At 40.9% G+C, this 576716-nt stretch overlaps 5 protein-coding genes, 1 long non-coding RNA gene and 1 pseudogene across 7 annotated transcripts; 5 read left to right on the top strand and 2 right to left on the bottom strand.

Annotated features, from left to right (window-relative positions):
- Positions 1-170927: 170927 nt before the first annotated feature.
- On the top strand, positions 170928-226505 carry SMYD2 (SET and MYND domain containing 2). Its single transcript, XM_050761813.1, has 12 exons — positions 170928-171254; positions 195413-195476; positions 204983-205093; positions 207875-207935; positions 208654-208778; positions 214482-214549; positions 217420-217522; positions 219962-220072; positions 220745-220865; positions 221797-221971; positions 223955-224063; positions 226079-226505. The coding sequence occupies exons 1-12, from the start codon at positions 171082-171084 to the stop codon at positions 226157-226159; spliced, it is 1302 nt and encodes a 433-aa protein (XP_050617770.1). The 5' UTR covers positions 170928-171081; the 3' UTR covers positions 226160-226505.
- Positions 226506-234608: 8103 nt separating this feature from the next.
- Positions 234609-437685, bottom strand: PTPN14 (protein tyrosine phosphatase non-receptor type 14). The gene is made up of 19 exons (XM_050761587.1): positions 437142-437685; positions 352131-352458; positions 339294-339463; positions 301574-301671; positions 298654-298721; positions 288927-288997; positions 287717-287804; positions 283081-283169; positions 280098-280185; positions 278850-278932; positions 276151-276208; positions 271996-272074; positions 268535-270012; positions 263216-263359; positions 261482-261700; positions 257977-258105; positions 255003-255237; positions 250369-250532; positions 234609-243924 (listed from the first exon to the last, which is right to left on the bottom strand). The coding sequence occupies exons 2-19, from the start codon at positions 352302-352304 to the stop codon at positions 243796-243798; spliced, it is 3564 nt and encodes a 1187-aa protein (XP_050617544.1). The 5' UTR covers positions 352305-352458; positions 437142-437685; the 3' UTR covers positions 234609-243795.
- On the top strand, positions 418799-420091 carry LOC126937966 (keratin, type I cytoskeletal 18-like; annotated as a pseudogene).
- A 56427-nt stretch (positions 437686-494112) lies between the features above and the next one.
- On the bottom strand, positions 494113-494551 carry LOC126948615 (ubiquitin-conjugating enzyme E2 variant 1-like). The gene is given in 3 exon segments (XM_050780649.1): positions 494113-494260; positions 494386-494422; positions 494425-494551. Coding segments are annotated over 3 exon segments (312 nt in total).
- A 611-nt stretch (positions 494552-495162) lies between these two features.
- Positions 495163-546997, top strand: CENPF (centromere protein F). Its single transcript, XM_050780633.1, has 19 exons — positions 495163-495386; positions 496291-496487; positions 499996-500117; positions 500549-500640; positions 502063-502354; positions 503461-503663; positions 511542-511667; positions 513054-513182; positions 515012-515134; positions 520415-520550; positions 522332-525732; positions 526954-529797; positions 531081-531233; positions 534101-534277; positions 535258-535419; positions 537679-537841; positions 539369-539845; positions 541278-541456; positions 546020-546997. Exons 1-19 carry the CDS (start codon positions 495225-495227, stop codon positions 546221-546223), a joined length of 9342 nt encoding a protein of 3113 aa, XP_050636590.1. The 5' UTR covers positions 495163-495224; the 3' UTR covers positions 546224-546997.
- Positions 546998-554064: 7067 nt separating this feature from the next.
- On the top strand, positions 554065-554454 carry LOC126948613 (60S ribosomal protein L36). Its single transcript, XM_050780617.1, has one exon. It carries the CDS (start codon positions 554094-554096, stop codon positions 554409-554411), a length of 318 nt encoding a protein of 105 aa, XP_050636574.1. The 5' UTR covers positions 554065-554093; the 3' UTR covers positions 554412-554454.
- Positions 554455-557512: 3058 nt separating this feature from the next.
- LOC126948609 (uncharacterized) lies at positions 557513-570964 on the top strand. 2 transcript variants are annotated; one of them, XR_007723500.1, is made up of 4 exons: positions 557513-558009; positions 558080-558300; positions 562301-562363; positions 568737-570964. It is a non-coding gene; the product is annotated as an uncharacterized LOC126948609 (long non-coding RNA). The 2 variants fall into 2 exon arrangements; XR_007723499.1 differs by having other exon boundaries at positions 557513-558300.
- Positions 570965-576716: the final 5752 nt, after the last annotated feature.

The following is a 576716-nucleotide window of genomic DNA, read 5'->3' as shown; positions in this document are numbered from 1 at the left end:
AAGCCCCCAGCACACACGCTGCTGGAACTAACACCGGCCCTTACTTAGACAGAAACTCTCCCAATAAAAGAAAGACATGATATAGGAAAGGCAGGAGTGGATGCTGGCTGGATGGAGAGGCGCACTCAATCCAGTTCAGAGCAAGCAGCCCCCAGTGTTACTCTTCTATTCATATATATTAACTACGCCCTTCTCTTTATCTGGAGAGCACTTTGCCAGCTACACAAACAAAAGATTATGCAGATTATCATAAGTAAAGAGAAAAAAAAATCTTAATTAAACATTCCCAAACGTAAGCCCCCTGAATGAGAGCACCTGGGCATCCCAAGGCCGTGTGTGCCCTCCAGGAGAATGATGCTGCTCCGCCAGTCCCGCCTTGTAGTGGACACCACAGAGTCCTGAGAGGCGAGCGTGCCCTGAGACTTCCCAGCTTGCTGGAAACTCTGAAAGCAAATGAGAGCCCTCAAGGCTCATTAGACCTATTTATACAGTTCTTCGTGGGGGAAAAATTAAATCTTCCAAACACAGATAAATACACCCTTGTGACAAATGAAGTAGGTAGTTACAGTTAAACCCCAGCCCCAGTGTTGACAAATGTACTAGTTGAGCCCCCCAGGCAAGATCAACGTATTTCTTTATCTTGAATTGCCTTTTAGTTGGGAGAAAAGGAACACACGGCTATTACATGTGTAGAAGTGTGAAGGCTGGGCTTGGGGAGAGAAGTAGCAGGCAGCAATGCTGTAAGGTAGTAAAGACAAAGGAAGGTTACGTACTCGGCCGGGTGGCCAACCCACACCTCTCCCTGCCTAGCCCTCCCCATGCCATCTGCGGACCTTGGAGGTTTCTCAACCCAGCCTGTGCTGGCAACCAGCTATCCACTACCTATACACTGTATCCTGTCACCAACAGCACAGGGTGACACAGGAGTGCCCTCGAAATGGCTCACTTCCTGCCCCTCTGCATTTCTCGGTAGGCCTTGTCTTTCTAGGAGCCACTCCTTTTCTGGGAAAGGTTGGCAGCATCAGGGAATGGCCCTGGCAGGAAGTGACCAGACACATCCGAGGCCCTCCAAGAAGAGATAGTGATAAGATAGAAGAGAAAAATGAGAGGACTTAGGCTGACTCCTGATAATCTCCATTCCTGGAGGGGGATCTGCACAGTCCACAGCTGTACCAGCCTGTACAGTGGCCACGAGCCACAGGTGAGCAGTTGGAAGGTGACAAGCCTGAAATGAGATGTGCTGTAAACATGCAACTGGTTTGAAGGCTTAATATCAAAATAATAATAATTTTGCATACTGATTTCATGTTGAAGTGATAATATATTGGATATATTGGGTTAAATAAACTATATTATTAAAATTAATTTGATCTGTTTTTTTTTCCTTTTTAAAGTGGCAACTGGAAGATTTAAAATTACATGGGGCTCATGTGTTATTGGGCAGCTTAGCTCTGGAGAATCTGGAGCTGTGGCGCACTCAATCCAGTTCTCTCAAGAGCCCATTTTCAGGCTTTGCCTCCTCACGAAACCTTTTAATGCCAGAACCAAAGTGGAATTTATTTGTGTTTCCTTTTCTCCCAGCATAGGACCCCTAAAGTTAAATTCATTCCAAACCAAGAAATGGAAACCTAGACTCAGAAACTCCTTATTTTATTTGTTTAATATTAACTTTCTTTTATTATTTCAATAGGTTTGGGGAAAACAGGTGGTGTTTGCTTACATGAATAAGTTCTTTAGCAATGACTTCTGAGATTTTGGTGCACACATCACCCAAGCAGTGTACACTATATCCAACGTGTAGTCTTTTATCCCTCACCCCCGTCCCACCCTTTCCCGCCAGTCCCCAACATCCATTGTATCATTCTTATGCATTTGCATCTTCATAGCTTAGCTCCCACTTATGAGTGAGAACATACAAAGTTTGGTTTTCCATTCCTGAGAAACTTCTCACTTTAGCATGTGGACATCTTTAGCTTTATAATCTCAATGCTTTTCCCCAGTTTCTCTTGTTCTTTCCTCCTCCCACTCTTGTCCTCAGAACACTGGCGTTTACATGCACCACAACCCCCCTCGCTTTGGCTTAGAAATAGCCGAATAAAAGGGCTCATAGGAACCTGAGGAGACCATCAAACCCATTCAAATTGGTCCACTTGACCTAACCCAAGCAAAACACAGCTGCATCGGTCTAATCCTTTTTTAAAAAACAATCATTCTCATCTGTTTTCATATAATAAATAATGCTTGTTCATTATTTTAAAAATGTGAAAATACAAGCCAAAAGAAGAAAATAAAAATCATACACAATCCCAATCCTCAAGCTCACCATTGTTGATGTTTTAGGTACCCAGCCAACATGTTCTTTTGTACATTAAAAATAATAATTGCAATGTTTATTGAGCACTTACTATGTTCAGGTACCATGCTAAACATTTTTAACACATTTTTCTTCATAATAATCCCAAAGTGGGTTCTATTACTATCCCTGGTTTATAGTTGAGAAAAACTGAGATTTAGCAAGGTTAAATATCTTGTCTAAAGACAAACAGCTGGTAAGTGGCAGGCCAGTTAAACACAAGTCCAGACTGACGGTGGACATGCAGCATTTAACCGCTTTGCTGCAAGTTCTCCAAGGAGAGAGACACTATCACTGCCCTTGTGAACTTGTTCTCTTAAAGGCATCAATTTCCATCGAACCCTCCTCAATTCACAGGGCCATCCTGTATGCACATCCTAATCTACCATTATCTGTTTTCTATTTATATATTCATTAGTTCCGTGAATATTCATTGAACACTTTCTCTGTGCCAGGTGCTATTCTAGGCAACTGGAATACAGCAGTGAACACAGTCAATAAAGTTCCTTTGCACTTGTGGAGCTTATATTTCAGCGTAGGGAGACAGACAGTAAATAAGCCAGTAAATATATATTACGTCACATAGTAAGTAAGACAAACCAGTCACTGGAGAAAATTGAGCAGAGCTGGGGGACACAGAGAGACAGGAAGGGGAGTGGCAGTAAGACACACGTGGGGGATTGTCTTATTATTTGCTATTATTCACGCTGTACATAGCAAAACCTGGCTAAGACAGATGGCTGTCTTTTAGGGTGGTCAGGGACGCCATTGCAGAAAAGGTGACATTTGAGCAGAGACCTTGAAAGAATGGGGAAGCAAGCCATTTAGTCATTTGGGAGAAGAGCTCGCCAGGGCAGGATGTGCAGTAGAAGCAAAGGCCCTAAGCTGGGAATGGGACTGGTGTGTCCAATGAACATCAAGGAACCAGTGTGGTGAGGGTCAGGTGAGTGGGGAGGGCAGCAGTAGGAAATTAGATTAGAGAGTTGGTGGAATGAGGTCAGGGCCTTTGGGGTCACCACAGAGCTCTGGCTTTTACCTTGAGGGAGATGGGAAGCTACTGGAACATTTTGGCAGAAGGAATGTGAATTACACCTTAGAAGTGTCACTCCAACCACTGTCTTGAGACTAGATCAGTATCGAAAGAGCAAGTATGGAAGCAGAATGACCAGTTGAAAGCTGGTAGTAACCTGGAGAAGAGATCATCCTGGCTAGGATCAAGATAGTGGAGGTGGGAAGCAGTGGTCATATTTTAGATTTATTTTGAAGGCAGAGCCAACAGGATTTGCTGATGGATCAGACATGAGGTATGAGAGAAAGTGTCAAGGATAACTACTTCTTGGTTTTGAGCAACAGAAAGAGGAGCTTATCATTAACTAAGCTGGGGAAACTACTAGAAGAAGTGTTTTGAATGGTGTAGATATCAGGGCCATGTTTTGGAGAATGTTGGATTTGAAATACCTATCCGACATCTAAGTAGATGTGTTAAGTATGAAGTTGTCTATTATCTGAGCTCAGGGAGGAGTTGAGGCTTGAGACATAACTTTGGAAGTTCTTAGAAGATACGTGGTATTGAAACCATGTTCCTGAATGCAGTTATCTCAGCAGTGATTAATTACAACAGAGAAGAGGTCTTCACTTAATCCTTGGGCCTTCTAACTGGTAGATATTGAGGACGTGAGGAGGAGACCACAAAGGAGGCTGGAAAGATACAACCAGTGACAGAAATAAACAATGAAAAAAGAGGGTTGTCCAGGCTGGTAGAAAAGCATTCCAAGACAAAGGGAGTGATCGGCACTGTCAAATGCTGCTTGGACATGGACTGAGAACTGGCCATTAGATTGGGCAATATAGACAGCACATATTACCAGTATAGGCAAGTGAAACAAACCAAGAGATCATTCCAGCAGGGATACTGGGCCAGGGAAGGGATGAACCTACACCCTTTCACCCTCCTTGTCTTATGGTGCTGAGAGGCACCAGAGGGTCCCGTGGCCTCATTAAACCCTTCTTCGTTATATAATTTGGTTTTCTATGTGACAGACAAATCTCTCATCATTCTAGAAATGACGATGATAAAATGATGATCGAGTGATCATGGTTTTAAGGTTCAGGATGGTTGGTGGGGAGTTTCCCATTTGAACTCCTCAGAATCCAGTGCATTTTTCAAAGCTTTGGTGAGGTGACAACTCCTGGAAAATACATTTTTCAGCCCTTCATGAATTTTCAAAGCAGGATATTCTCAGGCTATCATGCCTTTGAGTGGAGTCTTCTCAACAGCATAATATTATAATATGTATGTAGCTGATACCTTGTAAGCATGTCAATATTAGATGAAGTAGTCATGCTAGTATTAAATTGCTTGGAGCCTATAAATGGACCTAATAACCCTATTAACTGTAAATCAACTCTAATTGTGTCATTGTTTTTCCTCCAACTTCTGACAATCACAAGATGGTGTTTCTCTAATTCTATCTTGAAAATAGGACTAAAGACTTTTTTCTGTCTAGGTGGTCGACCCTCCAAACTCACATGTACAGGATGTGCTAAACCTATTTTCTTGCCTCCAACCCATTCTTTCTGGCGAGTTCAACTTGAATCTCAGGATCTACCTCTCAGTCTCCCTTTGCCTTTTCCTTAAATAATTCATCCAGAAGCTCTTAAATGTCCTTGGCTAAATAAGGTCCAAATCACATGAAATGGGGATATGACTCACTCGGCAAGGCCGCACTTGGAATTCACTCAGTCCTTCAGCGTTAAGAGCAGGCGGGAAAGGTTTGATTGGGATGGAGATGGAGGACAATTTCCACAGCCCAGAGGAAGTACCAATCTGAGGCATGCTTCCTTCCTCCAAGAACAAGAAAAGTTGGCTCTTGGAAGAAGACAGACAGACCTGCTGTATTTGTATCTGGAAACTTGTCTTCTAAATGCAGAGGTCTCTAGAAATTTTCCAAGATAAATATGGCTGAGAATGCAGACCTTTCTCAAAAATAGTCATTTTGAATAATTATAATTTTCTGTGTAAAACCCCACATGCTCTTTTGACAAACTGGACTGCTTTTTTACCCTTCTAAGTAGGTGGAGGAACCTTCTATTTGTCCGTTGTACCCACACTGCTCCAGAAGGCTCTGTTTTCATGAGGGGTGGCTCCTTGAAAAGGCTCATGCTAGTGTTTGCACATGTGAAGATTTTAAAGTGCTGGAAAACTACTGTGACCCTCAGCTGCCCGTACAATAGCTTTATGATATATATACTCTACAGAGAAGTTTCTCAAAGTGCAGCCTGCACTTATTCATTCAACAAATATTCTTTGAGCAACTATTGTCCCAGGCACCATTCAAAGCCCTGGAGAGCACAGCCATGAACAAAACACATACAAATTTTTTATCTCATAGAGTTTACATTCCAGTGGAACAAGACTGAAAATAAACAAAATTAATAAGTGGAACATATATTAAGTTAGATGGTGGTAAGTGATTTGGAGAAAAATCAACCCACGTGGAATCCTAGGGAGTGTCCTGAGTGCAGAGAGTGGAAGAGGGAGGAAGAAGGTGCAATTATTAATAGGGCAGTCAGGGAAGAGCTATATATACCTATATATACCAAAGGAAAAGGTATCCTTTGAGAAAAGACCAGAAGCCTGTGAGTGTGTGAGCTTTGCAGAAATCTGGGAGGAGAGCCCATTGAGAAGAAAGAATTGCAATAGCACATGTTCTCAGGCTGGGATGTGCCTGGAGTGTTCAAGGCACAAGAAGGCCATTATGGCCCAGGTACAGTAAACCAGGGAGAGAATAGTAAGAGAGAGGTAGTGGGGGTCCAAATTATGAAGGCCCTTGTAAAGACTTGAGCTTTTTCTCCTAGTGAGATGGGAATCACCAAAGATTTTGAGCAGCCCAGTGATTCTAACTCATATTTTAACAGGATCACTTGGCTGCTGTGTGAAAAAAATAGATCATAGAGGAATAAGAAGGGAATCAAGGACACCAATTGGGAGGTTTTTTTCAATAATCTAAGTGAAAACTGGTAGTAGCAGATGACCCATCATAATTACCTGAAATACCTGAAAACTGTGAATTCCAGCAGTTAACCTCAGATCCATTGAACCAGAATGTGCAGTCCCAAGACTGAAGTTTTCACAAATACTCCCCCAGGTGTTGTTTAAGTATACTAGAGTTTAAAGACCATTCTTCTATGATGTACCAATTATCAATGTATTGCCTCATACCTCCAAATTCACCCTTCATTGTCTGCTTTGCAAAAATGGATCTGGGCCCTGTACATATTTTTCCTTTGCCAGCTGGTTCAATGTTAAATCTTGTCAGTAGACAGCACTGGAGAGACAATGCAGTAGGAAGGAGATTTCCATTCTGGTTCTGACGCTTAGGAAGGAGGTTTCCATTCTGGTTCTGATGCTTTGGCTTAGCATGCTCCTGCAGCACAGGTAGCTTCTCCAGCACCAGGCTCCCACAGCACTCATGGCTTCCACAGCACCCATCTCCTGCAGAGTAGGCAGCTTATTCAGAACCAGTCTTCTGCAGTATAGGCAGCTTTTCCAGCAGCCAGCTAATGAAGCACAATTGGCTTCTCAAGCATTGCTCCTTCAGGGCATGCAGCTACACCAGCACTCAGCTCCTGGAGATAAGGCAGCCTCTCTAACACCAGACTCCCACAAAATGCGGCAGTCAGCAGTATCTTACTTCCAGCAGCTTCCCCCATCACCACTGGCAATTTGACAGTAAGTGCCTCCAGAGAGACACTGCCTCCTGAACATCTTTCCTTGGCACCCTAGAGAGTTGATTTATAGCAAGTTCCAGAGAGCAAATTCCACAAATGCAGCTACTCCTTCTTTAGTCTTTGGGCCATGGCTGTGCTCTCTCCACAATGTCTAGATTTCAGCCTCTGGAATGGAGGTCGGGGAGGATGAGGGAGGACATTCCTTGGGCCTCTATTTCAATTTTGAGTGTAACGGCTGTTGCTTATATCTGTTATTACTATATTCTTAGAGTTCTCTTTCCTTTTTCCAGGCCAATCTCTCATTACTCTAATCCTCTATTATAATAGTTGATATTTCTTTACATCAACTTTTTAATATTCAAATTACTGTGTGGTTTCTCTCTCTTGATTAGACCCTGACTGGTGCACATAGCATCACATTCCAGAAGCAAACTTAGCACTCCAGTCCTTTACTTGCCAAACCTGAAAGCTTGAAGTGTTTGGATAACAAACCTTCAAGTTGCAGGCAAACTCTTCAGCTTTCAGCCAATTGTTTGGTAGAGCTTTGTATGTGGTAAACAATTAATGTCATCTGCATCACTGCTGCCTTTCTTCAACTGAAGGGCCTAGAAAGCATAGTGTTCTCTAAGCTGCTGGAAACCCCCTGGAGCACTTCTGCCTGAGGAGTGGATGATAGACAAGTCCTCAAAGATATATAAATAATCTCTGAGCAGAATCAGAGGCCTCCTGGACATTCTCCCAGCACCAATATCCTACCCACAAAGCAGATGCTTTTGTCCATTATTTGCCTGGTTTAAACTGGAGAAAATGAATTTGGATTAGGTAATATTGCCTAACATATGTAATCATAAGCTTTTGAGTCTGACACTGATATTTGGACCTAGCCCTGTCACTAACTAGTTTTTTTACTTTGGGCAAATAACTTAATCTCTCTTGAGTCTCAGTTTTATTATCTGTGAAATCTGCATAATAGAATTTACTTCCATAGGGTGGCTATGAGGATTAAATTAAATTGTACAGGTGAAGAATTTCACCTGTGAATGTGATGATGGTTGTCCTTGCTGAAAAGTGCAAAACCACATTCTTACCTGCTTGTTCAATCAATGTGCTGCCAAACCCAAGACAATCTGTAGCAAAACTGAGTGTCCAGTTTGGGTCCCCATAGTCAGAACTTGTGCCATTTCCCTGGGTAGCTCTGGCTGCCTCTGTGCTCTCCCCTCAGCTTCTGCTCCTACTCTCATCACCAACTCCAGATCCAAGAACACTTAAAGAAACACCAGTTCTTGAGACATGTGACCTCCAGAGACAAGTCATGAGGAAAGTCTAGAAAGCACGTCCAATAAAAACAGAGTGTGAAGGCCGGGCTCAGTGGCTTACGCCGGTAATCCCAGCACTTTGGGAGGCCAGGATGGGCAGATCACTTGGGGTCAGGAGTTAGAGACTAGCCTGGTCAACATGGTGAAACCTTGTCTCTACTAAAAATACAAAAATTAGCCGGGCGTGGTGGCAGGTGCCTGTAATCCCAGCTACTTGGGTGGCTGAGGCAGGAGAATCACTTGAACCCAGGAGGCGGAGGTTGCAGTGAGCTGAAATTGTGCCACCTCACTCCAGCCTGCGTGACAGAGTAAAATTCTGTCAAAAGAAAGAAAGAGAGAAAGAAGGAAGGGAGGAAGGAAGGAAGGAAGGAAAGAAAGAGAGAAAGAGAAAGGGAGAAAAGGAGAAAGAAGAAAAAGAAAGAAAGAAAGAAAGAAAGAAAGAAAGAAAGAAAGAAAAAGAAAGAAAGAAAGAAAGAAAGAAAGAAAGAAAGAGAGAGAGAGAGAAAGAAAGAAAGAAAGAAAGAAAGAAAGAAAGAAAGAAAGAAAGAAAGAAAGAAAGAAAGAAAGAAAGAAAGAAAAAGAGGAGAGGATAGGAGAGGAGAGAAGAAAGGAAAGGAAAGGAAGAAACACAGTGTGTGAGCCACACATGCAATTTCTAGGAGGCACATTTTTTAAAGTAAAAAGAAACAGGTAACATTTATTTTAATAATATAGTTTATTTAGCTCTTCACATAAGGCATTATCATTGTAAAAAGTAATCATTATTAAAAAATACCTTTAAGATACCTCAAATTCTTTCTTCTATATTAAGTCTTTGAAATCCAGTGTGTGGTGAACACTGACATTTCTCAATTCCGAGCAGCCGCAGCAAGTGCTGAACAGCCACATGCAATGAGGAACCATCATGTCGGGTAGAGCAGTTTCAGACCATCTGGCCCAGTTCCCTCATTTTAAGAAAAAGATACAGGGACTCAAATAAGTTTTATGAATTGTCCTTCCCAAGTCACATAGCCAGATAGAGGCAAAATCAGGATCAGAATCCAAGGCACTTGATACCTTGCCTGGATTTGAAACCCAACCCCACCCCTTGTTAGCTGTGTGACTCAGGACAAATTTCCTTACGTCTCTGAACTGCAACTTCCTTTTTTATAAATGGGAAATTAATATGTTCCCAAGAGTTGTAGTAAGGATTAAATAAGGTAATGATGTAACGCACATAGCTCACAGCAAGCACTGGCTAAATGGAATAGTAAGTTATCATAATCAACTAACCACACTGCCTTTCACCAACCTCCTGCTAATTCAGCAGGAGGCAGAGAAGGGTTGGCCTCCCACTGCACACTGGTGGCCTTGGATGTGGCTTTAGTCTAGCCAACAAGAACAATGTTATGATGCTACACACGCTCATCAAAGTTTTAACGTAGCTCTTTATTTCCAAGTTAGAAAACAAAAAGGTGATCTTCCTTTCAAGTTTCCCTTGATAAAGGAACGATAATCAAGTTTTTAAATTTCAGCAACAGGAGCAAAGCTACAAGAAGAGCACCATTAAACGCCCCACCCATCCCAGTCTCGGGCACTCCAAGGCCCCTGACTCACCTGGCTTCCCTATTGACTCTCCTTGTCCATCCAGAAGACACAGAGATCCCTCAAAGGAAGATAATGTCATTTGTTGACATTTCCCAGGTGACAAGAGAAAGTCCGGTCTTTTATGAGGGACCTGAGTCTTTGCATATAATTAGCAGGTCAAATTACCCTCAGGGAATTGAGGCTTGGCATTCCTCATTGTCAACAGGAACCACAGACTTCAGAGAAAGGGGTGGAGGTTGAGCCACATGAACTTCTCTCCGCCTTTTTTCATTTAAGGGTTTCAAATGGCGCAGTAAGTGAGGAAGGAGCAAAGAATTCCAGGATCCTTTTCTTGTTTATCTTAGAAATTTAGCTCCAGGGATGTCTACTCTGGAAATTAGCATATAAAGCGAGATCAGCAAATAGAACATTTCTGCTTTCAATTAACAAGTGTCTATTATGCATCCTACCATATGTAAAATACTTGGCTAAATATTATTTTAAGATTTCAAGAAATTTGCAATGTATTTTGGAGTGTGGAAGACATAGGTCTACTTAATATAGATGGCAATATAATAATGTACATTACATGTTATATTAATTATTGGTGTATATTTATATTTATATAATATACAGTGCGATATAAGATTGTTAACTAAAAGGACTAAAAATATGGAAAGCAGAGTGTGGAATGATGGACAGTGGAGACTCAGCGGGGTAGGGGAGGGTGAATGATGGGAGGTTGTGTGGTGGATACAGTGTGCATTGCTCCAGTGATGGATGCACTGAAGGCCCTGACTTCACCAAAATGCAATGTGTCAAGGTAACAAAATGATGATAGAGCAAGTGCTTTGGGAATTAAGAGGTGTGAAATAACATCAGGCTGCAGTGAGAGGTGAAGGCTCTAGGGAAGAAGCAGAGTTTGAACCATCAGCTGTAGTTAAATGAGATCACAGTCAATTCCAGCAGATAGTGGGGACAGCTGGCTGAGGGCAAGACTTGAAGGAAGGAACGTCCTTGGCACAGTCTTAGGGACCGTAATGGATGGATGAGGCTGATGTGAGAGATGTGTTCATGAGAAAGATGGGAAGTAGTTTGGAGAGGTAGGTGGTGTCCTATTTTGTCAATGGACTGCTTCAGTCCCCAAGGTTGGAGAGGTAGATGGTGTCCTCTTTTGTCAATGGACAGTTTCAGCACCCACTCTGGCAAGCCCCAAACTGGGCCTTGGTAAGGGAGTTGTTGGCAAAGTCCCTACAAGGCCCAGGCCCCAAGCCCACATGAAGGCACCAGTTCAGACTTCAAATGCCAGCCTGTGGAGTTGAGTCCTTAAGCAGCCTGAGAGACTTGCCAAGGAGCACACTTGGCGCCTCCTCCGTACTTCCAGCCACACACAGACTTCCTCAACAACGGAGTGGCTGATGCAGGTTTGACCTTGAAGTACAGAATCAATAAAGGAACTGGAAGAATAAAAGTTGAAATTGGAAGAAGATACATGGGAGGATGACTTAGAAAAGAATGCATGGACTACTCAGGAGGCTGAGGCATGAGAATCACTTGAACCCAGGAGAGAGAAGTTGTAGTGAGCCGAGATCACGCCACTGCACTCCAGCCTGGATGACAAAGCAAGACCCCGTCAAGAAGAAGAAGGAGAAGGAGAAGAGGAAGAATGCATGGGGTGTCCCCGCCACAGGAGCTCTTAGGAATCTGAGAACAATTAATAAATGTGATGTTATTGTATTTGCACCCTGAGTTCAGCTTCCTGAAGAATCCATTATAGTGGCACATAAAACCCATAAACTAATGAGGAGGCCTCCTCTGTAAAACTGAAAGCATTTGTAGCTATACTGACATTTAATTCATCGAAGATATTTTGTCTCACACTTTTTATATTGAGGACTTAACCCAGTTTTGCAAAGCAGATAACTGTCACAGGAGCTGGTCTTAATTACCTCTTGCCCTTTGTGGCCTTGTTTAGACCTTCTCTTTGAAATAATGTGTGTATTTTTCAGACTTCTCTTTTCCTTCTTAAGGTTTTTCTCAAGAGCCTAGCAAGATTCCTTAAAAAAAAAAAATGGAAAGCAAATCTATCCGTTAGTTGCCTTTGGCCTTAGAAATCTTCCCAACAAAGCTTCTATAGTTGCCTGACAAACTCTGATTTCTATAAATAATGCTGACAAAGGAAAAAAAAATCAAATTAAAGTGTTAGTTCAAGAATTCCATCCCATGAATACGTTAGAGTGTCCTACTTGTCCTCAGGCTGCCATCCTGCTTGAGCCATTAGCACTTTTCCTGAGAGTAGACAACTTTCTTAACTCACACCTGAAACAAACAAACAAAAAGCTGATGTCAGCCCAGGCGGTCCTGCCTCTTTCCCTTTGCTAGAGAACTGAAATCAGATGAGTTGCTGACATCTGGTGGTAACTAAGCAGAGTGTAAGCTCGGTCTTAGGACTTTTGCCTCTGATTCCAATACACTACCCCAGCCTCTGATTCCTGGAGGCCTCCCCTTGAGCTTAGAAAATTGTTTTATCCAAAGGGAAAGCAAAAACACAAACTAAAAAACAACAGAAACAATTTCCCACGGCTCTGAGAAGATGAGTGTTGGCCACCAGAATGAAAAGTCAGCCTTCTCTAGAGACATCCAACACTCCTTGGATTTAGACAAAGATTAGATTCGATCCCAACAGACTTGATGAGTCATGAGAATACATAACACAGGGACGTCTCTTTTGGTTAAAGGTAACATGTTTCTTGCAGCTGGGAATAATTCTGCTGTATTCATTTTCTCTTGGCCATTCAAATATTTTAAAAAGCTCCCCATTTGTTTGAGGCCACAGAGTAGACAGTGGTTTCTGAAGCATACTGCATTGTTCTACTCTTCTACCTCTCGGCACGTTGAGTGAAACCTCAAATCCTTGCTCACAAAATTCTTAAACTTCATCTTCAGAGAAAAATGTAGAACTTTCACTCTGGATAAGACAAAGGCATCCACCAATGAGACGTGCAGGGCCGAAAGGTATGTTAGGTGATTCCCAGTACTGGAGTCTGGGAGTATCAGAGAAGAAGGTGTCCTAAACGTTGCAGGCAGAAAGAAAATCAGTCACTATTCTAAAATACTATTTGATTTCTTCATAGCATGTGTCACTAAAAACAAAATGTATTTTGTTCATGTGTTTGTGTTCTTGGTTTTCACCTGTATCCTCCTGGTTTTGCCTTCTGTACTCAACACACCTCTCCTCTTGAAAACTAAAAAATAAACTTGAGAACAGAAACCTTGTGGTCTTGTCCACCATTATATCCCAGTACCTAAAATATAGTATAGGACATGGTAAAATTCTCACATATTTATTTTACAAAAGAATGACAACACACTCGCATAGTTCCAGGGAGCCCCTACTTTACCCTCCCTCACTCCAGAAAGCCCGCGAGAGCATCCCATCCAGGGAAGCTCCCTAATGACTCTTTCTCCCATTCATTGACAGCCCAGAGCAAAGAACCAACATCCAGGGGCCAGCGCAGCCGCCTCCTAGGATTCCTGGAGGTTGACTGGTGTTAGCACAGATGAAGGCTGCCTTCACCAGAAGGCCTTCCAAATGCTTCAGGGCATTGGAGACAGAAATCTTTACGGGCAGGGTTGAGCCTATTGCAGCCTATCTTGGTGCTAGATTGCTATCTGGGTGTGCATGAGTCTGTGGGGGCTGGGGGAAGTGTGCTGGAAAACTTTCCCTCTGTCTCCAGCTAAATGGCTTCCTGAGGAAATGAGAAATGGGGGTGGGGTGGGTGGGAAGGAATGAAAAAATTCCAGTAAGGAAAAATAAAAGACTTTTTTCTTTGGAACAGGGAGTGTTATTGGCAGATCTAAAATTCCAGGGTCTTTGTGTATTAGAAACACAAGAGGCTTTCGAAACGAAAAAGTAAAAATAAAAAATAAAATCCATGGTGTATGAGACACTAGAATAAATATTTCAAAGGTAACATTTTAAAACTGAGAAGTTTGGGGAAGCCTGGCCAGGATTGGTGAGAACCTGAGATTCACGTGTCTCCTGACTCAGCCTAAGTACAGCAGGTTCTTTCTGGCAGCCATTAATATAGTTCACAGTTAAATTACTGGACCCCATGTGGACTGAAAGGGCCTCTTTATCTTTAAACAAACAGATGAGGAAGGAGGATCTGCCCCTCACCCCTAGGCTAGAACAGTATTTGTGAGACCACACCAGGGTTTTTCCATTCCAGCTATCAATCTTCCCTTGTTGTGGTTTGAGAGAAAAAGAGAAGTATTTGAGGAGGGAGGTGTAATCAGAAAGGTAACTCAGCTTTATTTCAGCAGACCTGAAAATAACTTGGTCTTTTCTTGAATATTGGATGGAAATGTAGGGGCATCAAGGATTCATGGGCCGGGCCCGGGGGGACTCTCTAAATCTACTCCCTCACCATGCAGGACACCACCCATAACTTCATTGAGCTTCCTGGAACATACAGGCTCACATTTTTGTGCAGCGTCCCTGCCCACCACACTGCAGGACACGACTGAGGTTCCAACTTAGCCTGCCGTCAGCAACAACCACTGCAGCAGAGAAAGCCTTTATTAGGTGTCTTCAGCGTCTTCTGCACGCAGCATCAAACTAGATCAATGAATCTTGATTGGTTTGGTCATGCCCCATGTTCCCTCAAGGGAAGACGGGCTGTTTAAACAACCAACCCAAAATGAAACAAAACAAAACATATAGGCTGGACGAAAGCTCCGAGTTTCAGATTTTCATGGAAAAATATGTTTGTGATAGATTGGTTAGAATTACAGAAAGAGTCCTTTAAATAAACTGTTCTAGAAAAAATTCACAGCTACCACTCCGCCATGTTAGAGTGTACGGTCCACAAATAACCTAATAGCCTTCTCAGGGAACATCAAGCATGCTAATGACAAGATAACTTTTTGCTTTGTTTTATTGTGTTTTAATCAGAGTGCCATGGGGTGGTGAGGAGTTTTTGTGCCAGACAAAACCAAGTTAGAATTCCTGTTCTTTTACCTATTAATGTGTTACCTTGAGCACATTCTGAAATTTCTCTGTGCCTCAGTTGTCTCTTCTGTGAAATGGGGATAAAAACAGCTATCTCACAGAGTTTTTGTTGTATGGATAAAATTAAGCAATGTCAGGCTAGGTGCGGTGGCACACACCTGTAATCCTAGCATTTTGGGAGGCAGAGGCGGGCAAACAGCTTGAGCTCAGGAGTTTAAGAATGGCCGGGAAAACATGGTGAGACCCTGCCTGTCTCTACAAAAATTAGCTGGGAGTGGTGGCACACACCTGTTGTCCCAGCTACTTGGGAGGCTAAGGCAGGAGGATCGCTTGAACCTGGGAGGTTGAGGCTGCAGTGAGCCAAGATTGTGCCACTGCACTCCAGTCTGGGTGACAAAGTGAGACCCTGTTTCAAAATAATAATAATAATAATAAATAATGTCCATAACAAGGTTAGCATGATGCTTACAACACAGCAAATTCTCAAAAAACAAAATGATTGCTATTGGTATTGGGTATTTCTTTTTAAACATCATTTCCTGAGGTCCAGCTTTGTGCAAGACACTGTTCTCAGCTCCTTGCGTGTCTTACTCATTTCAGCTCCTAAGAATCCTGTGTGGCAGGCACTATTCTTTTTTTTTTTTTTTTTTTTTTTTTTTTGAGACGGAGTCTAGCTCTGTTGCCCAGGCTGGAGTGCAATGGCCGGATCTCAGCTCACTGCAAGCCCCGCCTCCCGGGTTCACGCCATTCTCCTGCCTCAGCCTCCCGAGTAGCTGGGAGTACAGGCGCCCGCCACCTCGCCCGGCTAATTTTTTTTGTATTTTAGTAGAGACGGGGTTTCACCGTGTTAGCCAGGATGGTCTCGATCTCCTGAACTCGTGATCCGCCCGTCTCGGCCCTCCCAAAGTGCTGGGATTACAGGCTTGAGCCACCGCGCCCGGCCACTATTCTTACACTCATTTTATACATGAGGAAACTGAGGCCCCCTTGCCCACGATCACATAGTAAATGGTAACCCCAGGCTGTCTGGCTCCAGAAGATTTCCTCAGAAAGGAAGGTCGGGTTGTTGGTCTAAATAGCTGAGCTTCCATTTTTGCCTAGAAAACCCAAAAGATTTCATCAGTGTCCCCCTCATCTGCTGACAGCAGTCAGTGAACATCCAACATCAACTGGACTCTGCCTCCTTGGAAAGGCCTCAGGCTTGATCTGGATGAATGACCTCTGTGAACAGTTACCTTTGACCTGGCCTCCCTCCTGAAAACACAAAGAGGGACAGTTACATAAGGTAATGCTGACCTATATTCTTGACACCCTGAGTTGCTTCTGGATCCCCAGAGCAAACACTGAGGTTCACCAGGAGAGAAGCACAAACTGATGTCTGGTTTGCTCTTATCTGTCACAGGCTCTGCCATTGGCCCAACTTGGCTAAGAATCAGTGGATATTGATTGGTTTGGTTGTGCTCCTCATGTTCTTTCAGAGGACGACCAGCTCCTAAACACCAACCCAAAACGAAACAAAACAATACGCATAGGCTGGACTAAAGCTTAAAGTTTCAGATTTTTATGGAAAAATAAATGTGGAATAGGCTTGTTGGAATAACAGAAGAGTTCTTTAAAGAAATTGCTTAGTTTTCAAATACTAAATACCATTAGATAGGCAAGTACTGTCAAATGAGGTTCTGGAGACAGGATTTAATGAACAAGTGACAAAATCTTGTAATTATTTCATTGTGCATACATAGTTTTTGCATAAAGTTCGGTTCCTCTAATAGTTAAACATTGCCCTCTACAAACTTGTTTTGATAATTGCCTTAAGAGATACTGTCTCCAAATAAAAAGAACAGTCTGATTTTTAAAAAAAATCTAAATTATCCAAATTCATGGACATCTTGTTAGAGAAGGTTTTGGGTCACTAGTTCAAAAATTGTTCACTGGTTTTGTTTTTCATTTTTTGTTGTTTTTTTTTTTAATAGGATATCAGAAAAATCCACCAACAAAATCATTTCTGAAGTCATTAACACAAGACCAACAAAAGCAGTGACTGAGATCCAGAGTCACCTGTGCCAATTTAAAGTCTTAGAATATATGGCCAATTCTTTACAAAGTCCTCAAACCATCACTACAGAGTTCCTTGATAGGAATCAGAAGCCCAAGTTCAAACACAGAACTACCATGGAATTGTGTGGTGACATCCAAATCATAACCTACTTATCTGGTCTCAGTTTCCTCCCTCGTATAGATGATCAAACCGTCTCCATAAGTTCCTCGAAGATGGTGATGATGATGATGATGATGATAGTGGTGGTGGCAATGAAAATAGCAGCTGCTTGTTTATTGAGTCCTGCCATATGCCAAAGCACTATTCTAAGCCTTTGACTTGAATTAACTCACAATATCCTCCTGGAAATTTTGCACCAGGGATTTCTCCCCAAATCCCTGTCTACTATGCTCTCTTAAGCAAAGAATACTGTGACAGGTTCCATTTTCAAAAAGTAGCCTTAACAATATTTTTCATCTTGCAGACCCTTTACACAATGTGTTTTTGACATTTTTCCCATCAAGAGGAGGGGTCTATATTTCTTCCACTTGAACCTAGATGACTTTACCGCCATGGCAGAAGTGACACTATGTGACTTCCAAGGCTAGGTCATAAAATGCAATACAGCTCTTTGCCTTCTCAGGCTGCTTACTCAAACCCAGCCATGAGGTTGGGAGGTAGCCTGGGCAACAAGGAGAGACCCTGTGTAAAGGCTGCAGCCAAACCTCCAGCAGAGTTCCCCACCAACACCCAACATCAATGACCAGATGAGAGAGGGAGAGCATCTGCAGGTGATTCAGCCCCAGCCATTGAGTCCCCACTAGCCTTCAAGTCTTCCCAGTGGATTTTCCCAGACATCAAGGTGCTGTCCCTGCTGTGGGCCCAGTCTGAATTCCTGATCACAGAAGCTGTCTGCATGTTAAAATAACTTGTCATCTTAGGGTCTTGTGTTTGGGGTGTTTTGTTATTCAGCAATCCAGACTCTACCTCTTCCTTAAAGCCTAGAAAAGAGCTGGAACTGGGACTCTCTTGTTCCTGTTTCTAACATCTGTGGGGCCTGGGGCAAGAATATAGATAGAAACCCGCATACCATATGCCCAAATATTTTAAAACTATAAATCAAGCTAATAAGCTAAGTAAAATACATTCATTCCTCCTATACTGATAAATACACCCTTATAACAACTCTGAAATGTTCTAATCTAAAATTCCTGTACTCCTCAAGGTTTTGTTCTGGAGCCTGGGGTACTGGAACCTAGGGTTCTGGGAGAACTGGCCGTCAGCCTGTGGTTTGCCCCCTTTCCCCATCTCCATCTCCACCCCACATTGCAACATTGAATATCCAAGATCCATTATGCCCCCAACCCCACCACTGCATATATCCAGCCCTTGGCCATCTCTCAACACCAACCCAAAATAAAACAAAACAAGACACATAGGCTGGACAAAAGCTTAAAGTTTCAGATTTTTATGGAAAAATAAATTTGTGATAGGCTTGTTGGAATAACAGAAGGGTTCTTTGAAGAAATTGCCTAAAGGCCTACACAACAGTGGCAGGATCCAACATGAGGGAAGGAGGCCCAGCAGGAGGAGAGACACCTGACAGCCCACCCAAAAAGTCCACACAACCTCTCAGGGGGCTCAGGGACATTTGGGTAGGGAATTTCTAAACATGATCCAAAAGGAGAGCCTGGCCCCAGGATGGGCTCCTCCCTTTGTCTCCATGGAGAAGGGCACTGCCAGGAGAAGGCAACAGTGGAGGCCTGTAGAGTACAGGACTGAGGCTGGGGACCCCCTTACCTGTACCGAAGAGCAGTTCTGCCCCTGGGCCTTGCGTTGACCCCTCCTCAGATCTGAGGAGATTGTAAGGAACATGTCCAAACTGATGTCTTCCCAAGGTGGCAGGAGAAGAGGAAAGAAAGTACCAGGGTTTCTAGAATCGCTTTACACCTCCACCAGAGGTGCTACTCCCACCCCTACACCAGGCTTAGGAAGGGACATTGCTATATATTGTCTCCAGTGTCTCTTGGCTCTCTCACTCTATCTCTGGAAACTTCCTCTTTTTAATTTTGATGTAGCATGACATCCTGCTGTGTTCTCCAATCCAACTTGGCCATCAATAAATCCAGAAAATGTGTTTTGATCCCCCTTTGCCAGCCTGTGTAAAATTATCAGTGGGTTAGGACATAAGAAGGGGTGAGCCTGGAGACTTCCTTGCACCCCAAACCTCCTATATCAAGCAACTCTCAAGAGTTCATGTGTTGAATCCTTCATGTTTGCCCACTTCTGAACTCTGCATTTCAGACCCCTGAGGTGACAAGCAAACTGGCTGATCCTTCCAGGAATTGTTGCATGAAAATGAGGAATAGAAAAGAAACAAAATCAATATCTGTATTGTTTTCAATTGTCTACTTCAGTTTAAGATAGAGACATAGATGGATATTCTAAATGCAAAGGCATTAAGATGATGAAAAGACTGGGAATTGGTAAAAAGGAGAAAAAAGTATATGGTATAAAAGGAGGAATATAAATGTATTTTGAGGAGGGAGCAAGATTAAGGATGGAGATCCCTTATCCCAACAATAACATGACTATCCCTTGTAGCACTCGTATTCACCTAGCCATAATGCCAGGAGGCCACAGGAGTGCAAGGACCCTGGCGTATATTGTTGGTGAGTCCCAGACAGAGCACAGCAAAACCTCACAAGTATGAAGCTTGGCTCCCTGTCAGCCTTCCTGCCACCACCAGACTCTTTCTCCCAAAGCAAATTTCTATTGACTAATTAACTTGTATATGCATAGTAAGTTACAGGAGGCAGGCATCAATGAACATGTGCATTACCCAGCATGAGCAATTTCGGTGGAAATTCAGCTGTATTACATTATTAAAGTTGTCTGTCAGACTACAAAACTATTTAGGGCTAAAAACCGTGAAGTTACAACAGTAGGGTAACATTGATGGGATGATATTAATGGAAGAATTTGTTTCCAATTAGCAAAATCATGTCTAAAACATGCATGCACTTCAAAGCATGATGTAGGCTGATGAAAAAAATTGAAAATAAAAGTCATCTGCATATACATAGACATAGGGAATGCTTTACCTGAAGTGCTTGGAACCAGAAGTTTTCCAGATCTTGGATTTTTTTTTTTTTTTGGAACATTTGCATATACATGATGAGATATGTAATAGATATAGAAATGGGGCCCGTCTAAACATGAAATTCATTTATGTTTCATATATACTTTATATAAATATCCTGAAGGTAATGTTATACAATATTTTTAGTAATTTTGTGCATGAAACAAAGTTTGTGTTAAGGACTTATGTGTGAAATTTTCTACTTGTGCCTTTATGCCAGCACTCAAAAAGTTTCAGATTTCAGAGCATGTCAGATTTTTCCTAATTAGGGATGCTCAACATACATAATACACATGAATAAATATTACTGAAGGACTAGAGAATCAGACATTTGCTTTTTGACCCCTAAAACCTAAGCACTGTGAAGGCACAAAGAATGTATGCTATTTAACAGACAGCAAAGCACCCTATATCATTGCAATAAACATCCAGAAATGCTGAAACTATTGCTGGTGACTTCCTACTCCTCTTACTGAAGATTCCTGTTTCTCCATTGTTATAGTTGTTGTTTAACCTTTTCTCATCTACCTTCCTATTTTCCATCTCTTCCTTTTCCCTTTGGCACCATTAATGACCTTCTGGGTTAGGAAGTTATTGCCTCATGCTCTAAGATCTTGTTACTCAAAATAGTGTCCTCAGACCAGCAGCAACTGCATCACCTGCAAGCTGTCAGCAATGTAGAATCTCATCAGCTACTATCTACCCCACAAAAAATTCTCATGACATTTTGAGTGCATATTAAAATTTAGGAAGCACTGCTCTCAAATGCAGACACTCAAACATATATACTGAACAAGCTTTCTGCTAACTCACTGATCAAACTTAATTACTGTGAGCTGATCATCAGTTTATCCTATTACACCACTTGCTTCTCTCTTCCTTAATCTAACTGTCTCGTGTTTATTTTGTTCCTCTCTAGCACCTTCTCAGAAAGAGTAGGCATGGACAATTAAGTAAAAACAGTTTCAAAACTATTCATTGTAGCAAGTTGGGTAAAAAGCTTAGTGAGGAAGGAATGACAAAGTATATTCTTGAAAGGACTTTTGATTACTTGAGCGCAGCCCAGATGTTGGCTGCAGTGGCCCTGTCACATGAGATTTGGATTAAATTAGCTCAAGCTGACTCTGCGATGTCCAGTAGGACATCTGATGCTCTTCTCAAGATTTCTGTAAATTCCTGGGGCTGTGCTTCTTGAGCCACTTCTCACTCTAAGCTCCAGTTCTTATACTTAGTCTTACTCCCCTCTTTCTACCCCACTTCTCTGCTTTGTGTTCCTCATCAACATGGTCTTGGAAAAGTTGCCCTGTCCTTGATTTTCCCCCTCCCCAGCAATGTTCAGAAGCCTTAACGGAAGGTTTGAGGGAATGGAGATGGTTTACACCTCAAGCAATGTCAAATGGCTATTGGACAATTTTGCTCTTTGTGTCCTTCACTATTGCTCCGCTCTGCAGGTCCAAGACCTGGTCTCCCTGCCCCCGCTCTCTGTTCTCTGTCTTCCTCCCCTTATTTCTGCTTTTCTCACCCCCAAATTCCTGTTCCACTTCTTGTACATGACACTTCAGCAATTTCGTTTTGTTTTACAGGTACCTCCTAATTAATACCTTCAAATTTTCCCAAACAATTTCCCAAAAAGTTATTTTCCCAAACAAATTTCCTTTCCTACAAAGCCTCCTAGTTACAGCTGTTTAAATGATCATTTTTTGTCATCGCACTAAGTAAGAACACACTAAGGGCTATCAGAATGTTATGGTGAGGCTGGGTTTTCTGAGTTGGTAGTATGAAAAAGTGCTGGAAGTTAATAGATTAGAATGGGAGGGCTAAGAGACTCAGGAAAAAAATTGCAAAGATTCCTGAGCATTCAGGAAGACTGTATTTCCCAAACTCATTTGCAGTTAAACTGGGTTCCTGTGCCTCAATTCTGGGCAATGGAATGTAGGTGGGAGTAATATGGGGCACTTTAAGGCCTAGCTATAAAATCCCCCATATAATCTCCACTATTTGTCTTCTCCTCCCAGGGTGATCACAAAGGTCACTGGTTGAAGACGGAAGAGTCACAAGAAGGAAGGAGCCTGGATCCCTGAGTCACTGCATGGAAGAGAATTGCCCAACTTTCAATGGATATGAATGGCAAAGTTTTATTATGCTGAAGTACCAAAATTGCAGGGATTTTTTCTTTCTTTTTTTTTTTTTTTTTTTTTTTTTTTTTTTTTTGCTTTCATTACTACAGCATGGTTTAGCCTGCCCTGATAATATAGCAGACTTCTATGAGTGAGTCAGACCTGATCTGGCAGTGCTAGGGAGGAAAGAAGCTTTCAGTTAGCTGAGATATTAGAGTGTTTATAATAAACTGGAAAATAAGGCTTAATACTGGAAGATACACTTTTTAATTTTACATTTCTAAATTTTGAAATGATTACAGATTGACGGGAAGTTGCAAAGATAGTATAGAGAAGTCTCAGGTACCTTTTATCCAGTTTCCCCCAATGGTTACAGATTCCAATACTATGTTATAGTATTGGAACCAGGAAACTGACATTGGTACAATATCTTTGAACAGTTCTGTACCATTTTATTATATGCATAGACTGGTATAAATACCAGATACCAGCATGATCAAGATACAAAACTGTTCCATCATCACAAAGATCTCCATGGGGCTACCCCTTTATTGTCACACCCACCTCACTCAACTGCCACCACCATCCCTGCCATACCTAACCCCTGGAAACCACTAATTTGTTCTCCATCCTATAATTTTGTCATTTAGAGATTGTTATAAATAGAAGCATACACTATTTGACCTTTTGAGAGTGGCTTTTTTTTTTCTCAGCAAAATGCCCTTCAGATCCATACAAGCTTTTGCATGTATCTATTCCTTTTCACTGTCAAGTAGTATTTCATGGTATGGATGTACCGCATTCTGTTTAAGCATTCACTTATTGTAGGATATTTTAGTTGTTTCATTTTGGTTATTACAAATAAAGCTGCTATGAACAACTGCGTATAGGTTTTAGGTTGTCAGTTTTCATTTTTCTGAGATAAACGCCCAGGAGTATGATTGCTGGGTTTTATGTTAGGCATATGTTTGTTTACCTTCTTTTTTTTTTTTTTTTAAGAAACTGACAAACTGTTTTCCAGAGTGGCTGTAGCATTTAAAATTCCCATCAGCACTGTATTAAAAAACATAGATTCTCTGTTTTCTTGTGAGAATTTTGTAGTATTCATTTGTAGTATAAAAATGTTTTGTTTGTTTTGTTCTAATAGGTAGGTAGTGAGATCTCATCGTGATCTTAATTTGCATTTCCCCAATGGCTAGAGATGGTGGAAATCTTTTCATGTTCTCATTTGTCATCTGTATATCTTCTTTGGTGAGAGGTTTCTTCATACTTTTTGTCTATTTTATAATTGAATTGTTTGTTTGCTTTTTTAAAAAAAAATGCTGGGTTTTGAGAGTTCTCCATATAGTCTACATATGATTACATTTTCAAACATGCAGCCTTTCTCCCTATCAAAAATGCTTTCTCCCGATCTGTAGTTTGATTTTTATTTAATTTATCAATGTTTTTCCTTTTTTGAATTATGCTTTGATGTCATATCTAAGAATTCTATGCCAGGTTCTGGGTCTCAAAGACTGTCTCCTATATTTTCTTCTAGAAGTTTTATGGTTTTACATTAACATTAAAATCTATGATCTGGCTGGGCACGGTAGCTCATGCCTATAATCCTGGCACTTTGGAAGGCCAAAGTGGGTGGATCACGAGGTCAGGAGATCAAGACCATCCTGGCCAACATGGTGAAACCCCATCTCTACTAAAAATATAAAAATTAGCTGGGCGTGGTAGTGCGTGCCTGTAATCCCAGCTACTTGGGAGGCTGAGGCAGGAGAATCGCTTGAACCAGGGAGTTGGAGGTTGCGGTGAGCCAGGATTGTGCCACTGCACTCCAGCCTGGGCGACAAAGCGAGACTCCGTCTCAAAAAAAAAAAAAAAAAAAAAAAAAAAAAAAAAAAACCTATGATCCACGTGAGTTGATTTTTGTATAAGGAGTGAAGCTTAGGTTGGTTCATTTTTTTGCCTGTGGATGTCCAGTTGCTCCAGAACCATTTGTTGAGAAGGCTATCCTTCCTCTGTTGAATTGATTTTATACTTCTGTCAAAAATTAATTGGTTGTGCTTGTGTAGCCCTATTTCTGTGTTGTCTATTTTGTTCCATTTATATATATTCCTATCCTTCTGCCAGTATCACACAGTCTTGATTGAGATTTTTTTTAAGATGGAAAAAATGACAAGCAAGTCTATGGTTGTGCCTAACTTACCATCCAGTAAGAAGGAAAGTGATTCAACAAGGTTTAGATAAAGCAGTAGTGAAAAGTAGGTTTTCTTCTTGCTAAAAATCTCACCAAGTCCGGTTTTCTTCAGTATGCAATTGCAATTAACTTCTTGGAGGTTTTTTTGTTGTTGTTCATTTGTTTGTGTGTGTGTGGATTTAGTGTGTCTTACATGAGAAGCATCTAACATTGTACCTGGTATGTTGTATGCCATCAGTTTTATTGCTTGTCATTACTATTTACCGTAATTATCATCTTTATCATCCTTGCTCCTCTGTATCCCTTTATAGTGAGTAGGTACACAGAGAAGCCAGCATTTCTACCCCTCAAACCACATATCTTACCTATACTTAGAAGTTAAAAATTGCTTTAAGGGAAAGTAAACTTTTTTGCTTAGCAGCCATTGTGCCTGCTCTTCCCACCTTGAAGAAAAGGGAAATTTATCTAAAGACAGGCAACAGACTCCAGGATAGCAGAGGTGAGTAGGCAATCCTTCATGACCTTCGCAGCTACCCACCTGCCTTGTGACTTTTCAGGTAAGACTAGCAAGCAGAGCACCTGGGCCTGGGCCTGGCCACTGGGGGTGGCACATGCCGTGTTCAGGCACCCATGTCAGCCTGGGCCAAAGGGGAAAGAAGGTGAGTCACTCACATGGTTCCAACTCTTCTCGGAACCCTCCAGCCCAGTCGTCCGGGATCTAAATTGGGAATCCCTGAAGCTTAACCAAAGCCACAACGGTCTGGCTTAGATCTCCCAGCTGAGGACAGGCCTGGGAGACCACACAAATCAATGGGTTAATAAGGATTTTGAGGGCCGGGGCAGTGAGGGTTGCAGCAGCTGGGATGAGGAAAGGGAGAATCATTATTTTTAATTTCAGTAAGTCCCTGTGTTAATAAAGGGGCTGAATGAAATGTGAGGACAGGGGTGGTTGGGGGTTGGGAAGGGGTGAGGGAAGAGCCCGTCATTTTCTAAATGTTTGCCTGCCTGACCTTTGAAATCAGAGTGGAGAATTCTTCAAGTCTGGTAATAGCAAACACTCTTCATCATGCCCTTCAGTGGCTGCTGACTGCAGACAGCTTTTTTTCCCCCTAACAATAGAAGAGATGGAAAAGAAAAAGGCAAGCTTTTGGCCTCAGGTTTTTTTTTTTTTTTTTACCACAGCCCTTTCCGCTCCAACCTACATCTAAGAGGAAGGGAAACTATCTTTTGTTATCACTCAATCTCCCTTAAATTTAAGAACAGCTGGGGATATTTTTCATGATTCATTAAATTCACATCATTCCAAAGAAATCTTCCTGCCGATTTATCTTTGCCTCAGCAGTGGAGGCTCCAGGAGTGTGCAGTTTCCTGAATGCCGTCAACCTGCGTCCACTGTTTTGGGCTGAGTCTGTGATCTTTCATGCTGGAATATCTTTTTTTGAGGGTGAAAGAGAGCGGGAAAGGAATCAGGGTATTGAAATGAATCTTTCCAGTCAATTTTTATCTTTCTGGAGATAAAGAGAAAGTCGTATGGCTGTCACAGCTAAAGACTAAACCCCAGCTAATGTCCTCAGCAGGGAAGAATAATTAGTAAATTCTCTAATTAGAGTCCTGTTTACATTTCTCTGTTCATAGAGGCTAATCCTTGTGTTTAAAGAAGATATTCTGCCTTGATTAAAACCATTGGTTTTAATCAGAGTCATGGTAGAATCCATATGGTAAATGTAAATGTGCTCGAGTTCCATACATGTTCATTCATGCAGTCATTCCCCATCGAGGACCGACTGTATACTGAGGACTGTACTCAATTCTAAATACAAATATGACCTGATTTCTATCCCTGTGGGCTATGACAAGCATAATAAACAGACTTCATCCTCCATACCTACCGTCATCTATTGGAGGTGGTTTTCTAGAGCATTCTGAAGTCATTTCCTGGTCCAAGAAAAAGGAGAGCTTGACTGGATTATTGATATCCGTCATGGAGGTAGGAGAGTGGGGCATACTAAAGAGAGAAAGGTCCTGGCCGGGTTATTTGTGGAGTGCCCAGGGAGTGTGGCATACCATGCCAAGGCCTTTTGTGTCTTCCCTCACTCAGGCACACAAAGGCAAGGCTGAACACATTAGAAAGTGGTTGGTGAAACCCTTGTCTTTCTCCCTCTAGGAACTCGTGGTTCTGTACAAGAGCCGCACAGGGTCCCAGAGTTAGTCACCATGTTCATCTGTGGATAACTACCATTAAAAAGTCTTCATTATCATAAGTCATTGTGCTCCATGGGCAGCACAACACAAAGATTATAAGCTCAGGTTCTGAGCCAACTCTCTGGGTCACATCCTGGCTCTGCCATTTGTAGCTGAGTGAATTTAGGCAAATTACTTCATGTGTCTGTGCCACAGTTTTCTCACCTGTAAAGTGGGGAGAAGAATACCTACTTACTGGATTGTTAAGAGGATTAAAAGAGTTCGGATGGGTGTGGCATTAAAACAGTGCCTGGCTCCTCGTAAGTGCCACTGTGTGTGATCATTAGCACCGAGTGGTTGTGGTTGTTACTGTTACTGACCTTAGCCTGATCAGACTCATTAGCTGAAGGATTGAACTTTCCTTCCCTTCTCCCCTTTTTGGTTTCTCCTCTCCGATAGCATTATGTCCAAGTAGAAAAAGTGAATAAACAAAATATTTGCATTCTCTATGTTTGGAGTTAATGAGAGCCCCACATCCTGAGAGATTCACTCAGGGCCCTTCTAAAAAAACCAACTGTAACCACATCTGCCTCTTCTGGGATGAAGTACAGTAAGTTCATCTTCCAACAAGCTTTCTAGGAACTCAGTACTGGTGAGACATTAACTAAGAAATAAGCCATAAGTACAGTCACCACCCCTGAATAAACATAAAGTAAAAAGCTTAGGGAATTCTGGAAAATCATTTCACTGACATTAATGATGGCCCTCTACATGGTGTGTGCCCTGATAGCCAATGAATGTTCTGTCTTTCCTTCACTGTAGTGGACACTGTAGGAATGTTTCAAAAAATTACTAGACTTGGTTTCTACCCCCAGGGAGCCTGACCAGGGAGGCTCCTGACACACCCATCGGAAGGGATAAACAATTTGCAAAGCCAGGGATTACCAGAGGGTCTCTGATTGCTGAAGAGACAGAGAGTAAAGAGGGGTCTGGGTCAAGAAACTTTCTGGGAGAGATGGTGGGATTTGAGAGAAATGTTAGACGGACAAGTCATTTGAACTGAGATCTCAGTGGGAAGGAAGAAAAGGAAATCAACAGGTAACCTACAAAAGACCAAGCTCTCTCAAATACTGGGACTCATTTAGTCCCCAGGAAACCTTCTGCATTGAGATTAAGTTGCCATTTTTATACAAAAGGAAATTGATACTGAGAGCCTTGGTGTCAAAGATTCCTGAGACTTAAACCCAGTTATGGAAGAGCCCAAAGTACTAGCCACTTGATCATGCTATTTCCTGGAAAGCATAAAAGGTGAGAACATCAGATAAATACAGCCTCAGAAACTGAAAGACATTGGCCCCTGAGAAAAAGCTCAAGGGGAAAAGATTGGGCAGGTGGATGGAGAATCCCTCAGGAAGGTGTGGAAGGGATAGCCCAGGTAGAAAGAACCTTGTGAAGGAGGCAGAAAGCAGAGAGGGGTGAGATTGCATATTAATAGACGGGTTTTCATTGAGTTTTGTTTTATTTGTGTGTGTGTTTATTTTTACTGAATCTAATGAGGCACTGAAAGAACTTGATTTCACAATGAAAACAGCCATTTGGAATCATTTTATTTCTTGTCTTATGTATACTGACCTAACATATACAAATGATTCTCCATAAAGAGGCCGAACTGCCACGGACAAATGGGGAACTTCATTTTTAGCCTTGAGCTTCCACGATCTGCCTCATCTAACTTCATCCAAAGTTTTCCATCAGAAATTAAGGTGGTCAGTCTGGCTTTCTTTTTTGAGACAGAATCTGGCTCTGTTGGCCAGGCTGGAGCGAGGTGGCGCAATTTCAGCTCCCTGCAACCTCCACCTCCAGGATTGAAGCGATTCTCCTGCCTCAGCCACCCAAGTAGCTGGTATTAAGGCGCCTGCCACCATGCCCATCTAATTTTTGTATTTTTAGTAGAGACAGAGTTTCACCATGTTGGCCAAGCTGGTCTTGAACTCCTGACCTCAAGTGATCTGCCCACTTTGGCCTTTCAAAGTGCTGGGATTAAAGGTGTGAGCCACTGCGCCCAGCCTACGTTGGGCTTCTTTTATCTCTCTCAGGCACCAGAGGAGGAGGTGAGGCTAAACTATAGTCCATAAACTGATAAAACAAGCCCCAGAGTCATTGAACACAACTGAGTGTTGTAGCCAAAATTGGTTTTTCTAAAATGTGTAGTTCTTCATGTCACCTGCCTGCTGAAAATATTTTAATAGTTTCCCGTTTCTCGAAGATTAAGTTCAAATCTCTTAACTATATGATACAGTGATTTAGCACTCAGGCATTGTGTAGAGACACATCTGTATTTGAATACTAATTCTACAGTCTCTTAGCTGTGTCACCTTGGGCAAATTACTCAATCTAAGACTCAGTTTCCTTTTCCGTAAAATGAGGTTAACAATTGGACCTTCCTTGGAGGTTGCTGTGAGGATGAAATGATGCAGTGCATCCAGAGCCCTTGTTCTGTGGTCTAGTGCAATGGTAACTATGTTTGTTCGTTTGTTTGTTTGTTTTAACTTATGAGTCCCATTGATGGCCTTACCCCTAGTGCCACTTCAAAATAGCTTCTTAACACTCCCCCTAGCCCCTAGTATTGCCAGTCACCATGAATTTCATTTTATTTCCCCTTAGGCATAGTTTTCTCTCTTGTACCCCTGTGCCTTTGCACATGCTGTTCCCACTGTCTAGGACATTCTAATTTTTCCTCTTGGCATGGCTAATTAATAGTTATCCTTCAGACCTAGATTGAACATCCTGCCTCCCCTGGCCACGGCACATCAAGTTAGGCACCTTTGTGTGTGTCCTTACGGCACCTCATGCATTCCATGTCATGGCATGTAGTAGTGGAATGCTCAGAGGTTCCCTCCATGGAGGCTTGCTATGATATTCCCAGGGCTTAATCCAGTGCCTGGCACATCATCAGTGCTTAAATATGCTCCAATATTTACCAATGAGTGCTACGTCACAATATCATTACAGAACACACATGGCACCCAATCACCCTCCTAAGAACCCCAGGAAACGGTGGGTGTTTGCCCAAGCCCCTCATCCCTGGATACTTATAGCCACAGGACATTGGACCCTCCATTGGGTTTCACAGTTCTCGAACACTTCTGAGTCCACTCAGTCCCTGGCAGAGACCACACTAAAGAGCAATGAACAATTTATTTTTGGAGGCCACACCAAAAACCAGTAGCACTCTTGTTTAAAAATTATTATAAGAAGTTCAAGATCATGGCAGCAGAGCATTAAACAAAGTACAGGGCCCTTTGAAGCATGGCAAGGTCACATGCCTGTGACACTGGCCCCAGCCATGCCTTTCTCCACAACCCTGTGCCCAGAAGGACCTGCCATGCCTTTTCCCACTAGGGCACCAGGCACTTAATGAGTCTCCTCAGGAATTAAGTGATTTTTAAAGATAACCAACTGGGGTGACAAGCTTAACACTAAGAAATGAATCACTAATGGTGGAATTCCTGGCCTCTGTGGCAGAGATAATTTTGGATAGAGCTTAAAGGACTGGCAAGAACCTTAAATTCCACTATTTTGTTAATACCTCATCACATATTACTTTTTTAGCTTAGTATGCCTAAATGTAAGTGTAACATACACATAAATACACATATATTTCCTGAATTGAGAAGATTTTTTGTAACCTCATTTTATCCATCAGTAAAACAGACAGTACAATATTAATTTGGGCAATTCAAATAGATGCTCTGAGATTTCATATTAATAAAGAGATTAGAACTCTTTCATCAAAAGTACCTTTATGATCAAATTAGGGTAATTACTTATCCATCACTTTAAATAATTATTATTTCTTTGTGGTAATGCCATTTAAAATCTTTTCTTCTGGCTATCTTGGAATATTCACTACATTATTATTTGCTATAAACATACTACTGTGTAACAGAACATCCAAACTTCTTCTTGTCTAACTGTAACTGTACCTGTTAATTATAAATATTTTAAAAATTAATTTTAAAAAGACCTTTATGTAAGCAAGTTGAACAAGGGACTCTAGAAATGCAAATGTCAGATCTTTGTAACAGATACTTCATAATACTAGACTGCCATGTGGTTTCAGAATTCACTCTAGTTCAGTGGTACTCAACCCAAATTGGTCATTAGAATCACTTTTGGAAGTTTCTAAACATTCTTGAGGCCTGGGCCCCAGATCAACAGAATCAAAATTTCCACAAGTATGGCTGGGGCATCAGTGGTTTGTGAAACTCTCCGGGTGGTTTAAATGTGCAGTAGGATTAAAAACTGCTGCTCTAGGCCAGGTGAGGTGGTTCACGCCTGTAATCCCAGCACTTTGGGAGGCCGAGGCGGGTGGATCACCTGAGGTCAGGAGTTCCAAACCACCCTGGCCAACATGGTAAAACCTTGTATCTACTAAAAATACAAAAATCAGCCAGGCATGGTGGTAAACACCTGTAGTCCCAGCTACTTGGGAGGCTGCGGCAGGAGAATCACTTGAACCTGGGAGGCAGAGGCCACAGTGAGCCGAGATTCCGCCACTACACTCCAGCCTGGGTAACAGAGGGAGACTGTCTCAAAAAAAAAAAAAAAAAAGAACCGCTGCTCTGGTTGGACAGATAATTCCGTCACTGGTACAGGTGTTCCTGCAATGCACCAAAAAGTGCTGTGAGTTGAACTTCCATCAGATGGTGATGAAAATCACGTGCTGTTTAATAGCCTATTAATTTAAATCTGCACACAAGGAGGATAGCCTGCTCCCACAAACCATCATCATTGTATATTTGAAAGCAGTGAAATCCCTTTACAAACGGGAAAGAAAGAGACAGAGACTCAAGCTTAAGCCTTAAAAATCATCAATAAAATATCAGTTTCATCCCATGGTACAAAAATCCCAATCTCCATCTAAAACTGCCTGACCCTAAAATATATGAGAAGCTTGTTCTAATCACAGGAGATGTGTCCTGAATAGGACCGTTCCTCTCGCAATGGCTAAGTCTGCAAGTCACTGTTTTTACTGGAGCTGAAAAATTAATTCCTTTTCAGAAATATTCTCATCTTCTCTTAAAAGAAAAAAAAAAAAAAAGGCTTTTTTGATGTCGAGTGACAGGATTATAAAGTGACCCTCTGGGTCAGAAGGAGACTTTTCTTTTTCTCATCAAGGAAATCAATTTCTAAGTGCAAGTCTCTTAAAATAATATATTCTTGTGGCACGCACACAGCTTTTTTGATCTGCTATGAAAAGAATAAGAGGTAAAGAGGATCAGGGGTGGCGATGGAATATTATAATCTGCCACACTCACACATCAGCCTTTCACTAAGTAATTCCAGATAAATTGAGGATTTACATATTTAAGATTAAATGGGAGAAAGAGTAGCTGATGCATAAATATAGGAATACAAAGATATAACTGAAGCAAGTTAACTCTTAAAACTTGAAGTTACTTGGTGCTTATTTTATCGCTCCACTTCAAAGTTTAATGTTTATTAGTGACTAACCAAGATAATCTCTTTCAGATCAATTGAACTCACAACCTGCCCTTAGGGAATTTTTTTTCCCTGTCCTCAGAAAATCCCAATTACACCGACAAGCAACAGTTAAATGCATACAAAGACACATAAATGCAGCAGATGGAAAACAGGAGGAAGCAGCTGGAAGCGTGTTTCCCTCAGAACTGTTTTTAACAGCCTGTGCACAAATAATGCCTCTCTAATACAGAGATAAAAATAAAACATAAATATTGAGAAGGTGACTGGTCACAGCAAAAAGATGGCATGAGATGCTGTTATCCTCCCAGGTTCTATTACCCTTAGATCACTCCAGATACTCTCCCATTTAGGGGCTTCCAAGAAATCTGGAAAATCAGATTCAACTTCAGGATCCTGACTTTAGTAAGAGCTCAGTTACAACCTGAACTTTCCCCTGACGCCATTCCCAAGAATCAGGTGCCTGTGTGGCTTTTGGTAAGCCCCTGTAAGAACCCCTAAAGAGTGCCACTATTTCTCTCTAACTTCCCAACAGCTTAAACTACAACTTAGCATAGCAGGGCCTTTCCTTGCTCAAGACTTTGATTCCATGGCACCAAGTATTCTTTACCCTGGAAGGAAATGCATCTTGTATACACGAACAGACTTCTGACCTACCTTTAGGTAGGGAAATTAGTTTGGGCCCTTTTTCCCTTGATGATAATAACGAATGCATCTGATGCTCCCTGAGGCTGTACCTTGCTCATCAACTATTCGTTTCTCTTTCAAGCATTTCCTGACACTTGCTAAACCTGAACCTCTGTGGCAGGTGCTAAGAAAGAGAAGCAAGTGAATATGGTGGAAGGCAATGGAAGGGGCCCATGGGGGCAAGTGATGGGGACTGCTAAGGTATTATCGCTGTTTTGTTTCTTGACCTAGGTGCTGGTTACTTGCTATTCTCTTTATAATAATGTATTGAGTAGTATATTTGGGTTGTGTGCACTTTTATAATCATATGCTATTTTTCACAGTTAAAAAAATGTGAAAGAAAGAAGAAAAGAAAAAGCAAATATGAAAAGCCCAGTCAAGGAGTTTTCAACTTAGTGGAGAAGATAATATATAACTGTTATCTTGCATATAATGCAAGGGGATATGTGATCAATGTCATAAGATAAATATAAATTGCTATAGGAATTAAAAGATCCATCAGTATAGATTGAGGTTATTAGATAAGGCTTCATATAGAAGGTAGCTGTTGAAATAGGAAAGAAAGATGGGCAAGAATTTAGCAACAAAGCTGGAGCTTAAGGGAGGTGGGCATTGATCAGTGTTAGAAATGCTTGTTCCCTGGTGTCTTAAAGGAATAGCACTTGAACATAAATTTAATTTCCTTAGCAAGGCCATTTTTTACTTTCTGCAGAAAGGGTACACTCGCCAGTACACCAAATAAAGGAGACAGGGTCATTTATAACCTGATGTGTCCACCCTACTGCTGTGTCCGGTTTCCATTGGCTGGAACGGGACCTCACATTCTGTATTTGTCCCAGTTGGCTAGCAACTTAGAACTTTTTAAAAGAGGCAAAGGCAGAGAACAAAGGAAGGAGGAAGTAACTTGTGGAATGCCGGGAAAGGTAAAAACACCTTCAAATTAGGAAGAGGAACAGGCTATGACCCAATGCTTGCTTGGACCAGCATAAGCATGCCAGGGCAACTACTTAGGCTAAATTGTAGGAGCTAAGAACATAAAGTACATTGATGTCTTTAACACGGCTAGCAGATATTTAAGAATGTTAGCACAGGTCTTTGAATACATTTTGCTTCTAAGAGGAGTTACTATTTATTCCTAATTAGATGGGGATGAAAGTCTTTGAAGAGGAACCTCTACTTTACTTTTTACAATCAGGAAGGAAGAGCAGGAGTAAAGAGACTCCAGGGAGAAACATTAGACCCCCTCCCCCCTACCCCCACCCCCACAAGGCAATGGAGAGCTGGTCATTTAACTAAAGCATGGAGATGGATGGATAGGGTGGGGAAAGGAAATGAGAATCAAAATCAGGGAGTCAAGAGAGTTTTGAAATCTCAACTAACAAATCTGTATTTTATTTGGTGGACAAAGGCAAACTATAGAAGAATTGTGAGCAAGAAGGTGTTATATATCTGGACTGTATTTAGGAGAATTAATTTGGCAGTGAATTGAAGGGACAGGAGTGTGGAAACAAGAAGGCTATTAGGTTACAGCAGCTTATCGTTAGCCTTCAGAACTCCAATGTGGGGGTGGGAGAGGTGGCTCTCTGAGGGCTTAGGAACTCAGGGCTCTACACCTATATTGTCTCGGGTCCCTTCTTCACTATAACATCCTCTCTGCCTTTCTGCAAATAAATTTCTTACTAAAGATGTTGTTTACCTCCACTAGTGTATCTTCCCCATATTCATTCTTTGAATATTATAAAAATTTTTAATATGGGAAACATGTATTCCTCCTTTAAAAAAAAAATCTAAGTATACAGCAGGAAATCACAAATATAAGCAGCTAATCCGAATAGCGCAATACGAAAATCACATTTTTTTTCTTTCTGCTTTGAGTTTAACATTCCCCTTCCCCTTTGCCTCTATTCATGCAGTTTCTGTGGATGGGAGGTTGCTCATGAGTGTGCATAGTGCCTCTTCATAAAAGTTTCGTTTAGTCCTACTACAGTTTTCATTAACCCAAAACGGCCGGCTACCTTACTTTTCACAGCTGTGACCAGGGTAGCTGTTAGCATAAGTAACAGCCACCGAGCCACCAACTTTGCTGCCATGGCTTTCTTAGACCCCATCAGGATATGTCAGAAACATGAACAATACTTACACATGTATTTGGTGTGTTTACCCTTCTTAATTATGGATGAACTGGTATATTCAAAAGTGAATCAAGGCTGGGTGCAGTGGCTCACGCCTGTAATCCCAACACTTTCGGAGGCCAAGGTGGGTGGATCACCTGAGGTCAGGAGTTTGAGACCAGCCTGACCAACACGGTGAAATCCTGTCTCTACTAAAAATACAAATTAACCAGGCGTAGTAGCACATGCCTGTAATCCCGGCTACTCAGGAGGCTGAGGCAAGAGAATCCTTGAACCCGGGAGATGAAGGTTGCAGTGAGCTGAGATCGTGCCATTGCACTTCAGCCTGGGCAACAAGAGCAAAACTCCACCTCAAAAAGAAAAAAAAACAATAGTGAATCAGAGGAGCTGAAGGGATGGTCTCCACTATTTGTTTACCTACATCAAATGCTTTCAGAAGAGCCAAGATTGGTGCATTTTATAAATTACACACATTTCTTTATTGCTTTTCTTGTAGTAGAATGCATATTCTCTATCTCTTTCTGAGGTCTGTTGTTTTAGATGGCTGATGAATGGCATTTTGTTACTTACTGGGTTTCTGGTGCCTTGCATTTCTCAAAAAAGGGCAGTTTGAGAAAGTTCCAGGTTCAAATGAACTAGAAGCCAGTAGGAAATAAACCTTCTCCCTCCTTTTACACAGGTTTGCTCACACCCACAGCTGGGTCAGGTTTATGACCGAAAGGAAGCTTATCATTGTTGGCTGGCTATGAAGTCAACTGCCAATTTGCACATATGGCTGTTCCTGGACCCTGCCGTGTTTCCCCTGTGACTCATTTATTTCAGGTGCTATAGCAACAGGTCTGGGATACAGACATGATGAACTCAAGTTCCTCTCCAGCCCGAGTTCAAAGCACCTTTTGCCCTTCAATAGATCAGAAGAGATTTTCTCTTTAAATACCTGCCAGCTGACCCCAAGCTGGCCAAAACAGGAGAGAATTTTCCACCAGGACTTAGTAGAATCTTGGGAACTTCTTTCAGAAGAACTTAGTGTGTTGTGCTGGAGAAAGCTTCCCTGTGAGTCAGAAGCTAGGATGGCAGCTCTAGATCTATCAGAACAAGCTAAGACACTAACTCTCTGAAGTTGGACCAGCTCGTTTGCTCATGGTAATGGGCCAGGTTGCAATGAGGTTCCCATGGAGAAGTGAGAAAAATGGAAAGAATGTCGTGAATTTTTTATTAAGCTAAGTTATTTTGTTGAATGTGCTATTCTTTAAAGTATCTACTTCTGTAATGAAAAACAACAACAACAACAACAACAACAAAACCACCATTCAAGGCCTAGTTCAACTATTGGCTCCTTTCAGAAGCCTGTTCTGATACCCTCAATCTATCCCAATAGTTCTTTCAATCCTCATAGTACTTGATATTTTTCTTACCTAATGATGTTTACAAGCCCTTTCTTTTGTGAAAAAATAATACTGGGTTTTTTAGCCCGCATATTGGTTTAGAAAAAGGTGGGCAGCGTGACCTGGAGTATGCAACATTTTTTTTTTTAGTCCATCCACCTATTCTTAACTCCATCTATGAAATTCAGATGTCCAGTAACCACTGGGTCTGATGAATTCTAAGAAACATTCCAGGACCACACTTTTTAAACTTTCTGTGAGTATGGATGCCTGTTATCTCAGGTTGTCCCCACAGAATCCCAGCAAAGTACCTATTGAGAGGAAGCCTATGTACTTTCATTAGTTCATCCCACCAATATAAATGCCTGTTATGTGCTGAGTGCTCATTCCTGCCCTCAGCAAGCTCATACTGTAGGGAGGGTGACATTTAGGCAACATATAGTAAAAATATATACATATTCAAGTATGTATATATCTCTCTCACATGAACATTAGACAGCCATGTGAGGTCCTTCTCTGGTTGTATTTGTTTATTTAGGTATAGATTCACCTTTTTTTTTTTTTTTTTTGAAACGGAGTTTCGCTCTTGTTGCCAAGGTTGGAGTGCAATGGTGCCATCTCAGCTCACTACAACCTCCGCCTCCCAGGTTCAAGCAATTATCCTGCCTCAACCTCCCAGATAGTTGGGATTACAGACACCTGCCACCATGCCTAGCTAATTTTTGTATTTTTAGTAGAGACAGGTTTTCACCATGTTGGCCAGGCTAGTGTCGAACTCCTGACCTCAGGTGATCCACCCACCTTGGCCTCCCAAAGTGCTGGGATTACAGGCGTGAGCCACCGCACCTGGTCTAGATTCATTTTGATTCCACTCTCATCCCCCTTCCTCTCCATAGGCAACCTCTTAAAGTCTATCCTCTTATGTGCACCTGTTCTAGCAAAATATATATTGCTGGTTCATGTGAATATGTTTTTATTTTGCAAATGATATTGCTATATATCATATCGTGTTTTTTTCCTTTTTTCCTATTTCAGATTCATCTACACTGCTGGCATACATCTAATTTTGATGGAATGGATTTCATCTTTTTTTTTAAGCCTTAAAGTTTGTGTTTTTGAAATTTGTTTAAAACCTTCCCCACCCCTAATCACAGAGATATTCTCCTGAATTTTCTTCTATACCTTTGTCATTTAATCTTTCTTGTTTTGGAATTTAATCCATCTAATGACCTGATGTGGAGATCTAGTTTTCTTTTCCACCCTACTGTGACCCAGTCATCCTGATATTGTCTACACACAATCCAGGCTTCCTATCTTTATTTGTAGTGTTTCCTTTATTACATAAGTGACCACATGTACACTTGTGTACCTCCGAGACAGGTCCTTTCAGAGTGACTCTCCCAAGGTCACTCAGTCTGTAGGCAGCTTAACTGAGATTACATGCTCTCCAGCCCATTTGATCACATCACTCTCCTAAGATTAATAAAGCTCATAGGGTGTCAGAGCTGGAGAGAAACCTAGGAGTTATCCAGGCTAACCCTTTCATTTTCTATCAGACAACTAAGGCCAAAGGGGCTGAGTGACTTGCCACAGTCACAGAGCAAGTGGACCAGAGTGCAAGTGCATTTCAGATCTACTGATTTCAAGGCTCCTGCTCCTTTCACTGCACCTGAGAGTGCTCTAAAGTCAACACAGTTGATTATACACAGTAAATCGGAGGGGAGGAGAAGGGGTTTCTAAAGGTAGCAAGAAGAAAAAATGAGAAAGATCACAAAAAGTAAGAACACCACCAGTCAAATAGCACAACAATGTGTAGTTACAGTGTATGAACAGTCTTCAAAGCACTAAGAGGACCAGGGTGAGCTCTGCATCCCAACCAGATAACCAGCATTCAAGAAAATACACAAGTTCCCAAGAACAGGTTAATTATGTTGATTATATTTCATTCTGAATGCATAAAAACGTGTAATATATTTTATTAAGATTCTTATTCAAATGCTTAAAATACTCATCAAAATTGAAGGCCAGGTGAGATGGCCTAGATGCAATAGCACCCCAGTAGCAACAAACATACCTAGTGCCAGTTCTCCATTTCTGATACTATTCTCTCTAGTAAAAGAAATCAGGGATCATTGGAGAAACGGCTGATTCTAGGACTCAGGCAGGAAACATACGTGAAGAACCTGGAGCAACCTGTAGTTCCAGAAAGTAAGGAGGCGTTCAAATGAGAAAACCACACACACACACACATACACACACAGTGATTTGAGAGCATATGAAAAGAATCCAGGAGTCAATAAAAAGAGCTGTCAATGGTCAGAGCTGGAATAAGTTGAGCAAGAAATAACAGTACTGAATTACAATCCAACATGTAAAATAAATATCTGAGTCACACTGACATAAATAAATAGTTGAACAAATAAAGAAATGTGGGAGAAAAGATAGATCTCCCATGCAGAAGAATTTCAAATAATTTGTGTAGATACACCACCCTCAAAGAGAGGGAGCAAAGCCTTCCCACTCCTTCAGTATGGGCACAGAGTGATACTCTTCCTTTCAAAGAATACAGTATATAAAAAGGGCAAAACAGAGGAACTTTATAGTGCAGAAACCCAACAAACGTGACCTCTGCCAGGTAATCAAGTTTAACTCCGACAGTGATAAGTCATATTGATAGTATGTACCCTTGGCCGGGCACAGGGGCTCACGCCTGTAATCCCAACACTTTGGGAGGCCGAGGTGGGTGAATCACTTGAGGTCAGGAGTTCAAGACCAGCCTGGCCAACATGGCAAAAGCCCGTCTCTGGCAAAAATACAAAAATTAGCCAGGTGTGGTGACACAGATCTGTAATCCCAGCTACTTGAGAGGCTGAGGCAGGAGAATCACTTGAGCCTGGAAGGCAGAGGTTGCTGTGAGCCAAGATTGGGCCGCTGCATTCCAGCCTGGGCAACAGAATGAGACTGTCTACTAAAAAAAAGATAGTATGTACCCTTAACATGATGTGATGAAAGTATACTTCACCTTTGTGGTCTGCTTACCCCAAACCCATGACCTCGATTTAATCACGAGAAAATCATCAGATAAACCCCAACAGAGAAACAGGCTAAAACACCCCTGACAGTAGCCCTCAAAACTATCAAGGTCATTAAAACTAAGGGAAGTCTGAGAAATTGTCACCTTGATAGAGCCCAAGCAGACATGACAACTAAACACAATGTGGTGTCCTGGATGTGGCCCCAGAGCAGTAAAAGACATCAGGTAGAAATTAGGAAAATCTGAATAAACAATGGACTTTAGTTAATAATAACGTGTCTGTATTGCTTTATTAATTGTGGCAAGTATACCATGCTAATACAAGATGTTAGTAATACGGTGTGGGATTTATGCGCACTCTCTATACTAAATTCGTAGTAAATCCAAAACTGTTTTAAAACAGAAAGTTGATTTTAAAAATGAAAAAGAGGACCTACAGAGTCAAGTCCTCGTACATCCAGAAAACTTGCATCTCCAGAAATAACAATTTAAGTGTTTTGTGTAATTAAGCTTTTATCATACACAATTTAAATGAAGATCTTTTCAGATTTAGCTATAAATGAGATAATTTATACCATTGGGTAACAAATCACCATAATTCTGTGCTTGCTATATGACGAAAGTCAACCCTGAGCTTTGAGAGAGCTATGATGGTGCTGTACTTCAGGGTTTCCAAGCAACTAGGACAGCACCTGGCAGATGTCGGGAGATCTATTTGAGGGCCAGATAAATAAAGGAATGAAGAAATTCAAGATGATGGAATCAAATCGATTTAATGTGGCAAAGATTGTTTTTTGAAGATGCAAAATAATTCAGAGATGTGGAAGACAAGCAGATAAAACCAAACCATTTGAAGATTCAGAGTGAGATCCACTTCACGTCCATTAGCATGGCTATTATTTTTAAAAATAAGAATAACAAGTGGAGGTGAGGATGTGGAGTGATTGGAACCCTGGTACACGACTGAGGGAAATGTAACATGGTGCAGCTGCTATGAAAAACATGTTGGTGGTTCCTCAAAACATTGAAACAGAATTAGCTTGTGATCTAGCAATTCCACTGCCAGGTATATAGACCTTAAATATTAAAACAGGGACTCAACAGATACTTACACATCCATATTCATAGTAGCCTTATTCACAGCAGCCAAAAGTGAAAGAAATCCAAACAACCACTGACAGATAAATGAATACACAAAATGAGGTTTATATATACAATGGCATATTATTAAGCCTTAAAAAAAGGAAGGGAATTCTGACACATGCTACAACATAGATGAACCTTGAAGACACCATGCTAAGTGAAACAAGCCAGTCACAAGAGACTTAATACTATATAATCCCACTTCTATGAAGTATCTAAAGTTGTCAAATTTATAGAGACAGAAAGTAGAATGGTGTTTGCCAGGGACTGGGGAGAGAGGGGAATGAGGAATTATTTTTCAGTGGGCATTGAGTTTCCTTTTTACAAGATAAAAAGTTCTAGTGATGGTGGTGGTGATGGATTCGCAATGTGAATGTACTTTGGCCACTGTGCTTAAGGCCACTGAATTGTACACTTAAAATGGTTAAAAGAGCAAATTTTATGTTATAAATATTTTACCACAATTTAGAAATAAAAAATAAATGTAAGGTTAAAAAATTCAGAATGAGGTTGAAGTAAAGATGCTCAGATATCATTAACCTGAAAGTTTTTGGCAGAGGGTCAAAAAAGAAGTCTAGAAATCTGTGAGCCATTTCATAGAGCACTTATAAAACTGCCTAAGAACAGATGGTGAATATTTTCATAGATGCTTCTTTAGCCATGTTCTAGACATTTCTACTTTCACTGACATTAAAAATATTTAATTATAACAATAACCTCTAAGTGCTTAGTGCTTTTTCATTTACAAAGCACCCTCACATCCATTCTCTTTTGCTGCTCAGAATAACCCTCTGAGAGTAAACAAAATCTAAAGCATCCCCCCACTCCATAGATCTGCCCACTTGTCCAAACTTTGCTATGCTACTCCAGTGTGCAAAGCACTGTGCAGCCTAAGCAGCCATGGCCATAGATGGTGCTCCACTGCCTGGCTTAAAATCCTGACTACCCCACTTCCCAGCTGCATGCCCTTGGATGTGCTGACTTAACCCTCTGGGTCTCAGCTTTCTCACCTATAAAATGGGTTGTTTGAGGTTGACATGAGTTAATAAATGTAACACACTTACAGTGCCTGGTAGGTAATGGGTCCTTCTAATGTTAGCTGAGTTAATTGCTGCGGATTCAGACAGGCATAAAATATAGATGACAAACCAAGTGGGAATGAGGCTGTAAACAGGGGAGCACACACAACAGGGTGAGGAATCCTGTCTGGGAATATTAGGGAGCATTTCATAGAGAAGGGGACATGTGAGCTTGAACATGGAGAAGGAGAATGAGGAAAGTGAGGCTGAAATAAGATGAAGTAGCTTCAGGCCTGTTCCCACTAAAAACAACCACCCAAAACTCATATAATCCCCCATGGTTTTCAAAGCATTACCACATCCACCATTCCACTGTGCTGCAGAGAAACACAGGCCTTCCAGGCAGGGGTGAGGAAAGAATGAGGCCACATCCATCCTTATTTTAGGGATGAGGACCTGCTGGCTCCATGTTTAAACAGTTGCTCTAAGGTCTTAAATGTGCAGCGGCTTAAACAGAGTGGGGCCAGCACAGACCTAGTTCTTTCAGCTTCTAGCATAGGATCTTTCTATTGCGCCAAAGTGAAACACAAGCCTTTTAACCATCGGACTTGTTCATTTGTTCAGCTAGTCTTTATTGAACACCTGCCAGGTGCACTATCCTAAACACATTGATGAACTAAATCCATTGTGGTGTTTACACTCTAGCAAGGGGAGACAGAAAACAAGCAGTAAATAGGCTAAATAAGTAAAGTCCGTAGCTTGCTAAAAGATAAAAAATATAGGCCAGGCGCAGTGGCTCACGCCTGTAATCCCAGCACTTTGGGAGGTGGAGGCGTGTGGATCACAAGTTCGAGACGAGTCTGGCCAACATGATGAAACCCCATCTCTACTAAAAATACAAAAAAATTAGTCAGGTGTGGTGGTGTGCACCTGTGATCCCAGCTACTTGGGAGGCTGAGGCAGGAGAATTGTGTGAACCCAGGAGGCGGAGTTTGCAGTGAGCCAAGATCGTTTCATTGCACTCCAGCCCAGGTGACGGTGTGAGACTCCATCTCATAAAAAAGATGAAAAATACAATGTAGTGAGGGGCGGGGTGGGACATCTTGAAGCAGGAATTAAGATTCTGGGGTGAGAAGGTGAGATGATGCACAATCCACAATCCCAACGGCTTCACTGAGTTCTGAAATGCACTCTGGAAAATAGGGCTCACATGAGATCCATCCTCCCTGTACCCCTCAAGGCAGTGGACTCAACAGGCAACCACTCTTCCCACCCTGGGTTTGTGGGGTGCTAAGTGGCCCACAGCTGATCCCAATGCTTTGTCTTCCTATTTGACAGGGAACCAGAGTTTTATCCTCCAAGCTCTCACTAGTCTCCTCTCTGCCCTGAACCCATGGCTCCCCGGCAGATCTTGCTCTGTCCTGAAAATCTTTAGGAAGAACAAAATAATGGTCTTTCTTTCTCAGCAATAAGGAAGTCTTCACATGCTCAGACTATGAAACAAGAAAGTGTTATATTTAGCCCATTGGAGTCCCTGTACCGTGGGCTGTCCAGCTTTGGTTTTAACCCAGTTAGGACAAAGAGAAAGTCACTTTCATCCCTAAGCAGGTGGTCAGTTTGGTGCTGCTTTACATTCCAAAGCAAACAGAGCTCTTTTCTTTGTCTTTACCCAAATGCAAAGCCTTCTCTTATACCAGGACTTCTGTTGACACATCCAGAAATAAACTCGCAGAATGCTCAGTGGAGGTGCCTGCACAAAGAGGCCCTGAAAGAAGGCATGTGTAGAGGACCCCCCTCCCCAGCTGTATGGCCTTATTCACTTCCTTATGCCCTAGTTGGTCCCTTCTCTCCCTCACCTCTACATAGGGCTTCTGATAACAAGAAGTGGTGATGTTAGAAAGTCACTACCTATCCACAAGCAGGCATAGCCATCCAGAAAGAGATGAGCCCAGCAGAGACCCCAGCCATGGGTCATCTTAGTGGCTCTGAGTGCAAACAGAGCCACAAAGTGGGAGCAAAGCACTATAAACAAAGTCAAAGGCAAATGCCTAAATTACTACCCCCACCTCGACCTCCCAGACTTTCAACTTCAATAAAACCTACCTCCTGATGGATCACAAAGGAAGTCTAGCACTTGGGGGCGGAATCGGCTTTTCTTCAGCATTGCTGCTGTCCTTTCTGTCAGTCTGTGATTTGAGCTGAATTAGCAATGCCATCCTGGCTAAAGTTGGTATTGCAAAAGACTGGTAGAGTGCAAGATACTACGTATGCCCAAGTCAAGCAACCTAAGCAGCAGCTACTTTTTAAACCCTGACTCTGCAGTCCAGTTTCTTAGAACTGTTCTATGGGAGTGAAAACTAAAGATGACTTCCATCTTCCCCTGACCCCGCTGGCCTTCGCAGCTGGAATGTGCTGAGAATCACTTCTGGCACTGAAAAGGTTAATTGTCTCCTGCTGCGAGGTAGAAGCTGAGAAAAGGGTCCTGGGCAGGGGAGGAATTATGGTAAATGAGGTTTTCTTTATAGTACTGCTCATTCTCAACATGCTGAAAGGGCATTAGTTCACAGTCACTTTCTCTGGAATTACCAAATCTGCTCAGGAAGCCTTCATTAGGATATTAAACAAGACTTAATAAGTGAAAGTGATTTGCATCGCTGATAATCGTGGGCATTAATCAAGACGGCTTCTGTCTCTCTCCCTGCAATATGTTTCATGTTCCACTGTAAAGCCCCTTTAATTCTGGAGGGCTTCTTAAAAGGGAAATATTACATTTAGAAAGCCATTTTTAAAATGATTTACTTAGCAAAGATCACTATAAATAATGTTCTACTCCCTCCTCAGCTTTAACTATCAGAATAATTAATACTGTGAGGTTTGAGTCAGGGATAGAACCAGATGTGTTCCCATTTATCAGACATGGGCTGCACTTATTCTAATAAATGTTTCAGCCTTTAAAAAGAACTTTAAGTCTGGCCTCAAATTAAAGGATCACATTTTGCACTTCTTCTTGAAGTCACACATTGCAGCCATGTTCCGTGTCACTCCGGGGGCCAACGCCTTCAGTGTTAACTTCTGTGCCACCCAAAAGCCTTGGATGGCAAGCAGTAAAATAAGGCAACCTGCTCATAGTGGTCAATAAAATTAGAAACAAATAAAAGGAAAGCTATTTAAGAGAACTGCTGCTTTCTTTATAAGGCAGCTGTCTCTTGTTAAATCTGTGGCTTCAGAGTAAAGGGACTTCCATCCAAGGGAAGCTTGTTTTATGACATTTAGAAAGAAGAGAAACAAGAGTTAATACTTTGGTATAGGCGAGTGAAACATCAAGGGTTCTTGCTGGGGTTTTTTTTCCTCTTCTTTTTTTCTTTTTTTAATTCCTGGTTTTCAGCTTCACAAATGGATTATTTTTCAAGGCTTTCTGAACAAAAGATCAAGGCAATCTTGTTACTTTTCATGGTTTAAAACAGTGTGAGAAACATCAGTTTCCTGTATCTGAAGCAATATAAGTCAAGGGCAAGGGAAGAGAAAGGAGAGAAGGATGGAAGTCTCTATCCCAGACTTGTGTCTGCAATTCAGGTCTGCATAGTCTCACCACTCCCCCTCCACCCTCCCTCCCTCCCTCCCCAGCCTCCCCCATGACAGCCCTGCAGAAGCTGCCTGTGACAGAGAGATGTGTGTGTCTACATATGTTGAACACACACACGCACACACAGAGTTTATATATAGATCCATGCACACACCCAAAGTTGTCGTGCCACTGAGAGGTTTCAGACCTCCTAGCATAATTTGATTGTGGTTTCTGCCCTACTTAGGTGATAGCATCTACTCTCCTGCTCCCTTCAGTTCAGGCAGCCTCATTTGTTATGTCTCTGCTAAAATTAACTCCACGTTAATTTCTGAAGGCTTTGGAGTTTATTGCTGGGGAGAAAAAAAAAAGGTTATTTGCTGGCAGTGACTAGGGACATGATGGTTTGCATGCACTAGGGCTCAGCACTCTATTTAAATGGAGCTCAAGAGATGAGCTTTGTGTGAAGCAGAGGAGACTTGATCCACCCTAATGGACTGTAACATGAATTATATGCCCTACTTCACCACTTCCCTGCTTCACTAATCTGGGATAGTTCACAAGGAGCCATTTATCCAGAAGGGAGAAGATATAATTCCCAACTGAGGGCTTGCTCTCTCTTTTTTCTTCTCTTGTTTTCTTGTCTTCATTTTTTATTTCCTCTTAGATACCCCAGCACCAAGCTATTTTACTTTGTATATTTCTCTAGCCCACCAGACTTCTTAGATACCCCAGCACCAAGCTATTATACCTTGTATATTTCTCTAGCCCACCAGGAGGAAATCTACTCATATTCTTGTAAGACATCTCCGTGTTTTTGCCCATTGCTGTAATAACATAGCAACTACCTCTCCCTGGGCACCTTACAAGTGTCAGACAACGTGATGGGGATTGACAAACGTTCCTCTAACCCTTCAAAGAAGACTATATCATCCTTAATTTACGGATGAGAAGTTGAGGGTCAGAGCCACTAAGCAGCCAGTACAAATTCACATAGCTATTGAGTGATGAAACAAGAAGTTGAATCACAGTCGTTTAGGTCTGTTTGATACCAAATTTCACACACCTTTTCAAAACACCCTGTCTACTGCCACTACTCTTGACTAGAAAGAACGATTACAAATACAATACGTTAAGGAGCAGTGTCATTTCCCTAGAGACACTTCAGTGGGAATGTGAAATTTGGAATCTGGAAATTTGGATGCCACTTAATTGAGCAGTTTCATTATTATTGTCACGGTCTAAAATGTCCTATCTCTTCTAATTAAAGAGAAAAACCACCCAGCCATGGACATGTTTTCTGTCAGAACCCCAGGAGCTACACCACCACTTCTATTCATTTATTTTCAGGGCCAATAATCAAGGTCAGAAACCTAAAAAAGCAGAGTTTTCAAGGTTTTGCCCTAAATATTTTATGATACCATCAAAACAAAAATTGTGCAGTCAATACAAATTTCAATGTTCAGATCTACTTTTTACTTGTTAATCCTCTAAACTGTTTGATACAATAACCTCCTGATAGTTCAAGAGATGATTGAATTTGAGGATTAACTAGTTCCCATTACTTTTCCTCCTCCTCCTCTCCACTGTTCACACATTTGGCTGTTAAAGTTCAAAAGCATTTCTACTAGAGAAAAAAAGATAACATTATAGATATGACATGCAGATTAGACAACTACACTACTTATTAATTTTTGAAGGACTACAGGGAAGAAAGATAAAGAAAGGATTAAAGCTACTTGTTTAAAATAATTTGAGAAGCCTAAATACAGCAGTTATACATCATGGAATGAACACATGCCTGGAACCTCTGCTTCCTTTAGCCACTCCACTAAAATAACAGGAATGAGATTTTTCTTTTTTTAAAGAAATAAACCCACAGGGACAAATAAAAGGAGAAAAAAGACAAAATTGTATGTTGGAATCTGGAAAGCAGATGTCCAAGTGATAACTGACTGCAGATTCAAGAAAACTGCATCCTTGCCCACCAGCAAGGAAAGGAAGCCACAGAAAAACTTGGTTTCAATTCTGAATCCAGAAAGATTCACAACTTGGTGGAACCAGGCGCCTCTGGAAGTGGGGTTGCAGGTAGAGCTAAGAGCAGGGGATTGGTTGAAAGTCTGTGTAACAAGCACAAATCTCATCTATATTCTACTAAGCTGGACAACTGCCCTCTCCTGCCTCAGCCAGCAGAAGACTAAAGGCTTAGTTCCCAGGGAAGGGCTCTAGACTGAGGACAAAAGTGCACTCAAGGTTGGGAGAACTGTAGCTAAAACAGAAAGAACAAGAAAAAGTCCGTGTGATTGAATGTGGAGGTCCGCCTACGCTGCCTCCTCACCCCTCCTTCATGCCCACTTGGTTCCCAGAATACTGGCAGCAGGGAACTTGAAAACCCTTCTCCAAGGTAGCTGATCAGCCTAAAGGAAAAGGTGTAAAGATACTGATGTCTTAGTTTCCCCAAAGGAAAACCCCAACCAGATTACCTCACAGGGAAACCCTCTAGGTACAATTTCCAATTGGAGTTTTACAGCCCCATTGTAAAATGTAAACAGACAGCCAAGTGTCACCAGACTTTTGAGAAAATCATCTAAAATGAAATCAGAAAAAAAGGAGAAAAGCAACTAGAAGGGTGCAGAGATAGACAGAAAAAAAGAAAGAGCAAGCGAGAGAGAAAGAAACAGCGAGAGAGAAAGAGAGAGAGAGAAGAAAAGAAAGAAAGAAAGAAAGAAAGAAAGAAAGAAAGAAAGAAAGAAAGAAAGAAAGAAAGAAAGAAAGAAAGAAAGAAAGAAAGAAAGAAAGGAAGAAAGGAAGGAAGGAGAGAGAGAGAGAGAGGGAAGAAAGAGAGAAAGGAAGGAAGGAAAGAAGGAAGGAAGGAAGGAAGGAAGGAAGGAAGGGAGGGAGGGAGGAAGGGAGGGAAGAAAGAAAGAAGAGAAGATCAATTTTGGAAAATAAATCTGATGGCAGCCAAAAAATAAAATAAAATAAAATAAACAAAATCCATTTTGTTTATAATTGGAAATATTGAAAGATAAATCTGAGATAATAACTCAGAAAGAACACAAAGATGAAAGGATGAAAAACAGTAAATTTTAAAAATTATAAAATTAAAAGACCAGTCCAGGAAGGCAAATATCATAATAATTGGAGTCCAAAAAGGGAGAACAGAAAAAAAGGAGTGGAGAAAATAATAAAATAATTGTTGTAACTCTTTCAGGATAAAAAGAATATGATTTTCCAGATTTATAGGATCCACAGAGTGCTCCCAACAATGACCAAAAATAGATGCACACCAAGGCATCATTGTAAAATTTTAGCACACTGAAGACAAAGATAATGCCTATGATTTTCCAGAGAGAAAAAGCAGGTTTCCTGCAAGGGATCAAGCATCAGAGTAAATCGGATTTCTCCCCAGCAATTCCAAAAGCTAGAAGACAATGGAATCATGTCTTAAAATATTGAAGGAAAATCGTTCCTAGCCTAAAATGTTATGTCCAACCAAACTGTGAATTAGGCATCAAGGTAAAAAAAAGACATTTTCAAACATGCAAGATCTCAATGCATTAATTTTACCTACCTACACTATTTCTCAGGTAGTTGCTGGAGGATGTGCTCTAGTAAAATGAAGGAGTCAAAAGAAAAAGGACGACTGGGATTCTAAAAACTGTGAAAGGAAAATAAATCTTGTGCCCCCATATCACTAAGCTAAAGGGAAAAGTCAAGCCAGGAACTGCTTGGGCAAACCTGCCTCCCATCCTATTCAAAACCATCCCTCTCCTCACTGAGATAAATGCATATCTGGTTGCCTCCTTTGGAGAGGCTCATCAGAAACTCAAAAGAATGCAACCATTTTTCTCTTATCTACCTGTGACCTGGAAGCCCCCTCCCCACTTCGAGTTGTCCCGCCTTTGCTTCCAGTTTTCCTGCCTTTCCAGACCAAACCAATGTTCATCTTACATATATTGATGGATATCTCATGTCTCCCTAAAATGTGTGAAACAAAGCTGTGCTCAGATACCTTGGGCACATGTCATCAGGACCTCCTGAGGTTGTGTCAAGGGCATGCATCCTTAACTTTGGCAAAATAAACTTCCTAAATAAACCCAGATATTTGGGGTTCACAAAACAAATACTCAACACTTAAGGGAATGGAGAGAATTCTTAAGATGACGGTGAAAAGAGAACCCAAAACAATAACTATGCAGCTGTTCTAGAGAACCAGTCCAGATTACAGCAAATTGGAAGACTCTGGAAAAAAACTTATTTAAAAAAATGGAAGTAGTAGAATACCTAATATGTTTGAAAATACTGAATGGAGATTTACATAACTGGGAGGAAAAATTGGGGGATGAATTAGTGATGAACATATGGAACACCAAATAAATTTTCAGAAAAGACAACAATAATATACAAAATATTGTGCAGAAAAAAAATTAATCCTGGGAAACTACATGAAACATCTGTGAATAGCATTTCTATAACCATAACAATGTAAATCCTGAATACTAATCTAACGAAAATGGTGATACAGCTACCCTGCAAGTTAGAAAGGAGAAGGAGAATGAGTAGGGTGAGAGAGTGACAGGGGAGTAAATTTCTAGAGTGAGGGATCAATAGATAATGCCTAAAACTAAAAATTTGAGAAGTAGACATATGAACGTGCTCTATGATTATATGCAGATAAATATGAAAAAAGTCAGTTTCAAGAGTTGCAAATGGTAGCGCTGCAGAAGTGAGAGTGGAAAGTGAGAGTTGGGAATGGTTGTGGGTACTCATAATACTATTCAACCCTTTACATTCTGTGCATGTATAACTTTTATAGAAATTAAAATTATCTAAAATAGTAATAATATTTTGAACATATCTATGTTTTTAAACTTCTGCCAGTAAACTTGTTTGGTAAAATTGCTTATAATATGTAGCCTATTACACTTCAGGAAAATGATTTTAAAACTGCATATTGTGGCCTATTAGCGGGTTATGAAATCAGTTGAGTAGGTGGCCATGGGCATGTTTGGAATAGAATGGAATACAATAGTAGCAGATACCACTAATCTTATACAAGCACTCATTCACCTTTTATCCCTCAAGAAATTCATCCCAAGTCTTAGCTAGACATATGACTACAAGCCAGGATAAATGTGCAGGTATTGCCACATGGATAAGTTTGGACCAATGAGCAATGAGAAGAAGCAATGTCTATGCAACATGTAGGTTATCCTCCTAAAGACAAAACTATTTGTCTGGACACTCTTTTTCCTCTGTGTAGGCTAGAACGTGGATAAATAGGTGAACCAAATTCAACCAACTTGATAAAACAACCTACTCAGAGAAAGAAGAGAAAACAGGCAAAATTATCCACCACTCTGAAATACTCATCACTGAATTATCTCATGAGGAAGAAATAAACTTCTGTCTTATTTAAGGCAAGTATTTTGGATTTCTGTGCTACAGTAGCTAACATGCACCTAATACATAAATAGATTAGAAAATATCAGAGTGCATCACTTGTTGTAAGGGTATGTATTGTTTTGTGAAATTTTTGTTTCATCATATATGTAGTGATCACATATGTGTTTCTCTATGTTGGCTTGCAATTTAAATACTGGATTGCAGTCAGAAAAGTTCTAGAGTCACTCCTTACGGCATGTCTCTTATGGTTAATAAATGTTGTTAGTTAAACAAAGTAATGATACTTTAGAATGAGGCCTCTCTGCAGAAGAGCACGTAAGCTAATAAGCTGTGTTGACTTTGGACTCCTTATCCGGGTCTCGGTTTCCTAACATGCAAAAATGGCAGAGTTTGAGCAAATGATGTTAATATGCCTTTCAAGTCTAAAATTATGTTATATAGCCAGAAAGACTAGGGACCCTTCATGTCACAAACTGGGGAGGGGAGAGATCTAGAGACAGTCGGATGAGCACAGATTGTCTCTTGTTGGCTGCTATTTGAATAAAGATCCCCTTTCTCAGATTTGGGAGATACAGCACAATGAAAGGCAGCTAGAGGAGTAGGTGGAAACATGTACTGTTGTGTCATAACCTAGACCAGACAATATAACAGCGACAACTGTGCCCTGGTTGTTCTCCAAGTTTGGGGAGGTAGGAAGAAATAAAAAAGGAGTCACATATATATAATAAGAATTAAGGAAATGTTGCAAAAATACAAACAACAAGAAAACATTAAAGGAAGTGAGAATGTTTAGCCTGGAAGAAGGCTGGGGCCTTTGAATAATTATTTCTTAGGAAGAAAAATGCAATTCTAAATAGAGAGCTTATCAACATGTTCTTGATACAGACCAGTGATTTTTCAAACATTTTAATTTAGAAGCAAAATAGCCTCTTCAAATGAAATCATCTGCAGTACTATGTGTGTATATATATATGTGTGTGTGTGTGTGTATATATATGTGTGTATATATATGTTTCCCATATATACATATATATAAAGAATTTTTTAGTAGTTGAACTAGAGATGGGGGTTCCTACCTTCCAATTATCTCAAGCATCTTTCCTGGAACTCTAGAATTTAAGGAACGCAGATTGAAAACAAGTAATTTAAATCACTACTTTTCAAATATTTTTCACCATGATCCACACACAGGATCTTACCTCCTCCCAGGATACACACATGCACATGCACACACATAGATGTGAAAAAAAGTTTCACAAGATAATTTTAATTTTGTAGGTCATTTTATTCTATTCTGTTTATTTCTGTAATGTCAACCTTGATCCACTTAATTGATTTCAACACCCACTAATGCATATGTTGCATCTCATAGTTGAAAAACATTGATCTAGATTGAGAAAGACAGATACAAATTGTCCCTCCAAAATTGTTAAATTTCTTCATTGTTAGCACAATTAACTGGCAGGAGTGGATGGACGGTGGAACTGTGTGTGGACAATGATTCCTACTGCATAGCAGTGTTGATGAAAGAAATATTATATAGAAGAAGGATCATTAGATTTGCTGTACAATTATACAATGAGAGAAAACAAAACCAAGAAAGACACAGAGACTATGACTACATCAGTTAACCCAGTAAAAGAATTGCTCCTTTTCGGGCCAGGCATAGTGGCTCACCCCTGTAATCCCAGCACTTTGGGAGGCTGAGGCGGGTGGGTCATGAGGTCAAGAGTTTGAGACCAGCCTGACCAACATGGTAAAACCCTGTCTCTACTAAGAATACAAAAATTAGCTGGGTGTGGTGGTATGTGCCTCTAATCTCAGCTACTCAGGAGGCTGAGGCAAGAGAATTGCTTGAACCTGGGAGGCGGAGGTTGCAGTGAGCTAAGATCACGTCACTACACTCTAGCCTGGGTGACAGAACAACAGAACAAGACACCCTCTCAGGAAAAAAAAAAAAAATTGCTCCTTTACAACAATCTTCTTTTTTTATTCATCAAAAAGCCATGAGGAAAAAAAAATCAAAATTAAAAAAAAAAGTCATCTGGGATCTGAAGGAAAAAAAGCAGGATAAATCTTGAAAGCCATTCACAAATAGTTCACAGTTTATACAAAAAAAAATTAAAGAGGAATCAAGTAACAATTGAGAAGGAGCCACAAATTCTTATACAAATTTAGCTGTTATTCAAACAAATTAAAATACTGAGAGTATTGCAGTACTTTTTAAAGTTGACATTTAAAATTGAACCTCCTTCCCATATTTAAGGAAGAAATAATAAGTGCAAAAACATTCTAATAATTAAAACAGCTCATTTTTTGTGTTTGTAACCTTGTGTTTATGAAATCAATCAAAGAAATCAACCAACTGGAGTAGTGAAAAGAATCCTGACTGCTGGCTGGCTGTGTAGCCCAAACAGCCTCTGTGAGCTGGGGATTAGAAGGCACTTTCTCTTAGTGAATAGAAATGGAAACAACTAGAGAATCCGAAATTCAATGAGGAGCACCCTGAACTTCAAGCATTTTACATAGAAGATCTGTGCATGCTTTGTAATTAACTGACCAGCTGTATTTTAGAAAGTAGCCTGTGTTGTGTGATACCAAACCAAAATACTGTAACGGATGGGTCTAAGGCAGAGGTAGGTCACTCCACACGAGGGGTTGCATCAGCGTCCATGCTAGTGAAGCAAGAAGAGAGGGAATTAGCAAGGCCGCACTCCATGCAGTCCTGAATGACGACTTTTATAATTTTATAGATGCAGAGGGTTTTATTTGTTTGGGTGTTTTAGTTGCTCTTTGCAACTTTAATTTGGTCCATTTCATTGTATTACCTCTTCTCAAATAGCTCTATAATTTCCTTGTCAGGTTCCAAACTAAAATAACCCCTAGAATACCTGGTGCTCAATAAATGGTAATTCATTTTCTCCTTCCCTTCAAAAGTGATGTTTCAGGAAAGGAAGGTAGACGGAATTCTGGGATAATGGCTTTATCTGGCAGCCTATGCTACTACTGAGGAGAAAAAAGGTGAACATTTGGTAGACCCTATGGCACCTGCAAAAATCAAGCAGTCATATAGTATGGGAAATTGACATGATAATGAGCTCATTTGTATTCCCATTTACGGCCCTTCCACTGACTTACTCGGAGACTGCTTAGCCAAATCCTTTTGATAGAATCTGACACAGCCTCCTCAATCTGGAGGTTTCTGTTTTTCTATTAAGGTGATCCCAAGACCCATTACAATTCACCAGTTCTGCCCTATCTGTCCTTAGAGAGAAATTAAAAGAAGATGGGGAACATGTTCAGAGAAATAAATGTTGGGAGAAACGTTAATACTCAAAAATTGAAAAAACTTCCTTAATTCAACCTGATTAAGGATGAGATCTGAATTAGAGTACATTTCATGTAGAAAAGTTGTTTTTTAAAAATCATCTCATTCTTTTTGGAATGAAATGGAATATAAATAAACATTTTTTTTAAAACAGATTAAAGATGGTGGGAAACAAAAACATCAAATCATTTCCAAGTGGAGGATCTGCTTCAGTGAATAGGTGAGGCCATAGCACAATGTAAAACAATTATCTGGATGCAGACAATTAATCTACTAAGTCCTTAAGCTCAGTTCTTCACAATGTAAAGCAACAGCAAGGATATTTTTGCAGTGGTTCTTAGCCAGAGCTGTTCATCAAAAGTACCCCAGGGTATTTTCAAAATACAAACGCCCAGACTCACTCCAAACATATTCCATCAGGGCACTTGTGGAAGGATAGGAAAAAAATGAGTATGCATCCTTTGGAAAAAAAACTCCCAAGTTGATTCTTATGCACACCCTTAGCCAAAAACATGAATTTATTGAACATCCACTATCTTATAAACATTTTGCTTAGATAATCTTACAGATGGGGAATCTTACGAAGTTACACAGACAAAATTTTGAATATCTGGTTCCAACTTTCGTGCTTTGTCCTTAGCACCACATGCCCTACAAGATAACGTCAAGAAAGCCCAAATGCACCTTCTAGTTAATAAGACTTAACTAGAAGTTAAGAAACAGAGGTTGATCCCAAATAAAAATGTGCTAATCCCTGGCTGCTTAGAGAACTGAGCATACACCACGCTTCCCAAGATGTGCAGAGCTGGTCCTGGGTATTGTTCCCTTAGGAAGAAATGGCAGCAGCAACACTGCCCAGCTTTCGAGTCTCTTTTCCTACACATGTGGTAGGAATTGTCACCTATCCCAGAGCTATATTTTATACCTGAACAAGCCTTTGTCCAAACATGTAGTGTTTCCTTGCTAGGACACATCTGGCCTGCTCCTTGAACTGGAGCTCTGAGATTAGCTGGCCAGATTCCAACTGAGAAGGCTTTTTATCTTTCTCACAGTGACAAGCAGCACTGGGAAGTCCCAGAGATCCGGCTCAGGAAGGATGTTGATGATATTGTGGATGAAGTTGCTGATGATATCTGAGAAAATCATCTTCCCCAAGTGCCATCATGCCCATTGTCATCTGACAAGACCAGACAGCAGTCTCTACTGCCTATCATGTCTAGTCGAATCTCTCAGCCTGTGAGCGCCCTCCATCAATTTGCCTCCTCATCTACCATCCCTTTAACCTGCTTTGTCCTCCCCAGAGGTAGGGGTTGGGCTCTTAACTCAGCCCATGTTCACAGTAGCCTTCACTCAGGGAACAACCTCCTAGTCCACCCCAGTCACCCTTCATCACACGACGATCACAGCAGCTTGTGGGAATAGGCAATGCACACATTTGGGAGGCAGACTACCAGGATTTGCACTCTGCCTCTGGGCAAGTCACTTAACTTCTCAGAATCTCAATTTCCTTTTCTGCCAATGGGCATGATAACATCTGTCCTGTGAGACTATGGCTGGGAGAGAGGCTCCTGGAGGCAAGGAGAACATAATCTGATGAGATTATACTATGAGATTACCATTCGTAGTACAATCTGGAATTATAGTATGGAGATGTACTATGAAGTCTGGAGGTCTCATCTCTTTTTTACCCATCCTCACTCCATACAAGGGAGAGGTGTGTGTTGTCAAGTTAGTTGGTTATCCATTCTCTGCACTCACAGTCTCCCGAATGACTACGGATGCCCAGAGATTAAGGCTCTGTCACTTTCCAGAAGAACCTCCCTGAGGGAGAATTTCCTTATCACTAACCTAACCCTCTCTCATTACTTAGGTTTAAACCCCTGTCTTACCTGCTTTTCTTAGAAAATGAAAGATATAGACAGTTGCTAGACACTACAAAGGAGACCTTCCTGGCTCTGAAGCCACCATGTGCATATATTCCTGACCCGTCCTATGATGGTAGTGGCAGTGAAGAGCTACATGATAGGGCAGCACATTGAGACCTGGAGGAAATATGGCAAACAGAGAGGTCACTGATCTGGGAATCAGGACCCCTGACGCCCACTCAAGACTCCGTCGCTAACTGGACCTTCCTCACACAAGTCACTTTCTTTGCTGTTCCTCAGTTGTGACTTCTACAGTGTGCACAGCCAATCTCTAAGGTCCCATCAAGCGAGAAGATTCCATGATCTAGAAAAATGCTTACTAGCAACACAGTCACTGCACTGTTGCATACTGTCATTCTGAAATCATTCATATCTGTGACACCTGTTTTATGTATATCACATGGCTTTGGGTAATAGAAGTAATCATTATTCTCCAAACAGTAGAAGAGAACCACAGGAAACAGAAGCCTTCTTCAGACTTGTAGAGTGACAGAATGAGGGTTCTCATTCTGAACTACGAACTTAGCTTTTTTCGAGCGTCATCTTTTCTTCATACATACACAATAACACAACATTGCCTTAGCGCGCTTTCGCGCTCTCTCTCTCTCTTTCCAGAAAGGAAATTTCAGGGGTTTTGTTATTTAAGAATTCTCAAAGATAATCCTTTCACACCACCACCAATAAATAGAGCGATATTAAGGCTAAACCTAATTTTTATTTTTTAAAAAGAGACTGTTCTATGTTCTTCAAAGCGATTTTTCTTTTAAAAATGTATTCTCAGCTGGTCATTCTCACCACCTTCTTGCACACCTCTTAATTTTCTGTGGGACAGATTTATACACTCCAGATGCTGAGCTGGAGCCACTATAATTCCACCTGCCACATCTGGCTCTTTGGCACGCCAGGCCGGAAGCTTCAAAGTTGCATCTCTGCGCCATTCGTGGTTAGACTGCTGGCTGCTGCTTTATCTCCTTGGATGTAATTTTCCTTTGATTCACCTATAATTCTGAAGAATTGATGCATTTGTATCCATTTTGAATAAGGTTCTATACAAATGCTTCATTTGATCTCTCAGCAGACCCTTTTATTTCCTCTTATGTGGCCTCGCCTTTAATTCAAGCATAAGCCTTAGAGCAACTCTGAACCACTGTGCCTGATTCTTTGCACAAGCAGTTTTGTTTGTTCCAAGTGCCCTGCTTCTTGTTCTTGGGGGAAGAAAAGACAGTGGCGGGGGGAGGGGAGCCATTCATGCTCCTGCATTTGAGAAGGGGAAGGGACAGACAGGTGCGCTTCAGTGATGTCTACTCCACCCCTTTCTCATTCAGACACAGCCTTAATATTATACCCTCTATTTTTTCAAACAACCTGATTCCTTTGGGAGGCACCAATGAGGACATATGAAGTGTTACTACAAAGCATCATTCCTTAAAGTGTGTCCTACAGAACTTTCATCGATTAGATGCTTTGAATAGCCCCCTGCAGAGATCACAGTACACATTAACATAGTAAATGTTCTGAGAAGTCCTGCGGCATAGAAACATAGACACATTTTATTTTCTCAAGCAGTTTCCCAAATTTGTTTGAATATAAACCTTTTTTTCACTTAACACCCATTAGCCTCCCATCAGAGCCTCGTCGGTGGGTGCTGCTGTGAAGGAGCGTTCTTGGTTCCCCTGAATGAGTACACAGCACTGACACAGCCCGGTGGCTCTTCAGCCATGCCAGGAAGCTGGGATTTGGTGCCACAGTTCAAAACAACTGTAGTCAGAAGAGGGAATAGGACCAATTTTCCTGAGTGTCTCAAACACCGAAAACAAACGAACAAAAAAACCAACCTTGACTCCAACGTACCAGAGGAATTCCAGACTAATTTTCCCAAAAGAAACAACATTTAAATAAATAAACAACATTTAAACATTTAAAGAAACAATTATTAAATAAATTAAATAAAGAAACAACATTAAATAAACAATATTCAAATAAATAAGTAATTATTTAAATTAAATAAACAGGATAAGGGTATGGTGTCCTAAGACAATTACTTGGGGGAAATTTTTATTTGAATGCCTAAATTCTAGGGTTTTTTGTTTTGTTTTGTTTTTGTTTTTCACCTAAAAGCTTGTACCAATCTTTTTACATCTATATCCTGTGGTCAATATATAGATACGGTTATGGTAGGGCCTAAACGTTCCTGGGTTTGGCATAGGCAAATCCAACTTTTCACAAGGGATCTCCAATACCCAGGATATGTCCTTTTCCAATTTGCTAAAACCCACTGATAACCAAGTTAACACATCTCATATCTAGTGTGTGAGTTCAAATTACCACCCAGCATCCACGTCTATGAAGTTTTGGGTTCTCTTCCTTCTGTAGGCAGAAATTTTATGGAAAAGATAAAACTTTTCAGATTAAGATGAATTTATATTTAGACTCACTATTGTATTATAATAAGGCAATGTGATATAGAGTTGTCAGAATAGACTTTTCAAAATAAGTTTATAAATTACCTATCTATTTCTAAAACCACTGAGGGTCTGAGAAGGGCTTAAATGTTTTTGTTATGCATTACTTCATTGTATTAGAAAAAGTCTATGCCAGATTTGCTTTTGTAAATTTGGTGATTTTTAAAGGACTGCAAATCTCTATCCCACCCAATTTTTAGCTATTTATCTGATTTGTAACTAGTGTTTATCTAATTTGTGATTGATTCATCTCTTACTATTTTTCTATTTATTCCACAAACCAAATCAAATTGGTAGACGTGAGACAACTGAAATAGCAGGAATATATTAAAAGGGATGTATTAGACCATTCTTGTATTGCTAGAAAAGAGGTTTAATTGGCCTAAAGTTCTGCAGGCTGTACAAGAAGCATGGCATCAGCATCTGCTCAGCTTCTGGTGAGGAGCTCAGGAAACCTATAATCATGGTGGAAGGCTAAGGGGGAGTCAGAGCATCACATCGTGAGAGCAGAGGCAAGAGACAGAAGGGGGAAGTACCATACACTTTTAAACAACCAGATCTCATGAGAATTCACTCACTATCACGAGGATGGCACCAAGCCATTCATGAGGGATCCACCCCCACAGCCCAAACACCTCCCACCAGGCCCTACCTCCAACATGAGATTTAAGGGGGACCAACATCCAAACTATATCAAGGGGTTTTCACATTGAACTACCTAATCTATGATGTTTGTTCCAATGCAAAGATTATATCAGTCTTCAAACTTTAGTCACTTTTATGAAATGGTAATGATAGTTAAAGCTTTTGCAATCAATTTTCTATTTATACTATGAACTCCAGCAAGGAAATTTGAGCATTATGACCTCACAAACTCCTAACTCTTACACAGAGAGTTAGAAGGTCAAAATTCTACCACCAAACTAACATGTGGATGTTGCATAGGCTATTACAATTATCCAAGTTAACACATTCACACACACACAAAAAGATAATAATGACAACACCTGATATATACTTTATGGTTTACAAAATACAAGCCAGACTGCCACAGTTCAAACCACAACTCCAATCCTTTTAGCTTTGTGACCTTGGTCAAGTCACTTAAACTTTCTGTGGCTCAGTTCCCTAATCTATAAAATAGGGACAGTAATAATGTTACAGTAGGTAGCTAGCCAGGTATGAGCAGGACAGGAGAGGGTTCCCCAGCACACACCGTGAGAGGTGGGCAACCATCAGGGATGGTCCGGCAGTTGTTAACCATTTCTCTAAAGTAATAACTGATCACAGCTGGCGCTAGGGAAAGGCAGTCTCCTACTAGATAGAAAACACCTGAAACTGATCAGTAGCTTCCCAGGAAGATCTCAGAAGTAGGGAGAAGTAATGCAAGATCCCGGAAGTGTGTCAATGTATAAAGCCCCAAGTCTTGGTTTCTCAAGTCGCCCCCTTTGCCCTCTCCCAAGTTGTACTTCCCTTCCTGTTCTAAAGCTTTTTAATAAACTTTCAATCCTGCTCAGAAACTCCCCTCGGTCTCTTCTTCTGCTTTATGCCCTTCAGTTAAATTCTTTCTTCTAAGGAGGCAAGGACTAATGCGGGGTAACTCAGATTCCTGCCACCCATAACACATTTGGTACCGTGAATTATTTGCCACCGATAATATTAGTACTCTCTCTTAGGGCGGCTGTGATGATTAAAGAGTTAATAAATGCTGCCATCATCATCATCAACATATCAGCTGATTCTCAAAACAACCCTAGGAGGCAATGGGTGAGATATTATTATAAACCTGCATATGAGGCAAGTTTAATGATTTGCTCAAGGTTACATATCTAGTAAAAGGCAAAATAGCATCTCAAAAATGATTCTTCAAATTAGACAGAAGGAATAAGTTCTGAAGATCCATTGTACAGCATGGTGACTATGGTTAATAAGAATGTATTGTATACTTAAAAATTGCTGAGAGTAGATTTTAAATACTCTCATCACAAAAATAAGTGTGTGAGGTGATGGATATGTTAATACAGTCAACATATATATCAAGTTATCAGTATAATGATATAACCATTCCACAGCCATACACATACATCAAAACATCACCTTGTACACCATAAATATATATACTTTTCATTTGCCAATTAAAAATTAATTAATTAACATTGAAAATCAAAAATTGAAAACAAAAATGGTTCTTCTGACCTCCATTATCTGCAGGGTCTAGGATAAGAGTGTAAGTGGAGGCCCACATACCATAATTCTGAATGTTTAAAAGTTATAAATCAAGCTACCAAATTTTTAAATGCAATATGTTCAAGACTCCTATCTTAACAAGTATTTCTCCATAATGCAAACATGCTAAAATAAATCTGAAACTAAAATTTGTGCACACACCCACACACAATTGGGTAAAATAGCAAATATGAAATTAATATTGAGTGTGTCTAAACGCTATACTGATGAGCCAGAAATATATGGATGAGTAATAAAAATGTAATCTTTACATATGTACATTATATACATTTATAAAATTTATTTCTTACCTCCTTTGCAGCAAAATCATGAATTATGTTGTTAAATTAATGATTTTCACATAATCTATGTTCCATTGTCAGTAATACCAAACTAGACAAACTTTCTTGAGCCATTGCCATTCTTAAATAATTTTTTAAATTTAATTTTAATTAAAAATTTTGCAGTAGTAACTGGAATTGTCAGTAAAAAAAATGCTTAAAGTAATACTTAGATTCAGAAATGCACCATGAATTTTACATATCATGTATAAACATTATAATGGGGTTATACATGAAAATTATCTTCATTGCAGAAAATATTGAAGTTCATTATATAAATCATTATCTCTCATATGGCGATTTTCATCAGCTCTTCAAGCAGTAGCTGGAATGATACAGTATTTTTTGAGTTCTTTCAAATTTTTCAATGTTTGGATATTTAAAGAAAAACCAAAAACATTACAATATGTTGCTCAATTTATTCAAATTCCTTTTCAATTGAAACTGTATTTTGTTGCTTCTTGTCCACCATCCTGCAAATGTTTGCTTTCCTTGATTTAATTTTCTTATTTTTTTTATTGCCACTACTGTTGAATATGTCACTATTGTTGAATATGTCACTATTGTTGAATATGTCACATGCAGTTCCTTTCATTATAGAAAAATTATTTTCTCTATAATTTAAAAATGTTTTAGCCATAATAAAACAAACTAGGCAAACTCAAGTCTATCTGTTCTGTAACTTTTCTGAGATTAATAAAAAGTTATAGTGTATACCAAATAACTATGTATAGCACAAATTTAAAATTAATATCATTTTCTACCAACGTCTACGACCTGCTTTTTATTTGAGGAATTTCTATGATTCTGCTTACCTGGTCTAGTGAATCTTATCTAAATTTAATCTAATTATTTTAATATCATTGTGTTAGCATTTCCTTTACAAGCCTAAGAGTAGATTTAAGGTCAACTTTTATATATTTCAGGAAGATGTTTCATCTTCAGAGAAATTTAGAAAATGTAGTACATAATCTTTGATTTTTTAATATTTGTTTTCATTTATGAAGCACTATGGTCTAAGTACATAATATTTGACATGTTCCAATGAATATCATCATTATCAATTGATGTCATGTCTCCTAGTAACAAATTCAAACAGTGCATGCAACATGACACAAAGAATACATCTGAGTGTCAGAAATACTAGTATGTACACCTTTTTCTAAGCACTCAGGTTAGCTCCATTGTCCAAGGCTTGCTCTTGACAAACTTTTTTTTTTTGGAAACAGAGTCTCACTCTGTCTCTCAGGCTGGAGTTCAGTGGTGTAATTTCAGCTCTCTGCAACCTCTGTCTCTCAGATTTAAGCAATTCTCTACTTCAGCCTCCTAAGTAGCTGGGATTACAGGTCTCTGCCACCACGCCTGGCTAATTTTTTTGTATTTTTAGTAGAGATGGGGTTTCACCATCTTGGCCAGGCTGGTCTTAAACTCCCAACCTCATGATCCACCGACCTCAGCCTCCCAAAGTGCTGGGATTACAGGCGTGAGCCACCACACCCCAGTCGCTTTTGACAAACTTTTAATCAATCCCTAACATTGAAAAGTGTATTCTTCAATTCTTCAATTAAGCCCGTATCTCAGGTATAAAATCATTGAAATTCTCATTTATTTTGATGTTCTTGTTTTCTTCCTTTGCTAGTTCAAGAGAATCATGTAATAAATGTTAGATTTCAACACTGATTTTAGTCTCTTGCACAATGTAGTTGACCTACACAATATTTCCTTCTTTTGTTTCATGCATGATTTCTCTCATTTTACAGTCCTGTGTAATAGTCAGCTTTTGATGCAGCAACAAACAACCCCACCATCTCAGTGACTTGCAAGAATAAATACTTTTTGCTCACAAAGGTTTGGGGTAGAGTATAACCATATTAGGCCTTTGTAACCTGTTCCAGGCTTTTCTGGGCTCAGTATGGCCCCACAAGTCTTCCTACTCCAGCACCCAAGATGAAGGAACATCCATTATCCAATGCATGAGATTCTCAAAGGGGAGGGCAGAAGACCTGGGTAGAGACACAGGAAATCCACACAAGCACATGTAAAGCTTCTCCTTGGGTGAGGCATATATCATGTCCTCTCACATTCTTCAGTCAGGGCAAATCACATGGCCAAGCCAGGAGTAAATAAAATGGAAAAGTATATCCCAACTAGAGAAATGTGTGGCAAGCGAAAGGAGAGGATGAATAATTGTCAACCATACTATCTACCAAGATCACCCTCTTGAAAACAATTATTTGCTTTCTTCCAGAGAACTAAAGTATCAACCAATCGAGTCTTCAGGCTTAAAGCCTAGGATCTCATGATTTCCATCAAACTCAGTTGCAGCTCCTCTTGATCCAAAGATCTATGAACTTAGGGGAAAAATGTTTTTGTCCCCACACACTCAACACACAGTAATAAATTAGGAGGAGAATAACCACAATAAGTATTTCTGCTCAGAAACAGAAGAAGCAGGAGACACCAGTCCACAGCCATTCTGAAATCTCACCAAGCAAACATTGCCAATAGAAAGTGTACCTTGATTAGGCCCCATTTCTACTCCCTGAGAGTGCTGCCTGAGTTTATTCTTCTTCACATCTCTTGCCTTCACTCTCTAAGAGTTTTGTCCTCTTTTATGATCATGCTTGGCCATATTGGAAAAGGGCATCAGAAAATCTGTTTCCCTGGTGTTTAAGCAGCTTCTTACATCTGTCTCTATAAACTTAGGTTATTTTGCAATTCACTCACAGTCTTTGTTAGTCTGTGCCAAAGTACTTTTCATAACACAGGGCTAGTTTAAATGTTGGGGAGATTTATTTGTTTATTTTTAATCTATTTGATTCCAGTCAACTTCATATGTTAATACTTATATACACAATGATTTTCTGCTCATGAATCTCACCCTCTATTTTTCTCCCTTAATTGTGGTACTTTAAGCTTGTCAGCCTTCAGTGGGACCATGTCCTTCTTTCTGCGGTAAGCTATTTTGTCCAACTGATATAATTTACTGGGAGCTCCATTATTTATTCAGTCAGATATCTCAGTAAAAGGTGTGTAAGCCACGCTCTTGATTTGGTCTTGTTCCCAGGCTGTGTCTTAGTGGCAACACACCTGCATTTAGCCCTTGCCCTCAGGTTACACATCAGAAAGAGAATTTTTTTGAAAAGAAATGAGAATCAGTAGCATAGATTAAATCAGCAAATCTCAGAATTTCTGAATTCTCATATTTTCCCTTTCATTCCTTATTACAAACAGGCTAATTCTTTTCTCAGTTCATCTCTTTCTTATAGTTTCTTATCAAATGCAACCAGTAACAACTAACTTATGTGACCAGCATTCTATCTCAAAGCCCCCTCACACAAAGCCATAAATTCAATAGGTACATTTCCCACCTATGATAGTTTTACCAAGTGTTTCACCAATGTATAACATAAGTTGCCATTTTTCCAGATTCCTATTATATTCTTTGATGCCTGAAACAATGCCACATATTTGAAGCTTTTTTTATGGCAGAGCCCACTCCTAGTACCAATTCCTGAATTTATCAGCTTTTGTTGTTGCAACAACCACAAAAATATCAGTGGTTTATAACAACTAGCATTAGTGCCTTGCTTGTGTTACTTGAGGGCTATGGGTTAGATCAGTTCTGCTGAGATCTACTGGGCTCTGTTAGGCTGTTTGGAGTTCCAATGACACCTGATTGTCTCTAAAAGTCTTCTCTATCTGGCACCCAGGGTAAAGGACTACTCACTGCTGGGGTATGCTTTTCTCATGGTGGAGGACAGAAGATCAAAGGGGAAGTTGAGTCAAACCACACAAGCACATTAAAGTTTCAGTTTGGACTCTATGTAGGTCAAATCCACGGGACACTGTGAGTCATATGGCCAAACTCAAAGTCAGCTGGGTAGGGAATATATCCTTCCTATAAGAAAGCTTGGCAAGGATGGGGAGGAAGGAAATAATTAGGAGAAGGGATATAATCTATCCCACCCGTTAATATAATCATCTCATTTTGAATTCTCCATTCTAGATAATGATCATTTGTTTCATTTTTATGTGTGTATACATAGTTGCATTAAGTTTGTTATTTTGTTTTGTTTTGTTTTGTTTTTTTGAATGTGAGACAGGGTCTCACTCTTTCTCCCAGGCTGGAGCACAGTGGTGCAATCATGGCTCACTGCAGCCTTGACCACCTGGGCTCAAGCCATCTTTCTGCGTTAGCCTCCCAAGTAGTTGGGACTACAAGCATAAACCACCACATCCAGCAATTTTATTTTTTAATTTTACAGACAGGATCTCACTATGTTGCCCAGGCCTGCCTCATAGTCCCAAAGTACTGGGATTATAGGCATGAGTCACTGTACCCAGCCCACATTAAATTCTTCAATATTAAGAGCAGGCAGGAGAAGCCTGCTAGTGATAGTCTTGATGGTGATAAACTCCAGAGCCTAAAGAAATGCCATCACAGGCATAGCAACTTTCAGTTTCCATACTTCTTTCCTCATGGACCAGCTACAAACATTTTGCAGACTGGTACCAGCTTGCAGACTGAACTTCTCTCCAATACAAACCTCCAGGGATGTATATTAAATAAATGGGTTTACAGCAGTTATCTGCATTATAACAACAAGATTAATCCCAGACCCTTCCTGCAGGTGGGAAAATGTTCTCCTATGAAAGATTTTCAGGCAAGACTAGAGTGTATAGGGAGGTCTAAGGTGAAGGAGAAGAAATGAGAAATTGAGAGAGTAAAACAAAGACACAGAGAGCGAGTAGGTGAAGTGCAGAGAGAGGCACAGAGAATACTCACTGATAGAAAAGACTTGGGTACCACAGAAGCCTCAAGAGGAGAGAGGCCCTGATCAACACTGAGACATTTTCTTTTGTGTTAAAGGCTCATAAGGAATATTAGGCCTCATTAGTAGGAGCCCGTTGTCAAAATGTGAATAATTGATGTGAGATAGAACACATTCATAGTCATTTCCATCTTAGTATTGAGGTGTTCATCAATTCCCACGTTAAGGATAGTAGACACAATGGGCAAATGTTGCCAGTTATTGGGAGAGGATGAGGCAAAACCAAAGACCTGGGAAGAGGGTCCTGCCTAGGTGTTCTTTGCAGTGAAGGTCATGATGGGTGAGGGATGACAGGAGAGCACTGTGAACATGGTATAACTAAAGAGCCTGGAAGACACGAAAAGAGGAGATGGAGAGACGAGGATGTGAACACATTCTTAGCCTACCTCACAGCTTTGCTTGTGCCTAGTCCAGGGAACAGCCTAAGAGGTTGATGCTTCAGTTACGTTGCAGGTGATCTGAGCAGATGCAGAGCTAAAACACAGGCAACCACAAAGGACGCTATATCTGAATTCTGCTGTTTCCATCCTCCTCTGCTAGGACATTTTTGATAAAAATAACCTAAAATATCTCAGAGAGATACAGAAGAGGTGATCATTATATTATCTGACTGGCTTCACAGATTCAAAGTCCACTTCGCAAATGCCATATAGTAAGCAGTTGACCCAGAAATACAAAGACTGACTTGCTAAATCATCATTGCCCTTATTTGAGGAAAAACCTTGCTAGATATTAAACTGAGAGTAAACCTGGGTCTCACAATTCACTCCATGGTTGACCAGTCTTACAAGTTAGAATTTGTGTCATTATGGTATTTTCACTGTGGAAGGTATCTACGGATAGTGTGAGCATATCATTTATTATCCAAACCAAGACAATTGTGAAATTAAAGGGTGCTATTAATTACAGCAAGATGGGCATAAAGCAGGATGATCCCAAGCAAACCAGGATAATTCCTAGAATGTATGTGTTTTAGTCTCTAAAGATGGTCCCCTCTCCATGTCTATGCATACGCTGCTCTTCTTGTCAAGATATTGAATCTATTTCCCCTCCCTCGAATCCTGAACTGGGGATGCGACTCACTCTAACCAAGTGAATGCAGTGGAAGTCACGCTGGGCTGCTTGCAATCCTAGTGTGAGTGTGACAGCTGCTGCTTTTACTCTCTTGCAACTCAGTAGCCATGCCCTAAAGAAGTCCAGGCCCTCAAGCATGCAAGTACATGTGTGATCCCCAAACAAACATGTGGAGAAGAACCACCCAGCTAAACTAGAGAAGCATGAGAAATAATACATTGTTGCCTTAAAACATTATCTTTTAGAATGGATGGTTACTAGCAACAGACAACTGGTCACCCTCCTTATGGGTAATAGTTTACCATCCATATACAGAACTACTTAGACTAGTATTAGCCCATAAAAGCACCACATTCCATTTCATCTCTATTTGACAGTCTTTACAAGGGAAAATCCCAAGTGATCTGAAAACACTGTTACAGTTGCTGCCAGATGGGTAAGTCACATGACCTTGAACACAGGTAGCTACATTTACAAAGTGTCCCTTCAAAGATTTCTTTAGATTTTAAAAGGAGAGGCCAATACACTGACATTTTCAATGACTTCTTTTCTGTTCTGTTTTTCTCTTTTCTGATATCTTGACCAAATGTTTTTGGATAACTAGAACACCTTTGGATCTTCAAGTATCTCTTTGCAAGCTTGGTATCTTTGCTATTAAGTTGTTTGGAAAGTCAGATAAATCTCTCTTATCCAGAGCTTTTTAAAATTCTTAGCAGCAAAGTCCTGAAAAATTTGCTCCTCAGCAAGAACTGTGAGTCCTACTGGATGGTCATAACATTGAATAAGATGATTGTGGCAGGGAGAAAATGGGGAGCAGAGGACAGCCTCTGCTGAGGCAAGAGACCCTCAGACTCCACCTATATGGTGCTTGAAGAAACAGCTAATAAAAACAGAGCTCTGAAAGGCCGTGGCAACCTATAAGAATCCTGCTTGACAAACCCCTCATAAACAGAACAAAAGCAAATTTAAGCACAGATGTTTTTGCTATTGTTAGAATTTTCCAACCAGGGGTGCCTGACTTACGGAAGTTTTTATTATTTTGGTTAGTCAGTCGATAAAAAAGCAAAAGGAGCTATAGAGGAATAACATTAATGAGTCCTAGTAGAATCTACATGCTGTCACTGACCATCAAAAAGGTATCATTGTGTTAAATGCATTGAGAAGAAGTAGTTCAGGATGTATGTGTTTTGATCTGCCAGGCAAACATCTATAGCATTATGTTTGCCAACCTGCCACCTTAATGTACAATTGTTACCTATCAATTATCCCAAAAATTATGAGAGCAAAAGGCAATCTGGTAACTCTATCTATCGTGTACATTCCCATTCCTTCTTACTATTATCTTCACCCCTAGGGCTTCTCTTCAAGCTCAGTTCTTTCATCTACTTTGGCCAGTGGGCCCTTGATCATTGGCAAAGTCACTTTATTCAGATAGCAAGGCATTTCATCCATGTGACCTCTGAGTCTTGCAGTCTGGAAAACCAATAAGAATTGCTCTGTGATATAGTTAGGAAAGAGGACATGGGCTCTACAGGCTCACAGCCTTGGGCTGAAGTGTGGGCTCTGCCACATGCCAAATGTGTGATCTTGGTTTTTCTAAATCCAGATTTCTGCCTGGGGGCATTTTCTGGACAGCAGTGCAAGGAGGGGGTACCAAAGCAAAGTATAGCAATTGCAATGCGTCAAGGAGGCAAAAATGAGTTCAAGGAAGCAGAATCACCTAGAATTTATAGAGCAGATTACCAGACAGGTACAACTTAGAAAAAGAAGTAAAGGAATATGTATAGGAGACCCCTTGAATCTGCTACTGAAAAATATATTGTTACTACCTAGGGTGAAAATCCCCCAAACCAGACAAACAACAACTAGGGGATTGTAGACTGAACAACTTTCAGAGCTCCCTCAATGCTAGAAAAAGTTCGAGTTCTAATTAACCAAAATGGAGAGACTTGGTTCATTCAGTAGTGATTCCAGAAGTATCTCATCTAAGTAATACAGCTAAATTAGCCTTAGAACTAAAACTACTCCAGATCAGCCCTTTAAAATCTTAAAATAAGGTTTTAAAAAACCAAGCTGATCTTCAATTAATGTAACTATCTGCCAGACCAGAAATTATACTAATGAAAGGATGACCAAAAAATCCAGACATTCAACAATGTGAGATTCACAATGAGCAGCACCCAGGCAAAATATACAAGACATGAAAAGGATCAGAAAACTATGACTGATAACCAGAAGGAAAACAAGTCAATAGAAACAGATGCAGAAATGACAGAGATGATAGAATTAGCAAACAAGGACATCAAAAACAGCTATTACAAATATGCCAAAAAATTTAAAAGAAGATACAGACATAATGAAGAGATAAATGAAAGATAACAAAAAAAGAACTAAATGAAATATCTCATTGAAAAATACATCTCAAATGGAAAATTCACTAGATAGAGTTACCAGAAGATTAGACACTACAGAAATAAAGTCTTGAAGACAGAGCAATGTAACTGTCCTAAATGGAACACAGGGGGAAAAAACCCAGCATTTCAGTGATTATAACATTACATCAAATAGTATAACACATGTGTAACTGAAGTACTAGGGAATGAATAAAAACATCTGAAGAAATAATCATCAGAAATTTTCAAAACTTGATGAAAGCAATAAAACCAGAGATTGAGAAGTTCAACAAACCCCAAGTAGGGTAAACAAAAAGAAAACCACATCAAGGCACATCATAATCAAATTGCTATAAACAAGTGAAAAGAGGAAACATTTAAAAGCCATCAGTGGAAGAAGGTACACCATACTCCAGGGGAATAAGGATAAGAAAGGCCGTATATTTCATATCAGAAACAATGAAAACTAGAAGACAATGTAATGTATCTTTAAAGTGCTAAAAGAAAGAAATCTAGAATTATATACTCTATAAAAATATCCATCAAAAACAAAGGTGAAATAAAGACGTTTTTAGAAAAACAAAAGAAAGTATTTCAGAATAAAGAAATAAAGAGCATTAGAAATGCTAAATACTTAGATAAATGTACTTATTTCATATTTTAATTTCTATATAATATAGTTGCTTATAGAAAAAGCAAAGTGTATTGTGATATTTTAACACACAGGCATACAATATATGTCAAAAATAATACAAAGAAATAAGAGAAGGAAGTATATTGTTATAAGTTTCCTATATCAAGCATAAAGTGGTAAGATGTTATTGGAAGCTGACTGTGATAGTTAAAAATCCAGGAATAAAATCCTAAAACAACCATAAAAACAAATAAAATCTCAGCCTGGCAACATAAGGAGAACTTGTCTCCACAAAAAATAAAAAGCTAGCCAAGCTTGGTGGTATATGCCTGTAGTCTAAGTCACTGGGGAGGCTGAGGTGGGAAGATCACTTGAGCCTGGGAGGTCAAGGCTGCAGTGAGCCATGATTGCACCACTCCCTTTCAGCCTGTGTGACCGAATGGAACCCAGTCTCAAAAAAATAAATAAATAAAATAAAATGAAGAAGTGTAACTAATAAACAAATGATGAAGATAAAATAGAATATTCAAAAACAGCTAGCTCTTCAAAAAGGCAGGAAAAGAAACAGAAAGAAAAAAGGGCAAGTAAAAAACAAATAGTAAGATGGTAGATTAAAATACAACCACATCAAGAATTACATTAAATGTAAATGACCTAACTCCTCCAATTAAAAGGGAGACTTTATCACTCTGAATAAAAGGAGGACCCAACAGTGTGCTGGTTGCAAGAAATGCACTTTAAATATAAAGAAACAAATAGGTAAAAATTAAAGGACAAAAAATATATACCAGGTATATACTAATCAGAATAAAGGTAGAATAGCCATATTAATCGCAGACAAAACAGACTTCTTGACAAAATATACTCCTACAATAAAGATGATAATTTTATAAGACAATTATCTTATGTAGTCTTATGTTTCTAACGTAGCAATAGAGGAGCTGAATGACATCAAATGATGTTAAAGAAGTTGACTACAGGACTATATCATGTAGATATTTTGTAACATATTAATAATTGCCATTTTAAGTGCAACAAGAAAGATGTTAAAAAGTTGTAAGCAAGAGCATGATTTCATTTACATTTTAAGAAAATCTCTCTGAGTGTCGAAAGGATTTGGGGGAAAATAGGTCAAAGCAAGGAGTCCAGTAGGAGCTGTGGCAAAAGTCTCGATGATACAGGAGGATGATTTGGATGAGAGTACTGGCAGAAAAGACTAAGTGAAGAAGACAGATTCAATACCATTTTAATTGTTTGAAAGGCACAACGTTTTACTGATTGGGTATGGGGTTCAGGGAGGTGTAAAAAATGTGACTGCTAGGCTTCTGGAATAAATAATTAGATTTTAAATGGTGCCATTCTCTGAAATGGGAGATTAGAAGATGAGCAGTTTAATTCTGAGACATTCAAGTGGAAATGGTAAGCAGGCAAATAAATACATAAGCCAGAGGGATCAAAGGAAAAGAAGAAAATAAAATTTAGAAGTCATCAGTATGGAAATACTGTTTAATCCAGGAAGTGGATGAATTTGCCTAGGAAGAGAATGATTGAGTCATGGAGCAGAAGTAAAGCAGAGAAGAAGCAGATTAATACACATGAAAGATAAAACCACAACGAAGGAATAGAGACTATGTGAGAGAGACAAAAAAATGCCTGCTTAGTTTTTTGTGCTTTTGTTTGTTGTTGTTGTTGTTGTCTTGCTCTGTCCCTCAGACTGGAGTGAGATGGCAAGATCTCGGCTCACTGAAACCTCCGCCTCCCCTGTTCAAATGGCTCTCCTGCTTCAACCTCCCAAGTAGCTGGGATTACAGGCGCCTGCCACCACACCCAGCTAATTTTTGTATTTTTAGTAGAGATGGGGTTTCACCATGTTGGCCAGGCTGGTCTCAAACTCCTGATCTCATGATCCACCCACCTCAGCCTCCCAACGTGCTGCGATTACAGGCATGAACCACCGTGCCCGACCGAATGCTTAGTTGTCAGGATTAATGATAGACATAAATCCTCGGATTTGAGAATCACTACTAACGCCAAGCAAATAAAAAGAAATCTTCAACTAGACATATCATGATGAAACATCAAAGACAAAAAGAAATTCTTAAATGCAACCAGATAAGAAGGGCAGCCCACTCACAAGGGAATGATAATTAGACAGAAATCATGCTTTTAACAACAACAATGGAAGCCAAAAAAAATCAGTGGAATAATATCTTCCACAATGCAGAGGAGAAATAACTGTCAAGCTATAATTATAGATTTTGAGAAACCATTACTGAAGATTAAGGGCAACATGAAGACATCTTCGGACCAACAAAAGTAAACATTGATAAATACCTAAGAAAATTATACAAAGAAACAATAATAAGGGTGACTAACTCTGCCCTATACAAAACATACTATCAAGATACAGTAATTAAAACACTTGGGCAAAGGCAAAAGATTAAGCACACACATAAATAGAGCAGACTATAGCACCAGAAATAACCCCAAAACATAAAGGAATGTAATTTCTAACAAAGTTAGCAACAAAATTCAGTGAGAAAAACATAGATCGTTTAATACATTGTCAACAAAGTTTTAAAAGGAATTAGGTTGGATCTCTGCCATTTTACACCAAAAATAAAATTCCAGATAGATCAAAGATCTAGATGCAAAAAAATGAAGTACTAAAAATACTAGAAAAAAAATGGGAAACTTTTTAAGATTTCAGAATGAGAAAGCTGAATTATGATCCAAACTTAGAAGGCATAAAGGAAAAATAATAAACTTGACTATGTAAAAATAGAAAGTTCTAGTTGGAAAAGAAACACGGTAAATTACATAAAGAAAAAAACTACACTGGAATAAAATCTCTGCAAGCCATATTCGCTAATGTTGAAGTCTTTTTTTCTTTCTCACATTTAAAAAAAAAAAGAGGCTTTGTATTTCTGCTCTCTGGAAGATCCTTTCGGTGTTTTTTCTTAGTTTGAGTCAAAGTTCACCGTAGTTCATACCTACTCATTCTCCATGTTCCCACCTAATAATCATCCCCTTCACATCCTTTAGGAAGCCCTCCCCGACTCCCCCAAACTGTAGACCTTTCTAGGCACTCTCAGTGCATCCTCTGTTCATTTCAGAATGAGGGAGTGCAGTGGCGCGATCTCGGCTCACTGCAAGCTCTGCCTCCGGGGTTCACACCATTCTCCTGCCTCAGCCTCCCAAGTAGCTGGGACTACAGGTTCCCACCACCATGCCCAGCTAATTTTTTTGTATTTTTAGAGACAGGGTTTCACTGTGTTAACCAGAATGGTCTTGATCTCCTGACCTTGTGATCTGCCCGCCTTGGCCTCCCAAAGTGCTGGGAGTACAGGCATGAGCCACCACGCCTGGCAGTGTTGAAGTCTTTGACAGCCCTAATAAATGACAGCACCTTACCCTGTCTTAATTCTGGACAAACTGAGAAATTAAATAAAGGAGTGGAATCTAGAGGTCAAAACAATTTTATTTCTGGTTAAAATTTAGTTGTCATACATTGCTTGGTGAGAGAGCCAAATGGGTCTGCTAACAGGACCACGGATGAAGACAGGTGAGGAAAAGCACAAGACATGCCTGGGATACAACAGCTACACTGAGTTGCCATCTTTGAACACAATAAGCTCGTTCCTACCTCGGTGACTTTGTGCTTGTGGCTCCTTCTTTGGCTTCTGAAATAATCTTTTGATAGATATCCGTGGACTGGGTTCTTCTCATTATTCATACATATAAACTCACCTATGATCTCCTCACAGAGACCTTAACTTAAAGTGGGCCACTCTACCCTCACCACCATGATCACAACTGCAAATTGTCCTATTTATCTACTTGTTTGAATAGTTATGTCGTGGCTAATTGTCTTCCATTAAAATATAAGTTCCATTAGAACACAGGCCTGTCTTGCTGATCAGTTTATCCCCAGAACAGTGCCTGACACAGAGTAAATGTTCAAGAAATATTCACTGAATGAATGAAGGCTCCCCCTGAAATGAACACAGGATGCACTGAGAGTGCCTAGAAGGATCTACAGTTTGGGAGAGTCAGGGAGGACTTCCTAAAGGATGTGAATGGGGTGATTATTAGGTGGGAACTTGGAGAATGAGTAGGTATGAACTAGGGTGACCTTTGACTCAAACTGAGAAAAAACGGGGAAAGGACCTTCCAGAGAACACAAATACAAAGCTTTTTTTTTTTTTTTTTTTTTTTTTTTTTTTTTTTTTTTTAATGTGAGAAAGAAAAAGGCCCTTTTGTTAGGGACAGAGCCCAGCAGTCCAACTAAGATTGAGAAGCAAAACAGGAACAAAAGTTGAGGCTGGAAATGCAAGCCAGGAGTAAGATCATCAAGGAATTTTATGCCAAATTCAGGCATTTAGATTTTTATCTTATGGGGAATAGGAAACTATTGAAGGAGTTAAGCTTGGAAGTAAATGACCAGATTTATGTTTTAAAATGGTAATATATCCCTAACACCTAATACAGTCCGTGGCCAGAATAATTCCTCAAAAAAAAAAGAATGAACTTTATGTGGAGAATGGGTTTGAGAGGAGCAATATTAGAGGCAGGTGGACCAGCAGGGAGGCTGCCGCAGCCACCCAGGTGAGAAATGATGACTGGCTTCTCCAAGTGCCCCTGGGGTGGTGGTGGACAGTATTGCTACATCCACCTGCAAAGGCTGCTCCTCACCCTTCACCCCAATGGTCAAGACGACATAATCTTCACCCTGCAGGTATCTTCACGGTTTTTCAGAAGAGCAAAAGTCACCATACTAATTCTACACTTTCAAAATGTCTCCCTGATTACCCCCTTTGCACTCAGGGAAATCACAAAGCAGAGAGCCTCCCAACCTAGAGGAAAGCAAAGGGGGAGTGGACCGGGGCAGGGAGACGGGAAGGGGTGGGGAAGGATCTCCACCAAATTGTGCCGTTGGAACTTCATTCACCCTTAAACCCAGGTTCCTTGAGGACAGAAGGAGGGACAGTGAACAGGTTTCTTTTTGGTGTCCCTTACTCTTCCCTTGTCTCAGAATCATCAAAATCTCTTTTTCAGATTTCTGCAACCCAACCATTAGCACAGCCTATGAGCATGTCCCTTCTTTCAAACAAAGGCGTGAAAAAGAAACGGCAAGAACCACTCAAATGAATCTTTTGGCAAATGTATGGATTCTGATTTTTCCTCAAGGAGAAGGGCTCATTAAGTATAAGACCCTGCATTCAGCCCTGGCCCAGGCTCATTAAGTATAAGACCCTGTATTCAGCCCTGGCCCATGTTTACTAAAAACTAAACTGGAAAAAAAAAAAAAAAAAAAAAAACAACTCTACAAAGCCAGCTCCAGAAATAGAGAAGTCCATCCCGTGTCGAACTACAATCCTGGAAATTGAATGTTTAATTCATAGAGTAAATTACAAGAGATTACTTGTACAAGTAGCTGCAATGTCCTTAAAATTATTCTTTAACTGAGGAAAAGTTTTTTGACCTTTGGAGAAAATGCTTGCTTCTAGCTATGACTAAAAAGAGATTTCCTTCTTTCTCTGTTGTGTTAAGAATCTTTTCTTCTTATAAAGAAGGCACCACAGTGATTTATAACTGTCATAAAAGCCTGGAATCCTTTTGAGGTTAAGCTACTCAGCTATTCAACTTTTACTACAGAAACTTTGAAATTCAAAAAGAAAAAATAATGTAAGTTTTTGAAGGACATGTGTTGCTGTAGGTGATCCTGTTAATTAAAAGTGATTGCCTGCTAGGAAATCATACTTTAAAAAGTTTCATGAATTTATTAGAACCCTGAAGGTATCTTTGTATGCACAGAGCTTTACATGCCATTTATGCAATTTTGTTTCAGATCTGCTTAAAGCCTTGCTGACACTCCCAGAGCAGCGAACAGCTCTGCTAGCATGCGTATGTGTTTTGGCTAATTGAATTATGTGAAAATACATACTAATGAAGCGTTAGCAGAGGTGTTTGCTGAGTAGACTCCACGTCTAATTTCTTCTAAATTAGAAGCATCTTCTTGCAGCAGATTAATGTTTTAGGAAAGGCTGCCTTCTCATAGAAAAAAAAAATAGCACATTGTCTAATATTGTGAGCCACTTTTGCCTGCTAAAAAGCTCTCTGCACACCTGATGTGCACATTGTATGGGACAAATCTAAAAAGCATTTTAAATAATAAATTTTTAAAATGCATTACTCTGGAAAGACCAATGATGTGTAATTATCCAATCAAATTAATGAGCAAATTATTAATCTTCTCTTAAAACATTTGGTGTTTTTCTCCCCCTTTAATACACTTTTAAGAACGATTGTGTTTGGTTTGGTTTGGGTTTAATGAGGATTATTCTTTAATGGTCCTATTTGGATTATTTTTCAGCGTGTCTATTTGGAAACATTACCTCGTAACATTTGTTGCTGTAATTCTGCGATCCCCTGACGCTGGTATTTGAGAAACACACTCTGGAAACGCTGTGGTTGTTTTTCACAGGAACCCAGGGAGCTATCAAAGTCGGAGAACGTGCCTCTGTTTGCAGGAGAGGTGGGCAGGCAGCGAGATCCCCGCGCACCGCTCGCTCGGGCTGCGGGCGGGCAGCAATCAGCTAATTGCCTAATCGGAGTGGGGAGCCGGTCCCCGCTCGCCGCGGTCGCCTCGCGGGTCACAGACAAGAGAGAGGCTTGTTTTCTCTCTGTCACATCGTCGTCTTGAACCGTGTGGTCTGTTGCAGGGGAAGGGGCCGAGCTGGAGGAGCGGGCGGGCGGCGCTTGGCACATCCCGAAGAACGCTGACTCTGTTGCCTGCGAGCGCTCAGGGCGGGCGCCAAGGGGGCTTCAGGGGGAAAGGAGCCCGTGAGAAAACTTAGCTCCCCGCGCTCTGCTCGGCTCTGCCCGGCTCCGCTCTCATGCGTGTGCTCGGAACACACCGAGATCCTTTAGAAATAAATGTAATAGAGACTAATCTGGAAATCGTCCATGCAGCCAAAACATCGGATGCTTATAAAATAGTTTGAGGGACAAGCCATGAAAATCGATAGGGGGGAAAATGTTACATATATATGCATATACACACACACGCACACAGCACACACACAGTACACACACACAGCACAACCACACATACATATAAAGGTTGCATGTGTACACACACAGTATATATGTTATACAATTACATACATAGGATATAAATTATATACATATGCTATAAAATTATATGTGTAAATGTTTGTATCTCCATGTGTGTAATTTGTGTGACCAAAGAGAACATTATCCTTTAACAAAACATTAATATCTTTTAGAAGTGGTGTGATTCAGGTAGGACCATGAAGTCTGGCACAGAAAAGTTGCTCTTCAGTTTGGGGCTAGGGCTACTTATCCCAGACACTGCCACGGGTCTCAGTTTTCACTCTTTCCCCTCAGGGAGAGCAGAGCGACTTCTACAACCCCCGCACCCCTTATCTCCAGTGCCTCCGAGATTTCCCAGGCCAGCGGGCGTCTCCCATTGCTGCCGTTTTCCATGGTTACACATCTATGCCGTGTCATTTACACTTCAGTAGATCCTTACAGCAATGCTCTTGCCTCCCTGGCTGGGGTTTTCCCATAAATCCCCATCTTTTATTGTTTTAGTACAGTTCTGTTTTCATATCTTTTATAAGGGTACTAAGCCAGGGATCAAAAGAGTTCAGGTCAGATTTCCTATTCTGCCACACACTAGTCGTGGGTTCTTGTTTATGTCACTAACCCGCCGTCAGTCTTAGTTTCCAAATCTATGAAGCGAGCCAAAAAATACTTGTCCTCACTACCTCACAAGGTCGTTGAAATGATCAAATGCAGACTATCAGCCAGGAAAATGAGTCGGGCCTTGGGACACAGACTCTGAGACTCTGAGATGGAGATTCGCTTGCAGGTGTTTATTCAGGAGGTCTTGGAATCAACGTCTAGGGAAGAGAAGGGAAGGGAAGCAGAAATGGGCAGATGGAGAAGTTGAGTTGTAACCCAGTCTCGATGCTATCCTCAATCCATCCTACTTGGAGCTCTGAAGCCGTGACTCTTGAGAGTTGCTCCAAGTTGACATGAGGAGACCATACCTTTATCCTCCTATTTTGAGTCATTGTATTCAGGCTCTCCCAGGAAGGAGTTTTTTCTGCAGAGGCAATTCCCTAGAAGCAGATGACAGCCTGGGGTTTTCCAGCTGACGAAATCAGTCGTCTCTTCATAAAGGGGATGTGGGTGGCACCCATGTCAATGTCCACCACATTCATCTTTTGCTTTTGCTTGTTTACTTTGTGGAATATGCTAGGTGTGGACTGCCATTGCTGGGGCTCGAACTTTACTTCCACGGCTTGCAGTTGTGTAACACTCTGTCCACTCACCTACCCAGTGCAGGCTCCTGGACTCTAGCCCACATCAGAGCCCAGGCCCCTTTTGTACCCATTAAAGGAAGTCAAACACTATGAATTTTGTGTGTTGCCTTAAGCAAATTCACTCAACATCTCTTCAACTATAAAACAAGAATCTTCTTTCCAAACTAGTCCAAAATTATTGGTTTCTATAATCAAATCAGGCAATGGGAACATATGTCATATGTGCGTGTGTTCGTGTATGTGTTTGTGTGCCCATTTCATGTACGTATTCACTGAGGACATAGGTAGATGGATGTATGTGTCCCATAGCTTGGCTGAATTCTACAAAATAGTCCATGGTCTATCTGTACACCCATGTTTCATATTTCTGTCTTTGGGGAACAGAGTCATTATCATGTAATAACTAATAGAATATTTACCAAGGATTTTTGATAAACATTACAGCATACGGAGCTAAAGCCTAGTACTCTAACTAGTATATAGCAGTTTCTCTAATAGATGTCAGTAACCTACTGTCTCACCTGTTAAACACTTAAAACCTATGTCTAGTACCAGTTTTCATTCATTCATCCAACAAGTTTTGAATGCCTACTATATGCCAGACACTGTCCTAAGCACCAAAGATGGGACTATAACTAATGCACAGTTCTCGCCCCAAGCAGCAACCAGATGCCCAAATGCAAATTCAAACGTGATCCTAGAAAGACGAAAGTAGGCTGTATACAGAACAACTACCTTCTTTTTAATAATATATGTTTTTAGTGATGTATATCTTTAAAGATGCTCAATGTTTTTTATCCTAAGTCTAGGGAAATTCATTTTAACGTTTTTAACTTTTTCCTTTTTTAATTGATGCATAATAATTGTACATATTTATGGGGTATATAGTGATGTTTTGATACATACCGTGTACAGCAGTCAAATCAAGGTAATTAGGGTATCTATCACCTCATTTATCATTTATTTGTGTTAGGAACACCAAAAATTCTCTCTTTTAGCTATTTGGAAGCATATAATAAACTATTGTTAACTATAGTCATCCCACTGTGCTATTGAACACTAGACCTTAGTCCTCCTATCTAGCAGTAATTTTGTAGCGTTTAATCAATCTCTCCATATCTCTTCTCCCCCAACCCTTCCCAGCCTCTGAGAAGCACTATTCTACTCTCTTCTTCCATGAGATCAACCTTTTTAGCTTCCATAAAGATGTTTAATTTTTCCTTTGAGAGGTGTGTATAAATATATGTCTACAAAAAAATATTTCCCACATACTTCCAAACATAACAGCCAGTCAGCTACTTGACTCCACATGGAAAACAAATCTTGTTCTCTTAATTCATTTTCCAAATTATTTTATGAGGTTGTATAATAAAAGTTCTTAACTAATAATATCTTTATATTGTGTTTTAAATTTTCAAAGTGTTTCCATATATATTAAAAAATTCAACCCTCACAAAAATCCTAGTAAGTAAACTGGGAAGTATTAAACCTATTACACTGAAAATGCACCCAAGGCACAGAGAAAGTTATGTGATTTTCTGAGATTGCTCGGCTAATCCATTCAAACAAAACACAGAAACAAAACTAAATCTAGTACCCAGATCACTTTTCACTGAGAAGTTTGTATATATTAAGAGTTTTTCGTAGTAACTAAATTTTTATGACCTCAGTCACACATGCTACCTCCACTCCCCTTCCAAGAACCTGATAGCGAATCGCTCAGCTTGTCTGCAGCCAGTGTGGTTATTGGATAAAATGATTAGTGATTAGCGATAGGTATCAGTTTATATAAGTCACTGACTAAAGGGGACTACTATGAACTCAGAGTCTCAATCTGTCAACCACCAGGATACAATTCTAATTCTATAATCTGGCTAACTTACTAATTGTTACTAATGGCTTGGAATTTTTTGAAATGATTTTATATTTTAAGAAGTATTTTAAATTTCTCTTGTGTATCTTGAAACATAGTATCTTAGTAGACAGCAGGTAAGTAATTGCCTTTCAGTATCATCTCCTCTTGCCTTCAATTCTCACGGCTCAGAAAGAGCACCATTATCTTACAACCTGATAAGAGAGCATTTCCAGAGAGAAATCAAGACGCAGGAAGCCTGATGTTCAACAGCTGGGTGGACCCACTGCACTACAACCGACGGAACTTGCCCTTGACCCATGCCTATGGTAGAAAGTGAATCCAGCCTGCAGCCTGTTAAGTGCCTCAGAGGCCCAAGTGCCTGGGAGGTAGCCAGCGGGTGGGCAGTGGATGAGGGGGTTTCAGGGCCTTCTCCAGAAAGCTTTCTCATCGTAAATTTACTTCCTCCCTTTACTTTAAATTACTCTGGTCTTCTCATAGATAGTGACCACAAAATGCTCACACTACAGTGGAAAAGGGTGGGGGGGAATCAGGCAACAAAACTGTATACACAAGGCTGAGTGTGGTGGCTCAAGCCTGTAGTTCCAGTGCTTTGGGAGGCCAAAATGGGAGGATTGCAGAGGCCAGGAGTTTAAGACCAGCCTGGGCAACATAGCGAGATTCTGTCTCTACAAACAAATTTTAAAAATTAGCTGAGCATGGTGGTGTGCATTTGTAATCCTAGTTACTTGGGAGGCCAAGGAGGAAGGATCACTTGAGCCCAGGGGTTCTAAGGTTTTTTGCTTGAACCCAGGAGTTCTAAGTTTTAGTAAGCTATCATTGCCCTGCTGCCCTCTAGCCTGGGTGACAGAACAAGACCCTTTCTCTAAAAAAAAAAAAGAAGAAGGAAAAGCAAACTATATACACAGGTTTATTTATTTTCATAAGGTAATTCACAAAATAGTGCTAAAGGAAAAGGCATGTGATAGCTTTGATGTAATTTTGTCTTTATAGATGCAAATATTAATGATGTATACATGCAGACCAAGATCTATACACGTACTCACAAAGAAAGATGCTGGAAGGCAAACCAGTAAAATTTACCATTACTTCTTTCTTAGGATTAGATGAATGGTATTTTTTTAAGTTTTCTGTGCTGAACATGGATTATTTTTGATACTAGGAAAAAATGTTACTTGCAAAAATAAATATAATTTTAAAATCTACCATATCAATGAGTATATGTTTTTAAAAAGACCAGAATTACTGGTACAACAATGTGAATGTACTTAACACTACTGAACTGTACAATTAAATATGGTTAAGATGGTAAATTTTATATGATGCCTATTTTACCACAATTAATTCTTTTTAAAAAAAGATAAAGAGATTATGGGTAAAGTACTCTTCCATGAATCAAGTTACAACATTTTTTTAAGACCAGAAATAATTACATTAAAATATTAAGTGATTACTTTTCTTTTTTTATTTTAAAATTTTGTTCTCCCTTATCATTACCCACAAAAGGTTTCTTTTCTTTTTCCTAGATGGGGGAAGGGTGGGGGGGGGGCGGGTAGATTGCAGCTAATAGTTATTTTCATCCTTATTTATTAGGTTTATTTATTTCTAAAATATTGTATAGGGTAATTATTACCCTTAAATTAAAAAAAAAAATTCATTCCATGATTTCAAAGATACTAAATAAAAATAGTGACTGTGTTTGGCAATTTGTCCTTGTTGACATGTTGTTTTGTATTTATTTTTATGTTGTTTCATGTGCAGATTTTATTTCCTCAAGGGGACTGCAGATTCCTAGTGGATCTTCTAGTGGTTTTGTTGTCTTGAGAGAGTTTTACACACATTAAAATTTGCATGTTCATCCACGACACTCACATCCACCCAAATAAAAGAGAAAGAAGCCTGCTGTGACCAAATTTTGACTGCTACCATTGCATTTCTTCTGCAAATATAAATATCTGATCATAAGGCTGTGTGAAGCATTTTAAGGTGGCCAAAAACAAGACAGACATGTGAGTCACTCATTGTTGTTATTGTGCTCAATATAGGTCTGAAAGCTCATCTATGTTAATTCTGACCCGGGTTCCCATCCTTTGTCTCCAGGCACAGGCAACACACTGAGCTGGCATCCTTGCTGTGGGAGGAACAAAACAATTTATCGTTATTGGCAAGTTGGCCAATTTCATCATTAATCGATCGTTCACTTTTTCCAGTGTGGTCCTGAGGCGTTCCTCTAGGGAGCAGAGGAAGTAAGCAGGATTTGCTCGGTCAGGCATGGCAGCAACAGACTGTGAAAGAAATGTTCAAGGTATTTTGTCAATAACAGAAGGTCACTTGCCCTTGCAACAGTGTGCATTTCAAACCAAAGGAAAATCAGGCCTAGGATTTTCATCAATTTTGGCTTTTCAGCGAGGTTTTATTATGAGCACCGCGCCCTTCCTAGGCTGCAAATGCTTCTCCCAGAGGGATGCAGCATGATTTTCACACTAGAGGAAAGCAGACCAGAGGAGCACTGTGTCCCGACCACTTCACTGCTTTGCACTTGCTGCAGACTCAGTCCTCAACCACTGCTTCATGTGAGGGCAACAGGGTGGAAGGGAGACGACCTGGCATGCCAGGTGTGGAATGCCAAGGACCTCTGTGAGATGCAGACAATAGCTCTTTGCTCCTTTTGTATTGCCACAGCCTCCTCTGAAGAGTATTGATAAGGGGCCAGAATAGACAGGAAGTCAAGGACTGTGAACTAACAGGACTTTGAACCTCAGTTGCTTTTAAATTGATAAATAAGTGAACCTTTTAGCCAAAGATGAGGAAGAAATGAGATTTTGATCCACTTTGAGTATCTGATGCCTCTCTTAGAAGAAGAAAAGGCCCTTCTGAATGGTAGCGTTCCCCAGTGAGAGCCTATCAGTCATCATCATTCCGGGCAAAAGGCCCCATGGAGACAGACACCACATGGCCCCCTGATCATCATCACACACTGCAGCAGAGAAGGACGTGTCTGGATCTCCTTGTATATGTGGTCAGATCACTACCTAACTTTGCATCCTGTGTACTAATCAATCATAATGCATATTAAATATAAGTATGTTTTCTAGCCACTCTGATATATGGCTTATGACAAAAGAAAATAAATGAGTATTCATGCTCCTTTCAACTCCTTCCCCTAAAATAAACACAAAACAACAAAAATTGTAGTATCACTCTGTTTCACTTTTAATTCTTTACATCATCAACTCAAATTGATTGTCAGTATCTTAAGGATAGGAATCAAGTCTTCTACATAATTTGCCTCACTCACAGTACTTAATCCAGTGCTGTGTCCTTCAAGCTCGATGCACGCTTACAAAGTCCATGGAAACTAGCATGTGCATAGCATGTTCTGGTCTTCACAGTGCCCTTCCATCTGGGCACATCTCATTGCACTCGTTCCACTGAATTGAGAGTAGGAAATTAATACCCCAAAGGGTTGACTTGTCCTTTATCTTAGAGAAAGTGTGACTGAGATGAAACCAGAACTCAGGTTCCACTTTTGCTCATATTTTATTGTGTCCTGACATTACGAGTTTCCCACTTTGAAAATACAAAAATGGTAGGAAGGTAGTGCTTGGAGACTGAAGTCAGAAATTATCTCCAGACAGGGCCACAGTTGGTTCTGAAAGTGTTCAAGTCATCTTGTCAAAATTAAAATCTGGGGGGAAATGCGTGCATGTGTTTGAAATGACTTATCTGAATTACTGATTTTGGAGAGTTCAGACCTTCAGAATACGACATACATCAGGAACATGACCTACATAGATCATTCTGGGATGCCCAGTGAAAAGCAAACTATTGAGAATCTTAGCAGACATTTTGAGCACAGCGAAACAAGCGTGCCTAAAATGGGAGGATCTCATTTACATGTTACACCTGACTCAGGGTGGTTCTTGCATGAATTTCCCACATTAACTAATTTCATGGAAAGTTGACAAGTTTCCTCTTTACCAATCCTGCTAGGAACATCTAAAGTACAAAACGAGCAGTCTACCATAAAGAAATATGAAAAGATTTCATCAGACATTTCATTAAAGCATAGCTCTCAGCCAGGCATGGTGATGCACACCAGTAATCTAGCACTTTGGAAGGCCAAGGTGGCCCGATCGCTTGAACCCACAAGTTCAAGACCAGCCTGTGCAACATGTCAAAACCTTGTCTCTACAAAAAATATTAAAATTAGCCACAGGACATGGTGGTGGCCCATGCCTGTGGTCCCAGCAATTCAGGAGGCTGAGGTAGGAGGATCACTTGAGCTGGGAGGTTGAGGCTGCAGTGAGCTGAGATTATGCCACTGCACTCCAGCATGGACAACAGAATGAGAACCTGTCTCAGAAAAAAAAAAAAAAAAAAAAAAGTTACCTTATAATTTCTGGAGAGAATGAATTTTCACAAGGGAAATGAGAAAGTCTCTCTTCTTGACCAAACTCCAGCCCTCCAGAATAGATTTGCCCATGATCTGAGCCCCCTTATTGATGAGGCTTAACCTTGGCTGATAAAGACTATGATCATGCACAAACACAGTTTCTAACAGCTCAAGGACATACCCCTGGGATGACCCTAGTCCCCTTGAAAGTGCCAGCTTGAGAATACTCAAGGCTGCCAAAAGAATTCACTGTTCGTTCCAGCTAACACATAAAGATAGAGTGTGTCTTTCCATTTCTGTGGGAAGGTGGGAACTTAACTTCATTCAGCACAAGTTAGCAAAAAACCAGATGGGTTTTTCATAGACCAACCCTTCCTTCCCACTTTTTGTATTTTTCATTTCCCTGATTGTACTAAGCCCTTGCTCACCCCTCTCCCTTTCCCTCATTCTACCTTGAAGACTCCCAATTGCCAATGTACAAATTGAAGTTCAGTTCGGTTCATGCTGTACTCTTTTTTCCCTATCGCGATAGTTATTACTGATTAAAATCTGTCCTTACCACTCTAACCAGTGCCCAGCTTTGCTTATCTTTGACAGGAGAGATCCTTCTGCCTTGCTTACTACCATATTTCCAGTATTTGTACAATCTTTGTTCACTGTGTCTGCTTATTGAACGAATACATATAGTGAGTGTTCACCATGGAGAATTCATTGACAGCTCAGTCCAAAAAACTCGTTCACCTTGTCCACAACCACTGATGTTTCACCCCTTTCCCTAGTTGGCACATGGGTTCACTACCTTGGAATTCCACTTCTCATCTTTGCCAGAATGTCACAGCAGGGACATTCTGCCCACAACCTGACCCACTGGACACATCTTGACTAGACTAATAATTCCTTCCTCCTCTGGAACACATGTTTTTCTATGATGTCCATACAGTCCCAAGCATCGTCTCTAAATGAGTTTACAGGGAAAATAGATTTTACCAGCATTATAACTCACTCAAGGTTGTGGGTTCCAAATTTGAACTTGAGCTTCCCTCAGTTCAAGTTGCAATGAGCACTGGCAAAAATGTGACCTCCTACTTCAAGAATAAAGGCTTTCAGGCGTTCTTCACTATCAAGTTGCTCTCACAAAAGTAGATCCTGATGAGTCAAGTGTAAAAGAATCAGGGTCTGAAGGATTTCATTGCTCTTGAAATATTTGATGGTTTTGTGGTGAAGGAGGCATTTATTTAGTAATATGCATGTGAGGTCTCACTCATCCCAAAATGTTTAAAAAAGAGATGAAGCTATCTTTAAAATTCCATAGTCTTGCTAAGTCCCGTATTCCTTTACCTCCTTGAATAGAGTCTGCAAAGTTGCACTAAAATATTCCCAGGCTCATTTTGTACCAACTACAAACCAGCATTGTCCTAGATGAGATTAACTCAGGACATGGAAATGAAGCAGAGCTTAAGTTCCAATCTTGCTGCTAAAATAAAACAACAACAAGGAAAAATAAAAATTCCCCAAATTCATCAATGTGCTAGAATCCAGCACCCCTAAAACATGGGCCTTCTTAGAGCTTGGAACATACATAGTTTCTTTTTAATGTTATTTGTTGAAAAAGAGTTTGCCTATAGCTATAAATATTTCTTATGACCATCTCAGAAAGTTCCAGAGGCCCCTGGTTTTTCCAACCAAATATGGGATTCTCTGGGTTCAGAACTATCATTTACCTTCACACTTTTACTGCCTGGAATGCTTCAGGGAATGTTGTGAGGCACCATGAGTTCTTTGGGCTCTGGTGTATCACTGTAATTCCAACAATTAAGAAGCACATAATTATTAAAAGTTTATGCTTAGGATTGAGCTAGGGAATATAGAAGAGAAAGAAATAGTCTCTACCCAAAAGAAGTTTGTAACCTGAAATCAGACATGAGACTTACATAGATGAAAGAATTTGTAAGCAAGACAATAACAATAATAATAATATTGATAGCTAATCTTGATCACATATTTACTAATGAAGGGCATTGTTCTAAGAGCTGTACATGTATTATTTGACCACCGTCTTACAAGACAGATACTAGTATCATCCCCAGTTATACAAGAGAACACTTAAATAAAATAGGTTGAAGACCTTGCCGAAGATCACACACCTGAATAAATTCAGGATTTAAAGCCAAAGCAGGGGTTGCTGGGTATGCCTATAATCCCAACACTTTCGGAGGCTGAAGCAGCAGGTTCACTTGAGCTCAGGAGTTTGAGATCAGCTTGGGCAACATAATGAGAAATTGTCTCTACTAAAATTCAAACCAATTAGCCAGGCATAGTGGTACATGCCTGGAGCCCCAGCTACTTGTGGGGCTGAGGCAGGAGGATTGCTTGAGCCTGGGAAGTCGAGGCTGCAGTGAGCCCTGATTGTGCCACTGCACTGCAGCCTGGGCAACAGAGCAAGACGCTGTCTCAAAAAACAAAAACAAAAAGACAGCCAAGGCAGGCAGCTCCAGAGCTTGAACGCCAAATCTCAGCCCACTACTGCCTTCAAACACACATGTACACAGGTAAAGGTTAATGCATGTGTGTGTGTGTATAGATATAGCTACGCAATTGTTACAAACTGAAAATAGAGTATGCCAATTCAGTTTTTAAAGAATCTTTAATATTTTCCACGCATTTCAACCTACATTTCATTCAAAAATATTTACTAGACACTTGTTATATGCGAGTTTTAAGAAATTAAGGCATTAACTCCGTCTACAAGGCAATGAGACAAAGCTAAACATTTTTTCATAGTGCAAGGAAGAGGAATATTAAACACTGCTGGAGACATAAAAAACATTTTCATAAAATAGAAATTAATTGAGCTAAGACAGAATTGCATGTAAAATTTGGGAGAGTAGGGTGGCATTATTTGTGTATGTTTATCTACAATCTGCAGGAAACTATTTTCAATGCACGATTTCGTTATTATTCGCTTGCATCTTACTTTTCTATATGCCATTGCAATTACTTACTACAACTGATCGAGATCTCATTCACCAAAATGGGAAGTTAGTTGGACAAGACAAAACAGGAAGAAGAAACATCATCTAAAACCAATGCTGAACCACTTTAGAGAACTCCAAGAGTGTCAGCAACAAAACAAATTCAGGGCAGCAACTTCCCTGAAGAAAGCATCAGGTTTATAACTATTTAACAATATTGCAGAGTGCCTCCTTTCAATTTCTCCATTCCTTCTTCCTGGCCTTTTCATCTTCTGTATACTCTGCAATTAAAATGTTCCTTTTACATTGGGAAGCCAAAGTAGAGGAACACTCGAACCCATGAGTTGGAGATCAGCCTGGGCAACATAGCAAGACCCTGTCTCTACAAAAAATAAAGTGAAATCAAAAAATTAGCCAGATGTGATGGCACATACCTGTAGTCCCAGCTACTCAGGAGGCTGAGGTGGGAAGATCACCTGAACCCAGGAGGTTGAAGCTGCAGTGAGCCATGATGGAGCCACTGTACTCCAGCATGGGTGACAAAGCAAGAGCCTGTCTCTAAAAAATAAATAAATACAATAAAATGTTCCCTTTACAGTAGTCCCTCTCTTTTCTGCAGTTTCAGTTACCCACAGTCAAGTGCAGCTCAAAAATATTAAATAAAAAATTCCAGAAATAAACAACTTATGTTTTAAATTGTGTGCTGTTCTGAGTAGCATGACAAAATCTCACACCTTTCCACTCTGTTCCACCCAAGATGTGAATCCTCCCTTCGTCCAGCATATCCACGCTACCCGCCAGCTAATCACTTAGTAGCTGCCTGCTTTCCTCCAGAGGTACAGCCTCTCTACCCCATCACCCAGTCATCTTCTAGCCATGATTTCTCCATCTTTCTACATGCCCCGACCTTCAGTACTAAATTTTGCTTCCACCATTGTGTGTCTCTATTCTCTCTTACCTAGATCATGTAAGTGGAAAGCCCCTTCCTTCTTTGATGGGGCCCAGGTCTATTTGTGTAATAGAAGGGCAAAGCTAATAGAAACATAATAAAAGCAGAAGGGGTCACTGAAAGTGTTCTTTCACTAGGTAGATATGTCCCCAAAACATGCGCAGAGAAAATAAGTAAGTGTGTCAGTCTAGAAGAGGAAATAAAGCAAATATGGAGAATGCAGGACATCAAAGGAAAACTCACTATTATGTCGAGGAGGAAAGGGTTGTGCATTAATGATTTAAACATCAGAAGAAGGGGGACTCATTAGGCATTCCTCTCAAATTAGAACTGTATATATGCCTCTGGACACCTGATGCATAAAAAAGACATCTGCATTTCAACAATGGATGATTAATAGTACCTGGCTTATCCCACACTGCTTTAGCACATGAAGATCACATTAGAATCAACATTTATTGAACTGTGCCAGGTGCTCTTCTAGGGCCTGGATTACTGGGAAAGGTAAATATACAATAACCAGTGGAGGCAAAACCATGTTTTACATATATTCTAATTTTCTGGTATCATCTATAAGAAACTACTTTAAAAAATGGAAGACAATCTCTGAGAAAGTAATTTGTTCAACACAAGTTTTGAAGAAGTTTTGCCCACCTTCATCTTAAGGAGGAGAAATGGAGGTAGTAAGCATGGATAGTCATGTACCTACCCTAATAATAATGAACAGAAAGTAAGAAAAGTAATTTTCACAGTTAAAAGAACAATTAGCAACTTTTATCTGAATAATGCTGGTAACTGTCACGAAAAGTGATTGAAATAACTGATAGGTGAAAATATGATATGGATCTGTAAGAAAAGCAAAGTTTTTTTTCTTTGCTCTAACTGTAATATTATATTCCACTTGTGCAAAATAATGCTAAAATTAATTATGAAACTGATTACTTACTAAAGAATTATATTTTTGTAGAGTAAGTACAAGCAAGTGTATTAACTTGTGTTAAATTCTATTTCTCTACACAGGTTGAGTATCCCTAATCTGAAAATTCAAAATCTAAAATGCTCCAAATTGGAAAATCAGAAACTTTTTGAGCACCATCATGATGCTCAAAAGCAATGTTCACTGGGGCATTTTGGATTTTGGATCTCCAGATCAGGAATGCTCAGTCGGGTAGTATAGAATGTAAATATTCCAAATCTGAAAAAAATTCAAAATTCAAAACACTTCTGGTCCAAAGCATTTTGGATAAGGGATACTCCACCTGTATTATCCATGTTGAATGGCAGTTTAAGACCTAAGCAGTAGTAACCATTCAACAGATAACAACAAGCACCCGAAAGAGAAGACAACCACAGCCAACAAGTTAATTCATTTCCTTAGGGCTAATTTTTTGACCTTCAGCTATTTTGTTAACAGAACTATTCACTGATTTGTTCAATTAATACACTATCTTATTAATCCACTTTGGGAGGCAACAGCGTTTCAAAACAGGCTGGGTTTTGAAGCAGACAGACTGGATTGTAATCAGCGACCTGCTATTTTCATGCCCAGTGACCTTGAGGCATTCCTATAATCTCACTAAGCCAGATTTCTCTATCTGCAAAATCAAGGGCAATAAGACCTACCTTATAGGATTCATGTCAAGCTAAAATTGGATAAATAGGTAAGACATAGCAATGGGCAAGGGACATGAATAGACGTTTCTCAAAAGAAGACATACAAATTGCCAATGGATTTATGAAAAAATGCTCATCATCACCAGTCATTAAGGAAATGCAAATGAAACCCACAATGAGATAGTACCGCACATCTGTGTGAATGGCTACCATCTAAATAAAAGATAACAAGTGTTGGCGAGGATGTGGAGAAATGGGAACCCTTGTACACAGTTGGTGGGAATGTTAATCAGTATAGCCATTGCAGAAAACTGTATGGAGGTTCCTCAAAAAACTGAAAATAGAATTACCGTATGATCCAGCAATTCCACTTCTGAGTATTTACTGAAAAGATTTGAAATCAGCATGTCAAAGAGATGTCCGCACTCCCATGGTCACTGAAGCACTATTCACAATAGCCAAGTTATGGAATCAACCTCTGTGTTCATCAGCTGATGAATGAATAAAGAAAATACACTACATATACACAGGGAATACTATTTAGCCTTAAAAAATAAAGAAATTATGTCGTTTGCCATAACAAAAAGTAAAGTAAGCCAGACATGGAAACACAAATACTGCATGTTCTCATTTATATATGGAATCTAAAACAACTGAACTCATAGAAGCAGAGAGTATAATGGTGGTTACCAGAGGGTAGGGAATGGAAGGAATGAGATGATAGTCAAAGGATACAAAGCCTTGGTAAGACAGGAAGAATAAGGTTTTTCAGGTCTATTGCCAATATACATTATTATCAAGTATATTAATTAATCATGTATTATACAGTTCAAAATTTCTAAGAGAGTAAATTTCAAATGTTCTCACAAAAAAAATGATAAGCATTTGAAGTGATGGATATGTTCATGGGCTTGATTTCATTATTCCACATTGTATTCACAGACCATAACATCACTTTGTGCCCCATAAATAATACAACTATAATTGGTCAATTTACAATAACGTTTTGAAAATAGATAGATACATAAAGCATAGCACTTAACCTAGGGTAGGCAAGTTAACATTAATTAACTTTTCCTTTCAAAGTCTTGTATTCTAAACCTGATAAAGTCAAAATTCCATAAGAGGGCATTCACAATTCTTCCAAATGCATCCCTGACCTATTGGCCTGGATAAAGCTTTGCAATACTAGCCAATGTTTTCCCTGCATTTTCTTTAATACTTTGGACCTTTCCTTAACAATTCAGCTAGAGTAGCAGTTCTTGAACCTGACTATAGTTAGAACCTACTGGGGAGCTTTCAGAACAATACCAGTATCTGTGCCCCACCTCAGACCGATCAAATCAGAGCCTCAGCCAGTGGACTTCTGCATCTGTACTCGAGGTTATGGCTCAGAGCGACAGTAACGTGCATCTGTGGTGGAGGACTCTGAGCTAGACCTTTCCAGATCCCTCAGAAAAGAAATTACAAGGTAGGAATCAAGACAAAAGGGCTCTGTTGTCAACTTTTGAGTGTCAAAAGCCTAGCTTTCAAAAGAAATGAACAGAACATAGGACCTAAACAAAAATTTTGTAAAATGCACGATGGATAAGAGCAAAGACTCTCCATCATGACCACCCCCATTTCTACATCCCAAAGCCACACCCTGCAAATGACAAAAGCTAACCCTGGTTGGGAAGAGACTCAAAAGGGAGGTAAGAATAGCGCTTGGAAGCTTGTCACTTCTGAGAAATGGAGGCCTTGTACTCTGTCTTCCTGGGGTGGAGGGGAGAAGGGAGACAGAATCCTTCTTGATGAGTCTGTGGATCCAAAATCAGAAGGTCTTGTGCCTTGCTTCCCAAATAGAGCCCCAGATAGGCAACTGGAGCTCAGAGAAGTGAATGCACTGTGATTAAGCAAAGCAGATCTTAGTGTCAGAGAGCCACAGAGCCTGAGGCTGCCTCCTGGGACCCTGGGAGCAGCTCGGCAGCCTTCCCAGAATGACCTAGCAGCAGCCATCAAGAACTGACAGCCAAGAGTCAGGCAGGATAGCAGTCATCTGACCATTCTCCATTCCCATTGATGTCTACATAAAGCCTTGGAACCCAGGGAAAACTTAGGAAAAGAGGAGAGGATTCCAAAATAGATAGAGATTAACTTTTCTTCACGTGGCAGAATGCGAGCTTTAAAAAATAGGTTGATCAATAGAAGAATAAGTGAAGGTACATGCCCCTTGCACCTGAGCATGTGGACTTAGATTTCCACTGTCCTCATTACTCTTCCATGTTTATGAGTTTTAGGGCCACATACCTTGTCTTTAGAATGCCCTCTCCCACCCTCCCAGGCAAAGCCCCCCATGTTTTCTCCCTGATGCCCTCTCTGACTTTCCTCGGAAAAACTCATTATCCCACCTCCACATGCCCCTTAGAGAACTGCCCTAGTCCTCTAGACAGCTATAAATGAAGCTTACATAAATGTCTAGGAAGAAGAGTATGAGTGTATAAATGACCACATATACACACATTTGCATGTATGGCCACTGTATTAGTCCATTTTCATACTGCTTTGAAGAAATACTCAAGACCGAGAAATTTATAAAGAAAAAGAGGTTTAATGGACTCACAATTCCACATGGCTGGGGAGGCCTCACAATCATGGCTGAAGGCAAAGGAGGAGCAAAATCACATCTTACATGGCAGCAGGCAAGAGAGTGTGTGTCGGGGAACTGCCTTTTATAAAACCATCAGGTCTCATGAGACTTATTTGCTATCACGAGAGCAGCACGGGAAAAACCCAGCCCCATGATTCAATTACTTCCCACCAGGTCCCTCCCACAACACGTGGGGATTATGAGAGCTATAATTCAAGATGATATTTTGATGGGGCCACAGCCAAGCCATATCAGCCACCAAAACCCTTAGCATACCGTGTGATAGTCGGGAGTTCGTCTGTCTCCTCCACTACATTGTGAGCCCCTTGAAAGCCAGGATCATGTCACACTGATCTTTGTATTCCGACACCTTGCACAGAGGAAGTATTCAATTGTTTGCTAAATGAATGAATGAAAGCATTAATTAATATGATAAATAACTATCATGTGTAAGCCACAGTGATACTTTTCAAAATAATGGAAAATTTTTCAAGGTGTTGTTTTTTTGAAAAGATTACTCATGATATCCTCAAAGTATATAAAGGAAACGATCATTCCCCATGTTGGCATCATTCCTTCTAATCACATCCACAATTGTAGACTGCGTCTACTTCAATTAAAATAGATGGACTAGCTAGATAATCAAAACCCTGACGTCTCTAAACAAAAGTTATTTTGATGCTTCTATGTAATGCTGTTTACTGCCTTCAATCAATCAGTAGAGAATTAGTTAAGCAACTGACAATAACTATGGGATTTAAGAGGGACAAATATCTCATTTGCAACCAGTAGCAAACAAATTTGCTCCATGAAATCGCTATGCAGTGGCCACATGCCCTCAAAATTCAGTTGGATTCCTAAAACATTTGTAGTGCCATTTCTCATGTTTTAATATCCAGAAATTAGTCAAAGTGATAAATATGACCGCCATGCACACAAAAGCAAACTACACGCTAAACAGAGGAAATAAAATGAAAATAGAAAAAAATTAAACCAGCTTCAGAGAGAAAATGCCTGATGATTTGAGAAATCAGGAGTGGGCAAGGGTAGTATACCCAGGAGAGGTAAAAGATTCGTTCTTTTTTTAACAGGCTATCGTAAAATGATTTGATTGGATCAACCAACTTTTAAGCTAAGGTATCCACGTCACTGTGTGTTTGTTGTGATGGAGGCACAATCATAAGCTCCAAGTCCCAACAGCCTAATGTGCCTTCTTTCACTCCCAGCTGGCCCCAAACTGTACCCTGTCCTTCACGATGAAGATCTCATCTCTCTGACTCACCCTGGTCATCCCTCTGGCCTGGGAAGTGTCAGTTCTAATGAGCAGGAGGAGAAGGACTGAGATTCTTCAATGAGCATGGAAGAATGGAGGGACGCCAGCTAAATGCCATTCACACCCTAAATAGCCATTCAGATTAGTGGCTGTGGCTCCTAAAGGACAGATCCCACACTGATGTGTGTGCAGACCCCTTTCGAGATCAGTGATCCATGCAACTTGAGTGGTAATGGGATCCGACCCTTAGTGTCGAAACCTGCACCTGTTAGGCTTGGAACAATGGGTCATTCTGAAGTCAGCCACTGCAACTTGCTCTTTTCCAGACCAGTGAAAAGAATATCTCATTTCTCTTGGAAATTGGTGACCACCATGCAAAATACTTTCGGGCTATTTGCAAAACAGCATACAAGCTGTGAAAATGCTATTATAGATGTAACACCACAGACCTGCTAACCTCACATTTTGAGAATGATGCTCGTTAATCATATCTTCCTTCCATGTCAGCGGACTGTATATTAAGCTCACATGAATGGGTAGGAAGAGGGGCATGAATATATGTGTGTATACACAGAGGGAGGTGTTAATTAAACATACGCAAAGAGCACATTGACTTCTAATTTGAAGCACGGGGTCCTAGTCTCACTTCTCTCACTAGCTATGTGACTTTGGGTAAGTCAAGTCATTGTGCTTCTCTATGGAATGGAGAGAACATTAACCTCAGAGCATCACAGAGGATCAAGAAATTTACCTTCCCTTTGATTTACTTTCAGTGAGTTTCATCATCCATTAAAACTTCGGATTAAGTGATTGCTAAGGTTTCTTCTAATTCTGAAATTATATTATTCTACTTAGTTATTTGCTTAAATTATTCTGTGATTCAATATAATCTTAAAAGATCATGCTGCACACGACTTACCAGTCAGCAGAATTGTACCAATATATTACACATTGATGAAAATGTATAACAAGTAGCTGCCTAAATCTGTGTTTATTCATTTTACCAAAATAGTATTGATTATTTGTCTTTTTTTTTTTTAGACAAGGTCTGGCTTTGTCACCCAGACTGGAGTGCAGTGGCACATTCATAGCTCACTGCAGCCTCAACCTCCTGGGCTCAAGTGATTCTCCTACTTCAGCTTCCCTCCCAAGTAGCTGGTACTACAGGCACATGCTACCACATCCAGCTAATTTTTTTGAATTGTATTTTGTAGAGATGGGGTTTTGCTATATGTTGCCCAGGATGATCTCAAACTCCTGGCCTCAAGCAATCCTCCCACCTTGGTCTCCCAAACTGCTGGGATTATAAGCTTGAGCCACCAGCCTATTTGTGTCATTTTTAATTGGCTTAAGAAGGCACTATCTTCAACTGCCCTGCCTCAAGGAAAATAATTAGAATAATCTTGCAACACTAATTTTGAGGATGAAGATTCTGCATGCTTCCTTCATAGTTGGTACAGGTTTGTTGTCACACTGGTTGAGTATTGACAACCCAGTTTCCCTTTTGCTTCTGGTCACAAGGTTAGGCTACATTTTCCAGCCTCCCTTTCACCTGGGCACAGTCATGTATCCTAGTTTGGGCCAATAGAATGTGGGTGGGAGTAATGTATGCCACTTCTAGTTCTGGCCCATAAAATCCTCCCACATGGAATCCTCCCCATCTGTCTATTTAATGGAGAGAATTCTAATGCTACCTGAAAAGCTACCTGAAAAAAAAAATCCACATTAAATTGTTGTTAAGCAAAAATACCAAAGTTTGTTAAACCTGTTGAAAATTGAGCAGTTATTATTATCAGAGTTAAATAACCCTGATTAATAAGGTCATACAGGAACTCACCTTGATTCAGAGGTAGCCTACAAGGATACTACCAGGCAGACTACCTCAGAGGTCACAGAACAGAAAGGCTCACAGAGCAAGTCAAAATGCTCTGATCACATGGGTGATTGAATTCATTTGAAACACACAAGGAAAGCAAGAAGGAAAGACAGGGGCTACATTAACACACTGAGGCCTGGCCCACACTGACTAAATTCTGGAGCACATGATGTTCATATGTCCTGCCTCTGGTTCAGCAAGCTTCCCTCATGATGGTGCAGTTATAAGAAGCAGAGTTGGGATCCAGGCAACACAGACCCTCCAGAAACTCACTGAGCCTCGAGAAACTCAACACAGATCCTCAGGAAACTCGGGCCCCCTCCCAAGCCCACACACTGCCCTAGGGATCTTCTCGACTCCCTGCTTCTCTGGAACCACTGGATTCACCAAGGCCAAATACATGAAATGTGTAGGCCAAAGCCTTGCCACCCCAAAAACCTGATAGATGAAAGGAGCAGAGGAAATCTGAAGGCCCCTATGTCATTTCAAACATTCCTCTCATTTTTCCCAGTCCTGGAGAGATGACCCAGAGGATGTGCCTTGCAGTTCTTTTGTCGATAGCTCATGTTTCAGCAAATAACAAGGAGGCAGCCCTTTCTATCATGAAATATGAGGTATTATTTTCTTCCCCATTATTCAGCATTGTGAAACCCTCCAGAAACTCTTCAATCATCTGCAGCAATTTTTCTCAAGACAAATCCAAGTATAATAAATGGTGTTTTGCATATTGAGAGGATAATGGCCATTGAAAAAAAAAAAAAAAGAAATTCTCTCCTAAATTATTCTGTTAGCCTAATTTATATTCCCTGATTAAGATGAATACTGGCAGCAATAAGAAATTACTCACATGCTCTAAGATATTGCTCAGGGGCCTAAAGCTTATACAACTGGGGTGCCATTTTAAAGGAAAACTGTATTAAGAAGTCTTATTTTCACAGATTTAACAAAAACATGGGACCATGTGACCACATCACCAGGCCCCTTCTCAGGTCCTTGAATGCAACCTGTGAAAGTGAGAAACCCTGCAGCTTAAGTTTTATTCATTCACAGTAAACACACCTCTAACTGAGGGTATTCTTAAACTGCAGATTTAGTCCAGAAGTATCTGGGGATCTCTCTGTTTTTGCAAAGGAAGCCTAAAGAGACACTGCCAGGAAGAGATGGAGTCAGGACATTTAAAAACTGAACTTCCACATTTCCAAGCAATTAAAATCACAGTTGTAAACGGATGTTCCAATACCATTCAGTGCCCAGCTATTCTTTATTCCTCAGAAGGAACCAAATATCCAGACAATATTTGAAATGGCTTAAGCAAAAAACTCACAGGAGGTGGGAGTAGAGGATGACAACTGATCGGCAGCTAATACCAGGAAACAGTCTTTGTGTTCTGCGTTGAGACACCGTCTGAGGCATCAGATACACACATGCCTGCTCTACCTCCTAAGTTAGCCTGAGAAGAGGATGTGGGGCCTGCAGAGGTAGCCACATTTCTCAGCATAACCTTTCCAAGCACGCCTTCCCGTCTATGCACAGACAGCGGGCATTTGGGAAAGAGGCCAGGCTCAAGGGGACCAGGTCATTTTCCTGGTGCTTTGTCGCTGGCTTTTATTTTCTGGGAATCCCACAGAGTCAGCACAATCGGGATAAGCTGAGCTCATGTGCAGACAAAGAGCAGACTCATTGCTTCAGCATAGAGGTCTCTGCTTGCTTCACATAGCTCGTGATGTGGATGGCAGGGAAGTGGAATATGCCGGAGATGAACATTAAGTAGAGAAACTTGGGTGCCTTTGTCTTTTGACTTAGATCACTTCGTCAGGTCCAAACGCAAACCTGATAGCACAGACCACTTTCTCCAGAACGATGAGATGGAAACAGCAACATGCGGTCAAGAGATTTCTTTGTCTTCCTGTTGGCAAACATCTGTGCATGTAAAAACATCCGGAGCGCTGACTGAACTCACTTTAGATCCAGAGGTTAGGCATCCTACAGACACGGCCCCTCCCACCACCCACCATTTCCGTAGCCAACTGTTTACCTGGTCCTCCCAACAACTTGCCAAAGAGCCCTAAAGTGTCCCGGTCCTCACTCAGCGAGGAGCCAAGGGCCAAGGGAGGTAACTCCATCAGAGTCCATCAGATGTGAGCCTAGCAGCAGGGCGGCACCGCACAGCTGCCCCTTTTATTCCAAAGGGCCCACTAAAAATCACTGGGTTTTGCTTTCCTGGCAGAGCATCAGTCTTTCACGGAAGGCACCTACTGTCAGGACAACTCAGCAGCTTCAAAGGCCTGAGGATTCCTGCGACAAAGGGAGTGCAGCTTCGTCCATGGGAACGATAGGTCACCCTGGGGTGGCCAGCAACTCGCTCAGCTCCTCGTGGCTGCTCTGCCCTGGCCGGGGAAAATGAGTCCCTGCTTTAGAGCCAGAGGAACACAATGACCTCCTTATCCCTTTTTAAACAGCCACTTTCCTTGCAAATCTCTGCTAATAAGCACAGCTTATCTTTATTTACCAGGTAGCTCCTTTCCCTTCTGAGATATCAGAAGGCCCAATGAGAGGAAGCAGAGAGAAAAGGGTTTTCTACAAAGTGACAAGGAGACAGCACTTTTCTGTCTAAAAATACACCGATGTCCTTCCCCTTAGTGGATGCTAACTTGTTATAGATAGTTTGGGGACAGCTTTGAAAAACTTCTTATGAGAATTCCACGTAGCCTGTGATTGGTGGGAGTTCCCACTTAACTGTTCTGTGCTCTTTTCCTCTTTCCATCAGCTGAGCTAAACACTGCAAAGCAAAAGAAACTTGAAAGTCAATTGGTCGAGCCAATTGACTTTAACTCTGAGCAGAGTTACACTTAACCATTCAATATTCTTAGATTAAATGACTTTAATAAGTTCTCATGATTCTCCCACTCCAACCCCATAAACCAGGAGTGAAATCCTCAATTCTGAGTTCAGATGCTAGGAAATCCTTTTTCTGAAGCACACTTTATGACTTTTATGCATTTTAATTCTAAAAATGCTACTTTCCTAATTAAATGCAGTACAATCTTTCCTAATCTTATGCAGTACAATTGCAGCTCAATCATATATTTTGGAACTCTAGAATACCCTGGAATATATAAACCACAGCTATACATAAATATATACATATGTGTGTGTGTGTATATATATATAAGGATACAGTAAGTTGACACTCCTAATTTATAAATAAGTCTGTTCACTTGCATAATTGTAAGGACTGAACAGGATAAATTTCACTCCTGTAAAACCCAATAGGCCTAAGAAAGACTCCAATCTCTATCTCAGTTTCACAGGGAGCTCTAGGGAAGCACATTCCCAAAGCAGGTGTGGTTGGGTAAAAGCTACTGCCCTGTTGTAGTAAAAATATTGCAAATTTCCTAAGCAAAATTTGTTCCTGTTCTAGAAAAATAGGTTATGTTCACCTGGATCACCTAAAAAGGCTTCTGGGATTCGATGGAATACCAGGATCCACTGAACTGTGAAGTACCTGAAGGCAGAAAATGTATCATTCATTTTTTAAATCCCTGACACGAAGCATAGGGACTGGCGGTGCTGGTGGTGGTGGTGGTGATGATGATAATCATGATGATGTTGATAGCAGCAACTGTTCATTGAGCACTTACAATGTGTCAGGGACTTTGCTGTTTCCTTTATATATATTAATTCATTTATTACTCACAGCAACCTGTGAGCCAGGTACTATTAACAACCCTATCCTACAGATGAGGGCACTCAGTAATAAATTCAGAGTTTAAGTAATGGCCAAAGTCAGAAAGTTTAAGTAATGGCCAAAGTCATACCTCTGGTAAGTGGTAGAGACAGGATTCAAAGCCAGGTCTTTCTGAATGTGTAAATTGCACTACTCCTGTACCTGTAAATTACACAACTATGATAATATAGCCTGGTACATGGTAGATGCTTAATAAATGTATTTGGACAAAACTGAGCAGATGTAGTAGAATTGGTGGGATAATTCTCTCCCTACTTTCAATTTCTATCTAACTTGCGTGGGCATTTGTTTGTTATAGACCACATTCTTGTGATTATTACTGTGATGGCCTCAGTTCCCCAAACTACACTACAAGTCTCTTGAGGGCCAGACAACATATTCTTCACAATAGTAATAGATGCTGTATTATGCTCCATGCTTTCATATGTTTTTAATCCTTATAATGGATCTGAAAGGGACATATTAGCATCTCCATTTTTTGAATGAGGAAACAAATGCAAACGGGTGAATGACTTGCCTGTGGCTACAAAGCTAACAGTGGGAGATTCAAACACCTTCTGTCTACCTCACATTTTTCCACTTTGCTCTGCTGAGAGCCAACCACTTACATTACCCAGCTCTCGAAATTTAGCATGATCTATGGTATTTGAATATTATTGTCTCAGATACTCTTCATTCAGAGCTCTTTCTCCTGGCTAGACTGGTGAAAAACATAGAGCTCTGGTAGATGAGGAATAGGGAGGAAAAAGATGTCACATTTCTGGTCTGGTTTGGTTCTCTGATCTCATTTGCTTGGATGGGCCACAGAAAATCAGCAGTCGGGGTCGGGGGATTGCGGGCCAAAGTTTAGTTATGTAAGAGAGCTGGACAGAGAAGAAAACCTTCCACTTTCTTTGTCCCATCTGCTCCACACCCAAGGGCTGGCATCACACCACTGCTGACAGGTACAGTGTCTGCTGGCTGGGCTGAGAACCTCATGTAACCTCCACAGCTATGGTGTCCTTGGGGGATACAGGCCAATTTCTCCAGCAGCCCCAGCTCCAGAGGGACAATAATGTCTCATCAGGTCCTAACACTGTCATGTGCTACCCCTACTTCTGGGGTTAGAATGTTTCACTAGGATCCATAATATCTCCTAGCTATGTAGTCTCACCTCCCTACAAATCTGAGATATGGTGTCTGACACAAGGGAAGGGTATTTCTTAGACTGTAAAGATGTACCGCTTTTATTCTCAGCTAGAGGCCTTCTCTTTGGGGTGATGACCAGCCAGTAGCTGCAGATGTGGGAAAGGGTTGCCTCTTCTTGATACTCAGTCACCTTTTATGAAAGAATGTAAAAGTGAACCTAAAGACAATAAATATTACACAGAAGAACAGATTCCTAAGAATATATTCCCTTCTAATATTAGAAAGAGGAATAGATTCCTTGGCCAGTCAGCCTCTGTATGTCTGAAATCACCCAAAGAGTTCTACTTTAAAAAAAAAGTTTAGATGGAGTTATCCAGTTAAAATCAAACCCTCCAGGCTGACTGATATCAATGGCTCATATGTGCAATTGACTTTCCACCTGGTTGTAAGCAAGAGGACAAGGACCACATCTTCCCTGTGCACCCAGCACAGCATGGCCCATAGCAGGTACTCCATAGGCACTTGTTGTACACATGTGCAACAGTAATTATGGCTTGTTGTAATTATTCAATTTGTTGAATGAAGGTTGAACATCCTCAAGAGAGACTCACTTGGCCTTCATCTGTGAACGTAAAGGATGAAAATGTAATAGAGTATAATAGAATAGAGACATCTTCATGGTCCCTGACTCCCAGGAGAGCTAGGATCTTTGTACCTAATCATAGGTAACAGGGATGTTCTGAAGGGGTTCTCTGGCCCCTTAACAATTATAAGTGATTTTGAGAAATAAACATTTTGATATCTAGACCCAAAACATTAGTCATGAGACTGACAATCATTGATGAGACAGTGGAAATGTGGAAGTTAGCACTGGGCTGTGAAAATGCAGTTCCATGGGACTTGGATGAGGCCTGACAGCCAGAGATCAGCTTCAGACGCAAACCCTCCCTCCCAGCCCCACCAAAATTACTCTTCAGTGTGTAGCTCCATTGCATATGGGCTGGGGATGAGCCTTCTCCTCTGTGTTGTTCCCCTGATTCTCCTTCATGCACATTCTTGGCATGTCACAGACTCTCCCCGGCCTTGAATTCTAGCCCCATTCCATCTCATCTGGGGCAAGCCTCACAATTCCTCGTCTATTCAATGTGCACAATTCATATCTGCTCTACCTGACTCAGGATTCCTGGGAGAATCAAATGAGATTATTCATTCGGGCTTTCAACAAATATTTGTTGAGTAGTTGCTGAATAACATAGTGTAAGGGAGACTGTGAGAGACAACGATGAATCAGACTGCTTCTTACCCTCAGGGACCCAGGCAATGTACAAGGCGAGACAAGTCTACATTCCAAGGTGAAATCATCAGTCCAAGAGAGGCCCAGATACTGGGCTATGGGAGCTCAGAGGGAACATGGATTATTCCAGCAGGAGGTAATAAAGAGGGCTCCAGAACAGAGGCTGCTGTTTTTGAGCTCAATTTCCAGAGTTAAAATGCAAGCATTTTGGAAACAAAATTGCTACACAACTATTGGGCATAGGTTATAAATATCTAATTTATGGAATTCTCTATGTCCCAGAGTAATGCCTGCCTAAACTCACATAGATTTCCAGCAAATAACAGGCAACATTTATGGAGTACTCTTGCAGTGCAAGATACTATATGCTTTATATTTGAGAACTCACGTAATCTAAGCAAAACCCTAAGAGGCAAGATCTAGTATCAAATCCATGTTGTAAATGAGGAGAACAAGGCACTGAGAGGTTGAGTTTCTTGCTCAAGGTCACACAGACAATAAATTGTAGAGCCAATTTTTAAACTCAGGTGGTCAGAGTTCAAATACTGCTTCTCAGACAAAGGAACAAAAATAATAAAGTCATTACTCAAAAAATTCAGTCCATTCGGAACTGTTATTTTGAAAAAAATAAATGTTGGATCCTGGTGAATTATGGCACAATTTATCTGGGAAATCACATTTCAGGTTGAGAAGGTACAGGAGTAAAGCCTCCTTCCTCATAGGCGTCATTGAAGTCATTCCAGAGTATTTTGTGCTATGGCCGGTAGATGGCAGAAAGTGACAAGAAAAGGACTGGAAACCGGGAACCCCCCCCCCCAATCTCCCCGCCACCACACACACACACACACACACACACACACACACACACACACACACACTAGCTCCCTTCTTGTGGAACAAAATGCATTTTGCCTACAATATGGTTTGTTTAGAGTAGCAAACACTTTCTCCTTCCTCAAAGCGAGCTCCAGAGTAGAAACTGCAATTGTGTATTTGAAATTCTCCAGTCACCAAATCCTAGAAAGGTGAAAAGGAACTGCCCCAGTGGCGTCTGTGAGGCGTTTCCTCTATAAAGCTGTCGTCTCCAGCTCTGGTCAGTGCTGACCAAGTCATCCTGGCCTCCTCCCCGGCCCCTCTTTCTACTGCAGGAAAGGCTGGAGCTTCAGAAGAGATAACATCAGGGAAGTACTTGGCAACTATGAAGAGTTTTACCCCTGTTAAGACAAAAGCCAACAAAGCATTCCTTCAGCAAAGACACATTAAGCACCTATCATGTGCCGGGCTCTGGGCACAACCAAAAGCTTGGCAGCTGCTATTTAACCTCCTCTTGCTTCACCAGCAGCAAACTGTTGCCAAATGAGCCTAAAAAGAAATTAGTTCAATGGATTCCTTTGCTGAGTAATTCTGCAGTGAAAATAAGAGAAATCAAAGACACACTGGAAACTCTGAATTACAAGAAAACCTGAGGGAATCCTATTGCCATCTTAAATTATAAAAGACCCCTCTAAGTATTAAACTCAGAAGCTTTAAAAGGAAAAAATATTATTAAACTTGACTACCTAAAAATTTTAATCATCTGAACTGCAAAAAGCACTTTGAAAATCAGAAGAAAAAATAAAAAACTGTAAAACATATGACAAAGGATTTATGTTCTTAAATATAAATATTCTAAGAGCTCTTTATAAATCAATAAATGTATATATCAATAAATCCTGAAAATCAGTGTTCTTATAAATTGATCAGATGGGCAAACAGCATGAAGAGACATATCGCAGGATAAAATGGAGCAAAGGGCCAATAAAACATTGGAAATGTGCTCAATTTAATTCATAGTAAATAAATACAAATTTAAAGGGAAACAATAGTTTATTTTTCACCCCTGGGTATGGAGTCAGCCTTTTCCTGGGGTATTGGTAAGTACAAGTTGGCAAAACTTTTTCAAGAACAATTTGACAACAGTTAGGAATATGTTTGCATTTCTTTTACTTAGAAATTCTAGTCTTTTCTGGCTCCCTCACTCAGGTGCACTCAGTCAGTCCGGTATCTTTCAACATGTCCCATAGACTGACAGTGGCCAAATTAAATCTCCAACCCTGACCTTTCCTCTGCCCCCCAGGCTCCTGTCTGAACACCTCCCTCTGGATGTGTAATAGACACAGCAAACATCAGTCCACGATGGAATTCTTCTTCCTTTCCCCTACCTTCTCAAAACTGCCCCTGCTCCCCATCCCCTTTTAGTAAATGGCCCTGCCACTCAGCATATTACTGAAGTTCCGGAACCCTGGAGTCATCCTTGATATGCTCTTCTCTCCTTGAACCTGCCATATTTCTGTCTTTGACTTCCTGTTCCAGAATATTCTCTCCCTTGCTTCATTCAGGTCTCTCACCAGAGAAGTCTTTCCTGACCACACACTCGAATAGTAACTCTGTCACTCTCCATTCCCTCCACGGTCTTATTGTTCTTAGCTTACATCACCACCCGACGTCATGACTCTTGTCTGTCTAGGCACTAGTGTATAAGCGCTACTGAAGCAGGATCTATATTGTCTTCAACACAGCACTCCTAGTGCCTACGACATTTCCTGGCACATAATGGGCTCTCAAAAATCAGTGTGGGATGCATGAATCCAGGACTTATCCTACAGATGTGTGTGTGTATGTATGTATAAATATATATTCAATTAACTATGCCTTAATAGGGACTAGTTAAGTGGATTATTATTTTTTAAAACCCTCAGTTTCCTCATATAAAAATAGGATGGAAAAAAGTACCTACCTCATATGGTTTTTGTGAGAATAAAATTAAAAATGACACCTGGTACTTGATACACAGACACACTCAACAAATGTTAGGTACTGGCAGCTCATCACTGCTTGGCAGCCAATAAAAAGAATGAGTTAAATCAAATGTACTGACCTGGGAGATGTCCACCACGTATGGTTAAATTAAAAAACCAAGGTTGCAAAGCAATGTGAATACTATGCTCAAAAGGCCCAGAAGAAGTTCAGGGAAGCATCTGAAGACGATGGGTGGCTGTGGTAGCCACCTATGGTGAATAAAGTTCACAGAGAAAGGTCTGGGGAAGAGAGAAGAGACCAAGCATGTAACTTATTTGCTTAAATATGCTTCTGTAAGGTTTGAATGTTTGGCAAAGCACATTGTTACTTTTACAATATTTTTAACTTTAAAAGCAGATAACGCCCCAGAGAATTGCTCTGTTGTTGGACTGCAACAGGGAAATGTGTTGAGGGAAATGTGTTGAGCTTCCAAAGAGTTGAAGACAAGCTGCTAAAGAAATTTTGCCCCAACCTGCCTTGAATTTTTACAGATAAAACCTGACACTACAGGAGAAGTTTGGGACAAGTTAGCAAGCATATTCTACTCCAGTCTGGTGAGAAAACTGTAATTGTTAGATTTTATTTTTTAACCAAGACCACAGGATGGCTAGAAGGATTCGAGGAATTGGCAAATGTGAAACATGGAGCCTTGTACCTAATGGCTGTCCATTAGATACCAGCTGTGCCAGAATCTGATACAGACAGGAACATTTTCAAGGACTGGGGAGAGTTATTAAACTGCATTTGCTGTTTGTTCTCCTTCACTGAACAAATATTTATTGAGCATGCACTATGTGCCAGGTGCTGGGCCAGGCATAGGTATTCAGCAGGACCAGACAGACTTCATTTTTGCCTTCAGGGGAATTCCCTCCTTTTTTACTCATGCAACTGCAATGCTTCCAGGGTTAGGCAGGATTTCAGGCAGCCTGGTTATTCAGGTAACATGCTTATCTTCAGTGCTGTGGGTTTTCCGTCTAGAATTAAACAGATAAAGTGATGAAAACATAAGAATTATCTCTAAATTTAGAAATTTAACCAGGATCTTTCCTGAGCAATGAAACGGCATGAAAGTCATTTCCAAACAGCAGTATTCCAAAAGTGCAATGCTAAGGAAACAACACACCACAATAGCAAGAGTTGTATTCCAACCTTCATGTAGCAGAGATGAAGACTACAAGAGCTCTAAGGAGAAAAGTCCACACGTTTGGTGAAGAGTAGCCCATTACCTAAGGAGAGGATTCTCTTACAAGTAAAATAAAAACTCAAGCCATTACACCTGTGTACAAGAGTCAAAGTTCCATGGGCCCTTCTCGACCTAGGATCTACTTGAAGAGGGACATAGGCCCCACCCAACAGCCGAGGGATGAGACATGAATGGGGGAAGGTGGATTGGGATACGCTTTCAACATCATCTCCCGGAGCAGATTCCTTGCTCCAAGCTTGGAGGACTCTTCCTACAAGAGCTCCGTCCATAGCAGAAATCATACACATTTGAGAATCTGTTTATGTGAGTTTGTTGTGCTGGCCTTTCATCCATTCATTTCACAAGAATTTCTTGAAAGTCGCTGCCATTTCTCTTCTGTACTCCTCTCATGAGAAACAATCCAGTGCCTTGCGCGGAGTCGATGCTCTCAAAGCCACCTGTACATATTGGGGACAAAACAAGTGGACTTCACAATATCTACTTAACTTCTTGAACTACAGGAAACGTTATTAGAGCTCTATGTTATGTTTCCTCTGCATTACCTTGTGGTCAAGCAGGGCATTGAACAGAGGACACAGGGACAGCAAGGTTGACTGTGTCATCAATATTTGGGGAAGGGAACACAGCAAGACTGGATTGAAGGCCATCCCACAGTTCTGGCATGGCTTCTGTAGAAGCAGGAGACAGACAGAAAGGGAAAAAAAAAAAAGAAAAAGAAAAAGCCTGTGCTGCCCATTCTCAATGATCCTTCCTCACTAACCTAATCCTATCGGCTGCTCCTCCTTATGGGGTATCCTTTTTATCTTTGGTTTAAACTAAACCAGATCTCATAAAAAGTTGGCTTTATTTTCAATCCTTCACCTCCTTTTTCCATTTTTTATTTTTTGCAGAGACAGAGTTTCACTATGTTGCCCAGGCTGGTCTTGAACTCCTGGCCTCAAACCATCCAGCTGCCTCAGCCTTCTAAAGTGCTGGGATTACAGGCATGAGCCACCAGCACCCAGACTTCCCTTCCTTTTTAGGTCTAAGTAATAAGCCAAGTCTAGATCACCTCTTATAAGGAGTTGGCCCCAAAGACACTCCATAACATTTTTGTGTTTGATGAAGGTAACCCAGAGAGAAAAGAATGGGAAACCAATCGTTAACTGTCTCTTTAGACATTAAAAAATATAATTTTAAAACAGTCTGCTGTTCATTTGCAGAAAAGCCTGCCCAGCTCCCCAAATTCTTCAAAACCACTTCTGTTCAGTTCCATCCAGATGCCTTACTTATTACTAATCTAAAATTAAGTGTAGTGTTTTGGAGGTGAGAATGACATTTTTGTTCATTTTTTAAAGAAGATATTTGAGTATTCCTCTTCTCTATAACCATAAACCTTTCAAATATTAATCTTGAGTTAAAAGATAAACTATCCCTAAAAAGCATTCCAAAGGATTTCCATTTAAATTCAACAATTTTTACACTTAACCTTCATTCCTTTGGATTTTCCCAAAAGGTTTGCACATCTCTTCCGGCCCTACCTTCAGCCCCTGACTCTCCCAGCCGTCAGTATACGCCTTAGCAGGCAGTTCTTTCTAAAGGCAGGTCAAGCAGGAAACACTTCCGTCAACTTAGCAGGAAACTGGTGAATTGGTCTCCTCCCTCCTTTGACCACTATTCCCTGCCCCTAAAACCCACCCCAGCCATGGAAAATCCAGCATCGTTGTGGGAAGAGATAGACAGTGATGAGTTGGCTATGGAGGAACAATTCATGGAAAAGTTATGGGAGGTTTGGGAGCACTCGTATTAACAGGTAGTCATTCTGAAATCTGGCTGGACTGAGCCCTCAGATGGAATGAGGGGCCACCAGCAGAGCCAGTCACTCAGCACTCTGAGCATCTTGTGCCTTTATTGAGAAATATGACAAATACAGTCATACATTTAAATCCTAAAACTTCAACTTTGCAAGAAGCTTATCTCAATTCTGTTGTTTTACAATTGTTGAGCACTAAGTGCCCAGTGCTATTGCTAAATAATGTAAAGATAAATTTAAACATATATATATATATATGATTTTTTCCCCTGTGGGAACTAAGAAATCCCAGCCCACTGTTCTAAGAAACATTCTGCCTCAGAGGATAACATCAAGGAAAAAATTTAGAAAATTTCCCATATTGAGTTTCCCTGAGTTTTCCAGATGAAGAGCCCATAGGGTGCTCAGAACAGTGGAAGAAAATAGAAAAACACAAAGCACATCCTGGTAAAATTTCAGAACACTGGGGACTAAGAAAAGATCCTTAAATCTTCTAGGGGCTGGGGAAAGCATGCTCATTTAAAAGGATCGGGAATCAGTTTAGCATTGTAGGACATGCTGTAATGCATTAAAATACTGAGGAGAAAAATATTTCCAACACAGAATTCTCCACCCAGCAAAACTATCAAAGAGACATGAGGGTAAAGATATATTTAGACATTCAGAGTCTCAAAATTTTCCTTTTCTGCACCTTTCTCAGGAAATTTCTAGATCAAGGAAAAGGAAGAAAATGGATCCATGAAAAGGAGGATCTAACTCAAGAGGGATGCAAAGGGAATCCCCAACATGTTGAAGAAAAAAAAAAAAAATCCAGGATGACCGTTCTGTTCCAGCCCAGAATGGAGCAGGTCAGGAGGCTCTCGGAGAGCTGTCTCCCAGGAGAAGAAATGGACAGAATTCCTGCTGTGTGTGAGGGAGATTTAGACAATGGGGAGAGGAGTTGGAGGATGAATTAGTGATGAGTACATAGAAAAGCTAAGCAAAGCAAAGCATGAGATAATTATTAACTCCAGGAAAACAAATAGTTGCACAAGAAAAGAGACATAATCATGATGTACTAGGTGGCTCACATGTGATTAGCATTCATATAGGCAAAATCATGTAAATGCTGGGTTCAGATCTAAGCGAAAGTATGATTTAACCACACTGTGAGGATGCAGGTGGGTGGGCAGAAAGCAACATGTGTGTTACAGTGGAGGCGGACAGTTAAAGAGAGATAAACCTTTGTCTTCCATGGTGAGAATTCATTGGATAATCCCTAAAACTGAAAAATTAAGAAAGGAGAGCAGAAAAGCCAGACTAGTTGGAAATGTTTGTTGCTAGGGAATAGCAAATGGAGATATAAGTAAGCAAGGCATTGGTGGTTTTTGTAATAAGCCTTGCAGAACCACTTGACTTATAAACTATGTGTATATATATCTTTGTTAAAATTTTTTTAATGTAAAGACCCATCATCTTCTAAGAAATTTCCATCTTTCGTGGCCTGGAACCACTGTTATGTTTTTAGAAAGCCCACATAAAGTAGCAGTTAAAGCATGAGTTTTGAGTCAGACATACCTGGGCTCAAATCTTGGAGCTGCCATCCACTAATTATGACCTTAGGAAAGTCACCTAATATTTCTGAGCCACAATTTCTTCATCTGTAAAACGACGATGGTAGTAATAATAGCACCTATCTTATCTGGTATGATAAAGATAAAATTATAACAAGCATATAAAAAGCAATAAATGTTAGATATTGTAATTGTCATCGACAGGGAAGTATGTAAATCAATAGAAGAGATCAGGCTAACAGAAACAGATATAGCACATGCTGTGAATTTGTCTGCCTGTTACCCTTCAGAATTCAGCAGCTAGCATGTTGCCTGGCACATAGAAAGGGCTCATTTTAAATATTTGTAGAATGAATGAATGCATGCCCCAAGCCTCTCTGGATATTCTAGAACTAGTTCAACCATAGGTAGAGGAAACCCAATGAACCCTGAACTCAAAGACTTAGTAACTGGGGCAGAGGCTTTCATACTAAGGAATGAAAGTGTGTCTTTCATTCCTTAGTATTTGAATTCCAGGTTTTAGCTGAGCACGTGGTTACCACATGGAGACTGCATTTCCCTCCTGGTTGTAATTCTGCTCGTTCTTTTTTTTTTTTTTTTTTTTTTTTTTTTTTTTTTTTTTTTTTTGAGACAGTCTCACTCTGCCACCCTGCTGCCCAGGCTGGAGTTCAGTGGTGTGACCTCGGCTCACTACAACCTCCGCCTCCCAGGTTCAAGCAATTCTCCTGCCTCAGCCTCCCGAGTAACTGGGACTACAGGCGCCCACCACCATGCCTGGCTAATTTTTTGTATTTTTAGGAGAGAAGAGGTTTCACCATGTTAGCCAGGATGGTCTCGATCTCCTGACCTCGTGATCCGCCTGCCTCACCCTCCCAAAGTGCTGGGATTATAGGCGTGAGCCACCACGCTTGGCCTCGTACTTCTTATCTACTGCTATTAGGATTTCCTCCAGTACTGCTTCTCCCCTAGCCACTTAATCTGCTTTTCCTGGCCCATCAAAGGTAAACTCATCTCATCGCTGAGCAAGCCTGTTCTGCATACCATCTCTGGCCGTCAGAGCCAGCTGTGATGCGGTCAACACATTGAGAAGATGAGCAATGCCAGGGACAGTGGGCATCGGACTGATGCCACTGAGGGATTTCTGGATGAGTCAAGTGCTGACGCCTACCCCAACAGATGTTAGACCAATGTCCTTCGGATGTTTTGAGCTGAATCAAATAATCCAGGTGCTTTTCCCCAAAGTATAACTAAATGATTTGATTCCTTGAATCTTTTACTAATTTATTTATCTATTGAACCATCTCCTCACACTTGTAATCCCTGCACTTTGAGAGGCCAAAGTGGGAAGATCACTTGAGGCTAGGAGTTTGAGACCAACTTGGCCAACATGGCAAAACGCTGTCTCTACTAAAAATACAAAAATTAGCCAGGTGTGGTGGTGCACACCTATAATCCCAGCTACTCAGGAGGCTGAGGCAAAAGAATCGCTTGAACCCGGGAGGCGGAGGTTGTGGTGAGCCAAGATCGTGCCATTGCTCTCCAGCCTGGGCAACAAGAGCAAAGCTCCATCTCAAAAAAAAAAAAAAAAAGAATATAAATATTCCTTAGCAAAGGGCTTCAACACATAAATTGGGAAGGAGATACAATTCCATAGCGCCTGTTTTTTCCCCACACAACTGAGACAAACAACATATGAAGAAGGAAAGTCATTTCACTTCCAGGAAGCAGGGAGAAAACTTTGAGCAATATTGTGTGAACATTTCGAGTCTGTGTAATAAATGGCAAGAAGTGGCATGCCCAGTGGTTTGTAACCAGATCCTGGAAGATGAGGAATTGCAACATGAGTTTGTAGACCAGAAGTGGCAAGCTCAGATATTGATGAGGTGCAGGCAGGCACTGTATATGCACAAGCTGGAAGGGTAATGTAGGTGCACATGTAGACATTGAGGATGTGATGGAGACACTGACAGGATGCTCAGCAAATGGAAAAGCAATGCCCCTTCTAAAAGGGGAAAGAGCTACTCAGCTCCAGGCAGGCCAAATGGTTCTCATTATTACCAAATCTTGATATGCTTCCAAAGAAGCCAAACACTAGACTTGCATGTAACCTTTGGATATTTAAACAATAGATTTTTAAAATGTTTAGATACCATTCAAGTCCATTACAACTCATTTACTGACCGAATTTGAATCACAAACCATGAGTTTTAATCTTGCTCCAGGTATTTCTGGACTAGAAAGTAACATGAGGCAAGGCAACAAATATTCATACGGATTGATCGTGTACACCCCGCCCTGTATTAGGAATGGAACATATGTGTTTAAAACGCATCTATACCTAGTGTTCCATTATTGGAACCCTAAGCATGTGGGAGTTATTGATCTCCTACCGCTCAAGGTCATCGCCAAGGTCTGATTGCAAAAATTCAAAAAAGTGCAACCTCAGGCATAAATGAGCTAAGCCTCACGATCCTAAGAGGGAGGCAGCATTACCCCTGTTCTTATGGATGAGAAAACTGAGGCTCATATAGTGGAGTGCACACCCAAGGTTACTTGGCCAGTCAATGGCAGAGCCAGATTCAAACCAGGGTGAATCTGCTGCCAGCCCATGTGCTTCTACACCACCTTTCCACCCTCCTTTCACCATCCATATCAGCTGTTCTCAATCCTGACTTACACATGTAAGTCACCTGGAGGGCTTGGAAAACTCTCACACCCAAAGTTAAAGATCAGAATCTTTGGAGTGGAACACTGACTTCAGTTTAGTTTTTGTTTTTGTTTTTGAGACAAGGCCTCGCTCTATCGCTCAGGAGTGCAGTGGTGCAATCACGGCTCACTGTTGCCTTGACCTCCCAGGCTCAATCAATCCTCCTGCCTCAGTATCTTAAGTATCTGGGACTACAGGTGTGCACCATCGTGCCAGGCTAATTTTCTTATTTTTTGTAGACATGGGGTCTCACTATGTTGCCCAGGCTGATCTCAAACTCCTAGGCTCAAGCGATCCTCCCACCTCAGCTTCCCAAAGTGCTGGGATTATAGGCATGAGCCACCACATTGGGCAGCCATCATCAGTATTTTTTAAACCTCCCCAGGAGTTTCAAGGGGAACCAAGAACCATGATCCAAGAAGCACTGACATCATCTGGGAGCTTGTTAGAAATGGAGGGCTGGGTGCAGTAGCTCATGCCTATAATCCCAGCACTTTGGGAGGCTGAGGTGGGTGGATTGCTTGAGGTCAGAAGTTCGAAATCAGCCTGACCAACATGGTGAACCTGTCTCCACTAAAAATACAAAAATTAGCCCAGTGTGATGGTGGGCATCTGTAATCCCAGCTACTCGGGAGGCTGAGGCAGGAGGATCACTTGATCCCAGGAGGCAGAGGCTGCAGTGGGCCCAGATTGCACCCCTGCACTCCAGCCTGGGCGACAAAGCAAGACTCCATTTCAAAACAAAAAAGAAAGAAAAGAAAAAAGAAAGAAAGAAGAAGAAAAAAAGAAAGAAATGTAGAATCTAGGGCCCCACCCCAGACCTACTGCATCAAACTCCGCATTTAAGAAGATCTCTATGAGATTTGAATGCACATCAAAATTTGGAAAGCATTGGTCTAAGAGAGAAGTAATGAAGGCCTAAACACGGCTTCAGAAGTGTGGCTGCTTCTTCCAATTTTGCATTTACTGATTATCCCCCCAGCCACCCACAAAAAAAAAAAGAAGAAGAAGAAGAAGGAGGAAAGGGAGAAACAGAATTTACAGTACGCTGATGAGTAAAACATGCCCTTAGATGTGAATGTTATGCTTTCCCTTCTAGGATTTGTGGGTTTTAGTTAATTTGCTTTTGCCTTCTCTGCAGATTATTAAAAAATAACTGGTGCTGTCTTCCCAGCTTCAGACTCTGTCTCAAGAATAAGGAAGCAGAGAAGTTACCATCAGCCAAGTCTCAACTAAACATGGACCCAACTTCATACAAGCAACTGGCATTCCACATTCACCAAGCACCCTCCTTGGGCCAGGCACTGCATCATATGGGAGGTGAGAGAAAGGGACAGCGGCTTGGCCCAAGCAGGCCACGTGGTGCAACTGCTGCAGGCTCTTCCCTTCCTCCATCCTTCCTGGTTTCCCACACTGATAGGGAGCAAAATTCGTCTCTCCAGTTCTCCCGCTCCTTCCTCCCTCCTCCTCACCCTCCTCGTTTGTTAGGAGCTGTGACGCCTGGCTCTGGGGAGGCGCTGGCACTGTGTGTTTTACAGCTCTTTAATTCTGCCTTATTATCCTCTGTTCCTACAACCAAGGTCTTTGACTGCTGCTTTCATTGTGTTGTCAGGTTTCTCTTTGATGCCTAAATTAATACTAATGGGAAGCCCTCTCAGCTGTTTGCTTACTTTTCTTTCTGCTCGGTTTCTCCCAGTTGAATATTCCCCAGTCCGTGCTGTGCACTCATCTGTCAGCCCTTTCTTGGATCCACTTTAAAAGAAGCCTGAGTATCTTACACACGGTTTGCCACTCTAGAGCTGGGTAATTCAGACGGTGAGTGGGGAAGAAGATTGTATGGAAATCTGCCTGTTTTCCCATCCCATCGCCTCCCGCTTGAAAACGCAGAGCATTGGCTCAGTCTCTTCGTCCCTTGGGCGGAATGATTCTGCCCCTAACACTTGCTAGTGTTTCTTATTCAACGATTCTTCTAGGGGCCAATCCCTGCCATTTGAGGGCCTCATGAAAGGCTCTCCTGCCCCCACTTTCTTTCATGGCCTGCTTATATCGAATATATCACTTCTTCAGAAGTTGTTCCTATAGGTTTTTTCAGGGTCGAACCAAAAGAAGAATCAAACAACTTTGAGAGGTTTTGCATACTAAAGCAATGATTATTAGTACCCATTTGAACTGGGGACTCAGTGGATGGATAGGTGACAGGAAGACTGAGACAGAGAGTCCTGAGGCTGGGGTGGGTGGGTGAGGAACCACGTGCCTCTTCCCAACTTTGCCTAGGAGCAGCTGTGATTTTAAGAAAAAAAAATGTTAGCCACCTTCCCCTCCCAAGATCATTTATCCTGGTTTCTTTCCCTCCCTAAGCAGCCAATATTCAACAAATATTTATCAAGAGCATAAGCCAGGTGGGGTGGCTCACGCCTGTAATCCCAGCACTTTGGGAGGCTGAGGCGGGCGGATCATCTGAGGTTGGGAGTTCGAGACCAGCCTGACCAACATGGAGAAACCCCATCTCTACTAAAAATACAAAAGTAGCTGGGTGTGGTGGCACATGCCTGTAATCCCAGCTACTCAAGAGGCTAAGGCAGGAGAATCGCTTGAACCCAGGAGGCAGAAGTTGCAGTGAGCCAAGATGGTGCCATTACACTCTAGCCTGGGCAACAAGAGTGAAACTCCATGTAAACAAACAAAAACAAAACAAACAAACAAAAAAGCCTAAAGTTCTAGCCAGAGTACAAAGAGAAAGAAGTAGAACATAAAGATAAAAGTAAATCAGTAACCAATCTTAAATACCTTCTAGGTTCAGAATACAAGCCACCACAGAGGCCTACAAAGAACACACACATACAGGTATTGTCTTTCAAACATACAGGTCTTGCATTTAAAAACTTACAGTTTAGGGCCAGGCACGGTGACTCACACCTGTAGTCCCAGTACTTTGGGAGGCTAAGGTAGGGGGATCACTTGAGCCCAGGAGTTCAAGACCAGCCAGGGCAACATAGTGAGATCCTGTCTCTACCAAAAATTAAAACGTTAGCTGAGCATAGTTGCATGTACCTGCAGTCCTAACTACTCAGGAGGCTGAGGTAGGAAGATTTCTTGAGCCTAGGAGTTCAAGGCTACAGTGAGCCATGACTATACCACTACACTGTAGCCTGGGTGACAGAGTGAGACCCTGTCTCTCAAAAAAAAAAAAAAAAAAAAAAAAAAAAACCATAAAACAAAAAAACACTTACAATCTAAGGTACAGAGACACACACACAGTTGGGAGGGGTGGGGTTTGCAAGCAATACCTTCATACGTATATACATATACACCCATATATAGCAATACAAATTTTATATATCTATTCTCCCCATATGTGTCTCTTCAAACCTTAGACTATATAAACTTATACATATACATACACATAATGCTCAATTCATAGAAACAAATAAAGCTGCTGCTCAGCTTACAATGTGGTTACATCCTGATAAACCCCTTATAGGTTGAAAATATCATAAGTCAAAAGTGCTTTTTCAATTTATATTTTCAATTTACAATGGATTTATCCAGACATAACCCCATCATTAAGCCAAGATTGCATATGGCTTTTGCACCACTGCAAAGTTGAAAAATTGTAAGTTGAACCATGGTAAGTCAAGGACCATCTGTACAAATTAATAACCTCTTGTTGCTGAACAGGCAAAGTCTGAATTCCATGGGCTAGAGGAGCTACCCACTACCCCCATTCCCCTCTTAGTTTTCTTTAATAGCCTCAACTCGGGAAATTTTTCTCCTTTTCTTTGTTTCATTATTGCTTCTCCTCCATCTCTTCCATTGTTTCCTCTCATACTCCTCACAGTCTCATGTTAGCCATGCAGGATTTACTCACTAATGCTTTTTTCTTTTCCCCACTATTTTCTTCCCTTTGGTTGGTTGACTTTTTCTTTATCCTTTAAGATTTTTTTTCTACTTGGTCTTCCAAATTATTAACTTGAATTTCTCAAATCATAGCTTTTAATTGCAAAGTCTTCTTTGAACTATCCTTGAATTCCCTTAAGTCATCTTATTTTCCTTAACTAAAGTTGACAAATATCTCCCAGGCTGCTCCACTTTATTCGGATTGTTTTCTTTGATCTTCACTTATTTGGCTGAAGGGTGTCCTTGTAGGTGCTGTTATTGTTGCTTGCCTGCTTTTAGGGGCCTCACCCAGTTGTTGGAATCGCCATGGAGCCCAAGTTTTTAATTGCTCTGAGCTGCCTGCCAGCCCCCCAGCTGCTGGGCTCAGGACAGACAACAAGTTTAGAGCTGGGAATGGAGGGGGAGTGGGATGGAGTCAGGTTGCCATCTGCCCCAAATCCCTGAGAAACCTTTGGGAATTGAGCGTTTAAATCACACTCCACTGTATTTTCAAGAATCCCACATTTAGAGTCAATGACCTAGATTCCAGTGTGGTGTCTTATTCCCCATCCGAGTGATCTTGAGCACTTACAATGTGAGGTTCCTCTTCCTCGAGCAAAAATTGAGGATTTGCCATATTGCCCCTCCATGCCTCCCCAGGATTTGTTGTGAGGATCAAGTAAAACCACATCTCAGTGCCAAACACTGGTGTGTTTATCCTGGCTATGGTTCCTAATCCTAGCTTCTATTCTTTTTTTGGCTAAAGTAATAGAAATGGAAAAAGAATGTACATGAAAAAAAAAGTTGTGAAATATATACAGTTGCTAGAGCCCAACAGAAAAATGCCTACAAACAGAACAATTCGAGAAGATTTTCAAGAAAACTATACATTTATTGTTTCACCTAAACTATAGATAGGGAGAAGGAAGAAGGGCCACTGCAAACACACACCAGTGCCAGTGCCTGCTCCCTGACTAACTACCAAGCAGGAGTGGAGAGAGCAGGAGAAGAAGAGGAGGTGAGGGAGAAGAGAGGAAGTGATTAAGCACAGCAGTTTGAGATCAGAGAGAGAGAGAGGCACGCTGGAGACCCCCCTCACCAGTCTCCAATGATAAAAGAAAAACTTTAGTCAAAATCAATTTAACAAAGTGTATTTGTTAAATTTTATTTGATCAAAGAGCGATTCACGAAGAGGCAGCGCTCAGGACCTGAAGAGGTTCAGAGAACGCTACTCCAAACTGTGGGCATTGAGAACTCATAGGCAGGAAAAGGCTGAAGAGAGCAGAAACAAGGAACACCAAGTGGATCTGTCATTTCAAAGTTACTTTCCTGGTAAGGGTTAAAGCAGAGGGACTTACTTATGCCTGCTAAAACTGACCTCTTTGGATATTTGGCTATTACCTCTTTCTCCTGATTTCTCGGAAGGTTAGATAAGCCACTTAGGTGATGTGGAACTTTAGCACAAGCGATTCCATTTTGGTTTGGTTTATTGGAGCCTAGGGCATGGGGCTTAGCCAAATCAGTAGCCTCCCACAAATTGTATTTAACACCATTTATGTGACCTTGAGCAAGCTTTTTTATCTCTCTGAACCCACCCCCTCATCTGTAAAATGGGGAAATAATATAAGAGCTTTGCCAGGGAGTTTCTGTCAAGATAAAGTGGGATAATAACATATTATACACAAAATTCCTGACACATAAGAAATTCTCAATAAGTGGGAGTAAATTGTATATGTATTTCCCTTTTCAGATTACTCACACTACATTTGTTTGACTTTACAGACAGACCTTTTTTTCAGTTTTCTGATTTAGACCCCCAACCTATTACTTACAATTCAAGGAAAAGAAAATCCCTTTCTTGAATTATAAAATAACAGCCCTTCTGTGATAGGCTTGAATGATGAGTTTCTCCTCTGCCAAGAATAAAAATAAAGTGAAATTAACATTCTCATCAGCTGAACACAGGCCTCAGAGAGACTGGCAACTGTCACTACGTCATTGTGGAGACACATTGACAAGCAGGAACACAGAGTGCCTGGTGGAACACTGTATGTCTAATTATAGAATATTTAATTCGCTGGCCTATTTTGGCAGGGATGGCCCCAGCACAGATTCATGAAGACAAATAAAGCTTCTGCATCTTAGCACTTGGCTTGACAGCCAACAAGCACTTACAAACACCTGCTCAGTGCTAAGCACCAAGCATTAGGGGGAATCAAAAGAAATTAAAGAGGTGGTCCCTGCCCTTGAAGAGCTTATGGTCTATGCTTATGGTCTACACGATCAAGTTGCTTCTACATTCTTACTTGAAAATAGATGTATATATCACCACACAGTTGGGATTTGCAGAACCTTATTTTAAACACCTTTAACATTATGTTATTTAACTCCCTTTGTTTCATCGTTTAGCTAACTGTGAGGCCTGAAGAATTTGTGTGACTTATTCATACAAAAATGATATCACTTAAAGAGAAAGAGTATGTGAAAGCTGGTTTCCAAGTACAGATCTAATGAAGTTCTTGAAAATCATATAAAATTCCTGTGAGTGTATCAGGCAAGCTGCATGGTGTGTGTGACCCAGGTTTTTTTTTTGTTTTTAATCACATCTTTTTCTTCCTTTTCAGCAACACACAGATACATAAGAAAACTGGCTTAAATGAAAAAACGGACAACTCCAAGGGGGGAAAAGGATGGAGGTGACAGTGTGTAAGTTGGCAGCCAGCCCCGGTGGCGGGGGGGATGTACAGACCAGGGGGTCTCAATCAGCAGCAACCGAGTGGCCACCTCCTTCACCTCTCACAACACAGGAGCCTCCAGGAATGGCTCCACCTTTGACTCTGAAGGATCATCCCTGAAAGAGCCGGCAGAGGGCAAGCTCCCAGAATCGGGGCCTGTCTTAGGAACTTTTCCGGCTGAGGAGTTAGAAAAAAATAATTTTCTCGCAGAAACTCATCCAAAGCATCCAAAACATTTTGTTTAATGTAATCCAAATGCCCATACCAACATTGACTTCTACCCCTCAGAACACTCCACACCACCTCTCACTCCAGTTACACATAAATACAAGATGCAATGAATGATTCCTGCAGTTGGGCGGATGCAAATTCCCATTCAGGTTCTGTAAATTAGACATACAATTGACCCACTGCAAGCCACAGTTTTCCTGTCTGCAAAGTTGGGATCACGAATCCTCCTCAGGGGATGTGTGGGAGAAGAGGGCCAGGCACCCGGAGGCATTCAGAGAATGGCAGCTCCCCTCATCTGTTCCACCTCAGGGACTGCTTTTCCCAGGTGACCTTATTTGTGTCACCTCCTTTCAGCAAAGGGTTTACTCTGAGTTCCTTAATGGAAATGTGCAGAGAAGCTCCAAAAAACGTCTGGAGAGAAAGGGCTACAGAAGCTACGTGAGTAAAACCTTCCACTCTCATAGCCCTGTGTGAGCCTTCGCAATCACCCGAACTTTTCCAGAAGTAGAAACTTGGGCAAGTTGTGAACTCCACAATGTGTTAGTTTTCAAATGGGGATAATACTACTGTGCCTACCTGAGGACACAATGATGAGGGTTTAAAAGAACTGAAACGTATGCAGTGTTTAGGACCGTGCCGTGGCCCACTGTATGCACACAATGCAAGTGTTTGCTGTTAGTGCAAACTCAGTTTCTCAGCGATCACCAAGGGAGCTGGTGGCAGAGCTATGGCTAAACCCACTCTCCAGACTCCTCACCCAGTGCTCTTTCCCAGACCCTGTGTCTTTCGTTTCCTAAGCTGCACATTCCTAGCTTTTTCTCTTAACTTGGAGCAGAATTGGATTTATATTTACTATTTCATGCACCAAGGTAACATTTCAGGTATACATTTCCCATCGTCCACAAATCTGTGGAAAAATATGAGCCTTGATTGCTCTGAATTAGAATGTGATCCAATTACATAATTTTTTTTCAAGACATGGTGCTTTAGAACATACATGTAGTAACAAGAATTAAAACAGTCTACTGTGGAAGGATGTGTGCTGGGATGCCTGGATTGTCTCTCAGTTTAACACCAATACCTAATTCCTACTCCCTTTCTGCCCAACCCCGTGGAAGAGATGTTCTATTTCCCCTCAAGGACAAGCTCTCAATCCTTGCTTAAGATCCCTCAGCTACTCCCCTTTACCTTCTGGTGAAAATCCATACCGTTCAGCAGGGCACACAGGTTAGGAAGGCACCATGTGGCCCCACCCTGCCTCTCCAGCCTCTTCTTTTTTGCACATCATAACCACTCTGGGCTCCTGCCGACCTGAACCACTGGTAATTACCTAGACATACTAGGCCTTGTCAAGCCACTGTAGCTTGACACACACTGTTTCCTTTGTCCGACGTGGTCTTTGCCCTGCTCCTTCTACTAATTAATGTACTCAGGCATCAAAACTCCTATCAGGTAACTCCTCCTCCAGGAAGCCTTCCCGTACCACCCCAGCCTGCCTCCTACGTGCTCTCATTGTACCTTAAGGCCATCTTCACCTCAGCATGCATAGTAATCCGTCATCATGGTCTGTGCTTGGCTGACTCCTCTTCCACACCAAGAGCAAGCTCAATAACTAGCAGGGTGCTTGCAAAGAGCAAAAACTCTGAAACTGTTTGACAGATAAACCCAGTCCCACAACTTACCATGTGACCTTGAGCAATTCATTTGCCTCACTCAGGTCTCAGTTTCCTCATTTAAGACAGGAAGAGTTAGATCAGATCATCCCTAAGAATCGTGTTAGGGCCGGTCACGGTGGCTCACGCCTGTAATCCCAACACTTTGGGAGGCAGAGGAGGATGGGTCACAAGGTCAGGAGATCCAGACCATCCTGGCTAACACGGTGAAACCCTATCTCTACTAAAAATACAAAAAATTAGCCGGGCATGGTGGCGGGTGCCTGTGGTCCCAGCTACTCGGGAGGCTGAGGCAGGAGAACAGCGTGAACCCAGGTGGCGGAGCTTGCAATGAGCTGAGATTGGGCCACTGCATTCCAGCCTGGGCGACAGAGCCAGACTCCGTCTCAAAAAAAAAAAAAAAAAAAATTCGTGTTAGGCCTATATTTTACAAGGTGCAGTGGTTCTTTCATTTTTTTTTTTTAAAAACAGCTTTTCCCACTCCAGTTATTGATAAAATCAGATTAGTAATTTGAAAATACTTAAAAATGAATTTTTAATGTTTTGAATTCACATTAAAATAACGTGAATTTTTAAATTCACGTTATTTTATGTAATTGTAAAAATAAAAAATAAAAATGTTTTTGGTACTACCTAGCACATATTGGTAGATGATATGCATTCATTAAGTGTTCCTTGAGAGCTAGATTCATTTTGTCACATAGTTACAATTACTGCAAGAAGTAGAGGTGTTGGCCGGGCACAGTGGCTCATGCCTGTAATCCCAACACTTTAGGAGGCCAAGGCGGGCAGATCACGAGGTCAGGAGATGGAGACCATCTGGCTAACACGGTGAAACCCCATGTCTACTAAAAATACAAAAAATTAGCCGAGCATGGTGGCGGGCACCTGTATTCCCAGCTACTCCGGAGGCTGAGGCAGAAGAATCACTTGAAATCGGGAGGCTGAGGTTGCAGTGAGCCGAGATCATGCCAGTGCACTCCAGCCTAGGTGACAGAGCGAGACACCATCTCAAAAAACAAAAACAAAAAAGTAGTGACGTTAATTTTTCAGCAGAGGTAGTTAAGCAAGTCACACAGGTAACTTGGCAAGTGACTAGCTGAGATGGAATTCCAATATCCATATTCTTTCCACTGCTTTCATTTTTAAGTAAGCTTTAAAAAAAAATCGCCTTTTATGACATTTTTCCCAATAATGAAAAAAAACCTCCCCTATTACACCTCATCAAATTGATCACAAACCATGAAATAATGTACTTTTATTTAAAATAAACCTTTGACATACTTCAGATTTTATGCAGGTAGCCAGAAGGGAGTAATAATATCTGAAAAGTACAATTGAGTTAATGCCATGATGCCTTAAAACAGATTGGCTGATCACCATGAGCACCACACTCCCCAAGTCCTAAAGAAAAGATGATTGGGTTCAGCCCAATTTCTTACACACCAAATGATGGGTGTGACTGCGATTGCTTCTACTTTGATTTGCAAGGACTTTTCCCGGCTGCCTGGCCCCGGAGGCTCCCATTTCACTGCATGAGGACACTGGTACTCTCTGCCATTTGTTATGGCAGAAGTTGTTTAATTTCTGTTTTTCATACACAAAATTCCAAATAACTACTTGCTCTCAGCCACATGTAACTACCATATTTCTTTCCCTTTTTTTTCTATCAATGTAAGAACTCTACAAATTTTTTTTTGCACAATCATAAGATGCTATCAGAGACCTTGTTATGGACTGAATTGTGTCTCCCCAGAATTTATGTATTATATTTGGAGATAAATAAGGAGGTAATTAAGGTTAAGGGATGTCATAAGAGTATGGTCCTAATCCAATAGGACCAATATTAATTGGTTATTATTAATCCAATAATAGGACTTGTGTCTTCATAAGAAAAAGAAGAGATACCAGGAGCACAGGCACACAGAAGAAAGGCTATGTGATGACATAGCGAGAAGGTGGCCTTCTGCAAGCCAAGAAGAGAGCCCTCACCAAAAATCAGCCCTGCCAGCACCTTGACCTTAGCCTTTTAGGCTCTAGGATTGTGAGCAAAGAAATTTCAGTTGTTTAAGCCACCCAGTCTGTGGCATTCTGTTATGGCATTCCCAGTAGATTCATACAGACCCCTACCATGACCTGAACTCCCTCCTCATCTCTGTTGTTGAAACTGAAAACATGAACATACGTATCTATGGAACATGGAGGGGAAGCCATGAAAACAATCAATACTTCCAGCAAAATGGAAAGTATTTAAAATCGTTCACATTAGCAAAAAGGAAAAAAGATACTGCAGGGTCTTCCAATTGTTGTGTAAAGAAAAAAGAAGTCCCGTTGAGTTTATCAACATTTATTTTTTACATTACTTAAAATAAGTGAAAAAGTTTATCTTGTCATTCCATGGCAAAAAAAATAAAATAAATTTTTGCATTATAGTTCCTGTTGTATTTTTAGTTAGGAGGTAAAATCTTGGGAATGATGTTTGATTTTTCCAAGTGTTCATTTCATTCAAAGCAAATTAGTCAGAGAATCACAACTAGTATAAATCCATCATCGCAACTGGCCCTGATCTCAGAACACTACTGTGCTGAATCCTGAGATAAATCTTTATGTCAGAAATCCTATTATTCAGAAGTACAATAAAAATAACAATCGGAGATGACATCAGAACAGGGAGAACATTGCGTTTTTCTTATTTGTGTGTCAGAAGAAGTTAACTTCCGCTAATCACTGGCTGAAATGATCGTACAGGATCCTGCAAAATACCTGCTTAGCTCCAACATAAATAATCTTCTGTCCTCTGGGGAAAATTCTCTTTTCACTCTATGGCTTCAGAAAAACTATTGGCATAGGCACCCAAACACCTTCTGGAGATGGCATGGAAATATCATTCAGTGAGTTGAGAAGAGATAAGGATGTGTTTTTACACTTGTGGATAAGCAGACACTGCTTGGAGAATTACGATCACTCTTGTCAACACGTCCTTTTTCAACTCTTAGTCTGTGGCTTATTTGAAGACATTAAAGGGAGTATTGGTTAGTGGGGTGGGAGTGCAATTAGGTAGAAGAAATTGGCAAGAGCGCAATACAGATAAAATTGAAGAGATGAGGCAAGGCAAGAGGAAACATCTGGAGCACCTGGCCGGGGTCATTTTAGGCTTCTTGCCTGAAGTGGCTCATTATTGACTCTTCTTCATTGTTAGCCTATAATCTGGTTTTTACTGCTATTGCAGATTTCTCTAAAAACAAATAGGATAAAAGCAAACATTACCATTTGCTTTTAAGGTTCACAAGATGTCCTCTCAACTCTCACACGCAGATCCTATTTCAATAATTTCACAACTAATTGGAGCTTTTGCCATGACTGCTCCTCAAAACACCACTTAACTTGAAGAACACATCACAGAGAAACTATAATCAGAATCTGCCTGAGTCACTCGTGCCTGATCACAAATCGAAGAGAAAGCCCTGCAACTGTGTTTCTTGGGGCTGACTAGGTCAGTTTCCTTTTACTTTCATGAGACAGTACATTAACCCAGAATGTTCAGAGAAAACAGTTTAATTTTAAAATATATATATATAAATAATATATATTTATTGTTTTATATATATTGTTTTATTTATGTATATTGTTTTATTTATAAAACTATATATATGTATATTGTTTTATTTATATATATAGTTTTATTGTGGTAAGAACACTTACCATGAGATTTATCCTGTTAACAAATTAAGTGTATGTAATACAGCATTGTTGATGGTAGGGACAATGTTGTACAGCAGATCTCTAGAACATGTTCATTTTGCTTAACTGCATCTTTAAGCCTATTGATTAGTAATTCCCCATTTCCTTCTCTGCCCAGCCCTTGACAACCACCATTCCTCTCTTTGATTCTATGAGTCTATTTGAGATATATCATCTAAGTAGAATCATGCAATATTTACTCATCTGTGACTGTTGTTTCACTAAGCATGATGTCCTCAAGGTCCCTCTATGTGACTTGGAATATGGATGCTTAAAGCAATAGAATCGAATAGGATCCATTTGATCCTGAAGCCCTCTGAACTGAGGCAGCCCTCTTCATCTTCACCTAGAAAATAGTCCTGAGTCTTGCAGAGTGACAGGGCTCTGACGCTAACCCTCAGTTACGTGGAGCACTTTTGAAGAAGCAGAAAGTTTAGCTGACATCCAATAGACTTTGCTTTGGGGAACAAATTTCAGATGTCTTCTACTTTCTCACTTTTTTACTTTCTCAAAAATGAAAACTCTAGATACTTTTGTGACCCTTATTTTTTCCCTCTAATTCAGCTACAGAGTTCTGTGGACTTTTCAATCCTAACATGTCCAAGTGTCAGCTCTTTCATGACTAAGCAGACACTTTATTGATAGCAAGAGTAAGAGAAACAAGTTCATAGGGATTTAAATTTAAAATAATATCTCATTTACTTCATTATACATGGAGCCGAGATGAAATTTCTGTGTATACATTCTTTCCCATTATATTTTCAGAGCACTTTTCTACAAAATACCCTACCCTATAAACAATTGCTATTCACAAATTAATCAAATCAAATCAGGTCTCAGCAAATTCCCAACTCTGCAATGTCATTGCAATGTTATATATAAAAGAGATTCTGAAATAAGTGAGCTATTATCATATATTTGAAAATTTGGCCGGGCATGATAGCATGCACCTGTTATCCCAGCTACTCAGGATAGGGAGGCTGAAGTGAGAGGACCACTTGAGCCCAGGAGTTGAAATTCAGCCTGCGCAATATAGAAAGACCCTGTTTCAAAAAACTAATGATAATAAAGAAAAGAAAATCTGTTTTGGATATCAGAGATACTAACTTTAGTAATATTTGTTGTGATAGCTCTTCACTTCCTTTTTCCTTTGGACGAATACCAATTTGTAGAATAGATCATTCTGTAAAAATAGATTTTATTTTTTAACAAAAATTTAATGATGTGAAAAAAACAAATAGATGTTCCTCTTAGATCAAAATGCACAGAAGTTCTAAAACTATTCAGTAACTATTACTTTATTTTCTTTCTCTGTCAGTCACATTCATTTTAGAAATGCGGTTTTACTAATATACTTTCCTCAGAAATGGAGGGAAACAGGCTGGGTGGGACCTCATTAGGACTGATGATATGACACTCCCTAGGTACAGACAATCCCTGCTCCTTTATCTAATTCTGCTGGTGGGCTAAAATTTCTCAGTTAGATATACAACACATATTAATAACAGCTACTTGTTATTGAGGGCTTACCTGGAACTAAGCTATGGTATTTATCCACATTATTTAATTGAATGAAGAGACATTATTATTATACACATTTTAAAATGAAGAAACTGAATCCTAGTGAGATTTTGCAACTTGGCTAATCAGTAAGTGACAGAGCCAGAATTTGAACCTAAATTATAGCAGAGGTTCTCATTATAGAAATGGGCATCTCCGAGGCCAAAGCTATTTTTATAATACTGAGTTATTTGCCTTTTTTCACTTTTGTTTTTTCATGAGCGTACACTTGAATTTTCCAGAAGCTACATGATGTGGGCTGATAGCAACATCTGACAGCTAATAGAAGGTGGGCTCATGCATTCCCATATTTTAAAAATTTATTGATTTTCATTTCCATCATGGTAAATATTTCTAGATATTACCCACATATCATCAGCCCACCTTTTTTTTTTTTTTTTTTTTTTTTTTTTTGAGACAGAGTCTCGCTCTGTCGCCCGGGCTGGAGTGCAGTGGCCAGATCTCAGCTCACTGCAAGCTCCGCCTCCCGGGTTCACGCCATTCTCCTGCCTCAGCCTCCCCAGTAGCTGGGACTACAGGCGCTGCCACCTCGCCTGGCTAGTTTTTTTTTTTTATTTTTTTTTTAGTAGAGACGGGGTTTCACCGTGTTAGCCAGGATGGTCTTGATCTCCTGACCTCGTGATCTTCCTGTCTCGGCCTCCCAAAGTGCTGGGATTACAAGCTTGAGCCACCGCGCCCGGCCCTGCCCACTTTTTAATGGGGTTGTTTTTTGCTTGTAGGTGTGTTTAAGTTCCTTGTAGATTCTGGATATTAGACCTTTGTCAGATGGATAGTTTGCAAATATTTTCTCCCATTCTGTAGGTTGTCTGTTTACTATATTGATAGCTTCTTTTGCTGTGCAGAAGCTCTTCAGTTTAATTATTACAGGTCCCATTTGTCAATTTTTTCTTTTGTTGCAATTGTTTTCCATGTTTTCATCATGAAATCTTTGCCAGTTTCTATGACCAAAATGGTATTTCCTAGCTTACTTTCCAGGATTTTCATAGTTTTAGGTTTTACATTTAGGTCTTTAATAAATTTTGAGTTGATTTTTGTATATTGTATAAGGAAGGGGTCCAGTTTTCAGTCTGGGGAAGACATATGTGTGACCAACAAGCATATGAAAAAATGCTCAATATCACTAATCATTAGAGAAATGCAAATGAAAACCACAATCAGATACTAGCTCATAACAGTCAGAATGACCATTGTTAAAAAGTCAAAAAATAACAGATGCCAGAAAGGTTGCAGAGAAAAGGGAACACTTATTCACTGCTGGTGGGAGTGTAAATTAGTTCAACCATTGTGGAAATCAGTGTGACAATTCCTCAAAGAACTAAAAACAACTACCATTTGACCCAGCAATCCCACTACTGGGTATATACCCAAAAGAATATAAATGATTCTCCCGTAAAGATATATGCCTGTGTATGTTTATTGCAGCACTATTCACAATAGCAAAGACATGGAATCAACCTAAATGCCCATCAATGATAGGCTGGATAAAGAAAATGTGGTACATATACACCATAGAATACTATGCAGTCATAAAAAAGAATGAGATCATGTTCTTTGCAGGAACATGGATGGAGCTGGAGGCCATCATCCTTAGCAACCTAATGCATGAAGAGAAAACCAAATACTGCATGTTCTCACTTATAAGTGGGAGCTAAATGATGAGAACACACGGACAGAAAGGGGGGAACAAAAGGCACAGTGGCCTGCTTGAGGGTGGAGGGTAGGAGAAGGGAGAAGTTCAGGAAAAAAGAAAAGAAAAGAAAAGAAAACCTATCGGGTACTATGTTTAGTACCTGGGTGACGAAATAATCTGTACACCAGACCCTCGAGTTACAAATTTACTATATAACAAACGTGCACTCGTATCCCTGAAACCAAAATAAACGTTAAAATAAATTTTTAAAGTTTACCATGACACTGATTTTTTAAAAAAGATGTGCAACATATATACCAGTGTAACAAACCTGTATGTTCTACACATGTATCCCAGAACTTAAAAAAAAAAAAAAAAATGTGCAAAATAAAATCACAATGAGGAAAAAAAAAAGGCTAAGGAAAATGTCTTCTTTTCCTTAAAATATATCTAAATTGTCCAAGTCTCTAGAAAGAAGATAAAAATAGCATGATCTAACTCACTAGGTCATGCTGTGCTTCCTCACATCTGTGTTGTGTTGCTTTATCGATGTGTAAGGAAATAAGCTCTAGTTTATTAATTTTTTTAAACAGAAAAAAGGAAAAAAAAGAGATAACCCACATAAACAAATGTTTTGTCTTGTTTTTTGAAGTCCTCAATAATTTTTTGTTGTTGTTTTGAGATAGGGTCTCACTCCATCACTCAGGCTGGAGTCCAGTGGTGCAATGTCGGTTCACTGCTACCTCTGCCTCCCGAGTTCAAGCGATTCTCCCACTACAGTCTCCCAAGTAGCTGGAACTACAGGCACGCTCTACGACACCCCGGTAATTTTGGTATTTTTTGGTAGAGATGGGGTTTCACCATGTTGGCCAGGCTGGTCTCGAACTCCTGGAGAATGATGCATTTATGTTGATATTTTGCCTTTTAAATCTACTTGTAATTCTTGTTCTCCTGACCTCAAGTGATCCCCACCTCAGCCTCCCAAAGTGCTGGGATTACAGGCGTGAGCCATCATGCCTGCCAGTCCTCAATAATTTTTAAGAGTGTTTAATGCAGACCTGAGACTAGAGTTTGAGAAACACGACATTATATTACACTGGAGAACAATGCTACTTCAACCTCAGATTTCTAGTAGCCCAGTAAAATACATTTATTGAACAAAGAAAACCAGCCGGGTGCGGTGGCTCGCTCCTGTAATCCCAGCACTTTGGGAGGCAGAGGCGGGCGGATCAAAAATTCAGGAGTTTGAGACCAGCTGGGCCAATGTGGTGAAACCCCATCTCTACTAAAAATACAAAAATTAGCCTGGCGTGGTGGCGGGTGCCTGTAGTCCCAGCTACTCGGGAGGCTGAGGCAGGAGAATCACTTGAACTCAAGAGGTGGAGGTTGCAGTGAGCCAAGATCACATCACTGCACTCCAGCCTGGACGACAGAATGAGACTCCGTCTCACTAAAAAAAGAAAGAAAGAAAACCTTGTTAATAAAGTATAAACAAAGCAAGGGTTTTTGTTGTATTCTATGGGGTGGGAATTCTTTATTTCAAGGTTGGAGATAAATGATAGGTTGGTTCCCAGACCCAGTTTTAAGGGAGATTTCCAGTGAATCCTGGAGAAGTCCATCTGAACTGTCCACATCAGCACTTCCACCTGCAACCTTCTCTTGAGGTCCAGTAGAAATATCCCTCCTTTACGGGACATAGTAGAAAGCTTACAAGCCTGGTTAAGGATTCAGTCAGACTGGTTTCAAATCCTAGCCTCCCAGCTATGAAACGGTAGGCAAATTATACTTATCTTCTCTGAAACTAATCATAATGCAACTAATAATAATTATATTGTAGGGTTATTGGGAAGATCAAATGAGATAATGCTTCTCAAAAGTGAATGAAATAAAAATCGTTTTGAATGCTTAGCACACAACCCTTGGGACATAGTAAACACTCAATACATTTTAACTGTTATTTTATGGTAACTAGACCCCTTGATGTGGTCTCATTTTTCCCCCCTAAACTCCATTCAGATTTCAGGGAACAGTTGATTTTTTCTTTGGCAAGGAATTAATTCTTCCTCTTCTACCACATTTTTAGCCACAAAGTGACTTAAAATAATCAGGAAAAATTTCAAGAGGCAGCTCGGCTGGTTGCTTCTCCCTTTTCGGAAACCATCTGTCAAAGATGACGATTCTGGAGAAGATATAAATTGTGGACTTCACTCTTAGACCTGTCTTTCCTGAGAACTATGGGTGTGACCTAAAGTAGATCGTGTCTCTCTGAGCCTTGTTTTTCCCTAGTGAGAAGGGAAAAGGTATCACCTTATAAAGATCCTTGCAGCCGTGTCATCCTATGACTATATATTTTTAGATGTAAGCATTATTTCCTCCCTGAAAAGGCAACAAAATATCCAATATGTCCATGGCATTATTCTATGATATGTTATTTAAATAAAATTGAGTAAATTTTGCAAACAAGAATTACAAGTAGATTTAAAAGGCAAAATATCAACATAAATGTATCATTCTTCATATTTTCCAAGTAAAACAGAGATTTTAATGTGTGCATAGTGTTTTATCCATTTTCTTGAATAGTTCTAATTTATTATAGCAACATAATCTAATCCTAGACTGATTTCCCTAAGGGATTAGTCAACATTTATTTTAATGCCTTTTAAATCTTTGGGTTCATAAAATCTTACATGTCTCAATTTAAATCAAATCTTGATTTCCTGGAAATCCTGGTTAATGTCAACAATCCCTTGAATCCTTAAACGGTAGCTGATAACTCATGGAAATAGTTGAAGTAGATTAATTTTCAGTGATCACAGCTTTCCCACATGGGGAACAATATATTTTTAACTTTGTTTATTCACACATTTTAATGAGGAAAACAAAACCAAACTTTTCAGTCAGTCATCAAAATGAGCACTTTTTGTTTTATGATGCTACAATATTAACAGCTAATTTATTCATTTTGGTTAATCTCTTAAATCTAAATGGTGTTAATCGTTCTTTTGTTTTTTCCTCCACATCATTGTTAAAGTTTGCATTTATGCTCATTCATTCATAAATGCTCTTCAGCATATTTGTATTCTAGTTTTCTATCATGCTGTCCAAAAATGTAAGGACAAATAAGGGGTTAAAATATATAGGTATTGAAGTAGATGTATTTAGTATACATATTGAATTATAGTATATATTTTATATATGAATATACATAGATTTAAATATGTGTGTAGTATATATTCACATGTATGTACCTGCTTACCAGGTGTATGATAAGCCTAAAATCAGCAAGGACTATATTGTCTTACATTATTGTATCTTTCCTCTCTCCCGTCTCTAATAAAATAATGTTCTGCACGTTGGGAAAGGAATAACCAATGATGACTCATTGCTACCATTTCAGATAGCAGAGTAGCAGTGCTAAAGAACTAAATCCAACCTATAACATTTAAAGAGAAGTTCCTGTGGCATTAGCTAAGGCACAATGAGGTAGTTAACATTTACCACCATCACCATCATCGTCATCAACATTTTCATCAATCAAATATAATAATCTGGGAACTCCTGGGTGGACTGTTCCAAGGTGACCTTTATGTCTGTCTCACTCATTTGTGTTCCTCTATTCAGGGAGGACATGGGAGGAGAAGATCATGGGGAAGAAGACAACTCCACAGGCTTTTCTCCATGGATTTTAGAAACACCCTCCAAAGCTCCTCCTTTGAGAACTGTTAGAAGCCTGGAAGATGAGGGAAAGGTGAGAAAACATATAAAGACATAGAAAAAAGTTTGCAAATCAGAATGCAGTCCATTCGAACAAGAGAATCCTAAGAAAGAACAAAGTGGGGGATGGCGAAGAAGAAAAGAAGAAAGGTCTAGAAGGGAACTTGGGACAGAGCCTGCCCCGAGAGACTGATCAGCAGCTTCTTAGGGCGGGGAAGGCGAGGGGGGGGGGGGGGGGGGGGGCGGGGGCGGACACGTGGATGACACAAGTAACACAGGTAAGCTTGCAGGCTTTCCTATAGTCTGTGAGTCCCCGTGTTGATTGATTTATTCAAAATGAGAATTCTGTGGCATGATGATAACACCACACCTTTAGAAATCTTACTTTAGACCTGTAATACTCCCATACAGACTTTTAAATAATTTTAAATAGAAGCTGGACCTGACATTGTATAAGAAAATGTCTGGAGATTTTGATTTGCTGCTCAAAAAAGTGAAGTCACAGTTATGAAAAGCCCATTGAGTTAGGAATTGTTGATATGGCTAACCAGTTCAATCAGGCTGTATACTTCTGATAGAGCTTGGATCTGTGTCCCCACCCAAATCTCACGTTGAAATGCAATCCCTGGTGCTGGAGGTAGGGCCTGGTGGCAGGTGATTGAATCAGGAGAGCAGATTTCCCTGTCGGTGCTGTTTTCATGATAGTGAATGAGTTCTCATGAGATCTGGTCGTTTAAAAGTGTGTGGCTCCCCGCCGGCCTTCTTCCTCCTGCTCCTGCTATGTAAGACACCTGCTCCTGCTATGTAAGACACCTGCTCCTGCTGTGTAAGACACCTGCTCCTGTTTTGCCTTCTGCCATGAGTAAAAGCTCCCTGAGGCCTCCCTAGAAGCAGATGCTGCCATGCTTCCTGTACAGCGTGCAGAACAGTGAGCCAACTAAACCCGTTTTCTTTATAAATTACTCAGTCTCAGATATTCCTTTATATTAGTGCAAGAACAAACTAATACAACCTCCCAGCCTAAGTCAGATGACTGCATAGAGCAGTACAGACAAACTGCCAGGATGCAGACTTTCCTGAGGTTAACATTAGTCTTATTCACCCACGAACAGTCAGGATGCCTTTGACCTTGAGACACTGCCAACCCTTGCCCCACTACCACCTCACAGATCAAGTTAACTGTGGTTTTCCAGTGGACAACAGCATTGACATCAAGGGCCAGCCAGTTTTGTAACAGTCTTTTTTGCAGAGATCTACATAGTTTGTGCTTAACTATACATTAGAGTGAATTTTGAAATAACCTATGACATATTTTTGCTTTCTGGCGGATCAAACAGTTTTTGTTTGTGTGTTTGTTTGTTTGAGACAGAGTCTCAGTCTGCCGCCCAGGCTGGAGGGCAGTGGCATAATCTCGGCTCACTGCAAGCTCCGCCTCCCAGGTTCAAACGATTCTCCTACTCCGGCCTCCCAAGTAGCTGGGACTACATGCACATGCCTCCACGCCTGGCTAATTTTATGTATTTTTACTAGAGACGGGGTTTCACCGTGTTAGCCAGGATGGTCTCGATCTTCTGACCTCGTGATCCACCCGTGTCGGCCTCCCAAAGTGCTGGAATTACAGGAGTGAGCCACCGTGCCCGGCCCCGCCAGCCAGTTTTAAAGGCAGCATCAGAAGATGTCATGGTTCTTGGCTAATAAACTACACTTGCTCATTGGAAATAGAGGTATCAAAGCATTCTTGTTGCCTTCTCTAAAGCACTAGATCACAAAATGTAGTGTGCATCAGAATTTCCCAGGCTGCTTGTTGATATTTAAAATTTTGTTTGGCATTCCCACCCTCTCATCTCCCCTTCCCCCCACCCCAGCTACTGATTCCTCGGGTCTGGAATAGGTCCAGGAATCTGCACTTTAATCAGTTCTTCCAGGTGATTTTAATGCAGGTGGTATAAACACTAGCAGAAATATTGCTGAAATAGACCCAGTGGTTTCTCTTTTGTTTTGTTTTGTTTTGTTTTGTTTTTGAGACGGAGTCTCCCTCTGTTGTCCAGGCTGGAGTGCAGTGGCGCAATCTCGACTCACTGCAACCTCTGCCTCTGGGGTTCAAGCAATTCTCCTGCCTCAGCCTCCCGAGTAGCTGGTGTGTGCTACCTCACCTGGCTAATTTTTGTATTTTCACCATGTTGGCCAGGCTGCTCTCGAACTCCCGACATCAAGTGATCTCTCCCTCAAGCCTCCCAAAGTGCTGGGATTACAGGCCCTGTGTATTTTTTTAATGTCATAGTCATACTATCTCTTTAATGTTTGCCACATTTTAGGTTTTCCAAGTATTAACCCTAGGAAATAAGAATCTTTACCATCGACACCAAAGCCTCGTATCAATTTCAAGGAAAGTGTGTGTGTATGTGTATGTGTTTGTGTGTGTGTGTGTGTGTGTGTGTGTGTGTGTGTGTGTGTTTGTAGACATTGGTATAGAAGATAACTATTCAGAGGGCCTTGAACTTGGGCCCCCTGTGATCACATAATTTGATGAGTCTCTGTCTACCCTGGTGTTACTGGATGAGAAGTACACTTGCAGAAGTGATGGCTCTATATGAGAGAAATTAAAGTACTAATACTGTGGCATGGAACTATGTTGATAGTTCAAAGTGACATCATGATTATTTCTATTTCTATTCCTGAAGGTGAACAAGTTGATAGTCATTTAGAAGGATGAGTTTTTCTGAGGACAGCCAGAAAAAAAGAAAGATATCTATAAAATCAACTCGTTGGTATTCTTTAAATTCATTCAGATTCACTCCTATATGCTTTCAGGAATAATGCAGGGAGGAAGTTGCTGACATAGCAGGCTGCATTTCCTTGGACTTCAGCTCCTTGACGCTCTTTGTGGTCAAGATTGAGGGCTTACTTTAAGAAGCAGCTGCGGTTGCTACCCAGGTGAACCAAGAACGAGGGATCGTGTCCACTGCTATCTCCCAGAAGCTCGGACATGTCTGGAGCACAGTAGGTTCTTAATCAGTATTTGTTGAATGAATTAATGTCCTGATACATTGGTTGTTAATGTTCTTTTAACATAAAGTATTTAAGCTTTTTAAATCTTTGCACAAAAGAAGAAAATTTGACTTATTTTGGTTTTTTTGTTTGTTTGTTTGTTTTATTGAGATGGAGTCTCGCTCTGTCACCAGGCTGGAGTGCAGTGGCGCGACCTCGGCTCACTGCAACCTCCACCTCCTGGGTTCAAGTAATTCCCCTGCCTCAGCCTCCCAAGTAGCTGGAACTACAGGCATGCACAAACACGTCCGGCTAATTTTTTATATTTTAGTAAAGACGTGGTTTCACCATGTTGGCCATGATGGTCTCCATCTCCTGAACTTGTGATCCGCCCCCTTTGGCCTCCCAAAGTACTGGGCTTACAGGCTTGAGCCACCGTGACCAGCCGAAAATATGACTTTTTAAATAGTATTCTAAATGTTCTCCTTATCTTTGTTGGCAAAGACATGGTTGTTTTCCTATTGCTATAATCGAACTCAAAAGTCATTTCATGAATCTGAATTTGTTCTCCAAAAATGTTCTCCGTGAGTCCAGGCAACCCTTCATTTCTCTCTCCCCTCTGTGCTGCCTTTCCCACCTCCAGCACTGCAAAACATTACTCTCCTTCAGACCTCCAACTGGCTCCTGCCCTCCTGCCCACAGTCTGGCTTTCCCAAGGCTTCTCAATTAAAAACACAGCTCCATGGAATGAAGGGGAAAGAGATTATTTCAGTTGCCTTAGATCCATACGAATGAGAATTTTTCTGGGGTAAATTTAGCTAAAATGATTTTATAGCCCTTTCCTCCTCCTTTGAAAATACTTGGGTTTTAAGAAAGACTGGGAACTCACACTCCTCAGTTTACCTCCTGCCCCTCTAATGCACACACACACACACACACACACACACACCCCTTACTGTTGTCTAAGACAAAGTCCAATTAATTGTCTATGGGCGTGTCCCCAAATCTTTATCTTCTTCTCAGAAACATTCTTACCTGACTTTGTCATCAGAGACATGAAAAGTAAGTTTCCTATCTTCTTGGCTATAGCTCTTTCTAGTCTTTATTTTTTATTTAATGTGTGTTTTTTTATTTTTTGTTTTCTGAGACACAGCCTCATTCTGTTGCACAGGCTGGAGTGCAGTGGTGCAATCTCAGATCACTGCAACCTCTGCCTCCTAGATTCAAGCTATTCTCATGCCTCAGCCTCCAGAGTAGATGGTGTGTGCTGCCATGCCTGGCTAATTTTTGTATTTTTTGTAGAGACAGGTTTCACCCTTTTGGCCAGGTTGGTCTCAAACTCCTGACCTCAAGTGATCTGCCCACCTCGGCCTTCCCAAGTGCTGGGATTACAGGCATGAGCCACTGCACCTGGCCTAATGTGGTTTTAAATTCAAAATGATCTACACTGTATTTCTTAAAAATGAGAAGAAAAGCCAGCAGGGAAACATTTTTAGCCTGTATTTTTTAAATCTTCATTATTAGTTCTTCCATCGCAGGGGGCTTTACCAGCTCTTGGTCTGAATCTTGTCCCAGAGCTGTCATAACTGCTCAGAAGGCCCAGCAGTGTCGCTTTGCTGAAAACAATCTAATGTAGCTCCAAATTTGCCTATTTAAGAAGAACAGAAGTCACCATCTAATTATCAGCCATGGCAAGAAAGCATCTGGGTAAATGGACCTCATATAGGTAAGTGAGAAAACTAGGACTTTCCAAATTGCAATTAGCTAGTTGACTAACAATGCGAAAATCCCATAATGACCAGAAGGGTCAAGCATGCTGCTTTCTATTGTTCTTTGCTGTCTGTGCTTTTATTCTCTCTGTCCTCTCCTCTCCCACCTGTCAGTGTGGGTCTCTGGAGACACATACATAATAGGCGGGAAATTATTGTGGAGTAAGCACACAGGATAATGAGATGAAGTGGTTGACAACATGCTACACAAACACAAGAGGCTACAACAATTGTCATGGCTTTCTTCTAGAAAGTGTATAAAACAGTATTATAAATCAAGCATTGCATTAGGGTTCCCTAGAGGGAGAGAACTAATAGGAGATAGATAGATAGATAGATAGATAGATAGATAGATAGATAGATAGATATACAGATATGTAGGTAATATATATTTCATTAACTATTAACTTACACAATCACAAGTTCCCACAATAGCTCATCTGCAAGCTTGAGGAGCAAGGAGAGCCAGTCCAAGTCTCAAAACTGAAGAACTTGGAGTCCGATGTTCAAGGGCAGGAAGCATCCAGTATGGGAGAAAGATGCAGGCTGGGAGGCTAGGCCATTCTCTCCTTTTCACATTTTTCTGCCAGCTTTATATTCACTGGCAGCTGATTAGATTGTGCCCACCAGATTAAGGGTGGGTCTGCCTTCCCCAGCCCACTGACTCAAATGTTAATCTCCTTTGGCAACACCCTCACAGACCCAAGTAGGATCAATGCTTTGCATCCTTCAATCCAATTAAGTTGACACTCAGTATTAACCATCACAAGCATGCTTTTCTTCCCTCTTTCTTTTTTTTTCTTTCTCTCTTTCTTTTTCTTTTCCCTTATGTGATAATTTCAAGATGTATCATCTTCATTTCTAATAGACAAAGGCCTGAATCAAAACTCCCCCCCTTTATTTATCTGTCAACGAGTTAATGAGAAACAAACACTTAAAAGCGTTACAGAACCTTCTTTATTTCAGAGAATCTTAAAGGGGAAAGAGACTTCAGAGCTTATCTATTGCATTGGTTCTTAAATGTGTTTTATTGGATCCACAACTAGAGATTCTGATTGTGTAGGCTGGGATGGAATCCAGGAATGTGTTCATTCAAGGAGCCCCAGAGTCGTTCTGCTGTCCGATGTGGGCAAATCTAGTCCAAACATCTTGTTTTTTACAGGAGAAACTAAAGACCATAGAGACTAAGTGAATGATTAAAGAGTCATTTAAGTCTCTTTAAAAATAAAAATAATTTTTTATTCAGCAATCTCCATCACATGCCTACTATATGCTGTAATCTGTATTAGGCAATGATAGTATAAAGATAAATAAGACAAAGACTTTGTCCTCAATTATCTTATCTAGTCAAGGCAAATAATCATCAAATTATTAAATTAGTTCATGCATGTTAAAAGCACTTGCAAACTATAAAATGTTAGTTTTATATTACGTGTAATTATTGCTTCTTACATTTAAAACCTGAAATTTTGTGTGAAGTAAATACTCTTGCATTTTTTTTTCTTTTCAGGAAATAGTGGTGAATGTTTTGATATATGATGGAGCAACTCAAGGATTCCACATCATTAATTTGGGAAAACTGAAAAGTAGCTTCTGTGTTATTTTAGCTGAACTAACCAACCCGAAACCCCCATGGCCCTAGCTCAACTGACCCATGTATTTATACACGTGTACGCTCATGTATGTTTACACAATCATCAATATGAGAAGAGGGCAAAGTAAGAGCCTCTGGACTTTTCCAGATTGTTCTGCTGCCCCTTTGCAGAAGACATAAGATGACAACAATTATTTTGGGTGTATTGAGATTCTGAACGTCTATTTCATTTCAACAACACGTCAATGTTTTTGATGAGTGCTATTCTCTCGATTACCTCACTTCTACTAACCCTTGTGTCTGCTGTGATGCAGGCGCCCCTCTGCAAACCCCACAGTGAAAACATATGGCACTGTGGGTATTGAGGTGGACAGGACTTAATTCCTTTTCCATTCCCTTAGCTAGCACTGGTGCATTTACTCCCTGATAGAGTGCTCTAGAAGATTAGCAAGGGCATTCATTTTCCGCTAACTGCACACAAACACCGTGAGCCGACTCAGGGGCTTACTGATGCCACAGACAATTCTGTTTTCCAAGTTTGCTTTTCATTCTTCTATGTCTTTTCTTGTGCCATTTGGCTCAGTGTTTCAACTCCATAGAAAACTAACTTTGGGATTCTTTTCATTTATATTCAGATTCTCTTGTCTCCCATTTTGGGCAGAATCTTACTAATAAATGCTTAAACAGCAACTGCACAATTATGAGTGGTTTTTCATTACCAGAATAAACACCAACTAACTAGTTATATAAGTAGGTCCTTGACTGGCTTAGTAAAAATGTATTTTACTGTTAAGAACAAATAATAGAAGGGAAATTTTTTGTGGACACAGCCATAACACCAATAAGAAAGGGTTAAGGATATTATATTTTTGAGTGAATCAGTAACTTTTTGAGAACAGCACCCTAAAGGATGATGATCATCTTTTCTACAAATTATCCTTCAGTCTTATTTTCTGGAAAAAATCTTGAGATGGGTGGATCATAAGTCTCACTTCAAACGGCCTCTGATGTGATTGTTTTTAAGAAAGAACACAGATGTGTATATAGACTTGATGTCCCCAAAGGAGACTTGCTTATGGGTTTATAATGTTCAGTTTTTCTACAGTTGGCCTTACTCATTTCTTTATTCTCATCTATGTCCAGGATGAATTAAATGAAATTACCCTAGACTAGGACGTGCTGGAGACTTTAGTCTCATGACAAGGAATCCCTTCGTGGCATTTCAATCATGCATTTCCTCTTGGAGTCTAATTCTGGAGGGAGATGATCCCCCTGGGTAACAATGCCTCCAACCCACCACTTTCTCAGAGCCAAAGTCTTATCTCAGGTTTGCTCTCAAACACTATGTATCATGCATCCGTGGCCATCTTTCAAGCTCTTTTCCTGTTGATTGCCTTAAAACTGGGAAATGGTTCACTGAACAAAGGCAGTCCCCCAAGGCCAAGCAGTGTGCAACACGCTAATAAATATTCAAGCCAATGTCTTTCAAATGTTATTGTGAATCATCTTTCCCTCCTTCCTTCCCATGGTTCAGTCATCTTGCTGGCTCCGAATTTTCACCTTTTGTCTCAGGCCTCAGCTGCCTCCAGTTTACTGCATATGACTGCAATTGTCTTTGTCTCCTTTATCCGCTTCACTGTGTCTCATTTTCCTAAAGTATCTGGCACCCACTTTTCCACAACATTGTTCCTTTGTTCCAGGAAAAAAAAAAAATCGGAGGCAGCAGAAACACAGTTCCAAAGGCCACAGGGTGACATCCTCTCTCACCTGATCTTTATTCATATCTGGCTTTTAATTGCATTTTTTTCCCATTTCTCAAGCACCATACACCTCCCTTCCTCCCTGACAGGAAGGAGCATTTTATTTCTCATTCAAAACGCTTTCCTACTGATCTCTATTCTTCAGAAGCTCCAGAGGTCCCTTGTTACCTGTTGGTTTTTCTCATGTTGGTTGATCTGTTGGCCTTGCTGTAGTTTATTGCCTTTTCAACCTTTTTTTTCCTCCTCTTTCCGAACTTAGACCAGAACTTACAACCTGCTGTCTTTTCTCATCTTCACTATCATTATCTTCAGACTGAATCTTCCCAAAATGGATTTTTTTACCAACCTCGTCCTCTTTAAAGAAACAAAGAGGAGAATTATGTGATGGTTTCCACTGTCGGAGCGTCTGTGGCTTTGTTTGAGCGAGAGCTTCAAATCCAAAGCTAAACCTTGACTTAACACACAAACTCAATTGACGAGAGGAGTACCCATGTTCAAGCCCACCAATTGGCCGAGGACACAATCAGAGGGTTATTGGCAGGTATCTTCTTATCTCCCTGGTGCACTGAAAAAACTCAATTCATTAAAATAATAAAAAAAAGATCTTGGTCCCTCATGTGAGCGGCATGTGATTTTCCATGAACGTTCGGCTCAGAAGGCATCGTGCCTATTATACATTCCATTTATAAATCAAACACCCCTCGTCCTGCGGCTGCACGCTGACATGTCAGCGAGGTTTGGGTCAGCCGCACACACTTCCACGTGAACAGCAGATGAAGGCAAAGAGACAGGGAAGCGGCTCTTTTTTTCCCCCCCTTTTCCACCAGTAATAGGCAGCTTGAACGTTAAAATTGGGCTGAGACTCCAAAACCAAAGTCCCATGAACCATAGAAGCAAAGAGACTTGAGATAAAAGACAGGATCTGTCTGTTCTCTTGGATCCTTCACCTTTCTTTCTCTCCCCTTCATCATGTTCATTGGAAAGTAAAGTATGTGCATGTGTGTGTGAATTAAAGAATATATCTAGGAAAAGATGGGATAAAATCTAGCCCAAGAAAGACTTTGGTTTCTAAAACCTGTGAAGGTGGTTTGGGCCTGGGACTCTAGGGCTTTGTCCATGCCCAGAAGTGAAAACAGAAAGAGGACTTTCAGGTTCCCAATCAGAAGACCATGGAGGGTCCCGCTGAGTAGCTCCACCATGAAGGCAACAGGTACCAAGTCAGCCCAGCCACATTTTAAAGGCACACCACAGCTCCTTGCTGCATGTGGAACTAGTTTGATCTTGTAGCCTCCTATCCATGTCAAAACATGCAATTTACCAAGATCTACTGAGGAGAAGATTTCATTAAGGTAATTAATTTCCTACAGAACAAGGTATGTCAAAATTTTCCAATCTTTGCTCCCTTGTCCCACTCCCATCACTCAAAACCCTATTATCTTGTCATGAATAATAGGAAACAAAATTGAGGTGGGGTGGGGTGGGCAAAGGAGAACTCTGCCTGTAACTTGTATTTCTTTTGGACTTTTCTTTACCTACTGTACTAGATAAGAACCAGAGAGGAAATGAGTTGAGGGGATCGAGAAAGATAAGAACCTACCAACAATGCAAGGTTCTGAAATTATACACTATCAGAAAATGGTCACATGTCATAGGTATTGATCCTATATGCAAACAAGAGAAAACTGAAGGGGGAAAGGAGATATTGAAAAGTGGTGGTAACATAATTTTGTACCTACTTTTTTCCTATGCCATGTCCTAAGACTGTTCCCCAGGCTTTGAGAAATATAGAATAAATAATCCAGTAAAACCTTATACAAGGAAAAACAGTAAAGACAAGGCAGAATACAACTAATTATTTCCATTCAAGCAATAAAATATTGTCAAAACAAATAGGCCATAACATGGTAAGCTAAGAGGACTTATCACTAACATTTCACACTCAAAGGTCAAATCTAAAGTTATGGTCTATAATTCAAATGAATTGTAGGAGAAATGGATTGTGTCCGATATGTCTGTCTCATTGAAGGGTTAGTTGTCATACAGAACAATCTTTTTCAACCTTTGGTTGATATTTGAATTGGCATTTACTGTAGTTTTTTTAAAAAAATTAGATTGCAGATAGATTAAGCAACATGTTGAGGGTCTAAGCACTTGAATTTGAAAAAAATAAAAATCCTCAGATAGTTCTACTATGTATCAAAAGTTGAAAACCATTGAAATAGTCACTTGGCACATATTTAAGGGCTTTAAATGACAAGTAATATGTGATTATTTGAACAAAGACTTGTCATTCTATATTCCCTCTTCTAGTAACAAGAATAAATCTATGTTGTTTACTTGGCTCCCCTTTATGGCATGGCATTTGCCAGAGGGGGCAGAACTGAGAAAGAAAAGCTAATTGTCTTCAAACTGTAGGTCAACACTCCCTTAGCAGCAGAAAGACCATACTGCCTGTACTTATCAATCACAAAATGAGCACACTGTAGCCTGCCTGGGTTTGGCATAATTATTATTATTAGAGGCAGTGTTTGTTTATTACTGTTTTCATTAAGTACCATAACTAAATTGAAGATATTTTTTCTTAGATGGTACATAATGTATACCTACTGAGCATTTTTGTGTTAGAGTCTGACTTTTTTAGGATAGTTTCTAATTCTTTAACTAACTCAGTACAGATGACTTAGGTCTTCAATGTAGATATTCATCTGATTTTGCAAAGTCAGCTTTTGCCTTGGTTGGCAATATCATAGGATGCATAAAACAAGAAATGATAGTTGCAGCAGCATAAAATATAATGGATTAATATTTAAGGTAGCTAATTTGCTTAGAAGCAACATTTAGAAAATATATGCCCCCATTTCCTTACAAATGTGCTGCAACCAGTTAAGAAGCATTTATCTCTAGAATATCATGCCACACATAAGTTACTAGCATAGAATGCAGCATTAATAATGTTTCTTAAACTTAAAAAATTGTTTGTGCTCTACCCAGATTTTTTTTTTTTCCCAGTAACTTAAGTCTATGTAGTTCCTTCTGTTATTTGTCAACTTACTGCACACACCAATATCCAGACCTTTATCAAAAGGTCTCAATAAATTTCCACTGTGATGTAATCTAGTAATAAAGCATTTAAATAAATGCATATGTTTTCATACAATATTGTAACTGTAAAATGCCTTAGAGATTTTATAACTAAAAATCATTTTATTTATAAATGCCTTCATTTATAAGACAAAGAGAGAACGTTTTTCGTTTCTATATATCTCAGGTAAGATTAAATCTGAATCAAAACACAAAAATTTACCATCAGTAACAACGCAGGAGCTATCTTTCTTAGTTCAATATAACTCCATAAAAGCAAAAGATCTAAAATGCCACACTTAGATCACATTTTGTGTATTATGTTTGCCATAAGAAAATTACTCCAGAAATGTTTTGAATGTCAACTAAGACTAGTAAATTTCAATAGCTTACTAGGAACAGAAAATTATGCTAGCAATCTTTGTGTTGCCACTGCTTTATTTTAAATTTAACTACTGTATTTGTCCATGTTATATATGGATAGTCTAAAGTTTCAAATAATTCAAAGGCTTATTAAAAAAAAAAAAAAGTCTCTGACCCCAAAGATACTGTCCAGAGACAATCTCTCTCAATTATTTTAGCTATTTAATTTATTAATATTATCTTTCTTTCAATAACATGATTACTTGTATAGGATCAGTATTCAAAATTAGGCATGAACAATGGACTTCCTCACCTTAGAAATTAAAGATTTAGCTTTTCTTCACCAACACTGCACTCATCATCATCATATATACATATGATTTGTGCATATAACTGGCCCTCTGCAGCTGTGGATTCAACCAACCATTGATTGAAAATATTCAGAAAAAAACAACTACAAAATAACAAAACAAGAATAAAAATTATACAAATTTTTGAAAATACTGTGTAACAACTATTTACATAGCATTTACATTGCATTAGGGATTATAAGTAGTCTAGAGACTATTTAAATTGCACAGGAGGATGTGGCTGGGTTATATGCATTTTATATAAGGGACTTCATGGATTTTGGTATTCACAGGAATCCTAGAACCAATCCCCTGAAGATACTGAGACTAGTGTGTGTGTATAATCATACATACACTTGCTGAACTCATCACCATCAAATATATGTATATTTTCTTTCCCTCTACCTCCCAATATAATTACATCTTAACTTTTGGTTCATATTCAGTGTTTATAGTATTCTTACTATGTTTATCCTAATAATAGATGAACAACTTTATTAAGTTGATTCTAGGATTCTTTTTTTCTACCATATTATTACAACTCTGAAAACTGGGTGTGTGGGTGTGTCTTTCAATTGCTTTTGGCCAGAGAGTCATTGTAATATAGTTGTCATTGCATATGTAAAAGTTTAGTCAAAGCTACTGATAATGTCATTACTTCAGGTGAGTTTGTGCATGGTTGGCATTACACATCAGTTGAGTTTAACTGCCACATAAAATATCTTCAAGAAGAATTGTCACTAAAACAAAAAGTTATTGTGTACATGGAAAGGCAACAAAAAGAATAATAGAGCATAAATTTACTAATAATAAATGTTTGATATTGGAGGAATGACAGCAGCTCAATATTTTCTTACAAAGCATAATTGAGTACGTTTTAAAATCTAAAACAAAAAGATACCCACGAATAGATGAAACTATATTATGTTAGTTAATGAGAATATAGAAAAGATTCCCTATCATAGCAAATGCAACTGAAGACAGGAAAATACACCAAAACCCTCAGTATAGGTGCAATAAATTTCAAAGCAGCAGAGACAGATGTGACTGATTAATACATTACACAGAACTAACATTGTCATTCTGTCATTATTTGATTGCAGAGATTTTTCTTTCTTAGTAGTACATAAAACATTGGTGCATATATAATTGATGGCATCTTAGAGTCAACAGAATATGAAATATAACACAATTGATCTTAGCCAAAAGGCCGAGAAGCAATGGAATATAATATACTGTGATTATATTTACTGTTTCTAGGAAAACAAAATGTCTAGCTATTATTTTATATTTTTCATTTGTGTTGTTTTCTAAATGCTTATCAAACTCATCCACAAATTTTTATCTAAAAGTATAAATATCTTCGGAAAGAAGGCAAAATCAGGAACATTCCCACTTTTATCTGATTATTCCAATCTGCACTAGAAGCTCTGTAGTTCTACGGTACAACTGATATCCTAGGTTCTTCCTTCACTAGCATCCCAGCGTACTTTTTTCTACCTATCAGATGCATCTGAGATACCATGTTATTCATCTTGACTTGTTTTTTTGTTTGCTATACCATATTCCCTAGTTGGTTCTGAGAAAAGGAGCCACAGATGTCATATTTTTTGAGAACTTGCATGTCAGAAAATGCATTCACTCTGAATAATATTTTTGAAGGATATGAAATTCCAAGTCGGAAGTCATTTACCTTCAGAATTTTTAAGCCATTATTCTACTGTCTTCTCACTTCCAGTGTTGCTATGGCTATCTCAAATGCCATTCTGATATTCTACGTATCTGACTTAGTACCCACTCCCTGCTCCCTCTGGAAACTTCATGATTTTCTCTTTCTCTCCAGTATGCTAAAATTCTATGGTGATATCTTGTAATGTGTATCTATTTTCACCCATTATGCTAGGCTCTTGGTGGGCTCATTCAATAAGTAATGAGAAATTTTATAAATTGTTTCTCTGATTATTTCCACCTCTTCTGTTGGTCTATTCTCTTTTTCAGGAACTCCTATTATTTAAATACAGGAAATCCTGGACTGATCCTCTAAAATTTTTAATCTTTTCTATCTTCTATCCTTGTCAAATTGTTCTACTTTATTGGAAATTTCCACCATTTCATCTTCCTCCTTTACTTTTTCATTTCTGCAATCATATATATTTTTTGAGATGGGGGTCTCACTCTTGCCCAGGCTGGAGCCCAGTGACACAATCACAGCTCACTGCAGCCTTGACCTTCCAGGCTCAAGTATCCTCCTATCTCAGCCTCCCAGATAACTGGGTCTACAGGTGCACGCCACCATGCTCAACTAATTTTTTAATTTTTTGTAGAGATGGGGTCTCACTATGTTGCCCAGTCTGGTGCAATCAATCATAGTTTTAGTTTCAATCGTTCTTTAATATTCTCTGATTGTTCTTTTTTTATAGCATCATGTTCTTGTTTCATAGATATAATGATTTCTCTTATATTTCTCAGGCTAGTTTTTCCCTCACAGTTTTCTCTCCATATGGTTTCTATTTTCTCCAAATTTCATTTTCTGTTGTTTGGTCTCTGTCTTTCCTGATAGAGGCTTCCCTCAAATGTATGTTCTTATTTTATTTTATTTTAATTTTATTTTTTTGAGATGGAGTCTCGCTCTGTTGCCCAGGCTGGAGTGCAGTGGTGTGATCTCAGCTCACTGCAACCTCCACCTCCCGGGTTCAAACGATTCTCCTACCTCAGCCTTCAGAGTAGCTGGAACTACAGGCACGTACCACCACGCCCAGCTAATTTTTTGTATTTTCAGTAGAGACAAGGTTTCACCATGTTAGCCAGGATGGTATCGATCTCCTGACCTCATGATCTGCCTGCCTTGTCCTCCCAAAGTGCTGCGATTACAGGCATGAGCCATCGCACCCAGCCCTGTTCATATTTTAAAATGGAGAACTAAAGAGCTGATTGGAAGTTGCGAGGGACTGAGGCTTCGTGAGTAATGGACTCCACTCTAAGGTGATTTTACTTGGTCTTTTATTTCTTTTTTCTTTTTGAGACAGAGTCTCACACTGTCACCTGGGCTGGAGTGCAATGGCACAATCTCAGCTCACTGCAACCTCCACCTCCCGGGTTCAAGCTATTCTCCTGCCTCAGCTTCCCGAGTAGCTGGGATTACAGGCACCAGCCACCATGCCCAGCTAATTTTTTTGTATTTTTAGTAGAGACGAGGTTTCATTATGTTGGCCAGGCTGGTTTTGAACTCCTGACCTCAGTTCATCCACCCGCCTCGGCCTCCCAAAGTGCTGGGATTACGGACGTGAGCCACTGTGCCCAGCTTTGCTTAGTCTTTTCATTACTAGATCTTTGGCTTTCAATACTTTTAGGTCTATGCTCTTGGGTTAGTTGGATTCCTCAAAGAAGGGACTTCCAATCTTCTGCATGGCTCCTGGCATTTTGGGAGTCTGGAGAGGCAATGAAATTGGCCTTCACCCCTCTTATTGTATAGAGTTCCACCTGATTACCCAGTTACATCTTCTACCCTCAGCTGTGCTGGTGTCCCCCCGTCCAGAGATCCTCTGGTTCACCTCTCCAGAAAATAGATCCCCTCTCTTTATATTATGGAGCTGAGGAATGAGAAGGCGAACAATTGCTCATCTTCACAGCAGCAGGAGAATACCGACGTGGGGCTTAACTGATTCTTTAACAATCTCATCAACAATTCTGTTTCCACCCTGTCTACACCTTCACTTTCAAAGTTACTTCATGTTGCCAGTTCCCGAGCCTTTGGTGGTTTAGAGGCTCAAATTGGATTGCTTCTGTACTTTTTCCACTGTAAGATTTCAGTTTTCATAATCTGGAATGTGCCCATTGCCTTTCAACTTCCAACATTTTGTTGTTGTTGTCTCCCCTCACATTCTGTTTGTCCTTGAGAATTTATGCCTTTAAAAACACCTTTACTTTCATTTTAGTATGGTTTCAGTGAGGAAGCTGTGGTAATCATATATGTTCAATTCATCAACTTTAGTTGAAAAGCCCCCATTAAACTGTGACATCAATATAATATCCGTCTTGGAGTCATCCATATAATGGAATTTTAAAGTGTTGGAAATAAGCCTGTATCATAAAAATTCATTCAAACAACATCAGTGACAGAGAAGTGTTCACATAAAAATGATATTTATGTATATGTTGTTCTATGTCTGCTCTAACAGGAAAAAAATATATTCTCTATAGTGCCTAAAAAGGCATTTGTTTATATTGACTAGTAGCTAAGGAAAAAGTGAAGGATCTTCCTCTTGTCCATGTCTGAGTTTTAGCTCAGAATTTTTCACAACTAGATATAGTTGATTTTCTATCACTACCAAATGGAGAAAGCCCCCAAGAGAGAGAAATATCAACCAAAGTTAGGAACCTGAGTCTCCACAATAAATCCAAGTGTAATATTAATTGAGTTTGGATTATGTGGGTGATTCAGGCCACATGGAGTGCCATGATGCTCATCTCCCCAACAGCCATGCCCCCCCGACCCTTGCTGCACAGCAACCAGTGCTTCAAAGGGCATTGGCTCCACTGACATCTCCAAAAATGTAAGTCAAGGGAATCCCTTTGAGTTTGTCACAGGGCTCAGGTGACTGAGCCCATAAGACTGCTAACACACGGCATTCTCCTGGCCACAAGAATTGGCACTAAACTCAGATCACTTGCCTGATAAATTGAAGAAAGGGATTTCTTCTCCTTGGGCATTTTCAAGAAAGCAAATAGCCCAGCTCACTTTTGGCAGCTTCCCTAGACCTGTGAAGAAAGCTAGCTTTGAGTGAAAGACAACAATTTGGATGGCAGAGCAGAGAAGCAACAAAAAAACAAAGAAAGAAACAAAACAACTAGATTCTTGATCAAAAACACAGAAGCCTTCTGTGTTTCTAAAGTTAGATTAAATTGGGTTTTTCCTCTACTGATAAACCTCATCACATGTCTGTATTATCTAGCTTGTCTACTACCATTATACAGTTTATTGCGGTGGGAAAATATGTTCTGGAGCTTCCTTACATTTACCCAGTTAACCAGTTATTCAGTTAACCAGTTATAACAGTTACCCAGTTATAAGAGTGTTAAAATGGGTCTGACACTAAAATTCAAAACTTACTAACACATTCACCACAGGGACTAATTTGCAGTTGAGTAGATTCCTCATTTTCACCAGTTGTTTTTATTTTATAAAAATAACAAATATGTGTGTGTCGGTGGGGGGGTGTGTGTGTATTTCCCACCCCACCCCCGCCCCGCCCGAGAGATAGCATTTCCTTTCCTCTCGGTCCTTGCTAATAGCAGATATGCTTGGGCATAACCTTTAAAAGCCATTTACTATATCACCAAAATGAGGGCTGTCAAGTCATAAGCATCAGAAAAACAGGAAAGAATTCTCATATTCCAACAAAGCACACTTAATTTAAGGAAATAAACACATATGCAGACTATTCCTCCACCCAGAGAATTGCTTGAAAGCATTTTTGAACTTTACGGTCCTAAAGATGAGTATGTTACTGATTAAATAACACTAGCAGCTCAAAATGTAGATGTCACAGTATCTGAATAATGCAGACATTTGTAGAAAACCAAACCAGATAATTAAGGAAGATTAATATACTTTGCAAATTTAATTATTTGATTGACTATCTTCAGTCATTTAAATAATTGTCAACTCTCCTTTTTATTTTACACAGCGTAATAATTTTCTAAACAAAATGAGAAACATAACAAGTATAAATAAACAATAAAACAGAATAATTCAAAGGCACATTCCTTAATACTCTTCTCCTCTCTATCCACACTCACTGTCTTGGTCATCCTATCCAGGCTTATGGTTATGAATACCATCAGTACACCAATTGTGACCAGTTTTAAATCTCTAGCCCCGACCTCTCTGCAATCTCAAAACTTCTATATCCAACTACCTTTATGGCATCTCCATCTGGATGTCTGATAGACAGATCTAACTCAGCATGAACTCTTAATTTTCTTGATTTTCTCCCTCAAAACCTGCTCTACCTAGTCTTCCCTATCCGTGGGAATGACAGCTTCATTTTTCCAGTTGCTCCAGACAAAAATATCGAGTCACCCTTGTCTTTTTCTCTCAAACATCACATCTAATTTATCAGCAAATCCTTCCTGTTGGCTCTACCAACAAAATATCCAGAATCTGATCACATCTCTCCACCACTAATTCTTCCAGCCTGTGCTGAGTCACTCTCCTCTCTTGCTTGGATTGTTGCAATAGGCTCCTAAAGGGAGATGCTGCTTCCACCTTTGTCCCCCTACGAGATTGATCCTTTTAAGTGTTAAGTCAGATCACCTCACTCTGCTCAAAATCATCCAGTGGCTTCCTATTTTACTCAGCATGAAAACCAAAGCCTTCATGGTGACCTCTGTGAACTCATCCTCTATTTCCTCTCTGACTTCATATCCTTCTCCTCTTTCCCCCTTGCTCACTCAGCTCCAGCCATACTCTGGGCATGCTGTCACCTTAGGGCTGTTCTTCTCTGTTCTCTTCTACTTTCCTTCCAGGTGCCATGAGGTCATATTTGATGAAACCTACCCTGGGGATCCTCTTTAAAACCGAAACCCTCTTCTCTGCAACTGCCTGTCCCAATTTCCCACTATGCCGCTCTATTTTTCTACTTTTCTTTGGCAATAATCACTTTCTAACATTCTCTGCAGTTTACTGAGCTATAATGTTTGTCTCTCTGTCCCATCAGAAGGTGAGCACCATGAGTTCAGAGATCTTGGTTTGCTCACTGGTGTATCCCATATCCCCAGCACTAAATCAGTACCTGGAACACAGTGCTGAATAAATAAGGCAGGCAGTCTCCTACAAATGCCTTATTTGTTGATGATGAAAACAGAATAATCCCAAGACTACAATTAGACCTTATTTAGTTTCATACAGGCTTTATAATTTGCACTATTTATTTTCTATTGGATGGAAACGATCTTTTTTTGAAAATACATAATAGTGCATGTGATACCTAGTACTAATGGAAAAACATGAATAAATAAGATGTAATATCTCATACACTTTCATATAACATATGTCTACAGCTTTCAAAGCTTGCCTGTGGATTCCCAACTCTAACACACTTTGCTTATTTGTACCACTTGGGGTGACCAGGGAGATACCTTGGGTGTAGCCATGGCTACCTCTTATTTTGAAATAAGTAATTATTCTGCCTCTACTTTTTATGCTAAAAATGCCAAACCTAGAAAAAAATTTTTTTAATAGTATAATGAACATCATATACCCTTTACCTAGTTTCCTAATTTTTAACTTTTTACCACATTTGCTTTCTCTTTCTTTTTCAGGTATATTTTTTCCCTGAATTGTTTGATAGTAATTTGCTGATATCATGATATTTTAGCCCTAAATAGTCCAAGTATCACTTAAGAACAAGGACACGCTGCTATATAACAATAAAAGGATCATACTCAAGAATTGGTAACATTAATATGATTATCCAAAATATAGTCCATATTCATATTTTCCTAATTTCCCAGTAATAGTGTTTATAGCTTTGTCTCTTTATATCCAGGGTCTAACCATGGATGATTAATTATATTTTGTTGTCATACCTCTAAAATAGTTCCCCCCTTCCTCCTCCTCCTTCTCCTTCTTTATTTATTACATCATTGACATTTTTAAAGGCTCCAGGCCAATTGTTTCCTTATTACCAGATTAAGGTTAAAGATTTTTAACAAAACCTCTAACTAAAAATTGGACTTGCAATGCATGCCTTGATTATAAGCCAAGTCCATGGAGCCAGAGCTGCCTGGGTTCAAAGCCAGTTCTACCACCCACGAACTGTGAGAAATAGTTAGCAGTCCCTTGCCTCAGTTCCCCTGTTTATAAGATGGAGATGCACATACCACCCACCTCATTAAATAGGTCATCATATGCGAGGTGCTTAGAATAGTACCTGGCATGTGGCAAGTGCTTTGTAAGTGTTAGCTCTATTTATAGTTTTAAAACAACCTTGACTCATTTCTCTTTGATGGTTGAGACGTAAGGGTTGAAAAACACAGGACTGAAGTGTTGCATCTTCCCCAATATAAACAGCAACTCTCAATGGCTTAGCTTGGAATTCTAATTAAGTCTTATTATTGTTTTGGAAGCTCAGAGTGGTTTTGCCTCAACCCTTTTGACAAATGGTATTTAGTAGAGATTCAAAAGGGAGACAAAGGGTGGACTGGTGGTGCAATCTGCCAGCAAGGCTCAGAGATGAGCAGCCTTGGCCTGACAGGTCTCTAGAGGGCAGCAGAGGCACGAGCGGCTCTCTGGCTCCCTTGCAAGTGAAGCCGCCTGAGTCACTCCTGTCCACAAACCCGTAACCGAGAAAGGAGGTCAGCTTGACTCAATGGACTAAATAGGGGTGAGACTGTTCACTTGAGGAGCTGAACCAAATAACCAGGAGTAATACCAGCGTACACTATATTTTTGGTAATAAAGCTGATCTTAAATTTAACTTTCTGAAGACTCAATGTATCACACTAATGTGCTCTCCACAAACAAGCCATGGTAACATGAGGCTCACTAGATCTGGTTCCAGCAATTTAATTCTTAGCAAGCAGCTGAGTATGGAGGGTGACTTAGTGATGTAATCGCTGCCAGTGCCAGCTCCCCAGGGCAGGGAGTACCATCAGCTCTGCACAGAACAGAGAGCTCGTCTGCCTGGCTGCCACCTCTTCTCTAGAATTTCCAAACACATATAAGGGTTTTAGACTTCATATCAACTTTCATACCATTTTGTAAATGTTTCTTACTATCAGAACTCAAGTTTTCTCCCATAGTTTAGTTATTACCAAGGGTTAGATACAGCTCTCTTAAAAAAATTGGAGAGCAGTCAGAAAGAAACGACAAATGAGTATTACCAATGTCATCAGCATGTTCTCCACATTGCAGACGGGTAGTACAGGGTAATGGGTAAGGGTATGAATCTGAAAGCAGATGCCAGAGTTTGAATCCCAGCTCCGTAACTGACTTTTATAGCTGTGTGATGTTGGTCAAGTTATTTAATCTCTCTGTGTCTCAATTTCCTTTTCTGTAAAATGAAGATAATAATAATAGCACCTACCTCATAGGGTCATTAGAATTGAATCAAAGGAGTTCATATAAACTCTTACAACAGTTTCTTGCACTTAGTAAGCACTGTAAAACTGTTAGCTTTCATTATTTAGGCTCTCGAAATCTTTCGGAAGCATTCAAGCCTTTCCCTCTTTTCTTCCCTCCTCCACAACAAACAATCCTGATCCACGGCAGAGATTAGGGCTAAATGCACCCACACAGCGTTACCCTCCACAGGTCTGTGCAAAAAGGGGGCCTTTCTCCCTTCACCCAAAACACATAGGAAGAAAACTGGAAAACTTCCACATTTCCTAAGCCTTTCCTGAAAGTGTTCTCACTCTTCTTGGTGCCATCTTCTCTATACCAGCAAGGTTCTACTGAATTCTCTTCATGCAGGTTAGGTTACCACTTGTTTCTCTTCTGGTCACTTGCTCTCCAGCACCGCCAATCTAAGAATCTGGAAGAGGTTATGAAATTGGTCACCCACCGCTATGCACAAACCTTCCCTCTTTTTATCTAGCAAAAGCGATAGACAAGTATTATACATACTCCTGTTTTTAGAACAGAAACATAAGAGAATTCTTTTAGTAAAAAATGAAGCAAATTGTTCTAAAGTTAAAACAAATAAAATTTTAAAACTTTCAGAAATCAGATATCACGTTACAACAAAACTAAAAAAAAGGTGGGGGTGAGGTTTAAGAGGATGATGCGCATGTAGAGAATCAGCACAGCATTCTAAACTGTCATCTTAATGTAAAAATAGGCTCTGTATAAATATGTCTTGTTAAAAAAGACTTATAGAATCACTTTTTACATAATTCTATAAGAACTGGGCACATTCTGTCAGAGTGGGTTGGGAGCATACCAATTGTCTAATATTTCTTCTGTTCTCTGAACTTAACCTTAGGCTTGGGGGCTTGGGTATCTGAAGCTTAGTTCAACAAAGTATTAATGGATTTCATCTCAGACATACTTTCAGCATTTTTAGAAATCCAATAAAATCAAAATAGTTACATTCTACATAGTCCATTGTGAAAATTGTAGAAATTTATTGATAATACCATAGCAAATGGTAAAGATCAGATCTTATCCAAAATAGCATAGTGGTTAAGCACACGGCTTTTGGAACCAAGCGGCAGCTTTTCAAATACCAGTTCTTCCACTTGCAAGCTTTGAGATCTTGGGCAAGACTCAGTGGCCTGGCAGTCACATGGTGGGAGAGCGATAGTATCTATCTGTAGCAGATAAAGTAGGCGTTTCTGTTGCACTCCTCTCCGTGTGCAGCTGACACATTCCTTCACAGATCACACAGATACACCTTTTGTGCCATCCTTGGAGGTTGCCAACCAATGACTGTGCAGCAGGATGGGTGCCAGGCTCGCTTTTCTAGCCTGAACCCCAGAGTCATGCTATGGGACCAGGCTGAAGCTACCCTCTAAGGGACTCTGGACTGAGATAGAGCCTTGCTTGGCAGCCTCCTTTCCCTGTTTTACCTTCCCGTTTTACCGTCCCCAATCTACTACAGGTCCCTCCTGGAACCACCTCAGGGATACATCCCATGCATTTAAGCATCTCAGTGTCTACTCTTGGGATCCTAGGGCTTAACACTTAGCCCTCATACAGTTTTTAAATGATGCATTCTAATATATCTAAAGCCCCTAAAACGGCACCTGGCATATAAATGCCATTTCAATATTAGTTACTGTTATCGTCTGAGGCTGGACCTACTGATCAAGGAGAACCGAGGGAGCTATACAGGGACTTCGAGCAAACATAAAACCACAAACACACAAACTCTTGAGAAATGTTGAGGGAACTGAATAATCCACCTAATTGCTTCCTTTCGCATCACTGGTTGCACCCTTGGCCTTAATTACAAGGGAATAAATGCTTCTGGCTGAGTTGTAATACAAAGAGGTTGCTGCTGTGTGCTCCCAAGAGACCCACCACAGGCATTCAATTGAGTTAGTAAGTATGGATACTGGAAGACTTGAATGTTCTCTCTCCCATGTGCCTTTTTTTTTTTTTTTAATAAGTGAAACTCTTTGGTTCGTCCTTTAACCGGGTTTCATAGAGCAGTTTCAAGGTTGCTTGTTTGAAGGTAAGCAGCAGGAGTCTTAAGAACTTAATTTTAAGAAATTCAAAGAGCAAAGAATGCACTTTGTTCTTTGAGTTTCTTAAACCTGTATTTCACATCCTTTCATAATAATTTGTCTTTTATGGATAAAATATACACAAATCACTTAGGAAAAAAGGCATGTGAAATGACCTTGGGCGATCAGGTTCTTCTGTTTTTAAATGGCATGCACAGTGTAATATTAAGATTTCTATATGGGAGCATTTCTAGCACATAGAACAGCTCAGAAAAAGAATTTATTATTTATTTTTCAGTTCAAAAATAAGGGCAAAGAAACTTACTCATAGGATTTCTTTTTTTAAGGTTTTCATTTATCAGCACCTGGGGAAAAAAAATAAAGACCTGATACAGGAAAAATCCCAACATGATTAAACCAGAACGAAAGTAATAGTGGCTGGGGGGAACCACTAAGTGAATTATTATGATCCTAGGTGCTAAAAAAATTATTCTTCCCTGGTTCTCTCATCTGACCCCACTACAGACTGGCTTTTGTCCACTTCACAGCACTTGAGCCATTAATGATCTCCTCCAAGCCAAACTGAACGTTCTCTCTTCTATCCTTATTCACTTTAATCCATTTGTTGCCTTTGTTAGACTCAACCACTCTCTTCCTCCTCCTCCATAAGCCTCTCTTCTCCTAATTTTGTCTGATCCTTTAGTATTTCTTTTCTTTACAATTTTATTGTATATTTTTAAAATAAAAATGAAAACGGTAATTAGAGAAGAGGGAAAAAAGAACTCAATCCAAACACTATTATTTTATTGTATTTTTCCTCTGATTTTTTTTCTTATTGGTTTTTATACACTATGAATAGGATTTTGTATCCTTCATTTTCTACCAGATTTTTAAAAGTTATTTCACATGTTGCTGTAAAAGTCCTCATAGCCTCCCTCCTTAATTCCTCTTAATACTTTCCTATCTCTCTCTTTGACTTTCTCCTCCTAATCTATTCTATTTCCCCATGGGAATTCACTTCTCTGCACTCTACTCCCACGCCAACTAATCCACTGATGAGCCAAAAACTTTATATCCCACATTCTCCTTTTACATTCAAGTATCCCTTTTGTTCTAATGACATGGATATCATTTTAAAAACAAAACAACTCCAGTGTGTGCTCATCAAACCATTCATACCAAAATACTACTTACTCTGGAAGTTAATCTGGAAATTTAGATCAAAGATGTATTCCTCTGAAACGCCTAAAGCATATCTTTCCTCTAAATAATTCTGAAGATTTTTTTCAGAGTTCGTAGAAAAGTAACAGATAGATACAGGTACTTATCTACCTGTTAGTAGTTTTCAACAAGATTGATATTAGATTAGTGTTTTCCAAATTCTTTCCAGATGAGACCAGTGAAATATTAGTACATATTCTATTTTTTAAAGGGGTGATTCCACAATCAAAAAAAAGGTTGGGAAACCTTAAATTACGTAAAACTAAAAAGGTTTTTTTACTATAAGAATTCTCAGAGGGGCCAGGCGTGGTGGCTGTCACCTGTAATCCTAGCACTTCGGGAGGCTGAGGCAGGAGGATCCCTTAAGCCCAGGAGTTCGAGAACAGCCTGGCAATATAGGGAGACCCTGTCTCTATTTTAAAAGAAAGAAAGAAAAAAAGAACTCTCAGAGCCATTAAAATATTAATCTCAGCACCTAGCATAATTGGTAGGTATTTAGTAAATATTTGCTTATGACATGAATGTGAATTGTAAATATCCAGGAAATGATACTACCTGTAACATTTCCCAAAAGAAAAGCAATTTATTTATTAAAGATACTTAAACAACTATTTAAAAGATTGTTGCAGTATTGTTCAACTAGTTAAAAATCTTCAACAATCCTGATGTCTATAAACTGAGGGTTGGTTAAAGAAACTACTACTGTACAATAAAAGAGCATGTAGCCATTACACATTATGATATAGGTCAAATTTTATTTTTTTATTTTATTTTATTTTATTTTATTTTATTTTATTTTATTTTATTTTTGAGACAGAGTCTCGCTCTGTCACCAGACTGGAGTGTAATGGTGCAATCTCGGCTCACCGCAACCTCCGACTCCCTAGTTCAAGTGATTCTCCTAACTCAACCTCCCGAGTAGCTGGGATTATAGGCATGCACCACCATGCCCAGCTAATTTTTGTACTTTTAGTAGAGACAGGGTTTTACCATGTTGGCCAAGATGGTCTTGATCTCCTGACCTCGTGATCTGCCCACTCGGCCTTCCAAAGTGCTGGGATTACAGGCGTGAGTCACCCCGCCCCGCCAGGTCAGTATTTCTTAACAATGAGAGATGACAATGACATTTGAGAAAAAGTAGATTATAGAACAGTATGAAATTCTGTATGCTATCTCTCTATATAGAGAGATGGGTCACATAAAGAATATATATGTAAAAGATGGCATGGATATAACCAAAAAGTTAATAGTAATTATCTTTGGTTGGTGGGATTATATATCATTTTCACTCTGTATTTTATATTTTTATTATTGATCTCACAATGAATATGTCTTATTTAGTTAGAAAAAGCAATAAAGCTATTTCCATTTTTAATAAATAAATAGGCTGGGTGTGGTGGCTCACACCAGTAATCCCAGCACTTTGGGAGGCCAAGGCAGGCGGATCACCTGAGGTCAGGAGTTCGAGACCAGCCTGGCCAACATAATGAAACCCTGTCTCTACTAAAAATACAAAAATTAGCCTGGCATGGTGGCAGACGCCTATAATTCCAGCTACCTGTGAGGCTGAGGCATGAGAAATTGCTTGAACCCAGGAGGCAGAGGCTGCAGTCAGCTGAGATCATGCCACTACACTCGAGCCTGGGCAACGAGCGAGACTGTCTCAAAAAATAAATAGATAATAAATAGAAAAGAGCAGTCTTGACTAGACTTATACATTTGGTGGCCATTCCTATAAAACTACAGATAATAAATCAACTTTTTAGAAAGCTTTTCTGAGCTAAGCATTTTAGTCACAAAATGATTTTTAAATATTCTATCTTGTTAATAACAACCACAAAATTAATGGTGAAACTTACATATCAGAGTCTATTTCACTTCTTTGCATTTAATTCTCAAATGTTACTTGGATATCTAAAGAAGAACAACTTGAACTTCCCTGAGCATCTTGGAGCAAAAAGACAGCACCAGAGTCCACAACTGGATTGGCACTGCTCCTTCTTAGCTATGTATGCGAATAGGATATGTAATGACTTCAGCCTCAGTTTCCTTGACTCTAGTAAAGCTTTCGGACTAAAGGATATATAGAATTTCTTAATCCACAGTTTGATGATTTCATCTCAAATGTCTCATATAAGCTGTGATGAATTTATTGGAAATTAAATGAAATGCAGGGAGTGATACTCAATGAGTTAAATTATTTTTCTATCCTCTCTATGAGCTGTAAACATCATAATAAGTATGCAAATAAATAAATATATACATTTTTATATCAGTTCCATATAACATACTAGGTCTTATAAATTTGTATACACTTTACCCAGCAATTCTAGTTTTAGGATTTAGCCTAACAAATTATTCAGGAATGTAAATAAAGATTTTACTTGACAAAGATGCTGATTTCAACATTATAATAAAAAAAAATGGACATCAATGGTATTTAACAAGGAACTAGTTAAGTAGATGGCAGGATATTACAGAACTTCACAATGTAAAGCCACTAAAATGATATTGAAAACTATTTACTTTCCTGGAAAGAGATTTACAACCAGGTTATAAAACAGCATGTACAATATAATCCCCTTTTTGTTATAAAATATTTATATGTGCATAAAGAAATGTATAAAAAGATCTATAACAAAAACTTCACACTAGTAATCACTGGGTTGATGTGTGTTTTCAAAACTTTATATAATTAATATACAATGTTTATAAAGCAGTAAAATCAGTGGTCTTGTAATTTCTCCGTAGTTTGTTTCCTTAGTACTCTGGGTAACATAAATACATCATTTATAGTCAAAGAAAAAATAGGATTCAATAAAACTATATCAGTAAATGTTTGCTTAATATAGTAGTGTTAATAACACTGGCATCAAAGATGCCTAATCTCTCTTCTAAAAATAATGAAATTGTGGTAAGGACAGAAATGAATTTTTAAAATGCCTTTAAATAAATGATAGCTTTCTATTCAATTACATGTGGTCTTATACTTCTTGATCCACAGCAGTCTTGTATATTAAATGGTGTAGACATGTACCAGTGTCCATGACCAAGACCTAAAATAAATCAAGGTGTCATGATGCTAAGCATTTAGCATAAGTTTATTTGAATATTCAACAATCTGGGTTAAGAAATAATTCCAGAGTAGTCTCTGCAATGACACTGTAATACTATTCGTAACATTCATGCTTCTACGCTTTAGAGACTAGTATAATGTTTTTTAAAAGAAGATGGGATCCGCAGTGTTGACAATTTTTATTTTGCCTAGAACATTAAAAAGAATACAGCCGGGTGTGGTGGCTCACGCCTGTAATCCCAGCACTTTGGGAAGCAGAGGTGGGTGGATCACCTGAGATCAGGAGTTCCAGACCAGCCTGGCCAACATGGTGAAACCCCATCTCTACTAAAAATAGAAAACTTAGCCAGGCATGGTGGCACATGCCTGCAATCCTAGCTACTCAGGAGGCTGAGGCAGGAGAATCACTTGAACCCTAGAGGCAGAGGTTGCAAGCCAAGATCGCGCCATTGCACTCCAGCCTGGGTGACAAGAGCGAAAGTCCCTCTCAAAAATAAAAATAAAAGAATACCATCTACAGCCTCCATTGTTCAAAAGGAAAAGATATTCTAACCTTGAAAATGTCCTGATCTCAGATATTTTTTAAAGTCCTTAAAAATGAGTCAGTTTAGTCTTATAAGTAGCACACTGTGCTCTTCTCATTTTGCTGCAGACAGGCAAAAACCGTAGCAGACGCTGTCACTGCCTCTTAGGAGGCACAATTATCTAGTAAAGAGGTCTCTGTAAGAAAATGCCCCGAGACAAACAGACACTGTGTATATTTAGTCAAACATCCAGTAAGTTGTTGAAAAACAATTCAGAGAATATAACAAAGTGGCCGGACGCGGTGGCTCAAGCCTGTAATCCCAGCACTTTGGGAGGCCGAGACGGGCGGATCACGAGGTCAGCGAGACCATCCTGGCTAACACGGTGAAATCCCGTCTCTACTAAAAATACAAAAAACTAGCCGGGCTAGGTGGCGGGGGCCTGTAGTCCCAGCTACTCGGGAGGCTGAGGCAGGAGAATGGTGTAAACCCGGGAGGCGGAGCTTGCAGTGAGCTTGAGATCCGGCCACTGCACTCCAGCCTGGGCGACAGAGCGAGACTCCGTCTCAAAAAAAAAAAAAAAGAGAGAGAAAGTAAGCTGAGTTTATTTAACATTATTTAGGCAAGGCAAGGGCAATTTTTTGGTTGAAGTTAATTTAAATAATAAAACATTAAAACTCACATAACCTTAATGATCTTCCTTCCCAGGCTTCCCAAACTTCAGTCATTCATATGTTGTCCTCACAATTTTTGGCGTATTTGCGTAACACCTCCATTATTATTCATTTAGTTCCCTTAAGTCTCCATCCAAGGCAATAACATCTATGAAATCAGGGGTTTGGTGCACTAGCTGTCCACATTTAATCATTCTGCCACCTAAAGACCCCACAAACACAAATCTACTCTAACTTCCTCATTTCAATTAAGAAATGTGTTAAGCATATGAAGCATTGTGTTTCTGATCTTACATGAAGAGGATGGCAGAGCAGTTGATTGATTTCAGAAAGAACAGCAAAACACAGGAGATTCTGTTTATGGCCCGACTGTCGGATTAATTATCTATGAATTACACTTATAACTTCAAAGATGCCGGAAGTTGCCTGTCCCTCCTATCACTGATTTTTTTGTTTTGTTTGTTTTCAATTCTTAACATGGCTCAACACTCTGCCTTGTATTATCCATTCATCTAACAAATATTTACTGAGCACCTACTTTGTGTCAGGATCTGCCTGGGGCTATAGCAGTGTGCAAAACAGACAAACATCCTTGACCTCATGAGGTTTTCATTCTAGTAGATTTTTAAAGCTTTCTAAGTATATGTCATGTTTCTTCTTGTAGAGTCTAAATTCTTGGAGGACAAGATCTGATTCCAATTTAATTTTGGCTCCTCCACAGCACCCAAGAGAGCATTTTACAGTTAAATCAATAAATGACTAAATACGGAAAGGATGCAAAAGTTCTTCAATCGGTTTATCCTTTGACCCTGAAAGCTATACTCATTAATCATTTTTTTTAACTTTTATTTTAGGTTCAGGGGTACATGTGAAGGTTTGTTACATAGGTAAACTCGTGTCATGGGGGTTTGTTGTACAGATTATTTCATCAGCCATGTATTAAGCCCAGTGCCCAATAGTGATCTTTTCTGCTCCTCTCCCTCCTCCCACCCTCCATTCTCAAGTAGACACCAGTGTTTGTTGTTTCTTTCTTTGCGTTCATAAGTTCTTATCATTTAGCTCCCACTTACAAGTGAGAACATGTGGTATTTGGTTTTCTGCTAATCGTTTTCTTGTTTTTCCACATAATCTATTTTTCTCATCAGTATTCAATGTTTCTGATTTCAATTTAAGAAATGTTGAAGACAGAAACATACCTCTAGTAAAGGGAAACTTACAATTGATGCAAGAAAAAAATTAAAATGTCATCTGCTGTATTCAAAGTGCTATATTTCAGAAATACAAGCCAGTGAAATAAAAGCCTGAATTTTTAAAACTTCATAAAAAGTAGCATTTGGAATATATTCAGATATTTGCTTGACTTCTATGTACTTTCCAAAACATTTAAAATAATTATTAATACCTGAGCATTAAATTAGCTGTATTTAAAGATAAAGTTGTATAAATTCATTTGTTATCAAGCAAAGAAAAATTCCTGTTTTTGTTTTTCTTTTTTGGTTTAAGAAAATGTTATATCTACCTTTAATTTTAATCATTTCCCAAATAACAATTAATGTTACTAATTTTAACCCTTATTAGGAAAAAAACTAAGCCTCCAAAATTTTTTTGCAGTGTTGCAATAGCTTCCAATTAAGATGACAGCATTTGACCATGTCAGCTGCCTCAGCTCAAAGCTATGAACTTTTTTCCTCCTGTACTTTTCTTCCCTCACATAGAAGAAAAACTAGACTGATATATTCAAACTCTATGTCAAGATTAAACCAGTAAAGCAGGTAGAAGGTTTTAAGTTTTTAAATATCCCATCTCTCTTCTTTTTGTGGAATTTCCCTGCCCTCATATAACATCAGTTGGAATTTCACAGAAGCACTGAAAAATCTGGCTTCATGTGAGATGCTGAAGGAGCCTGTGGTCGTGAAGTCAAGTTCTGTGCCCAGCCCCCTCATTTAGCCACTAGAAGACACTGCCTCCCCCGAGTAAGAAAGTTGTTAACAGTTCTCAGCAAGAGAGAAATATGAAAGATTTCTGAAATTTGTTACCTTTGGTACTTTTTGGGGTGGGCCAGGGTGGAGGGGGGAGATGGGGAAAAAAGCATAATAAGACTTGACAGAGATAAACATTTTAAAAGCTTACATGTCTAGTTCAGGACCAAACATGTTATAATGTAGCCTTTTCTGGGCTCTTTTTTGCCTTTTAATTCAATTTTTAGTATCTGGTCAGAGCTATTACATTGCCAGAATCATAAATACAAAGTCAGCTTAAGCTTTTCTCCCCACCAACCCCCCCTCATATACCAGAAGGCATGGCTGGTAGTTTAAGAATTCATCAAATCTGACCCTCAAATAGTTATTTAAGCATGATTTCTCCGGGTTTCTTACTCCTCCCACTGATAAAGAGTTTCTTCTTCTGGGTAACTGCCTCTAGTAAAAATGCTGCAATGCAGTTGAGATGCTGGTGTGAAGACTGTAAATTATGCATTAGGGGAATTTGGCTCTTGCTGCACTTCAGCCTGGAAGCAAAGGGTTTTTCCTGTTCAAGTGCACAACCTTTGCTTGCCAGTGAGATGGCAGAGCATTACGTAGGTGCCTTTTGACCATCTGGATCCATAGGCACCCCAAAGCAACACTAATTCCATAATTAGGAAACTCTCATCACTTCTATTAATATAATTGTTTTTTAACTACTTCAGAATAAAGATTCTGATCAATAAAGCTAGTGATCTCTTTAAACACTTCACAGATTCACTACCTAGAATGTATTCATTCTTTGCATATGGTGTCATAAAGTCTAGGTATCAGTTCAAAAACATTACCCGTGTAACATACTGTTAAAATCCAAGTGTCACTTCCCATCAAAACCTGATGAGCAATTTCAGTACCTCAGTCATTCAGAAAATATTTCCAAATTTAACAACAAGTATCAAGCTATCCACTAAGAAGACTATGAAATAAATACAATATACAGTATTTCCCTCTGAAGACCTTTTAATTTACATGGGAATACACATAAATATGTGTGTGTGTGTGTGTGTGTGTGTGTGTATGGTTTATGATCATAAGCCAACAAGGTACAGATAAGACTTACTTTAGGAAGTAGATACTGTTATGGAAGAAATGTTTGGAGAAGACTTCTCAGCATAGATAGAACTCAAGATGTGTATGACAGTTAAGGTTTGGGTTTTTAAAGCCAAAAAGAGAGCTTGGCCTTGATGAGGCATATAATAAAGGGCAACTGGGAGTTTTTCAATGAAATGTCATTACTAATGCAGTTATTTTAAGACAAGGTGTTTGACAGGAGTAACAAAGGCATATAGAATAGGGAGAGACTTGAGTGATGAAGCTCATCTGTAAACTCGTGTATTTAAGAAACTGTGATAATTTTCATTATGAGTGTTCATTTTTCCTGGGTGGTAGAAATGTCATCTTGGTCAGTTTCCTGGGGTTGCTTCTTGCATTTGGCTGGCACAGTGATGCTAAGGCAGTGAGTGCTTGGCAGGGGTGGGAACATTTGGTCCTTGGTCATCAATCCACACAGATCTCTGGGCCATCCCTTGCTCTCATCCACAACGGTGCTGTTGGATGGTGTCTTGGTCCGTTCTGGCTGCTGTAACAAAATGCCATGGCTATTTCTCACCGTTTGGGGAAGACAGATCAAAACACCAGCAGATTCAGTGTCTCATGAAGGCCTATTCCTAATACATAGTGCCTTTTTGCCCCACAATGTGAGAGTGCCAGACAAGCTCCCTTGGCCGTTTCTCTAAGGGCACTAATCCCATTCACGAGGGCCATGCCCTCACGGTCTAATCATCTCCCAAAGGCCCCAGTTCTTAATATCACCATGTTGGAGGTTAGGATTTCAACATATGAATTTGGTGGGGAACAGGGGGTGAGGAGAAGTGGCACAAACATTTCAGATCACAGCAGACAGCTAACTTGTCTACTCTAGTGCTCCTCTTGGGTGCATGGGAAATCACTCTTCTGTTTCTCATGAATTATTTCAAGTCATTTCTCCTACACACTGAATTCCTATTACATAGGGAGTTCGGGGGTCAATGTAAGACTAGGACATAGGTCAGACTTGCTCTGAATCCCCTCAAACCCATGGGCGGGGTGGGGTTTAGTTATGTTGTCTCACTCATCCAAGGTTCAGTCTGGAAGGAGACTATGGTGCATGCCTCTTTCTCAGAGAAGTACACCAACTTCTCTCTGGCTTTCCTTCCAATTCTCCCTTATCACAGGCCTGGAGAATCTTTTCTGACCGAGGGAGTTCTGGCTCCTACATCATCCTGAATTTGATAAGGCTGGAGCCCTGAGTTCCCCAAGTCCTTAGGATTTTGCAATCCAAAACCCTAGGCTTTTGAATCTAAATTCAGGGGCCTTTTTGCTCCTATTCTGCAATATCATTACTTCTCTAAGTCAATGCCACTGACTAAGTGGGAAGTTAATGGTAAGGGGTAAAAGCAAGCACAGAGTTGGAATGTATGATCCCTGGCTAACATTTCAAAATTTTAACTCACTCTGCTGTTGAGAGTCTACTGCACAAAACCAGACATAAAGCCTTAAGGGCTGAGTGGCATTAAGAATGGAAATAAAAGATTAGACAAGAAATATGGTGAAGGAAGAAATAATAAGATCTTGTTTGGGGAATAAACACAAGGCTGAAGCAGGGGTGAAATGAACGGGGGTGGGGGGAATTGAACTGGAGGAACTGAATGGAGGTGATGACGTCAGTTGTCCTTGGACATATTTTCTATGGCCCATATTCCCTCTTCTCCTTTCTCTTCACTCTCCCCAATTACTGGATCCTGTTAATTAAAAGTTCTTCAAAACCATGTCCCTCCTTCCCATTTACCGTCACTGCCCTTGTTCATGCCAGTAATATTTTTCCTCTGAACCCTTGTTGCATCAGGCGCCTTAGTTCCCTCCGTCTCCTCAGCCCCTTCTAGTGTATTCTCTATTTAGCTACAAAATGAACTTTCTACAGCAAAACTCTCATTATGTCAGCCAAAATTCTTCTGACTCACAGTGCCTACACAGTGCTGTCCAGCTCCTAGGTTCATGGGTTTCATGATGGGGCCCACTCCCGCCCATCTACCTTTACCCCAAGTACTCTAAGGAAAGCTGTAGCGCTGGCTGAACAGAGAGGCAGCTCTGGCTGAACAGAGAGGTGGAGTGGCTCTGAGCCTGGATTCATTGCTAGACAGCTTGTTCATGCATGTCACTTCTGTGATTCTGTGTCTGGAATTTATTCCTTCTGGTGGGTTCTTGGTCTCCCTGACTTCAAGAATGAAGCCATGGACCCTAGTGGTGAGTGTTACAGTTCTTAAAGATGGTGTATCCGGAGTTTGTTCCCTCAGATGTTCAGATGTGTCTGGAGTTTCTTCCTTCTGGTGGGTTCTTGGTCTTGCTGACTTAAGGGATGAAGCTGCAGACCTTTGCAGTGAGTGTTATAGCACTTAAATGTAGTGCAGACCCAAAGAGTGAGCAGCAGCAAGATTTATTGTGAAGAATGAAAGAACAAAGCTTCCACAGCGTGGAAGGGGACCCGAGTGGGTTGCTGCTGCTGGCTGGGATGGCCAGCTTTTATTCCCTTATTTGGGCCCCCTACATCCTGCTGATTGGTCCATTTTACAGAGAGCTGATGGGTCCATTTTACAGAGTACTGATTGGTCCATTTTACAGAGTGCAGATTGGTGTGTTTACAATCATTTAGTTAGACCCAGAGCACTGATTGGTGCATTTTTACAGAGTGCTGATTGGTGCATTTACAATTCTTTAGCTAGACCCAGAGTGCTGATTGGTGCGTCTTTACAGAGTGCTGATTGGTGCATTTACAATCCTCTAGCTAGACAGAAAAGTTCTCCAAGTCCCCACTTGACCCAGGAAGTCCAGCTGGCTTCACCTCTCAATTCGGTGTTCTCCTTTGTGGAATGTCATTAGGAGGATTATATGAGAATATATTTTAAAGGTGCACCTGGTACATAGTGAGAGCTATGGAAACATTCATTAAGTCCAAGAAAAATTGTACACTGGACTGTCAAAGTCTCGCCTACCCCAGTGAATTTGAACTGTGGTCTTTATTATTTATTTATTGAGATGGAGTCTCACTCTGTCACTAGGCTGGCATGTAACAGCACGATCTGGGCTCACTGCAACCTCTGCCTCCTGGTTTCAAGCTATTCTCCTGCCTCAGCCTCCCCAGTAGCTGGGATTACAGGGACACGCCACCATGCCTGGCTAATTTTTTGTATTTTTCGTAGTGATGAGGTTTCACCGTGTTGGCCAGGATGGTCTTAATCTCCTGACCTTGTGATCCGCCTGCCTCGGCCTCCCAAAGTGCTGAGATTACAGGCATGAGGCACCATGCTCAGCCTGTTTTTTATTTTTGAGACAGGGCTTAGCTCCGTTGCCCAGGCTGCAGTGCAGTGGCATGATCAAAGCTCACTGAAACCTCCACCTCCCAGGCTCAGGTGATCCTCCCTTCTTAGCCTCCTGATTAGCTGGGACTACAGGCACATGCCACCACGCCGTTTTTGTTGTTGTAGAGATGGGGTTTCACCATTTTGCCCAGGCTGGTCTCAAACTCTTCGGCTTGAGTGATCCACCAACCTCGGCCTCCTAAACTGCTGGGATTACAGGCAGGAGCCACCATGCCAAGCCCTGCACTGTTAGTCTTAAGCCCATTTTGGGAGACTTGCTTTCCCTTGGTCAATCATTCCTCTTCCTTCTGGAAGCTAAAATGTCAGATTCTCTGTGAAGCCTTCCTACTGCACTTTGTTCAGCCCCCTATTAAAATTTTATTGGATTATAATTTTATTACCTCCCTGTGGCTGCTATGACAAATTACCACAAAACAGGTGGCTTAAAACAACAGAAATTTATTCTATCACAGTTCTAGAGGCCAGAAGTCTGATATTAGATTAACACGCTGAAATGAGGGTATCGGCAGGGCCATACTCCCTCCTGAGGCTCTAGGGGAAAGGTGTTCCTTGCCTCTTCCAGCTCTGGCGGCTGCCAGCATTCCTTGGCCCATCACTGTATCGCTCTCATCGCTGCCTCCATAGTCACATTGCTGCCTCCTCTCCTGTCTGTGTCAAATTTCCTTCTGCCTCTCTCATACGAAAACTTGTGACAGGACAGAGGACCCACCTGGATATTCCAGGATACTCTCACTCTCTCAAGATCCTTAAAACACACTTGCAAGACCCTTTGAAGCCATTTGTAGGTTCCAGGGATTGGAACCTAGTATCTATGAGTGCCAACATTCAGCACTTCATAACTGTTTACATGTATGTTGGTCTTTACACCTTGGTATGACTAGGGTCTCTCACAGTGTAAGTACATAGTATGTCCTCAATAAGTGACATGTAGACATAGACGCAGAGCTATACAGCATCTAGGCCCTTTGCTCACGTTCATTGGGATACCTTCTTTGCTAAGGCTTCATTTCCCTAGGCCAGAGCTATTGCTTTCATGTGCTGATCTGTGGTTGGAAGGATCTTTCACTCATAAATTACATCAACTTCTAGGTTAGAGAAATTAAGCAAAGGAGTTTTCATCCTTGTACCACTTTTCCTGAGTTTCGGTGAGGCAAAGTAACCAAAAAACTCCTTTCAAACTCCGTACCTCTTACGTTATGGAGCAGAGGGCATAGGAAAAGTGGATGGGCCCTGGCTGCTTGAAGACTTCTTTCACGGAATGTGAGATTAGAGTGGCAGAGTGACAAGTATGGGCTTCATGAAGAGCGCTGTCATCAGTCTCCCCGGGCTGGTTTATTGCCATTCTTTGGCCGTTTATTTTAAACACAGTTTTCTTCGTAATTTAAGCTCCTAAATTCATGGCTACTGCTTCAGTGACCATTTCCCCTCTCGAGTCATTTAAGTTCATCACAAGGATTTTTCTGAAATGAAGTGGCTTCTTTTCCAGTGTTCTCAAATCAGAGTCACCTCCACCCTCAAGAATAAGCCAGCGCTCATCTGGAAAGACAATTTAGTAGCTGTGTAATTGCTTTTTTCTCAGCTGTGGAAATCTTTCCCAATTAAAGTGGAAAAAGTTTCTTGCAATAAAAAAACAGGTAGATTACTTTGCACCATTAATCCTTGAAACAGTAAATTATCTACTGTATTGTAACTGTTTCTTTATTTTTTTTTTGAGACGGAGTCTCGCTCTGTCGCCCAGGCTGGAGTGCAGTGGCCTGATCTCAGCTCACTGCAAGCTCCGCCTCCCGGGTTCACGCCATTCTCCTGCCTCAGCCTCCCGAGTAGCTGGGACTACAAGGGCCCGCCACCTCACCCGGCTAGTTTTTTGTATTTTTTAGTAGAGACGGGGTTTCACCGTGTTAGCCAGGATGGTCTCGATCTCCTGACCTCGTGATCCGCCCGTCTCGGCCTCCCAAAGTGCTGGGATTACAGGCTTGAGCCACCGTGCCCGGCAACTGTTTACTTCTATGTCAGTCTTTTCATCTTTTTGCTGGTTAGAGCCCTCAGAAATCAGAATGAGATTCCATGACATTTATTCAACCTTCAAATATTTTTTACATTCTCTCTGTCTTCCAGGAGTAGTGATAAGAGCTAGTGATGTAAGGGTAACAAAAACGGACTCATTCCCTGCCCTCACGGAGCTTGTACAGTCTGGTGGAGGATGTAAACACTAATCAGGTCATCACACAGACAAATGCAAACTGTCAGTGGTCTCACGTGCCAAGGCTGTTTACAAAAATGTAAACAGTTATGAAGTGGTGAATGTTGGCACCCCAGCCAACCCACAATGCTGCTGGCAGATCAGTTTAAAACACTGGACTCAATGTGCCACCCCTCGCTTAAACTCTTTCACTGGCTCTCCCATGGCCTCTGGAACAAAACTCACCTCTGGAGAAGATGCTCTTCAGCTGTTCCTGCCTCATTTCCTGTCCTCTTCCAGATGCTCAGGGGCCCCCCAACTACAAGCTCTGTCCTTTCAGGGTCTTCTGTCTTTGTATGCAGTTCTCTCTGCCCAGAAAACTCTTCTCCCCATCTCCACTTGCAAAATCCTGTCCATCCTTCCATCTCAGCTCTGTTACTTGAATGTGATGCCTGTCTTGACTATTTAGTCGGCTAAATCTGTCACTCCCTGCCTCTACTACCACAGAACATTTTGTACAAGTCACCATAACTACACTTATCCCAGTGAACTGTGTTTGTTTGCAGCAAAACACTGTGGTTAGGAGCATGGACCCTGAATTCAGACTGACTTGGAAACCAAATTCTGCAATTTATTGTGTGGCCTTGAAAATCATTCCTTCTGGGCCTTAGTTTCCTTCCTAATCTGGGGGATGAGGGGTATGATACCTAAATCATTAGGCTGTTGTAAAGATAAACGAGGTAATGTGTTTAACGATGGAGCATGATGCCTGGTCAACAATACTCAATAACTAATGGTGAGTATTACCGAACTTGAATGTGCCAAATGCAAGGACCTAGGACTACGTTTTGTACATCTTTCTTCTTTTTTGAGACAGAGTTTCGCTCTCATTGCCCAGGTTGGAGTGTAATGGTGCGATCTTGGCTCACTGCAACCTCCGCCTCCCGGGTTCAAGTGATTCTCCTGCCTCAGCCTCCAGAGTAGCTGGGATTACAGGCATGCGCCACCACGCCTGGCTAATTTCGTATTTTTAGTAGTGATGGGGTTCCTCCATGTTGGTCAGGCTGGTCTTGAACTCCCAACCTCGGGTGATCTGCCCGCCTCAGCCTCCCAAAGTGCTGGGATTACAGGCGTGAGCCACCACAGCTGGCCGATTTTGTCCATCTTTCTATCCTAGTGGCTGGTCATAGTCCATGTTTCTTAAAATGCATAAATAAAAATACTATCATAATGTCCTTTACTTGAAGAGGGGTTACAAGCTTATTTAGTTGGTCACTAGTAAGGACTTTTTTGTTTTCTTTTGAGACAAGGTCTTGCTCTGTCACCCAGGCTGGAGTATGATGGAGTCATCACAGCTCACTGCAGCCTTGACTTCCCAGGATCAAGCAATCCTCCTACCTCAGCACCACTTGAGAGGTGGTTAATTTCCCATACAGATGGGGTCTTTGTGTTGCCCAAGCTGGTCTCCAACTCTCCAATTCCTGGGCTCAAGTGATCCTCCCACCTTGGCCTCCCACAGCGTTGGGATTACAGGGCTGAGTCACTACACCCAGCTGAGAAAGCCGTTTTACTGAAATGCCAAAAATTCCACTGATTTTACATCTCCAATCATATTCATCCTTTCCCCTTGCTAAACCAGTCCTGAACTTACAGAGGTAACTGTTTGAGGTTCTAGTTTGAAGTAGTATTTTCTGCTAAATGATCTCGTCACAATTTTAGTCTTTACTGCATGTACGTCAATTCCAGTCTTTACATAATCATGTGGAACACGGATTATATTTTCCTTTCTCATATGAAAAGTAATAGCGTGCATGTGTACAGGATTTACGTTTCAGGCTTTGTGGGCTTTAAATCCTCTGACTCCTAACCCAAGTGACTTTTCTAAGATCACAGTTGGTGGGTGGTCAAGCATATTAAAACCACTGCAAACTCTAGCGCAGTGTCCTGGACACTGGCCACAGCATCGCATTATCCCCCAACAGCCTAAATTCCTTGAAGGCAAGGTTATCTCTGGCTTCCTCTGAATCGTTCGCAGCATGCAGAGACTCGGTGAGCTGGGCTGGCCAGTGCATTTCCTCTTCCGTCAATGTAATTCTACTAGAGGAGCAGAGGGCAAACTACGTTCCCATTAAAGCCACAAGGTTTAAAAACCTCTAACCTTGGAAAAGTACACGTCAACCCTCTGCACAGCAAAATTCTCTACTGTGGTTTCCCCTCTGCCGCTTTCTCCTTGGCGTTCCCGATCACTGCCTTCAGGGGTCTTTACAAGGGCAAGTGAACGTAGGGTTTGGGGGCCGGCTTCGCCCCCTTCTATTTACCGGGTGCTGGTCATCCTTCGGGCCAGGCTGACTGTCTAGGGGTGGCCCTGGGATACCTGCTCCGCGCAGGTGACCCCCCTCCCACCGAGGAGGGCGCGTCCCGCTTGCTCCGTGGAGACGCCGCGGAGGCGCACACGCCTCACGCCCTCCTCGCAGAAGCCACAGGGGCTGCGGCTCTTTGTCGCGGCCACACCGGAAACGGCCCGGAGCGCGCGCGGGGCGGCCGCCGAGGGTCCCGGCGCAGGGCGGGGCCGCCGGGTCCGTCCCCCTCCCCGCGGGGGCGCGCGAGGCCCGGGCGGGGCCGCCGTCCCTTCCGGGGAGCAGGGAGCCGCCGCCGCGTCCGCCGGGCGGCTCCCACCCCGCCCCCCGCAGCTCTGGGTGACGCGTCTCCAATAACAGCTCACCAAGAGCCGCAGCTCGGGCACAGCCGGCGCCCGCGCCCCGCCGCCACCATGAGGGCCGAGGGCCTCGGCGGCCTGGAGCGCTTCTGCAGCCCGGGCAAGGGCCGAGGGCTGCGGGCTCTGCAGCCCTTCCAGGTGGGGGACTTGCTGTTCTCCTGCCCGGCCTATGCCTACGTGCTCACGGTCAACGAGCGGGGCAACCACTGCGAGTACTGCTTCGCCAGGTAGGGCGGCGGCGGCGGGCGGGAGCCGGGGGCGCCGAGCGGGAGGCTTGGATCGCGGCGCCAGGAAGTGCGTGCGGCTCGCGGGGTCCTAGCGCCGGCCTCTAGGGCGGGGTGGGAGGCGGGGAGGGGAGGAGGCCCCGCGCTGAAGCCTCACGCCGGGCACCACGTGCGAGAGGAAACAGGACCGGTGCCCACTGCACGCCCTGCGCTGCACGTTTTCAGTTGCTCACGCAGGATGCGCAAACTCGGGAGTGCAGGTTCCTGCCTTCAAATGTGAGCTCCGAGCCAGGCTTGTTCCAAGCCTGGGCACTCACTGCCCTCCCGGTGCATTGGCAGTGGAGCCCCAAATTTGGGCAGCCACGGGCTGTCACCTTTAACTTATACTTCCTGCGGTGTATGCTGCTCCCCACAGGCCAGCCCTGCTTCAAATTGGCCGTTTCTTCCAAGGAATTTAGTGACTTAGTATATGTCTTGTAAAGTACGTTTACGTGTTAAAGTACGCTTACATGGGTGTTTGGAGGGACGCCAGTGAGCACTGACCACACGCCCTGGATTCTGAGGCGCTGCAACGATGAGTTGCAGTGTCCAGTTTTGGTTTGGAATTAGGAAGACATGGTCGCAGTAAGGGATTGGGCAAGATGTGTGGTTGCTAACGGTATTTAATTGCAAGATACCATATGTATATATGTGCCTGTGTTTGTATATATGATGCATATACATTGGCACACACCAACACGTATAATTATATCCTCAACTCTTATGAGAGTTTCAGAGCTGAAAGGCACATCAGAAATCACCAATTCGATCCTGTTTTTCACTTAATAGATGAGAAAACTAAAGCCCAGAGAGAAAGTGGGGTTACCTTTATCCATTCACACCAGTAGTGAAGGGAGTGAAATCTGGCCTCATTCACTTCTGCCTGTTTCTCACTGGTTAGGTGCTCAGTAAATTGACTAAGGCAGGAGGCATGGCTTTGGGGTTAAGTTTATATCAGGCCTTCCAGTACTCTGAGTAGAGACCGTGTTTTGCTTTCTTTGAACCTCAGTTTCTTCATCTTTGAAATGGAGATTCCTGGGCTGGATTAAGCTGACCTGCAGTCCTGCAGGGACCTTTTGAGTACAGGTCTCAGGTCCAGCATACTCAATCTCTCAGACCTGTGTGCCTTATTCTACAATAAGACGTAGCAAAAGAAGGGACAAAGGCTAAATATTGTAGTAATCTTGCCCAGACTCCCTGCCAGAACTGTCTTCCGCTTGGGGGGACCTGGAAAGGAACTAGACACGGAATCATGCCGTGGGCAGCTTAAGGGCTGTATGTGATGTGGCTCTTTGAATTGGTGAGCCAAGAGCTAAAGGGTCATGGCACCACTTTGCAACGTTTGAGTGAAGTGAGCATTGGGTTTTCCCAAAGTTAAAAAGGCTGCTGTGACTGGTCCCTTGATCTTCTGAGCCTTGCTGTGGCTCGGAGTCTGCAGCAGCGTGGGTGTCTGCAGTGGCAGGAGCAAAGCAGGTCAGGCAGCACCGAAGGAGCCTCCATCAGGGATCCTGGCAATTCCTGGAAGCCATCACCTAAGACCATGGATGCCAGGCACATAGTAGGTGCTTACTTTATATGGGTAGTTGCCGTTCCTGGCCCCCAGTGAATGAAAGATCAAATCCCTCTGGGTTTAGAAGGGATTAGAAGAACTGAGAGATGCTTCTGTTTAGCCGTAAGTCTCCTAATTGTTTCTACTACACATACTCCCAACCTTAGAACATTAGTGGATAGTGAGATGCAACTTCACAAAGCATTCAGCCTGGATTATTCTGCCATATGTGACAGTTTGCTGCCTTTTTTGTTACTGCATTTTTCTGATTGACATTTATTAGTGTTATTCACTGTTGCCTTGGGTCCCTCACCAGGGCTGCAACTTGCAATGGGGTGTTATTACGACTTGCAAACCCCTTCTCTGTTTGATTTCCCTGAACTTCTGTCAATACCCATAGTTTATTTCCTTTCTGTTTCCCCAAAGAATTTTTTGAAATCAATTAAAATAATACAGAAGAAATGACAGCCATGATACTTATGCAATTAGAAATATCTTTGTACCCTACTTTATGATTTCTATGAAATCTGAATCGTTTAGTATTAGTGGTTAGATCATCTGATAGATTCAGCATCAGTTTCTCTGTCAACAATTCGTATTATGACCTAGGACAAATCAGTCTGTCCAGATGTATGAGAGGAACGTGTGTTTTCCTCCATAGGGCCTCAAAGTATTGGAGTAGAATTCTGCAAATGTTCATACATACAGGTCAAAATCTGCTGCCTGCCTCAGCCCCACACACCCAAAAGAAAGCTACCCCGTATCCTTTCTTTTGCCGGAAGTTTAACATAAACAGTATTGCTTAAGATAAATGAACGACGCAAGAATTTCCATGTCATATTAATTGTATCAGGATCTAACTTTTTTTTGAAGGAAAGAAAAGTGTTTTCTTTAGGTAGGAATAAGTATATTCTACAAATTGAGAAATAATGGAAAATGTCTTAAGTCTCAACAGAATGGGATTCTTATGGTCAGAGCAATTCAGACAAAGGTTTGTTTGGGGAGTTTTTAATTTGTATCACATTTCTCAGTCTGGTGGGTGCCACTGGAGAAGATGCGTATCTTGCCTGAGCTGCTAGAAGGCAGCTCCTAATAATATATAAATTTCTTCCACTTGGAACCTGTCCCTATCAGACTTCTCAGATATACTTTATACACACATACACACATAAACGCACACATACATATTTTGGCCATTTATCACCATTTTTGGCGGGTTTTTTTTTTTTTCCAGATATATAGATGTGTTTGTTTGTTTTGAGGCAGTTCTTGTTGCCCAGACTGGAGCGCAATGGCGCGATCTCAGCTCACCGCAACCTCTGCCTCCTGAGTTCAAGCAATTTTCCTGCCTCAGCCTCCAGAGTAGCTGGGATTACAGGAATGCGTCACTATGCCCGGCTAATTTTCTATTTTTAGTAGAGATAGGGTTTTTCCATGTTGGTCAGGCTGGTCTCGAACTCCCGACCTCCTAAAGTCCTGGGATTACAGACGCGAGCCCCCGCACCTGGCCAAGTATGTTGTATTTTAAACTGAGTTTTAGACTTTTTTTTTTTTTTGAGACAGAATCTGGTCTCGCTCTGTTGCCCAGACTGGAGTGCAGTGGCACAATCTTGGCTCACTGCAACCTCCGCCTCCCGGGTTCAAGCAATTTCCGGCGAATTTTTGTATTTTTAGTAGAGACGGTTTCATCATGTTGGCCAGGCTGGTCTCGAACTCCTGACCTCAAGTGATCTGCCCGCCTCGGCCTCCTGAAGTGCTAGGGTTACAGGTGTGAGCCACCGCACCCGGCCTAGACATATTTTAACACCCAATGTGATTTGTCTCAGAAGGAGACAGGGTTCCATTTAAATATTTGATCTGTGTGCCGTTCCTCAGGTAGGCAGATGTCTCCCTTTTGATATTTTGTTCTCTTGGCTCATGGGTTATTTAAGAGTGAGATTATTGTCATTTCTTTGTTTCCTCTGAGTGTAGTGGGGAACCAGGAAAGCCCATTTAGCCTCCTTGGAATAGAGCTGTTAGAACCCAGTTTCAGTGAATTTTGGTCATGTCTGGCTTAGATTAGTTGTTTTAAAAAATAAATTGTTTGCATGAGCCAAACACTGTGATTAAGGTGTCCTGCTTCAGCAGTTATAAAGACTTTTTTCTCATGTCCCCCAGATTTATTCCCTAGTGTATTCATCTTAGCTTTCCTCTTGTTTTATCAAACCGGCAGAATAATTTTTAGTTGATCTTTATCAGTATTAAGGGCCATGAAATCCTAATGCTGTTTTCCTGAAGTTCTGTGAACTAACCCTGGTTCTGGCTGTCTGAAGCTGTGCATGAGAAGGGGACCTTGTCCCCAGGGCTGCTGTAACTCTGGCTCTCCTCAGAATGCTTTCAGAGTTGTCTCGGGGGAGAAGTGGCTTCAGATGGATTTAAATCATTATGTTTTCTGAATTTAAAAAAATTGAATTACGTGCTCTAATAAAGGGATTCCCCTTCTTTTTTAGATGTAGTTTTATAAAATAGGTGGTAAGACTAAAACATACATACAACAGATTTCCTGTAAAAAGTTCCATTAAAGAATACAAAATTCAGCAATCTGTATGTTAGGTAAGGAAATGCTGTTTTCACTTTCCGCCTTTCAGTATTTCAAGGTTTCCTGTACATTAATGCATAACTTAATGACAAGGATATGTTCCAAGAACTGCCTTAGTAAAGCAGTTTGGTCCTTGTGCCAGCATGCTAGAGTATGCTTACACAAAGCTACATGAAAGAGTCTACTATTCACCTAGGCTGTATGGTGTAGCCTATTGCTCCTAGGTTACAAACCTGTACAGCATGTTACTGTACTGAATACTGTAGGCAATTGTAACACAATGGTAAGTATTTGTGTATCCATAGAAAAGGCACAGTGAGAATATAGTATTACAATCTTATGGGACCACCTTTGTTCACGTGGTCTGTCATTGACTGAAATGTCGTTAGTGCATGACCTTATTTCAGTTGAAACCGCAAAGCAGGGACTTTGTGGCAGGTGGATTGGGTTTGAATTCTGATTTCATTCTTTCCAGATGGTTTGTCTTTAGGCCAGTTATCACTTAACCTCTCTGAACTCCCAGGTTCCCTTATCTGTAAAATGTGCATACTAATGCCAGTGCCATTAATCCCAGCACTTGGTAGGCTAAGGTGGGAGGATCGCTTGAAGCCAGGATTTTGAGACCTGCCTGGGCAATGTAGCAAGACCTCATTCTCTACACAAAAAAAAAAAAAAAAAAAAAAAATGTATTGAGTTTAGCCAGCTGTGGTAGCCCAGGCCTGTAGTCCTAGCTACACTTGGGTAGGCTGAGGTGGGAAGATCCCCTGAGTCAGGAGGTTGATGCTGTAGTGAGCCATATCACTTACTCCGGCCTGGGAGACAAAGTGAGACCCTGTCTCTTAAAAAAATAAAAATAAAAAAGTACGGGCTGGGCATGGTGGCTCACGCCTGTAATCCCAACACTTTGGGAGGCTGAGGCGGATGGATCACTTGAGGTCAGGAGTTTGAGACCAGCCTGGCCAACACAGTGAAACCCTGTCTCCACTGAAAATACAAAAATTAGCCGGGTGTGGTGTAGTCCCAACTACTTGGGAGGCTGAGGCAGGAGAATGGCTTGAACCTAGGAACCCAGGAGGCAGAGGTTGCAGTGAGCTGAGTTCACGCCACTGCACTCTAGCCTCCATCTCAAAAAAAATAAAAGCGTGTGAACACCCACCCTACCAAGCTCAGCATGAGAATTAAATGACAGAGTGAAGAAAGTTAGGTACTCAGTACAACCCTAGCACACAGTGAGCCATCAAAATCATAGCCTGATCTCTTTTTTTTTTTTTTCCCCGAGATGGAGTCTCATTCTGTCACCCAGGCTAGAATGCAATGGCACAGTCTCCGCCTCTCAGGTTCAAGTGATTCTCCTGCCTCAGCCTCGCGAGTAGCTGGGATTACAGGTGTGTACCACCATGCCTGGCTAATTTTTGTATTTTTAGTGGAAACGATGTTTCACCATGTTGGCCAGGCTGGTCTTGAACTCCTGACCTCAGGTGATCTGCCTGCCTAGGCCTCCCAAAGTGCTGGGATTACAGGCATGAGCCATCACGCCTGGCCTGATCTCTTATACTTGTTTAATGAACTCTGCTGGCTAAATGTTTCTAACTTAATTAAATTGTGTAATAAAATATTACAATTTTAGGGGCGTTTTTATGTTGTGGGGAGGAGTGGATACTGGGAAGGAAATACTGGAAATTGTTGACCAGTGGAATCACCATTAAGCTGGCCTATTGGCTGGGCGCGGTGACTCACACCTGTAATCCCAGCACTTTGGGAAACCGAGGTGGGCAGATCACCTGAGGTCAGGAGTTTGAGAGCAGCCTGGCCAACGTGGTGAAACCTCATCTCTACTAAAAATACAAAAATTAACTGGGCATAGTGGCAGGTGCCTGTAATCCCAGTTACTCGGGAGGCTGAGGCAGGAGAATCGCTTGAACCCGGGAGGTGGAGGTTGTGGCGAGCTGAGATGTTGCCACTGTACTCTAGCCTGGGCGACAGTTAGACTATGTCTCCAAAAAAAAAAAGATGGCCTGTTGACCCATAGCCACAACCAGCACTTCTCAACCTTGGGTTCCCCAGAATTAACGATGGGCGTCTGGGGTCAGTTTTCAGGATTTTTCAAAACCTAATGGGAATAATATAACATACCTACACAGGTAAACCTTCTTCAGAAAAGAGCCTTTTCTCACTCCAAAGTGCCTAAGCACTTTAATATTCTTTTAATAAGATTAAACAAATATTTATAGAGAGAAATGGAAGGAAACAGAATTTTCCACATTGCAAGGATATCAGGGCTCCTTTCTGCCTTTTACGTTCAGCACAATTGTTTCAGCTGCAGCAAGGAGCCGGCCTTTAAGACTTCAAATGTGCCAGGTGCTGTAACTCACGTTAATTTTTCATATGCGGGGAACATAATTTCTGTTATAGCTTATAGGGACTCAGTGACCAAGCTGCACGTTTGGAACCGATTTCAGATGAAAGAGACAGAATAACAGCAGGATATCCTGAAGTGAAATTCAAACCCTGGTGAGTTAAAACCACCATCTAACACCTTTCCCTCCCCAAAGCAATTGCACAGAATCCTCTCAATCAAAAAAAATCTGAAGAACCTGTATAAAATGGCATTTCTTTAAATCATATTGCTCTTTGCAGCCCATAAAGCATTTCCAGATACATTCTTATTTTGATCCTTCCAAGGATGGCTGGTATACACAGGGCCTTATTCCATTTTACATAGAAAGAAACTGAGTGTTAAGAGAAGTTAAGCAGTTTCTCTGAATTTCACACCTTTTTTGTCAAATATTTATTGAGTGCCTCTTAAAGGCTGGACTCCGTGACCTTCAAGGATGGAGCGAAATCCCCGTGTTCTTTTTGTGATCTTTCGGTGCCCCCTTTGGCCTGAACCTACTGTGTGGTTCACCTGGGCACTTAACCCTACTTTACTACTGTGTGGTTCCCTGGAGACTGGGGACTTAATCCATCTCTGATATCTCCTTGATTGAACACAATTTATAATTGCCCAACAACTTAACAAACGAATGCGTTGTTTAAAGAATTGTTTTAAGTTTTAAAAAATGATTCAGCCATTTTAGATCTATATCTTATGCTGATATGGACTTAGATTATAATGCTTTGAAATTTGCATAAGAGCTACACATATTCTTTTATATGTATGAATTATTATGTAATAAAACATAAAAAGAACACGAGGCTTTGGTCCTTTTGTGGGCTTGGAATATTTTTAATATTACGCTAGGACTAAACCAGAGTTAGTCATCTCAGCCTTTATACCTACATATAAAGAGTTTCGTTGTGCACATGTACCCTAGAACTTAGAGTATAATAAAGAAAAGAAAGAGTTTGTTTCTGTACTGTGTGATAGGGCAGCATCAGCCCACAGCCTTTTTTTTTTTTTTTTTTTTTTTTGCTCCTTAAGCAAATCCATCCTTCAGGCTCTCTCTCTGCAGAAGTTAAATCGCTGAGTTGTGGAAATGGAATTTATGGTGCAGCGGTAGAAGGAGGCCCCTGGTTGGTACTCCTGTAGAACAGGCAAGTTGCACACCACCTGTGAGAAGGTTCTTGTAAAACTATGTTACATTTCTTTGAGAAGATACGGGGCTCACTGCTATAGTTTGGCAGGAACCTGGTCTTGGGGAGAGCTCAGAATTCGTGAGAATTCAGGACAGCAAAATTGTCTCTTTTAAGATTTGATATAGTGAGAGAATTGCAAAGGAAGTTTCTACTGTATTTGGGTGTTTTAGGCTTACTGCTTTGAACTTAGGTTAATATTCCCTCCTCTTTTCCCTGTCAGTCTAAAAATATGAAATAATTACTATTTTATGCCACTTTATTTCTGTCCTCGAGGGAAGCCATCAATAATTACAAGCATGCTTTATCTTCCTGGAGTCATGAATAACTAAATTCACTCCCCCCGATCCACACACATCTTTTTTTGGACCTCAGATGTACAGTTGAGGTAATCATACTTCTGAGTTCAAGGCATGCTTTTATCTGGTATGTGCAAGGCAAGTTTGGTTTTTCAGAACGTCCCCTCTCATTTCTGGCTCTTCTCGCAGGCAGCTCCTCTATGGGTTTCGTTGTGTATCTTTGAATACGTGTGTATGTGTGTCCTGATGATCACTCGGGAACTAGACACACCTAGAACAAGTTACCCTGATTGTCCTTGGCAGATTCAGACCTTGAGCTCTCTTCTGATCCTCCTGCTCATTCAGCGTTTTTCTGTAGCTGTGTCAGGGCAGGGGCCCCTGCACTGGCCCCTTCCTCCTGATGAGTGGCCTGTTCTGACACTTGGGGGAGGCAGGGCATTTTGAGGTCTCCTTTGCCTCTCAGGACCTTGCATTGTTAGCCCACCCACATCCCCAACGTTCACTTCTTTGGATTTCTAGGAAATCTGCAGTAGTTTAGGGGTGCAGTCCTTTGGCAGGGAATTAACTGAAGTACCTGCCTTTTCAGGGGTTGAACCCATGACCTTGGCCTCATTAGAGCTGTAACCAGTCACAAAGCACACACCTCACTTTGTGTAACTTCTGCCGACTTGTTCCTGCCACCCTCCGCGGCCTCCTATTCAATTGCAAAGGCGTTCACACCAACACAATAGAACAGAAGGAAATCAGATCTCTTCAAGACTTCTCTGAAGGACAGAAATATGCAATTTAGCAGGAAAATAATACAAAAAAAAGTCTTGAAGGTTCAGGAAACAACTTATCTTTCTAGTCCATACATTCGCTGAGAATCCAGCTGTGTCTCTCAGATTCTTCTTCAATCAAAAATTTAAAAATAGTATGGGACTCCTTGTGTCAATTTATTAACATAAAATCTAGTGACTCTTGTACATGAAGTGGAAGGTTTCGGATGACTAGGTAGAAATATTGCATGTATATTATTAAAATGGATTGGGTTAGCTTTTATAGAAAAAGTAGATCTGAGAATTCATAAGTGCTTGTCTTTGGCAAGTTTATAGTCCCTAGAGATAAAAATGAATGCGTGCTATAATAACAAAGACACAGTTGTGTCTTAGTGAGTGCTCTGTGATGCACAGGGTGTGTTGGTGCCCAGGGGACACAGAGTCACCATGGAGGAGAAGAGAAACAAGGACAACTTGCTAGAGAAGTGAAATTCACACAGGGCTTGAAGACCTGAACGTATCTTGGGGGAGGGACGTGATAAGATAATCTGGCTGTCCAAAAAGATACAGGTTTTTATTAGAGCCAGATAAAAATCTCAAGGATTGTATGTCTTGGCACTTGGAAGGAGTTATGTTGAAATCTGGGTTCTCATTAATCTATGGGTACCAAGAAAGACTCTTCAGGGATGTAGGTACTGGCTCATATTTTTGAGGAGATGGTGATTTTTCTTACTCTGGTGATGTTTGGGTAGGAAACATTTGCTCATTTGCCACCACCTGAAAAATCTCTTCTCTGTCAATTCCATGAATCCGTGGTACAGTGACAGTTGCTGTTCACAGTGATAACCTCATATGTTCTTAAAACCTCAACAATAAGACACATTTAATTATGAGCCAATAGTATACTCCCTAAGGGTAGGAATTCTGTTTTTTAACTCATTCAAAAACATTATGGACACTTAGTGGGTTCTACAGTTCTGGAAAACAACTCCAAAGAAAAGGAACAAAAATCCCTACCACCATGGAGCTTATTTTCCGCAGCTTTTATTCATCTTTATTTTACCCCCAGTTCCTTGGACTCTGTAAGGCTTCAGCAGATGCTGTATAAAAGGCAGGAAGGTTTGCGGGTTTTTCTTTCTTCTGATCATCCACGTATGTCATGAAGAACATTCTGTTAACCAGAATGTTTAACCATGTTGGGACTCAGAAAGTGATACCCCAAAGTTTGGCCCTTTGGCATACAGAGCACTCTCCACTGAAGGGGGTTGGAAGGGCCTCAGAAGCAAAGACTCTGTGACCTTCCCTGCCCGTCAGTCTATTACCATTGTTAGCTCATACCCTTTTGTCCATTCTTCATTGAACCTAAGCATAAACATAGGCAGTTTTCCTTGAGTTCTTGAGTTATTGGGCTCTCATTCTGAAGGATCTTGTGTCACGTAAAAACTTTGACTAAATCAATTTGTTATGTTTTTATCTTGTTAATCTGTCTTTTCTTCCAGGGGTGTTGGCCATGACCCTTGTGATGAATGAGGAAGGACATCACATGCTTCCACCCCTACAGCTACAACACCCTGTCTCATGACTGACACAAGCTAAGAGAGAGCTTTGATAAGATAATACTTAGGTCCAATGAATTGGCAACATCCCTATGTTGGTTAAAATAGCAGCAGCTCTGGGTAGATATATTTTAGAAGTTAATAAAATATGACCTATCCATACACCCGAGTAAATATTTTATTTTATTTTATTTTATTTTATTTTATTTTATTTTTTTTGAGACAGAGTTTTGCTCTGTCACCCAGGCTAGAATGCAGTGGCTCGATCTCGGCTCACTGCAAGCTTCGCCTCCCAGGTTCATGCCATTCTCCTGCCTCAGCCTCCCGAGTAGCTGGGACTACAGGTGCCCGCCACCACGCCTGGCTAATTTTTTTGTATTTTTAGTAGAGACGGCGTTTCACTGTGTTAGCCAGGATGGTCTCGATCTCCTGACCTCGTGATCCACCCGCCTTGGCCTCCCAAAGTGCTGGGATTACAGGCGTGAGCCACTGCGCCTGGCCACCTGAGTAAATATTTTAAACAGTAATCTAAAAAAACCCTTTAGGGTGTTTTTTTTTTTTGTTTTTTTTTTTTAAACTTTAAAACATTCAAGTTAATAAGGAAGTAGGGATTTAGGAAAAATCTATTTCATCCAGTATTTAATTGATTTCTGCACATGTTCCAGCTTTACAAGATACTCAGCTACTAAATATTTTCTAGGTGCAGAGAGAGAGAGATAGAGAGAGAGAAGCCCACCTTTCTTGATCTAACTCTGTCTGTGAATCTGAGGATTGCCCCTGATAGAACTCCATGATAGATTAAGGGCTTCCTGATGGACACCCTCAGGCCAAGCCTCAGGAGCCATATCTGAGTCTAGCTTGCTCTGCTGTGTTATTTTCACTCTGGTCGTCCTAAATTGCTTATAGTAATGAATACACACATGCACACACATATATGCACCTTGCTGATTCTCTTGTCCGTGTCCCTCTTTGCCTGGCTCTCTCCTTTGGTTCTGAGAAATCTGTCCTGATTTCTGCAGGCTAGATTAGTTCCTTTCATCTTTGCTCCCACAGCACCTCATACAAACTTCCTTTATCACACTTACTCCTTGTATGCATGAACTAGGTCTTACTCATCTTTGTAACCCCAGGATTTAGCAAGAAGACTAGCCTCTGTTCCTGCAGTAAATATTTGTGAAAGGTACTAGTCTCATTTCTGCATCTTATCTTACTAGTGGCCCTTTGCATAGGCCTCATCATCTCTCTTAATCTGCAGCTGTTCGTTCTTGGAAATGACTCCTTGTAAATACTCTCAGAACTCTTCATTGACTCCCTGCTTTCTTCAGGACAGATTCCCTACTAAGTGCCCCTCCCATCATATCCAGCATTATCCCTCACTGCATTTTGACTTAGACTCTAAGTTCAATTTGGGTGGTCTTTGCAAAGCTGAGGAATGTCATTCTTCATTCTTCCTGTTGTCCATTTGTCATCTAGAATACTTTTCTCTGTAATATTTCCTTCCTTATCCTCTGCCTTCTTCCTAGGTAAGGCCTTAGAGCCTCCGTTTATTTATACTCAAGAAAGATTCAGATCAAATTGCATCTCTTTCCAAAGCTTTTTCTGTTTCTCTTTTTTTATTTTGTTTTGCTTTTTTGTTTTTTTGAGACAGAGTCTCTCTCTGTCACCCAGGCTGGAGCGCAATAGCACAATCTTGGCTCATTGCAACCTCCGCCTCCCAGATCCAAGCGATTCTCCCGCCTCAGCCTACTGAATAGCTGGGATTACAGGTGCGTGCCACCACGCCTGGCTAAGTTTTGTATTTTTTCATAGAGATGGGGTTTCACCATGTTGGCCAGGCTGGTCTCGAACTCCCAACCTAAGGTGATCCACCCACCTTGGCCTCCCAAAGTGCTGGGATTATAGGCATAAGCCACCGCGCCTGGTCCAAAGCTTTTTCTTGACTACTTCAGCCCACACATCTTTCATTTTATTTATCAACTTGTTTGTATTTTGCAATAATTTACTATTTGTATTTATTGAACATCATACTCTTTCAAGCATTGTGCTCTCACTGTGGAGTTTCAGAGATGAGTAAGACAATATGCTCAGTAGGTGCTATTTCCCTAACTTCTGTGTCTTCAAAGAGCTCAGTCCTAGGGGTAGCTTTCTGCTCTCAATTCCGGGTCATGTGGGCCATTTGGATGCTGAATCATTTTGCCTGATATTTATATTTATTTACCACTCTCATGTAGGCAGGGCAGATTTCCCCAAATAGCTCTTTTTTTGGCGGGGGAACGGAGTTTTGCTCTTGTTGCCCAGGCTGGAGTACAATGATGTGATCTTGGCTCACTGTAACCTCCGCCTCCTGGGTTCAAGCTATTCTCCTGCCTCAGCCTCCCGAGTAGCTGGGATTACAGGCATGGCGCCACCATGCCTGGCTAATTTTGTAATTTTAGTAGTGACGGGGTTTCTCCATGTTGGTCAGGCTGGTCTTGAACTCCCGACCTCAGGTGATCCGCCCACCTCAGCCTCCCAAAGTGCTGGGATTTACAGGCATGAGCCACCGCGCCCAGCTGCTCAATTTTTTTTTTTTTTTTAACAACTATATTATTTCCCAGTATGGCTGTAGCACAGTACTTTTGTACCTAGAAAATAACACTTTTGAATATAAATTACTTAGCTATGATAGATTAACATGTCTTCTTACTGCCTTATGTGCAAGATTTTATAGTATAAAAAATGTTCTTCATTCAGAGAAATACAAATAGAATCAATAAGGATTGAAAGAAAAACGTCTGCTAAATCTGTTCAGATGGCATCTGATCAGTTTAAGTTTTCAAGGTAAAGTCCACAATTGGGGGTAATTCGCCTAAACAAATTGGTAATTCAATTTTTTATATTTTGTTTGCAAGAAAATAAAACTGAGGGGATGAGAGAATGTCGACTCTTAAAATTCTTTTGTAGGCAATTAAAAAGAACATTTTCCAGGCCAGGCATGGTGGCTTATGCCTGTAATCCCAACACTTTGGGAGGCCAAGACGGGCGGATGGCTTGAGGACAGGAGTTCAAGATCAGCCTGGCCAACATGGTGAAACCCTCTCTCTACTAAAAATACAGAAATTAGCTGGGCATGGTGGTTCATGCCTGTAATTAATCCCAGCTACTTGGAGGCTGAGGCTGGAGAATCTCTTGAACCTGGGAGGCAGAGGTTGTAGTGAGCCAAGATTGCGCCACTGCACTCCAGCCTAGACGACAGAGCAAGACCCTCTCTCAAACAAACAAACAAACAAACAAAAAACACACATTTTCCCGTAAGTAAGATTCAGAACAGGTCTGTCTGGACAGGTAGTTAACACTCATGTTTTGCTGCAGCAGACCTGACCATGTTCTGGGAACTCACAATTAGCATTAGACTATAAAGGAATTTTTACCATGGTTTATTTGTGTTTTATGTACAGAATGTTGAAGTGAGGAATACTGTTAGGAGTATTTTAAGTTTTCAAGTAGTTAAATTCATATTACTTTGGTGGTGTTGTTTTCCTTGATATTTAATCACATGAGTTTTATGCAACAGCAAGCATAGGGGACTCTAATAATATTGGTATACATTACAAGGTACTAATAGTAACATCTGTCATTTAACTGGAAGAAACAGTCGATATTATTTTATTGTCAGTTCCTTTATGAGAGAACTGAGTTAGAAAGGCATTCGTTGTTTTTTTGCTTTTGACTTTTCAATCAGAAGGCATTAGAGAAGTAAAGATAAAAGTAGCAAGGAAGTGTCATTCTGACCTTGCACGAAAGTTAAGACAGCATTTCCACAGGAAAATGTGAAATTTAAAAGTGCGTACATTCATTCTTTGGACAAGCTTTAACTATTAGAAATTGTGCGGGGCCTACAAGAGGAGCTTCGGATATAGGTGTCCAGGGGCTGAAATGAAAATGTAATGTTCGCTGTTTCACAGGCTAAATATTTCTCTCCTGTATTCATAAGCTTTGTGAATTTCTTTTTTTCTTTCTAAGGCAAAGGTAAATTTTGTCTGGGCCAGAGCCTGCATGAAAACAAATCCGTGTTATTTTGTAACTAGGTCAGCCATCACCCTAACCACTAAACCCAGCTTCCTCCTTGTAAATTACAGCTCCAGTTCCAATAGTTGGGAAAACCTATTAGTTGCCACCTTACTGCCCTAAATATTTCCTACCTCCCCAAGAGGATGCGGGTTCTAACTTTTAACAAGCCTCAGAACAAAGCCTGGTGCTGAGCGAAGGTTCAGCACAGCCCTGGGAAGAAGCCCCCTGCTGCACGTGGGTCCCGTTCACTGTTACATTGTGGATTAAAGTGATGTGTGGAGCACCTTTCACTATCACACAAAAACCTGTAGCCTGAGTATTATCCTTGTCCCCTGACCAGGGTTATAATAGGGTTCTGCCACAATTCCTCCAATTTTTATTTCTCTTAAACAAGATTGGAGGCCTTGCTAGGATAACCACCCTCGCTGGGTGGGAGGCTAACTTTGTTTCTGATTGTCTTATTTCAACCTATGGTGAAGTTATATTGCGCTGCTGGGCTTTTTTCCCTTTCTCTTTTTCATTTGGCTGGGGCTGCCTCTGTTCAACAGAGCAGACTTGTCACTTCTTCTGTCACCATTAGTTAAAAGTAATTGTTATTGCAAACCCCGTCTATGCCAGTATCATTTTCTTTCATGGTGAAACCCACTAAGCATTCATTTCAGTAGCAGAAAGTAGGGAGCTTACAGAATCAAATCCTTTTTATCTAGACCAACAGCACCTGCGGCAACGCATTAACTAGCAGGAGTTGTTAATTACATTTCTAACTTGTTGATCTTCATGGTTTCCGATTTTTAAAAGCAAGGAAATTAATCGCTGTGTGTGTCTCCTCCAGTAGGAAATGACAGGAGCGTGTCTTCTAAGTTCTGTTGCAGTCAGTAATAATCAAATACTTGCATTTTCCTGTAACATTTCTTTTCTTCCTTTGTGGATGGAACTATTTCTTACGTTCAAAGAGCCCTTCTGTTCACAGCAGGGTAGATATTTGCCCATAAAACAAAGGCTTTAGAAACATAGATCCTCTAGCTGTGAGTCTGAGTGAGACTGTGCTGATGGTATTTCAATAGTTGACATCACTTTAAAAAAAAAAGCACAAAGACTAATTATAAGTGTGGTAGTACCCAGCATTTATTGAATGTTTACAGTGTTCTAAGCGATGTGTTAAATGTTTGCTTGCATTTTCTCATTTAACTTTCATAGCAAACCTATGAGGTGGAAATGATATCTTTATCTGACAGTGAAGGAAACTGAGGTTCAGAAAGGACTAATAACTTGCCCCAGATCACATAGCACATCAAGTACCAGAAAGAAAAAAGGATTTGAGAGAGGGAAGTGGGAAGAGTAACTCATCATATTCATCCTAAATTGTGAGACAGGAATCAAGAAGCAGCAGAACGAAACCTGAGGATTTTTTTCCTAAAACTTGCACCTGCTTCTAGGATACGTCGTCATCACAGATTAGAAAAAGACAGGGTCAGCTACTTTATTCTTATGTAAACGTTCATCATCAAGGTGGTTAAACAATCTGATCCATCCTGTGATTCATTCTTAAGAATATCAGAAAAATCTAAACAATCTGCCTTGCAGAGTGCTTCAACTGTATACAGCAATTTCCACACGAAAAAGCCACTCCACCCAAATGTGTTACCATCGGCCTGTGACTCCACATTCTAGAAGCACATTGGAATCTCCTGGGAGCTTTCCAAAAGTCCTAGTGCCTGGGCCGGACACATACCAACTGAATGAGAACTGATGAGCCCTGCCCCAGACAGCCAAGGTTGAGAACCACTGTGAGAGGTTATTAGTGATTCACTCTACACTTTCCTTTTTGTTCCACTCCTTTGGGGTTCAGTTCTTTTTTTTTTTTTTTTAGGGAAATTTTGTTTTCTTTATTCTGCGCAGTCTTTTCCCAAACTTCCTGAACAATTCAGATCATATTACATTGCAAACGAAAAATTTACGACTGGTCTTTTGTAGAAACAGAGTTTGTTCCAACTGCTTTGTATATTCCTACAACGAAAATGGATAGCCCATATGAAGTTTCTCTCTGGCTGTAACTCTTCAGTCAGTAATAGTCGAACACTCACAGGATCTCTCTCTTTCTCTCTCCAGCACATGTACTACACATGCACAGTGCAGGTACCAGCTCAGCAAGTTGTAGTTTGAATTTCAGCCCTGAGACTTATGAAGAGTTTAAATTTCTTGCTAGCTGTGGAAAGAACTGAAGCACACGTCTGAATAATTTAAACAGTGCTTCCTACCCGCCCCCACCCCACCTCATCTAGAATTGCTTAAACCAAAATAGATCAAAGCCGATTCTTATGTTATTCACTATCAGTAACAGTAGCTATCAAAAATTGTTAGCTTTTCTTCTCTACTCTGAAGGCAAGCTGGCCCAAGAAGACCTATGTTAAGAAAATTCACACTGCTGAAGTAAATTAGAGATGACACAAACAAATGGTAAAACATTCCATGCTCAGGGATTGGAAGAGCCAATATTGTTAAAATGTCCATACTGCCCAAAGCAATCTACAGATTCAGCACTATTCCTACCAAACTACTGAAGTCATTTTTCACAGAATAAGAAAAAAACTTTCTAAAATTCATGTAGAACCAAAAGAGAGCCCAAATAGCCAAAGCAATCCTAAGCAAAAAGACCAAAGCCAGAGGCATCACATTACCCAACTTCAAATAATACTGTAAGGCTATGCTAACCAAAACAGCATGGTATGGGTACAAAACAGAGACATAGACCAGCAGAACAGAGTAGAGAACCCAGAAATAAAGCTGCACACTACAGTCATCTGATCTTTGACAAAGTCAACAGAAATAAGCAATGGGGAAAGGACTCCCTATTCAATAAATGGTGCTGGGATGACTGGCTTGCCATATGCAGAAGAATGAAACTGGACCCCTACCTTTTACCATATACAAAAATTAACTCAAGATGGATTAAAGATTTAAATATAAGACCTCAAACTGTAAAAATCCTAGAACATCTAGGAAATACCGTTCTGGACGTTGGCCTTGGGAAAGAACTATGACTAAGTCTTCAAAAGCAGTTGAAACAATGATTGACAGGTGGGACCTAATTAAGCTAAAGAGCTTCTGCACAGCACAAAAACTATCAACAGAGTAAATAGATACCCTACAGAGTAGAAGAAAATATTCACAAACTATGCGTCTGACCAAGGTCTAATATCCAGAACCTGTGAAGAAGTTAATTGAACAAGCAAAAAACATTAAAAAGTGGGCAAAGAAGACATACAAGTGGCCAATAAACATGAAAAATTGTTCAACATAACTAATCATCAGAGAAATCCACATCAAAACCACAATGAGAAACCATCTCACATCAGTTAAAATGGCTATTATTAAACAGTGAAAAAATAACAGATGTGGCTGTGCATAGTGGCTCACACCTGTAATCCCAGCATTTTGGGAGGCTGAGGCAGGAGGATCACTTGAGACCAGGCGTTTGAGACCAGCCTGGGCAACATAATCTACAAAATAGACAACAAATTAGCCAGACATGATAGTGTGTCCCTGTAGTCCCAGCTACTTGGGAGGCTGAGGTGAGAGAATCGCTTGAGCACAGGAGTTTGAGGCTGTAGCCATAATTACAAGCCATGATCATGCCATTGCAGTCCAACCTGGGCAACAGATTGAGACCCTGTCTCCAGAAAAATAAAAAAAACAACAGATGCTGGTGAGGCTGTGGAGAAAAAGGAATGCTTATACATTGTTGGTGGGAATGTAAATTAGTTCAGCCACTGTAGAAAGCAGTTTGGAGATTTCTCAAAGGACTTAAAACAGAACTATCATTCTGTTTTAAGTAAAGCAATCCCTTTACTGGGTATATACCAAAAGGAAAATAAATTGTTCTACTGAAAAGACACTCAAATGTTCATTGTAGCACTGTTCACACTGGCAAAGACACAGAATTAACCTAGGTGCCCATCAACAGTGGATTGGATAAAGAAAACATAGTACATATATACCACAGAATACTATGCAGTCATAAAAAAGAATGAAATTGTGTCTTTTGCAGCAACATAGTTGCAGCTGGAGGCCCTTATCCTAAGCAAATGCAGAAACAGAAAACCAAATACCTCGTGTTCTCATTTCTTTTTTTTTTTTTTTGAGATGGAGTCTCTGTTGCCCAGGCTGGAGTGCAGTGGCGCTGTCCCGGCTCACTGCAACCTCTGCCTCCCGAGTTCAAGTAATTCTCCTGCCTCAGCCTCCCGAGTAGCTGGGACTAGAGGCATGTGCCACCATGCCCAGCTCATTTTTTGTATTTTTAGTAGAGACGGGGTTTCACCATGCTAGCCAGCGTGGTCTTGATCTGCTGACCTCATAATCTGCCCGCCTCGGCCTCCCGAAGTGCTGGGATTACAAGCGTGAGCCACCGCGCCCAGCCGTGTTCTCACTTTGAAGTGGGAGCTAAACATTGGATATTCATGGACGTAAAGATGGCAACATTAGACACTGAGATTACTAGGAAGGAGAGAGGGGAGGGAGCAAGGGCTAAAAAACTACGTGTTGGGCACTATGCTCACTACCTGGGTGATGGGATCATTTATATTCCAAACCTCAGCATCATGCAAAATCCCTATGCAGCAAACCTGAACATGTACCCATAGAATCTAAAATAAAAGTTGAAATTATTATTTTAAAAAAGGAAAATTTGCATATAACCAGGTATTTGGTTCACTGAGCATACGTGTAGTAAAGTCTTCCCTAGAGCCAGGCAGAGCTTTTCAGTTTTTAGTGAGGAGTGCAGTGTTCTCTCACCAGATTCCTAGAGGACATGATCCAGCTTGGACTCTCCCAGGATCTGTTGGAGAAACAAGTAGCCTCACCGTACTGAATGAGAGGAAGGACCTATGTACACAATAAATACATCAATCCTTGCTTTCTTACAGTCTGTTTCAAGTGAAATGGGTTCCTGGAGCACAGTGAGTTGAGAGACGCTCTTGTGTGGATGTTCCCTCCCCGTATCTCATTTTGAAAAATGATCCTGGATCCCCTCCCCATTCTATCTTTAAAGCAAAGTGACATTAATGGGATACCACTGGAGCCTGGAGCCCGGGCATTATGCAGACTAGAGTAAAGCATGCCTCTCCCATGCTGTGTTGTTACTGTTAGCTTATCCACTCTCGTAGAAAAACTGTTTTTGCTGCATGGAGTCTCCCCTCCTGAACCATTGTCACAGTACTCAAGGAAGGATGCTCCGGCATGATGGAAACAAGATCTGTGAATTCCAATTCTGCCACCTACTTGCGGAATGACCATGTTGGATTCGTTGTTTCATGTCTAAGACCCTCATTATCTTCATTTGGAAAATAGGAATAATAATAGCTTCTTCTTAGACCTGATGAGATTACTAAAATAGATCAGCAGTTTTCAAACTTTTTGGTTTCAGGGTCCCTCTGTACTCTTAAAGGTTATTGAGAATCGCAGAGAGCTTTTGTTTATATGAGTTATATCTATCATTATGTATCATATGTCAAGTTAAACAGAAAATTTTGAAGGTTTCTTCATTTTGAAATAACAACTATTCTAACATTTTTCTGTGAGAAATATCTTCCAAAACAAAAGAATTACTGAGAATAGTGTTTTTGTTTTAAATTTTTGTTAAGTCTCTTTAATGTCTGGATTTATAGAAGACAACTAGATTCTCAAATATGCTTCTGAATTCAGTCTGTCATGTTTTAGTTGGATTATGTAGTAAAAATAAAGCTTCACATAGATATGTAATTGGTAAGAGAAGGGTATTTCGATACCTTTCTCAGTTACATGCAATGTTCTTATTTGATTCATCACTAAACTTTGATAATTGATGTTGTCTTAAAAGTTGTGATGTGCAATCAGAAGCCATATTGTGAACTTTATGTACTCAATGACATAAAATCTATTGGCTTCCCTTACACTTGGAATGACTTTTTTGCCATGCATAACTTTTGAAACAGTGTCATTGGCCATTTGGAAAATATTAGTTACCTCGATTGTACAGCTCTCCTGAAAATTGACTCATTTTATCAAACCATATCAAAAAATCATATTTCTTAATATTATCACTAGTCTCATCAGATAAGTCTTCAGTATTGAGAAGCTGTCAGGCTCAGGATGGCAGATCTGTGTTTCCCAAAATTCTAATTTTTCCTTGAAAACCCAAATTTTATCATTGGCAGCAAGTGTTGTTTTCCTGGAAGTGACAGGCTCACTTCATTCATTTCAGTAATATATCTGCCAAATGCCCAAGTCTGAATAACCATAGTTTATCTAAAGCTGTTCTTTCAAGTTAAAAAAAAGAAAGAAAGAAAAGGCCAGGAATGTTCCAAGAAGAAAGTGGCTAGTTCAGTTTACAACGCCAGTGATCACACCAGTGCTCTTTCGTGACATAGCCACTGGACTTCAGTACGAAGCAGAAATACTTTTTGCATTCTTCCTGCTTCACTATACAATGCCAAAGAGATATATACTTAAGAATCGAGATTTAGTAAAGTTAATATTCATTTAGTAAAGTTAATTTCATAAATGTCAGGGACACTCGTGAAACTGGCTTTCCCCCTCTTACTAACAGTGTGGCAGTAAAGAATACAATGTTTCCAACCGGGCGTGGTGGCTCATGCCTGTAATCCCAGCACTTTGGAAGGCTGAGGTGGGCGGATCAGCTGAGGTCAGGAGTTCGAGACCACCCTGGCCAACATGGTGAATCCCTGTCTGTACTAATACAAAAATTAGCTGGGCGTCATCACGCCTGGCTGTCATCCCAGCTACTCAAGAGGCTGAGGGAGGAGAATTGCTTGAACCCAGGAGGTGGAGGTTGCAGTGAGCCAAGATTGCACCATTGCACTCCAGCCTGGGCAACAGAGGAAGACTCTGTCTAAAAAAAAAAAAAGAATACAGTGTTTCCTGGGCTTTGATTTACACTCAGGCATCTGAAGGTTTACTACCCTCCAGGAACCTTTATGCCTTACACCTTCTGCATCGCAAATGTTAAGACAGTGAGAAAAAAAGCAAATAATCTGAATTCTGTCTCTCACCAGCTCCCTGAAAGGGTCTCCAGGACCCCAGCAGTCTGCAGACCTTCTTGAGAACCACTGGGATAGATAGTAGAAATGATGTATATATCATATTGCCAACACTGAAAAGTTAACCTTTACTTCCTGCTCTTTATTGTTTGTGGCTGTGGACTTGGTGACAAGCTGGTTCGAATGAAGGCCAGCCTTTGGGAGAGGTATTATTTTGATGAAATCTCAATGGAGTTCTTTCTTAGTTCCCTAGAGCCTAGTTGCCTACTATCTCCTTGGATGTTACGTGGAGGCTGCAAACAAGTATTGGTTTCAGGTTAACTTTACTACTGGTTTCTGTGCAAGAAAACCTGTATTAATCCTTGCCATTTTTGTATGTTGTGGAGCTAATAAATATCTTTTTAACCGTGATGATTTTCTAATCTCTTACATCAGGTGTTCTTAACGCTGGTGTCAGAGGCTCTTTGCTGGTCCTACATATGGGCTTTTAGGTGGCCTCTGAGCCTGTTAATTTTTTTGTTGTTCAGCATTTAACAACGAGTTAAATGCTGTTTAACTTATTCATGTTGAATGAATTTCAAAAAGCCCTTGAAATTTTACATACTTCTTTTGTTTCATTAGGGTTGGGGGAGAAGGTGGGTTATTAGAGAAAGTTAAAAGCTTCAACCAAGTTCTTAGAGGTCTCTAACCTGCCCCTATAAAAACAAACATTAAAGATGACTTTTCAGATGGACATTTTTAAAGGGTAGCATCTCCCACCGTTATCTATTTCCTGATACACCTCTCTGTGGAAAGAAGTTTGCAAGCTTCCTCCCTGGCTCTGCTGTCTTTGCTTTTCCTCCCCTGGGCATTTCTGCACAGCGCACGTCACCCAGTGCTTACTGACGACCACCATGATTTTTTTAGTGCATTTCCCGAGAGAGCAAGGGTCTGTGCATCTTGTTTCTTTTATATTCCGAAATGCAAAGTCAGAGTTCAGTCCCTTCAGATATACCCTGGGGGTTAGGAGGAGTATTTTAGACCAGAGAATACATCAGCTAAATTAGCAGGTTCCTTTTTGAACTATTGAGGTGTGCAAACTTGGAATATTTATTTATGCCTCAACCCCGAGATGTGTTTTTCTCCCACATTCTTCAGTCTGCTTCTTGGAATCCAAGTGCTGTCATGAAAGCTGCAAGGCAGTCTGTTTAGTTCCAACAGTAGAATTTTTGGAAGACTTCCTTGATTCTGTAGGAGGAGTGTGGTGACTACCACTTGCTAACGAGAAGACGCGGAGGATTCTGCAGCGTGACAATATGTATATCCGTATTATAAGATGTCAGCCCCACCGTGCACGCTCCCGCCCCCATCCCCGTCAGCTCTGCTGGGCTGCAGAGGAGGTGGGACGAGGTGGCACAGGGTGGCTCTGTGGCAGCGTAGCCGCTTCATGGTGTCGGTATCTCCACAAGTCCAGAAGCTGGCTTCACCGGGGTGGGAAAGAGTTAGACAGCAGGTTTTACCGATTGCGCTCTGACTTAAACAATGTAATTGTTCCCTACTTCGGAAAAAAAGTAAAGAGTTTTGTAGTATGTGGCTTAATTCAGTGGCTTTTCAGCTTTTGAAAAAGCTTTGGTTCATCTCACACAATACACACGCTAGCACCTAACAGTTGGGAAGCAACAATGTCCCCGTCCTTTATGGGAAGCAGGAAAATGATATAACAATGAATAAGTTGAATTGACCCCATTATGAAGAGGCAGAAGAATAGCTAAATAGTACACTGACAAAATGGGCATGTGTAGCCATCAGATCCCATAATACTGTATTCAATAATCTATCTCTTGGCAGGGGCACGGTGGCTCATGCCTATAATACCAGCACTTTGGGAGGCTGAGGCGGGTGGATGGCTTGAGCCCAGGAGTTGGGGATCAGCCTGGGCAACATGATGAAACCCCGTCTCTACAAAAAATACAAAAATTAGCCAGGCATGGTGGCACATGCCCTGTAGTCCCGGTTACTTGGGAGCTGATGTGGGAGAATGGCCTAAGCCTGGGAAGTCGAGGCTGTAGTGAGCCAGAATCATGTCACTGCACTCCAGCCTGGGTGACAGAGTGAGACCCTGTCTTTAAAAAAAAAAAAAAAAAAGAATCTATCTCCACTTGCTAGGTTGCACTTTTAAACTTAGCTTTCTGGACGACATTCATATAGTCCTAGCATACTAAATTCCATCTTTGCATTACTTGCGGTTTCTAAATAATGAGAGTTGTCACTCACATGGGATTTTCACTAGAGCAGCTACACCCCAACACTTCATCTTCATGGGGTCAAACCTACAACATGGTTTTGTTTATTTCTGTGCCTCTTTAGCAGATGAGAAAATCAGGACATAAGAACCTTGACTTGCCCTAAACTACTGACCAGTAGTACAGATGATGTTCATAGCCTTGGTGATTTTGACCAAGTCACCAGTCAGTCAGAGCCGTTGTCCCTCATCTCTTTGGACAGCACCCTTCATACTGGTGGGCTCGGTAAATGTGAGTGCGTGCGCTGTTTGACTCACTCACTCCTCAAAGGCTAAATCTGGTCAAACTCTCGTTAAGGAACATGTGCCTTCTTGGTGGGAGAGTAAGGTAAGGTGAACCTTGGCTCTGCTTTCCAACCAGGTGGCTTTTGTTATTGCATGATAAAATGTACAGCTTCACGTTTCTGTGCCTCTCACCACTACAGTGCCCTTTCTGTTTTTAAGGAAAGAAGGATTGTCCAAATGTGGAAGATGCAAGCAGGCATTTTACTGCAATGTGGAGTGTCAGGTAGGTGCTGGGCCATTGGCAGGGAGGGCCTAATTTCCTCTGAAGTCCTCCTCTTCCTCGTCATGGCATTCCTCAGCGCCCCCCTGTAGCCAGAGCTGGAAAGCATAGGATGTGGCTGGATGTCCTTGGATGTATGCTGACCCCCACCTCACAGGCAGCCAGTGATAGGCAGTAGCAGTTTGAGGCCGCATGCAGCACCAAAATTGAGGTGCAGGAGAAGAGAAGACCATGTTAGATACAGGCAGGTGTGCTAGCAAGTTTGCCCCAAGGACTGCAGCCACAGATGGAAAATGCAGAGATGACAAATAAACAATGTTAAAATTCTGTCTTTAAGTTTTTAAATTTTTTATTGTTGTGTTTTTATAAATTCCTCCATAGCAGGCTACATCTTACCCTTGGGCTGTTTGAATCCAACCTGCTTACAGCGAGACTCAGATGAGCCCCTGGTCCAGACTCTGTATGGCCAGCGGGGGGGCTATTCTGAACTCATAATTGGGGCCAGTGCCTCAGGAGCAGTCAGGGCTGAGGGGTTCAGGATGGATGAGTCTCAAATGAATCCTGAAATGTAGGAATGGGAAGGTTAATGAGGATGTTGGAGGAATTCTTGGTAGACTCTTTGAAGGCCTAAAAGTGGTATTTCTCAAACTGTTACAGTAAACACTCGTTCCACAAAATGTTCGGAGATATTCCACAGAAAATGCATTTCATGTTCAAACAATTTAGGGGAACGTGGTCTCTTTACTTCAGAACCTGTTATAGTCTTTGATACACTAGTATGGCATTGTGAATTTGTAAGCCTTCTTGTTCGATCTCTCTATATTCCCCCTGGCATTTATTTTTAAAGGGAACCTATTAATATACCTTGGGAAATGGTGATGCTGGTAAGGGGTGGTTCTATGGTACAGGGAAGATTTTCTCCATATCTGCATCTCTTTTTGTTGTTCCAAATACCTGGTGTCGTCCTTCTCCCCTCCCCACCCTCCAGCCCCATCCCCAGTCTACTTTGGCTTACCCACTATTTTTTTTTTCTTTCTCACCTCCCTACACTGTTGGCCTTTGAAAGGCCTCAAAGAGCATTATTTAGCAGTGGGAGAGATTGCTAAGCCCTGGTGTCTCATCTGACTGTAGCGCCCCAGGGACAGCGGCCCCTCCCCAGAATGAAGCACAGGCTGAGACCTTGGCTTGCGAATCTCAGACTCTGCCTTGGCTCTGAAGACCATATGCACCGTCCCCTTCCCTGTGTTTCCCACAGCAGGCTCCCAGAGGCTGTCAGCATGTGTGGCAGTGAGAATATAAATGGAGCTCGTAGTTGAGTTTTCGGGGAGGGTGCCTTCTTTTGAAGAGGAAAGATCATACTTTGCTCCTACCAATTGTAGATAGAGTAGTGCATTGGCATTGTAGAGATCAGCAGGCCCTGCGACATATACAGTTTGATTCTAGGCCTGCCAGATGAGTTAGCTGTTTCTATATGTAAGTTAAACACTTCTAAAAAGTTAACTCATTCCATTCTGGTTCTGTAGCAAAGCAAGCATAAGGAGTCACATGTAGTTCAGATCATATAGCATAGAGTAGCAAGAGGCCGTGGTCCTAGGAGCCCGTCCTGGCTCTGCTACTTGTATGAAATTGGCAAGTTATGGCCGGGCGCGGTGGCTCACGCCTGTAATCCCAGTACTTTGGGAGGCCAAGGGGGATGGATCACCTGAGGTCAGGAGTTCAAGACCAGCCTTGCCAACATGGTGAAACCCCGTCTCTACTAAAAATAGGAAAAAATTAGCCAGGCATGGTGGCGGGTGCCTGTAATCCCAGCTACTGTGGAGGCTGAGGCCAGCGAATTGCTTGAACCTGGGAGGCAGAGGTTGCAGTAAGCGGAGATCGCGCTTTTGCACTGCAGCCTGGGCGACAAGAGTGAAATTCTGTCTCAAAAGAAAGAGAGAAATTGGCAAGTTACAAAACATCCCCGAGGCTCAGTTTCTTTAAATCTGAACTGAGGACAGTGGTGCCCACCTTGATGAGTTAGGGACCACGTGATGTGATAGATATTAAAGTTTTATGTAAGCTGTAACCCTATATACAGGTGTGAGGAGTTAGTGTAAATAATCATATTACAGTCCACAGGAAAATCGAATTTGTGTAATTCAGGCTAGACTAAAGCTTAGCTTTATGCAAAGAAATAAACAGCATAGTTTTGATTTAAGGAGCTTGGTTTTTCAGCCTGAGAGAATGACTGGATTCTAAGAACTTGAGGGTACTGATGGTGTATGTTGTGTGAACAATGCTTATTATAAAATCAGTCTTAACTCCGTTAAGTAGCTGTGAACAGAGTATTAATGAGTACCATCAGAGTATGTGGCATGTGGAATTAGCTCCGAGTCTGAGTCTCCTGAGCACGCTGCTAAACTGTCTTCTGTTAGGCCTTACGGGGTGGCAGTATTTTGATGAATCGTCATGGCCCACGTTGGGATTTGAGATGCCCTTTATGGTTTCCCTGTCCCCAGGACCTAGAATCCCAGATGTGCAGATTCAGAGACCTCATTTGTAAGCGTGCAATGAGGGGTGTCCTCCCTTGGGGGAGGCTCACATTAACCAATATCCCAACCTGTATGTGCCACAATGCCAGTTTATTACTCTACAACAAGAAGTTGAACAGTCTAGATGTCCCGCCCTTGAACAAAACTGTACAGGTGGTCACTTCATAATGAGCCAATTGTTTAGGGGAGCAAGGAACTCCAGGATGGAGGAAACAGTTATGTGATTCTACTGGTGCAAGGCTGCAGGCCAAGAGAGCCTGCTGTGTTCAGCCTCGTGATGGAGTTTCCCCTGCTGCTTACTCAGTTCCCGGGCAGGGGCACCCTGAGCACTGGGGATTACTTCTGCAATTCTGCTTTCCTGTGCTTCTGTTAAGTATCCGGTGACCAAAGCACCCTTGTAGGAGGTGAGTGGTACCGCAGCTCCTGAAGCCTCTTGTTTCTAGAGGTGGCAGGCTGGATCTGACCTGTAAGTTTCATTTCTGTTTCATCTCTCTCCCACTGCTGAAGGAAGAGGCTAATGACCATTAAGGTTTTTCATCCTTTAGTACTGAAGAACTAAATAAGTATGGGCAGTGTATTATAAAGAGAGAGAGCAGACATAAAGGTTTAATAAAAGTAAGTGCCTAGAAATAAAGGGTAGTGCAAGGGCTTCGTAAAGGAAATCATTAGGGAGGAATCTGGGGCATCTGCTCCAGATAAAAATGTGTTCAGGGTTTGGCTTAAGGGAGCGCTTGCATGGGATCAAAGTAGAGGCTCTGCTTAAAGGATAAAACGTGGCACAAAACAAGAGCGGTGATGAGGAAGGTAATTGAGTGATTCTCCACCTAAGAAAGCATGGCCCTCAGCTGCCAGTAATTAACTGGTGCTTTCTCAAAGGTAGGCCCTACCCCCCTGGAGTCATCAGGTGGTCGGTGCCACACAGCAGATGGTGGAGTTGGGATAGAGGTTATCAAGTTCAATGTGTCAGTAGATAAGAAAGAAAGCATAGTCCCAAGTGGTTGGGTGATCCAAGATCTCCCAAGGTCAAACAGTGGCAGAATGAAGATGAGACTTTACACACTACTTGGGGAGGGCTTTCACCCCTTTACAGTAGTGTGCTTGGGAGAAGTGAGGGCCCTCTAGAAAAGGAGGTGCTGTGGGAATGTCAGAGAAAGAGAAGTGGCCTTCAGTGGATGTGAAAGGGGAGAGCTGCGTCCATTGTCGCCTTGGCCAGAAACCTCTCCCAGAGTCCTAAAGGCTCACATTGCTTCCTGGGGGTTTCCTCTTTACAAAGAGTAAAGCTTCTTAGGGGATCCTAGCCATGGTGTATGTTCTCCCCAAGCCCTCTTCTGTCTGCATGCTGTGCTTTCGGATTTTGCTTTATTTGATACAGTTTGGTTCTGTCTTGTCCTGTTACTTTCCTCTTAGTTCACTTGACTCAGTGTGATGGTGCCAGAGGAAAGATTTTAATTGCTAATGCATGAAAGGGTAATGGGAGGAAATACAAAAGAAACAGAAATTCCTTTTTAGTTGGGCGTGTTATTTTGTAACCTGTGTATTTTAATGAACTGTATTTATTTTTCTAAATACACCTGGGAAGCAAAGTATATTATTCATTCACCCATAAATTGTACCAGGATATTTTCAAGAGAAGAGTTTTAGAAAGTTATTATATAGAATAAATCATTGTGCAGTAGAACTTTCTAGGGTATATTTCTTAACCGTAATGACTATAAAGAAGAAAACCTTTGTGTTTTAGAGCTGAGGGAGTTATGAGTAAGCTTTGAAAGTAGGAAGGGATTTTTTTTTTAGGTGTGTATGAGGAGCATGTGAGAAAATAGTAGGCCCTTATCATTACCTAGAAAATAACTGAAGTATAGAACATGTCTAATAAATGCTATTGTTATGGGTGATTAGTGTAATGGGGCCAGAGTCATAGGTTCAATCCTGGATCAGTTCTCTCCTGTCAGCCATAGGAAGCATCTTAAATTTGGGCCAATCTTTTTGTCTAAACCTTTAATATCACCAGTAGGAAGAAATGCATGTGAATGACTGAGTATGTCTCATCGCTTAGGTTGGGAAAACACAAAGCATATGTCCTAGTGATGGTAGCTCAGCAGCATGAGCCATCTGTGTATAAGGTGGTCAGGTGTCCACCTGATTGCTTTTGTACTCTTCTTCTTGAGGATCATGCTAGTGGAAAGCAGAAATCCTGTGACATTTTCTCCCTCTTCCACATTTTAAGAAATCACATGTGAATGTGTACAGGTAGACTGTGTTTGTTGTTAGAAGAATAGAAGCACCAAATGCTAGAGGCAGAAAAGGGACTTCATGATGAAAATCCAGTCTCCTTATCGAGGAAGGCAACATATTTGCTCAGCAGGAAACTGGATGCCATAGTAATCACTCTTTTCTTCCAGTGCTGGAAATGCCGGTGCACCATGAGACAATTTTGCAACTCTTTATGCATCTTTAAGCATTTTTGACTAGGCGCAAAAGTGAAAGCCATGCACAGTAGTTATTATCTTAGTTGAAGATGAATTAGAAGTTTTAAAAGAGGACCATCAGTATGAAAAATTCCATATCTCACCTTTTTTATAGATTGGATTAAGTTGTACAATCTGTCCTCATTATGGGAGAATCAGAAAGTGCAGACTACTAGAACAGAATAAGTATTCATAATCCGATTCCTTGAGAAAATACTTTGGTATATATCTTCCTGAATCCCTTCTGTGCTTATATGTGTATTTTATTATTTTATTTTAGTTTTGGAAAATGAGATCCTGGTTTACAGAAAATTTTATAAGGATTGCAATCAGGGCAGGAGCACTATCTTGAATTTTGAAGAATAGTGGGAAAACTTTTAGAAAAATGGATAACATTTAAAAAAGCATAAAGAGTTGCAAAATCACTCTGTATACAGCAGTACTGCCAGTATTCAAAAATAATTTATAACATTCATTCCTATTCATCAGGTTAGCCTAATTTTTTTTTCAATTTTGTCCAGTCTGGTTGCTTATAATTTCTTACGGGCAAAACTAGGGTAGTTGTCTCTGTCAGGTTCTTTAAAATATGTGGACCATCTCTGTGATAGAAGAGAATGTATTGAAATATGCTTAAAACCTGACATTTTTACTAGATACTGTCACATCTTCCTTTTTTAAGAATTAAAGCTGTGCAGTGCCATCGTGGTATATCTCTGCCCTTCCTCCGTTAATCCACCTTCAAAAAAGGAAGTGAAACAGTATTACTATAGTAAATTTTCTTTAATGAAATTTAACCTGATTCTGCATTTTCTTGTTTATCCAGCTACCTGATTTTAACTGCTATGAGTGGGACTGTATCTAATTGTAGGTGCTCTTTTATCTTGGTTCTGACATTGCCATAAACTGCTTGAAGTCAAAGACTTCATCTCCCATCCCTGCCTCTAGGGTCAGTTGCAGGACTTGTTGAACGAATGAACAATTACCAACGTTTCAGAGCGCAGCCTGGGCCAGGCACTGTTCTGAGTGCTTCTTGTGGATCTGCTGATGGGATCCTTTGCATCTGCATGAATGCCTGATGATCTGTATTTGGCCCACATTTGTTGGTAGTCTTCAAGCTTGATATCTGATTATCACTGTTGGAAGGTGTAAACTCATAGACTCAGAATTCTGGACTTGCTAAGTAACTTAAGGATCATGTTATTTACAGCCAAGGAGACAGATGCGAAGGGATTAAGAGACCTGCGTAGTCACACAGCTGTTTCGCTGCGGAGTGGGAATAAATGGCAGGTTTCTTGAGTGCCAGGTCAGTAGCCCTCCTGCTTGACAGCACTCTGCTTTCCTCCCAGAGCTTTCCTTATGTTTGACTCCCTTCCTTTTGAGGACATTTATATCAATAAATGTCACTATTATGTAATATTTACAGTAACATTAATTTTAAATCAACTACAGTAATAAATAGATTGTATTTTATAAATAATAGTTATATTAATAAATGTTCATATTTAACTTCCCAGGAATTCATTGTAGTTGCTAAACACCAAAGCACCACCTGCAGTTCAGAAACAACGGCTTGCAGGCCCATTAGGGACAGAGTTCATGTCTTGGAGTTTTCTTGGAGTTCCTGGAGTCAGAGTGGGCATTTGTCTATAGTTGTTAATGATCCATCTGTCCCCAGCTGGTGGGTCCCCTTATCCCCTCGGATATCCCCAGGGTCATCTCTGTCTTTTCCTCTTTGCTCTGCAGCTGAGGAGGGAGCTGATTAGTCTGCAGGGAGCCAGACCCACCTGTTCCCACCTCTTTGCCTCATCACCATGCTCTCATTTTAGGCTTTGGCTAAAAACAGATTCTCTTCTCCGTTGTGCATATCTTGTCATTTCTTTTCCTCCCTGCTCTTAGTTATATTTGGCGCGGCGTTATTTAACTCTGCAGAACATCTTGGCCCAGAACTTGAGCTAAGGGGCTGTACCACAGACTGCATTAAATCATTAAGTGACAGTATGTGCTTCCTTCTTGGGGGATCAGGGTGGAGGGAAGGGGGTAGGGAGACAGCTTCATTCCTTCAGCAACTATATTGAGTGCCTAGTAAATGCCAGGCACTGTTGTCAGTTCTGGGGTTACAGCTATGAACAAAGTAAAGTTTCTTTATTTTCCTGGGGAGAGACAGATACTAAACCAAACAACTAATCAATTTGTAATATGCTCAGGTGGTGAGAAGTACTAAGAAGCTGCAGAAAACAAGGAAAGGGAGAATGATGGGGCAGTGCTGTTTCTGACAGGGTGATGGTGGCAGGTATCTTGAGAAGGTGACATTCCAGCAGCGGCTGGAGAGGAGGAGGAAGGGAGCCACATAGATATCCAGGGGAGGAGAGTGCTAGCCACAAAACAGAGCAAGTGCAAAGGGCCTTGAGGCAGGTGCATAGCTGCAGGCGCAGCCAGGACACTGCTGTGGCCAAGTGCAGTGAGGCAGGCGAGAGTGCGGTAGGAGATGACGGGCTGGGGGTGGTGCAGGGGCACTCCCATCACGTATGGCCTCCTAGGTTACCTTTATCGCTTGGCCTTTTGCCTGGATGAGAAAAGCCGTTAGGTTTTGAGCTGAGGACTGGCCTGATCTGAGTTTTGTCAACAGGATCCCTCAGGCTGCTCTCTGGAACCTAGTCCATGGGAACAAGGACAAAAGCGGGCATCCAGTTAGAAGGCAGTGGCAGGACATTAGTCATGAGAGACGGTGGGGCTGCAGCCAGGTAGAAAGGTTGGGGCACTAAGATGGGATCAGATTCTGGGCAGAGACAGAGGATTTGCCAGAACTGACTGAATGTGGAGTGTGAGTGAGAGAGCAGCGCCTAGGATAACTCTAGCTTTCTGGCCTGAGCATATATTTTTATCTTTGAGACAGAATCTCACACTGTTGCCCAGGCTGGAGTGCAGTGGTGCAATCTCGGCTCACTGCAACCTCCGCCTCCTGGGTTCAAGCGATTCTCCTGCCTCAGCCTCCCGAGTAGCTGGGACTACAGGCACATGCCACCATGCTCGACTAATTCTTTTATTTTTAGTAGAGATGGGGTTTTACCACGTTGGCCAGGCCAGTCACAAACTCCTGACCTCAGGTGATCCACCCACATCAGCCTCCCTGCCCTGAGCATTTATGGCCATTTTCTGAGCTAGGGAAGGTCAAGGACAGAGAGGACAGTACCCCGTCGTGAAAGAGACAGTTTGTAAGGGCTCCCATCAGTATACAACGTGCTCTGACATTTCCCACCTAAAAAAAAAAAAAAAAATCCCCCGCAACTTCCCACTACTCTAAGCTGTGTCTCCCTTCATTCTCTCTTGAATTTGCTCCCAGTCGTTTCTTACCCCATCATCCCACCAAAACTAGTTTTTATGAAAACCAACAAGCTTCCATGATTCCAAGTCACATTCTCCGTCATCTCACACTAAGCCTATCTCCAGCACTGGCATCATCATTTACTCCCTAGTCCTCAAAGTACTTTCCTCCCTTGGCCTCCAAAACACCATGGGGTCCTTCTCTCAGTGCCTTCCCCATCTCAAGTGATGACGCCTCCACCCTTCCAGCAGCAAGTGTCCTTCATCCCCCTACTTGGGGCAGGAAAACTTCAGGGCATATGATAGAAAGAATACTACTGTTAGGCCAGGCATGGTGGCTCAAGCCTGTAATCCCTGCACTTTGGGAGGCCAAAGCGGACGGATCATGGGGTCAAGAGATCAAGACTATCCTGGCCAACATGGTGAAACCCCATCTGTACTGAAAATACAAAAATTAGCTGGGCATGGTGGCAGGCACCTGTAATCCCAGCTACTCAGGAGGCTGAGGCAGGAGAATCGCTTGAACACAGGAGGCAGAGGTTGCAGTGTGCCAGGATCCTGCCACTGTGCTCCAGCCTGGCGATAGAGCGAGACTCCATCTAAAAGAAAGAAAGAAAGAAAGAGAGAGAGAAAGAAAACTACTGTTTTATCCAGTGCATCTTTGGGAAGTCCTAAATATTCCTAAATTTCTTCCAGTGTTGCCCTTCATGGAACCCTCATTTGTGCTTTTTAAAAAGTCACCTGTAAAAGGGACTCATTGCCGTGTAAGTCAACTCTTCATTATTTGCCCTGACGTGAGAACAAAATCAGAGCGGAACTGTGAGGCAACAGAGCCAAATCAATGGCTGATACTCAAATCACTCCCTCTGCAATTTGACAGCTTGAACAGATGATGGAAAAATGTATGTGTTGTTTGGAATAATGAGGAGCTGCAGAAAGCCATGAGGTGCTTGAAAAAAACACGAAGTAGATCTTCTCCCAACAACCTTGACCAGGCCTGAGTCGAGGTCATACAATCCTGTCTATCTTAAAGGATGTTTTTATCTCTAGCTTTTGTGAGCATCCTCGTGTTTTCCAAAAGGAAACATATTTTACTTGACCTTAACTAGGGGGACTCATTGCATCCTCTTCTCTCACACTTTATTCCAGTGTATGTGCTGTTCTTTAATAATGTTTTTTTCAATCTTTCCAGAAAGAAGATTGGCCCATGCACAAGCTGGAATGTTCTCCCATGGTTGTTTTTGGGGAAAACTGGAATCCCTCAGAGACTGTAAGACTAACAGCAAGGATTCTGGCCAAACAGGTGAGGAAATGGGACAGTGTTCAAGTGCATTTTATTTTTTTTTAAAGGTCAGAAAGATGAGTAACTGACCTTTGGTAACCATCTCTCGTTAAACATCCTTAGACTCCATTTCCTATCATATCCATATGGACAAGGGTGGGGAAAATACTCCAGGCATAATCTGGTTCGTTGTGTGCCCTGTGCTCACCCCAGACCAGGAGCATAGCCACAGCTCTGAAATTCTGAGCTGTTTTCATGACAGGTTTACATAGAAATATATGACATGAAAAGCCTGACCCCAAATAATTAGAGCTTCCTAGGGAAGCAGATTGGTCTGAGCAGCTTTGAGATTTTCCCCTGTCCATTCTGACATAAAGAGTGTACTCTGTTCCCTTGTCCTGTGCAATACTCTGCTGTTTCTTGGCTCCTTTCTTGCCTGTGCATAGGCAGGCAAAGAATTGGATGGAGCAGCCACGTGGCTGTGCAAAGAAGAGAAAGAGTGGAAAAGTAGAAATAGAGGCAAGAGAGAGGGGAAGAGAGTTAAAAAAAAAAAAAAGTGAAGAAGGAGGAAAGAAAGAGGCGCCCTTGATGGAAACAGATGATAGTCATCAATGGCTTTCTCCAGAGGTGGTGCCAACTCTGACTATTCAGAGTCAGAATAGTCAGACTATCGGCCTGGTGGGCACAGGCCTGGTGGGCAGGCCTATGCAAACTTACCCTCAAAGACTAAGGAAGCTGAGAGACAGAAGAAAGAAGCTGACAAATCCAGTTTATTAGAAACACTTACTAGGACTTATGAACTGAAGCCATGTTTATGTCTTGGGCGTCTATGTCTATGTCTTTAGGCTTAGAAGGCCTAAATCCAGGCTGTGGAGGTCTTGCTCCTCAGTGTTGTCAGAGAAGTTGGTGGCAGGGCCTCTGGACTAAATCTTTTAAAGCTGAAATTTCAGCTGGGCAGGCATAGTAGCTCATACCTGTAATCTTAGCACTTTGGGAGGCTAAGGCAGCAGGATTGTTTGAATCCAGGAGTTGGAGACCAGCCTTGGCAACAAAGTGAGACCCATAAATTTTAAAAATTAAAAAAATTTCCCAGGCGTGGTGGTATACACCTGTGGTTCCAGCTATTCTGGAGGCTGAGGCAGGAGAATTGCTTGAACCCGGAACTTCAAGGCTGCAGTGAGCTGTGATTGTGCCACCGTACTCCAACCTGAGCAACAAAGTAAATGAGATGGAAAAAAACAAAACTGAAATTTCATCTACCTCTTCCATATACCTACCAGCCCTCCTCTACCCTTAAAATTTTTCTATTTTTTAATCTAAGCCAAATGTGATGGAAAGGATTAGCATGTATCTGTCCCCAGACCAGGTTAGGATCCTGGGCTGTGTAAACAGAAGTAGAACATTTCCAAACTCTGAGGTCATCTTTCCACTATGTTCAGCTTAGGTCAGGTGCTTGCTGAAATGCTGCCTCGCCAGCTGAGAGTATCCAAAGCCATTCATGGGTTGCCTGTAAAGTGAGACCAAAGCATCAGAATTCTTTCCCTGCAGGAGGTTAACTTTCGGATCCTTAATAACAGTTATCTTTAAATTTATGCAGAGTATTTGGGCTGAATGAGTCAGAGGGAATAGGATGACTGGGTGAGGCATCAGAGCTAGTAAGTCATCAGATGGGATCTCTGCGCATCTTGGGAGGATGGGGTGGCCAAGCCAGTGTTTTATTATTTTCTTCCCCTGAATTATTGATGATATGTATAGTGATATTTTAAGAATTCAGAAGAGACTGGTAGACTTTCCTGAATGAAAAGCTTTCCCAAGAGAGATGACTTATAAATCTTATCTTATGAAAATGCATTCCGTGAATGGAAGATTTCTGCTCTAAAAAAGAACTATTGAGATATTTCGGCACCAGGAGGGTAGTCTGAATGCAAAGATGAGTTTATACAAGCTTCATTCAACTTTTATTATAATTACTACTACTACTAATAGTGTATTAAATGAAAGTTACCTGCCCATCTTTTCATCTCTATAGGACTTGATGATTAAAAAAACAGACCATTTGTATTCTAGTAGCTTGCAAAGGATTAGGGGAGACAGGCTACCAAACTACCAAGGGGAGGCTTAACATGTTAACTAGGGAGGTGAGCGTGCCCTGCTAGACCACCTGTATCCCCAAATTGAATAGCCAGATTACAAAGACACGGCCTTGGGCCAGCTCCTGAGCTCTGCCTTTGAACTCTTGTCAACACCAAGTTTATTCATGTTCTCAAAGCCTAGCGGGTTTACTATTGTTAGCTCCTCTTGGGGTGTCTAGAACAAAGCCAGCAACACGTTTAAAGTGAATCTGGGCTCACAGATACAACCAAAAGTGTTCTTTTTGAAACACAGAATTTGAGATCATTTTAGCCTATGCTTAAAGAAAGTGTAAAATGGATGGGGGGTTTGATTTTGTTCCTTTTTAGAAGGCGAAATAATAAATAGGATGGTTTGTCTGTAGACCCAGTCCTTTTAAGTAAAGACCCTAAAAAGTTGTTGTCCGGCCCTGTTCTTTCCCATAACAGGCATTTCTGAGCCTACTGTGTGCATAGTATTATCAGGGTGTTAGGTACGCAGTAGACATTTTAAAAAGCACTTTAGAAGAGTCTTTGGATTTGGTTGTTGGAGAGCCCTGGTGGTGGAGTCCTTGGGTGCCCGTTTTACTTCCTTAAGAATTGTTACTTTTTCTTTATGTTGATGTAAAAGTGAAAGTGCCACTTTCTACACTGGTTGTTAAAAAATCTGTATGATGTCTTCCCCAATTGCTAGAAAATCCACCCAGAGAGAACACCTTCGGAAAAATTGTTAGCCGTGAAGGAGTTTGAATCACGTAAGTCTTTCTGTGACCAGCCATGCAGTTCTCTCAGCCACAGGTTTCACATGGGTTCGGCAGGATTGAAGCGAGGACGGGCTAGCCTGTGCTCAGATGAGTAGTGATTTCTTTCATTACTAGTTTTTATTTTGACTTTTGTGCTGTTTTGAAAAGCACTTTTAGCTTTTTTCTTCTGAGTTGACAGGATTGTTAGGAAATAATTAAAGGAGGTAGGAGCTCCCAAGAGGAATTATTGCACCCTGAGTTACCTCCTGCTGGCCCTCTTGGCATGCTGAATATTTTTGGATCTTTGCTGAATTGCAGTCCTGTAAATAGCTGATGTTTTTACTGAAAGCCATGAAATCAGGGGTTGTCCAGTTGTTTGACTGTGGCCCAGATTCCTGGGCCAATTGGGAGGCCCTTGACTAGGCTGAAGCTGTTTATGAGTCATGGCTACTCATCCCTGACCTTGTCACTAACAGTCAGTTGAAATCTCATGTCCTGAGTGACTTCTAGTCATCAGAGGGAGAGGAAGAAGAAATGGCTTGCTTTCTTTCCCTAGGGTTTGTCAGTTAAACCAAGTGATGGGGAAGAATGTTCTCTGGGGGTTCAACATGTTAGTTTTGGGGTTTTTTTTCGCCCTTTCCTTTCTCTATATCATTTACAGCAACAATAGGATGTAGCTAGAAATCCTGTGTTTTCTACCAGGTGAGAATAATGGATTATTTATCCACAGATCTGGATAAGTTAGACAATGAGAAGAAGGATTTGATTCAGAGTGACATTGCTGCTCTCCATCACTTTTACTCCAAGCATCTCGAATTCCCCGACAATGATAGCCTCGTAGTACTCTTTGCACAGGTAAGGATGCCGACAGCAGGTAACAACTCAGTCTGGCCTTTCCCTCTCCAAGCGCCTCTCCCCAGCACGCACTCAGTGAAGATGAATGCAAATAGAACGATGACATCTTCCTGACAACGAAGCTCTGAGCCAATTGGACCCTGTGTTGCCATAGCCTTGCTTGGTGACCTTGAGCAGATCAAGGTCCTCTCTGCTGGCCCTCATTGATGGGTGGAGTGTAGGAAATTCGCCTCTGCCTCTGCCTCACAAAGAGTTCATGAAAACAAAGGAGTTGTCAGTGCCCTGGTACTCTGGCATACTTTAAGCTCTTTGCAAAGAAAAGATCATTTGAAGTTCCTACATTAAATTTAACTTTTACTCTCTTGAACCTTCTGTTCTATCTGTAGTGTTTTTTCACTCTAACCAAGGCTGCACTGTTAGAGCGGAGGCAAAGACAGGTGCCCCGACAGGAGGGCCCTTTGTGATGGCCCGAGGAAGGGCAGTCACTGCTGAGAGAGGCCCGAGTGGGTCTAGGAATGGGAAGTCTTTCCTGACGGTGGCTAAGAAATCTTGTTTTAGAGAAGCCTAGGCTTACCAAAATCAGATCTAAGGAAAACTTAGGTTTCTAAGCAAGAGCAATTTGAAAGTGATTACAGCTTTGGAAACTAGGCCACTGGCAAGGTGAAGACTTGGGCATTGTTAGGAGGAGAGAAGAAAGGGTGCAGCGGCCATGCCTCGGGGAACGTACAGCCTTCCTGTTATTGTGAGGGTGGCTCTTCCTGGCCTGACTTACTAGATTGGATTTCTCTCTCCCGTGTGCCTTTGCGATTTCCTCTACAAACTGGGCATCTAGTTGAAAGTGACCTTCCCAGAGAAATACTAGAGTTCTGCTCCATGGGAGCAAGAAGCTACATCAATCTCCGGATGTGTAAAAGAGATGAAGTGGACACTTCCATGGTTTTATCTTAGAATAGAATAAGCGTTACCTAATGCACCCTTTGCCCAGTAACTGTATTTGCAGGAATCTGTCCTAAGGATCTAATCAGAAATCATGGACAGAGACGTACATACAAATTGTTCATTGTAGGATTCTTTTAAAAGCCAAAGGCAGAAAAGAAAGAACGAATGAGGGAAGGAGGGGAGGAAGGGAAGAAGAAAAGGAAAGAGGAAAAGGAAATACTATAAATGGCCAGTAGTGGGGGTTTGGTTACATAAATAATGGCATCTCCATGTGATGGAGGGTTACATAACCTTTATAAGTTACGTTTCACAGACTGTCTAAAGGTGTGAGAAATGCTGATGACATAACATTAAGTATCAAAGCAGTATGAAAAAAGGGTATAATATGAAAACATACATAACTTAAAGATCAAGTGGAAGTTCACAGTTATCTTCTGAGTTGGGGGAAAATTTAGGCTTTTTACTGGGTAACTTTCTGAATTTTCTACAATGAGCATGTATAACTTACAAAAAGCATGCTAAGAAGGAAAAAAAGGCAAAAAGCACACACTTTAAAAATTACACACGTAAAGAAAGTGGCCAGGCACCATGGCGTGTATCTGTAGTCCCAGCTATTCAGGAGCCTGAGGTAGGAGGATCGCTTGAGCCCAAGAGTTCAAGGCTGCAGTGAGCTATGATCATACCACTGCACTTCAGCCTGAGCAACAGAGTGAGACCCTGTCTATAAAGAGCAAAAAAAAAAAAAAAGGAAGTGAGTCATTCATCACTTCTGCCCACCTCAGCTTCCCACAACTGTGAACCACTATTAACAATTTATTGAATTCTTTTATAAACTTTGTGTTTATTTAGATATATTTCAGTTATGTGAGTGTCATAATCAGAAAAATATGCTATTCCTTGTAGGTAAAAAAGTGGCTTCAAGTTTTGAGTATTAAGGTAGAAGGAATAAAAGACCTTTGTAATTTTCATATTATCCTGGGTTTATATTGTACTTTCCTAAGTATCCTGAGACAGTAGATTTGGCTGACAATGGGAAGTGAGGAATCGACTTCTCTTACATTTTCTGAAAAATCGAATACATAATTTTTTTCTGGATTAGATGAAGTGTGGTTATATGAGAAAGCAGAGAGATGAAGTAAACATAAAGTATCTACTTTTCTGGCTATGGAAAAAGATAGCTTTTCCTCTAACGCAGTGATGCATGCTGATAGGATTTCTCAATGTTGACGCAGTAGTTATAGGACCACATTTTCATAACCAAAAATCAAGTCACTCGATCTCACAAGTAGAAGTATATTTGTGGTGAAAGTGACTGACTCTTTGAAATATGGACTGACTCAGAAAATTCAGGACATTCGTATACCTTTAAAATGTGTATATATACACACATATACATACACACGTATACACACACGTGACTACAGAGAATTAATTCCTTTACTGACTTTATCAAATAAGTATACATTTTGAGATTATATGTGTTCACACAAATATACACACATATACTTTTTTCATATGTAAATTTGAAAGGGGGCATTTACTATCCCCAAAGAAAACTCCAAAGCAAAAATGCAAAGTGCTGCTGTAGCCACATGCCACCGGTCCCACCTCTCAGCCGGCAGCTACGTGTCTGCTGTTCCAGCCCCTGAGCCCTTTCCACCGTCCAGTCCATGGGAGGCTGTTGTGGGTTACCTCGAGACCTGGCAGCAGCTGGCAGCAGAAGGTGACCGCACATCTTTGACAGCATCGAGGTGTGTTCTAATCACTGGGAACATATGTATGATTGGGAAGTGTATTTTTGGTGTGCAGCCGACATCTAGTCTAAATGCTAATTATGAGAATAGCTTTAGCAACGTTCTTACGCCTGATTTGACATCAGCAAAAGGACCATGGACCGTGCATTTTTTCTTAACACATAAGTTCACTTTTTTTCTCTAGGGATATTTCAGAAGGGAGGGAAAGCTGGCAGGAAAATTGCTATGTAAGTAGGCTTAAACACCATCACGAAAGGAAAAGTAATGACTTTTAGGCTCATGGAAGCCTTAGCTTATGAAGAAACACACACAGTCTTCCATAGTAAGAGGAGCGGGGGAGGGAATAAAGGGACTGATGGTCATAAAGTGATTGAGTCTGAAGGAATCTGGAGTCATCGACTGGTCTAAGTGGGCTTGCTGCAGAGGAGGAACTGAAAAAGCAATGAAACAAGAATCTCGTCTCCCAAAGTAGTCAGAAGCTGTCCGTAGCTCAGTTTTGAAAACTGTTGCAAACTTGTCTGATTCATTGTTTCATTCTGAAAACATTTGTACCAGACACTGCTGAGGCGTGCTAGTATTCAGTCTGAGATGATACACAGATCCTTTAGAAGCCACTGTAATACAGGATACAGGTCATGCTCTGGTAATTTTGTTGAATGAATGAAAATTTTAATTTACTCTTACCTAGTGTTGGTTGATGGTCATTGGTTAATGGTTGTTTGTCAATGTCTGTATGACAGAATTGGTCAGGGTACTTGGAGTTGGCACAAAAAATAGTATGCTAAGTCTTCTACTGACAAACGCCCAACCCCTCAGGATTTCAAAGGCTGTGTATTATTTTACTAACCCACTGTACTCTCCCATTTTCTGCTTTTTATGTTGAATTGTGAATACTGCAAGTCATACCCATCATTCAGCTCTTATCACTTTGTATGCCAAGGTTTTCAAGCCACTGCGTTTGGCCCTTTAACGTGAAGCACAATAACCACATTAGCCTTTAGTAGATCTGACCAGTTTTAGAAGGAACATGGTACAGTGTGAAGAAACCAGAGCTGCTGTAAGAATTGAATTCTGACTCCTGTTCTGCCACTTACCATTTACATGTCCTTGAGCAAGTCACTTAATCATTGAACCTTCCTGAGCCTCAATTTTCACATCTGTAAAATGAGTTGCTGTAGTAATGCTATAGTGATATTACAGATTTATGAGATGGTAAATCTGAAGTACCTAGCACAGTGCCTGGCCCAGAGTGAGTGCTCGGAGGATGCTAGTTTTACAAAGCCCATTTGTTGACCTGAATTGTAACAGTTCAGTGTCTCCAAGTGCAGAAGAGAGTGGGTTGGAATTGTTCAGTGTGAGTGCCTCACGGACAGAGACTTCATAGCAGCGTGGGACAAGCAGGGGTCTCAGCCTTTGTCACCAAGTAGCTTTGTGACTGTAGACAAATCATTGTTCCTCTCTGACTTCAGTTTCGTCCTCTAAAAAGTAGACTTTTTAGAGGAAAAGTAGTTTTCTTCCAGCACTGAAATTTTAGAGACATATGAAGATCACCTACTGAATTGTCTTCTAATAGTCTGGTGTTCTTTGACGCCACAAATTTTCAACCTGTTTGTCTTTCTGTTTGTCTTTCTGTGCCCAGTGCCCAGCATATAAGGGCTACCAGGACATATCTGTGGAAAGAATGAGTTTATAGAGCAGTACGTAAGTTAGACATGTATAGTCCTCATTTTCAGCCTGCTTGCTCTAAGTTAGGCTTCCAGAATGGTGAAAGTTGCCCTTGGTATTTTTCTATGCAATATTTCTTTTTTTTTCTTTTTTCTTTTTTTGAGATAGAGTCTCACACTGTTGTCCAGGCTGGAGTGCAGTGGTGCAATCTCAGCTCACTGCAATCTCCACCTCCCAGGTTCAGGTGATCCTCCTGCCTCAGCCTCCCAAGTAGTTGGAGCAGTTGGGATTACAGGTGCATGCCACTAGGCCTGGCTAATTTTTGTATTTTTAGTAGAGACAGGGCTTCATCATGTTGGCCAGACTGGTCTCAGACTCCTGACCTCAGGTGATCTACCCACCTTGGCCTCCCAAAGTGCTGGGATTACAGGCGTGAGCCAGCTGCCCCGCACATTTCTTTTAAAGAATGAGAAGGTGGCCTGTAGTTGATTTGGCTGAGACTTGAAAGGCAAGGTATCAGTGCCTTTGCTTTAAGCCCTCAATCCCTCTGCCTTCCCTAACAGAGAGAGGGATAGCAATTAGATTAGATGAATAAGGGCTTCATATTGCCACCTCACCTTATGAGATGAGCATTGGATTAATTCCTTTTTTTTTTTGAGACAGATTTTTGCTGTTGTTGCTGAGGCTGGAGTACAATGATGCAATCTCAGCTCACCGCAACCTCTGCCTCCTGGGTTCAAATAATCTCCTGCCTCAGCCTCCCGAGTAACTGGGATTACAGGCATGCGCCACCACGTCCGGCTAATTTTTTTTTTTTTTTTAGTAGAGTTGGGGTTTCTCCATGTTGGTCAGGCTGGTCTCGAACTCCCGACCTCAGGTGATCCGCCCGCCTCAGCCTCCCAAAGTGGTGGGATTACAGGCGTGAGCTATCATGCCCAGCCAGATTGATTCTTTTCTTTAAAGACACAGTGATTCAGTGATAGGCTCACAATCATACAACAGAGCTGTAGCAGAATTGAGATTAGACTCCAGGTATCTTAACTCCCATGCAAGTATGCAAAAGTCAGTCCTCAGAGTCTTGGGGGTCTTTGGCATGCGTAGGCCACTGTATTCACATGGTAGGTAGGCTACGCTAAGGGATGCAATCAGTTCTGCTTGTTTGTTTATGCATGGAACCGATAAGTACATTTTGTTTGAACAATAACATGGACAAAATAAAGGTTTTAAAACCACTACACCAAAACATCTTCCTAATTTGTTAAAGGTCAAAATTTAAAAAAAATGATCTCTACCCAGAGAGAAGCTCCAGCTCATTTTTTTTCTTTCTCTCTTTTTCTCGCCACAGGTTAACTGTAATGGCTTCACAATTGAAGACGAAGAACTTTCTCATTTGGGATCAGCGATATTTCCTGAGTAGGCTGAGTTTGACCTCATTTCTTTCCTTTTTACTTACTTAACACTAATTTGATTTTTTTTTTTTTCATTTTTAAATAACCCACCTAACTGCATGTGGCAGACATGAAACTCCAAGTGAATTAAAACAGCTTTTTAATCTGCCAAGTTTCAAAATATTTCCCCTACACTTAAGGATCCAAAGGTAGTAGTTAAGAGAACAGTTGCTTGTTAAGTCCTGCTAGGCAGAGAGCTGTTATTAAAGAATATTTGATAGTGTGCATAGAAGAAACAGCCCATGCCCTGCTGAGAAATTTGCTTTCTGCCTATCTGTGGTTCTGGAAATCTTTGCATTTCTTATGCTCAAAGTGAAGCATTAATTGCCAACCAAGACTTGGCCACAGACTTGAGTACAGAATATATGAGCTTCCTCTCCATCTGTCCTTTTTGATAAATACCAGTACAGAAACAGCACAATTTGGAGGGAGAATATACTGAAGTAGTGGGCCGGAGAAAAATTTCAAAGAACTGTAGGATTTTCTCTCGACTTGAAGAATACTTGAGTAATTCAACAAAAGCTAGCCAGTTGACAAATGGAGATCGTTGTAGATCTGACTTTAATGGATTGCCAAGAATGATTTTGCCTTTGTCTGTCTCATGGAATGAGTATTTCCAAAATGCTTCAGCCCCTGAAATCAAACCCTTGCTTCACAGGTAGAGCCAAGGAATTCATCATGCATCCCCCGCCTCCAAATTAATCCACATTGTAGATGAGTTCTATCTAGAGGGAGGTTGCTTAACATATGCTGCAGGGGTCTTTGGCAGGAGGTTGCCACATATGTAGGAGACCCTTAACGCTTATGCATTTGCCTTGCGTGATGTGCCTGCCCTCAGCTCTGTGCGTCTCTGCCAGACGTTGTGCACTGTGAGAAGAATACGTACGGTCTGTGTCTCATGAGCAGCTGTCACAGGCTTACTTGAACCAGAGAGACTAAAAGTTTATTCATGTAATATTTGTCCTTGGGGCCAAAATGGTATCATCTGCAGTTGGAATTCTGGTAGTGAAGAAATAAGCTTTTTTTTTTTTTTTTTTTTAACTTCAGCCCCTGGAAAAAGGCAGGAGAAAAAGAGGGCGTTGGACCCACTGAAGAAGGCGCGTATTGACACCTTTAGAACTGAAATGAACTATGGAATGTCTCTGTTCTCAATATCTTAAAAGACTAAAAGATTAAGAGTGAGGTGCTGCCAGGCGCAGTGGCTCACACCTGTAATCCCAGCACTTGGGGAAACCGAAGCGGGCAGATCACGAGGTCAGGAGTTGGAGACCAGCCTGACCAACATGGTGAAACCCCGTTCCTACTAAAAATAAAAAATTAGCTGGGCATGGTGGCACACACCTGTAATCCCAGCTACCCAGGAGGTTGAGGCAGCAGAATCACTTGAACCCGGGAGGTGGAGGTTGCAGTGAGCTGAGATTGCGCCACTACACTCTAGCTTGGACGACAGAGCGAGACTCCATCTCAAAAAAAAAAAAAGAGGTGCTTTGAGGGTTCACACCTGTCAGTGGTTGCCAACAGAATTGTGATACCAAGAACACACATTGTTTTAGGGTCTTGGCCTTAGTGCATTTCCCCCACCTTCGTTAAAAAGATACCTGAGTCTGCCTTGAACTATTTAATACTTCCGCAAGATGGTTTTAGAAATGTGCTTTTATTTTAATACAACTACCCTTTGATGCATTTGTGTATTTGATTTCCTAGGGCCTGATTCCTTGGGCATCACTTTCCAGGAAGCCAAGTGGGCCTTGGTGAAGTGCAGAGGTGGCCCTCCCCAAGGTCAAGACCAGGAAGTTGCTACCTGTTTATCTCAGGCACCAGGCCAACCACATACTTTGCTTAGGCCTTTAGCAACCAGGAGGTGGGGGAGTGCCCTTGGCCATAACCAGCCTGAGGCAGTTCATCCTCATCAGACTTCGAAACCCCTTTCCCTTTTTGTGTTCTTGGAGCATGCAGGAGAGGGGCTGTGGTCTCTGGAGAGTCAGGGAGGTGACATGGGCCACCAGAGCAATGACACACATGGCTGTGAGTGCCCGTAAGAGCATGAGCCCCAGTTTCTGGGCAGTTTTAATTGGGGGAAGAAATCCCTTTGGGCTGAAATCATATCGGCATTGTGATTTCAAAGGCAGCATTTTCAGAGATCAAGCACTTTTTCCCTGTAGTTTAGAAATTTCTGTTCTCGGAACTTTGACCTTGATATAATCAGAAAGCTCAAAGCACCTCGCATAGGCGAATCTCTCTCTCTCCTTCTCGCTGTCCCTGAAAAGCAGACAGTGAGCAGCAGGAGCAGTAATGTCCCAATTTTCCAGATGAGGAAATTGAGGTGCAGAGAAACTCAGACGGGTGTCTCCGGGTCTCTCAGGGGAGCACACCCCCTTCCTCCCTTAGGAAGCTGGCATTTCTCAACATCTGAAAAAAAACGTGAGAAATAATCCACTAATACAAAAACTGCTTGAAAACGACAACACACCTGTCTTTGACAATGTGTAGTGGAGTAGCAGTTAGCTGTGGGTATTGGGCTCTGAGAGCCGCCTTCTATCAGGAAGGAATATTTGTGGCATTTATTGTTTTTGCTGTTGTGTGTTTTTTGGTTTTGGCTTAGATAGTATGTGAATTGTGGATTTCAGTTTTTCATATGGTGAAAGTCTTAGATGGTAGATAGGATTATCAGTGCGCGCAGAACAACCTCTTAGAATATGATAGCCAACTATTAGATTTTTTAAAAAATGTCTTGCAAAGATTCAGTTCCTCGGACTTAGCAAGTAAGTAGCGAAGGAGACTAAACAGTCTGCCTATCTCATTTTTAAAAACTGGGTTTTCTCTTCTGACTGACAGCGTTGCATTGATGAATCATAGCTGTTGCCCCAATGTCATTGTGACCTACAAAGGGACCCTGGCAGAAGTCAGAGCTGTACAGGAAATCAAGCCGGGAGAGGAGGTGAGTTCATGGCTATGGGTGGCCGCAGCAGGGGGCTTGAGACTACTCTTTTAAAAGGCAGTGTGGACAGATCTGTGCAGTGTCACTTGACTGAATGAGCTGTGAGTGCCTCCAGCAGTTTAGCTGCGTCCGCCCCCAGGCTCTCCAGGAGTCGGTGATCAGGTTTGTGACCTGTAGCTTAGATTCCCACACTTGGGGGCTTCTGTTTGGTGCTCACCATTTCCATCTCTGGTCAAGAAAAACAGGAAATAATAAATTTGAGTCAGATTTCTCACAAAACTTTATAGGGGTTTACAGAGAAAGAAGACATTTACTACCAAAATGACCTCAGTCAAACTTTTGATTCTCTTCAGAGTTTCTGTATCCCTATCGCCAAACAACTGAGCTTGAGCTTTATTGTATTTTTTTTTTTTTCGTGAATTCTTGCTTGTTTCCCACCATCCCTCGAAAGTCCAAAGCAAAAGAAAGCCAGCGGCACAGCAATAGCTGAAGAGCTGGTACTGCAAGTGACACATCAGCATTTCATGTTCTATTAGTTCCACATCTGAACTTAAGGTCGCAGTTCACTTTTTAGGAATCTAATTCGAATGTCCAGGTATATGCAGTAATAGAAGTCAAGGCAGCCTGTGGCCAAGGGGCACCTTAGCTTCCCTCCTCAGCTTCAGAACGAGGAGTGAACCAGCTTTCCCATCACCTACTCAGCGATTCCCTGTTCCCTTCCCGTGTGTGATTCCTGACTACCTCATGAGACGTCTCACCTAGGAAGGGCCGGCCTGGTGGATTGCTGTAGTATGCTCTGTGTTCTTAAGTAAATTCCCAGCAAGACACGTGAGTTTTTAGGAACTTTGTAATCACGCACTTAGGTTAAATGTCAGTTTAGCAATTTGTAATGCTATTGTACGGTACACGCCTGGGTATTTGAAGTGTGAAGTGTAACTGTCAGTGTGCTGAATGAGAAGTGCTTTGCCTTCTCTGGAAGGCACTCACTAATCCACAGCTGCCTGGGAGCTGAAGCCCAAGGTGCAGGTTGGCCCTTCTACCTTCAGCTAAATCCATCATGATGAGGGCGTGTCCCTTTTCGGCTGGGGTGTCTGAGTTTCCAAAGGTCTTGCGGAGACTGCCCTGAAGCCTTTCTTTAAACAGGTTAATTGCAGCCAGTCAGAATGCAATCACCCGGCTCCAGTGTGCCTGTGGGCTGACTGCAGAGATGAGCCGGTTGTCAGCTAGGCTGGCACAGTCTGGCTGTGAGCAGTGGTACTGGAGTGGCCTTTGTCGCCATCTTCTGGAAGCTTCCGTATGTTGCAGTGTGTGTCAGTCATTTCAGAGATAATCGGCAGGCTCTTGCAGTGTGAGGCAGGGCAGGGGTGGCTGCGGTTTCCTTTTGCCCTCATGTTCTCCTGGATCTGAAATGCAGTAACCTAATTTTTGGGAATTCAGTGCTTTAGGGATTACTTACGCTTCAGAGAAGGAGAAACCCCATTCCCCAGGGTTTCAGGGTGAGCTGCAACGTGTCCAGTACTGCGCCGTGGCCTGGGGAGAGCTTGGCTGCCCCTGCAGCACCCAGCCCTGTGCGTGTCCTCCCCTGCCTGCCTGGTGGTGCCCGTGGTCACTGGCACGCTAGCGGCTTTGTGAGATCCATCTGTTCAGTCAGACATTTGCCTGATTGTGTGGGATGAGCAGCCAGTGAGTAGATAATGGACATCTAAATGCTGGTCTCCTCCATATGCTCCAAGTCTTAGTTACAGACCCCATTAGGAAAAGGCAAGGACGGTGGAGCCCCATGAACCAAAGGTAAGGACTTTCCAAGCTCCCTGCCCTGCAGGATCAGGAGCTGCCCGCTGGGCCAGGCTGCAGCATTCTGGTGTCCTAGAAGTTGTGTTCATCCTCCACTGGCTTCCTGGCCACCCAGAGGTGTGGGTCCCAGCCCACCGAGTGGAGCCTCTTGCTCCATTGCCAGGTGATGTGAGGAGGAGGGGAGCTTAGCTGCGTGTGCGTGGTGTGTGCGTGCTCATACCCTCCCCTGCACGCAGCACCCAGTGATGACGGCAATGAAGCATTTGCGCCGTCCCAGGTAGTGAAATACGAAACTACATGAAGGCCAGGCAGAGGCAGCTGAGGGAGGCAGGGATCCTCTGAACCCTCAAGGTCACTGTTTTAAGGACTCCTTGATTCTACGGACTTTTTCCACTAACCTGCACCTTGGCTTCAGCTCCCAGTTCAGCTGTGGACTAATGACCACCTTCCAGACAAAGCCAATGTCAGGTGGCTGCTCAGTTCAGGAATTCAGTGCCTTAAAGTAAACGCGCATTCCTCCGCTGCAACCCACCTTATCCCCCGCCCCTGCATGGATACCGCCGCAGGTGACTGCAAAGGCACGGGAATGACGAGGATTGAGTTTACCTGTAGCAGACTGAAGTTTTATCTTTTTGGACCCCATAGGTTTTTACCAGCTATATTGATCTCCTGTACCCAACAGAAGATAGGAATGACCGGTTAAGAGATTCTTATTTCTTTACCTGTGAGTGCCAGGAGTGCACCACCAAGGACAAGGTAAGGTTGTTCATTGGGCAAGAGCGCTGACTGCACTCTGATCTCAGGACCTCTCTGCGGAAGAGCTTCTCTGACTTGGTGGATCTCCTCTGGGATCTTTTTGACCCTTTAAACCCTCCTTACAAAGACAGCCAGAGGGAATCCAGTTAGACCAGGTCTCTGTTCAAACCTGCTCCTAGTAGCTAAAGAAAACATTTCCATTACACTGTACAAATAGGAGAAGGGTCTGCCAAACTGCTCTTTCTTGAAAAGAAACAACTGCTCAAAGGAGGAGAGGGGAAAAGCGCATGAGTGTAATCTTTAGGCTTTCCAGCCTGTTTGCCGGAATATGTGGAAGTTTCCCTGGCATTTTCCAAATTGTTCCGTCAGTGCTGTCCTTCCTTAATTCTAGTCTCTTGATTCGTAAATGTGTGAACATGTATATCTGCCCATAGCCAACACATTTCAGATAAGGAGTATCTAGAAAATTAATCTGTTTGTTTTGTTTCTGTAAAAAGGTAATGGAGTACTGAATTTCTTTAGATACATTGCCTGATTTCCTTTCATTCTTTTGTAACCTTGGAAGGGGCCAGTGTCTCTCTCTGTATGGGAATGTGTATTATATGAGAGGTTTCCCTAGCAGTGTGGTTTCCATGGGCGGTAACGCATTGCTCTTGTGGACATTTCCTTCAGGATAAGGCCAAGGTGGAAATCCGGAAGCTCAGCGATCCCCCAAAGGCAGAAGCCATCCGAGACATGGTCAGATATGCACGCAACGTCATCGAAGAGTTCCGGAGGGCCAAGCACTATAAATATATCCTTTACAACTGCCCTGATGGTTTATTATCCCTTGCCAACAAGGCAAGATGGGAAGTTGGAAAGAGAGCAGGAGAAGGATGAATTTAAGATTCTGAAAACCAAAGGAGGAATGTCTCCTGGTAAATGTGTAAAGACATACTGACTACCCCGATGTGGTGTCCATCCTCTCGGAGTTGTATGATCTTATTTCCCCTTGTTTGGCTAGTTTGGCTGGGAGCTCCATGTGGTGGAGGACCATGAAGGACAGAGCCTTGATGGCTTTGTGCGTTGGGTATTTGACTTTGGGCAGGGCACAGTGCCAAGGGCCTTGCTTATTTCAGCTCTCCTCGCTGGCACCCTCTGAGCAGGGACTTTGCTCATTCCCATGCAGCAGATGAGGAAACAGCCTGATAGATATTAAGTAATTTGCCCAAAGGACACAGCCGATGGTGGTAGGATCTAGGATTGTTTCCCAGCTCTATCAGAATCCGTATTCTTAACCATTGTATTGTAGCATTTTCTTGGGAGTTGAAAAGGGATTCGATTTGTACTCTAAATGGTAGAATTTAAAAGCAGTGAGAGGAAATTAAAGAAAGGCACATTGTTTCTCAGCATAAGAAAGAACTTTGCCACTGTGGGAGTAGTGCTCAGGGTTCCAACTTGGGTGAGGATTTGAATTTGATTAGAATCAGGATTCTAATCAGCATTGTTTACATCAGAACTAAGGGTCTGGACCCTGCGGCTAAAATTCTTTAGTTGAGCGGTTCGGATCTTCAGGTTTTCTTCTGGAGAAATATAATTCCTTTCACTTTTGCTTGGCTTTCTGTAAGTTACTTTTTCATAGGGTGAGGGTGAGAGAGGAGTGGATGAAAGAACTCCTTGAACCCAGCCTGGGGAAGTCTCCAGGCAGCATGGGCCCGGCAGCCGTTTCCTTGACTCCACAGCACCCCCTAGTGAACTGCTGGAGATCTGCGAGCTCAGCCAGGAGAAGATGAGCTCCGTGTTTGAGGACAGTAATGTGTACATGTTGCACATGATGTACCAGGCCATGGGTGTCTGCTTGTACATGCAGGACTGGGAAGGAGCCCTGCAATATGGACAGAAAATCATTAAGCCCTACAGGTGATTGCAGAGGCTGTTCTAATCCTCCACAGAGTGGAAATTGGTTGTTTAGAATGTATACAATAGTGTCATCTTCCTGCCCATTGCTCAGACTTGCCTAGCGCAGCTGCCTCTTCTCTGGAGGTGCTGGTGCGGGGCACTGCTCCTGAGTCAGGCCCGTTCTCACCACCATCCCGAGGAGACAGGTTGAGGTTATACAGCGGATACTGGGGCAAGATCCCTCCCAGGTCCATCCAGGCTCATATCCGTAGTAGTTAACCCAGGCTAATTTTGAGAAGTCACTAGTTTGCTTCTTTTCCCACCCACCACCTAGCAGTTAAACTTGGAAGTTTACCTGCTTTTCATCGTTACTCACACCATCCCCTTCTTTTGATTTTTCAAATTACAGCCCCAGTTTGCAAATGGGGAAGCTCTGGGACCGGTGGGTTGACCGTGGTTATCTAATCTTCCCCACCCCAGATTTGAAAAAAAAAAAATGCTTTTTAATTTGCAATAATAATATTAGCCATGGAGAGATGTCCTGCCTGAGAGGGTTACTAAACCTAAAAGTGGGTGACAGACAGAAGTTGGGGCTTTGTCTTCTGACTCTGACTAGACACTTCAGGGCTGGGGTGGCCTAGATGGGATCACTGGAGCTCTTTCTAAAGGCATTGATGTTATGCATTTATAGGGTACATCCAACACCAAGTGGGCCAAGTGGATCAGGGTCACTGGGCATTAGACCCAGAAATATGTGTTCTGGGAGCATCTCAGGTGTTTCTCAGGAGTTTGAGAAGCCTTCAGTCCCCTTCCACTTCCGAGTTTAGGGTCTGTGAAGGTCCGTGTCTGGTCTGAATGTCTACTGCCCACTCCACTCTCTACTTACCCCACTGTGCCCTGATCAGCCAGCAGGGGGAGCCCAAAGGAAGCCAGCTCTGAAAATCGGCTCTTGGAAACAGAATTTGTTAAACTGGGGATAAACTCAGATTTTCCCTTTCTCCTGGAGTGGGTGAGGAAGTCCACTGGCCTCATGCACAGTTCTGTCTGTGAGATCTGTAGGGAGAGAGGGGCAGACAGACAGCATCCCAGCCCTGTAGTTCTCCCAGCAGGGCCTTGCTGTGCTAGACCCATCTTTATCTGCGTGAGCCCCTCCCAGAAGCCCAGCTCTGGTCCTCTGTGGGGCCACGGGTCCCAGGGCTGCCTCCTGCCCAGGAATACAGCTAGAACATGTCTTTTTGGACTGACTTTCAGGAGACACAGGGTGAAACAGCCTAGCCTTTAACATCACCTCTTACACACATGTAAACACACACACGGGCTTACCCACCAGCTGCCTCTGGGCCCTGTTCTTAGGGAAATGGCTGTTTCTCAGGCAGACTCCATCAGTCAGCCTTTAGGTACAGCCAGAGAGAACACCGGCTGTATCTAAAGCCCCTGATGGACAACAGGGAAAGAACATCCAGAAGACATAGGAAGTGTTCTGACTTCAGAGCGCTTACAGTTTTGCTAAACCAACTCATATCATAGTGTGACAGAAAGCTGGGGTCTTAAGACACATTGGTGTGGGTGTGTGGGGGGCTGGGGGATTGGGTGGGTGGATGTGTCTGAGTACCTGAGGTGATAGGCCTAATTACTGCCTTCATAAATGGGACATTTACTTCACAAGGTGTTTTCCCAGGGTCTTCCTCTGGGCATATTTGAAATAGAAAAACCTGGATTGGGATTGAAGGTTGTATTTACAAATGCTTTTGAATAGGATTTCTTCTGCAGTTGTTATGTAGCTTTTCAGAAACACACAAGCTACAAATAATGAACAACATCTGCAATGATTCAGCAGGGTGGCAGCGTCCACACTCTCCACCCAAACCCTGGTGGGATTTGGAGAGGCTGCTGGTGGGGAGAGGTTGGCCCTGAGCATGGCAGCCTCTGGGCTTACTGCACCCAGCCTGTGGGTGGCTCAGCAGCCTCTGACATAGTGGCCTGTTGTCTCTTCTCTTGTTCTAGTAAGCACTATCCTTTGTACTCCCTCAACGTGGCCTCCATGTGGTTGAAGCTAGGGAGACTCTACATGGGCCTGGAACACAAAGCCGCAGGGGAGAAAGCCCTGAAGAAGGTATGTCTGTAACTCGGCCTTAGAATTCCCAGTGGCCAGACGGCCTCCTTAGCGCACCTCCTATGCCTCACCAGGCTGAATGGCTGAAGCAGTGGAGGGTGAGCAGCTCTCACCCACCCTCTGGCCGTGGGAGCAGTAGGGGTGGGTCCTGCAGGTGAGGGTGCAGTGAGAGAGTGCACCTCTGCTGTGCCTGGAGGAATTCTCCATTTGTTTGCCCTTTAGGATTTTCAGAATGATGATCCCCAGTTGTGAAATCAAGGAGGTAGGGAGAGTTAGGGTTAGGATGTTAGAATTACGCCTTTGCTGTTTCTAAAATGCACGTAATCATCCTCTCAGTTCATTGAGGACCAATTACATACTAAGACCCTTGTGGGCTTTTCCTTTGAATTCTCACAAAAATGAGAGGCTTTCCTGATGAAGAAAAGTGAGGTTCAAGCAGGTGAGGTGAGTAATAGCCTAGGGTACATAGCAGGGCCTTCATTCAAATGAGGGTCTAAGTTGAAAGCTTCAGCTCCTCCCACTCAAGCTGTGGTGAAACTGGTGGGGAGCCAGGCCCCTGGGCAGCATTCGCCTTTGGTTCGATGGCTGCCCGGTGCTGCCCAGGAGCCAGGCCCTGACCCTCACATCACGGGAGGTCAGAGTCATCCTCCTGAGTATTGATTCTCGTTGTTTGTGATGTGGAATTCACAGTCAGTACAGTGTAATTTAGGGGATAGTCCATTTACTCTTGTAAGAGACTTTATAAAATGTTGGGGCCATGGACAGGGCCTGCAGGCGTAATCCTTCACCTTCTCCAAAGTTTCCCAATAGACTATTTGGGAAGATGGAACAAGGCCCGCATCCCAAATAAAAGGGTCAGGGCACAGCCAGGGTGGAAGGGAGCATGAAACAAAATTTTCTGTTTTAAACCATGGAATTTGTCTTCTGAGAATTAGCCATTTAGGTCACAACTGTAAAGTGTGTCAGGTGATTAAGTAATAGATCAATGAAGGCTGGAGCAGATCTGAGCAAGGAACGTGAGTCTTGAAATGAATGCCCAGGCAGGGTCGGCACCTGAAACAGGTGATTTCCAAAGGCTTGCACTGTTACTTGGCCTGCCTCCTCTTGGCTTGAGATCTAGGAGAATAAATAATAGATAGGAATGCCTGTCTTAGTCACAAGCCGTCAAAAGTTCTCTGGGGGAATACTTTTTTCTCTGAGTAATTTGGCTGAATACAAAAGAGCAAATATATTCTTAGAGATGACATTTGATGTAAACTTCCTATATGTCAGGCATTGTTCAAAACACTGTATCTGAATTAACAACCTGGAGGGGTAGGTATTTTTCCAGTTTTACAGTTGGGGAAAATGAGGCGCAGAGTGGTTAAGTAAATTACCCAAGGCCACACAGCTAGGAAATGATTAAACCACTGGAAACCTGACCATTTTACATTGCCTCACTATAAAGAAACCTTAAGTACATTCTCTCTAGCATCCCCCAATGAAACCTGCTACATTTCTTTAAGTTTTTAGAATATGTATTAAAAGGAAAGAGTGTGCTTTTCGGAGGGGAAAAATAGTTTAACCTGGTCTTGCAGATTAGTAATGTCAACTAAAAATCAAAATAGCTTTGATGTAAAACTCACTATGGACTTTTCTGTACCGGCATCACCTATTTTCTGGGTTAAACGTAGTCAAAAAAAATTAGTCCTTAAAGCATGTTTTACTGAAATTTCTAGAATCTTGGGGCAAGAGAATATCATGAAATCTGTTTCACGACATCATTTCTCCAGCTGCTACCTGGATATTTTTGCAGAATGTTTTCCCTAGCAGGAGACACTGAATGAGTTGGCTACCAGATAGTCTTGTCTCCTTTTTTCAAAAAAAAAAGCCAGGTCCTGGTGGAGAACTTAGGCTCTAATGGCCAGTTTGCATCCTGTGCCTTAAAGCAGAGAGATCCAACTTAAAGTTACCCTGGGTGGAGGTGTGAGGGGATTGGCTTCTAGGCTGTCATTGTTTGTCTCGCTCTTTCCTAGGCCATTGCAATCATGGAAGTAGCTCACGGCAAAGATCATCCATATATTTCTGAGATCAAACAGGAAATTGAAAGTCACTGAAACTATGCAGCATTTCAGTTTTCATTTAAACACTTAGTTCGGAAACCTTAAAGGATTTGAATATTCCAAATTGCACACGTCACTCCAGCATCTCTGTAAAATAATTGGAATGAAAATACTTCTTGCACTTAAACATCGCACATGCCATACTTTGAGGTTAGTCCGAATCTTGAACTTTAATACCAAATTAATTTTGAGTGCTTTTGTTTCCTGAGAGATAATGGCATGGTTTCATATGCTATACTTCGGACAGAGTTTTAAAAATGCAATTATTTTTTTCTTTCATGCCTCTTGTAATGTTCTGAACAAACTTGAATGATGCAAGAAAATAAAAGAGATATCAGTATTTGAGGTTTGTGTTTTCTTCTGTCTGTGGGGAGGATTTCTCAGTGGTGGTGGGAGCCCAGTCTTGGAGTGGAAGTGACACGTGCTGTCCATAATTCAGCAAGCTCAAGTCTTCTTCCTTGGTACTGGGGTCAGGCAGCCTCCTTTATTCTGCAGCAGCTTTCGTGGGGCTGTGCCTGTGGAGGAAGAAAATGGGAAGAAAGAGAAAAAGGTACAAGAAGGAAAGAAAAGTATCTGTGGTGGGGGAACAGTCCAGTGACCTGAGCGCCCTCCAGCAGGCGAGATTTCGAATCTGTTCGCTGGCGCCTGGTATTCCTTCAGCGTGTAAAGGTGCTTAGTGCGTGCTTTGCTTTCTTGGCTTTTCCGTCCCCATCTGTCTGAAAGCAGACTTGCCATCTCTCATTCTGTTGATTGTTCTGTGCAGTACTCTCCTTTTTTGGAAAGACTCCAGGGTATGCTTGGGAAGGAAAAAAAATTTTTTTCCTTACCAACCAACCCTGTGTTGTTGAGTAAACACTGATCTCTGCCCACACAGACAACCGGAATCCAGCTTTCTGCAGCCCCACAGCCTAGACTGCAGCAACCTGGGGAGTTGTTTGTTAGCAACCATTGTGCAGAAGGACCCAGCACACGTTCCTGAATGCAGTGTCTTGTAGTCCAAAGAGAGGAACTTCCCCACTGGTTAATAAGTAAAGCCTGTTGAAATTTACACGTCAATTACCTTTCATAGTCATGGTCTGAAAACAGCTAGAACTGCCATAAATCTGGTAATTTTCCTTCCCTCCTCATCTACACGCACCCGCATCTTCACACACACTCATGCCCCTCTTTCACACGCAGTTTACTGCACACAGTGGGATTTAGCAGATAGAATGCATTCTTTTGTCCTGTGTAGTCCAATAAGACATTTATTGAACACCTGGTACTATCTATGCAGAATGCTCTGAGTAGCTCTCTACGTGCAAAGAGAAGAGTAAGGCATGGTCCTGGGTCAGTGGAGCTTAGTGTTTTTTTTTTTTTCTTGAGACGGAGTCTTGCTCTGTCGCCCAGGTTGGAATGCAGTGGCGCTATCTCAGCTCACTGCAAGTTCTGCCTCCCGGGTTTACGCCATTCTCCTGCCTCAGCCTCCCAAGTAGCTGGGACTACAGGCGTCCGCCACCACACCTGGCTCATTTTTTTGTATTTTTTTAGTAGAGTTGGGGTTTCACCGTGTTAGCCAGCATGGTCTTGATCTCCTGACCTCGTGATCCTCTCTCCTCGGCCTCCCAAAGTGCTGGGATTACAGGCGTGAGCCACTGTGCCTGGCCCAGAACTTAGTGTTTTAAGAATGTTCATTTACTATATATTCAGTGACGAAGCCTAAAATAAACTTAGCCTACCGTCTCTATAGGTTTTATAAAATTTGCAAAAGTAATCCTTTCTCAGTAAATTCAAGTAATGGAAAGGTATGAGAAAAGTAAACTTCTTTGTTCCTCACCAGTCCCACTGCCTGGAGCTAACTACCATAAACAGTTTGCTTTATGGTCCCAGGTTTTTCCATTCCTGGATGATGTATCTATATAAATAGATTTAGAAGAGCAAAGACAGGATGGTACTGACATAGGATTTTGTAACCTACTTATCCAAATGAACAAAATGGATCTCTTTGTACTTCAGCACTTACAGATTTGCCTCATTCTATTTAGAGACAGAATATTGCATTGGATGCATGTCATTGTGGACTCAGTACTTCTCCTATTTATGGACAGGAGATTTTTTCCCAGTTTGCTGCTATTACAAACAATGCCACAATGAATGATCTGAAACATAAAACTTTGCTGTTGTGTGGTAGCATTTTGGGGTATTCCCTGGAAGTGCAATTTCAAGATCTAATAGTGGGAATATTTTTAAAATTTGAATAAATATAGCCACATTTCCTTTTGTAAGAAAAAACTGCATCAGATACAAATAAGATATAATAGTATTTGCTTTCCTCTCCCTCATAACATTGTATTATCATTAAAATGTTTTTGGCAATCTAATGTGTGAAATATTTTGTTTTATGTGCATTTATTAGTGAGATTGGACTGTTTTTCATATATTCAGGATTTATTTTATTTCTTCGGTGAATTGACGTTCATGGCTGAGCTGTTTTTAGCACAACACTTTCTGACACCAAATGTTTGAGGTTTCATCTCTCACCAGCTATTCTCTAACTCTTTGGACACCAACTGTGTGTCCTACAATTCAGTTCTATTCTGATACTACCCTGGAGTTAGCGTCAGACTCCATAGGTTTAAAGACTGCATCCCACAAGACTTCCCTCACTTCAGACGCCAGTTGGAAGGATCTCACTTGGTTACCCAGGCTGGAGTGCAGTGGAGTCATTTTTTGTTTGTTTGTTTTTAGAGGTGGGGTCTTGCTGTCTTGCCCAGGCTAGTCTCAAACTCCTGGCCTAAAGAGATCCTCCCACCTCGGCTTCCCAAAGTGCTGGATTACAGGCATGAACCACCTTGCCTGGCTCCCAGGTTACCCAGTTTCTATCTGATGTGGAGGGGGTTCCCACAATCCCCTCACCTTCGTGTTCAATGATTTGCTAGAATGGCTTATCAGAGTCCAGAAAACATTTTACTTCCTATTATTGGCTTATTATAAAGGATGCAAGTGAACAGGCAAATGAAAGGGACATAGAGCAAGGTCTGGAAGGGTCTTGGGTACAGGAGCTTCCATCCTCATGGAGCTGGGATGTGACATCTTCCTGGCACGTGGACGTGTACACCAACTCAGAAGCCCTCCAAACCCCATTGTGGGGGGTTTAAATCATTGATCATTTAATGACTTAAATGATCATTAGTCATTTAATGAAATCATTAGCCACTGATGATTAACTCAGTCTCTAGCCCTTCTATCTTCCCCACAGGTTGGGGATTTGAGGCTGAACAATCCAAGCTTCTAGTTAAGGCTTGATCTTTCTGGAGGTCACCCCTCATCCTGAAGCTACCTAGAGGCCCACCAAGAGTTGCCATATTAGAACAAAAGAGACTCCTGTCACTTAGGAAATTCCAAGGGTTTTAGGAGCTGTGTCCCAGGAACTGAGGACAATGACCAAGTATCTTTCTGTGACACTAAAGGACACCCTTTGGTCTCTGACCACAGATTCCTCATAAAAAAGGATGATATTTACTGGCACATTTCTAGCTTCCCATGTAGTCACTGATAAGCCAGTCTGTCATCCTATTGCATGAAAATGTCTCCCTAGCTGAGGCACTCAGGCGTGCAGGCTTCCAGTTGAGCTTGTCACGTTCCATAGGTGAGAGTGATCTTGGCAATATGTCTTCACCCTTCCAGGCCTCTGGTATAATTGAGCTAAGAGACAGTATCATCTCTTGTTCTGAGCCTTTTTCAAGATGTCAGCACGATACTGGATTTCCCCTGTTACATAACTCATTTACTCATTCCTCTGCCCTCAGCTGCTATTTCTCCTCTCCATTTATCCCCTAACTTTGTTCATTCACCGTTAGGGGATATGGAACCTAATTAGCTTCCACCTCTGTGCTCGTCTAGGTTGCAGACAGCAATACCAGTCTAACGAACGCCTCCTCTTCAGTCTACTCCCTTCGGGTAGGGTAGGATTCCATAGGTAGAGAGCTAGTGGGCTATTTCTGACACTAGGCCATAGAGCTGCATTCACTGGTAACCCCGATTTTGCCAGATAGGATGAAGGCCTAACCTGCCCCATCAGGCCCTTCGGAATTCTGACATAAAGGTTTAGAATAGTTCCAGTTTCTTGCTTAGAAATCATTCCTGCTTCCAGCACTGGTAGTTGCAGCCCTGATCCTGGGACCACTGCATCAGATAGGAAGAAGAAAGGTGAGATGATGTAGGGAAGGAAAAAAAAAAAAGTGGTCATACCAGAATCTTTTCCTTGGGAAGAATGGTGGTCATACCAGCACCCTTTCCCAACCCCTCTGCCCCAGGTTCACCAGGAAAACAGGACTCTCTCCAGTGGGGACACTCCCTTAGGCCCCCCTTATTTTGTGTGAGCACACACTTGTGAAGGCATGGAAGCCAGCCCTTCCTGCCTCTATCTCCCCCAATTTTAGACAGTAAATATTTCAACTGCCTGTTCCAATTCTCTATTAAGCCATTTCTCTGAGGGTAATATGCAACACAAAGTGCCCATTTGCTGAGATATTTCTTCCCACTGGAGGACATGGTGGGCTGCAAAGTGTGTCCCTTGGTCTGGAATAGGTGCACTATCTTCTGATTCTTTTGTAGCATTCTGAGCATACTTGCATCTACCATTGGGTAAGCAAATCCCAGTCCGGAGTCAGTGTTGATTTCTCTCAGGACCCAGTTGTAGCCTCCTGGGCCTACTGGCATTAGCCTGACTTGTGAGCTAAGTGCAGGGCCCCTACCCCACCCAAAACAGCCCTTACTGGCATTTTGTTTCTCAGAGGGTGCAACAGGAATATGTCTAGATTGAGTCTATCTCTGCATTGTTGCAGCCTGTCCCCGCCATGTCCACTCATTTCATGGGCCTAGGGGGCCACCTAGGTGAGCACATGAGGGTATCTGCTGTTGATTCCATTTATCTTCTGATGCTGGAAGGGTTTTCTTTTGATGGGCATGGATACATCCTACTTTAATGCACTCTTCAAATTCGCATGGTGGTTCCCATCTGGGCTAAGTCCCACAAGACTGCCCTCACTTCAGATGCCAGTTACAAGTATCAGGTTCCCAGGTTAACCATACTTCTGTCTGACTTGGCTACAAAGTCAAGGGGTTCCCACAACCTCCTCCCTTATTTTATGTTCATTAATTTGCTAGAATGGCTCACAAAACTCTAGAAAACACTTTACTTTCTATTACTGGTTTATCATAAAAAGGACAAATGAATAGGCTGATGAAGAGGTACATAGGGTGAAGTTCGGAAGGATCCTGAGCACAGAAGCTTCCGGTCTCATGGAATTGTGGTATGCCACCCTCCTGGCATGTGGATGTATTCACCAACTCAGAAGCTCTCTGAATACTATTGGTCAGAGGGTTTTATGGCAGTTCCATTACATAGGCATGATTGATTGATGAACCATTGAAACTGACTCAATCTCTAGGATCGCTTTCTTTCCAGAGGTTGGGGATAGAGCTGAAAGTTCTAAGCTCCTAATCAAGTCTTAGTCTTTCGGAAGACCCGCCCCCATCCTGAAGCTATCTAGGGGCCCACTAACAATTGTCTCACTATGGCCGGCCACGGTGCCTCACGCCTGTAATCCCAGCACTTTGGGCGGCCGAGGCGGGTGGATCACAGGGTCAGGAGATCGAGACCATCCTGGCTAACACGGTGAAACCCTGTCTCTACTGAAAATACAAAAAATTAGCCGGGCATGGTGGCGGGAGCCTGTAGCCCCAGCTACTTGGGAGGCTGAGGCAGGAGAATGGCCTGAACCCAGGAGGTGGAGCTTGCAGTGAGCGGAGATCATGCCACTTCACTCTTGCCTGGGCGACAGAGCGAGACTCTGTCTCAAAAAAAAAAAAAAAAAGGATTGTTTCACTAAAACAAAAGAGGCTCCTATCACCCTTGATATGAAATTCCAAATTTTTCTGTGATACCACATGGTCATTGATTGTTTTGCTATTTGTTAATGTCTTTCATAATAACTTCTGAGCTCGGTATATATTAGGGTATTAGCTCCTTGTCATATATTAAAAATATTTTTACTTTAGTTGTCCATTAACTTTATTTTTCATGACACTTGCTGTACAAAGGCAGATTGTTTTCATCTTTAAGTGAAGAAAACTATTACTGGTTTATTATAAAAAGTAATATTAATTTGTATTTAAATCTTTGATCTAGCTAGAATTTTTTTTTTTTTTAAGACTGAGTCTCGCTCTGTCGCCCAGGCTGGAGTGCAATGGCTCAATCTCGGCTCACTGCAACCTCCGTCTCCCGGGTTCAAGCGATTCTCCTGCCTCAGCCTCCTGAGTAGCTGGGGTTACAGGCACATACCACCACGCCTGGCTAATTTTTATGTTTTTAGTGGAGACGGGGTTTCACCATGTTGGTCAGGCTGGTCTCAAACTCCTGACCTTGTGATCCACCCGCCTTGGCCTTGCAAAGTGCTGGGATTATAGGCGTGAGTCACCGCACCTGGCAGAATTGTTTAATAAGATATACAGGCCAAGCACACGGGCTCATGCCCGTAATTCCAGCACTTTGGGAGTCCGAGGTGGGCTGATCACTTGAGCCCAGGAGTTCAGGATGAGCCTGTGCAACATGGCAAAATCTCATCTCTATAAAAAATACAAAAATTAGCTGGGCATGGTGGTGCACGCCTGTAGTCCCAGCTACTCTGGAGGCTGAGGTGGGAGGATCACCTGCACCCAGGGGGCACAGGGTTCAGTAAGCCGAGATCATGCCACTGCACTCCAGCGTGGGCAACAGAGCGAGACCCAGTCTCAAATAAATAAAAACAATAAAATATCCCATGGTACTCCTTAATACATTTTAATTTTCATTTATTGAATTACTTGTTGAATTATTTATTTTCCCATGCTGATTTGGAAGAGCACCATGATCATTTCTCTAAAACTTTGGTTTATTTCTGCAGTATTTCATTCTATTGATCTATTCTGGTGCCAGTAAAATACTCTTTTACATTGTTGTGCTGCAAAGCTTTTAGTATATACTAAGGCTAATCCTTCTGGGTTCCCCTGAATTGTTCTGGTGTTGTGATTTTTTATTGGACTTGCACTGGAGTCAGTGATATACAGAGAACTAGCCTCTTCATGAGTCTTCCTATTCAAGAATGTGACAAGTTTATTAATTCATCTAAGTTTTACCTCAGAAGGAGTTTTGCTGTGTTTATACAAGTTTCATTTATTCTTTTTGTTAGATGTTTGTTTTCTTTAGCTGAGTTTTTTTTCCCCCATTATGTTTCTTAACTAGTAAATCTGGCAAGTTTTTCCCATTTATTTTCATTGAAGAAAATAAGAGGTAAAATCACATAAAATAGCCATATTTGGTTCTGGTATTGTAATCTTATTGCATATTTGTGTGTGCACGTTGCTGTTTCTAATATTTATCTTTAGTTTTGTGGGGAATTATTCTGTTTCTTTCTTTTTAAAAATTTTCTTCCCCAGCTCTGCTAACAGTATATTTGGAGACAGATACGTCTACTAGGTTACTGTTTTATCTCTCAATTATATAATAAACCTCTACTTTTTCTGTTTATCAACCAAAGAAAAGAAACTGGTTCTATTTGCTCAGCTCACAAAAGAGAAAACGAATTAGTGTATCTGTTCTCCTGCCATTCTACCCGATTTACTTCCATTTTCATTGGCCTATTTTGTCTATTATCATCTTTTTTAACATTATGTAGCCTTTCTTTCAATAATTGTAATTGCTTTGTTGCTACAGTCACCATAGAGAATTAAGTGTATGTTTAATGAGATTTACTTGCCATATCCTTTCACCCCAGAGTGGCTTCCAGTATTCTCATTTTTTTGATGTCAAACTAGTTGGGATCTCTGGTAGTTCAATGACCGCTTGTATAGTCGTGGGGGTAGTCAATGTGTTACTGGGAGAAGTTGTTATATTTTTCTGTTACTTACCAAGGACACATAAAGCATCTACCCACATACGAGGGGTTCACCGTGTATGTGCTATGGCAGTTATTGGCTGAAAGTCTGGACAGGACAGCCACCTTTAAACCTAGAGACAAGTTGAGCTGTTATAAAACTGAAAGGCAAAAGTAAGAATTTGGATTTTCTACAGCAGCCTGGTTGATGCCTGCCTTTTCCACATCAACAGTTTGGTACCTGAGTAAATGACAGTGGAGGAGGAGTAAGGAGGGGCTTGGAACTTAACAAGGCTTATTGCTGCATTTGTGAGAAAGACCTATTTCTATGTATTCTTCACTCCACTTGCCTAGTGATCACCCCTTTCAGGTTTCTTCTAACAGTGACAACCTTGGGAATTTCAAACTAAATCTTCAGTATGATAAGGTTATACATCACTAAAAAGTGGGTAGCAGTAAATGGGCTTTAGAAAACAAAGCATGCAGGTCTTCCCAGGCACTTTGAACTAATGCAAACATATACAGTACAGAAAAGAGAAGATGTAACTCTTTTCTCTGAAAAAAAGGTTTATTGCATATGGAAATCAATAGATATCTTTTACAAAAAAAGGTTAGAACAAAGATCTCACATTTGTAAAGGCACATATGAAACATTTTATAGCAAGCACAAGGGCAGTGAGAACATCAACAAGGTTCAATATCTAAATAAGACTTTATAAAAACAGATAGGAAACAGTGCAAAAAATACTGTCAAAGTCAGTTCTATACACCTCATAACTGTGTATACAACTGGCAAGCATAAGCTTATTTACTGATATAAAATAGCACATAGAATAGCATGCATAGTTTTATTTTAGGCTTTTCGTATTATTAAATTGATAGGAAGTCTATACCAAAGTACAGTTGACATGAATATTGATAAAAACACTCCCCAGCTTAGAGAATGTCCTATAAACATCTCAGCCCTCTCTCTGCTTACAACTACACTTTGGTAGTAAGGAGACTGGGCTTCCATCTTGCAAGGTGGCAAGTGGCCACCACAGGGGGAGAATGTGCTCTCAGGATCCCAAGTCCCAACCTGGAATGCATTTCTTACGGCAACAACAGAAAAGATGGTGATTAAACATCTGGGTCAGCCCACAAAAGCCAACCACATCTGACTAACACAGCCCTCCATTTGGGCTGTGGTGGAGGTCAGTGGGCTCCTATGGGCTGGCCCAAGAACCGTAAGAACAAACCGGTTTCTAAGTTGGGGACTTGCCTGTACATTGTTTCAAAATGAAACCTAATAAATGTCATTTGTTTTGAATGACATTGTTTGATACCAAAATTCACAATATTTTGTGAAACAAAGAGCAAGGAAAGCATCAAAATACTGAAGTAGGGAGCACAAGCCTAGTCCAGTGAAACAAACTAGATTAGCTTGTTATTTGATGTAACACAAGTTACATAAGGTTACACGTTTATTAGTAATCTGCATATTTAGACCTTTTTCCCACTGAAGTATCCTCAAGCACATTAATTAGCTATTGAAGGAACAAAGGACATACATAGGAACTCATCTCTGATGAAGTGTAACTTTATGTCAGAAAGGAGAAGGCTAATGAATTTTTAAGATTCCAAACAGTGGCAAGAAAGTTGGAAGGAAATTGCAGTAAAATTGTACAATGTTCAAGTTGAAAAAAAAAAATGGCTCTGAATTACACCATTCAGTTCTATGCTCAAGGTATATATTAGCTAACACTGCAGTTGTGAGAGGTGGGAGGCCCCTGAGAAATGCTGAGAACGCCAGGCACTCCAGCTCTGAGAGTCACCCTAGCTAAACTCAAAGCAGCATTCTTGAGATTTTAGCAAAAGGCTCCGCCCCAAGCCACAAAAAGATCCCAATCCAATCTTTTCAGCTTTATCCTCTAAAACCTTTTGTCAGATGAGATGGCATTTGTGTTTCCCACGAGGAGAAGGTTGGGGAAGAAAATGAAGATAGCTTACATACAGATTTTGGATGACCAGCTAATCTTACCCCTTCCTAGATAAGTGAAAACAGATAAAATGTTTCTGGGCGGGTTTACCACCTGTTTCACTACAATGGCCAGTCTGTGTGAAGAGGCTATAAGAAAACATTCTCCTTGCAGGGAGAAGCGAGAAACAAATGGGTCTTCCTACACATCACTCTGCCAAATGTAGCCTCTCTCAATCTATATAAGTTCACCTTGAAATAAATATTAAGTACTGCTGTCATCATTGTTTTAAACAGAGCTTCTTTCATTTCTTCTAATAGTAAGTGACTGATTCTATCAGCAAGGGAGCAAAAGGGTGAGAAAGGAAGCTTCCTGCTTGCTGAGTTTTCTGGCTATTTTCATTCAGGTTATTTTCATCTGCCAGATCTTTTTTTTTTTTTTTTTTTTTTGAGACAAATTCTCACTCTGTTGCCCAGGCTGGAGTGCAGTGGCATGATCTCAGCTCACTGCAACCTCCACCTCCGGGTTCAAGCGATTCTCCTGGCTCAGCCTCCTGAGTAGCTGAGACTACAGGCATGTGCCACCATGCCTGGCTAGTTTTTTTTAAATTTTTTAATTTTTAGTAGAGACAGGGTTTCACCATGTTGGCCAGACTGGTCTTGAACTTCTGACCTCAGGTGATCTGCCTGCCTCAGCCTCCCAAAGTGCTGGTTTGATTACAGGTGTGAGCCACCACATCTGGTCATTTGCCAGATCTTATTCTTTGAAACTATACAAGCAATTTTTAAAAAATTACAGTAAGATTCCCTAATTACATATTTTAGAGAGGTTTAAGGCAATGATTCTCTGATGAGGTTTAACTCTTTCATCTGGGTTGCACTCATAAGGTAGGTAAAGGAAAGAAAAAGTGTACTGTTGAGAGTTGATCCATAAAGCAGATGGGGAAATATGAAAAGGTAGCAGAGACTGGGTGCGGTGGCTCACACCTGTAATCCCAGCACTTTGGGAGGCCGAGGGGGGTCTTCTCGAGGTCTGGAGTTTGAGACCAGCCTGGCCAACATGGCGAAACCTTGTCTCTACTAAAAATACAAAAATTAGCCGGGTGTGGTGGCGCACACCTGTAATCCCAGCTACTTAGGAGGCTGTACTCCAGCCTGCACAACAGGAGCGAGACTCTATCTCAAAAAGAAAAAAAAAAGAAAAGGCAGCAGACCCTAAGTGAACAAGGTGCTCATGGAATGAAGAGGGTGACAGCACACAACAATCCCACCCGTTCCCCTGAACAAGACAAGGAACACCAAAGTCACTGCATGTACATCCCAGTTTTGTGGCCTGAATATAAACATGACCTGCTCTAAAGGAGAGTGTGCTCTGCAGCACCTCTGAGATCACAGGGGAGAAGAATCAAGAAATGCAGGAGCCACATGGGTAAGCAGAATGCTCTGCTAACAAGTAAGGCAAGGAAAGGCTGCCAGTGGCAGGTGAGGGAAGATGGTGCTTTTGAGCAGCAAATCCAGGCAAATATGATAAATCACGCATCACAATCCATGACATTCATCAAGCTCTACCTCAACAGTGAAGACAGTTTAAAACCATGAGCTAGGGTGAAATAGACTCCAACACTGCCGCAGGGTTTCCCTAGCATGCCACTTGGTGGTTCCCATCACGCTGACATTACAGAAAGGGAGGTAGGGGGTAGCAGAGGCATTACAGAGTTCAGAAAATTATTTGTGAAACAGAGAACTTTTAGATAGCAACTTCAGGACTGATCCAGAAATCCTTCCTCTCCCGCTCCTCATTTATAGAAATTCTTGGGCAAGTTTATGGCATTTTTGGGAAATAATGATCCTGATGGCCCAAAGTGTGGCAGAAGGAGCAATGACTTTCTATACAAATGCTTGTCACACTCAGGCTGCCCAGTAGCTCCAGCCCTTCTGCCTTGTAACTCAATGTCCTTGAATTTATTTTTAAAATGGGAAGGCTAAACAAAGCTCCAAACAGTAGGAACTGATACACATCCTCCTCTTTACTGCACCAAACAATCATTTTCCAGTCTATGAAATTGATGGATGCCAGATACTCAATGCTAGGCTCATGGACATTTTAATAGGGAATATCTCAGCTTGGCCTTGAGAAAGAAGATGCAGCTACATTAAGCTGGAAAGATTAAGAAAGGTAGTCTGCTGAATAAAAATACTTACCTATCTGAGTTTCTAACAGAAACACAAAAGCTGAGAGCAGGTAGGATAAAGGCTGAGTGTTGATGGGGCAAGCTGGTGGTCAAGTTTCACAGGGCCCCCTGAATAACACTGACTTCTGGACGACACATTTGAGATAGCAGAATTTGACGAGATTTCCCCCATGTTTCTCCCTGACATGTTGCTGTTACTTTCAACAGATGCCATCTGTAAGGTCCTTTGCCCCAAAATGTCTAAGAAGCTTAAGTAAAGACAAGAACTATTTTGCTTCCTTGCTCAGCATTCAAGAGAAGTATCAAATGCAGTTTAATATCTTACAGCTTTATTGCCACCCTATAGGGCCAACTAGTTTGCCAACCATAAAGCTGTAGGCCATTGGAAAATTTGTGCGATTTCTATGAAAGACCTGAATTTCTCCATTTGGAAACCATGCTGGATGAGCTGTTGCTCTGCTCATGAAAAGAAATCACTAAATAAGAGCATGATGAGTGTCTCAAAACCCATTGGCAAAACAATAAAACACAGCAGCAGAATAATTGTTGGTAAAACATGGAAACGCTAAATTCCCAAAAATGGCTACCCTAAGAGCCCAACAGTAATTATGTAGTGCTTCCAGAAATTTCTTATTCTAGGAGCTCCATAGAGTTATTTCTGATACTGAGGAAGAACACAGGTCTGACCCAATCCCATCCCTTGAATACGTGCTCCCTGGCACACATCCTAGAATGCCCTGTACCCTCTACCCCTCAACCCCCCACCTCAAGGGATTAACAGATCTTCCCCAAATGAAAATCAGTAATGAAACAGTTGTCCTTTACCAAAGGGGGCAATCAAGGACCCTCTGCGAATACCAGAATATCATGGATGCTCAAGTCTTTTATATAAAATGACGCAGTATTTGCATATAACCTATGCACATCTCTTGTATACTTTAAATCATCTCTAGATTACTTACAATACCTAAGTCGATGCCTACACATCACTTCATTTGCATGAATTCAATGTAGTATTCAGCATGTGGCAAATTCAACTTTTGCTTTTTGGAACTTTGTGGGTTTCCCCTCTTCCCCAAATATTTTTCAATCTGTACTTGGTTGAATATAGGGATGTGGAACCCACAGATAGGGGTGGTCAACTGTACTCATCTTCACCATCAAATGTACCATTAGATGGGGAAAGAGAGACTAGAAAGCACATTCTGCTTTTTGACAAAGGACACTTTTGGGACCCATACGTCATGTAACAAGTAGGCTGAGGTCAGTTAATACAGACTGCTCATAGGGAAAGGACAGCAGCTAAAAACTGCAAGGTGATGTGCCTGATGGCCAATCCGGCTTAAGAGAAACTGCAGTGCACTATCTACCTCTGCGACTTCCATGTCCCAGGAGATGGCCCATTCACCAAGTGATGCAAGGATCCCTATGAGCAGGGCAGCAAGTTCACGAAAAGAGCCGGCCCACCCAGGGTACACCTTTTGTGTTCATTAGCACTGCTCTGGAGAAATGACATCTGGTGTTGGGATCTACACTGTATCGGGGGAAGATATAGGTGATCCATGCGAACACTGTCTGTTCGCAGAAAATATGATCCATTATTGGAAATTTCATATGGGTCAATCTATATTAAGCTGGAAAAATAATCAGCCAGATGAAAAGGCCAGCCTGGTGTACCCGCTGGAGTTTACAACTGAAAAGCACAAGCTGAAAGAAGGCAGGATAAAGGTTAAGTAGGTGTAAGCCGTGGTCAAGTCCTACAAGGCCCACAGCAGTCTACATAGACCCTCTCTTCAGGCTGATGAAAGAGGGGGCCAGAGATAGCCAAGTGACTCTTGGGAAAACAATGGCAGTTTCGTTATAATTTTAAAAAGTGGTTCCTCTCTTCAATCTACAAAATTAAAAGTAAAATTCTCTCAATTTAAGCTCTTCAAAAGCTTATGATTCAAAATATTCCATATAGGTGCTTTTACCTTCCCTGATCTTATTGGTTAGCTCCGACTGAATAGAGCGGCTCATTCATCTTTACTCCTGTGTAATCAATGTTTAACATCCTTTTTTCATGCAGCTAAATCCTCCTCTACTTCGTATCTGGGGAAAGAAGTGCATACTAATGTCTATGCTATCTGTAAATGCTACCAGAGACTCTTGCTAAAAGGTGATATATCCAGTATATCCTTAGAACCCAAGGAAACCAAAGAAACCTCAGCAGGACATTCCTCAACTGAGCCAGCAGGCTCATCTCGTCTTAAGGATGAAGACATCAGATTCAGCCCCCATGATTCAGGGACCACAGTAAACAAGGATGAATACCTCGGGTCAATGTATCCAAATGAGTACAGATGAAAGAAACCAAACAGTTCCATTGGAAAACCTCGAACACAGCGGCTGGGAAATGTTTGATGGCTTTGTTGTGAGATGGTAACTTTTTTTTCCTCCATTTTTAATTTTCTCCCTTCAAATCCAAACTGCAGCAATAGACACTGACAGCTCTAGCTTTAGACTTGATACATCATCAGGAAATCATTCCAAAAGCTCTAACTAGATAACTAATTTAATACACTTTGCTTCAAGGTTTATTCCTTGGCTTGCTTCCCAGATATAAAGCATCTCTGGGCAATTATTATGCAGATGCCACTGAAAGGACTTTAAATGGCTGCTGCTAATTTAATAGGAGATATGCTGGCATTTATTGGAGATGTGAAAAGGAATGCAAAATGTGCTAAAGAACCAAAGGCATTTGTTTTTAAAAGTGAAATATGTGGAACAACTCTTAAATGTTTTCTTTTGGGTTTCAATATAAACTTTGGCTAGAAAGTTGAATATTAAATCTACTTCCTCCCTGCATTTTGTACACTAATGAATATTCCCGTAGCATACGGCAGGGACAATGGATGAATTTCAAGAAAGCCCATGAGCTCTGATGTCCTCAAAGACACACCAGATCTATATGCTGTCCACATGAGACATTCTAACAGTGCCCACCTTGGGGCTTAGAGATAAAAGATAAATACTGATGTTGTTCATCATGCAATAAACCAGTAACTGAGACCACTTGCTAAAACATCCCTAACAGTAGAAATCCCAAGGATGGAAAAACCTCCAAGAAAAGGACACAAATACCTTTTTGCTATTGATGAGCTTCTTATAATAAGGGTTATAAGCTCTGTTCCACTGAAAATACATGTAATACTAATGGTTTTCTTCCCAGGATATACGATGAAACTCTAGAATCTACAAAGATCAGCAGGTTATACTCCTTCACTGAGTCTTCAGACCTTGAAGCAGCAGACAGAGAGGAAGCCCTCCATCCCCAGATATTCTGAGTCTAACTACAGAGTACAGCCACCACAACACCTGGCCAGGTTGAAAAGAGGATTCGTATTCCAAAGAACTTAATGGGGAATATGCAACCTGTTGGCATGTGGTGATGGGATGTCACAAAGGTCTACTTTTTCTGGTTGATTTGATGCCACTCCTTCATCTTTTTAACTCGGGGGGACAAAAGCAGCAATGAAGAAAGGCATATGGAACTCTCACAGCAGTCAACTCTAAGAAAAAAACCCCTGCAATTAAATTTTCCTTTCTACTACATGTAGTTTTCCTTGACAACCTTTTTTCCTTTTTTTTGGAGGCAGGGTCTCTCTGTAGCCCAGGCTGGACTGCAGTGGCAAGATCATGGCTCACTGCAGTCTCAAATTCTTTGAATGAGGTGATCCCCCGGCCTCAGCCTCCTGAGCAGCTGGGACTACAAGGGCAAACCACCACGCCTGGCTAATTTTTGTACTTTTTGTAGAGACGGGGTTTCATCATGTTGCTCAGGCTGGTCTTGAACTCCTTAGCTCAAGCAATCTGCCCGCCTTGGCCTTTCAAAGTGCTGGGATTTACAGGTGTGAACCACCGTGCCTAGTTGACTACAGTTTTTAAATTGCAGGTTTGTTCTTTGCACTGATCACTGTGGGCGTTCCATATGCCTTCCTCCACTGCTGCCTTTTCCCCGAGCTGAAAAGACAAGGAAGATGTGGCATCAAATCAACCAGGAAGAGCACGCCCTCTGACTTCCTATCACCACGTAACAACATATCAAATTGTACTCAAGAAAAAGGTGCATATCAAAGTTGTACTCAAGAAAAAGTAGACATAGAATGATAAATCCCCCAAAATGCAGTAAGAGGAAAAATGTACAAAACATGATTTATTGTGTACCAACCTTGGAAATTCAGAAGGACACTGACCAATGAAGCCACAGGAAGAAACTAAGAACTGGGCTTCCACGTGAAGATAACTGACCAGACAGTGGATTTTATGAAGAAAAGGAAAGCAGCACAGGGTTTTGCCAATGACAATTCTACAATTCTACCATCGTTCATCAAGTGGCCCCAAGTTTGGACTATGGGGTCCTGAGTAGGATTAATTCTGATCTTGCAGGCCAAAGCCTGAAGATGATACCAGCACAGTGGGGGTCAAATTTGATGTGTTTCCTGGCCAGGACCCCTGTTACGTAGCTAAATGCCATATAGTTCCCATAAATCAGCTTCCCCATCTGTTTCCTTGATGACCTTTCCAATGACTTAGTGACCTCAACTTTCGGGTCTCTGTCCAGCACACACATCTCATGTAAATAAAAAACAATGATCATCAAGGCCCTGCCTGAACAACACAATCCTCAAAGGCCCTGCCCAACTCCTTTCACTTTCTAGGTCTGCTATTCTCTCTCAATCAGGATAGAGTCTTAACTGCACAGATGGCCTGGTCCAGAGCCTCAATGCCACCAGACAGGGTCCTACTGAGCAAACAGGAGAGGTAGCAACAAATACCCAGGGTACAGTCCCCAGCAGGGAAACACAAACTCCAGAGCCCAGAATAAGGGGTGGTCAAGCAAAGTGCAACACAGAGCTTCTCTTTCGGCCCCAAAGATGGCAGTTACTGCACTGTAAAGGCAGCACTGTCTTTAGCTGTTCTGTCTTTAACTCAGGCTTGGGGGGAAGTTGGTGGGGGAGGTGTTGGGGAGAGGAGATTACTGAGGATGAGGGGCAGAAATGAGGAAGAGAGGAAACTGTCTATCAAGGCTCATGAGTCCCAAAATATAAGAGAATCGTGCTTGTTCCTTCAGACCCTTTTCTTTATATTTCAGGATGAATTATTTTTCTTACCATCTTTGCTTTGGATATAAGTAATGAATGATGAATGAATTAAGCTGATGAATTTCAGGGCTGGTTACAAATCCGGCTGCAACTTCACAAGAGATGTGCTCCCTCATGCCTCTGTCCCCAAAATGATCCAGCAGGCAACCTTACCTACTGACATATATATGCAGATCAGTCAAAATGTGGTTCGAATGAAAAGTACTATATTATTAAGAAAACTGCATTATAATAATTCACAAAAGTTATTCCAAAGGGGAAAAAAATAAATTATCTCATATAAAATAATACACGGCATGTGTGAATAATCTTGGCTATTATCTTCAGAGAGCCTGCTTGCTGCCAGCCACCTGCACCCCCGCGGGGGGAGCAGATGTTGTCTGGAGGTGACTCTCCTGCACGATCCAGCTGGGTCCCTCCTCCAGGAGCTGGACTGGGGGGATTAAATGAGTCTGGAGTTTTGGAGGAACTGGATGAGGACTTGGTAGACAAACTTGTACTGAGCGATGGTCTGGATCATGAACATCCTCTGCTCCCTGAGGAGCCTCAGCATCATGGGCACTTCCACCTTCTGCAAGAAAAGAGAGAAAGCACAAGGTCCTGAGACAGAAGGCTTCCCTTAGAGCATTCCTCATTCCCTCATTCAGGAAGCACTCACCCACTGCCCATGCCCGGGTATAAGAGAAAGCAAGGGACTCTGCCCCGGCTGGGTTTTACGTGTCAAACAGTTTATACCAGCAACTGGAGAACCTGGTCATCATGTGTCACTGGTGGAATATTTTATTTTTATTTAATTTCAAATTTTCTGAGAGGGTCTTGCTGTGTCACCCAGGCTGGAATGCAGTGGCACAGTCATAGTTCACTGCAGCCTTCAACTCCTGGGCTCAAGCAGTCCTCCTACCTGAGTCTCCCAAAGTGCTGGGGTTACAGGCGTGGGCCACCACACCTGTCCTGGTGTATTATTTTAAATACAGACTAGTCTGCTGGATAAAACATAAAGGCTGGAGTGAGACCTGACTGGTACTCTCAACTCCACCACAACCCAATGACAGGATTTAAGACATCTCAGGGTCTTAGTTTCCTCATCTGTAAAATCAGGATAATAATGCTTTCCTCTAACAGAAGTGTGGCCTTGCCCTAGTTAGTGACATTTCCTCAGCAATAACATGGGGTATGAAATAACATCTGCCTCATGGGATCAAATGATGAAACACATATCAAGCACTTAGTGCACAGTGAGTGCTTAATAAATATTACTCATTATTCCTTTTTTTTTTTGAGACAGAGTTTCACTCTTGTTGCCCAGGCTGGAGGTTAGTGGTATGATCTCGGCTCACTGCAACCTCTGCCTCCCAGGTTCAAGAGAGTCTCCTGCCTCAGCCCCCAGAGTAGCTGGGATTACAGGTGTGCACCACCACACCTGGCTAATTTTTTGTAATTTTAGTAGAGACAGGGTTTCATCATGTTGGCCAGGGTGGTCCTGAACTCCTGACCTCTGGTGATCCACCTGCTTTGGCCTCCCAAAGTGCTGGGATTACAGGCGTGAGCCACCGCACCTGGCTTCATTATTCCTTTATTAACATTAATAAATGTTGCTAATGCAATTATAATCTCACAGGACTGTGGTCATGATCAAGTGAGATAATTTAAGTGTGAACCTTTAAAATGTCAAAGCACCATTTCTGAACACCAGTCCTACTTGGAGTAAAAGCCTTTAACTGAGAACTTTTTTTTTTTTTTTTTTTTGGGACGGAGTCTCCCTCTGTTGCCCAGGCTGGAATGCAGTGGCTTGATCTCTGCTCACTGCAACCTCTGCCTCCCAGGTTCAAGTGATTCTCCTGCCTCAGCCTTCTGAGTTGCTGAGGCACGCGCCACCACGCCAGCCTAATTTTTTTTTTTAATTATTTTTAGTAGAGATGAGGTTTCAGCATGTTGGTCAGGCTGGTCTCAAACTCCTGACCTCATGATCCGCCCACCTCGGCCTCCCAAAGTGCTGGGATTACAGGCATGAGCCACGGTGCCTGGCCGAGAACACCTTTTTTGAGACAGGGTCTTGATCTGTCGCCCAGGCTAGAGTGCAGTGGTGCAATCGTAACTCATTGCAACATCAACCTCCTAGGCTCAAGCAATCCTCCCACTTCAGCCTCCTGAGTAGCTGGAACTATAGATGTGGCACACCACACCTGGCTAATTTTTAAAATTTTGTGTAGAAACGAGGTCTCACTGTGTTGCCCAGGCTGGTCTCAAACTCCTGAGCTCAAGCAATCCTCCAGCTTTGGCCTCTAAAAGTCTTAGCATTATGGGTATGAGCCAGTGTGCCTGGCCCTGAGTCTTAAATGAGAACATTTTGAGTATTAAATGAGATTGCCTATGTGTGAATTATTTGATAGTATATACAATGATATATATTATCATTAATGAAAGGAAATTAATACAGTGTCATGGATACTTGAGCAGACCAGAGGCCATCACAGTGTCCTCTCCCCTCACCTTCACCACGTCCATCCTCCTGGACCAGCCAGGACACATACGGCTGGAGCACCCCCGAGCTGTGGAGGCCATGGTGGCCTCAGCACACTCACTGTGCTCTGGGAGCTCTTAACCCCGGGCAAATGATGGCACCCAGGAAGTTTTCAAGGGCTAAGCAAGTGTTTAAAAGAAAATAATAAAAACTCAGCTGTATGCTTGACTTTGTAACCTTTGAACCTTGAAAAATAATTTCAGCTATTTCCAAACTGTGTATAGTTATGACATGACACGTGCCATCAGTCACTCTTGTTCAACACCAACTAAGGAATGCACATCACAAACTTGTGACGTAGCCTGGGCTAGAGTGCAGTGGTGTAATCACAGTGGTGCAAACGGACAAAGTCAAGTCCCTGCCTAGTAAGAAAAGAAAAAAAAGGCATGTGAATCTTCGAACTATGAATCAAAATACAGAATCTAGGTTATAAGCTTCTGATGGTAACAAGTAGGTCTCTGCCTAAATTATATTGCAAAGTGACCAGTATCATGAGATGTGATCTAGAGCCACCTAATAATGAACTTAATTTCATGTTTGATGAGGATTACTCTGTGGTTGGGCACTGAAGTTAAAAGAATAGAGAGAATAAGGCTGTTCCGCTCCCCTGCCTAGCAAAGGTTTTAGTCGGGAGGCAGGATCACACTGGTGTTCAGAGCACAGGCTCTAAGTAAGGCTTCATCTGCTGAATCTCAGCTCTACCACTTCTTGGCTGTGGGAAGCGGGCACATTACTTCATTTACCTATGACTCAGTTTCTCTTCTGTTATGTAAGGATACTGACATGGTCTTGGCTCTGTGTCTCCACCCAAATCTCATGTGGAATGATAATCTCCAGTTTTGGGGGAGGGACCTGGTGGGAGGTGACTGGAACATGGGGGCAGATTTCCCTCTTGCTGTTCTTGTGACAGGGAATTCTCATGAGATCTGGTTGTTTAAAAGTATGTTTTAACTTCCCCCTTTGCTCTCTCTCTTCTGCTATCATGTGAAGACATGCTTACTTCCCCTTCACCTTTCCACTATGATTGTAAGTTTCCTGAGGCCTCCCAGCCATGCTTCCTGTACAGCCTGCAGAATTGTGAGTCAACTAAACCTCTTTCCTTCATAAATGACCCAGTCTCAGGTAGTTCTTTATAGCAGTGTGAGCATGGACTAATACAGGTACTAACAGGACTTGGTGCACAGTGTCACTGCAAAGGCTACTTGTGTTAATACTATAAGGCTTTAGAATAGTGCGTATACATGGCAAACACTAGACACAAGCTAGCTGTTAAGATATTATTTTCAATGTTGTCACCATCACCACCTCCTCCACCACCACATCCTCCTCCTCCTCCTCTACCATCATCCCCATCTCAATTACCTGTAGGACCGAGCCTAAATGACAGTATATTGTCTGATATGGAGAAGTCTGGGGACATGACAAAGAAAGTTCTCCTGGTCTTCAATGAAAGGGTCCCAGCTGGCTTAAAGATTCATTCACTCCCACAGGCTCTGCTCTTAACTGTCCCCAAGCCAAGGAAGCACAAAGCAGTTGACACTTGCTCAGTCTTGTCTAGAAGACATTTTCTCCTCCTCACTTTATGAAGGAGGTATAACTTATTCAGAAAAGCAGCAAGATCAAGACATCTGCCCTTTTGGCTACTGAGATCCTAAGTTTTTGTAATTAGCTGTAGCTGGAACAGACAGCTACATCCAGAGGACTGAGAGAGTGTACTGCAGACCATAAAACGAATGCTTTCTGAAAAACTCTATGCACCTTAAAATGTCTCAGCTAACACTCAGTGACCAAAAGCACTGGGCCACAGGGAGGCTTCCCAGAGCAGCCTGGGACAGTTGTCCCCACTCCCCACCGCACAGCTACCAACCTCATTGTAAGTGTCTGCGTTTCATCGTTTCTGCTCAACTTTTCTGTGTTTAGAATAAGACTGAGAGGGACAAGTCCAGGAAAAAGAAAGGTCGTTTCACTGACAGAATTAAAACTGCAAGAATTACAGACTAAAATATAAAGTATGTTAAATCCAGAAGCTGTGGAAAGAAGGCAGGAGAGTTTCGACAGGAGAAAAATGGGACCCACAATTTAATATATATTTGTTAAAATCTTTGCTTGAAAAACAAACAAACTAAACATGGTCTACTCTTCTCCTGAAATAGGGGCTTGGATCTTACTAGCCAGGCCTGAAACAGTATCAGAACAAAAGTAGAGCATTTTTTTCCCCCAACCATCTACCAATAGCAACCATGGGAAATAGGACAGATAAGACTGGCTATATTTGTGCTAGGGGAAGTGAAGTGAAGAATATGAGTCATCTTGCTATCTTTGAATATCAATGGGAACAGAAGTTCTTTTTGGATTGACCACGTCCCAGCAAAGAATGTTCTGGCATGCAGTTGGGCACTGAGGAAATCCGCTATGTTTGGACACACCATAGAGCATTTAACCATTCTGAGCCTTCACCAAGTCCACAGGAGGCCACAATGGCCGAATCCCTCACTCCAAACCGTTCTGGCTTTGATATGCCTTGTCTGTGCTCTGCTGGTCCAATAACATCTGGTGTTCAGTGAGCCCCCATGTCATAGCCTCACTGAGGCTCAGCCTTTGACGGGTCTCCAAAGAGCTCAGAATAGTTTTTAATGTCAGACAAGACAGAATGGCTTCTTGAGTTGAAAAGGGGAAGTGGGGAGCAGAGCACAGGGAACGGGGAAAGAAGGGGAGTGGCCAGGCTCACAGCTGTAATCCCATCAACTCGGGAGACCGAGGTGGGAGGACTGCTTGAGCCCAGGAGTTTGAGACCAGCTTGGGCAACACAGCAAAATCCTTTCTCAAAAAAAAAAGAAAAAAAAAGAAAACAAGCGGGGAATTTGGTGACAAAAGTGATATGAAGGGAAGGAAAGGACAATTAGGTGGGGGAGGTGATGATGAGGCCCTCAAGCCATGCACACACTGATTCTACCTCATCTTATTTTGTCTTCCTAGCAATGGATGGATTGAGACTCCGTGGGCAGGTTACTCATTGTTCTAGAAATTTCTAGAGACCTCTAGTAGTGAGAGGAATAGAGAGGCGAACAATAAAAAAATCCTATGTGGACAAAATGGTACAAACTCAGAGGGCAATGACATTTCTGTTATGTAGTCTCAACTGATTCCATGATGAGCATTTCGCTCAAGCTTTGTTTTATGTTTTTCTAACATTAGGCTACAGTTCGGATTGCCCCTTTTCCAATTTTTAGCGGCACAAACATTCATTCCCATGGACAGACTAGAAGATTCTCAAAATTATCATTTCACAGGCAGAAAGTTTAATGTCTAAGTTTAGCATTTGTTGTTTTCCTGGAAGACTCAATATGACAAACTTCATATTTAATCTGATTTTCAAACGATTCATGCTATTGAATAAATAGTATATTATCATATAAATTCCTCCACAGAATTGCAACAAATCATTCTATAATTTAAGAACTACCAAACCACAAGTTTCCTTTACTTTTTCAAGCCATATAATTTGAAAACTGAGTAAGAACCAAATCTTATACAGCGTTTGGAGGCAGAGTGAAGACAGGAAATAACTCCGGACTCAGACACAGAAGGCCTTGCTTCTGGCTTCAGTACCACTGCGTAAGAGCCACACGGCACTAGACGAATCACATAATTACTTCCGGGCCTCAGTTTCCTCTTCTGTGAAACAGGAGGAGTGACATGTGCATGGCTCCTCTACTTGGCTGGTATGGCAGGCAAAAGCCCTTAAAAATTCTAATGTCCCAGGTAGCTAGAAGGTAGAAGAACTATTCCTTAGCTTTTGACTGCTGTTTGTCTCACCTACACAAAATTCAAAGTCTCTCAGTGTAACTCCGTAATCCTACAGCAGCAAAGGGATGCCATGTACCTTGTGTGCACAGGCTCAGCAGCACCCCACTTCTGTAGGAAGAAGGGGTAGGGCGATCAGCCGATGCAAAGACGGGGATGTTTGCATGCTCTAAGTATCTCCTCTGCTCCGCTACACCACACAACTACCAGACTAGATAAGCAAACAATCCCCCAAACCTCACTCTGAAGAATGAAAAACATTTTCCAAGTAGACACATCTTCACCTAGGATTTATGCCAGAACACATCCTAGAAATACAAGACGCATCTAAACTATATGGGGTCAAATAACTCACCATGGAAAATTACCCACAATGAAACCAGGCTATCTGCAAAATGCCAAAGACTTCTGGAAGTAGATGCCGACTAAGATCACATTTTCTAAGTGTTTTCTATTGCACGCCCTCATTTCTCCTCTTTTATCTGGATATCTACACGGAGCAGTGGGAGGGCAAAAAGATAAGGAGGACTGTAAATGTCAGAGTCAAACTAGGAACCAGGAGCCTGGAAAACTCTGGTCGGGAGAGAGGAAATTAACCACTGAAAAGGCAAGGGCGCGGGCAAAGGTTTGGCAAGGGTGTAGACTTGTCCCCAAGGTGGAGTATCCGGAGAGAAGCCCAGAATGACTCACTTCGTTATGCTCCAAGCAGTAGATCATCAGCTCAGAAAGAATGAGCACGCCGGTCCTTCCTACCCCAGCACTACAGTGGACCACGATGGGTGGGTGCCGGTTCTTGGTGCCTTCCAGCATGCTGTTGGTATGGCGACGGACCGACTGGATCTCCTCCAAGTAGGCTGCAGGACAAAACGCAAATTCTGTCACCAAAGTCCTCCATGGCTTTGCATATAAGTTGGGGAGGGGGGAGCGGAAGAGAACTGATGGTGAATGTGTGTGTGTGTGTTTTTTTAAGTGACAATAATTTACAGTTCTTACAAGATACTAATTATTTGGCTGGTACCCAATGTACAGTCCTGGATCCAGAAAGGACCAGCTGGGAGTCAATTAGTTCATGGGAGAATTTGTTCTTTAAATTAAATAGTTCTTTTTTAAAAATTAAATTCTGTTTTCCCCTCTGCAAATCCCTAAGTCCCCCAAGCAGATGATTCTAGACATTACTTACAGCAATTCCTGCTATTAACAGACTGGGATCAGAACAACTGCTAAGTCCCCTTGAAACGCCCGCCTGTCAGAGCCAATTTCTGGTAGGGAGAGAGCATCCATCTGCCCCTTCTTCCTTCCCCTCACTGATGAGTGAATGTCAACTGAGGCTTGACTTCATTTTTGGATGTTAAAGTAGACTTTGGGGAGTCTGCTTTTCAGCATGGATTCCACGGGGCTATGTGAGTAGCCCAAGATGAACCCCCTTTCTGGAGGCAATATGTGTGTGAGGTGGAGGGGGTCATGATGCCCCCCATGCCTTCTAGCACCTGCTTGGCTCAGCAGGCCTGTACAGGGAGGGCTGTGTTCATGACTCCAACTGGGCACAAAAGAAAAATCACAGGATTCCAAGCCTTAATGACTTTTTTCACAACCATGACAAAAGAGAAAAGTATAGAAATGTAATCCTCAGACACTCCAAAAACCCCCAAAATTTAATTAATAATTTAGATTTTGTAGTAGCTCAGGAGAGAAACAGATTTAAAGGTTCTTGATACTCAGTGAACCTCATCCCAAAGCAAAAGTGTAAACCAGACTATAGGGGAAATGTTTACATTGTTGAAGAGAAAAAAGTAGGTTTGAACCATTCAAATAATTTCAAAGCACCTGTTTACAGACATATATAAATAACCCGCACTTTCCTTTATAATCTTACCTAATTACAAAATAATCTGAAGTAGTTTACCAAAAAAGTAAACTATTATTATCACTACTACTACTACTAGGATGATGATGACTAGTAATAGTTATTAGTACTAGTCAGAGCAGTACTAGTAGTAGTAGTAATGTACCAAGAGATAGGACAAAACAAAAAAGAAGGGCCGGGCGCGGTGGCTCGTTCCTGTAATCCCAGCACTTTAGGACGCTGAGGCAGGCGGATCACCTGAGGTCAGGAGTTCAGGACCAGCCTCACCAAGATGATGAACTCCTGTCTCTACTAAAAATACAAAAATTAGCCAGACATGGTGGCATGCGCCTGTAATCTCAGCTAGTACTCCTAGCTACTCGGAAGGCTGAGACAGGAGAATTGCTTAAAACTGGGAGGCGGAGGTTGCAGTGAGCCGAGATCCCACCATTGCACCCCAGCCTGGGCAACAAGAGCAAAACTCCGTCTCAATTTAAAAAAAAAAAAAAAAAAAAAAGGAGATGGTGAGATGAATAGAGGGAGTAGTTACTATTAGGTACCAATACAAGCTAGATATTGTGTGTGGAATCTTCTTTACACTTTTTCTGCGAGGGGGAAAAGACGTTAGGCAACTGAGTATTCTGTCTGACCAAAGGCAATATTTACATACAAGAGACAAAGCTTTACTTGAGCTAAATTTAAGAAGAAAAATAAAAGGAATGTTGGGTAATACAGTAGATGCCACTTTCAAATAGAGCTTTTCATGTAATGGAGAGGTGGATTTAAAGGATGTTTCCTCTATCAGTCATATTACTAAAGTTCCTTACGCCGTAACTCAATAAAGACTTCTGGAGGGCAGTAAACAATTTGGCTTAGGTACTCTGCATCCAGGTAACCTAATTTAAACATGGGCAAAAAAATCTTTTAAAACCTAGGAGAAACAGATTCAACATTTCTAATGCCCTGCACAGAATACGTGTATTGAGTTTCCTAAAAGCATAATACATACATTTACATTCTTTAAAACTACTATGTATTTTTTGGTAATTTAGACGGGCTTTCCTTAATTGGTTCTGATTTAAAAAGCTATTCTTTAAAGTGCTTTATAAGCTCACTCTTTCATCAGAGCTGTTAGCCAATCAACAAACTGATCTACTTATATTATTTCCCTTTTCTGCTTCTTGGAGAAAATTTTAATCAGTCAGTTAGCACGTGATCAGCTGAAAGAAATACGATGAGCACTGCTGGGAGGAAGGGAAGTTCTGCAAAGGTCACTGCCCTTATTTCAAGCTACAGATAACAAGCCATTTGACCTCAGGCAAATCACGAATCCTCTCTGGATCTTACTCTAGATCCTCTGACTCCAATCATCTTTCTACTCTCTGCTTTCAGTGCCAAACCCCTCAAGTACCATCGTCACTTTCACGGAAATGAAATGCTTGTATTGCTGGATAAGTACACATCAGAATATTTACTGGAACTTGTAAATCAGTATTTTTAGGTCTTGAGAACCTGTTCTCTCTCTCTCATTCCCTTTTTCTCCCATTCTAAATGAATACCAAAATAAAATCAAGGTTTTGACATTATCCAACATCTGGATGATGGTCCCTTTGTGGTGGTCACAGGTCTTCCACTAGCTACAGAGTCAACAACAGAGCAGGCACAAGGCTACAGGGAGCATCTGGGGCTCCTTTCCAGTTGGATGAGTAAGGAATGGGGTTTCCCGACAAGCACAGGACAGTTAGGCAAGCATGTGGAAAGAGGGAGAGCTGCAGCCACCACTGAAAAGCAGAGGAGGGTATCAGATCTCATCTTTGGAGGATGATGACTGGCCTGTCTTTCCCATTAGGCTCTGAGTACCTTGAAAGTGAAGACTGAACTCTGTCATCTCTGCATTCTCAGAGCCCGATCCAGTGCCTGGCATGTAGTGGGTACATGGCCAATTTGGGGCCGTTCAAATAAAAATACTGCACATAATCTGGTGAATTAGTTTCTAATATAACCACATTCTAAAAATACACATACATAGAAATTAATTAATTAGCCATTGAGCAAATTTCAGTTTCGAAAGCTACAAGAGGGTTTCAATACTTCTTAGTGTCTTCATAAAAATATGAGAAAGTACTGAGATTTACGACTGTAGGGAAATATAGGGCTTGTGAGATGCAAACCTTCATGAAAAAAATTTTAATGTTATTCATTTATTTATATCTTTATTTATTTATTTATTTATTTATTTATTTATGAGATGGAGTTTCGCTCTTGTTGCCCAGACTGGAGTGCAATGATGCAATCTCGGTTCACTGCAACCTCCGCCTCCCAGGTTCAAGCGATTTTCCTGCCTCAGCCTCCCCAGTAGCTGGGATTACAGACATGCGCCACCACATCTGGTTAATTTTGTATTTTTAGTAGAGATGGGGTTTCACCCTGTTGGCCACACTGGTCTCAAACTCCTCACCTCAGGTGATCCACCCACCTCGGCCTCCCAAATTGCTGGGATTACAGGTGTGAGCCACCATGCCTGGCCTATTTTTAAATTTTATTTCTCCTTTTTTTTAATGTGCCAAAGTGGACACAACAATTTACCAGTTTAACCATTTTTAAGTACACAGTTCAGTGGCATTAAGCATATTCATAGTTGTGCAACCATCACCATCATCCATGTCCAGTACTTTTTCACTGTCCCAAACAGAAATACTGCACCTATCAAATGGTAATTCCTGGCTAGGCACGGTGGCTCACACCTGTAATCCCTGCAATCTGGGAGGCTGACATGGGCAGATCACTTGAGGCCAGGAGTTCAAGACTAGCCTGGCCAACATGGTGAAACCCCATCTCTACTAAAAATACAAAAATTAGGTAGACGTGGTGGCTGCGCCTGTAGTCCCAGCTACGTGGGAGGCTGAGGCAGGAGAATTGCTTGAACCTGGGAGGCAGAGGCTGCAGTGAGCTGAGATCGTGCCACTGCACTCTAGCCTGGATGACAGAGTGAGACTCCACCTCAAAAAATAAAAAATGTGTAATTCCCGAATCCCCCTTTGCTGCAACCCCGGTAACCTCTCACCTACTTTCTGCCTCTGACCTTGCCTATTCTAGGTACCTCATATAAGTGGAATCATGCAATTTTCGTCCTTTTGTGACTGGATTATCTCCACTCAGCATCATTCCTCAAGGTTCATCCTTGTTGTAGCATGTGTCAGAATAGTTACCGATTAAATGAGTAGCTAAAGGTCTGAATCAAGGTAGAGCCAATATGTTGATCACAGTCTTAGCTTATGCGTTTGAAAGGCAAACAGAATAAGTGACATGTATTATTCTTCTCTGTTCTACATAATAAGAAAGGAACATATATTTCAATATTATAATACTTTTGCTACTTAAGAGAAAGCATCCTCTTTTTCCATTTCATCTCCAACGGCTGGATTATTGACACAGTAGGTAAAAGTCAGTCAGGTAGCAGACTGGGAAGAAAAACACTTACATAAAAATCCTTGGACGTCCTCTGGACAGCCGTGATCTGGCCAGTCAGTATATTGTAAATGCCACACTGTCCTTTCTTGCCCAGACAAAAGGTGCTTGACTTTCAAGCCTGTGGTTGCATAGCAAACAGAATCTGTTCGAAACTTCGTGGTCACCTTGAACTTGCCATAGGTGGCTGAGCTGTGCTTGGAACCCAGTTTGGGCCAGTATCGGTGGCTTTTGGTTCGTCCACCCTCCTAAATCACATATAAAGCAAAATTGGAAATAGGTCAAGGGAAGCTCTCATCCTTTTAATCCTAAGATGTGAAGACAGAAGAAAATGCAAATAGCTTCTAAATCGCTAGTTCAGTAGCACTCTGCAGTGTCTACACTGTACAGGGTAAATCCTATACATGCTAGTTAAGACCAATAACACAATTTACAATGACAGTTACATCAATGGAAAATTTAAAAGATTCACAACGGAGGTGCAGTGGAATGTTAGAGAGAAGTGCAAGTGCAAAGTCTAGAAGCAGGAACAAGCTTGGTGCATTCAAGAAATGAAGGTCTTCGGGGTGGCTGGAGTGTGACATGTGAGGGGGCAGGTGGTCGGACAGGAAACTGGAAAGGCCTCACAGTCCATGGTGGAAAGTTTGGATTTCACCCCAGGGGCAATGGGAAGTCATTCAAAGGTTTTACACAAGTGGGGAAGGGGTTCCAGCAATCGCTCTAGGTCATGCTACTCCTTTTGGATGTTCAGTGCAGAGCTCTTTCTGTTACAGCACAGACTACCGACATTGTCTTTATCTAGTGTTGATCTCACATTTGTTTCAGTCTGACCAATGCGTTCTGGTTCCATCTACAACTAGAACTGAGAACAGCTGGTTAAATCACCATTCTTTCTCCCTTGATTTTATAATCTTTTCTGAGAATATGTACTCTCAACCATTTACACAAGGTCTATGTTTCAGTTTTGCAGTTTTAAAATCCCTGGAGAAGGGGCGGAGTGTGGAGGAGGCGGTAGCTGAGGAGATTCAGGGCAAGGAGTAGGCGGTGAGAGAGAAGGAGCACTGAACACACAGAACTGCAGTGGTGACAGGCTCTGGGAACCCTGACGGCTGTTTAGAGGAATATTAGAGTTCCTCTTGTAAAGCCCACTTGTAAAGCAACACATCTTTGGGGAATATATAAATTATATATTTATATATAATTTGGGGAATATATAAATTACCTTGCCTGGCTTCATTTGGTTTAACTGAGTCTCCTTAAGTTGGAAGCACACCTTCCTCTTTTATTTACCAATCCTATGAAAGCAGATTTACCTCGAATTTACATTTCTGCTGAGTGTCTAAATCAGTTATGGATTTTAAAAGGCTGTAAGTCCCCAGCTGTCCCACAGATCACTAGATGCTACTTTGTCTTGGCAAGGCTGGCCCTTTGTCACTCCGGTCTCACCTCCAATGCCACTTCCTCGGAGGGTCCTTGGCCATGCCCTGATCTCAAATAGCCCCCAGTCACTCTCTTTCTTAACCTGTTTTCCATTTTTAAAAATTCTCTCCCTTGAATTTATGCTCCTATTAATAAGGTTTTCATTTCCAGCCTTCCAGCAAGTGTGTGACATGATAGAGAGTCTGGACCTCAGGGTTGCACATCGTGAAGCTACCCTTTAGTAGGAGTCCCCTAGTTTGAATGACCGTTTTGCGGCTGAAACCCACACAAAGAGGAGGAGGGATGAGGCAGGAAGACCTGTACTCACCCCGACCCGCTCTGGACTGTAGTTTTCCATTTTTGCCATGGCACTTACTGCTAACTGCACTTATTTTATTTGGTCACTTCTGAATGTCCCTCCCACTAGGACATAAGCTCTATGGGGACAGGGATGGTGCCTGTCTCGTTTATTACCATGTACTCCTGAAGTTAGCACAGATGGTACGCTGTATTTGGGTGAATGAATGCCTTGCGATGGTGTGATCTGATAAGGTGATAAATCTATTCTAGAAGCTTTAAGGAGGATTCATTCCCTTTGTGGGAAGGTCAAACAGGTCAGCCCAGGGAAGTACAACTGGCTTTAAAGAGCCTGATGTCCCTTTCATTGTTTTCTTCTAATGGACTGTGCTGAAAAGCCAATGCTCAAAACAGTCAATGAAGAAAAATACGACTTTTTCCTCCCCAGTTTTCTTTGTTCCTGACCCCTTTAACGTAGCTAGGAAAGGCCACTGCAATACCACAGATATTGGTAAACACAGATGAAACTAGTCCCTTGAATGATTTCAAAACATAAACTGGAATTTAATGAAAGAAATAAAAGAAGGTGGTTAAAGAAATTTTGAGAATGTGACAAGAGAAGAAACACAACACTTCTCCCTGCAAAGACAGCAAGCTGAACACTGACTGGATGGACTGGCAGTGTAGGCTGGTTTTTTATAACATCACATAGAGTTCTCTAGTTACAGCAGAAAAACTATGTTTGGCTTGGCAAAAGAAGAAAAAGATATTTTTTCTTCCACCAAAGAACAGAGGCCTCTCCAGGAACAACAGCTTCTGGTCTCTTTTCAGCTGATAAGCATGGTGGCATGCGGAGCTGGGTGCCTGGAGTTGGGCATCTATGTCGATTTGCCCAGAGCAGCCTGAGACTCCCAAATTCCAGTGGAAAGATCACTGTTTTCGTTTGGTACACAAAGTCAGCGGGTTGAACTAAAGTCTGGCCATTTTTGGTTTTCTGTTGTTTTATTTTCAGTTTAGTGCATTACAATCCAAGGAAAAGAGTTAAAAGCAAGAAGAAAATGGGAGGAGGGAAAACTACAACAATCAATTATCTCCGGGGGAAAAATATCTAGCTGGAAGTAAGAAAACAGATGTATACCAAAGAGAAAAGCATTTGCAGAGAAACAGCACTGCAGGAAGAAGGATAGTGTAGCAAAGTTGCCAGCACAAAGCCCATCTTCTGGCCACCCTTTCCCTAGGGAAAAGGACATGGAGTAGGCCATACTCCTTACCTCCTCTGCGGTGACCATGGCAATGACATTCACTCCTTGCTCCCACACCATCTGCCAGAAGTCGTGGCACGTGTGTGGTAGGGGCCCCTGGGTGGCTATGTAGTGCCATTCTGCCCCTCCAACCACCACCTAAAAACCAAGAAAAGTATCGGTAAATAAACCCCAAGTCCAGGACAACATTACCTGCTCATCACCTGTCCATCTGTATCCACCTTAAAACCTTGGATCTATTTTTGGGGCCAAATGAATTAGTTCAATTAACAAAATACCTGAGACTATAGAGGCTAGTGTAGTGACACATTCTCACATGAAAATATTTTCTGCCACTCAAGCCTATTAAAACATTTACCTAATCCTGGTTTTTGAGACTGAGTCTTGCTCTCTTGTCCAGGCAGGAGTGCAGTGGCACGATCTTGGCTCACTGAATCCTATGCCTCCCGGGTTCAAGCAATTCTCCCGTCTCAGACTCCCAAGGAGCTGGGGCTACAGGCACCCACCATCATGCCCAGCTAATTTTTGTATTTTTCTAGAGATGGAATTTCACCATGTTGGTCAGGCTGGTCTTGAACTCCTGACTTCAGGTGATCCGCCCATCTCAGCCTCCCAAAGTGCTGGGATTACAGGTCTGAGCCATTGCGTCTGGCCTTTACCTGATCTTTGTTTGTAACTCACAGTATATGCAAACTAGTGCCTATTAAAAACCATACACATACACACACGTATATATGCATACATATGAACATGTATAACTTAGGATTTGTCACAGAAATAATAGTTATGCTTACTATGTGCAATGTACTCTGACACTTTCCATTCTTTTCTCTTGTCTATTTCATTAAAACACAAACAGACACACACACACACATACACACACACACACACATGGTCATGACCACTAAACTGATTTCACATTCTACCACTGTGTTGTAATCCAGTTTGAAAAACAGTGCTTCATGGTATCCAATTAAACAATTAAAAAAAAAAAAAAAAAAAAAGGCCATGAAACAACATCCCTTTTGGAGCACTATCTTTCTCCTGTGGATCTGAGATGAAGTGTATCATAAACGTCGCTGTCACTGCTGCTCTGTGGTGCCATGCACGGCAGAGATGCTACGAATGCTCTTGTCAATAGCATATAATATTTTATCAATAACTTCACCTTGGTAGTACCATGGCATCCAACTGAACTACAGTCATGACATGACTTTGGATAATAAAATTATTACCCCTGCGGCTCAGGGTGATCAGGGGAAGATAATTCTACAGCTATAAATACTAGCTGCAGAGAACCATAAATAAGAAGTTGTACCCAAAGTGTTAAAGGTCATGCTGTCAAGGTGAAATGGTGGCCTTTGGAGGAATTCTTTCTATTCTCCCTTCCAGCTCTGTGCCTTGATATTGCAAAGGCAGGCCCCTTCTACATCTATGCAATGCAGATCTCTGGAGAGTTCAAAAAGCAATGAAGTCATCATTGTTTGAAACTTCTTTCCCTCATTTATTTGATAAAACTGTATGCTAACTCGATTCAAACAAAAACAATGTAAGTTATTGTCTCATTACACAAGACATGTTTAGGTCAAAGCTGGCAAGAAAAATCCATTTTCCAAATACTGGTGGGAGATAACATTCATATATTTGCTGGCTAGGAGTTTGGTTTATCCGTGGAATTGTGATTTTAAACATTAGCCTCTCTGGCACCCAACGTATAGGAAACATAAATACTTCCAGAGAATGCTGCTGCTGCCTGGGGCCTTTCAGCATATTCCAAGTATTGACAGGAGGGTATTAAAAACTGCATTAAAAACACAACAAGCAGTGCTACTGAGGTAGATTTCACAGATGTGATTCCACCTCTGGAGCAAATAAATCTCTGTTCTGTGTTAACGGCTGCTTGGAACCCGGGGGGGAAAACATTGGCAAAACATACACCTCTATTCCAAAACACAGGGACAAGTTCTTGCAAGCTCCATGGGTCTATTAAATGCACCCATGTCTAACCCGGATCCACAGGATGAAATGTGGGCCACAGAGAATACCAAGGAAGGGAATGTTTCTCAGTTAACAATGCCCAATGGGCACAGTTTATACAAAGTGACAGCTTTTTTCAGAGAGCAGATGGAAAATAGTGGAAGAGATCTGGCCAAAAGAAGAAGATAATATAATATTGCTATGTAAGATCTTCATAGACACTCTATCAAGAAGCAGCTGTGTGATCTGCATCCTTGTTTGAATACATTACGTTGGTCATTGTTTCATAATCTAAACTAAGCCCATGAAACCCACCACTGACAGTTTATTTAAGAGTTTCCTAGAGTTCATTTTTTACTTCTCACTCTCAAAAATCCAAGTAAAAATTAGTAATATGATCTATGATAGTTACTCTTTTATATTTCTTTTGACAGTACTTTCTAATTATTAAAAACTATGGTTATCTGTGTATATTAATAAAAATACTATATACCCAACTATGCTATACTTTTCACATTCTGTATCAAAACTAGTTATAATTGACACACAAACTAGATACCTAACTAGCCTTTAGAGGCTCAATAAAACCTGTTAATAATTCTGCTACAGTTGAAAAGTCCAATGAGGAAAGCAAATAATTCTAGACAAGGCCGAAAATAGGTTTCTAAGGCTATTGATCACAGTGGACTATTAATTGAAACTTGTATTATTTAACAACATCCTATAACAATGGCTTTAACATTAATAGATGAACAAATCTCCCACTTCAGAGTTCAGAGCAAATGGTGACATTCTAAATAAGTGTCCTCTGTTAACAGGAACTCTGAGGAAGGTAAGCTATTTAAGAAACATTTAACTATATGTACACATGTATCCATAACTCAACTGCAGAAGTGCTAAACTATGTAATACCGACATACAAAGGTTTAAAGTATTTGAAATAATAACAAAAACTTACTAACACAAATTCATTGACTAATGTGGCACATCTTTCAAGATTCAATATTAACCACACTTTTAGAGTGCAGGTGCAAATTATTCCACTCTTCTAAATACCATGCAATAATAGGACTTGTGCTTTTATAAAATGCATAACCCGTAGTATTATAAGGGAGAAACAATAGTTTCTGTTGTTATTGAACATAACACCTTAATGTCAGTAACTCAATACCTGTAACTTCCAAAGTCTCCATCTCTGCTAATTACAAACCAAAAAGGATAATCCTCAGTTTTTCCTGTGAGTATAGACAGAGTTACAGCCCACAGAGAGAAGGAAAAGTTAAGGCCTCTGTCATGAGTGAGCTTCAGAAATCCCTGACCGGAGGTTCTTCCTGAGGCTGCTAGACTTCCTTCTCTCTGCAGTGAGAGACATGCCCTTCCACCTGACTAAGAAAAGCACAGGAGTTCAAAAACAATCCCTGAGGGTCTGGGGACAAGCCAAAAGGTACAGCTGCAGCCCACACATTTTCTTCTCCCCGCATTTTTACCTTTAACCCAGCCATCTTTAACAAACCTTCTAACAGGCTTGCCTTCCTACCTTGATGTGGGAGGCGTTAATATATCCCGTGTTATTTTCTTTGGTTGGTATCAGCTCTACTCGATTCTCCTCATAGGGGACAACTTCACGGATTCGGCTGCGCTCGGCATTTTCTGGCAGAGCTGCTGTGCTGAAAATGCCATTCGCCTTTTTCTTTGGAATTTGCTCATATTCTGTGAACACCATTCCCTCTTCTAGTTTCTTCTTCAGGGTTCTGAACTGCAACAGAAATTGATCTTCAGCTCTCTAAATTATCTGATCCAAAAACTCAATGAAACAACCAAATTTCTTTAAATATTTAGCGATTGTATTAATAAGAGATTTCAAGTTGTACAATCAATACTTGGTTTGTCTCCTTATCAACCATATTGATTGTTTCCCTTGTCTAATAACCATTTTCCTTCTTACTCATAAGTAGAACAAATCTGCAAGAACTAGCAAGAGTTAAAATTCAAAAATCAGTATTTTTGCTATTAACAACTCTGTTTAAAGTCCTAATGATAAAAAGACTGTTCATTTTAATTATCCAAACATCCTTTTCTCCACCTATGTAGCTGCTTTTAAGATGACACTGGGTCCACAGTTCTATAGCTCTGAGGATTAAATCTCTCTCTTTTTACCTCTTCCCTGGCCAAACTAATAATTACAATAACATGGTATTAATTGGGTTAAATGATTCCTCTAAAGTCCCTTCTGGCTTTAAAAACATTCTAATTCTGGATACATACTGGCAGAAATCAAACACCCTAATGTTATTAGTACTCTATTACATTTATACAACCTGTTTATTAACCTTCTGACAGCAACTTCAGGAACTAAGGATACACCTTTCTTCACCTCTAAAACACTACCATGCAGCTGCTTTCTGCTTTTCAAAACCCATGTTTTCACAATGCATTATCCAGACGATTATAAATCAGCCTCATTTTATGGTCATATGAGGGGACAGCATTTTTAAAGAACTCTATAAATGCTTAGATACAAGGTCATGTCTTTTGCGGGAAACATGGAAGGAACTGAAGGCGATTTTCCTTAGCAAACTAACGCAGAAACAGAAAACCAAATACTGCATGTTCTCACTTATAAGTGGGGGCTAAATGATAAGAATTTATGAACACAAAGACGGAAACAACAGACACTGGGGCCTACTTGAGGGTGGATGGTGGAAGCAGGGAGAGGAACAGAAAAGGTAACCATGGGGTACTGAGCTTGACACCTGGATGATGAAATAATACGTACAACAAACCCCTGTGACACGTGTTTACCTATGTAATAAACTTTCACATGTGCCCCCAAAACTAAAAGTTTTTAAAAAATTAAAAATAAAAATAAATGATTGGATAAAATAATCACTTCCTAAGAAATGGCAATTGCTCACAAAAATCATAGAAATTGAGAGCTATCGCAAGTGTTTAACTTGTGCATTTTACAAGAAAGGAAGCAGGCCCAAAGAAATTGAGTGACTTGACCAAGTCATACAGCATGTTAGGGGCTGCTGGTTTTAGGTAACCAATGATCCGCCAACTGGACAAAGCAGGAAGACCGGAATGGAGAAACAGGAGATGCTGGAAGGGACTGATTTAATGCAACACAGTTATGCCTGATCTTCCTAATCTCAGATTGAAGAAATAATGCATCACACAAATCTCAGTGCTGGCATATTCGAGGAAGGAGGGTGTTTTGGGATCCTCAGACTACAGAGAATGAATCACATTTGACAAGCCTGCCACTTACCCTCTCGTCCATGGGAACCCGGGTGGCATCAACTCGATTCTCTTCCCGCCCTGAGACTCGAGCCACCGAGAGCCCGTTCAACGCTGCCAACATCAGCGGCCTCTTCTGTGCCTCCAGGCCTGCCATCTTCTGCTTCTCTAGATTCTTGCGGCAAGAAAAGGCATGTTCTCATTGTTTATAATACTAGTAGAATGTTGGAATGTGTTTTAATCTCCTCAAATCTGTAACTCCCCAGCCAAGGAATGCAGACAATCACCATCAGTAGGGCAAATTCAAACACAGCCTTCCCACTATTCCCACTGGGCCCCCGGAAGCCAGTTCCTACAGGACTCCTGAGCTTTTATTCTTAATTAACTCCTTAGCCAGATAGACCAATAAATAAGAAAAAAGACTCCCTAAAAATACACCCTGCCATAGGGCAAAACAAAACAAAAACAAAATAGGGTACATGCGATACACTTTAGAAAGATAAGGATGACAAGACAAGGAAAAGAGAAACAGGGTTATATGAATCATCTAATCCAATCACAGTGATGGACCTTTTGCACAGATGGAATGGAGCAAAACTTGTAAAACACTTCGTTGTTGATTGAGAGATTCACACACATAAACTGTAGAGAAAAATCTTCCTAAGCTTCTGTCCTGAGGATGTTAATTCTATAATTAATCTCTAGTCCTTGGAGTACCTAAGGGTGGTGTCATGCCCAGAATTGAAAGCTGATGTGGTTTAGCAAACTCACTAACATCAAAGCCTGGCTGGGGTCATCTAAGATGATCCACAGGCCTTACCCTTCAGGCTTCACCCAGAGAGCCCACAATAACAGAGACTGTGCCTGCCAACACAGATGGTGGGACATCACTGCATGCCACTGAGCTATGGGGGAACATGGACTCCAGAACTGAGCAGACCACTTAGGGAAAGGTTTCGATGTTTACACCTGGCCCAGTTTGGGGCTTTTTGATTTCCATCCTCTCCACCCTCAACTCTAAATTGAAATTGGATTGGGCAGGGCTGGTTTTTAGCCTCCTGCTGTGCTTCCTCAGGTCCTTGAAACTGACCAAGTATGAAAAAGCTCTTTATGCTCACTTCAAGCAAGCCACAAAGGGCCTTTCCTAAAATTAAGTGTGTCCTGGAAGTTAAGGGAAGAACACAGGCACTCCTCACAGAAGCAGATGAGTTTTGCAAGGTTTAGGATTTTGATTCACACTGAAGGGCAACCCATTTGCAGATTCATTTGACTGCCACAGATGAAGAGCCATTGAATCCCCGGTTTCTTTTCAAGCCTTGAGAGACTTTTTTCCTTATCTATGATGTATAAATTCACTCCCCAGGAAGAGGTCTTGATGGCGCCATCCCACAGGGTTATGAATTATTCTAATTGCGGGTGGGGGGACTGCATTACGCCCCTTCCATGTGTTTCCATAATGTCACCTACAATCAGAATGAAGCCTGTGTGAGTGACACGGACAACAGGATGCCTGTCCTGGTGATGGCCGACTCATTAGACAAACCAAAGGAGTATCTCAGAGGAGGTTACTGGGAGAAAGTGAGAAAAGTACTGTGAAAGGAAAATATCTTGGGCTCCAAATCACTAAGCTAAAAAGAAAAGTCAAGCTGGGAACTGCTTGGGCAAACCTGCCTCCCATTCTATTCAAAGTCTCCCCTCTGCTCACTGAGATAAATGCATATCTGACTGACTCCTTTGGAGAGGCTTATCAGAAACAAAAGAATGCAACCATTTGCCTCTCACCTACCTGTGATGTGGAAGCCCCCTCCCTACTTCGTCTTCCTGCCTTTGCTTCAAGTTGTCCCGCCTTTCCAGAGAGAACCAATACTGACTGATGTCTCATGTCTCCCTAAAATGTATAAAACCAAGCCATGTCCCGACAACCTTGGGCATATGTCATCAGGACCTTCTGAGGCTGTGTCACAGGTGTGTACCCTCAACCTTGGCAGAATCAACTTTCTACATTAACTGAGACCTGTCTCAGATTTTCTGGCTTTACCGTACCCAAGGACTTACCGCCAAAAGATGTAATATTCTTACAAATGGCCCTGGTCTGTCAATTCTTGGGAACCCCCTGGGGGAAGATTCTGGATTAAAATGGTTAGGTCTTTGTTTGCTTGCTGCTAGTTTTGGGGAGAAAGAGTTTTTCTTTTTTGTTTATTTCTGTCACCTCTTTCACTTGGGAATCTATTTTCACTGCTCTCCAAAGTTTTGAGAAGGTAATAGTTCTGGAAAATGGGTCCTGAGCTCCTCTCAGCAGTCCTGCTTCCTTTCCACCTGCACGGCAAGGCGACCCTAACTGGGTCTAAGACAAAAAGTAATTGACTTGTCTTTATTGGGAAAGGATTATTACTTAGTGATAAATCAAAGTATGTCTCTTTGATCCTTCTCACTCACCCTATCAGCTTGCTACCAGAGATAAAAAATAATAATAATAATAATTCACAAGCTCTGATCTGGCCTTTTCTTCTCAGTGCATCAACTTCTGGCTAGGGGACTACAAGCAGGGAAGTATCTTCAAGGAAGCAGTAGGAGCCAGAATGAGGAGCTACGAAAGCAGCTAAACCATCCATCAAATAGACAAGCAGGTCCAGGAGAGCTGCCCAGAGGGCAAATTCTCACCATACCTGCACACTCCGCCCCGCCCCTGAGTTATCTTTTGCTAAAAGTTTCTCATTGTGTTCTGATCAAGAGGGCCCTTAGAATGGCCATCACCTCTCATGAATTCCCATCAAGCTGGCAAAAGTTGCCCATAGTGAGGAGAGCAGAGAAGTATCTGACCTGTGGGGATGCTGCTTAGGCTAAGGGGTGAGTTTTTGCATTAAAAACAAAACAGGTGGAGACTCATCTTGGGCTCAGAGCCACTGGCATTGTCACCACCTTGCCTGGCCTCCTGGCTCACTGAAGAAGCTCCTAATCCACCTCTAAGGTCTGCTGGTGTCCTTGAGCTCCTGAGTGTAGCAGATTTGGGGGGAAAAAAAATCAACAGGGAAAATGAAGTAGAAATGGGATAATTATTTTCTTGAACTAAAGGTTAATGGCTAAAATTTGCTAGTCATTATTACCTACATGAATGGAATGGAAAAGCATCTGGAGAAAAAACAATAGTGAAAATCCCCTTGTTCCTTTGTGATAATGCAAGGAGCTACGAGGAGGAGACCCTGCCAAGATTTTGGCTACAGGCTATTTGTTTAATACGAGTAAGAAGAGAAGAGGATGAATACAACCAAAATGAGGTTAAGGGACCATGTGGACATCATTAAGTATCGAGTTGGCAGGGGAAATAGCTAAATTAAATGCTTAGACTGAGAGGTTCTTGATGCTAATGTTGCTTTTAAGTGGTGTGGAAGTATTGAAAAACTATTTTCTACCAATAAATTGCTTTCTTCCATGTTGAGAAAACTCTCTCCCAGCGGCACCCACCCACACATTTCTTCCATTCCAAGCCAAAGGTTTTCTTTGCTAGAGGCAAAGGTACACCTTGCACAATTTCCTTCTAGGTTTGCAAACAGTCATGTCTGTATAAGAATCTCTTAGCACTACTCTAGTGGGGCTAGCCAAAACTGTGAGGTTGAGAATGTTCTTAAGGTTTTCCAAAAGTAACAAGGTTGCTATAGATTCAATTTCTGACCCCAGGAACTTGGCTTCCTTAAATCATTGGGCCTTGATTGTTCTTTTCAGGTTGAATCCCAATGATGGGTTAGGAAGACCTGGAAATGACGATGGCCAAATGGATTCCATCAAGGCAAATTTTAAGTTACAACTGTTTCAGAGTTCCTAAAATTAGGCTTGGCTACCGTATGGTACAACCGTGGTGAATGAAGAGAAGTCAATCTGGCTTTGATTAGTTCTAATTAATTGTTTTTTTTTTAAGGGAATGAAAATGTTCATGGCAAGCAGCAATGGAGATTTTTTTTTTTTTTTTCCTGAGACGGGGTCTTGCTCTGTCATCCAGGCTGGAGTGCAATGGCGCCATCTCGGCTCACTGCAACCTCCGCTTTGCAGGTTCAAGTGATTCTCCTGCCTCAGCCTCCTCAGTAACTGGGATTACAGGTGCGTGCCACCACGCCCGGCTAATTTTTATATTTTTAGTAGAGATGGAGTTTCACCATGTTGGTCAGGCTGGTCTAGAACTCCTGACCTCATGATCTGCCTGCCTCAGCCTCCTAAAGTGCTGGGATTACAAGCGTGAGCCACAGCACCCAGCCGAGATTTCTTTAAGTAGCAATAATCCAAACATTTTCTCACTAGTAAGAACAGATTCACTTCATTGTTCTATATGTACCTGCATAGTCCTGTTCTGACAACATAACTGTCTCCCCAAGTTGTACAATTTTTTTTTTTTTAAGCAGTGAGGTCTAGTCCTGTCATCCAGACTGGAGTGCAGTGGCACAATCACAGGTCACTGAAGCCTTGAACTCCTGGGCTCAAGCAATCCTCCCACCTCAGCCTCCTGATTAGCTAGGACTACAGGCTCCTGCCATCATACCTGTGGTTCCTTTTTTTTTCTATAGAGATGAGATCTCATTATATTGTCCAGGCTGGCTTCATACTCCTGGCTCCAAGTGATCTTCCTACCTCTGCCTCCCAAGTAGCTGGGACTACAGGTATCCCCCACCATACGTGGCTCTGTACATATTATGAAGAAGAGCTATTCATGTCTAATACTAGGATGGATCTTCAAGTGGTAATATGTATGTATGTATATGTATGTGTGTATTCACATACATGTGGGTGAATTTTTGATAGAATAAGTTCAACGGATAATTATTTATCCAATTACTGAGTTATATATCTAATTGCTATAATTTTCTTGAATCTGTGTGAAATATCTATTGAAAGAAAATCTCAATATAAAGTTAACATATCACAATCAAGACAATATTGGCGAGTCTGGACTTATGGATCTATACAGAAGGCGGTATAGGGATGTTGCTTTTAATATCTAAATGGAGGTGGCGGACAGCTTTCCTTCAAGAAAACAAAACACTGAAAGACACAGAAAGGTGAGCTTCCATAATAGCAGCTCACACAATTGGAAGTTTGAGCCTTGAATAAACAGCAAAATCCTAGCTGAGGCCATTGGCCTCAACAACGTACCAAGTACACCTGTTAGAAGCCACGAAAGAGAATGGAAGATTTATTTGAAAGGGCAAAACCCAACATTTTGTGTAATAAAATACTACCTGTTTAAATGCTCAGTGACTGCTTAAAAACCTACCACACTCCCTGCATAAGGTTTGCCCCTTGCTCAGTGCCTGAAGCATGTGCTTTCACACTGGGAAATGCCCCCGGAGAGGAGGACACTCACCCTGATCATCATCTCTCTCTCTATAATGCTGTCCTCCAGGGAAAACATTTCAGACACAGGTCTCTCCTTCACAGGCTCTTTTTTGACCCGCTCCTTCACGCTTGTCAGGTCGGGTTCTGAGATGGATGGGCCGAGAGAGGCCCCGTTGACAGCCGGCGGGTCGGTCCGGGACACGCTGATGGCCTTGGCCGGCCCGTGCCTCAGCACCCTGGCTCTAGCCATGCCGGGAGGAAGGCCGGGTTGTTCCTGCCTCAGAGCCCCATTGCTCACACTCTTCCTTGGGCCGGGGTACTCAGGCGGGGGCTTGTTGGGGATGCGGGCCAGGGCCGCCTGCAGCTGGGCGCTGTACTCCATCTTCTCCCGGAGCACGGGGATCTGGGGCACCGATTCTGGAGCCTCATCCTCCTCCTCCTCGCTCTCGCTGCTGTGGATCAGCATGGTGGCATCAGAGAAGGTCTTCTTGTGGTGATACTGAGGGAGCTGGGGGACCTCGTGGCTGCCTGGCCCCTCCTCGGGTGGTCCCTGCTCCCGGAGCGTGTTGCGGCGAGCCATGGGGAGGTGGAGTGACTTGAGCGTCATGGCCTCCATGCCCCGCACCATGCTGTTCATCACCTCCAGGCTGTGGCGCTTGTTCACCGTGCCATGGTGCTTGGTGGCCGTAAGAGGCTCACTCACCTCCTGGAGAGACTGATGCACCACCGGAGAGCTGTCCTCTTGGAAGGTCTTTACCGAGAGCTGCACCTTCCGGGTCACCAGGTCTGGGCTGCTGCCACTGATGTACTTGTGGCGGTGGCTGGCCAGGTCTGGGGTGCTGGTGGCAGGTCGTGGCCGTGGGTAGGGGGGCGGTGGCCTGAAGAGATAGTTCTTGAGCATGTGGGCCGTGCTGTAGTTATGGTTGCCCTGCAGCTGCATGTTGGCCAGCTCTGGGGTGCTCACCGTGTGCGAGATGGCGCTTGCCCCCGGCTTGCTTGGTACCACATTATTCTTTGGGTTCCTCTGGTCAGATGGACTGACAAGTTTGTTGCTATAGACCCCCTGTGGCCCATAAGGGACAGTGTAGGGGTGCCTCTCCCGCATCTCTGGTTGGCTGTACACCAGATCCTCTGGCTGGTTATAGGCATGGGTGTTGATGATGTTGAGGTTTCTCAGAGACTGGCTCTGGCTGTCTGTATGCAGTATCCCCCTCTTCATCTGGCGCATGACTGTCTCATAATCGGGGGTTGGCCTGTACGAGGGCACGATGATCGCGCTGTGCCGGTGGCTCGGGATGTAGTCGGCCCGCATGATGTCACTCCCAGGGATACTGAGGTTGGAGGATACAGGGGAGGCCTGGATGAAACTTTGCGAGCAGTTGAGGGAGTTGACGCTATGAACGCTACACACGCTGCCATTGGTGACGGTGCCATTTAAATAATTTAAGTCCAGGCTGTTGTGAGAGTTGCAATACAAGGCTTCTTCATTCCCATGAAAAATGCTGTCTACGAGAAGTCAAACAAAGGCACGTGAACCTCCAAGCCATCCTGCCACAACAAAGTACATCCTCATACTTATGAGCTGACTTTTAATTTAAATAAGTCATAAAAAGTGAAATCCCATGGTCTCCACCCACATGTTCTACAGAATAACGGATACCATCTTGGATGAAATGCCAACATACAGAAAGAACACCTTAAGACATATTGAAAAGAAAACGGGAACCTAATGGAAGAAGGCATGCACACATTTGGAGTAAGTGTCGCTTGGGGAAGTTCTCAATTTTACCATAAGCTTTAAAATCAGGCACCAACAACCGCCCTCCAGTTGGGGAGACCTGTCCTCTTGTGCAGGGCTCAGCAATAGGACTGAATATTTAGACCAGACAGTCAAGAACTTTAATAGGGCAATAGATTTCAATTACTAAGTATTTAGAGCTGCTCTTCCTGACGGCAGTGGAAAAAGCCCCTTCACCCAGGGGACTGCTGGGCATTCTAAAGGCACAAAACAGATGATGTAGCCAGGATGTCAGCACAGCTAGTTCATCCTGAGCAGCAATAAAGGCCAAAATTAGAATCAAGAGTTCTTTTCGGTAATTTCCCAAATCCCCTCTAGATCTGGTTTCATCACTTAGGTCAATTCAAGTAAAAATTAATTATAGTTTAAAGAGGTCCCTAAAGAGAGAAAAAGCAGATTTCTAAAATCAGGCCCATTCTAGGTGTCCGAAGTTCTCTTACATACACACACACCCCTCCAAGGAAGGCAACCTCTTGCCTTTCTGTGGCCAAGATATATTCATTTTTTCACACTACAGATTTAAACATGAGCAAAACAGATAAGCATAAAATCAGAGAAGGTGAAAAACAGAAAAGGTGACTGAAGACATTCAACTGTCTGAAGAGGAGGAGTGTGTAAAGAGATCTGATCAGATAAGATAGGCAGAAAAAACAGGGGGACACAGAGACAAATGTGCCACAATTTATCCGCCTCCCGTGGGGTTTGGTGCCTTCCCATAGAAATGTGGTAACTTTGCTAGTCTCCTTATAAAAAGTACTACTTTTATTAAATTAAATAGTCTTGACTGTCTTGGTTTTCATGCTCACACTTTCAGACAGCAGAGGATTCAAAATGGCCAGGAGTTGATAACATAGAAACTAATTATCCATTTACTACATTTCCAACATCCAAGGTTTTCTACCATCTCTCTTTTTGAAATGCAGTTAGCATAATGATTACGAGTTACCGATTTTCATATCTAAGTTCCATCATTAATCTCTCTGTATTCCAATTTCTATAACTGTAAAATAGAAATAATAATAGTACCTACAGGTTTATTTTAAGGATTACATGAGACAATATATAGCAAGTACTTACAGCAATACCACAATTGCTCTATGAATGTTAGCTGTTATCATGAAGTCATTACTAAAAGAAGCTTTTTCACACATTTTGCATGGGAGATGTTTTGGGAGAAAGAGAGGAATAGAACAGATTTACCTTACTCTGAGAAGAAAAAAGCAAGTGTGCCAAGAAAGGGGCTGGAGAAAGAGATGAGAAAAACAGCTAAAAGAAAAGGCTGACTTTGCTTATTTCTTCCAATTATTCTGCATGCCCATGTTCTATGTCACCATGAAAACCTGAGTGACTGCCACAAGTTTTCGGATACTGGCAATGAAGGTGAAGTGCATTCACGTGGGCTGAGCTGTCAAACTCTCTTCTCTAAGCTCCCTTAGGAAAGGGAGGAGAAAAGGACTTGCTTGCTGCCTTGGCCCGGACTCCCTGAGCAGCCAATACTGGGGAAATTTTTTGATCAGAGGTAACTGATAGTCTAGGCCATCCACAAATTGAAGCTGTTAGCTACTGTCATTCAGATGAGGATGAAGTTAAAAAGAAAGCATCCCTGTCATCTTTTTTTTTAAAGGCTTCTTTACTGCTTACTGGTATTCAACTTTTTGTCTTAAGAAGAGAGAACGGCAAGCCAGAGTTACCTTGCGAGGTGTGCGTTTCCGAGTAGTGCTCACCACACTGGACGTGAACGGGAGGCAGGATGTACGGCTGCTGCCTGGGCTGAAACAGAGAACAATAGAGGAGGTGGGGAGGCCTGGCAGACACGGCCGATGACTCACACAGCCGGCCCGGGCACACGGCAGTCCCGCCACGTCGTCAGGGAGGCTCGTGGCAGCCGCTGTCCCTGCCACCCCTTTGACTCAACCTTCTTCTACCCATCTGCACTCCCATCTCATCACTAAGTTTGGAACTGGAGAAATGGTAAGGGAGAAATGAAGTTGGTTCAAGATCAGAAAGAGAAAGAGGTTACCATCAAAGACTAAATGTAACCATTTACTATACATGTTCTAGTATACTTGCAAAATTCCCTATGCCTTCTTTCACAAGAATAACTTAGAAAAGGTAAATTATTCAAGGCAGGCAGACTGACTGAGCTCAGGAGTTCAAGACCAGCCTGGGCAACACAGTGAAATGCCATTTCTATTAAATATACAAAAATTAGCCAGGCATGGTGGCACATGCATGGAGGCACACAGGCATGGAGTCCGAGCTACTCGCGAGGCTGAGGCAGGAGAATCACTTGAACCCGGGAGGTGGAGGTTGCAGTGAGCTGCGATCACGCCACTGCACTTCAGCTTGGGCAACAGATTAAGACTTCGTCTCCGAGAAAAAAAAAAAAAAAATTATCTGGGCATGGCGGCGTGCACCTGTAGTCCCAGCTACTTGGGAGGCTGAGGTGTGAGAGTTGTTGAGCCTGGGAGGCGGAGGTTGCAGTAAGCCAAGATCATGCCACTGCACTCCAGCCTGGCGACAGAGCGAGCCTCCATCTAAAAAAAAAAAAAGGAAAAGAAAGAAAGGAAAGAAAAAGAAAGGAAGGAAAGGAAAGAAAAAGGAAGGAAGAAAGAAAGAGAAAGTAAATTATTATAACCCATCTCAGAAATGAGAATAAGAGGGACACCTGTTTTGTTCTCAAAATTCCATTCACAAGCTCCTACACATCAGCAGAGCTGTGCCTGAGATCCCAGTTCACAGCTCCACATCAACCTTCAATAGGAACAGGGTTAGTGTTAAGCTGAGCCCAGGGTGAATCTATTTAAATATCTCAAATGCGGCCCACAACAATGAGTGTATAGCTCTCCAGACCACTTGCTGACCTTCCCCACTGCAGAACCAAGGGTGGAAAGGGCCCTGTCTACCCGCCACCGCAGTGCAGGATCTTTTCCACAGTCTCTTAAAGATGGCTATTTAGACTGAACCTGAATAACTTCATGCTGCGGAAGAGGGACAAGTTTTCAGAGAAACAAAACAGAACAAAAAAAAAAGCACAATATTTGGTGAGCCAACAAAGGAACGACGGTTATGCACTAATGTAATCTAGAGCAAGCCATTTAACTTCAGTCAGTCTCAGTTTCCTGTCAGTCAAATCAATCTCTTCCCTCCCCTACCTCAAGTATTATCCATTTTATTTATGTATTGAGGTTCCAGGTAAGAATTTGTTTGAAGTAAGAGTTTTGATTTGCACGGGAAAAAAATCTTCAAAACCCTTAAGCTTATAAGCCACCAAACAAAATAATATCTTATATTTCTTTTTTCTGAGACATTGTCTCACTCTATTGCCCAGGCTGGAGTGCAGTGGCACAATCTTGGCTTACTGCAACCTCCGCCTCCTGGGTTCAAGAGATTCTCATGCCTCAGCCTCCCTAGTAGCTGGGATCACAGGCGCTGCACCACCATGCCCAGCTAGTTTTTGTATTTTTAGTAGAGACGGGGTTTCACCATGTTGGCCAGGCTGCTCTTGAACTCTTGACCTCAGGTGATCCACCCGCTTTGGCCTCCCAAAGTGCTAGGATTACACGTGTGAGCCACTGTGCCCAGCCAATCTCTTATATTTCTATTAGCCTTATAGATTTTAAAGGTTACTATTTTGAGAGAAGAATCTGAGATCAAACCAAGAAACCCAAATCCAGCAGGGGTCACACTTTCTCAGCATCCCTCAATGGAAGAAATACACTGGCCAAGAGCTTGAAGCTGGGTAACTAACTCACCTATCATTTTCTCTGACACAAACAATGCTTGATCTTCAAAGTGGCAATAAAAAAAGGGATCCAAGAATTAAAAGGAATCAAGACAGAAGAAATGAAGAACCGAAATCAATCTAAGAAAGCAGTTCGGGCTACCAAAGAAAAGGGGCTATATTCCCAAGTCTCCCTTTGGCTGATTTTTGAGTTGCAATTTAAAAATATTTTTCCTTTTCTTGGCAATACATAATTCAACTCAAGTTTTCCATGGTAGCACAACCATTTTCAGGCTTTAAAGAAAAACACAGTGGGGAGGGATTTGTACAAGGGAATAGAAATACACCGCAAGGCAAAGTGGGTTTACTGTCTTTACTTGCCTTATTTAAAAAAATCTAATAAGTAAGTTACGGTTTATGAACTGACATAAATGAGCAGACTTACGCCAGTTCACAAACAGCATTGTCAAAGGACAATAATAGCTAATCCCTCAAACATCATTTCAGGATTTTATTATTTATTGCATCTCTTTATATATTCTAATTCATTATTCCATTTCTTTCCAGACGTGCTAATAGAGAAACAAATTTGATGCCAAAATACAGACAGAAGAGGGCAGGTGAAAAACAGCAATGAGAAGTTCTGGTTATCAGCAAGGAAGCCAAGAGACAATGTTATCTGGTCTTACTCACTCATTGTAAGAAACTCTTGGTGTAATGGTTTAAGCCTAAAGGACAGGAGAAAGAGGGAAGCCATTAATTGGATCAGACTTCCTATAAACTGTCTTCATCTGAATAAAATAGGTAAGCCTCTGCATCGTCTCTGGATATGAGGACAAGATAAGATCACAAGAGAGCTTTCAAACACTTTGCCTCCCATAGGGTTTCAAGGATGTAAATGAAAAATTATTTTGCTAATAAAGACATCTATACTCTAAAGAAGGGAAAAGGAAGATAACATTCATAAAGGAGAAGAATAAAGAAATCAGTGCCATGAACAAATCTATTGGTACTCAGGGAAAGCCCAAGGTATCTCTTAGATCTCCAGGGCCCAGGATCACATGTGAGGTATTGTGCATAATATTGAGAGAAATAATATTCTCACAGGCACTCAGGAATTACTGCGATGTCATAATGGCTCAACTCAAGAATTCAAAGAGTCCACATCTAAGCATTTTCCAGAAAATATTTTTTTTCTCAAAACGTTCCCTTCAAAAGACAAGTTAAAGACATGCTATCATGTATACATTGAATATGAAGAAAAACTTAATTGCATTCTATCAACTTGAAGGAATTGTTGATCTAGAGAAGTTCAAAGGTCATATGTTTATTTTGATTTTGTGTAAAAAACCATAACCTAAAATAAAAGAATTGTGAGTTAAAACAAGCAGAAAACATTAAAGGAAACCAATTCTTAACATCTGTTATCCTTGAGTAATCCTCAAAACATAGCCTAAGACAGAACACATGCACTGAAATTAATTGTTTCCTTATTCACATGATGAGGAAAGCAACTTAAACAAAAAAGCAGCGGATAAAGCTAGATCAATTCAAACTCTGCTGGCTAATTAAAGCCTAAAATTATGGAAGTGCTTTGGAAATCTGATTTTTTTTAAAAGGCCTAAAATTAGGAACTATGCAATCGATTTTCCCCATCAGATACTCTGCCTGAGACCATCAACCAGATCCGTTCAGTTTTTGCTCATTTAGAAGGCATTTTCTCACTAGTTTATCAAGCTCTCTCTATGGCAGTGAACACAAAAGAATTTGTGGGGCTCATAACTGAAGATGTATCTTCACACAACAACCAGAACAGATAAGCAAGGGGATGAAAACACACCATAGGCTGTATGCTGATGGAACATGGTCCCACAGGCCTGGAATAAGACCTACTCTCAGGGTAAACCCGCAGCCTCAGCCACACTTAAGAGTAGTGGTGGGCATGGATGGATCCAAGGGGGACAAAATGGGTGTGCATCGCACCTGCTTGACAGAATGATGCCTCTGTGTTCTCACAAAATTTCACCTCCTCATGATGCCCTCATCATCCCCCTGCCTCAAATTAACAAACAAAGAATGCTCAACAGTCAGATCACTTGATCACTGCAGCTTCTATACATACCAGAGAGGACCGGCTCCAGGTGGGCTGGCGTCTGATGGGGGGTGGAGAATTTGACTGTCTACATGAAGAGGTGAAAAAATGAGAATGGTTATTATTATTGATATAAAAAGACCAGATAGACAAGGGAGGGAGAGGAAGTAAATCAACAAGATTGGTAATCGTTACATCAAGACATAAACATGGCTTATTTCCGGTGGTAACACTAAGAACAATTTTGATTTCCTTTGTTTTTCTCTATTTTCAAAATGTTCAGATAGGATACTTTTAGAATAAGTTTTACAAAGTAATATTAAACAAATGGAGGCTTATTTCTATAGAAAGACTGGAGGGAAATAAGCAAGACTGAAAAATATCACATTACATGGATTTTTAAAAATTGTACTCTTTCTACTGTTGTATATATGTAAAATCCTTCATAGGTTTTTTAAAAAATGCAAGAAAAAATATTTTTAAAATGCTTCCAGTCAAATGAAAATACGAAATAGATACAGTATTTTCAGTGTGACCATATAAAAGGTACTTTTTATTAAGATAATACATTTTACAAACATTTATCTGATCAGGTATTTTCCAGACTAAGAATCAACATATTTTTTAATGTAGAGATTAAAAAATGAATTGGAAGTATTAGCAAATTCTTGAGAGTTGAAATCAAAGATGCCTTCAAGCCATGCGTCCCAAATGCTATAATATTTTCCCTCATTCTCAGTGCTACCATAAAACAAACAAACAAAAAAACCAGGACTTGTACAGTTTTTTATTAGGGTAAGTTCTTCAATTCAAAGGACTCTCCTTATTCTGAGATTTCATCCTTCCTACTTTTTTGGTGATAAAATATATTTTATGAAATGATGGAGGCAATATAGCAATGGTGGATTTTTAAACGACTGGCTAAATAATACAATATTATCAGACCTATGTTATATATACTGCCCCCTAATTTTTCTCCCTATATCAAGAAATTGAGGAGCCACTCAACAGAGCTATACCTCCAGACGACAAGCAGCAGCTCTGCAGGAGCAGAAAAATCAGTAACGATCTTTTAGAGGTCAGAGAGTCTCACCCTCTGGAGAAGGACGCTGCTGTGTGTGCGTGGAGAAGGATGCTGTTAAGATTATGCCAGTTCACAGAACTCCAGAGGGATGCCCCAGGCCATAACATCGTGCTGGGACGCTGAACTGCATATGGAATTTAATGGGAGTGTGTGTGTGTGTATAATTTTGAGAGTGTGCCCCAGGTTTTAATCAGGTAAGATGTTAGGAACCTCTTATACTCGGTTAGGAAGAAGAAAAGAATGGTTATTACAGAAGCAGAATTGAGAAACAGAATTTCTTCTTAGTTTTCAGACTAATATGTGATGTTCACTAATACTGGAGGAAAAGACCACCAAAAAAAGTAATAATAATAAGCACTCCGTAAACTTGATAGTAAAACCATTTGCTGAGCTGTGCTTAAATCAGAAGACGAGAGTAAAATCCAGTTCTCAGTTTTTAAATTCACCCTAGAGAAGTCAAGGATAGCATTCTTGTTCATGTCAAAGATACCCCGAGAAGTCAAAGGCAACCGCAGAGTAGAAATACACAGAAGTGACCTATCAGGAACCTGCTCAAGAGAATGGTGTGGTGGGGCACATGGGAGAATGTGTCCGGAAGAAACGTACAGCCGCTTCACTTGCCACTCCCCGATCAGGCCTTCTTCTGATTTACATTTGCAAACCAAGCGGGTAGGCCTAATACTATCAGACATACTTTCAGACCCCGACAGTGACCAATTGCAGTGACTGGCTTGAAAGAGCCTCCGTGGTGTGGAGAAAAAAGTCTGCCATGACCTGGCGCTCCAGCTATAAAGCGGCCGCGTTCTTCAGCAGGAACTGCTCTAGGACAATACTCTACATACTCTCGGATGTGTCCACTGTGGGAGTGGAAAAGCAGTTCTTCTCTTGCATTTATAACCCTGACGCTCTTTGAAACAAAATTAAACACATTGGGCGCCCAAACTGCTGAATGTATTCGGCTGAGGAACGTCTTTTGAAGGTAACCAAGAAAAAGACAACGATAGAGTGAGCCCCAGCACGCTCCATCTGAGGTCAGGTCGCATTTAAGTGCCCTCATCACACGCCTCTTTATCATCTTTATTTCCAAATTAAATTAAAAAAATACACACGGATTTGTGACACCTATGAGTGTCTTCCACATCTTCCTCTAATTACCCTGGCCTCTCATTTACAGTCAGATGACATGACCCAGGAGAACGCGCAGGGTTAGCCAACTGTGCAAGCGACACGGGGCTGAGGATGACAGGAGTGCCTTCTCTTTCAAGCTAGCTCGTCACTCTGTTACCCACTTCTGAACACACTCCGCGTCTGACACGAAGGGGCACCCTGGCAAATTGGGAACTGCTCTGCTTCTCCAAACTCCTAGCAGAGGGTTGGAAAGGCGCTAATGCGGGCCACCCCATCCAGGCAGCCAAGCATTCACAGTCAATTTGTGAATTATTCTCTCTCTGGGCATATGCACTACACTAGACAGTCTTCATCATTAACGTTTTCATTCCTGCCCTGGCTTTAGCTTACTTCTTTAGCTTCTGCAAGGAACAAGGAAAAACAGTGAATAGGAAAAGCAACCTACAGCACCCCAAAAAGACATTAATTTAGTCTGATAAAGCCATCCCGTTGAGGGGGGGACTAAATGTTTACTTACTCAGTGCAGATTTTGTTTTGTTTGTAAAACTTGTGTCGTGTGGCAAACAACCGAGAAATATACTTGGCATTTTCGATATCATCCTTGGAAAAGAAGAGACAGAGAAAAAAATAAACATTAGTTGAATTAGTTATACATTTCATTAAGATTCTTCTGAGGAGGGACACATCCCTTCCAACCTTCATCTCAAGCACAAAATAATACATGGGCCAGCAAAGTAAACCAGCCTGCTGAATTTCAGCAGCAGCTATGCCTACAAAGCCTACCAAAGAGTGGCAGAACATGCCGTCTGCCAAGGAATCCCTATGTCCAAAGTGCTGGGGTTACACTGATGAACCGGCATGTCTTTACGTAATTCCCGACCAAGCGCTTTCAAAATAAATAACTGAATCAAGGCACAGCATAGAATAAACACCAGACTTCATTAAATAGGAGGCAGTGAGATGCCTTGGCTCTTGAGGAGGCACTTAACAGAAGGTCAGTAGCTTAGCTTACTTCAGATTAAGCTTGGGCTACGATGGGAAAGAAAACTCAGGTCCGCCAGCAAAAGCAAATGGAATGCAATAGAAGAATCAGGGGTCACTAGATGAGGGCTGTAACTAGAGTGCTGAGGAAGGCGGCACACCAGACAATGTGATCCATCACACATAAGGCAGGTGGAGGGACCAGAGTCCTAGAGTCAAAAGGACAATACTTTTACAATAAATACAATACTTTTACAATAAAAAAAAAATACAATTATTTTATTATTTTATTTTTTGAGACGGAGTCTAGCTCTGTTGTCCAGGCTGGAGTGCAGTGGCACAATCTCAGCTCATTGCAACCTATGCCTCCCGGGTTCAAGCGATTCTCCTGCCTCAGCCTCCTGGGTAGCTGGGACTACAGGCACCTGCTATCACGCTTGGGTAATTTTTGTATTTTTAGCAGAGATGTGGTTTTGCCATATTGGCCAGGCTGGTCTCGAACTCCTGACCTCAAGTGATCCACTGGCCTCGGCCTCCCAAAGTACTGGGATTACAGGCATGAGCCACTTCCCCTGGCCGGAAACCTGGTATTTTAAACATGGGTATTTCATCACCACTATCCTGGAATGAGTAATGATAGCATTGACCAAGTATTAGAAAGCATCTCTTCAAGAGAATATTTACTATTTCAAGATAGGGACAGCAAGGAAAGGACATGAGGAGTTGAAAAGTCCAAAAGCCAGTGTCTTGTCAGACCCTGCCTCTGTTTGTCTGTTTTGCTTACCGTGTGAAAGAGGGCAGTCTCTTCTTTGTTGATGAGCTCCACCAGAATGGTCGACTTGTTATGAGTGATATTCCCCATGTCATTCCACCTGGTCAAAAGAAATGTCACTGTGAAAGATGTTCCAGGCATTTACGACACAGCAGAGGAGGGCTGTTTGCTGCTATCGAGTCTCATTTTTACAAATTATGATTTAACTATTTTTAAGTGAAATGTTCTTGCAAAGGATAAAAGTAAAGAAAATGCAGCACGTGTCCATTCAAATAGCTAAAAATTCTACATAACATATGTCTAGATATTGCTATTTATAAATTATAGTTTTCTTTGTGACTAGCAATGAGGAAAATCTGCAAGGGACTTTTGCTTCCCCCTCTCCCACTTTTTTCACATTTCCAAAGGGACAAAATATTTCCCATGACCACCACTTTTTAATGATGGAGGAGCATATATTATTAAAACGTCATGTGTTTCCAGGAACCTAAACAGAAGAATCCACATATTCTGTATTGCAATATGCACTACAGATTCATGATGCCACCTAAGAAAAAACACCTATTGAAGCAGGAATGACAAGAGAGATCTTTCAGACTATAGAATAAACTTTTTGACTTTTGGACTTAGTGTCAGCTCCATATGCCAGCCACTAAGTATATATTAATTGTCTGTTTAATGTGCCTACACTTTTGGGAACACACACACACACACACAGAGTTTCCTTCCCTGTCTTCATGGAGACCTTATCTAAAATGAGATACACCAAAACAAGCACCAGATGAGGAAAGATAAGCTACTGCTTCCCACCCTACTTGGAACCAATTTCTAACCATCTTTTACCACTACCTACCCTTCACCTATAATTCCCTGCCACCGCTTTTTCACTCATATGATGCATCTGCTCATTAATACTTCTACCATCTTCTGTCTGGACAATAACTTTGAGACTCAGCTCTGGGAGTCACCTTCTCTAGGAATCCCTTCCTCATATCCCCCCTACCCACACGTGAGGAGAAGAGCCTGTTGCAGTCCCCTACCAGTCACCACATTGCATTACAATTTTTACTTCTGTGATGAGATCTCTAAGGAGACCAAGTAGACCACAGGCCCCATACCCAATGCAGGGATTCTGCCTTCTTCGTTTCTGTGTTCCAAGCACTGAATCGAGTACCTGGCACACAGCACTCAATAAATGTTTGCTAGAAGAATAAAAAGCAATAATATTGCCTCTCAGCTGTATAGAATTCGATTCTTACATCAAATCTCTATGGCAGCTATTTTTGCTCCTAATTTAAAAATGAGGCAATATAGACACAAATAAGTACCTGACTTAACAAGTTTACTCTGTACATCAGGGATGGATGAGTTCTTTACTTGGGGTTTCCAGCCTTTCCTCCAGTCATCATTCCCTTATACCAGTACCAAATGTTTTTAGGTGCCTCTGCTGGGGCAATACTCTCTACAAGTGCTGCACCCAGCTTGCTTCGCAACCGACAGTTCTATCAGATTACATCTACGTGGACTCACAGCTACATGCTCCTTAGTGACGGTCTCTAGAGATAAGAGATATTTGGTTTCGTCTGGCTTCATTCCTTCAAATCAACTGCTGAAATCCTAGATACACTTGGAGCCCCACCATATGACTTCATCTAGTGGTATAATTAACATGACGCTATAGTAGATGTGAATTCTCATCTCGTAGTGGTTTCAAGATAAATGAAAAGGGCTGGAAACAGTTTCTAAGGAAACTAAGCATAACCTGTGAGTGGCTTATGCTCATGAAATTTCCAAATTGCAATTTTCTTCTCTTTCACTTTAACAGCTGGTATGCAAGACTTGTTTACTTATCTGCTGTGCTGTAGGTTCAAAGAGAAACTGAAACATCATTTTAACTATGGAGAACTCGTAGGACACAATGTCTGGATAGCTTTGAATGGGTATAAAAATTTAGTTACAACTCTGCACATATTTACATATTTTCCTCAATTAATTTATACTTTGTGGCAGATATATGGAGCTGACACTAAGTCCAAAAGTCAAAAAGTTTATTCTATAGCCTGAAAGATCTCTCTTGTCATTCCTGCTTCAATAATATCTCTATTTAGAGGGCAAGAGAATATCATAAAAACAATGACAGAGTGGGGATCTAGGAAAATAAAATCCTATCAGGAAGCTTTTGGTTAGAAAATTGTCTCAAAATGGCCCTACTGTAGTTGCTGATCCAGAGAGTACATGGCCAGTTAAGAGTCACTTCCAGAAGTTGGGCTATGCCTGCCTCCAAGAGCTATCTTTGATAGTGTGCCCTGGATACACAGATCCGCCTATCAGACACACATACAAGAAAGCTGTTCTTCCAATCATGGGCCATGTTGCCCTTGTAAATGAAAGCTAGAACACAGTTTATCAGATCGTTGGCATTATGATAAAATCTATGAGCACCAATACAAAGCAAGCATATTGACGTGAAATGCAGGAGGAAATGGCTGCATCTCTATACTGATATCTTTCCTGATAAATGGAAAAGAGGACTGAAGTGTCAAAATAATTAAAAGTACCAAAGCCCCCTAATTCATCATAATAAATAGATTACTTTTTCAAAACACATTTTTAAAAATAATCGCCTTTTGTTCACATAAAAATCAGTTTGCACTCTTGTGGCACAGGTGGTTCAGAACAATGGAAAGAAGTGTTTAGATTTAATGACTGACTGGAGAGCCAGTTTTCAACCAGACTCACGAAGTTTAGTTTCACCCTTGTAACTCAATAGGGTTTAACAATGTATTTCTTGGAGTCAGGTGGGAAGGGTTTCTACAAAAAGTGAGATGAATTTAACGCTTAAATCCTGCAGAGGGCTCACCTTATATGAGCTGAGAAAAGTCAAATCTTATCCACTGTTTGGCTCTTAACTCATTTGGATGTTAATGTAACATTAACATTACAGTCCCTCAAGGTGAAAAAGAAAAAAGAAAAACAAACAAACGAATAAGACTACCTGTGTATTACTGCTTGTCTTCCAATTCTGTTCCTCACGAAAATCCCCATAAAGAAAATGCCAAGGTGTACACAGTTTCCATGATTGTCCTGGGTTAAGACCAACAAAAGATACTTGTGATGACTCATGTTCACGGCAACATTAGTCACAACAGCTAAGATATGGAATCAACCTGAGTGTCCATCCACAGATGAATGGATAAAGAAAACGTGGTACATGCGTACAAGGGAGTACCATTCCGCCTTAAACAGAACAAAATTGGCATCTGCCACAATACAGATGGAATTGGAGAACACAATGCTAAATGAAATAAGCCAGGTACAGAAAGACAAATAACACACGTTCTCACTTATACGTGGAATCTAAAAATCTGAACTCATAGAAGCATATAGTATAATGGTGGTTACCAGAGGCTGGAGAATGGGAGGAATGGGGAGAAGATGTTCAAAGGAAATGAAGCCTTGTTAGACAGGAGGAGTATGTTCAATATATCATGGTGACCATAGCATAGTTAGTAACAATATATTGGTGCTTTGTTGTTGTTTGTTTTGAAACAAGGTCTCACTGTTGCCCAGGGTGGAGTGCAGTGGCATGATTTTGGCTCACTGCAGCCTTGACTTCCTGGGCTCAGACAATCCTCCTACCTTAGTCTCCCAAGTAGCTGGGACTACGAGCATGCGCCACCATGCCCCACTAATTTATTTATTTATTTATTTATTATTTATTTTTACAGACAGGGTCTTGCTATGCTGCCCAGGCTAGTGATCCTCCATCCTCAGCCTCCCAAAGTGTTGGGATTACAGGCGTGAGCCACTGCGCCCTGCAACAATGTATTGTATTCTTAAAATCACTAAAAGAGTAAATTTTAAGTGTTCTAACCACAAAGAACTTACTCCTCCTGTCTAACAAGGCTTCATTTCCTTTGAACATCTTCTCCCCATTCCTCCCATTCTCCAGCCTCTGGTAACCACCATTATACTATATGCTTCTATGATTTTAAGTGTTCTAACCACAAAGAAATATGTGAGGTAATACATATGTTAACTGGTTTGATTTAGCCACTCCACAATATACACATATTTCAAAACCCGTAGGCATCACATCCCATTTCTCACCCATGAGTAGAACGAATCATACACAACATCATAGCAATAAAGTGAACAGCTGTGTTGGGGTCAGGTCCTACAGGAACTCACCCACCACACATCCTAGTGAACTATATATAGAGAGAGAGAGATTTTTTTTTTTCCTTTTTTCTCAATTTGTCACAACACATTTCCATTGTAAAAGAGAATCTCTGGATTTTCTCAGATTCATTGGGATTTGGATTTTCTCTTTCATGAACATCTATTAATGTCTTTTATTTTTTAACCTTACCAAAGTTCTTGTTTTTTAAATCATTATACATGTAATAGTTTGAAGAGTTGAATATCCTTGAGGGCTTGCTTAAAGGAAGCCAAAAGCAGACCTAGACCTACCACTTCCTCGGTCCAGAGGCTGAAACTTTCACCTCTTAAAGCCCTCGATGTGTCCCTTTGCAGCTATCATCTCTGGCCCTTTCAGTGCAGAACGTCCCATTCCTCAGTGAAGGGATATTTTCTCGAATAATTACCTTTTGTTTCCCTTGTTCACTCTTTTTAGAACTCCCATTATTGAAATATTGGACATTCTGGACAGGTCCTCTAATTCTTTCATCTCCCGTCCCCGACTTACCATTACTTTGTTTTTTGGTGAGACTTTCTCAGTTTTATCTCCTAACCTGTCTATTAAGTTGTATACTTCTGATATCACATTTTTAATTTCAGAGTTCATTTTTGTTTTCTAAATGCATCTTTTTGTAAGTACCTTATTCCTTCAAGGAGGTAAAATTAAAAAAAAAAATAATATCCTGAGGCTCACTGAATAGTATTTTGAGCAGGGGGTTCTTCTTCCTGTACAACATCTGCATCTGCCAGTCAGTCCACTGCTGTTCTTATGATGTTGATCTCTGTCATTCCTAGAAGGACACTGTGTAGAGTGATGCTTGACTGTCTGTTCGCATTTGAGAATCGGATGCTAAATGCTGGCTGGGAGCTCTCTAAGCACAGGAGGGGCTTATGGACTTCACTGGCAGGTGATCTGTTGAGCCCTGTCTTGGGGAACCCCAGATGTCATATTCTTATCTTCAGTCTGGCCTCTTGGTCCAGTCAGGCACTTCCAATCTCCTGTCTGGGAAAGCATCACCTGGCTGCCAGGGTTCTGAGAGCGGAGTGGGAACCAGACATCTAGTGGACAAACTGTCAGTCCCTTAAGTGAAATCCTGCTTTCCCATGGGGGAGGTCTTCTTTCTGGAGCAAGAGTGGAGCCACGCACAACTAGAACTAAGATGGAAAAGAAGGACTTCTACATTCCCTAGAATACTTGATCCCATTTAAGGCACAAAGAAGGCAGGGACCTCTTCTCAACTCACCCTCTAAAGCTTACATTCGAATAAGAGTCTTCTAACAGAGACAGAGAAGGAGTACAACCCCTGTTGATCGCAAAGCAAAAAGAGTGTTGAGAGACAATGAACCGGCAAAGACAAAAGAGAACCATCCCGTAATGCTGATTCCAGGAAGTTGAAAAAGTAACAGGAGGTATATGTGAGAAAAGAAGATAGGAGGAGTGGAATTAGAAAGAGAAGGGGAATTCTGCAGAAAGATTTCCCTGGGCACTTTACCTGCAGAACTGTAGGGATGCGGATAATGGAAGAGTTATTCACCAAGATGGGGCAATGGCAAAAGCACAGCAGGGGTGCCTCTGGAAGCCAGTACACTGGGGACACTGCACTGGTCAAAGCTTAAGGGCTCTAAATCCAACCTAGCAATGGATAAAGGCTCCAGACTCTGTCTTACCCATCCCAGAAGCACCCTTTGCCATGTCTATGTGCTCTGACAATACAGGACTGACTCAGGCAGTGCCCATACCTGTATCTGTGGAAGGAGGGGCAGACTTGTTGGGAAGGTGACTGGTCTTCTTCTACTCTTGAAAAGTTTTGAGGAACCACTCATGGAAAAGCCCATGCTAAATTCATGTATTTTTCCTAGGATATATCATGACATGCTTTTATTTTGTCAATAAGAACCTGTACCAATCAAAAGAGAATCCAGTCCCACTCACAGCCTTTCCCTGCATATTTTCTTGTCTGCTTTTTTACTCATTGCAGAGCTGACCACATCACCACCCCCACTGGTACTGTTGCTCCCACCCCCATCCTTGGGTCACCAGGAATCATGCGGTCTATAGATGGTCACCTTAGATATGCACAGGTATGTGGGGAGAAAGAGGAAAAAGAGGCAGTGCAGCTCAGTTACCTGAGCTTGGCAATGAGTCAGAAGCGCCTATCTTCCAACTCAGAGGAAGGTATTATAACCCTTGTCGGTCCCACTAAAGAAAGAACATACTAGAAAGCACATCAGAACCAACCACAGCAGATTTAAACATATCCTCAACTGCCCCTGTTTTCCGCAGTCCACATTAAAAAACAACACAAGCAAATTGCCGCAACAAAACCTCCAACTTCCAGGGATTGAGAAGTCAGTTTTCTAGAAGTGGAGAAAAGTTTACTCTGATTTTTCAATGACCCAAAATATGACTATATATGGGGTGCAGAAATATAAGTGGGATGCAGATGGCTTCATAAGGCATTATTGCAAGGAAAATGGATTACAACCCTATGAAGGGCAGCTATTAGAGAAGCAAAAGAAAATTAAACAAATCTAAAAAAGAGCCATTTAGCCCTTTCTGAAAGCTGCGGCCACCCTGCTCGATTCTACTTGATGCACATGGGCAGTTCTCATTAAGGCAAATTGCAAACGTGCAACAGAGGGGGAACTGAACACTTATAAAACAGCCAGTGGAGCCAGTCTGGAATGAAATGTTTGTGATGAAATTGCAGGCGTCTCCCAAATTGCTAAAATGTGCCAGTTGCTTTACGTTTCTGATCAATCTCCGTTTTTTGTAAAGTTGGTCAGCAGAGAGCAGAAAATGAGTTTGGATGATGGGCTCAGCTCTGTAAATGACTATGCTCCATGACCCCCCCAACCACACCCACTTCAGGAGGTAGATGTGCTGCAAAGGATGTGATGTGCTGTAGCAGTTTCCTAGGCATAGTTTCCATAAAACACCAAAGGGGCTAGGAACCCACAATGGAGGGCCCTACAAAGCTGGAGAAATAAAACATGATTGTATACAGGGAACATTTCATTCTACCTCACAAACAATTATCCCTGTATTGGCTCAATGAAGAGAAAAAGAGAATAAGAAAAGTATCGGCTAGAGTCTTCATTAAGGTTTCACATGACATTGGCTGTTGACCTGTCCTGTTATAGGACTGGAATATCAGCCTTGATACCTCCAAGGTGCCGAATTGGCTGATGCTTGCTACTCAATTAGATGGAGTGTCTTATTGAACTATTCTGCTGAGGACTATGGCAAACTTCAAAATGTCTTGGTTAAGAAGAGCATTTGTTTATCTATAATAAATTGGACTTGTCAACTAATGCTGCATAGTAAAAAGAAGGCCAAGTCATTCTGGCCCACTGCTATCAACACCGATTTTCCAAATGCCAGTACAGGTAAGAGAAGGTTAAAGCCAGCACAGGGCACAGCATGTTACCTTTACAGGGAAGATTTCCTGTCCAAATCCATCCAAACGTTCCACTTCATTGATGTACATCAGTTCAGCTTCTGCTGGCAGGATTCCACTAAAATCAAAATAGCATCGAAGGAAGAAATGGTTAAGGGCAATCAGTGGAAGATCCCACTCTCCTGATGGCAAATTCCAGAGCTGTGGTTTAGCTCTAGTTTCTGGGAAGAGCAATCATTACCCAACTGTGAGGGTAGGGTGCATTACTAAGTAATTCATTAACATCTTTCCCAGTAGCATTTTACTCAACAGGGAATAATAAGAGGAAGGTAAAGTATTTAATTAAGAGCCACAGCCCTATAAACATGAAATAATTATTCCAGACATCCCTTCGAATATGTTGCCTACTTTAAAAAGAAGTTATTTTTCTCTCATCTGGGAGAAATCTTCATTATGGGAAAAAAAAAAAAAAAAAAAGGAAAAAGTTTATAATGAGGATAATATTTTGGGAGTCAAATGGTCATGGCTCATGCCTATAATCCCAGCATTTGGGGAGGCTGAGGCAGGTGGATCACTTGAGGTCAGGCATTCGAGATCAGCCTGGACCACATGGTGAAACCCCGTTTCCACTGAAAATATAAAAATTAGCTGGGTGTGGTGGTGCATGAGCCTGTAATCCCAGCTACTCGAGAGTCTGAGGCATGAGAATTGCTTGAACCCTGGAGGTGGAGGTTGCAGTGGCCCGAGATCACAGCACTGCACTCCAGTCTGGGTGACATAGTGAGAATGTCAAAAAAAAAAAAAAAAAAAAAAAAAAAAAAAAAAAAAAAAAAAAAAAAAAAAGCCATGACGAGAGAACTTAGGATCACTCCATAGGCCTTGATATCAAACTCTTGGTGCTTCCTTGAATTAAAGTTTCTCTCTTTTTCTTTCCTTCACCTGCCTACCACTCAACACAGCACTTTAGGTCTTCACTCTCTCAGCACAGGCTTCCTAGATTCTCTGAGGAAGGAAGGAAGGGAGGGAGGGAGGGACGGAGGGAGGGAAGGAAGGAACCGAGCAGTTTTCAAGTCGACATTCACCTTTTCAGAACGGAAGTACAGAGCTGAGTCACGTGGTGGAAGAAATACAAGTGTGTTGGCTCAAGCCCAGAGTTGCTGATAAGGAGATGGATGCCTCCTGCCCCACAGGCAGTAAACATCTGTTGTGCAGGCAGCCCCTTACCCTCTGCCTGCCTTACCTGTGGGCTTTGTGTTCTTGGGCTACCTTCTGGGTCAGCTCCTCCAGAACAGCCTCTTCCAGGGCCAAATCCTATAAAAATAGAAAGTGCTTAAGGTCACACGAGGGTGTGGGCATTTGCTATTTTGATTGTAAACCTTAAAAGCTCCCTTCCTCAGATGTTCCTGATTAGTCACATTTCCTCAATATCTCCTTTACTGCTGTAGAATTAAAGGTTGTAATTTTTAGATGTGAGTTATGATTTCTACTGTTATAACATGGCTCTCCATTATAACAGGTTATTTCCAGGTATATTTTGGGTTGCCCCCTAAGTTCTGTGGTGCTGGGGAATAGCTCTTTTCATTTATTCTTCTCTATCCGCCTGCTTCTCAGATGTACATTTATAAAAAATGCTTTGCATGTGCTTACATATTTCTAATGCTTGGGGTATAGGCCAATGAGTTCCCAAGCCATCATCCCTTCAAAAGTTGAGCCTAGAAAGGGACTGTGCCAGTCCTTTCTGTATACCAGGAAATGCATTCAAAACCGCTGAAGGCAGAGTAGGCTCATTCTGATGTTACTTGATGGTCATGGGGGCAGAGGAAGCCATGATGGCTAAAATATCTCCAGAGAGCTCTGTAAGGCAACAGGTGTGTAGCTCACTAGTCAGCTGAACCCCAGGTCCCTGAAACCCGCGATGTGCTGACTACTGTGGGCTCAGAAGAACCGATTACACACATCTTTTCCCAACTCCCCTTCCGAAACACCACGGTGGGAGGATTGACATCATGGAAATGGGCTTGCTAAACACTGGCCAGGGAAGCACTGCTTAGGATGGTGAGATGGAATCAAGAGGAATAATCCAAAATGAGCAGACCAAAGCAATTCATTCTTGAGAAGTCAATAGGGGTAGAGATTCTAGAGTTTGTCTCATGCCTGTGGTGGTCTGGGGCTCAAGTCCCAGGCCAGCTGCTTCTAGCTTTCCTGGGCAGCAGATCCCACATATTCCAGGCTAGTAAGCACCAACAGAGGCACAGATGGGCACTGTTTTCCTGTGAGCTTCAGAGGGGATGTCAGAAGGAAGTCTGAGCTACACCCTGATGTGGGTACCATCCTACTAGGAAGGGAGGTAGGGACTGATATTTTGGCAGAAATCATAACAAATGCCCCATTCCCTTGATTCTAAAATACGATTTATATAAAGATTTCATCTCCAATTTAACTTTTCATGGATGACAACACTACCCCTAAAAATGTACACCTCAAAACTGTGAAAAACATCCCATCTCAAATCGTTAAAATGTGAAAAATCAATATATTTTAAAACTGGAAAGCAAGGGCATAATTATATGCTAAAAATTCCATAGCTCTGCATGTCCTGCTAATTCTAGAGTTCATGAGAAACTTTAGAGCAGACAGGGAATTATGGCAGCTCTTACTTTTCACATAACTGATTAATTTGTGGTTTCCCATTTAGCCATCCATTGAAATGACTCAAGTTCATGATAAGAAATAAGCTCAACATTTTTAGTTTCATCTTGTGGAGTAACAAGGATACCACAAGACTTACAAAGTTAGCTATGTGTGTGCATCTAGGTATTGAGTAAAACCCCATTAATTTTGAAAAGCTAATGAAGGGCATGTGGCAAGAGAATAAAGTGAAGATCAAAAAGTGTTCCATTAAATCTCTGTTTCCTACTTTTAAAAAAGAAGAAGCCCAGAGGTACCCCTTCTGCTATTGTTCTCAACTTAACCGCCTCCATCTGCACCTGGGGCCTCCCTGAGGTATGTGCCCCACCAGGGAGAGTGTGAGCGTGGCCCTGTGGGAATGAAAAATGGCAGAGCGCATGCCTGTACACAGCCACACACCTGTGGAGCGCTCTGTGTACTTGACTTTGTTCTTTTTTTTTTTTTTTTTTTTTTTTTTTTTTTTTTGAGACGGAGTCTAGCTCTGCCGCCCAGGCTGGAGTGCAGTGGCCAGATCTCGGCTCACTGCAAGCTCTGCCTCCCGGGTTCACGCCATTCTCCTGCCTCAGCCTCCTGAGTAGCTGGGACTACAGGCGCCCGCCACCTCGCCCGGCTAGTTTTTTGTATTTTTTAGTAGAGACGGGGGTTTCACCGTGTCAGCCAGGATGGTCTCGATCTCCTGACCTCGTGATCCGCCCGTCTCGGCCTCCCAAAGTGCTGGGATTACAGGCTTGAGCCACCGCGCCCGGCCTGACTTTGTTCTTTTCTCTGCTGAAGAAATGCCATTTAACAAATTTGGTTACATTGTAAGATCAAACACAGCCATTCATCCTATCTTCCCTCCCCCACCAAAGGAATGCATTCTCTTTGAAAGTTCCAGTGGAACCAAGCAGAAAGTTTACACCCTTCTAAGACTACCCCTGGCCTACTCAGCAAGGTCAACAGCAGGGCCTGGCATGCAGACCATTCTTCAATGTGATTCAGCTTCCCCTTCCAGACCTCCTTGCCCAAGAGGTCAAGTCCCAGGCCAACGCCTCTTCTAACACACACTGCTTTTACATTTCCATTCGGAAAGGATGGGCCTTTACATGCTCATCCCCCGTGGGAGAACCATCCCGTCACATCATGCAGTGTGAAATGCCACATCATCCTTAGGTCATGTCTCAGCTACCACTTCCCTTAATAGGGCTCTCCTCTCTCCCCAGCTGGACATAAGCATTTTCGCCTTTTGACCTACCTCTTCCCCTTATGCATGTCTCCTCTCGTATTCTGCCCACTGCATTTCTTACACGGTTATGTGTATACTCGTCTTATCCTTGATCCTTGTCTCCCACCCTCTATGAGAGTATAGGCTCCTCAAGGGCAGCAATTCTTCTTCATATCACTTAAGGGGCCTATCATAGGGCTTCTGTGCAATGACAGCTTATAAGGGCTAAATATATAGTAAGTGATAAATACATGCTTCTTGAACTGAACTCACTATGCAACATGTAAATTTCATGTTGTCAAACAAAAGTTTAATTACACAGAGCTGATTAACAATCACTGTACCTTCTGCCTGTGCTCTGCTTACATAACAAAAAAAAAAAAAAAAAAAAAAAAAAAAAAAGCATAGAGTGATGTTACCTGGAAAGCACACCCTTCAACGGCCTTATATTTGCAAGACATAGAGACAGAATAATAGTGCTAATAACAATAATAATATGACAACTAAACAAACAGTTGTTGAGAATTTACCATGTGGCAACTTGTATTATATATTTCATAGTAGGTATTTCACAAGTATTATGTCCTTTAATGCTCACAACGAAATTAGGTTTGTTATTCTCATTTTTAGATGAGAAAACTGAGGCTTGGAAAGGTTAAATAACTTACCCAAAGTCATGTAGCCAATAAGGGGCACAGCTAGGATAGGGTCACAGCACTGCTCAGCAAAGGTGCCATGAAATTGCCAGCCACAGGCCACAGTGCACCCAGGATACAATGGGGCAGGGGTAGGGGCTGAAAGTGGACAGCCAATAACTAAAGTCTAGGAATATTCACAACTCAGATAAGGCCTCTGCCACATCACCTTCAGTGTTCAACAGGGCTTTTTGGGATGACGAACATGTTCCATATCTGAGCTTTCCAATACAGTAGCCTCTAGACACATGCCGCTACGGTGCACTAAAAATGTAGCCAAGGCCGTTGCAGTGACTCAGCCTGTAATCCCAGCACTTTAGGAGGCCAAGGAGCGCTTGAGGCCAGGAGTTCAAGACCAGCCTAGCCAACATGGCGAAACCCCATCTCTACTAAAAATACAAAAATTAGCCAGGCGTGGTGGCACACGCCTGTTGTCACAGGAGGGACTTAGGAGGCTGAGGCATGAGAATTGCTTGAACCCGAGAGGCGGAGGTTGCAGTGAGCTGAGATTGCGCCACTGCACTCCAGCCTGGGTGACAGAGTGAGACTGTCTCAAAAAAAAAAAAAAAAAATGTAGCCAATGCAATCAAGCAACTAAATTTTTAATTTTATTTAACTTGCATTACTTTAAATTTGAATGTAAATATCCACACATGGTTAGCGGCTACCACCCCAAAGAGAGCCATTTTAGATCCAAGAATAACAATGTCAACATTTGTCTGTCCAGTGACGAGATTATGAAGTCTATGCTGTTCACGTATCTGATTTGCCTATTGTTTAGTGGAAACACAGTCTTATTCTGAAAGAGGTATAATGTACAAAATAACTCCTTTACTATTTCATAGCACTTTAACCTGTCAGAGCATTTTACCATCTACAAACTCATAAATATCATGCCGGTAATCACCTTTGAAAATTCTGAGAAGCACCCAAACCTGGTCTCTTCCTAAAGGCAATGTAATAAAGGCCTTTAATGAGAGTAAGGTGAATAAAATGTGTGAAATTATCAACCCACTCTTACTAACTACCCCATTTGACGCAAAAAAGTACACACTCTAAAATTCTAAGTTTGAGCCTCACTTTCCTCCCACCAAGCACATTGGGAAACACCCTGACTTTTGGGATGAGCTTCTGAGACATTAGAAATGTTGACTCAAGCATACTGACATTAAGCCCTATGAAGAATTTCTCTGCTAAGTAATATGTTAATCTCTTTGGAGTTTCATTTAATGAGTAGAATTAACAAGGTATGAAAACAGCAGGCACAGCAGATAATACTACTGTTTACTTGGAGGGAAATAAAATAAGAACGGAGGCTGGACACGGTGGCTCACGCCTATAATCCCAGCACTCTGGGAGGCCGAGGCGGGTGGATCACCTGAGGTTAGGAGTTCAAGACCAGCCTGGCCAACATGGTGAAACCCCATCTCTACTAAAAATACAAAATATTAGCTGGGCATGGTGCTGCACACCTGTAATCCCAGCTACTCGGGAGGCTGAGGCAGGAGGCAGAGGTTGCAGTGAGCTGAGATGGTGCCACTGCATTCCGGCCTGGGCAACAAGAGTGAAACTCCATCTCAAAAAAAAAAAAAAAAAAAAATGGAGTTATTCATGAAAAGTTAGAGATGTGCAATATTCCCTAACCATTAAGAACAAGGTCAGCTTTGGACCAATTTAGACTGACCTCATGCACTAATATGGATAATTCTAGACTTACCTATCCTAGTCTCTCAAAACCTAAAACCTTTGTCACCAGACACTCCAATTTCTCCCATATGCCATCACCGATAAGTTGCCAGATTTTGCCTATTTTACTTCAAAATATCCCTTGCTTTGCTTTCTTGTTTTTCTTTCACTAACACCTAAATTATATCCTTTGCCCAAAACACTAAAACGGATTCCCAGCTGGCCAGCTCAAATCCAGCAGTTCTCAAAGTGTGGGGTCTGCAGACCTCAAAGGTGCCCATGCATTCTAACTCCTCAGAAGTTTCCAGTCTCATCTGCCACAACTCCCCTCCAGTAGCTACAGTCAAACCACCCAGTGGATGCTTTCTGAACACCCAGGCCACACTGCCTCTGCTCCTTCTCTGTCTAAATCATTCCTTGCTCCCTACCTCTTTGCCTAATAGCTCACATGCCATTGGTCTTTCAGCCTTCCCTAATCCCCCAAGGGCATGTGACCTCTTCCCACATAAAATTTATCAGACACTTTATCACACTTGGCTCTTTATTCTGATTTTGCAAACTTCCTATTTAACCAACCACACTGTAGTCTCCTTGAAAACAAGCACCATTTCTTATATAATTTCATCCCCTGGGTGTTAGTCACTCAGGTCAGTGCTTGGGGTGAAAGAGTTGACCAAAAAAATAAGTAGTGAATAATCATGATTTCTGAAACCAGAGCCAGAATGTTGTTTGGTTATAGCTGTTCCCTAAAATGGCTTTCAATTTTTTTTTTTTTTTTTTTCCTGAGACGGAGTCTTGCTCTGTCGCCCAGGCTGGAGTGCAGTGGCATGATCTCGGCTCACTGCAAGCTCCACCGCCTCCTAGGTTCACGCCATTCTCCTGCCTCGGCCTCCCCATTAGCTGGGACTACAGGCGCCTGCCACCACGCCCGGCTAATATTTTTTGTATTTTTAGTAGAGACAGGGTTTCACTGTGTTAGCCAGGATGGTCTTGATCTCCTGACCTCGTGATCCACCTGCCTCGGCCTCCCAAAGTGCTGGGACTACAGGCGTGAGCCACCGCGCCCGGCTCAAAATTTTTTAATCCCTCCTCATTAACACTCTTCTCTTTTACTCTGAAGCTACCAACCAACCAACCAACCAACAAAAAATCCCTAGGGGTTAAAATCTAGTCTACCTTTACTTCAACCCAGGAATGGGCATTTTAGTTTATTGATTCATTTTATTTTATTTTATTTTTTATTTTTTGCGTCGGAGTCTTGCTCTGTCGCCCGGGTTGGAATGCAGTGGTGTGATCTTGGCTCACTGCAACTTCCGCCTCCCAGGTTCAAGCGATTCTCCTGCCTCAGCCTCCTGAGTAGCTGGGACTACAGGTGCATGCCTCCACACACAGCTAATTTCTTTTTTTTTTGTATTTTTAGTAGAGACAGGGTTTCACCGTGTTAGCCAGGATGGTCTTGATCTCCTGACCTCACGATCCACCCGCCTCGGCCTCCCAAAGTGCTGGGGTTATAGGCATGACCCACCGCACCCACTCTCATTCTAAAATTTTTATGCGCACAGGCTGTGTGCCAGATGACAGTGAACAAGACAGGATTCCTGTTTAAAGACCATAGAACTGACCTTCTAGCTGACAGTAATAAATACATACCTATGTACATACATAAGAATGAATAATGTCAGATACAGAAGTACACATACGAAAACTGATTTAACAGGAAGGATGGTGAGGGTGTATGGGACAGGGGGTCAAGGAAAGAAAGAGCTCTCTGGGAGGTAATATTTGAATTGAGACGTGAATGTCATAAAGATGTGCAGCGGGGCATTCCAGGCAGAGGAAACCCACATACAAAGGCTCTGGGGTGAGCAGAAGCTCAGTATGTTCAGACAAAAAAAAGAGCCAGCATGCCAGAGGGTAGAGAGTAAACGAGGGAGAGAGAGAAGCAAAGCAGGGAAGTGCCTTTTTTGTTAAAACAAAACAAAACTTTAATTCTATTGACAAATAATAATTGCATCTATTTACAGTACAATGTGATGTTGTGACCCACGTATATATTGTGGAATGGGCAAGTTAGTCTAATTAACATATCCATCATCTCTTATAATTATCATTTCTTTGTGGTGAGAACATTTAAAATCTACTCTTTTAGCAATTTTGAAATACACATTATTATCAACGATAGTCACCTTGCTGTGCAATACATCACCAGAACTTATTCCTAACTTTGTACCCTTTGATCAACATTTCCTCCTTCCACCCAACATTCAGCTTTGGGAACCACCATTCCACTCTCTACATCTATGAATTCAACCTTTTTTGATTCCACATACAAGTGAGATTGGGCAGTATTTGTCTTTCTGTGCCTGGGTTTTTCACTTAGCATAATGTACTCTACACTCATCCATCTTATGGCAAATGACAAAATTCTGTTCTAAGGCCCAATAGTATTCCATTGTGTGTATACACCACATTTTTACCCATTGATCTGCTGGTGAGAGCTTAGGTTGTTTCCATATCTTGGCTATTACAAATCATGTGGCAATGATCATGGGAGTGTAGACATCTCTTTGACATACCATTTCATTTTCTTTAGATACATACCCAGAAGTGAGACTGCTGGATTATATGGTAGTTCTATTTTTAATTTTTCAAGGAACCTCTAAACTGTTTTGCAAAATGGCTGGAAGTTATACCTCCTTTACTCCTCATGTTCAGTAACACTTGTTATCTTTTACCCTTCATGCTCAATACTCCTGATGCTCAGTAAGACTTTACTCCTCACGCTCAATAACTTTACTCCTCATGCTCAATAACACGTGTTATTGTCCATCTTTTTGATAACAGCCAATCTAACAGATGTGAGGTGGTATTTCATTGTGGTTTTAATTCGCATTTCTCTGATGATTAGTGATACTGGGCATTTTTAATATGTCTGTCGGCCTTCTGTGTATTTCCTTTGAGAAATGTCTATTCAGGTCCCTTGACCATTATTTAATAGGGCTATTTGTTTCCTTGTTGAGTAGTTTGAGCTCCTTATATAGTTTGAGCCCCTTATCTGATGTATAATTTTGCAAATATTTTCTTTCAATGTGGGGGTTGTCTCTTTATCTCTGTTGTTTCCTTTGTTGTACAGAAGCTTTTTAGTTTGATGCAATCTCATTTATCTGTTTTTACTTTTGTTGCCTATGTTTTGGGGGTCATATGCAAGAAATCGCTGCCCAGACCAATACCATGTAGCTTTTCCCCCATGTTTTCTTCTAGTGTTTTATAATTTCAGGTCTTACATTTAAGTCTTTTTCTTTTCTTTTTTTTTTTTTTTTTAGATAAAGTCTTGCTTTGTCACCAGGCTAGAGTGCAGTGGCACAATCTCAGCTCACTGCAACCTCCGCCTCCTGGGCTCCAGTGATTCTCCTGCCTCAGCCTCCTGAGTAGCTGCAACTAGAGGCGTGCGCCACCATGCCCAGCTAATTTTTGTATTTTTAGTAGAGATGGGGTTCCACCATGTTGGCCAGGATGGCATCCATCTCTCGACCTTGTGATCTGGCCACCTAGGCCTCTCAAAGTGCTGGGATTATGGGCGTGAGCCACTGTGCCTGGCCACATTTAAGTCTTTAATACATTTTGAATTGATTTTTGTACAAAGGGTGAGATAAGGATCCAAATTCAATCCTCTGCATGTAGATGGCCAGTTTTCCCAGCACCAGTTGCTGAAGATACTGCCCTTTCACCAGTGTGTTCTCAGCCCCTCTGTTGAAAAATCTATTGGTTATAGATGTGTGTGATTTACTTCTGGGCATTCTATCCTGTTCCATTGGTCGTTGTGTCTATTTTTTTGCTAGTCTCATATTGTTTTAATTACTATAGCTTTGAAATACAGTTTGAAATAAGGTAGTGTGGTATCTCCGGCTTACTTCTTTTGCTCAAAATTACTTGGGCTAATTGGGGTCTCTGGTGATTCCATATGAATTTTAGGATTGTTTTCTATTTCCATGAAGAATGATGTTGGAATTTTGATAGGGATTGCATTAATTTGTAGATTACTTTTGGCAGACATTTTAACAATACTGATTCTTCCAATCCATGAAGATGGGGTATCTTTCCATTTGTGTCATCTTAAATTTCTTTCATCAATGTTTTATAGTTTCCAGCATACAGAATTTTCACCATCTCAGTTAAATTTACTCCTAGGTTTTTGGTTTTTGTTTTTTTAATATCATTGTAAATGGAATTGTTTTCTGTCAACTCTCACTACTTGTATTAAACATAGTACTGGAAGTCCTAGCCAGAGCAATTAGGCAAGAGAAATAAAAAACAGCCAAATAGGAAAGGAAGAAGTAAAATTATGCTTGATGATGACATGATCTTATATGTAGAAAACCCTAAATATTCCACAAAAAAACTGATAAAACTGAGAAACAAATTTAGTACAGTTTCAGGTTACAAAATCAGCATAGAAAAATCAGTAGCATTTTTATATACTAATAAGAAACTATCTGAAAAAGAAATTAGGGAAGTGTCTTGAGGCAGGAGGTACTTTTACCTTCTCAGTGTGTTTTATAAAACTTGCCCCTACTTTATAAATACATCGACTTTTTCCCCAGGGAATATGCGTATGTAAAATCCTGAAATTTTCAAAGGAAAGAACTAAATGTCCAAAGAAGGTAGAAAATTACGAAAAATGAAATTATACTTACCATAGGAAATAGCACATACTCTCTGAGGAAATCTTGAGAATCAAACTGATTATAGTCTCCAAAATCAGCTGAGAAGAAAAGAAGGTGGAAGGGTAGTATTTATTATAAGAAATTAAAGATAGAATAAAATAGGGCAAACTCATCACCACATCATTCTTCACATTTCATCCTATTTCTCACTATTATTAAATAAAAATAGTGCCAAGGTATGCTTGACGTAGTTACTTTTATCTAACAGTATGGTAAATATCAGCATGTAAGCATCACTACATGATTTTTTAGAAATAATGAAGAAATTTAAAAACAATTCATAAAGGCCACTTAAAAAAATTTAAACAAACCTATACTTACCTGTTTGTTAAATATGCATCAATTTGTATCTTAAGAATATCTGCCAAGGGGACTTTTTTAACTCAAGGTTAATCTGGAGTACTAAAGAACCCATCTGTATCTTTTCATATATATGCAGCTGGAAATTCCCACTGTAAAACACCCTTGGCAAGCAACCTCAAATACCTTTCTACCTCCTAAATAACTTCACATGTTACAAGATGCCAAGAATTGTTTTCCCTGTTTTCATGTCACCATGGTACAGTTTGAGCACAGGCAAAATGAAATATATAAATGTCTTCTTATCTTGCTTCCTCTTCTAAGAACTAAACCTGCATGAAGTTTTAATTTCATGTAAAATATTTAGCATCAGATAGAAATGGATCCAGGTATCTTTAAGGCAACAAGAGATATAGGATGAAAGGATACACACACCATGCACCAATGCTGAGAAGTTGCTGAGAAAGTAAAAAATAAACATCAACCTACAAACTCAGCACGTAACAAATTACCAATTAGGTGCAGCATTCAAGAATAGCAAACATCACTCGCTCTGCCTATTTCCAAGTTCAATCACTGGTTATCACATTCCACCACAACTTCTATTTCTGTTGATGTATCTTTCTAAAAACCCAATAAGCATTCTCAAAAAAAAGTTATTTGCAAAGGATTAGAGGACCTTTCATCAGACTGAACAGCTAGCTTCAAGGACCCAATGAAAAGGGAATCCAGAGGAAGTTCATCAAATTCCTCAAGGATCCTCCAGTATCCAGGATGCCCATAATAAGCCTAATGACAAAGTAGTGAGAGGAAAGAGTACATGCAATAAACAAACAAAGCTTTTTATTTATTTATCTATTTATTTATTTATGTTTTAGAGACAGGGTCTAGCTTTGTCATCCAGGCTGGGGTGCAGTGAACTGATCATAGCCCTCTGCAGCCTCAAGCTCCTGGACTCAGGCGATCCTCCCACCTCAGCCTCCTGAGCAGCTGAGACTACAGGTGCGCACCACCATGCTGGGGTAATTTTTTATTTTTACATTTTTCGTAGAGACATAGTCTCATTTTGCTGCCTAGGGTGGTCTCAAACTCCTGGTTTCAAGTAATCCTCTCGCCTTGGCCTCCTAAAGTGCTGGGATTACAGGCATGAGCCACCACACCTGGCCCAACGAAGTGTTTTAAAAGGAGAAAGACCCAATTTGACAATGAGGGACATATTGATCTTCCCCATTATTTCAACAAGGCTACCTCTGATTTCTCTATCATAACTGGCCATTGTTTCTTCCCCTCCAGTCTTTAAGCAGACCGAGGTGATACATCAGATTTTGCCTGTTTCCATCCACAGAATTACAACAGAAGCTAACGGTATAGAAATTGTACTTCTAACAGAAATCGTTAAGTTGTTAATACTTCAGAATGAAAGAGGTCAGGATGCCTCTTCAGACATTTAGATCTGAGATAATTCAATTCAGTCCAATGTCTGGGATGGGAAGTCAGTTCACACCTTCTAAAACAACAGTCCATGCAGCAAGGACCCAGCTGCTGGCTGGTTCACACTTGCAGAGAACCTGGTTTTCAAGAAAATGACTAAAAGGAAAAGTTTCTTTTCAAAAACTATATTACCATCTTCTTGCTTTTTTAAAAAAAAAATTTTTAATTTTTACTTTTTGAGACAGAGTCTAGCTTTGTCACCTAGGTTGGAGTGTGGCGGTGTGATCTCAGCTCACTGTAACCTCCACCTCCCAGGTTCAAGCGATTCTCGTGCTCCAGCCTCCTGAGTAGCTGGGATTACAGGCGTGTGTCACCATGCTTGGCTAATTTTTGTATTTTTATTAGAGACAAGGTTTTACCATGTTGGCCAGGCTGGTCTCGAACTCCTGACCTCCAGTGATTCGCCCACCTCAACCTCCCAAAGTGCTGGGATTACAGGCGTGAGCCACCACACCAGCCTATCTTGCTTTCAATATGACCGAAGGTGGTTAAGCCACCACTCAATAAACCATAATGTATAAAATATACATATAAAGTTCCACACATAACAATTTAGAGAAGGCAAAAGAGAGCTATGTAATATAAACCTATATAGGATGGGTTGGAAGATAAACTCAGTCCAATACACATTTGTTGTTTCATGTTACAATCATGGATTTTAAATTTATCTTTTTAATGGCATTAGAATACATTATACCATAATGTTTAAAGCTATCACACTCCAAGAAGTTGTGATAGTAACACCTTTGCAGCATCAAGCCACAGAATATGACCACATTGTGCCTTGGAATAATTCTGAGAAAATGCTCCACAAACCCTGAAATGTAGCCTTAATTAAAGGCAGAATAAAAGCTGCTATTTCCTCAAATAAAACTGTAATTATACAAGCATGAGCAGTTTGCAAACAGCTTTGAGAAATCTACCACCCGGCCACCAAAAATCACTAACTTTGCATTTTTCACGTAAGATAACTTGAAATAAAAAGGGAGCATTACTAAGGGATCATTTAAGTAAATCTAACTTCTCACTCTGAGAGGACGGTAACACCATGATCAAACAGAAAATGGAATTTCACATGCTGCTCATAACTATGTCTTACCTTGCACAGCTAGGCCGGCTAGCCGAATCACCTGGTCCAATGTACATCGTAATCGCCCTTCAAGCACATCTTTTTTGACTTGCAGATAATACTGATATCTGTTCATGGGAATAGAGGAACAAACAACCTTAAAAACACATACTTGGAATAGATTCCCACAACACAGATGCCTCTAGATGTAAAACCTTGTGTACACAGCAGGATATGCCCGTGATGCTGATAAAGGCCATTTCTATAAAAGATGGAAAGTGACCTCTGCCTGTGTTTATCTTTGTTTGATGTGGCAGGTGCCACATCCTGTTCACTCTGAGCTTCAGAGGATTCTCATCACATCACTTATTTGCAGGCCAGCAGGATAAACTACTGATAAGGACCAGGTCTTCATAACAGAGTCCAAGAATGAAAATGCTTTTGCACACCTGGAGATCCACGACAACACGACTGCCAAAGTTACATTCAACAGTGTGCGTTCCTGAGTGCATTCTAGAAACACATCGCCTTTCAAACTCAAAAGTTTGGTAGGCAGATCACAGAGAGGACACGTAATTTGTAATTCCACTACAAAATGATATACAGTTTTGACCTTACACATCTGTGAATCAGAAAAATCTAATCTGATGCAACTTTCCAAACTGAAGTAAATTCTCAAACCAGCACAGTACAGATGGACAGAATCAGGCCCAAACACATCAAGTCTCAGACTAGACAAATGCCCTCAGGAGCTAACACAGTGTACTGTTTCCCTACCAATAAAACAGCACTCTTAGAATTACCTAAAACATTCAGAAAACTTCTCACTCAAGACGTTTATTTCCCAGGACTCCACTTCCTTTGACCATACTCTCAACACATAGTCACAACTACAACAATCACACTTTTCTAGCATTAATTCCTGGTAAATGCTAACAATGCTTTTGCTCCTGGTAACTATAACTCTGTATTTTAACTTCACTTTGGCATCTCAATCAAGGGAACCCAGAAGTGAACCAAAGCCCAACTTTCCTGGAGAGAGGCAATCGGCACTGAGAGCTAATTACTGCTGGCTCTCCCATGATGATGTCATAGGCATCATTAGACATAAGTCAATCCAATGTCTGTTTGAGGGAAGGAACTGGGCTCTGTGCACACTCCAGTCGAGTCCCACACTTCTTCTCTCCTCTTGGGTGTACTGAACAGAATAAAGACAACCACGCCACTCTTTGGTGGGAAAAACCTATACTCAAATCAGAAGGGCAAACACTGGGACTTTCTTAAAAATCCTTTTTAGTCAAACCTAATATGGGCTAGAAAAAAATCACAAAGCACAACAAAAAGCAAAATCTCAAGGTAGGAAAGAATGGTAGATTTCACCGATTCCTACTAATTATAAAACGTTTGAATCTCATCCTCATGCCATTCATTCCTTCTCATCTCTCTGGTGTGGTTTTGACTTATTTGCTGCTCTCTAAGCCAGGAAGCCAAACAGATATTTTAACCCATAGCTATCATGCACTTTCTATGGGCGTAAGTCTGCTAGATGCTGAGGAGTATCTTGGAGAGTGCTACAACAGTCTCTGCCTTACAAGGATGCATATATCTTTTTGACCACTGTGACCATGTTTTTTCTAGTGTACTATCTAAGGGTTCAGTGATTAAGAACCAAGGAGTAAAATATCTGAAAAGGTGTTATCCTGGCATTATCTGCCAGAGGCAGAACTTTGTTACCTGTCACCTTGGAGGTGAAAATGATCAGTTAAGATAATTTATTAGAGAATACCTTTGGAAGTAGACCAGTAACCAATTAATCTGCCACGAAAACAATAGCTCTAGTTTTTAAAAATCTGCTGCTTCCAACTTTCATCTATAGCTATTACTTCTATAATTTGTCAGTAAGTTCTGTTACAGATCCATTCTATCCTAGGAAACAGTGACTCACAATCCACTAGCAAGGAACACCAGGAACGTTTCTAATCATGTACGTTGGATGTAGGATTTTGCTGGAATATAAAAATAAGGAGCTGAAGAAAGCAGGGCTCTCTCCTGGAAGCCATCCAAACTAGGAGAGAATCTAAACAGCAGCAATGATACGGTGCCATTACCACGAGATTGTGGGTATTACTATGTAAGACTGCAGAAATGAGAATGAAATTCAAACCACTTTGGAAATTGTTTGGCTGGTACAATTTTGCACAAAAGGCAGTTTTATAAAATATGATAATTCTATCGAACATGGTGACTAAATTTGACAACAGGAGTTGAAATTCTATTTCTAGAATGCCTGCTCTTTGCTTATTTCTCATTAGCGATTCAATTATAACAGTAGTAAAATATAACAGTGAATTCTATTTTGGAAACATGCAATTTCATGGAAGTATACTCCACCCTGTCACAGTTCTGGGTGGAGAGGAAAAGGAAAAAAAAAACAAAAAAAAAACAATTTTCATGCCAGGAAAGTAAGTATTTGCCAACTTTCCAAAGAGATCCTCTTTGAAAATCCAAGCTCACAAGGAAAACTTTTTAATATTTTTCATATTCAGAGACCTGGAAATAGTCCATCTGACTCTTGAGGCCCAATGAATGGTTTTAGGTTAGGATTCTGCTCTTCCTCTAAGAATTAGTGAACATAATTATGCTTCTCGAATAAAGGTAAACTTTTATATTTTTAAATTTTTAAATTTTGTTTTTAAAGATTAACTTTTTATTAAATACAGATTTCTCGGGGTAAAATTAAAAAGGTGTCCTAATAATAAGTGTTATTATGCATGACTACTGGGAACGAACATGCTATCACCTAGTCTCTGGGGGCCTCATCTATCTGGAAACTCCCCATCCGATAGTAAGAAAATAAGTGACTTTTCCAAGTTACTTCCTCCCCTAGGAGTTTGAAAAATTAAGTTTGAAAAAATGCCCTATTGGGTCAAATCAACAGAGTCTTCAGTACTTTTGACGGCAGTATCAAAGGACTCCTTCCAAATTATACCCCATAACAATATCTTCAAAATTTAGAGATGAATTGCTAAAATCTTTTTTTTTTTTTTTTTTTGAGACGGAGTCTCGCTCTGTCGCCCAGGCTGGAGTGCAGTGGCGCGATCTCAGTTCACTGCAAGCTCCGCCTCCTGGGTTCACGCCATTCTCCCGCCTCAGCCTCCGGAGCAGTTGGGACTACAGGCGCCCACCACACGCCCGGCTAGTTTTTTTTATTTTTAGTAGAGACGGGGTTTCACCGTGTTAGCCAGGATGGTCTTGATCTCCTGACCTCGTGATCCGCCCGCCTCGGCCTCCCAAAGTGCTGGGATTACAGGCGTGAGCCACCGCGCCCGGCCAAATTGCTAAAATCTTTATGTTCTCTTTTAAATTCATGTATGAGGAATTTATCTCAGCACATCTGCAACTGTGTTTTACTTGAGGTTCTGTTCATTCTTCTCAGAGTGAGCAGGTTTGTGTGGTGTTCTGAAAGGCATGGGCTGTGTTACCACAGAACTACAAATAAGGCACCAGGAACTCCGAGACCGGGTAGGTGTTGCTTTTAAAATATTTCCTCCACCCCTCCCCACAAGTGAAATCTTCATTCCAGGTCCAGTTCAACAGATGTGCCCCAAACAGGAGACAGCCACGTAAAATGGTTAAAGCCTTGGGATCTGATTTTGGTCATACTACCACCCCAGAATGCAACACGCTCAGCGTAAGTCACAGAATGGTGAAGACAGAGCAGGGCCCTTGCCACGCTTCCAGATGTCTGCTGCCTTCCCAACAGGGTCATGCCCACCTACCTCGTTATTCCTGGGACTAGCTTTGGGGCCAATGAAATGAGAATAGAAGTGGGAAGTAATTGTTGCTCCCAAGCAAAAGTGTCCAGAGCCAGTGACGGGTTCTCTGCCTCTGCTTCCCTTTGCTCTGAGACCTGCAGTGAGCAGGGAGGGCAGGTTGCTCAGTGAGCCTGAGCCCTGGGCAAAGACGGCTGGGAGCAGAGCCTCAGGCAACCCACAGTGGACCTGCCAGGTGGGCAGCAAATAAACCTTTGTTTGTGAAACCCAAAGAGGCTGGGGGGGTCATACATCACTGCAGCATGATGGAGCCTAAGCGATTTAACAAGGGAAGGACTTTTAAAATCCCAGTCCAATCCTTTCATTTTTTAGAGAAGGCAGCTGTGTTAAGGGAGGAGAATGACTTGTCCAAGGTAATACTGCTTCCTTAAAGACAAGGCCAGAACCAGATCTGACCATGAACAACCACAGTGGCGAAGGCAGGATCTGATCCCTGCCCATTCTGGGAAAGCCACCAATTTCACTGAAGTCTAAAAATAAAAGCGAAGGCCGGGCGTGGTGGCTCGCCTGTAATCCCAGCACTTTGGGAGGCCGAAGCAGGTGGATCACAAGGTCAGGAGTTCCAGACCAGCCTGGCCAAGATGGTGAAACCCCGTCTCTACTAAAAATACAAAAATTAGCTGGGCGCAGTAGCATGCGCCTGTATTCCCAGCTACTCGGGAGGCTGAGGCAGGAGAATCGCTTGAACCTGGGAAACAGAGGCTGCAGTGAGCCGAGATTGTGCCACTGCACTCTAGCCTGGGTGACAAAGCGAGACTCCATCTAAAAATAAATAAATAAATAAAAATAAAAGCGAAAATAAAACACTACTACCCGGTGATTTTTATGACGCTTCTAAGGAAGGGCTTCCATCACCAAGCTTTTCCCCAACCCCACTGAGACAGTCTGTGCTACAGCGTATGAGGCAAATGTTGAAATGAGAAACTTTTCCATAAAATCCTATTACAGGACATGTTTCATACTGTAGCCAGTGGTTATTCAGGTCTGTTTTTTCTCCTGGCAGCAGCTTCTGGGATGTTTCACTTTTCTCCTCCAGAGATAGAAGGAAGGGAAAGGAGACTGAGTTATACATTTTAACTACTTGTTAACTTTCAAAGACGGATAGAGGGATAGAAGTAAAATCTACAGACCAGAGTTTCTGATTGTAGGCTCCTACGTGGAAGGAGCGGCTGTGTCCAACAGCAGGTACAAACTGGGCCCTCTGTGTATATATTTCTAAATGCAGATTTTTAAAAAGTAAAATGCAAGTCATCATCAGTGTCACACACAAGTCTTTACTCGTTTGCACTGAGTAGCTTCTATACTATGGATCATAAAAAATGTTATCCCAATTTAATAGCACATATCAGCATTCATTCATTACTCCTTCTGCCCCTACTGCTCAGGGAGGTCTGAGCGAGAAAGAAAACTTTCTTTTCTAGTTTGAAAAACAGGTTAGTGAGAGCATTCTGTAAGCTGTAACTACCAACCTGCAGAGTCACTATCATCACACACAGCTCCCGGTCTGCTCTTCCCTCCTCTAGAGTTCAAATTTAGTTAAACCAATGTATCTCTCCCCATAGGCATGGTCAGGAGGGATGTGACAATTTGGAGAGCGGGGCCATCCTTAAATTCTTCACTTTTTGAAGCCTTTCCATAAAACTACTGGAGTGTTTTATGGACCAGAAAGAGAAATTGTCCTGTCACTGTTACTAAGAGCAGGGCAAGACTTAAAATGTGCTTTCCTCACTAGAAAACTTCCTTCATAACTAGCAATATCAGAGGAATCTTGCTAGAATGTACTGGAACCCAGTTCTCCGAAGTGCAGCATGTACCAAAGTGCCAGACAGCATTGCTTTCTGGCTGATGTGATATTCTGCAAACGGAAACAAATGGAAACGTTTCTCTACTATAAAAGACAAAAAAGAGGGAACTGAGGACAAGTAGTCCTAGAGTCCCGGGGTACAGGAGAGCAAAGGGGAATAATTTTAAATCTTAGATTGACAGAGATACCCACAGGAGGGAACCAGCACATTCCATCCATTCCAGCGGGTGTTCACAGCTGTAAATCTAGATAAAGGACAGGGTGGCCCATGCTGTTCTCAGTCTGCCAGGACCAGATAAATACTATGTATGCAGGCATGTAACCAGATAAACCTGAATGCCTCCCTCCCTCCATCCCTCTATCCTCAAAACTCTTGAGAAGAATTTCAGTTTATGACTATTAAAGTCTAATAATGTGTTTGGTACCTGACCCATGCACTATCTAAAAGCTTTTACATTTAATAACTGTTCAAGCTGACAGTCAATTAAAAGTCTGCACTGTCTAACAAACTACAAAGCGAATACTCCTGCGACTATGCAAAACTGAAATAACCCCAAAGGGAGGGGGAAAACACAAACAAAAGGGAAAGCTAAAACTAAAACTCTAGCAAGGATACCCTTAAAAGGGAAAGTTTTTCTTCTAGCCTTTTCGCACTATAAGCTAATACGTGTACATGCATGAGAAGAAAACCATGTGCATATACCCAAATACAGACAAGATTTTCTTGGCAAACATTCAAGTCTAGAAGTTTTCAACATTCAGTGATCAATAAATACCCTATTTTGCCAGAGACACCCAACTTCTCAGTAAGATTCCTTCAGTTTCAATGAGCCGAAGGATTGCAATTATTTCCTAAAAAGGATAATATTTGTTTAAATGCATACAAAGACACACAGGCCTTAACTAGTGAAAAACGGCCAATGATAGCAAGGTGTTGCAAAAGAGAAAGACATGTCACGACCTGATCCTTGCTTTCTGCTCTTGAACGCTTGCATTAATTATAACAAATTACAGGGAATCCAAGTACTGTTTATAAGTATAATAAATTCCCTAATAGTAGCCTATCATCTAATCAGGGGTTCTGTTTAGAAAAGAAAAACTCATTTCTGAAATACATCATAGAGGGAGAGAGGATACCCTGACATCATTTCTTTCTGTCCTATCCTATGCTGTTGGGTACAGATTTCTTTACAGCAATCAATCCATAGGATTTAAAAGGGCCTGACATGGTTCCCTGCTGAGGGCTATGATGCCCTGAACTAGGAAAACATGCCAACAGAAGTAGAAATACTTAGCCTCAAAAGAAAATACTGTGCTAAAGTGTTTGATGTTAAAATGAAATGAGTCTGTTTTGATCTGTCTTTAAAATCTCTAATGACTTGGGAAAGTTTTGCAGTTCCTTAAAAAGTTAAACATAGAATTATCACATGATTCAGCAATTATGCTCCTCGGTATATAGCCATACAAACTGAGAGCACATGTTCACACAAAAACTGATGCATGAATGGTAATGTTGTTCACAATAGCCAAAAAGAGGAAACAACCCCAAAATCCAACACCTGATGAATGGATAAACAAAATGTGGTCTCTCCAAACAATGGAATATTATTCAGCCATAAAAAGAATGATGTATCGATACATGCTGTAACACGGATGAACTTTGAGGCATTATGCTAAGTAAAAGATGCCAGACACAAAGATCACATTTTGTGTGATTCCATTCATAAGAAATGTCCAGAATAGGCAAATTCATAAAGACAGAAAATAGATGAATGGTTGCCAGAGGCTGAGGGAAAAGGAGGCTGAGGAATGCCTGCTAACATTTTGAAATTAGACAGTGACAGTGGCTGCACAACTTTGTTAAAACACTAAACGTCACTAAATTGTATACTTTAAAGTGGTTAAAATGATGGATTTACTCAGGACCATAAGACAGGGTGAAAAGAAAAAAAAATAATAATGGTGAATTGACGTTACGTGGATTTTAGCTTAAAAAAAAAAAAAAGAACAAAACACCCAATGATCCTAATCGGGAAAAAATCCAAAATCCTGACACAGCACACCAGGCTCTTCATGATCCAGTCAAAACTACTTTTTTTTTTCCAACTTCATGTCTCACCACACACCCCATACCTGAGCTGTCATAAGTGTGTGGTGCCCCCCATAGTTGCCATGTTGTTTCCTGCCTCCTCGCCATTTCCTTGGTCTAATCACCCTTGCCTATCCTCCTCCATTCGCCCAATCACCTGTCCATGCTCCAAGGCTCGGATAAAATGTATCTCCTCTCCAAAAGCTTCCCAAACCCTCTCAGCAAGTTAGTGAATCCTTTCACATCCTCCACTATACTTCCCCCAGGCCTCTCCTACACTGGCACCAGCACCTCCCCAACTCTGTTGTGATCAGTACCTGGCACTAAGTAGATGCTCAATAAACATTTCGGAGTAGATGAAATACCGACAGAGAGACAAAGACACAAGAAAGGAGGGAGAAAGGGAGGAATATTAATTACCTCCTTGTAAAGTTATTAGATGTTATTTCTATAATATGAAAGAGTGCCTAAAAATTATAGAAATGGAACTCATCACACTTCAAGCAGTAAGTCTTGGGAAACTTGTCTTTATGCACAGAGCAATACTACTCCTTCAGTGTGAAATGTTTATTTTTAAACGACTTAAACTGATCTCTGAGCTACCATGCAGCAAAGAAAGAACTCAAGGATGAATCACAGTCAGAGACCAACAGCATTAAACCAGGTGGACAAAAGGAGCACAGATCAGGGAACATCAATGCTCCATGCTAATCAGCCAACCAAAACCACTCCTCTAAATTGCAGCTGTCAACTACGGAGCCTCATCCCTCTTACACTAGCAATAAATATGTCTTGACTCATCAGCTCAAAATACACATCTGCCTGCCCTGAAAATCGTGTGTTCATAATATTACCTACAACTCATTGTGGGAAAAGGGAGGTGAAATTATATCTGGAAGCTGGGTGAGTCAATTGCCCAAAGATTTGTCTTCTTGGTAAACAGCCAGGTTCCCGGCTAAGGATTCTGCATAACATCCTTGAAGCTTTGGTGAGCTACCAGGTGGAAGTACAGTGCTGTTATTACTGATATGCCTGGTCTGAAGGATAAAATACATAAAAATCAACAAATGAAAGGCAAGAAGATAATCTCTGTGAATGGGCACGAGTTCTTCCCTAGAATCCCTAATTAAAGGTAGTCCCTACCTTTTCACAGGTAAGCAACTGCTAAAAGATGTCAGTTCCCTGTCGATGAAGTCCCAGAAACAAGTAGGAAATACTACATGCTTAATAAATGTTTGATGAACGAATGAGGCAATGGAAGTAAATCCTTAATTCTATGTCCCTTGAGACTATGACAAAAATGGAAAGAATAGAATTTCCTGCCAAAAGCAGAGGCTCATGTCTGTCATCTCAGCACTTTGGGAGGCTGAGGTGAGGAGAGTGCTTCAGCCCAGGCCAGTCTGGGCAACATGGTGAAACCCCCGCACCCCCCCCCAAAAAAAAAAGGAAAGGGAAGGGGGAAGGGAGGGAGGGAGGGAGGGAGACAGGGAGGGGAAGGAAGAACAGCCAAACTAGCTGGGCGTGGTGGCATGCACCTACAGTCCCAGCTGCTCAAGAGGTGGAGGTGGGAGGATCAATTGAGCACAGGAGTTTGGAGGTTGCGGTGAGTTGTGATCGCACCACTGCACTCCAAGCTGAGCAACAGAATGAGACTGTTTTCCCGCAATACCCCTGCAAAAACGAAAGATAAAGAAAAAGAAATTCCCAGCCCATGTTAAGTCATATGGCTAGGCACATTGCCAGGGACCACAGACTGTGTATGGATGGGAGTGCCATCTACATTCCTGACTCCAGCATCTCTGTCATTGTTAACCATGAGCCCACTTTCCAAGTTTTGTCCCTAAGAGCCAGCCAAGCCTAACTTTAAACTTTGGTTGATGCTTTGTTTACTGGCCAGTCTAAATTTTGAAAATTTCTAATTGCTGGCTTCCAGGCTTTAGTGTTTCATCACTGCAGGTGCCCCTACTCACCCCATGCTCTCTTAGTCACTGAAGGCACATTTTCTCATAGTCACAGCTTAAAAATATCTGAGTACCTGTCAGGCGTGGCTCATGCCTGTAATCCCAGCACTTTGAGAGGCCAAGGTGGGTGGATCATTTGAGGTCACGAGTTCAAGACCAGCTTGGCCAACATGGTGAAATCCCGTCTCTACTAAAAGTATAAAAATTAGCCAGGCATGGTGGCTCATGCCTGTAATCCCAGCTACTGGGGAGGCTGAGGCAGGAAAATCGCTTGAACCTGGGAGGCAGAGGTTGCAGTGGGCAGAGATCGCGTCATTGCACTCCAGCCTGGGTGACACAGTGTGACTCAGTTTCAAAACAAAACAGTTACAACAAAAAATCAGAGTACCAGCCGGGCGCGGTGGTTCATGCCTGTAATCCCTGCACTTTGGGAGGCCGAGGCGAGTGGATCACGAGATCAGGAGTTCAAGACCAGCCTGGACAAGATGGTGAAACCCTGTCTCTACAAAAAATACAAAAAGTAGCTGGGTGTGATGGTGGGTGCCTGTAATCCCAGCTACTCCGGAGGCTGAGGCAGAGAAATGCTTGAATTTGGGAGGTGGAGGTTGCAGTGAGCTGAGATTGCACCACTGCACTCCAGCCTGGGCAACAGAGTGAGACTCTGTATTACAAAAATAAATAAATAAATAAATAAAATCAGAGTACCACACAAGTAACCCATATTAAAAGAACATCTGAAAACAGACATAAAAAAACACAAAAGCTGGATGGAATGTTTATCAGAAATAGCAAAATAGGGGCTATCTGCTCAAAAGTCGGCAATATGAGAGATACTTCAGAGATCCTGCTGGATGACTTTAATTTCCATAGCATGGACCTGTGGTGAGACAATTGAGACACTCCACAATTCTTTCTTTCTTTTCTTTCTTTCTTTTTCTTTCTTTCCTTCCTTCCTTCCTTTTCTTTGCTTTTCTCTTTTCTTTCTCTCTTTCCCTCTCTCTCTCTCTTTCTTTTTTTTGAGACAGAGTCTTGCTCTGTCACCCAGGCTGGAGTGCAATGGCACAATCTTGGCTCACTGTAACTTCTGCCTCCCATCCTGCCTCAACCTCCCAAGTAGCTGGGACTAAAGGTGTGTGCCACCACACCCAGCTAATTTATTATTATTATTATTATTATTATTATTATTATTATTTTGTATTTTTAGTAGAGATGGGGTTTCGCCACGCTGGCAAAGCTGGTCTCGAACTCCTGACCTCAGATGATCTGCCTGCCTTGGCCTTCCAAAGTGCTGGGATTGCAGGTGTGAGACACCGCACCCGGCCTGCCCACCCCACGTTCCATGTGGCCACTATGATCTGTGTTCAACCTCTCCCCAATCATAGCAATTCGATATTATAGATTTTATGCATTTGTAATGATAACATGCCTATCCATCTGTTTTTTTTTTTTTAAGTAGAGACAGGGGTTATGCCATGTCGGCCAGGATGGTCTTGAACTCCTGGCCTCAAGTGATCCACCTGCCTTGGCCTCCCAAAGTGCTTGGATTACAGGCATGGGCCACCAGGTCCATCCCATCCATCTCTATTTAGCACCCTACTAGCCCAGAAGTACCTTGAAGGTAGAAACCTCCTCTCTCTATTCTATAATTCACAGACTCAGTAGATGATCCTGGACTTGGTAGTTGCACAAAAAGCATTATGATCATTTACTGACTCAGAGACACCCAGTGGGTAAAAAATAATGCTTTTTGGAAGTTAGCCACCCAAATAGTTGGCATAAAACAACACTGGACTCAGCAGAAAGAAAAAAAAAACAAAACCACCTATACTCTAGGCATTACATAATATAAAGCCTTTACCCAGTCAACAAATTGGAAAAACTCATTCTGCCCTCTGTGTTCCCATTGATTTTGTAACTCTAACATGGTACTGATCAAACAACTCAGTTAATTATGTTCATCTATTTTTGTCTCCTTTGCTGTTTTATAAAACTGCCCTGTTCATGTTTGTATTTCCCCCCCTCATACTACCTTACTATGTATTTACATTAAAGCAGGATATTATTATTATGTCCACATATTTAAAAGATGGTCAATTACATACTGGCTGAAAGAAACTTTACGTTGTTCCTCGTGTACTATGAAAAAATAATAAAAACACACCACATGTCTATCAAAAGCTTTGGAAGAATTGAATTTTCCACAATTGGAATTTTTATCAATTTCTCTAGATATTAAGAAATCAGAGCCTTCAAATAGTTATTAACAATGACAGTACTTTGCATTTGTGGAGTTGTTTTCCAAGAACTGTCATGTATAATATTTCCTGTCATTTCATATTCGCAACAACCCTGCAAGATAGCCACTGTGAGTCCCATTTATCCACGGGGAAATGGAGGCTCCCAGGGGGTAGGCGACTTGCCAAGTCTTCTGATTTTATAGTCAAGTGCTCTTTTATTACAACGTTATGCCTGTGTAGTAGGTTAGTCTATAGTTTCTACAAGCCTGGAGAATAAATCTCAAAAAAAAAAAAAAAAAAAAAAAAAAAGGAAGAAGAGAAAAAAACTACAGAAGGCTATAAACAGATCACACCATGAATTCATTGACAATATAATGATTTTTTAATGTTGGAAATGAATGATTTTCTTTTGCAGAATCTTCAAAGCAGCTGAAGCCCTCAAATGTGGCAACAACTGCCAAAGATAAAATCCCAAATCAGCAAACATCTCACTGCCCAAGAATCTAGTATCTTCCTATGCTGTGATTTCTGCCAAAATCATGCTTGATATTTTCAAGCATGGAAATGTCTCTCCACAATTCTTCCTTTCAAACCCTTCTTGAGACTCTAGAGTTAAAGGAGGAGATGCTTCATTTGTTAAATGCAATTTAAAAATCATTTTGAACATCCTTTCTTCTTTTAGAGTTTTACTTTTCTAACTGCCTCAGTTTCTACAAGACCATCTTTTGTAACTCTTGACACATAGTACACTTTAAGTTAGAAACTGTAACTTCCTAGTGAAAAAAATGATGGCCAAAGTGACAAGTGACTACACATAAATAGAAGGAAACCCTTTGTTTAGGACATGGGTAGAGGGATGGGGGATTGCCAAGCAGAAAACTGTAATTCCCAAATCAGAGAAATTCTTTCATTTCATGAAAGAAGGCTGCTATAAACACATTCCTCCTTTTCATCCTAGACTTAAGAACTTAAAACTCTCTCATTAGAAACCAGAATAGGAGCACATTAAATATTTCTTTGGGGACCAAAAATTCAGGGGCATGAAGCCCAGGGAGGATGCCAGTTTGGGGCAGTCAGTGGCTGTATGGGGCACACCCTGTGGGCATCAGACCATATTCAAAGGAGAGCACTCTCCAGAAAAGAAGTACTAAGTAGGTATTCAAATTCTCTCTTTCAAAACAAAAATAAAATAAAATAATCTCAGCGGGCTTTTCCTAAAAAAACAAACCAAAAAAAAAAATGATTACAGGCTGGGCGTGGTGGCTCACGCGTGTAATCCCAGCACTTTGAGGGGCTGAGGCAGGCAGATCACAAGGTCAAGAGATTGAGACCATTCTGGCCAACATGGTGAAACTCCGTCTCTACTAAAAATACAAAAATTAGCCAGGCATGGTGGTGCGCACTTGTAGTCCCAGCTACTCGGGAGGCCGAGGCAGAAGAATCGCTTGAACCAGGGAGTCAGAGTTGCAGTGAGCCAAGATCGTGCCACTGCACTCCAGCTTGGTGACAGAGCGGGTCTCCGTCTCAAAAAAAAAAAAAAAAAAAAAAAAAAAAAATTATGATTGCAGAAAATATATGGCCTCCTAAAATCTGTTAATACGTTCATAAAACCAGCACAAAATCTATTGGGTAGAAATCATTATAAAAGCTGTCAGATTCTATTAATATTAGTATAATGATTTCTTATCTTTTTATAGAACTTTTATTTAAAAAGTAAACCTACTTAGTTTACTGGTAAAATATTAGAAATGTACATATACATATATTCCATTATTTATTTATCCATCCATTTGACAAAAGCTTAATGAGCACCCACTACATGCCAGGAGTTATTCTAGGCACTAGGGATATCACAGTGAATGAAACCCATGCTCATGGAGCTCACAGTCTAGTGGGGAAGACAGCAAAAATCAAGTAAATAAACAATAGGTCCAATGAGAAAAAAGCAGGCAAGAAACACAGAGAGTAACAAGGTAGGAGGTGGTCAAGAAAGGTTTCTCTGATAAAAGCAAACTCTGAACAAAGATCTGAAAAAAAAAAATGAGGAACTAGCACTGTGGATATTTGGGGGATGGAGGTTTTCGCTTCAAACAAAGGGAATGGCAAGTAGAAAGGCTTTCAGGAGAGCTAGTGTGGTGCATTCATGAATGGTCAAGAGGTCAGTGTAGCAAAGAGTGAGCAAGAGGATGAATTGTTGGGCTGACAGAAAAGGCAGGAAGTGGTACAAACCACAAAAGGCCTCGCAGGGCACAGTAAGGGTTCTGACTCCTCTAAGATGGCAAACCAGTGGAAGGAAGGTACTGAGCAAAGGAGCTGCACAAACGGATACCCATTTAACAAGATGGTACTGGCTGCTTTGTAGACACTGGACTGTGAGGGGCAAGGGTGGAAGCGGAGATGCCAGCCAGGAAAAATGACAGCAGACTGGATTAGAGAGCTAGCAGTGCACACAGAAGGAAGTAGTCAGAATCTAGACATATTTTGAAGGCTGGATGTGGTGTATGGGAGAAAGAATCCTGAGCAACTAAACTAAACCTTTCAGATAAAGACTTCTCACTTTTTGAAAACGGACAGACAAAATAGATTTGGGGGAAATGGATTTGACGGTCTTTTAAAAATTATAACCACATAATCTTTCATTAAAACCTATACGTTCAAAATAGTCATCAAACCACGTCAGTCAAACATTTGATCCAATCATTTTAAAAAAGGAAGTATCTTTGACATAATAATGGATTCTCCCTTTTTCTTTTTATCATCTTCTTCCTCTTCCCTGTCCCTCAAATCCTCTGGCTCCTATTTTTGTAAAAGAACTATCTTTATAGAATGAAGTCCACACATATTTCCATCTGATTTCTATTATTTGATTTTTGAGTCCAGATGAAGAATGGCAACGAGACCATGTAGTAAACGTGCAGTGAATAAGTGGACAGGTGGTAGGAATCGGGAAATGAAACACTGCTCTCACCCAGGGTTTAGCAAAATCTCTGGAAGACCCAAGTAAAGGGTATTTCCTTTCTTCCCACTTGAGTCCTATTATCAAATCACTATACTTTAAAAACACCATCATTTTTAGTAACATTAAAAATGGTCTTTGCAGTGTAACTTTATCAAAAGGCATGCACTAAAAAGAGTGGGGAGAAAAAATAAGTTAGTGCAATTAATAACAGAGTTACTAAGTCATGCGTTTCTGCCATTTAAAGTTTCTTGTTTCTATGAAAACTCATCTAGAGCCACCACCGACTTCACATTGGTAAACTAAGTCCAGTACATTTTCCTCACAGAATGAAATCCCAAGTATTGCCTCACTTTTTCATGTTAGCCCGTTCCGTGTACTTGTCATCAATTCTTAAAGGAATGATCATGCTTATAGACAGGATGATTTCCTCATAAAAGTCATGATCACAGATTTAAGTCTAAAGAAGAATATGATCATAAGTATATGCAAATAAGAATAAACATAATGGACCCCTTTATAGTTTACCACCCAGAAATAGATACGTTCACATGACCATCTTCTATATATTTATCATCTTAGTGAAGGAGGTCTGTAATAATATTACATGAAAACAAGCTATTATTTAGGAATTAAAATACATTGTTTCACAATTGTTTGAGAGAATACAATTTGGTAGCTGATTTTGATGATTCAGATAACTACAGTACTACATGCTTTTATAATTCTTAATTTGAACTCTGTGAAAACATTGACAGAGTCATAAACTACTACAAATATATGAAAAAAGGTGACCTTCAGGAGATCAAGGACTTAATCTGTTTTGTTCAGTGCTGTATTACCAGTAACCAGAAGTTTCCTTGCATACAACAGATGCTCAGTAAATATTTATTTTTTTATCCCCCAAACCGTCTTCAAGTAAATACTTATTGAATGCATGCACGAACAATGAATGAAAAATCCTTGATACTTTGCCCAAAATGGACTGTCCAAGCCAACTAGAATATTAATTATGTAAAATTATGTTAAGTTACACTACTCACTTCATGCTAAGGATCAATATATGGTGTTTGACAAAATAATTTTAGTAAGTACTAAAGTAGATACATTTTTTCAAAACATAGGGTTTTATGAGAAGAAAAAAATGAATTCATTTTATAATGAACACATTGGGAACTCTAGATTTAGAAAATATTTTTCCTTAATGACCTCATCAGATTAAAATTCTAGAGAAGACATTGCATGACTTAGTTTCAAGATACAGAAGGAGATTTCATCCTGTGAACGTGTGACCCAACAGTAATAGGGAAACCTCGAACTTTAAAAAATTCTTTAGCGGAAATATCAATCCAGGGCTATCTGTGCTACAATTATTTGCTTCCTACCACATTCTAGGTATCCTTGAGGATTTTGCGCTGCAATTTTCCTCTCCTCTTACATAATTTCCTCGGCTCAGAATGTTCTCCCTTCACACTTTCCACTCATCCATCAGTGAGCCCTTGATACTGATGGGAGCTACCTCTTTGGGTATTTGGGGGAGAAAACAGGCTTATAGCCCCTGGTCCAGGCTGTTTTCCTGCCTAACAATGCTGACTCACCACAGGGACATCTCTTGTCACGGTTAATTTTATGTGTTAATTTGGCTAGCCATGATATCCATATAGTTGGTCAAATATTTTTCTAGATGTTTCTGTGAAGGTATTTTTTGATGAGATTAACACATTTAAATCAGTAGACTTTGAGTAAAGCAGTAGACAAGTAAAGTAATGCTTGTTACAATGTGAGTAGGCCTCGTCCAATCAGTTGAAGGTCTTACAGAGAAAAGATGGACCACCCAGAAGCAAGACTTTGGACCTGAACTGCAAATCTTCCCTGGGTCTCCAGTCTGCTGGCCTGCCCTGCAGATTTTGCATTTGTCAAATCTCCCCATTTATATGAGCCAATTCCTTACAATAAGTTTCTCTCCCTATTTACATACACATCTCATTAGTTCTGTTTCTCTGGAGATCACTGAATAATGCCCGCCTCCAAAGCTCCTCCTTAGCATTCCACCCATGAAAGGTACCTCCAGCTGGCATCCAAAACATACTACTTATGTTGCTCAAATACTTTTATGTGACCATCTAATCTACCCAAAAAGATTGAAAATCCCATTCAGGACAGGGCTGACATTTTGCGTCACTCTGTATATTGCAGAATGCCTTATACTTAGGAAAGAATTAACGTGTTAAATGAATGCCCAGAGGTGAGTCTGGAAGGCAAAGGAGGCTTCTAAGGCAAGAAGGAAAGAGGAAAAGGGAGATACTTCAACTAATGCAAAGAGGAGAGGAAGAAGTGAGAAACCCAGGGTGTCCAGAGACACTGAATGGCACAGACAAGTAAAATAGGGCTATGCAAGGAAGCAGAAGACAGAAACGAATATAGAGGCTTGCCATGCTTCAAATGCCTCTGAATGTTTGTCTTTATCTTCTAAGCAATAGTAAGACATTATATATTTTTGACAAAGGAAGGAAAACGATGAAAGCAGTCCTTTAGAAGGATGCTTTAGAGTTGGTATGTACACCACATTATATAAATGGGTGGTACAGATACTAATTAGGAGGTCAAATAATAATGATGATAGTGTTAGGTACTACAAAGTGTGCTTTTCTATTAATCAGTGTAATCTTCACAAGAGCTTCTTTCATTCATGGAGAAACTGAGTCTTAAGAAGGATAAATAATTCACCTGAGGTCACACACAGAGTGAATGGCACAGCAGAATTCAAATCCAAGTCTGTCTGACTCTAAAGCCTGTGCTCTTTACCATCTCATTGTATTTAAGGCTGGAGGTGAGGAGACATAAATTGGGGGCAGAGTGGGCTAGAATGGATTTAACTGGAAAGGCACGGCACATAGTGGTAAATGTGTGGATTCTGGAGCTTCACTGTGTAGGCTTGGATCACAGCTCTGTCATGTACTCAAACTGTGCGGGCAAGTTACTCAACCTCTCTGTGCCTTAGTTTCCTATTCTGTGAAATCAGAATAACAGTACTAACTCAAAAAGTGGTTACGAGGGCTAAATCGGTTAACAGGGATGAAGAGCTTAGAATTGTGCTTGGCCATAAACACTCATGAAATATCAGGAGTCATCATTACTGTTAATATTAAGAAAGATCAGCCAAGCGCAGTGGCTCACGCCTATAATCCTAGCACTTTGGGAGGCCAAGGGAGAAGGATTGCTTGAGCCCAGGAGTTCAAGACCAACCTGAGCAATACAGTGAGACCTTGTCTCTACAAAAAAAGTTTTTAAAAATTAGCCAGGCGGCCGGGCGCAGTGGCTCAAGCCTGTAATCCCAGCAGTTTGGGAGGCCGAGACGGGTGGACCACGAGGTCAGGAGATCGAGACCATCCTGGCTAACACGGTGAAACCCCGTCTCTACTAAAAAGTACAAAAAAACTAGCCGGGCGAGGTGGCGGGCGCCTGTAGTCCCAGCTACTCGGGAGGCTGAGGCAGGAGAATGGCGTAAACCCGGGAGGCGGAGCTTGCAGTGAGCTGAGATCCGGCCACTGCACTCCAGCCTGGGTGACAGAGCAAGACTCCGTCTCCAAAAAAAAAAAAAAAAAAAATTATCCGGGCATGGTGGCACATGCCTGTAGCCCCAACTATACCCAGGATGAGGTAGGAGGATCTCCTGGGCCAGGAGGGTGCAGTGGGCTATGATTGCAACATTGCACTAAGGCCTGGATGAAAGAACAAGACCCTGTCTCAAGGAAGAAAAAAAAAGATCAACAGGATTTGCAACTGAATAAATGCCAGGATACTTGCTTTTATGATTACTGATATCCCCTGAGGGCCTCAAACATAAAAGGTACTTACATTTGCATAATGAATAACAAATTGAATACAGAAAGAAAGAAAAAAAAAACACAAGATCAAGTATTTAAGATTTCTCAGCCTTACAATTTGCTTTTCATTTTGCTGGCAGTAATACAATTTTTGGAAAACTATTGATTTAAACTAGCATATGCAAATTCAGCAGAAATAAGTACATTCATCAGAGCCTGTGTGAGACTGTCCATAAGACATGTACGCGAAATGTTCACAGCAACACGGTTCCATTCTTAAGACATGTACGAGAAATGTTCACAGCAACACGGTTCCATTCTTAATAGCTCCTAAATGTAAACAATTCAAATGTCCTTTGTAGAATGGGTAAATTGTAATGTATGTCTTCCTTTGATGGAATATTATGCAGCAACGAAAATAAATGATCTCTATACACAACAATATAGATGACTCACAAAATGTTGATCAATGAAGTAAGACATCAAAGAGCATATACTGTATTACTCTACCTAAAAAGTTTTTTGTTTTTTATTTAAAGAAAAGCAAAACTAATATATGGTATTAGAATTCAGGATAATGGTTATCCTGATCCACAGACACTGAGAGGGAGCACAAAGACAGATTCTGAGTGGCTGGTGATGCTCTGATTCTTGATGTAGGGACTGACTGCATGGGTGTGTTCACTTTACAAAGATTCATGGAGCTGTACGCTTTTCTTTTTTCTTTTTTTTTTGAGATGGAGTCTCACTCTGTTGCCCAGGCTGGAGTGCAGTGGCGCAATCTTGGTTCACTGCAAGCTCCACCTCCCGGGTTCACACCAGTCTCCTGCCTCAGCCTCCCGAGTAGCTGGGACTACAGGCGCCTGTTACCACTCCCAGCTAATTTTTTTTTGTATTTTTAGTAGAGACAGGGTTTCACCGTGTTAGCCAGGATGGTCTCGATCTCCTAACCTCATGATCCACCCACCTCGGTCTCCCAAAGTGCTGGGATTACAGGTGTGAGCCACCGCGCCCGGCCTCACTTTCCATTTTTGCACTTCTCTGTGCATATGTTATATTTCACCAAAAAGCCTCTCTTAAAAAATGACTACTAGCACAAAGACAACAATTTGACTCCAAGTATGGAAATGTCTACTAAGCAGAGGAGGAGCCTGAAGGAACTGTCGGGGTCTAGTGTAACAAATGACATTGGTGGGGAGAGGGAGGTCAGGTGACAGATTTTCAATTTGTGACAGTGAAAGAATCTTGAAGCTACTTATAGAAAAATGGGATATTTAACGGAGGATTTAAAGTCAAGAGAAGACAGCAAGTAAGTAACAGTTCATCACTGTCTACCGTTCTGGTTCCTACAAAGATTGAGCTGAGTATTGTGGGTAGAGATGATTGACAAATAGTTGTCATCACCACTCTGAGGACGCTGAAGCAAGAATGTAACAACAATTAGAGGGGCCATAAATATGCGCTTAAGAAAAAGGCTGTATTCGGCTTATACATCCAGTTCCCAGCACACAGCAGATATTCAGTATATAAATGAATGAATGACTGTCCTCTGTCACTAAGAAATCAAGAATAAGATGTGGGTAAATGGTACAAAATTAGGCCACGTTTGTCAAAAATTACGTCTAGGGCTGGGCGTGGTAGCTCATGTCTGTAGTCCTAGCACTTTGGGAGGCTGAGGCAGGAGGACTGCTTGAGCCGAGGAGTTCTAGGCTAGCCTGGGCAACATAGTGAGACATTATCTCCACACACACAAAACTAATAATAATAATAATCAAGAAATTTAGCCAGGCGTGGTGATGCATGCCTGTGTTCCCAGTTACTTGGGAGGCTGAGATGGGAGTTTCACGCGAGCCCAGGAATTTAGGGCTACAGTGAACTGTGATTGTGCCACTGCACTCCAGTCTGGGCAACAGAGTAAGACCCTGTCTCAAAAAAACCCAAAAAATTACTTCTAAAGGCTAAAAATACTTAACCTCTATTGCACAGCAAATATAGAGAAAAATTTAGAAGAAGGACAGGGTTCCAGGAAATTGGAGATTGGAAGATGAAAATAAGCAGGTCAGAGATGAGATAAGGTGAAGGTCACCAAAAGCCAAGGAAGGAGAGGATTTTGAGGAGAGGGCTCTCCATGTCTCATGTTGTCTAGAAGTGAGAAAAGGCCCCTGGCTCAGGGCTGGCAGTGTCCTCTGGTAACTTTCAAGAGGCAAATATAAGCAAAATCGATGATGGACATGCTTTTTCAAGGACTCAAGAAGGAACAGATAAAAACTGATGAAAGCAATGGGTAAGTTAACAGAAAGCAAATTAAAAAAAAAAAAAGAAAAGGCATCCAATGGTAATAGAGATATTCAATAGTAATTAGGAAGTATAAAATTATGAAATACTTTGTGGTTAATTTTTAATATAGAAAAAACAAAGTGTGGTTGGAAATCAAAAGCAAGGAATCTATGAGAAGCAGATATTAAAGATATTCGAAAATGACATGAAATTGGAGTCACCCCAGACGAAGTGTTGAGGACCCAGAGAAAAGGTGGAAGAACTGAGAGTGGAACAGGGAGTCGGTCTTTGGGCTGCACACAGGGTAGGGGAGGGAAGCCATGGCTAAACATGTTTAGTGGAGGATGTGGCAGAGGATGCCACTCAAAAAGCATATTCCTGGGCTTCTTTGCCCTGGTCAATAATCATGTGACTACAAGACTGGTTTCTTGAAAGAGGGATTCAATTTGATGATTTGAAACGTGCTTATCCTTACAAAATTCTGTTTCTTAAGTGAAAGCCACAAGAGGAGAATCTGTACAATGTCCACGTGAATTTGTGTTGGGCTACATTCAAAGCCATCCTGGGCTGCATGTGGCCCGTGGGCTGCGGGTTGGACAAGCTTGATCTGGACAATTAAAAATATAGGAGTACTTTATTCTCATGATCGAAAGTGAAACGGATTCCCTTCACCTACTTTAATGCTCTCTAATCAATTATTTATATGTTGGGCCAGAGTGAAAAGAAGTAAAATGGTTCAGTCCTGTAGTGTGTGTGTGTGTGTGTGTGTGTGTGTTGAGATAAAATGCAAGTATAACAGCAACAGGCAAGAATATCTGTAATTCAACTCACCATTCTTCAGATGTTCAAAGCTTTAAATGAATTTCTAATCATATTCTAGTTATAATTATACTATAATTATACAATGTCCTAAATTAGAAAATAATCATTTTAACCCAGAAAGGAAAAATGCCTGCTTTAGAGTATAATGGTTAAATAGTTCATGACACCCTTTAAAAAAAAAAGTATTCAGTGAACTGGGTGTAAAGAATACAGATTTTCAAATTAACAAGGAAAAAACAAACAATCCCATTAAAAAGCGGGCAAAGGACACAAACACACACTTTTCAAAAGAAGACATATATGCGGCCAACAAGCATAAGAAAAAATGCTCATCACCACTAATCATTACAGAAATGCAAATCAAAACCACCATGAGGTATATACCACCTTACATCAGTCAGAATGGCTATTAATTAAAAGTCTAAAAATAACTGAGAAAGGGGAATGCTTATACACTGCTGGTGGGAATGCAAATTAGCCATGGTAAATCAGCCATGGCAGAAAGCAGTTTGGCGATTTCTCAAAGAACTTAAGGCAGAATTTCCATTTGGCCCAGCAATCCCACTATGGGTTATATACCCAAAGGAATATAAATCATTCTATTATAAAGACACATGCACATGTATGTTCACTGTAGCACCATTCACAATAGCAAAGACATGGAATCAACCTAAATGTCCATCAGTGGTAGACTGGATAAATAAAATGTGTTACATATACACCATGGAATACTATGCAGCCACAAAAAATAACAAGATCATGTCCGCTGCAGCAACATGGATGCAGGTGGAGGTCATTATCCTAAGTGCACTAACATAGGAACAGAAAACCAAACACTACATGTTCTCACTTTTAAGTGGGAGCTAAACATTTAGCATACATGGACACAAAGAAGGGAATAACAAACACCAGGGCCTACTTGAGGAGGGTAAGGACTGAAAAACTACCTATCAGGTGCTATGCTTATTGCATGAGTGATGAAATAATCTGTACACTAAACTCCCATGACACACAATTTACCTATATAACAAACCCACACAGAACCCCTGGATCTAAAATAAAGTTTAAAAAAAAAAAAACAGTTTTCTTTTACCTGGCAATTTCCAACTTGTGGTGGATAAAATATTTTCAAACCATATTTTTAAAAATAAGTGTGAAAATTTTGGTTAAAGACTATTAGGGCTGGGTGCAGTGGCTTATGCCTGTAATCCTAGCACTTTGGGAGGCTGAGGCAGGCAGATCACCTGAGGTCAGGAGTTTGAGACCAGCCTGGCCAACATGGTGAAACCCCTACTCTATTAAAACTACAAAAATTAGTCAGGCATGGTGGTGGGCACCTCTAATCCCAGCTACTGGGGAGGCGGAGGCAGGAGAATTGCTTGAACCTGGGAGGCAAAGGTTGCAGTGAGCCGAGATCGCACCATTGCACTCCAGCCTGGGCGACAGAGCAAGACTCCACCTCAAAAAGAAACAAGTTTGTCAGAATATTAGATCTCAGGATAATGCTTTCAAGTACTCTTAACAAGAGTCAGCACATCATAAAATCATGGGTGTGTTTGCATGTATGCAAATGCAACACACAAAATCTCTCAATGTATAGTAAGGAAGTAGCAGCAGATGTCTGGAAAATTAAGACAACTGCTATCTAGAACCAAGCCTCTCTGTATTTTTTTTTTTTTTTTTTTTACTTAAATATAGTGTACTTCTAGTTGGGAGTTGAAATCAAGTATTTCATGAACCAGTGCCAGAAATAACATTTTTTCAAAAAACTGATAATAGAAAAAATGTTTTCACAACCTTGAATTTTTTTTGGCTGAAATTCTTTTACTGTTTTCTTAATTTACCTATTATTTCGTCTTACACTTACCTAAATGCAGTAAAAATGAATAAATCAGAGAGTGGCAAAAGAATTACTGAAATCCATGTGTAGAATTCTCAGTTTTGCAAAATTCTCACTTTAAAAACTAAAATTCAATCTGTAACTTCAAAGCCTGCAGAAACAGTGGGAAGTCATGTTTAAAGTTTTAGGGTCCTAGAGTAGTATAATTCAGACCAGTTATTATTATTCTTATAGGAATAATAAATTTAATAAATAAAGGGTGCACAAAAGGCTAAATTCTTACACAATAAATAGTATTTAATATATCCCCTACACTTATTTAGGACATGTATTACTCATTATATTATGCATTATCTACTGTGCATTATAGAAGTTTAACTACCTAGAAGGCTAAAATATTCTGAAAGAGAGGAAATACAATCAACTGTACAAAACTGCTATAGAAGAACCTTGGATTCTCCATTCTGTTCCTTCTAGGATCCCCAGCAAGATGCCCACAATTTTTCTACTAAATAAGACCGTGCCATGTATTCTCTAAATTCCTCAGCCTGAACCAGATGTTTCAAGCTTTGCAACTCTTTAATTCCTTCCCAGTTCCCCAAAATCCCCCCTGAGATTCTCTAACATCCATCTACTAACAGAAAAGACCAGCTACAGCTGAAAAGACATCAGGATACAGTTGTCTTCCATTTAGCCAAACTTAAATGATAAGATTCACCCGTGGCAATGAACAAAAACAGATTTTGATTCAGGGAGTCAGGACTGGGGTACAAGAACCTATTTTTTTTTTTAAATGCCACAGGCAATACTGATGCATGTAATGTGAAGCCCACACTCAAAGAACCAACAGGCCCCATGTCTTACTTTTATTTTTTAAATAAGTGTCACTCATCAGGGGTCCATTGTCTCTTTAAATAATCTTTCACTGGAATCTGTTTATCTTTTCAGACTATAGTCTCTTCAAGTTACAAGTACTGTGAGATTACCATTGGGTCAGCCTGGCCCGTCCTGTGGCAGCCAACCTGGCTTCCCTGTTCTGAACAGCTGCTCTGACCATCTGGCAAGCTGTGAGGCAAGGCCCGCTTTATCCTGTCTCCTCGGACGGGCCTGATAATCTTAGCCTTCCCACACTCCGCACAGGACACGGGACTAGCCCACGTCCTCTGCAGCAGATCTGCTCCCTCGTGTGGGACTGGGATGAGGGCGGGGAACCTCCCGGGGAAATATATGTCTATGATAACAACACAAAATGTTTGCTTAAATTATTTTTTGCAACTCCACTTTTGGGAATTGCCTGAGAGAATTAGGGACAAATTTGAACTTACCTTCAATAATATCAAATCATTTGTTTTGGGGGAGTAATTTTGAATTTTGGAACTCATGAGTCAGTAGGAAATTTGTACTCAGCAGAGTTTCTAGTAGGGTATGGTTTACAGTGATTTGGGTTTTACTAATCATTAATAATGTACAAAGCCTCATAGTGGCATTGTAATGTCTCAACCTGACTAGGCTGCACTCCATTTCCCAGAATGCTCTTCCCCTATGTTTCTGGTTAGTGTGGGTCACAGAGAATCTTCTGCCAGGTGACTGATACCAGCACAGCTCTCTGAGGGATGCAGCAGTTTCCTGCAACCTTCTAGTATATCTTCTTTGTTTAAAAAAAACCAACATTATTTGAATACCTACTATGTGCTGAGCACAGTGGCAAGTGCTTTCTGAACTCATCCTTACAATAGCTATGCTAGCATCATCTCCTGATTCTAAACACAAGAATTTAATTTTGGGGAGTTTACAGAGCCTGAGCAAGAAATAAACACCAGAGAGTGAGGTCTTCAAGTCCATTCTCCTTCTTTTTTCTTTTTTTCCTACTTCCCACACTAAACTAATGTATGTTCTCCTTTGTAGTGTTTTGTTTTTATATTGTTTTATTTCCAGCTATTATTTTCCTTGAAGATTAAACCAAAATACTAGTTCTTTGCTGATTTCGACAATCATTCAAAACACACAGAGTTCGAGCAGATATATAACTTGCTTCAAATTTTCCATCAGTATCCTCATCAGTAGCTATATTTTCACAGTTGGCCATTTTATTGCAAGGATCCAAATTACTGACCTTTTCATGTTTTCCTTAGACCTATGGGTTTCTCACATTAGTCACTGTCGTAAACATCTTTTCTACCTTCTTCAAAACATTTATGCTGGTCAAAAGCATTTGCTTCCAACATTGCTTCATCTCTGTGATTTTCTACTAAAGGACCATGTGTCTAACTCGCATTTCAGTTAAACTTACGTCAAAGTTGCTGGACTTTGCTCTGAATAACGGTAACTCATTTTTATGCTGGCAGCAAACGTCAGGCGAAATGTCTACTCACTTTCCCCAGCTGCAAGCACAAGATTCACGAGCTGACCTTGAGAGTTAGGAGGCTGTAAACTGAAACATGTTGCAACATGTCCCGCTATGATTACTCCTCCTCTGCTTTTACAAAGTACACCAGAAAGCAGTATCATTATTTGAGTCACACCTGGTAACTTGACACCTGCTGACACCTTTCTACTGTTTACTTGCAATGTCTCAATTTTCCACCCTTCTAAAGGACTTAGTGTCATCTGAAAGCTTGGCACTTTCACTATGTGCCCAGGGCTGGAGATCACTGATAAAGACGTTAAATAAAACCCATTTTAGTTCCACTCTCTACATAATGGTCACTATTTAAAGGACTCACTCAAAGAAGTGCCTGTTTCCCTCTACCCTTTGTTTCTTCTGTCTAAACGACTTCCTTCTCTTTGACAAAACTCATCCCTTCCAATTCCACAGTGTGTCTTAGCTGTTACAGCTAAGGGGAGGGGAGGGGGAGGGGGAGGGGAGTGGGGGTGTAGGGAAGGGGAGGGGAAGATTGGCAAGGACTTTTTGAACGTTTAAATAAATCCTATCTATGGGCTCTCCCATGTCAGCATGCTTGGTTCACCTAAAACCATTCCAGAACCAGCTTAAGAGCCAGGCTTGTCACTAAACAGCTGTGTGACTATGGGCAGAGTCCCCTTATCTGTCTGTTTATCAGTTTCTTCATCTGTAAAACAAAGCAACTGGTCTCTGTGATCTGTGGATATGTGGGGTTTCATATTTAGATATAAAACTCTATCATTCTGGTCTGTCTTGATATAAGGCAAAGGGCTCTTTCTCAAATAGGCTGTGTTTGTTTAAGATTTGAATGATGTCTTTATTGGCCTACAAGATGCTTGGTACTCTTTCTATGCATGAACCTTTTATGGGTAATCAGAGATGAGACAGATATTGTGAGCAACAAAGAGAGGAAATCTAAATAATTTGAGCCATGGCTCTGCAATAGAAGGTTGACAGGGACATAAAATCTAGCCCTCCGGAGTGATCTTTAAATAGAAATAAAGTTTTCAAGTGAGCACTTAGGGAAGTTATACTCTCACACTCAGCTCAACCATCTACAGTCTGTTATAGGCAGCTAAAGTGTTAAAACAGCTGGACACTGAATGACATAAAATCAACTGGGTCAATGAAGAGGTATAGGCTGACCCGAGTACTGAGATGCACTTCAAGTTATACAGAAAGTGCAAGTATCAGAAGTCAGGACCTAAATACCTACAAGGCCGGCAGGTCACATGAATGTGTAAATGCTGCTGACTATAACTCCCTACGGAGTGGAGAACTAGGGCCAGTTAGACAGCACATGCCTCTCTGCAAGGCATCCCAATTCAGTTCTTTCAAAAAGGATCCTGGTGAAACAAAACCCACCTGAAGACCAGAATCAGCCCTCACAGTACTAGTTTATAATCTCTGATCTTACTGGTAGGTCAGCCCTCTGGCTTTCTTTGTTGACTTTTTGATAGAACTAAACTCCCTGGTACTCTGATAAAGCCAGTGATAAAAGGCATGGACGGATGTATTTCTCTGACAAAGTAATGTAAAAGACTCCATTTATGTGACGACCTAAATCTACTCCACTTGTTAGAGGAAAAACTTCTTTTATTTAAAAAAACAAACAGTTCTTTTTCAGGGTGCCCACTTTATAGAGTTCTAGTGGAGACTGAAAAAGATAATAATCTGAGATACTTAGCAAAGCATCTTGCACATAAATGTTAGCTGCTACCATGACTACTACTGTTACATTATATCCGGTGATGGAACGCAACTACATTTTTCCACAGAACCACATAGAACTATAATATCCTCAGGCTGGGGAGGTTTTGAGGTTTTGGATTCTTGTGCTTTCTAGATTCTGCTGCTGCTCAGACACTGTGAGTTTCTTTAACATGTGGATGTAGCCCATCTATCACTTCCCTCCTCTCTCTCCACCCACTCCACTGGAAATGAATGTCCCAATGCTGATATTCAGGAAAAAGGTAGAGCAAACGATTATAAAACATCTATTCTTTGCACCTCTTCCAACGTCAAGATTTTTTTTTAAATCCATTTTTGAAATTAACACCCCATTCTCAATCCCACCCATTATAATGATACCCCTACAATCTTGAGAATCCTTTATGGGGAAGGGGGTGTCTCTTAAAAATTAATAAGGCACAGCCTGCATGCTTCGACATGACAAAACACCTCTTCACATAGCTTCTGGTGTTTTTTCCCCTTCTTTTCACACCTTTGTTAAAGGTAAACACTACAATATGGCATCATCGTCTTCTACTCAAGTTTTAGAAAAAGTAGACTATTTTAACTCATGCTCTATTACAAACCTTTATGATTTCATGGGCTGAACTGTTTAATCTTTCTCAGTCCTGCAATGTAACACGAATAAAGAACAATTTGGAATCAATGAATGAATGAACAAATGAATAAATGTATCTTTGAAAATCAAGGAATTCACAAAGGATAAAAACCAATACCTCTGCTTAAGAACTTATTTTCAAAATACCTCAACAGAAGCACGTTATTTTTGTTTGCTTTTGAGAAAAGTTCCAAATAGACCAAATACTAATAAACACATTAACCATATGATTTAAAGATATAATAATAAAATTATCACTTCTTTGAAGTATACTAAACAGGTTGAGTACCCCTTATGCAAAATGTTAGGGACAAGAAGTGTTTGGGATTTCAGATTTTGAAATATTTGCTATACTTACCCAGTAGAGCATCTCTCATCCAAAAATCAGAAATCCTAAATGCTTCAATGAGCATTTCCTTTGAGCATCATGTTGGTGCTCAAAAAGTTTTCGATTTTGGTGCATTATAGATTTTGAATTTTTGAATTAGGGATGCTCAACCTATTTTTTTTTGGTAAACTTTGTTTTTCTAATGGTTAAAACATACATATAAGCATATCTTGCTTTATAAAGCATCTCAATCAAACATCTCAGATGCATTAAAGAACACAAACATTACATGAAGACTTCTTTTGAAATATGAATAATGTGTCTGATTTATTTCCTTTTGAAATTCTGAGTTTCCCCTTCATTATAGGTACCTACAATAAATAATGAGTTAATTCAAGTGATATTACAAAAGAACACTGATTTATTTTACTACTTGTTTTCCCTAAAGGGAAAGAATATCAGAGAAACAGCTAGATTATGTTTACGGCTAAGTTAACTTCATCTTATTTGTCTCTACTTCATTGTTCCAGTAGCAGTAGGTTGCCTCAACAGCTAACTACCGCTGCATTTCTTTCTTTCCTTTTTCCTTCCTTTCCTTTCCTTCCTTTCTTTCTTTATTTATTTCTTTCTTTTTTGAGACAGAGTTTCACTCTTGTTGCCCAGACTGGAGTGCTATGGGGTGATCTCGGCTCACCACAACCTCTTGCTCCCAGGTTCAAGCAATTCTCCCGCCTCAGCCTCCCTAGTAACTGGGATTACAGGTATGCACCACCATGCATACCTGTAAATTTTGTATTTTTAGTAGAGATGGGGTTTCTCCACATTGGTCAGACTGGTCTCGAACTCCTGACCTCAGGTGATCGGTCTCCCAAAGTGCTGGGATTACAGGCGTGAGCCACCGCGCCCGGCCTAACTGCATATCTTTCACACCATATCTTTTTCTTAAGAGCAAAGAAACAAACAAGAAGCAACTTCATGTATTTGGACAACTTGTACTATGAAGTAGGCACTACAGTATAGTCTAGATTTAATTAAGAAAAGTATAAACTTTCTTAAGAGTCATCTTCTTCACAGTAAAACATAAGAAAATCCTAGTTGAGGATCAAGACAAGCTAATCCAATCAGCTTTCCTAAAAGAAATCAAACTGACTTAACCACACCTCCCCCATTCCTGCCAGGATTTCCCAGTGAGTCAGGTCCAGGAGCAGAAATGGTTACCAGTGCTACATTTCTATTTTCTTACTTGCAAAGACAGTGAAAATTTTATTTTTGTTCCCCTGAGGGTTTATTAAATTTACTTTTTCTATTTGATCACACCCATAACAGTAGATTCAAATCAGTAAATCCACCAATATTTAAGAATAAATCACAAGATAACAACAGAACAAGCAGAGCGCATATGAGGAACAGGAGGCTGTCCTTGTCCTGGGAAGGGCTGGTTACTTAATGTGCAGAGTCTAGTGCAAAGTGAAAATGCAGGGTCCAGTGTTCAAAAACCAAAAATTTTGGGATGGCAACAGCAGAGCACTAAACCAACTACAGGGCATTTCTGAGCATGGGGTACTGTGCAACTAACCGTGCAAGTCACAGACCCATGAAGCTGGTTCTGGTCCCAGGAGACATTTGCCCCGGGTTTCACCAAAGCAGTGGCATAGCCTTCTCCTGGAAGTAAACAGTGTCAGCAATGTAGACTTTAAAGACAAATTCAAATAAATCTCTAGTAAATCAAATACACGGAAATGAAATAAAAGCTGCTTGGAGATATAGCTCTGTGGTGGGAGTGGGAGGGAGGTGGGGAGTTGAGACCTGTTATTACATTCCCTACATTCCCACTAACTAGCAAAGTGTCTAACACAGAAGAGGTACTTAATAAAGGTTGAAATAAAAAACAATGCAAATGACAATCAACTTATCTCATTTTGGGAAGGTAATTCTTCTTCCCTCCAAGGCTGCACTGTTTATTACAGACAGCCATCTTCTCTCATCACATTGTACATTACATTAACCACACAGAATGTTTGAGATTAGATCCCAATATCAACTGCATCTTAAAATATCTAAAATATCTGGCAGAAATAATTCCATTCTCAATAACCAACATAAAGAGAACAATTTCCCATTCACTAGCTAGAGCTGGCCAGGAGGAGAATTTGCTATTCTCAGCAAATTATATTATCCACAGGGAATTCATGCTGAATCTTAAGACTTGAAGGGAGTCCCTATATCCCAGCCCAAGGGTAGACTTTAAATATCCATTAAAATGACATTTCAAAATAATAAAAGAACTAAAAGAACTGGAGGAACAAAATAAAGGGTGTTGTAAAAGGAAATGGAAATACTACCATAATTAGAGCTTTTAAAAGAGATACTTTAAACACTGGCTGAACACTAACTTGTTTACAACAGCACACAAGGCAGATTGCAAGAGTCGAAGGGGGAAAAGTATTGGTATTTACAAGAAAGAAAAGGTGAAGAAAGCTACTTGTAAGGTCACTTCCTGAAACCTAGTTTAAGCACACACACGCACACACATAGAGACACACACGCACATACCAAAACACCATTTTAACCCTTATGAAGATATATAGCTTCACTAAGTCTGGCTTTCCCATCAATATGCCATAGGCCCAAATGTGTAACTGGAAAAAGGGGACCCCCATCAGAGTTTAAAAATGCATTAACCTAACTCCCTTGTCATTCACTTCACACACAGAAATGCACTTACCCTCTTTCTGGTACCTAAACAGCACAGTTTTAACTGTGGGCACTTATTCTCAGTTGGTTGAAAGACAACTTGTCCACTTGGTTCTTCCCAGACAGGAACTATCTTTAACATTTAAGAATGCTCCATGCAAACCCATACAGAGATTAAGTATTTTAAAATCTCCTGGTGATAACTGCTAGGCAGTTTTACCTGACTGACTAGAATACAGCCTGGTAGCCAAGGACTTTGGAAGCTGGGAGATGTACAATAGATCACTGATCCTAAAAGTAGGGGATATCTATAGCTGCTGAGAAGCACCGAAAACAGACAGAGCACCCACCAGACAGAGGGTACTTGGAACAGGTCCTATGGACCTGATGTCTCCGCCAGATGTACAAGAGTGTACTAAAATCTTCCTTGGCAAATGGAGTGAGTGTGCTGGCTACAGCAGTAGTTGCACTCTGTCAATTCTGTAGAGTGCTCACCATTAATAGCGTGGACAGCTCCACCCAAACAGGTAAGCTACTAAGATGTCCTGGCAAAGGAGGAAATGTTATCTGACCTCATTAGGACAATTAGAAGCTCCTGTGCACTGTGCAACCATAACATTCAACGTGAGTAATGCAAAGACAAACATGTTTTGGTTAAAAAAAAAAAAAAAAAAACCTCAAAATTTAAAATTTTAGAAACCATGCATGTACTCAGCAACTTAGAAGTTTATAGCCTAAATTCACTCTTCAAAAATTACATTTTCTTTTAAAAGTTTTCTCCTTAGTATTAAAGAAATTAAAGAGGGACTTCCTTGCTTAAGGAAGACTTGGAAAAACCCCAGATCTAAACTAAAAGCAGTGATCTTGGCCAGCAATTTTCTGGCTTCCCCTTGCTATTATTAAGTATCCTTCTGTTTGAATAAGAATTTATCCACCTCTCACAAGCCATCTTTTTTCTTTCCGTGTCCAGAAAAATGTGAAAACCATGTGTTTATAACGAGCCTGTTGCTATGCAAATCATTAAAACACATTACAAAAATATTTCCTTTGAGTCAGGAGAATGAACATGCTGGGGAAGATGAACTGCTAGCAAGAGTCCCTTTGCTGGACAGAAAAGCTGGCAAAAAGGAATCTGAGAAGCAAAGCAAAATGGAAAAAATTACAGTGGTCCCATCCCTTGAGTCATTTTAACCAACAGGGGAAAACTAACATTTTCAAAGCCCCAAGGTAATAAATCTTACAGCTTGGAGTGGGGTTGACAAACTCAGTGGTTCTTAATCTCTTTAAATCCTATGGTTTCATGACTCATCCCCCATCTGTCTATTACAGTGTGTCCTTCTTTTCACTAGTTTTCTTTTAACACTTCTATAACAATATTAAGGGATTTCTTCTTTTTTCCTTTTATTTGTACCCCTGTGTGTATTTTCCTTTTAATATCTTTTGTTTTCTCATTCAATTAACACCTTAAAGTAGGGCCTGAGTTATCTATTTCTTCTCCAACACAATTACAGTGTCTTGACAGGTTTCTCTCACTTATGAAGGGACTTGCCCCTCAAAAGTCATATCTAGCAGATGAGACACAGTATGTCAAATTAATGTCAAAAAAGCAGTGCTTCCTAATTTTCTAATTTAAACCAATTTGGACTTGATAATTTTAATAAAGCCAATCACTTTATTAAACAAATTGCAATCAATGTCATTCTCAAATTTTTGTTGTGTTGTTCTGAATATACTATTGACCTAAAAATTTCCAGGGGTGCGATTCTCTGGCACAATAAATTAAATAAACAGCTTTTAAATATATCTTCCTTTGACTCTTCTGTGTCTTGATATATATATGGAGTCACATACACAGGAAAAAAAAAAAAAAAAGAGGAAAAAAACAACCAGAGTATTAATCTAGACTCTTTGTCCTTGTTCAGAGAGAAGAAATGGCTGGTCATGACTAATGTTATAGAACCTGTTCTCAAACAGAAGTAGCCAAATCATTGCAAACATGTGTTGGGTGAAAACAAGTTTGGTTGGCTCCAGACAAAGGCTTATTTTTTCAGCACAGATGGTTGAATGGTTGCCTCCTCCAAAGGGTTGCCCGCAAATGAAAGACAGATTTCTATTTCTAATCTATGCAAATATCTTACTCTGCAGGGCATCACAAAGACTAACTGTTTTGTGTCAGACACTGCAGATCCCAGGTGCTCTGAGAGATGTCAAAGCCCATCTCCACCTGAGATGCCTGGTAACTGGGATAACAGCGGATGACTGGAGAGTTAGTCATTAACCCGCTCCTAATGAATGCTGTTGGGGCCTTCTGTGAAACATTCCTCTGGAATCCTGCCCCACCACCACTGCTTCCCCTTGGCTGAGCTGCCTGGAAGGCAGTTTCAATATTCAGTTCGGACCTCAGATGCTGCTAAAACCTCCCAAGAAGGCTGAGATTCCCAAAGGCTCTTGAGGACTGTAGCATTTTTCACCTCATGTTCAGCTCATCTGTCCATCTCCAACACCACATAGAGAAAACTCAAGCATTTAAAAATATTATTCTGTCCAAACCAGATCTCCTTTACTCTCTAGTCCATAAGCCTACAACTCATGGCATGTCTTGCTGAATCACACCTGATTGTTGTCGGTGGCCCTCAACCTTCCCAAATAGATGTAATTCCTTTTTTTTCTTTTCTTCCTAAACAACTTTTCTTTTATTTCTTACATTTTTTTTTTTTTCTCATGTTCCTCCATCTTCCCAGCTTAAATCTGTTACTCACTCTGACACCCCTTGGCACATTCCAGTTTTAGGGCCCCTTGGAGGCAACAAAAATTTCTGTAATGCTGCAAACATACACACACACTCACGCACAGACAAAATGCTGCATGCTAATCCAACTCCTAACTTTCCTCATTCTTTGCCATAAAGAGTTGGTTAGACCTGAAATCTATATAATCTAGTTCCAGTGCTTAAATCTAAAAATATCTTTCAAAGTTTAAAATTTTTTGTTAGTTTTTCTGATCAAATGTCAGCAGCACAGTTTGCTTCAAAATCCTGTGTTGGAAAACACTTCTTTTCCTCCTTATTAACCTTCATCTGAAATAAACCAGGCTAACTAAGCAAAAAGAAATTCTAAAGGAAAAAGAAAAGTCCTTCCTAAATCCCACACTTAATAACCACCACTACCAAAACTTTTTACTCTCTACGTCCCTCTTTGAAATTTAAATACCTTTTGTTTTAGTCTATGAATGCAAATATTGACAGTCAAACAATGCAGCATTAAGTTTATTTCCCTGGAAAATCTAAAACTGTAAAGAGTTTTAGAGATTAACTGATTCATTGATTCCTGAGGCTGGGTGAGTGTCAGAAACACCAGAGGATACTATTCATTTTAAACAATAACATCCTCTTGATATTCAGCCCTAGATATTACAACCAGACTTCTGCTACGGCTCTAGAATCATATTTATAATAAGTGCTCCAGGTAACTATGATATAGCAGGCCCTGGTCTTTTGAGAACCACTGATCTATTCCAACATCCTACCCAATATGGTGGTTCCCTCTACAGGATACCACATAGGCTACCTAGTCCACACAACAACTTTCACCGAGACCAGTGCTCTCACCCTTTTGTAAGTCTTGTTCCCTTTTTAGATGGCTTAGTTATTAGAAACTGTATTCCTACATTGAGCCAAACAGTCAAAGTTCTTTGGCTCCTTGGACTTCACTTACTTAGACCCTAATTTCGTGCTCCAGAGCTGACAAAGAATTCCCCATCCTACAAGAGTCTGTGAATATCTAAAGGCAGCTACTACTGTGCCCTTGTAAGACTTAATTTTTCTAAGCTTAAACAACCTTTTTCTTTTAACTTCATAAAGCATAATTTCTGAGTCCCTCTTTATTTCAACTGCTCTTTCTCACCAATAGGCCTTACAGGATAGGTCTGTCTAGACTAACAATACTTCACTTTTCTTACAGACGGAACTTTTTTCAAGATGCACTAACTTCTAGTCCATGTTTCACCCTCATCACTCATTATCTTGCACTTAATGGCCGAGAGCCAAGAATCAGCAAGTATTTATTAACTTAATGCTGTGTTCCTAGCACCGTGTAAAGTACTCAAGGAGGATGCAAAAACCAACGGAAATCATCACATTTTGAGGAGTTAATAATTTCTTGTACAGGAAGAACTTAGATATGTGAATTAACTTGAAAACAGGGAACAATGGTATGCAACAAACAGTGCTTTAAATGTCTATCACATGAAAGACTGAACACTAGGTTTTCTGGATCAGGCTGTAAGCTAACTCACAGCCTCTGTTTGCAATTACGCCATGTATTTACAATAGCTTTTGATTTTTCTTTTTAAAAAGGAAAGCAAGTGAAAAAAAGAAGACACAAGGTGGCTCATGCCTGTCATCCCAGCACTTTGGGTGGCCAAGGTAGAAGGATCACCTGAGGCCAGGAGTTCAAGCCAGCCTGGGAAATACAGCGAGACTTTATCTCTACGAAATTAGAAAAAAATTGAGCCAGGCTTGGTGGCACATGCCTGTAGTCCCAGCTACTCAGGAGGCTGAGGCAGGCAGATTGCGGGGGCCTGGAGTTTGTGGCTGCAGTGAACCATGATTGGGCCACTGCACTCCAGTATGGGTGACAGAGCAAGACACTGTCTCAAAATAAATAAGTAAATAAAAACAAATAAGCCAAATTAAAGAAAGAAAGCAGAGGCCGGGCGCAGTGGCTCACGCCTGCCATCCCAACACTTTGGGAGGCCAAGGTGGGCAGATCATTTGAGGTCAGGAGTTCAAGACCACCCTGGTCAACATGGTAAAACCCTATCTCTACTATAAATACAAAAATTAGCCAGGTGTGGTGGCAAGCGCCTATAATCCCAGTCACTCGGGAGGCTGAGGCACGAGAATCGCTTGAACCTGGGAGGTAGAGGCTGCAGTAAGCCAAGATCATGCCACTGCACTTCAGCCTGGGTGACAGAGCAAGACTCTGTCTCAAATTTAAAAAAAAAAAAAAAAAAAAAAAAGCAGGATATTGCCTTAAAATATACTTAAAATTTTCAAGTGCATCCTTATATCAGAAATTTAAATTCTAAAAAATACACAAAAATCAGTTAGAATACTCTTCCTTCTTCAAAGCATGTCCCCGCATTGCTTCCCAAGCATTCAGAATGACAAGGTCCGGGTAAAAGGCAAAAAGCAAAGGGTTTATGTGATTCCTTTTCCTACAAGAAATACCCATTTGATGAGGAGACTTCCCAGGTATTTTAATGGAAAACTCTTACCAATAAATCAACTATACTAACACACAAAAAAATGCACTTATTCCACTCACTGAACATGCTTTATCAACTTACACAAATCCCTCACTTTACAGATGAGAGGGGAAAACATCATTTCAAAGGCAGCACGCGATTTCTCCAAGCTAAAGCAGACACTGAGTAGCTGGGTGGGAACAATACCTGGTTCTCCCCTCTACTGCTGGCTTCTTGTCTCCTCCTATTTAGTAGGGACAACCATCAAAACTCTTGCTCTCGCAACATTTTCCTCCTTAACTTTACTCCCACTTTCAGTTACCTTTCCAATCTTCAAATTTGAAGTCTGATACTACATTTTGTTTTGGGATACTTTTAGGAAAAGGGTGGACAAAACAGAATTCATTTTTTTTTTCCTTTTCTTTTTTTTTCTTTTCTTTTTTCTTTTTTTTTTTTTTGAGACAGGGTATCACTCTGTTGCCCAGGCTGGAGTACAGTGGCATGATCACGGCTCACTGCAGCCTTGAACTTTTGGGCTCAAGTGATCTTCCAACCTCAGTGTCCTGAGGAGCTGGAACCAAAAGCACAAGACACCATGCCCAGCTAATTTTTATATTTTTTTCTTTTTGTAGAGACAGGGTCTCGCTATGCTGCCCAGGCTGGTCTCGAACTCTTGGCCTCAAGCTATGCTCCCACCTCAGCTTCCCAAAGTGTTGAGATTACAGGCATGGGCCACCACGCCTGGCCAGGTGATTACCTTTTTATTAAATTCTTGCATGCCTATTTTACTCACAGTCTCCAATGAGTATTTCCATGCTGTTAGAGACGAAATTCTGCCTGGCTCAGGATCCCTACTGCCTTACCAGCATTACAGAAAACAGCTGGAGTTAGCTACATGGATTCAACCAAAAGTCTAAAGCTGCAAGGCAATGAGTAAACAACCCCCAACTATTTTAACCTCTCCCCCACCACACACCCGCACCCACACCCACACACCCCTAAATCAACCAGCTCATCTACTTCATTGGAAGCTTCACAGTTAGTCAACACCCTTATATGGCACACAGGGGGAAAATGTACCTACCTTGTGGCCTCTTGCTGAAGCCATGACACATTTGGCACATAGAACATGACTCCAAAGAAAAGCAGAGGCTCATTAGCGAATTTGTCCAGATGTTTCTTCAGAGGTTTTTCCAGCTCCACCCATCGTGCTTGCTGGCTCTTGCTGAGAAACCAAAGGCCAAAGTAGTGTGTCTAGATAAAAGGGTAAAACAGCATCAGTTCATGCTCACCACAAGCATCCCAAGGCCACACACGAAACGAGACTCCAGCATGCTCTATCCCACCTTGGGTTCCCCGGCCCCTATACAAGATCCAGCTTTGACATCTGACTTTGGGACAAATTTTAAAAGACCACAACCACACACTACTGTAACGTACATGGAGCATCCAGATGCATTATCCCTACTCATTACTACTGTTTGTGCTTGTCGATACCCATGGGCCCATGTGAGGTAAAGGAGAGTCGCACAGGGAAGGGACAGTGCTGACTTTTCCCCTGATATCTGAAGGCTGCCTTTTCTGTGTGCCTTCTGCCTGCTTCCTGATCTCACATGGAGCACACTGGCAAAGACCAACACCGCTCTTGCACCTGCTGCAACGTAACTTATTACTCAGTTCCTAAGACAAAACCGCCTGCCAACTGAAAGCTTCTGCACTGTAGAATATTTTCATACAGTACCAGATTTTAACCGAGAATTTATTCGCTCTTTTCGTGTGCTTTAAAAAGTATCATCCTCTTCCACTTTATTATACACGAACTGCAGCAAATCTCTCCCCATATCAAGCTTTGAGAGAGGAAGGATCGCCTCTTCACAGCTGCCGCAGGAGCCCCTGGTGGCTGCTCTTGGCAGATTATGGTGGGATTTGTTAGATGAAAGTGAGATTTTCACCCTTAGACTTGAAGCCTAAACCAGTTTGGTTTTGAACAACATGCTAAATGATTAAAACAGGTACTTTTATGCACCCAATCCCATCTTTTATATTAATTCATGCTAGGATTTCAGGATTAGCACAACAATCACCAAAAAATAGATCACTGCTTTTGAAGATTCTTTTATATTTCAATTATACCCTAGAATGGTTTACAGCACACCTGGAAACCTGCCTTCAAAAGAATGTTTTCATTACAATGTTTAATTTCCAAAGGCATTCTTATGCCGATGTTCCCACTCCAGCTGGCTGCCACCTCAGCATTACCACAGATCAATCCTGCCACAGCTCCACCAAAATCTCTCATGAAGTTTTGACTCTGACTTTACCAGAAAATCAGACGTGCCCTTGCCTACATAAAGCTGCAGACTCAGATGCTTTAAAGATATTTTAAATGGATTTACTTTGAGATGGGGGTAATGATTTGATCAGCTTTCCCCCACGATGTTCCAAAGGACAAGTTCACATCAGAAATCTATGCATTTCTTGAGCAACAAAATGTCAACAACCAGAGCCAAGGTTATATTTCCATCAACTGAGACAAACTTACTTGGATGAATTCTGCCCCTATTATTCATTTCCTAGCTCCAGTGAGTCCATTAGCTGTTCCAAGCTGAGTGATGAGATAGAGGAAATGAAATGTGGCTGAACAGAAAGAAAACAGACTTCGAAGTCAGTCCATCTCCCACCTTTTGCACTGTCTCAGTAACTTTACACAAGTCATTGAAATGCCTTCTAGACTCTCACAGTTTTCTCCTCTGTAAAATGGGGATGATGGTTACAACTTTCACCCACAGGCTCTGAGAAGTATAAATGAGATAATGCCTGTTGATTACCTGCATGGCACTCGGTAAGTAACTAATTCACAAGTGGTACCTTCCATTGCTGCTGCAGCTGCAGGACTACTACCCCTGTTACCACCATCCGCACCACTGCCACCGCCATCATCATCAGTAAATGAAAGCAGGTAAACCTCATGAATCTTTTTCATCAGCACTACTGACATCTCCGTGAACCACAGAATTAGGAAACAGGTTATCTGGGAGTCAATGAGAAAAAGCAGGCAAAGGTAGAAGCGGGAACATCTATGAATAACGTAAATATTTAAAAGATGTAAGGAAATAAAAATCACAAAGCTATACCTCCACTAAGACTTTGAGGCTCTCATGATAGGTGGTAATGGGACACTGGAACATCACTCTGACGCTATCCTCTGAGATCTATGATGTAGGCTTAAGCTACCCTAAACGTGAAGTCATTTGGGTACTCAGTTCAAGACATTTATCTGAAAAGGGTCCAAAGTAGTTCTGCATTATACTGAATTCCTGTACGGAATACAGGGCTGTATGAGGGTATTCCATGGCATTTTGGATGCCTAGGAGTGAGTCTCCATACAATAAATTAGGTAATATGTGTAATTAACATGATATACAGCAATTATTAAAGCTGGAAAAGAGCCCTTTTTATAGCATGAGTGGAGAAACAGGGCAAGCTTCACAATTGCTTAACAGGCTAACTATGATTTATCATCTTTCACTAAAAGCAGTTGTGACATTTGGGAGATATTTTTATAGTCCACACTTCATTCAAATTAGTAATATTCAAATTATAGAGGGCCACAGTAACTGCATAAATGTTATACAATCGATTTTGAAAAACGGTTAAAATTTTTATTTGTGTCTATCTGTGCCTCGAAAGCTATTTTAAATTTCCTTTTCTCATTCCTATCCATCCAGATCATTAAACCAGACCTGACCTCCACCCCAGAAAACCCTCAGAGAAAGAATATTCCATGGAGTACACACACACGAACATGTATGTGCACACACACAACACACACAAAATGCACACTGCAGCTGCACATACACATACTCCTGTACATACACACATACGGGTATGTTGAGAAGGAGGATGATGAGGTACAAGAGAAACAACAGTAAGGCAATAATCTTGAGCCAGAGCTCTAAATAACAAAGTAAACCGCTTCTAATGGAAAAACCTAATTCATGGCACAAATTCATCACTGCTGTGGTACAGCACCTTTCAGAGGACACAGAATATTTCAGAGTGACTCACCAGGTAATTATCCAGTGAAATAATTACATAACTACTGAAGAAATGGGGTGTCCAGTGCAGGGCAGAATTGGGGGAGACAGGTAATCTGAAGGACAGAGTTTGTACATACTCACAGCCAGAACACCCTAACTTTAAAACTGTCAAATTTGGTCCTCTAACAAGAAGAACAGTCCATTTCTGAGATCCCCATCCCCACCCTAACTTTTGAAGCTATGCCCAAAGTAACTTTTTGCATTCCCACCCTTCTCCTCCCGTTCTTCCTCTAGCTATCTGCCTACTCTGGAATAGAAAGACCCTGCCTCAAAAGTACAATACAGCACACGTTTATTCTCCCACGTCTACACAGTGCCTCACAGGAAATGGAATCACAGCCTAGGCTCTCATTTCAACTAGCATGTGCACCAATCAACTTCCTGTGTATTATCCAAGGAACTACTAATCCTGTCAAGCCCAGCTGAGACCCCACCAGGCTGGTTCGTGGTTCACTTGCCAATTTAAACTCTAGCTCAATTTTGAAAGCTGAGCTTAGCTGCTAAACATTGCCACATGGTTGAAGAAAGCATGGTGGATGATTGCAAACAGAAACCACCTTCTCCATGACTCAAAGAGGATCCCACCATATTACCTGAGTAAATGCCTGAAATATGTGTTCTGTTTATATCTCAGGCACAAAGAGTAAGCCAGGCTCGTTTAATCCTCATGATACCTCCTCTGGGAGAGGTATGAATCCCCATTTTATTGCTCTAGTTTTCTTAAGAAAACTAGAACACACAGCTCTGGTGCCATGAGTTCTGCAATAAGTTTACTGCAATGATGAGAAAAGAAGACAGAAGAACCAGTCCTCAGGGACAGGAACCACATCTCTGAACCAGTTACAAAAAATGCACTACAATGAAACCAAGTAAAGCCGCACTAAAATGTCATTTTTATGTGAGCAGCTTCCTCATTTATTTGGTTTGGGGAATTGCATTTTAACACAGGAAACATACATTTAAGTACATACTAAAAAATCAGCTAGTTTCTTCAGTGGCAGATTGGTATGTGGATACTATAGTGTCAAAATGTCCACCTTTTGGTATTATGGAAAGATTCTGAGACTAAGGGCCCTTAAAAGTAGTTTTGGGGACAGGGGGCATATGGGAACTCTCTATACCTTCTGCTCAACCTTGCTGTGAACCTAAAACTGCTCTAAAGAAAGAAAGTCTATTAAAAAATACTTTGGGATACTTTTGATTTGCTTGTTCATTTATTTGTATAGAGATGGTATAATCCCCCACATTAGTTATTAAAAGGGAAATATTTTTTGAGGGTTTTGTTTTTCCAGTTTTGTGACCAATGGCACAGACTTTAATGCTATTTTTAAGAGGTTTAGATGCAGTCTTGGCAATTACCAAGGATTAAAGCCATGATCTTATCTCAAGTATTTTGAAGAGTTACTCATCCAGAAGCAAAAGTTTAAAGTATCTTGCATTAAGTTTTAATGGGTTGCCTATCTTACCCAGTATTTCAGCTGTAAATTAAGAAACAGTTGGTGTGCTTCCACATAAAATATATGAATTACATATCATACAAGCACGAACAGTTTCACTGAGGCATGGAAAATACTTCAAAAGATGACTATAAGCAGACTCTGAAATGGCACTTCATGCAATTACATTCCAATGGCTTTGGAAAATAAGCCACCGTACATCAGCTGGATAACAGTGGAAAAGAACTTGTGCTTAATCAACCTCTACTCTGGGTAGGTCTGAGATTTCTATAACTGACACATCTATAATTAACAACTGCACCCTCTTCATTTTCCTAGCCAATCTCTTTGTAAAAGTACAGGAAAAGAAACCGCAGAATAACACAGACCCAAGAAGAGAGTCCCATAGCCAAGAAAAACTACTCTTCTGAGACTGCACAACTCACCTAGAATACACAGAAAGATGAAGACATACAAGTTAAGACTGGCGAATAGTTCACGTACAATCTCTATACCTAGAAAATGGAGATGCCAGTGCCATTACATTCTAGGGCTGACATTAAGCTAATAATGTTTCACATTGTCATTTTTACAAAGACAAAAAGCAATACAAAACTTAAACATGAGAAATCTCCCCCAGCAGTCTACTCTTCAGTTGATTCTTAATCAGTATTGATTAGTTTAATCCTTTGCAAATACACATATATACTGATGTGATTAAACAAGCTATAAAATACAGCAGAATTCCACTATTATCTGCCAGGGCATGATGTGTTCCATTTAATTGAGTACCCCCCAAATCCCACATAAATTATTAATTGCCAAAAGATTAGCATGAAATCAAACCACAGAAATCTTCTTCATGTAAGTTAACTTTTATGTGATAATAGGAAATGCAAGTTAAATTTCTTAATCTTTATAATCTCTAGTCATTATGAAAATAGCAAAATGTGGAAAATTTCTACTGTAGTGATAGCTTTGGGTAAAACTGCTTTTAGTAAAGATCGAAATATAAATTTGCAAAAGAAAAAAGGGATAAATTAGAGGATAAGGACTTACTCTTTGAAATGATTATAGTTTGGTTTTTAAAACTTTTTTATGCTCTTTTAAAAACCAAGGCTCTTAAGCTTAGCCTTAGGAGACAGCCGAGAGTTATGAAAGTCACCATTCTCCAGAGCGCTGGATTTCCCCACAGCAGTTCCCTACCACAAATAGGTTTTACCAGTGAAGCGAAGGGTATCTCAGGTGCCTTTGTTATATCATTTACCCTTCTTCCACTTGTTAAAAGTAGAGCCAAGGTTAGTCTAGCATATTTTTACATTTTATTAGAATGTTTACACTCACTATTACCATTAAATGCCCCCTTTGCCTTTCTCAGAATAGCACTGTTTAGCAGAAATAAAATGTGAGCTACATATTTAATTTTAAATCTTCTAGAAGCCACATTTTAAAAGTACCAAAAAGTGAACTTACTTTTAATAAATATTATTTGAAACATGTCAAAATATCATTGCAACCTGTACATAAATATAATTAATGAGTATTTTAGTTTTCTCATACTATGTCTTCAAACTCTGATGTGTTTTCACACTTACCACGCATTTCAGTTCAAAATAGCCACATTTCACGTGTTCCATAACCACATGTGGCTACCATATTGGACAGCACAACCTTAAATTAATCCTAGCTATTTGAGGAACTGAAAGACTTTGCTATTTTAATTCAACATAAGATCACAGTTTCATATATATCTATCTGTATCTGTATCTATATCTATCTATATCTATATCGAGAAAGAGATTGAGATGTGCTCTGTCACCCAGACTGGAGTGCAGTGGTATGTTAATAGCTCATTGCAGCCTCGTTCTCCCAGGCTCAAGGGATCCTCCTGCCTCAGACTCCCAAGTAGCTGGGACTACAGGCATGCATCACCATGCTTGGCTAATTTTTTTTTTTTTTTTTTTGTAGAGATGGATCTCACTATGTTGCCCAGGCTGGTCTTGAACCCCTGAGCTCATGTGACCCTCCATCTTGGCCTCCCAGTATCAGGACTATAGTTGTGAGCTACCACGCCTGGCCCCAGTTTCTAATAATTAAAGTCATCTAACAATGGAACAAGCAGACTTACAAAAGGGTGACAGCCCAGTTTCTGGAAGTGTCATGGCAGAGGCTGGATAGCTTGTGTGGTGTCTTGCAAAGAAAGCAGCCATATTGAGTGCTCCCTATGCTAGGCAACTGTGATACTGAGGCAACTATGAAAAACTAACTCTTTGAATCCTCCCAACAATTTGTAGAGCTGGCTACTATTACCATTTCCATTTTACAGATGAGAAAACTGAGGCACAGGGTACTTCAGTAGCTATCTAAGTTTACATAGCTAGTAAATGGAAGAACCAGGATTCAAACTCAAGCAGTTTGGTCCAAGCTGACATTCCTAGCCACTAAACTCTGCTGTGTTTCCATGTACTTCTTTTTTAAACTGTGATAATTAGTCATAAGGCACCATTGTTTTAGCTCTTTTTCCCTTAACCTAGGCTAGTTATTTTCAAACTGAGATAGGGCTCCAGATATCCCATCTCCTCTGTAAAAGACCCAGCTCCATTTACACATCCATGTTCCACTGAAGATTTGGAGAAAAGGGCTAAACCCACTGATCCAGATATATTATAATGACATTAATAGAATTCTGATTTTCTGAGCTTCCTATATCTTGGGCATGTCTTTGTTAATAGAGCTCCCAAGCAGCAACTTATCCCTGATTTTTTCTTCATTTTTAAAACAACTGAAAACACATTTTTCCTAACCAGTTCACCTCATGACCTCTTGCCAGGTTTACAATTGTGCTCACCGGCATCTCTGTTCCTCCTGTCCCTCCCTTCTGATCCCCACTCTTTTCTTCTTTCTTTTGAGACAGAGTCTTGCTGTGTCGCCCAGGCTGGAGTGCAATGGCGCAATCTCGCCTCACTGCAACTTCCACCTCCCAGATTCAAGTGATTCTCATGCCTCAGCCTCTTGAGTGGCTGGGATTACAGGTGCATGCCACCATGCCTGGGTAATTTTTGTATTTTTAGTAGAGATGGGGTTTCACTATGTTGGTCAGGCTGGTCTCGAACTCCTCACCTCGGGCGATCTGCCCACCTCAGTCTCCCAAAGTGCTGGGATTACAGGCGTGAGCCATCGCACCCAGCTGATCCCCACTCTTTTCTTTCTTTCCTTTTTTTGTTGAGACAGTGTCTCACTCTGTCACCGGGCTAGAGTGCAGTGGCGCAATCTTGGTTCACTGCAACCTCCAACTCCTTGGTTCAAGCGATTCTCCTGCCTCAGCCTCCCGAGTAGCTGGGATTACAGGCATGTGCCACCACGCCCAGCTAAGTTTTGTATTTTAGGAGGGACAGGGTTTCACCATGTTGGCCAGGATGGTCTCGATCTCCTGACCTTGTGATCCACCTGCCTCCGCCTCCCAAAGTGCTGGGATTACAGGAGTGAGCCACTGTGTCTGGCCGATCCCCACTCTTTCCTACTAATGAGTTCTTTACCTAACATGCAAGGTAACCATGTCATGCTCCTCCTTGGAGTCCTCTGATGACTTATACTTCACAGCAGTGTTTTATTCCCTACATAGTTCAAAAGAGCATTTTCTGGAAGGCTAAGACAACCGTGAAACACTTACTGGACCACCATTTTCTTTCTTTTACTATAGAATTGAGGAGAGAATGTTTCCCAAAGCATTTTACCATGCTCCCTGTTCCCCTACTACACGTCTCTGGGAACCGGAACGGTGGTGTCAGCCTGCCAGGGTTTGAACCGGCCTCACAAATTGCCAGCCCAGTGACTGTGGGCAGGTCACCCTATGCTGTAGCCTCCCCATCTGTAAGATAGGAACAGCAAGGGTAGGGATGCATCATAGACTCGTTATGAGGACTACACGAGCTGATACATGGAAACTGCTCAGCAGAGTACCTACAATCAAAAGGTGGTAATTACCCTTTGTAACTTATTTTAGAAATACTATCCTATAGATCTAGTTAAAACTCCCTAGGCAAACACAGCAAACACTGCAAAAGCAGACTCCGTCCTGCCCCTTCCTCCTCTACCCTCTTCCTTTCCATGACCCCTTTCACACACCCACACATACACACAAAACACACACACAACACACACACCAGTGCAAACAAACTGAACTCTGCCTTTCCCTGAAAATACCCTCCCCTCGCCACACACACACACAGATCAGTGCAAGCTGAACTATGCCTTTCCCAGAAAATTCCAACACACACACACACACACACAGAGACAGAGATCAGTGCAAACTGAACTCTGCCTTTCCCTGAAAATTCCAACACACACACACACACACACACACACATCAGTGCAAACTGAATTTCGCCTTTCCCTGAAAATTCCATGTTCTTTCCTGTTTCTGTACCTCAGCACAAGCCGTTCCCTTTGCCTTGTTTCTTGTCTGTCCTGTTCTCTAAACTCTAGGAGCAAAGACTCTATCTGGTTTCTGGGAGCAGGGACCCTATCACATTCAGCTTTCCCAGACATGACTGTTCGCTGACAATAGGAACCAGGCTTGGGTCCTTCTGAATGCCATGTTAAATAGGAGCATATCACATTTGTCCAAATCTATACAATGTACAACACCAAAAATAAGCCCTAATGTAAACTCTGGACTCTGGGTGATAATGATGTGTCAATGTAGGTTCAATAATCATCACAAATGTGCCACTCTGGGAGTGATGTTGATAGTGGAGGAGGATGTACATGCATGGGGCCAGGGGTATATGGAAATTCTCTGTACCTTCCTCTCAATTTTACTGTGAATCTAAAAGTGCTCTAAGAAATCAAAGTCCTAAAACTAAAAATAAAGTCTATTAAAAATTATCTAATAAAATATAGTGGCAAAACAATTAATGTAAATAAAAAATTTAATCAAAAAAATTTTAATCTACCATACATCCTTTCCTAATATAAAGCTATTACAAAATTTATGATATACCTAAACTACTTCTAATGGCAAAGCCAAATATCCACCATAATCTAGTTTCTAAGTCTTCATAAAGGCTAAACATATTGACCTAGACACAGTGTCTCACATCCATAATCCCAGCACTTTGGGAGGCTGAGGCAGGAGGATCGTTTGAGCCCAGGAGTTTGAGACCAGCCTGGGCAATAGAGTGAGATCCCATCCGTACAAAAAAAATTAAAAATTTGCTGGGCATGGTGGCATGTGCCTGTAGTCTCAGCCACTTGGGAGGCTGAGGTGGGAGGATCACTTGAGCCCATGAGGTTGAAGCTGTAGTGAGTCATGATCGTACCACTGCACTCCAGTCTGGGCAATAGAGCAAGACCCTAACTCAATTGAAAAAAAAAAAAAATTAAATATATTTTGGCTGGGTGTGTGGCTCACACCTGTAATCCCAGCACTTTGGGAGACCAAGGCAGGAAGATCACTTGAGCCAGGAGGTGGAGGCTGAATGAGCCATGATCATGCCACTGCACTCCATCTTGTGCAATAGAGTTAGGCCCCAACACCCCTCCCAAAAAAAAGACTAAACTTTTTCTCATATCTTAGATTGGTTGTCACCTTCTCCTCTAAAGCAGCATTGGCTCTCTCTGAAAAATGACCCAAATACAAATTCAAGGTATGAGGATCAGACCCTGTGTTCACCTCCTCTTACTTCTGCTTTTGGGTGCAGGATGCATTCTTCTTTAAGATGTGTTTGTGCAAAGGAAGAAAAGTATCAGATTACTCTATCTGATCCTTTAATTCAGGAGTATCTAGAGGATTGATTCACAAAAGGGCACAACTTCAATGTTGTCTGTCATGGAAGGAAAGCACAAAATTCAAAAAGAAAGTGATTTGGTCGAATGCGGATGCACCCATTAGGGCATGTCAAAATAAAGTCGGTATTAAACGCAAACCCCACCTCAGCAACGGAATGTCAATCACACTATACACACACTTGGCACTGCACTGCTTTATTCTTTGCGATAAGGTAGTTGTGGGATGACCCAGGGTTGACTTTTGCCTTCTCACTGAGAAAAACAATAGTCTATTGAAAGCCATTATTACCATACACATCTCCACACACCATTCGTTATAAACTCTAGCTTGACCTGGTGATTTGGAGCGATGCCTTCTCAGCCCCCAAAATGTTGGCTGCTCTTTCACATCCTTGAATCTTTGATAATCCAGTTCCCCACACTAAAGACGATACGGCCTTCTTTTCTACCTGCTGGATTCAAACATATCCTTCAAGTCTTGGTTCAGAGTGAAGGCTTTGTTCATCTTCCATCAACTCTTTCTCTTTCACCAGCAAGACTGCAGTGTTCAGTGGGCTGGACTGCACACTGCACAACACTAAGGACAGCCATCGCCTTTTGGGCCTACCCCTGCATTCTATTTTAGCTCGGACCACATTCAATATTCACTGTTTATTTAAAGGCTGGACTCCCCTACTGTTGTGTGCATGTCTTGAAGGTAAAATTGTACCTTATTTATCTTCATTTCACCAAGTTCTAAAAAAGTGTCTGGCACAAGATGTTCAATATTTTCTTTAACAAAAAATGAGTTTTTTTAAAGTTGTTTATTAAGACTCTCAAATTTGAACAATTATACATTATTAAACGCAGCACTATATATTTTCCATACAGGAACTCTTTTAATATTTGCAACAGCCCTATGAAGTCAGCATTATTATTCCCATTTTATAGGTAGGAAACTTATGCCTTGAAAGATTCGGTAACTTTTCCATTGTCACCCAGCTAATAAATGACAGAAGAGTAAGCTGAACCCAAGACCAAATTCCAATGCCTATACTTGTAACTACTTAACCCATGCTACACTGTCCCCCGACGCATGTGAGGAATAATTAGTTGCTCTAATTTGAGTGACTGAAAGTACTTAAAAGTAAAAATACTAATTTTCTATAAGAACTTAGACAAGTCTCTTCCCCAACCAGCATTTAAGTTTTTCCTTTATGCCCATGCACATATGCAAATGTGTGTTTAAATGTGTGTACCCTAATGTGTTACCAACGAGAAAAAGACAGCCAGCTACCAATCAACAAGATGAGAACATTTCACACATTTATTCTATTGTGGCAGTTGCCAAGCTACTAATACATACCTCCATTGTCCAAGACAGTCTCCTGCACAGAAAAATATACCTAAAAGGAATACCTGATCACTGAAACCAAAGTATAAACACAAAGAACAGCAGGAGACAGATGCATTGCAGGTGAAAGTTTCTCAGAGAAAAACAGCTAGCCTGTGGAAGATGCCTTTAGAAGGGACTTTCAGAGCAGGAAAGGGGAGAGGAAGATCCTCCTGGGCCCCAACTCCTTTGTAAGCAGGTGGAGAGAGGTCACATGCGATCACTTCCAACAGTGATTGCCACCCCTCTTCTGTCATCGAGGTCCTGGGCAATGCTGTCACTTGGACTCTCCAAGAGCCCAGGGACCTAGGACAATGACATACAGCTTTCCCTTGCCCTCAGGAAGGTCTGAGTCTCAGGAGCTTGCAGTCATTCAGTACTGGCAGCCACTCAACCAGACCACCTTCCCCACTGATCAATAAGTCAGACAGCTCTCAAGACACAGATGCTGAAGTGTGGATTGCTCACAAAAGTCTCTTGTCCTGAATGTCTGCACGACTGAAAAAAGAAGGGCTTGGCTGTCATAAACAACTGCTCTGAAAGTCCCTTCTAAAGAATGATAGCATGACTTTCTTAGTGGTCAGCCCTGCTTTTGCTTAAAAGTCATTTCACAGACAGCATGAAGGCAACGAGGGCTGTGAGGAATCTTAAAAGGAACAAAACCTCTGTTTTACAGGCTCCCACAAAAAGCCTCACTGGTCATGCTCACTCTAAATGCTTTTTCTCTTTATTTGGTGGGGTTTTTTTTTTTTTTTTTAGAGGAAAATACAGAAACAACTAAAAAAAAAAAAAAAAAAAAAAAAAAAAAGGCAGCTGCATGCATCCGTATGTGGGCGTTTTTCTCCTTAATGTGCAGCCAGAATGCCAAAATACCAGCTACCCACTCAGTTGTTTTAAAGAGAGAAAATGACTTTGGTAGGGAGAGTCTCTCATTTTCAACTCCCCCAAAATCTCTTCCCCAGCTGAAATAAAAGGAAACCTGCCACGCCATGCAGCTCTAGGCGTGGTTCACATCAGCACGAATCTCCCCATCCAATGACGGATAAGATCACAGCCATGCTAAGAATAACAGGATTCTTATAAACACATTGTCGCTTAGGCCAAAAAACATGACAGATGCCAAGAAACAGATGGCTGGTCCCTTTGGTGAGTTCTCCTTCACATACCCAACACGCATGCATGCGCGCATGCGCACACACACACACCCCCCCCCCCCCCCTTACCTCTCGCAGCTCCAGCCTCTGGGCCACAGCCTCCAGGCATTCTTGCCCTGTGCTTTCCACCGACAGCGTGCACTCGATAACATTGCTGTCCAGCAGGCGAATCCGTGTAACAAAGCAGTTCTTGCTCAGGACGTTGTAGCGCCGTGTCCGGCGGAGCTTCAGACCAAAAGGCATGGCTATGTGGTCCTCGGACGCCGCCCTCCTATCCTGGCGCACACGCCCCTGAGACGGCCTTAACAGTTTCGTGACTGGAAAATTACACTATCACCTGTGCTCCTCCAGGTAGGGAAAAGGGTGTCCATGCCCAGTGTGGCCCTCTGGAAGATAGCTGTAAATGCAAAAGAAACACCACGGTCATACTCCAGAAGGGACCTGTCAATGGTACCATATTCCACACACACAGAAGCGCACACCCCCTGCCAACAGATCACCATCCAGATTTGATAAGCTGCAAGTTCTGGAACTCCTAAGTGTCTTGGCAGAGCCCATGCCCTATGCCTTATCTTACAAGGGTGATACGATAAAAGCTACTTTACAGTTGAAGAAACGAAGGTTCAAAGAGATTAAAGAATTCATTCACAGGTGCACAGTGTAAATGGCAAAGCCAGAATTTAAACCAATGTCTACATAACTTCAGTTCACATGCTTTTTTCACTATGCAATACGGTCCACTCAAGAAAGTGCTAGGAGGCTGGGCGTGGTGACTCACGCCTGTAATCCCAGCATTTTGGGAGGTTGAGGCCGAAGGGTTACTTAAGCCCTGGAGTCCAAGACCAGCCTGGACAACACAATGAGACCCTGTCTCTACAAAAAAAAAAAAAAAAAAAATTAGCCAGGCATGATGGCATGTGCCTGTAGTCCCAGCTACTTGGGAGGCTGAGATGGGAGGCTCTCTTGAGCCTGGGAGGCCAAGGCTGCAGTGATCCATGATCATGCCACTGCACTCCAGCTCGGGCAACAGAGTAAGATTCCGTCTCAAATAAAAAATAAAATAAAATAAAATACAAATTAAAAAGCCCACTAGGAGTGGAACTTGAACACTAGTGTTTTGCTTTTTAAATTTCCAAATATATTGTCTCATTCCAACTTCATGAACAACCCTATGGTGTCTATTTTACAGATGAAAGAAGTAAAGTTTAATGACTTAAGTGCCTCACTGAATTTAAAATTTGATCTTGTTCCTCCTCACTCTTTGCAACACTGCCTCTTTACTTTTATTAACATTATTTACTTTTATTTTCATGTCTGATGTAAACACTTTATTATTTACTTAGAATGAATGATAAAGTGGTGGGAATATGCATTTAATATAATCTTTTTTTTTTTTTTTTTTTTTTTGAGACAGAGTCTCACCTTGTTGCCCAAGCTGGAGTGCAGTGGTGCAATCTTGGCTCAGTGCAACCTCCGCCTCCCAGGATCAAGAGATTCTCCTGCCTCAGCTTCCCAAGTAGCTGGGATTACAGGCACCCGCTACCACACCTATTTTTATTATTATTATTTTTAGTAGAGATGGGGTTTCACCATGTTGGCCAGGCTGGTCTTGAACTCCTGAACTCATGTGATCCACCCGCCTTGGTCTCCCAAAGTACTGGGGTTACAAGTGTGAGCCAACACACCTGGCCAGCTACTTCCATTTTTTTTTTAATGGAAAGAGATGAATTCTTCAAAGCACTTAAAAATCACAACTCTGTCCTTTTTTCAACAAATATTTAGACAGATGTGGGGAACCACCCATTATCATCTTGTCCCTTTACAAAATCTTGATGCAAAATCCTGTAACCAAATCACAGATAATTTAACTTACTATTATAGTAACAAGCCTTATTGACACTCTGATGTCCCACCAAATGAAAATGATGACATTATTGCCATGGATAACACGAGAATAAAATAACAACAAAAGTGGCCTTATTGCTCCACCCTGAGCCAGCAATCTTGCTGGGAGGCTCATCACACTTGTCTTTCAAAGAAGCCAGAAATGTCCAGAAAGCTTTTCTGTCCAAATGTTCTGTTCTCCATTAAGCCCAACGGACTATCTCTTGCTCATCTGATTGTTTTGTTAACTAGATTCAGGCAGGATTTATACTCTTCATCCATCTGCCGACACAGAATTACCCCCTGAGCCCGAAGACACTTGGATGTACAAATAGGAATAGCTACTACTTGTAGGAATTCTTAAATTAATAAATAAAATGGCTTCAATATTTACAAACCACTCCCTGCCGGTCCTCATGCCTCACAGAGGTTGTCAGGGTATAACCCTGCAACACAGCAAAACACACTCCCCAGCCTCCCACTGCAGGTCTTTGATACTTGCCGTGGGCACATTCCTTAACATGACAGGTATATGTTTTATGATGGCTTAAAATACATATGCTAGAAACTCTGGCTTGGTAAAATATATTAACATTTCTAAATCACTTTATGTTGGCAGAGTATCATGTTTACCTCTAAGGTAAGCCAGTCTGATCTCTTGATAAGTACAGAAAAGAATATGAAATGACCCACCCACCCCCAACCCCAAGAAAAACAGCGGGGGGAGCCAAATTCAAATATATAGCCCTTAGGTGTTTACTACTCATGAATTTCCCTCAACTTATTAAAGCACAGAACAGAAGAGGCCAATATTCAATTCCTGCATTAACCAGAGAGCCTCAAACAGAGAAAAATATTTGCTCTGTGGGCACAAGCCACATTTCTATTCCTGAGCCAGGCACTTTACATTTGGGTGTGTGTCTCACTGTAAACACCTAGGAAAGAATGTGGCTGGCTTGGTACACACTGCTCCCAGCAAAAACAACCTCTACTACATATTCTATGGGACATCATTCGCAATGCATAACTAGTGAAATAAAAAGCAAACTTTAAACAACATGTATAGATGACTGCAATTTTTATGATAAACAAAAACACAGAAAAAGGAAAGAATGTAAGCTCGGCAAAATTATTATCTCAGAGCTACTTGATATTAAATAGAATTCTAACCTTGTATATTTCTATTTCTAACCTTGTATATTTCTATTTCTAACCTTGTATTGTTCTAGCATCTTACAGCTGTCTTACATTATTTTTGTAAATAAAGATTATTTTAAAGTACATTATCTACTGAAAATGGTGTATCAGGAGCAATGGCCTTATATTCATGGCTAGCAGATAATCTGGTAATATATCTCCTAGAAAATACATATTTTGATTTCTAAAAGACTTTTAAAATCTCCAGTTGACAAAAATACTTGCAAGATATGGTATCAACAAAATGTTATAAGAAAACTGGTCTGATCCTTTTAAAAGTCAATGTCATGAAACAAAAATTGAGCATGGGGAGGGGGAGGTAGTACAGGCTGCTTCAGAGTAAAAGAGATTTAGGAATTATGAAAACGAAATGTAGTGTGTGAACCCTGATTAAATCCAGGTGTGGAAAAAAAAAATACCTGTAAAAAATACAGATAATTAGGAAAGTTTGAAATAGAAAATAGAAATTAGATGACATTAATGTATTTTTATTAATTTTCTTCAGATTTTGATAGAATTGTGATTATATAGGAGAATAGACAGAATTGTGTTAAGAGATGCCAGTGGATATATCAGGGTTTATAAAAAAAAGTCATGATGCCTGTAACTTACTTTCCAATGTTTTTTTGAAAAACCAACACACAGCTGGGTGCGGTGGCTCACGCCTGTAATCCTAGCACTTTGGGAGGCCAAGACAGGTGGATCACCTGAGATCAAGAGCTTGAGACCAGCCTGGCCAACATGATGAAACCCCGTCTCTACCAAAAATACAAAAATTAGCCAGTCATGGTGGTGTGTGCCTGTGATCCCAGCTACTCGGGAGGCTGAGGCAGGAGAATCGCTTGAACCCAGGAGGCGGAGGTTGCAGTGAGCTGAGATGGCACTATTGCATTCCAGCCTGAGCAACAGAGCAAAAAATCCACCTCAAAAAAAAAAAAAGAAAAAGAAAAGAAAAGGAAAACCAACACATACACCATACACACATAAGCACATCTATAAATTCAAAGTTAAAACAAATACACAAAATGTTAACAGTTGTTGAATCTAACTGTGAGTATACAGACATTCACTCTACTGTTCTTTTAGGTTTTGTATATACCTAAAAGTTTTCATAATCAAAAGTGAAAAAGAAGGCAATCCTTAGTGCAGGTAGTAAACATGCTCACACCTAATCACTGCTGAATTTAAACGATGCTGCCTCTTTCTACGGACTTCTCTGATCCTTAGTATCACAGGTAGTCTGTTCTGTCTGAATTCCCACAGCCATTGGTGCTTATTTTAACATACTAATCTAGCTTATGTTAAAAATATCAGCACATTTTGACACTAAACTCCCTCAGAGTTAGAAACACATTTTTTTCACCTCTAACACACACATCATTTACCTACATTAAAAGTTCATGACATTTTCACCCAGGACTTGCATAGCCACAGAGCTGTGCTTCTGGAAAGAACTTTCAGGCACTCATTTAAGACATCTCTTACCTTTAGGAATGGCTACACCTAAATTATCCCAGGTAAACAATCTGCTTGACACTAATCTATAATAATAGGATTAGAGAAAAAGATCTCTTAGTCCTTTTCATTTCAATATTTTTATTACTCTGTGAATTTATCCACTACTTTTAAGTTCTCAAAAAAGCCATAGCACATATGTTAAAATTCCATCTTTTACCCATCCACACAGGCACAGAGCTCTACCTCAAATGTAACTCAGCTCCCTGCTATATTTTATGCCCAATAGGAATACCTCTGCTTTGTCATTAGAACAGGGAGTAAAATATCTACTATAAAGTAGACTTGATGTGAAATCCACTCTAAGCATCTCCTTTCTGTTAAATAGTCGGGCTCCTGGAACCTTTCCAACTTTCCCCATGTGGCTCTCTGGGGCCCCATCATATTCATTTGATCACATATACATTATAAAACCTGGAACTAAATGCCACATGCTCATAGGAATGTCACATGTTTAGACACTTTAGATTTTCCTAATAAAAACTTTTTCAAAAGAGTTATCTCTTATAACTCTTGAAAAATGAGGGCTCTTTATAGAGCCCTCATTCTATTTACTGTAAGTTCTACTTTTTTAAGAGAAAGGTCCGTTAAAAATAAAAAGTCAAAGAGTCAGCCCTAATGGAAACTATGACTTAGGGTGCTAGAGATGTGCCAATTTAGGTTCAATAACTGTAACCAAGGAACCACTCTAGTGGGGGATGGTGATAGTGGGGGAGCACGGGGAAAGGCGGGGGTATGTGGGAAATCTTTAAGACTTCCCTTCAATTTTGCCATGAACTTAAAAGTGCTCCCAAAAATCAAGTCTATTTTTTAAAATAAACAGAAATAAGCTACTTAATAGTTCTATTGACCTATTCTTTAAGAACATATCTAATAAATACTATTAAGTTGCAACTCTTGCTGAGACCCAGTCATAGAAATTAAAGAAACTATACAAATATGGCAGGCCAAAGTGGGAGGGTCACTTAAGTCCAGGATTTCAAGAACAGCCTGGGCAAAATAGCAAGACTTTGACCCTACAAAATAAAAATAAAAACAATAGCTGGACATGGTTTTGTGTACCTGCAGTCTCAGCTACTTGGAAGGCTGAGGCAGGAGGATCACTTGAGCCCAGGAATTTGAGGCTGCAGTGAACTATAATTATGCCACCACACTCCAGCTGGGCAACAGAGCAAGACTCTATTTCTAAGTAAAATATAGATCATAAAGCTAACAATGCTGACTCCTAATTTTTTTCAATACTGTGATTTTTTTCTAATTTCAAAACAATCTTCTAACCCTCTTTTTCCTAAGAGCATCTTATAAAGAAAGTAACCTGGGACACTATTGGGGTGATGGTTATACTAAAAGCCCAGACTTCACCATTATGCAATACAGCCATGTAAAAAAACTGCACTTGGCCGGGCACGTTGGCTCAGCCCTGTAATCCCAACACTTTGGCAGGCCGGGACTAGTGATCACTTGAGGTCAGGAGTTCAGGACCAGCCTGGCTAACCTGGTAAAACCCTGTCTCTACTAAAAATACAAAAAAGTAGCCAGGTGTGGTGGCGGATGCCTGTATTCCCAGCTACTCAGGAGGCTGAGGCAGGAGAGTCACCTGAACCCGGGAGGCAGAGGTTGCAGTGAGCCGAGATTGTGCCACTACACTCCAGCCTGGGCAACGAGAGTGAAACTCTGTCTCAAAAAAAACAAAAAAAAAACTGCACTTGAGTGACCAACCGGGCCGACATGGCGAAACCCCATCTCTACTAAAAAAATATATAAAAATTGGCCAGACATGGTGGCAGGCGCCTGTAATCCCAGCTACTCGGGAGACTGAGGCAGGAGAATCACTTGAATCCGGGAGGCAGAGGTTTCAGTGAACCAAGATCGTGCCACTGCACTCCAGCCTGGGTGAGAAGAGCAAAATTCCATCTCAAAAAACAAACAAACAAAAAAACTGCACTTGAACCCCCTAAATCTATTTAAAAAATAAAAATAAAAAAAGACTTAGATTTTCACCCTTCCGTGATGAAAGTAATTCGGAATACAAAGCACGGGGGAATGACAGGGAAAGTGCAGTAAACTCTCTGAACTCTTCAGCTTCCAGGGTCTTTGTCTCAGTAAATCCACTGGAAACTGAAAGCTGAAGACTAAAGAGAGGGAAAAATCCTCATTCGACTGAAGTTGAGCCGAGGGGTTCTAAGAACCAAGGTTTACTATTAGGGAGAGGAACATGCACAAACTTTCATGCAAGTACTGGCTTTAACCAGAGAGGGGCAGAATGAATGGCAAAGTACTTATCCTCTTTTAGCCTCAGTTTACTCACCTATGAAATTAATACCTACCCCACCTATTTGTGAGAAGTGAGAAAAAAGTTCTAGTGAGCACTCAGGAAGTGTGGGCAAGTGTACTTCCTACTCTTCTCATAGTTTCAGAGTATGCTAGGTTTGCTCAAAGCATGGCCAAGGAGTTGTGTAAAGAGGAAATTGAGTACTTCACCACCTACTGTAGAGAAAGTCTTTTTAAAGGTTAAAAACGAAGGTAGGGGGTGGGGCAGCAAAGCAGAGTTTAACATGAAGCTATGACAATCCCATGGAAACAATGACCAAGTAGAATGCTGAATCATGCATTTTCTTAGTTCAACCACTGCTACCTGGTTATCCCACAAACTCAGACACCTGAAGCATAAAGGAGAAAATCTCGGACTAAATGTCCTCTGAAGAGCCCATCCTGGATGGGAAGATTTCTTATTCTAGCCAATAGCATGTGTACGGCAATCCCAACCAGTGTTGCGATTGTCCTTTTATCCCCAGGGGAAATTAATACGAAATTCCCTTGGTCTTATAAAATCCATGAGGCCGTGTCTCTACAGCTCCTGGTGTATCACAGAGTCTCTCATCCTACGATCACTCTCATGTGTGTCTCAGCTCCCCAGTCAGAGTCCTGAAGGGAAAGACCCGTATTGGAGTCAGCTTTGTGGCCTTCTATAATCATAACATGGAGCTTTATACATGGCAGGAAGTGAAATAAATGTTTGTCATTGATATGGTTTGAATACATGTCCTCAGCAAATATCATGTTGAACTGTAATTCCCCGATGTCAGAGGTGTCCAGGCCATAGGGGTGGCTCCCTTCTGGCTTGGTGCTATCCTCAGGATACTGAGTTCTTCTGAGATCTAGTTGTTGTAAAGTCTGGCACCTCCCCCGACCCCGCTCGCTCTCTTGCCCCCTCCTCTCCTGCCATATGCAACACCTGCTCCCCTCCTTCACCTTCCACCATGACTGAAAGCTCCAGGAGGCCCTCACCAGAAGCAGGGCGGATGCTGGTGCCATGCTTCCCGTAGAGCCTGCAGAAGCATGAGCCAATTCAACCTCTTTTCTTGTAAGTTACCCAGTGTCAGGTATTTCTTCATAGCCATGCAAGAACAGACTAACACAGTCATTACGAAGAAAGAATGAATCCTGAGATCACTGGGTTTTTGACACTAAGGCAGGGCAGGAGTCTCCAGCATGACCTCAGTGACCTGGAGCCTTAGATGGATTTGAGTTTTGGGTTCTTAAGAGAGGGTTAAGCTACAAAGAAAAAGGATGAGAGTCAAGTTATTCCACTCACTCATGCTTTTTCAGGGGAAAAAATTGAACTTGGGTTTCCAAAAGAACATTCCCACCACCCAAGTTTTCCTTTTCTAGCCCCCGATCTGTCTTATACTGGGGTATTCTCACAGACAGAGATTGCACATCCAGACAAGTTCCTTGCAACAAATACAATGGAACTACTGAGATGATAAAAAGTGTTTTAGTGTGCCCATGCTTGCTGAAAGCAATTTGTTGGGATATTTGCTCTGTAAACATCACATTTTAAAGGTCTTTTACATAGAATAGGCTACATTGCAAGAGAACATAGAGAAAACCTTCAGTCACTTCTAAAATTCACTTCTGAGTAGTCAATCAGCTTCCTAAACTCTAAAGTGTAAGTTTCCATCTTTACCTATGAACTGTGCATTTCCAGTATTTTGTTCTCTCATTTTTAATTAAAAAAAAAAATCTTCAAAGTTAAAAACACAAAGCAAAGAAAGACAGCTTTCTCACAATTTAGAAAAGGTCATTTGGCAGAGCAAATAAATCTTTAAATATGATGGGTAAGAAGAGGAGAGATCTTTCACAAATATCAACCAAATGCAGCATGTTCCTCTTTACTGAATTACCTGCACAGTCTATTTAGTGTTTTATTGAATTACCTGCACAGGCAAATGAAAGACAGTAGTTCAAATCCAAATCCTAAACATGGTCACCGCACTTTCTTTTTAGTCTCCATGCTATACTATGTATACTTAACTCTTTATTTTTTTCTTAAAGGTAAGTTCTGAACTTGCCAAAAGAAGCTAACTGCTATTCAATTACATCCTATATTTACCAACAGTCTTTGGAATTTCTCCAGCATTCCATATTATTACAACTCCCAAGGACATTTCACAGACCTATGTAACCTTGTTGAGGGTGTAAGAAAGGAAAAACTGATGCAGCTAGTCTGTGCTGTGTATAACCTGCATACGGCACAGCTCAGTTTTGATAGTACTAGGTCATTTTCCTAAGGAAAGGCTAAAAAAAGTGATGAGGTGGGAGGGGATGGGAAAGAATATTGAAAATGTCTACTCTTATTTTCCTTTAAAGGAAGGCAGAAAGGAAATTAGTTTTGTGCAGTGCAAATGATATTATTAGTTTTTTCTATCAATCAGTTTTAGAGCTGTACAGTACCCAAATCATATCCATACATCAAATTATTTTTAGCCAAGTAAAGCTTTTTCCGCAAGGTTTAAAACACAAGCCCCTAACTTTAGTTGCTAATGAAAATAACATCAACAACAAAGACTTTAAAAAGCACATTTTAAGATTCCATTATTTCCCTCCTAACTCACTTTTAGTCAGTGGTGAGATGGAAACTTGTCCTAAAACATATTTTCCATCTTTCTTACGCACTAACCATGTAAATGACCTTTAAGCCTTTCTAAAGCTGTATGTGAAATTGGAAAAGAAAGATTCCTGCTGTGTTATAACTCATTACAGTAATACCTCACCTATATGAAACGTGGCTACACAGCAACCTGATCTATGCAGAACACAGCCAAAAACCAAGAAATGCAGCCAAAACATCCTTTGAGCAGTTAAATATCACCAAATTCTTAATTCCAACATCATACAAAAGAACACCCTCAGTTCGTTTACTCTAACTTTAAGTACAGTTCTTTACAAGTTCCTTGACCTTGCTTCTAGCCCTTAACAGATTTCAAAGAGACAAGGGGCTGTTATTACAGACAAGCACATTGACATGGGATAAAAAATGGCAACAAGGTAGGTGACACGTAAATGATTAAAATACACACTCCAGAGCATACAAATCAGTGTCCAAAATGCCCTGTAGTAAATAGGAACAATTAAATAGTATCCAGCATAATCTGTTTAAGAAGGAAGAAAATAAATACATTTTTAAGTAAGTCCCATCCATGGTGGTTAAAAAGCCTCCATAACCCGGAAGCACTTTCACCAGATAGGTGGTTCTCTATCTTGTACATCCCTAACACTGTGAACTCTTGGGGTAAGGGGGTGGCTTCAAGAGGCAATCTTCTAGGAGGACAAGTTAGTCTGAAAAAGCTCCCCCAGTTATTGTTTTAAAAGATCATTTCTCCACCCCCTGCTTTAAGGATTACTGTCTTGAGATTTCCAGAGAGACATAATTTTCCCACAGGAAGCAACTTAGAACAGGGAAGTTTTCATTTTTGACCTTAGCGAAACTTTCTTCTGAAGGCATTCGAAGTACATCTTGAATACTTATGGATATAATAATGTTGTCTGGGATTTGCTTTTAAAATCACAGGGGTTTGGGAACTGGGTGGGGGTGCAGATGAGGCACCACTATGAGTTGACAGCCCTTGAAGGTGGGAGACAGGTATGTCAGGGGTCTCACCATTCTCTACAGCTTTGTATGTGCCTAAAATTTCCATAATAATAAGCTGGGGTTTGTAAAATAAAAAAAATTATTAAGTGATACTTTTTAAAGTAACCTGGTAAAACAGGTAACAGGGCTCACTTTTTTACATTACAAGAAAAAAAGGGTCAGAATTTTCCCTCCAAACTAACTCCTTTGTCCTTCCAAAATAGAACCTGGGTTTCACTAGATAAACGGAAAGCAATAGTTTTTCCCTTCATTATTAAAAGGCAGTAGGAAAAATTCTTCCTGTAAGTAAAATGACAAATTCTTTAAAATGTAAAGTACCACCAACTGGGCATAAAATAAAGGACTCTTCCTGGTCCAGTTTGCATAATCAATTCCATCAGAATACCTGACTCTGGTTTACTCTCAAATGAGCTTTGTCTAGTCACGCCAGGAATGCTTTGTTGTAAGACACCCCACCCTTCTTTGAGAGACGTGCAATCTGCAACTCTTCAATTCCAGTTTTTTTTGCTGTCAGTATCTATATCCACAGTGATGTATGTCCTAGAATGTCAGAGCTTATTAAACCTAAAAATTAGAATGGGAAATTCCCCACAAGTGTCAGAGCACTAAGAAGGTGATAATGAGCACCGCCATTTATGAAGCAGACACACTGATGGGGCACTCTGCTGAGCACAATCTCAACAGCCCTACGACGACAGAGCTACTCTTGCTACACCACACCATTTTACAGACTAAGGACTGAGGCTAAAGAGAGGAAATAACTTCCCCCACACTCACTCAGCCACTAAAGACAATCAAGTTCAAACCCAGAGCTCCATTTGACCCCATCTTCTTCCCCAATGAACCATGCTGATATGACACAGAAAGAGGGTTATCAGCTATGACCTTATGATATAAAAGTAACAATGACAATAGCAAGCACCCACATTCTACAAAAAACAACTGTGACATACCATCAGCAGTTTATCTTTGCTCACCCACAGTGGACATTACTCAGATATGGTGGAGGGGACCCTGAGGCTGGGACCCAATTTCAGCCCGAGGAAGCTGTATCCAGAAGGCAAGGTAGCAGAATCAGGGTCCCATCCCAGCCGTAGCACCCTGCCAGAGCCTCTTACCTAGATGGCTTATTCTACTGTGCCACTGTGTTGTGGAGTGAGAGAACCTGAGCATATCGCGTAGAACCTCTTCAAAAACCAATTTGAAAAACACAATCACAAAAGCAAATGGAAAGGTTTTCCAGCCAGAGCATACATATGACTCACTCATCAAATCAAAAGAAACTCGCTGAGGATAAACACACCTTTAGCTTGCTTAGCTCTTTTCCGGAGATATGCGCCCCGCAGGGACAGAAGTAGCCAAGGAAGAAGCACTATCCAGGAGAGACAGTTCCATGTGACCTCCCTCAGCAAAGCTTTCCACACCTTCCTTTCCCCTGTTTCCTTCCTCCCATGCCTGAGTGAGCTCCCTCAACTTCCCTCCCATGTCCAGGGTGTCACTTCCTATCTAAATAGTGAGCAGCAGCCAAGCCACTCTGCTAGCGCTCTCCATCTGAGTCTGAGCATCCAGCACTGAGCTTCCCTGGGAATGTCGCCTCATTTGCTGGTTTCTCCAGCCCCAACAGCGAGCCTCACCCAGAAGCAGTCATTTCCATGCCTAAGTCACTTACACACTGCATAACCATGGGTCCGAAGCTGGTTCGCTCCCTGAATTTCTAACATGGGGATGAAAACAGTCCCCACCACCTAGAGTTGTTGGGAGGGTTATAAGTTAATAATCTATAAATTCCTGGCACATGGTAAGCACTGTTTATGTGTTTGCCATCACTGCCGTTCTTATCCTTGCTACTTCACAGAATACTGCAGGAAGCCCAAGGAAACACACTGACTGCTAAATACCACAGCTGTAAAAATGTTTTCCCAACAAGCCAATAGTTACAGACCAGAGAATTTTTAAAGTTAAGGCTGCTTATCACAAGGAGAAAAAATATGAAACCAAAACATGCAACTACAGGTCCCACTGACTGGGAACCGTGACAGGGTGCCCAGTGGGTTTCAGATCTGTGACCACTCCAGTGAATCAGGAGTACAACCACCAAGTGGATTCTAGTGTATAATGCAATCACTTCTCCAGAGCCAAGAAGCTGAATCAGAGGGGAGAAAGAATGAAAACAGGTATGAACTAGTGTCAGCTGTTAAAGAGTTGTATAATCCCAACTGATGTAATCAAATGTTAATTACTAATAGGGAAAAACAAAGCTTCTAAACAGACATGGTCGTGCTGCTTCTTAAAGGTGTACCATGGCCACACATGCACGCACACGCACCACAAACCCATTACAATTGTTCTTTCTTCTCTCTGTCCCCTGCCTTGTAAAGACACACAACACACACACACCCCACACTACTTAAGTGGACACTTGCAACAACTTATGTTGTACGAAGTAGCTCTCAGTGACATTACAAAGAAAAAGAACCTGTCTAATGCTAGCACAGTAACTTTACTGCTGTAAAAATAATTTGTTAGCATACTATCATTCCTGTTACCATCGGTGACCTCAAAACAAGATTTGTTCAGCTGCTTGCATCAGTGCTGAGCAAGCCTGGGCCTCAAGGGACGAGATACTGCATGTGGGGATGGCTCTTCCCCTGTCTGCAACCCTGTAGGGTGTAAGCACATTAAGGAACAAGACGGCAAAGTCAGGTGCTTCAGTTTTCAAGTGGGACTCTTAGCTCTTAAAAACTGCAAGACTTAACTGTGTACAATTTCTAACAAATTTGTATCTAATAAATACAGCAAATACTACACAGTAAACCTAAGTCAAGAGACTCCTTTTGCTCTTCTGATTCACGTTTCAGAATGCTAAGAATTTCAAACCTCCCTGGGAATAAACACCATTTACTAAAATTGTTGTACATAAGAAAAGAAATCTGTGGAAAAATAAATGTGTATTTCTTCTTCAACTAGATTATAAAAGGGCAGAAAGCAACAAAGTTTTATATAGTATTTGCACCCCAAATCCCTTTGCACTATAATTAGCACTGACTCTGAACTCAGCAATGTCACTCTAGGGAAACTTTCGTTGGAAATAAAAGCAGTGAATCTTAAAAATTCTGTATAAGGGTGCTGCATTCAACGTCATCTGCAGTAGAGGGTGGCAACTCGTAACAACCTGAGTATCCATTATACATAGTTGAAGTACATTTTGGCATATCTACATTATTTAGGCTATTCTGCAGTTATTAAAAATTAGTTCAATCTATATTAGCTCTGAACAATGCTCATGATGTGTTACTAAGTAGGAAAAGCTGCAGAGTAATATATAAGGCAAAACCAAAGCAAATAAACCAGTTACCTTGTATATGTTTAGGTTTATATGAGCTTGGAGAAAACCATGGAGTGTTTCCATACTCAGAGGGATAAGAGGAGGAACAGAGAAGAAACATCTACTTTCTCTTACACAATCTTTGGATTATCACCATTGTATTTGGGGGGGGGAAAAAAACAAAAAAAAATCTTAATCACCTAACACATATGGCTCCTCCTAAATACTACATATAAGAAAATTTGGAAGAAGTGTTCCTTCAGTAGAACATTCATGATTCATTGGTCATTTCAGCTATAATAGCCTTTAAATGATTACTATGTGCCAAGAAGTGTGCTAAAGACTTTTACATGTATTTTCTCATTTATCTTCACATGCCCAATTTATAGATAAGGAAACTGAGGCTACATAACCTGGCCAAGGCTCCAGAGCTAGCAGGTGGCAAAGGCTGGCTCCAAAGCTCAATCTTTCCCCATTAGGTTATACCATAAGATGTACGTTTACATAATAAAATAAGTAACAATATGTAATTATTTATTAATAAATAATATTTAGAGCACTCTCCCATTATCACATGGCTTTCAGCACCATATACAATCACACATTGACTAAAAACAAAACGTACACAGTAGTACATTTTGCTTTAAAAACAAAAACAGGATCAAGCATTCCTTTTTAAAATTAGAATTTTTTGGTCTGGCACAGTGGCTCATGCCTGTAATCCCGGGACTTTGGGAGATCGAGGTGGAATGATCACTAGAGTCCAGGAGTTTGTGACCAGCCTGGTCAACATAGCAAGACCCACATCTCTACAAAAAATTTAAAAATTAACTGAATGTGGTGGTACATGCGTGTAGTCCCACCTACTTAGGAGGCTGAGGCAGGAGGATTGCTTGAGCCTAGGAGCTCAAGGCTACAGTGAGCTATTGCATCACTGCCCTCCAAATGGGGCAACAGAACAAAAACCTTTTTTTTTGAGATGGAGTCTCACTCTGTCACCCAGGCTGGAGTGCAATGGCGTGATCTCAGCTCACTGCAACCTCTGTCTCCCAAGTTCAAGCGATTCTCCTGTCTCAGTTTCCCAAGTAGCTGGGATTATAGGCGCCCACCACCATGCCTGGCTAATTTTTGTATTTTTAGTGGAGATGGGGTTTCACCATGTTGGCCAGGCTGGTCTCAAACTCCCAACCTCAGTGGATCTACCGCCTCGGCCTCCCAAATTGCTGGGATTACAGGCGTGAGCCATCGCACCTGACCCTGTCTTTGTTATCCCAAAAAAAAAAAAAAAAAAAAAAAAAAAAAAAAAGATTTATTAAAACAGCTTATGTCCTGAAATTTATTCTTTTGAATTATTAGGATTTGAAAGCTCAGTCTTTTTCTACTTTACCTAAATATTTTAATAACCTTTAATTTTTCTGATTATAAATTCATTATAAGAATATTGGAAATGATAGAAAACTAAAAGAAAAAAAAATCAACCATGTCACCACCCAGAAAGGACCAATATTAAAATGTCTGCATATTTTATTCCATTATTTTAATTAAGTATATGTTTAATTCATTGTGTAACTGAGATTGTATCATCTTATTTGATCTCTTTCATCATTTATGATTACTATGTATTATTTTCTCATGCTATTAAAAATTTTTCTAAAACAATTTTAAACTGTTGCATAATATTCCAGTGTATGGCTCACCATTTATGTAACCATTTGCTATTGTTGACAACTTAGGTTGGTTCTAATTTTTTGCTATTTTTCAAAAAGAGTTACCTATACTTCTGATTCTTTCTTTGGAATAGATTCTTCAAGACTGTTATCAAGTCAAAAACTACACATTTTTAGAAGTCTCTTATTGCATACTCCTAAATTGCTTCCCAAATAAATGTTAAATGCAGAGGCTATCACAAATGACTATGATTTCCATTTCTTCACTTGTAAGATGACTGAAACAATGTTTTCTTAACCACTTCAATAAAAAGAAAAGACCCACACTTGGAGTCAAAAGAACCAAGTTCTTGCTATATCTTTTTTCTCTTACTGGGTTACCTTAAGCATGGTTCCTCAAGATGGCAGAAAAGCTTTAGTAAAGGAGAATATTGATCCCAAAAGGGATACCTCAAAGTCTCAACATCCTCATGTGAAGGAAGTCTAAGAAGTAGAAAGCCTCCCAAAACCCAGTCTGTAACAAACAGGGGAACTGTGAACCTCAGGCACAGCCTGGGTATGATCAACCATCAAAAATATCAACAATCCCATCTCTCAGTAGCTACAGTGCCATGTCACAGCACCTCCACCTCAGAAGCAGATCTAAGGACAGGTTTTGAGAAATGTAATACTGTTGCCCCCCACCAAGTGTTAACTACAGAAACATTACTTGGCCCAAACATCAAATGACTGTACTCCCTTATATTTATATATCATTTCCTCAAAAAACATTATCTGAACAGCACAGAATATTGATTTCAATATTCCCCAAAGAACAAGAAAAGATACCCTCTCTGCCTACCAAGTTGTATGAAGTGATAGGTAAGGATAAAAACAGAGCAGCAGACATGCTGGGTGGCTGGGAAGAGAAGAGTCCACACAGAGGCAAGGACAAGAAAGAAACAAGAAGTGGATGAAAATTTGCAATCATCCACACAGTGTTCTAGGGCTCAGGATAATCTACAAAACACGTCAAGTAAAAAGGAGAAAAGGAGATGACAAGGGTACATAATGGCTTAAAGAGAAAATAAGAACTTTAAGTAAGATTTTTTTGAGTAAAGATTATATCCAACCTCACTTTATTTCACGTGAATGCAACATTTGAAACAGAAGCAATTGGAGGGTCAAACAAACGCAGAATAAGAATAAAAATTGCCAGGTGCAGTAGCTCACGCCTACAGTCTCCACCACTTTTGGAGGCCAAGGCGGGCAGATCATCTGAGGTCAGGAGTTTGAGACCACCCTGGCCAACATGGTGAAACCCCATCTCTACTAAAAATACAAAAAAAATTTAGCCAGGTGTGGTGGCGTGCACCTGTAGTCCTATAATCCCAGCTACTTGGGAGGCTGAGGCAGGAGAATCGCTTGAACCTGGGAGGCAGAGGTTGCAGTGAGCCAAGATCACACCATTGCACTCCAGCCTGGGCAACAAGAGCAAAACTCCATCTCAAAAAAAAAAAAAAAGAATAAAAATTAAAATATTCTAGTTATTATATATGATTTTTGAAAACTGTCTCATTTACACAGACCCTGGAGCCTTATGAAGTCATTAGTTCTCAAGAGTACTGCTGCTCTGAAGTCAGATTGGTAAACAAAGATTCCAATATAGACATTAAAATAGGCAAGAATGAGCTGGGCCCAGGTGACTCACGCCTGTAATCCCAGCACTTTGGGAGGCCAAGGTGGGCAGATTACGAGGTCAGGAGATCGAGACCATCCTGGCTAACACGGTGAAAGCCCATCTCTACCAAAAATACAAAAAAATTAGCCAGGTGTGGTGATGGGTGCCTGTAGTCCCAGCTACTTGGGAGGCTGAGGCAGGAGAATGGCACGAAGCCGGGAGACAGAGCTTGCAGTGAGCCAAGATTGTGGTACTGCACTCCAGCCTGGGCAATAAAGCGAGACTCCGTTTCAAAAAAAAAAAGGCAAGAATGAAGACTTCTTTCTATTACCTGTGCATGGATACTCTCAAGATACTCAAGACAAAATGACTGATTTGGACACACGGAAAAAGCAATGGTGCTTAGTCATTTATGAGCTAAATTAGAATCTGTAGATGATGCTAAACACTATCAAATAAAAATTATTCAAGGTGACCATCTCTTGATAGCTCATTCCAGTAACAACTTTCACTGTCTTAAAATTTCTTCTTTGTAAAATATACTTACTCTACTGCTATTTTTATGCTCTGTTATGCTATTTACAGACTCTACTGCTAATTTAATTTACTTCCTCTTGAAGTCTTTCATTTTGAAAAGGGCAGCTGGGTGCCATCTTCCCTACACTGCACCTTCATATATTTAACTCTCATTAAGACACTCACTCCCTCATATTCTCCAATATAAATAATCCTACCTTTCTTACCTTCTCTTTTTAGGTATTATTTCTTTTAATTATCTCAGTGGTTCTCTGTTAACTCTAAATTCTCCTTGTCTTCTTAAGTAATTGTACTAAAATGAAACAAATTACCTTTACCACCTAACTCACAGAGATGGGCTTATTATTTAACAGAAAACACAGAGCAGGCTAGTTGGTTTTTCCCATAAAATCTGCATTTGAAAGAAAAAAGTTCTCACTAGAGAAAGACCCCTTCACCTCCAAAAGATAAGCATGCGATCATTTGTATCCAATATAAAGAATAGGACAAAAGGAAAAAGAAATCGTAGAATGGGTCTAGAAAATATAGGTGTTATTTAGTTCTGTGCCTGGCACGGTTATTTTAATCCAGTCAATCATTAGGAATTTGATGTTGGATGTGATGGCTCACGCCTGTAATCCCAGCACTTCAGGAAGCCAAGGCATGAGGATCTCCTGAGCCCAGGAGTTCAAGACCAGCCCGATCAACACAGTATCACCTCGTCTCTACAAAAACTTAAAAAATTAGCAAGGCATGGCAGCACACACCTGTGGTTCTAGCTCCTCAGGAAGGTGGGGCAGGAGAATAGCTTGTGTCTGGGAGATCAAGGCTGCAGTGAGCTATGATCCTATGATTGCATTACTGCACTAAGCCTGGGTGACAGAGTGGGACCCTATCTCTTTAAAAAATAATAAATAAATATGAATTTGGAACTAGAAGTTAGGAGATGGCTGAGTTAAAGTGGCAAAATGCAGGTGTTCCCATTTTTTTCCCAACTGAAAAATCACTTCAAATCAATGAAAGAACGAGACACAGATGCAAAGACTTCCATGTTTGATGAAACAAGGGGGTTTCAGAAACCCCCCCAACAACACAAAATATAAATACAGAAGGTAAAAACCTGGCAGAGAAAGCTAAACTTGCTGTCTGTATACTTAACTTTAGAGACACAAGGTAACAGGTGTTTTGTTTTGCGAGGGAAATGGGCAGGTTATGGGTAGGGAAGGGCTTGAAAACAGGAGACTTGTTTGAATGCTTTTATTCCTCTCCATGCAGATGAGAACAGAAAGTCATTAGGGGTCTCCAAGAGGGATGTCTTCAGGGCGCAAAAGTGCGAGGTGCTGAGGTTATCTAAAAAGGTTGGACTATGTGGAAAGTTATACAAGAGGCGTTTGTTTCACAAAGCAGTTGGAGGTGTGTGGGAAGACTTAGTCAGATGTTCAAAGAAAACCAAGAGAATGAAAAGGTTAGGCATTTACTCAAGGAAAAATAAAAAATGTGTTCAACAAAGAAAACACCATCTAAACACCACACTTGGCTTAGCAGTAAACAATACTCACTTATTCATAATGAATAGAAAGCATTGAGCTGCGTCTAACCAGAGTATTAGTGCTGCTAATTATCCTGGAAGGAAGGTGGAGGGGAAGATGGAGCATAAATGAGATTAAGTCATTTATCACCCACCACCACCACCATCCTAGCTAAAGTTATTGAGCAATGACTGTGTTTTGTATTTTTATTCTGAGCACTTACAAGTGAGCCTTGTATCTCTCCCAAGAAGCTGCCCCAAGCCAAAAAGCACCATGAAGCCTTCTAGACTCAAAACAGAGGAATGCTTCTCAGGGAAGGACGGATCCCCTTGACTGCCTTGAAGGAAGCTTTGGAATTCTTTCAGGAAGGGGAACGAGAGGAGCACTTCATTCAATTTTGGGAAATCTGTGATAACCACTGGGATCAAGGCCTCATTAGACAAATGGTATGAAATTCTCCTTCCTGTAATTGCTAAGAACAGATGAATATGGAACAGATGAATATGGACTCTGAGCTGGAAGAAGTGGACCTACAGATAAATTCAAAGTACGAATGACCTAGACTTCCAACTCCTCACCTCCACCCACTGAGTAATACAGAGGCGAATGTAACCACAGACATGGAGAGTTCTATACTGCGCCTAAATGCATGAAGAGGAACCACCACAGGGCTGAAGATATCTAGTCCTTTATATTTCGATGGTGATTCTTTGTTTACAGACATCCACAGGTGCTGGCACTTATAATGATCAGAATTACTCTGGGGGCAGGGGTAGAGGGAGGGGTGTTAATCAGTTATGACCAATAAATGTTCATGACCCAACACTCTACCCTAATTTAACCAAAAATCATAGTTGCCATCTATGGAGCACTTCCTCCATACTAAACTCTGTACATATGTTATCTCTCACACTCATGTCATCAACTCTGTAGAGGCATTATCCTCAGTCTACAAATGAGTAAATCAAACTTTACAGAGTCTAAGTAACCTACCTGAGATACACTAGCTAGTGATGGAGCTTATACTGTCTCCATTAGGCTACGTGGTCTCCCATCTTCCAGAATGTCTTAAGTATGAGCCTTTATTGTGATTTTTCCTTAGATTCTAGTGGGGTATAGGAAAGTAAGTCTCTACCAATGGAAATAGAACTTAGAGCTCACCACCGGCTGATAGTGTTGTATAAAACTACTTACCACATTGGGGAAATAGATTCTTAGGAGTACTTCAGGTTGGGACAATAGGAACAAAGTTGCTAGACCACCCAGGGCCCGGAACGAAAAGGAAAAAGAACTGAGATGAGAGGCAAAGAGAGGCTAGAAATCAGGATCTTTACCCAATGTGTGTGTTTGCTGGAGGCACACACTCAGGGACCTTTGCTAAGTATTGTTCCCCTTCTGTTTGAAAAACAAAAACAACCTCCCCAAACCCTCTCACATTTCCCCTGGTAGTGAACGTAGGCCAACCTCAACACTGTAGTGAAAAAAATAAATCAAAACATGCCAAAGTTCTCAGATGTTTACATGACAAAGTGGCATATCCCATGTTTTAACTCTGGTACATCTCCGTAAATCTGGAAAAGTTGATCCTATGTCACTCAGATGCATCAACCTTCCGCTATTCATATTAATTTATGCACTTTCGTTAGACTCCCCAAAGCACCTATTTTTTTTTTCATTCTACCACAAAACAATAAATACTGGAAAAAAATCTATATACTTTTATATTTTCACAGGTAAGCGCAGAAATGAACACAAATCGCATTGCATCCACTTCTCTTGACCCAATTCCTGTACTAAAACAAATTGAAGTAAAATATGCCTATTTTTCAAAGCACAATCCTAAAGTCACTAATTCAAAGGTCGTTCACATATGACTAGAGAAAGAAAAGGAGAAGGAAAGACAGGAAGTAAAGTGAAGGAAGGAGGAGGAGGCAAGGAACACCTTATCAGAGGTCCCCCAAACTTAGCCAGACTAGAATTAAAGAAAGTGCATCAAAGACTGTTACATCCAGCTGGGCGCGGTGGCTCATGCCTGTAATCCCAGCACTTTCGGAGGCTGAGGTAGGCAGATTGCCTGAGGTCAAGAGTTCAAGACCAGCCTGGCCAACATGGTGAAACCCCATATCTGCTAAAAATACAAAAGTTAGCCAGGCATGGTGGCATGTGCCTGTAATCCCAGCTGCTCAGGAGGCTGAGGCAGGAGAATCGCTTGAACACGGGAGGCAGGGGTTGCAGTGAGCAGAGATCACGCCACTGCACTCCAGCCTGGGAGACAGAGTAAGACTCCGTCTGGGGGAAAAAAAAAAAAAAAAAAAAAAAAAAGACTGTTACATCCATCCAGTTAGAAGAGCAACAGGGCAAAAAAGCTCCATCAACATATACTTTGCAAATAGCCTGTGAAGAAGGTTTGAAAGCATTCTGTTGAGAGCTAACATGTTAAGCAGTGACCTAAAAGATGAAAGATAAGCTGGCTGGGTTGAAGGGGCCCTTCTCTAACATGCCTGGGAAGAACAGGTAGATGCTGACCATATGATCTTGGGCCAGTGGCAACATAAATAGCTGCGTTTGAGAGAGAACGAGGACCAAGCATTACAGGATCACTTTCCTAGAGATGCTATGACATTCCTCCAACATTGCAGTTGTGTTAGCAAGAGCAGACAGATGCAGTGCAGAGTTGGGGCCTAAAGTCGACACCTGAAACACCACCCATCCAGCCCAAAGACCTTACCCTATAACAACAGTAAATGACACAAGGAAGAAAGCAAGGATCCTATACACCATACAACATAGAAGCCAACCTTCTAAACATTAAGAGCTTCTCCACCCAAATTTGAACTAAATTTTGTACTGACCACAGATAATCTTCTACTTGTACTTACGGGCCAAGAAAAGTAAGTCAAATTTGTTAAATTAAGATTATGTTTCAGAGTAATTTGACCCACATTTTTAATAGAAATTTATTACAAATATTTATCACGTACTTTGTAGGGGCCAGGCACTACGCTGGACAATAGGGATAAAACTGTTTAAGACAGACACAGCTGTGCTGTTCTCACAAAGCCCACCTACCATAAAACATTTTAATCATCTCCAAAACAACTCTCTGTACAGGCACACAAAAGAGTCGAAATCACTGAAGCATCTAAGCAGGGTAATATCAGAGCTGAGCACATAAAAACCATGTAAAAGGAACCAAATAGCATGCTGTCATCAGTCTTATCTTTTTCTTAACAATATCTGCCCTTTGTAAAATGCCAAATACCAGAACATTCAGGAGCATCATTAACTTTCACCCATTTTCACTGAGCAACTGAAAGGCGTCAGACACTGTGGATCTAAAGATGAGTACAACCTGGCTTTTGTCTTCGGAAAGCTCATAATCTAGTGGGGATGAATTCTTCAGGATCACAGAGGGCAAATGGCCTTCTCTGGAAAGAGGTTTTTGACAGCTGTGCTTAAGAAGATTTTTGCAAAAGTGACACTGTAATATTATTGCCTTTTCCTCAATACAAATTTTCCCATCACAAGCACAGACATCAGAAGAGGCTCTTGACCTCTCTGCTATGTTGCAATACATTTCATCAAAATGAGCTTGTTACCGCTTCTCGAAATACGAAATACTCTCTACCCTTCCACCCAGCATTCAAAGACATCAGAATTTCCCCTAGTTCGTGGTGTGGCTAAGACTGCATCGAAAGACAACATAAGATGGTTTGAGAAAGGTCCTTTAAGATCTGGGCCTTGCCTATCTAAATAATGAGGAAAAGGAAGACAGTGACAATAATGATGGTGACTAATAACCGCAGCTTCAACTGACTGAGCATTTATGGTGTGTCAAGCATGGTGTTAAGCACTTTCAGTTTGTTGTATCATCTGGCCCTCTTAACAGTCCTGAGGTAAGTATATTATTTATACTCATATTATGGATGACAAAACTGAGGCTTGAGGAGGTTGAGATTTTGCTCAAGGACACAAAGCTGGGAAGTGGCAGAGCCAAGCCCAAAACCGTATCCATCTGTACCATGCCCCCTCCCCTTACCCACCATTTTCCCATATGCGCCAGTCACCTGCAAAGAGCAGGAACCATGGAACCACCATACTGTTTCTAATCTCCAAGCCTTTGAGTATTACTGCTTCTGAGAGGCCACACTTCCCAATTTTCATCCAGTTGACTCCTATTTGTCTTTCAGAATGTGTTTGGAGTCAACTTTCCAGGAAAGTTCTCTAAACTGCCCCTCTCTAAGGTTTGATGCCTCATCTCTGGATTTGCTCAGCCTTGGACACGGACTCCCTCTCTCCCAGCACTTGTCCTACTGTGCCACGCAGTCACGAGCTGCTCAAGGTCATGGATCATTTTATATTCAACTCTGCAGCTCCAGAGCCTCGTAGGGTACTTACCAGCAGCAGGCATCACATCACTGTGTTGGCTGACTGAACAAATGCATGAGAAAGAGAACTGAAGTTAAGGACTTATTCTAGGATGGTCTCTCTGGAGTTAGAGATGCCTGAATTCAGGTCCTGACTCCACCTCTTATCAACTGGCCAATTTATTTAACCTCTCTAAGCCTCAGTGTCTCATCTATAAAATAAAGGCTAACAGTAGCATCTAGCTCTAAAGTCTCTTCTGAGAGTTTAGATTTTGCAGCTTAGCTCTAAAGTAAGTGACACATATGTCAATAAATGTTAGTTATTAGTAATAAAGTATAGGCCAAAGCCAATCCTCTTATAATAAACAACTTTGCCCATGGTTCCCAGCTTTGCATTCTCCTACAATCACAAGGTTTTGAGCAAATACAAAGTCAGTCCTCTTACAATGAGGCAACGGGGTGGTGGAATCACTTTGTCAACCAACCCAGGACCCTTCCAGAGCTAGACATTTAAGGATCCTTTAGGTTTCTCCACAAAGTTACAAGGCAGAAAATGTTTCACAAGTAACCTTGAAGTAAATCTTTTCTCCCAAAATAAGCATTTCCCTGGGAATTGATACCCCAGCTGAGAATAAAGCAGCTGTTGCTGTTAACATTAACCTTTGACAGAGCACTATTAACTGTATCATGTTGATCATCAGATCACAGTAAAACTGTATAATTAAAAATCATATTGTTTCATGCCATATTCCACAAAGCATCTTTGGCTATAAATAAGATGAAAGAGTACCTCCCATTGTGTATGCATAAATGAGAATACCATGCAAGATGTTAGAATTCAGTTATATTTGTGTTCCTTTAAGAAACACAAATTGTGGCCAGGTGAGGTGGCTCACACCTGTAATCCCAATACTTTGGGAGGCCGAGGCTGGCGGATCATTTGAGGTCAGAAGTTCATGACCAGCCTAGCCAACATGGTGAAACCCCATCTCTACTAAAAACACAAAAGTTAGCCAGGCATGGTGGTGCACGCCTGTAATCCCAGCTACTTCAGAGGCTACGGCAGGAGAATCACTTGAACCTGGGAGGCGGAAGTTGCAGTGAGCCGAGATTGTGCCACTGCACTCCAGCCTGGGTGACAGAGCGAGACCTTGTCTCAAAAAAAAAAAAAAAAAAAAAACACAAATTGCTTAATATGGCATCACCCCCTACCCAGTGGCATGGGCAAGATCTATTTTTAAAACTATATTTTCTTTAGGATGATTTTTAAATCCATAGATGATGATTTAGGACTGAGAACGGCCTGGTAAAACTCTAAAATCAAACTTCATTTTATATGCTCTCACAATGTTGCAATGTAATGTTAGTTCACAGATAAAACTGCTGTGTATGAGCTCTATCTACAGTGGCTGCGGGCTGCCAGTGCTGTCATGGTATTCCAACTTTTGTTCACTGGTCAATAAAGCAGAGGTCCCCAATCTTTTTGACTCTAGGGACTGGTTTCAAGGAAGACAACTTTTCCACAGACGGGAGTGGGGAGTGATGGTTTTGGAATAAAACCGTTGCACCTCAGATCATCAGGCACGACTTAAATTCTCATAAGGAGAGTGCAATCTAGATCACTGGCATGAGCTGTTGACGACTGGGTTCCTGCTCCTGTGAGAATCAACCGCTGCTGTGGATCCCACAGGAGGCGGAGCTCAGGCAGTACTCACCTCCTGCTGTGAGGCCAGTTCCTAACAGGCCACGGACTGGTACTGGTCTGGGACCCCTGAGATAAAGCACAACTGGATGCCCCTCTAGGCTTACAATGAAAAACTTCAGCACTTAGAAAGCTGGATTTGGAAGAAGACTAAAGGATAAGACAGGAACACAAGACAGATTTCCCCAAGTCTAGTTCATCTGAGACACCTGCCAGAGCAAACATCCACCTGCTTCCTTCCATTCTTTTCTTTTCTATCCTCCCCCTCAAAAGCGGTTTAGTTACTACACTCAATCTTGGTTTGAAGACCCAGGTGTCACAGCTCACAAATACAGCACTTACAGTCACATCTAGATTACTCAGTCTATTCTTAAATCCTGACTTGTCACTTCCATTTTCAGGCTGCCCTGAAAATCCTAATTTCAAATAGAGGATTTTCTTTTTCTACTCCATTCTCTACTTATTTCCATTTTGGGATGAGATTTTATTTTAAAATATAGTATTCATTAATACATTTAATGAAGACACGTTTACTAAAGGAACCTATCAAATGCAGGATACTGTGTTAAAAAAAAAAGAAAAAAAAACTTCCAGAGAATATAATAATGAGTAAAAGATCATCCCTGCCCCCTAAAAGGCAGAAGAAATAAAAAGACATGTCCACAACCATGTAGCTATCACTTAAGAGATGGATGACCCTAGGAAAAGCAGTTTAGGCCTCTGGCATCTGCAGATTCAGCATCTGTAAATTCAACCCCAAAGGTCCATAACATAATGAGTTACAAACCTGTTGAGACACACATATAACACTGATTTAATTTTAATGGCACAATTCATTTAAATGTCTTCATAAATTATTTTAGCTTTGTGTGACCCTAAAGAGAATGAAAGTTTTGTATATACGCTGGGACATTTGATGATGACAGAGTGTAACAATGGTATTATCAAATGAGGCATTCCTTGCTGGTGCCGCATGCCCTATTATAAAGAATGTGTTGTAGGCCGGGCATGGTGGCTCACATCTGTAATCCAAGCCCTTTGGGAGGCCATGGCAGGTGGATCACTTGAGGCCAGGAGTTTGATACCAGCCTGGCCAACATGGCGAAACCACATCTCTATTAAAAATACAAAAATTTGCTGGGAGTAGTGGTGCATGCCTGTAATCCTAGCTACTTCGGAGGCTGAGGCACCAGAATTGCAAGGCAGAGGTTGCAGTGAGCCAAGATCACACAACAGCATTCCAGCCCGGGCAACAGAGCAAGAATCTGTCTCAAAAAAAAAAAAAAAAAAAAAAAAAAAAAGAATGTAGCAGAATTCACAACAGTAGCAGGAGGGTATGAGGGTATGAGAAAGGTACCATTAAGGAAACTGAGCTAAGGCTTTATGCCTAGCAGGATTCCAACAGGCAGTGGTGGTGCCTGTTTTCAGAGGGGGATGATCATTACCAGTGTTTCTAATTCTTAAGTGGGAAAGCAAGGCATGTTTGGAGGTCAGAAGGCACAAATCAGGGCTGGCTGCAGAGCAGAGGGGTCCTGGGTGCGAGAAAGCCTCAGAAGAGACTGCCTATGAGGTTCTGACTGGAGAGAGCAGCAAGGGAAGCCAATGGTTAGAGTCTATAAGAGTGATGGCCTGGGCGATGTGTTGGAAACAGGAACTTCTGATCAAGAACTTCCAGGTGGAAGGGTTCTAAGAGATGAAAAAAGAAGTGGATCAGTTTCTTGGGGAACCTCCAAGCTGTTCCTCCATGGCAGTTGTACTAATTTACATTCCCACCAACCGTGTACAAGACAACACAAAGGATTGAGGGGATAGATACCCCATTTTCCATGATGTGATTATTATGTATTATATGCCTGGATCAAAATAGTTCATGTACTCCGTAAGTATATATACTTAGTATGTACCCACAAAAATTAAAAATAAAAAAGTATTAAAAAAAAGAAATGAATTAGGCAATCAATAGTCATCGCATTCCAATGAATTAGGACAGACGGCGAGAAAGCAAAACAGGAAATTGATCTTTTACACACAACTGTAATCTATTCAGAGACACAGTGGGATCAGTGATGATGATACATGCCAACATACTGACCCAGGTTAAACACACTTTATGTGCAAGACTCTTATAGATAAAGTCACACATACATGGTCAAGATTTCAAATGTGAAATGACAGAATGATTACACTAGTAAGATCTTTCACAGAATATATTCTTGTTGGCATCTATCAAAAAAAAGTAAGAACAACTTCTGTACCTGTACCGCTGAACTTAAAATTTAAAAATACAAATACAATAGAAAGTTTTTTAAAAAGAACCACTTTTAAAGGTGTAGCACTCAATTTATGTGGACATATCAAAGAAAGAGAACCAAAGAAATGACTGGCAGCACTCCACCAGTGTCCTCTCTCCCATCCTTAGTGCCTTCCTTTTCCTCTTCTTTCTTTTTCTTTTTTTTTTTGTTTTGAGACAGGATCTCGCTCTGCCGCCCAGGCTGGAGTGCAGTGGTTCAATCTCAGCTCACTGCAAGCTCTGCCTCCCGGGTTCATGCCATTCTCCCGCCTCAGCCTCCCGCGTAGCTGGGACTACCAGGCACCCGCCACCACGCCCGGCTAATTTTTTGTGTTTTTAGTAGAGACCAGGTTTCACCGTATTAGCCATGATGGTCTCGATCTCCTGACCTCGTGATCCGCCCGCCTCGGCCTCCCAAAGTGCTGGGATTACAGGTGTGAGCCACAGCGCCCGGCCCCTCTCTTCTCTTTCTTACCTTACTCATTATACCAGTCATCTTGTTGTCAGCCCTATTACACAGGCTAATGTTCCCCAAGCTCAGAGAGGACGGCGATTCCTGCCATACAAGCATACACGTTAATGCTTTTTGGTCAAAATAGGAACAAGCCCCGGATGTACTTCTTTTTACCCTGCCAAGTTAGCCGACTTTAACTTTATGCTCTATTGTGTTGCACTGTTATCTAACATTAAGCTCTTTTTTTTTTTTTTTTTTTTTTTGCAAGGGTAGAAAGAGATGACACTATAAATGAAGCTTTACATGAACAAAGCAGGGAGAACTACAGCTAACAAAATGTTTGGACATCTAAAGGAAGAGGGGCCTCTCATGATGTTTCTAAGACTGAGTTACCACTACAATACTGAATGGAAGGGAGGGTAGGGGGAAGGGCAGTTCTATTCCTTGACAAGATTCAAGGAAAAGGAAGACCGAAGTATAATTAGAAACACTGACCATGTGTCATCTTCACCACAAGTGAACTTGAGGGAAGGAGATGCCTGAAAGACCTGGAATTCTTCTTGCTTGACTCATGAAACTCAACAGGTCTTAGAGATGACTGCACATTAAAACCGCTTTGGACCAAGAAGCAACTGTCTGAGAACTGGGACAAGCATTAGTGGTAAGATGTATTTTCTCTTCTCTCAGCATCATCCCAGAAGGCGGCACACAGAGTTACTCATTAAGGTGAAAAAATCTAAAGACACTGTAACAGTGAAAAGCTTGGGAGCGGAAGAAAGGGCCCTGAATTTGAATGCTATGTTTGAGTTTCAGCCAACTGTAAAATCTTTGACATACTATTTAAACTCTCTGAGCCTCAGTTTCCTGATCTGTAAGATGAAAACAGTAACTACATGTCACAGCAACAGTGAAAAGATTAAATAAGATAATGTATGTAAAGCAATATCAGAGTCTCTGGCCCAGATAACAATGCCTAATAATTACCTATTACTGTAGCTATTACAAGTAGGAGGACAGTGGTTTAAAAAATCAACACTGAAGGAATAAAACGGAGATCTGAAAGATGACACCAAATCCAAAATTTAATTCAAATCTTCTGAAGTAAATTAAGTGCCATTAAGGTGAGGAATAACAATTGGTCAGAATATCTGCAGTAATTCAAGAGTCTAAAAAAATAGTGTTCCATTAATCCACTCCAGGAGAAAAGGTACTTAGACAAGACTGACGTTATCAAATTAAGATGGCGGAGGAAAAGTCCTTTTTAGAATAGTAATCATGTGCTATTTTATTTTATTTATTATTTATTTATTTATTTATTTTGTGACGGAAATTCGTTCTTCTTGCCCAGGCTAGAGTGCAATGGTGCAATCTCAGCTCACCGCAACCTCCGCCTCCCAGGTTCAAGCGGTTCTCCTGCCTCAGCCTCCCAAGTAGCTGGGATTACAGGTGCACGCCACCATGCCCAGCTAATTTTGTATTTTTAGTAGAGATAGGGTTTCTCCATGTTGGTCAGGCTGGTCTTGAATTCCCGACCTCCAGTGATCCGCCCGCCTTGACCTCCCAAAGTGCTGGGATTACAGGCGTGAGGCACCACGCTCGGCCTAATGTGCTATTTTCATACATTTTTCACACCCACAGATAAACAACACTTCATGTTTCTTTTCTAAACAAAAAAAAACTCTCCTGGCATTCTTGGTCCTGAGCTTATAATCTGCTCAGTAATTTTCCATTTCAGTTTTGTGCTCACAGATTTAGAAACGTACTTCATTTCCTAACAAAAATATTTATGCTCTGCAGTATTTACTGCTTCTGTATAACTAGATCCCAGTGAACAGATGAGAGAGGTATCCAAGAGGAAATGTGGAATAATAGTGTGCAAAGTGTTCTAGAGCAGAAGGTCACACTGCGGAGCATACTTTATAACTGTAACAGGATACGGCTTAGCCCAGTGTTAGGCTTAGCCCAGGATAGGGCTTAGCCCAGCCCTGTCAGGGGAGCTCAGCCAAGATCCTCAGGGGCAAGGAATTCTAGTTATACTGCACACTGACCTCACGCATGACCCACACCAACTCACTGAAACCCCTTGGGGAACATGAGTTACTAGTTAACCTACCCTGCTCCCCAAACTTCCGATGGAATAGCAAATTATGGGTTTTCTGTTTCTTGTTTTCAGCAGCACCTTTACTTTCAAATGAAATATTACAGATGAAAGCAGAACTGATTTGATGACACCTGTACATTCTTTTTAAACACTCCTTACCCCCTACCCAAGTCCTGGGATCCCTAAGGGACCAGAGAACACTATTAGAAACTAAATGACAGCTGGAGAGAGATTTTTAAAGTCCTAAAGAACAATTTATCCATAATCTGAATTTCCATGATTCAATTTTAACTTAATATCTAACTTCATCTATATTCCACAGAACTGCTTTGGTAAATAATAAAAATCTTATATAAAAATATACCAATATTCATGATTAAACTACAGAGGAAAAGAAATAAAGTTCAATCATTCCTTCAGTCCAGCTCAGTCTTTGTAAGAAAACAAAATCATAAAAGTGCTAGAAACAAAAAATAAGAAAATACATTTTAAATTGGAGGGTCTTTGTAAATAAGATCCAAAACTGACAGACCACACAGATTTTATTAAATAAATTAAAACTCCTGTATGGCTAAAGACAACAAGAAACAAGTTAGCAAACACCAACCTGGTCTCCAGAAATTGAGCTCTACGGGGCAGGGGGAAGAAAAAAAGAAAACAACAACCCGGAGGAAAATACTTGCACTATATGTAACAGACAAAAAAGTTAATATCAAAGAAATCCTAATAATTGATCAGAAACTAGAAAAATGGAAAATTTATAGCTGAAAGACACACAGCTAAGAAGCATATGAAGACATTCAACCTTACCATCAGGAAAATGTAAATTAAACATGCATAAGACGCAATGTTTTTTTTAACCTATCGAGTTAAAAAAATTAAAGAGATCATTTTCAGAGCTGATGAAGACAGTGAGGCTATTATTGGAATACACACAGGTAAAACATTTTTAAGCAGAAATTTGGCATTATCCATCAAAATTTAAGTGTGTATAGCATTTAAGCCAGTCATTCCACTTTTAATCTATGCTACAAGGTTCTACATACATCTACGTAAAAGGATGTCACTTTTGCATTATTTATAATAGGGGAAACATGGTATCACTGGAAGTCTATGGGGCCTGGCGCAAAGGTACAAACATTTATAAGAACTAGAATGATCTATACATACTTCTGAGACAGGCAGCTTACCACGTATACTGAATGGCAAAAGCAAATGCAGCATTATGCATAGTATAACTTTGTTTCTAATCTCTTTATTCAAAATTTTCTCTACATTTCATATTATGTATATATACATGCATACGAAAAGTTCTGTGAGGAAATACCCCAAGCCATCAGCTATTCTTAGGGTTAACAAAAAAAAAGGAGAATATAAAACTATATCGGCATGTTGCTGTCAATTTCATTAGAAACAGAGAGAGAATGAATGAGAGAGAAAAGGACAAAAGAAATGATGGCTATGAGTACTCACAGCTGATAGGGTTCTGGGTGATTTTTATTTTCTGCTTTATAAAACGTTTTATATTTCTCATATTTTCTACAATGATCATTATCACTTTTATATTCAGAAAAACAATACAAGTTATGCTTAAAATAGTATAACAAAGTACTGGGGGAAGGTTTTAAAAATAAGAAAATAGTATCTATTGGATGTTATTGTTTCTGCCCCTAGAGGAGAGCTAGATAAAAATCACAGGGCAAAGCCAAGAGTTAAGCTCCTCCTTGCTCTTTCCCTTCTAACGCTATGAGTCTCCTAACATGGCACACAAACATGATACTGTGCAGATTCATTCTAATAAAAGCATATCACTGAGTATAGCCTCTGGATCCCAGGTCAATAAGAGCTGGAATAATTGTGGAAGATTTCATGGAAGAAGGCAATACTCAGCTGGATCTTAAATAATTCAGAGGGATGTAAGACAGAAAGAAAGGGCAAGAAACTAAAAGGTCCTCAAATTACCTTATTATCCATATTTTCTCAACCTAATAGCTCTCAATGTTTGAAAACTGCCACATAAACTTACCTAGCCTCCAAAAAGAGAATCAAATATGATTACTCAATAGTGAAATATATGGAAATATATCTAAATATGCACATATACTTAACATATTATATATCTAAAGATGCATATTTAAAAATTATCAATTTCCCATCCCCAAGAAAATGTGTTCAAAGCCAGTAGTCTATACGGCACCACAATATATTGCTGATAATTTGGTATAATTTCCATGACAAACAATTTGGCCACATAAATTAAAATTTAAAATGCCCATATGCCCATACCCTTAAAAAAAATTTTTTTTTTTCCCTGCGAGATCTTTGTTCTGATTTAAGAGATAGGATCTCACTCTATTGCGCAAGCTGGAGTACAGTGGTGTGATCATAGCTCACAACAGCCTTGACCTCCTGGACTCAAGTAATCCTCCCACTTCAGCCTCCTGAAAAGCTATGAGTACAGGTATGCACCACCACCCTTGGCTAATTTTTTATTTTATAGAGATGGTCTCACCATGTTGCCCAGGCTGGTCTCAAACTCCCGGACTCAAGCAATCCTCCCACCTCTGCCTCCCAAAGTACTGGGATAACAGAAAGCAGCCACCACACCCAGTGGCCCACACCCTTTGACCTAGCATTACACTGACAGGAGTTTATTCTAAGACTCATACTTGCGTGAGAAAATTCTTCGTTAACTGCAAAATCTGGAAGCAACCTAGAAACTGCACCGCAGAGAGGTTATGCGGACAGTGTGCGTATGTAACAGAAAAAAATGAATGAGGAGGCTCGATATATACTAGAATTAATGCCTGTCAAAATAAGAGACCACACTGATATAGAACCCTAGAGAGATGGATCAGTAGAATGAGTGTGTGGAAAAAGAGGGCAGAGATATATATATGCTGGTATACATACAAAATATCTCTGAAGAATATATTAATAACTATCAACTATTGGTCTCTAGAAGGTGGACCAGGAGGCTGCGGAGCAGGAGTGGAATGAAAACTTTTTACTGTACGCCAAAAATATTTGTACTTTGAAAATCTGCATCATATTCATCTTTCAGCCATTCAAACAAAAACAAATATAATTTAATTTTAACGCATTTTCTCTTCCCTCAAAAGAAAACTTCAAAGCTAACGCTTTACATGGTAAAACTATCCATTTATGTGAATACAGAAAGTTTGCCAAAGTTCACATAACTGCAGTTTTTTTATTGGTTAAGCTATCAAATGCTCCATAAATTTGTTATATTATTTCTAATTTAAGCATTCCTTTTTTTTAGATTGCCTATGAGACAACTCTTGAAAAGAAAATAATACTCAGTTTTGTTTTATGTCTCGAATACAGAAAGCCTCTTCACATTACAGGAAACTCAACTTCAAAAGCCATTACATTTCCTACAGGAACTCTTACCCTTGTGACAGTTCTGTGCCAGCAGGCTTGAGGAGGGAAAAGGGCAAACGGTTCTACCTTCTTGAAGCAACATCATCTAGAATGAGAAAATGTCACACATTGTCCACAAATGTCCACAAATGTGTGACATTTTCTCATTCTAGATGATGGATCACAATTCTGGTTTATGGCATTTTTGCTTTATATTTTATTCTAATGTATCAGTGAGGATATGCCCAAGAACCAAAGTTTCCTGAAAAATATTCCCCCAAATATGTAAGCCATACCCACATGTGTCCAAATTCTTGTATATTTGTGGCAATTATCAAAGACACTGGAAAAATAATCTTAGCAGCCTGGGACAAAGGCAGACTCTGGACATAGACTCCTAATTAGAAGGAGCCAGAGATCTACCCACTTCCCTTCCTAAATAAGCTGCAATCTCCACAACATCCCATGTCAATTCAAACTTCGTTTAAACACCCAGATTTTCCTAGTTCTTTTGGATTCAATTCTCTACTTGAGAGGCTTCTTATAATCAGATCCATCTTCCCGGCAACAAAGAAAGCCAGCAACACCCTCCTCCTTCAACTCAGTGAACGGACAACTCTTTTATGGTTCCAAATACAAGTGGCTTGAGGCATCGGCTCACTCCGTGAAGTGCTGAAATCTCTCTCAAGAAGGACAACCTCCTAATGTTTCAGAACCACTGAGGGGCAGACAGAAGCAATCAATTCACCACAGGTCTCACCAGATTTTAACTGCTATACGGCACCATAGCTCTCACAGAAGGGGAAAAGGGGGATAATCTGTTACAGCCTATCTAGGGTCTTCATTAAAAAAGAAAAAAAAATTATTGAAAGAAATCTGAAGCCAGCAAATGACTGCCCTGAGTGCCCTGGAATGACAACATCTGTGGGGCATGTGGTGCCTCAGGTCCCTCATCATTAACATGAAGAAAAGGCAGATTAGCTTGGAAGGATGGCTGTGAGCATTAGAGGAAAGGTTTAAAAACATCTGGTCCTTGGTAATTATTCATTACTGCTAGAAACTATGTAAAACACTAACAATGAAAAGATTCACCATGCCCAAGAGCAACTTGAGAAAACTAAATATAGCAAAGATAAAAATGTATACTTCATTGATAGGCTGTACAATTTTAAGTCAACACCAAAGTTCAAGGAATAATGTGATAAATGGTGCAATTCATGTCGTGGAGCTGGGTAAAATGCCAACTTCGTCTTTTCATATTTTAATCATGTTACAGTGTGACTGTTATTAAGCCATATGAGAGCTGGTTAAACACAGAAAACTTAATCCATGAAAACAGAGTAAGTATTCTTTCTTTTTTTTTTTTTTTGGAGATCAAGTTTCGCTCTTGTCACCCAGAATGCAGTCCAGTGGTGTGATCTCAGCTCAGTGCAACCTCCGCCTCCAGGGTTCAAGCGATTCTCCTACCTCAGCCTCCCAAGTAGCTGGGACTACAGGTGCCCACCACCACACCCGGCTAATTTTTTGTATTTTTAGTAGAGATGGGGTTTTGCCATGTTGGGCAGGCTGATCTCGAACTTCTGACCTCAAGTGATCCGCCCTCCTCGGCCTCCCAAAGTGCTGGGATTACAGGCGTGAGCCACCACGCCTGGCCCAAAACAGAGCAAGTATTCTATGAACAATTAGGCTATAAACTCCTTCAGAGGTACCCCTATACCTCTCTTTTTCCTGTTGAACTCCCACCTCACACTGTGCCTGGAACAATAAACAATATTTAGGGGCTCAATAAACACTACTTAAGGAAATGAATTGGGATCACCAGGTGTAGCATAGAGAAAAACCAAGTTAAATCCATTTTTCATGGCACATAACTTCAAAAGTTATTTTTTCGGCTAGGCGTGGTAGCTCACACCTGTAATCCCAACACTTTGGGAGGCCAAGGCAGGTGGATCACGAGGTCAGGAGACTGAGACCATCGTGGCTAACACGGTGAAACCCCATTTCTATTAAAAATACAAAAAAATTAGCCGGGCGTGGTGGCGGGCACCTGTAGTCCCAGCTGCTCGGGAGGCTGAGGCAGGAGAATGGCGTGAACCCTGGAGGTGGAGCTTGCAGTGAGCCGAGATTGCATCACTGCACTCCAGCCTGGGCGAGAGAGTGCGACTCCGTCTCAAAAAAAAAAAAAGTTATTTTTCAAACCACTTTATAAGGTATGATTGACATACAAAGAGTTGCACATATTTAATGCATAGAACTGAATTTGGGAGCTCTCATAAAGATTTTTCATCCCTGGAGGGTTATTAAAGAGGTGTTTCTATTGGGGGAAGAGGACTGGGACCCCCTATTCCACTATCCTGCCGATGGCGGTAGGGTCATTTTGAAAAAGTTTTACCATGATAAGTAAGCGCCTGGGATTGACAGACAGAGATCTGTGTTCAACCCAACTCTGTTCTTTACTAGCCAAACAATGATGTGCATTTTATAAACCTGTTTTCCTATGTGCAAAATAGCTTCATTGTCCTATAATACAATACAGCTCACAGAGTGGTAGACAAGAAAAACATATGCAAATACTGTCCAACACACAGCAGGTCTTGAAAAATATTTGTAATATTAATTCAACTTTTTATTATTTATTTATTTATTTATTTATTTATTTTTAGAGACAGGATCTCACTATGTTGCCCAGGCTGGTCTCATACTCCTGCTATCAAGTAACCCTCCCGCCTCAGCCTCCCAAAGTGCTGGGATTACAGGCAGGAGCCACTGTGCGGGCCAACTAAACAATTTTAGCATTTAAAAGTTAAGAAAAAATGTTGAAGACTTGGAACAAGTGATCAAAATAAAGACAGAGTGATTTAGTTGTGTAAAAAAGTGTTCCATAAAATATAGCACAATAATGTTAAAAATATCACAGAAAAAAATAGGGAAAACAACTAAAACTGAGTTATCCTTATGTCAATTATTTGCATAGGATGTATTCAGGCTTCCCTCAGTTTTTACAGAAGATCTTAGAAAAATTAAGTGAAAAATCGCTCAAATCTGTCATTTTAAAAACCTATTAGTATTGATTATTGAAAATATATATTACCAGTCTAACTCTACAAAAGTTGACAAAGTATCTCAAAAGGAAATTCCAAACAAAAGGATAAAATCCAACTAACTGAGAGACTCAGAGTTTTAAATTCACACTGTGAAAATTATATTAGCATATACTTGGAGAAACATGTCACTAAATGCAAATTTAAATATAATTTTGTTAAAAATAAGCAATAACAATAATAAAATGGCAAACACTACACAGTGTTTATTATGAAAGGCACCATTCTAAGTACTTTACAGGAACTCATTAAATCTTCAAAAATAATATCTAATGACATGTAAGACATAATCTGTCCTAAGCATATTTGAGTACTGAAGATGAAGTAGGGAAAGACGCTGACTTCTTTTTTAGATATGGCATCTTTGACATAGCTCCGTCATCAGGAGGACTGAATCTTAGAAGAGGCTGCAGCCAGAATTTAACATCAGCTGCCTCACTTCCATTTTTTTTTTTTTTTTTTTTTTTTTGAGGAGTCTCGCTCAGTCGCCCAGGCTGGAGTGCAGTGGCACGCTCTGGGCTCACTGCAAGCTCCACCTCCCGGGTTCACGCCATTCTCCTGCCTCAGCCTCCCAAGTAGCTAGGACTACAGGCGCCCGCCACCATAGCCAGCTAATTTTTTGCATTTTTTAGTAGCGACAGGGTTTCACCGTGTTAGCCAGGATGGCCTCGATCTCCTGACCTCATGATCCGCCCGCCTCGGCCTCCCAAAATGCCGGGATTACAGGCGTGAGCCACCATTTTTATGTCTAATATGTAGATGTATATTTGTAAGACAAAATAAACTTTTAAAATACAGTTTACGAAATACAAAAATCAAAACTGGCATTCTATTTTCACTTCAAATCTCAGTTCAGAATTATTACATTTCGGTCAACTCTCCTCAGGTTCATTCTTCCCTTTCCTCTCAAAGCAAAGTGCAGCACCGTCATATGTGGTCTTGTGGTCCCACTAGTGTGACGTTGGTCAATGAACAATTAGTCGATGTAATTTGGTAAAATTCTATGATGTATTTAGCTGCAGGAAGAACACAGACTAATGTCAGCAATGTTGTGAGTCATTTTATTTTATCTGCATATAAAGTGTTCATATGTGTTCAGCAGCAAACACACCCGATGTCACCTACTTCGATAAGGTTTGCCTTATGGCTTTTTGTTTATTTTAGATCAAAGGTGAGTCTCTGAGCTTCCACAGTAAGGACAAGCCTAGAGCAAATGATGGTTCTTGGGACTCTCACCATTTTGTACATAGAGCTTTCTTGTGATACAGAAGTGTGAGAAATAGTCAGGAAACTTGGGTGCCTTCCTCAAACATACCTCTTCGGTAGAACTAGAGAATGGTCATTAGAATGCTACCAATAATGTCACCACTTCCCAATTCCTCCCCAACTAGTAATGAGAATGTGGAAAACTCAGCTTAAGACTAAAGAAAAATCTTTCAGCTTACATTATAGAACACTGAACAACTGCCACTGCCTCTCCATTAGCCCTACCTCTGCGAAGACCTTTATACTACACCCGAGGAGTCAGAAGTACAATAGGAAGGTGACCCACAGTCAATCACCACATAGCCAGAAAGGAAACCTTTAGCCATGGTTGCATCCAAGCACACAGCAAGCACCTGGCAATGGGCAGTTGCCTCAAACACACCATTCCCGAGAACAGACTCAGCATCAGGTACTTCCGATGCATTATTCTCTCTTGATCTTACAGCAAAGTCCTGGAAGCCTGTGCTCTTCCTGTCACACCAAAACTGCCTTCTGCCCTCAATCATTTTCCCATAGCTGTCGTATCCAACTTGACACAAGCAAATGGCAGGCACCCAGGAACCGGGCTCTTAGGACCAGAATGTCCACAGAGTGAGGTCCCAGCCCCATCTCTGAATGGCAAGAGTAGCACACCCGTTAGCCATGGAATCGTACTAGGACACTTCCACTAATGTACATTATTTCCAAGGCACCACCTGCTAGGCCCTGGGGAAATGACGGTGAATGAGGCAAGGCACCAGCCTGAATGAGCTCAATCGAGGGGAGACCAATCCCAGGATAAGGGCTGGGTACAGAATGCTGGGGAATTTTCCTGCAGGAGGTAAGGTACCATACTGAATCTGCAGACAAGTAGGATTGGCTTGGACTAGGAAAAAGGAACTACCTTAGAGTAATGGGAAAGACTTGGTACTTACTGCATAAAGAGGGTGAAAGAAAATGAGTTTAGGTTGATCCAAACCCCCAGTGTATTTAACTTCACAGAGGTGACACTCTCACCAAAGCAGAGAATATAGGAGAAAAGACACGTTTGAGGAAAAAGCAGATGAATTCTAAGAATCCTTTGTTTAAGATATTTGTGGTCAGTCTCATGGAAAGATCCTGACAAGCAGTTGAAATTTGGGGGCCCCCAAAGAGAGAGGTCTGAGTTACAGATGAGTTCAATGTGGCGGTCATGTGAACAAATCCAGCTGTGAACACCCGCCAGGGGAAAAAAGTGTGACAGGAGGACACGGGATCCAATGCTAGATGACACCTGACACCTACATTCAATGGGTGACCAGCAGGAGGACAACCTTCAACAAACAGTGAAAGGGAACACCCAGGGAAGCAGGAGAAACAGCTCAAGCAGGGGACTACTCGAGATGCTAACGCTTCAAGGAGAAGGATCTGGTCAATGTCCAATGCCAAAGGGAGGTCAGATAAGGACTGAAAAACATTTGCCATGGCCAACAGGAGATGGCTGGTCCCTTGGGGGGTAGGGGTCAGTGCCCACAGAGTGGTGGAGCTGCCAGCTGCGATGCGAGGACCTGAGGATGGAATGGGAGATGCAGCAGCCTCAGAACTTTCTCAAGAGGCTTAGCTACAAAGAAAAGAGCTCAGCCTTTCATTATTTTTTTCTTAATAGTTTGCAGCTGGGTGCAGTGTCTCATGCCTGTAACCCCAAAACTTTGAGAGGCCAAAGCTGGAGGATTGCTTGAACTGAGGAATATGAGACATGCCTGGGCAACACAGCAAGACCTCACCTCTACCAAAACTTTTTAAAATTAGCTGATGTGGTGGCATGTGTCTGTAGTCCCAGCTACTGTGGAGGCTGAGGCAAGAGGATCACTTGAGTCGGGAGTTTGAGGCTATAGTAAGTTATGATCATGCCACTGGACTCCTGCCTGGACAACAGAGTTAGACTTTGTCTCAAATAAATCGAGTTTATAATGAGCAAAAAATATTCCAACTCAGACCGAATAGTCAGTTCAGCACAGATTTACAATGAACTCTCTCAGGGGTAAACCTAAGCCCAGAGACAGAGACAGAGAGACACTGGCCATGTAACCATGCCTCCTCTGCTTAGGCAGCAGTGAGATTACTATAAACAACGGAAGCCAAGGACAATTCCTTAGATGACCAAGGAAAGGAAACTAAGACTCTGATAACAAGTTAGGAATCATCAATAGCATTAATCGAAAAACTTCTCAGAACTGGGAAGAGCCAATTTCCGCTAGCTTTTTTCCTAAATATGAAAACTGGCCAGGCACAGTGGCTCACACCCTGCAACCTCAATGCTATGGGAAGCCATAGTGGGAGGATCGCTTGAGGCCAGGAATTCGAGACCAGATTGGGCAACACAAGAGGCCCCGTCTCTCAAATATTTTTTTTTTTTTTTTTTTAATGAGCTGGGAGTTGGTGGCATGTGCCTATAACTGCAGCTCCTCCCGAGGCTGAGGCAGGAAGACCACCTGAGCTCCAGAGCTCAGGACGGCAGTAAGTTGTGATGGTGTCACTGCACTCCAACCTGGAAGACAGAGACCCTGTGTCTAAAGGAAGAAAATAAACAAATAAATAGAAAAACTATTTCTCATGTTTACAGAATGTTTTATAAGTAGTCAAAAATGCCAAAACCTTTAGTTCGATGTGACAAATGGTAAAAATGAAACTGCATCTTCATGGTCGCGGGGTTCTGCCAGGTGGCCAGTGCTCATTAACCAAGGATGCAGGTGGCTCTCTCTCCCTGGAGCCAGGCGTCAGATAACTGACACTGCACCCAGCCCGAAACAGCCCCTGTGAGGGGAGGGAGACCTCAAATTTTTCTTTGCTCCCTTTGTTTATTTTCTTTTAAAAATCTTTTTCCAGTCCAGATGACTAGTCCACATAAATGAGAACGTCTCGCTGGCATGCACAGCATAACACACTAACATCTGCTAACAAGAGCTCAGGTTTTTTTTTCATGTTTTGTACTGAGGAAAGGACCACTTTATATTGCTCTCTACACAGCTGTGTTCAAGTTAAATGAAAATTCGATAGCAATCATTCTACTAGTCTCTAAAAGATGACAAACTATTCATGGATACCGCCTGCTTTCTTTGCCAGGCATGAGTCATAAAACTTCTGTGACATGTAAATGTTATTTGCAAAAGAAAAAAAACTTCACAGTTCCACATACTTTAAAAAACAAACTATGAAAGGTATACTGTCTTAGTCAAAGGTAAGGAATGGTTAACCATTATTCATTCTGAGCAGCAGGTCTCATTAAAGATTAGGTGTATCTCTGGCATGCTGCAGGGGTTAACCATTAATCCACTGGCTAATAATCTCCACTACCATGCCCCACCCCCATCCTTTTCAGTCCTCCACGTCTGCAAACCAGAAAGGCAGGAATGCCTCCTGTCTCTACGGCTACAGATATGATTAATCCTGCATCAATGCTCTATCAGTAAAGGACATCTCAGAAGTCAAGACACAGCATCTATACCCTTTTCAAATTAATTCTGAGTCAGTATAGCTCATCCTAGAATAACATTTTCAAGACATATATAGAACACCTTTTAACAATGAAACTACAAATTAGCTGTCACAGAGTTAAATTTATTCTTCTCTAGGATTTGGGGACAGTAGACATGATCACTATTTGCACCAAACTAATGTAATCAACTTTCTTTTGTTCCAGTCAATATCAATTACAGGCATATCTTGGAGACATTGTGGGTTTGGCTCCATACCACTGCGATAAAACGAATGTCACAATAAAGCAACTCACACAAACTTTTTGCTTTCCCAGTGCATATAAAAGTTACGTTTGTTTTACACTATTAGTGTATAAAGTGTGCAACAGCATCATGTCTAAAAAGCCAACGTACCTTAATTTTAAAATGCTTTATTGTAGTCCCCACTCCTCAGGAGGCTGAGATGGAAGGATCCACTGAGCCCAGGAGTTCCAGGCTGCAGTGAGCTATGATTGTACCTGTAATTAGTCACAGCACACCAACCTGTGCAACATAATGAGACTCTATCTCTAAGAAAAAAAAAAAAAATACTGTATTGCTAAAAAAGGCTAAGGATCATGTAAGCCTTCAGCAAGTCCTAATGTTTTTGCTGGTGGAGGGTCTTGCCTTGATGTTGATGGCTGCTGATCAGCATGGTGGCTGCTGGAAGTTGGGTGGCTATGCCCATTTCTTAAAATAAAGACAATGAAGTCTGTCACATCAGTTGACTCTTCCTTTCATGAAAGATTTCTCTGGAGAACCCAATGTTGTTTGACAGCATTTTACCCACAGTAGAATATCTTTCAAAATTGGAGTCCATCTTCTCACACTCTGCCACTGCTTTATCAACTAAGTATATGTTATATTCTAAATCCTTTCTTGTTACTTCAACAATGTTCACAGCATCATCACCAGGAGTAGATTCCATCTCAAGAAACCACTTTTCTTGCTCATCCATGAAAAGTAACTCCTCATCCTTTCAAGTTTTACCATGAGATTGCAGCAATTCCGTCCCATCTTCAGGCTCTACTTCTAATTCTAGTTCTCTCTTGCTATCTCCACCACATCTGCAGTTATTTCCTCTGCTAAAGTTTGAACCCCTCAAAGTCATTCATGAGAGCTGGAATCAACGTCTTCCAAACTCCTGTTATTATTATTTTAACCTCCTCTCATGAACTGGGAATGTTGTTAATGGCACTGAGAATGGTAAATCTGTTCCAGGTTTGCAATTTGCTCTGCCCAGATCCATCACAGGAATCACTATCTGTGGCAGCTATAGCCTTAAAAAATTTATTTCTTAAATAATAAGACTTGAAAGTCGAAATTACTTCTTGATCCATGGGCTGCTGAATGGATTTTGTGTGAGCAGGCATGAAAGCAACATTCATCTTCTTATACATCTCCATCAGAACTCTTGGGTGACGAGATGCATTGTCAATGAGCAACAATATTTTGTAAGAAATTTTGTTTGAGCCGTAAGTCTCAACAGTGAGCTTAAAATATTCAGTAAACCATGCTGAAAACAGATCTGCTATCATCCAGGCTTTGTTGTTCCATTTATAGAGCATAGGTAGAGTAGATTTAGCATAATTCTTAAAGACTCTAGGATTTGGGGAATGATCAACGAGCAGTTACTTCAACTTAAAAGTCATCAGCTGCAATAGCCCCTAAGAAGAAAGTCAGCCTGTCCCTTGAAGTTTTCAAGCCAGGCACTGACTTCTCTCTAGCTAAGAAAGTCCTAGAAAAGGCTGCTTCATCCACATTAAAAATCTGTTATTTAGCGTAGCCACCTTCATCAGTGATCTTAGCTAGATCTTCTGGATAACTTGCTGCAGCTTCTACATTAGCACTTGCTGCTTAACCTTGCACTTTCATGTTATGGAAATAGCTGCTTTCCTTAAACTTCATGAATCAACCTCTGCTAGCTCCAACTTTTCTTCTGCAGCTTCCTCACCTCTCTCAGTCTTCACAGAATTGAAGAGAGTTAGGGCTTAGCTCGGGATTAGGCTTTAGCTTAAGGAAAGTTTGTGGTTGGTTCAATCTATCCAGACCACTCAATTTTTCTCCCTATCAGCAATAAGGCTATTTTGCTGTCTTATCATTCATGTGGTTCACTGGAGTAGCATTTTTTTTTTTCTTTCAAGAACTTTTCCTTTCATTCACAACTTGGCAAACTGGCACAAGAGGATTATAAATCATGATACTATAAAGACACATGCACACGTATGTTTATTGCTGTACCATTCACAATAGCAAAGACTTGGAACCAACCCAAATGTCCATCAATGATAGACTGGGTTAAGAAAATGTGGCACATACACACCATGGAATACCACGCAGCCATAAAAAAGGATGAGTTCATGTCCTTTGTAGGGACATGGATGAAGCTAGAAACCGTCATTCTGAGCAAACTATCGCAAGAACAGAAAACCAACACCACATGTTCTCACTCATAGGTGGGAACTGAACAATGAGAACACTTGGACACAGGTAGGGGAACATCACACACTGGGGCCTTTCAGGTAGCTTTCAGGCTATCTTGGCTTTCCGTATGTCTCCCTCACTAAATATAGTCATTTCTAGATGTTGCTGAGGTAACTGTAGGGTTCTTAATTGGCCTAATTTCAATATTGTGTCTCAGGGAATAGGGAGGTGGGAGGAGAGGGAGAGATAAGGGAGGGAGAGGCTGGCTCATAGAACAGTCAAAACACACACAACTTTCATCAGTTTAGTTTGCCATCTTATGTGGGCACAGTTCGTGACAACCCAAAACAACTACAACATTAACATCAAATACCCCGATCACAGATCTCTTTAACAGATATCATGATAATGAAAGTGTTTGAAATACTGTGAGAAATGCCAAAATGTGACACAGAGACATGAAGCAAGCACATGCTATTGGAAAAACAGACTTGCTCAATGCATGGTTGTCACAAACCTTCCATCTATAGAAAAAACAGCAATATCTGTGAAACGCAATAAAATGGTGTATGCCTGTACTGACATTGTAATGAAATATAAAGGTCATTTATTTACTTTTCCCATAGGTCCACTTTAGTTTTTCAATCCTTTCTGAATACACTAAACTCTGCCATTAACAGATGGTTCAGCTTTCTGAATAAAAACTCACACTCAGTTCTTCTTCACCTGATTTGCCCTCCCAATCTCACCCCAAAAAGTTTAATCAGCTTCCATAGAGAAGTGCTCTCAGGATGTAAAGCAACCCCTCTACTTTGGACACATAGTTGGAGACCGTCTCCATATGTTTGGACTTGCTCTGGGCAGTTCTATGCCTTGGCTACCACACAGTAGGTCCTCTGTGAATGAATGATCCGTCCTCCAAGTGCTTAAAGCCAGAGGTCACAGTCCCCAGCTATAGTTACCTTTTTTTTTTTTTTTTTTTAAAGAGATGAGGTCTTGCTCTGTCACCCAGGCTGGAGTGCAGTAGCACAATCACAGCTCACTGTAGCTAGCCTTGAACTGCTAGGCTCAAGCAAGTTTCCCACCTCAGCTCCTGAGTATTTGCGACTACAGGCACACATGCCACCAGGCCAAACTAAGTTTTTTTTTTTCTTTTTTTTTTTTTTTTAAACCACATCTTGCTGTGTTGCCCAACCTGATCTCAAACTCCTGGCCTCAACCAATCCTCCTGCTTTCCAAGTCACTAGGATTACAGGCATAAGCCACTGCTAGTTCCTGAGTCTTTAACAGCTTCTGAAGTTAGGCTGAATGGATAACCTTTTGCCTCTCTGTGCAAAAAAGCAATCACCTTGAGATTTTCCCATGCTACAAAAGGTACTAATAAAAACCATATTTTTATAACTCTTCAAAACTCACACTTAAATTGTGTGACTCAATTTCAAAACATAGACTACCACATTGTAAAATACAAAAGAATCACTAATAAGCACATGAAAAGATACTTAGCATCACTAATCATCAGCAGAAATCAAAGCCACAATGAGACAATAAGGTATCACCTCACAGGATGGCCCAAAGAAAGAGAAAAAGAAAAGAACAAGTGTTGGCGAGGATGTGGGAAAAATTGGAACCTTGTGCACTGTTGCTGGGAATACAGAATGGTGCAGCTGCTACAGAAAACAGTTCAGCAGTACCTTTAAAAAATTAAAAACAGAATACCCTTGGGATCTATGGATTCTCTTCTGGGTATAGACCCAAAAGAATTTAAAACAGAGTCTTAAAGAGATATTTACACACCCATGTCACAGCAGCATTATTCATGTCAGGCAAAAGGTGGAAGCAACCCAGGTGTCCATCAACACATGAATGGATGAATAAACAACTTGTGGTCTATACATACAATGGGAGGAAATCCTGATACATGCTACAACATGGATGAACCCTGAGGATATTATGCTGAGTGGATTAAGTGTTCTGTCTTTTTTTAGATTCTATAATTCTCTGTTTGGCATCCATCACAGGGCCAATTGCTATAAACTACATTGTATTATTTCCCACCTTCTTGATGGTCTTGGATCTGTGGCCTTGCTGACTGGGGAGAGACTGCATCTCCCAGGGCTAGTCAATTCTTCTTAGAGGGCTAGTAAATTCTGAGGCCCCTGCCCCAGCACATCTTCCACAGGCAAACTCACCAACTCAGTGCCCACACCCCCAACCATCTCCTTTATCAAACTCTCACACACCAAGCCAGCGTTCCGCCTTGCCCTAAATCCACCCGGGGCCAGGTACCAGACTGCTGTACCCCAGGGCCTACCAGACTTACTCAAACTCACCAGTTCATAGTTGCTTACCCTGTCCTACCTCACCTTTCCTAAGGAAAACAAAATAAGGGTTTGGCCTAGGCTGTCCCCTCACTCCTTCTGCCTCCTAACCACTCCTGCTGCTTCTCCATGTGGCCCTATAGGGTCTGGCATGCTCCTTCTTCTTGGGAAATTTAACAAAATTAAAATCCCTTAGGTACAACTGACACAATAAGTCAGTCACAAAAAGCCAAATTCTGTATGATTCCATTTATATGAACTATTTAAAGTAGTCAAGTTCGTGGAAACAGAGAAGAATGGGGGTTACTAGGGGCTGAGGGCAGGAGAAAATGGAGAGGTGTTGTTTAATGGGTAGAGTTTCAGTTTTGCAAGATGAAAACTTCTAGAGATCTGCAGCACAACTAATGAACTGCACACTTAAAAAATTGTATGTGTTTTTCACTACAATGTTTTTAGATGCTAAATATATATATATATATAATTTTTTGAGACAGCATCTCGCTCTGTTGCCCAGGCTGGAGTGCAGTAAAGCAATCTTGGCTCACTGCAACCTCTGTCTCCAGACTCAAGTAATCCTCCCACCTCAACCTCTCAAGTGTCTGGGACCACAGGCACACATCATCATGCCCGGTTAATGTTTGTGGGTTTTTTGTAGAGACAAGTTTTCGCCCTGTTGGCCAGGCTGGTCTTGAACTCCCAGACTCATGCTATCTGCCCGTCTCAGCCTCCCAAAATACTGAGATTACAGGCATGAGCTACCGCACTCAGCCGAAAAATAAGTTTTTAAATCAATTTTAAAATCCCCACCAAGAATCCTGGTCCAAACACCAATTCAAACTAGAAGGATTTAACCTTTGAAGTACATATTGTCTATATACTTAGCTGAAAAATGAAAAATGATCTGGTCTGGGATAGGAAGCAGCAGAAAAACCTAAAAGGTAGTTGGGGGAAGCAGTAGAGAAGAAGTTGGAAACTGGCTGCCTGCAAGTGTAATGCAGTCCACAAATACTCATTCAATCATCTGTTCAACAAACATGTGCTTAGTACCTACTATGAGCCAAGCACTGTTCTAGATGCTGTGCAAGTGGCAGTAAACAAAACAGATTTAAAACCCTGCTTACAATCTGATGTTTGTTTGGCTCAGTGTTCTTTAAAAATTTGAACATGTTGTCACCATTTAAATATCAAAACATCTCACATAAAAATACTGATTTCCATTAGCTCTTCAAAAAAAAAAAAAAATCTGATAGCACTGGCCTGAATTTCAGCCTAGGCACAATTATCTAGGACTTAACTGATTACCCTCATTGACAGGGCAAGCATTCTCTTCTTGGCCACAGTCCCACCATTCCCTGTGTGCTACAGGTGTGCTTTACTCATTTACTCTTCCTGCCTAGACCCCTAGGCATTTGGATTTTTAACCTGCATTCCATCTTGTGCCTGGGCTTCCAAGTCAGATTTCACAAAGTTCGAATCACACATCTGCTACTACTAGCTATGTCAGTTGAGCTATATTTTTTCTGTCTCAGTTTCTCCATCGGTAAAATGGGGGCAATAATAATGGTATCTATTTCATAGCATTGTCGTAAAGATTAAATGAGACAATGTGTGCAAGGTGTTTAGCAGTGCTTGGCAAAAGTCGATCCTCATTAAATTCCTGATATTTTTATTGTTTTTGGTTGCTGTGTTATTACTCTTGTTCACCATTATCATCATTAAAACCAGCAGCAGCAGCAGCAGCAGCACTGCAAGAAAAATACCTAAAATAGGGACAGAATTTCAGGACCCGCCCAATTGTGAAAGGTCCCCTTCTTGTACCATTCCTCCCGCTCTCCATATTTTTCTTTTATCTCTCTTTGTCTTTTTTGAAATCCAGGATAATTTTGAGAGTTGACTCAGTAACTCCAGGGGGTCTTTTACCATCTGGATGCTCCCAGGCTGCAAATTCCACAGCAGCGGGCAGAGTCAACATATAACCTCAGGGGGCAAAATTAACAGTCTGAGGTAGTCCTCAAACAGGAGGCAATAAACCTAGTGCTTGAAAGCCCTCAAACGCTCTACAAAGATATCATGAACTATGATTTTAAGACATGCCGCATGTATGGGTCCTACTGATGCATAAGAATTACTCTGGGCCGCTCACCCACCGTCCCATAGATGGAACATTTGAGGGAAGATTTTCCAAATTTGCCATATAGGCTCAGAGTAGTCCTCTATGGATAGGAAAGTAGGAACCAGTGGTTTTACGACTGGAAAGGCACCAGGGAATTTGTAGAGGTGCAGATTCCCAGCAGATTCCCGGACTCTCTCTACTCAAGTCTGATTCCCTGAGCCTGGGGTCCCCCTCGATGGTGCCGGTGCCTGAGTTTTAATGTGCTCCCAGGCAGGTGGGTGGGGCTGACTCGGGCAGTCTCCACACTACTGAAAATAATACTGAGGATGTGTGCCAACTCCTCCATCATCCGAACAAGCCTTTACCCCATGACCCCAGCTCAAACCACTTTGGGCAACACCACACATTTAAGGCTGCAAAAGAGACTTGCTGTGTGCCCTCCAGTCCTTCCTCTTTAGAAGGCAAATAAGAACTGTTGAGAGAATTGTTCAGAGTAGAGAATCCGAGAGCCCCTAAACCCAGCGTGTGGACCACAGCAGGCACTGGAGGCATCAGTACAAGTCACATACTAAGCAGAAGCCCTCTTAACTTTGTTTGGTCGCCTGGCAGCTCCCCTCCTGTAGCAAACAACAAACAAGCATCCATCTCTCTCCATCATCCACTGCCAGTGACTGAGCAGGACTAACAGCAAGAACAGAAATTCTTCCTCCTATTACATCTTCTAAATAAATCAAATGGCAACAGAGCCCAGGAAATGGCACCTTTTCCATGCCTTTTGACCAGTCAACTATCAATAAATCAGCAGAAAAATCCCTCCGTAAGCAGAAAAAAGCCTTATTTCAGTGATTAAAGGACAATGAAAAATTTACACATTAGTAAATGGAGTGTTTAAAAACTGAGTTCAGCATTTGAGAGAAAAAATACTGTAAGATGTAAAAGTATTCACTAGTCACTTTTTTTTTTTTTTAATGATAATACATCTATCTTCCTGCCAGCACCACACTCTTTTGTTTATTGGAGATTTGTAGTGAGTTTTAAAATTAGAAAATGTAAGTCTTCCTATTTTTTTCAAGATTGTTTGACTATTAAGGGTCTATTGTAATTCTATATATATTTTAGGATCAACTTCCCTATTTAAGAAAAAAAAATAAGCCAGTAGGGTTTTAGTAAAGATTGCACTGAATCTGTATATTGCTTTGTGTAGTGCTAACATGTTAACAACAGCTTCCAATTCAGAACTAGGGAATATCTTTTCATTTATTTAAATCTGATATTTCTGTCATTGATGTTTTGTGGTTTTCCAGTGTGCCTCCTTGGAGAAATTTGTTTCTAAATATTTCAATATTTTTAGTGCTGTTGCAACAGGAATTGTTTCCTGAATTTCTTCTTAGGATTCCTTATTGCTAGTATGAAAACAAATGATTCTCAAATGTGAAAAAAAGAAAAAAAAACTGAGTTCAGAATACTTACTGAATTTTTAATCCCATAAAAGGGATTTTCCTTTTTACTTCCTTCTCTTGAGAAATATCTTGCTATATCACTGACCCTGGAAAAGCTACCTTTGGCAAAGCACAACTTTCCTGGAAAAACTGCATTGGGGTGATATCCTCAGTTAGGCCTCCTATATCTGATAAAGAGCTTTGTACTCAACTTTTCAAAGCTCTTAATACCTAGGTATAATTTCCTGCACTCCTCTTTCGAAAACATAAAAGCAGGAAGTACACCTCCACCCCACCCCAGAGGAGCTACATTAACCCTGCCACTGCCAGGTTCTCAAGAAAATTTCTCTGTATTAGCACCTGCATAGCTGATGAGCCCAATATCAAAATAAGAACAAATTTTGGCTTCTACAATGTCTTCACCCTTCCTTTTTTCACAGTTGAAGCCACATAATTGAAGGGATAGGAATAATTTCTCTACGATGTCTTGTGTGTTTTGGTTTTGTTTTCAATGCCAACAGTGCAAGAGGCCAAGGTACCACATATGAATGGAAAATAATTCACAGCCCTTCAGAGTATCCTCTGCAAGGATGGCAGTTACCAGTGAGACGTTGCTGTCCCCACTGAAATATATTTAAACGAGTCATCGCTGTGCAATGCATGCTGGGCTGATATGACATCTGCCAGAAAGCTAGCATTCCTATAAAAGCGGACGGTTTATTAAGATATGTTGACTTTCCTGCTGGACATCATTCTTGCCAGATTAGCACCAGAGCAAAACAAACACAAAATGTGGTTGGTAAAGTTTCTCTGAAGTTACCTACTACTAAAAGTTTACCGCGGTAATACATCGTACTACCAGGACTGTCAATATTTATTTTCCTTGGGAATAGATTAAAAGGAAATAGAAAGGCAGTGTTTGTTTGAAAACACTGGATTAATTTTGATATTTAAAAAAACTTGGGAGAGGCAGGCAGGTGCTAAGTATACCATCTAGGGAAATTCTAATTTTTACAAACAGAAAAGGCACACACATTCCTTTGTTACTATCATATCCCCACTTAATAGCAATTCCTGTTCCCCACCTCACCCCACTCCACCCTTGCTACGCACCAGGCATATTCCTCCTGGCTTCTGGAATATGCCTTGAACTTTAAGGCATCTGTTCTCCTCTCTCACAGTTCATGTTCCCTCTTTCTTCCTGGAGAAATCCTTTCTCATCTTCCCACCAAATATGTCCTATCCATCCTTCCAGGCCCAGCTATCTCCTCCTCTCCTAAGGCTGTCACCTGCCATCCAGGCAAATGTAACTGGTCCTGCCTCTAAGCCTTTACAATGTTGTGTCCACATCTTTCACAGGGCAACCACCAGCACTGCACAGCTACCTCCTTCTGCCTCAAGGACACAGTCACCTCCATTTCTGTCAAGGCATGGTCAGTGTACTATAAAATCTTCCCCATAAACAAACTTGATGTATGTATGACAAAATGCATGATATTTCTTCCTTTCTAAAATAATTACTGCATCAAAACTTAAGGATCCTAAATGGAGAAGGGAAAAGCCTTCAAGTATGTCTCCTTGGCACACTAACCACGAAAGTTAAGATTAACTCAAGACAAAGTGCACATTGAATCCAAAGAAGCTTGAGATGGTACTTCTAGGTCAACTCACCTAGAAGTAAGAAATATCCAAAAATCTAATCATAGCACTAGTCAGAGGCCATAAGTAAAAATATGCAAGATGGTGGAGCATGGTGGCTCACGCCTGTAATCCCAGCACTTTGGGAGGCCGAGGCTGGCGGATCACCTGAGGTCGGGAGTTCGAGACCAGCCTGACCAACATGGAGAAACCCCGTCTCTACTAAAAATACAAAAATTAGCCGGGCATGATGGTGCATGCCTGTAATCCCAGCTACTCCGGAGGCTGAGGCAGGAGAATGGCTTGAACCTGGGAGGCAGAGGTTGCTGTGAGCCGAGATTGCACCACTGCACTCCAGCCTGGGCAACAAGAGCGAAACTCCATCAAAAAAAAAAAAAAGAAAAGAAAAGAAAGAAAGAAAATATGCAAGAACACATCAGCAAAGTGAAACTTACCTTTCTTCTGAGATGACATGGAAAGAAAAATAGAATTGGAGGCAGGGGGTATAGGGAGGGAAAGTGAAGGGACTATAGAAAGCTTTATATCCGTGATTCGAGGCAGGCAGATTGCTTGAGCTCAGGAGTTTGAGACCAGCCTGGCCAACAGAGCGAAACCGTGTCCTACAAAAAATACAAAAATTCTCTAGGAGTGGTGGCACGTGCCTATAATCCCAGCTATTCTAAAGGCTAAGGTGGGAGGATCACTTGAGTCTAGGAGGCGGGGGTTGCAGTCAGCCAAGATCGTGCCACTGCACTCCAGCCTGGGTGACAAAGAGAGACTCAATCTCTAAAAATAACATAACATAACATAACATAACATAAAATATAGAAAGCTTATAATATAAAGACCTCTAAAGAAGGTATTTAAAATATAAAAAACTTATAAAATCCTCCCCAGAAGAAACAATGCTTTGGTATCTTTTCATAACCCTTCAGCTACCGTATTTACTTCACCTAGCACATGGTAAACAATAAACATTTATCAAAAGATTGAACTGGGCACTGTATCTGAAAATCTATCATGGATGGGATGGATTTCTCTTCCTGAGAATGAAATTACTGTTGTGGAGAGGATGGAAAAACACATCATGTAAAAATGTCAGAGATATTTCTACCCAACCAAAATATGACACCAATATATCCAAACCACTACTCTATATTCACCACTACTAATAAAAGAAACTCCCTAACCAGATTCAGAAACTTAGAATCTGATAAATGATATCCCCAGAACGACAATACTTTATTTCACATCTTCATTTCATTAAGGGCATTAAGCATATTAAATATGTCATATTACATAAAGTATTCCAAATATAGGCTTTTGTCTTGAATAGTATCATCCTCTATTATCCACTGTGGTAGATGATCTATTTCACAGAGAATGAAAAACAGTAGATAATGACCAAGGAATTTATTCATACAGAGAGGATGAGTCTTCAAAAATGAACTTCTCTTGAGCCCAAGGACTGAAACCACCTAAAATCCCACTGGGCAGATGGGTTGGCTGGGTGCAAGTGGGACAGAACAAGGAAGGGGTACCGTTACCCTATTATTTGTACTACCTCTAAATACAAGAGCTATTCACTTTATTTTAGATAAAGTTATATTCAGCTAAACTGAAACAAAAAAAGAGGTAAAATTAAGTAACTACCAAAAAAAAAAGTCTTTACATTCAGGCAGTAAGATAAATAAATGTCAGCTTGAGGAAAATGTCCTAAGAATATCTGCCTTGTGTTCTGTTTTATATTTTAGGTATGTTGGCTTTAAACTAATTTCCTAGATAATTTGATCATTGCCTTAATTAAAAAGAACAACACAAAACAGGCCCGGCATAGTAGCTCACGCCTGTAATCCCAGCACTTTGGGAGTCCAAGGCAAGCAGACCACCTGAGGTCAGGAGTTCAAGACCAGCCTGGCCAACACGGTGAAACCCCACCTCTACTAAAAATACAAAAATCAGTCAGGTGTGGTGGTAGGCACCTGTAATCCCAGCTACTTGGGAGGCTGAGGCAGGAGAATCACTTGAACCTGGGAGGTGGAGGTTGCAGTGAGCTGAGATCACACCACTGCACTCCAGCCTGGGCAACAAAGCAAGACTCTGTCTCAAAACAAAATAAAACTCAAGAATCAAGAGGGAAGCACCTTTATATAGCATTGCATTCCTGTATCAAAGCCCTCACCACTCCAAAAATGATCTGATTGAGTCTGTTCCTCACCTCCATCTCCAACTGGAAGCACCTTATATATTTTCACAGTTCCTGCCCCATACTTGAAATACAGTGAGTTCTCAATAATGCTTGCTAGTCCATAATACACTGAAGTAATTTCCTAATATACATTGATATACTCCAGGGACAGTTTCAGATACTAAAGTACTCTTATTTGTAGAGCAGGCTAACACTAAATTATTCTTATTTACTTGTTAAACCAATCTTGCCTAGCCTTCTGCTAGGTGATAGAGATAACTGCTTGTATATACTGTTTTTTGAGCAGCATATTACATGAAAGTTCTTTCAAATTAATCTGGATTATTAATATTCACAAAGAGTTGTAACCCTCCCACCCCATGAAATCTTTTATTCAAAATACAAGCAAGCAGGCTGGGTGCAGTGGCTCACACTTTTCATCCTAGCACTTTGGGAGGCCAAGTGGGGGCGGATGGCTTTAGCCCAGAAGTTCGAGACCACCTGGGCAACAAAGAAAGTTCTGTCTCTACAAAAAATAAAAAATTAGCTAGGCATAGTGGCTAGCGCCTATAGTACCAGCTACTTGGGAGGGTGAGGTGGGAGAATCCCTTGAGCCCATGGGGTTCAAGGCTGCGGTAAGCTATGATCGTGCCACTGCACTCCAGCCTGAGTGACAGAACAAGACCCTGTCTCCAAAAAAAATATATATATATATATGCAAAAGCAGAACAGTCGGGTATGAATGAAAGTCTGTCTGCCCATCATTTAGTAGAGATGCAATGAGAAAATGAACAACAGCTAAGCCGGCAGTGACTACTGACCCCAGAGCTTACTATGCGGCAGGCTTCCTTGGGGAGAAAACGTTATAAACTTCCTATCCAAAGAAACTGTCCTCTTTTCTTTCTTTGATTCTCTACAAACTATATCTAAACCAATAAATATATAGTAACAATAAAAATGAGAAAACTGAGAAGGTTTTAGAATGCTTTGGTTTTAAATTAGACTGTGGTAAGCAATGAAATCAAGTCATCAACTCCAGCATCACAGATATACCACTAAGAATGGTGGCACCGAAGTTTTGATTCAAGAAAGTTACACAAAAAGAATGAAGAATTATCAGCAAAACAGAACTTAAATACTTCAGGATGCCTGCAATCTAAAAGCAAATGTCAAGTAGTTCAGCAGCAGGTGGGAACAGAAAGGGCCTCATTACATTCCTCATCAAACTCACCCATGACCACTGCACTGATGGCCATCTCTCCACGGTGGGAAGAGAGGAGCAGGCTAAATGCAATCTACAGGCCCCCCTCCAGTCCCCGATTTTACTGTTCTGCATGCCCCATATACTTTCCTCCATCACTCTAACTTGTTGAGTTTATTGGGATCAGTCTTGTGATTAAGTGCCTTGTAAATAAATACAAAACATTTCACCAGTTCACTCAAATGTTTTACTGCCTGACCTCCTGCTTGGAGGTTACACATGGAGCTGATGAAAAGAATGTCATAAGCATTCTTTTCTACCCTCCTGGACTAAATTGTTATTTACCCCAGACCAGTGTCTCTTTAAAGAAGCTAAAATTGCCTTCCTTCTTTCTGTAACACTGGGGTAAATAAAACAGATTCACAATGCCTAACAGCTCCACATGTCATTTCACAGAAGGCATTTTAGGGAAAAAGAGTCATCTGTTTTCCTAAGTAGAAAATGAAATTTATCTTTGGAGAAATAACAGTTTTTTTAAAGGAAGCTCAATGCAATTAAAAAAATAAAAACATGTTTTCTTGAAAACACATGAATCAGGGAAAGATTCCATGGCCCACATGACCCGTTAATTGCTTTATAAAAATATTTCTCATATAAATACATACATGAGTATGTTGTTTTCATAGAGTACTTGACAGCCCCTTAGTTAGTGACAAAAAAGACTTCTCAGCTACCTGCTCTAGCCAAGGTACAGAAAAGAGCCTTCTGACATAATCATCCAATTAAAACAGCAGATCCCTTCCTTGGGAGAAAAAGATGTATAAATACTAAATATGACAGTATAAACAAACAGAAACAAGAAAGAACGGCCGGGCAAGGTGGCTCACGCCTGTAATCCCAGCACTTTGGGAGACCAAAGCGGGTGGATCACCTGAAGTCAGGAGTTCAAGATCAGCCTGGCTAACATGGTGAAACCCTATTTCTACTAAAAAATACAAAAAATTAGCTGGGCATGGTGGCGCACGCCTGTAATCCCAGCTACTCGGGAGGCTGAGGCAGGAGAACCGCTTGAACCCGAGAGGCAGAGGTTGCAGTGAGCCGAGATAGCACCATTGCACTCCAGCCTGGGCAACAAGAGCGAAGCTCCATCTCAAAACACACACACACACGCATACACATGAAAGAACTAGAAGAATTCAATAAGAAAAATGACTAAAGGTAGGAAAATATGCAGTTAGGAAAAGTGTGGGCAGAACTGATGCAGCACGTCCCCCAGTTGTTTGTCAAAAGGTACCTAAAACCATGTTTCATGAGATTTTTGGTTTTTTTACTTAATATGCAACAAAATATAAATCGGAAGCTTTTTTTTTTTTTTTATTTTTGAGACAGAATCTCACTCTGTTGCCCAGGCTGGAGTGCAGTGACACAATCTTGGCTCACTGCAACCTCCACTTCCCAGGTTCAAGCAGTTCTCCTGCCTCAGCCTCCCAAGTAGCTGGAATTGGAGGCACGCACCATCACACCCAGTTAATTTTTGTATTTTTAGTAGAGACGGAGTTTCGCCATGTTGGCCAGGCTGGTCTCGAACTCCTGGCCTCAAGTGATCTGCCACCTCAGCCTCCCAAAGTGCTGAGATTACAGGTGTGAGCCACTACGCCTGGCCTGAAGCTTCTTATGTCATCTTTTCCCCACAACTATAAGAGATTTCATACCAGTAATGTAGCATCTTAAGGATCAAAAGTAGCTTCAATGGAATATGGAAACCTACGGCAAGTTTGGAAGTTGGTACGATCACTACCAAAGTAAGCTTCAATTAAATTCACATCTCATTTTCAAAAACAGTAACTTGCAAAATGGCCAATCAACAAATAGCTAATTCAACTCAAATAACTATCTGTGTTCAGAAAAGGAACAAGCAGGATACAAACATCCAAACCCGCAGAACATAACCACTAAATATATATGCAATACATGTTTTCTGTCAGGTTCTGAAACAAATTCGCTGTCCTAATTATATTCAGTTTAAACCAGCATAAAAAACAGCTAACATTCATTGAGCCTACTCCAAATGGTGGTAAGTGGAGGAGGTCGCTGAGAAGTGCAGTTAACCAACTCAAGGTCATTTTAAATAAAGGAGAAGAAAAGTGAAAATGAAGACCACCAGACAGAAAAAATAAGGAGTGCAAGCAATGAAAACTTTACTTATAAACAAAAGACAACCAATCATGAAAATAAATGCCATGGTGTTTTAAATGACTTAATGTGGGCAACTCCATGTTTAAGACGTCATAAAATTGCAGGTGATATCAATTACATTTAAAATGCTGGCAAGATAAGATTGAGGAGAAAGAAGGCAGTCACTCAGCCTATTCAGAAGCAGGGAAACACAAATCGAGATCTTTTGAAATTGCAGTGGTGATCAGAAGCTGACTACAGACCAAAATAATGAAAATCATTCTCACTCCTAAGACTCCATCATACTTAGTGAGGCACCTAAGGTTATGGGAGATTAATGCACCATTCATCCTTGGGCAATCCTTACATTGTCACAATATAGGATCTACAAGGACAGGCCAGATCCATCTTTATAGAGGCAGTGCCCTTGAACCTGGCATCCAGAGGTCAACACAGTCTCTCACAGAAACACATTCGCTTCCCCACACATCCCCATATTATCCCATTTTTCTTATATACCTCTTATTGGAAGTCCTTCCTAACCAAGAATGAACCCAGAGCAATTAATCATGCACTGCATGACAACATCTCAACTAATGACGGACCACATACACGACAGTGGCCCCAGAAGATTATAATACCATATTTTTACTGTGCCCTTTCTATGTTTCGATACACAGATACTTACCACTGTGTTACAACTGTCTACAGTATTCAGCACAGTAACATGCTATACAGGTCTGGAGCCTAGGAGCAATAGGCTACACCATACAGCCTAGGTGGCTCTACCATCTAGGTTTGTATAAATATATTCTATAATGTTTGCTCAATGACTAAATCGCCTAATTAGTCAATCCTCAGAACATATCCCCTTGTTAAGCAACCACAGATTTGACAACTAGGGGCCCTGAGAGCAGTTTCAGTGACCCCATTTCTGGGGATATCCATTCAGGCTGCTGGCCCCAAGAATACTGGCCACTGCCACAAAGCCTGGAGTCCCTCCCACCTCCTGGTGCAGCTGACCAGGATCCTTGAGTTCCCGTTACTGAACACTGGGGCTGGGAATCTATTTTTGCACTGAAATAGTATTTGAGAGTAATCAGAGTCTTTTTTTTTTTTTTTTTTTTTTTTTTTTTTTTTTTGAGATGGAATCTTGCTCTGTCACCCAGGAAGGAGTGCAGTGGTGCAATCTCGGCTCACTGCAACCTCTGCCTCCCAGGTTCAAGTGATTCTCCTGCCTCAGCCTCCTAAGTAGCTGGGATTACAAGCGTGCACCACCATGCCTGGCTAATTTTTGTATTTTTAGGAGAGACGGGGTTTCACCATGTTAGTCAGGTTGGTCTCAAACTCCTGACCTCGGGTGATCTACCCACCTCGGCCTCCCAAAGTGCTGGGATTACAGGTGAGACACCATGCCTGGCTGGCTAGATTCTACAGTATGCTACATAAGAGGCAAGAAGGCTTTTGCCAGACAGCTGAGAACTAAAGCACCAATTTTCACATCATTCTATAGGAAAATCAATTCCTCATTGCAAGCTGATTTACAAGTTTTTGAAACTACTTCTCTACGAAGGGGGCCTAGAAGAGGAAACAGTATGCATATATCAAGGCAGTAAAAGTGAAGGGGACTGGGTGTGGTGGCTCATGCCTATAATCCCAGCTACTTGGGAGGCTGAGGCAGTAGGATTGCTTGAGTCCAGGAGTTCAAGACCAGCCTGGGCAACAAAGCAAGACTCTGTCTCTAACAAAAAGGTAAAAATTAGCTAGGCAGGATGCTGCACACCTGTATTCCCAGCTCCTTGGAAGGCTGAGGCAAGAAGATCCCTTGAGACCACGAGGTCAAGGTTGCAGTGAGCTATGATCATGCCAATACATTCCAGCCTGGGCAACAAAGAGGGACCCTATCTCTTAAAAAAAGGGGAGGAGGTGGTGGGTGGAGAAGGATTCAAAATATAATAGGATCAATGGAAAGACAACATATCTCCTGTGAAATGTATTTTTTCAGACTATGCTCCTCTCCAGCAACCTCTGATATATCAGCTATGGCTTCCTATTTCAAAATCCTTCACCCACCTCCCAATCTTCTCTTTTCTCTTTTGTCTATCACATCCTGTTCTCTAGAGATTTCCAGCCCAGAATTTGAAACACCCCAAGTGTCTCAAATTATTTCAAAATAAGTTATGAAACTTTCAGAACAAATTAACGTAGTAAGTGTACACTATAAAGGAATCTGCCACGGCGGGTATCAGGAAACCCAAAACCCTGGAGATCATGTTGCAATTCCCTAAAGGAAGCAAACCGCAGCTCAGGAGAGGCCAAGGAGGTATATATGTAACATACAGCAGGCCCACAAACACTTTAAAGAACTTCGCGGAATTAGCACTAAATCTCTGCGAAGATTCAGAAGTCGGTGCCAGCACTGTGACAGAAGGCAACGTTTTGCAGAGGGCAGCGGAGGTACAACAGAATATGTATCTTTTTCCACAGTGGAGCAAAACTTCTGCTAAATTTTACTAATCCTCTTATGCCAATCACTTCCAACCTCTGACAGGACACTTTTTCTAAAATGATCTCAACAACCCTGGTGAACCTCAGAAAATATATCCAAACAAAATTAATTGTAATGTAAACAAATGTAAAACCAAGTATACTGCATATGTTACAGTCCCATTTCTCATGGGAAGGGTCAGCTGCGAATGCTAAGATCATTCAAATAACATGAATTATCACTGCAAAACAGAAGTTTAAATTTACTATTTAAATTTGCTACTTGAATCTTTCCTGGACAAAAACAAACGTGGCAACTAGTTTCTTCTGAAGAGTAAACAGCACAGAAGTTTCCTCTTTCACTCTGACCACAAATTGAACCACAGAGTTAAAACAAAAAGTCTTCTAGAAATCATAAATCTGTACAGAGCAGCTGGGAACCTTAGGAATCATATTCAATTAAGTCGACGAAGACAAAGAAACTGAGTCATGGGTGGCTAAGTAACTTGCCTAAAACCAAAATAGCTAATTAGTGACTTGGGATTCAGGTTTCTGAAATTCCACAGGCGTGCACTTTCCACTAGACCACATGGGTAAAGATGGGGGATGGTAGGAGGAGGTGCAAAAATTCAAAATGGACTTGGCCCGTTACACATATGCCCTGAGTAGTTTCATCTTACATGGCCTAAGGGACTATCAAGGAACAAGCTAGAGTCACTTTTTTTTTTTTTTTTTTTTTTTTTTGAGACGGAGTCTCGCTCTGCCACCCAGGCTGGAGTGCAGTGGCCGGATCTCAGCTCACTGCAAGCTCCGCCTCCCGGGTTCACGCCATTCTCCTGCCTCAGCCTCCCGAGTACCTGGGACTACAGGCGCCCGCCACTGCGCCCAGCTAGTTTTTTTGTATTTTTTAGTAGAGACGGGGTTTCACTGTGTTAGCCAGGATGGTCTCGATCTCCTGACCTCGTGATCCGCCCGTCTCGGCCTCCCAAAGTGCTGGGATTACAGGCTTGAGCCACCGCGCCCGGCCCTTTTTTTTTTTTTTTAAGATGGAGTCTTGCGCTGTCACCCAGGCTGGAGTGCAGTGGCACGATCTCGGCTCACTGCAGCCTCTGCCTCCTGGGTTCCAGCGATTCTCCTGCCTCAGCCTCCTGGGTAGCTGGGATTACAGGCACACGCCACCATGCCCAGTTAATTTTTGTATTTTTAGTAGAGACAGGGTTTCACCATGTTGGCCAGGCTGATCTTGAACTCCCTGACTTCAGGTGATCCGCCCTCTTCCACCTCCTAAAGTGCTGGGATTACAGGCGTGAGCCACTGCGCCCAGCCAAGCTAAAGTCACTTCTAGTGGTGCCTGGGTAGTGTTTTTAGACAATAAAGTGACTAAAATTAATTTGGAGTCAGAGTATACACATACCAACAGTAATTCAAATACCATTCCAAAAGTCACTATTTGATTTTCTAAAGGTCAGATAAGAATTTAAGGAAAAATGTCATTTGAATGTATTCAATTACCAATAAAATACACACTCCAAGGAGACTGACTACCCTTAGAATCTGTTAAGTAAGGACTCAAGGTCCCCAGATAGTTAAAAGAAAAAAAAAAATAGAAAAAGAGAGAGAGCTCTGGTAGGGGAAAAAAAAAAAAAAAAAAACAAACAGTTCTTAGAGCACCAAAACCACAGCAATGAAAGGAACCCAAGATATTATCCAAGTACTGACTGGCCCAAACACAGCAGAGAAGAGGCATTCTGATTATCAAAGTGTTTGAAAAATCGAGGTTTAATTTAGGTTTCAGATGTGTGGAAGAAGTGATGAGACAGAAAAGAAGAAAAAATAGAAAACCAGAGGAGAGCTAAGAAAGTCATGAAGTGGTAAAGAGAGCAGGTGGGCCGGGCATGGTGGCTCATGCCTGTAATCCCAGCACTGTGGGAGGCCAAGGTGAGTGGATCACCTGAGGCTGGTAGTTTGAGACCAGCCTGACCAACATTGAGAAACTATGTCTCTACTAAAAACATAAAACTAGCTGGGCTTCGTGGCGCACACCTGTAATCCCAGCTACTGGGGAGGCTGAGGCAGGAGAATCACGTGAACCTGGGAGGCAGAGGTTGCAATGAGCCAAGATCACACCATTTGCATTCCAGCGTGGGCAACAAGAGCAAAACTCCGTCTCTCCAAAAAAAAAAAAGGAAGAACAGGTGATATATGTAAGGAGGGAAAGGCGAGAAGGTGCGGATCTCAGAGCCTTGGCAGGAAAGCCCCCGCCTTCAGCAGAGGTAAGCTCCGGTCAAGACAAGACATATGCATTAGACCAGATGGTAAAGGACGTTTGGAGGTTTCTGTCTGGGTGCAGGCAGAGGTTTCTATAGAATATACTGGGGCTATACTTTTGCTCTCCCTGTTCCAGAACTTGATCTTATGCATTCGATCAGGAGTGACCAATGCCAACTTAGAAATTTATACTGAGAAGCCCTAATTCTCAAGGGGACTCAGCTCATTCTTAACGCAAAAGGCCTAGTATCTGGGGAAATCACTTCAGAATTCAAACATTCTGAATAAAGGGATTTAATCACCCTAGCCGTTGTAACGAAAGGAGGACAGGCTTGAAGCATGCATCAGTACTTCCACTGCCAGTTCAGTCTTCTCTAAAACTTAATTATATATTTTTTAACAATTTCTTTTTTAGCATTCCTTTCTATTAACCAAAAACTTCTTTGACATAACAGTGCTTCCTCTTACTTCCAAGATTCTGAACAGTCATGTGGCTAAAATATGGACTGGATCTCAGACTAACGCAGAAATGCATGCTGAGGAACACACACCTAGTCAAACACAAGTAGAAAAATCTACAAGGTGGTGGGGAAAGCAGGTAAGCTGAACTTGCAGACTATCGGCCAAATGCAGTCTGGTGGTTTTAAAATGTTTTTCTCTTCATAGCTTTTTTACTAAAAGTCTGTAAGGAATGTGTAAACATCAGTAAGATACACAGAAAGATGAATGGTTACAATATTGAAAATAGTAACACTGATAAGCACTTCTCTCTACAGCTTCTCTCTAAAGTCACTTCTCTTTAAAGTCAAAAGTTACTGAGCACCTACCGAGGATCAAAAATGCAATAAGACACTCTCACTTTAAGTCATCAATATCTTAATAAATATTTAATATTCATGTATAAAACAAAACCGTGACTAAATACAGCCTTACCAATTATAAAATCTGGCAGTATATAAGCTGGGCAATACTTGGAAGAGAAGTTTTGGCAACAAAGAACAGAAAAATGTGTATGTTATTTTATTTTAAGCATTAAACCTACTCCTGGGAATTCAACCCAAATGAATAACTGGAAAGAAAAAAGACACTGTATGTACAAAGACGTTAATGGTATTTTATTGATAATAGACAAACACACACCTGGAAATAACCCAAATAGTCAACAAATGGAAACTGTTAATTATAACATACTACTCAATGAGCTTTACATCCATTAACATTATATTAAGAATATGTAGCAACAGAGAAAAGCGTGACTAATAAGATAAACAGGAAGAAAAGCAGAACAAAGTATTCTCTGTTCTATTTGTGTATATATATATTTGTATATGTATATATTCGTATATTTGTATATGTATATATTCTATTTGTATATGTATATATGCTGTTCTATTTGAGTATTATTCTAAATATACGACATGATTACGGTTATATAATAGAAAGTTTAGAACTAATATATAAAAATGCTGTGGATATACTTGAGTGGTAGGGTAATTGGTTTTAATATTCTTGAGATATTTTAAGAGGTATGGGGGCCGGCCGCAGTGGCTCATGCCTCTAATGCCAGCGCTTTGGGAGGCTGAGGTGGGCGGATCACTGGAGGTCAGGAGCTCAAGACCAGCTTGGCCAATATGGTGAAACCCCGCCTCTACTAAAAATACAAAAATTATCCAGGCATGGTGGTGTATGCCTATAATCCCAGCTACTCAGGAGACTGAGGCATAAGAATCACTTAAATCTGGGAGGTGGAGGTTGCAGCAAGCCAAGATAGCGCCACTGCACTCCAGCCTGGATGACAGAGTAAGACTCCATCTAAAAATAATAATAATAAAAATTGAGGTACAGTTGTTTTAAAAAAGGGGCTTCAGCTTGATGATACTAGCCACAGCCTATGTAAGTCAAAAAGATGAGGCCGGGCATGGTTGCTCACACCAGTAGTTCTAAGACTTTGGGAGGCCAAGATGGGAAAATTACTTGAAGCCAGGAGTTTGAGACCAGCCCGGGGAATATAGCAAGATCCTCATCTCTGACCAAAAAAAAAATTAAAAATTAAAAAATTTAGCTGTGTGTGGTAGTGCACGCCTGTAGCCCCAGCTACACAGGAAGCTGAGGTGAAGGATCACTTAAGCCCAGGAGTTCTAGGCTGCAGTGAACTATGGTCACACCACTATCCTCTAGCCTGGGCATGACAGAGTGAGACCCTGTCTCTCTGCCAAAAATAGTCAAGAAGATGGGTCCTAATCCCTATGTCATAGATACCTGACCAAAAGTATGTGTTTCAGAGACCAAGGTCTTCAAAGCAGCAGAGTGAAGGAGAAAAGATGATTGGTCACACACAAGTTGGGTATCTGTTTGACAACTGAGTACACTAGCAAAATAGAGTGTGCTGCACAGGTTTTCCTTCTACAGAGACATGGGAGAAATGAACAGAGTTTTGGCTACCATCCTCCGTATAAACAACCTCTAACAACTTGTGGACATCAACAAACATGTGCCGGGGACGGTGGCTCATGCCTGTAATCCCAGCACTTTGGGAGACTGAGGCAGGCAGATCATTTGATGCCAGGAGTTTGAGACCAGCCTGGCCAACATGGCAAAACCCCATCTCTGCTAAGAATACAAAAGTTAGCCAGGCATGGTGGCACATGACTTTAGTCTCGACTACTTGGGAGGCTGAAGCATGAAAATTGCTTGAACCTGGGAGGTGGAGGTTGCAGTGAGCCGAAGTGGCACCACTGTACTCCAACCTGGGCGAAAGAGCTAGACTGTGTCTCAAAAAAAAGTACTAACCACTATATGACAGTGGATTCTAAAGAACCACAAATTTGCCACATGTTTTAAAAAGCTATTCCTTGCATTGAACATTCACTGTTGGTGATGGATAAACCTCTACTTAAGAAAAACAGAGCTGACTGTAGATACCTCATAGATGCAGGTATGTTAAAACAGACTGACAGTCACAGGCCTTCTTAGGTCGACTACAACATATTGTCTGTTAATTACCCATCAGGTTAGGCCATAAGCAGATTTCACTGGTAGGCCAACATTCAGGCTAGGAGGGAAGAAAAAAGGAATGGAAGGAAAATGCAAGAGAAAGGAGAAAGTACTAGGGAGTGAACATGGTAACACTAACTCATTAGGGGTAATAAGTGGTAACACCAACTCTTTAGGGGCAACACAGTGCAGGGTCCCATAAGTGATCAACCCCTAACCAAAAAGCTCTATAAATCTATAATACTTTCTTTCTTCTTCTTCTTCTTTTTTTTTTTTTTTGAGACAAGGTCTCCTTCAGTCACCCAGGCTGGTGTGCATCAGTGGTAGGATCTCAGCTTACAGCAACCTCTGCCTCCAAGGCTCAAGCGATCCTCCCACCTCAGTCTCTAGAGTAGCTGGGACTACAGGGGTGCGCCACCATGCTGGCTACTTTTTGTATTTTTTGTAGAGACGGGGTTTCGCCACGTTGCCCAGGCCAGTCTCGAATTCCTGGGCTCAAGCAATCGACCCACATTGACCTCCCAAAGTGCTGGGATCACAGGCGTGCACCATGGCACCTGGCCTTATAATACATTTTACACCCTTAGCCTCAACTCTCCCAAAATAAATAATTCAGAGAAGGAGAATATATTTCAAAGATAAGCACTCCTTTTGTTGTCAAAACTATTAGCAGTTTACGAAAATATTTACAATGGGCATGACAATCTTTAAGAGTTCAGTAGTGACATTCTTTTTATAAATTTGGACAAGATATCTAACAATTCAATATAAACAAGCATCCTATTTTACTGCACTAATATTTAAAAGCTTTTATTCTGTAATTACTTAACTTCTATACTAATATAAAACACCCTCATTCCCATTTACTCCGAACCTCAGTACCAACTTTTCCCCAAATATTTACCTCTGAAAAAATCAAAACTTCATAAATCAATGAGTCCTTACCTTTCAAAAGAAATTTGCAATGAATTCCAGGGAGACTCATATAAAATGAACTGAAATAGAAATAAAATCCATTCCAGGAAAAAAAAATCCAAAGACTTTCATAGCAAATCTATTCAAGTTCATATTTCTTCAACACTAATCCGAGTCTTAATAGTCACATCATTAATACTCTTAATACTCACATTTTTAACATTCTGCCGCCAGCAACTACTACTGTTCAAACAAACTGGTTCACACACTGACGTCTGCTTCACACATCAACTTGCTTCTCCCACACTTGCACTTGCTTCCCACAGAGTTGTAATAATTTCTTACAAGTTTTACCAGGCTGTGTCCCAAAATAAAGAGAATGGGTTCTTCCGTTCTGAGGATTTTTGACATTTCTCCGCCAAATGAAGGAGGAGGTATTTGCACTTCAATAGTAGTTTCAAGACCCAACTATCATTTCCAAAACCCATCTCTACATCCCAGCCTAACACACACACACACACACACACACACACACACACACACGCACATTCTCTGCCTATTCTGCCAATGGACTCTGAATCGAGTGGCCTGAAGATTTCTCGTGTCTGCCCTGCAAGTCTTCTTGCCCCTGCTGTGAAGTCTCAGAGCCTTAAATGAGGAAATATAACCCAGGATATTTATGGGTCTGTCTAGACACCATTATTTCTAAGCACAAGCCATAGACAAGTGTAACAGCAGGCAACATGACACTCGTAAGGTAAACCAAATGAGAGGATACAGTCAGTAATAAAAAGTTTTCATTTACAGTTTGTGGGGGGAAAGCTTTAGGAAAGACCAGTTCTTATGTTTCAGGTGGTATTTTGTAGGTAAACCATATGTCAATAGGCAATTCTGAAAACCATGGAATTAAAGCCATCCAATATTAGGCAACAGGGCAATAAATAAATTCCCTCTTAAGACTTTCAAATATGAAACAAAACTCAGCCATCTGAGCAGGTTTGACCACTCACTCAGTTCTGTAGTGATAATTACTATGATTTGATTTGATTTGAGATAAAAGTTATAAAACCTCGTATCAAGTATGTTTTATTTTTATTTTTTCACTGTCTTATTTTAATGTCAGAATAAATATGTATTGAAGTAGTAGCATACTGAGGTCATCAGCAAAGCCTGGGTCCTTCCCTCCTCGGACAGCATGAGTTTCACTCTCCTCCCCGGACAGCATGAGTTTCACCACTTTCTCCACCTTCTCCACCAATTACCGGTCCCTGGGCTCCATCCCGCCATCCAGCTGGCCAACAGCGTGGTCAGAGTCTATGCAGATGCCCAGGGCTCTGGTTTCCGGATCTCTGTGTCCTGCTCCACCAGCTTCTGGGATGGTTTGGGGTCCAGGGGCCTGGCCACAGGGATGGCTGGGCATCTGGCAGGAATAGGAGGCATCCAGAATGAGAAGGAGACCATGCAAAGCCTGAAAGACCTCCTGGCCTTCTACCTGGACAGGCTGAGGAGCCTGGAGATTGAGAACCGGAGGCTGGAGAGCAAAATCTGGGAGCACCTGGAGAAGAAGGGACCCCAGGTCAGAGACTGGGGCCATTACTTCAAGACCATCGAGGACCTGAGGGCTCAGATCTTCGCAAATACTGTGGACAATGCCTGCATTGTTCTGCAGATTGACAACACAGGTCTTGCTGCTGATGACTTTAGAGTCAAGTATGAGACAGAGTTAGCCATGCGCCAGTCTGTGGAGAGCGACATTATGGGCTCTGCAAGGTCACTGATGACACCAATGTCACTTGGCTGCAGCTGGAGACAGAGAGAGAGGCTCTCAAGGAGGAGCTGCTCTTCGTGAAGAACCATGAAGACAAACTAAAAGGCCTACAAGCGCAGACTACCAGCTCTGGGTTGACCATGGAGGTAGATGCCCCCAAATCTCAGGACCTCGCCAAGATCATGGCAGACTTCCGAGCCCAACATGACGAGCTGGCTCAGAAGAACTGAGAGGAGCTGGACAAGTGCTGGTCTCAGCAGATTGAGGAGAGCACCACAGTGGTCATAATGCAGGCCGCCAAGGTTGGAGCTGCTGAGATGATGCTCATGGAGCTGAGACATACAGTCCAGTCCTTGGAGACTGACCTGGACTCCACAAAAAATCTGAAGGCCAGCTTGAAGAACAGCCTGAGGGAGGTGGAGGTCCGCTACACCCTGCAGATGGAGCAGCTCAACGGGATCCTGCTGCACCTGGCATCGGAGCTGGCACAGACCCAGGAAGAGGGGCAGCGCCAGGCCCAGGAGTGCGAGGTCCTGCTGAACATCAAGGTCAAGCCGGAGGCTAGGATCACCACCTACCGCTGCCTGCTGGAAAACGGTGAGGACTTCAATCTTCAATCTTGGTGATGGACAGCAGCAACTCCATGCAAACCGTTCAAAAGACCACCACCCGCCACAAAGTGAGTGGCAAAGTGGTATCTGAGACCAACACCACCAAAGTTCTGAGACATTAAGCCAGCAGAAGCAGGGTACCCTTTGGGGAGCAGGAGGCCAATAAAAAGCTCAGTGGTTTAAGAAAAAAAAAAAAAAGGTCAGGTGAGGTAGATCACGCCTGTAATCCCAGGACTTTGGGAGGCCGAGGCGGGCAGATCACGAGGTCAGGAGATTGAGACCATCCTGGCTAACACGGTGAAACCCGTCTCTACTAAAAATACAAAAACAAAAAATTAGCCAGGCTTGGTGGCGGGCACCTGTAGTGCCAGCTACTCCGGAGGCTGAGGTGGGAGAATGGCATGAACCCAGGAGACGGAGCTTGCAGTGAGCCAAGACCGCGCCACTGCACTCTAGCCTGGGCAACAGAGTGAGACTCTGTCTCAAAAGAAAAAAAAAGTACTATATTGAGAAAAATATGGGGCCAAGAAAACAAGGAGGATGAAAATGAGGGGTTTTTTTGTATTTTTTAATGATTTTCAAAACAAGGTAAGAAAATTATAAGTGGCTCTTGTTTTATTCAATGTAATAGATCAATAATATAATTAGTTCTAAATATTTTTTAAATACCATCATTCGTAATTGCAAAAATTAAATGGTAAGCAGTTATGAAATTAACAAAATGAAAATTTCAAAACCAGCGCTAGCAGGATGTGAGGAAAGTTGTAAACTTAAAGATTGATACGGTGCTATAAGCTGATAGTCTTTCCAGGGAGCAATCTGGCCATATGTAACAAGATCTACAAGCAATTCATGCCTCTAACCCACAGAACCTACCTTGGAAACTAAACCCTAATGAAATACTCTCCAAGTAAAATAAATGTAACTTGTTCATCAATGTTTATAGTGATGCTTTTTGTAATAGTTAAAATTGGGGAAAATTCGAATATCAAGTCACAAGAGAACGGTTAAATAACCAATCGTGGTATAATAAAAGATGGAATTATTGATCCCGAATCTTTGCTCCGTTCCTATAACATATCCCATCCAGTTCCCTGTGACTTGTCTGGGAATCACATGGGATGAGTGGAAGTCCTCAACCCAGTGATTCTAGGCTTGGTCATGTGATATACTTTGGCCAATGGGATGTGAAGACACAACCTATCCACCATTCCCTCGCACAACAGCTTTCAATGCAGTTACATGCTTCTCATTACACTACCACTCTCAGCCATGGGAACAGCATGTCTGAGACAGGGGCTGCCCTTCAGGCTATATCCCTGACTGAGAGAACACCGTGGAGCTGAACTGAGCCCAGTCAAGCCTCCAAGCCTACCAACAGCACTCACATAATACAGTCAAAAAATAAATGTTTGTTGTTATAAGCCAGCAAGATGTTGTAACCTTTTCTGTTACCATAGCAAAAGCTCACAATACAACAGTTAGTTTGATGACAATAACTTGTCATCAAAACATGACAAGTTATATAGTAGCGGATATAGCAAACATATATTTGAAAAACGCTCATGAAAAAGTAGAATAAAAAATAATAGGTAGACACAAAAGATATCGATATAAAGCAAGCCAATGAGTACCAGAAATTAATTGAAAATGATATAATCATTTATAATTATTTTTGTCAATGAAGTATGTGTTTATACTTCATCTGCACCTACATCTACATTGCCACATCTTTTATTTCTTGTTTAGATGCTACCTCTTTACAAGTACATTTTTCAGCAATTCTCTACATACCATACTCATAACAGAAATATTTCTATCCAACACACTTTGTCTGCTTCAATGACATAAAGATAACTGAACACTTATCACAAAAGTAAATCTAGTGCAAAGGTTACTATTCAACCTTTCACATGTATGATTTAGGGTTCAACAATTCTTTCGTCAGATTTTAGAGAAGGCAACTGTAAAAAACAGACAAAAGCAAGAGTTAGAAGAAAGTATTTGCTGGGCTGGGTGTGGTGGCTCACACCTGTAATACCAGCACTTTGGGAGGCTGAGAAGGGTGGGTCACCTGACGTCAGATATTGAAGACCAGCCTGGCCAACATAGTGAAACCCCATCTCTACTAAAAATTACAAAAAATTAACCAGGCCTAGTGGCTCATGCCTGTAATCCCAGCTACTCAGGAAGTTGAGGCAGGAGAATTGCTTGAACCTGGGAAGTAGAGGTTGCAGTGAGCCAAGATCATGCCATTGCACTCCAGCCTGGGCAACAGAGTGAGACTCCATCTCAAAAAACAAACAAACAAAAAAAGTATTTGCTGGGATAATCCACTTCCTTGTCATCAAACATTGTATGAAAGCAAGATCTCAAAGACCCTCACCCATCTGAGGGTAAAGCTGTGTTGCCAATGAATTTATCTTTATGACCTACGTTAGAAATTCCATTGCATCTGTATGATTCAAGAATCACAAAAATGTTCACTATATCTCACTCATAATTTATCCTAAAATAAATTCAACAGCAAAAATTTATTAATGTGAATCATCTTCACTATCATCTTCTATGCGACAGCAAGAAATGTAAAATGTGTATACTTCCAATAATAACAACAACAAAAAAAGACCAGGTATGGTGACTCACACCTATAATCCCAGCATTTTGGAAGGCCAAGGCCGGGGGGGTGGGGGAGATCACTTGGGGCCAGGAGTTCGAGACCAGCCTGGGAAACATGATGAAACCTGTCACTACGAAAAATAAAAAAATTTGGCAGAGTATGTTGGCATATACCCATGGTCTTAGCTACTCAAGAGGCTGAGGTGGAAGGATTGCTTAAGCCCAGGAATTCAAGGTTGCAGTGAGCTATAATCACACCACTGTACTGCAGCCTAGGCAACAGAGCAAGACCTTGTCTTTAAAAAATTAATTAATTCATTTTTAAAAAATTATTAAGAGGATTTATAGTATATCAATTGTAAAGATGCTACAAATATTAGTTATTAAGACCACAAGTTAACTGGGCATAGTGGCTCACACCTATAATCCCAGCACTTTGGGAGGCTGAGGCAGGAGGATCACTTGAGCCCAAGAGTTCGAGACCAGCCTGCGTAACCTAATGATACTCCGTCTCTACAAAAAAATAAAAAATTAGCTGGGGTATGGTAGCACATGCCTGTATTCCTAGCTACTCAGGAGGCTGAGGTAGGAGGATCTCAAGATCTTGTCTCAAAAAAATAAAAAAATACACAAATTATGTATATATTATGAAGGAGTGTATAAAATTACCACTATGAAATTATGTCTATATACGAACATTAACTATTAGATTGATGTCAACATAATTGTGGGTTTTGCCATTACTTTTAACAGCAAAAACTGTGATTACTTTTGCATCAACCTATAAAAAACATGAAAAAAATTTAAATAGCCAGTCATAAGTTTGTGGCTAAGTTTATACCAATTTTTTAAACATGCTGATACACTGAGAGAAAAAATCTCTAATATTTGTATTTACAAAATCTGTACTTGCTATGAAATATATCCACGTCTCTCAGTTACAAAAGAATCTGAAGTATGCTTCAAGTTTCTAAAAACAATTTCTGTTAAATATCTTTCTAATTAGGACAACCGTGAGTTAGTAAATGGAACACGTTCAGTTTGATTTTTTATTATTTCCTGATAACTGGAGCTCATTCCTGGAACATCAATGGTTTTTACTATATTCCCTAATTTAAAGATAATGCCCTTCACTGCTGGAGAAAATAATGGGCACCCCCAGTAGATACTAATGAGCAGAAGGGCTGCTGCAGATCAGGTCTAGGTAATGTTCTCCTTTCTGCCTTCGATAAGTGGTGATGAAGGGTGGATATAAGCACAAGCTCTGGATTCATGCCCAGATTTGACACTAGGCTCCAGCATTCACTAGTATTTGCATGCCATGACGTTACATACCTAACTAGTATTTATTTACTAGTTGTAGGATCTTGTGCAAGTTACTTAGCCTTTCTAAGCTCGAGTCGTCTCATCTATAATAGGCCAATGATAGTGCTTACTTCACAGGGTTGTTGTAAGGATCTAGAAAGATAATCCACTTAAAGTGCTGGACAAAGCACTTGTACATGGTAAGTACTACAGGAACTAAATGCCAATTAATATTAGTCTCTCTCTGCTGGTCGTCGAAGTGTCATCAGGCTTACATCTCACCATCGCCTATAACTACTTTTACTTTCTATCTCTAACCATTTTCCTCCAGTCCCCTTAGGCATCACTGAAGAACTAGGGCTCCTAAGAGTAGTCTGATAACCATCTATGATGGTGCTGTCCAAAGGAAATACAATGTGATCCATAAATGCAAGCCACATATGTAATTGTCGATTCCCTTGTAGTCACATAGAAAAGCAAATCAAGACAGGTGAAATTAATTTTGACAACAGATTTATCTCAATATACACAAAATATTATGTCAACGTATAATAAAAAAAATAAGATATTTTACTTTTTTTTTTTTTTTTTTGATTCCGAGTCTTCAAGGTCCCATGTGTATTTGACACTGACAGCAATATCCCAATTCCGACTAGCCACATTTCAAATGCTAAACAGCCACATGGGGTTAAAGGCTACGTTATTAGTTGCTGATTCTTTTCAAGATTATGACCACAGAAAAACATCTCCACTTTCAAAAACATCAAACTGCATTTATTAAACAAGCTGATGGATAGACAAAAGGAAAGAATGAATGGAAGGAAGAAGGAACACATGTACTTGACCTACACAGACTTCTGAGCCTGACGTGGTGGTTAAGAACTGGGGCTATGGACATCCCATTATTGGGCACATACTCAAAGGATTATAAATCATGCTACTATAAAGACACATGCACACGTATGTTTATTGTGGCACTATTCACAATAGCAAAGACGTGGAACCAACCCAAATGTTCATCAATAATAGACTGGATTAAAAATATGTGGCACATACACACCATGGAATACTATGAAGCCATAAAAAAGGATGAGTTCATGTCCTTTGGAGGGACATGGATGAAGCTGGAAACCATCATTCTGAGCAAACTATCTCAAGGACAGAACAACACATGTTCTCACTCATATGTGGGAAATGAACAATGAGAACCCTTGGACACAGGGTGGGGAACATCACACACCGGGGCCTGTCGTGGTGTGTGGGGAGGGGGGAGGGATAGCATTAGGAGATATACCTAATGTAAATGATGAGTTAACGGGTGTAGCACACCAACATGGCACATATATACATATGTAACAAACCTGCACATTGTGCACGTGTACCCTACAACTTAAAGTATAATGAAAAATAAAAAATAAATAAAAAAGAACTTGGGCTGTGGAATCAGAGAGAACGGGTTCATGTGCCACTTATTCCACTTACTAGCTGTGAGAACTGAGCAAATAACTTCTTTAATTCTCACATTTCTCAAGGATAAACTACAGATAAAAACATCCCTTTCATAATGTTGAACAAGTTTAAAGGTTATAGCAGAGAGGGGGTTTCTATACATAAAGCTTTGCTGTATAAAAGGCCAAAGATGGGAGTGGGGAAAACTGATGAAGAGAATACTGAGCAAATTAGCTTGACATAACTAAAGAGGCCATGGTGGAGAAAAGCTGTTCATATTATTTATATTCACAATGCCTGTTACGTGCCCAATTACACAAAACAATTTGAACAGAGGCAGCTATTAATAAAATAATTGCAATGGCATTTCTAAAGCTCTCAGTGGCTTACACCTCCCTAGCCTGCTTGCTTGCTTGCTTCTTGGCAGTATTCTAAGTAAGTGGGGGAGACGGAGGGCTGAAGGCCAGAATTTGCAGAACCAAGATTTTTCCGTAGTGTATATATTAATATTAATCACATTTTCTAGCCTCCATAAGCCAGACAAATGGATATCTCTGAATCTTTCTTTGAAGGATGAGATTGCCACAGTGCCTCAAATTTAAACTGAACATTACTCTTCAATGTACTATAAAGACAAAAAATTAAACTAAATGCTTACTGCTCTTTAAACTTTTCTTGAAAATTGGTTTTGTGAATAATTCCTGATCTTTTGCTTTGAATTTGCTCGTTACATGCTACAAAACACAAAAGTCTAGCTATTTAAAAAATTAAAGTTAATTCTGGTCTGCTAATGATGACTTTAAATGTTTAATCATTTTAACGATCTAAGTCACTACATGGTCTAAATTAGATGTTGAGTTTCTTAAAGACCACAAACATGTCTTCTCTATTCCAGGTACCTTCTAAACCAAGATTTCTCTGGTAGGCATTCTATTTACTGTTAATGCCCTTCCATATTACAGGTGTCCCATAACACAGATTTTTTTTTTTAAAGATTCTTACTAAAATGAATTTAGCTTTGAAACATTTTCATTTACAGCAGAACTTCTCAGAGCCTTTAATATGTCAACATACACAGATTTCAAAGTACTGTGCTGAGTCACTATTATAGTTTTATCATCTTCAAATGAGAAAAAAATGCAAACCAAGAACCAAACAATAAGGAGATAGCCTAACTGCCCCATGGAAATAGGTGGTCTTTGCATTTCTGGCCTGATGTGCTGCTCACTGTGCATTTCTCTTTTATCATACCCAAAAATATATTAATGTTGAACACATATATGGTAATTAATCTATCAGAACCTTCCAAACTAATTCATTCCAAAGGAATAATTTATTATTATTTGAGCGAATTTATTCCAAAGGAAGGAAGGGAAGAAGGGGGAGGGGGTAGGAGTGAGAAAAGGAATAAAGAAGAGGGAGGAGGGAAGAGGGGCGGAGGGAGGAAACCAGTTTGAATAACTACTAAATATTACTGCATACTCATGGACAAAGCTAAAATTCCTAAACACTTTCATAAGGATGAAGGGGCACAAAGTACACACTCATACCTAACCTGGCACTCAGAAAACAAGCCTCATTTTAAAAACAACCAAACAGCTGCTCAGCAGAAGCACTGCACAAATCATCCTCTCCAGCCTTTATTTTTAGACACTTCTTAAGTAAAACAATAATTTTCTAAAGAATATAATTAAGACTGGTAGATGTCCTTTCATTATTTTGGAGTTTTAATTTGTTTCACATCAGTCCCATTTTTCCCCTCATAGATCACATAATTATATAATATTCCATAAGAAATTCCTTACCTTTGAATAAAAGAATATATATGATCTTTTAAACATGTACTGATTTAAAAAGCACAATCCACCCAGGATGTTAGTCATTATAACCCACGGATTTAAACACACAGGGAGTCTAAAAGTCAGCCCCATTTTTCAAATGAAAAATTGAAGACTTGCTTATATGTCAAAAAATGTGTACCTTCATCATCTAAAGCACATTTTACAAAATGTATAATGCAAAAGAATAGGCCTAATAGATCACAGTATTTCCTGGGCAGAAGGGAATGCTAATTGCCTCCTGGAGTCTTAAATGAAACCTAATTGCTGGCTTGAGCTGTCACCACTGACCCTGGTAACAGACTGGTGCACCCTTCATAAACCTAATACAGCATAATCCTCCTTTATTATGGTTATTACAGCTCTTCAAGGGGACATGTCTGCCACAAAAATAAACTCTGCAGCTTCTCCTCTAAATGGAGGTGTCACTTCTCCACCCCAGAACAAGCAGCACTGGTGGCAGAAATCACTCTGTACAAGTGGTACCACTTCGCAGCCTAGAGCTGCTTCCCAACTGGGACTCACACACATCCACAGATACTACTACAGAAACCATGAAGCTACTCCATGGTGATGGAGGAAAAGAGAGGATGAGGAGCACGAACAGCTATTTATTTATTTTTAAAAAAATCCACCAGCATAAAGCAAACGGGAAAAGCAGAAGAAGAGTATCTAATACAAATCATGGGTTTGAGGTAGGAAATCCATGTGTAAATCCATTAGATTTACAAACAAAATTTCAGATACTGAACCCAAGAAATATTCCTTTCAATCTGTTTTGAAGTTTTTTTGGACACACTCTTAAAAAGTTACTTCAATTAAAAACATTTCTCTTATATCTACTACTCATCAATTCCCTAAACATTTATTGAACATGTACTCTGCATCAGATGCCATAAACCCAAGGATAAATAAATTACAAAATGTCTCCAAACGTGTGAAAATAAGCAAACACTACAGTACTATAGGAAGGTAGAGAAGATGACAATGATAACGTAACTATTATTAGGGATATTATTATCCCTAATAATGAAAAGGAAACATTAGATAAAACCTCCAAAAAAGACAAAAAAATCATATAAACATTAAAGAATCAGAAACATTATTATGTGATCGGATGTATAAAAGAACTGGAGTGGGGGCAGGAAGTAACAATAACAGCATGAGTCAAAGCAACAAGGTTTCAACCCTGAGAAATGTTTGGAGAAGGTTCACAGGAACCCAAGAGATGTTTAGGGGAGAGGCCAGACAAGGCTAGGAAGTTAGGTGCCATCAAGAGCTATGCAGAGCCCTGACTGTGTTCACATCTGATCTCACCTGCCCTTCCCTCCCACATCCCTGAGTGTGAGAGATTGAGAGTTGAGGGGTTAGTTTCTTGATCTTGTCCAAATTTAGTGAAATGTAGAAGTCAACCAGGCCAATGATGGAATTAAATGTAAACTCCAAGAGGGCTTTCACAATCCACAGGGTTCCAGTGACTTGGGTAACAGATGTTATTCTTAGCTCATCTGTTACGTGATGGTGATTTACCTGTCCATTTACTACCCAAAAGCACATCAGAAAGCATTACTTAGAGAAAACCACTTTACATTGTCGTTAAACTCCTGATTGCTGCTCTTAAGAATATATACCTATGTATTCATGGGAACATTTTTTTTCTCAGTATGTGTATGATTCGCTTATTGTATTGTGCTGAGTGAGCTCCTGTGTGCTTCAAACAAAAATAAATGAGACTTTCTGCTTACATTTTCTGCTAAAAAAAAAATGAAATATTTCAGAAGCTTTCCATCACTCAGCAGAAACAAACCAGCATGTCTTGAGCCCACCATGTTCTGCTAGGTATGTGTGTACTTTATATCATAGTAAGCAGTTTTTAAAAATGAAATATTTATCAGACATACATAGAAAAGACTCTACAGGGAGTGAAGCAGTGGCAGTTCCCAGGCAGCTGACAGGCCAATGAGGGGATGAGGCAGGTTAACCAGGACACAGAGCACAGTGAGGTCAACGCCAAGGCCAGAATGGCAAGGGGGCCTGACCCAGAGAGCAATTAGGGAAGGCTGCCCAGAGAAAGTGGTATTGAAGGAGGGCTCGGAGGGATGGTTTTGATAGGCAATGATGAGTGTTAGGACTCTTAGGCAAGGAAACAGCACCACATTAGGTGGAAAATGACTGGGCCTGTTCAGGAAACACCTGCAGTTTGGCATAACCCTGAGGAATAGTGGGACATAAATCTGAAGAAATTAGAGGCCCACCTGGGAATCATTTGTGGAGAACTTTAAACATCAAGCTGAAGTATATACGTAATTCATGACAAATTCACTTTCATGACCATGAAATCTGCCTTAATCCCTTTAACTTAGGAACTAAAATAATGGTGAGAGCCAAGCTTGTGATTTTCTATAACACTTTTTTTTTTTTGAGATGGAGTCTCACTCTGTCTCCCAGGCTGGAGTGCAGTGGTGCCATCTCAGCTCACTGCAACCTCCGCCTCCCAGGTTCAAGTGATTCTCCTGTCTCAGCCTCCCAAGTAGCTGGGACTATAGGCGCACGCCACCATGCCCAGCTAATTTTTAGCAGAGACGGGGGTTTTATTACCACATTGGCCAGGATGGTCTCAATCTCTTGACCTCGTGATCCACCTGCCTCAGCCTCCCAAAATGTTGGGATTACAGGCGTGAGCCACTGTACGCGGCCACACTTTTTAAAAATAATCAACTCTAATTCATTATCTGCAAAATGGCAACATCATCATCATCATAGCTATGGCTACCCAATCTCCACATAAGATGAACTGAGTAAGATCCCTACCAGAGAGGCTTTTAACTTAGCAGAGGAGACGGGAAGGTAAACAGGTATAATATGTAAACTTACTAATGTTGGTAATTTCAAAGTGCTATGGGACTATAAAGTAAGGAATGGGCTGGGCACAGGGGCCCACGTCTGGAATCCCAATACTTTGGGAAGCTGAAGTAGGAGGATCGCTTGAGCCCAGGAGTTCAGGACCAGCCTGGGCTTGAACATAGGGAAACTACATCTGTACAAAATTTTTTTTTTAAATTAGCCAGGCATAGTGGCTGACACCTGTGGTCCTAGCTACTTGAGAGGCTGAGGTGGGAGGATCAATTAAATCCAGGAGGTCGAGGTACAATGAGCCATGATCACCCCACTGCACTCCGGCCTTAGTGACAAGGCAAAACCCTGTCAAAGAAAGAAGAAAGAGAGAGAAAGAAAAAAAAGGGCAGGCTCAGTGGCTCATGCCTGTAATCCCAACACTTTGGGAGGTCAAGCTGGGCAGATCACCTGAGGTCAGGAGTTCGAGACCAGCCTGGTCAACATGGTGAAACCCCGTCTCTACTAAAAATACAAAAATTAGCCAGGTGTGGTGACTGCACACCTATCATCCCAGCTACTCAGAAGGCTGAAGTAGGAGAATCGCTTGAACCCGGGAGGTGGAGGTTACAGTGAGCCGAGATCGCGCCATTGCACTCCAGCCTGTGAGACAGAGCGAGACTCCATCTAAAAAAAAAAAGACAAAGAAAGGAATGGGAAAAAGAAAGAGAGAGAGAAAGAGAGAGAGAAGAGAGGAGGGAAGGGGAGGTGAGAGAGAGAAAAGAAGGGAAAAAAGGGCAGGGAAGGGCAGGGGCAGGGGCAGGGGAAGGGGAAGGGGAAGGGGAAGGGGAAGGGAAGGGAAGGAAGGCTTCAGTGGAGAGAAGCAGAGTGAAGGTGGAGCTTTAGTTGACCACAAAGAGGTTAAGCAGGCAGGAAGGGGTAAGGCCACTCTGGGTACGAATGTAACAAAGGAGAGGAGAATTAAACACCACTAAGTGTTAGGAGCGCTAGTGGAGAGAGAGAGAAAGAGCAGCAGATGGGGATGGGAAGATAGTCAGGAATCCATATGATAAGGGAAATAACAAGTGAAAGACTTTAAATAGTACTCAAAAGAGTAAAATCTTCAAAAATTTGTGATTTCAAAAACCCTTTTTGTAGCATTGAAAGAATAAAAATAATTTTCTGCTGCTATAACAGAATATCACGGAGTAGGTAATTTATAAAAAGAGCAGTTTATTTGGCTCACAGTTCTGGAGGCTGGAAAAGTCCAAAAGCATGGTGCTAGTATTTGGCCAGGGTCATCCTATGGTGCAAAGGTGGAAGGCAGAGGCAAGCACAGAAGATGGAGAAAGGCACCAGGGGCCAGACTCCCTTTATCACAATCTACTCTTGAGATAACAAATCTGACATTAATCCCTTCATGAAGGCTCCTCCTAATCACCTCTTAAAGTTCCCACCTTTTAACACTGTTGACAATGGCAATCAAATTTTACCATGAGTTTTGGAGGGGACATTCAAACCACAGCAATGCTCTTGGAACAATCTCAAGAGGAAGTAAGGATGGGGGGCAAAGAGCAAATGGAAAATACTTTTACAGACTCAAACTCAAAGGACCTAATGACTGATGGGATTTGTTACCGAGGTTTGAGAAAATGGATTGAGGGTGCTACGAATGACAGGTTGAAGAAAACTCCAAATGCCTGGCTTGAGCAGCTAACTCAATAGACAGCAATGTCACTGAGATAGGTAATTTGGAAGCAGTACATTTTGTGACAAGAAACTGGAGACTTCAAGTTGAGACAGGTAGGATTTGGCATGTATAGCAGACACTCAAATGAATATAAGCACCAGATAAACCCAACTGTTTGGTAGCAAGCAGAGAGGTCTGGACTGGAGATGATAGCCAAGGAGATCCAGTAACATGGAAACATCTAATTAGTGCTTTACATGAACCTGGCTAGGGATACGAGGCCATTAACCGAGCCTCTCTGCAGCTCTAAAGCAACGAGGAATGGAATCATTCAAACCAGTGCAGTGAAAAAGTGACACCCATAGCAAGCCTGAGGAACAGGGGTGGGGGAACCAAACAAGACTTCTCAGCTCAGTGCTTCTCAAAATGCAGTTGGTCAACACCAAGAGCATCAGCACCACCCGGGAGCTCTTTGGAAATGGAAATTCTCAGGCCTACCTTAAATGTGCTGAATCCAGAAACGGAGGTAGGCCTGGGGAAGAACAGCAACCTTTGTTTAACAAGCCCTGCAGGTGATACTCACTGGAGGTTGACAATCTACTGCTTCGGCTAATGCCCCAATTACTTGAGGAATGCAGTGTGAACAAATTAACCCCCAGAGATGAATTTCCAAAGACACAAGGAAATTAAGTAGAAGTAAAGTACACATTTCATACAAAAATATGCATTAGGAACTTTGGCTAATTTTCAACTGTAAGTAATTTTTCCCTGTGAGCGCAAAACGTGTAACGCAAAGCAGATCAAGTCAGTGGCCCACATGGTAAGGCTTCTTAACTTAGGAATACAGTTCAGCACTAAAATCTCAAACAATCTAAATGTGAAGAGGATATTTTACTACTTAGAGACAATGCTACATCACCAAAGGATTCCTTTCTCATTTTCTCACTAGATTCCTCCCTATTGACCAACATAAAGCATTTATGGGATGGCCAGCTAGGGTTACGGCTCTCTGGATGTGCAGTAGTCCTCTGGGTCAAACTAATTGACCAGGCTTAGGATGAAACTCTTGACCTAAGCCTAATTTAGCCCCTAAGGAAACTAAGCTAAATCAACCACATATCAAATTTTACATGTAAGGCTGATCTAAGAATGGCTATGAAATGTTTTTTCCAATTGCAAGGACTCTGAAGAAAATCAAACAAAAGCTTGACAGGGGAAGAAAAGTCAAGAAATACAGAACCAACAGGAAAAAGGAAAGGAAAGTAAAACAATGTTAATATGCCATTTATAACCCAACTTAGAGCCAGAACGACCCTTATCACACAAAAAGGCACTTACTCACTATTACCTTTTACACAGCTACTCTGTGTCCTTCATCCACAAGCATTGCATCATATCCTTTAATTCAGAATTATAAATAATTATAAGATTATTTTCATAATCAGCATGCATGCAATATATGGCAAAGGCACTGCTGGTCTGGGCAAGATACATTTCCTCTCCCCTCCTATTGCAAAAATCCAGGTCAGGCCTGCATTTTCCTGGGCTCTCTCCCCCTGATTCCCCAAAGGGGTAGGACACCTTCATATGATCTCCAGGCCTGCATGCCATCCTGCAGAAAAGACTTAACCAATTCTTTGCCACTCTGTTTCAAGAACACATGCTTTCTTCTAACATTGTTCTAACATTGTTCCTTTCTTCTAACATTCCCTTGCACTTTGAGGTTGATATGAAGATCAATAATTTAATGTTTGTCAAATACTCTAGGTTTCTCAGATGAAAGACAACATTAAAGTTCAAATAACCAGTGGCTGGCATTACACAAGAAGTATTGCAGTTTACTCTTTATATTTGGGCTTCACTAGGCTGCAAAGATATATCAGCTAGCTTTTGTACTCTTGTTAAAGGCAAGAGTTACCCTAACATTCTTTAACTAGATTTCAACATTAGAAATACAAGGATCCTTACACAAAATACTGGCCCCTGATTACAGTAAGAATTATACAGGGAAAAAGATCTTTTTCTCTGCCCTTCTAATCTCTCAGTGGCTTTCCCTCCTCAAACTTCTCTACTGCCTGGTCCCCTACCTCTCAATTTCCTCTTGTAGGAGGGGCCACATGGCAGCTGCCAGCCAACATGTTTGTTTTGAGCCAATAGACTGAAAAAAAAAGTCAGAGACAAAGCTTTATGTGTATGTTTACACACATGTGAATTCAGGCTGCTGAAAATATAACACACAAAGAGAACATTCATGGCCACATACAAGTCCTTGAACATATAAATAGCCATCCTTGACCTATTCTGTGTGAGGTGCTGTTATACAGCATGACACTGAATTCTCCATACACATCCTGAGAGGCTAAATGTTATCAGATCCATTTTGCAGATGAAGAAACTGAGGCTCAGAAGGGCTATGAAGTTCATCCAACATCACACAGCTAAAAAATAGCAGAGCTGGAATTCCAACCTAGTTATATTTCAAACTCCCAAACCTGGACCGCCTGCTCTAGCACACCGACAGCCAGGAAAAGCTATAGAACTTACCACACATACCCCTTGGACCATTCAATAAGCCGTCGGTGAGATGCATACAGAGGAAGTATTAATTAAATCAAATTAAATCCGTAAGGGGAGATCCAAAAACGTATTTTAGACATTAACTTGAACTTCCTCCCTACCAAAGCTTTAGTGTTTGTTTTCCCTCATTCCTTAATTGGCTAATTAAGTATTTCATCTTATCTCTTTCTCATGCATTATCTCTAACAAAGCTCACAGCACTGTTCTGAGGCTTAAAATGAATTTTTTAAAAACACAGCATTTGGTGACTAAGTAATGAAGCTCAAATGCAAGAATTTGACGAAATCCTTGCTCAAAAATGACAAGAATATGAAACCCAGGAGGGCTATAATGTGCAATCAAAGGGTTGATGTTTGCTTCCCTGGAGCAAATTTAAACCTCTAATAAGGAAGGAAGGCACTGGAAAATAAAAAGTCCTCATAGTTCTTGACACTTAGCCCATACGTCCAGGGCAAGTAAGAATTATTCTAAAAATTCTGATTTTTCTCTGAATTCCTTATGGTGCTTCCCTATTAAAAGTCTAACTGTTCTTTCTAGTACAGCTACCAGCGTGACACAGTATGCACAAACCTGAATAACTCAAGTGTTAATAATAATTACATGTTGAAGCCAATGATGGAAACTGGGCAAATGCCTGGGATTCGTGGGAAAGGGCTTCTCTTCAGCCATTTCTCTCATGCAGGTCCCCACACCTTCAGGAAACCTTCTGTGAAGGGGCTGTTCTTGAGATAAGAAAAGATGCTGGTCGAGGGGCTTGGATAAACACCCAAAGGTGTAGGAAGTCACTGTGTTCTTCCTACTCTGATGTACTGGCCTGAGGTCACCAAAAGCTGGATGTCTGCCACCTCGGCCAGGACTCAGCCACTAGGAACAATACTACAGCACCACTTCAGTCCAGTGAAGAGGCACCCTTGAAAGGCAAACCACGTACAGAACGCTACTGCATTGTAAGAAACTTTTCTAGCCAGGATTTGCTGAATCCTGGGCCATTAGGCTACAAAAATCTGCAAGAAGATAGTGTTTTCTATTTTCATAAAGTTTCAGAGAGAAGAACGACAGTCCTTACAACTGTGCGTGCTAAAGCAATAGTAATGACTTCAAAGTAGAGAAAAGTATAACAAACTTCGTGACATACAGATGAACTAATTTTGCACCACATGGCCACCCATTCAGACTGGGCAAAAAGGGCATCATGCCATTCAGCTCCCGCTCATTAAGGCTGTCATTTCTATGGCACAAGCTTTAACCCCATCACCAAACAATTAGGTAACTTTATAATACAAGGTCCGTAAAGCCTTGTATTACCACACCTATGGCTGTCAAGCAGCCTTTTAAAAAAGGAATCATTGTTTGAATGTGGGGGATAAAAAAGAAGAATAATCAATACCATGTTAACGAAACCGAGCATGGGCCAATTAAAATTTAGATGATCATACAACAGCTGCTTGTGGTAAAACAGCAGCAGGCATGGAAGTGTATCCAAAGAGGGAGGCCTTGGCTCCACTGGAAGCTACTTGTGGTTCCCATCAGTGGCTAACGCACTCCTAGATTAATTTCTTATATTGGGGGTGGAGAGAATGCTATCCCAGCAACACTGCACCAACATGGCCATAAATGCCCCTTGGGCCCCCAGATGGCTAGGGAAACTTTCGGTCCTTCTTGTGTTCACTCTGCACCAGCTGTTTCCTCTGCCTGGAATACACCCTCCAGATGAGCACAACCTCCATTCTCTAAGCGCAGTGCACGCCTCACCAGGACCAAGCTCGCCTCAGACTCTCACAGAACCCATCTTCCACGCATTATCATTCTTCATCTGCCTTCAGGTTTCCTCCACTAGGCTGCAGACTCCTGCCCTGTGATCTCGTTTAGCATCTTTCTATCCCGTGTTCCTAGCAGAGTGGAAGCTGGGTTTGTTGGATGAATGAGTAAACTAATCCATTTCAAGAAGTTAACACATTGGTGGAAACTCTGTAACTGCCCGCGCCTGCAATCTAGAGATTTCTCACCTTCACAAAGAACCTGCGACAGCCAGTCCCCAGACTTAAGCGGAAACCCTACAATCTCTGAAATTGTAGGTGGGGATGAGGGGGCTGGAGGACAGGAACTGAAGGAAGTGAGAGGAAAAGGGAGGTAGGGGCAGCGTTACCTCACTGCTCTCTCCAAACGAAAAGGTGTAAAACCCATTTACAAGTATTCAAACCCGAGATCTGGGGGTCACGTGGGGAAGGAGAGGCTGTTAATACCTAGAACTTGAAAAGTTTGAGGTGGAGACCTGATCTGAAATTGTGTGACCACAGCTTTTTTCTACGAGCCAGCCCGACCACCCAAGTAGGAGCCTCGACGCCCAGGAGTTCGGTGGCACCACTGAGGCCTAGTGAGAGGGCAGGAAAACTCCGCTCGCCTCAAGATCCCTTCCCGGTGGTGGTGGGGGGTAACTGGGGGCGTCGGGCAGCTGCGTCCCCCTACCGCTGCAGCGACCGCGACGTCGTTCGTCTTTCATCCTCTAGCCCCCAAGGTTTAGGTATCTCCAGGTGCCCCTCCGAGGCCCTCTCTCATTCCCAAAACGCAGAAGGGAAGGGAGAGAGAAGACGAGGGTGTGGGTTTAACCACAAACTCCCCAGACGGCGCTCACCTTCCAGCTCGCTCCGGGACAAGCTTTGCGCCTCACCACGGGCAGCTCCCACCGCGAGATAACACCCCTGCGGCCCGGCCACCCAGCGCCCCCGCTGCCCTGCCAGGCGTCCCGGGCCGCCAATCGCAAGTTGGCGTTGCCAGCGTCTGCCCAAGTCATCTGCAGGGCGCCCGGAGCGCCGAGGCGGCCTCCAACCTCGGGCCCGACTCCCCGGCTTGGACGGGGCTTACCTGCTTACATGGCCCCCGTGGCGCCCCGGAGTCCCGCGCGGAAAGGCTGTCCTTCGCGGCGGCGAAGCCCCGATTCCCCACGGAATTGATTCCAGTGGCTGGCGGAGGAGGGGCGAAGGGAAGGAGCCGCAGGAGGCGAAAGGGGAGGGAGGTTTCCGCCGCGATCCCGGCGCGAGAGTCGGAGCAGAGGCGCACCGGGGAAGAAAAGGAGAAAAACCTAAGCACTGGCTGTCCCGTTCCAGGAGGCCGGGGAGGATGGCTCAGCTGGGAGGGGAAGGAGCGCCAGTGGCCACTTGTGTCTGTCTAGGGCTCCCCAAGGACCTGAGCCAGCAGAGCAGGCGGCCGAGCCCGGAGGAGCACAGCAACCTGCCCCCGAGTCTGCGTCCCCTGCGCTCACTCCACGGAGAAAAAGTTGGGAAGAACTTTGAGGGGCCGGGAGAGCCAGAGCGGCAGGAAATGCGAGCGGCCGGCAGAGGAGGGAGGAAGGGGCCGTGCGAGTGGGAGGGGACGGAGCAAGCGCCGGCGGCCACGGCTCCCCCACCCCAGAGCCGGGCTCGGCAGCGCTGGGGGCCTGGAGGCGGAGGGAGCGCGGGGCGCGCGGCCGGGGGCGGGGAGGAATGCGGCCCGGGAGGGCGCGCGCCGGGGGCGCCGCGGGCGCGCGCTGAAACGTGGAGCCCCAGCTCCAGAGCTCCCAAGCTGGAGGCGCGCCGTCCTTGGGGACGTCACAGCGCTGGAATCCGAGGAATGCCGGGCTGCAGGAGCTCCTTCTGCAGGCCCGGAGAAGTCGCGCACTTTTAATGGTGTAGTTTTGGAAAATGTTTTAAAAGGTGGGGGCCGAGGACGGAGGACCGGATGAAACTCCCTGGAGTAAGAGACGTTGAAGTGGAGAGAGCGAGGCGACCGCAACCACCCCAACCCTGTGCCGCTCCCGCCGTTGGGAAGAAAGAGGCAAGGAAAGGAAGATCCCACCTAGACTTCCGAGGACCGCAGAGACGGGGTGGCGGCAGGATCTTGCCCACCCCGACCTAGATCAAGGACAGTCCACCTTATATTGGGGAACCCTCCAAGCAGGACGCCTCATGCAGCCACCCCACAGGGGAAAACAGACCAGGAGAAAGTAAGGTGGCCTCACCGAGTAGGCAATCTCAAAGATCTCTCCCTAGAACCTCTGGGTACTGGACCCGGTGTCTTAGCCTTCTCTCCCTGCCCCCTCCTGCCCCCTAGGAATGATAAAAAGCAGCCTCTGTGCTGAGAGTTGGAAAATGTCGTTTTCCCGGTTTGTTCCATGCCACAGAATCGCCCCACCCTGCTTGGGTAGGCACTGGGAGGGAACTTCCTTAGCACTTTCGGAGGTGGAGTTAATGAGACGCAGCTGGTATGATGGAAAAAGCTTGGAGCCAGGAGACTGAACCTGAGTTTTAGGCCCTGCCCGATTGGATAACTGAGGAGTATCCCAGCCCCTGAGATCCTAGGTTTCTGTAGCTGTAAAATTAAAGAATTTGTCTAGATTTCTGTGGTCCTTTGCATTGCTAACATGTCTTGGGATATGTTATCTTGCTAAGATTCCAGTCCTTTGTTGAAAAAGAGCCTTGAAGTCGTTGTCACAGAATGTGCTGTCCCAAATCACTTCAGTGTCTGGCAACTCATGCAAAAATTCCTGGCCTCTTGGGGAAGAGAACTGGAAACCAAAAAGCACGGTGGCTCACACCTGTAATCCCAGCACTTTGGGAAGCCGAGGCGGGCGGATTGGCTGAGCTCAGAAGTTCGACACCAGCTTGAGCAACACGGTGAAACCCCGTCTCTACTAAAATTCAAAAAGTTAGCCGGGCGTGGCGGCGTGCGCCTGTAGTCCCAGCTACTTGGGAGGCTGAGGCAGGAGAATTGCTTGAACCCGGGAAGCGGAGGTTGCAGTGAGCCGAGATCGCGCCACTGCACTCCATCCTGGGCTACAGGGCCAGACTACGTCTCAAAAAAATAAAATGAAATAAAATAAATAAATCCGTAGTGACTCTGATTTTCTTCGAGCATCTGCCAATCTCTAGAACTATAAAGAATTAGAGAAAACGCCGAGTGCAATGCAAAAGTGATGGAAAGAAAAGGTTGAAGGGAAATCAACTTTCTCACATTTTAAAGGAAATAGCTGTACAGACGCGCTAGGTTTCCAAAGAAAACATTAGGCAGTGCCTGACTGTGTTCCAGAAAGTGTGGAAAGCACTCCCCCATTCCTAGATGAGGAAAGTGAGGCATGAAGAAATTCCCTGTCTCACTGAGGGTCATACAACTAGGAAGATATGATCAGGTCCCTAGTCTGTCAGGCCTAAAGTGCATGCTCTTAATCTCTTTGAAATTGGACCCAAACAGGATTAGGATTAAAGATAAGAAAATGCCTTCAGGCTCTCAATGTAAAACTCTGGCTTTTGCTCTTTCCTGGGAGATGGGAGGCCTCGTGCTTGGTGTCTTTTCTAGTGGAAAGACACTAGGAAATATATTTTGTTGCTCTAACATCACTATGCTACCAAACTGAGCACAGCACCCTGAGACTGTTGTGGCATAAAAGAAGCAGCAAAGGACTTGTTGGCCTTCTTGTGCAGACACAAGGGTTCCAGTTCTGCCTCTGACCAGCCTTCGGAAGCCAGCCTGATCAAGCCACTTCACTTCTAGGCTTGAATTTATTTTCTAAGTGGAGTGTGGCAAAGAGAGCAGAGCTTGGTTGGAATAGTTCATCTCTGAGGTCTTTCCCAGGTCTAAACTTGCGTCAAAGTACACTTCTCCAGATAGATGGCAGTCTATGGAGGAAGCTAAGCAATAAAGCCAGTGGATAAAGCCAGTGTCTGGGGACAGGACTGTTTTCACACCGCCTTCGGATGAAAATCAATGTTGAGACTCCAATGAATGTGGCTGAGAGTTCAATGATAAGTAACACCAAGATTTAGTACTAACCCTGTAGATGCATTTTAAAAATTTAGATAATTTTACCTACAGAAAGACAGTCTGGGCAACATGGCGAAACCCCAACTCTACACAAAATACAAAAATTAGGCAGGCATGGTAGCTGTAGGCTTGTAGTCCCAGCTACTAGTGAGGTGGGAGGATTGCATAAGCCCGGAAGGTCGAGGCTGTAGTCAACTGAGATCACACCACTGCACTCCAGCCTGGGTGATAGAGTGAGATCCTCTCTTGAAAAAGAAAAAAATGTGTTATTAATATAAAAGCCTATAAAGTGTATCTGACCAGTCATATTTCTTTTTCTTTAGAATAGATCACAGAAAGGCAATACAAATAAGAATATTTTCTAAATAGAAAGTACAGCTTGAAGTGACAAAAACCTTTCATTCTCAGAATAAATACATAAAAGCTAGTCACAAGCTTCTTTCAAAAAAGAAAAAAGAAACCCATTTCCTAAATCTATGCCACACTCAAGTCTCCTTATACTACATCAGGGTGAAAAGGAATTTGACTCATGGAATAGGTCCTGAACACATCACTACATGTTTGCTTTAAAGCTTTGCAATTCTAAGAACTTGTCAATATTACATTTCTCAAAGCAATTATCAACTTCTTATAAGCCCAATTCAAACTACAAAGACAAAGAAGAATCCCGTGGGCTTCCATGATTCCTCCCAGCCCCAATATGTTCCTCTCATTAATGCATCCATTTTACACCTTCAAAGACACGGAAGCCACTGAAAGCAGAACAGGGTCCCCAAATCAAAGCCAACTGGAAAGTAAGCCAGTTTTGTAAAGAAAACTGATGATCTCTAAGGGCCTTTTACAAATTTTAAAGTTTTATATGTACACCTATGTATATATTCATCCCCAGCTTAATTCCAATTCCTAAAAGGATGTTTGGCAACTCGGAGTAACAGAGAGAAGTGGGAAGCTTTTTCAAATATACATCCTCTCCGAATCCTCTGCTTCGGTATCTTATGCCCTGGGTCTAGGGCAGAGATGGGTTATGGTGAGAGTTGGGGAGAGTGTAATATTTTTAGACAGTGTTTTATGAAGATACAATTCACATTCAGTAAAAAGTACAACTCTTAAGTGTAGCTGCCGCTTGAAGACCTTTTCATACGTATACATGCATGTGACCACCACCCAGGTCAAGATATAGAAAACACCCATCTCGTCAGGAAATTCCCTTGTGTGACTTTTTAGTCAGTATCACCCTTCTACCACCATAGATTTGTTTTGCTGGTTATTAAACTTCATATAAATGGAATCACATTGTGTGTGTGTGTGTGTGTAATACATATAAATTTGGGGGAGGAGGAAACACCAGAGGTCCTCCTCTCTGCACACATGAGGACACAATGAGAAGCCTGCAAGCCAAAGAGAGAGATCTCACCAGAAACCAACCCTGACAGCACCTAATCTTGGACTTTCAGTCTCCAGAACTGTGAGAAAATTAATTTCTGTTGTGTAAGCTACATAGCCTGTGGTATTTTGTTACTGTTTTGTTATTGCAGCTCAGTCAGACTAATACACTGAGGTAGGTGGTTGGGGTGTGTGTGTTTGTGTGTGTTTGTGTGTGTTTGCTTTAACATGGAAATAAACTTGAGACTTCAAGTGCCCTGTACTTATATGTGTATCAGGCCATGCAGTACCTACGTACATGATAGAGCCAAGATTCCAACCTGGACCTTTCTCATTCTAGTTTGTGTTCTTTCTATTCCACTTTGTTGCTGTACAGATTATTCAGCACTGCTGTATGTCAGGAATAGCATTAGGAGGTAGCAGAAAGTATATGGTGAAAACAGAAAATAAAAGCATTAGCAGGATAGTGTGTGTGTTTAAAATTCTCCATCACCAAAGATTACCAGGGGACAACTGGTACTTCGCTGATATCAAATTGGGCTAATGGGAAAAGACATGTCTGGGGTACTGTCTCCAGTTGTTTTAAATCCTTCTTTTTTCACGTTCTTCTGAGTGCAGCCATTACAAAGGGGAATGGAAGCTGCTGCTGTAAGATCAGAGAACAAGTCCTTTCGAAGGACTTTGATACCGAGGTACTATTTATTTTGTTAGTTTCCAAGATTCCTATGAGTTAAAGTCCTCACCTATTAGCCACATGAAGTCCAAGAGACGGCAGGTTGGGTGAAGGGTCCTTGTAGCACACAGGAGGCTGCCTCTGGCTGGCCCGCAGTCACATTTTCTTGACTTTCTTAGAGTGTGGAATAGTTTTTGCTCATGACATCAATCTCCAAAAGTCAGAAATGTGAGAAGACTTTTTCGCTCATGCACGGATCAAAGCTCTCCAAAAGTCAGTAAATACCCTACTTTCTAAGAATAGTTATTAATTTCTCATTCATGAACTGAGCTAAACTGTTCTTCGTGCTGTTTATAGCTCTACCTGGGCCAGCTCCTAGGAAGGTATACAGCTATAGAATTCACTGTGACTGGCCAAGGAGCCATCAACACCTTCACGAAGTTGCATGAGAGCAGGTAAATGATATCTGTAATTAGCCCCATTTAATACTCTCCAAAGTATCTACTTGCTGCCATTTTGTGGCATGATAGTGAGAATAGATGCCAGGTGAAATCACTGTTCATAGGAGATAAAGTGATGATGTTGTAAGAAGTCAAGTCAGCCAGGACATTTCTGACTTAAATAGTCAACAGATACCCCTCCTCCAATATGTACATTATTTTTAGTCCTTTCCCACCAAACTTGAAAGAAAATTATTTGAAGCTGGGAGCCTTTCCTTTCTCATAGTGATGATGTTTGTATCAAAGGGGCCAGTCCAGATGTGGCCCTCTTGCTGACACTGTCTCTGGTAATATTTGTAGCTACACTGACTTTCTGAAATTGTATCTCATTTAAAGGAAAAGCCTGAGAAAGCTGAATTTAAGTTTTTTTTTTTTTTTTGAGACAGAGTCTCACTCTGTCACCAGGCCAGAGTGCAGTGGCGTGATCTCGGCTCACTGAAACCTCTGCCTCCAGGGTTCAAGCAATTCTCCTGCCTCAGCCTCTCGAGTAGCTGGGACTACAGGTGCGTGCCACCATGCCAGGCTAATTTTTTGTGTTGTTAGTAGAGATAGGGTTTCACCATGTTAGCCAGAATGATCTCCATCTCCTGACCTCGTGATCCACCTACCTTGGCCTCCCAAAGTGCTGCGATTACAGGCATGAGCCAACACACCCGGCCAGATTTAAGTCTTATGGGCCACTGACTCTTCTCCTTACAGTAGTCCTAGATGCTAAATTTAAATAAAGCCCTAAATAGGTGGCAATTCATTCATTTTTCTTTTATATCCCTAGTTCTGGGCTTTTAAAAAAAAATTTATGCGTGGACTATGAGACCTAATCTTATTTTTTTAATGTACTTTAAACACCTAAATAAAGCTGTCAACAAATAATAATACAAACCAGATTCACGAAGATGAAAATTGGATAGGCTTACAGACTGGTTACAAATTCAGAGGTGGCTGGAAAATCAAATAAGAACAGGGATGCATTTGTTTCTGATATCAGCGGCTGTGACCAGAACACCTCTCTGAGAGGTATGGGACCTGAAAGGAATCTTCTGCCGTGATTAGCGACAAGGAACAGCCTTCACTGGGGGAGGAAGGATCGAGTTGTGTTTGGGATGCTTTTCTAAAGAACATGGCCACCCCAGACTGAACGGGTGAGATAGGGTTACCCACGGGGTATGGGCAGGGTTGTGTAAGAGAATCCAACAGCACTAAATCAAAACCTCCCCCAAGACTGGCTGCTTCCTGGCTGCCTCCCCTAGAATGAGGGGGTGACTCAGAGTGTGACTGACTCTGGTACTTCAAACATGTCTGAGTAACTCCCACAGACCTGGACAAGGGCAATTAGAGGACTGGTTTGGAATGACCACTGAGGATTGAAAGATTCTTCCTGTGGTCAGCAGAGAAAAGGCAGAATGTCTGGGAAACTCAGTTTTGAGAGGTCTTCTGCCTCTACTGTGAGGCAGATGTGTCTTCTAAAATAATAAATCTTAGAAGCCAGAAAGAGCTGATTAACATATGAAGGCACACGCTGGACTTCAGTCCATGATGGACGCCTCTGATTTCATGTGACATGCTAGACAAAAATTTTCAAATGGTGAAAGAGAAACTGACTTTTTTTTTTGAAATGGAGTCTTGCTCTGTTGCCTAGACTGGAGTGCAGTGGTATAATCTCGGCTCACTGCAGCCTCTGCTTCCCGGCTTCTAGCGATTCTCCTGCCTCAGTCTCCCAAGTAGCTGGGATTGCAGGCGTGCACCACCACGGCTGGCTACTTTTCGTATTTTTAGTAGAGACTGGGTTTCACCATGTTGGCCAGGCTGGTCTCAAACTCCTGAGCTCAAGTGATCCACCTGCCTCAGACCCACAAAATGCTGGGATTGCAGGTGTGTGCCACCGCACCTGACCCAACAAATATTTATTAAATGAATAAATAAAAATTGTATTATTTTTATGAGAATCTCTTCTTAAATAAAAATAGCTGCCAGTTATTTTCCTGTGCTCCGAATTCTACATCTATTCTGTTATTTAATGTTTATAACAACCCTAGGAGACAGGTGTTACAATTGCTTCCGTTTACAGATAAGGAAACTAAGGATTAAAGAGATGAAGTAATTTGTCTCTTTTTGTTGCTATTTTTAGAGTGTGGCTTCCCATATTTTCAGGATTTTGATATTTGTTTGTTTGTTTAGGATCTCGTCACATAGAGTTGAGATACCCAAACTTTATCCTCATTCCTAACGCATTCTCTTCCTCACTTCAAGCACTGCCTCTCTTCTGTTTATTTTCTAATTCTTCCCCCTTTATTCCCTGTTCCTAACTGAGTTCTCCCCCTGCAGCCCGGCTGAGAATGAATCCTCAATATTTCTAGTTATTTTACTGAACTGCCTATTCTCACTTCATGTTTCTAGTATCTTCTCTCAACTTTTCAAGCATATTTATTCTTTACTTAAATGTTATTTTTAATTGATACATAATAAATGTACATATTTTCATAGCACTTGTGATAATTTAATACATTCATATAATTTGTAAAGATCAAATCAGTTAAATTGAAATATCCATCACCTTAAATCTTTCTTTCTCTTTCTTTTCTTTTCTTTTCTTTTCTTTTTTCTTTTCTTTTCAGACAATCTTGCTCTGTCACCCAGGCTGGAGTACAGTGGCACAATCTCGGCTCACTGCGACCTCTGCCTCCTGGGTTGAAGCAATTCTCCTGCCTCAGCCTCCTGAGTAGCTGGGACTACAGATGCATGCCATCACACCCAGCTAAATTTTTTTGTTTATTTTTTGATAGAAACAGGGCTTCACCATGTTGGCCAGGCTGGTCTCGAACTCCTGGCCTCAAGTGAGCTGCTCGGCCTCCCAAAGTGCTGGGCAGGATTACAGGCATGAGTCACTGCACCCAGCCAAATATTTCTTTTCTTTATGCTAGAAATTATTTTATTCCAGATATTTTGAAATATATGACAGATTATTGTTATTATTTTTGTTTGAAATTCTTTTTCTGTTTTCCACTAGTTCTACTTTCTCTGGTGTAAGCTGTTTCGTTGGTTTGTTGTTTCTCAAACTTGTAGTTCTCAGAACTTTTCCTCTGAGCTCATCCTTGTTCCTTTGGGACCATTTGCTGCCTTACGAGTAAAATACATCCATGGAAAGGGGCACAAGTCTAGCCAAGTGTGTGCTTCTCCGGGTGAATTGGTGTGTAAGTTGTTGTGTGTGATTATGGGAGGGGCATAGTATTGTGCTCAACTGGTCTCCAAGCAACCTCTGAAGAATCTTTTATTGGACACAGCCACTCTATCATAAGTGGATGCCCACAGGGTAGTGAGAGCAGGGATATATGTGTGTGTGCGGTGGTGAGGGGGTTAATTCTCAGGGGCTGGTCAAACCAACTACATGCATTGCCATCTGCTCATAAGCACACTAAGCTATGGCACTGCGTTGCAGCTATCATGCTGCCACTAGCCTGCACTACTAATGTCCTGCCTCTGCAGCACCAAGTGGGGGGGGTGGCACAGGGAATCTGCCTAGGAGATGAGGAAAGGGCAAAACTAAAACAAAATTTTTCCCAAACCCGTTCCCTATTTGTGAACGCAGGCCCTCCTCACCTGCTAACCAGTGGACCAAATCAACTTCTATCCACCCCAAGGATTTCTGCAGTTTGTTGCCGAGCACAGCCTGAAGATCCATCATCTCTTTCTGTGGCATCTCCTCCAGGAGACAACTCTCAGTCTGTGCTGCTGTGCTGCTTGTCTTTTCTTCTTCTTTTTTTTTTTTTTTTTTTTTCAGATGGAATCTTGTTCTGTTGTCAGGCAGGAGTGCAGTGGCACGATCTCGGCTCACTGCAACCTCTGCCTCCTGGGTTCAAGCGATTCTCCTGCCTCAGCCTGCTGAGTAGCTGGGACTACAGGCATGTGCTATAACTCCCAGCTGCCCAGCTAATTTTTGTAGTTTTAGTAGAGTTGGGGTTTCACCATGTTGGCCAGAATCGTCTTCATCTCCTGATCTCGTGATTTGCTCCCCTTGGCCTCCCAAAGTGCATGGATTGCAGGGGTGAGCCACCGGGCCCGGCCTGTGCTGCTTTTCCATCTTGTCCCAAACCAGAAGCCTTGTAAGTTTTCCAAGATCACCAAGCTGGTCAATGATAGAGCTGGGACTCAAACTCTAATCTGTTTAACTCCAAACCTTGTGCTTTTAACCCCAGGACTACACTCAGGGTTTTCTGAGACTTTAAAGATGATCAGGTCAAATTATCCATTCAGCTAAAAATTTTATTTTATTCTAAATATTTCCTACTAAAGGAAACCTAGGCTCCTTGGAGAAACGGCAAACTCTTGGTCTCAGGGTGAAAAATATACAAGAAAACTTACAAAAGAACATGGATTTTGGTGTGATTTTTATCCTTCACTGTGTTAATGTGGTATATCACATTAGTGGACTTCATATGTTGAACTGTCTCTGCATCCGAGGGATAAATCCCACTTGGTCTTGGTGTATGGTCCTTTTACTGTGCTGTTGAATTTGTTTTTTGCTAGCATTTTGTTGAGGATTTTTATATTTATACTCAAAAGGAATATTGGCCTGTAATTTTCTTTTCTTGTGGCGTCCTTATCTGGCTTTGGTATCAAGGTTTCAAAATATATTGCAAAGTCATAGTATTTAAAACAGTATGCTACTGGCATAAAGACAGACATATAGGCCTATGAAAGCAAACAGAGGCCCCAGAAAAAAATCCACATATATATGGTCATTTGATCTTCAACAAGGGTGCCAGGAATACATAATGAGGAAAGTTTCTTCAACAGATTGTGCTGGGAAAACTGGATATCCCCATGCAAAATAATGAAATTGGACCCATATCTTACACCATATGCAAAAATCAACTCAAAACAAATTAAATACTGAAACGTAAGACGTGAAACTGTATAACTTCTAGAAGAAACACGGGGGAAAGCTTCATGACACTGGTCTTGGCAATGATTTCATGCATATGATCCCAAAAGCACAGGTAACAAAAGCAAAAACAGACAAGTGATACTACATCAAACTAAAAAGCTTCTGCACAGCAAAATAATCAACAGAGTGAAAAGGTAACCTACAGAATTGGAGAAAATATTTGCAAACCATATATCTAATAAGGGGTTAATTCCCAAAATATGTAAGGAATTCTTACAATTCAGTTGTAAAAATCTAACAACCTGATTTTAAAAAGGGCTAAAAACCTGAATAGAGGCTGGGTGTGGTGGCTCACATCTATAATTCTAGAATTTTGGAAGGCAGAGGAGGGAGGACTGCTTGAACCTAGGAGTTCAAGACCAGCCTGGGCAACAAAGTGAGATCCCTTGTATACAAAAAAAAAAAAAAAAAAAAAAATCGGACATGGGGGCATGTGTCTATACTCCCAGCTACAGAAGGGCGTATCATTTCAGCCCAGGAGACCAAAGTTGCAGTGATGACCTGTGATCACAGCACTGTACCCCAGTCTGGGCAACAGAGCAAGACCGTGTCTCAAAAAAATGTATATATAGCACAAAAGTTATATATAACCAAAGGACCAAATGACTCAGAAACTACCTTGAAATACACTTTCAGTGGCTAAAGAAGGGCCAATTTTAGCATCAACAGGAAGTGGCAATTAGTTGAAACGTTTCAACTCTTTAATCCCTAAGGTCATGATGGTGCAAGAAAAAAAAAAAAAACAAACCAATTAGTCACCAATGGAACCAACTTAGTATTTTGAAAAACGATAAATGGATAGAAATAAATCATTTATCCTTTTTTTTTTCTAAAAAATGAACCACTAATTAGTCATAGCTGAGAATGGGTTTTCCATTATGGAAATATTCTAGATAATAAATGAAAATTAAAATACCATCATTTTGTGGCTTTTGATACAGTAATGGATCCAGGCATGAGTATCAGTGGTTGCTAACATGACAAAAACAGAGATGATCAGACATTAGATTATCACCATTTTGTTCTGAGAAAGATAGCCTCAATCTACCAAATCTGTAGAATAGATTCAGCTACCAATTTACAAAAAATACATGAACAGAGGAATGTGTTCAAACAGACTCAGAGACACAAACGGAGAGGAATCTAGGCTATGGAATATAATAGGAAATTTATTTATTTATTTATTCATTTATTTTATTGAGATGGAGTCTCGCTGTTGCCCAGGCTAGCATGCAATGGCATGATCTCGGCTCACTGCAACCTCCGCCTCCTGGGTTCAAGTAATTCGTTTGCCTCAGCCTCCCGAGTAGCTGGGATTACAAGAGTGCACCACCACGCCCAGCTAATTTTTGTATTCTTAGTAGAGACGGGGTTTCACCGCAGTGGCCAGGCTGGTCTTGAACTCCTGACCTTGTGATCTGCCTGCCTCAGCCTCCCAAAGTGCTGGGATTACAGGCGTGAGCCACCACACCCGGCCAGGAATTTTTTTTTAACAAATACATTTCAAAAAGGGGGGAACAAACAGGAAGACTCTATAGATTAAAAGGGACTTAAAAGACATATCAACTATCTCATGTGACCTTATTTGTATCCTAATTCAAACAAACTCTAAAACAAGAAAGTCATTTATGCTCTTTATGAAGAAATTTGCACACTGGCTGGATAGATACTAAGGAATTATTGTAAAATATTTTAGATGTGATAGCTGGCATTGAGTTTATATAACATTAAGGAATCCTTCTCTTTTAGAGATATTATTGAAATACTTATGACTGAAATGTTCTGGCATCTGGGTTTTGTTTCCAAATAACACAGAGGTAGGAAAGGGGTATATAGGTAAAGCAAGATTGGGCAATGAGTTGATGACTGATGAGGCTGGGTGATGACCATGTGGGGGTTCATTATACTATTCTGAATTATGTTTAATTTTGAATAAGCATGAAGTAATAATAAAGTTAAAAATCTAAAAGTTTTAAGAGAAATATATATTACAAAATAATATATTTTCTTTCTCTCTCTCTCTCTTTTTTTTTCTTTTTTTTTTTCTTTTTTTAGAGACAAGGTCTCGTTCTGTCACCCAAGCTGGAATACAGTGGCGCAATCTTGGTTCACTGCAATCTCTCCTACCCCCCTACCCCCATGGCTCAAGCATCCATCTTTCATCCTCCCACCTCAGTCTCCTGAGTAGCTGGGACCATTTTCTGTATTTTTAGTAGAGATGGGGTCTCTGCCATGTTGCCTAGGCTAGGCTCGAAATCCTGGGCTCAAGTGATCTACCTGTGTCAGCCTCCCAAAGCAAAATAATATATTTTCATCTCAAACAATGTTGAAGTATATAATTAAAAGACAGGTTGTCTGTTTTGATATCCCATTTCTGTCTTAACGTTCCCTGAAGGTAATCACTTTAACTGTATACTGTTGCAGACAAAAGTTTTATGTGGTATGCATTATATAAATAATATATTATGAATTTTATATTTATATATGTAAATATATTTTGGTACAAGAAAAATCTGAAGTTAAACCTTAGCTACTATAAAATGCTGACTGTGAGTCATTCCACATATTTGGGTGAAACAAGTTTTTTTTCTTTTCAGTTCTCTCTCTCTCTATATATATATACATATCAAACTGTTAACAATATGGGGAAAAAGTGACATTTTTGTTTGTGTCAAATTTGGGATTTGAACTTGTCAGAGTAAGTTCAAAGGTGTCTCACTTTGGAGAAGGCACAATATAAAAATTTTGAACTTATGAAACAAATTTGTTTTGGATTGGTTAGAAGGAATCTTCACTAAAATCAGGAAGCCATATATAACCAAGGGCTCCCTTAAATTGTGAACGCCACTACTGATTTTGATTTTTACATTTTATTTCATTTAGGCATAACTTTTCAAACACACCCCATGGTTTATGATATGGATTTGAAGTCAGGAGATCTGAATCTTTAGACAGGTAACTTTACGTCGGGCATAAAAATAACTGGTCAATCCTATTAAGTCAGTTTTTTTAAGCATCTGTTTCAGCTAGAATTGTTCCATTAAAATAGCTGGTTAGTTAATCACAGTAGACTTGACCAGGAAAGAAAAGGAGAGAATAAAACTCAGCAAGCATAAAAACATAAATAGAAACTAAGTATCATATCTACATGGACTTTACTTAAAAACACTTAGTGTGTGCACGGATCTTATTATTCCGTCTTTTGACAAGAAGCAGAGAGATGGATTTGTAGGGTCCTTATGCATGCAGGGAACCACCTACTCCCACCCATCTGTTAAGGCAGCTCCATATGTTCTATAAAATCAATGTAATCTTTTTGTTAAAATTTCCCCAATTAGGGAGATAATGTTTCTGTCCAGTTTTCCCACAAACTCCTTATAAGCAGTAGAATTTAATCTATTACAAGCTATATGCAGATTAATATTGACTAATGTGAATAATTCTTTTCCATGTACACAAGGGAATGTTAACATGAATTCAAAAACTTTTTTTTTTTCTTTGAGATAGGCTCTCGCTTTGTTAACCAGACTGAAGTGCAGTGGTGCAATCATAGCTCACCGCAGCCTTGAGCTCCCATTCAAGTGATCTCTTGCCTCAGCCACCTGAGTAGTTGGGACCACAGATGCGTGCCACCATGCCAGGCTAATTTTCTTTTTAGTAGAGATGGGGTCTCTCTATGTTACCCAAGCTGGTGTCAGACTCCTGAGCTCAAGTGATCTTCCACTCCAGCCTCCCAAAGTGCTGGATTTACAGGCGTGAGCCACTGTGCTTGGCCTCAAAAACATTTAATGAGCCCCTGCTGTTTGCTAAATGATGATAATACAAGGTTGAGTAAGACACGTTTTGGGCTGAACTTTTAAAACGTCTTCCATATTCAGACGGAAGCAGGTCTTTGTCATCATTTTCTCTCTTCCTGTACTTAACAAAGCATTTTGAATAAATACATGAAATTTGATAATGATGAAGAATGTGGTTTTTTAAATATTCTATTTAAAATAATAGAATATAGGGAAAATGTTCAATAGCTAATTTTTTGAAGAATATTATTAACATATTTTTCTGTATTCTTTAAAGAAGAATCTTTCAAATTAAATGATACTTGACGTAAAACTTCAACAAATATTATGACATCATGAAGTGAAAACAGGAATAAGATTCAAGAAAACAATCCTCAGTAGAAGCATTGAACATCTTTTCCCTAAAATAGCAATTTTCTGTAAGAGCTATAAATGAAGCATAGAAGAGGATTCTAACTTCATAATTCCTAAAACATGAAAATCATACAAAGGAAGTAAACAATGCCAAAATAAGGACAAAAACATTTTAAGGTAAATAATAGCTGTTCTGCAAAGTGAGTTACACTCCTCTGTGTATTTTATATATAACTGAATATGTGCCTTTATTGATTTGCAGCCAGCAAATGCATTGGTATCAATTTTAGTGTAGAAAGCAAATGTTCCAAAAAAAAAAAGTTTGAGAAATTCCGTGTATCTATGGAGGATTAGTCATTTCTTAAATTCTGTAACCAAGAACATAAATGCTAATACATATTTGTACAAAACTATCAGTTTCTTCAAAAATGTGCAGAAATAAGTGACTTATTAAAAATTTGGCAGGATAGGAATTTATGATTCATGTGTAAGACACCCTCCATTCTAGCCATTGGTAGCCATGCCTGGGCTCCGGCCTCCCTGTGTGACACATGGTGAGCTCACCACCGTGTCTTAGCAAGAGTTTGTAAGGGGAGAAAGTGACATTTTCACCTGTACTAAAATTGGGATTTCATCTCAGAAGTTCAGGGGTGCCTTACTTTGGAGAAAACCTAATATAAAAATGCCAAACTTATGAAATACATATTTTGGGGGTGGCTTCTCATTCAAGGTAAATCACCAGAGCTATCAACATAGGCTTTTTAATATTATATGTAGCAGTATTGACTATTAAGTATGAATTCAATATCTACACTAATTTTCATACCCACACCTTTGATTTAGGATCAGGACATGAGGTCAGACATATGTGATTATGACAAGTTGTAACAGCTGGCTGTGTGACTCTGCAGTTCACTTATAGGCCCTTATCTCTCTAAAAATACAATAAGGGGAATTGGCCTGAAGATTTCTTGAATTCTAAAATTGGATGATTCGCTGATTTCTCTAAGATAAACTCACTGGTGCATTTCTGGCCTTAGACGTTCATAGTTTCCTCACATGTTCCTTCCCCCAAATGTCTGATTTTAAAGAGCAGTGGTTTTGGCTAATGCTGTAGGAACTATGCTAGTAGTGGATTTCCCACAGTACTAGGACTACGGCTGTCTTACATCTGGGTTTTTTAGTATATACCAGTAAAAAATAACCACCTAGTCTCCAAACGCCAGCACAGGATTCTGGGTACTGAGATGCCCTACAGCTAAAATATACAATGGCTGTCTCTAAAAAAGCTAATACATAAAATTTCTTCAATTTTCTTTGTATCTCTCATACAGTTTTTTAAATTTCTAGTGCCTGTTGCCACTTGTCTATTAGTGGAAAATAGCAGTGTAAGCAAGTAGCAAATTAACATCGGTGGGAAAACACAGAAGATCACTGACTTTTAATTCTGTTTATGCCTATAAGTTTATGGCTATAATTTTCTATTTCTACACATCCCATCATCATTTATTAATTCAACAGCTATATCTTGAACTCTTACTATCTGCCAGGCCTCATGCTGGGCTGTAGTTACAAGTGCACACAACTGGACAGGCTCTTTGCCTCATGGAAGCTACAGTCTCACATGGACATAAATGTCAATTAAATTATTATGCCAAATGCATTCATAATTGAAAATTGAGTTAAATGTCATGAAGTAAAAAAGGAAAAATAATATCAAGGAAGAAAATAAGTCTCCTAACCCAGAACTTGGGATATTTGAATCTTCAAAACAATTCATCCTTCACATAGGCTGCCTGCTATAGATAAGGCATGGTCTCTGAGGCCAGGCTGGGGAGTGCAGAACAGCCTGTCCTTCTATATCCCCAGGTGCCCAGGTATCAACTTTCCTTTTTTTTTTGAGACGGAGTCTCACTCTGTAGCCCAGTCTGGAGTGCAGTGGCGCGCTCTGGGCTCACTGCAAGCTCCGCCTCCCGGATTCACGCCATTCTCCTGCCTCAGCCTCTCGAGTAGCTGGGACTACAGGCGCCCGCCAACAAGCCCAGCTAATTTTTTGTATTTTTAGTAGAGACGGGGTTTCACCGTGTTAACCAGGATGGTCTCGATCTCCTGACCTTGTGATCCGCCCGCCTCAGCCTCCCAAAGTGCCGGGATTACAGGCGTGAGCCACCACTCTCGGCCTCAACTTTTCTTTTTCCTCGTTCAGGAAAACAACAACAACACAAACAGGCCCCTGTGTACATCAGGTTATGAAAAGTGATACCCAGGAGGTCCAGTGACCACCTAGAATTAGCCGTGACAGTGGACTCCCTGTTGCATGTTGCAAATGGCAAGTGAAAAAGCATTAAGTAGATTACTAGACATCAAGACTCACAGCTAGGCCACGGGGCCAAACCCTGTGTTTGTTTTTCCGTCCTCATTTTGCTCGGCTTCTTGGCAGCATTTCACATGTTGACTTAGACCTCTTTTCTGAAGCACAACTCCTCTTGGAATATTCGTTTTTGTTTTTGACTTTTTCCCCCATCCCTCTAGCTGTTCCTTCTCTACCTTATCTCTAAATGTCATTACCTAGGGTTCAGCCCTGAGTACTCTCTGTCTTCTCTCCTCGATTAATCACATCCATTCATATAGCTTCAAAAGCCATCTGTATACTATGTATACTACATAAATCCCAAATTTATATCTCATTTTGAACCTTCTCTTTTGAGCTCCACTATCAAAACTGAACACTTGGCTGGGCACAGTGGCTCACGCCTGTAATCCCAGCACCTGAGGTCAGTAGTTTGAGACCAGCCTTGCCACCATGGTGAAACCCCATCTCTACTAAAAATACCAAAAAAAAAAAAAAAATTAGCCAGGCATGGTGGCACTTGCCTGTCGTCCCAGCTACTGAGGAAGCTGAGGCAGGAGAATCACTTGAACCCCGGAGGTGGAGGTTGCAGTGAACCGAGATCGCGCCACTACACTCCAGCCTGGGCGACAGAGACTCCATCTCAAAGAAAAAGAAACAAACAAACCCCAAAAAACAAAACAAAACAAAAACCTGAACACATTATTTGCATGCTTTGTGTTCCTCCCTCAGTCTACCGTGTTGCATTAAGTAACACTGCTATCTACCTAGTTGTTCAAGCCAGAAATCTAGGAGCATCCTTGATGGTCTTACCTCCCACCACCTTCTTCATCCATCCCATCATATCATCTCCAATCATCTCACCTCTTCCCACACTCTGCCAACACACCAGGCCAAGCTACCATCATTTTCTACCTGAACTGCTACAGTCACCTTCTGAGTGTTTGTCTACCTCTGTTCTTGGCCCCTCCAATCTCTTTTCCACAATGCAACCATTTTTCTCCAAGTTAAAAACCTTCAATGGCTTCCTACAGTAGTTTGAAAAATAAGCCCAAATATTTTACTATGAATCCTGCATGATCTAACCTCTGCAAACCTCTCCAACCTCATCCTGAGTCATCACTGTGCACTGTGCCCAACATACTGATTTCTTTTTCATAACCTTATTTATGCTGAAGTTTTTCCTATCTCAGGGCCTTTGGATATGCTCTTCCCTGTGTAAGGGGCATGGTTAACCTCTGCTTTTCACGTAGTCAGCTCCTTATCCGTTGAAGGCTGTTTAAATATCACTTCCTCAGGTCTTCCAGATCACTCTCTGTAACAGGGTTCTCCAGAGAAACAGAACCAGTAGGATGGATGGATGGATGGATGGATGGATGGATGGATGGATGGGCAGACAGATAGATGGATAGGTAGGCAGATAGATAGATAGATAGAGAGATGGATGGATGGATAGACAGACAGACAGACAGACAGACAGACAGACAGACAGACAGATAGATAGATAGATAGATAGATAGATAGATAGATAGATAGATAGATAGATAGACAGACAGACAGACAGACAGACAGACAGACAGGTAGGTGCTTTCACATTGTCAGGGCCGGCAGGTCTGAAATTTGTAGCAAAGGCTGGCAGGCTGAAAACTCTTGGACAGGAGCTGCAGTCATGGGGCAGAATTTCTTCTCTTCCTCAGGGAAATCTTAGTTTTGCTCTTAAGCCCTTTTAACTGATTGTATGAGACTCATCCACATTATCCAAGATAATCTCCTTTACTTAAAGTCAACTGCTTGTAGATGTTAACCAGATCTACAAAATACCTCCAAAGCAACAGCTAGATTAGTGTTTGATTGAAAACTGGGTACTATAGCCTCACCAAGTTGACACATAAGGTTAGCTAATCACACTCTGCCAGAAAGATTTGACTCTTTTCCATCTTTATGTAGTTGGCATATGCATCTTATTTCCTCATACCAGTATCTTGATAAGGGCCTAGAATATTTTCCTTATTACTGTTCCCAGGGCTGGACTGAGACACTTTTGATATGCAATAGACTTTCTGGGCTAGGGAATTGCTTTTATAAACTCCCCCTCACCTGTATTTGTCCATTCCAACATGTTGCCAATTAGAGATAATGTTTAAGCATCAAACACTGTAAAAATGTAAACTCCACAAGTAGTAGTGATGGTTATCCTGCTGTTGGGAATTCTAAGCAGGTCTTGGTAAAGAAAGGAAAAGGGAAGATGTTTGTCCAGTTCACAGTTTTGAGTCAGGCTCACTCTGACTCACACAAAAGTACCTCCTGTGACTCCTTTTCCCTCTAGCCTCTACTGTTTATATCTTTGCTTTAATTTCCTCCTCTCTCTTCACCATGGATTCCTATAACTCCAAATAGTCTTTTTTTTTTTTTTTTTTTTTGCACTTGGAACTGATTATTTCAGAATACTTAATGTCTGAAGTTCCCCCAAATTAGCATCCAGATGTGTTATTTAGCATTCGTGAATCCTGAAATTTTCCTTGCAAGAAAATATTTATTCTATAATGATAGAACAGTGACGCACTTTCCCTCCTATACAATAATAGGAAGAGTACACATTGTAAAATGACAGAGGAAAACATTGTTTGAAAGAGACAGAGCCTCAATCAATTAATAGGCATGTCTCACAAAAAGCAAAGCAAAATTCCCCCCTTACCAGATAACAGAAGGGAGAGTGGAAATGGAGAAGTTCACTTACTGTAGTCAGGTGACTTCTTTAGCCATAATGATGCTAAGGTTCTGAAACTTGGCAAAATCTGAGGTATTGATACATTGGAAGCAGACAAAGACTAGACATGATTTTCATTAATTCTCATCCATATTAAATAAGTGACATCTGCAATCTTTGCACAGTGAAGAGATGAGGGGGACACTAGTTGGGTTGTCAGTCATGTGAACCACTTGCTTGCTTTGCCTCCTTCTTCTGATAATTATCTTCCACCCAACTGATTGAACACTCAGGGCTGGGAGAAGGCAGGAGCAGTGACAGGATATTATCTTCAATTTGCTTTTCTTTTCTTTAGAAGTACCAGTAGAAGGGAACAGAGGTTGAAATTAATGAGGTGGAAATGGGATTCTGAATTATCAGTGCATTTTAATCATCTCTGCTCACCCTTGCAGGTTGACTGCACTCAATTTCCTTTAGACTTCCCTAGGTAGACAAGTCTACACTCATGAGAAGGAATAATTTCTCATGGAAGTTCTATTCCCTGTATTATTTTTAAGGGACATTTTAAAACTTAAGGAGGCCTCAGTAGAAAAACATTTCTACATTTGTTTCTTCAAAAAAGACTTTAAAACATCATTTGCCAATAGAGAAAGGGTTTTCCCTACTGTTTTTGGAGCACATTTCTGAAAAGTCCCTCTCCGTGATTCCGCTGCATATGTCCCTCAGAGAAGACGAATGTAAGTAGCATAATATGCCCCCGATGAACTGATTTCTTCCTTGGTTTGTCTTGTCTTGGTCACAGAAATAGCTTCATTCTTTTGGATTGCTTTTAAATTCTAATGTCAGAGAACTTCTGTAAAAACCAAATATGGGTCTGGGTTGACGTGCAGCAGATTGAGAAGTTGAAATAACATATTGCCTGGACGCAACAGCTGTGAAAAGTCCATCAGTTAGATTCTGCGGGTACAGTAAACAATGATAAAAGTCAGTCAGAGAGATCATAAAAGTATTATTTTTCTTTTAAAGAAAAAGAAAAGTAAAGCCAGGAAAGAAAAGGTATTTGTCTCTAGTTGACCACCTATCCCAAAACTTCTACCAGAAATAGTGAAAACGGTAGTAACTTGATGTTGGCTTACAGAGAGGAGACTGTCATGTGAGTTGAGGCTTTTTAGAGGATCTGGGCTAGGCCTGGAAGGAGGTGAAGGGCTGGGTTCAAGAGAGCTGGGGAAAGAGAATTCCAAGCAGGGTTTGAAAGAAGGCATGAAAGTCAGGATGAGCACAGTGGTGGTGATGGAGAACTGGGGAAGGGTCAGAAGGTTCAGGTAGGGAATGCCCTCCCCAAGGGAGGGGCTGCCTCAGAGGAGACAGCTATAAGCCTCCTCTTCTCTGAAAGAGGGGCAGGAACAGGCCTCAGTGCGCCTGGGTAGTGGCCTGCGCTGGTTCTTTCTGGCAGAAAGCCTTCGTTAAGAACTTCTGAACTGCCGAGGAAATTAGTCCCCAATTCAGCTGAGTTAAAATTCAGCTCCCCGTGTCCCTCCACCTGACCTATCCCCATTACCTAATTTCAAGATTCTGTCCTTTCACCATAAGATTTTTAAAACTGCTGAAGTGATGGGGCAGAAAAGAAAATGTGAACTGTTTTTCCTAAGCAATTAATTTGAGCCTGCTATTTGAATAACTACTGTTCTAGTACTCTCTCAACTTGTTTTCCACTTAAATTTCAAAGCTGACTCATATCTACTCCAGACAAGGACCAGTTCTGGGATTCTACCTCCCTCTCTTCCTGTTACACACACTCACACACACACACACACACACACACACACTCTGCCGGCATTACAACCGATCCCCCTCACCTACGGTTTCTAGTAGGTTCTGACCTGGGATCCATTTAATATAGTACTAGCTGGTGGAGGCAGTGAAGGAAATCCTAGCACTTAACTTTCAACTCATTAAAAAAAAAAAAAATATGTCCATGTATACAAGCTGCAAAGGAAAGTACAGAATTATCTTCTCACTTGGAAAAACTCTGCCATTTCCCCCGTGAAAAAGAAAAACATGTTGGCCCAAGAATCTTGCCATCTTTTTTCTTTCTTTCCTCTTTCTCTTCCTCTCCCCACCCTCCATTCTTCTTATTTTTTCTTAGTTCTTGAAACCTACTAACAATATTCCAGGGAATGTTTAAAGGTTTCCAGGTTTGGTTCTCAAGTGTTCTGAAACATTCCTTTTTGGGATGTACATGGGTGTGTGGATCTTTATTAGATATGATCTTTGCCCAAATGCCTAACTCAGTCCATGCTCTGTTATCATCAAGTGAAATCCAAATCTCTGCGAGGAACTTTTTTTTTTTTTTTTTTTTTAAATAACACCTGGCCTGGCACACAAAGCCTTAAGGGCTGAAAGCCATGGCAGATTCTCCAACTACAAGAATCAAACCATTCATCATCGTCTAGCCTTCACGTCTGCCAGCCAAGAAGGAACAGGAAGTTCGCTTGTGAGTTGCAGGAGTACGGAATGCAAAACTCCAAGCAGTTACTTGCTGTGGTTTTAAGTTTTTGTCTTGGAAGTTAAGAACAATGTGAACCTCTCTTCTAAATAGCATTCTAGTCAATAAATACCTACCTGGCGCCTCAAGCCTTTGAACTCGCTGTAGTCTGTACCTTAGCACAACATTTTTAACACGTATTAGTTTTTAAAGCAAATCTAAAATGAGTACTAGTGTACAAATTGCCCACATTGCCTGGCTGATTAGGTTGTTATTTAAGACTGAACAGATTAAATATCCTCTCTAAAAATTCTTAGTAGGCATTTTCAGCCTTTATGTATACCTCAGCAAGCTACCACATAACATTTCTTATAAGTCACACTCAATTTATAGTTTATCAATTTATAGAGGGGTGTGGTGGGGTGGCAGTTTGAGAGGAAGGGTCTGGGCTTAACATGGTTAACATATATGTGCATTTCGACCATACTCTTGCTGGCAATCCAATTTAATAGCTCATTTTCAAATCCTTTCTTGGAAAAGGAATTCAGATTACATAATCATGAAAAACAAACCTGTTGCCATCCAGCATGAGCCAACATGTTACAGTACTTTATGGCCTAAGGTTATTAAGCTAGCACCCAGTTTCATGCGCCAGAGAGAAGATTGGGAAAATTTAAAATCTATCAGCTTTGTTAAAGTTATGCTGCTCAGTAGAAATGACAACAGACAATTCACCTTTCTTGAGTTCATAATACCTTAAGACCTTGGATTGATTAAATAGGTGCTTGTGTACTGCTAATGAGGGCTGTATGATTATTAGCAATCTAGAAGCCTACTGAGTAATTCTTTACATTAGCTCCTCTTAATGGGAAGACTACCTTGGCTATTCCTAGTTATCCTCAAGATTCCCATCAACTGTGTCACTGTGAAGCTTTTTTCTATATTGCACCATGGGCTGACTGAAGTAATGAACTCTGATCTGGTATAACTGCCCACAAACATAAACTGTCTATTATTTCAACTGAAAAATCTCTGTGTTCTAGGTTTTAAAATTTTTCATTTTGGGTGCACTTGGAAATAAGACTGTGAACTCTATTTTAATCTACATTTCCTGGTTTAAGGGCCATATACAGATACTGTCCTAAAACTCCTGCTTCAAGTTTCCAAAGGAAATCTATTAACATCAGCTGTGGGTCTAGATAGGTGGTGAGACATGAAGAGTGGTTACTTTCTTATTTTAGACAGGTAACCAAAAAAGAATGCTTTTCTGCCTGAAGCAAGACGTTGACCTAAATTTCTATTTTCAACACAGAAGTGAAAAAAAGAAAACAATCTGACTCATCAAATTAGGCAACAATCAACTCACCATATAACCTTTCCTGTGGTTAATATACCTTATGAACTTGCTATGAGGAATAAAAATCGCCTCCATTCTTCCAGCAGAAATCACAGTTGATTAGATGACACAACCTATGCAGAAGAGCTGGAGAGTAAGTACCGATAACTATCTTTTGTGTATTCACCACGTGGCATGGTGCTAAGAGCTTTAAACAAATTATTTCACATAATCCTCAGAACGACCCCCTTAACTGGATAAGGGTGAAGTGAGGTTGAGTAATTTGCCCAACACCTCACAGCTAGCAAGTTGTAGTGCTAGGACCTGTTCTTTGGTTTAATGCCTACACCTCTAGGCCGTGCTACTTCCTGGTTATCAGACTACATAGGGATCTGGAAGGTAAAAAAATCACTCCTCAACTGCTATGGCTAGCAGGTCACCTTTACACATCCTGAATATATATTCTGTTTTATTTGACTTTCACTAAATAACATCTTTTCTCTTGGTAATTGAAGAGTCATTGGGCACAGTGGCTCATGCCTGTAATCCCAGCACTTTGGGAGGCTGAGGCAGGTGGATCACCTGAGGTCAGCAGTTCGAGACCAGCCTGACCAACTGGAGAAACCCCATCTCTACTAAAAATACAAAATTAACTAGGTGTGGTGGCACATGCCTGTAATCCCAGCTACTCGGGAGACGGAGGCAGGAGAATTGCCTGAACCCAGGAGGCAGAGGTTGTGGTGAGATCGTGCCATTGCTCTCCAGCCTGGGCAACAAGAGTGAAACTCCATCTCAAAACAAACAAACAAACAAACAAACAAACAAACAAAGAGTCATGCAACTCCAAAAAGTGTTGCTTCACTGTTTTTTAAAAATACTGAAGTGTTGTTTTCTGGTTCTAGTATCTCAGAAGCAATTTCTTCCAGAAGGAACTACAAGGGGTAATTTTATACCCCTTTTATCTCTAGTACCAGCCAAGAGAGAAAAGCTGGGTTCCTTCAGCTGCTCCTCCTTCTCCAACTTTCAGCAAACAAAAGAGATAGAAATATTGCCTCAGTTTATTAGTCATTCATTTGCATTTCACCTTGTCCACTGAGCTCTAGGGTGGGTGATACAGTTTTTCTCTGTGTCTGCACCCAAATCTCATCTTGAATTGTACTCTCATATTTCCCACATGTTGTGGGAGGGATCCAGTGGGAGATAATTTGAATCATGGAGTGGTTTCCCCCATACTGTTCTTGTGGTAGTGAGTAAATCTCACAAGATCTGATGGTTTTATCAGGAGTTTCCAGTTTCGCATCTTCCTCATTTTCTCTTGCTCTTGCCACCGCCATGTAAGAAGTGCCTTTTGCCTCCTGTCATGATTCTGAGGCCTCCCAGCCATATGAAACTGTAAGTCTAATTAAACCTCTTTTTCTTCCCAGTCTGGGGTATGTCTTTATTAGCAGTGTGAAATGGACTAATACAGTAAATTGGTACCAGGAGTGGGGTGTTGCTGAAAAGATACCCAAAAATGTGGAAGCAACTTTGGACCTGGGTAACAGGCAGAGGTTGGAACAGTTTGGAGGGTTCAGAAGAAGACAGGAAAATGTGGCAAGGTTTTGAACTTCCTAGAGACTTGCTCACTGGCTTTGACAAAAATACTGATAATGATATGATAAATGAAATCCAGGCTGAGGTGATCCCAGATGGAGATGAGGAACTTGTTGAAAACTGGAGCAAAGGTAACTCTTGTTACTTTTTAGCAATGAGGCTGGCAGCATTTTGCCCCTGCCCTAGAGATTTGTGGAGATTTGAACTTGAGAAAGATGATTTAGGGTATCTAGGGGAAGAAATTTCTAAGCAGCAAATTATTCAAGATGTGACTTGGATGCTGTTAAAGGCATTCAGTTTTAAAGGGGAAGCGGAGCATAAAAGTTAAGAAAATTTGCAGCCTAACAATGTGATAGAAAAGAAAATCTTATTTTCCGAGGAGAAATTTAAGCCAGCTGCAGATATTTGCATAAGTAACGAGGAGCTGAATGGTAATCCTCAAGACAAGGGGAAAATGTTTCCAGGGCATGTCAGAGACCTTTGTGGCAGCCTCTCCCATCACAGACCTAGAGGTCTAGGAGGAGAAAATGGTTTCATGTACAGGGTCCAGGGTCCCCATGCTGCGTGCAATCTAAGGACTTGGTGCCTTGCATCCCAGCCGCTCCAGTTGTGGCTGAAAGAGGCCAACATAGAACTCAGGCTGTGGCTTCAGAGGGTGCAAGCCCCAAGCCTTGGCAGCTTCCACATGGTGTGGAGCCTGTGGGTGCACAGAAAGTCAAGAATGGGGGTTTGGGAACCTCCACCCAGATTTCAGAAGATGTGTGGAGATGCCTGGATGCCCAGACAGAAGTTTGTTGCAGGGGTGGCGCTCTCATGGAGACCCTCTGCTAGGGCAGTGCAGAAGGAAAATGTGGAATTGGGGTCCCCACACCTACTGGAGCTGTGAGAAGAGGGCTACCATCCTCCAGACCCCAGAATGGTAGATCCACCTACAGCTTGCACCACTGTGTGCCTGGAAAAGCAGCAGATATTCAATGCCAGCCCATGAGTTGGGAAGGAGGCTGTACCCTGCAAAGCCACAGGGGCAGAGCTGCCCAAGACTATGGGAACCCACCTCTTGCATCAGCATGACCTGGATGTCAGACCTGGAGTCAAAGATCATTTTGGAACTTTAAAACTTGACTGCCCTGCTGGATTTCAGACTTGCATGGGCACCATATCCCCTTTTGTTTTGGCCAATTTCTCCCATTTGGAATGGCTGTATTTACCCAATACCTGTACCCTCATTGTATCTAGGAAGTAACTAGCTTGCTTTTGATTTTACAGGCTCATAGGTGGAAAGGACTTGCCTTGTCTCAGAAGAGACTAAACTGTGGACTTGGGTTAATGCTGAAATGAGTTAAGACTTCAGGGAACTGTTGGGAAGGCATGATTGGTTTTGAAATGTGAGGATATGGGATTTGGAGGGCCAAGGGAGGAATGATATGGTTTGTTTCTGTGTCCCCACCCAAATCTCATCTTGAATTGTACTCCCATAATTCCCATGTGTTGTGGGAGGGACCCGGTGGGAAATAGTTTGATTCATGTGGGCAGTTTCCCCTATACTGTTTTCATGGTAGTGAATAAGTCTCACGAGATCTGATGGTTTTATCAGGGGTTTTTCCTTTTGCATCTTCCTCATTTTCTCTTGTGGCAGCCATGTAAGAAGGGCCTTTCACCTCCCACCACGATTTTGAGGCCTTCCCAGCCATGTGGAACTGCAAGTTCAATTAAACCTCTTTTTCTTCCCAGTCTCTGGTATGTCTTTATCAGCAGCATGAAAACAGACTAATACAGTGTGATGCATAAAGAAAAATGTTTATTCTCCAACTTTTTATTGCTTCTCATTCCTGACAACTTTCTTTTACCAAATAGCTGAGAGTGTACAGTTACAAGAATTTCAACTATTTGGGGGTTCTTTCATCTGCCATTCACAAATTTCACACGTATTTGTTGTTGCAAACTCACTGTGTGCCTCGCATTGAATGGCTTCAATGCTTAGCTTTTTTTTTTTGAGACAGCATCCCTCTCTGTCACCCAGGTTGAAGTGCAGTGTCATGATCTTGGCTCGCTGCAACCTCCACCTCCCGGGTTCAAGCGATTCTCCTGCCTCAGCCTCCTGAGGAGCTGGGATTATAGACGTGCCCCACCATGCCTGGCTAATTTTTGTATTTTTAGTAGAGACAGGGTCTCACCATGTTGCCCAGGCTGGTCTCGAGCTCCTGAGTTCAGGTGATCCGCCCGCCTCAGCCTCCCAAAGTGCTGGGATCACAGGCATGAGTCACCACACCTGGCCCCTGCACAGCTTTTTTGATGGATGTAGTGGAACTAGATTCCTGTGAAGTCAGGCAGGCCCCAGATACTGATCAAATATTGCATCTACTCTCAAAATTTCCTAAATTTCAATTTTCAACACAGAAGTAAAAACAAAAACAGCCGGGCACGGTGGCTCATGCCTGTAATTCCAGCACTTTGGGAGGCCAAGGCAGGTGGATCACTTGAGGTCAGAAGTTTGAGAGCAGCCTGGCCAACATACCAAAACCCCATCTGTACTAAAAATACAAAAAAAAATTAGTCAAGCATGGTGGTGGGTGCCTGTATCCCAGCTACTTGGGAGGCTGAGGTGGGATAATTGCTTGAACTTGGGAGGCAGAGGTTGCAGTGAGCCAAGATCTCACCACTGCACTCCAGCCTGGGTGACAGAGTGAGATTTCATCCAAAAAAAAAAAAAAATCACCTCAGTGTATAACCTTTCCTGCGGCTAATATAAGCTTATAAAATTACTATCAGGTAAGTTTACCTCATAAGATAGGTTACTATTCAAAAGAGGAAGTAGTTTTAGGGTTGGGAGGCTAAAGAAACCAGAACCAGGACTCCCCTGGGGACAAAGAGGAATGAAGTGAATCGTTGCAAGATATTTGTCTAGGGTTTTTCTGGTTTGAGAAGTAAGGATTGGAATACCAGGAAGTCACAAAAGTTGCTGTCTGTTCATTTGATGATACACTAACGGTAAGGAGCACCTTCCCTGTAGCTACAGCTCAGAGGATCAGTTCTTGTGACATTCCTTCTCCACAGGCCAACCGGGCCTCTGTCTCAAAAAAAAAAAAAATCAAAAATATAAATCTCTTTTAAAAACATAAAGCTCATGTACATTAAAGTTTTGAAACGTTTATGTTGATTATCTGAATTTAAATATAAGCAGAATAATTATTTGTACATATTCATGTACTCTGTGTGTGTGTGTGTGTGTATGTGTGTGTGTGTGTGTTTTGAGATGGAGTCTCACTCTGTTGCCCAGGCTGGAGTGCAGTGGCGTGATCTCAGCTCACTGAAACCTCCGCCTCCTGGGTTCAAGCGATTCTCCTGCCTCAGCCTCTGGAGGAACTGGGATTATAGGCACGTGCCACCATGCCCGGCTAATTTTTGTACTTTTAGTAGAGATGGGGTTTTACCATGTTGGCCAGGCTGGTCTCAAACTCCTGACCTCAGGTGATCTGCCTGCCTCGGACTCCCAAAGTGCTGGGATTACAGGTGTGAGCCACTGCACTCGGCCCATATTCATGTACTTCAAATAAAGTACTTTGAATAGCTGTGTTTTTTTGTGAATACTCTGTTACTGAGATATTTCCACAGAGTGTATTTTTTAAATGTGGTCTTATCATTTAAATTTTTTTTCATAAAATTGCCTACTTTTTTTTTTGAGACAGAGTCTTACTCTGTCTCCCAGGCTGGAGTGCAGTGGCACAATTACAGCTCACTGCAGCCTTGACCTCCTAGGCTCAAGTGATCCTCCTGCCTCAGCCTCCCAAGTAGCTGGTACTACAGTTGCACACCATCACACACAACTAATTTTTGTATTTTTTGTACAGTCGAAGTTTTGTCATGTTGCCCAGGCTGGTCTCGAACTCCTAGACTCAAGTGATCAGCTCACCTCGACCTCCCAAAGTGCTGGGATTATGGGCATAAGCCATCACACCTGGCCTGTTTTACTCTTTTGCAATTGACTCTACCATCTAACCTACAATACTTTCAATTGAGAAATTACTCTTTATTCAGGTGGTGAGGCTTATGGTAAGCTCAGAACAAATCCTGCTAAATGGAAGATTCTCAATATTATTCTTTTTATTTGAAATGTGTAAATATTTCAGCATAAGTATTTTCCCAGATACGATACCTCCTGTTTGCCTCCATTCAGAGTAGATTTCTTTAACTAATAGTTTTACAAGACAAAACTTGTTAGTAAGTTGTGTATATACTTTAAAATATTTTGTATATAGATGCTTCACAATTGTTAGTTTTTGCAGTTTCATTCCATTCTGGCATAGAATATACATTTATGAAATTGTTTTTACAAGAAGCTTCATCAAAAGATTATTCCACAAATGTAGATACTCTAAGGCACAATTACAGAATTTCAAAATTAAACATTGTGAATGGATTAAGCTTTCCTTATGTATTTACTCAAGTCTTCCCTTGCTTTTATAGGATAAATTTTAATATATCTTTATTTCCAAGTTTTTGTTTTGTTTTTAGAGACAGGGTCTGTTTTCCAGGTTGGACTCGAACTCCTGGGCTCAAGAAATTCTTCTTCTTCAGCCTCCTGAATGCCTGGCATTCGAGACACCCTACCATGTCTGGCTTGGTCCCAAGTTTTGCTTTCAATAATTGCATTTCTCTAAAAGCTTTCTAGAACATTTCTGCTTTATAGGTTTCTTATTTATCAACAAACTAATTGACAATAAATATAATGTGTGCATCATCAGAATTTGTATTTATATGATCCTCACAAATTTTGTCACTGAATTTGCAATAGCAGACACAATAAAGTCAGATAAACTTTCAAAAGCTTTGAGTCACTGAATTTCATGAAAAAATTGAACAATTATTGGAATTAATTAAATTTTAATTTGAAGCAGCTGGTGACACATAAATCAGAAATCATGAGCTGTTTGCAGAGTTCTGTTAATTAAACCAAATATATTACCAGCTATTGCTTCATATTTCATGCCTGTCGAAGAAAACCTTAAAATAACATCTAAGGTTTGAAGTAAATTCTGGGGCCTCCTTAACATATTTATGTCTTCTAATTTTCATTACTATAGGCCCCAAGGAGGCTGGCAAATGTTGGCAAATATTTTATGCATGTTATATTTCATCACCATCTTTATTTAGAAATGAGAATTCTGCACTTGAAATTTCATTAAACGTGGCCTTTTTGCTTTGTTTTGTTTTCTGAGCTCTTTGTTGCTGACAGAGTTCATCGCAAAATTTTTGAAAAGTGTTACCAAATGATAGGGTAAATAAATAGTTGAAGATTTACCCTATCTAGTGTATGCCAAAACCATTTTAGCAGGATTGCTCACACTACTTTGTGTAAGCTTTCTGGTAGGCATGCTTAGCCTCCACTTTCTGCATGTATTTCACATTCACCAAGTTTCTAACTTCCCACATTTCACACTGACCCCACTGTCTGGTGGATCGGCAGCCTTGTGCCTTAATCATCTTGCAGGCCCCACCTGGGGCCAAGGCACAACCGACTCATACACCAGATGGGTGCCAGGGACAGCAGCAACAAACATTTCTCCCACATCCTTTGGGATGAAAAGTTAGTTGTCCTAAGTCATCGTATGCAACCACACTTTGTTTTTTCAAGTCAGCATGAGATATGCCGCTGTCCTTAAAATGGAGGAGTTAGCTACCTGTGTTAAGAAAGGTTTAAGAAAAGTGAAAGAAGTTATCACTGATAGCTTAGACTTAACCACTTGTTAAGTGTTGAACTCTGTTTACGGTACATGTATCTTACACACTACTAGGGAAGACTGTGCTACGGTCTGGAAGTACAAAGTTGATGCAGGGCAGATGATCCCCAAATTGGGGTTTAGCCAGAGAGGAATTCAAGGGCAAGCCAGTGGTAGATATTGAAGTGGCGGTGTTACAGCTCCAGCAGTCCTGCAGCTCTGTGACGGCTCCTGCAGAGCAGTACCCCACAGGCAGTGTGCTCAGAGTAGCAAGCAGTTCAGGGCAGTTCTGAAGTCAGACTTACACCCACTGTAATTTACATGCAAACTAAGGGGCGATTAATGCAGAAATTCCTAGAGAAAGGGAGGTAACTTCTGGGTGTTGCCATGGCAATGGTAAACTGACATGGCACACTGGTGGGCATGTCCTGCAGAAAGGTGTTTCTGCCCCATCTGTTTTAACTAGTCCTCAATTAGGTCAAGTGTCTGAGCCCTGCCTCCAGAGTCAAGTCCTACCTCCTATCTCAAAGTTATCCACTAAACCAGTCCTAGCTTATTTTAATGCAGCTAATAATAATAATAATTATAATAATAATATTTTGTGAAAACAACAACAGCAACAACTCTGGGACACATGTTAAACCAGAGAAGTGCCAGGAAAATAGAAGTCAACCAGGAAATATGTATACGTTATCTGTTGACCACACCCGTGCTTGCTTCATTTATAAAATGGATTTCTGTAATCTACCCCAATACCAGATACGGCCTCAAATTAAACATTAAAAATTTTTCCCATGTTATTCTTAGGTGCACTAAAACTGTATACCTGATTTAGGGAATTCCTTCGCTTTCATTCCAAGATGTGGAAGACACCTGGTCATAGAGGTCAGGAGAATCACACACTTTAGTCCATGGTTAATCTAACACCTTAGGTCAAAACTATTATTGAAAATGAGATAGAGACAAATTGATCCTTAACAGTCACACGATGATAAAAATTGTCATCTCCTTGAGCAAACTTGTCTTGCAAGTCGCAAGGTTTATTTTTGGCTATAACATTGTCTTTTTGGAAACTTGGGCTCGTAAAAGCCACTTTTTTTGGAGGATCAAGCTTCCAACCAAGAAAGGGAAAATATAACAAACATTGATTTTCACACTTTGGAAGAAATAAGCATTAGATAAGCATCTTTTCTAAGGAGCTCCCGAGATTTTGAAAATATATAAATTATTTTAGTTCATTCGTAAAAATCACTATTGCAAGAGTTATAAGAATGTGTTTTAAATTTCTGTGAATTGATTCCAGAATGATGATGTTTTCTCTTTTTAAAGTTTTTAAATTTGCCTTTCTTCCCTGATTAACTTGTGTGAATTTTTAGAAATACAGTTGACCCTTGAACAACATGGGTTTGAATGGTGTAGGTCCATTTATATGAGGGTTTCCTTTTTTTTCGATAAACATATTGAAAAAATATTTGGAGATTTTTGACAACTTGAAAAAACTTGCAGACAAACCACATACTCCAAAAATATCAAAACATTAAGAAAAAGTTAGATATGTTATGAATGCATAACATATATGTGGCTACTAGTCTATTTTATCATTTATTGCCAAAAAATATACCCAAATTTATTATAAAAAGTTAAAATTTATTAAAACTTATGCCTACAAACACAGACTGTACATGGTACCATTCAGTTGAGAGAAATGTAAACCAATGTAAAAATGCAGTATTAAATCATAACTGCATAAAATTAACTGTAGTACATACTGTACTACTGTGATAACTTCATAACCACCTTCTGTTGCTATTGCATTGAGCTCAAGTGTTGCATCAACTTAAAATGCTGTGTGAGGCTATTCATCTCCACGGGAGTAGTTCATCTCTAGTAAATTTAATATCACAATAAAAAGTTAACTTTCATGCTTGTTGTGTATTTTTCATCACGTTTAGTGTAATATTGTAAACTCTGAATAACACCATGGAACCCATACAAAGTGCTGCTAGTGATACTGGTAGTACTCCCAGGAAGCAGAGAAGGTCATGACGTTACAAGAAAAAGCTGAATTGCTTGATATAAAAGTTGAATTGCACAATCTGTAGATTGAGGTCGGCAGCTGCAGTTACCCACCATTTCAGACAGATGATTCATCTTGTAAACTTGTGATATTGATAAATACAGTGCAGGACTATAAGTGTATTTTCTCTTCTTTATGATTTTCCTAATAACTCTTTTTTTTTTTTTTTTTTTTTTTTTGAGATGGAGTGCTTGCTCTGTCGCCAGGCTGGAGGTCAGTAGCGCGATCTGGGCTCACTGCAATCTCTGTCTCCTGGGTTCAAGCAATTCTCCTGCCTCAGCCTCCCGAGTAGCTGGGATTACAGGCACATGCTACCATACTCAGCTAATTATTGTATTTTTAGTACACACAGGGTTTCATCATGTTGGCCAGGATGGTCTTGATCTCTTGACCTCGTGATCTGCCCACCTCAGCCTCCGAAAGTGCTGGGATTACAGGTGTGAGCCACTGTGCCCGGCCAACATTTTTTTCTCTAGCTCATTTTATTACTGTATGAATACAGTATATAATATACATAACATACAAAATATGTGTTAATTGACTGTCTATGTTATTGGTAAGGCTTCCAGTCAACAGTAGGTTATTAGTAGTTAAGTTTTTGGAGAGTCAAAAGTTTTGCACAGGGTGGGTTTGGCACCCCTAACCACTCCCCCCACCATTGTGTTGTTCAAGCATTGACTGTATCTCAGTCTTGCTGACTTCAGCTGTAAAATGAGGATCTAGACCAGTGGATGTTCAGTGTTCATTCTAGTTTCCCAAACTCATCTTGTATGTCTTTTTTGAATATCTGGAATTTCATATTGTGTATTATTGTATGATTTTGTTAATAAGAAAGATTATTTAAGCTGTAGGATTATGAGCCTTTTTTTTCTTTTTCTTTTTTCTTACTTTAACAACCACATGGTATTCTAAAGAAAGTGTGAGCAAACACAATAGATACACTGAGGGAAAAGACAGAGGAAGATAGAGAATGCAGTGAGTCAGAGTGTGTGGGACAACATAGGTTACTTTCAAAGACTTGTCTTAGGTATAGAGAATCACCTAGTGGTAGGAATAGAAAAAGCTTTTTAAAAGTTTAAGGTCCTTTTTCTTGGGCTTCGGTTCGTATCACTGAGTAGTAGTCATATGGTTTGTGATAAATTTCTTTAAAATGTACCAAGATGCTGAATATTCATCTATTAGTAATTGACTTTATTTAAATTATGGTAATATGTTGAATATTTAATGTTTTTTTCAAGTCTTTCTTCTCTAAAAGGACTCAGAATCTCCTAATGTCAAGCTTTGAAAATTAATTATTGCCCCAAAGAATGTGTTAAATTCATTGTTTTATCATCAAAAGAAGTCTAGAAATGTACAAAACCAGCATGAAAGCATGATTGTTATCTACCAGAGTCCCCTCTTAAATTACCAGTGACAGGCAAATCCCATTATGATTACACTTTTAACTTCACAGGTAAGGTCACTGAGGTTCCATCTACATAATGTAAGTTTTTGCAATATTTGGAGGACCAAGATAGATTTTTCACTTGTCAAAAATAATACATCAAGTGTATGGCACCTTCCATTTACTTTGGGTTCTTTCAGAAGCAGAGACTAAGACAGATTTGGTGGATATAGTTTATTTGGGTGATGATTCCAGGAAGCAAAATGATAGAGGGTTGGGGTCAGGAAGAGTGAGACAGGGAAGAAGGAAAAGTATAAGGATGCAATATCACCATTTGTAGCAGTAAATACCTGGGGTTTGATTCTTCTGGATCTCTTGGAATTGCCCAAGTCAAAGATGGAACACTGGGCCAATTGTTCACTGGCTCCTGATCCCATTGGTTGAGATTTGCCCTTGGAAGCTGTAACTGTCTCCACATTTCCAGGCTATGGTTGTGTGTTGGCTGAGCAGGCTCCTTTATCTTCTGAGAAAGCTCTGGAGTGGAGACACACCAAGAAACTCGTGACTTGCACTTGAGGTGGAAAGAGTCTGTGCCCACAAAGAACTTCCTAGTACGTCTGTGGCTGAAATCAGAAATGGGCCAAGTAGGTGACATGAAGGTAATTATTAGTCCGCCTCTTACCCTGTTCAGATCTACTTGTCCCTATATGGTGGTCATAATCTCTAAAAAGGACTTAGTACAGAGAATCAATGGAATGAGCTGTGGTCCCTGCTATTACAACAGATCCCGAGCTCCAAATGACAACTGTCAGTTCTCTCATCCACCACCCACTCTCGATTTCCCTATCCTTGATCAGCATTATCTGATCTATTAATAATTTATTTGCCTGATGGGGGATCCCAGAATTTCATCCCAGAGGGTCTGCCCTTGGGTCGCCTTTCCTTTGTTGGGCTGTGATGGCTGCATTTGCTCGCTCACTGTTTTTCACTAGACATAAAAGCATATGGAGGTACCCCAGTGGATGTCCTGAGTTCCAGACATATTCTTCCATGTCCCTTTATTTAGCAGCAAGTCTAGTTTCTCATGATAATCAGGATTGACTAACCTTACCAGTATTATAACTCTTTTCTTTTCCTGCTGGTCCACTCACATAAGGAAAACAAAGACGAGTTACAGCATCGGGTTTTGTGGAAGTCTTATGTGTCACTAGGAGTAGTGTTCCCCACTTCCCACTTTACCCAGTAGGGCCTAAGGTAGAAGGAAAGGGAAGAGCAGATGGATTATTTGTAGTGATAGTGAGAAGAGCCAATTCTTTTTCCATTTCTTGGCTTCTAGACTTGTATATTTTAGCTATTGGGGACATAGCTTGATACACTCGTTCAATGCAGATAGTGCACTATGAAGAATAGTTTTCCCATTCTATGGGATGAACTCATGCTTTAGTGAAGCCACGAATAGGCCACTCCAATACGGTATCTTATTACTATATTAGTTTCCTAGGGCTGCTATAATAGAGTATCAAAAACCTAGTGGCTTACAACAATGGAATTTATTGTCTCATAGTTCTGGAGGCCAGAAGTCTGAGGTGAAGGTATTGGGAAAATTGGTTCCTTCTGAGAGCTGGGAAGGAAATTCTGTCTCAGGCCTCCTTCCCAGCTTCTGGCCATTTGCCAGCAATCGTTGATGTCACTTGGTTTTTGACAGTGTAACGACAGTCTTTATACAGAGCTTTCCCTGTGTCTCTGCCTCTGTGTCCAAACGTCTTCTTTTTCATTTTTTAAGAAAACAGAGTTTCACTCTGTTGCCCTGGCTGAAATGCAGTGCTACAATCACAGCTCACTGTAGTGAACTTCTGGGCTCAAGTGATCCTCCCACATCAGCCTCTCAAGTAGCTAGGACTACAGGCTCATTCCACCACACCCAGCTAATTTTTAAAAAATTTTTGTAGTGATGGGGTCTTGCTATGTTGCTCAGGCTGGTCTGCAACTCCTGGCCTCAAACAATCCTCCCACCTTCGTCTCCCAAGGTGCTGGGATTATGAGTGTAAGGAATAGTTTCCAGTCAAAATAGTCATATTGGATTAAGGTTCACCTTAATGATCTCATCTTAACAAACTACATCTGCAACTACCTTGTTTCCAATTAAGGTTACATTCTGAAGTACTTGGGGTTAGGATTTCAGAAGCTGAATAACTCAGAATATGAATTTACCGGGGTCACAACTTAACCCATAACAGCATCAGACCACTGACTTTCAAGAAATAGGTAGGACAAGGTAGAACCAGTGAATCTCATGATCGTGTACATATTTCTCAATCAAATGGGTCCCTTGGTCCAAGGCAATCTTATGCAGGATCCCACTGGTGTGAATTAGGTATTCTGTCAATATTCAGAGAGCAGTGCTGGCACAGCTACTGCAGAGAGAGGAGGTATCATTTCCTTCAAGGTGGACGGGATGCAATGCAATTTACTAGCCACCAAGAAGCTGGTTGTTTTTACTTAGGATTGTTCCCTACTGAGAACCTAGTGTCAGTTTGCTACTGACAGGGTGGTTATTTAGCATAAATGATGGCAAGACCAGTTTAGATATGCTGTTGGACCCATCTATAGCCACCAGCCCTGATAGCATGGCTGCTCTGATGATGAGACCATTGTGCAAACACTAGGGTGATGAAGGACACCCACCGGACAATCCACCAGACAACTTGTCCTGTCTACCTGGTTGTTTCCTGTCTTACCTGTGGTGGATGCTCTCTAGTGGGTATTGACAAAAGACACAAGACCCCCACAATTTTTTTTTCCATTCCCAAAAGGTCTATCCACAATCCTCTTCTTTAAATCTCTATGTCTACAATAATTTAATCCTGTTCCTATCAGCTAAATTATTTGCCCAGCAGTATATTCTAAGCTTGGACCACCTTTTCTCCACATGAAGTAGATGATCTGCTGTTCTGCTCACAGCTCTGCCCCCTGAAGTCCCCTGTTGTGGTGTTGTAGGGAGCAGCCATCTATTTTTATGACATACCAACATATGAAGCCAACCTATCTGTGAACCACGATCAGGTGTTTTTCTTCTCCGTGGGCTACTTTTGGGGAACTCACCATAGGGCCATAGATGGGCATTGAGAGAGAAAACCTCCGAGTAGGTGACTTATGGCCTGCTATTTATGTTAAGTTATTTACGTGTTTTCAACCTGCTTGGGCCTCATCCTAGGATGGTTTGCTGCCACATCCGCTAGAACCCATGACTTGGTAGATCTGACAATATTCAGGGAGTGATGGACTGTTCTGGTTACATACCTGATGTTACAAGGTCAGGTGCTCAGTGTCTACTGGCCCGGTAGCACAACAGGAGCTGCTTTTCAAATGATAAGTCATTCTCTAGTGGAGAAAACATGACCTTGTTCCAGAATACCAGGGAGCCTGTGTGATGAATCTCTCATTGAGGCACGCCAGAGGGTCGGCCTAAATTTGCCATGGGTATCTCTAGCATTGTAGATCTGCCAGATGATATGGCCAAGTGCTGGATGCTTGCTTGATGTTGCACTGTAGTTGCTTTCAGCTTTCTGCTGGGCCAATACATGAGTTTTTCTTGTTATAGAAAACAAGCAAAACTCAAGTATGTCAGCCATCTATCTCTTACCTAGAAGCATAATAGTCTATTAGTCATAACCACAGATCCCTGGACTCTATTTCTATTCCAGCTGTGTTGTCCATTGTAGCAATTACTTTCACTTTGCCATTGACAAGGTGATTAAGCACTGACCCTGGCCTAGGCCATTCTGGATTTCTATTGATGCCATTCTATAGCAGCATCTTCTACTGTCAGCCCTGGTCTATAGAGGTCGGCCACCACTGGACAGCTTACAGATGTTGGTGTCCCCCTTTCTAGACATTCTTTGTTGTCTTAGTGGAGGCAATATCCTTTGGTCCCTTCTAGAAATAATAATCAGGTGGTAATCTTAGGTAATAAATCCAGTCTAACTTTCCCACCTCCTAAAGATTGCTTTTTTTTTTTTTGATGGAATTTTGCTCTTGTCGCACAGGCTGGAGTGCAGTGGTAGGATCTTGACTCACTGCAACCTCTGCCTCCCAGGTTCCAGTGATTCTTCTTCCTCAGTCTCCTAAGTAGCTGGGATTACAGGCATATGCCATCACGCCTGGCTGATTTTGTATTTTTAGTAGAGATGGAGTTTCACCATGTTGGTCAGGCTGGTCTCAAACTCCTGACCTCAGGTGATCCGCCTGCCTTGGCTTCTAAAAGTGCTGGGATTACAGGCATAAGCCACCATGCCCGGCCCTAAAGACTGCTATTCCTACCCTTAGTACTGGTAAATATGGTTTTAGCACATCAACCCTACTCGCTAAAGGTCATCATCACGTTCAGACTTCAAGAAGCCATCCAGAATGGCACATTCAGAATTCAACATTCTTGCCAGAATGTTAAATCCCAAATCATGAGAGTGCTCCCATGTCACTAAGCCCTAGCCTGTCCAACCTTATATTCTGTACTCCCTGTTTTCCCAGCCTCCTCAAGATCTGCTTTCAAGCATGTCCTGATTCCTGCTTGTACTTATTACCCAGGTCCTGCAACTCTTTTGGTGAGGAAACTATTCCCTCCCAGAGTAGGAAGAGGTACAGAGACAATTGGGGGAGGTGGAAGTGGGGGCAGGAGAGAAGTGACTAGGAAAGTGGTCATGCAAGGATACACCTTAGGTGGACCCATTGGCATATTCTCACCTCAGATCTCAGAATTCTATCCCATCCATATCAAGGCCCTAACTTTAGCAAGGAAAACTCTGCCATGAGACCACCCAGAAGGCCGTTGAGTAATGAAGGCAAGAATTGACAGTCGTCAGGACAAGGTGCTGGGCAGTGAGAATGGAGAGCATGGGACAGACAGGGAATATTTGTGGGAGACAGAATTGATAGGATATATAGAAAGGAGTAGGGGGGTGATTCTAAAGTTTCAAGCTTGGTTAGCTAAGTGAATGGGGATATTATTTACTGAGATGGGGATGTAGTAAAAAGAGCAGGTGTGGAGGAATTCCTTTTTTTTTCTGGAGACAGTCTTACTCTGTCGCCCAGACTGAAGTGCAGTGGTGTGATCCCAGCTTACTGCAGCCTTGATCTCCTAGGCTCAAGTAATCCTCCCACCTGGTGGATGTCCAGTGAATTTTTATTTTGGCCATTGTATGTTTTATCTTTAACAATTTTGCTTCTCTTTTATGTTTTTTCACCTCTCTTCTCAAAATGTAATGTTTTCTGTTAAATTTTCAGCATGTTGAATAGTATTTATAAAAGCTGTTTTAAGATCTGTGTCTGCTAAATTCATCATTACTCTCATTTCACTGGACAGGATTAATAGCAGATTAGATATTACAGAAGAGAGAATCAGTAAACTTGAAGATGAAGCAATAGGTTCTATGAAAAATGAAATACAGAGAGATAAAAGGCTGGGAAAATGGCCTCTAAAATCACATTAAACCATCTTAAGGCCGGGCGTGGTGGTTCACACCTGTAATCTCAGCATTTTGGAAGGCTGAGGCAGGTGGATCACTGAGGTCAGGAGTTTGAGACCAGCCTAGCCAACACGGTGAAACCCTGTCTCTACTAAAAACACAAAAATTAGCTGGGCATGGTGGTGCATACCTATAATCCTAGCTACTCGGGGGGCTGAGGCAGGAGAATTGCTTGATTTTTAAAAAACATGTAATTGAGTACCAGAAGCAGAAGGGAGTGTGGGAGATAACAAATATGTGAATAAATAATATTAAAAATTTTTACAAATTTGACAAAACTAAACTTTTTTACAAATTTGACAAAAACTAAAAATGTATAGCTTCAAGGAGCTCAACTAACTTCAAGCAGAATAAATACAAATAAAATCACATCAAGCCATAATACTAGAAAACCAAAAGGATAAAGAGAAAATCTTACTGTAGCCAGAGTAAAAGGATACAAGGGGAAGAACAAAAATAAGGAAAATACGGACCTCTTATCAGGAACTACACAAGCCAGAAGACAATGGATGACTCCTGGAAAGCACTTTAAGAACAGAACAGGCTGGACACAGTGGCTCACATCTGTAATCCCAGCACTTTGGAGACTGAGGCGGGTGGATCACTTGAGGTCAGGAATTTGAGACCTGCCTGGACATTATGGTGAAATGGTGTCTCTACTAAAACTACAAAAATTAGCTGGGCATGGTGGCGCGTGCCTGTAATCCCAGCTACTCAAGGTGGAGGCAAGAGAATCACCTGAACCCGGGAGGTGGAGGTTGCAGTGAGCCAAGATTGCAGCCACTGCACTTCAGTCTTGGTGACAGAGTAAGAGTCAAAAAAAAAAAAAAAAAAAAAAAAGAAAAAAAGAAAGAAAAAAACAGAACAAAACAAACCACCCATCAACACAGAATTCCTAGCAAAAATATCTTCCAAAAATAAGGATAAATCAAGATGTTCAGATATGTAAAAGCTGAGGAAATTTACTGCCACAAAAAAAGAATTTCTTCAGGCAAAAGGAAAACGAATAGAAACTTGGAATGAAGTTCATCAGAAATTATAAATAGTTGGGTTAATATAACACTAATTTCCTGTAGTTTTAAAGGTTTCTTTATAAGATAATTAATGGTTTAAATAAAAAAAAGATAGGATTTATAATATGTGAAGTAAAATGCATAATAACAATAGTATAAAAGTTGAGAAGGGGAAAATAAAACATATGGTAACATTATATATAAAGTGGTATAATTGTATTTGAAGGTAGACTCTGATAAGTTAAGGATACATATTATCAACCTCAGAGCTACCACTGCAAATAAAAACAAAACCAAAAAGCTATAGCTATAAGCCAATATTGTAGGGAAAATAAATCATAAAAATTCTCATTACTGTATTCCATTAGAAACCTAGAAAAAAACCTTTGGACCAGCCTGGTCAAAAGGGTGAAACCCCACCTCTACTAAAAATACAAAAATTAGCTGGGCATGGTGGCACATGCCTGTAATCCCAGCTACTTAGGAGGCTGAGGCAGGAGAATCGCTTGAATCTGGGAGGCAGAGGTTGCAGTGAGCTGAGACTGTGCCATTGCACTCCAGCCCGGGTGACAGAGCAAAACTCGGTCTCAAAAAAAAAAAAAAAAAAAAAAAAAAGAAAGAAAAGAAAAGAAACCTAGAAAAAAATCCAAATAATAGCAAGATTTAAAAGAACCATATCAAACATTGCTTTAAATATAAGTATTCTAAACAGCTCAACTAATATAGCAGAGATTGCAAGACTAAATAAAAAAGAACTCAGCTATGCTGCCCACAAAAACCATACTTGAAATATCGACACAAATGGGTGGCCTCTTCATCTTTGATAAAGCACTGACATCTCCATCCTAGTAAGTAGATCTTGAGTTTTAAAAACAAAAAAGTAAATAAGTATATAAATAAAAGTAAAGGGATGAAATAAGATACATTATATAAACAATAAACAAAAGAAAGCTGGAGTAGCTATGTCAGTATCAGAGAAAGTAAATTTCACAACAAGGAATATTTCTAGGGATCAAAAGGATATTGCATAATAATAAATGTGTAATTCAGTAAGAATAACAATTTTCGTATACTGCTAATAACAGCTCCAAATTATATGAAGCAAAATCTGAATTGGCAGGAATAAATAGATAAACTGACAATTATAGTTGGAAATTTCAATACTCTTCTTTCAGTAATTGATAGAGCAAGTAGATGGAAAATTCATAATGATAGAGAATACAAGATTGACATAATTGATATTTATAGAACACTTCATACACAAAATGTAAAATACACATTTTCCCAAGGGCATCGGGAATACGCAGTAAGCTTGACAATATACTGAGACTTGGTTAAGTCTCATCAAATTTAAAATGATTGGGACCATGCAGAGCATGTTCTTTAATCACAACAGAATTAAATTAAGATTTACAATAGAAAAATATCTAGGAAATTTACAAATATTTGGTAATTAAACCTTATACTTAGAAATAATACACAGGCCAAATAAGAAATCATAAGAGAAGTTAGAAAATATTTAAAACTGAATACAAATGAAAATACGAGGGAGTTGTGGCTGACGCCTGTAATCCCAGCACTTTTGGGAGGTTGAGGCATGATGATAGCTTGAGACCTAGAGTTTGAGACCAGCCTGGGCAACACAGTGAGATTCCATCTCTACGAAAAGTAAAAAGCTTAGCTGAGCATGGTGGCATGTGCCTGTAGTCCTAGCTACTCATGAGGCTGAGGTGGAAGGATTGCTTGAGCCAGGAGGTCGAGGCTGTCATGAGCTATGATCACGTCACTACGCAGTGAGACCCGTTTCTAAGGGGGGAAAATGGGGAAAAGACAACAAACAAATTTTGGGGGTCAGATAAAGCTAAAATATTTATATTAGAAAAAAGAGAAAAGTCTAAAATCAATTATTTAAGCTTCCAGCTTAAGTAGCTAATAAAAAAAGAAAAAAAGATAAGCACAGAAATCAATAAAATAGAAAATGGACCATCTTATATACATAAATCAATAAAATTAAAAATAGGTTCTTTGAAAAGATCCATGAAGTTAGTAAAATTTAAGCTGACTGATGAGAGGGAAGTGGGTGGAGAGAACACAAATTACCGGCATCAGGGATGAAAGAGAGAACATTACATATTACAAGGCCATTAAAAGGATGATAGAATAATCTAAAAAACAAGGTACCAATAATTTTGACAACACAGATAAAATAGAAAAAAGCTTTGAAGGACAGAACCTACTAAAACTGTGTAAAATAAAATAGAACATTCAAAAAACCTTTTTTCAATTACAAAATTTAATTTATCTCTCTTTCTTTTTGAGACAGGATCTTTCTCTGTTGCCCCAGTGGAGTGCTTTAAAATTACCACAGCTCACTGTAGCCTCGAACTTCTGGGCCCAAGCGATCATCCTGCCTCAGCCTCCCAAGTAGCTGCCACCATGCCCATCTAAGTGTTTTTGATTTTGTAGAGACAGGGTCTTGCTATGTTGCACAGGCTGGTCTTAAACTCCTGGTCCTAACCTGTCCTCATGCCTCGGCCTCCTAAAGTGTTGGCATTACAGGCATGAGCCATTGCTCCTAGCAAAAAATTTAATTTCTAATTAAGACCCCCCCGCAGAGAAAATTCTAGGCTCAAGCACTAAGGAATGAATGATACCAATTCTATACAAACTCTTTCAGAAAAGGCAATGAGGAGGAAACACTTCTCAACTAATTTTATGAGGTCAGATTATACCCGAGCCTGGGTGTGGTGGCTCACACTTGCAATCCCAGTACTTTGGGAGGCCAAGGTGGGTGGATCATTTGAGGTCAGGAGTTCGAGACCAGCCTGGCCAACATGGTGAAACCCTGTCTCTACTAAAAATACAAAAATTAGCCAGGCACACGCCTGTAATCCTGGCTACTCAGGAGGCTGAGGCAGGAGAATCACTTGATCCTGGAGGTGGAGGTTGCAGTGAGCCAATATGGCGCCACTACACTCCAGCCTGGGTGACAGAGCCAGACTCCATCTTAAAAAAAAAAAAAATATATATATATATATATATACACACACACATATATATATATATCTGATACCTAAACCAGAGCAGTTTGTAATCATGCTTAATGACATAATTAGAAGGAAAAATATGAACCAATGTTTTACCTGTACATAGTTGCAAAAATCAACAAATATTACCAAATCAAATCCATCAATATATGAGAAGGGTAATACACTATGACCAAGTCAGACATATAACAGAAACACAAGGTTATTTTAACATTTGACAATCAAACAATGAAATCTTCATATTAATCAAATAAAAAAGAACTACTCTGTGGTTATCTAAATAGATGCAGAAAAGTCATTTGATAAAATCCAACATCTAATTATGATAAGAATTCAACAAACTGGAATGGAAGGAAACTTCCTCAGTCCGATAAAGGGCATCTATAAAAAACTACAGCTATTAGTGCTGAAAGACCAAATGCTTTTCTTTAATAACAGGAGGACAAAAAAGATGGGCACTCTCATGACATTTATTCAACATTATGCTTGAGGTCCTACCCTGTGAAAATAGGGAAGAAAAACACATAGGAAGCACACAGGTTGGAAAGAAAGAAGTAAAACTGTGTTGATTCACAGATAACATGTAGAAAATACTAATCAATCTGCAAAAAAGCTACTAGAACTATAAAGAGATGTTACGGGTTCAATTGTGCTCCCTTCATTCCCCCAATGTATATATTGAACTCCTAGTCCCCAGTATTTCAGAATGTGACTTTACTTGGAGATAGGGTCTTTACAGAGTTAAAATGAGGTCATTAGGTTGGGCCCTAATCCACTATTTCTGGAGTCCTTACAAAAAGGGGACATTATGAAACAACATGCATACAGGGAGAATGCCACGTGAATGTGAAGATGGCCATCTGCAAGCCAGAGAGAGAGACCTAGAGCAGATCTTTCCCTCATAGCCCTGATAGGGAACCAGTCCTCCCAATACCTAGATTCTTTCCCCCGCCCCCACAGAGATGAACTCTTAGTCTGTTAGCCAAGCTGGCATGAGTGCAGTGGCATGATCTCGGCTCACTGCAACCTCCGTTTCCTGGGTTCAAGTGATTCTCATGCCTCAGCCTCCTGAGTAGCTGGGATTACAGGTGCCTGCCACCACACCCGGCTAATTTTTGTATTTTTAGTATAGATGGGGTTTCACCATGTTGGCCAGGCTGGTCTCGAACCCCCGACCTCAGGTGATCTGCCTGCCTTGGCCTCCCAAAGTGCTGGGATTACAGGAGTGAGCCATTATGCCCAGCCCAAGAACCTAGATTCTGCACTTTTAGCCTCCAGAACTGTGAGACAAGACATTTCTATTGTTTATACAACAACCTTATCAGTTAATACAAGAGAGTTTAGCAAGCTTAAAAGATACAAGGTCATTTTACAAAAATAAATTGATTTCTATTTACAAGCCACAAAATGCTGAAAAGTGAAATTAAAAAACCCACTGACAATGGCAAGCAAAAACATGAAATACTTAGGAATAAATATAACAAAATATATATGTACACTGAAAATTACAAAACACTGCTAAGAGAAGTGTCATTCAGAAGACTTAAATAATGGAAGAGATGTATGATGTCTGGGTCAGAAGGCACAATATTCTTATGTTCTCCAAATTGATCTATAGATTCAAAGTAATCCCTGTCAAAATCCCAGGAGGCTTTTGGGAAAATTAATATTCTCATTTTATTCTGAATTTTTATGAAAAGTAAGGGCTCTAGAATAGACAATACAATTTTGAAGAAGATCATCATTGGAAGACTTACGTTACCCAATTTCTTGACTTATCATCAAGCTACAGGGATGAATACAGTGTGATACAGATGTAAAGATAAGACATATAGATCAGTGGAACAGAACACAAAGGCAAAAGTAGATCTATGTTTATATGGTCAATTAATTTTTAATAAAGGTGCTGAGGTAATTCAGTGGGGAAAGGATAATTTTTGTAACAAATGGTGTCAGAACAACTAGATATCTATATGGGAAAATATATAAACTTTAACTTTTATTTCACACCATACACAAAAATGTACTCAAACAGATCACAGACTTAAATGTAAAAGTTCAAATTATAAAACTTCCAGGAGGAAACATGAGAGAAGGTCTTTGCAAATTAGGTAAAAGTGAAGATTTCTAAGATAAGACACACAAAAAGCATGACGCGTGAGAGAGAAAAGTGAATCATGAGAGTCCATCAAAATTAAGTTTGTGTTTAATGAAAGGCATCATTGAGAAATTAAAAAGACAAGCAACAGACTGGAAGAAAATTTTTGTAAAACATATATGTGATATAGGCCTTGTATCCAGATATATGAGAAATCACAGAAGATAACTCAGTAAACATATAGGCAAAAGATTTTAACAGACACTTTACAAAAGAAAATATACAACCAGCCAATAAGCACATCAGAAGATGTTCAACATCATTAGTCATCACAGAAATAAAACTAAGTTCACCGTGAGATAACATTCACATCAATTAGATTGGCATACGTTGAACAGACAGACACACCATGTGCTGGCGAGGATGTGGATCTGCTAGAACATTCATACATTATGGGAATGTAAGACTTGGAAAGGATTTTGGACATTTCTTAAAAAGTTAAATATCTACTTACTATTTGTTGTTTTTGTTTGTTTTGTTTACTTTTTTTTTGTTTTCTTTGAGACACAGTCTCATTCTTTTTTGCACAGGCTAGGGTGCAGTGGCACAATCTTGGCTCACTGCAACCTCCGCCTACCAGGTTCAAGCGATTCTCCTGCCTTAGACTCCCGAGTAGCTGGGATTACAGGCGTGCACGGCCATGCCGGGCTAATTTTTGTATTTTTAGTAGAGACGGGGTTTCACCATATTGGCCAGGTTGGTCTCGAACTCCTGACCTCAAGTGATCTGCCCGCCTCGGCCTCCCAAAGTGTTGGGATTACATGCGTGAGCCACAATGCCCGCTCCCATTTATTTATTTGACCCAGCAATTTCACTTTATGTGTTTCCCAGGATAAATGAAAACCTATGTCAATGCAAAGACTTTTACATGGAAGTCAATAGAAGCTTTCATTCATAAAAGCTTCAAGCTGGAAACAATATGAATACAAATCAACAAGTGAACGGACACACTAATTGTATGTCCATGCAAAGAAACACTACTAAGAAATTAAAAAAAAAAACACAGTTATGTGCAACAACAAGGATGTGTCTCTAAAACATTATGCTGAGTAAAAAAGAAATAGACATAAGGCCGGGCACGGTAGCTCATGCCTGTAATCCCAGCACTTCGGGAGCCCAAGGCAGTTGGATCATGAGGTCAGGAGACCTAGACCATCCTGGCTAACGTGGTGAAACCCTGTCCCTACTAAACACACAAAAAAATTAGCTGGCGTGGTGGTGGGCGCCTGTAGTTCCAGCTACTCGGGAGGCTGAGGCAGGAGAATGGCGTGAATCTGGGAGGCAGAGCTTGCAGTGAGCCGAAATCGCACCACAGCACTCCAGCTTGGGCAACAGTGTGAGACTCTGTCTCAGAAGAAAAAAAAAATAATGAAGAAACTGACATAAAAGAGTATACACTGTAATTCCACTTATATTAAACTCTAGGAAAATATGAATTTATTAGTGACAGAAAACAGATCAATGGTTGCCTGTGTCTGGGAGTTTCTGGGGTACATAACTGGGAAGGGGTATAAGATACCTGTAATGTCAAGAAATGTTTATATTCTTATTTTGGTGGTGTTAATAGAGGCGAATACATTTGTCAAAATTTATTGCACTGTGCACTTAAAATGAGTGTATTTTATTTTATGTAACTTATATCTTTTTAAAGTTTTTTTTTTTTTTTTTTTAAAGACAAAATATTTTCGGCCGGGCGTGGTGTCTCACGTCTGTAATCCCAGCACTTTGGGAGGCTGTGGTGGGCAGATCACGAGGTCAGGAGTTCGAGACCAGCCTGGCCAACATGGTGAAACCCTGTCTCTACTAAAAATACAAAAATTAGTTGGGCGTGGTGGTGCGCGCCTGAAGTCCCAGCTACTCAGGAGGCTGAGGCAGGAGAGTCACTTGAAGCCGGGAGGCGGAGGTTGCAGTGAGCCGAGATTGTGCCACTGTACTCCAGCCTGGCGACAGAGCAAGACTCTGTCTCAAAAATAAATAAATAAATAAAGATATAGCTTTTCAGGCCGGGCACGGTGGCTCACACCTGTAATCCCAGCACTTTTGGGGGCTGAGGCGGGTGGATCACTTGAGATCAGGAGTTTGAGACCAGCCTGGCCAACATGGTGGAAGCTCGTTTCTACTAAAAATACAAAAATTAGCTGGGCGTGGTAGTGCCTGCCTGTAATCCCAGCTATTCGGGTGGCTGAGGCAGGAGAATCGCTTGAACCCAGGAGAGAGAGGTTGCAGTGGGCGGAGATTGTGCTACTGTACTCCAGCCTGGGCGACAGAGCCAGACTGTGTCTCAAGAAAAAAAAAAGATTTTCAGAAGAGATAAAAACAAAATAAAATTGTGTAATTATAAAATATTTATCGTTCTAATAAGCTGAAAAATAATATGAAATGAAAAGTAAACTGGTGCTTAAAATAATAGATTATATCGTCTTCATGATGCAGCTATAGGGACGGCTCTCATTTATTGAAAGTACTTGTGGGTTTTTTTGGAGAAAAATAATTGATGAAAATTAGTATCACAACTTATTTAATAAATCTAAAAAGGAAATGGAATGTGAGGAGAGATATGATTCCTTCAGGGGAGCATGAGATTGAGAAAATATTTCTTTTGAAAGGGAAATATTTGAGCAGTTTAAGTGCTATTAGGAAGACTTAGGGAAGGTAGAAGCAGTTAAAGATTCTTGTTTACAAGTGCATAATTGGGGGAGTGAAGTTCCTGAGAAGCAAGTTGCCTCAAAACACAGTATGACTGTTCAGTTTTGGGAGTAGTCAGAAAGACATTTCCTATGGCTGTAACAGGAAGAAAGGAGGTAAGAATGGGTATAGATTTTCGCACATTTGCAGATTTGGGTGTCAGAAAGTTGAAGGTGTTCCTGTCAGACATCTTATGTTTTCTGTGAACTAGAAAATAAGGTCATCTTCTGAGAGTTAGAACGGAGATGGTTGTTGTAGGAGATTAGAAAAACCCTGGAACTGGCAGAAAGGGCTGTGGAGAAGCATTGAGGCCCAGTTAGATGTCCTACATTTAAAGTATTTGCACAGTGCTGGGAATTTTTTCCACCCCATTCTGCAGCAATAGTGTACCATGGGATGATATGGACATTTGCACACACACAAGTTTGGGAGATAGAAAGAACAAGAGGCAAGGGAGTTGAGGACACTGGCAAAAGAGTGATTTCAGTGATGGATCCTGCAGTCTAATCTGTAGAAAAGATGGGAAGACTCAAAGACACTGATCCACAGGCAGAAGATCAAGGTAGTGGATGAACAGTCCAGAGAGAGTAGGCTGGCTCACTGAGGGAAGGGACTTAAAAAGGGAAGAGCAGAGAGCCAAAAATGGACTCTTAGAGGACATCTGTGTTTGGTTGGATGGGATTCTCCCCCTACAAAACGAACAAGCAAATCCGGGGAAAAATAAAGGGAGGGAAGGGAAGCATAAAATTAAAGTCAGAGAAATACCACAGGAGTTACTAGAATGGTATCCATCCTGTATTTCCCTTGTTCAAGAAGTGAATGTATTTCTTTATTGTTCATTGTAGAAAAATGAAGCACAAGGCTTGACTATACAGTGGCCACTCAATAGATATCTGCTGAAGAATGAATGAATGAATAGTAAATGCAAATTTCTCATTCAAACCTTAAAAAAATCCTCTATTATCTTTCTAGCTCTTTATTTTTCCTTAAGCAGCCTATACACAATTGAATAATTACTCTGGGAAGCAATGGAGTTGTAATTTGTGTTGGAGCCAGACAGAATTTGGTTCAAATTCTAAAACTACCAGACACTAGACTGATCATGGCAATGTCTGACAAAAGTTTTCCTCCCCTACCTGCTCTCTCCCCTCCCTTTGGGGATTCGAAGGTAGAAGGCAGTGAGAACAAGGCCTTTCCCCAAATGGCAGTTTGATCTCCCAAGATGATCTGGATTTTAAATTACTATGTGCAAAGTTACTAGGGATGCAAAAATGAATTAAAACAGATTTTACTGTAAAGGAATTTTTGAGTCTGATGGGGGAGTCAGACGTAGACATAAATACAAGACAAGACATAGTGAAAATCTTAAACGTGAAGTTTGCAAGTTCTCGGAAAGGTCTAGGAAATAATTATCTCTAAGGAGTGGGTGGGATTAGGGAGGTTTTATGAAAAAAAAAGTGACACTTGAATTGGGTACTGCAGGAACAACAGTCTAATGAAAGGTAAAGACAGGGTGCTGGAAAGTTTGGTACCTATTGAGGACGACAACAGCATTAGAGATCTATTACTTTAACAATCAATTGTTTTGCTTCTGCCTTTAGAAGCTTATTTATAGTTTAACAGGGAAATAAAACGAGTATATAAAATACATAGAAAACTAGTGGGCTTCACGAAAAGCATTACACCCTGTTTTGAAGATCCTTCTGAATTTTAAATTCTGATGTAGTGTCCTCCCCCCACACCTCAATCCTGGAAAATAGGTGTTCAGAATCACCTCTTAGAAATATGATCCATAAAGTACAGCATTTAAGAGCGACATCCTGCATCGCCTAGATGCAATTTCAAATTACTGTACTTAGCTTCTATGAGCCTGTTAACTTTTTAATAAAATGAGGATAATACTTTCCTCAAAGAATTGTTAAGAACGACACTGGATAAACAACGCATGACAAACACAGCACCTAGTATCGATGTCCTAAATTTACATTTAATAAATAAGTAGATTGGTACGTGCAGTTTAAAAGAGGTTTCACCAGGCAGCACAGTTCCCCTGGCTGTAGGCGATAGACCACGCCTTCCTAATCAGCTGGCGCATTCCCTGACTTTTGCGGAAATAGCGGTCCAAAACCGCTTCTAGCATCAGCAAAAGCACGTGGTCTCTCCCTCCCCGCAACAACAAAAGAGAACAGTAACTCGGCGCAGGCACTTCCAGTAGAGGGCTTGTTTTTAAAATCCATCCGAAAGGGCCAATCAGAGGCGGTAGTCTGAGTGCGCAGGCGCCGATTGGTTCACAGCTACTCACAGTGACCAATAGGCTTGGAGGTAAGTTTGGTTGAGACCAGAAGCGGGCGAATCGGGAACCGGTGGCGGCTGCGGGCAGTTTGAATTAGGCTCTGGGCTCCAGCCTGCGGAAGCCGCACCAGGACTGGACTCTCCGAGAGGTTGTTTTCCCTTCCCGGATAGCAAGGTGAGCGTCCTGACTGGGTCCGGATCCTCGTCCGGGCGGCGGGCGGCGGGCGGCGTGGGGGTGCCGGTGGCTTTTTGCTGGCGGATACTGGGCGGGGAGGCTTCTGGGATCACTTTCCCGGCCCTGTAGGTGCCGGGGACCGCCCCCTCCCACCCGACGGAACTGGAGAATCCGCCCCGGGATGTGGTTCGTAGGGGTGTCGGTGCCCCTCTGCTCGGGTTCAAGCTGGTCTCGGATTAGTGTCCCAGACCCTGCTCGGTCACGAACTCGCACTTTAGGGGATCATTTTCTTCCTCCGTAAAAAAATTGGAGATGACTAGGTATTTCCAAGCTGCCTTCCCAGTCCCGTAACCAACCTTATTGAAATTCGGGCCCCGGTCCTTTGTTTTATTGAGTAGATGATGTAAGCTTGGGTTTTGATCTGGGCGGCGACGTGGGGTGCCTATGGTTAGTTACGGTAGCATTACTCTTTCCCCTCTCGTCCTCCTCCCGTCCACATTTTTTTTTTTTTTTAAATAGAGGTAGGTCTCCCTGTGTTGCCTAGGCTGGTCTGGAATCCCTGGGCTCAAGGGATCCTCCTGCCTCGGCCTCTCTAAGTTCCAGGATTACAAGCTTGTTAGCCACTACGCCCGGCCTTCCCGTTCACATTTAGTTGGACGCGCCTATATGCCCGGCTCTGCCGTGTAGTGAGGACCCAGAAATAGAAGGCATGGGTCATGTCCTTGAGAAGCCTGTTCTAGAGGAGAAGGCAGGGTTATCATTCTCAGACCCAGTCTTGGTACACTGCACGCGGCCTCTGGCTTTTTGGAGGAGGTGGGGAATTCTGACGATGGGAAAGCTGTGGTGGAGGTGGGGCAGGAAGAGGTCACACAAGAGCTTCCTTGGGGGACTTTAAGGGACTGTGTAGTTCGGGCATGAAGAGTGCCCTCCACGTATTTAAGGTACAAAGATACAGCATTTTCTGGAAAGGACAATAGCCCCGCAAATCATCCATGCAGGAACCTTCAACTAGGGCTTTTCTTCACTCCCCACCTCAATTCCCTGTTCCTCAAAAGTAAACTTGTGAGGTTTATTTTTTTGTTGTTCTTTTGCCCCAGTGGCCCAATACAGGTGGCTGATAGCTGATGCCTTAATGGGCCCAAATCTGCTCTAATAACAGTTAGCTTGGTCTACATCTATATTGCTCTATATCTTAGACTTTGGAATGGAAAAGCATTCAGCTTGCCAATCTTCTTTATGTTTATTCCCCTCACTTTCTAATCATCTTTCTAAATTGCTCCTTTTTATATTCTGTTGGCTATAGAATCTTGATGTAATGACTTCAGTCGCTGGCTGAATTGTTTAGGGCAATTACAGTTGTGTGTCTCTGGGGTGCAGTTCCCTGACTCCTGACAAACTAGATTGGAATGGAGGACGTTGAAACAGGGTCAGTTGTCCTTTGTTGGTTGAGAGGCATGTGACTCCTTTCAGTAGTTTTGGGATAAATGGGAGTGGAGTATAAGATGCTATGTTCCAAGAACTGAGAACTAGGAAAAAAAAAAAATTAAACTGGTAGCAAAACGCAGCCTTTCCAAGGCTTTGATGTCCAACTTCTATGTTGTCCAAGACCTTTGCTTCTCCTTCTTAATTTTTTTTTTTTGATTTTTCTTAGTACTTTCATGAACTGCTTATTGTTTTGATAAAAAGTTTCATTGATAAAATCGATTGAAAAATCAAACCATGAAAATGGCTGTTAACTTTATTTAGTGAAAAAACAAATTCTCAAACTCTTGCCTAAGTAACTGGAAAATGAATGATTTTTCTTTTAGTTATGTTCTGAAGGCTAAAATAAAGGACAGTTGCCATACTTTTCTTCCAGCTGATTTCTATTTTCCCAAGATGTGGCTGAGAAGGAGGTAGGCCACTTCACCCTTTGTACCATAGGCTGAAATATACAAGTGAAAGTGTTTTTAAAAAGTATGTAATAGCTAACATATATGGAAAGCTTACCAGGTGATACTGTTTCTAAGGCCTTAGGAAGTCACCATCATTATTATCCTCGTTTTACAAACGAGGGAAACGACATAGAGCAGCTAAATAACTTGCCCAAGGTCATACATCTTGTAAGTGGCTGAGGTAGAATTGAATCCGCTTTGAATCGCTAACGTTGTACTGTATATGTCTTTCCTGGTCAGTGTCTGTCTGTAACATGACTTTACCACCTTTTGGAATGATTCTAGTACAATATGGCATTTGCTCTTCATTCATGTGTGCATTCATTATTAAAAAATGATAACTGCTTGGAAGGAGATGGGCTACCTGTGCTGTGAGTAACTATGATGGGAAACTATGGCTGGGTCAAGGATCTCAGAAAAGTTTCCCAGAGGAAGAGGGACAAAGTGTGAGTGGTAATTAACAATGTGAAGAGGGAAAGAGGAGCATTTGCAGAATACCTTGTCATGCATTTTCTTTGTTTATAGGACCTATTTCACCTGAAAACCTTATGGCAAAATATTATTTTTTTTCTTAGCTTTTATTTTTGGTTCGGGGGTACCCACGCAGGTTTGTTATATAGGTAGACTCATGTCATGGGGGATTGTTGTACAGATTATTTTGTTGCCCAGGTACTAAGCCTAATACTCAATAGATATTTTTTCTGCTGCTCTTCCTCCTCCAACTCTCCACCCTCAAGGAGGCCTCAGTGTCTGTTGTTCCCTTCTTTGTATTCAATTGGTTTTCTGTTCTTGCATTAGTTTGCTAAGGATAATGGCCTCTAATTCCATCCATGTTCCTGCAAAAAACATGATCTCATTCTTTTTTATGGCTGCATAGTATTCCATGGTATATATGTACCACATTTAGTTTATCCAATCTGTCACTGATGGGCATTTAGGTTGATTCCATGTCTTTGCTATTGTGAACAGTGCTGCAGTGAACATTTGTGTGTGCATGTGCCTTTTTTTTTTAAGTAGATATGGGATTTCGCCATGTTGCCCAGGCTGTTCTCGAACTCCTGAGCTCAAGTTATCCGCCTGCCCAAACTGTTGGGATTACAGGCATGAGACACTGTGTGTCTTTACGGTTGAATGATTTACATTCCTCTGAGTATATACCCAGGAATGAGATCGCTGGGTTGAATGGTAGTTCTGTTTTTAGCTCTTTGAGGATATTGCCATACTGCTTTCCACAATGGTTGAACTAATTTACACTCCCACCGACAGTGTATAAGTGTTCCCTTCGCAACTTGGCCAGCATCTGTTATTTTTTAACTTTTTAATCATAGCCATTCTGACTGGTGTGAGATGGTATTTCATTGTGGTTTTGATTTGCATTTCTCTAATGATCAGTGATACTGAATTTTTTTTCATTTGCTTGTTAGCCACATGTATTTTCTTTTTTAGAAAAGTGTCTGTTCATGTCCTTTGCCCCCTTTTTAATGGGGTTGTTGTTTTTCTCTTGTAAATTTAAGTTCCTTATAGATTCTGGATATTAGACCTTTATCAGATGCATAGTTTGTAAATATTTTCTCCCATTCTGTAGGTTGTCTGTTCACTCTGTTGAGTTTCTTTTGCTGTGCAGAAGCTCTTCAGTTTAATTAGATCCCATTTGTCAGTTTTTGCATTTGTTGTGATTGCTCTTGGTGTCTTTGTCTTGAAATCTTTGCCCATTCCTGTGTCCAGGATGGTATTGCCTAGGTTGTCTTCTGTGGTTTTTATAGTTTGGAGTTTTGCATTTAAGTCTTTAATGTATCTTGAATTAATTTTTGTATATGGTGTAAGGAAGGGGTCCATTTTCATTCTTCTGCATATGGCTAGCCAGCTATCTCATTTATTGAATACGGAATCCTTTCCCCATTGTTTGTTTTTGTCAGCTTTGTCAAAGATCAGATGGTTGTAGGTGTGTGGCTTATTTCTGGGCTCTTTATTGTGTTCCATTGTTCTATGTGTCTGTTTTTGTACTAGTACCATGCTGTTTTGGTTACTGTAGCCCTGTAGTATAGTTTGAAGTAGAGTAACATGAAGCTCTCAACTTTGTTCTTTTTGCCTAGACTTGCCTTGGCTATTTGGGCTTGTGTTTAGTTCCATATCAGTTTTAAAATAGTTTTTTCTAGTTCTGTGAACAATGTCTTTGGTAGTTTGATATGAATAGCACTGAATCTGTAAATTGCTTTGGGCAGTATGGCCATTTCAATGATATTGATTCTTCATACTCATGAGCATGGGATGTTTTTCCATTTGTGTCATCTCTGATTTCTTCGAGCAGTGTTTTCTAATTCTTTTCTTTTTGAGATGGAGTTTTGCTCTTTGTTGCCCAGGCTGGAGTGCAGTGGTGCCATCTCAGCTTACTACAACCTCTGCCTCCCAAGTTCAAGCGATCCTTCTGTCTCAGCCTCCCGAGTAGCTGGGTTTACAGGCGCCCACCACCACACTGGGCTAATTTTTCTATTTTTAGTAGAGATGAGGTTTCACCATGTTGGCCAGGCTGGTCTCTAACTCCTGACCTCAGGTGATCTGCCCACCTTGGCCTCCCAAAGTGCTGGGAGTACAGACGCGAGCCACCGTGTCTAGTCTTCTAATTCTTCTTTTACAGATCTTTCACCTCCCTGGTTAACTGTATTACTAGGTGATTTATTCATATTGTGGCAATTGTGAATGAGATTGCATTTTTGATTTGGATCTTGGCTTGGCTGTTGTTGGTGTATAGGAATGCTCGTGGTTTTTATATATTGATTTTTGTATCCTGAGAGTTGGCTGAAGTTGTTTATCAGCTGAAGGAGCTTTTGGGCCAAGACTGTGGGGTTTTCTAGATGTAGGATAACATTGTCTGCAAACAGGGGTAGTTTGACTTCCTGTCTTCCTATTTGGATGCCTTTTATTTCTTCCTCTTGCCTGGTTGCTCTGGCCAGGACTTCCAATATTATATTGAATAGGAGTAGTGGAAGAGGGCATTCTTGCCTTGTGTGCCAGTTTTCAAGGGGAATGCTTTCAGCTTTTGCCCATTCAGTATAATGTTGGCTGTGGGTTTATCATAGATGGCTTCTTATTATTTTGAGGTATGTTCCTTCAATACCTAATTTATTGAGAGTTTTTAATGTGAAGGGGTGTTGAATTTTTAATGAAAGCTTTTCTGCATGAGGTAATCATGTTATTTTTGTCTTTAGCTATGTTTATGTGATGAATCATATTTATTGATTTGCGTATGTTCAACCGACTGTGAATCCTGGCGAAGAAGCCTCCTTGATCATGGTGGATTAACTTTTTGATGTGTTGCTGGACTCGGTTTGCAAGTATATTGTTGAGGAATTTTGCATCGTTGTTGATCAAGGGTATTGGCTTGAAGTTTTCTTTTTTTGTTGTGTCTCTGCCAGGTTTTGGTATCAGGATGATGCTGGCCTCATAGAATGAGTTGGAGAGGAGTCTCTTCTCCTCAATTTTTTGGAAACCAGGGGTGCAGACAAAGCACCCCGTGTACCCAGCAGTAATCCCACAGGAGAAGGCAGAGGCCCCAGGCCATTTAATCAGCAGCAAGGTGATTATGTGATATGTCTTTTCACAGTTGAGTCACGTGGACTCCACCAGTTAGGATGGGAATCAATTTAAATATACTTTCTTGATCCTAGAAATTCAAATATGTGGACAGGATGTTACACATGGCAGGATGATTTGTTATAGCACAACTAACATATTTCAAATGGACAAAAAATTAGTGTAATTGACAGTATTTTAAGATAAATTTCCTTTGAAAGGGAGCTTCCTTTCCAGTCCTTTGGGGTCTACAAGACGTATCTAGAAAATTTACTACTGTGGAATATGAAGACTTTAAATTGAATGAGGGATGGGAAGGGGAAGGGCCTATGGTTTTTCTTTTTGATTAACTGCTGTAACCCTGTCCTTCAGGCAGCTGAAGAAGTTTCATATTTTCTTTAGACATCATTAGGCACCAAAGCTCTTGCAGGACAACTTCGATGCTACATGAATTCTGCCATTTTGCTAGCACTGATACAGCTCTTTGGTCCACCACTCCATTAGAACTATTAACCTCATTTATATTAATTTTTGTTACAAATCTTACAAAGGCAGGGTGCTTCTGGCATTTAGGCTACATTCGATTTTAAGGCTGTATATGTGATTTTCCTAAATCATTCTTGGAGGCCCAGTTATCATCCTTGTTCATCTTGTGCTAGATCTTCGTCATCTTTTAAACCCCAGCTAACTATGCCATCTCCTACTCCTTTCTGGCCTTCTTCGAGTTCTTCTAAAAGTTGGAAACTTTGAGAGACTTTTACTTCTGATACTGTGGTGACTGCCATCTTGCATTGCTGTTGCCCCATGTTTTGTATAATGAAAAAACTGAGCAGTAGAAAGCAGGTAGTGATATAAGAAGTCAACACCGAGAAATAAGAAAATCAGAAAGCAAAAGGAAAACAAGCAGGATACTATGTACTTAAGAATCAGTTACTGGTTGCCACCTTTCAGAGGATGGAGAAGATAGATTTTATACTTTGTTATCTTTTGTTATTTTATTTTATTTTATTTTTTGAGACAGAGTCTGGCTCTGTCGCCCAGGCTGGAGTGCAGTGGCGCGATCTCGGCCCACTGCAAGCTCCGCCTCCCGGGTTCACGCCATTCTCCTGCCTCAGCCTGCTGAGTAGCTGGGACTACAGGCACCCGCGCCTAATTTTAGCGCGCGGCCAATTTTTTTTTTGTATTTTTAGTAGATACGGGGTTTCACCGTGGTCTCCATCTCCTGACCTTGTGATCCGCCCGCCTCGGCCTCCCAAAGTGCTGGGATTACAGGCGTGAGCCACTGCGCCCACTTTGTTATCTTTTGAAATGTGGTCTTGAAACTTGATTTTTAGGGGTGGTTAGATAGATTAATTAATTTCTGAGTGTTTGTTTCCTTTTACTGTGATTAGACCAACAGTCTGGTTATTCTTTTCCGTTTATTTACGAATGTTGGAGTAATAAAGAAGGGAGAACAAAATGAGCTGGGCTTTGGAAGAATGGAAAGAAGGCCTGCCTACAAGAGCTCTTCAGAAAATTCAAGAGCTTGAAGGACAGCTTGATAAACTGAAGAAGGAAAAGCAGCAAAGGCAGTTTCAGCTTGACAGTCTGGAGGCTGCGCTGCAGAAGCAAAAACAGAAGGTACCCCTGAAGCTCTGGATTTGTAGCTGTTCACTCATTATTATCACAGAAGTGCTGGTATTTAAAACTGTTCACTCATTTTTGGATTAATTATTTCCTCTTCTTTACATTTAGAGAAAAATTATTTTGCTATCTTCAGGTGGTAATTTCACCCCCGCCCTCCCGACGCTGGCCCCAATCCCCTTCTTTTTTTTGAGTGATTTTAATTTTAATTGTTTTTAATTTTCTCTAATTCTGCCCTCATTTCTGCTTACCTGCTAATATTTAGCGCTACTGAATTCCATTTCACCTTCCTTGTGGGACCGTGAATTGGGGATTGCTTTTGCACTGCATAGCGACAAGGCAAAAGGTCTCTGCTCCTAATCTGGAGACAGTGTTAGAGCATTTTGCAGTTAAATGGATGTGGCTTTCTTAGACTGGCCTTTTTACCTTGGTGTTCCTCAACCTTTTCAGGTCTAGTAAATGAAAACTAAACAGTACTTTTAAAAAATTACCTCCGTATTAGCCAACTAAATAGTGATACAGTCATTGCTTCTAAAAGGTTTTTGCTTGTGGGAGAATTTTCTGGTTTCTAACAATAATTGGTTTTAGCAGCCAAACTTGAAAATGAATTGTTAAGGGAGATTTATAGGATTTATTTCCTATTTTTTAATTTTTGAAAGGATAGTAAAGCCTCCCTTTCTAGGATGGGTGTGTCTGGCCAAAGAAGATTTAATACATGACTTCATAGAAGTTGCCTATCTATTGGCTTTAAAGTGTGATCGTCTAAAATTTCTGTGTTCATATGGCTTATTGCAGCTGTATCTCAGGATTTTAGTAGTCAATGTTAGACTGAGGTCTACCAATAATACTTGGTAAATTCACAAAATAGGGTAGTTATTGTCTTCTGAACAATTCTTATTAGGTTGAAAATGAAAAAACTGAGGGTACAAACCTGAAAAGGGAGAATCAAAGATTGATGGAAATATGTGAAAGTCTGGAGAAAACTAAGCAGAAGATTTCTCATGAACTTCAAGTCAAGGAGTCACAAGTGAATTTCCAGGAAGGACAACTGAATTCAGGCAAAAAACAAATAGAAAAACTGGAACAGGAACTTAAAAGGTAACATTTTGGGATGGTATTTATAGGGATGATGTTTGTATGTATTAATCAGATGCATTTGTCTTTTCCTTTAACAATATAATTATTATACTTTGCAATTTTTTTTCCCGATGGAAGAAGTAATGATTCGGTCCGTGCCGTAACTTGAATGAGTGGAAGATTAAAAACAACGAACGGTGATTTTGTTTTATCATTGCACAGCTCAGTATGATATAAATCTATCAAATGGTTGCTCCATTACTCATGTATTTATTCAGTATATGTTTATTGAGCTGTCTCATGATTCAGACACTGTTGGTCACTGGATAATACAATAATAAATAGTACTATCATACTATCATTCTTTGATGGTATGATAATACCAGTTACATTGCATTATTTAATAGTATGATAGTACTTGTTAAAATAAAACTTGACAATTGTTAGTGAAAAGATGAAAATTAGTTGAAGCTTACTGATGGCTCGTGTTTTCTCTAGGTGGAAAAGCTGTTGGAGAGAATGAGAGGGAGAACTAAGGAATTATAAAAGAATGGAATAGCATGGAGGGCCCAGTTGAGATTGGAGACAGAATATAAGCAGGCCCAATCTGCAGGGTTGCGTGATAATTTAAAAAATATTTCCTTTTGGCTGGGCGAGGTGACTCATGCCTGTAATCCCAGCACTTTAGGAGGCCGAGGCAAGTGGATTTCCTGAGGTCGGGAGTTTGAGACCAGCCTGGCCAACATGGTGAAACCTCCTCTCTACTAAAAATACAAAAATTAGCCAATTAGCCAGGTGTAGTGGCAGGCGCCTCTAATCTCAGCTACTCAGGAGGCTGAGGCAGGAGAATCACTTGAACCTGGGAGGCAGAAGTTGCAGTGAGCCGAGTTCTTGCCATATCCTCGTAGCACATTTGGTTTTAAAATATTCTTATTATCTATAGACTACAAACACTCCTGAATATGGTTTTAAAATTTTCACTGCTAACCTTCAAATGCATTGCAGAAACTTATTTTTTCCATCAGTTGCCACTGATTAGGTTTCTGGAAGGTCTCCAAGAAGTGAGGTTGAACCATTTGGAATGTTTGTTAAAACTGTGGTTATTGGCAGTCTCATATAGTTCAACCTAGTAGAAAATGCTTTTAGCTTTGTGCTTTTTTGGTGGTGGTGTTTGTGTTTTTTTTCTTAGGGGGAAGGAGAAAAAAATGGTTTATGAAAATAATGGCAGGTTATACTTTTGTTTAAGTAATAAATAACTTCGTTTAAAATGAAAGGACAGGGAAAAGAGAATCAGATATGAATTTAAAGTGGAAAAGAAGCACTGGTTTTGCAAGGTTCCTCAAAATTCATCTCAAATCAGCAAATTTGTGACACCTTTGCTAATCTGTAGACCTGCAATGTCCGATATGGTAGCCACTGGCTACATGTGGCAATTATGACGTACTTGAAATGTGGCTGGTGCAAATTAAGATGAGCTGTTAAGTATACAATGGATGCCAATTCTGAAAATTTAGTATGAAAAAATGTAAAATATTTTATTAGTAGCTTTCCTATTAATTACAAGTTGAAATGATAGTATCTTGAAAATAGCAAGTTAAATAAAATATTAATTTTACTTATTTCTTGTTGCTTTTTAAATACTAATGGAACATTTCCATTGGGCCTTGCTGTTTCCTACTGTAAGCTCAGTTGTGGTGGTTTGGTTTGCTGAGAAGTCATTTTTAGCTCATACATTGCCTCTTCTCAGATTGAATTTGGAGCTAGATGGAGCTAAGGGCACTCATTCCCTTCCCTTTCTTTTCTTTTTTTTTCCTTTTCTTTCTCTCTCCCTTCCTCCCTCCCTTCCTTCCTTCCTTCCTTCCTTCCTTCCTTCCTTCCTTCCTTCCTTCCTTCCTTCCTTCCTTTCTTCCTTCCTTCCTTCTTTCTTGCCTGCCTTCCTTCCTTCCCTCCTTCCTTCCCTCCCTCCCTCCCTCCTTCCTTCCTTCCTTCCTTCCTTCCTTCTTTCCTTCCTTCTTTTTCTTTCTTTTCTTTCTTTTTGACAAAGTCTTGCTCTGTTGCTGGAGTGCAGTGCAGTGGCACAATTTCAGCTCACTGCAACCTTTGCCTCTTGGGTTCAAGCGATTCTCCCGCCTCAGCCTCCCAAGTAGCTGGGACTATAGGTGCATGCCACCATGCCTGGCTAATTTTTGTATTTTTAGTAGAGAGGGGTTTTCGCCGTGTTGGACAGGCTGGTCTGAAACTGCTGACCTCAGGTTATCTGCCCGCCTTGGTTTCCCAAAGTGCTGGGATTACAGGCTTGAGCCACTGGGCTCGGCATTACTTTCTTTACTTCCTGTTTTAAGTAATATGCCATGGCAAAGAGACTGCTGCACACCGTTAGCCATTCTAAAAGAGTGTTCATTTTATTTTTTATGTTAAACTAACGTCAGAGACATTAGAGAGTTGGAAGAATTGAGCCCTATTTTAATGTGGGTTTTTGGTTTTGAAAGGTGTTCAGAGCTTACTTGCATGATAGTTCTGAATACCTTTTTACAGGGTGTACATATATACAATGTGTAACTTATGTTTCCCATTTCTTGTAACTATTTCCAGCCATATCTTTTCTAGATGCATTATATTGATTTAATTTTTATATCTGTGTTTTAAAAATGTCATATAATACATGATCTGTATATCAAGTCTATGTTTTTGAAATGATTGAATATCCTAAGTCATGTCATCTGTTCTCATGATTTGAGCCCATGCTCCAATGACACCACTTTCTTCCCGTGTTTCTGAAGTTCTGGGTTCTTTTATGTCCCTGTCTTTGGCTTAGTGTATGAAATTTGCTTGGAATATATTCCAATCCTTCAACTGTTCTTTGCTGTCTATATTAGTCTCTTCTCACACTGCTATAAAGAACTGCCTGAGCCTGGGTAAATTATAAAGGAAAGAGGTTTAATTGACTCACAGTTCCACAGGGCTTTTCTTTTCCGCTGGGAAACTTACAATCATAGCGGAAGGGGAAACAAACACACCGTTCTTCACATGGTGGCAGGAAGGAGAAGAATGAGAACCAAGCATAGGAGGAAGCCCCTTATAAAACCATCAGATCTTATGAGAACTCACTATTACGAGAATAGCATGGGAAAACTGCCCCCATGATTCAATCACCTCTCACTGGGTGCCCCCAACCACACATACGGATTATGAGAACTACAATTCAAGATGAGATTTGGGTGGGAACACAGCTAAACCATATCACTGTCATAGTGGTTATTATAGATCTTCCTTATAGCCTTTATAACGTTTCACTTACTGGTTTATATTTCTGTTTCTTTTACTAGACTGAGTTCCTTTGAAGACACAGGACTGTGTTTATGTCTGGCACATAAGTTAGACCTTATTAAATGCCTGAAATGAAATGGTTAAGAATTCTTAGTGGATGGGTTTCTTTGTAAGTTTATTACTCTCTGGGAATGTAAGGCATTGGTATTCTGTAGCCTTTGCTCTAACAGATTTGTCTGCCTCTTGGGTCCTTTTCTAACAGGTGTAAATCTGAGCTTGAAAGAAGCCAACAAGCTGCACAGTCTGCAGATGTCTCTCTGAATCCATGCAATACACCACAAAAAATTTTTACAACTCCACTGACACCAAGTCAATATTATAGTGGTAATGCATTTTTTTCTTTAGTATAGACAGCTTTTTGTTTAGCTGGAGATTTTAATTCTGCAAAATAAATGAATTAATTCAACTTTGAATTAAACTTTTAATTTATATGTTTAAAAACTGCAGCCACTTGTTACATACCCATTTGCATATCTGTTGAATTATGTTGAGCTACTGGATTGAGATTTTAAGCTTTGTACTTTATCCTTCTGTGGTATATTTCAATTTCAGAATATTTAAAACACTTATGTTTTTATGTATTTTGATATTTGGTAATTTGATCAATAGTTTCATCTATTTCCCTAACTAAAATGTTGTTTCTCCTTGGTATACTAAGATACTCATTTCTAGACTATCAAAATCATTGTTGATCTGTGAATTCCTTCGTGGAATCAATGATTGAAAGAAAATTGTATTTGATTGTCTGGTTTTAGGTTCCAAGTATGAAGATCTAAAAGAAAAATATAATAAAGAGGTTGAAGAACGAAAAAGATTAGAGGCAGAGGTTAAAGCCTTGCAGGCTAAAGTAAGTTAACTATGGGCCCTATAATAGAGTATGCAGTTATAGAATACTTTGATATAGAATAGAACAAGGTTAGAGAAAAATCTGTTTTACATAGAGCTGGTGTTTTTTCGTACTGAGAAAAGGTTTTGGGCTTAGTGGAGGTGATTATTTTTTAGTTTTAAAAATAGGGTGGAGTGAGTGAAATAGAGTGGGGAGGTTAGGTTATCCCTAAATATTAAATGTTCATGTAATGTCCACTAAATTATTTCCCTATTAAGACCTAGTGATCAGGGCTATTCTTGGAGACAGTGGGGCCAGAGAATTAGTCATGATGCTCCCTGCCTGGCTTTGTCACCTGGAGGCAATTGCTTCCTATACAGTCCTTTTGATCTATTGAATTTTACCTCTACCATTTTTGTTCACATGTTATTTGCTGGAAAAAATTTCCAGTTTGGCTCTTACGGGTGGCTTTCCACTAAACATAAGGACTTGATGAGATGGCACAATTCAGCAAGCCGTTTAAGGCTGACTTTATAAGTAGGTACCATAAATACTGAGAATGCAGAAGTACCTCTGGCTTAGAGCTTTAATGATTTTTATTCTTTTCATGACTTTAATGCTCATTTTGATGTCATTAGGATTCTGATATGTAGCAAAGGCATTGCTTATCAGATGAATAAAAATTAAGTACTCACTCTCTAGTTTGTCCTAGAAACATCATGTGCTTTGTCATCCAGTTCAGTCATTCGTAGCAATTCTTCCCTTGACATTGATTCCTAGAGATATTTTACGGAAAATTTGAGTATCTAGTAAACATTAACCCTCTTCCTATGGCAAAAAAAAGTGCTTACTATAAAAATCTAATGCTGCATTTACCTCCATGTCTTGATATTTGTCAGAATGGAGGCAGAGAGAAGCATAGAAAGAACAATGCAAAGCAGTAGATCATCCACAAATGTATATTACATAATATTAAACACTCGTGATTTTTTTTGGGATAGTGATATGGTGGAATATGAGAGTTTTGAAAGAGTTTTTTAGTCTGTTGTTTAACTTTGATTCTTTTGGGCAAAGCTATAAGGGGAGGTAACCAAGGACAGGCAAAGAAAAGCCAGTTTTGGAATTCAGAATGAAAGTGAATACTCACATATGTTTAATGGATTCTAAGAAGGATGCAGAATAAATACCAAGACTTAGCCTGTTTTAAATAGGTTGGGCATGAGATGGTAGTAGCTTATTCCTTCAATGCTAAGAAGTCAAGCATTAGAACATTCCATCACTGGGTATTAGACTTATGGTTTACTTGACTTGATGAATGTTCTTTCTTGGTGTGCAGTGCAACTGTTAACTTCTTGGGATTATGGCTTTATATCCTATCTGAAAATAAATAGCCTTGAGTATATAAGATCTTTAAAGGGCTCTAAAGAGATTCTATTTCTACAGAAAGCAAGCCAGACTCTTCCACAAACCACCATGAATCACCGCGACATTGCCCGGCATCAGGCTTCATCATCTGTGTTCTCATGGCAGCAAGAGAAGACGCCAAGTCATCTTTCATCTAATTCTCAAAAAACTCCAATTAGGACAGATTTCTGTGCATCTTACTTTTCTGGGGAACAAGAGGTGACTCCAAGTCGATCAACTTTGCAAATAGGGAAAAGAGATGCTAATAGCAGTTTCTTTGACAATTCTAGCAGTCCTCATCTTTTGGAGCAATTAAAAGTGCAGAATCAAGGTAACATTGAGCTAAGTTAAGTTTAAATTAACTTTGCTTGAGGCAGTTTCACAGGTGATTCCAGATATTTTTAATCCCGTAAAGTGCTTAGGTGTTTTGTTAGGCACGTCGGTGTTCAACATACTGTCTTTTCAATAATGATAAAAGGCATCATAGTGTTGGAATGTACTTTTATTTGTATCGAAAAGCTGGTGCCTGGAAGTCTCTAAAGTAGGTTGAGAGGCTTTGACTTTCCTTTCCAGAAGCAGGGCCAGTGGGTTGGTTACAGTTTATACTCCCCATGCTTCTCATCTGGCTCCTTTTGTGACCCACAGAACCAGCCTGTGATCTGACCAGCTTTGGCCAGAGGTTGTGTGTGTGTCTGCAGAACAGCTTTGCTGTGCTTTGCCAGGTTGTCCATATGGGAGCAAACCTGTAACCTTGGCTGCTGTGCCACGCTGCAGCTGACAGCCAAGGGTACCAGGTGGTGTTTTGGAATCTACTCTGTAGAAGATGATAATTTCCAGTGCTGTGATATATTGAAAATCACTGTCAGTGTTCACTGGTGAGAGCTGTCACATAGCCAATGCCTTTGGAACCAATGTTGTGTGTATGTGGGAAAAAAGTGGAAAAAAAATCATTGTTAATTTTGGCAGTATGGGAGGTTCACACTCTTGATGTTTAGTGGAGGTAAAACTACCAGAGAATATAGGAGGGTGAACTTTTCACTGCCTAGCACTGATTTGCATTGATATGGGCACCAGACAAATATAGTTTGCTGTTGTGTGGTAAAACCAAATGGTAATTTTAACAAAGGGTGTCATATGTGATGTACTTTTCACAGTCTCAATAACGAGATAGCATTCATGATTTTAGAAAAACATTTCCCCCACCAAGTTTCTTTGTTAAAATGTAAGAAAATGTGTTTCTCCTGCTTTCTATACAGTATTTGAATGCAAATGACAGTAGAAACTATTGAAATTAAATCCAATTAAAGTAGCTTCTATGTTTAGTGTAAATATTTGTTTCATCAAAGATTTCAGAGAAGAATAAAACAAATGATAAACTATGAACATTTTGGGCAAGATATATATAAATCAGAGTGTGATTTTTGTTTGTGGTTTAAGAGCTAAGAAGCAAGATTAATGAGTTGGAACTACGTCTGCAAGGACAAGAAAAAGAAATGAAAGGCCAAGTGAATAAGTTTCAAGAACTCCAACTCCAACTGGAGAAAGCGAAAGTGGAATTAATTGAAAAAGAGAAAGTTTTGAACAAATGTAAGGATGAACTAGTGAGAACAACAGCACAATATGACCAGGCGTCAACCAAGGTACTTGACTTTTCGTGAATTACTGGAGAAATCTACATCTTTTCATACAATTGTTTGGAAAGAGTATTTTATACATAAGTTTGTGAAATAAATGTCAGTAGTGTTCTTTGTTAATATGTACTAGGCACTCTTGATGCAGTTGAACTAGAAAGCTGTTTTAGCGTTGGGTGGATCTGGGATCAAGCCTGGTGCCGCACTTTCCCAGCTGAGTGATGTTGGGCAAGTCACTGATCTCTTTTTATGTTGCAGGGAGTAATAGAGAATAAAGAAAATGTATATACAGCATCTTGTATGATGCGTGCCACATAGAATAAGCACTTAAATTAATGGCACTTTAAAGGAGTTTTAGGACATTTGATAGGATTTAATCTGCTCTTGGGATCTTACATGTATATATAGTTGGTCTATTGTATCCATGAGTTGTGCATTCATGGATTCAACCAACTTGGATCGTAAGTCTTTAGGGGAAAAAAAAAAGGCCAGGCACCGTGGTTCACACCCGAATCCCCACACTTTGGGAGGTTGAGGCATGCAGATCACTTGAGGCTAGGAGTTCAAGACCAGCCTAGCCCACATGACAAAACCTTGTCTCTACTACAAATACAAACATTAGCCAGATGTGGTGGTGCACACCTGTAATCCCAGCTACTCGGGAGGTTTAGGCATAAGAATCGTGTTAATCTGGGAGGGAAAGGTTGCAGTGAGCAGAGATTGTGCCACTGCACTCCAGCCTGGGTGACAGGGTGAGATTCTTTCTCAAAGAATGGCTTTGTCCATACTGATCATGTACAGACTTTTTTTTTCTTGTCATTATTTCCTAAGCAAATACATTATCACAGATATTTACATAGCATTTACATAGTATTAGGTATTATAAGTAATTTAGAGATGATTTAAAGTATATGGGAAGATGTGCATAGGTTATATGCAAACACTATACCATTTTATATCAGGGACTTGAGCATCCTCAGATTTTGGTATCTGCAGGGAGTCCTAGAATGAGTCCTTCTTGGATACTGAGGGATGACTGTACACCCACCATTGAATCTTCTTAAGACTCCAATGGAGGCCAAGCTTCTTAGCCCGTTATTTTGCCCATTGTTTTGTTGTTGTTCTTGTTGTTGCGTTGGTCCCAGCCTACCTCTTTAGCCAGTCTTTTCTTCTCTTTTTTTCTATTACTCATTCATTTCCTGACTCATTTCACAAACATGTATTGATATTGATGCCTGCTATATGTTAGGCACTGTTCCAGACCTGGGACTGGAACAGTGATAAATAGACAAAAATCTCCAGACCTGGGACTGGAACAGTGATAAATAGACAAAAATCATTGCCTTGTGAAGCTTCATCTTCATAGAGGGAGGCAGAAAATAACAAAAATAAAATAACATAGAGAGTATGGTATGTGGTATTATAAGTATTGTAGAGAAAAATGAATTGTCTTCTAAGACCAACCATGAGGATTTGGTGTTTGCTGAACCTACCCTTTCTCTGGGCCCAATGTTTTCCTTTTATTTGCCTTTCTGCTTGAAATGTCCTTCTTTCCAGGTCTGGTTCTTTATAGCTTTCTCACTCTTGTGAGCTCCTTCCCTTGTCTCTTAATGCAGTAAGATATTTTCTCCTGGCATCCCTCTTATGACTCTTTTATTACTATTATCTGTGTTCTAGCCCTGTGGTTCCCACACTTGGCTAATTGCCAGAATCACAGAGACCCTTGAAAATTTAATTCTGTTAGATTAGATCTTTGTTTGGGTGGGGCTAAGGAATTGACTTTTAATAAACTCTTTAGATATTTCTGAGGCTTTAGGTAAAAACCATTGTAGTAGACATATTTCTATTATTTGCTTTCTTGGGGCAGGTTCTTTCATTTGTTTACTTAAAATTTTTATTTTAAGATAATTGTAGATTCATATGCAGTTATACAAAATAATAACTTGTTAATGTGGTGGGTTACACTGATTGATTTTCACACATTTGAATGAGCCTTGCATCTTTGGAATAAACCCTAATTTGTTATGGTATATAATTTTAAAAATATATTTCTGAATTTTTTTTGCTAATAACTTATTAAGGATTTTTTGTGTCTATATTCATAAAAGATATTGGTTGGCTTTCTTTTTTTTGCCTGCCATCTTTCTTTGATATTTGTATCAGGGTATCCTAGTTTTACAAATTAGAAAGTGTTCCTTCCTGTTCAGTTGTCTGAAAGAGATTGTGTAGAAAGTTTTTTTCTTTCTTTCTTTATATATTCAGTAGAATTCTCTAATGAAATTATTTGAATCTGGAGATTTCTTTTTTGGGAGTTTTAAAATTACAAATTCAAGTTTTAAAATAGTTATAGAACTATTAGAACTATTAAAATTATCCATTTCATATTGGGGGAATTAGAGTAGTTTGTATTTTCATCTAAGTTGTCAACTTTATGTATATAGAGTTGTTCTCTGTATTATCTTATTCTTTTGATATTTGTAGTGATATTCCTTGTTCATTTCTGATGTTGGTAATTTGTGTCTTCTCTCCATCTTCTTTGTCAGTCTTGCTAGAGATTTGTCAGTTTTGTTGATCTTTATTGATCTTTCCAAAGAATCAGCCCATTGGTTCATTGATTTTTTTTTCTCTTTTTTCAATTTCATTGATTACTGCTTGCTCTATGTTTATATTGCTCAGAAAAAATGTCATTAGAACTTGTTGCTTGATGATGTTGTTGAGTTTGTTAATATACTTGCTGATTTTCTGTTTAGTTGTTCAGTTCATTGTTGAGAGAGGGATGTTCAAGTCTCCACCTATTACTGTGATTTGTCTACTTTTCCTTTGATTTCTTTCAGTTTTTGCTTCACATATTTTGCAGCTCTGTCGGTTGATGCATATACATTTGGGATTGCTATATCTTGGTGGATTGACCCTTTTATCACTATTTAGTGTTCATGGTAATTTTCTTCATTCTGAAGTCTACTTTGTCTGTTATTAATATAGCCACTCCAGCTTTCCTTTGATTGTTAGTATGATATATTTCTTCCTCTTTACTTCAACCTATTTTGTTATATTGAGGTGACTTTCATGTAGACAACATATAATTGGGCCATGTTTTTAAATATACTCTTTCACTATCTGTCTTTTTTTTTGAGATGGGGTCTGGCTCTGTCACCTAGGCTGGAGTGCAGTGGTGTGATCTCAGCTCACTGCAATCTCTGCCTCCCGGGTTCAAGTTATTCTCCTGCCTCAGCCTCCTGAATAGGAGTAGCTGGGACTACAGGTGTCTGCCACTATGCCTGGCTAATTTTTGTATTTTTAGTAGAGACAGGGTTTCACCATGTTGGCCAGGCTGGTTTTGAACTCCTGACCTCAGGTGATCCACCTGCCTCAGCTTCTCAAAGTGCTGGGATTACAGGTGTGAGCCACCACGTCCATCCTCCACTGTTTATCTTTAATGGGTATATTTAGACCAGTTACACTTAATGTAATTATTGATATATTATGACCTAAGTCTGCCATTTTATTTTTTGTTTTCCTTTTTTTTCTGCTTTTTCATTTGTTTTCTTGTTTTTCCTGCCTTTGTGGGTTGCTTGAACATTTTTTAAAAATCCATTTTGATTTGTTTATATATCTTTCTAGAGCTTCTATAGTGATCGTTCTAGATACTACATTATTTATACACATTTTATCACAGTGTATTGGTGACTTCATTTCACTAGTTCTAGTGAATTTTACAGACTGTTTTCTCCCTTTTCATCCTTTTACCCTCCCTCATTTATAGTTTAATTGTTTTAGATGTTTTCTGTACATACATTTAGAACTACATTTTGCTTCAACTCTTAAACATATTTTAAAAAGCTGAGGAAGAGAAGGAAAGCTTATTATATTTGTGTGTGTGTATGTGTATATATGTGTGTGTGTGTGTGTATGTGTGTGTGTGTGTATGTATATATATAAAATCATTGCTCACCTTGTTCTTCCTTCCCTCCTAGATTTCCTTCCAGTTTCCTTTATTTCCTTTCTGTTTAGGGAACCTCCTTTAGCCATGCTTTTAGGGTAAGTCTGTTGGCCACAAATCCTTAGTTTTCCTTTTTTTGAGAATGTCTTCATTTTCTTTTCATTCCTGAAGGATATTCTGTTGGGTATAGGATTCTGTGTTGACAGTCCTTTTTTCCCAGTGCCATAGTGTTTTTCTTCAGGTCCTGAGCTCCTTAGTCAGTCTCCTTCTTCTCTCCACCTTTCAAACTTTTGTTTGTTTTACTATAATGCCCAGGGTTTTTATTTGTTCTAGTTAGGAGGAATAGCGAAAAGTGTGATTATTCCATTTGTAAAAGTCAGGTTCATTTTTTTATATTCTCCTAGTGCAGTGCCTTATACAGAGAAATTCTGGAAAAATATTGATTAGATATATAAAGGAACAATGGCTCTTCAGTGGAACTATGACCTGCTTTGATCCATACATTTAATATCTTCATGCAGTCTCAGTATGTAATAATCATTTGGTCTTTCAAGTTACAAGGGCTTGGATTTGAACCTGGCTCTGCCCCATCTCAGTTTTACTGCTTTTTGAGTTATTTAATGAACTTCTGAGCCTCAGTTGTCTAATCAATAAAATTATGTTAATAATGCCTGTGTCATAGGGTTGTTGTAAAGATTGAGATAATTTTTGTAAAGGCTTTAGCATAGTACCTGGCACATGGTGAACTTATAATAATATTAGCTGTTATTATCATGGCTTATTTTCAAGTTCCTAGTTAATTAAGCTAATTTTCAGTTGCGTTTCAGCCAAGCTAGGCCTTCCTGTGTGTAAGAATTACATTTCTCCTTTTACATTTTACTTTGGTTTTGGAGTGACAAGTTCACCAAATCCTTGTTCTGTGGGACACATATAATGAAGTTTCTTCTCATCAAATCATGAATTAATATTTTTGACTAGGATAGTGCTGAGAATACAGCTCTGGCTTTCTATTAGAGTCTTCCCTCCAGGTTCTTGTTTTTTTTTTTGAGACAGAGTCTCAGTCTGTCATCCAGGCTGGAGTCCAGTGGTGCGATCTTGGCTTACTGCAACCTCCGTTTCCTGGGCTCCTTCCACCTCAGCCTCCCTAGTAGCTGGGGCTATAGGTGCCTGCCACCACACCTGGCTAATTTTTGTATATTTAGTAGAGATAGGCTTCACCATGTGGCCCAAGTTGGTATTGAATTCCTGGGCTCGAGCAATTTGCCCACCTCAGCCTCCCAAAGTGCCGGGATTACAGGTGTGAGCCATTGCACCCAACCCCTCCACCTCCAAATTCTTTTTTTTTTTTTTTTTTTTGAGATGGAGTTTTGCTCTTGTTGCCCAGGTTGGAGTGCAATGGCACAATCTCGGCTCACTGCAACCTCGGCCTCCTGGGTTCAAGCGATTCTCTTGTCTCAGCCTCGTGGGTAGCTGGGATTACAGGTGCATGCCACCCGCCTGGCTAATTTTTTTGTATTTTTAGTGGAGATGGGGTTTCACCATGCTGGCCAGGCTGGTCTCGAACTCCTGACCTCAGGTGATCCGCCCGACTTGGCCTCCCAAAGTGCTGGGATAACAGGCGTGAGCCACTGCGTCCAGCCCCTCCAGGTTCTTAATACTTGTTTGTTCTGTGCTTTTTGGATTCCTTTTTTCCATTGAGGTAGAAATCCACTTAACTGAAAATGCAGTTTGCTCTTTTCTGTCTTGTCCCTGAGGATAATATGACCTTGTCATATGTGTAACTGAAATAAAATAAAATTATGCTATGTTTATGCTGTTTCCAGATCTAACATTAGACTTAACTATTAAATAAAATGGAATTGCTGTAACAAAAGTCAATATCGTGTTCTTAAGTGAACATATGCTGTTTGTAGTGTGCCTTTTCCAAGTATTTACAAATTTTGAGATACAAGGCTTGAATGCATGGAGAAACAGAGTGTTGAGCTGGCAGCAGACCTGGAGTTCAGCACCCACAGTTTACAGATAAAAAGGTCCGGAGTAAGTGCCCAGGGCCATGTGCTACGTTTTTTCAAGGACTTGAGCTCTGGGCACTATTTTAGAGTATTATGGAGCATTCATGACACCTAGTGGTCAGATACTCTTATATGAATTAGGTATCATTGATAATAGAATGTTGTTTAAAAAATTTTAAATAAAATACAAGTACCTTCTAAAGACTCTTTTAACCTGCTATGTTTAGTAGAAAAGGATTCTTGATTCCAGGACCCTTTAGTGGAATGTATTGCAGTTTGAAGGAGTGCCAGTAGAGGGCGCCACGGGTTCATTCATGTTCTCTGTGGTGCAAAGGTGTTTTTCTTTTTTTTTTCCCCCTGAGATTTGTCAACCATCAAAATTTTGAACCGTCATTTGAGTAGTGACTTTTTTGTTTGTTTTGAGACCGAATCTCGCTCTAATTGCCCAGGCTGGAGTTCAGTGGCACAATCTTGGCTCACCACAACCGCCGCCTCCTGGGGTTCAAGCAATTCTCCTGCCTCAGCTTCCCGAGTAACTGGGATTACAGGCATACACCACCATGCCCAGCTAATTTTTGTATTTTTAGTAGAGACGGGGGTTTCACCTTGTTGCCTAGGCTGGTCTCGAACTCCTGACCTCAAGTGATCTGTCCACGTCGGCCTCTCACAGTGCTGGGATAACAAGCGTGAGCTACCACGCCAGGCCTGAGCAGTGACTTTTGTCTGAGTTGTTTGCTCTTGTATCCCCAATGCCCAGAACAGTACGTGACATGTATAGTGGGCTCTCAATCAATATTTGTTTATTTTTATTATAAATAATCTCCGTAATGCTTTTCTTTGGGCCTTTGAAAAAATTTAAGGGCAATAAAGATAATGACAAGAGTGTCATTGAACATCTGGCTCAAAATTTTAACCTTTTGAGTTTCGTATTTTTAAAGTTCTGATATTTGCAAAGTCATTTAGTCAGGAATGACCAGCTTGGCCCCTTTCTTCTTTGGTTAGTTAATAGTTGGTGATTGACTGGTCACCAGGATTTTTGAGTGAATTCTTTGTGGCGATTGAGTATTACAGTGTTTTCTTTTCCTCTGAATTCTTAGCTACATTTCTAATATTTCTCATAATTTTAAATCAGACTTCGGAGAATCTACATTACTAGAGAGATCTGCCAACTTGGAGCACGTTTCTTTTGTAGTGGAGAATTCTACCCCACCAAGATGAAGTTGTCTTTTTATTCCCTGGTCTTTATAGAGTTGTTTTGTAGGGCAGTTTAAGGATTCGAGCCCATGGGGAATGTAGAGAAGAATGGCTTTCAACACTTGAAGAGTTAAAACCATTTTGTTCCAATCTAATTTTAGAAGAGCATCCTAAATTTTCATGTAATTCATGTCTTAAAAATTATTTTAGGGATATCTGGCTTTGTGAAAAGGCAATGGAATGTTCTTTGTGTTGCTTATGGCAACATGATTAAAAACCTCTGGTTTTTAATGATACTCTGGTTTTTAGCGATACTCTCTGGAGTCCTGTGAACCTCCTGAAATTTAAAGTGGCATAGTGGGAACATTGAGGAAAGAAACGTTTTAATGTTTAAAATTTACCACAAAATCCATTATGCTTGAAAGAGACTATCATATGAGGGTAATGGGCACCCTCTGATGATTTTACAGCTTTTAAATTACATGGGCTAACACCATTGCTTTTTAACCTCTCATTTCCCTGCAACAAAATGTTAGATGAATCGTTAGACATACTGATCTTTTTTTTCATGGCACAAATTAGGAAGTATTTAAGTGAGATAATGCATTACATCCTTGCTAATAGTTCCTAAACATAAATTGTTTGCTAAAATAATTATAGCAGTTTTTCTAAAACACAAAATATTTGTTTGTTTACCTGAGTAATATTTATTTTGTCTTGAACATTTTTATTCGTTATTAGTGTACTGCATTGGAACAAAAACTGAGAAAATTGTCGGAAGATTTGAGTTGTCAGCGACAAAATGCAGAAAGTGCCAGACGTTCTCTGGAACAGAAAATTAAGGAAAAAGAAAAGGAGTTTCAAGAGGTAAGGTCAATGGATTCATGAGGCGTTTGTCTGAAAGGCTTTTTATGGACTTTTCAGAGTTTGATCACTTGGAAGGGGGAGTTGTTATCACGATTTGGGAAATTCTATTAGAGGGGAAATGCTTTGTGAGCTAAAGGTCACCTTATTTTCCTTCACATCTTCATTTTTGTGCTTTTTTTTTTAATCTTTCAGTTTTTGATTAGAGAAGGGAATTAGTATTCAGAATTCATCCTGTTTTCTGATTTGTTTGAGATTTGATATTCAGTAGGAAAGGATCACATTTGTTCTTTTGGACATTTTCTCTGCTGTGAAGGAAATTGTATTACATTTTCCAGTAGGTTGAAGGAAATTGTATTACATTTTCCAGTAGGTTAAAAAATTTTTTTTTCTTTCACTCTGTTTCCTTTGTAACTCCAGTTTTTTTTTTTTTTGAGATAGAGTCTCGCTCTGTTACCCAGGCTGGAGTGCAGCGGCACAATCTTGGCTCCCTGCAACCTCTGCCTCCCGGGTTCCAGCAATTTTCCTGCCTTAGCCTCCTGAGGAGCTGGGATTACAGGCACGTACCACCACACCTGGCTGATTTTTGTATTTTTAGTAGAGACGGGGTTTCACCATGTTGGCCAGGCTGATCTCAAACTACTGACCTCAGGTGATCCACCCACCTCAGCCTCCCAAAGTGTTGGGATTACAGGCGTGAGCCACCGCGCCTGGGCAACTCTAGTTGTTTTTAAACCTGTGGGTTGGCAAATAAATTAGGAGGGTATTTGATGAGGTGGGGAAAGCGGTTAGCAGGAGTGAGGGTGGAAGGTGCCCTTCCGTAAGTATCTGCCAGTTTGGTTCTTTCAGGTGAGTTAGCCTGAAAGTGCCATATGGATTAAGAGTCTATAGATTTTAAATAAGAGTGCCTGGAAATGTTAGCTAGTATCCTTCTGTGGTTACTAAAGTTAATAGGTAGCATATACTTCCTGTCCTTCTAAATTTGAGCCCATTTAAAGTGGTATACAGTTTTTCGTGTTTTAAACGCCGTTTTTGAGTATGTTTGGTTTCTTAGTTGAGCTTTGACTGTTGTAGCTCAGTTCTCTCTTGCCCCTGATCCTTCAAAGTAGAGGTAATTAATTTAAGACTGAAGATGAGGTGGAAACAGGCTAGTTTCCATGTGGTCAACTGATAGAGTCCTTCCCCTTTCCCTCAGAGACCTGGATTGGATGCTTGGGCCCAGCATGGAGCACTGAGGCTGATAATATTCATTGTTAAGCGGACAGTTGGCTCAGCTCCCTGCTGTCTTCTGTGCTCTCTGTGCAGTTGCCCATTAGGATGCTCATGCCTCACCCTGGAGTCTCCCTAGCAAACCATCATCGGGCTGATGCACCTGCCCTTTTTTTCCAGGAGCTCTCCCGTCAACAGCGTTCTTTCCAAACACTGGACCAAGAGTGCATCCAGGTGAAGGCCAGACTCACCCAGGAGTTACAGCAAGCCAAGAATATGCACAACGTCCTGCAGGCTGAACTGGATAAAGTAGGAACTGTGTCTCTCTCTCTCTCCTCAGTCTTCCCCTCTTGTTCCTTGTACCTGTTACTTCTCTACCATAACTGACATATGATACTTTCAAAGAAAAAGCGCTCCACCTTCACTTACCCTATCAAAGTGGAGAATGTGCAGAACCATTCTGGCTCCAGGTTTCCTCATCTAGAGAAACAGTGGGGGTGAGTTAGGATTTCAGATCCAGAAGTCTGTGGAGGTCTCTGATATTCTGTTGGTTCTTGGATCTGTGACCAGGTGGGAGCTATGCCAAGTAATTTATGCTCCCAAGTAGTTAAAGCACTGAAAATTATAATCACTTTACTTATTTAAGACTCACTCCCAAAATGGTCTCATCCATTTTTGTGACTTTACGTATCGTCTATGTGATGATGACTCTGCCCAGCCTGGATGTCTATTCTGGACTTCAGATGTGTGGGTGTGTGCTTGACAGTCCACTCACGTGTCTAAAGGCACTTCACAGCAACATGCTAAGAATTGAACTCTAGGTATTTCTTTTCCAAAACTGCTCTTCCCTTAGTCTTCCTCACCCAGCTAACTTGCACTTCCATTCTCCACATTGCTGGGACCAAATGTCCCAGTCATGGGACAAAACCTCCATGTCACCTTCTATTCTTCTTTTTCTCTTACACCTGAAACTGCTGACTCTACTGATGGATACTTACATTATCAACATTTTCTTTTTCCCTGTGGCACTGTTTGTAATATCACGGGGCAGGTATCTTTGTGTATGTGTGCTGATGTTTCTGTAGGGCAGATTTCTGCATGCAAAATCGATAGCCTAAAGAACATATGCATCCCAATATTTGTGTGTGGTTGTTTTGTCGTTTGTTTGTTTTTTTGAGACAGAATCTCCCTCTGTCATCCAGGCTGGAGTGCAGTGGCGCGATCTCAGCTCACTGCAACCTCATCCTCCCGGGTTTGAGTGATTCTCCTGCCTCAGCCTCCCGAGTGGCTGGGATTACAGGTGCCTGCCACCATGCCTGGCTGATTTTTGTATTTTTAGTAGAGACGAGGTTTCAGCAGGTTGGCCAGGCTGGTCTCAAACTTCTAACCTCAGGTGATCTGTCCACTTCAACCTCCCAAAGTGCTGGGGTTGCAGGCGTGAGCCGCCCTGCCTGGCCAGCATCCTAACATTTGATAGTTACTGCCAAATTGCCCACCATAAAAGCTGTAGCAGTTACTCTCCTACCAGGTACAAAAAAGAGGGCCTGTTTCCTCTCATCCTTGCTGATTGGAGATAGTCTTGGTTTTTAAAATTCTTGCCAATTGAGGAGTGAAAAATATTGCCGTATCATTTTTAAAATTCACACTTCCTTGATTACCATCGAAGCTATCTCTTTCAGTAGCCATTTGTATTTTTTGTCTAGTTTTCTGTTTCTACCCATTGCCCTTTTGTTCAATCATAGGGGCGCTCTGTATGTTGTATTACAGATATAATATCTTTTATTCTGTTATATATATTGAAAGTGTGTTCTCTTAGCCTGTTTCTTATCTCAACTTTTTTTCCTTTTGGTTATTTATCACCACCTAGCTGTTTTATTTTTTGTGGTTAAATCTTTTTCCTTTGTGGTCTCCTTGCCACACCCAGCCTCTTTCATCTCTTCTATGCTGCTGCTGAGTGACGTTGCAGGTTCACACTATGGTATTTTAAGATATATGTAGCTGTGACGTATGTTGTATCTCAACCAAAATAGATAGCATCCGTTTTTATATTCCATGACTGTTTTATTGTTTAAGAATACATGATTAATGAAAAAGTAAAGAACATAAAAATGAAACTTGTCCTCTTTTTCTTTTTGTAGGTCACAGCAGTAAAGCAACAGCTAGAAAAAAATTTGGAAGAGTTTAAGCAGAAGTTGTGCAGAGCTGAACAGGCATCCCAGGCGAGTCAGATCAAGGAGGATGAGCTGAGGAGAAGCGTGGAGGTAAGGGAGGAAGATGCTGAGTTTTCTCCACTTATTTATAGGACCAAGTACAAGGGGAAAAGAAAATTTCTATTCCATTTGTCAGTAGCTTATTGTGACTATGTGCCTTTTTCTTTTCTATTTGCCAGAAGTAAGTATTACAGAATGTTCTGTATATAACCCATGACAGACTATGATTGCTTATTTTTCTACTCTCTATTTTGTATATAATTACTAATATGAATCTAGCAGTTATAGCATATCTAGTAATATGCATCTACAACATGACTTGTGTTAAGAATATGTACTCCTTCCTTAAAGATTGTTTTAGACCCCCTGGGAGGTGGAAAGATGGAAGAAAGGAAGGAAAGGATTTTTTAAATGGAAAGAAACAAAATTGTGGATGGGATGTATCATCTAAATCCCTTTTCTAAGTGTTGGCATTTGTGTCTTTCAATATTAAAAACACGTGGAAAGTCATAGATTTAAATAAACAAAAGTAGTGACAGATAAAGAGTTTCTAGATTGAAAATTCTTACAAAAACATCAACTAATTGTCAATTATATGACTCTGGCTTCAAAAGTGAACACTGACCTTAATGTTCAGCCTGTGCACGCCCTGGTTGACGGTGTCTTTGGAGACTTTGTTTCGTCCACAAAGTGGTGGGTGAGGGTTCCGGAATGGCATGGATATCCTGATGGGATTTTATGCATACATACTTCAATTTGGCTTCTCTCTGAATTTATTTAGTGGCCTGGAGTTTATTTTAAAGGGCTTAATTAAGAACCATTCAGTGACAGTTAATAGACTGAAACAATTTGAAGAGAGCCGTAAATCAACATTGTAATTTTAAGAAGAGGAACAACAAAAGAATTGTAGAAATTTCTTCTCTATCAAACCCCACAGGAAAGAATGTTTTTCTGTTTATTCTTTAAATGTTCTATGATCACTTTTTAGGCTGTAAAGATTAAAAAAACTTTCTCTATAAAGAACAGTTATTTGTTCAGTTGAGGAAAGTCTAAATGTATTTATCCCCACTGCTTTGCAGAGTGTATCACGATGGTAAAATCAGAACATCTGTCGGTAGCAGACAGGCGATTGTTAAATCAGCTAACCCCAAAGGGGCAATACTGCTGGAGACAGGGGGCCACAGCTCCAGCCACCAAAGTGGAAGAAAACTTCAAATCAGATGATGGTTTCATCAGCAAACGTTTTCAAATGGAAGTGTTTGTTTCAGCAAAACAAATGTTTGCCTTTTGGCCAGTGGGGACCAACCAACAGATGCTTCTGCTAACATTTCCACAGGCAGACTGGCATCGAACTCTTCCCTCTGTGAGCTTCCCTTTCAGCCAGGAACTCTCCCGCGACTCCACTGGCTGCCTGGTGGAAACATTTTGTAAAAGCAATCATCTGGTTAAGAGAGTCCAAACACTTTTAAAACTGCTTGCTTGGCCAAGTCGCAGTAGTGGGCTGGACATTGTCTTGCAGGTGTTTCTGAAGACTCGTTCATCCCCACAAGGTCTGGTCCATGAGCTGTAGCGCTGTCCTCAGTTAACCCTAGCCTGTACCGAGGTGCATGCATCACGTTTCATTGGCATTTCATTGATGTCTGTGTCAAATGAGGGCATCGATGTGAAAGTGCCTAGCACAGGGCCTGGGGATGAAGTTAGTATTTGTCTTCATTTATGGTTATGTTTATGTCTGTGTCATCTTTTGAGGGTGATAGCAAGATTTTAAAGAGTTTGGCTGGCTCTTGTGTTTTGCATTGGGATTGGGACCAGATAAGTGATGAACCCAGTTAGAGTGGTGGTGTAACTTAGAGGGAAAATGGTTGTGGCTTTAGAGTGAGCGAGATCTGAAATTGCATTGCTTTTCTGCCACCTACCGCGATGTGACCTTGAGACAATGGCTTATCCTTTCTCAGTCTGACTTTCCTCATCTGCACATAGGGACAAATCATTCTTCTCCCTTTTCAAGGCTGTATTCTTGGTTAACTTAAATGTTGTATGTAAAGTGCTTAGCCCAGTGCCCGGCACATAAGTGCTCGGTCAGTTATTGCAGTCCACCACCTGCTCATTGCTTTGGTCTTCACCACTGCCATGAACTTTTGACATTAGCATTGTTTGCTGTCACCTACAGGCACAGAAAATGTGATCAGGGGACAGTGCACTTGATTTTTCTCATATTAAAATTTTGCCTGTTCTATTATTGTGTCACTCTGGGTATCTTTCTGTGTCTAATTATAAGTAAGCACTAACAAATTTAGGACGCTTACAGGTTTTGGATGCCGAAATAATGTGACAGTTGTACTGAAATTTTGCTTGTCCATGTTTAGTAAACATGCTGCTCACAATGAGAAATTATCAGTACTGGAAATGTGATTTAATGGCCCAATCAAGGGTAAAGTTAACATTTAGCATCAAAGTGAATGGAGGGTTTAGATAAGCTGCTCATCCAGTATCCAGTGCCAGCCCATAGCATTGGGGTTAGGCAATAAAATACCATCGTTTGACAGTCAAGATGAGGGAACACTTGCCTAGGGACCTTTCCAAGCATAGGGATCTGTATTACACTACGTCCTCTAAGGAGCTGGCTCTGGCAAGCAAGAGAGATGGGGAGGAAAGGGAAAAAACACATTCTTTGCATCCATCCCTTATCCAAGTATATAGGCCTCACCCAGCAGGGGACATATTAAGCTATATTCGTGGATGGGATCATGAAATGCCACACAGTAGCTGAAATTTGTTTTGTCTGGCCCTAGGAAATGATGCCTCCCTTGCTGCCGCTAAAGCGAAGTTGATCTGGGTGGAATTGCTTGCTAAGCTCTAATGCTGGCTTGTGGTTATAGGGATTTTTGTTGTGTTTTTCCAGCATAGTACCCAATTTTGCAAATCATGTGAGGATGCAAGAGATGCCTAGGAAAATGTATCTTTGTATGCTTAACTCATTGTTGATAATGAGATACCCAATCAAGTCTTAAGTGGCTGTAGCCCCGTGGAAAACTCATTGCTGATGGATGGCAGCTTGCACATCCATTTTCAGATGTTCATTTTCTAAATTCTGGCCTTTTAAAATTCTTGGGTTGGTCATAGCCATAGCATTATAAGCCTGCTGGGTCCCAGGATTGGCTGAACATTTCTTCGTTAGAAACAAATATTTACGGAGCTAATGCCAGAATAGAGAAAGTCATGTTAATCTTTCCATTGAGCTTACTATTCATTTAAATGTCTCCAGTTATGGACAGACATGGATCGAGACCAACAAACACATAAACATAAAATTCCCCCTGTTTGCCTGGTGCCCTCTCTCTCTTCTTTTTTCCTTCCTTCCTATTGGGATGCACCCTGTTTTGCACAGTGTCTTTCCAGCTCTCTTGTCACGCCTCCAGATGCAGGTGTCATTTGATTTGATTTATTTTTTTTTTTTTAGAGTAAGAAAATATTTTTTCATTTGCAAAATAAAAATGCTAAGTCAACCCAGGTAGTTACATTCTAGTTCCTCTTCTATGTTGACCTCATTCAGCTGATCTTAGCATTGATTACAGAAATCTGGCTACTGTTAAATTTTGGGAAGAAATACTACTAATAATGCTACATTGCCCCTGTCGAAGTGCTTTAAGGTGTTTGTCCTTTCACATCTGTGATCTCATTTGAGGGGTGATTATTCTGAGTCTGAAGAACAAACCAGTCATTATGGGTTCCATAGTTTAATGATGCTAATTTAAATCAATAACATTGTTGCACCTTAATGATCATGCTTTGCAAAATTTAACACTGACTAGTGTGAATGTTAACCTATCAATCTTGAGCTCGGTTGGAGCTGCCCTTTAGTTCTGATTGATATCTTAATTTGATAGAGTGTCAGTTTAGCGGCATGGAAGCAGGATCAGGACACAGTAGATGGGAGTATAATAACTACAACAGGTTCTGTCTTATTTTAATGATGAAGTGAACGCATATACATGAACAGAGCAGCTGCCAGCAAGTTTTCAAGTACTTTCTACTAGCCAGATTCTCCCTCTTCTTGAATTTGGCTTTGCTACATCGGTACCCATCTGCTGGTAGTAACCAGACTGATAATTGAAGGCAGCCTTCCAACACAGTATTGCCACGGCCATCTGTTTTCTAACAGTGCAGTAGGGTTTTGGAAGATGGGTCTTAATTGTTTCTTTAAGATTCAGAATTTTTCCTCTACTTCATAAAGGGGTAATTTTGGTAGTTTTGAAATGCAGTTTAGAAAAAAGTTAGCTTTATGTGATTTTTCCCCCCTTAAGGCTGTGAAGTGCTTGGTTCTCTCAGTTTGTAATGATGTATGCCAATTCCCTGTGGTCCAAAGGATGGCATACAGTATAGGCTGAGATACTTGTTTGTTGTGTAAGTATTATGTGGTTAATAAGCAATAGAATTTTTCTTTGGCATGTAAACATTGCTTGCTTTTAAGATTCAGAACATGTAGGCCTCCCTAGATAGTAGAATGGAACTACACATGTACCTATACTACTTCATTGCATGTTGTTGCATGGATATCTCTTCAATCAGGTGCCCAAAGAGCCTGTTTTCACCGTGAAAGATCAGAAGCTAGAATTAATTCTTCCTCTGTGTTCCAGCCCTCTGATTTTCCACAGCACACTCAATGTCTCTTTAGTATTTAGCGCATCCTATTGTGTATTAAATGATTAGTATCACATCTTCCCCCACTGGAGGATGTCTGCCCCACGGGCAGAGACTCTGTCTTATTTATATTTGCATTTTTCATGATGCACATTCCAGCATCTTGAACATTGTCGGTTTTCTTGGTAAGCATTTATTGAAGGTAATTTTTCCCACAAAATCATTCCTGTAACAGCAAACCTTAAGTTGGTTTTGCAATGAAAAGTAAACATTTGTGCTTTGATTTTTTTTTTTTTTTTTTTTTTTGGTTTATTAACAAGTTAAATGTTTGCAAAGGTATATTTGGCCATTCAGGTGTGATAGGAACTTGGAGGTTTTGTCTTGAGGATCTTATAGATAGGATTTTCCTTTTGAGCTGACTCTTTAATGGGCATGTGAACAATGAGAAAGTTCAGTGAAACTTCTTGAAATAAATAATTATCTTCAGATTTGGGTTTGACGCTGTTGTCTTCTTTTCATAACATTATTTAAGTAGGAATGTCTGACTTCATTAGGTACTCAAACGGGGAAAATGTGATTCTTTCCCTAGTGAGATACACAAACAGTTCTGCTAGAGACCTTTATTAAGGCAGAAGTCATAACTTACTTGAGCATTCATTTCGGTTATAACCAATTAAATGTGTGTTTTAGGAAATGAAGAAGGAAAACAACCTCCTTAAGAGTCAGTCTGAGCAAAAGGCCAGAGAAGTCTGCCACCTGGAGGCAGAACTCAAGAACGTCAAACAGTATTTAAATCAGAGCCAGAATTTTGCAGAAGAAATGAAAGGTAAGTAAACTTAGTGTTTTAGAGTTCACTTTCTAAGCTATTATTCCCGCGAGAGAGGATGGATGGCATTAACATATTAGAGAAACTCTTTGGGTTTTTTTTTTCCATATATTCCCTTAAAAAGATGTGTGCAGTTGATGTGGAAGAGTTTTCTCTCTTCCATTTTTTAGTTTCCAGAGTGAGAGTGGGACTTTTTTAAATTGGAACATATTGAGTCCCAAATGCCTGATGCTCAGCACTTTGAAACCAGAAGGGTAAATATTTTCCACACAAAGCTAAATTTTCAGTGTTGTTTCTCACCCCCGAGTACTATTCTCTGTGTCTCAAGTGTGCTTGTTAGTTATATCCAGACAGCTCATCTCCTGACTCATTAACATTTCCGTTATAATGGAAAAACCCTATATTAAATGATGTTTTCCAAACTCCTAATGACCATTGTTTTTTGATGACTTAGTGGACTAAATGATTTTATTTTCTTATTTTAAAGCCAAAGAATTCTGCTCTACACATCAAATGAATCTACTCTTGGTTTCATATTTGTATGTTTGTGCTGGATGTCTTCTCCATACCCTTATTTTCTCACCTGGGGTGTTTGCATGTCTAGGATTTCTTTGAACTCTGTCCTGTGGAATGTGTGTCACACTTCTCTGTGACTGTTTTCTTTTTAAAACCCCAATCTCCCCAAGACAGCTTTCAGTTTTTCCACAGCAGCAGGTAGAAATGTCAGTCTTCAGCTTTCTTAAAGGGAAACTGTAAGAAAAGGAACAGTTGGGGCATTTTTCAATGTTGATCACTCAGGTGATTGTTTGAGATGCTGACAGCAAAGTGGGTTGCAGCCCTTATGGTGCTGTCTACCCAAGCCCTCAACTGTCAGTAGGTAGATTGAGATTGGCAGATTAGAAGTACTTACTGCTTTCCACTTGATGTGATGTCTGAGATTGTAATACATGTTACCTTTATCATCTACTGTGGAGGTTCTCAGCTTTCAATCTCCCCCAACATACTTGAGCAACATGAAGCCTTCTCATCACTATTTAATGAAAACATCGTGGTTATTCCCAACCAGGAGGGGCCAGTATGTATAGATGAGTCATTGGGCAGAAAATGGAGTGGTAACGGAGTTCGAAGAAACTTCCAGATGACTGTGACATTCATAATCACTGCCACCCTTACTATGAGGGGTTGGGATGGGAGTGATAATGTTCCTTAAGAATATTCACATATAGGCCTTGAGAATTACTGATATATGGCATCATTTACTCTTTTCTACTTAAGTCTAATCCTATGGATGTTTTGGCTAAAATGGTGGAGTACTTAATTTACTTTTCTGAGACATCAGAATTACTCTACAATAAAGTGGGATGTTCCCATTTCAGTGCTGTTCTTGTCCCAGTTTTCTCTCTTGGAATAAATATTTGAAAAGATGGTAAAAATACCCACATATATAAACACATACAAAGAAAAGAAACAGTGCTTAGGAAAATCATCCCTTGGTATTTTATTCAATAACACTTCCTTAAGCTGTTAGAAAGAAGATGAACAAATGTGTTACTCTCCTTAAGATGACCATTTTTCTCATTGTTTTTTTATAAGATAATTACCAAGTGGTCCACTTTCTAGAAAGTACCCAGGCAATAATGCCAGTTTTTCCAGGGCTTGAGTAATTGTTTGTTTGGATTTTTTGGGGGGTGGGGGCGTGGGGGCGTGGGGGGAGGGGTTAGCATTTCTGTAGAATAAATATTTATTACAAACGTTGACATCTTTTATTTATTTTTAAATAGTGAAGAATACCTCTCAGGAAACCATGTTAAGAGATCTTCAAGAAAAAATAAATCAGCAAGAAAACTCCCTGACTTTAGAGAAACTGAAGCTTGCTGTGGCTGAGCTGGAAAAGCAGCGAGATTGTTCTCAAGACCTTTTGAAGAAAAGAGAACATCACATTGAACAACTGAATGATAAGTTAAGCAAGACAGAGAAAGAGTCCAAAGCTTTGCTGAGTGCTTTGGAGTTAAAAAAGAAAGAATATGAAGAATTGAAAGAAGAGAAAACTCTGTTTTCTTGTTGGAAAAGTGAAAACGAAAAACTTTTAACTCAGATGGAATCAGAAAAGGAAAACTTGCAGAGTAAAATTAATCACTTGGAAACTTGTCTTAAGACACAACAAATAAAAAGTCATGAATACAACGAGAGAGTAAGAACGCTGGAGATGGACAGAGAAAACCTAAGTGTCGAGATCAGAAACCTTCACAACGTGATAGACAGCAAGTCTGTGGAGGTAGAGACCCAGAAACTAGCTTATGTAGAGCTACAGCAGAAAGCGGAGTTCTCAGATCAGAAACATCAGAAGGAAATAGAAAATATGTGTTTGAAGACTTCTCAGCTTACTGGGCAAGTTGAAGATCTAGAACACAAGCTTCAGTTACTGTCAAATGAAATAATGGACAAAGACCGGTGTTACCAAGACTTGCATGCTGAATATGAGAGCCTCAGGGATCTGCTAAAATCTAAAGATGCTTCTCTGGTGACAAATGAAGATCATCAGAGAAGTCTTTTGGCTTTTGATGAGCAGCCTGCCATGCATAATTCCTTTGCAAATATAATTGAAGAACAAGGAAGCATGCTTTCAGAGAGGAGTGAATGTCATTTAGAAGCAGACCAAAGTCCAAAAAATTCTGCCATCCTACAAAATAGAGTTGATTCACTTGAATTTTCATTAGAATCTCAAAAACAGATGAACTCAGACCTGCAAAAGCAGTGTGAAGAGTTAGTGCAGATCAAAGGAGAAATAGAAGAAAATCTTATGAAAGCAGAACAGATGCATCAAAGTTTTGTGGCTGAAACAAGTCAGCGCATTAGTAAGTTACAGGAAGACACTTCTGCTCACCAGAATGTTGTTGCTGAAACCTTAAGTGCCCTTGAGAACAAGGAAAAAGAGTTGCAACTTTTAAATGATAAGTTAGCAACTGAGCAGGCAGAGATTCAGGAATTAAAACAGAGCAACCATCTACTTGAAGACTCTCTAAAGGAGCTACAACTTTTATCTGAAACCCTAAGCTTGGAGAAGAAAGAAATGAGTTCCATCATTTCTTTAAATAAAAGAGAAATTGAAGAGCTGACCCAAGAGAATGAGACTCTCAAGGAAATTAATGCATCCTTAAATCAAGAGAAGATGAACTTAATCCAGAAAAGTGAGAGTTTTGCAAACTATATAGATGAAAGAGAGAAAAGCATTTCAGAGTTATCTGATCAGTACAAGCAAGAAAACCTTATTTTACTACAAAGATGTGAAGAAACCGGAAATGCATATGAAGATCTTAGTCAAAAATACAAAGCAGCACAAGAAAAGAACTCTAAATTAGAATGCTTGCTAAATGAATGCACTAGTCTTTGTGAAAATAGAAAAAATGAGTTGGAACAGCTAAAGGAAGCATTTGCAAAAGAACACCAAGAATTCTTAACAAAATTAGCATTTGCTGAAGAAAGAAATCAGAATCTGATGCTAGAGTTGGAAACAGTGCAGCAAGATCTGAGATCTGAGATGACAGATACCCGAAACAATTCTAAGAGCGAGACTGATGGTTTAAAGCAAGAAATCATGACTTTAAAGGAAGAACAAAACAAGATGCAAAAGGAAGTTAATGACTTATTACAAGAGAATGAACAGCTGATGAAGGTAATGAAGACTAAACATGAATGTCAAAATCTAGAATCGGAACCAATTAGGAACTGTGTGAAAGAAAGAGAGAGTGAGAGAAATCAATGTAATTTTAAACCTCAGATGAATCTTGAAGTTAAAGAAATTTCTCTAGATAGTTATAATGTGCAGTTGGTGCAATTAGAAGCTATGCTAAGAAATATGGAATTAAAACTTCAGGAAAGTGAGAAGGAGAAGGAGTGCCTGCAGCATGAATTACAGATAATTAGAGGAGATCTTGAAACCAGAAATTTGCAAGACATGCAGTCACAAGAAATTAGTGGCCTTAAAGACTGTGAAGTAGATGCAGAAGAAAGGTATATCTCAGTGCTTCATGGGTTGTCAACAAGTCAAAACGACAATGCACACCTTGAGTGCTCTCTGCAAACAGCAATGAACAAGCTGAATGAGCTAGAGAAAATATGTGAAATACTGCAGGCTGAGAAGTGCGAACTAGTAACTGAGCTGAATGATTCAAGGTCAGAATGTATCACAGCAACCAGGAAAATGGCAGAAGAGGTAGGGAAACTAGTAAATGAAGTGAAAATATTAAATGATGACAGTGGTCTTCTCCATGGTGAGTTAGTGGAAGACATACCAGGAGGTGAACTTGGTGAACAAGCAAATGAACAACACCCCATGTGTTTGGCTCCATTGGATGAGAGTAATTCCTACGAGCACTTGACATTGTCAAACAAAGAAGTTCAAATGCACTTTGCCGAATTGCAAGAGAAATTCTCATCTTTACAAAGTGAACACAAAATTTTACATGATCAGCACTGTCAAATGAGCTCTAAAATGTCAGAGCTACAGACCTATATTGACTCATTAAAGGCCGAAAATTTGGTCTTGTCAACGAATCTGAGAAACTTTCAAGGTGACCTGGTGAAGGAGATGCAGCCGGGCTTGGAGGAGGGGCTCGTTCCATCCCTGTCATCTTGTGTGCCTGACAGCCCTAGTCTTAGCAGTTTGGGAGATTCCTCCTTTTACAAAGCTCTTTTAGAACAGACAGGAGAAATGTCTCTTTTGAATAATTTAGAAGGGACTGTTTCAGCAAACCAGTGCAGTGTAGATGAAGTATTCTGCAGCAGTCTGCTGGAAGAGAATCTGACCAAGAAAGAAATGCCTTCGGCCCCAGTGAAGGGTGTGGAAGAGCTTGAGTCCCTCTGTGAGGCATACCGGCAGTCCCTCGAGAAGCTAGAAGAGAAAATGGAAAGTCAAGGGATTATGAAAAATAAGGAAATTCAAGAGCTCCAACAGTTATTAAGTTCTGAAAGGCAAGAGCTTGACTGCCTTAGGAAGCAGTATTTGTCAGAAAATGAACAGTGGCAACAGAAGCTGACAAGCGTGACTCTGGAGATGGAGTCCAAGTTGGCGGCAGAAAAGAAACAGACGGAACAACTGTCACTTGAGCTGGAAGTAGCACGACTCCAGCTACAAGGTCTGGACTTAAGTTCTCGGTCTTTGCTTGGCATCGACACAGAAGATGTAAGTACCTGGGATTTAAATGCCGTTTCTTGGTTTACATGACTAGTAGACACTCCGTAAGTGTTTGTCTAATTGAAATGTACATTAAACGTAAGTTCAAATATTTTTAGGGCTTAAGGAAATAAAATACACCAAAATGTTTTCAAAATAAACCAGAACTTGAGGAAAATGAGTAAACTTTATTTGAGGAATAAATCTCTATAGTGATTAGATTTACCTAGCGTTATATAGAATATTACTAAAGATGTTTTTAAAGTCTGGAGAAAATTATGGAGTCAGAAAGTCTTTAGAATGTGTGTTTCCACCCTTTGTGCATTAATAAAGTATACTTAATTAAGAACTTGCGAATGGTAATATGATGTAAATTTTTAATCTCTAGCACTTTTTAGAATATTTTTGATGTTACAGCATTATCGTCATGGAACTAAATACAGGAGATTGTTTATGTATTACTAAACAGTTTTCTCTCTAACGATTTACTATAGTACAAAAATATGATTTGGTGTAAGTCATTTAAAAGGACTTTTAAAAAATTGAATACGTATTTGTTTAATTGCTTGTAACTTTGTCCTTTCTAGCCTGCTAGCTGAATTAGTAATGCTATGTAGTGTATGCATGTCACTTGATTCCCTCTGTCTATCTCTGTGAGGTAGAGAAGGCAGGTCATGGTGAGGTGATGGCAGGAGTAGGCACAACGGCAGATCCCCAGTTTACAGGTGAGAGGAAAGTGAGGCTCAAATATGTAATTTATCCAATAATATATAGTAAGTGCTGGATTGGGGATTAAGTCCTTGGACTAGGAATCTGATTATGAAACTTTACTGCCTTATTAAAGAATATCATAAATACTGAAGGTGGAAACAGCATTTTGTTAGCCTCTTACTTAATAATTACAAAGAGATTTCATATTTAGGCTACCTGAATATTCTTAGCAAGGAAGAAAATATGAAATTTAAATACATTACAAATTATAATTGAGCTGAACGGTTTGTCTTCAAGATAAATGCCTAACCCCAGTGTCTTGCCCATAGGGGCCACCTACTGAATGTTTATTTATATTGAACATTTGAATGAAGAGAGGAAGATGTAGTGGGAAATACACCACTTGAAGAGATGTGTTTAGCAGAGGCCATGCATCAGTTTCTAAAAAGTAATAACTAAGTCTACTGTATTTTGAGTCTTTTTGAAAAATAAAATGCATGCTTGTTATAATAATTACAGGCTATTCAAGGCCGAAATGAGAGCTGTGACATATCAAAAGAACATACTTCAGAAACTACAGAAAGAACACCAAAACATGATGTTCATCAGATTTGTGATAAAGATGTTCAGCAGGACCTCCGTCTAGACATTGAGAAAATAACTGAGACTGGTGCAGTGAAACTCACGGGAGAATGCTCTGGGGAACAGTCCCAAGATACCAATTGTAAGACTCCAGGAGAAGACAAATCCCAGGGGTCTTCAGAATGCATTTCTGAATTGTCATTTTCTGGTGCTAATGCTTCGGTACCTATGGATATCCTGGGGAATCAGGAAAATATCCAAAATCTTCAACTGCGGGTAAAAGAGACATCAAATGAGAATTTGAGATTACTTCATGTGATAGAGGAACGTGACAGAAAAGTTGAAAATTTGCTAAATGAAATGAAAGAATTAGACTCAAAGCTCCATTTACAGGAGGTACAACTAATGACCAAAATTGAAGCATGCATAGAATTAGAAAAACTAGTTGGGGAACTTAAGAAAGAAAACTCAGATTTAAGTGAAAAATTGGAATATTTTTCTTGTGATAACCAGGAGTTACTCCAGAGAGTAGAAAGTTCTGAAGGCCTCAATTCTAACTTAGAAATGCATGCAGATAAATCATCACATGAAGATATCGAAGATAATGTAGCCAAGGTGAATGACAGCTGGAAAGAGAGATTTCTTGATGTAGAAAATGAGCTGAGTAGCATCAGATCTGAGAAAGCTAACATTGAGCATCAAGCCCTCTCCCTGGAGGCTGACTTAGAGATAGTTCAAACAGAGAAGCTATGTTTAGAAAAAGACAATGAAAATAATCAGAAGGTTATTGTCTGCCTTGAAGAAGAACTCTCAGTGGTCACAAGTGAGAGAAACCAGCTTCGTGGAGAATTAGATACTATGTCAAAAAAAATCATGGAACTGGATCAGTTGTCTGAAAAAATGAAGGAGAAAACACAAGAGCTTGAGTCTCATCGAAGTGAGTATCTCCATTGCATTCAGGTGGCAGAGGCAAAGGTGAAGGAAAAGACAGAACTCCTTCAGACTTTGTCCTCTGATGTGAGTGAGCTGTTAAAAGATAAAACTCATCTCCAGGAAAAGCTGCAGAGTTTGGAAAAGGACTCACAGGCACTGTCTTTGACAAAATGTGAGCTGGAAAACCAAATTGCACAACTGAATAAAGAGAAAGAATTGCTTGTCAAGGAATCTGAAAGCCTGCAGGCCAGACTGAATGAATCAGATTATGAAAAGCTGAACGTCTCCAAGGCCTTGGAGGCCGCACTGGTGGAGAAAGGTGAGTTCGCGTTGAGGCTGAGCTCAACACAGGAGGAAGTGCATCAGCTGAGAAGAGGCATCGAGAAACTGAGAGTTCGCATTGAGGCCGATGAAAGGAAGCAGCTGCATGTCGCAGAGAAACTGAAAGAACGCGAGCGGGAGAATGATTCACTTAAGGATAAAGTTGAGAACCTTGAAAGGGAATTGCAGATGTCAGAAGAAAACCAGGAGCTAGTGATTCTTGATGCCGAGAATTCCAAAGCAGAAGTAGAGACTCTAAAAACACAAATAGAAGAGATGGCCAGAAGCCTGAAAGTTTTCGAATTAGACCTTGTCACATTAAGGTCTGAAAAAGAAAATCTGACAAAACAAATACAAGACAAACAAGGTCAAGTGTCAGAACTAGACAAGTTACTCGCTTCAGTTAAAAGTCTATTAGAAGAAAAGGAGCAAGCGGAGATACAGATCAAAGAAGAATCTAAAACTGCAGTGGAGATGCTTCAGAATCAGTTAAAAGAGCTAAATGAGGCAGTAGCAGCCTTGTGTGGTGACCAAGAAACTATGAAGGCCACAGAACAGAGTCTAGACCCGTCAGTAGAGGAAGCACATCAGCTGAGAAATAGCATTGAAAAGCTGAGAGCCCGCCTAGAAACTGATGAAAAGAAGCAGCTCTGTGTCTTAGAACAACTGAAGGAAAGTGAGCATCATGCAGATTTACTTAAGAGTAGAGTGGAGAATCTTGAAAGAGAGCTAGAGATAGCTGGGAAAAACCAAGAGCATGCAGCTCTTGAGGCAGAGAATTCCAAAGGAGAGGTAGAGACCCTAAAAGCAAAAATAGAAGGGATGACCCAAAGTCTGAGAGATCTGGAATTAGATCTTGCTACTGTAAGGTCAGAAAAAGAAAACCTGACAAACAAATTACAAAAAGAACAAGAACGAATATCTGAATTAGAAATAATAAATTCGTCATTTGAAAATATTTTGCGAGAAAAAGAGCAAGAGAAAGTACAGATGAAAGAAAAATCAAACACTGCCATGGAGATGCTTCAAACACAATTAAAAGAGCTCCATGAGAGAGTGACAGCCCTGCATAATGACCAAGAGGCCTGTAAGGCCAAAGAGCAGAATCTTAGTAGTCAAGTAGATTGTCTTGAACTTGAGAAGGCTCAGTTGCTACAAGGTCTTGATGAGGCCAAAAATAATAATATTGTTTTGCAGTCTTCGGTGAATGGCCTCATTCAAGAAGTAGAAGATGGCAAGCAGAAACTAGAGAAGAAGGATGAAGAAATCAGTAGACTTAAAAATCAAATTCAAGACCAAGAGCAGCTCGTCTCTAAACTGTCCCAGGTGGAAGGAGAGCACCAATTTTGGAAGAAGCAAAACTTAGAACTGGGAAATCTGACAGTGGAATTGGAGCAGAAGATCCAAGTGCTACAATCCAAAAATACCTCTTTGCAGGACACATTAGAAGTGCTGCAGAGTTCTTACAAGAATCTAGAGAATGAGCTTGAATTGACAAAAATGGACAAAATATCCTTTGTTGAAAAAGTAAGTGGCTCTATCTGTTTATGTTTAAATATGTAGTCATGAGGGAGGAAACCATATTTACTTCTAGACACTGTGAATTATATTTACTTCTAGACAGTGTCTACTATATTGGGCCAAACTTTGTAAAGGCTTTATGTTGACTGGGTCTTGAATTGCAGAAACACTGACTGGGCTCTGGCAGTAGTGACTATTCTGGCTGATTCTTTGGGACATGTTCATGGATTGGACCAGGTTTTTAATGTGGCACCTACATATGGGCAAAGCTTTGGTTTATGCAGTTTCTTGTTCTAATTATATTTCCCTTTCTTAGAGTACATCAGAATACTGGCCTCCCCCTACCCAGTTGAGACTCACTGCTATAGAGAGTGTAACAGACATTATCTAGGATCAGAAAGGATCTGCCTGCCTTACTGTGTCTTTTTTGCCTTTGGGACAAAGCACTTTTAAAGATACTGATAGATTTATAACCAACAGAGCACTCATGGCTTCTGGGGTGCATCTTGGGGATTTCGTGCTTTCAGTCCCTCTTTTATACCTTCTCTTTGTGCAGCCTTCTATTGTGTTAGTTGGTGATTAAAGGGAAGATCTGCCATCAAGAGGCTCAATTATTAAAGAAAAATTAAGTTTTGGCCCAGTGAGCTTACTTAGTGATCTAGGAAAGTGATTTTGTCACATTTAATTTTTGCTGAACAAATATTAAAGGAAAAAAAGGAGTATCTAGAAAATGCAATTCATCTCTACCCTGTATTTTATGAGAATTTCGGGGTTTTGTATACCTTGCAAGAGATGGCGATTAGTATAGAGATGATGAGACAAACCATACCACGCTATTTCACTTCAAGGGGCAAATGCAAACAGTAGGTTTTTTAACTGTTTTTCACTAATCATAAGCATGTTTCTCGCAGATTAGTATGGCACTGGGGGATTAGTAGAGATCCAAGAACTGATAAACCAAGATACTGCCTGGTATGATAATCTCTGATGTTTAAGTTTTATTCAAATTAATACCTTTGTGAAAGATTTTAAGACTTAGCTACATTATCTTTCCTTGTCATTCCTTCCCTTATTGCTATTCTTCTATAAAATCTTTTCTGGGAAGAAAAGGTAAACTTACCAGTAGGTTTTGAGCATGTTGAGTTGAGTGGATTAGTAAAGGGGGCATTAGCCAACTTCCATTTTATGATTGAAGGCTAATAAATGGCACAGATATGTTGTATCAGAGTGATTAATCTGATCAAAACACACCACCAAAAAGCAGATTCTAATGAAAGATGAAATTTCAGGTAAACACAATGACTGCAAAGGAAACTGAGCTGCAGAGGGAAATGCATGAGATGGCACAGAAAACAGCAGAGCTGCAAGAAGAACTCAGTGGAGAGAAAAATAGGCTAACTGGAGAGTTACAGTTACTGTTGGAAGAAATAAAGAGCAGCAAAGTAAGTTTTTTGTGACAAATGTTATGATGTGTTAATTCGTTGTGCGCACTCTCCTTGTTGGTTTCTGTAAGACCTTCTGTAGTTTACCTATTTTTAGCTCTTGAAAAAAATAACCCTGTGCTTATGTCATAATCAGATTTGTAGTAATCTCTACCATCCAGCACTATCATGAGCCCACAAGGAGTCATGAGAAGCCTCTGAACACATGAAAATATCTGTCTCAGAGCCCAAATACGTTTTCATAGAAGAGGACCCTTGTACCACATTAATGCACATCAGAAGTAGATCTCATGCTGCTTTCAACAAGTTTATCTGCTCTCCTAGCTTGCTACAGATTACAGGCTAGAATGTTGCTAGAAACACATTCATTGATCTGCTAAGAACTAGCAGAGTAACAGAACTAAAGTCACAGTTTTAGGCAGGGTTAATGTGGCACATCTATAGCACTTGGGCTGCCACTGCCCAATGCCATTTCCATAGCAGATATTGCTAATTCATACCCTCCCTTTCTCCTGAGTCTCCTAACACTGTGTCCTGGGTAGCTGCTACCATGCAGGGAGAGCTGGCAGATGAAATGAAACCTGTTTGTCATACCTGATTAAATTATAAACTTCCATATAGCTGTTTAGTCCTCATGCAGCTTCATTCCTGAGTAGTAAAGAACAGCAAAATAAGATAGTCATGATTGCGACCCTGAATAATGACAGAAATTTGATATGATATATGTAATATTCTGTATAAAGAGTTGGAGAAATTTGTTGTTTTTTTTAAATATAGTATTTATGAAAAAAGGTTTTGGCATTGAATCTCAGGAATGGACTTAGAGAATATTCTGGCCATACTGCATGGAAGGAGTTCCTCCGAATGCTATTTGTGTATTGCGTCTGCTGAAATCTCTTTTGGTGTTGAGTAGCTTGGGAGTCTCCCAAGTGCGTCATTATTGTATTTCATGTGTAAGCACTACTGAGAGGAGTAGTTTGGCCTCAGGCCCATACATATGAGTGTGTTAGTTTGCATTGGCTTTATTCATTCATTTATTCATTCTGTAAATAATAAGTGCTAGTAAGGTCAGGGGATAGACTGCTGAACCATAACTATCCTGTATTTCCTGCACTGGTATAGCTTAGAGTCTAGACACATATTAAATCATGAAATAGGCAACATGTAACAATCATAAGCGGATAAATACTATAAATGAAACAAATAAGATTCTTTGCTGTGGAATAATTGGGATGTGGGGATCAGGGTAGGAAACAACCTAATTTAGATAGGGTGGTCAGCAGATTTAGATAGGGTGGTCAGCAGATGTCACCTGCAAGATGACGAGTCAGCTAGGCAACAAACAGGCAGAGTGGGGAGCCTTCTAGGTCTAGAGAGCAGTGTGGTCAAAGCTCTGAGACTAGAACGATCTTTGTATGTTTTTTAGAAATTGAAAGTAAACCATTGTGGCTGGAGCCAGATGGAAAATAACATGCACAAAGATTGGAGGGGTAGGAAGGATATGGAGAGGGTAGGAAAGATTTGGGGTGGGAATATTCACTTGGCTAGTTCAACATATAGGGAGTGTTTAGAAATTACGGGAATGGTAGAAAATGATGGAGAAGAGAAGGTGGCTTAAGGGCCTAGCCTGAAGGAACTCTAGCACACAAGGTGAGATGGAGGAAGAAGAGCCAGCAAAGAAAACAGAGAGAAGGCTTGATGAGGCAAACCAGGGAGATGTCATGTTCTGGAAATCAAGAGGAAGGAGTGTCTCAAGAGGGAGGGAGTGTCTGGGTATAGTGGGTCATGCCTGTAATCCCAGCATTTTGGGAGGCTGAGGTGGGATAATAGCTTGAGTCCAGAAGTTCAAGACCAGTCTGGGCAACGTGGCAAAACTCTGTCTATACAAAAAATACAAAAAAATTAGCCAGACGTGGTGGTGCATTCTTGGGAGGCTGAGGTGGGGGATCACCTGAGCCCTGGAGACTAAGGCTGCAGCAAGCCATGATTGTGCCACTGCACTCCAGCTTGGGCAACAGAGTGAGACCCTGTCTCAAGAAAACTAAGCCAAACTAACCAACCAAACAACAACAACAGCAACAGCAACAATCACAACAACAACAACAACAACAAAAGGAAGGAGTGGTCAGCAGCCCCAGATACTACTTAGAGGTTGATTGAGATGAGCTCAGAAGAGTGAGCCTTTAATTTACAGCATGGAGGTTGATGATGCCATGAAAAGCATTTTTAGGAAAAGCTGGGACGAATCGATTGGAGCAGGTTGAATAATTGAAGATGAGGAAGTAGACACCACACATACAGAAACATACAGAGACAGCTGCTCGGGGTCAGGCATGGAGAAGACAAATGCTTCCAGGGTTGGAATCTGGCCAGTTCTTCACAGTGAAGGGATGGGGCAAAAGATTGGAGGATATTTGGCAGGAAATTCTTACAGTGACAGAACTGGGGTCTGAGCTGGTCAAGGAAGAAAATGCAAGGCCAGAGGGGATTTGGTATGAAGATGGTAGTGGTTCTGTTGATGAGGTCAGGAATTATTGCAATGGAAGTACTTTAATAAACAAGGCTGGAAGCATTGGAAGATGTGATCCCAGAGTGGTTTATTTGAATTCAAGGTTTCAGGGTTTCTGTGGTCTCTGGATATGACCTAGCGAGGTGGTTGGGCTGGAGCAGAGGAAAGTGCCATTGGAGGTGAAGTCACAATTAAAAGTGAATACATTGCTAAGAATTATAACACTATTCTGTACAGATTTTATCTTGCCCATAAACAATTTTTTTTCCACACAGTACTCGTTATTTCCTAAAAATATTTCCAGGTTCTTAATTGTGAGGAAGTGCTATTATGATTTCATTATTATTTTTCTGTTTAGGATCAATTGAAGGAGCTCACACTGGAAAATAGTGAATTGAAGAAGAGCCTGGATTGCATGCAGAAGGACCAGGTGGAAAAGGAAGGGAAAGTGAGAGAGGAAATAGCTGAATATCAGCTACTGCTTCATGAAGCTGAAAAGAAACATCAGGCTTTGCTTTTGGACACAAACAAACAGGTGAAATGTGGGGTTTGGTTACTGGGGGAGCTGGAGAGTGTATTGATCATGGTAAGGCTTTTTTTTTTCCCCAAAAAAGTAAATATTCTGGGTTATTACTGTGCTATATAATTTTATAAAAGGTCTCATATTAACTTCACAATCTTTTCCCCAGGTCCCTCTTTTATCAGTTGATTTTTTTTTTTTTTTTTTTGAGATGGAGTCTCGCTCTGTTGCCTAGGCTGGAGTGCAGTGGCACGATCTCGGCTCACTGCAAACTCCGCCTCCCGGGTTCACACCATTCTCCTGCCTCAGCCTCCTGAGTAGCTGGGACTACAGGCGCCCACCTCCATGCCCGGCTAATTTTTTGTATTTTTAGTAAAGATGGGGTTTCACCGTGTTAGCCAGGATGGTCTTGATCTCCTGACCTCGTGATCCGCCCGCCTCGGCCTCCCAAAGTGCTGGGATTACAGGTGTGAGCCACAGTGCCCGGCCCAGTTGATTTTTTAAAAAGGTATTATTTCCATTTTGGAGTAGAATAATAGGAGAGTTGCAAAGTCAAAATAGTCCTTGGAAAGGCAGGGGTTTTTTGTTTGTTTTTCTTTTTCCTTTTTTTTTTTTTTTTGAGACTGAGTCTTGCTCTGTCGCCCAGGCTACAGTGCAGTGGCACAATCTTGGCTCACTGTAGCCTCCGCCTCCTGGGTTCAAGCAATTCTCCTGTCTTAGCCTCCTGAGTAGCTGGGATTACAGGCGCCCGCCACCACGCCCAGCTAATTTCTGTATTTTTAGTAGAGACGGGGTTTCACCGTGTTGGCCAGGCTAGTCTTGAACTCCTGACCTCGTGATCTGCCCACCTTGGCCTCCCAAAGTGCTAGGATTACAGGCGTGAGCCACAGTGCCCGGCCGTTTTTTGTTTTTCTTACAATTTTGTTTTTTTGGCTGTGCCTACTGGCTAAAGTAACGTTTTTTGTTGTTGTTGTTGTTCATTTGTTTTGCTCTAGTATGAAATAGAAATCCATACATATCGAGAGAAATTGACTTCTAAAGAAGAATGTCTCAGTTCACAGAAGTTGGAAATGGACCTTTTAAAGTCTAGTAAAGAAGAGCTCAATAATTCATTGAAAGCTACTACTGAGGCTTTGGAGGAATTGAAGAAAACCAAGGTGTGTTCACTTTTCTTTGCTTTATGATTTCGAATGGTTTATACAGGTGGTAGTGATTTTAATGGTATTGCATTAAATATTTTCATTTTCATTTTATGAAAATTTTTGGTAGTCAAAAATAATGTCATTCATCAGTTCCCTGCTGAGTTATCTTAAAAAAAATCAGTGGGTGATCTACAGTCTCATAGCTTGAATAAGCTATCCGTTGCCTCATGCATCCTCTCAAACTAGAGGATGTTAAAGGCTTCTTGAGATAGATTTGAAGATGCAGCCACACAGCAGATGAGGGCAGGCCTCTTAAGCTATAGAAAACAGTCCGATGGGCAATTCCAAAGTCTTGAACGAGCTGTCTTCCAACTTCACTGTCACCATATTCACCCTCCTGTGGCTTATGGTGAGATCGAAGTGTGGCAGAGCACCTTGGTCAGGCAGACATGTGTGGATATTTTTCTCTTCCTCCATGCAAGGATCATAGAGCTTTTTTTTTTTAAGGAAGAGTGAAGGTGAACCCTAATCTCAGGATTGCTAGTCTCAAGATGGTACCACTATAATTCTACCTGGAAAAGGAGGTGTTTTGATTCCTACAGATATTTTTTGTAAGATGAATACCCACAGTGTGTAATAGTGAACCTGGGTAATAAATATCTTCCAGCAAAGGTTTTACTTAGAAGACGATTATATTTTTAAAATTTTGACATTAATTGAATATATACAAACAGAAAACTAGGTATAAATGTATTATGTTTATGGCTCTCATACAACTATCAAGGTAAAGGAAATTTATCAATTAAATACAAAGTAGTAAAATTCAAAATCACATTAATAATTAATGATGTTCTTCTGGTACAAAATGAGATGCTGGGCTTAATAATAGAAATAAGTAGCACTGTTGAAATAGAATTAAATGGGTCTTTAATTCATTTGTGATTGGAATCAGAAGTAGCGAGTTCTGAAAGGGTAAGGTTTACTGCATCGTTACTAATAAATAATTTCAAGATGAAATATAAAGATGAGATCCAAGCTCTAACAACTACTTGCAATACGAATATGGTACTGGGTTCTTCTCCATCCCCCATCCCCATTCCCTTTCCTCCTCCTACTGCTGTTTGGTCGTTCTTAGGAAATTCATGATGCCATATCAGATGGTTTTAGAATTCTGCATTTTAAAATATATTACATAATATAATGCATATGCCATATATAATATCCCAGTGGGATCTGCTATAATATTGCATAATCAAATTCATATTTCTGCAGCAAAATGTGTGGATAGTCTCACAAGGCAGGATAAATAGAGGCTATACATACTGGTCCAGGTGTGATGACTCATGCCTAGAATCCCAGCACTTTGGGGGGCCAGGGCAGGAGGATCACTTGAGGCCAGGAATTTGAGACCAGCCTGGGCAACATAGTGAGACCCCATCTCTAAAAGAAAAAAAAAATGGTTGTGATAGCATATACCTATAGTCCCAGATACGTGGGAGACTGAAGTGGGAGGATTGCTTGAGCCCAGGAGGTCATGCAGTGAGCCATGATGGTGCCACTGCACTCCAGGCTAGGTGACAGAGGGAGATCTTGTCTTAAAAATAAATAAATAAATTAATTAATAAAGACTGTAAATACCTTTAATATCTGTTCAGGTTGGGTTTTGCCTCTAAATCATTTTCATAGCTCTTTTTTTGATTTGGGAATTATGAATAAGAATGTGAACTTGTACCACTGAGAAGTATATGAGGACACAATTCTCCCACCATTCTATTGTCTTTCTACTCAAGCCATAATACAATCTAAATTTGTATAGTGAGCTCTAATATCATTTGGCCTTCACGTGGTATAGCTAAAACAAATACCAAGGCAGGTATTGAAACTGTAACAGTGCGATTACAAATGGGAACACAATTGTCTCATTGAGAATTTTGGACCCACCAAGAATGTGTTCCTTGTCTCCCCTGCCCAGTAATCCAGTGTGATTCCCACTGGATAAATATAGACATAATGGGCACTTAGTATAGACATCTCAGGAACCATAGTTTATACTTGTGATACTAAGAAAGAGAATGACAAAACCACATTCTCAGCTGGGGAGACTTAGGAAACTGAGTAGAGAAGGTGAATGGTTTTGCGCATCTTTAGATGTTTTGTATTGAATCTAATAATTCTTAAATTTACAATATATGAATCTTATATCTCATAATTATTTTTCCATATACTTATAAAAAGAAATTCAAGTTTTTAAATGGAATTACTTTCATTTTGTAGATGGACAATCTGAAATATGTAAATCAGTTGAAGAAGGAAAATGAACGTGCCCAGGGGAAAATAAAGTTGTTGATCAAATCCTGTAAACAACTGGAAGAGGAAAAGGAGATATTGCAGAAAGAACTATCTAAACTTCAAGCTGCACAGGAGAAACAGAAAACAGGTGGGTGTTAACTGGGGCACATCAACTAGCCAGCACTCTTTTCCAATAGTGGAATAACACATGGTGTGCGTGCTTAGGAACTATTTTTAGTGCTGTGTTCTATTACTGAGTGCTGATTTTTTACCATTAATCCATTTTCCAATTTCTGAATTTTGTGCTTATCTTGGGATCATTATAGAACTCAGAATGAAGCCTTTTTTTGTTTTGGTTTTGAGACAGGATCTTGCTGTGTCACCCAGACGGGAGTGCAGTGGTGCCATTATGGCTCATGGCGCCTCGACCTCCAAGGGATCCTCTCACCTCAGCCTCCCGAGTAGCTGGAGATATGTAGGCAGGCGCCACCACGCCCGACTAATTTTTGTATTTTTTTGTAGAGACAAGGTTTTTCCATGTTGCCCAGGCTGGTCTTGAATTTCTAGGCTCAAGCAATCTGCCCACCTCGGCCTCCCAAAGTGCTGGGATTACAGGCAGGAGCCACCATGCTTGACCTGAATGAAGCCATTTTGAAATAGAATTATCGCATCTTCTGTTCTATAAAACATGCAAAAAAACCCTGGTGGTACTTTTTCCTCATGAGCCATTCTAAGAAGAGTTTTTCATGTTGATGTTCAGCTGCGTGGTTTCTTTGTCAAAAGACTGGCATCAGAGTTGGCTTTGGTAATTTATAAATAGCTGATTCTGGTTATCCTCAGTCCATTGTATGGGTCAACTAAAGGGAACAGGTGAGGGTGGGAGGCATATTTTTAGTTGTGTGGGAAAATAGAAAAGGAAAGAAATGATAACTCTCATTGTCACTTTTATCCACTTATGCCCCTGGAGTGCCATGTGCTTACTGTGTGGATAGATGATGACAAGCATAATCTGACTGGCTTCCCTGGTCTGTAGCATGGTAGGGTGTGGGTCAACAGTCTTCCCTGTTGGAAACAGTGCTCAGGGTAGATTGGGGCTTCAGGGGATTTTTCTAATGGATTTAATAACACCCACGGCAGCTACAAGTTGACCAAGATTCCCACCTTTATAGTGTTCCCCTAAACCCTTCTTCGTCAGACCCTGCCTTGTCTTCAAATACTTTCAGAGGTTTTTTGGAATTTGCCTGATCATTTGTTAGAATCTTGTCTCCCAAAGCTATACAACAGAAGCTTCATAATCTTTACTGACTTCTGTTCATCCACTTATGGTAGACAGAATGGACTGGGGAAAATAAGGATGTAAAAAATGGATTTATTTGATTGCACATAACTGGCGTTACAAGAAAGTTTAGTGAGTTGACTGAAATACGAGTTTGAGATTTTGGTGGGTTTTATTTAAGCTGTCCCTAGGAATGTCACAGGCCTAGAATACATTGATGTGATATGATACCTCCCAAACAAGAGTTGTTTGAACTATAAGAACATATACTGATATATCTCCCCTACCTCTTCAAAAAAATCAAAGAAAGAACACGTCTAAGATTATCTGCTTCACAATGCCCATTGTTAACTAGAGAAGCATCAAGTCACACATGATGTGTTGCTTTACTTTGGACAGGTACTGTTATGGATATCAAGGTCGATGAATTAACTACTGAGATCAAAGAACTAAAAGAGGCTCTTGAAGAAAAAACCAAGGAGGCAGACGAATACTTGGATAAGTACTGTTCCTTGCTTATAAGCCACGAAAAGTTAGAGAAAGCTAAAGAGATGTTAGAGACACAAGTGGCCCATCTCTGTTCACAGCAATCTAAACCAGATTCCCGAGGGTCTCCTTTGCTAGATCCAGTTGTTCCAGGACCATCTCCAATCCTTTCTGCTGCTGAAAAGAGGTTATCATCTGGCCAGAAAAAAGCTTCAGGCAAGAGGCAAAGGTCCAGTGGGATATGGGAGAATGGTAGAGGACCAACACCTTCTACTCCAGAGACCTTTTCTAAAAAAAGCAAGAAAGCAGTCATGAGTGGCATTCACCCTGCAGAAGACACAGAAGGTACTCAGTTTGAGCCAGAGGGACTTCCAGAAGTTGTAAAGAAAGGTATGCCTCATTTTAAAACAAAATTATTTGTGTTCTTTTGAAATTCCATGTAATGGTTCACATATAAAAAGACAAAAGTATTTGCTCTTTTACATTATTGTGCAATAATCTCATTGATGTTCATAAACAACAGTCTGCTTTTAAATGGATGAGGCATATATTTTCCTCTGGGATCTCATTATTTGTGTCATATTAACAAAAGAGCTGGTAGATTGGTAAAATGACTGTCTAAAATCTGTTTAGAATTTGTTATTTGAATGCTGAAAAAAATGGTTAAATCAAGGACGCCCTTCAGGGTTTCCTACCCTTTGGTCATGTCTGACCTAGCTAGCAGGTGAGCTGGAGGGTCCACCCTGTGATGCTGGCCTCCTGGCTGGAGCCACTGACTACACTTTGTTTTGTTTTTTTAAACTTGGTTTTCTCCCAAGTCTGGCCCAAGGACTGGTGCCAGTCTAGGAACTGTTTGTTATTGGTTCCTGATTGAAACAATGTATTGTAATTAAGTAGGACTTTAGAAATTTTCATAGCAACTTGATATTTTTGTAACATCCAAGCACATATCATTTTTTCTATTGATTTGTTCTCATTATATTATACAAAAATATTATTCCACAGCAGATTGGAAATTCTTTGACCCCCTTCCGCCCCCAAATATCTAAACTGATTCTGTGCCATAGATGGTTTGAAAAGCATTGTTCTGAGTAACTCTAGCCCCAAAATAGTTATCTATCTTTCACTGGTAATTTTTATATGTAGTGTGTGAAAAACAAAAACAAATGCTGCTTTAGTTAGCCCTGAATGCAGTTCTGGAGTGTGTGTTGATACATTAACTCTTAGTATCCCTGGGATTGACTTTCTTTCCTGGGTCATCAAAAGTCATGTCACTTTCTTTTGTGGAAAGAGACAACGCGAGTGAGGGTGAAGTCACCTTTAGGAAGGTCAGTTTCTCTCCTCCCACCTACATTAGAGTGCTCGCCTGAAGTAGCTGTTACCATTTTACATTTTCCCCCTTTAAACAAGCACTTGCCTTTCTTTTATATATATATTTTATTTTTGCATTGTGCTCTCCTTTTTCCCCCAACCCAATTTTACGATAAGGCCTGCTGGCATTCTTTAGATCTTAGAAAAATGCAAAGTAAAACATCCATGTAGAAGATAGAAGCAGAAAAAACTTTTTCTGTGTAGTATTATTTTCCCCTTCTTTTCCCATTGTTATTTTCTATGTTTCTAATAAGAAAAAACCTGTTTGTTACTTGATTCAATTTGGTGACTCCCAGAGCAACTGTGAAGTGTAATCCATTAACCAAAGTGGCTAGGACAAAGTATTTTTTGGAGTTTACATTATCCTTGTTAAAACCACCTAATGAATATCTTTTCCATTGTAGATAGAATTGGACCTAGCAGTGCTGACAGTTAGCTTTTTTGCCCTTAGGGTTTGCTGACATCCCGACAGGAAAGACTAGCCCATATATCCTGCGGAGAACAACCATGGCAACCCGGACCAGCCCCCGCCTGGCTGCACAGAAGTTAGCGCTATCCCCACTGAGTCTCGGCAAAGAAAATCTTGCAGAGTCCTCCAAACCAACAGCTGGTGGCAGCAGATCACAAAAGGTAAACTACCGTCAACATCCATCTACTGTTTGAGATCCAGAAAATTGCAGTATTACCTGGGTGAGGATTGGACACTGCACCCCCTGATTCAGGAGCCCTTTCAAAAAGTCTGACCCTCTTGGTGTGGTGTCAGTCAGTCAGTAGTGAGCAAGTGACCGGGTGAGCATTACAGTATCAGGGTACATGATCTCATGCTTGAGTCAACAGGCCATTTATACGTAGTTTGACGGAAAATGGCATTGTTACATTAAAAACTCGGTGGATTTCTAAGAAAGTTTCAGGTGTTACTGATGAAGGATTTGAAGAGGTAATTTTCCTTTTTGCCACTGGTATTAGTTTCAAACTTTACTCTCACCTGCCTCCAGCTGCGAATTTTTTATTGTTTTTAAAAAAGGAAGCACATATTTCAATAGATATCTAACGAAAGGAACTCTGTTTATGGATTTCTTTCTCTATTTTGATTGTTGAGGATCAAAAGGATCTTAGTGACCTCTGTGCACCCTACAACGTCCCAGAAGATGTTATGTAGAGCATAGAGAATATTTGCTTAACAGATCTTTATTCCTGTTACTATGATCCATACCAGCAGCTACCATTTAAGTATGCATAGTATATGCATTTTATTTATCTTTCTCATTTTATTGAAGTCTCACAGTAAGTGGTATTATAAAAGAGTGAAAATCGTGAGACTCATAAAGATTTAACCTCCCAGTGTGAACCCCTGCTTCCTCTTCCTCTCACCTCCACAGTCTTGATCTTTCTACGATACCAGTGTTTGTCAGACTGGGGACTAGGGGAATATTTTTGGAAGTTGCTGGAATAACTTCAAAGAGTTTGAACAGTCTGTGATTTTACCTTGATTGCTCACTTGTCAGAGTTTGATCAAGTATGCGATCTGATAACCTTGAACCAGAAAACAAAGCTTTGAAAGTGTAATAACCCCTATTTGTGTAATGTGATAATTCATAAGTGAGCAAACACGTTCTTAGGATTTGGGATACCAAATGTGAACACATTGGTGGTTACATGTGGGCGATCTAAAGAGTACAATATATTTAGATTTCTTAATCTGAACATCACAACAACAGGTTTGCAAATTTGTTTTTGTTGATGTATAAGAGCTATAAGCATTAAGGAGTTATACTTAGTAATGAATAATATACATTATGATTATAATAAGTACATTATAATAAAATTTTTATTCAAGTATGAAGAAGAATGATCTGAGATTTTCTTTCACTGAAGTGGACCCATTTGTTACTCTTATTAGAAATATTCTACCATTTTGTGCAATTTTTTCTCCCCTCCCCTACCAAATTCTCTCTCTCACTCACATTTGGATTTAACTTTTGCATGCTGCCAACAACAAAATACTGAAGTATATACTGGAGAATATATATTTAATATACTGAATGTACTGACTTTCCAATGAACATGAGAACAGCTTCTCCTTTAAGCAACTAGTGCCTCTAAACAGTGGAGCTACCAAACTTGTCCAAAGCTATCAGCTACAAGATATCTACTGGATACTGGATACAGGAGGAGTCAGGTTTAGGGTCCTGATATGGGCCATGCCATTTTCTTAGAAGGGCGACTGGGAGCCACCCTTTCCCAAACCTCAGTAAAAAGTAACATCCATTCCTATTTGTCTCACACTTATGGAGGTCAAATGAAGTATTTTTCTGACTCTCTTAGAACAGAAAACCATGACATACAGCTGGTACTCTGTGCCTCCACTCTTTTTAGGTAACTCACTTTATTGTAATCTCTTGTTTAAATATCTGTCTTCTGATTTGCAATCCGAGTTCTGTGAGGTTACTGATTACATCTATAGTTTATGTCTAATGCAGTGTCTGACATTCAACAAATATTCACTGAATGAATGGAACTGTGAATGTCCTGAAGTGATTGTATTAATAGATGTTTATAAAGGCATGCTAGGAAATGGTCTTATGAAATCATCCCGAGTCATTTTTTTTCTTTTGTGAAGAACTGAGGGTAAAAGCAGTTTGCATGTGGCGTTCAGACTTACTATCTAGGAAAAAGAGCTTTCCACGCTAGGGGGCCTGCTCTCCTCACTGCTGTTGAATCTGCTGAGTAGGGAGTAGTAACCATGGTTTCCGTAGATTTTGTTCAGTGCATTAACTACATGCAGTAGGCACCAGCGTTATGAATTGCTAAGCAATGTTGTGCACTTGCAAATGTGGAGGGGGGCCTTTTGAGAGCAGTTGTAAGAGACTTCGTGATTAGATTCAAACTCTTCAAAACCTAGCCCAGTAATTTTTAATTTAATTCAGCCTTCTCTGAGTCCCCTGTAAAATGCTTGCTGCCTCATCTGTTAAGCGTATTTCATCACTTAGTTTTAAAAATCTAGAACAAGGTATTATTTCCCAAAGCGGTTGCTTAGAAACTCAGGGTTGTGAGTTCTCCTTTGAGGTGACTGGCTGGGTGATGAGAGACAGTTTCCTAGGTCGTTTAGCAAGACCTTTAGTGACATCTGACAAGTTCAAAGGGGAAAAAATGGGCAAAATGCACATTAGGTAAGGATCATTCTCTATTATGTCACTGGGATGGATAAGCTCAGGAACCCCTCGTTTGTTGGGAACAAGGGAGACAGCAATCGTAGACCTGATCTCCTGAACCTGGGCTTTGCTATCAGTTCCCAGAGGACCGGCCAGTAAGCTGTAGAGCCCATCATGGATGGTGGATGTTAGTTTTGTGGGGGTCTTGCATTTTTTTCCTACTTGTGAGGGTCATTTTCACTGAACTATCTGCATATTTGCCCTCTCCCTATTGCAACTGCAGAATCATTTATAAGACAATTAGAGTATGCATGCATGCACTATTTTTTTCCCTCCTTTGTGTTATTCTAGGAGGATGTACTATCTTAATAGATTAAATACTTGGTGAATTTGACTTTGTCTGGTTAGAGACCATTCTGAAGTTAACTAACCAACAGGAGAGTCAAATCCACAGTCTAAATTCTGATCACAACTACAGTGTCTTCAGTATCAGAAATTGAGTCTAGAGGGGAGAAGCCAAAAAGAGTGGACATTAGCCATTTGATTGGGATAAAGAGTCTTACAGGCTCAAACTTTCTATTTCCTATGGGGTATCTGTCTCTTTTTCTCTTTTTAAATGGCAAACCTACAGATTTGTTTCTTGTACATCTGGTGGGTTCCAGGGAAACCTTGTCTTTGGAATCACTATTTCTCTTTAAAAAAAAAAAAAAAGTACCAGCAAAACTCTGTTTTATTTTTTTCCTTCAACTTTCCATGGATGGTAATTTTCCATTAAGTCCTGACCTTCCAAGGCTGCGTCTTTTCAGTGTCCTGGACACACTCTGAGGGAGAAGTGAGCTTTCCTGGGATTTGATCTGTTGGCCGGATTTACTATGTTTCATGTAATGAAAAGTATTTAACTGCCTTTTTCAAACCACATGCTTCCTATGGAAAGAATATAAATGGGAAAATAATTTTCATTCCCTTTTCTTCTCGCATCAGAAGGAGATCCCTGGAAGTCAGTTGCTGAGGGAGTGTCTGTCACGTAGTTACTTCTCAGCGTCTGTGCTGGACACAGATCCTTGTGTCCATTATGCAAGAGGCCCTTCTTTCTCTTTGAAAAATCTTCCTATTTGAATCTTCCACTCTTGCCTTTAACTTTGGTTAGGTGAAGCTTTCCTATACTTCATTTTTCTTGCTCTTTTTTCTCTTTTTTGACCCTGTACCTTTTTTCACTACTATATAAATTTCAATTTTTTTTTTGTTTGTTTTTTTAAATCTTGCTGTGTCCCCCAGGCTGGAGTGCAGTGTCACTGTTGCGGCTCACTGTAGCCTCAAACTCCTGGGCTCAAGTGATCCTCCTGCCTCAGCCTCCTGAGTAGCTGGGATTATAGATGTGAGCCACTGAGCCTGACCCAATTTCAACAAATCTTCACTCACCAGTTACCTCACTCTCTCGTCTACTTAAAGTTTCAAATTTTCTGAGATATCTTTTTCTCTTAAAAGGCAGGATGTTTGAGAGGGGATTTATTCTTCTGGACTTTATTGTTAGATAGCTGTCCTTCTGCTCTAGTCCCAATTCAATATGGAAACAACCAGCCACAAAGGGAGAATGATTAAAATACCCTGAACAGGTCCTCAGTCATTTTAAAATTTTCCACCCTGTGGAGGTAGTATTACTCATTTGGGTTATGCTTGTTTTAAACAACAGGAATGGCTAGTTAGGACAACGGAGGCAGGTTTTTCACTTAGGAATTCACTGGACGTGTACCATGTGGTCAAGCATGTTGTGGGCACCAGAGATACGTAGGTAAATAGGGCGTAGTCTTTGCCATTAGAGGTGCCATGGGAAGTCTGATGACTTTAGTTAGAGATTGTCCCTGATATCCTCCTGACTTGTCTGTTAGATGGGGCCTGTTCTCAGGGAAGAGGAAATACTACAATTATATATAACTCCTAGAGAAGAAGAACTTAATTTAAAACTTAGTGACATAGTGCTTTATTTTTCATGTTGTGGAAGTGTGAGTGTGATTGAACCTCTAACAGAGATGTTTTGTGGCAGGTCAAGGTTGCTCAGCAGAGCCCAGTGGATTCAGACACCATCCTCCGAGAACCCACCACGAAATCTCTCCTGGTCAATAATCTTCCTGAGAGAAGTCCGACTGACAGCCCCAGAGAGGGCCTGAGGGTCAAGCGAGGCCGACTCGCCCCCCACCCCAAAGCTGGACTGGAGCCCAAGGGCAGTGAGAACTGTAAGGTCCAGTGAAGACACTTTGTGTGTCAGTACCCCTGGGAGGCGCCAGTCATTAAATAGATAAGGCTCTGCCTACAGGGACTTTTCTTTAGCCAGGGAGAGCTTTATCAGTGAGGAGAAAACAATTCCTTAGAAGTCTTGAATATATTGTACTATTTAGATCTCCCATGTGTAAGTATTGAAAAAGTTTGGAAGCACTGATCACCTAGTAGCATTGACATTCCTCTACTGTAATGTAAATAGTATAAAGCTATGTGTATAAAGCTTTTTGGTAATATGTTACAATTAAAATGACAAGCACTATATAACAATGTATGTGCATTTTACACTAAAAAAAAATGCAGAACACATTTTATACTTCCAATTAACAGCTCCTAGGAAAATGTAGACTTTTGCTTTATGATATTGTATCTGTAGTATTAGGCATGAAATAGTTTTGGATCAGGAATTTCTCAGAGCTGACTAAAATGAAGGAAAAGCATGTTATGTGTTTTTAAGGAAAACGGGCACACATATACATATAGGAGTGTTTATCTTTCTCTTGCAATCTGTTTTAGACATCTTTGCTTATGTAACCTGTACATATGTGTGTGTGGGTATGTATTTATTTCCAATTAGGGCTGCAGGGTTCCTAGAGGTGTGCTATACCATGTGTCTGTCATTGTGCTTTTTTCTGTTTTTAGACCAATTTTTTACAGCTCTTTGGTATGCATTCTTGTATCTGGTGATGTATTAACATGTAGCCTTTGTTTTCTAATAAAATAGTCACCTTCGTTTTCTGTAAGAGTGATTCCTAAGTGTAAAGGTATTACGAATATTGGTACTATTTCTTGCTAACTACAACAGCCTCTTATATAAGTAAAAATGTTTGAACAAATGATACAGATCTTTAAACAAATGATCCTAGCATATTTAGTTGTATTAAAAGACACAATTTGGAATATAGGTCATAAGGAGTATGTGGGAATATAAGATGTCCAGCCCAGTGCCTCCTACATTCTGTGTCCCCATTAAACCACATCATCAAGGATACAGGTATGTGGTGTTTCCTAGCTTATTGATGATAACAGAGTTTTGAAAGCATGCAGGCATTATGAGCCATGTCAGATCCAAAAACATTTGAACAAGTTCTTACATCCTTGAATCAGGGTAAAAAAGTTTCCCAGGACATGCGCTAGTAAAAGATCATTTGTTCCTGGCTTTCAGTCCAGATCGATGCACAAACCTCGATAAGCACCATCATTTATATTTAAAAGTTGTCCTTTGCAAGGTGGCCTCTGTTGTTGGATAATGCTTCAATAATATTAAGCTACTTAGTATTCATCAGCTGAAAGTGATATCCTGATTTTCCTCTTGTTTCTTCAGTTGCTTGGGGTTGAGGTCTGGTGCAATATCCTCACCATAAATCATCCCAGGGCCACCATGTGCTCAAGGGCGTCATGACCCCGAGCAGACATTGTTGGGATTAAGCCATCAGCTTTATTGGCTGTCTCCAGCGACTGGAAGATTCCACTGAGTAGGCTTTGCTGGGTAGCGTCACGGGTCCTTGAAAGCATCTCTTCGTTTTTTCCTAGGTGTGCCATAGCTGCTGCTCTTGTTACTTGGATACTTGCCTTTTTTTTTTTTTTTTTTTTTTTGATACGGAGTCTTGCTCTGTCGCTAGGCTGGAGTGCAGTGGCATGATCTCGGCTCACTGCAAACTCTACCTCTCGGGTTCACGCCATTCTCCTGCCTCAGCCTCCCAGGTAGCTGGGACTACAGGCATGTGCCACCACGCCTGGCTAATTTTTTTGTATTTTTAGTAGAGATGGAGTTTCATCATGCTGGCCAGGCTGGTCTCGACCATTTTTATAATTGTAGAGAATTGTTCAAAATCTTGTAAGTGGACAGCCAAGACATTATTCTTTTCCTCAAGATAACAATACTTGTTCTGCTATGAGCTGAGCTGCATATGGGATGAAAAGTAAACATGCTACTGTTCCAAATTTGAAGTACCTTATAAACCAGTTGAGTCATGAGTGAGATCCCTGCTGACAAATCATATGGGAAAATGAATCAAGTTCCAAGATCTGGGAATCAGATTCTCATCTGTACAATGAGGAGCTTGGTTGAGATGATTCTTTTACCGTAAATGTTGTATAAGAGCTGAAATGGACCTTTGTGTTATTGGGAGTTGCTGGTAGTCTAAGGGGACTGCATCTTCAATAAGAAAGAAATAGAAACCAAACTTTAAATGTAGCATGATTTCTATTTCTTAAGACACTCCTCCCCTCACCCTCTCACTTGCCTTCTTTGAGATTTATTTGTGATTTTTCTCATTTGATCCCAGTTTATTTATTTTGTTGGGACTACTAAATTTTCACAGATTTGTTTGCACCTGGGAAGAAGTCAGGGCACTTCTTCCTGGGGACCCCTAACTCAAGGAGGGGAGACCTCTTCCACCTTCCAACTGGTTTGAGTCTGCAAACGTTTCTAACTTCTTTTAGCATGACTCAACACCAATTGTTATTTTAGAATTTCCAGGTTCTTCCAGAATCCTTCACGCTGTGGGCAGTATGTCATGAAAGAAATTTAAATAGTAAATAAACTGATGAGTTCTTGTAAGCCATAGGTTTATTGCACCACAGTCAGAAGTTGCACTGATCATTAGCATGTTTTTCATATTTCTCTTCTGTAGTTAAGGAGGGGGATACAATTATTTTTGAAGAGGACAGTAAGTACCTAAAATTGTTAACTACTACTTGGTAGTTGAGAGTTATGTGCTCTCCCGCTTCTGTTCATATAAGCTGTCTTCTCTTTGAAGGGGAAGGGGTTGTATGCTAATTCACTGAGGAGAGAAGAGAGCCTTGAGTGCTTCAGAAGAGCCTGGCTGTTCTCATTTGAAAAGTCTGAGGACCTGAAGCTGCCATCCTACCCGCAGGCCCAGCTATGTATCTAATGCTACTACTCACTTTAGCTTTGGCTCAACTACTTAAAATACTGGATGGAAAGTCTCAAATTTTACAAGGTATTTTCATGTGTGCTGAAGCTTTTACCTTTGTGAGGTAAGAGACAGAGGTCAAACTTCTCGCTCATAGGCCTGGGGAGATCTTGCCTAATGATAATTGTGTGTCTCCCTGAAACCTTGCAAAATGAAGAGTATCTCATCAAACAAGATAAAATAGGCTTAGAGTATTTGGCCCAGGAAGTAGCAGAGTTGAGTTTCGACCTCAGCTTTGCAAATACAAAGCCCATTCTCTTTCTTGTTTATCCTGCCACTTCTCTGGAAGCAGGCTTTTCCAGGATAATTCTGATAGTATAGATTTTCAGGGGATATTAAGTAGCTTTTCCACTTTCTATGTGCAATGGCAATGAAGATATCTAGGCTGTCTGCATCTGATTTGGGTTACCTTACATTTAATTTCAAAAACGTAAAATGGGACTAGCTATACATTTTAACTGCTAAAAGTTGTCTACTAACTAAAAGTTGTCTACTAACTGAATACATAAGCATTATTTATGTAGAGGTAAATCCTTTCAAAGAGTCTTTTTTGGCAATTCAACAAAGAAACCCCATTAAAAAGTGGGCATGAACAGACACTTCTCAAAAGGAGACATACAGGTGACCAACAAACATGAAAAAATGCTCAACATCACCAATCATCAGAGAAATACAAATCAAAACCACAATAAGACACCATCTCACACCAGTCAGAATGGGTATTATTAAAACATCAAAAATTAACATGCTGACAAGGTTGTGGTGAAAAGGGAATGCCTATACAGTGATGGTGGGAATGCAAATTAATTCAGCCACTCTGGAAAGTGGTTTGGAGATTTCTCAAAGAACTTAAAATAGAACTACCATTCTACCCAGCAATCCCATTACTGGGTATATACCCAAAGGCAGATAAATCATTCTGCCAAAAAGACAAATGCACTCCTATATTCATTACAGCACTATTCACATAGCAAAGACATGGAATCAACCTAGGTGCCCATCAATAGTGGATTGGATATAGAAAATGTGCTACATATACCCATGGAATACTATGATGCCATAAATAAAAATTAAATCATGTACTTTGCAGCAACATGGATACAACTGGAGGTCATTATCCTAAGCAAATTAACTCAGGAAACCAAATGCCACAGGTTCTCACTTTTATGTTGGAGCTAAATATTGGGTACACATGGACATAAAGATGGGAACAATAGACACTGAGGACTACTAGATGGGGGAAGGAGAAATGGGGGACCAAGAGCTGAAAAACTATTGGGTGCTATGCTCACTACTTTGATGATGGGATCGGTCATACCCCAAACCTCAGCATTTATGAGATATACCCATGTAACAAACCTGCACATGTACTGCCTGTATCTAAAAAGTGGAAGTTATATATTTAAAGAAGTTTGGTTTGGAAAACCAAATACAAAATATTTCAAATACAAATATAATGTAGACATTAAAAGTGAAAGGTGTCAAAATGCCTTGGGGTCCCATTTGACCTTGGACAAATTACTTAATTCTCTGTACCTCCCTTTCTTTCTTTCTTTCTTTCTTTCTTTCTTTCTTTCTTTCTTTCTTTCTTTCTTTCTTTCTTTCTTTCTTTCTTTCTTTCTTTCTTTCTTTCTTTCTTTTTTTCTTTCTTTCTTTCTTTTCTTTCTTTCTTTCTTTCTTTCTTTCTTCTTTCTTTCTTTCTTTCTTTCTTTCTTTCTTTCTTTCTTTCTTTCTTTTCTTTCTCTCTCTCTCTCTCTCTTCTTTCTCTCTCTCTCTCTTCTTTCTTTCTTTCTTTCTCTCTCTCTCTTTTCTTTTCTTTTCTTTTCTTTCTTGACAGAGTCTTGCTCTGTTGCCCAGGCTGGAGTGCAGTAGTGCAATCTTGGCTCACTGTAACCTCCACCTCCTGGGTTCAAGCGATTCTCCTGCCTCAGCCTCCCTAGTAGCTGGGACTACAGGAGTGCACCACCATGCCAGGCTAATTTTTGTATTTTTAGTAGAGATGGGGTTTCACCATATTGGCCAGGCTGGTCTTGAACTCCTGGCCTCAGTTGATCCGTCTGCCTTCTCCTACCAAACTGCTGGGATTACAGGCATGAGCCACCACGCCTGGCCTCAGTTTCTTTATTGTTAAAATTGGATATAAATAATAATACCTCTTGGAGTTGTCATGATGATTAATTTGTTAATACTTTACACTTATGATTTTACACTCAAAAGGATGTTGGTTATTCTGTACAGAGATAATTACCCATAATTTCTCTCAGGTCAAGTTCTGATCTGAAATCTTCACTAATGTCAATACCATAATGCTTATTTTGCAAATGAGTTTAATCACTATAGATTTGCACATATCATTCAATTAATGATCTTGCAAATGAACCGTTCACAGGATTTTAGCTTTTGTTTGCTTGGGTCATTTAAAATATCTGAAGAAAACAATCACTACAATTTTATTTACAAGTGGGTTGTGCTCCTGAAGTGCAAATATAAATTAGTTGTTTGGAACTCAGAATACATTTCCTTGTGGAAACAACATTGTAAGTTGTGCCTAAGTTTAAGCCCAGGAAGCCAAGTTAACTCTTACTATGTTAAAATGACAATTAAGTTTATTTCAACCATACGGAACCTTCATTGATAACATTGTTTCTTTGGAAAAGTGTAGTTTAAGAATGAAGTTGCCATAAACTCAATTTTTTACCCCTCAACTGTCTTCCCGAAGTATCCCACTCTTCCCTTTCCATTTTGTGGTACTGGACAGGAATGGTTTAGCAGTCTCAGGATGGAGAAATCGAGATGTAGAGTCCTGTCCACCACATTTCTAGACCAGCAGCTGCTCCCAGTCTGAAAGGGAAAGTGATAGTTTTTATGTTGATTCTAATGCTGCAGGAAATGCCAGTTTTATGTAATGCTGGTGTATTTGTGTGTGTAAATTTAAGTGGTTTGTTAAACTACTTAACATTTTGATGTTTTAGGAAATCACAAGGAAATACACATCGCCAAGCTTCATACACTTTTGTTGACTTGCAAGTTGACTTTCAGCCCCCAAAATTTCCACCAGCCTCCGTCCCCTCAGTTCAAAGATGGTGGCAGATGAGTAAGATTACTATACTTTGTTATTCCTCCTTTTCTAGGATGTCTTGAGGATGACCAGAGAATAATGTATAAAAATACCCTATTTGCCAAACCAAATGCTTGACATTTCAAATGCTTTATCTCATTTGATATTTAATAATCCTGTCAAGTGGGTCCTAATTTAAGAAGGGACCCAATGAGGTTAAGTTTGTGTCAAAACAAAACTGAGGGCTCTAGTCTTGGACCGCAGCACAAAGTTCTTCATATATGACCGTACACCTTCCCAGTAGAGAGTAAAGGGATTTGATCTAGGAGGAAAACTACCAGCCTGGCAGGTTCTTTTCAGAACCCAATTCTGAGCTCAATAAGGGAAGTTTCCTCCTATTAGGGCTTCGGTCAACTCCACGCCTAAGGAAAATTTGCTTCATTTAACCTTTTGATTTGGCATCCAGGTTCCTAGCAAAAATTACACTATTGTAATAATAAGAAATTTCACTTCTCCTACTTTTGTTTTCTCCAACACTGCTTTTGCAAGAGTGTGGAAAAATGAGCAGCTTTCTACAGTTACAGACTTTCTAGCGAAACACTGGGATATTTCTGAGTTTTAAATGTGAACAGATCCTCTCGGTGTTGAAATCACAGCTGTGTTATCTAACAGAGCATTTGCTGGCCGGGTGCCCACTCCCTCCTGCTAGACCCTGACTCCTTGGGCAGTTCACATGAGGGTGTTATTTGTCCTGGATACCATCTGTTTGTTGTTTTAACGGTCATCTTCTTGGATTTAGACCAGCAGAGGGTCATGAGGGTGCCCTGTGTTCACCCACAATGCTTTGTTCCCTCTGTGCTATTTATGCACAGCCTACATTGTATGCCTACACAGAAGCATGGCGGTCACTTTCCTTGGAACCATAAACAGGTGGGGAAGGAAAGAAGTGCCAACGCTCTGGTTTGTAAACAGGTGTGGTGAGTGTGGAGACAGTTTTCCTTCCAGAAAAGCCAAGACTTGACCATATCCTTGAGCTACATCTTGGCTCTGCCCAACTAGTTTTTTCAGAGGCTGGACATTCAACCTATGAGACCATCAGAGGCTCAATCCATATAGAAACAGCAGATGTTCATGGACTTGCATATAGCCTATTTTAATGGCAGGACAAATAGATGGAGGATACCCATCATTCCTAGAATTTAAAACAAGTTCTTACTGAGATTTACTGCAAATTCTGCCTACCAATCTGTTCATATGAAAACCAGAAGCCCAAGTTACATCCTAAATCTTGTTCCAACATGTGTAGCAAAATTAGATTATTTCCCCCTTGAGATTGTCATAAACTCATTTAAGAAGAGAATATGTTGGTTTGGAAGCATCTCATACTGATTTCCCAAATCTGGTGTAGATTGCAGTCAATGAAGAGATGTTTTTTAAACCAAGTTCAACTATTTTTTAATTGTCCCCAGACAGAAATTTTTTTGTTGCTGTGGCAGAGACAGTGATTGCCTATCCAACGGTCACTTCTGCCTTCTTTCTTGTCAGTAGAACCCCACTATTGGGTTGGGCAGCAGTTTGCTCAGGGAATAGGGACCCATTCCCAGGAAAGGATAATTAGCACAAGCCAATTATGGTAATCCCATTGTCTTTTGCCAGTGATTGGTTATGATAACCACCCTACATTGACTAATTTTAGACTAGAAATGAGGCATTTCCAAGACACTGAGGATGCTAGGTCAGAAAGATGGGAAGTAACTGGATCCTTGATAACTTTGCTAAGCTTCTGAACCAACCTTGGACTTGTCATGTCAGAAAATGAAAAACTATTTTCTAAAGCAACTTCCATGGCTCTACGCTACCCTATGGCCGTGGGCCTCAACAAGGGCCACAAGGTGACCAAGAACGTGAGCAAGCCCAGGCACAGCCGCCGCCGCGGGCGTCTGACGAAACACACCAAGTTCGTGCGGGACATGATTCGGGAGGTGTGTGGCTTTGCCCCGTACGAGCGGCGCGCCATGGAGTTACTGAAGGTCTCCAAGGACAAACGGGCCCTCAAGTTTATCAAGAAAAGGGTGGGGACGCACATCCGCGCCAAGAGGAAGCGGGAGGAGCTGAGCAACGTATTGGCCGCTATGAGGAAAGCTGCTGCCAAGAAAGACTGAGCCGCCTCCCCCGGCTTCTCCGTGAAATAAAGAACAGCTTGACCGAAAAAAAAAATAATAATAAAATAAAATAAAAAAATAAAGCAACTTCCAGTAGGAAACCCTGTTACTTCACTCACAAACTTCCTGATCCAATTGCAAATCCTGTTTTAAGATTTTTTGTTAGTCAACATCTACTCTCTTTACCTTTTCTTTGGGTTTGGCCTGCTACTGAACAAGAGAGCCCTTGAAAACCTAGTTGCTTAATGATCTTAATTTCTCCAAGTGTTTCCTGAAAAGCAATTCTACTTAGATTGGTACAAGGCACCTGTCTGAAACCTAATTTTACCCTCTGAAATGGACTGAGTTACACAGGGCAATAGATGAAGACAGTATACAATTTTCCAATGCCTCTTGATTCAAACTTGATTCAAACTAGGCAATTCATTATTCTGCCTATTGTGATTTTCCTGAACATCACATAATTTAAATTATAGTCACCAAAAATCCAAAATCAAATGACTTTTGGAGTGTTCATACTTCTATTATAACAATATGGTTTAATTATCTAGGTTTTTCTTATCACTTTGAAGATGAAGAAATTGAGATCTTAACTGGGAAATAGTTTTTTCTACACCCCATACCATGTCCTAAAACCTATATGCCAGCTGCCCAGAATGGTACTTTTTAAGAAATAGAACATATGGCCAGTCAATGTGAATACTTATTTGCACATTTTCTTTTCTAGAAATGATCATTTGTGGCATTGGAAGGAGTACTAAGTTTTGATGACATTAAGAAAATTAGATCTTGAGTTTCCTGCAGGTGGAATAGCTCTCTACTCTACCCTGCCTTCAAGACCAGGGGATATACTAGTCCCTACTAGTAGGGAACCCATGATCAGGTTGCCAGCTCGGAGAGATATATGTGTGCACATGTTAATGGGATAGTCATGAAGACTGCCACATAAAGTACAAATGCCCAGTGTTTATAATGGCAGCATCACAGAACCTTTCCTTCCCTCGCCAGGCTTCTCCCCAAACCAAAGCCCATGCTAAAAGCCAGCTTCTTCATGCATCCCAGGGCTTCTTTTTAGTAGTTTTCAAACACAGCAGTGTATGCCTTTTACACAAATTGGGCTTTAAGTTTTTACAACATATCTTTGAATAAAGCCTGTTAGAATTTTAAGACATCCCCTTTTCTTTCTTTCTTTCTTTCTTTCTTTCTTTCTTTCTTTCTTTCTTTCTTTCTTTCTTTCTTTCTTTCTTTCTTTCTTTCTTTCTTTCTTTCTTTCTTTCTTTCCCCTTCCTTCCTTCCTTCCTTCCTTCCTTCCTTCCTTCCTTCCTTCCTTCCTTCCTTCCTTCCTTCCTTCCTTCCTTCCTTCCTTCCTTCCTTCCTTCCTTCCTTCCTTCCTTCCTTCCTTCCTTCCTTCCTTCCTTCCTTCCTTCCTTCCTTTCTTTCTTTCTTTCTTTCTTTCTTTCTTTCTTTCTTTCGTTCGTTCGTTCGTTTTAGTTCAAGGGTACGTGTGCAGGTTTGTTACGCAGGTAAATTGCATGGTGCGGGGATGGGATTTGGTGTACGGATTATTTTCTTACCCAGATAATAAGCATAGGCAGTTTTTTTGATCCTCATTCACTTCCCACCCTCCATCCTCAAGTAAGCCCTGATGTTTGTTGTTCCCTTCTTTGTGTCCATGTGTACTCAATGTTTAGTTCCCACTTATAAGTCAGAACATGTGCTGTTTGGTTTTCTGTTCCTATATTAGTTGGCTTAAACGAATGGCTTCCAGCTCTATCCATGCTGATGCAAAGAACATGATTTAGTTTGTTTTTATGACTGTGTAGTATTCCATGCTGTATATGTACCACATTTTCTTTATCCAGTCCACCATTCATGGGCATGTAAGTTGATTCCATAAGACCTCCTCTTTTCTTCTTCCAGACTCCTTTCCTTTATGCATAAAACTTACTTGAATCAGATTCAACTTATGAAAACCAGGGGAAAATCAGAGGATGAATACTGACCTTTCCATTTGATTGCTTAGTATGCCCTTTAAATAACAGTGGATGGACCCTACCATATTATTTTAGAAATAACTAACCACTTGACAGAAAGATTGGGCTTTGGAGAGAAATTTAACAGTAAAGTATTAAAGGGTTGCACCCCACTGAAGATCAAGTAGAAATACAAATGAAGAGTCTCTGCAGTGTTCATTGGAAAAGCAAAGTATCATTTTGGTCAATATAATAGTAACAGATAACTCAGAAAATAGAAAAAAATATTGTTATCAACCCACCCCAACTCAAAAAAATATTATTTTTATCCATAATATCAATAGTGAGAATGGGGTCTTCTAGTGTAACTTTTCACGACACATCCGTAGAGAAAGGTCTTTACCGTATGGTCTTTATTTTATTTTATTTTTTTTCCTGATCAAATTGGATTTATCCCAGAAACACAAGCTTGGCTTATTACAAACCAACAAAACAAAAAAATCTACTGAGACAATTCACCTAATAAATGATAAAAGAAACCCCATATGATCATCTTAGCAGGTACCAAGAAAGGATTTGGTAAGTTTCAATGCTCACTTGTGGTAAAAACTTCTAGCAAACTAGGAATAGAAAGGAAATTTATTAACCTTATAAAGAAATCAGAACTCTATAATAATCACAAAATACATCAAAAGCATTTAAAAAAAAATCAGATATAGGGGTTGAAAAAAAAGCCTTTATAAATCACAGTTGATAGAATTATTTACATAGAAAATCCAAAAGAATTTACCTTCAAATTACTAGTATAAGTAAGGGCTTGGCAATGTTGGTGGATATATCAATATATAAAAACTAACTTCCAGGCTGGGTGTGGTGGCTCACGCCTGTAATCTCAGCACTTTGGGAGGCCGAGGCGGGCGGATCACTTGAGGTCAGGAGTTTGAGACCAGCCTGACCAACATGGTGAAACCCCATCTCTACTAAAAATACAAAAATTAGCCGGGCATGGTGGCGCACGCCTGTAATCCCAGCTACTTGGGAGGCTGAGGCAGGAGAATCTCTTGAACCTGGGAGGCAGAGGTTGTAGTGAGCTGAGATCGTACCACTGCACTCTAGCCTGGGCAACAGAGCGAGACTCCATCTTAAAAAACAAACAAACAAACAAACAAAAACTAAACGAACTTTAAGATCTTTACCACATGGGTCTGTTGAGATAGCTGTTTACCAGGGTTTCCTCTGAGCTTTGCTTATTGTTACCTTTTTAATGTCTGAAAAAGATGAACGTTTTAAAGAAGTCTCTGCCTTCCGGTTTTCTGTATTAAATTCCCACTTTAACTGGTTTCTAGTCTCCAAAATAAAATAAAACTGATTCAGGTAAACAAGCCAGGATTTCTTTTTTCTTTCTTAAAGATTGGTCTGCTTTGATACCATATCCATTTCACAAGTAATTGATAATCAATGAATGGTGGTGATAATCTTCGAATGATCATAATCTATGAATGATAATCTATGAATGGTGATGGGTGAGGAAGAGCTGAGAGATGATCCATGAGGAAAGAAAGAAAACACAAAACAAGGCGGGAAGGAGGAGCACTAAGCAGATGGGAAGAGGAGGCACCGTGTGGGTGAGAAAGGAAAGCAAGGTTGGGGTGAGATATGCCTGTCCCAAATAAAGAAGCATTTGGTCTGTTCCAGTTTCAGCTCAAGAACTGGAAGTTTGATTGTCTTGCGGAGAACTGCTAATTGCAGACTGGGAAGGGAAGACGTTGGACCTCAATCTAACAGCTATTTCCTGTTAAGGCCCTTATTTTACTACTACGGACACATGGAGGCCACTGCATCATTCTCCTTGGATTTCTTTCTACTCTCACCTATTTTCTGGGCACAGAAAAAAACCCCTCAGCTTATTTAAAGACGTTAGCTTTGAACTGAAAATCAGATTAATTCAACCCAAATTCTAACCTAATAGTTTTATCTTCTGCCACCACATTTTTGACCAGCGATGTTCTCCAGTATTGCCTTGGACCTTGTTTGGATTCTTCTACCCTAGTACTACTTAATTTTCTAAAAGAAGTTTCTCTATTACGCTCTTCATTCTATCTTTATTCTATTCAATTTTCCATAGGCTAGGAAACAACTAGGAGGAAAGTCAAAAGATGCAGATAATCCCTAAAGGACCAAGAAAAATGACCTGTAGTCACCTTAAAATAGAAAGTATTATTTCTCTCTTTAACCTTCAAAGTCTTCCTCATCTAATTTTCCTATTTCCATATCCCTTTTCTGCTACTTTTCTGGGCAGAATTCTTCTGAATTACCTTTGATTTCACTCTTCTATCTCCACAACCTGCTTTACAAATACATTATTCCTTATTTAAATGTTCAAAGAGATATTTTGTATCAAAGCTTGTGTAAGTAACTGCTAGTTGTTCCCAATAGTCATTCTTCCTCCTCCTCCCTTCCCCTCCCTCCTCCTCTCCTCCTCCTCCCTCCTCCCTCCTCCTTCCCCCTCCTCCCTCCTCCCCCTCCCTCCTCCTCTTCCCTCCTCCTCCCTTCCCTCCTTCCCCTCCCTCCCCCTCCTCCTCCTCCTCCTCCTCCTCCTCCTCCTCCTCCTCCTCCTCCTCCTTCTTCTTCTTCTTCTTCTTCTTCTTCTTCTTCTTCTTCCTCCTTCATCAGCAGAACTCCACGTTTTGTCTGAGCATATTACTGCCTTTATTAAAAATTTTTCTCAGTTTCCTTTGCAAATAGGTAAGCTCATGTGATTGAGTTCTGACCAATAATATATAAGCAAAATTGTTTTTGGGGACTCCTGGGAAATCTTAAAGAGAGGGGACATGGTTTTCTTCTGTTTGTCATCCATTGTGCTTCTAATATATGGATATGGTGACTGCAACTCCAACTTAGGCCGGGAGAAAGAGAGCTACACTCTGTATGTGGGAGAACAGAGAAATGGAAGGAGGGTGGATCCCAGGTGGCTTTGTGGAGCCCTGGACCTCCTAACTATGGACTAAATTTCTTGTTTGAAGATTATTTTGTTTTCTTTTCAGAAGCCAAAACTAATCCTCACTAATACAAAGATTCATAATTCCTTAAGTGATGCTGAAAACTAAAATCTTCATGTGATTGCAGCAGTTACCTATGAGATCTACTCCATAGGAGTCAAACATTCATTAGAAAATAAAGCTAGAGGCAGGGAAGCCAAATTTCATATAAAAGTTGGACTCTAGAACATGTTAACTTTCTGTGTACCCCATTTTCCCTTCTCTGAGAAACTCCTCTCAGTTTATTCTCTGCAGGCTGGAGGGCTACAGTCATCCAGGAACTGGCTCTTATGTCAACAGGGTGGTGGCTCAGCTATGAAGGCCATCCAAATGTGACATTTGGATGCTGGTTCTCTGCTGCTGTCCTGCTCCCTTTTATTTTCTCTTTCCCTTGGCCTGGACCTATGACTCATCTGTTCCTGACCAGGCTGACTTATTTGTTGTTGAACCCAAGTATGGCTTTGACTTTCTACCAAACAAAGCAAACTAACTAAAAACAAAACTTCTTCACATACATATTCATTGTAGGCAAATTAAAAATATTTTTTTAAATGTGTGAATAAAATAATTCACCCGTTATTTCAACATTTTGTCATGACTCAAACACCTGTTTAATCTCTTTATTCTATATATTGATATTTTAAATATGAATTCTCCTTTTAATTTTTTATCATGCAAGTAATTAGTATTTAAAAGGGAAAATTTGGGAAATATAGAAAAATAAACACAAAAAATGTTCTCATCATTTATCATTAAGAGATGGCCTCATTTTCCCTCCACTCTTCACCCTCCTCCTCCAGTTGACTAAATGGCCCTTCCGTCCACTCTGTGTCTTAACCTAGGAATCTTGAAGACATCACTGGTTGCTTTTCTGCCTTATATCCCATATATAAGCAATCACTAAAGATTGTTGATTCTATTCTCTAAAAATCTCTTTATTCCACTTACTTCTTTTCATGACCATTGACACCACCCTATTCCAAGCCACCTGAATTGTTCACCACACCAGCTTTTTAATGGGTCTGCCTGTATCCCGTGGCTTGCTGTCGTCTTGCATGCCCTCTCTCCCCGACCTAACCAACTCCATCCATTGTTTTTTTTTTTTTTTTTTTTGAGACAGAGTCTCGCTGTGTAACCCAGTCTGGAGTGACATGATGCAATCTCAGCTCCCTGCAATCTCCGCCTCCCGGGTTCAAGTGATTCTCCTGCCTCAGCCTCCCGAGTGGCTGGGATTACAGGCATGCATCACCATACCCAGTATTTTTAGTAGAGACTGGGTTTCACTATGTTGCCCAGGCTGGTCTCGAACTCCTGATCTCAGGTGATCCACCTGCCTCAGCCTCCCAAAGTGCTGAGATTATAGGTGTCAGCCACCATGCCCAGCCTCTCTTCTTCTCCTTCTCCTTCTTCTTCTTTCTCGTCTTTTCTGGCACAATACTGGCTTATACTTAGTCCAAGACCAATGCACACCTGGTGGCAGTTACTTAAGTTTCAGACATGCTACCTACATTCAGTCTATAAAACATGGCAAGCATACTATTTGCATTACTCATTCTCTATTTACTATGCATTGGCTTAAATTTGTATTGCTTATCCTGTCACGTCTATTGTCGCTAAATAGAACATTCTCTAAAATTTTTTGTAGATTTGGTAATCCCTAGCACAATGCCCTGCATGGAGAAAGCTTTAATAAATAGTTATTGATCACTCTAGAGCTGAACAATTAATTTTGAAAAACTGAACCATAACTGCTGAAAGTCTGGATATAGATTTTTTTCCAATTGGAATAATCAAGAATGTAATTGTGGTCTTTTAGATTTTTATAAAAAGAAGAAAACTCCAGAGTTACATAGATTTTATTTTTAAAGCAGCAGTAACCATGATCAACTCTCAAAACACTATATTTTACTTAAACCTTAGAACAAACATTTACTCTAACCTAATTAGATGGTTTATACTTCCCTAATCTACTCATTTCTATTCCTGTGTTCAAACTATTTCTAACATTCCTTGGACTCTTCCTGATTCCAAGTCCTACCTAATCCCCTAACACCCAATGTAAGTCTTGCTTTTTTGGTATAGCCTTCTCCAACCTCCTCCTTGTTTATCACTTCCTCCTGGGATGATACGGTGGCCTCCCATTTGGTTTTCAGTTTAAGCACGACAGTGTAACAGATGCTGTATTTCTCTGTATATTTCTACCTCCTCATCATTTCTTTGGGGACAGTAGAGTGTACTACATGTTTTTATACTCCCAGTTCAAATGTAGGGACCAGTCTATAAATATTTACTGATGATTATTACCTGGATGACAGTTGCCTTCTGTCTTTTACCTGGACACAAGAAGCATGAGAAATTGACAAAGATGTACTGACTTCCCAGCCTTAGCCCTTCTAGATTCCTAGCTTAAGACACAGAGTGGACGGAAAGGCCATTTAGTCAACTGGAGGAGGAGGGTGACGAGTGGAGGGAAAATGAGGCCATCTCTTAGTGATAAATGATGAGATCACTTAGCCCTTACAGGGTTTGTTTTTGTTAAAGCCAGACTAAATACACCTTAAACAACCACATCTTTTTCCATAGCTGCTTCAATTGATGGATTGGGCGAACATCTCACAGAAAATGCTCATGTGATTAATCTTGTCCCAGAAGCCACAGAGCTATTCTCATTATCTCTTGGATAGAGAGAAACTTTCCTTCCACTTGTTGCACTTTCCTTCCACTTGTTGCACAAGCACTTTCCTTCCACTTGTTGCACAAGCACTTTCCTTCCACTTGTTGGTTAGCCGTTGTTTACTTGCCATTTACTTATTTACAAATAAATAAACCACTTGTTTACTTGCCATTCAGAACAACTAATTCTCACCTTTTCTTTCAGATAAGTTCAAATGGTATATAGTTCAAGGATCTAATCATGGAAAGGTCATGAAATTGATGCCCGGTGAGTTGCATGTATTTCATCTTTTCCCTTTTAATAAGATTACCTTAAATGACTTTGCAAGTACAATAGGACCTAAGATATCCATTCCTCATAAATGTTGGATTTGTGAAAATGTGTGATATACTCTAGACAGATTACCATCTGTCTTTGCGTTATTTGGGAAGAACATGTTTTCCAAATGAATTAAAAATGATAAATAAGATCAAGAGGAATGCTTATCACCTTAACTTTTAAAGTTTATTTTTTTTTAAGATTCCATCTTTGCTTTAATTTTTTCCCCTAAGCTAGGCATGGTGGCTAGTGCCTGTAATCGAGGACTCTGGGAGGCCAAGATGGTAGAATTGCTTGAGGCCAGAACTTCGAGACCATCCTGGGAAACATAGTGAGACCCCTACCTCTAAAAAAATTTAACTGGGCCTGGTGGTTCGCACCTGTAGTCTCAGCTACTCAGGAGGCTGAGGTGGGAAGATTGCTTGAGCCCAGGAGTTCCAGGCTGCACTGAGCTTTGAGATTGTGCCACTTGCATTCCAGTTGGCAGACAGAATGAGACCCTGTCTTAAAAAAAAAAAGGTTTCCTCTTTCATCTATGGTAGTTTATAAAAATCTATTTTCTCTGCTTCAGACCTACCCTTCTATCCTTGCTTTGTGAAAGAAACCATGTCTCTGTTTTGTGAACTGGCTCTTGGCTTTCTCAGTAATAAGCACTCGAGAGACTGCAAAGTTAGAAGAAGGAACTAGCTCCTTCTTTTTTGCTGCCGGTCAGCATCACCCTCAGCCTCTCTTCTTCACTCTGGCAGTGGCAGTCTATTTCAGCAGCAGCATCTGGATTTAGTTTACAATTTTCCCAACAATCACCAGCCTCATTGTACTCCCTTAAAGAACTAGCAACAATGAGGTCCTTCTTCCAATTTTTTGCTTTTTTATTTTTTTTACCCCGAGACGGAGTCTAGCTTTGTCACCCAGGCTGGAGTATAGTGGCATGATCTCGGCTCACTGCAACCTCTGTCTCCCAGGTTCAAATGATTCTCCTGCCTCAGCCTCCTGAGTAGCTGTGATTACAGGCATGTGCCATTATGCCCAGCTAATTTTTTGTATTTTTAGTAGAGATGGGGTTTCATCATGTTGGCCAGGCCGGTCTCGAGCTCCTGACCTCAAGTAATCTGCCCGCCTCTGCCTCCCAAAGTGTTGGGATTACAGGCATGAGGCATAGCACCCGGCCTAGTTTTTGCTTTTTAATAATTTTTACCCCTTCCCTTTGTTCCTTTGGACTTAAGAGTGTGGTAGCTGCTTAGTGTGGTTGCAAGTTTGGGAATCCTCTGTGGGCTTTTTTTTTTTTTTTTTCATTTTCCATTCTTCAATATTCAGTTAACAATTTTTTTTTTTTTTTGAGACCGAGTCTCACTCTGTCGCCCAGGTTGAAGTGCAGTGGCGCGATCTCGGCTCACTGCAAGCTCTGCCTCCCAGGTTCACGCCATTCTCCTGCCTCAGCCTCCCGAGTAGCTGGGACTACAGGCGCCCGCTGCTACGCCCGGCTAATGTTTTATATTTTTAGTAGAGACGGGGTTTCACTGTGTTAGCCAAGATGGTCTTGATCTCCTGACCTCGTGATCCGCCCTCCTTGGCCTCCCATAGTGCTGGGATTATAGGCGTGAGCCACCGCACCCGGCCAACAATTTTTTATATTAAATTCACTTTGTTTAAATAACTGGTAGCATTTCTGTCTCTTGACTGGACTGTGACTGATATAGAACATACAGGTTGTCTTATGTATTTCAAGGTTTATATATATATTAATATATATTTTTCTTTCTCTCATATATATGAGTATATGAGACAGAGTCCCACTCTGTCACTCAGGCTGGAGTGCAGTGGTATAATCACAGCTCATTGCAGCCTCGACCTCCCAGGCTCAAGTGATCCTCCCACTTCAGCCTACCAAGTAGCTAGGACTATAGACACATACCACTATGCCCAACTATTTTCATTTTATTTAATTTTTTTAGAGACAGAGTCTCCCTATGTTGCCCAGGCTGGCTTTGAACCCCTGGGCTCAAGGGATCCTCCTGCCTAGGCCTCCCAAAGTGCTGAGATTACAGGTGTTAGTCACTGTACCTGGCCTAAAAATATTTTAAATAAATCCTTTAATCCGTATATTTCACCTTTTCAAATTTCCACCAAATATATCTGAATTAGTGCCACGTTGTAGAAATCATTATTTCCCTCTCTATAATCATCTACTTAACGGGCTTGATGCTAATACTGTACTTCAAGACTTAAAAATAATCCAAAAATTTCCATTTCCAGCAAGTAAAAATTGCTATTGTTCTGTGTTGTCCTGTACCCCACACCCTAGAGAGAGGGGATGATTTGGAACAGGAATATCCAAGTCAGCCCCACTCTTGTGACATATCCAAATCACAGGAGGGAGTAGCACAGGCCACTGAGATTCATCACCTCCAGGAAGCGGATGACCCTGGGTCTTTCTTAGTCCTGCCAGTGGGAAGAGTAGCCCCAGGGAGAGCAATAGAATTGACTTAAATATTCCTTTCAACGTGGCTCAGCATGAGTGTGAATGGATTTCAAGGAGAGAAGCTTTGGCTTGAAGTTGGCTATTTTGAGGTCAGAAGAAAATTTCTCCCTTGAGAAATCTGAGCTCTGTGCTCAGAGGTGGTATTTGTGGCTCTTACACATATGATAGCTACTTTTGCTCCTCTATCAGATTTTCCCCCCCATTGTGGGCTGGTAAGTATGAATTCATTCATAGTAAGTTTGATAGAATTTACTAAGTGAGCACACAGCTGAGTTACAGAAAGGAGAAAATGCAACGATTATTAAGTGTCTTCTATGTGATACAAGAGCTGGGGGCTTTCTTGACAGTAATTCTGCGAAGTAATAGTTTGATCTCTATTTTGCAGATGATGGAACTGAAGCTCTTTGAGTTAATTAACTGAAAGTCATCCCTCTAGTCAAGGATAGACATGTTCCTTAATATGGGCCTGTGCTTCCTTAAATCCCGCATTCTGCCCACTATGTCATACTTGTGCATGTTGACAGGGAAAATAATTGGCTTTAACAATTTGTGGAGGTTCTTCTCGTCAGAAAATTATTTGGAATACTGAAGAAAAGAAAAAACATGGGCATTGTCTTAGAGATCCACAATCTAATGGTCCACCCATTTTTCTAGATAAATTTCACTTTTCTGAAAGAGTTTTAGACTTACAGAAAAATTGAGAAGTTAGAACAGAGAATTCCTACATACCCTACCCCACAGTCATATTTGCCTATTGTTAACATCTTATATTAGTATGACACATTTGTTAAAGTTAACGAGCCACTATTGATACATTTTTATTAACTAAAATCCATGGTTTACCCAGATTTCCTTGGATTTTTACCTAATGTCCCTTTTCTGCTCCAGCATCCCATCCAGGACACTATGTTACATTTAGTCATGACGTCTCCTTAGGCTCCTCTTGGCAGTGACAGTTTCTCAGACTTTCCTTGTTTTTGATGACTTCGACAGTTTGACAGTTTTGAGGAGTGCTGGTCAGGTATTTTGTAGGATGTCTCTTTATTGAAATTTACCTGACTTTTTTTTCATGATTAGAATGGGTTTATAGATTTCTGGGAAGAGGATCACAGAGGTAAAGTGACATTTTCATCACATAGTACCAAGGGCACATACTATCAACATGACTTGTGACTGTTGATACTGACATTGATCACCTAGCTAAGGTAGTGCTTGTTAGGTTTCTCCATTGTAAAGCTGCTTCCCCGGCCCCTTTCCGTAGCTTACTCTTTGGAAGGAAGTCAGTATGTGCAGCCCACACTTAAGGAGTGGGGAATTTTGTTCTTGCTTCTCGAGGGTAGGGTATCTAAATAAATCACTTGAAATTCTTCTGCATGGGAGACTTTTCTCTTCTCTCCCATTTATTAATGTATCCAATTATTTGTTTATATTATTGTGGAACAATGGGTATTTCTTTCATCCTTTAGATTTTAATCCAGTACCATTTTGTTTTTTGCTTACATGATTCCAGCTTTGGACACTGGGAGCCCTCTCAGTTGGTTCCTGTGTCCCTTTAACAAGCCCTTTATCAATGTTTTTTTTTTCTTTGAGCATTTCCTTATTTTCCAGAACTTGTTTCTTGTTCCAGGCTCATCTTGTATATTTTCTGTGCCTCTTATGTAATTCTACAGTTTCATATATATATATATATATATAAAGAACAGCAGAAAAAAGAATTTGTGCTTTAGGAAAAGCATCATGACATGGAATCTCCTCACCCAATAGTTCTACTTTTAGAAACAGTTTAGTAAGTCAACTGCTCTTTAGGAGTTTCAGAGATGGAAAGAGTGATAGACTTTTAACTGCGCAGCGTCTCACTGAGAACACTGAGTTTTTTCTTTGCCTATGGACACATTTTTTAATACTCACAAGAAGAAAACAACATCGGCTTGCAGCTCTTTTGATTTCCTCTGAGGGTTCCCCCCTCTCTTCTTCATTGGCTGAAGGAGCACAGATGAATGTGAATGCTTATTAAATAATCACTTGTTACAAATAGCTGATTAGGATTTGGGCTATGCCAACAATTGTTGCTTGCCAGGCTCTTGGCAGAGTTCTGATCACGTTAGGTTTTGGGTAATCAATTTATTCTAATACAAACCATATTGGATGGTGGAGTTTTTATGCCTTTTTATTTCCTTTAAACAGCCTTTGGAAGCAAATGCTTATTATTTTGAAATGCAGCCAAATTCTGGCCACCACAGGAGTCCACTGTTAAGATGAAGCTCCTAACACATTAGATATCTTCTTGGCTTAGGCAGAAACACTTAAAAAATTGGCCAGAAAACTGATGTTTTTGATTTTCCTTCCTATCTTCAGATTATTGGAGTTTCATTGGAAAACTGATAGTAACCTTTCATTTGATGGAACTCTGTCTATAATTAAACCTCCCTCTTCCTGCTTTATTTTGCCTACAGTTTAGGTAAACAAAAGATACCCAAGAATTCAGTATTCAAATACAGTAAAAAGTAGCAACCATGGGGTAGGAAAAAGTACAGAAAAAGGGAGGAGATGAGGGGGGGTGGTTTCTGGGAAGATGTCAAATAAAAATTGACAACCAGCAATGCAGTGAATTAGAAGGGCGATTGTCCTGAGACGCTGAGCGTAGAAGTTGTTTAGGGCCCTCCAGGGGATGGGGGTCTATAACAAAACCATGTTCTAAAGGTCACTTAAGGATAATGTCAACAAGACAAATATTTTGAGATTTATGGGGTAGTAGAAGAACGACAGGACTTCAGATAAGCACCTATGGATAAGGGTCAGAAGCATCTAAGGTTTGAGCAAAGGTGACAAACTTAAATACCTGCAGGGAGTAGAGGTGACCTACCTGCAGAGATACTATTGATAACATCTAACAGCCAGTGAGGCACCAACACTTCCCAATCAGAAACAGGGCCAATAGGTTCCCTGTGCCACTAGAATTTCTTCTTTATCTGCTGAATGTTAGGGGAGTCTGGAGGGTGCTCAGAGGTTGGGTCTGGAACAGCTGGCAAAGCAGAGTTACAGTTGGAGAGATACATTTAGGTAAACAAAAGATACTCAAGAAATCAGTATTCAAATACAGTAAAAAGTGGCAACTGCTAACACGTTTCCTAAAGCATTAGGTGCAATGTGAAATGCCACATCCAGTAAGGGAAGGACGCTGCTTGACAAAAAGCAGAACCAGATTGACTTAGGAAAAGGAACTGGGGAAAAAGACAAAACAGAGAAGCGTAAATGGACTTTTAATTATAATTTTTAAAAGGAAAGGCTTCCCTCTTCTAAACTTCTAAGAGGCTGTGAACAGTGGTGAGTTCTGAAGCAGCCCTGTGCAGGCCACACCATAGAGATCGGTGTGTTTCACAGGTGGAAGAGAACAATGCCTTGGATTCCATTCAAGTTACTTTTTCCTCAGTTTATTGCCAAACCTGTGCTAAGTCAAGCAGAGAAGACAGGTGGTAAGGTTAGATGAGTGGATGCCATTCTTCAGTGTCTCCTTCCCAGATTTCTGTGGTCAAAGCTATTTACATGGAAATGAGGGTGTGCCAGGACCTCTGATCTGGTCCTGTTGCCTTTAAAAGATTAGAGTGAGAAAGTGGCCATGCCAGTTTTCAGAGATTCACCTACTGCCATATAAAGAAATTACTGCCATACCAAATAGTATGTATTGAATTTTGCCCCCTATCCCCCAAAGATATGTTGAAGTCCTAACCCTGGTACCTTAGAATGTGACCTTACTTAGAAGTAGGGTCTTCATAGGAGCAACCAAGTTGAAATGAGGTCATTAGGATGGGTCCTAATCTAATAAAATGCTGTCCTTATAAACAGAGAAAATTTGGACAGAGACAGACACGCAGAGAGGGAAAATGATGTGAAGATACACAGGGAGATGATGGTTGTGGGAATGGAGTGATGCATCTACAAGTCAAAGAATGCCAAGGATTGCTGACAAACACCAGAAGCTGTGACCTTTGCCTCTGGAGCATGGCACTGTCGACACCTTGATTTTGTACTTCTAGCCTCCAAAACTGTGAAGCAATACATTTATATTGTTTCAAGTTCCCAAGTGTTTTGGTACTTTGCTAAGGCAGTCATAGAAAACGAATACTCCTCCTTTACTTTGTCAACAGGCCACAACAGGCCTGCCTACAGCAGGCCTGCCTACAGCCTACCACAGGCCAACTAATACAAAGTAAGCTTCTTCTGCTTAGAGAGTACATTGCAGACACATTTACACACAAAATCAGTGTTCAGCTATAGGCTAATAACACCTTCCATGTTACAATACAGATTCTAGATACAATATAATGCCTTCTCTGTTATTCTAGAGCTGCCTTGTCCAAAACACCATTAGCCAACACGTGGGTGTCTAAAATGAAATTTCAATTCAAATTATCAAATTAAAAATTCTTAGACATATTAGCCCAATATCAAGTGTTCAATAGTCATGATGACTTGTTACCATATTGGACACCACAGATGTAGAACATGTTCATCATTGCAGAAAGTTTTGTTGGACAGTGCTGTTCTAGAGAATGAAATATTCTATTCAGTTGGTTGTTCTGGTTAACTGAGAAATACCACATATCCTTTGAAAAAAGAAAGGAATGAAAACAAAAAAGAAGCTGATTCAGTTACCTCTGAAATTGTACTTTCGTAATTCTGAAGGCATGTGATAGTTTTGACATATTTTAGGGGTAGGAGTATGACTTTAAATACTCACTGTACTGACAGGGGGCCAGAATGTTGGCAAATGGAAAGCTGGGTTGATTGAATGCTAAATAAATCAGCATTTTCTGTCTCAACTATGGCCCAAATACAAAATCTAACCACTCTGGGGACTAATTTAGGAACATTTAAAGTCATTAGGATCATTAGATCTGACTCAAGTGATGCAAAATAAAAAACCCTCCCAGCCCGATTTGGAATCAGTTCTACTGCCTTCAAAGTCGAGGCTCAGTCCTCTGAGCTTGAATATATGACAAATGTTTTTCTTTGTTTGGCTATGTTTATTCTCACATCTATTTTTTTTTTTCAGTGTTTGTTTCACTGAAAACTATCTATAACAATCTATAACCCTAACTACTTATTGTCTCAGAGCCATAGGACTGTTGAGGACTGGGTAGTATAGTTTGTCTCTTTGCCTCCATTCTGGAATTCAACTGAGCAGGCTGTCTATATATTGCTGTGTACTGATCCTCATCCTTCATGGAAACATAATCAGCTCCAGAGGATATCTAGTAGTTTGATATCACTAGCACTATTTTTTTTTGCTCCCTCATTTTTTGTAATGGAATTTTTACATTTCTTCCAGATCTTTGGGTCAGAGTGACATTAAGATTGCCCCTCTGACTTCTGGCTGCAATTTTCTTTGTCTGGACTACACAGAGGGAGATAAAATATCCCTTTTTATTGTGGTTAGAGGTCTCACCAAGGAACAGTGGCAGGAATGTAGCTCTAAATTCTTAAATAACTAAGTGATACTTTATAGACGGAGGAGACTCCAAAAATATTCTTCACTGACTGGTTTTCTTAAAGAAATTAGCACACTCTTTTATTAAAAAATTTCTGTCTGTACTTAAGAGAATTGTGGTGTTCCAAGTTTTAAATACATTGCTGGAGAAGGACCTCACCCCAACTTCTAAGCAAGGACAGTCATCCTATTCAGTTTTATTGAGAACAGTGATTTGGATGTTTATTTCTTTTGTTCTACCAAAAAATGTTGTGTCAGTTGTGTTGCAAGAGATACAGATCTGGCTGGGCTCTGATAAAGCTTATTAGGATGACATGATGAAGAGGAGGCTATTCTCCTGGAGAAGCAAGTTTGGACTCTGTGAAGGCCTTGTTAATTCCCTAGAAAAACAGGCCAGTGGGACACAGTGGGATTCTCACCTTTCCAAGACCAGCAGGCCACTGATATGATTGACAGATTGTTACATCAATTAAGAGTAAAGAGGAATAGGTTGGTCGCAGTGGCTCACGCCTGTAATCCCAGCACTTTGGAAGGCTGAGGCGGGTGGATCACGAGGTCAGGAGATTGAGCCCATCATGGTTAACACAATGAAACCCTGTCTCTACTAAAAAATACAAATAAATAAATAAATAAATAAATAAATTAGTCGGGCATGGTGGTGGGCGCCTGTAGTCCTAGCTACTTCGGGGGGCTGAGGCAGGAGAATGGCCTGAACCCGGGAGGCGGAGCTTGCAGTGAGCCCAGATCGCGCCACTGCATTCCAGCCTGGGCGACAGAACGAGACTCTGTCTCAAAAAAAAAAAAAAAAAAAAAAAAAAGAGTAAAGAGGAATAGATGAAACAAGAGAGATAAATTGAATAAGAGAACGTTTTCTATGTAGAGGGTAGAGATGTTTTATTACATTTTCTAGCCACTTCTCACCCTAGCCAGTCTTTCTTTCCCTTCAGTATGGAAGATACATGGCATTTCCCATTTTAAAAATGAAAAAACAAAAATCTAAGCCAAAAGACCCTGAGCATTTTAGAAGAATAGCTAGTATGAAAAAACTTTCTAAATTACCAAAGAATAAATGTACAGGATTTCTTTGAGTAGTGAGATTTGGCCGAAATCTTAGTTCAGATTTTATGCAAATCAATTTGTTTCTTTTCTATCTGGGTTCTGGATATCTCACTATTCACTGAAGCTGGTTTACCACGGGCTGCTCTTTCTCTTTTTATTGGTGCTCTTATTGTAACTAATAGAGAATTCTTAATCTCTACTTTCAAATTTGTAACTGCAGCCCAGATCTCTTTCTTGGACTCTAGATCCGTGTATTAAATCCTGTACACAACTGCTCCACTTGGTGTCCCAATGAACAACCTCAGACTGAACTCTGTCCAGAACTGTTCTACCAACACCTTCCCATGTCACATTTTGGTAATTCCAGCATTCCAGTTGCTCAGCCCCAAAACCTTGGAGTCAACCTTGACTTTTGTTTTTCACATCACACATATACCCAGTCAGGAGATTCTTTCAAATTGTCTCCAGTCTGTCCACTTCTTACCTCTCCTGCAGTTACCATTTGCCGCCACCATCTCTCACTTTGATTAGTATTACACTAGCCACTCAGCAGTTCTTTGTTTCCATCTTTACTCTTTATAGTTTCTTGACCCAGAAGTCAGAGTTTAGGAGCCATTGCAGAGTTTTTAGCAGAGGAGTGACATGATCAGAATTACTTTTTTTTTTTTTTTTTTGAGATGGAGTCTTGCTCCTGTCGCCCAGGCTAGAGTGCAATGGTACGATCTCGGCTCACTGCAACCTCTGCCTCTTGGGTTCAAGTGATTCTCCTGCCTCAGGATCCCGTGTAGCTGGGATTACAGGTGCCCACCACCACACCTGGCTAATTTTTTGTATTTTTTAGTACAGATAGGGTTTCACCATGTTGGTCAGGCTGGTCTTGAACTCCTGACTTCAAGTGATCCACTTGCCTTGGCCTCCCAAAGTGCTGGGATTACAGGCGTGAGCCACCACACCCGGCCCAGACTTATGTTTTGAAACAACCTCCTTTTTCAAATATCACTGGTATGGTTTGGAGATGGTGTGTTTGGTCCCACCAAGTCTCATGTTAAACTTTGATCTCCAGTGTTGGAGGTGGGGTCTCGTAGAAGGTGTTTGGATTGTGGGGATGGATCGCTCATGAATGGCTTGGTGCCATTCTCGTGGGAGTGAATTCTCACCCTAGGTTCCCACAAGAATTGCTTTTTGAAAAAAGCCTGGTACCTCCTCTTCTCTCTCTGGGTTTCTCTCTCATCATGTGATTGTCTTCCACCTTGAATGGAAGATTCCTGAGGCCCTCACCAGATGCCGATGCTAGTATCATGCTTCTTGTACAGCCTGCTGTGAGCCAAATAAACTGTGAGCCAAATGAACACCTTTTCTTTATAAATTACTCAGCCTCAGGTATTCCCTTATAGCAATACAAGTGGACTAAGGCAATCACCTACTCAGTGAAGCCCACTATAAACACCTGATTTGAATGACAGGCTATATTTCCTTAGCATTCTCAATGACATTAGCCTGATCAATTTTTCACAGTACTAATTGCTTTTTCTCATAATATGTAATTCACCCATTTATCATGTTTATTGATGCTCTCTCATCCCCCACTCCTGCAGAATGTAAGCTATATGACGGCAGACATTTTGTCTGTTCACTGATATATTCCAAGTATTGGAATTATATATGGCACACTTTAGGCAGTAGATGAATATTTGTTGAATGATTTTAAAATATTTTCTTTGTAATCCGAGTCTTCAAACATGTACAGTGAAGGCGACATTCTCCCCCTGCTCCTTAGAAATATTGACCAGGTGCTCTAGCTTTTCCATTTAGAGTTAGATAATAAAAGTCCTTGAGACAGTTTTTGCTACAGGGACAGAATTATTTCAGTGCTTTAAATGGCCCAGTTCCATGTAATAATAGTCAAATTGAAAGTATTTCCCCCGTCCTAGCTTTTGAATCCTGCAATGAAGAGGAAGCACAAATGGCTTTGGCTCCACATCCCCTGCAACCTAGTTCTGCTCCTCTAACCTAGCTTACTAGCCCAGGCTTCTGACTCCTTCAGAACTGGGAAGAAGCAATTAAGGAAATGCACAGTATTCAGAGATTGGTATTTCCATGATATGTTCTTAGTGTTCATGAGGCTTGGCAAATATAAATCCAGATCTTTCCCTTAGGATCCATTTTGCGGGTTTCTAAAAAACTCCTCATTGGGAACCTCCAATGACTAGTCCTGTGATGTGGGATGTGATTGGCCACTGAACACAAACTCTCAGTCTGTGGGTATCTGGCCTCCCACCCCACAAGATTCTCTCTGGTAAACCTCTTGAGCAAAGTCTCTTTGAATATGGCTCCAGCCTGGCTCCCACAAGACCCATAAGACCAGTGGTTAGTGGGAACCTCTCCTCCATCCTTGCCTGTGTGAAAATACAACTCTCTCTCGGGGGTGTCCACTTTCTCTGAACGCTGCCCCTTAGCCTGGCTGAGCCTTGGCTTCTCGCCTTTAGACTTTTCAGCTCAATCAGAGACCAGCCCATTGATTAGACGCCTAAGCCTCTCACTAGATCTCAAAGTATGGGGGTAAAACACCCCTCTTCTTCCCCTTGTGGGAGAGAAAGGGCCAGAGAGCTGATGCAGAACATAATTACAGCTTCTCCAGAGAAATTCCTGCTCTTAAGGTTTTCAACTCCAATGCTGTTGAACTCCTGAGATAGGTAATGGACTGGGGATTGAGAAATGGGTTGCTGAGTACCCTGTTTGCAAGTCTTGTGGAAGTGCCTGGGACCTATTTTTTGTTGTCAGCCAATGGGAAGATCAAACAGAGATAGAACGAGTCATATTTTAGCACCCAGCTTACAAGTTTAAAATATAAAGATATGAGTTGAGGTTGTCAGGATATCGCTTAATTCTCCCCTGTTCCCACACGCTGCCCCATTCTGGGCTCAGAGCCTTCTTGTGGCTGGCTCCTCCTCCATTTCAGGTCTCAGCTTAGGTGTAACTGTCCTCAGAGGCCTGCTTTGTTCATCCAGCCTAAAGCAGGTCCCTGCTGTACTCTCTCACCTCCCTCTTCTTTTCCTTCACATATTTATTACAGTTTGTAATTATATATATATATATATGTATTTAGGTGATTAATTTCTGTCTCCTACACCAGACTATTAGCTATAGCTGCTTGGTTCCTAGTGGCTTCCCTGGAGCCCAGCACAGAGTTTATTGTGGGGCTCATGCTCAGAAATGTTAGGGTACACTGCAATATAGTTTAGAGCTCACGTCTTGGAGCTCCACTGCCTGGGTGTGGACATCCGTTGCTTACTAGCCAGGTGCTCTCAGGAAAACCATTTACTTTTTTGTGCTTCAATTTCCTCAGTTGTAAAACTGGGACAATAATAGTATCAAATATTAAGTGTTATATAAATTAATATAAAGTACTTAAAAGGAGTTCATGGCACATAGTAAGTGCTTTAAAAGTGTTTGCTATTATTATTAACTGCGTGGGTGAAGCATTGTCTTCTATGTAGTAGAGAAAGTGTTTTTAGGAAATACTCAGTTAACAAAGAACTATCTTTTCACCACAAGCCGAAGAAAACTCACCAGTGTAGTGTGTTTCAGGAAATGGCAAGTCATCCCCAATACCCTGGAGCTGAGAGCTGCCCCTTGTATCACATCACACAGATCTGGGGAGAGAACATTCAGAATAGCAATCTAGTTCAATGACTCAAGCACAGGCTTTGGAGGTAGACAGATCACGATGATATCTTGCCTCTTTCACTTGGAAACTCTGTAATTTTGGAGAGGTACTCAATTTATCTCTGAGGCTCAGTTTATTTACACAGGCATACCTCATTTTATTGTGCTTTGCTTTATTTAGTATGTTTTGCAGACACTATGTTTTTGTCTTTGTTTTTATAAATTGAAGGTTTTGTGTCAACCTAGCATCAAGCAAGTCTATTGGTACCATTTTTCCAGCAGCATGTGTTCACTTCATGTCCCTGTGCCACATTTTGGTAATTTTTGCAATATTTCAAACTTCTTCATTACTACTCTATCTGTCATGGTGACATGTAATCAGTTATCTTTAATATTACTGTTGTCATTTTTGGGGGTGTCACAAACTATGCCTATATAAGTTGGCAAACTTAAATGATGAATGCTGTGTTTGTTCCGACTGCTCCACCAACTGGCTATTTCCCTGTCTGTCTCCCTCTCCTGGGGCCTCTCTATTCCCTGACATCCAACAATATTGAAATTAGGCCAGTTGGTAACCCTAGAGTGGATTCTAAGTGTTCAAGAGAAAGGAAGAGTCTCACATCTTTCACTTTAAATCAAAAGCTAGAAATGATTAAGCTTAGTGAGAAAGGCATAATCAAAGCCGAGACAGGCCAAAAGCTAGGCCTCTTGCACCAGTTAGCCAATTTGTGAATGCAAAGGAAAGGTTTTGGAAGGAAATTAAAAGTGCTACTCCAGGGAATCCACAAATGATAAGTGAAATAGCCTTATCGCTGATAGGGGAAAAATTCTAGTGGTCCGGTTGAAAGATCAAGCCAGCCACATTTCCTTAAACCAAAGCCTAATCCAGAGCATGGTCCTAACTCTCTTCAATTCTATGAAAGCTGAGAGAGGTGAGGAAACTGTAAGAAAAATTAGAAGCAAGCAAGGTTGGGTTCATGAAGTTTAAAGAAAGAAGCCATCTCCATTGTCATAAAAGTGCAAAATGAAGCAGCAAGTGCTGATGTAGAAGCTGCAGCAAGTTATCCAGGAGATCTAGCTAAGAACATTGATGAAGGTAGGTACACTAAACAACAGATTTTCAGTGGAGAAGAAACAGCTTTCTATCGGAAGAAGATACCATTTAGGAATTCCATAGCTAGAGATAAGTTAATGCCTCAATTCAAATCTTCAAAGAAGGTGCTGACTCTCTTGTTAGAGGCCAGTGCAACTGATGACTTCAAGTTGAAGCCCATGCTTGTTGGCCATTGTGAAAATCCTAGGGCCCTTAAGAATTATGCAAAATCTACACTGCTTGTGCTCTAGAAATAGAAAAAACCCTAGATAACTGCACATCTGTTCACAGCATGGTTTACTGAATATTTTAAGCTCACTGTTAAGACCTACTGCTCAGCAAATTGATAATTTTCTTTTTCTTTTTCAAATTTTTTCTGAGACAGCATCTTACTCTGTTGCCCAGTTGGAGTGCAGTGGCATGATCTTGGCTCACTGCAACCTCTGCCTTTCAGACTCAAGTGACCCTCTGGCTTAGTCTCCTGAGTAGCTGAGACTATAGGCATGCACCACCACGC

This window comes from Macaca thibetana, chromosome 1, assembly GCF_024542745.1.
Source record: "Macaca thibetana thibetana isolate TM-01 chromosome 1, ASM2454274v1, whole genome shotgun sequence".
In the NCBI taxonomy this organism is placed as follows: Eukaryota; Metazoa; Chordata; class Mammalia; order Primates; family Cercopithecidae; genus Macaca; species Macaca thibetana.
The sequence above is the reverse complement of the archived record's forward strand: the minus strand, read 5'-3'. Positions and strand labels throughout refer to the sequence as shown.

Coding starts and splice junctions, on each gene's coding strand:
- PTPN14 (XM_050761587.1), bottom strand. CDS start 352,304: ATGCCTTTTGGTCTGAAGCTCCGCCGGACACGGCGCTACAACGTCCTG. Junction 255,238..257,976: donor CCATGGTCACCGCAGAGGAG/GTAAGGAGTATG, acceptor TATGTGATTTAG/GAGGGTGGACGAACCAAAAG. Junction 243,925..250,368: donor ACTGCTTGGAGCATAACGAA/GTGAGTCATTCT, acceptor CTTTTCTTGCAG/AAGGTGGAAGTGCCCATGAT.
- CENPF (XM_050780633.1), top strand. CDS start 495,225: ATGAGCTGGGCTTTGGAAGAATGGAAAGAAGGCCTGCCTACAAGAGCT. Junction 515,135..520,414: donor AGCTGAGGAGAAGCGTGGAG/GTAAGGGAGGAA, acceptor TGTGTGTTTTAG/GAAATGAAGAAGGAAAACAA. Junction 534,278..535,257: donor TTTTGGACACAAACAAACAG/GTGAAATGTGGG, acceptor GTTTTGCTCTAG/TATGAAATAGAAATCCATAC.
- LOC126948613 (XM_050780617.1), top strand. CDS start 554,094: ATGGCTCTACGCTACCCTATGGCCGTGGGCCTCAACAAGGGCCACAAG.
- SMYD2 (XM_050761813.1), top strand. CDS start 171,082: ATGAGGGCCGAGGGCCTCGGCGGCCTGGAGCGCTTCTGCAGCCCGGGC. Junction 205,094..207,874: donor CAAGGATTCTGGCCAAACAG/GTGAGGAAATGG, acceptor CCCAATTGCTAG/AAAATCCACCCAGAGAGAAC. Junction 220,866..221,796: donor GAGGGCCAAGCACTATAAAT/ATATCCTTTACA, acceptor ACTCCACAGCAC/CCCCTAGTGAACTGCTGGAG.